Source organism: Carcharodon carcharias, chromosome 15 (genome assembly GCF_017639515.1).
Source record: "Carcharodon carcharias isolate sCarCar2 chromosome 15, sCarCar2.pri, whole genome shotgun sequence".
Taxonomy (NCBI): domain Eukaryota; kingdom Metazoa; phylum Chordata; class Chondrichthyes; order Lamniformes; family Lamnidae; genus Carcharodon; species Carcharodon carcharias.
The window spans coordinates 76,004,396-76,581,111 of NC_054481.1; the positions used below are offsets into that span (position 1 = coordinate 76,004,396).

Below are 576,716 nucleotides of genomic sequence, written 5' to 3' on the forward strand. Positions count from 1 at the left end.
GCTCCCTCTCCCTCTCAACTCCCTCCCCCTCTCAACTCCCTCCCCCTCAGCATCCTCTCCCTCAGCTCCCTCTCCCACTCAACTCCCTCCCCCTCTCAGCTCCTTCCCCCTCTCAACTCCCTCCCCCTCTCAGCTCCTTCCCCCTCTCAACTCCCTCCCCCTCTCAGCTCCCTCTCCCACAGATCTCACTCCCACTCAACTCCCTCCCCCTCTCAGCTCCCTCTCCCACTCAACTCCCTCTCCCTCAGCTCCGTCTCCCACTCAACTCCCTCCCCTCAGCTCCCTCTCCCACTCAACTCTCTCCTCCTCAGCTCCCTCTCCCACTCAACTCCCTCCACCCTCAGCTCTCTCCCACTCAACTCCCTCCCCCTCTCAGCTCCCTCTCCCACTCATCTCCATCCCGCTCTCAGCTCCCTCTACCACTCAACTCCCTCCCCCTCTCAGCTCCCTCTCCCACTCAACTTCCTCCCCCTCTCAGCTCTTTCTCCCACTCAACTCCCTCCCCCTCTCAGCTCCCTCTCTCACTCAGCTCCCACTCTCACTCAGCTCCCTCTCTCACTCAGCTCCCTCCCCCTCTCAGCTCCTTCTCCCACTCAACTCCCTCCCCCTCTCAGCTCCCTCTCCCACTCAACTTCCTCCCTCTCTCAGCTCCCTCCTCCTCTTAGCTCCCTCTCCCACTCAGCTCCCTCTCCCACTCAGCTCCCTCTCCCACTCAACTCCCTCTCCCACTCAACTCCCTCTCCCACTCAACTCCCTCCAACTCAACTCCCTCTCCCACTCAACTCCCTCTCCCACTCAACTCCCTCTCCCCCTCAGCTCCCTCTCCCATTCAACTCCCTCCCCCTCATCTCCCTCTCCCACTCAACTTCCTCTCCCTCTCAGCTCCCACCCCCTCATCTCCCTCTCCCATTCAACTCCCTCCCCCTCAGCTCCCTCTCCCACTCAACTTCCTCCCCCTCTCAGCTCCCTCCCCCCTCAGCTCCTATTCCCACTCAACTCCCTCTCCAACTCAACTCCCTCCCCCTTTCAGCTCTCTCCCACTCAACTCCCTCCCCCTCAGCTCCCTCTCCCACTCAACTCCCTCTCCCTCTCAGCTCCCACTTCCTCAGCTCCCTCTCCCACTCAACTCCCTCTCCCTCTCAGCTCCCACCCTCTCAGCTCCCTCTCCCACTGAACTCCCTCCCCCTCTCAGCTCCCTCTCCCACTGAACTCCCTCCTCCTCAGCTCCCTCGCCCACTCAACTCACTCCCCCTCTCAGCTCTCTCTCCCAATCAACTCCCTCCCCCTCTCAGCTCCTTCTCCTACTCAACTCCCTCCCCCTCAGCTCCCTCTCCACCTCAGCTCCCTCTCCCACTCAACTCCCTCCCGCTCAGCTCCCTCTCCCACTCAACTCTCTCCCCCTCAGTTCTCTCTCCCACTCAACTCCCTCTCCCACTCAACTCCCTCCCCCTCTCAGCTCCCTCTCTCACTCAGCTCCCTCTCTCACTCAGCTCCCTCTCTCACTCAGCTCCCTCCCCCTCTCAGCTCCTTCTCCCACTCAACTCCCTCCCCCTCTCAGCTCCCTCTCCCACTCAACTTCCTCCCTCTCTCAGCTCCCTCCTCCTCTTAGCTCCCTCTCCCACTCAGCTCCCTCTCCCACTCAGCTCCCTCTCCCACTCAGCTCCCTCTCCCACTCAACTCCCTCCAACTCAGCTCCCTCTCCCACTCAACTCCCTCTCCCACTCAACTCCCTCTCCCCCTCAGCTCCCTCTCCCATTCAACTCCCTCCCCCTCATCTCCCTCTCCCACTCAACTTCCTCTCCCTCTCAGCTCCCACCCCCTCATCTCCCTCTCCCATTCAACTCCCTCCCCCTCAGCTCCCTCTCCCACTCAACTTCCTCCCCCTCTCAGCTCCCTCCCCCTCTCAGCTCCTATTCCCACTCAACTCCCTCTCCAACTCAACTCCCTCCCCCTCAGCTCCCTCTCCCATTCAACTACCTCCCCCTCAGCTCCCTCTCCCACTCAACTCCCTCTCCCTCTCAGCTCCCACTTCCTCAGCTCCCTCTCCCACTCAACTCCCTCTCCCTCTCAGCTCCCACCCTCTCAGCTCCCTTCCCACTGAACTCCCTCCCCCTCTCAGCTCCCTCTCCCACTGAACTCCCTCCTCCTCAGCTCCCTCGCCCACTCAACTCACTCCCCCACTCAGCTCTCTCTCCCAATCAACTCCCTCCCCCTCTCAGCTCCTTCTCCTACTCAACTCCCTCCCCCTCAGCTCCCTCTCACACTCAACTCCCTCCCCCTCTCAGCTCTCTCCCACTCAGCTCCCTCTCGCACACAACTCTCTCCCCCTCAGCTCGCTCTCCCACTCAACTCCCTCTCCCACTCAGCTCCCTCTCCCACTCAGCTCTCTCTCCCACTCAACTCCCTCCCCCTCAGGTCCCTCTCCCACTCAACTCCCTCCTGCTCAGCTCCCTCTCCCACTCAACTCTCTCCCCCTCAGTTCTCTCTCCCACACAACTCCCTCTCCCACTCAACTCCCTCCCCCTCATATCTCTCTCCCACTCAACTCCCTCCACCTCTCAGCTCCCTCTCTCAGCTCCCTCTCCCACTCAACTCCCTCCCCCTCTCAGCTCCCTCTCCCACTCATCTCCCTCCCCCTCTCAGCTCCCTCTCCCACTCAACTCCCTCCCCCTTCTCAGCTCCCTCTCCCACTCAACTCCCTCCCCCTCTCAGCTCCCTCTCCCACTCAACTCCCTCCCCCTCTCAGCTCCCTCTCCCACTCAACTCCCTCCCCCTCTCAGCTCTCTCTCACTCAACTCCCTCCCGCTCTCAGCTCCCTCTCCCACTCAACTTCCTCCCTCTCTCAGCTGCCTCCCCCTCTTAGCTCCCTCTCCCACTCAGCTCCCTCTCCCACTCAACTCCCTCTCCCACTCAACTCCCTCCCCCTCAGCTCCCTCTCCCACTCAACTTCCTCTCCCACTCAACTCCCTCCCCCTCAGCTCCCTCTCCCACTCAACTCCCTCCCCCTCTCAGCTCCCTCTCCCACTCAACTTCCTCCCCCTCTCAGCTCTTTCTCCCACTCAACTCCCTCCCCCTCTCAGCTCCCTCTCTCACTCAGCTCCCTCTCTCACTCAGCTCCCTCTCCAACTCAGCTCCCTCCCCCTCTCAGCTCCTTCTCCCACTCAACTCCCTCCCCCTCTCAGCTCCCTCTCCCACTCAACTTCCTCCCTCTCTCAGCTCCCTCCTCCTCTTAGCTCCCTCTCCCACTCAGCTCCCTCTCCCACTCAGCTCCCTCTCCCACTCAGCTCCCTCTCCCACTCAACTCCCTCCCCCTCAGCTCCCTCTCCCACTCAACTCCCTCCCCCTTTCAGCTCTCTCCGATTCAACTCCCTCCCCCTCAGCTCCCTCTCCCACTCAACTCCCTCCCCCTCTCAGCTCTCTCCCACTCAACTCCCTCCCCGTCTCAGCTCCCTCTCCCACTCATCTCCATCCCGCTCTCAGCTCCCTCTCCCACTCAACTCCCTCCCCCTCTCAGCTCCCTCTCCCACTCAACTTCCTCCCCCTCTCAGCTCTTTCTCCCACTCAACTCCCTCCCCCTCTCAGCTCCCTCTCTCACTCAGCTCCCTCTCTCACTCAGCTCCCTCTCCCACTCAGCTCCCTCCCCCTCTCAGCTCCTTCTCCCACTCAACTCCCTCCCCCTCTCAGCTCCCTCTCCCACTCAACTTCCTCCCTCTCTCAGCTCCCTCCTCCTCTTAGCTCCCTCTCCCACTCAGCTCCCTCTCCCACTCAGCTCCCTCTCCCACTCAGCTCCCTCTCCCACTCAACTCCCTCTCCCACTCAACTCCCTCTCCCACTCAACTCCGTCCCCCTCAGCTCCCTCTCCCACTCAACTCCCTCCCCCTTTCAGCTCTCTCCCATTCAACTCCCTCCCCCTCAGCTCCCTCTCCCACTCAACTTCCTCTCCCTCTCAGCTCCCACCCCCTCATCTCCCTCTCCCATTCAACTCCCTCCCCCTCAGCTCCCTCTCCCACTCAACTTCCTCCCCCTCTCAGCTCCCTCCCCCTCTCGGCTCCTATTCCCACTCAACTCCCTCTCCAACTCAACTCCCTCCCCCTCAGCTCCCTCTCCCATTCAACTACCTCCCCCTCAGCTCCCTCTCCCACTCAACTCCCTCTCCCTCTCAGCTCCCACCCTCTCAGCTCCCTTCCCACTGAACTCCCTCCCCCTCTCAGCTCCCTCTCCCACTGAACTCCCTCCTCCTCAGCTCCCTCGCCCACTCAACTCACTCCCCCCCTCAGCTCTCTCTCCCAATCAACTCCCTCCCCCTCTCAGCTCCTTCTCCTACTCAACTCCCTCCCCCTCAGCTCCCTCTCACACTCAACTCCCTCCCCCTCTCAGCTCTCTCCCACTCAGCTCCCTCTCGCACTCAACTCTCTCCCCCTCAGCTCTCTCTCCCACTCAACTCCCTCTCCCACTCTGCTCCCTCTCCCTCTCAGCTCTCTCTCCCACTCAACTCCCTCCCCCTCTGGTCCCTCTCCCACTCAACTCCCTCCTGCTCAGCTCCCTCTCCCACTCAACTCTCTCCCCCTCAGTTCTCTCTCCCACACAACTCCCTCTCCCACTCAACTCCCTCCCCCTCATATCTCTCTCCCACTCAACTCCCTCCCCCTCTCAGCTCCCTCTCTCAGCTCCCTCTCCCACTCAACTCCCTCCCCCTCTCAGCTCCCTCTCCCACTCATCTCCCTCCACCTCTCAGCTCCCTCTCCCACTCAACTCCCTCCCCCTTCTCAGCTCCCTCTCCCACTCAACTCCCTCCCCCTCTCAGCTCCCTCTCCCACTCAACTCCCTCCCCCTCTCAGCTCTCTCTCACTCAACTCCCTCCCGCTCTCAGCTCCCTCTCCCACTCAACTTCCTCCCTCTCTCAGCTCCCTCCCCCTCTTAGCTCCCTCTCCCCCTCAGCTCCCTCTCCCACTCAACTCCCTCCCCCTCTCAGCTCTCTCACACTCAACTCCCTCTCCCTCTCAGCTCCCTCTCCCACTCAACTCTCTCCCCCTCAGGTCCCTCTCCCACTCAACTCCCTCCCCCTCTCAGCTCTCTCCCACTCAACTCCCTCCCCCTCAGCTCCCTCTCCCATTCAACTCCCTCCCCCTCAGCTCCCTCTCCCACTCAACTCCCTACCCCTCAGCTCCCTCTCCCACTCAACTCCCTCCCCCCTCAGCTCTCTCCCACTCAACTCCCTCCCCCTCTCAGCTCCCTCTCCCACTCATCTCCCTCCCCCTCTCAGCTCCCTCTCCCACTCAACTCCCTCCCCTCTCAGCTCCCTCTCCCACTCAACTCCCTCCCCCTCTCAGCTCCCTCTCCCACTCAACTCCCTCCCCCTCTCAGCTCTCTCTCACTCAACTCCCTCCTGCTCTCAGCTCCATCTCTCACTCAACTTCCTCTCCCTCTCAGCTCCCACCCCCTCAGCTCCCTCTCCCATTCAACTCCCTCCCCCTCAGCTCCCTTCTCCCACTCAACTTCCTCCCCCTCTCAGCTCCCTCCCCCTCTCAGTTCCTATTCCCACAACTCCCTCTCCAACTCAACTCCCTCCCCCTCAGCTCGCTCTCCCATTCAACTCCCTCCCCCTCAGCTCCCTCTCCCACTCAACTCCCTCTCCCTCTCAGCTCCCACTTCCTCAGCTCCCTCTCCCACTCAACTCCCTCTCCCTCTCAGCTCCCACCCTCTCAGCTCCCTCTCCCACTGAACTCCCTCCCCCTCTCAGCTCCATCTCCCACTGAACTCCCTCCTCCTCAGCTCCCTCGCCCACTCAACTCACTCCCCCTCTCAGCTCTCTCTCCCAATCAACTCCCTCCCCCTCTCAGCTCCTTCTCCTACTCAACTCCCTCCCCCTCAGCTCCCTCTCCACCTCAGCTCCCTCTCCCACTCAACTCCCTCCCGCTCAGCTCCCTCTCCCACTCAACTCTCTCCCCCTCAGTTCTCTCTCCCACTCAACTCCCTCTCCCACTCAACTCCCTCCCCCTCTCAGCTCCCTCTCTCACTCAGCTCCCTCTCTCACTCAGCTCCCTCTCTCACTCAGCTCCCTCCCCCTCTCAGCTCCTTCTCCCACTCAACTCCCTCCCCCTCTCAGCTCCCTCTCCCACTCAACTTCCTCCCTCTCTCAGCTCCCTCCTCCTCTTAGCTCCCTCTCCCACTCAGCTCCCTCTCCCACTCAGCTCCCTCTCCCACTCAACTCCCTCCAACTCAGCTCCCTCTCCCACTCAACTCCCTCTCCCACTCAACTCCCTCTCCCCCTCAGCTCCCTCTCCCATTCAACTCCCTCCCCCTCATCTCCCTCTCCCACTCAACTTCCTCTCCCTCTCAGCTCCCACCCCCTCATCTCCCTCTCCCATTCAACTCCCTCCCCCTCAGCTCCCTCTCCCACTCAACTTCCTCCCCCTCTCAGCTCCCTCCCCCTCTCAGCTCCTATTCCCACTCAACTCCCTCTCCAACTCAACTCCCTCCCCCTCAGCTCCCTCTCCCATTCAACTACCTCCCCCTCAGCTCCCTCTCCCACTCAACTCCCTCTCCCTCTCAGCTCCCACTTCCTCAGCTCCCTCTCCCACTCAACTCCCTCTCCCTCTCAGCTCCCACCCTCTCAGCTCCCTTCCCACTGAACTCCCTCCCCCTCTCAGCTCCCTCTCCCACTGAACTCCCTCCTCCTCAGCTCCCTCGCCCACTCAACTCACTCCCCCACTCAGCTCTCTCTCCCAATCAACTCCCTCCCCCTCTCAGCTCCTTCTCCTACTCAACTCCCTCCCCCTCAGCTCCCTCTCACACTCAACTCCCTCCCCCTCTCAGCTCTCTCCCACTCAGCTCCCTCTCGCACACAACTCTCTCCCCCTCAGCTCGCTCTCCCACTCAACTCCCTCTCCCACTCAGCTCCCTCTCCCACTCAGCTCTCTCTCCCACTCAACTCCCTCCCCCTCAGGTCCCTCTCCCACTCAACTCCCTCCTGCTCAGCTCCCTCTCCCACTCAACTCTCTCCCCCTCAGTTCTCTCTCCCACACAACTCCCTCTCCCACTCAACTCCCTCCCCCTCATATCTCTCTCGGACTCAACTCCCTCCACCTCTCAGCTCCCTCTCTCAGCTCCCTCTCCCACTCAACTCCCTCCCCCTCTCAGCTCCCTCTCCCACTCATCTCCCTCCCCCTCTCAGCTCCCTCTCCCACTCAACTCCCTCCCCCTTCTCAGCTCCCTCTCCCACTCAACTCCCTCCCCCTCTCAGCTCCCTCTCCCACTCAACTCCCTCCCCCTCTCAGCTCTCTCTCACTCAACTCCCTCCCGCTCTCAGCTCCCTCTCCCACTCAACTTCCTCCCTCTCTCAGCTCCCTCCCCCTCTTAGCTCCCTCTCCCCCTCAGCTCCCTCTCCCACTCAACTCCCTCCCCCTCTCAGCTCTCTCACACTCAACTCCCTCCCCCTCTCAGCTCCCTCTCCCACTCAACTCCCTCCCCCTCTCAGCTCTCTCCCACTCAACTCCCTCCCCCTCAGCTCCCTCTCCCATTCAACTCCCTCCCCCTCAGCTCCCTCTCCCACTCAACTCCCTACCCCTCAGCTCCCTCTCCCACTGAACTCCCTCCCCCCTCAGCTCTCTCCCACTCAACTCCCTCCCCCTCTCAGCTCCCTCTCCCACTCATCTCCCTCCCCCTCTCAGCTCCCTCTCCCACTCAACTCCCTCCCCTCTCAGCTCCCTCTCCCACTCAACTCCCTCCCCCTCTCAGCTCCCTCTCCCACTCAACTCCCTCCCCCTCTCAGCTCTCTCTTACTCAACTCCCTCCTGCTCTCAGCTCCCTCTCTCACTCAACTTCCTCTCCCTCTCAGCTCCCACCCCCTCAGCTCCCTCTCCCATTCAACTCCCTCCCCCTCAGCTCCCTTCTCCCACTCAACTTCCTCTCCCTCTCAGCTCCCACCCCCTCAGCTCCCTCTCCCATTCAACTCCCTCCCCCTCAGCTCCCTTCTCCCACTCAACTTCCTCCCCCTCTCAGCTCCCTCCCCCTCTCAGTTCCTATTCCCACAACTCCCTCTCCAACTCAACTCCCTCCCCCTCAGCTCCCTCTCCCATTCAACTCCCTCCCCCTCAGCTCCCTCTCCCACCCAACTCCCTCTCCCTCTCAGCTCCCTCTCCCACTCAACTTCCACCCCCTCAGCTCCCTCTCCCACTCAACTCCCTCTCCCTCTCAGCTCCCTCTCCCACTCAACTCCCTCTCCCTCTCAGCTCCCACCCCCTCAGCTCCCTCTCCCACTCAACTCCCTCTCAGCTCCCACCCTCTCAGCTCCCTCTCCCACTGAACTCCCTCCTCCTCAGCTCCCTCTCCCACTCAACTCCCTCCCCCTCTCAGCTCCCACTCCCACTCAACTCCCTCTCCCTCTCAGCTCCCTCTCCCTCTCAACTCCCTCCCCCTCTCAACTCCCTCCCCCTCAGCATCCTCTCCCTCAGCTCCCTCTCCCACTCAACTCCCTCCCCCTCTCAGCTCCTTCCCCCTCTCAACTCCCTCCCCCTCTCAGCTCCTTCCCCCTCTCAACTCCCTCCCCCTCTCAGCTCCCTCTCCCTCAGCTCTCACTCCCACTCAACTCCCTCCCCCTCTCAGCTCCCTCTCCCACTCAACTCCCTCTCCCTCAGCTCCCTCTCCCACTCAACTCCCTCCCCTCAGCTCCCTCTCCCACTCAACTCTCTCCTCCTCAGCTCCCTCTCCCACTCAACTCCCTCCCCCTCTCAGCTCTCTCCCACTCAACTCCCTCCCCCTCTCAGCTCCCTCTCCCACTCATCTCCATCCCGCTCTCAGCTCCCTCTACCACTCAACTCCCTCCCCCTCTCAGCTCCCTCTCCCACTCAACTTCCTCCCCCTCTCAGCTCTTTCTCCCACTCAACTCCCTCCCCCTCTCAGCTCCCTCTCTCACTCAGCTCCCTCTCTCACTCAGCTCCCTCTCTCACTCAGCTCCCTCCCCCTCTCAGCTCCTTCTCCCACTCAACTCCCTCCCCCTCTCAGCTCCCTCTCCCACTCAACTTCCTCCCTCTCTCAGCTCCCTCCTCCTCTTAGCTCCCTCTCCCACTCAGCTCCCTCTCCCACTCAACTCCCTCTCCCACTCAACTCCCTCCAACTCAGCTCCCTCTCCCACTCAACTCCCTCTCCCACTCAACTCCCTCTCCCCCTCAGCTCCCTCTCCCATTCAACTCCCTCCCCCTCATCTCCCTCTCCCACTCAACTTCCTCTCCCTCTCAGCTCCCACCCCCTCATCTCCCTCTCCCATTCAACTCCCTCCCCCTCAGCTCCCTCTCCCACTCAACTTCCTCCCCCTCTCAGCTCCCTCCCCCTCTCAGCTCCTATTCCCACTCAACTCCCTCTCCAACTCAACTCCCTCCCCCTTTCAGCTCTCTCCCACTCAACTCCCTCCCCCTCAGCTCCCTCTCCCACTCAACTCCCTCTCCCTCTCAGCTCCCACTTCCTCAGCTCCCTCTCCCACTCAACTCCCTCTCCCTCTCAGCTCCCACCCTCTCAGCTCCCTCTCCCACTGAACTCCCTCCCCCTCTCAGCTCCCTCTCCCACTGAACTCCCTCCTCCTCAGTTCCCTCGCCCACTCAACTCACTCCCCCTCTCAGCTCTCTCTCCCAATCAACTCCCTCACCCTCTCAGCTCCTTCTCCTACTCAACTCCCTCCCCCTCAGCTCCCTCTCCCCCTCAGCTCCCTCTCCCACTCAACTCCCTCCCGCTCAGCTCCCTCTCCCACTCAACTCTCTCCCCCTCAGTTCTCTCTCCCACTCAACTCCCTCTCCCACTCAACTCCCTCCCCCTCTCAGCTCCCTCTCTCACTCAGCTCCCTCTCTCACTCAGCTCCCTCTCTCACTCAGCTCCCTCCCCCTCTCAGCTCCTTCTCCCACTCAACTCCCTCCCCCTCTCAGCTCCCTCTCCCACTCAACTTCCTCCCTCTCTCAGCTCCCTCCTCCTCTTAGCTCCCTCTCCCACTCAGCTCCCTCTCCCACTCAGCTCCCTCTCCCACTCAGCTCCCTCTCCCACTCAACTCCCTCCAACTCAGCTCCCTCTCCCACTCAACTCCCTCTCCCACTCAACTCCCTCTCCCCCTCAGCTCCCTCTCCCATTCAACTCCCTCCCCCTCATCTCCCTCTCCCACTCAACTTCCTCTCCCTCTCAGCTCCCTCCCCCTCAGCTCCCTCTCCCACTCAACTTCCTCCCCCTCTCAGCTCCCTCCCCCTCTCAGCTCCTATTCCCACTCAACTCCCTCTCCAACTCAACTCCCTCCCCCTTTCAGCTCTCTCCCACTCAACTCCCTCCCCCTCAGCTCCCTCTCCCACTCAACTCCCTCTCCCTCTCAGCTCCCACTTCCTCAGCTCCCTCTCCCACTCAACTCCCTCTCCCTCTCAGCTCCCACCCTCTCAGCTCCCTCTCCCACTGAACTCCCTCCCCCTCTCAGCTCCCTCTCCCACTGAACTCCCTCCTCCTCAGCTCCCTCGCCCACTCAACTCACTCCCCCTCTCAGCTCTCTCTCCCAATCAACTCCCTCCCCCTCTCAGCTCCTTCTCCTACTCAACTCCCTCCCCCTCAGCTCCCTCTCCCCCTCAGCTCCCTCTCCCACTCAACTCCCTCCCGCTCAGCTCCCTCTCCCACTCAACTCTCTCCCCCTCAGTTCTCTCTCCCACTCAACTCCCTCTCCCACTCAGCTCCCTCTCACACTCAGCTCCCTCTCCCACTCAGCTCTCTCTCCCACTCAACTCCCTCCCCCTCATCTCTCTCTCCCACTCAACTCCCTCCCCCTCTCAGCTCCCTCTCTCAGCTCCCTCTTCCACTCAACTCCCTCCCCTCTCAGCTCCCTCTCCCACTCAACTCCCGCCCCCTCTCAGCTCCCTCTCCCACTCAACTCCCTCCCCCTCAGCTCCCTCTCCCACTAAAGTTCCTCCCACTCTCAGCTCTCTCCCACTCAACTCCCTACCCCCTCAGCTCCCTCTCCCACTCAACTCCCTCCCCTCAGCTCCCTCTCCCACTCAGCTCCCTCTCCCGCTCAGCTCCCTCTCACACTCATCTCCCTCTCACACTCAGCTCCCTCTCCCACTCATCTCTCTCTCCCACTCAACTCCCTCCCCCTCTCAGCTCCCTCTCTCAGCTCCCTCTCCCACTCAACTCCCTCCCCTCTCAGCTCCCTCTCCCACTCAACTCCCTCCCCCCCTCAGCTCCCTCTCCCACTAAAGTTCCTCCCACTCTCAGCTCTCTCCCACTCAACTCCCTCCCCCCTCAGCTCCCTCTCCCACTCAACTCCCTCCCCCTCAGCTCCCTCTCCCACTCAGCTCCCTCTCCCGCTCTGCTCCCTCTCCCATTCAGCTCTCTCCCTCTCAACTCCCTCCCCCTCTCAACTCCCTCCCCCTCAGCATCCTCTCCCTCAGCTCCCTCTCCCACTCAACTCCCTCCCCCTCTCAGCTCCTTCCCCCTCTCAACTCCCTCCCCCTCTCAGCTCCCTCTCCCACTCAACTCCCTCCCCCTCTCAGCTCCCTCTCCCACTCAACTCCCTCCCCCTCTCAGCTCTCTCTCACTCAACTCCCTCCCGCTCTCAGCTCCCTCTCCCACTCAACTTCCTCCCTCTCTCAGCTGCCTCCCCCTCTTAGCTCCCTCTCCCACTCAGCTCCCTCTCCCACTCAACTCCCTCTCCCACTCAACTCCCTCCCCCTCAGCTCCCTCTCCCACTCAACTTCCTCTCCCACTCAACTCCCTCCCCCTCAGCTCCCTCTCCCACTCAACTCCCTCCCCCTCTCAGCTCTCTCCCACTCAACTCCCTCCCCCTCAGCTCCCTCTCCCATTCAACTCCCTTCCCCTCAGCTCCCTCTCCCACTCAACTTCCTCTCCCTCTCAGCTCCCACCCCCTCATCTCCCTTTCCCATTCAGCTCCCTCCCCCTCAGCTCCCTCTCCCACTCAACTTCCTCCCCCCTCAGCTCCCTCCCCCTCTCAGCTCCTATTCCCACTCAACTCCCTCTCCAACTCAACTCCCTCCCCCTCAGCTCCCTCTCCCACTCATCTCCCTCCCCCTGAGCTCCTTCCCTTTCAGCTCCCTCTCCCTCAGCTCCTTCCCTCTCAGCTCTCTCACTCAGCATGCCTTCAAGCGGCTGTCAGGTCAGAGCAGAGCAGAGGACCCCATAATGGAGAATGAGATGGGCTGACCAGATGTCTCGATTTTTGATTAAATGTTCCAGTGTCACAACTATTTTCTAAAAATAGCTCAAAAGTCACGGTTTTCACTTATTATCTTCCTGTTAACTTGGTCTGGCGGGGGGGGGGGGGGCGGTGGGAAAGGTGGAGACAATATCTGTGAAACTCGTCCTTGTTGCTGTAAACATCACCTCACATTGCAGCTCGTCAGTTCCCCCACCCCCTCCTCCCTGTCGTCTCGGGAGGCGGTAGGCGGGACGTGGGGGTGGAGGCGGTTGTCAACACCTTTTTGACACCGGCAGCTATATTGCTGGAGACGCCTTTTAAATGACCTACAGGATTAGCTTTCCTGGAACTTTTGTACACCCCTGTTAAACTGGTCAGGCTGTAGCGCAGGACACAGACCCCTGCTACTATTACATAAAACCTTTCTGTGTTTTATGCAAAACATATCGGGGTAAATCAGCAAAGAACAGAGCTGTTATTGTTTGGAATACGCGTATTTATTACCAACTGCTGAGGAGCTCATTCTTGAAGAATTCCATTTTAAATATACACTCCTTACAACCTGTATCCTCTTTACTGGATTCGCTTATCATTGGGCTGCTCGTTGCGATGACATTGATTCTGTGGTTGCGCAGCCAGCTGAAACTGGTTTCTTATACAGTCACTCGTAGCTTCGGGCCACCGAAAGCTTTTTGTGATGATTTTTATAAAAGACTGCATGGATTCACAAAGCCGAATTTGTTCGGCGGCTTTGCTGAAGAGGAGGATTTTAATAGAATAATTCAGTAAGTAGAGTTGAAGCTGGGAGGGAAAACACAAGTCACGCGGACAGATACAAGCTTCTTAAATCCCCAAGGGAGATCTCATTACAAACTGGTGGGTTTACAGAGGGTGTACAGATTAAAGGGAAGTATGATTTTTGCTCTGGTCGTATTGATCACTCTTGGTTTCATTTCAGCAAACGAACCAAAGCTCAACGATGTTATTTCCACACTGGATAAAGCAACTTTTTTCTTTGAAAGTGCATATGATCGACTCAATTTAGATGGAGTGGTAGGGTTTCGCCTGTTACAAGGTAAGTTAAATAGCTCAAAGATAAAAACAAAAAAACTGCGGATGCTGGAAATCCAAAACAAAAACAGAATTACCTGGAAAAACTCAGCAGGTCTGGCAGCATCGGCGGAGAAGAAAAGAGTTGACGTTTCGAGTCCTCATGACCCTTCGACAGAACTTGAGTTCGAGTCCAGGAAAGCTTTCCTGGACTCGAACTCAAGTTCTGTCGAAGGGTCATGAGGACTCGAAACGTCAACTCTTTTCTTCTCCGCCGATGCTGCCAGACCTGCTGAGTTTTTCCAAGTTAAATAGCTCGCCTATAATGACAGCACAGTCCCGACCGGGATGGAGATGATTGGGTTAGTGCCCAGTCAATCAGAATATTGGAACGGAATGAATGTTTCCACCGCCCCGTTTATCCAGTCAGTAACTGACAACTGCAATCTCCAGATGTGATTGACAGGATATCTGACCCAATCGTCTCCAGCATGGCTGTCATGAGGAGTATCATTATATAAACTGAAACAGTCCAATACATGTTGTGGGTTTTAATCTGGCCAACATGAGATAGGGATATAAAAATAATTAAAATGTTGGCTGGAGTTCTGACAGAATATGTAAACTTGTGAAAAGTTAGTGTAAAATGAATAGACAAAGTGATAAATGCATTTCTGAGGAAAGCTGCTCTATTTGTAAAGATAGGCTATAGGATTTAGCTACCATGGGCACTGCATTGTAAAATACATCAGTGTTGGAACTGAAGGCAACTTGCGCAGTCTTGCTCTGATACACACCAATATTCACGAATAGAGGATAATACTGAATTCTCAATATAGATTTTAATTCAACAATTTCTGAAGTTGACCATCTTCAATAAATGTTAATAACATTGAATTCCAGTATCTATTTCTCCAGGAGGTGAAGTTAGTAAATACCTGGTGAACCACAGCAGGACTTCTATAGCAAGCTGAGTTAAAAATAATGAATTTAAATTACATAATATTTCAGGTCAGAAAAATAAATTGTTACAGGTTTTAAACAAATTCAGGGGCAGGTAGGAGAGAATGATTAGGTGGGAGGATCTGTGATGGTGGTGGAAGGCTGGAGAGATTCAATATCAAAAAGAGATGATGGTGCAAAGTAAGTTACTGTTGTTACTTGTCTCATTGCCATCAGTGTGTGTTTACATGACACATTTAACATTAGAACCTTCCCAAAGAGCTTCACAGTGACAAGGTAAAACAAAATTTGATGCCAAGTTACATTAGGAGATATTGGGGCAGATAACCAAAAGATTGGTCGAAGAGGGGAATTTTAACGAGTGTCTTAAAGAAGGCAAGACAGGTGGAGAGGTTTCAGAAAGGAATTCCTGTGCTTGGGGCCCAGGCAGCTGAAGTCATGTGTGCCAATGGGGAGTGATGGAAATTACTGAATCAGTACTCAAGGTTTCAGAATTAGAGGACCGATATGTCAGAGGATTGTGGGACTGGATGAGATTAGAGATGAGGCAATGCAAGGCCAATAGAGGGATTTGCAAACAAGGTTGGGAATTTTTTAAAAAGCAAGATTTTTAGAGGAGTTGAAATTTGGAGAGCAGAATTATTTTCTGCTATCTGGAAAAACTGGCACAGTGGATATGACCTAAAACAGTTAAACCCAATGTTGAATTTGGAAGACTGTAATGCGCCCAGTCAAAAGATGAGGTGCTGTTTCTTGAGCTTACGTTAAACTTGACTGGATTACTGCACTAAATTGAGGACAGAAAGATTGGAGTGGAGAATTAAATAACAGATGACTGGAAATTTAAGATCATGTTTGCAAACAAGCAAATGTACACTTTGGTTTTGACTTGTACAAAAAGATTGGGGCTCATTTCCAGCTGGGTTCTTTTGATGGAAAATGACTACCTTATTTAGGATGAAGATGAGGAAAAATTTCATTCCTCAAAGGACTGTGAATCTTTGAAATTCTCTACCCCAGAGGGTTGTGGTCGCTACATTGTTGAACACATTTAAGGCGGAGCAGGCTCGATGGGCTGACTGGTCTACTCCTGCTCTCATTTCTTGTGTTTGTGCATTGAACAGAAATGTGCCATCAAGCAATCCCCCAATCTGTAACAAAAACAGAATTACTTGGAAAAACTCAGCAGGTCTGGCAGCATCGGCGGAGGAATCCCCCAATCTGTGTTTAGTATTCAATAAAAGCAGTGAATTTACTTTTGTTTTGTATATTGTATTCGCTGCTCATGGTGTGGTGTCCTTTGGAAATTAAACACAGATTGGGGGATTGCTTGATGGCACACTTCTGTTCAATGCACAAACACAAGAAATGAGAGCAGGAGTAGACCAGTCAGCTCATCAAGCCTGCTCCGCCATTCAATATGAGCATGGCTGATCCTGGGCTTCACTTCCTACCCAACCCCCAACCCCTCGATTCCCTGAGACACCAAAACTCTGTCTATCCCAGCCTTAAATGTGTTCAACAATGGAACGACCACAACCATCTTGGGTAGAGAATTTCAAAGATTCACAGTCCCTTGAGGAATGAAATTTTTCCTCATCTTCATCCTAAAAATTTTGCTTTACTATTTTAACTTTCCAAAGTGATAACTTTCACACTTTCCTACATTATATTCCATCTTCCATGTTGTTGCACATTCATTTAATGTGTTTATATCTCCTCATCCTCCTCAGTGTACTTTCTCACCTAACTTTGTATTGTCAGCAACTTGGATACATTACACTCAGTCCACTCGTCTAAATCATTGAGATAGATTATAAATAGCAGAGGTCCAAGTACCCAGTAGTTACAACCTGCCAAGTCAAAATATGACCTGTTTATTCCTACTCTGTTTTCTGCCCACTGTAAAGTGCTGGAACTCGGATGAAACATTTTTCATTTAGAATCATCTATGAATAATATTTTCTATTCTTACTGTTATACGAGTAGACCCCCGTTTAGTCTTTGTGCCCCTGATTTCTTCCTGGCTCGATTCATTGTTTCTTTGCATGAGGATTCACAGCCTGTCTGATCATTTTTAAAGGCCTTTTTTGACATTATTTGGCTTTGTGGAGCATTTGAGCCAGTAATTATCCCTGCCCTAGGCCTGTTGCAGCAATGCATCTTTCCATTCATGTGTTGGTTCAATTTGTGCCACATATCTGATGCTGAATGGTCTGTTTTTGTACTGCTGTATGTGGTGTAGCTATTAGAGTTAATGTATTGAATCGATGGGTATGCCACTTGAATTTTGTTAAATTTTGTATTAGCTTGATTGAAGCTCATAAGAACATAAGAAATAGGAGCAGGAGAAGGCCATAAATACATACATACATAGCTGCTCCGCCATTCAACACAATCATGGCTGATCTTGGGCATCAGCACCACTTTCCTGCCTGTTCTTCATATCCCTTGATTCACTGAGAGGTCAAAGGTCTGTCTATCTCAGCCATAAATATATTCGTGACATCAGCCGTCTCAATTTCTCTGCTCCTCTCACCCACTCTAACCTGTCTCTTTCTGAACTTGCCGCACTCTCAGGTCCAACCCTGACTTTGTCATCAAACCTGCTGACAAGGGTGGTGCTGTTGTTGTCTGGCGCACTGACCTCTACCTCACAGAGGCTGAGCATCAACTCACAGTCACTTCCTCCTACCTCCCCCTGGACCATGACCCCACCACTGAACATCAAGCCATTCTTTCCAGGACTGTCACTGACCTCTCCTTGGGAGATTTTCCCTCCACAGCTTCCAACCTCATAGTCTCCCAACCTCAGACGGCCCACTTCTACCTCCTACCCAAAATCCACAAACAGGACTGTCCTGGCAGACCGATTGTGTCAGCCTGTTCCTGCCCCACGGACCTCATTTCTTGCTATCTTGACTCCATTCTCTTTCCCCTTGTCCCACCTATATCTGCGATTCCTCTGACACCCTACATCATATTAACAATTTCCAGTTCCCTGGCCCCAACCACCTCCTCCTCACCATGGAAGTCCAATCCCTCTACACCTCCGTCCCCCACCGGGATGGTCTGAGGGCTTTCCACTTCTTCCTCGAACAGAGGTCTGAACAATCCCCATCCACCACTACTTTCCTCCGCCTTGTTCTCTCACTGAACAATTTCTCCTTAAACTCCTCTCACTTCCTCCAAATAAAAGATGTGGCTATGGGTACCCACATTGGTCCCTGTCTTTTTATGGAGTATGTGGAACATTCCTTGTTCCAGTCTTACTCAGGCTCTCCCAGCCCCGACAACTCTTTCTCCGGTACATCGATGATTGCTTCGGTGCTGCTTCATGCTCTCGTCTGGACCTGGAAAAATGTATTAATTTTACTTCCAATTTCCACCCCACCATCATTTCCACATGGTCCATCACTGACAATTCCCTCCCTTTCCCTTCCTTGACCTCTCTGTCTCAATTTATGGTGATAGATTGTCCACCAATATTCATTACAAGCCTACCGACTCCCACAGCTACCTCAACTACAGCTCCTCATGCCCTGCTTCCTGTAAGGACTCCATCTCATTCTCACAGTTCCTTCGCCTCCATTGTATCTGTTCTGATGATGCCACTTTCAAAAACAGTTCCTCTGACTTGTCTTCCTTCTTCCTTAACCGAGGTTTTCCACCCATGGTGGTTGACAGGGCCCTCAACTGTGTCCGGCCCATCTCCCACGCATCCGCCCTCACACCTTCCTCTCCCTCCCAGAACCATGATAGGGTCCCCCTTGTCCTCACTTATCACCCCACCAGCCTCTGCGTTCAAAGGATCATCCTCCGCCATTTCCACCAACTCCAGCATGATGCCACCACTAAACACATCTTCCTTTCACCCCTCCTGGTGGCATTCCGTAGAGATCATTCCCTCTGGGACACCCTGGTCCACTCCTCCATCACCCCCTACACCTCAACCCCCTCCCACGGCACCTTCCCATGCAACTGCAGAAGGTGCAACACCTGCCCCTTTACTTCCTCCCTCCTCACTATCCAACAGCCCAAACACTCCTTTCAAATGAAGCAGCACTTCATTTGCACTTCCCTCAATTTAGTCTACTGCATTCGCTGCTCCCAATGCAGTTTCCTCTACATTGGAGAGACCAAACGCAGACTGGGTGACCACTTTGCGGAACACCTTTGGTCTGTCCGCAGGCATGACCCAGACCTCCCTGTCGCTTGCCATTTCAACACACCCCCCTGCTCTCATGCCCACATGTCTGTCCTTGGCCTGCTGCATTGTTCCAGTGAAGCTCAACGCAAACTGGAAGAACAGCACCTCATCTTCTGAATAGGCACCTTACAGCCTTATGCACTTAATATTGAGTTCAACAACTTCAGATCATGAACTCTCTCCTCCATCCCCGCCCCTTTCCAATCCCCCCTTTTCCAATAATTTATAATATTTTTATTTTTTATATGTATTTTTCTTTTCCCATATATTTCCATTATTTTTAAATGTATTTCCATCTATTGTTTTATCTCTACCTTTTAGCCTATTTTGATCCCTTCTCCCCCACCCCACCCCCACTGGGCTATCTGTTACTTGCTCGTCCTGCTTTCTACCCTTAATGTCATTATTAGCACATTCCTCAGCTAATATCACCACCGTCAACACCCCTTTGTTCTTTTGTCTATGACATCTTTGGCAATCTCTTCTTTGCCTCCTCATTGGCCCTTTATCCAGCTCTACCTGTCCCATCCCCCTCAACCAGCTAAAATTCCATCTCATTTCTATATTTCTTAGTTCTGATGAAGAGTCATACAGACTTGAAACGTTAACTGTATTCCTCTCCGCAGATGCTATCAGACCTGCTGAGTTTTTCCAGCTATTTTTGTTTTTGTTTCAGATTTCCAGCATCCGCAGTATTTTGCTTTTTATTTTTATAAATATATCCAATGTTGGAGTATCCATAACCCTCTGAGGTAGAGAATTTCAAAGGTTCACAACCCTTTGAGTGAAGAAATTTCTTTTCGTCTCAATCCTAAATGATCGACCCCTTATCGGATTCCCCATCCAATGGAAACAAATTCTGTGTCTACCCTGTCAAACCCCTTCAGATTCTTGTATGTTTTAATGAAATTACCTCTCATTTATCTAACATAGACCTAATTTACTCAGCCTTGCATCATAGGTCAACCTTCTCATCTGAGGCACCATCTGAGTGAACCCTTGCTCTACTTTCTCCAAGGCAAGTAAATATAGAGACCAAAACTGCACACAGTATTCCAGATAGGATCTCACCATGGTGAGATACCAGTGAGAAAGAAAAATTCTTAAGGGAAGGAGGCACCATCCTTGGCTAACTAAGTAAGTTAAAGGTAGCATTAGATTGAAAGAAAAAGTATATCTGCCCAAAGATGAGTGGGAGATCAGTAGATTGGATAGAAGAGAAAGAACAGCAGAGTATGACTAAAAGATTAATGAGGAGAGAGAAATTAGAGTATGAGAGAAAGCTAGCTAGCTAACTATAAGAAAAGATAAGAATTTCTACAATAGGCACTTAGAAAACCTCAATGTAATCAGGCAGAGTCGATATGGTTTTGTGAAAGGGAAATCATGTTTGACTTATTTATTGGAGTTCTTTGAAGTAACAAGCAACCTGGATAAAAGGGAACTTCTGGATGTGCTGTACTTAGATTTACAGAAGGCATTTGACAAGGTGCCATATCAAATATTACTATGCAAAATAGGAGCTCATAGTGTCAGGGATGACATATAAGCATGGATAGAGGATTGGTTAGCTAACAAGAAACAGAGAGTAGGCATAAATGGGTCATGTGTGATCAGTTGGGTGCCATGGGGAACAGTGCTGTGGCCTTAACTATTTACAATTTATATCAATGTCTTGGATGAAGGGACCAAAGGTAAGGTTGCTAAATTTGCTGATGACACAAAGGTAGGAAAGTAAATTGTGAAGAGGGCATAAGTAGGTTAAGTGAGTGAGCAAAAATGGAGAAGAATGTGGGGATATGTGAACTTGTTCACTTTGGCAGGAAGAATAGAAAAGCAGCATATTATTTAAATGGAGAGAGATAGTAGAATTCTGAGGTACAGAAGGATCTGGGTGTCCTGGTGCAGGAATCACAAACAGTTAGTCTGCAGGTGCAGCAAGTGATTAGGAAGGCAAATGGAATGATCATTGCAAGGGGATTGGAATATAAAAGTTGGGGCATTTTGCTACAGTTGTACAGGGCATTGCTGAGACCACATCTGGACTATATACATTTTTGGTCTCCTTACTTAGGAAATAAATGTATTAAAAGCAGTTCAGAGAAGGTTCACTCGACTGATACCTGGGATAGGGGAGTTATCTTGTGAGGTAAGGTTGGACAGGCTGGGCCTGTATCCGTTGGAGTTTAGGAGAATGAGAGGTGATCTTATTGAAACATAAAATCCTGAGGGGACTTGACAAGGTAGATGCTGAAAGGATGTTTCTCCTTGTGGGAGAGACTAGAACAAGGACACAATTTAAAAATAAGGGGTCTCATTTAATGCAGGGCCATGAATTTTTGGAGCTCTCTTCCATGGAGAGTGGTGGAGTGATTGAATCTTTTTAAGGCAGGGGTAGATAGATAGATTCCTGACTAACAAGGGAGTCAAACATTATTGGGAGTAGGCAGAATGTGGAGTTGAAGCCACATCATGATCTTATTGAATGGTGGAGAATGCTTGAGGGGCCAAATGGCCTACTCCTGCTCCTAATTCTTATGTTCATAGCCCAATTTAGAATTGTAACAAGTCTTCTTTATTCTTGTATTCCAACCCCATTGCATTTAAGGCCAACATCCCATTTGCGTTCCTAAATGCTAGCTGTACTTGCATGCTAACTTTCTGTGGTCCTTGTATGAGTATGCCCAAGACCCTCTGAACATTTACACATTTCATCCCTTTTTAAAAAAATAAATCTGCTTTACTATTCTTACTTCAATAATTCCATATGTTGTGTTTATTTAGTTGTTGCCATGTTATTGCAATTCCTGTTGTCAATGTATGGAATCTCTGTCTTTGTAGAAGGTGCATCAAAACAAACAAACACAATGTGGGATGTTGGTTGGAGATCTCAATCAAAAGTTGCAGTTTGATTCGTTCGAGCACTTGAATGGAATGCATCAGCATGAAGGTTATTGGAGGAAGTGATGAAAATATATTGCCTTGCATGATTGTCGGACCTCCCAAAGTGCCTCACAGAATTTTGATGTGTAGTCACTGTTGTAATGTAGGGAAACATGGTAGCGAAATTGTGCAGAGCAAGATTCTGCAAACAGCTATGAAATTAGTGATCAGGTTTGGTGATGTTGGTTGAGGTATGGATGGATGGAATGGATAATGTGTAGGACTTCATAGTGCCGTGAGACCTTTGCATCCATGTGAGAGGGCATCCAGCAGCTCAATTTATTTTCTCAAAAGACTGCATACCTTACTGCTACTGCCTCATTATTGCTATACTGAAGCGTCAGCTAAGAAAATTTGTTCTCCTGACCTTCTGAATCAGGCAAGATGGCTAAAGTGGGACAAAGCTGCTACCTTGATTTTATGGGTTAAAATCTCAGTTATATCATGTTATGGACAGGAGGGGGTTAATTTGACTAGCACTAATTTCTCCTCTCACCAGCTTAAGCAGAATGCTGTTTTGATTTGTTTCCCTCAGAATCACACAGTGCAGAAAAGGCCTTTCGGCCCATCAAGTCTGCACCGACACGTGAGAAACACCTGACCTACCTACCTAATCCCATTTACCAGCACTTGGCCTTCAATGTTATGACATGCCAAGTGCTCATCCAGGTACTTTTTAAAGGATGTCAGGCAACCCGCCTCCACCACCTTCCCAAGCAGTGCATTCCAGATCGTCACCATCCTCTGGGTAAAAAAAGTTTTCCTTCACATCACCCCCTAAACCTCCTGCCTCTCACTTTGAACTTGTATCCCCTTGTGACTGACCCTTCAACTAAGGAGAACAGCTGCTCCCTATCCACCCTGTCCATGCCCCTGATAATCTTGTACACCTCGATCAGGTCGCCCCTCAGCCTTCTCTGCTTCAAACAACCCAAGTCTATCCAAAAAACAAAAAAACTGCGGATGCTGGAAATCCAAAACAAAAACAGAATTACCTGGAAAAACTCAGCAGGTCTCAGGTTTTCTTCTCCGCTGATGCTGCCAGACCTGCTGAGTTTTTCCAGGTAATTCTGTTTTTGTTTCCAAGTCTATCCAACCTCTCTTCATAACTTAAATGTTTCATCCCAGGCAACATTTTGGTGAATCTCCTCTGCACCCCCTCAAGTGCAATCACATCCTTCCTATAATGTGGCGACCAGAACTGCACACAGTATTCCAGCTGTGGCCTCACCAAGGTTCTATGCAACTCCAACATGACCTCCCTACTTTTGTAATCTATGCCACAATTGATAAAGGCAAGTGTCCCATACACCTTTTTCATCACCCCGCTAACATGCCCCTCCACCTTCAGAGATATGGACACACACACCAAGGTCCCTTTGTTCCTCAGAACTCCCTAGTGTCATGCCATTCATTGAATACCTCCTTGTCAAATGACTCCTTCCAAAGTGTATCACCTCACACTTTTCAGGGTTAAATTCCATCTGTCACTTATCTGCCCATTTGACCATCCCATCTATATCCTCCTGTAGCCCAAGACACTCAACCTCATTGTTAACCACCCAGCCAATCTTTGTTTCATCTGCAAACTTACTAATCCTACCCCCCACATAGTCATCTATGACAAATAATAGGGGACCCAGCACCCTGTGGTACGCCACTGGACACTGGCTTCCAGTCACTAAAGCATCCTTCTGACATCACCCTCTGTCTCTTACAACTAAGCCAATTTTGAATCCACCCTATCAAATTACCCTGTATCCCATGTGCATTTCATTCTTTATAAGTCTCACATGTAGGATCTTGTCAAAGGCTTTGCTGAAATCCCATATAAACCACATCAACTACACTACCCTCATTTACACACCTGGTCACCTCCTTAAAAAATTCACTCCACTTTATAAGCCATGGTGTATTTCCCAACTCCTCGCTTTTTGTGTGATCCAAGTTTCTATTAATAACCCCACAGCAAACTCAAGATAGGATGAACTCAAAGGGTTAGTTTATTTGCACACACTCATATAATGGGAGAGTCACAACATCACCTCCACACTTGGACAGTAAAGAGAGGGACAGAGAAAAGAAGGATTTACAGTACAGAGAAAATAAATATTGGTTCACATGTGTTGCAGGGTCCAGAATCAAAGTCGAATGAGGCATTCTTCTGGGAGGGCTGAAAACTAATATTGTAGAATTCACTTCTCCAGTGGCATTAGTTTCACATGATGAGATAGGCATCGTCTTGTAGGCGATAGTAAAGAGCTTTCAGCAGAAGCAGGAGATGGGACCAGGTCAAAAACAGAATTGCCTGGAAAAACTCAGCAGGTCTGGCAGCATCGGTGGAGAAGAAAAGAGTTGATGTTTCGAGTCCTCGTGACCCTCCAACAGACCAGGTATCCAACCTGGGTAAATTTCCTCCTGCGTGGCCTGCCTAGATAACATCTGACTGATGTTAAAGCAGCAGACTGAGGCTATATAGCTCAGCAAGGCAATATCACTTGTCCCATGAGCCAGAGGCCTAGGTCACATGACCCCCATCTCTCTACCAGGTCTTCAACAAAGGATGTGTATCAATTGTCTAGAATTCAGCTGAGTCTCGAAGGCTGCTAAATGTCCCAGCCATTGAGTTGAAAGGAATGCTTGAAGGGCCTTTTGTCTTAGCAGTGCCCCTGTCTTCTGCTGGCAAGCCTGGGTTATCAAATGCAAACAACCTTTTTATAGCTCTCTTTGAAGTTGGGCTGTGTAATCCCCAGGGGATTGTTAGTGGCTCCTCTGAGATAACAAGGTGTGAGTTTCCCAAAACTGCTTTGTGGGGTCACAGACAGACATGGGTTCAGCCATTTTAAAGACCATTTTCAGCCAAAGTCTAGTTTTAAAATTTAGAAATAGCAATGGGTTTGTATATTTTATAAAATAAATGTACAGTGTGAGGTCATAATCCAAAAGGAAAATTTAAAGTGCTTTATTAATCCTTAACATAATAATTGAGACAAACTTTGTATCACTTTTCTATTTGTGGTGTCTCTAAAAATAAGAACTTGTTATATTCACAGAATCTCTCAGTGCAGAAGAGGCCCTTCGGCTCATCAAGTCTGCACTGATATGTGAGAAACACCTGACCTACCTACCTAATCCCATTTACCAGCACTTGGCCCATAGCCTTCAATGTTTTGACATGCCAAATGCTCATCCAGGTACTTTTTAAAGGATGTGAAGCAACCTGCCTCCACCACCCTCCCAAGCAGTGCATTCCAGACTGTCACCACCCTCTGGGTAAAAATGTTTTTCCTCACATCCCCCCCTAAACGTCCTGCTCTTCACCTTGAACTTGTATCCCCTTGTACAAAAACAGAATTACCTGGAAAAACTCAGCAGGTCTGGCGGCATCGGCGGAGAAGAAAAGAGTTGACGTTTCGAGTCCTCATGACCCTTCGACAGAACTTGAGTTCGAGTCCAGGAAAGAGCTGAAATATAAGCTGGTTTAAGGTGTGTGTGTGGGGGGCGGAGAGATAGAGAGACAGAGAGGTGGAGGGGGTTGGTGTGGTTGTAGGGACAAACAAGCAGTGATAGAAGCAGATCATCAAAAGATGTCAACGACAATAGTACAATAGAACACATAGGTGTTAAAGTTAAAGTTGGTGATATTATCTAAACGAATGTGCTAATTAAGAATGGATGGTAGGGCACTCAAGGTATAGCTCTAGTGGGTTTTTTTTTTAATAATGGAAATAGGTGGGAAAAGGAAAATCTTTATAATTTATTGGAAAAAAAAAGAAGGGGGAAACAGAAAGGGGGTGGGGATGGGGGAGGGAAGCTCACGACCTAAAGTTGTTGAATTCAATATTCAGTCCGGAAGGCTGTAAAGTCCCTAGTCGGAAGATGAGGTGTTGTTCCTCCAGTTTGCGTTGGGCTTCACTGGAACAATGCAGCAAGCCAAGGACAGACATGTGGGCAAGAGAGCAGGGTGGAGTGTTAAAATGGCAAGCGACAGGGAGGTTTGGGTCATTCTTGCGGACAGACCGCAGGTGTTCTGCAAAGCGGTCGCCCAGCTTACGTTTGGTCTCTCCAATGTAGAGGAGACCACATTGGGAGCAACGAATGCAGTAGACTAAGTTGGGGGAAATGCAAGTGAAATGCTGCTTCACTTGAAAGGAGTGTTTGGGTCCTTGGACGGTGAGGAGAGAGGAAGTGAAGGGGCAGGTGTTGCATCTTTTGCGTGGGCAAGGGGTTGTGCCATAGGAGGGGGTTGAGGAGTAGGGGGTGATGGAGGAGTGGACCAGGGTGTCCCGGAGGGAGCGATCCCTACGGAATGCCGATAAGGGGGGTGAAGGGAAGATGTGTTTGGTGGTGGCATCGTGCTGGAGTTGGCAGAAATGGCGGAGGATGATCCTTTGAATGCGGAGGCTGGTGGGGTGATAAGTGAGGACAAGGGGGACCCTTTCATGTTTCTGGGAGGGAGGAGAAGGAGTGAGGGCGGATGCGCGGGAGATGGGCCGGACACGGTTGAGGGCCCTGTCAACGACCGTGGGTGGAAAACCTCGGTTAAGGAAGAAGGAGGACATGTCAGAGGAACTGTTTTTGAATGTAGCATCATCGGAACAGATGCGACGGAGGCGAAGGAACTGAGAGAATGGGATGGAGTCCTTACAGGAAGTGGGGTGTGAGGAGCTGTAGTCGAGATAGCTGTGGGAGTCGGTGGGTTTGTAATGGATATTGGTGGACAGTCTATCACCAGAGATTGAGACAGAGAGGTCAAGGAAGGGAAGGGAAGTGTCAGAGATGGACCACGTGAAAATGATGGAGGGGTGGAGATTGGAAGCAAAATTAATAAATTTTTCCAAGTCCTGACGAGAGCATGAAGCGGCACCGAAATAATCATCGATGTACCGGAGAAAGAGTTGTGGAAGGGGGCCGGAGTAGGACTGCAACAAGGAATGTTCCACATACCCCATAAAGAGACAGGCATAACTGGGGCCCATGCGGGTACCCATAGCCACACCTTTTATTTGGAGGAAGTGAGAGGAGTTGAAGGAGAAATTGTTCAGCGTGAGAACAAGTTCAGCCAGACGGAGGAGAGTAGTGGTGGATGGGGATTGTTCGGGCCTCTGCTCGAGCAAGAAGCTAAGGGCCCTCAGACCATCCTGGTGGGGGATGGAGGTGTAGAGGGATTGGACGTCCATGGTGAAGAGGAAGCGGTAGGGGCCAGGGAACTGGAAATTGTTGATGTGACGTAAGGTGTCAGAGGAATCACGGATGTAGGTGGGAAGGGACTGGACAAGGGGAGAGAGAAGGGAGTCAAGATAACGAGAAATGAGTTCTGTGGGGCAGGAGCAAGCTGAGACGATCGGTCTACCGGGGCAGTTCTGTTTGTGGATTTTGGGTAGGAGATAGAAGCGGGCCGTCCGAGGTTGGGCGACTATCAGGTTGGAAGCTGTGGGAGGGAGATCCCCAGAGGAGATGAGATCAGTGACAGTCCTGGAAACAGTGGCTTGATGTTCAGTGGTGGGATCATGGTCCAGGGAGAGGTAGGAGGAAGTGTCTGCGAGTTGACGCTCAGCCTCCGCGAGGTAGAGGTCAGTGCGCCAGACAACAACAGCACCACCCTTGTCAGCGGGTTTGATGACAATGTCAGGGTTGGACCTGAGAGAATGGAGTTCAGTAAGTTCAGAGAGAGACAGGTTAGAATGGGTGAGAGGAGCAGAGAAATTGAGACGACTAATGTCGCGCCGACAGTTCTCAATGAAAAGATCGAGAGAAGGTAAGAATCCAGAGGGAGGGGTCCAGGTGGAGGGAGAATATTGGAGATTGGTAAAAGGATCCGTTGAACTGGGAGAGGACTCCTGCCCAAAGAAGTGAGCCCGGAGACGAAGACGGCGGAAGAAGAGTTCAGTATCATGCCGAGCCCGAAATTCATTGAGGTGAGGGCGTAAGGGTATGAAACTAAGTCCTTTGCTGAGCACTGAACGTTCAGCATCGGAGAGGGGAAGGTCAGGGGCTATAGTGAATACACGGCTGGGGTTGGGACTGGAAGAAAGGGTGGGGACGGAGGGACAGGCAGGGGTGGAGGGTCCTAGATGGGTGTTGGTGTCGATGAGTTGTTGGAGCTTGCGTTCCTTAGCACTTGAGAGAAAGAGAAAAAGTTTCTTGTTGAGGCGTCGGATGAGCCGAAGGATAAAATGAAACTGGGGGCACGCGCAGCTTTGAAAAAGGGTACGGCGGTGCTGCTGGAGGGAGAGGTCGAGTGTGTTCATATGGCGGCGCATGGCACTGAGAGTGGATTTCAGAATGTGACGGGAACAGCAGTCCGAGAAACGTTTTATGTCCCGGAGATACCTGTAATCCTGGGTGGGTTCGAAACATGAGGGGTGGAATTTCAGTTGAAATCCACGTGGGGTAAGTCGGAGATGGAGACAGTCACTGAGAAAGGAGATATGGCTGTGAAAGCGGGTTTTAGTAAACACCTTGTCAAACACTAGGAGAGAAATGGAAAGCAATGAAGGTGAACAAGGCAACAGAGAGATCCGGAAATCTTGTCGCAGAGAGGAACAGAACTTCTTCAAGGAGGTAGGCATTTCTTGAAGAGCAGTGGCAGTCAATTAAACACAGAGATAAAAACAAAAAAACTGCGGATGCTGGAAATCCAAAACAAAAACAGAATTACCTGGAAAAACTCAGCAGGTCTGGCAGCATCGGTGGAGAAGAAAAGAGTTGACGTTTCGAGTCCTCATGACCCTTCGACAGAACTTGAGTTCGAGTCCAGGAAAGAGCTGAAATATAAGCTGGTTTAAGGTGTGTGTGTGGGGGGCGGAGAGATAGAGAGACAGAGAGGTGGAGGGGGTTGGTGTGGTTGTAGGGACAAACAAGCAGTGATAGAAGCAGATCATCAAAAGATGTCAACGACAATAGTACAATAGAACACATAGGTGTTAAAGTTAAAGTTGGTGATATTATCTAAACGAATGTGCTAATTAAGAATGGATGGTAGGGCACTCAAGGTATAGCTCTAGTGGGTTTTTTTTTAATAATGGAAATAGGTGGGAAAAGGAAAATCTTTATAATTTATTGGAAAAAAAAAGGGGGAAACAGAAAGGGGGTGGGGATGGGGGAGGGAGCTCACAACCTAAAGTTGTTGAATTCAATATTCAGTCCGGAAGGCTGTAAAGTTCCTAGTCGGAAGATGAGGTGTTGTTCCTCCAGTTTGCGTTGGGCTTCACTGGAACAATGCAGCAAGCCAAGGACAGACATGTGGGCAAGAGAGCAGGGTGGAGTGTTAAAATGGCAAGCGACAGGGAGGTTTGGGTCATTCTTGCGGACAGACCGCAGGTGTTCTGCAAAGCGGTCGCCCAGCTTACGTTTGGTCTCTCCAATGTAGAGGAGACCACATTGGGAGCAACGAATGCAGTAGACTAAGTTGGGGGAAATGCAAGTGAAATGCTGACTGACCCTTCAACTAAGGGGAACAGCTGCTCCCCATACCCTGTCCATGCCCCTTGTAATCTGAGGTGGATTCTGACCAATCCCAGTATCCTTTAAAATCTATTTAACATATATATATTTCCAATTTGGTGTTTTGAAGACCTGCAGGAATATCACTTAAAAAAAAGACTGTTATCTATGGCCGTGTGTCACTGACATTTGTTGCCCTGAGAAGATTGTGGACCTTCCCCTTGAACCCTTGCCGTTGAAGAAACTGTCACAGTTGAGAGGCGGGTCAACCATCTTAATATGAGACTGGAGGGACACAGGCCAGAATATGTGAGGGCAGCAGGTTTCTTTGCCTAAAGGAGATTGGAAAACCTGTTTCTTTCTCCACAACAGAAAGAGAAAATTGTGTGATGTGTATAGCAACCAGCTGATCCACTCCAATCAGTTTTGAATGAAATTTTAATACTGCCCTAAGAGGTCAAAGCGCATCAAGATTTGTTGCACCAAGCAAACATCAATAGCAAATATTTCTGTTTAAAATTACAGTCTGAAGTTTTTGGCAGTTGGAGTTTGCAGTAGTTACAGTTCCCTGCAATAATGGTGCTGAATTTGAATGTGTATGGTCCTGTTTTACTCACACAGCTCAGCTGGAAGATGCAGTGAAGAGATGGTCATTTTCAGGACCTGAAGCTGGCTCACAGTTGAAGAAGGTGGATGACTTAGTAAGAAGACTGGACTTCACCTCAGTAAAAGCTATTAAAGCAATGAAAGTGAATGACCCTATGTATTTCAATGGTAAACTTTAATCACTTGATCTCTGCCACAATTTGACAGTAATTTCCATCAATCTTAAGTAAAATTCACAAATTTGCTTTGTAATTCTTACTAAAGCAATCAAGAACAAAACGAAAGCACTTTCACTCCCCACAATGTTACAAATAATTTGCAAAAAATTTACAAATATTTTATGTGACACTGGTTGCAGTATCAATGAGATATGCTAATTTAGTCTAATATCTATAGTTTCTATGCTCAGCAGCTTGAACAGCATTTGTGGGAAGAGATGGAGCTGATGGGCTGAACTTTCCCAGGCCGAGGAGTCAGTTTTGCTGTTGAGGGGTGGAAGATTTGAGTCCCACCTGTCAGGTCAACTCCACATCTTCCTGTCTCCAAGCACGTTTCCTGGAGGCAAGTTCCCAGAGTTAAAGGCTGCCTGCAAGGTAGTAATGGAAAGCCAATTAAACCCTAATTTTTGACATTGCAGTCAGGGCTACCATGTCCTGCACCTCCTCTTCAGGAATCTGCTTGTCCTCCCTAATTGCATGGTAGGCACAGCAGTTTGTTAATTAGCCACGTTCCATAAAATGAGTCTGTCAGGAATGCATCCAAATTGCATAGGGTCAGAACCCAGAAACCATCCTGACATTGAGTTCCAGATGTCCCATGGAAAGATTCAGCCCAATATTTCGTATCAATGAGTTTTAATCTAATGTTAAATTATGGATCAATCTTTTTAAACATTACAACAGTAACCACAACTCAAAATAACTAATTGGCCATAACTTGCTTTAGGATGTATTAAGCAAGGTCATTCCTTCTTAATTCTGGGCTACTTGCAATCATGTCCATTTCTGAGAATATATCATTTTCTTTGCACAGAAACTTTACACAGTGCTATTATTAAGGATGCTAATTAAGACCTCAGATAGGGCATAAAGAATATCAACATGGAGGTACAGTGGGGAGAAGTTGTTTCATGTGGCCATAGAAATAGCATTACAGAAATGAATTTCTCCCCACTATTGTCAAGGATTAAGAATAAATTATGCTGTTCACTTGGCGGGTCACAAAAATAATAAACAATAATAAAAAATAATTAATAACTAAACAGTAACTCCATCAAATACCCATCCAATTCCAATTTTTTCCCACAATTTGTTAATTTCATGCATTTACTACATTCGGAGGGCGGACCTCGGGTCTTAAAAAAAAAATTAAAAGTAGTGTCATGGTAAATCTGTGACCTGATTGGCTGGTAGGGAATCTACACTGAATTTGAAACTAAAACATTGTTGAATTAATTAAACCAAATAAATTAATCACTTAATTAGTAAGTAGATGGTATCTAGACCAGAAGCAGGGGATTACTGTTCTTAGAATTTAGCATTTATAGTAGAGATCTAGCCCTAGGGAACGTATAGTTAATAAGGAGTCAATAAGCAGTTATTAAATTTAAATTAATTTATTAAATAGTTCTAGAAATGGCAGTTGCTGGGGTGAAGTGCTTCAGCTGTGGGATGTGGGAAATCTGTGATGCTTCAAGTGTCCCAGACAACTACATCTGCAGGAAGTGTACCCAATTGCAGCTCCTCACAGATGCATGGATCAGTTGGAGCAGTAGTTGGATGCACTGAGGAGCATTCAGGAGACGGAGTTTTGCAGACATTGTCACATCCAAGGTACAGACAGAGAGATGGGTGACCGCTAGAAGGGGCAGGTAGTCAGTGTAGAAATCCCCTGTGGCTGTCCCCCTCTCTAACAGGTATACCTTTTTGGATACTGTTGGGAGGGATGGCTTATCAGGGGAAAACAACAGCAATAGCCAGAGCAGTGGTACCACGGCTGTCTCTTGTTCAGCGGGAGGGGTCAAAGAACAGAAGAGCAATTGTCATAGGGGACTCTATAGTTAGGGGCTCAGATAGGCACTTCTGTGGTCATCAAACAGACACCAGGATGGTATGTTGTCTCCCTGGTGCCAGGGTCCAGGATGTCTCTGATCGGATGCAGGACATTCTGAAGGGGGAGAGAGAATGGCCAGAGGTCGTGGTACACATTGGTATTAACGACATAGGCAGGAAGAGTGACGAGGTCCTGCAGTGGGAGTTCAGGGAGTTAGGCAGGAAGTTAAAAAACAGGACCTCTAGGGTTGTAATCTCAGGATTACTCCCTGTGCCACCTGCCGGTGAGGCTAGAAATAGGAAGATAATGCAGCTGAACACGTGGCTGAACAAATGGTGTAGGAGGGAGGGTTTCCGATATCTGGATCATTGAGATCTCTTCTAGGGCAGGTGGGACCTGTACAAGAAGGACGGTTGCATCTAAACTGGAGGGGCACCAATATCCTGGCTGCGAGGTTTGCTAGTGTCATTCAGGAGGGTTTGATACTAGTATAGCAGAGCAGTAGGTCAGCAGGTGAAATAAATGACTGGGAACTAGCGAATATGGCCAGTAGGACTAAGAGGAAGGGCAGGCAGGGACAAATTACTGAACACAGTGAGATTGGGGGTCTGAAATGCATTTGTTTCAATGCGAGAAGTATAACAGGCAAGGCAGATGAGATTAGAGCTTGGATTAGTACTTGGGACTATGATGGTATTGCTATTACAGAGACTTGGTTGAAGGATGTGCAGATAAACGTTCCAGGATTTAGATGTTTCAGGCAGGATAGAGAGGGATGTAGAAGAGGTGGGGGAGTTGCACTGCTGGTTAAGGAGAATATCACAGCTGTATGACAGGAGGACACCTCAGAGGGCTCATGCAGCAAGGCAATATGGGAAGAGCTCTGGAATTGGAAGGGTGCAGTCACAATGTTGGGGGTTTACTATAAGCCTCCCAATTGCCGGCAGGAGATTTAGGAACAGTTATGTAGGCATATTTTGGAAAGATGTAAAAGCAATAGGGTTGTTGTGGTGGGTGATTTGAACTTTCCCTATATTGACTGGGAATCACTTAGTGCTAGGGGTTTGGATGTAGCAGAACTTGTAAGGTGCATCCAGGAGGGCTTCCTGAAACAATAGGTAGATAGTCTAACTAGGGAAGGAGCAACACTGGACCTGGTATTAGGGAATGAACCCAGCCAGGTGGTCAAAGTTTCAGTAGGGGAGCATTTTGGGGAAATAATTCAGTAAGTTTCAAGGTACTGGTGGATAAAGATAACAGGAGTCCTCGGGTTAAGGTGCTTAATTGGGGGAAGGCTAATTATAACAATATTAGGCAGAAACTGAGGAATCTAGACTGGAGGCAGATGTTTGAGGGTAAATCAACAACTGAAATGTGGGGGGGCTTTCAAACATCAGTTAGTAAGAATTCACGACTATATTCCTGCTAGGATGAAGGATAAGTATGGCAAGTTTCAGGAACCTTGGATCACGAAGGATATTGTGAGATTAGTCAAAAAGAAAAGGGAGCATTCGTAAGGGCTAGAAGGCTGGGAACAGATGAAGCCCATGGAGAATATAAAGAAAGTAGGAAGAAACTTAAGCAAAGAGTCAGGAGGGCTAAAAGGGGTCATGAAAAGTCATTGGCAACCAGGATTAAGGAAAATCTCAAGGCCTTTTATACATATGTAAAAAGCAAGAGGGTAGCCAGGGAAAGGGTACGCTCACTCAGGGACAGAGGTGGGAATCTGTGTGTGGAACCAGAAGAAATGGGAGAGATACTAAATGAATACTTCTCATCAGTATTCACCAAAGAGAAGGATTTAGCAGCCGATTTGTCTAGGAAAGAGTGTGTAGATAGCCTAGATCATGTTGAGATCAAAAAAAGAGGTGTTAGACGTCTTGAAGAATATTAAGGTGGATAAGTCCCCAGGGCCAGATGGAATCTACCTCAGCGTACTGAGGGAGGCAAGGGAGGAGATTGCTGGGGTCTTGACAGAAATCTTTGTATCCTCACTAGCTACAGGTGAGGTCCCAGAGGACTGGAGAATGGCCAATGTTGTTCCATTGTTTAAGAAGGGTAGCAGGGATAATCCAGGAAATAACAGGCCAGTGAGCCTTACATCAGTGGTAGGGAAATTATTGGAGAAGATTCTTCGTGACAGGATTTACTACCATTTGGAAGCAAATGGGCATATTAGTGAGAGGCAGTATGGGTTTGTGAAGGGGAGGTCGTGTCTCACCCAACTTGATCGAGTTTTTCGAGGCAGTGACAAAGATGATCGACGATGGAAGGGCAATGGATGGTATATACATGGATTTCAGTAAGGCCTTTGACAAGGTCCCTCATGGCAGACTGGTACAGAAGGTAAAGTCGCATGGGATCAGAGGTGAGCTGGCAAGATGGGTACAGAATTGACCTGATCATAGAAGACAGGGGGGTAGCAGTGGAAGGGTGCTTTTCTGAATGGAGAGCTGTGACTAGTGGAATTCCACAGGGATCAGTGCTAGGACCTTTGCCGTTTGTAACGTAAGTAAATGATTTGGAGGAAAATGTAACTGGGCTAATTAGTAAGTTTGCAGACCACACTAAGGTTGGAGGAGTTGCAGATAATGAAGAGGATTGTCAAAGGATACAACGGGATATAGATTGGTTGGAGACTTGGGTGGAGAGATGGCAGATGGAGTTTAATCCGGACAAATGTGAAGTAATGCATTTTGGATGGTCTAATACAGGCAGGAATTATACAGTAAATGGCAGAACCCTTAAGTGCATTGATGGGTAGAGGGATCTGGGTGTACATGTCCACAGGTCACTGAAAGTGGCAACGCAGGTGGATAACGTAGTCAGGAAGGCATATGGCATGCGTGCCTTCATCGGCAGGGGTATTGAGTATAAAAGCTGGGAAGTCATGCTGCAGCTGTATAGAACCTTGGTTAGGCCACACTTGGAATATTGCGTACAATTCTGGTCGCTACATTACCAGAAGGATATGGAGGCGTTGGAGAGGGTGCAGAGGAGGTTTACCAGGATGCTGCCCGGTCTGGAGGTTATTAGCTATGAGAAAAGGTTGGAGAAATTCGGATTGTTCTCACTAGAGCAACGGAGATTGAGGGGTGACTTGATAGAAGTTTACAAAATTATGAGTGGCATGGACAGAGTAGATAGTCAGAAGCTTTTTCCCAGGGTGGAAGAGTCAATTACTAGGAGACATAGATTTAAGGTGAGAGGAAAAAACTTTAGAGGAGATGTGCAGGGCAAGTTTTTTATGCAGAGGGTAGTGAGTGTCTGGAATTTGCTGCCAGAGGAGGTGGTGGAAGCAGGTACGATAGTGGTGTTTAAGAGGCAGCTTGACAAATACATGCTTAGGATGGGAATAGAGGGATACGGACCCGGGAAGTGCAAAATTATTTAGTTTTATGGTCGGCACAGGCTTGGAGGGCCGAAGGGCCTGTTCCTGTGCTGTACTTTTCTTTATATAAAGTAATTATATCAAGTTATTTGTGGGGCTTTCCTCTTTTTTTTGAGCCAGTGTCCTGATTTTAAATGTTTCTTAGGCTTGTAAGAATTCTATGGGTCCAATTTAGCTATTGCACTAAGATCATTCAACAACAACTTATACTTGTATAACGCCTTTAAAGTAGCAAAACATCCCAAGGTACTTCCAAGGAGCATTGTTAGACAATGTTTGACACTGAGTCACCTTAGAGATATTAGACCAAGTGATTAAAAGCTTAGTCAAAGAGGTAGGTTTTAAGAGATGTCTTAAATGGGGAAAGAAGGGTATGGTGGCTGAGGGAATTCCAGATCTTGTGGCCTAGGCCACCAGCAGTGGAGTGATTCAAATTGAGAATGCTCAAGAGGTTGAAATTAGAGGAGCTCCTGAGGACACGGGGCTGGAGGAAGTTATAAGACCATGAGAGTGATTGGGGATTGGGATCGGGATCAGAGATGGAATGTGAGAGTTGTAATTTGGGAGTTAGAGTTTGTGTTATGTGCAGATGTGTTTTTAAAAAAATGTTAGCTTATTGCACCTGGTGGAAATATGCCTGACTCCTCCTAGTCCACGAGTAGTACTGTAAATGCATATCACATGAATTTGGCCTTTTTCACCTTTTACAAAACCTCATTAGAAACTTTTCTTGACCAACTTGCTTTCTGAGAGTGAATTGGTTTCCCATCAGTGACCTGCTTCCATTTAAACTTGGATGTGGATGGGCTGGAGAGAGTTTAGAGTCTGCTTAGAGATTTCTAAAATGTTTACTTCCTAACCGTTTGACCTTGAGGATAACATTGCCTTTGTCAGTTTGTGGTTTGTCCCTCTAGCTATATTGCCTCAAAATCCTTTTAGCTTTCATTTGCAGTCAGACATGTTGTTTTTACTTAACTATGCACATTAATTCCTAATCCTCCTGTGTCCTGTCCTGTATCCAAGATCCATTTATTTTCCCTTCTAACCTCCATGAAGAGGGAGAATTTAGAGTATCAGCGAAAACTAGCAAGAAATATAACAACAGACAAAAGGAAGAGAGTAGTTAAAGTGTTATCCTTTAGAGGGTAAGACTAGGGAATTAATAATGGGAAACAAGGAAATAGCAAAGACCTTGAGCAAGTATTTTGTATCCATCGTCTTGCAGAAAACACCCCATAAGGACAGAAAATCAAGAGGCGAAAGGGAGGGAGGAGTTTTAAATAATTGGGATTGCTGGAGAAAAGTTTTTTTTTAAATTCATTCATGGCAAATAGGCATCTCTAGCTAGGCCAGCATTTATTGCCCATCCCTAGTTGCCCTTGACCACCACCACCTCAAGGGCAATTAGGGATGGACAATAAATGCTGGCCTAACCATCCTGTAAATGAATAAAAAAAACATGCTCAAATAGTGGAAGGGAGTTATAAGAGCAAATATGGTGGCAAGTTTGAGTGCAAAAGCATTAGGGCAGTAATCATTGGAGACTTCAACTACCCTAATATCAGTTGGGATATGAACAGTGTGAAGAGCACATAGGGCACAAATTTCTTGAACTGCTTTCAGGAGAACTTTTTCAGTCAGCATGTAACAAGCCCAATGAGAGTGGCACAATTCTCAATTCAGTCTTAGGAAATGGAGCTGGGCAAGTGGATGAAGTAGCAGTGGGGGATCATTTTGGAGATGGTGACCATAATACAGTTAGATATAGCATTATTATGGAAAATGACAAAGATAGAACATGAATAAAAGTTCATAATTGGGGGAAAACAAATTTTACAAAGCTGAGAGGTGAACTGACGAAAGTGGACAGCTACTAGAAGGGAAAATGGTGTCAAATCAGTGGGAAGTATTCAAAAGCGAGATTCTACTGGCACAGTGTAGACATGTTCCCACAAAGAAAAAGGGTGGTACTGCCAAATCTAGAGCTCCCTGGTTATCCAGAAGCATACAGGCCAGGGTAAAGCAGAAAAACAAAGCTTATGATGTTCACAAAAACTTCATACTGTAGAAAGCCTAAAGGAGTATAGAAAGTACAGGAGTGAAGTAAAAAAGGAAATTAGGAAAGCAAAGAGAGGATACGAAAACATATTGGCAGATAAAATCAAAGGCAACCCAAAGATATTTTACCAGTACAGTAAGACCAAGAGAATAACTAATGAAAAAATAGGGCCTATCAGACATGTACATGGAAACTTGTGTGTTGATGCTGAAGATGTGGGCAGGGTTCTCAATGAATACTTTGTCTCTGTCTTCACTAAGGAGAGAGATGAAACAGACATTTTCATTAATGAGGAGAAGTGTGAAACATTAGATACAATAAGCACAATGAGAGAGGATGTACTGGAGAAATTGATATCCTTGAGGGTGGATAAATCACCAGGAGCAGATAGATTGTATCTCATGCTGTTAAAGGAAGCCGGGAAGAAAATAACGGATGCCCTGAGAATTTTCCAATCCTCACTAGATGCAGGCGAGGTCCCAGAGGATTGGAGGTCTATGACTGTTGTACCAATATTTAAAAACGGTGAGAGGGATAGGCCAGAAAATTATAGGCTACTCAGTCTGATTTTAGTGTTGGGCAAATTATTGGTATCAATTCTGAGAGGATAAACTATCATGTAGAAAGTAACAGATTGATCAGGGATAGTCAGCATGGTTTTGTGAGGGGAAGATTGTGTGTTACTAATTTAATCGAATTTTTTGAGGGGAAGGTAGTGAGTTGGATCAGAATTGGCTCAGTGACAGGAAGCAAAGGGTAATGGTCAATGGATGTTTATGTGAATGGAAAGCAGTTTCCAGTGGTGTTCTACAGGGTTTGGTGTTGGAGCTCTTGCTGTTTGTTGTATATATTAAAGATTTGGACTCAAATGTGGGAAGCATGATTGTGAAATTGACAGGTGACACAAAAATTGGCCGTGTAGTTGATAGGGTAGCTGTTGTCTCCAGAATTATATCAATGGTTTGGTTGAGTGGATGGAAAAGTGGCAAATGGAATTCAATCCAAAAAATTGTGAGGTAATGCATTTGGGGAGGGTAAACAAAGCAAGAGAATCCTCAATAAACTGGAGGATATTGAGAGCAACATGAGAGACCTTGGAGTGCAAGTCCAGAGGTCCCTGAAAGTGGCAGGACAAGTGGATGAGGTGGTCAAGAAAGCATTTGGAATGCATTCCTTTACTGGACAAAGTATTGAATACAAAAGCAGGGATGTAATGATGGAACTGTATAAAATGCTGGTTAGGTCATAGCTGGAATTTTGTGTACAATTCTGGTCATTATATTACAGAAAGGACAGAATTGCTCTGGAGAGAATACAAAGGAGATTTACAAGAATGTTACCAGGGCTTGAAAATTGCAGTTATGAGAAAAGATTGGATAGGCTGGGGTTGTTTTCCTTAGAACAGAGGAGGCTGAGGGGTGACCTAATTGAGATGTACAAAATTATGAGGGGCCTAGATAGGGTAGACAGGAAAGACTTGTTTTCCCCCTAACTGAGGGGTCAATTACCAAGTGGCATAGAACTAAGGGGATTGGTAGAAGGATTAGAGGGGACATGAGGAAAATCTTTTTCACCCAGGGGGTGGTGGGTGTCTGGAATTCACTGCCTAAGTTGGTGGTTGAGGCTGAAACGCTCAACTCATTTAAATGGTAGCTGGATCTGCATCTGAACCTGCAAGGCTATGGACCAGGGGCTGGAATGTGGGATTAAAATGAGCGACTAGTTTCTTTTTTCTCTTTTTTTGGCCAGTGCAGACACGATGGGCTGAATGGCCTCTTTCTGCAATGTAACTTTTCTATGGTTCTAAGTTTTGAGCAAGATGCATAGAGCCTGCAAGGGAATATAGATAGGTTAAATGGGAAAAATTTGGCAAATGGAGTACAATGCAGAGAAATGTGTGGCTTCCACTTTCACAGGAAGAATAGAAAAGCAGAATATTATTTAAATGGAAAGAGACTGCAGAATGCTGCAGTACAGAGGGATCTGGGTGTCCTTGTAAATGAATCACAGAAAAACTAGCACACAGGTGCAGCAAGTAATTAGGAAGGCCTTTATTACAAGGGGATTGGAGTATAAGTAGGGAAGTCTTGCCACAACAAAGCAGGGTATTGGTGAAACCACACCTAGAGGATTGTGTACAGTTTTGGTCTCCTTACTTAAGGAGGGAGATACTTGCATTAGAAACAGTTCAGAGAAGATTCACTTGGCTGATTCCTGGAATGAAGTGGTTATCTTGTGAGGGAAAGGTTGAGCAGGTTAGGCCTATGCTCATTGGAGTTTAGAAGAATGAGAAGTGATCTTGTTGATTTTGAGGGGGCTTGACGAAGTTGATGCTGGGAGAATACTTCCTCTTGAGGGAGAGAATCTAGAACTAGGGGGCACAGTTTTAAAAATAAGGGGGGGTCTCAATTAAAATGGAGATGAGGAGGAATTTCTTCTTTCAGAATGGTGAGCTTAGACTATGTACCAACCTTAAGGCAGTCAACAAAGCTATCATTCCAGACAAGTATCCATTTCTATGAACCGAGAACTATTGGCACCATTTCATGACTGCACATTATTCACAAAGCTCTAATGTGATGGAGATATCTTCAGAAAGCTATAAGAGAGCAAAATCGATATCTTACAGCTTTTGTTACTCGTAGAGGTGTTTCAGGGCTGCAGAATGTGTGTTTCAGGGCTGCAGAATGTGTGTTTCAGGGCTGCAGGATGCCCTATGGACTATGTTCAACATGTAGTGCCATCCAGAAGATTGTTTCACCAGCCTTGTCAGATGTTGAGGGACGCTCCACTTACTGGATGACATCGTTGTCCATGGAACGGACAAAGCTGAACATGATTAAAGGTGCTCATTTGACTTGTACAACACAATTTGATACTCATCAAGGACAACGTACATTTGCAGCACCTGAGATTGACTTTCTAGGATACAGAGTGGCAGCAGCTGGAGTAAAACCTTCACAGAACAACATCAAAGCCATTCATGCATTTCCAACACCATCTAATGTGAAAGGGTTGGCATTGTTCCTTCATACTACCAACTTGTATCACAAATTCATTCCTAAGTAAGCAGAGGCCAGGGTCTCTTCAGAAACTTCACAAAAGATATACGTTGGGAATGGACACTTGCCAGCAAACAGGGTTTAAAACCTTAAAAGGTGAAGATAGCATCTTTGTCAGTCCTCGCAATCTCATCCTGTCCATTACTCCATTTATCACCCACACATGCCACGCATCCTTGTCATCTGCCCTAGCATGCACCTTGCTCACTCTCTTTCCATCTGTCTTTATGCAGGATAAGATCGCGCACAATTAAAGGGAGAGGTCCCAGACCAGGGGTGGAGTGCCCGACATCAAAGTCCTCACAGAATTAGAGAATTGAGCGACCAACCTGGCCAGAGAGGACATCGACTGTGCCTGCACTGAGTGAGGTTGGCAGCAAACACCCAAGTGAGGATCCTGCACCAGCTCATCCCTCAAACAACCATACTATAAGTGCTTTGTCCTCTTTTAGAGTCACCTACCATAGACTCACCTTTCTCTCATAGGCACATTTGGAAAGCGCCCAACAGCATCCACAAAGCCTCATCTCCAGTCCGGAGGACACCATGGATGAGGAACCAGAGGAGAGCACCATAGCAAACCCATCATGGCGCTCATCCACACCCTCCGATGAGACCCAGATCTAGAGCAGGCTCGAGGTCGTGATCTGGTGAGCACAGCACGCAATGTCCACAGCAGGAGGAGGCAGGTACATCTGAGGACACCAGCACTCGGAGGACTGCTGGAGGCAAGGATTCTGCTGAGTCTGAGTCAGATGACAAGCCTCTTGACTCGGTCCTAAATCAGTTGCTGGACCTGCAGGAACAATCACTGGAACATCAGGAAGGGATGTCCGCTGCATTCCTCAGATTGCAAGGCACAATGGAGGAGTCCATCCACCTTCAGTCTGAGGTGATATCGCCAGCATGCTAATGCACCGAGGTCAACACTAGCAGTTTGGCGGCTGCTGTGGAGACCTTGGTCCAGGACATTGATACTGCACCTCTGCAGGAGCAGCACTCTATTGCTGTAGCCATCAGTGGCTACATGGGGTGGGGCGGGGTGGGGCAGGGCGCCTAGATCTCCCTCCAGCTGCCTCCTTTTCTCAAGTCAGGCAGGGGCATCCATAGGGAGAAGGACCAGCAGATGGACACCCTGGGGCCATCTGCTCAGGGGGCTCCCCAGCTGATCCCAGTCTCCTCTTCCTGTGACCTCATCACCTACAGTTCTACAGGCCGAGGAGGGTACACCTGCCCCATAGCAGGACATTCGAAGCAGGCCAAAGCCCCTCAGAACGCCCATCAAGGTCATCACAGACAACTGTGCACAGCAGTCAGCAGGCTACCTCCACCTCCATCATGGATGTCGGGGGGTGTAACCAGATGTAGCGGTGAGGTTGGGAAAGTTAACAAGATTTAGGAGTACAACAGTGCCACAGGTGTTCACAAATGTAAATAGACTCACACCCAGTTCACGTCTCCCCTTATGTAAACCTCCTTTTTATGATGAGCTGCGTTGCTGTCAATCAGGTCATGGTCCACCATGGTCCCTCCCCACACTATCATGGGCCTCTCGTCTATGTTGTGTGCTTCCATGTCACCCAGTGTGTGTCCCTTTTGTACATCATTTTCGACATGGTGATGCTGCGACCTTAATGTTCAGTGTGCTTGTGGAATGAACCTCATTCACATGCTTTGCAGGGTTGTGTCATGTTTATTCTTGGCTGTGTAAGATTGAGGCAGAGGGGTTCTCCTGTCTCGTCTGCATTCTTGAAAGGTGAAGGGGTAGTGTACAAGGAGAGATGTGTTAACGCATGGGGAAGGGTCATATATTGAGCATCTCCATGTGTTCTCTGTCTCTCGGCTTTCCATGCTATGACCCACATTCAGAGCTCGTGTGTGCTGCTGTCAGCCTTTCCGACTTTCCAAGTGTACATCTGCTAAGCTCATCAATAAGTGGGGGCACCCTGTCAGCTCAAGGTGATGAAGCTCGGCTGTTCTCAGCCACGTTATAGTCCTGGCACTCGAACATCCAACCTTGAGGGTCTCTCACCCTGCAGTTGTGTGTCTTGCAGGGATAAGGCTCGCATCACAAACGAGGGATGCAGCAAAGGATGCAGTGCTGTGCATCCCTTCATCTCAGCATTCATCCAAGTCACAGATGCTAATTCCAAATGGCATTTCCTAGCAGGCAATAGAGGCTTCGAGCAGTCTCTGGAAGTGCACGTGGTTGCTTTAGATAATGTTGAGGGGAGCAAAGGGATAGGAATGAAGGTGTACTGAAGCTGAAGTGTGCTTTTTATTAATAATGATCCGGGCCCTTGAGGGCTTCATGGTGTGTGTGCACTGTGGACTTGACAAGGGCCAGGGCTGGCCAGGAGGGCACAATGTCAGCATTAAAGAGGAGGCATCTTAATGTGCGGCAGGCGAATGTTCGATGTCATCACGCTCAGGTGGTCCACATCCATGTTAAGCTGTGGATAACTGTGGCCCAGGATCACTCACTGAGAGTGCCAGATATCAGTGTGATTTGGAAGAATGCAGCACCGGTTACTGAGTCATCTCGAAATGGATTGACAGCAGTAGAACATCATCGGCTACCTTGTTGAAGCGTGAATGATCTGATTCACCATCGATGTCACACAGGGTGCGTGGTTCAATTGCTTCAGATGGATCTCCTTGAGGAACCTTGTCACATTAAAGGTAGACAGCTACAAGATCACTGAGGATCGACCGACAGCTCCTGGCTCTTTTAGGCTGCCATTGTAACTGGGATGCTGGAGAGATGGTTGAAGAAGCAGCACCTTCTGACGTATGATGTCGGGACTCCCTCCTTCAGTTAGTACCTCAGCTCAGCATGGACGCATGCAGTTAAAACAAAAAGATCGATTAGTGCCACTTTGCAGGATTAGTTTTTGTATGAATGGGCATCATTGCTTCACTTTCCTGATTCCCTGCACTGTCACTGACTGTTCTGCCTACAAAGCCCGGCGCTGATCCCTGTGAGTGCTGCGTGATGCAGGGTAAGTGAAACAACCTCCGAAGTGAGGAGTACAGTGCAGGTCGCCAGGTACATGTTACTTATATCCCATTGTGGAACACATCATTCTAGTTACACACTGTCATGCCTGGATGATCCAATGTGGGGAGGTGATTCTGGTGAGGAGTCCTTTATAATAACAAGCAAAAACATTGAAATGATGTTCTCAACGTGTTGTGGTGGGAAAGGCGGCTCACCATTGATGGCTGCAGCCCACCATCGCAAACTGCTTTTGTGATGCCGTAAAACTGATTTTTGGCCCTCTTGTGATATTTTCCACCTGCACCTGACCTGACTCCCGACGCGAATGGGAGCAGAAAATCCTGACCTATGGGATTGTGGCAATTCAGACAACCACAAATCTTGTCACATAAGAGGAGTTGAAGGCAGAATCAGCAACAGTGTACTGCAGAAAGTAAGGCAGTACTTTAAAAACTCATTTGTCTCATACAAATGAACTGGCGTTATTTGGTGATGACTGTATTGCACATGGACTTTGAGCAGTTATCCCAAAATTGCTACAGGAGCATGTATCGCATCTTGTCCGTAAAGACCATCTGGGTGTTGTTAAGATGAAGCATCAATTCTGTGAAGCAGTCTGGTGTCTGGCAATAGCGCACAGTATAGAGGGTTCATTAGAAACTGCTTGTACGCTCTGTGAGAAATCAGTTAAACCCTATCCCACACTCTACAATCAACCCCATAGCGACAAAACCATGGGAACAACTGCAAGTAGATCATTCTGGAGGAGTTCCAGCAACCCCCCCAGGAATCAACTTTTTCTGTTTGCTGTTCATGATCTACAGCAAAAGGCCAGAAATCAGTACAACAATTTCCGTAACAACCACTTCACTCATTGGAATTCAAGATAAGTTGTTTACAAAATGGGGTTTGCCGAAGACTATCACTGCAGACATTGGAACAGAGTTTGTTTCTGGAGTTGTTCATGGAGTTTCTTCCTAACAAGTTACAGAATTCATCACCAGCTGACATTGCGATACAGCCCATAATCGAATGGTGGTGCTGAATGACTCAGCAGGTTGATAAAGGAAAGTCTGGGAGTATGTCAGAGGGCATTTGATAAATCCATTCACATTCTACTTCGCACATATCAACCCACCCACCTCTCTCTGACCAGAACGACACCAGTCAAACCTAATGATAGGTCATAACTTTCACATACCACTAACCATTCTTAAGCTTTCAGCACTATCCAACCAGAATGTCAGAGTGAAAGCAGAAGAAATCGCAAAGCAAAAGCATACTTTGACAAGCGAACATGGGCAAGGGAACCACGATTTGAGATTGGAGATTTGAGTTTGAATCAACTGGTCAATGTACAACCACAAACTGGCATAATCTTAGTACTAGGCTGATCAAGCAGTTGCTGTGTAGCAACACTTGCCTGTTGGATGGCAACACAAAATGGAAATGAGCATACTAGGATATTTCGAGGATAGTGATTTGAGGATGTGTTTCAGATGAGTGTCTGTGATGTTGATCATCTACCTTTATCATGGTGATCATGCAGAACCACAACCTCAAATTCATAAATTCATCGAAGACCTTTTCAATCTCGAATACTAGTTCTGCATTTGGGAAAAATGGACAAATTTAAGAACTGATTTGATGTATATAGGTCTGTTTAGGATGATTTAATTTAAAATAAGATAAAAAAACAAAACTGTAGAAAGAGCTGGAAGTTCAAGCTGAAGCATTTTTAAAGCACTGCAAATAAAACCTGTTACAAACATGGAAATTAGTGTCATCCCTGCATAAGTCCAAGATCCAAAACATCCAACAACCTGTTGACCATCAGTTACAATATCAGGAAATGAAACATGACCAAGTCAAACAGTTCTTCTGAAGACAATCAGGTCTTGCAACATCAATCTCTCTTTTCTTTAAAAATCAACAGTTTTTAGGAGTATTAATAGTTTAGTTGCCTTTATTTTCCTGGTGCTCTGCCCCACCCCCCTCCCCCCACCACCACGCCTCCCGCCCATTTTGACGATCACAATACCTTGAATTAAATGACAACTTGATTGGAAAAAAATTGGTTGAAATCAGTGAAGTGACATAAATCAGTTAAAGGTCAGATAATCAGGAGACATGTAGATCAAATCAGGAAAAGGGAGACAGATCCACAAGAAAAGGTGCACCAAACATTTCCTTTGGGAGTTCACACCACAGGTAGAAGGAACTCCTCTTGCTTCGGAAGTGCCTGTAGGATCCGTTGAGCCTGAGCCAGTCGAAGAGGCAAATTTACAGGTTCCTACTGGGGAGCCTGGTGGACGGATAACTCCCGAGAGAGAGGCCTCAGATAAACCATCAGAAGTGATAGAATTACGACAGTCGACATATTTGAAAAAGCCTCCAGAGAGACTGAATTTATAAATAGTTTATTTATATAAATAGTTAATATATTGTAAAATGTACTTTAAAATAAAGGGGGAGGGATGTGGCAAGCTGAGGTGTAATACACCTTTAAGAGAATGTGAGCAGATTGACCATGTGACTGTAAGACCCAATAGCTGTGTGGCGTGGGCTACCAGGTTAATGTTAGTCTAGAGTAGGGTCTGGTTGGAGAAGCACACGTCACGTTGTAAATAAATAATGTTTCATTTTATATTGGTCTCTGCGTCTGCCATATATTGTAATCGACTCACCTGCTGACAGAACGTGCAATCAGTTCGCGAGCAAAGTGACCTACAGTTAAAGCATAACATTTGAGGCTTTTTAATCACTTTTTTATTCTTGGAGTTTAGAAGAATGAATCTTAATTGAAGCGTGAACTTGACAGGGCAGATGCTGAGAGGATGTTTGCCCTTGGGGAATCTGGAATTAGGGGCCACAGTTTTAAAAATAAGGGAACTCTCATTTAAGACAGAGATGAGGAGGAATTTCTTCTCTCGGAGGGTTGTTAGTCTGTGGAATTCTCTTCCACAGTGAGCAGGGGAGGCTGGCTCACTGAATAGATTCCAGGCTGAGTTAGACAGATTTTTGATCAGCAAGGGGGTCAAGGGTTACGGGGGGCAGACGGGAGAATAGAGTTACGGCCACAATCAGATGAACCACATCTGATCGAATGATAGAGCAGGCTTAATGGCCCAAATAGCCTATTCCTGCTCGTGCTTCTATTTCTTATAATTGTCGTTGTTCTAGCTATAACTATATTGAACAGTAGAGCTGTCTCGGGTCGAATGGTCTCGTCCTGCTCTTTATCTTATGTTATGTTATAATAGTGCTGCTTTAACCTCCAGGTGTGCTGTTTCTTTACGTAGCCTTTCAACAAGTACTGCATATTGATTTCTGGACTCTTAAACCTGGGTGGACACAAACAGATACCAGACTGATTTATCCTGAAGTGAGGGCTTCGGAATGTTTTGAGGAGGATATCAGTGACAGATGTTTGACTCAGTTGCTGGGTACTTGGTATGTCTAACCTTTGAAATTTTATAAATAGTCAATAGAAGTGATGTCTATAATAGACAAAACAAATCTTACTGTTCTACTAAAATAATTCTCTACAATGTTAAACTTTTTAAACAATTCTTCCAACTTTTAAAATAATATTTTTGAGAATAATTTAATTTTCTTGAGACTACAAAATGTGTAAAGAATTTTATCCCACTGTGAATTTTACCATCAGGGTTCAGGTGTTTAATTATTTTTACTTTTTCTTGGAATGTAGGCATCATATGGCAGGGCCTGCATTTTATCACCCATCCCTAATTGCCCCTGAACCCAGGGCAGTTAAGAGTCAGCCACATTGCTGTGGGTCTGCAGTCACATGTAGACCAGACCAGATAACAGCAGATTTCCTTCCCTAAAGGACATTAGTGAATCAGGTGGGTTTTTATAACAATCGACAATGGTTTCATGGTCATCATTACTGAGACTAACTTTATATTCCAGATTTATTAATTGAACTTGAAACCATGTCCCCTGTCTCTGGATTATGAGTCCAGTGACAATACAATTTATGCCACTGTCTCTCTTGTAATAAAAAAATGCAGTTCAATCTTGGCAACCAAATGTTATGAATGTTCTAAGTGAGGCATCAGCTGCAATGCCATATTAGTGATAACAGATTTACATTTTGCATTTTTCCCCCTTTCTGCCAACTATGATGTTAACCTTTGAACATTTGGAGTGCTTCTTCATGAATAATATTTTATCTTGATTGTAAAAGAGGTATACAGTGCAACAACTTTACTTAGCTTTTTCCACATCATTCTTGCTGTGTGTGGCTGTTCTCCTGGGTTTAGACTGACTGACTGAGATTGCAGATAATCAGAAGCAATCCCTTGTTTTTTTTCGTCCTTTTTCCATGGTATACGGTGGGAATAAAACACCGATTTAAAATTGGAGAATGAGAAAGGGTTTGGACAGATTATCCACAATTTTCAGAGGAATCTTTCCAGAATGGGTCTGGGATTGGACAGAACTCCTCCTGAGGTGTAGCAATGATTCCCCACATTCCAGACCAATAACCAATTGCAGATCGCTCCTGTGGTCATCTTCACTGCAGGATTTTGGGGGGGTTGGAGTAGTTTCATTGTGATCCCTCATCCACAGTAAAAGTTGGCTTTGTAACCTTGGGAAGCACCTAAAAAGAGTTTGATGTTTCCCTTTCCATTTGTTGATTTCTGTAATGTACCAATGATGTAGAAGAGTATTTGTTTTTATGTGATAAGACCTTCAGTTATCTTGTACCTATTACATCAAAAATATTCCAAGATATTTCGCAGAGATGTCTAACAAAAATTGACATTGAACCAAAGGAGAGATGTTAGGAGGGTCTTGAAGTCAGAGGTAGAAGTAGGAGATCTTTGTCATGGAGGTGGGAGCTCAGCTTGAGCTTAAATAAATGCTGAGATTGCAAACAGTCTGGCTCAGTCTGAAACCATCACACAGCACAGTCTGGCTCAGTCATTCAACCCATCATCTCTCATCGAGCCAGGAGGGCGATGGATATGAGTGAGTGAGAGAAGCCTTGCATCGATATCGCAGCTGATCTTGGGATCTTCCAGAGAACTTTACAACCAATGAGGTGTTGCCATTGTTGTAATGCTGTGTGCAGCCAATTTGTGCACAGCCATCTCCCATAAACAACAATATAATAATGGATAGAAAATCTATTTTTACTGGTATTAGTTGAGGGATAGATATTGGCTAGAGCACTGGTGAGAATGAACCTGCACTTCATAATACCGCCATCAGTTATTCTACTTCCTCTTGTGGGGATAGCTGGATCTAAATTTCATATCTCATTTGAAAGTGCCGTACTGCACTCCAGTACCAGGCCCGGTCTGTGAGTTCAAATCTCTGGAGTGGGACATGAACCCACACCTTTTTGACATGAGTGTTATCAGTGTGCCAAAGCTGACAGTGGGGAAGGTAGAGTCTGTGCTGATCACTGAGGGGGATGCTTTCAGTCTTCCATTGTTTAACGAAAGATGTTGCAACAAGAACAATCATTATTGGATGAACAAGTTAAAAAACACAAGCAGCTGAGTTGAGAATGGTGGAGCCAGGGTGTCATTAGCAGATATAAGATCACATTTTGATGGATGATATCATCAAGGAGCAACATGTAAATAAGGAATAGGAATAGGCCAAGGGCAGATCTCAGGAAAGTGACAAGGCCAGAAACCTCACTGCAGAGATTCACACATGAAACTGTTGGAAAGGTAAACATAGGAAAGTGACAACGTGTTCAAGGGTTTTGGAGAGGACAGGAAGAATGTTTTATTGTGAGGAGGAGTGTGATTCTTGATAGTTATGAAAGGGGGTGCAGGTGATACCTAATTGGGGGGGGAACCAATTACAATGCAGCTAGTATGGAAGTCGAAAGAGGAGGTATTAGTTTACTGGCAAAAGGACTCGACTATAAATATCAAAATGATACATTGTAGGCTGATCCTAACACTTCCTCAGTAACAAGGAAATAGTCGTTGGGAGTGTTGTTGAAAAAAAGAGATTCTTTCGAAGCTTTTCATCTTGCACTCATCGGGAGCGCTCACCTGAAATATCCAAATTCCAAATCTCCCTTATGTTGATGGGAGCCGGTGGTTTTCCTATGTCTGTAGAGGCTGATCCCACATCGTGCACAGAGGGAATGAAGCATCTAGTGAAATTGCATCTGCCAAAATTTCAGAAATAAACTCTATATTTTAACTATAATGTGGAAATGAGAGCATTGTTTTGGAGTAGCACAGGTTATGTTATGTCCAGGACAATGCAGCTCACTTTAATGGCACCCTATCCACCACAATAAACATCCACTCCCTCCACCACTGACTCACAGTGGCAGCAGAGTGTACAATCTACAAGATGTACTGCAGCAGCTCACCAAGGCTCCTTAGACAGCACCTTCCAAACCCACAACCTCAACCATCTAGAAGGACAAGGGCAGCAGATGCATGGGAGCACCACAAGTTCCCCTCCAAGCCACAGTCCATCACTCCTTCACTGGCACTGGGTCAAAATGCAAGTGTTAGTGGGATGCTTTTAGATGTGATTATTCCATTGTCCTATCCACCAGAAGACGTCCCAAACATAGATATAAAGACAGCTCTGAAGACCAATCTCAGAGCTTGTGAGCCAGATAATTGGTTTACTATTTCATGAACTGGTAGAAATTTCATAATCCACTGAGAATAGCTTTATTAATGTATTTTTCATTCTTTTAAATGAAGGCAGGATAATGGAACCCCTTGCCTGGAAACAGAAACATGTAGGAGACTGATGACAGCTCTGAATTGTCCAAATTACTCTCTCTCACACCAGCTGCTGTATTTCATTGTTGCTGAATACGTAAGCACAATAATTTACTGATTAACAGCTATTATTTAAACACCGTTTGTCTCAGTTTTCAGTCATTGTAATAACTTTGAATTGTAGCTCTGATCTCTGCATTCTAATTACAGAGCATTGGTTAGGACTATTGTTCCCAACATGCTTTCATCAGCATTCTCTAAGCCAACATTTTCACAGTAATACCTGTTTACTACGGGCATTATATTTGTGTGCTACACTGAGGTTACCAAATTTTTCACTTTGAATATACTTTTTTTGTAATTGTTCAGTATCAGTATATCTGAAGATCACCTAAGAAATTGATGTATTCCAAGTCTGAATCAAAAGAATGAGAATCTGATCCCCTTCCAGTAGTTGATCAACATAAAAACAGTCTTCCACATAACCTCACCACAAAGCAATTGGGTTATTCTTCATCCTGCCCGAAAACCATTGAAAACCAGTTGACGTAAGCAGAATCTATTAGGCTTGACTTAGCAATTAAACTCACCAATGTTCACTGGTTCACTGTGACCCCCTGGAGTTCCTTCCTATGGTTTTGTTCTCGATACAAGCCATGCAGTGAAGGTATACCACAAGGTACTTTACTTTGACATTCTGTTACATTTATAATATATGATGGGCCGAATCTTGCTGGGAAAATAATGGGTTAGAATTTACTGTGAAAATAACAGTGTGGCTAATGGCACTCATCATTATTAATGCATACCAGTAACTTCAGAGGAGGAACAGAAATGCAGTTAAACGCCAATATTCAAACATTATTGACTGAATTGTGCCATTCCACCATTGGCTTTGTGAAAACAGGATTTTGCTGTCTGGCTCACTATTAATATGCAATGACTGTTGCTAAGTTGAAGTGTTTATGTGGTAGACATGAATTAAATTCACCACAGAAAGCTGAGCCTTATAATTCCAAGCCTAAACATCTTGTATAACAATGGCAGCAACTAACAATTATTGCAGTCAACCTTTCCAGTATGGAAAATGAACTATGATAAGTGTGGAATCTCATTCCTTCAGGTGTTAATTGTTGTGGTTTTTATAAACTTTAACATAAAAAGAGATCATTTTCCTTTGGGTTAAGAAAGAGAAAAAAATACAATTTTCCCTTAATCTGTTCTTTTTCTCTGCCTGATTTGACTAATTCATTCTACTTTCTTCTGCATCATTCCTGTGTTCCTCAGTTGGTCCCACTGTTGACTAAGGTTCTGGATGGCCTTGTTGCCCTCACTATATCATTATCAGCTTACACTTTTGGCAAGTTATGTCACAAAAGCTTTTTAAGCTGAAGGGCGCAAGAACGTTAAATTCATTGGTAGAAATGAGCTATGATTACATCACCAAAGATTAATTTTCACCTTGAGGTAAAACCATTTCCTGCATTATAGTATGTTGGATATACCAGAATTCTGAGGCTGCATTCCCACCATCTCTTGCAGATGGAAGGTGCCAACCAACCAACAGATGGGATAGATTTTCCTGTTGCATCTGAGTTCAGTGACTAGAGTAAAATCATACAGGCAGCCAGCACATTTATAATGGGAAATGTTGAATTTTGATCTATTTAAGTTACTAGGTGGAACATTGGGCTGCTTCCATTATGGGTGTCACTATTTTCTTCTATGAACATTGCCCATGGAATCTGCTTTGTAACGAGTGATTTATTAGGAAAATCTGTTGTAATAAATCCAGGTTGGAGTGATGGTACACAAACAGAAGAATGGTCCTGGATTCTATTTTGAATCTGACAAAGGGTTGCCGAAGACTTGAAATGATATTGAGAGAGAAAGTACATTTACATAACTCCTTTTGCAACTTCAGGGTATCCCAAGGCATTTTATAGCAAATGATTTGCTTTTGAAGTGTAGCCACTGTTGTAATGTAGGGAAAAGTCACAGCCAATTTGTGCACAGCAAGATCCGAAAACAAATCAGTGGGTTAATGAGACAATATGGAAGGACTCCTGCTCCTCTTCAACTAGTTCCATGGGATCTTTTCTGCTCACCTGAAAGGACATATGACCTCAGTTTAATGGCTTATCCAAAAGACGAGACATCTGACAGTATAACGCTCTCTCTGTACTGTGTCAAAATGTCAGCTTAGATTACTTAGAACCATAGAACCATAGAACACTACAACACAGAAAACAGGCCATTCGGCCCTTCTAGTCTGTGCCATGTTCAAGTGTCTGGTGATGGATTTGAGCCGGTGATCTTCTGACTCAGAACTAACCACTGGCATCTTAAAAATCATCATAATAGGAACAGTAGGAATATCTGAGGGAGAATCCTTCTCAGTTGGTGAGCATCTGTCCAAGCCTCACTGTGCAGGGAGAGACAGGAGAGGATCAAAGCAAAAAAGCACTCACTTTTAAATATAAGTTTGACACAAGTAATTATGGGATCAAATGAGAATTCATTTCATTATTGAGCTGTTCATTTTGACAATCTTCAAATTAAAAAAACTTAAATTATTCATGAAATGGAGAAAGAAACAGAATAATCCAACTCTTGAGAAAGACATGTGACTGCATGTAGGGCTGAAGTACAAAAGCAGACATTCATTCCAAGGAATGGTAAACAGTACAAGCTTATATCAAACAGTGCTAGAAATTGAGTAATTACTTCCAGGGAAAAAATAAAGTTTAAATGAGAAAAATCAAACTTTTTTGGTCAAATTAATTTTGATGAAGTCTCTTTATTTCCCAAGTGATTTTCCTTTCTATTCAAATTCTAGAAAAGATGCTCAAATATTGTTGGAGCGCAGCACATGGATTCAAAAGCTTCCCTCATTGTTCAGGGCTATAAGAAGATTTTCTGCTCCAATATGTTGCAAAGAAATCTGGAAATCGAAAACAATGCCTTTCCATACTCCCAGCGGGATTTATTTCTGGAGAATGGTAAAATAGCTTCTATTTAAAGACAAATTAACATGCTGAAATTGGAAATAGTAAACGAGGTTTATGGTCTCCCCAATGGATCATAATGTGCCCATTACTTTTTTATATTCATTGTTTGTTGTAACTGGCTTAAATTCCTTTTTGAATGTGTTTTTCCACTCTCTGCATTAGTTCCATTTAAAATAATCTTTATATTGTGTCTATTCCTCTGTTAAATCCACTGGGCAACAAGAGACATGATTTTGAGGGGATGAGGAAAACTTCCTCTGTGTGTATGTGTAATAAAGTCATACATTTATTTCTTTCTCGTAGTGTACAGGTATCTCCTTGTTAAAGCGTGTTCTAATAGTGCTTTCATGTCTTAGTTGGTCAGTAAATTAGGAAAGTTAACCAAATAGCACTGCATCCATTTTCATTTGAGTGCATGCTGAATTTTTTAAAAACAAAACATCACTTTACCGCTCATCACTTTCCTCCCCCAACGCTCCCGCTCACTGCTTCCCTTCCCCTCCCTGACCCTCCAGCTCACTGTCTCTCTCCCCTGACCCTCCAGCTCACTGTCTCTCTCCCCTGACCTTCCAGCCCACTGTCTCCCTTCCCCCAACGCTCCCTCCCACTGCTTCCCTTACCCTCCCTGACCCTCCAGCTCACTGTCTCTCTCCCCCAACCCTCCCGCCCACTGCTTCCCTTCCCCTCCCTGACCCTCCAGCTCACTGTCTCCCTTCCCCCAAACCTCCCTCCCACTGCTTCCCTTCCCCTCCCTGACCCTCCAGCTCACTGTGTCCCTTCCCCCAAACCTCCCTCCCACTGCTTCCCTTCCCCTCCCTGACCCTCCAGCTCACTGTCTCTCTCCCCCAACCCTCCCGCCCACTGCTTCCCTTCCCCTCCCTGACCCTCCAGCTCACTGTCTCCCTTCCCCCAAACCTCCCGCTCACTGCTTCCCTTCCCCTCCCTGACCCTCCAGCTCACTGTCTCTCTCCCCCAACACTCCCGCCCACTGCTTCCCTTTCCCTCCCTGACCCTCCAGCTCACTGTCTCTCTCCCCCAACCCTCCCGCTCACTGCTTCCCTTCCCTTCCCTGACCCTCCAGCCCACTGCTTCCCTTCCCCTCCCTGACCCTCCAGCTCACTGTCTCTCTCCCCTGACCCTCCAGCTCAGTCTCTCTCCCCCAACCCTCCCGCTCACTGCTTCCCTTCCCCTCCCTGACCCTCCAGCTCACTGTCTCTCTCCCCCAACGCTCCCGCCCACTGCTTCCCTTTCCCTCCCTGACCCTCCAGCTCACTGTCTCTCTCCCCCAACCCTCCCGCCCACTGCTTCCCTTCCCCTCCCTGACCCTCCAGCTCACTGTCTCCCTTCCCCCAAACCTCCCGCTCACTGCTTCCCTTCCCCTCCCTGACCCTCCAGCTCACTGTCTATCTCCCCCAACGCTCCCGCCCACTGCTTCCCTTTCCCTCCCTGACCCTCCAGCTCACTATCTCTCTCCCCCAACCCTCCCGCTCACTGCTTCCCTTCCCCTCCCTGACCCTCCAGCCCACTGCTTCCCTTCCCCTCCCTGACCCTCCAGCTCACTGTCTCTCTCCCCCAACCCTCCCGCTCACTGCTTCCCTTCCCCTCCCTGACCCTCCAGCTCACTGTCTCTCTCCCCTGACCCTCCAGCTCACTGTCTCTCTCCCCCAACGCTCCCACCCACTGCTTCCCTTCCCCTCCCTGACCGTCCAGCTCACTGTCTCTCTCCCCTGACCCTCCAGCTCACTGTCTCTCTCCCCTGACCCTCCAGCTCACTGTCTCTCTCCCCCAACACTCCCGCCCACTGCTTCCCTTTCCCTCCCTGACCCTCCAGCTCATTGTCTCTCTCCCCCAACCCTCCCGCTGACTGCTTCCCTTCCCCTCCCTGACCCTCCAGCCCACTGCTTCCCTTCCCCTCCCTGACCCTCCAGCTCACTGTCTCTCTCCCCCAACCCTCCCGCTCACTGCTTCCCTTCCCCTCCCTGACCCTCCAGCCCACTGCTTCCCTTCCCCTCCCTGACCCTCCAGCTCACTGTCTCTCTCCCCTGACCCTCCAGCTCACTGTCTCTCTCCCCCAACCCTCCCGCTCACTGCTTCCCTTCCCCTCCCTGACCCTCCAGCTCACTGTCTCCCTTCCCCCAAACCTCCCGCTCACTGCTTCCCTTCCCCTCCCTGACCCTCCAGCTCACTGTCTCTCTCCCCCAACGCTCCCGCCCACTGCTTCCCTTTTCCTCCCTGACCCTCCACCTCACTGTCTCCCTCTCCCAACACTCCTGCTCACCGCCTCCCTCCCTGACTCTGTCACTTGCTGCCTCCCTTGCCCCCCCTCTCCCTCACCACCCCTCTCCCTCGCCCTCGCTGTGAGTCAGGGAGCAAGTCAGGCTTGCAGGAGGAAGTGAGTGGGAGGTAATTTGTAAAAGTTAGTTGGAGTAGTAAGTTGAAAGAAGATTTACGGGTCAAAACTTGAGTATTGCTGGAAAAAAAAGACACAGTTATCAGGTGAAAGGGACAGAAGAACCTGGTGAAATTGAAATCACTAGGGAAACGATACTGAGGAAATTGATGGTGCTTTGGGCTGGAAAGTCTCTGGGTCTCAATGGATTACATCCTAGGTTCTTAAAAGAGGTGGCTAATAAGGTGGTCGATGCACTGGTGTTAATTTTTGAAAATTCGCTAGATTCTGGAAAGGTTCCATCAGACTGGAAAATAGAAAATATAGCCCCTCTATTCAAGGAGGGAGGGAGGCAGAAAACAGGAAACTATAGGCCAGTTAGCTTGATGTCTGTCGTGGGAAAGGTGTTAGAATCGATCATTAAGGAGGTTATAGCTGGGCACTTAGACGAGCTCAAGGCAATTGGAAAGAGTCAGCATGGGGTTTTGTGAAAGGAAAATCATGTTTAACCAATTTATTGGAGTTTTTTTGAAGGAGTAACGTGCACTGTGGACGTGCTGTACTTGGATTCCCAGAAGGCATTTGATAAGGTGCCACATCAAAGGTTATTACAGAAAATAAAAGTGCATGGTGTAGGGGGTAACATATTAGCATGGATAGAAGATTGGCTGCCTGGCTGGCTGGCTGGCTGGCAGAAAGGGGAGAGTATGCATAAATGGGTCTTTTTTGGATTGGCAGGATGTGACGAGTGGAGTCCCTTAGGGATCTGTGCTGGGGCCTCAGCTTTTTACGACTCACATCAATGACTTAGATGAGGAGAGCGAAGATATGGGAGCTAAATTTGCAGATGACACAAATATAGGTAGGAAAGTATGTTGTGAAGAGGACATGAGATTGCAGGTATATATAGATAGGTTGAGTGAGAGGGCAAAGATCTGGAAAATGGAGTTTAATGGGGGAAAGTGTGAAGTTGTTCACTTTGACAGGAAGAACAAAAAAGCAGAGTATTACTTAAATGGAGAACAGCTGCATAATTCTGAGGTGCAGAGGGATCTAGGTGTTCTAGTACTTGAGTCGCAAAAAGTTGGTCTGCAGATACAGCAAGTAATTAAGAAGGCTAATGGAATGCTATCCTTTATTATGAGAGGGATTGAACATAAAAGTAAGGGTGTTATGCTTCAGTTATACAGGGCATTGGTGAGACCGCATCTCGAATGCTATGTGCAGTTTTGGTCTCCTTATTTAAGGAACGATGTTCCTTTTTGGAGGCGATTCAGAGGAGGTTTACTAGATTGATACTGGGAATGAATGGGTTGTCTTATGAGGAAAGGTTTGACAGACTGGGCTTGTTTCCACTGGAGTTTAGTATAGTGAGGGGTGATTTGATTGAAGTATACAAGATCCTGAACGGCATTGACAAGGTGGACTTGGAAAGGATGTTTCCTCTTGTGGGAGAATCCAAAACTCAGGGGCGCTGTTTTGAAATTAAGGGTTTCCCCTTTAGGACAGAGATGAGGAAAATTTTTTTCTCTCAGAGGGTTGTACGACTCTGGAACTCTCTGCCTCAGAAGGTGGTGGAGGTGGGGTCATTGAATATTTTTAAGGCAGAGGTAGATATGATTCTTGTTAGGCAAGGGAACCAAAGATTATCGGGGTAAGATGGGAATGTGGAAATCGAAACACAAGAAGAACAGCCATGATCTTACTGAGGGGCCGAATGGTCTACTCCTGTTCCTATTTCTTATCATCTTATCTTCTTATGAATGGTGGAGAAGGTTCAGTGGACTGAATGAACTACTTCATTTCCTGGTTCCTATATGGAGTGCCTGTCAGTCCCCGCATAGACTGTCAGTCAAAAGTTAACTGGTGCATTCCCCTTGGCAATGCCATTACCAATCAGTGTCCACTTGCCAACCAATCAACACTCTCTTCCCATGCAGTATAAATTCTTGTTCCCTTTACATTTGGTATTCTTGCATCTGCCCTGATGAGTGTAAGACAAAAAGCTTCAACGACATGTCTTTTTCAGCAATGCTCATGTTCTGTACTACCACCTATCTGTATAAGACACTAGTTTGGCCTCAGGTGGAGTCTTGTGTTCAGTTCTGGGCACTGCACTTTAGGAAGGATATGAAAATGTTGGAGAGAGTGCAGAAAAGATTCATGAGAATGGTCCCAGGGATGAGGAACTTCAGGTACGAAGATAGATTGGAGAAGCTAGGGTTGAGGCTGAGAGGAGATTTGGTAGAGGTATTCAAAATCATGAGGGGCCTGGACAGAGTAGGTAGGGAGAAATTGTTCCCATTTGTGAAGGGATCGAGTATGAGAGGTCACAAATTTAAAGTAAAAGAAGCAAAAGCGGTATGGGGGGAAAAAATGTTTATACGGCTAGTTAGGATCTGGAATGCATTGCCTGGGAGTGTGGTGGAGGCAGGTTCAATTGAAGCTTTCAAGAGGTAATTAGATTGTTATCTGAAAAGGAAGAATGTGCAGCGTTATGGAGAGAAGGTGGGAGAATGGCACTTCATTTGGAGAGCAAGTGCAGATGCGATGGGCTGAAAGGCCTCATTCTGCAATTTAAACATTCTGTGATTCTGTGAGGCACATTCTGCCCTGTATACCTTGTGGTTTTCAGGTTTCATTATGGGTTGTTGTTTTTGGTGTTGGTATCTGGTGAGTCTGCATTAAAGGTATAAGGCAGATTGAGAGGTACATTCAAAATACTAGTTTAAGTCTGTTTGAAATCATAGCCAATGATTAAATGTCTAACGTTTGCAGTGATGCTTTGTGGGCAAGCTGGATTTTCTGATTTTTATAAGGTCCGATGGCTTGAACCAATCCTGACTTGGCAGTGGCTAGCTGGCTGCTTTGGAAAGCCTGGTGAGTGATTCATTCTAACCAGTGAATATTAATCAATGTTACAGATGATGCACTCTTCACAAGCCTCACATATTGTTTTAAAAAGGTTATATAGAAATACATAGAAGTGACAAAGCGTAATCAGGCCATTCAGCCTAACCAATTTACTGTGCATATGATTTAGTAGTCCTAGTCATATTTACTCACCCTGTCCCCTAACCCTAAATATAAAAATGTTCAGAAATCCACTAATGGGCTCTACATGACTTTCTATCACAATCCTATCTTCACCAGTCAATATCCATGTTGGGATTTGTAAGGTTCCACACGCTGAGATTGGCCTTATCAGCAATCTTGTAAATAAGGCCCTAGCCATTTGCTCAGCTTGCAAGCTTGATGCAGAAATAGAGTGCATCAAAGTTAACCTGTGAGACAATAACTATCCTGATCCTGATTCCTCTGATGCCCTAAGTCACATCAACAATTTCCAGTACCCTGGCCCTAACCACCGCCTCTTCACCATAGACGTCCAATCCCTCTACACCTCCATCCTCCACCAGGACAGACTAAGGGCTCTCCTGGATCAGAGGCCCGAATGATCCCCATCCACCACCACCCTCCTTCACCTGGCTGAACTTGTTCTCTCACTAAACAATTTCTCCTTAAATTTGTCTCATTTCCTCCAAATAAAAGGTGTGGCTATGGGTATCCGCATGGGCCCCAGTTATGCCCGTCTCTTTATAGGGTTTGTGGAACATTCCTTATTGGTACATCGATGACTGTTTCGGTGCCGCTTCATGCTCTTGTCTGGACCTGGAAAAATTTATCAATTTTGCTTCCAATTTCCACCCCTCCACCACTTTCACATGGTCCATCTCCGACACTTCCCTTCCCTTCCTTGACCTCGCTGTCTCTATTTCTGGTGATAGACCATCCACCAATATTCATTACAAGTCCACCAACTCCCACAGTTACCTCGACTACAACACCTCTTACCCTGCTTTCTACAAGGACTCCATCCTGTTCTCTCAGTTCCTTTGCCTCCATTGCATCTGTTCCGATGATGCTACTTTCCAAAAGTACTTTCCAACATGTCTTCCTTCTTCATTAACCGAGGTTTCCCACCCATTGTGGTTGACAGGGCCCTCAACTGTGTCCGGCTCATCTCCCACACCTCTGCCCTCACACCTTCCTCTCCCTCCCAGAACCATGATAGGTTCCCTCTTGTCCTCATTTATCACCCCACCAGCCTCTGCATTCAAAGGATCATCCTCCACCATTTCCGTCAACTCCAGCATGATGCCACCACCAAACACATCTTCCCTTCACCCCCCCGGTGGCATGTCGCAGGGATCGTTCCCTCTGGAACACCCTGGTCCACTCCTCCATCACCCCCTACACCTCAACCCCCTCCCACGGCACCTTCCCATGCAACTGCAGAAGGTGCAACATCTGCCCCTTTACTTTCCCCCTGCTCACTGTCCAAGAGCCCAAATGATACTTTCAGGTGAAACAGCATTTCACTTGCACTTCCCTCAATTTAGTCTACTGCATTCGCTACTCCCAATGCGGTTTCCTCTACATTGGAGAGACCAAACGCAGACTGGGTGACCGCTTTGCAGAACACCTTCGGTCTGTCCGCAAGCATGACCCAGACCTCCCTATCGCTTGCCATTTCAACACTCCACCCTGCTCTCATGCCATCATGAGAGCCTGCTGCAATGTTCTAGTGAAGCTCAACACAAACTGGAGGGACAGCACCTCATCTTCCGATTAGGCACTTTACAGCCTTCCGGACTTAACATTGAGTTCAACAACTTCAGACCATGAACTCTCTCCTCCATCCCCACCCCCTTTTTGTTTTTTTACCTCCTTTTCCCAAAATTCATTTTTATTTTTTATCCACTTATTTTTATGTATTTATTTATTTTTATTCCTTTATATTCCTCTATTGATTGTTTTATCCCCCTTTTATCCCCCCCTGCCTTTTCATCCTATTTCGATCCTTTTTCCCCCACCCCACCCCAACTAGGACCGTCTGTTACTTGTTCATGTTGTTCTTTTCAGAGTGCTTACCCTTGTTCTGCCATAACCACATTCTACTTTCTTACCTTTGCCATTACCAGCACTTTTTTTAGCCCTTACGCTACTATTAACACTCCCTTTGTTCATGACATCTTTGTCAATCTCTCCTTAGCCCCCACATATCACTGGCCTTCTATCCAGCTTCACCTGCTCCATCCCCTCCTAAACAGTATTAATTTCAACACATTTCTCTTTAGCTCTGAAGAAGGGTCATATGGACTCGAAATGTCAACTCTGTTTCTCTCTCCACAGATGCAGTCAGACCTGCTGAGTTTTTGCAGCATTTTCTGGGTTTTTTTTGTCAGATTTCCAGCATTCGTAGTATTTTGCTTTTATCTGATCAGATCATTGTTCACTCTATATCACGCAAACTCACAAATGGGCCAAAGGCTGCCAATTTTGGACCTGAAAAAGTGCCCGATGTGCCTCAAATCACCCTGGAAAGGTAAAGTGTGTCAAGAAATTGAACAACGGGTTAAGGAAGCCACTTCATGCTGCCATCACGTGGTGGCGAGTGGTATTTTCCACAAGCCAGGATGTTGCTGTCAAAGCAATGGCCAAGTGGTTATGGTACTGGGTTTGTAACCCCAAGATCAAGAGTTCAAATCTCACAATGGCAAACTATGAAACAATGTAACTTCATCTGAAACAGATGGAAATGTGTTTGTACTCGAAAAGAGTTACCAGACAATTGCATAGGGTTATTTCAGTGCTGGTGTGATGCCATATGTGGGCTGTATGTCCCAGTGACAGGCTTGTCAAATCAAACAGCGCATTCCTTCAGCTGTTCACAATAGGCAGAGTATAGACCATAGGAACAGGAGGAGGCCATTCTGCCCCTTGAGCCGGCTCTGCCATTCAATTGGATCATGGCTGATCATCTACCTTAATGCCACTTTCCCGCACCATCTCCCATATCCCTTGATGTCATTAATCTCCAGAAACCTATTGATTTCTGTCTTGAACATGGTCAATGACTGAGCTTCCACAGCTCTCTGGGGTAGAGAATTCCAAAGATTCACCACCCTCTGGGTGAAGACATTCCTCCTCAGCTTGGTCTTAAATAGCCACCTCTTATCCTGAGATTATGTCCCCTGTTTCTAGACTCCCCAGCCTGGGGAAACATCCTATCCACATCTACCCTGTCACATCCTGTAAGAATTCTCTAAGTTTGCATTTGTCTTTACTAAGGAAGAAGATGCTACTTGGGTCATTCAGACGCTTGAAGGGTTTAAAATTTGATGAGGAGAAGGTATTTGATAGGCTGTCTGCTCTCAAAATTGATAAGTCACCAGGACTGGATGAGATGCACCCAAGATACTGAGGGAAGTGATCATGGAAATGGCAGAGGCACTGGCCATAATTTTTCAGTCTTCCTTGGACTCCGGGGTGGTGCCTGAGGACTGGAGAATTGCCAATTTAAAACCCTTGTTCAAAAAAAGGTGTAAAGTTAATCCCAGCAATAAGGGGCCACTCAGTTTAACCTCGGTGGTGGGGATATTCCTAGAAACAATAATTCAAAGCAAAATTAATAGCCACTTGGGCAAATGAGAATTAATTAAGGAAAGGCAGCATGGATTTGTTAAGAGCGAATCACGTTTAACTGACTTGCTGGAGTTTTTTGATGAGGAAATAGAGGGTTGATGAGGAGAATGCAGTTCATGTGGTTTACATGGACTACAAGAAGGCATTTAATACAGTGCTGCTAAACAGACTTAGGGACAAAGTTAGAGCTCATGAATAAAAGGGATAGTGGCTACGTGGACGTGGAATTGGCTGAGTGACAGGAAACAGAAAGTAGTGGCTAATGGATGCTTTTAAAGCTGGAGGAAGGTTTGTAGTGGAGTTCCCCAGAAGTCAGTGTGGACCCCTTGTTTTTCATAATATAGGGTACAATTTCAAAATTTGCGAATTTGTGGAAACTTGGAAGCATTGTGAACTGTGAGGAGGACAGTGTAGAACTTGAAAAGGACCTAAACAGGCTGGTGGAGTGGGCAGACACATGGCAGATGAAATTTAATGCAGAGAAATGTGAATTGATTCATTTTGGTGGGAAGAACATGAAGAGACAGTAGAAGAGAGACCATTAAAGAGTTCGGGGAGAGAGAGCGATGAGAGACCATTAAAGAGTGCAAAGAGAAAGAGAGACAAGGAACCATTAAAGACTGCGGAGAGAGAGAGAGAGATGAGGGGCCATTAAAGTGTGCGGAGAGAGAGAGATGAGACACCATTAAAGAGCGTGAGAATGAAAGAACATGGAGAGCAGCCGATTGAGCATTTCTAGGCTTTAATGTAAAAGTTAGGTATTTAGTTTGTGTTTAGGTCTCTAGTCTTTTTTTCTCAAAAATAGCTTAAGTATAGGATCTTGAGTGGTGTTAAAAAATAATTACAATAAAGTGTAAAAAGTAGGGTATTCTTCAAGCATAAAGAGCAGGGATGCTAGAGTAAATAAAATACGATAGCGATGGCAGGATGGGTGATGTGTTGCTGCTGCAGCATGTGTGGTCTGCTGAACATCAAGGTGACCCAGGGCAAACATATCTGTAGCAAGTATTTGCAGTTCGAGGAACTTCGGATCCGACTTGAGGATCTGGAGTCCAAGCTGCAGATATTGTGCCACATCAGGGAGGGGGAAAGTTACTTGGACACTTTGCTCCAGGAGGTGGTCACACTCCTCACATTAGATAATTCAAATTTGGTCTGTGATCAGGGACTGGAGGGTGTGACTGCAGGTGAGGAAAATACGGGGACCCAAGGGGTAGTGTTCGAGGAGCCTCAGACCCCGCAACTGTCCAACAGTTACAGGGTTCTTACAAGCTGTGTGGACGAGAGTGAGGACTGCAGAGAGGATGAGTGAACTGATCGTGGCACCATGATACAGGGAGCCATTCAAATGGGGGGAGGAGACAGGTACGTAGTAGCGGTAGGAGACAGTATAATTAGGGGAACTGATACTGTTCTCTGCAGCTGTGAGCATGAGTCCCGAAAGCTGTGTTGCCAGCCTGGTGCCAGGATTAAGGACATCTCCTCAGGGCTGGAGAGGAACTTGGAGTGGGAGAGGAGGGATCCAGTTGTCATCATCCACGTTGGTGCCACGACGTTGATAGGATAAGAAAGGAAGTCTGAAAGAATTTGAACAGTTAGGAACTAAATTAAAAAGCAGAACCCCCAAATAATGATCTTGGGATTACTACCTAAGCTACGGGCAAATTGGCATAGGGTAAATAAAATCAATGAGTTAAATGCGTGGCTCAAAGATTGGTGTTGGAGGAATGGGTTTCAGTTCATGGGGCATTGGCACTAGTATCTGGGTGGAAGGGAGCTGTTCCGGTGGGACGGGCTTCACTTGAACCATCCTGGGACCAGTGCCCTGGTGAATTGAATAACTAGGCCTGTAGAGAGGGCTTTAAACTAAGTAGAGTGGAGGGAGGGTTCTGGAGAGGGGATACGTACACTTACAAAGCAAAAGGAAATGGCAGCCTTGCAGGGCAGCTATTTAGGTAATGATTCCCAGAGTGTGACAGGAAGGGACAGAGTATACAAACATTAAAAAAGCAACAGCAAGTTGGAAAAAGAGGAAAATTGGTAAAAAGACTAAATTAATGGCTCTTTACTTAAATGCATGTAATATTCGGAACAAAACAAATAAATTAACGGCATAAATAGAGATTAAAGGGTATGATCTTATTGCCATTATGAAATCGTGGTTATAAGGAGATCAAAGTTGGGAATTAAATATTCAGGGGCATGTGACTTTTTGAAAAGACAGGCAGGAAGGAAAGGGAGGTGGGATAGCTTTGTTACTACAAGATGGAATAAGTACGATAGCAAGAAATGATCTTGGATCAGAAGATGTAGAATCCATGTGGGTGGAAGTAAGAAATAACAAGGGAAGAGACAGTAGTGGGAGTAGCCTATAGGCCCCCTAAAGTATTGTAGGACAGTGAATAAATCAGGAGATAATGAGAGCATGTAAAAAAGGCAGTACATTAATCATGGGTGCCTTTAATCTTCATGTAGATTGGGAAAATCAAATTGGCAGAGGTAGCCACGAGCAAGAGTGCATAGAATGTATTTGGGACAGTTTCCTAGAAAAATATTGTGGATCCAACCAAGGATCAGGCTATTTTGAATCTGGTAATGTGTAATGAGGCAGGTTTACTAAATGATCTCAGAGTAAAAGATCCCCTAGGAAACAGTGACCATGACATGGTGGAATTTAGCATTCAATTTGAGAGTGAGAAACTTGAGTCAGAAACAACTGTGCTAAACTTAAATAAGGCTAATTACAAAGGAATGAGGGCAGAGCTTGCTGGAGTGGACTAGGAAAACAGTTTAGCAGAAAAGATGCTTGATGATCAAAAGCAGATGTTTAAGAAAATAGTTCATGACTCACAACAAAAATATATCTCAGCAAGGAAGAAAGTGTCTAGGAAGGGGATAATCCAACCCTGGTTAATCAAGGAAGTAAAGGATAGTATCAAATTGAAAGGAAAAACATACAATGTGGCAAAGATTAGTGGTAAGCCAGAGGTTTGGGAAAGTTTTAAAAGCCAACAAAAGATGACCAAAAAAATAAAGAGAGAGAAAATAAACTTTGAGGATAAACTAGAAAGTAATATAAAAACGCATAGCAGTAGCTTAGAAACATAGAACCATTCAACACTACAGCATAGAAAACAGGCCAGTCTGTGCCGAAATATTATTCCGCTAATTCCTTTGACCTGCACCCAGTCCATAACCCTCCAGACCTCTCCCATCCATGTACCTATCCAATTTATTCTTAAAACTTAAGAGTGAACCCGCATTTACCACGTCAGATGGCAGTTCGTTCCACACTCTCGTTCCATACACTCACCAGTCTCTGAGTGAAGAAATTCCTCCTAATGTTCCCCTTTCATCCTAAATTTTAAAGCTTCTTTAAATATATAAAAAGGAAGAGAGAGGCAAAGTGAACATAGGCTGCTTAGAGAACGCGGCTGGGGAAATAATAATGGGGAAGTTTAATAATGAGGAGTTGAATAAATACTTTGCATCAGTCTTTACAGTAGAAGACACTAATAGCATTCCAAAAATACTAAATAATCAAGGGGAAAAAGAGGGGGAGGAAATAAATACAATAACTATCACTAGAGAAAAAGTACTGGGAAAATAATGGGGCTAAAGGTTGATAAATCCCCTGGACCTGATGCATTGCATCCTAGGATATTCAAGGAAGTAGCTACATAGATAGTGGGTACACTAGTAGTAATCTTCCAGGAATCCTTAGATTCTGGAAAAGCCCCAGAAGATTGGAAAACTGCCATTGTCCCTTATTCAAAAAGGGACAGAGGCAAAAAAACAGGTAACTATAGGCCAGTTATCTTAACATCTGTCATTGGGAATATGTTAGTCTATTATAAAGGATGTAATAGCAGAGCATTTAGAAATGCATAATATAATCAAGTGGAGCCAGCATGGCTTCATGAAGGGGAAATCATTCCTGACAAATTCATTAGAATTCTTTGAGGTGGTAGCATGCAGGATAGATAAAGGAGAATCAGCAGATGTAGTATATTTGGATTTCCAAAAGGCATTTGATAAGGTACAACCTTAATAGTGGCCATGGTGCTGGGGGTAGTATATTAGCATGGATAGAGGATTGGCTAGCTAAAAGAAGACAGAGTTGGGATAAGAAGGGGGGCATTTTCAGGGTGGCAACCTGTAACTAGTGGAATGCCACAGGGATCAGTGCTGAGGCCACAATTATTTACAATATATATTAATGACTTAGATAAGGGAAGTGAATGTACTATTGCCAAATTTATGGATGACACAAAAGTAGGTGGGGAACTAAAATAGGTGAGGGTGACACAAGAAGTCTGCAAAGGGATATTGACAGGTTAAGTGAGTGGGCAAAAACTTGGCAGATGGAATATAGTGTGGGAAAACGTGAGGTTATGCACTAACATACAAGTTCGGCAGTTAATAGGGAAGGAAAATGGAATGTTGGCCTTTATTTCAAAGGGAGTGAAATATAAAGCAGGGAAATCTGGCTAAATCTCTACAAGGCACTAGTTAGACCACACCTAGAATACTGTGAACAGTTTTGGTCCCCTTATCTAAGGAAAGATACACTGACATTGGAGGCAGTCCAGAGAAGGTTCACTAGGTTGATTCTTGGTGTGGAGAGATTTTCTTATGAGGAGAGGTTGTGTAGGTTGGGCCTGTACTCATTGGAGTTTAGAAGAATGAGAGGCGACCTTATTGAAACATATAAGGGGGCTTTACAGGGTAGATGCTGAGAAATTGTTTCCCCTTGTGGGACAGTCTAGGACCAGAGGGCATAATCTCAGAGTAGGAGGTCCCCTATTTAAATCAGAAATGAGGAGGAATCTCTTCTGAGGATAGTCAATCTGTGGATTTCTTTACCGCAGAGGGTTGCAGATGCTGAGTCGTTAAGTGTATTCAGGGCAGAGATAGACAGATTTTTAATCAGTACGGGAATCAAGGGTTATGGGGAAAAGGCAGGAAAGTGGAGTTGAGGATAATCAGATCAGCCATGGTCTCATTGAATGGCGGAGCAGGCTCGATGGGCTGAATGGCCTACTTCTGCTCCTTTGTCTTATGGTAATGGGGGTGCAGGAGCAGAGGGACCTGCGTGTATATGTACATAAATCATTGAAGTTGACAGAACAGGTTGAGAGTATGGTTAATAAAGCATACTGTATCCTGGGCTTTATTAATAGGGGCATCGAATACAAGAATAAGGAGCTTATGTTAAACCTGGTTCAGCCTCAACAGGAGTATTGCAATCAGTTCTGGGTGTCATATTTTAGGAAAGATGTAATGCATTGGAGAGGATACAGAAAAGATTCACAAGAATGTTTCCACAGATGAGGAACTTTTACATTACATTGGAAAATTGGAGAAGTTGGGATCGGTTTACTTGGGGGAAAAAACAAAGTTGAGAGGAGATTTGATAGAAGGATTGAAAATCATGAGGGGTCTGGACAGACTAGATAGGGATAAATTGTTCCCATTGGTGGAATAGTCGAGAACCAGAGGACACAGATTTGAGGAAACTGGCAAAAGCAGCAATGGAGACATGAGGAAAATCTTTTTTATACAGTGAGTGGTTAGGATGTTGTAGGTACTGCCCGAGAGAGAGGTGGAGACAAGGTCAATCGAGTGGTTAGGATGTGGTAGGTACTGCCCATGAGAGAGGTGGAGACAGGGTCAATCGAGTATTTAGGATGTGGAAGGTTCTGCCTGAGAGTGAGATGGAGACAGGGTCAATCGAGTATTTAGGATGTGGAGGGTACTGCCTGAGAGTAAGGTGGAGACAGGGTCAATTGAATGGTTAGGATCTGGAATGCACTGTCTGAGAGTGTGGTGGAGACATGGTTAATTGAGATATTCAAAAGGGAATTGGATTACTATCTGAAAAGGAAGAATGTGCAGGGTTTTGGAAAGAAGGCGGGGAAAGGGCACTTGGTAAATTACTCCTATGGAGAGCCAGCACAGACACAATGGGCCAAATGGCGGCCTCTTGTGCTGTAATAATTGTGATTCTTTGGTACCAACACAGCTTTAGATGCTGATTGTTCATCATGATCTGACCATTTTGCATCTCCACAAGATACCTGCACTATCATCATTGACATGGCAATCGCCACAGAAATCACCATGGGCTGCGCTAGATGTGGATGAATAGTTTAATTTTTTTCCTGAACCAGCTTCCATAGCATCTCAAGAGCTAAAGAGCTCAATTTCATGGCCTGCTTTTGTTTATACTTCAGTGTGAGAGCTGATTTTAGATTTCCACACCTATTCATCATTGTCAGAAAAAAATGATGCTTTTACACACTGAAAATCTTTTCCTTTAACTTCACTCATTCCCACACCATTGTCCACACATTCCTTGTTTGTAAGACAATGACTTACAGGGTACTTTGTACAAAATACAGCAACTGCAACTTACGTTTATCTAACAGTTTAACATTACTACCAGAGCTAGCAGTTAGCCAGATGAAGGCTCAGATGGAGTAACGTGGGAATCACATGAGAACTCGGCTTGTTGTATTGTTGGATATATTAAACACTCAATGTTCCAGCCCTACTCAGTTACTATTCATCACATCTTTTTCCTCTACTCTGGTGCTGCTGTATGTCCTTGCCCAATGTAGAGAATTTTACTTGAAATTTCCACTCCCTCCCTCCCTAATCCATCTCTGAATCTTGCCTCTAGGTTTCTGTGGAGACAGGATATTTACTGACATGTTAAAAATTTATTAACATTCACTGCTAGCTGGATTATACCTTCCCCATGCTGCTTCCTGAAATGATTCTATTCTCACCCCCGTTTCCATTGGATCTGCTCTAATGATCTGAAATATTCTCCTATTTCCACAGCTGAGGATTTTCCTCCATGCTGCTTTGACTAGATCCTAGTCTGAGTTTGTTCCAGTTTCCCCAATTCTGGTGCTCTCACATCTTCAATGTTCCTTCTCAGAATGATATTGTGCCCCCTCCTGTCCTCACCTGCTCCCCCACTAATCTGCAAACAACAGATCATCTCCTCCTATTTTCCCAGAAATCCCAACCCAGAAGCCATGTTTCCACCGCCCCCCACCCCCAACACTCAAAACTCCAAAGGCACCTTTCCCTGATTTACATTTCCACCATCTCAACAATACTCTCCTTCCCCTGACACTTGGCAATTTAACACCTCCCATACCATGCCCTAAACAGTATTCCTGTGTGAGACAGCTATTTACACAAACTTCCTCAGCATCCACTTCTGTGTTTATGGTGTGGTCTCCTGTCACTGGGGAAGGTAAACTCACATTGGATGAGTGCTTTCCTGAATGCCTCAGAGTGTGTGCAAGTGTAACACTGAGTTCCTGGTCACTTATTATTTAAGTTCCATGTCCCGGCTGACTCTGGCCATTCTGTCTTTGACCCTTGAAACTGCTCCAATGAAGCTTGAGGAATAACATTGTACAGTTCTGTCAGCCGCTTTACAGGCCTCTGGTCTTAACATTGTCTTCAGCTTCAGCTCTGACCTGACTCTCAGCTTCTGCTGCTTTTCTGGAAGGTGCTGGATGGTAAAATGGTACTGTTTTTTTTTTAAAAATATACTTTATACATAAAATATCTGGAAGAACATTCCAAACCATTTCAAAATCACCATCACAAAAGTACAATCAGATTCAACTTTTACACAGGTATCACAAGGTGCATTAATACAATTAATGAACATTACAACCATTTCAATATGGTAAATGCAGACAATCAGTCAATGGTATTGGAGTTATCAACATACATCATGTTGCACTCTGAGGTGCTTCAATACATTCATAATACAATTAGTATTCAATGCATTCATTTATTTTGAGCTGTGCGGCCAGAGGGGCTCGCAACAGTTCCCAGCCCCTCGGTGCACAGTGGCAGAAAGGTCTTAGACAGCGACCTTTCCCCATTGCGCCTTTGCAGTGGCTGCCCCAAGCTTTAGTGCGTCCCTTAGCACATAGTCCTGGACCTTGGAATGTGCCAGGCTGCAACACTCAGTTGGAGACAACTCTTTGTGCTGGAAGACCAACAAGTTTCGGGCAGACCAAAGAGTGTCTTTCACCGAGTTGATGATCCTCCAGCTGCAGTTGATGTTTGTCTCAGTGTGTGTCCCTGGGAACAGCCCGTAGAGCACAGAGTCCTGTGTCACAGAACTGCTCGGGATGAACCTCGACAGAAACCACTGCATCTCTCTCCAGACCTTCTTTGCAAAGGCACAATCCACAAGGAGGTGAACAACGGTCTCGTCCCCACCACAGCCACCTCGAGGGCAACGTGCAGAGGGGGTGAGACTCCTGGTGTGTTGGAAGGGTCTGACGGGGAGGGCCTTTCTCACCACCAGCCAAGCTACATCTTGGTGCTTGTTGGAAAGTTCTGACGATGAGGCATTCTGCCAAATGACTTTGACAGTCTGCTCGGGGAACCATCCCACAGGATCCACCCTATCCTTTTCCTGCAGGGCCTCTAAGACGTTATGTGCCGACCACTGCCTGATGGACTTGTGGTCAAAGGTGTTTTCCTGCATAAATTTTTCCATGAGGGACAGGTGGTACGATTGGAGTAATAATTGGAGTAACAACTACTTGGAGCGTTCCACGGCAGCGTGGCCAGACCCATCCTTCGCAATACCAGGGACAGGTAGAACCTCAGCACGTAGTGACACTTGGTGTTTGCGAACCGAGGGTCTACGCATAGCTTGATGCAGCCGCACACAAAGGTGGCCATCAGTATGAGGGCGATGTTGGGCACGTTTTTTCCCCCTTTATCTAGAGGCTTGTACATCGCGCCCTGTGGACATGATCCATTTTCGACCTCCAGATAAAGTGAAAGATGGCTCGGGTGATCGCCAATGCGCAGGAGTCTGGAATGGGCCAGACCTGTGCCACGTACAGCAACAGCGAGAGTACCTCATACCTGATGACCAGGTTCTTACCCGCAATGGAGAGGGAGCGTCCCGATTCCAGAGCGGACATGACCCGATTGGCAATGACCTTGGACAGAATCTTATAGTCCACATTCAAAAGTGAAATGGATTGCCAATTTCTAATTTCCTCCCTTTCCCCCTTGTGCTTGTAGATGAGGGTGATGATGCCTTTCCCACATGCCCAGTTTTCTTTGGACCATAGACCCTCGCTCCTTCCGGTTTCTAACACATGCCCCGGTCTCTCCAAACCATATTCCCAGCACTTCAGGCCGTCAGCCCTGACGGTGAAGGGGACAAAGGATCGGTCAGCCCAGTTCCCAAAGAACATGGCCTTGCTCTTCCCACGATTTACCTTGGTTCCCGAGGCCAGTTCGAACTGGTCGCAGATGTGGATCAGTCTGCGCACCGACAGCGAATCCGAGCAGAAGAGGGCGACATCGTCCATGTACAGGGAGGCTTTGACCTGAGTGCCTACATTGCCTGGGATTGTCACTCCTCTTATGTCCGGATCCTTCCTGATAGACTCAGCAAAGGGTTCTATGCAACACACAAACAGAACAGGGGAGAGAGGGCAGCCCTGCCTGACTCCAGATTTAATAGGAAAGCTATCTGATTCCCACCCATTGATTGAGACTGTGCTACTGATGTTAGTGTAGAGCAGTTGGATCTAATTGCGAATTTCCTCCCCAAACCCAATTTTGGAGAGCACATTCACCATGTAGGTGTGCGATATTCTGTCAAAAGCTTTCTCCTGATCCAGGCTGATGACGCAGGTGTCCACACCCCTGTCCTGCACATAGGCAATCATATCCCTGAGCAGCGCGAGGCTGTCAGAGATCTTCCTGCCTGGCACAGCGCAGGTCTGGTCAGGGTGGATCACCAATTCCAGAGCGGACTTGACCCGATTGGTGATGACCTTGGACAGAATCTTATAGTCCACATTTAAAAGTGAAATGGGTCGCCAATTTCTAATTTCCTCCCTTTCTCCCTTGTGCTTGTAGATGAGGGTGATGATGCCTTTCCTCATGGATTCTGACATGCTGCCGGCCAGAAGCATACTCTCGTACACTTCTAGCAGGTCTGGGCCCATCCAGTCCCACAGAGCTGAATAGAACTCCGCTGGCAAGCCATTGCTTCTGGGAGTTTTACTCTTCTTGAAGGACTCAAGGGCCTTAGTCAGTTCATCAGGTTTGTCCAGGCTCTCCCGTGTACTGTCGTCTAAGACCTCAGTGATAGAGGACAGGAAGGACTGGGAGGCCATGCTGTCTGTGGGCTTTACGTCATACAATCCAGCATAAAAGGATTTGCTGATCCTCAAAATGTCATACTGCGATGACTTTACTGAGCCATCTTCTTCCTTCAGGCTGCTGATCACGGAGCTCTCTCTGTGTACCTTTTGGAAGAAGAAATGTGAGTATGTCTCATCCTGCTCCACGGAGCAGACTCTGGAATGGAAGATGATCTTGGAGGCCTCCGAGGCAAAGAGCGAGGCTTGTTGGCTCTTCACCTTTTGGAGTTCCTCCTTGACATCGATCCCCATCGACTGCAGCCGGAGCAGATTCTGCATGTTTTTCTGGAGTCGGGACATTTCCCTCTGTTCCTTTCTAGCTTTCTGGGCACCTTTGAGAATGAAAAACCTCTTGATGTTTCCCTTGACTGCTTCCCACCAGTGTGTCTGGGACTCAAAGAGAGGTTTCACAGTTCTCCAACCTTTGTAATCCCTCTTGAGCTCCTCAATGTTCTCTGAGGTCAGCAGTTGCACGTTTAGCTTCCATGTCCCCCTGCCCACCCTCTGGTCTTCCTCTAAGTGACAGTCAGCCAGCAGGAGGCAGTGGTCGGGGAAGAACACCGGCTTGATGTCGGTGGATCTGACTGTGAACGCACGGGACACAAACAGGAAGTTTATCCTGGAACGGATGGACCTGTCTGGCCACCACCAGGTGTATCTATGCTGCACTCTGTCTGCAGAGTTGCTGAAGACGTCGTGCAGCTTGGCATCCTTAACTGTTTCCATCAGGGATCTGGACTTCGCGTCCAATCTGCTGTTGGCCCTGCCGGATCATCCAGCCTCATCGATGATGCATTTGGAGTCACCGCCCAGAATGACCGGCCTGGAGGTCGCCAGCAGCAGTGGGAGCTGCTGAAAAACCGCCAGCTGCTCACCCTTTTGTGCCGGGGCGTACACGTTAATTAACCGGAGTGGAGCGTTCTTGTACATTACGTTTGCTACGAGGAGGTGCCCACCCACCACCTCCTTAACCTTGGAGATGGTGAAGTTGCCTCCCTGCAGCAGAATACCCAGGCCGGAGGAACGAGAGTCATTTCTTCCCGACCAGATCGATGGCCCATGGGACCACCATCCTGACCATCTGTTCTGTAGATGGGGGAGGAAGTGGGTTGCTATTGGCATACAGGTTCCCATTTAGATACTGCCAGTGATGTGGGCCGCACCTTCACTGTTGACCCACTTCTATTTTCAGTCAGGTCCCTGGAGTCTACTGGATTTTCTTACATCCCTTTCTACCTGCTGCCCCTCAACGCGTTTCATACGCCTTTTAGTACTCTCATTTTGCCTCTTTTCACTTTCCAATATAAGTTTTGCAATTTAAATACTACTGTTCTCCACTCAAACTATTTGGTCACCATTTCCTTTATTTTCCCATTTGTTTGTATTCCTTTCCTTTGGTCCTGTAAAAATGCTGTGTGTGGGTAATTTCTTCCAGCTGTGAGAGCCTAAGGCACGGGTGGGAGCCTTTTCCTTATCGAGGGCCACCCCCACACAGACAAAATCAGTCTCGAGGCCACACCCACACAGACAAAATCAGTCTCGAGGCCACCCAGACATAAAAACCAAATTAATTTATCTTTCTAGAGAGAATGCAGAAATGTTCAACTCACCTGCTGCTTTAATGCAATGGTTGAGTTGGCTTCTCCTCACTGAGCCTTGTTATTGTAGATTCTATACCGTTCACAATAACTGGTACTTTGGTCCGCATTACTGCTGCTTCCAAAACCTCCTGCCGTGTTCACCAGAGGCATGAACACTGTGGGCTGTGATTGCTGGTGAAGTTTGGCTCACCACCACCTTCTCAAGGGCAATTAGGGATGGGTAATAAATGCTGGCTAGCCAGTGACCCCACATCTCATGAATGAATAATAAAAAAGTGGCACAGTCTGAACTTGCCTCCCTTGCTAAACGCGGTGAGGTTCTGGGACTAGATTTCATTATGGGGTGGTCCCCCGATATTCCCTGGCATCCTCCTTTTCTCATCCTCCAGGGACAGAATGGTCCTGAGGCTAATCCCCACGGTGTTACAGGAGAGTGACAGCAAACAGAAATGGACAGAGTCTCTTTGAAAGAGCAGAACTGGGTCTGCATTGAACGCCAACTGAAATGGTAAAATGAGGGCACTGTTTAACAGCAGGAATATCACAGGAAGTCCCCATCAGGCAATGTGTAGCCTTGTACTGATTAAAAAAAAACACTCATAATTGGGTAAATGGCTCAGGGATTCATAAGGTGCCACTGAGTTACGGATTTCCAACTTAGAGCTAGAAACAGAGAGTGCTAATGGCAGAAGAGGACCGAGGCATTCTCTTTTTCATATTAAATAAGAATAAAATATTAACCATTTCACAGAGGCCATGTTAACACAAAGAGAGGGGGAGGCAGTGAAGGTACAATCTTATTCTACCCTGGGGGAGGTTTTAGCGAGGATGAGCAGAGAAGCTAATATTCAACCAACTCAAACAATACTTAATCACTGCGAGAAAACTTCTAACCTTATAAGAGCCTTTGTTTCTGATGTGAGTAGGTTTGCTTTAAGATTGACTGACTTAACTACAATAGTTACTTGAATTTCTGAAAGAAATTTGCTTCCCACAGATGTTACTCCAAGTTAACCATTAGTGTGCAGAGATATTCAGAAACTTGATGCATTTTCAAAAGGAAACACATAATGCACAAAAGTACCGAAATGATCAAGTGCCTGCTAAATTTAAAATTTGATACTATAATTTGTCAGCGTCGCAAGTGCCGCAAACTGGAATATATAAACTGGAATATATTTCCGCCTGGCTCTCAATCAACAACTTTAGGCGTTTGAAGCAAGTTGGGAAACCAGTAAATGACAGAACAATAAAAGGCTGACCATGGTGGTGATTTATGTATTTATCTCGGTAACAGTCATACAGCAGAGGCACTTCACAGGCTGCAGGGCCACACTGGGAGAGCTCACTGATATTTTGTCTTGTGTCTACCCTCTGCTGGGTGTTTTCATGAGGAAGTGGTCTGAGCCAAATTGGAATTAAAAAATTTACAGCAAAAGCATTGGCTTTTCAACCACAAAGATTATGTTTCGCTGATGAGTAGCTAAGCAATGAAGCATTTTGTATTTTGTTTGGTTCCGGACATGTTTCAAAGTAATTAGCAACACATGATTCTGTTGTGCAGCATTTTTAAAAGACATAAGGAAGCAGCAAATGCTTTTTGGCCTAACCAGCAGCCTGTTATGAATAGGCTTGGCAGGAAGTGGCAGCATTTGCATGAAACTGTTGGCAAGCGAGTTACTAATTCATGTAGACTCTGGGCAGAATTTTACCCTTGGCGTGCAGGATCGGCAGAAGTGGGAAGCCGACCACTGCCCGCAATTGGCAGCGCTCCGCGATTTTACACAATTGGCCTGTCCAGCATGATATGCGGCCTGGGAATGAGCGCGATGGGTCAGGGACAGGGGCATGATATCCGACAGGTCCAATGGCGACCCTACAGCTGATTCAAATGCAGCCTCGGCAGCCCCTGGAAGGCTGCCACTGAAGGATGTGGAAGTATTGTGAAAGGAAACTGTAGTGGATGGACACGGCAGTCAGCCCCATGTTTCTTGGATGAGTGCCTCGCAGCCCTCCTGGAGGAGGTGGCAGCCAGGAGAGAAATACAGAAGTGGGAGGAGGAGGCCCCCAACCTCATCAAAAAGGCCTGGGAGGAGATGGCATCCAGGATCAGCAGCCACAATGTGGTGAGGCGCACATGGGTGCAGTGCCAGAAGAACTTCAATCATCGGCTGTGATCGGGATGGGTGAGTACTGCATTGGCATGGGTCACTTTGCAGAATAGATAAGAGCTGTTCATCCCCCTGTGGGCCTCAGAGGTGTTAAGAGTGTGAGTGGCAACTGTCAATGAGGCAGGAGCTGGCCAAAGGGGTAAGCCCTGGCTGCTTGGACTGAGTGTCTTGCAGCTCCAGGGTCACAAATCAGCTGATCCCTGCGAGGTGTTCCTCAGGTGGGGTTGGCCAGGCTGCAGGTAGAGAGTGGACTAATCAATGCTCCTCTGTCCTTCCAGGAGCAAACATTCCATAACAACAGTGGAGGTTGCGGACTGGCAGGGGGACCTCCACACTCCTCATCCTCTGCAGATATGAGCAAGCAGCCCTGGAGTTGGAGAGGCAGCGTGCACCTCGGTCCAGTGGCCATGGTGAGGCTGAGGTGCCAGGGGGAGGTAAGAGTGCAGTGCACTGAGGTGAGAATGTCGGTTATTGCAACCATTCCAGTGCAGACCGTATATTGATGTGAGCCTCGAACCTGGAATCCCCATTGATAATGGAAAGACAAGGGCACCGTGAGGCAGATCTCTGTTTCATCAGGATGCCAGGCATGCACTCTGACAGTGTAATGACTAAACTAATGACATGTCCTCTTTCTCCCTTTTAGGCTCACCAGCAGCTCCTTGTTGTGAGGAGCCTGAAGGCCCACCCCTGACCCCTGAGGACCACCATGCTCACCACGCACCGTGTCACACCCTCTCTGTTAAGCTGGCACCAGCGCAGGTACCAGCACCTCAGTGGGCATAAGATCACGGTCTAGTACCTCAATGCATATTGGTGAGGGCACTTTACGCTATTTTGAGGTGCAGGTGGAGGCAGAGAGTGCCCAGGGCACCGGTAGTTGGAGGACTGCAGGAGACCAGGATGATGCTCAGTCGAAGGCTGATGATGAGCCTCTGGCGTTGTCCGTGAGGCAGCAGCTGCTGGATGTCCAGTGAGATGTGCGGGAGGATCTGGCGGAGATCCATGAGGGCCTGTGTGCCATGGTCTCCATTGTGGATAAGTCCCTGCAGAGCGTTGACCCTCATGGCCAAGCACACTGCCTCCTCCATTGAAAGAGTGGCGACTCTCATGGATAGGCAGCTCCAGGGACAGAATCAGGGTTGCACTCGGACCTGCAGGCCTTCACACGGCGCTGAGCTCAGGTGGTCAGTTTCAGTCTGGGAGATGGATGAGGCACCCAGTATCCCAGCTAGGTGCCCGTCCATCAATGGTGAGCAGGGAGGTCCACAGTGACCTCACGTTGGTGCACGAGCTACTTGTCGTCTCTGTGGCTCCTCTCAGGGTGTTCTGGGTGATGGCAGCAGCTCCTTCTCCCCTCTGCCAGTGACCGTGGCATCTGATGAGACTGCGATGACTGGGGAGATGCCAGCTGTGGCACTGGCTGCTCCCTCCCAGGTGGGGCCAGCACAGGCTCCACTGGCCAGAGGATGACCACCAAGGTCATCAAGGCCAACAGGACAGCAGAGTGAGCAGGCTGTCTCCAATGCCGGTGCCAGTGAGGGGGGAGCACCGAGAAGTGGCACTCGCAAACGAACTTAAAGCACCTTAAGCGCAAGATGGCCTGATCACAGGTGATATTTGGTTCCCCCATTTTTCTTTTTTTAATGGTGTGATGGAAAACAGTGGTTCATATTAATTTCCGCTATATTTCACATTCATAAGTAAATAAGATGTTATTTTGTGCAGCTGGCCTCTGAATGTTTCATTTGCTCTGTAGGTGCAGGGTAAACAATGATGTGTATCTCCTTACACTATGTGCCTCTACAATAAAGTTTATGTTGTTGACCAAGGAACTGGTCCTGTCAGTGTTCAAGTATGGAACCTGCAGCCCTGTGGTGGTGGTTCTTATTTGGTGGGAAGGAACATTGGATCAAAGCATCCTGGGTGTCCCTGCCTCCCTGGAGGTTACCCAGGTCAACGTCTATCCCCTCAGCGTTTTCTTGAACGTGCTCGTCCTCAGACTCACTACTGGACTCATCATCTGTTGCCTGTGCAGCTGCGTCAAGATCCTCTTCCTCCAGTGGTTCCCCCCTCACCAGTGTCAGATTGTGGAGAGTGCAGTATGCAACAACTATCAGTGACACCTGCATTGGGAGGTATTGTAGTGCGCCCCCTGAACAGTCCAGGCTTCGAAAGCGCATCTTGAGTAGACCAATGGTGCTCTCTACCATCGCCCTTGTGGAGGCATGTCTCCTATTGTACCGCTGCTCGGCCTCTGTTCTTGGGTGGTGGAGAGGTGTCATGAGCCACCTTTTCAACGGATAGCCCTTGTTACCCAGCAGCCATCCATCCAGTAGAGCTGGAGTACTGAAGAGCCTCGACGCCTGGGGGTATCTGAGGATGTAAGCATCATGGGAGCTGCCTGGGTACCTTGCACAGACTTGCAGAATCTGCATCCTGTGATCACACACTATCTGCACGTTCATGGAGTGGAATCCCTTCCTGTTGACGAAGGCACCCGGCTGACCCGCAGGTGCCTTGATGGCCACATGTGGGCAGTCGATGGCACCCTGGACGCAGGGGAATCCAACAATCACTGCAAAGTCTCTGGCTCGCCCTGCCTGGCCGGCCTCATCTGTACGGTAAAGAATAAAGGTCACTACCCGCCTGAATAGAACTTCTGTCACCAGCTTGACCCAACTGTGGACAGCCGATTGGGACGCTCCATACAGATCCTCTACTGAGCTCTGGAAAGAGCCAAAGGCATAGTAGCTGCGGGCCACTGTGACCTTCAGAGCCACTGGCTTGGGGTATCCACCCACACAGTCAGAGCTGACCTAATCATCTGAGGCAAATGGAGGTGACTGATTCCCTTGAGAGGCGGAGCCTCCTTCGGCGTTGCACCTTGGACATATTGAGGTAGCTGTATTGCTGCCTGTAAACCCTGGCAGCAGGTTGGTGGTGTCTTCTGCGGCCCCTTCCGCCTTGGACTACCTGCTGGCTCTGCACCCCTTGTGCCTGTGCCTCTTCTCCCACAGGTCCCTCCCCTGGAGGCTGCATTGAGACACCTAGCCTCCTCTCCCTAATGCCCTCTCTCCTCAGAGGAGGTGCTTCCAGTGGAGACCACAATTCCCATTACCAGGGAAAGGGAAGGATCCAGACGTTCCAAATCCTCTGGGAGTCTGGAAGACAAAACTGAGTCCTGAACTGAAGCCTTGAAATGCTAAGAATGCAGCTGTGAAGTGAAATGAAGCTGTTGTGTTCACAGAAGCAAGCAGCAGCAAGTGATATCCTGCACTCCTCACTACTCGCATTGACAAGGCCATTGACCCCTCTTATCCCACCCGTGGATGAGGTTTTGCAAATTGTGACCTGCCCCGCCTGCTCGTTTTGCCTGTGTGATGGCCTGAAAATCGCACGGGTACGTAAACTCGGAGTCAATTGGTGTGTCAAGGGCCACTTAATTAATGGTGGGTGCACCTCCGTCTTCATCGTGCACTTGCCTACCAAACTATCGCCAGTGTTCATTGACATCAACGCGCTTTATTTAACACTTGAGCAGGTCAGGCACACGCCCATCTGCCAAGATAAAAATATTGCCCAATATATTTTTTGAAATCTCACCGTGGGCTGGATGATTAAAATGCATGTGGTTTCCAGGCCAGGGGTTCCCCACCCCTGGTCTAAGGTCTTAAATTTTAACTTTCAAGAGTTGCTACCCAACCTACTGAGTATTTTCAGTCTGTCTTTTTGCTGATATTCAGATTTCCAGCATTTGGGAGTATCTTATTTCACATCCCCTGGAACAGTTCCAATGCTGCGAGACACTCTGAATATGTCTGATCCTGGGTTTCCACCCATTGGCAATGAATTCCTGCACTGTACAGATCCAAAACAATTCTCAACTTGCTTGAAGGTCCACTTCCCGTCTTAGAACCATAGAAAAGTTACAGCACAGAGGGAGGCCATTCGGCCCATCCTGTCCATGCCAGCCCGAGGACACCCTGGTGCCCTTTCTAATCCCACCTTCCTGCACCTGGCCCATAGCCCTGCAGCTTACAGAACTTAAGGTGTAGATCCAGGTACTTTGGAGAGAGAAACAGAGTTAACGTTTCGAGTCTGTATGACTGATCTTCAGACCTCACGCTCTGAAGAAGTTGAAATGTTAACTGTTTTTCTCTCCACAGATGCTGTCAGACCTGCTGAGTTTTTCCAGCATTTTCTGTTTTTGTACAATTTTGACAGCCTTAATTATACTCTTTTGCAATATCATGAGGATTCTTGCCTTGTAATTCATTTGCAATTAGATGAGTCTGAATATTCACCAATGGAAGAACAGTATGTGCTCACAGAACACAAGCGAGTGAAAAGAAGAGAGATGCAGTTGAAAGGTAAAATATTGAGTTTTTAAATGTTGATTTCAGTTGCTGTTAATGAAATGTTCTGTTGCAAATCTACTGATCGGTTGACGAAATGGCAAACATGTTAATGTTTGATAATTTTCAATAGCATTCATTTATTTGTGATCTATCAATGTCTCATTAGAAGGAAATGAAGTACAAAAACTGATCCAACCAATTAGAACATTCTCAATATGTTCCAAAGATCCTTGGGGTCCAAATTTCCGGAATTGACAGGAGTATTATTGTTTATTCACCTTTTAGTTAAAAACACAACAAATACAGTAATATAATGAAAGAATAATCAGCAACTGTCCCAATACTAGTGGAGTTCCGCAAGGGTCAGTGTTGGGACCACAACTTTTCAATTTATACATTAATGATCTAGATGAAGGATCTGAGGGCATTCTGGCAAAGTTTGCAGATGATACAAAGATAGTAGGAGGGACAGGTAGTATTGAGGAGGCAGGGAGGCTGCAGAAGGATTTGGACAGGTTAGGAGAATGGGCAAAGAAGTGGCAGATGGAATACAATGTGGGCAAGTGTGAGGTCATGCACTTTGGTAGCAAGAATAGAGGCATAGACTATTTTCTAAGTGGGGAGAGAATTCAGAAATCTGGAGTGCAAAGGGACTTGGGAGTCCAAGTCCAGGATTCTCTTAAGGTTAACTTGCAGGTTGAGTTGGTAGTTAGGAAGACAAATGCAATGTTGGCATTTATTTCAAGAGGACTAGAATATAAAAGCAGGGATGTGCTGCTGAGGCTTTATAAAGCTCTGGTCAGACCACATTTAGCAATTTTGGGCCCCGTATCTCAAGAAGGATGTGGAGAGGGTCCAGAGGAGGTTCATGAGAATGATCCCAGGAATGAAAGGTTTAACGTATGAGGAACGTTTGAGGACACTGGGTCTATACTCACTGGAGTTTAGAAGGGTTCTAATTGAAACATACAGAATACTGAAAGGCCTGGATAGAGTGGACGTGGGGAAGATGTTTCCATTAGTAGGAGAAACTAGGACCCGAGGGCACAGCCTCAGAGTAAAGGGAAGACCTTTTACAACAGAGATGAGGAGAAACTTCTTTAGCCAGAGAGTGGTGAATCTATGGAATTCATTGCCACAGAAGGCTGTGAAGGCCAGGTCATTGAGTGCATTTAAGACCGAGATAGATAGCTTCTTGATTAGTAAGGGGATCAAAGGTTACGGCGAGAATGCGGGAGAATGGGGTTGAGAAACTTATCAGCCATGATTGAATGGCGGAGCAGACTCGATGGGCCGAATGGCCTAATTTCTGCTGCTACGTCTTATGGTCTTATGCTCTAGTACTATTGTTGAGTATTTCAATATTCCAGTGAAAAAAAAATTATATTTGAATATGATGCCCATAGTTGATAGAAATGTCTAGAAAGTCAACAGATTCACTTTATAAAGGGATGCACCAATCACACGAGTTTGTTGTTAGTAACACTGGTTAATATTAATGATCTATGCAAACTGTCTTCACTGTTGATTGGCTGCACGACTGTTGGTGGGGGGAGGAGGGGGAGGAATAACTGTGTGAAAGTCTGATGTGGCTGAAGCAGGGAGAAAGTGGATACCAAAGTTTACTGATGCTATACTGGCTACAGCATGTGGAGAGGAAGAGGGAGACCCTCTTTATCCCTCAGGAAGCAAGAAACTGTTCATTCATCTGATGAGGAGGCAGTGGAAGGAAATCACAATGAGTTCATTGCCAGGAACATTGATCCCAGCTCATGACTACAGTGCTGCAAGAAGTTTAATAATTTGATTAAAACTGTTTCAGTGTCTTCTCATCGCAGCTGCATCACTGTCAGCCTCATTCATTGCAACACTCACATCAATCTCCTCTTTCAACATGATGCACTCTGCTCCAATCAGTACAGCGCACTTCACAATATTCTTTCAGTAAGAGATTGGTACTGCAGCAACTATTTGGCCCTTTGTGTATACTGTACTTTACTATTCAGCAAGATCATGGCTGATCTTCCAACTCAACTCCACCTACCTGCACAATCCCTATAAATCTTAATTCCCTTAGTGCCCAAAAAGTCATTGGCCTGTCTTAAGCATACTCAACGACTGAATAACCACAGCTCTCTTTGGGTAGAGAATTCCAAAGACGCACATCCCTTCTAGTGAAAAACAATTCTCCTCATCTCAGTCTTAAATGGCTGACCCCTTATTCCGACACTGTGAGCCTGAGTTATGTTTTGACAGGATGCTATGTGCTCACTTTGTGCATATGTTTTTAAAATTTACATCAGCCAAAGTACCGGACTTCAGATGCCCTCATCATCATATTGTGAATAGAAATGCCAAAATTGCACTTAGTCCATCGACGTGTTGGAAAATCATGTAGGGGAAATAAACGCAAAGGATGAAACATTGGTCAGTGAGCATCAATGGTATGAAATATTAATAACTACAGAATGCATCTAGTTTACAAAATGTGGTTCTAAACAAAGCATCATAATATACAATAATGGGTTACAACAGTGGGTATTAGCATTCACTAGAAAATATTTGGTGCTCAAAATGTTGATTACAATATTTTCATTTCAGACGGTTGTTCAGATCACATGACTGGCGTTGCTGTTGGAGCCCTAGGTGGTTATCTTCGTTTCTATGGACCAAGCCAGAACATTGCAGAATCACCAGAAATTTAGCAACAAGATTTTGTTGCATTATTTATAGTATTTATCTACATATTACAACTAGTTTCATTTTTCACCCCATTTCTAATAACAATTGAAGTGATTAGTTATAATGCATATAAATATGCATAGAAATATGTATATCTTAGTTTGCAAAGCATAAGATATACAACATATTTGTATTCAAACTAGTGCATTAAATTCTAGAATGATACCAATTATAATTATATTTGAAAAAGGAGACATGTTAAAGCTTTTCATCTTGCACTCATCAGACACTTCGCAAGAATACCGATTATAAGGGGTAAACAACAATTTATACTGTATGTGAAGAGTGCTGATTGGTTGGCAAGTGGATTCTGATTGATAGAGGCATTGCCATGAAAGATGCACCAGTGATGGTGGCTGACGGTTGACTGCCAGCCATTGTTTGAAATTTTAAACCAGCAGCTTGACCAGATTGGTCAAGATATTGCCTTGAGGAATGAGTCAGTGAATAGCTGTCACTTATCACTGATGCATTCTCCATGGCAACACCTCTAGCAATCAGAATCCACTTGCCAAACAATCAGCACTCTCTTCACATATACAGTATAAATTATTGTTTTCCTCTTATATAGGTATTCTTGCGAAGTGTCCTGATGAGTGCAAGTCAAAAAGCTTTGACGTCTCTTTTCTCAGAAATACTCAAGTACTGTACTACCAAATGATTAATTCTAATTATCCATTTATTTTAAAAAGTAATACCACTGTTGTTTTCAAATGAGTTTCGGATCTTTATCTGCAATACCAAGAGTGAGCACATTCCTTCCCAGAAAGGACTGAAGAAAACTTGACTACATTTTTCTCCAGTCACATTGGCAGGCAATTTACTTTAGTTTATGATGGAATGAAACTCTGAAGGTATGCATTGGAATAAGTGATGTGCTGGCAGAATGGAAAGTTAAGAAAGGGGGAAGCATCATCTCTGATGCTTTAAAGGAGTGAGCTACTTTTGTTTTTACTATAAATAAACAATGTAAAATTTACAAGAAAAATTCACCCTACAGATCGTTCTAGCACAGGATTATAATACAAAATTAAAGTGCTCCCATTTCACTGGCAAGCTAAATTGTTACGGCAGTATCCACTTTTCTGCTTGCAAAACACTGCTGGTAATAATCTGACACCTTTGCTTTGCAGAATACTTTTTTGTAATTTTCATTTCTGTAATATGTTGCTTTGAGTTTTCCCTGTAGGTTTATTTTGTTGCTGTCTTATTCCTCCCTGTTTCTTATTGTGTTTTGTTGAGAATACCAACACATGGTCCTAGTGCACTCCTACGTACTGATTCGGTTTCCCTCCCATCGCAAAATAAATACTGATTGAAATAGATTAAATGATGCAACACAATCTGCTGTAGTTTTCATTGTCCAGTTTATTCAGTAAAATATGAAGTGAATTTCAAAGCCTTTTCAAAGACAGGTTCTTCAGGACAAAGTGTGCTAACAAAAGTACATTAAATCATAGCCTAAACTCCTTTTGTTCCAAAAATACATGCAACCATAAAAACAGATACAAGACTGAACAAGTAATTTTTCTAAGAGTTGGACAAAATGTTACTGAAAACTTCCTTGTTCTCTAGTGCACTCGGATTGACAAGTGATTAAGTCACGAATAAGATTTAGAATGTAACTTTCCTCCCATGAGAGTTTCCTAACAAGATAGGTCATATTGTAATTTTATTTGTGGAATTGGTACATAAAACAAATTATGTAATGTCTGAATTTATACAGCCAATATTTTAATATTTCATTGCAAAAAAATTAAGACATCAAAGGTTTTCTAAAATCATATTTGACTTTGAGCAAGTTGAAATGTAAAATAATCTATAGCAAGGTCAACCTTGTTTGAAACAAAATACTTGTTAGTTATTCCAGCCGATGATCTCATAAATCAGTGACTTTAGCAGCCGTGCCTGGTATGTAACTGTATTCTTTCCTGTGTGTAGTTTCTGTTCCTCTAAGGGCTGTTCAATTACTGCTAATACATTCTTGCCATAAACTAAATGGGTCAAAAATAAAATTACAATATTATTAAAACTGTAAATTAAAGGAAAGAATATACAAAAATATTGTGCTTTTCACAAACTCAGGGCAAATGGATCCATTTAAATTCCTCGTTCTTTATATCACACACCCAGGAACCAGCAAATTTTTCTCACGTGGGTATCTTCACTACTTCCTTCCCTCAGCCTTTGCACTGAGTGACTTCTCATCCTTGGTGATTTCAATCTCAATCTAAATTCATCATGTTCTCTCTTCTGAGTTCACTGCCTCCTATCTTCCTTTAATCTCTCTCTCTCCATAAATATTGCCAACCCATATTCATGGCCATCCCTTTGACCTTACTATCACTACTGTACTATCAGTCACAGCTAAGGCCTTCTCTGATCACTTCCTTGTATCACACTCCACCAACGTTCCCCTCCCAATCTTTCTATGTCCTCCTCAGAAAAAAAATGCTCAATATACTTAAAGCTGCACTTTCAAAATCCCAACTGTCCAGCCTTTGGTTCTCTGTTCACCACGAGATTTCTACAGTTACCAATCTGCTGAAACATACCCTACTTATGATTTAAAAACAAAAAAACTGCGGATGCTGGAAATTCAAAACAAAAACAGAATTACCTGGAAAAACTCAGCAGGTCTGGCAGCATCGGCAGAGAAGAAAAGAGTTGACGGTTCGAGTCCTCATGACCCTTCGACAGAACTTGAGTTTGAGTCCAAGAAAGAGTTGAAATATAAGCTGGTTTAAGGTGTGTGGTGGGGGGAGAGAGAGAGAGAGCGAGAGAGAAGTGAAGGGGGTTGGTGTGGTTGTAGGGACAAACAAGCAGTGATAGAAGCAGATCATCAAAAGATGTCACAAACAACAGAACAAAAGAACACGTAAGTGTTAAATTGGTGATATTATCTAAACGAATGTGCAAATTAAGAATGGATGATAGGGCACTCAAGGTATAGCTCTAGTGGGGGTGGGGAGAGCATAAAAGATTTAAAAATATTTAAAAATAATGGAAATAGGTGGGAAAAGAAAAATCTATATAATTTATTGGAAAAAACAAAAGGGGGAAACAGAAAGGGGGTGGGGATGGAGGAGGGAGCTCAAGACCTAAAGTTGTTGAATTCAATATTCAGTCCAGAAGGCTGTAAAGTGCCTAGTCGGAAGATGAGGTGTTGTTCCTCCAGATTGCGTTGGGCTTCACTGGAACAATGCAGCAAGCCAAGGACAGACATGCAGGCAAGAGAGCAGGGTGGAGTGTTAAAATGGCAAGCGACAGGGAGGTTTGGGTCATTCTTGTGGACAGACGGCAGGTGTTCTGCAAAGCGGTCGCCCAGTTTACGTGTGGTCTCTCCAATGTAGAGGAGACCACATTGGGAGCAACGAATGCAGTAGACTAAGTTGGGGGAAATGCAAGTGAAATGCTGCTTCACTTGAAAGGAGTGTTTGGGCCCTTGGACGGTGAGGAGAGAGGAAGTGAAGGGGCAGGTGTTACATCTTTTGCGTGGGCATGGGGAGGAGCCATAGGTGGGGGTTGAGGAGTAGGGGGTGATGGAGAAGTGGACCAAGGTGTCCCGGAGGGAACGATCCCTACGGAATGCCACCGGGGGGGGTGAAGGGAAGATGTGTTTGGTGGTGGCATCATGCTGGAGTTGGCGGAAATGGCTGAGGAAGATCCTTTGAATGCGGACGCTGGTGGGGTGATAAGTGAGGACAAGGGGGACTCTATCATGTTTGTGGGAGGGAGGAGAAGGCATGAGCCACCAGCCTCCGCATTCAAAGGATAATCCTCCGCCATTTCCGCCAACTCCAGCATGATGCCACCACCAAACACATCTTCCCTTCAACCCCCTCTCGGCATTCTGTAGGGATCGCTCCCTCCAGGACACCCTGGTCCACTCCTCCATCACCCCCTACTCCTCAACCCCCTCCTATGGCACCACCCCATGCCCACGCAAAAGATGCAACACCTGCCCCTTCACTTCCTCTCTCCTCACCGTCCAAGGGCCCAAACACTCCTTTCAAATGAAGCAGCATTTCACTTGCATTTCCCCCAACTTAGTCTACTGCATTCGTTGCTCCCAGTGTGGTCTCCTCTACATTGGAGAGACCAAACGTAAACTGGGCGACCGCTTTGCAGAACACCTGCGGTCTGTCCGCAAGCATGACCCAAACCTCCCTGTCGCTTGCCATTTTAACACTCCACCCTGCTCTCTTGCCCGCATGTCTGTCCTTGGCTTGCTGCATTGTTCCAGTGAAGCCCAACGCAAACTGGAGGAACAACACCTCATCTTCCGACTAGGCACTTTACAGCCTTCCAGACTGAATATTGAATTCAACAACTTTAGGTCTTGAGCTCCCTCCTCCATCCCCACCCCCTTTCTGTTTCCCCCTTCCTTTTGTTTTTTTCCAATAAATTATATAGATTTTTCTTTTCCCACCTATTTCCATTATTTTTAAATCTTTTATGCTCTCCCCACCCCCACTAGAGCTATACCATGAGTGCCCTACCATCCATTCTTAATTAGCACATTCGTTTAGATAATATCACCAATTTAACACCTATGTGTTCTTTTGTTCTGTTGTTTGTGACATCTTTTGATGATCCGCTTCTATCACTGCTTGTTTGTCCCTACAACCACACCAACCCCCTCCACTTCTCTCTCTCTCTCCCCCCCCCCCGCCCCCCCACGACACACCTTAAACCAGCTTATATTTCAACTCTTTCTTGGACTCGAACTCAAGTTCTGTCGAAGGGTCATGAGGACTCGAAACGTCAACTCTTTTCTTCTCCGCCGATGCTGCCAGACCTGCTGAGTTTTTCCAGGTAATTCTGTTTTTGTTCCCTACTTATGATTCCCTGGTCCCCATTAGACCCATTATTCTCTCACCCTGGTCTTTGCCCCTTTGGTATGGTTCTCACCTCTGCTCCATTAAGCCTAAAAGATTTAGACTTGAATGGATATGGCTAACAACTGGTTTATCTATTCACTGCCAGATCTGGCTAGATCACATAAACACTATTAATCCTGTTCTACTGAAATTGCTCACTATTCTAGGGTCACCCTGGATGCAGATAACCCCAGCTTCATCTCTCTATTGCAAACCATCTTCTTAAACTCTTTTCTCATCTCTACCATCCTCCCCTCCAACCAAGGCAAGGAGTTCATCGTCCTATTTCTCATTAAGGTTCACATCATCCAATTAGCTGCCTCTACTGCTTGTCTCCCTCCCCGTAACCCACTGGACGCAGCTTCTTCTAAATCGCCCCCTGCCCTTGCCCTGAACTTGCAACTTTTTCTGGTTTCTCTTACCTCACGCCTTCTTCAAGTTCATTTTGTCCATGAGACCCACTTGCTACAACCTTGTAGGTCCTGGTCCCCATGTTGTTAACTATTCTCTCTCCTCAGCTACTGTCCTCATCTCCTGCAAACCTGTGTTCATCACCCCTCTCATCTAAAAATAGCAATCCTTGACCCCCTTCTTTCTTGAAAACCACCACCCCCATCTTCAACATCCCCTTCATCTCCAAAGGCTTTGAACATACTGTCACCTCCCAAACTCGTGACCATCTTTCCCAGAACTCCATGCTTGAATCTCTCTAGTCAGGTTTTCACTCCTGTCACTGTACCAAAATGGCTTGACAAGATGGCTTCCTGTGTGACTGTGATAAAAGTAAACTAACTTCCTGAACCTTCTCCACCTGTCTGCAGTCTTTGACATGGTTGACTTTTAATGTCTTTTCATCCAGTTGAATGGGACCGCACTCACCTGATTCCATTCTTATCTATCCAGTCATGCTGGAGAACTACTTGCAATGGTTTCTCCACCTATTTCTGCATCGTCATCTCTCGCTATCCAAGATCTATCCTTGGCACCCCCTTATTTCTATTTACAAGCCACTCTACAGTGACATAATCTGAAAACATAACACCAGTTTTCACATGTATACTGATGATACCCAGTTCTATTTCATCTCTTGAGCCCTCCACTGTTTCTATATTGTGTGACTGCTTGTCTGATGCCCAGTATTGAATGATGAAAATTTTTGCTGAATTAAATATCGGGGAGACTGAAGTCTCTGCCTTTGGTCCCACTGCAAGCTCTGTTCCCTAGTTACCAACTCCGTCTCCCTCACTGCCAATTGTCTGATGCTGAGTAACTGACCCCAAGATGAGCTTCTGACCATTTATCTGCACCATCATTGAGGCTGCTTGTTTTCATCTCCATAACATCACTCAACTAGGATTCTATGGCCTAGATTTTCATCCTTGAGGCAGGTAGTGGGAGTTGGGAAAATTCCTGGCTCGGCCTGCTCGCCCTGGGGGAAAGTGCCCACCCCGGGGGTGGGGGGGGGGGGGGGGGGGGGGGGGGGGGGGGGGAGATTTTCATTGCTGGGAAGTGCAGGTGTGAGCTAGAGTCGGGCCAGCTGACCCGGGAAGACATGTAGAGGCAGCCACAGGGGCTGCTGGGTTTAAATGGCCTGTCTCAGTGCCATGGGACATTGTTCCAGTGAAAATAAAAACAAAGGCCCTCCAGCCTTCACCCTTCACACCCTCTTCACCCTCCAAATACTCTCTCTGCCCCCTATGTGAGGTTCTGCCCTTCCACTGGTTTGTGGGGCACTGGCACCAGTGCTGAGGAAAGTGGGGGCTGTACCATTGGGATGATCTACATCTGAACTGTGCTGGGACCAGTATTCCAGTGAACTACTTAACTGGAGAAGTGGGGAGGGCTTTAAACTAAATAGTGCGGTCAAGAGATCAAATCTGGGAAGATGTGGTAATCAAAGAATAGACAGAAGAGAGAAAGGTAGGAAGGACAGGAAGTTAGGAAAAGTATTCATTGTATCATAAGGTTTAGGATGAAGGTGGAAAATGATACTGGCCGATCCAGAGTAAGAATAATCAACTGGCACAGAGCGGACTTCATTGGGGCAAGAACGGAGCTGGGCCGGATAGAGTGGAACCAAAGATTGGCGTGAGAAACAGTAGCTGAACAATGGGCTACCTTCAAAGAGGAGATGGTTTGGGCACAGTCAAGGTATGTCCCCTCAAAAGGAAAGGGTAGGACAAACAAATCCAGAGCCTTCTGGATGACAAAGGAGATAGAAATTAAGTTAAAGAAGAAAAAGTGTGCTTACGACAAGTGTCAGGTAGCAAATACAATTGAGAACCAAGCTGAAAACAGAAGGTTCAGAAGGGATGTGGAAAAGCAAATACGAGAAGCAAAGAGGGATTATGAAAAAAGACTGGCAGCTAACATAAAAGGAAATCCCAAAGTATTCTTTAAGCACGTAAATAGTAAAAGGGTGGTAAAAGGAGGAGTAGGGCCATTAGGGACCAAAAAGGAGATTTACACATAGAGGCAAGAGGCATGGCTGAAGTGTTAAATGAATACTTTGCAACTGTCTTTACCTACAAGGCAGATGCTGCCCAGGCCATGGTGACAGAGGAGGAAACTCAGTCACTAGGAGGGTTTAAAATTGATAAGGAGGAGCTATTAGATAAGTTGTCAGTACTTAAAGTTGATAAGGCACCACGGGACTGGATGAGAAACGTCCAAGAATATTGAAGGAGCTGAGAGTGGAAATTGCAGAGGCACTGCAATAATCTTTCAATAAGATAAATGCAAAATACTGCGGATGCTGGAAATCTGAAACAAAAACAGAAAATGCTGGAAAAACTTGGCAGGTCTAACAGCAGCTGTGGAGAGAAAAAAAGAATTAACGTTTCGAGTCCTTATGACTCTTCTTGTCTTTCAATGTTCCCTGGTTTCCAGGGAGGTGCCGGAGGACTGGAGAATTGCAAACATTACGCTCTGGTTCAAAAAAGATTGTAAAGATCTACCCTGCAATTACAGACCAGTCAGTTTAACTTCGGTGGTGGGGAAACTTTTAGAAACAATTACTCGGGATTGAATTGATAGTCACATGGAAAAATGTGGATTGATTCGGAAGAGTCAGCATGCATTTGTTAAAGGAAAATCATGTCTAACTAACTTGCTGGAGTTTTTTGAAGAGTTAACAGAGATGGTTGATGAGGGCAAGGCCATTGATGTGGTGTATATGGACTTCCAAAAGGTGGCCGATACACTGCCACACAACAGACTTATGAGGAAAGTTATATGTCATGGAATAAGAGGGACAGTAGCAACTTGGATAGAAAATTGGCTGAGAGATAGGAAACAGAGGGTAATGGTTAATGGGTATTTTTCGGGCTGGAGGAAGGTTTATAGTGGAGTTCCCCAGGGGTATTGGGATCCTTGCTTTTCCTGATATATAAATGATCTAGGTCTTGGTGTGCAGGGGACAATTTCAAAATTTGCAGATGACACAAAACTTGGGAGAATTGTAAACCGTGAGGAGGACGGTGTAGAACTTCAAAAGGACATTGACACATTGGAGTGAGCAGATAGGTGGCAGATAAAGTTCAATGCGGAGAAGTGTGAGGTGATACACTTTAGTACAAAGAACATGGAGAGACAGTATAAAATAAAGGATACTATTCTAACGGGTGTGCAGGAGCAGAGACACCTGGGTGTATATGTACATAGGTCATTAAAAGGACAGGTAGAGAGAGTTGTTTGTTACTAAGCGTACAGTATTCTAGGCTTCATTAATAGGGGGCATAGAGTACAAGAGCAGGGAGGTAATGATGAAATTATATAAGACACTGATTAGACCTCAGCTGGAGTATTGCATACAGTTCTGGGTGTCACACTGTAGGAAGGATGTGAGCGCACTGGAGAGAGTACAGAGGAGGTTTACGGGGTGAGACACTTCAGTTATGAGGAAAGATTGGGGAAGTTGGGACTGTTTTCCTTGGAGAGGAAAAGGCTGAGAGGAGACTTGATAGAAGTTTTCAAAATCATGAGGGGTCTGGACAGAGTAGTTAGAGAGAAACTGTTCCTGCTCGTAAAAATCAAGAACCAGAGGGCACATTTTTAAAGTGTTTTGCAAAAGAAGCAAATAAAAGGTGAGAGAAAACTTTATCACACAGCAAATAGTTAGGGTTTGGAATGCACTGTCTGGAAGTGTGGTGGAGACAGGTTTAACTGAGGCATTCAGGAGAGCATTGGATGATTATTTAAATAGAAACAATGTGCAGGGTTATGGGTAAAAGGCAGAAGAATGGCACTAAGTTAAAATGCACAGAGAGCTGATGCAGACATGATGGGCTGAATGGCCTCCTTCTACACCGTAACAATTATGTGATTCTGTGAAAAGGTGGAGAGGTGGCTCTGTTAGTTAATGATGGTATTAGCACAATAGAGAAGGATGACCTAAGTTCAGGCAACCAGGATGTAAAAGTGGTTTGGGTCGAGATGAGAAATGATAAAGGCAAGAAAGAAGTCATTTGTGTACACTTGGTGTACAGGCCCCCTAACAGTAACCACATTAGTAGGCTGGATATAAAGGAAGAAATAATGGGAGCTTCTCAGTAAGGTACGGCCATAATCATGGAGGATTCTAACCTACATATAGACCGCAAAAATCAGATAGGCAAAGGTAGCCTAGATGAGGAGTTCATAGAATGTTTTTGGGATAGTTTCTTAGAACAGCATGTTCTGCAGCCAACCGGAGAGCAGGCTATACTAGACCTGGTATTGTGCAACAAGATAGGATTAATTAATGACCTCAGTGTAGATGCCTCTAAGTAGCAGAAATCATAATATGATTGAATTTTACATTCCGTTTGAGAAAGAAGTCTAAGACTAGTATTTTAAACTTAAATAAAGGCAGTTATGAGGCATGAAAGCAGAGCTAGCAAATTGGCAAATTAGATTAAGGGATAGGTCAACACAGATGCAGTGCCAGACATTTAAAGGGATATTTCAGAATACACAAAATTGATACATCCCAATGAGAAAGAAAAATTCCAAGGAGAGGACCTGCAATCTGTGGTTAACGAAAAAAGTTAAAGATAGTATCAAACTTAAAGAAAAAGCATATAATTGTGCAAAGACGGGTTGCAAGTCAGAAGATTGGGCTGAATATTTTAAAAAAAGCAAAGAATGTCTAAAAGATTAATAAGGAGGGAAAAATTAGAATATGAGAGAAAGCTAGCTAGAAATATAAAAACAGATAGTAAGGGCTTCTATAGCTACTTAAAAAAGAAATGAGTTAACAAAGTTAACATTGGTCCTATAGAAAGTACATCTGGGGAATTAATAATGGAAAATAAAGAGATGGCAGATGAATTGAACAGATATATTACTTTGGTCTTCACTATAGAGCATACAAGTAACATCCCAGAAATAGCTGTAAGAGAGGGAGGAACTCAAGAAAATTACAATCACAAGGGAAGTGATATTAAGCAAATTGTTGCTGTTGTGGGCTGACAAGTCCTTGGATTCTGATGGGCTTCAGCCTAGGGTCTTAAAAGAAGTGGCTAGTGAGATAGTTGATGCGTTGGTTTTAATTTTACAAAATTCCCTAGATTTGGGGAAGGTTCCATTAGATTGGAAAATATTAAATATAACTCCTTTATTCAAAAAGGGAGGGAAACAGAAAGCAGGAAACTACAGGCCAGTTAGCCTAACATCTGTCATAGGGAAAATGTTAGAAACTATTATTAAAGATGTTATAGCAGGGCACTTTGATAAATTCAAGGTAATCAGGCAGAATCAACATGGTTTTGTGAGAGGAAAGTCACGTTTAACCAATTTATTGGAGTTCTTTGAAAAAGTAACATGTGCTGTGGATAAAGGGTTACTGGTGGATGGACTGTACTTAGATTTCCAGAAGGCATTTGACAAGATGCCACATCAAAGGTTATTGCGGAAAATAAAAGCTCTTGGTGTAGAGGTGACATATTGGCATGGATAGAAGATTAGCTAGCTAACAGGAAACAGAGGGTAGGAATATATGGGTCATATTCTGGTTGATAGGATGTAACCAGTGGTGTGCCACAGGGATCAGTGCTGGGGCCTCAATAATTTATATAAGTGACTTGGATGAAAGGTTATTAAATTTGCTGATAACACAAAGATAGGTAGGAAAGTAAGTTGTGATGAGAACATAATGAAGCTACAAAGGGACATAGATAGGTTAAGTCAGTATGCAAAGATCTGGCAAATGGAGTATAATGTGGGCAAATGTAAAATTGTCCATTTTGGCAAGAAGAATAAAAAAGAAGCTTATTACCTAAATGGTGAAAGATTGCAGCGTCCTGAGATTTAGACGGATCTGGATATCCTGATGCATGAATCAAAAAGATTAGCATCAGGTACAGCAAGTAGTTAGGAAAGCTAATAGAATTTTATTGAGAGAAAAATTGAATACTTCGGTTATATAGGGCACTGGTGAGACCACATCTGGAGTACTGTGTACATTATTGGTCTCCTTATTTAAGAAAGGATGTAAATGTGTTGGAAACAGTTCAGAGAAGGTTTACTAGACTAATACCTGGAATGGGTGGGTTGTATAACCAGGAAAGGTTGGACAGACTAGGCTCGTATACACTAGAGTTTAGAAGAGTAAGAGGCGACTTAATTGAAACGCATAAGATCCTGAGGAGATCCTGAAGAGATAGTGCAAGTAAAGTCAAGGTATATTCCCACAAAAGGGAAAGGTAGAACAAACACATTCAGAACTCCCTGGGTGATAAAAGAGACAGAGATTAAGATGAAGAAGAAAAAGTGTGCTTACGTCAGGTGGATAATGCAATTGAGAACCAGGCTGAATATAGAAGGTTCAGAGAGGAATTGAAAAAGTGAATAACAGAAGCAAAGACAAGAGTCAGAGAAGAGACTGGTAGCCAACTTAAGGGGAATCCAGAAGTTTTCTATAGGTATATAAATAGTAAAAAGGTGGAGTGGGGCCGATTAGGGACCAAAAAGGAGATTTATACATGGAGGCAGAGGGCCTGGCTGAGGTATTAAATTAATACTTTGCCTCTGTCTTTACCAAGGAAGATGCTAGCCAGGTCATTGTGAAAGAGCAGGTATTTCAGACATTTGAAGGGTTTAGAATTTATAAGAGGTATTGGATAGGCTGTCTGTACCTAAAATTGATAAGGCACCAGGACCGGATGAGATGTATCCAAGGGTACTGAGGGAAGTCAGAATGAAAACTGAAGAGGCCCTGGCCACAATTTTCCAGACTTCCTTCGACTCAGTGATGCTGCCAGAGGGCTGGAGAATTGCAAATGTTGCACTCTGTTCGAAAAAGAGTGTAAGGATAAGCCCAGCAACTACAGGTCAGTCAGTTTAATCTCAACGGTGGGAAGCTTTTAGGAACAATAATTTGGGAAAAAATTAATCATCACTTGTGCAAATGTGTGTTAGGGAAAGTGAGCATGCAATTGTTAAGGGCAAATTATGTTTAACAAATTGCTTGAGCTTCTTGAGTGGAATCATCCCAGCTTTGCACTGTGTGGTAGCGGGCGGGTAGAACGACATTTTACCCGCTGGCCGCGATGGCGGGTTTTCATGCTGTATCGTCCCAAACTCGCCACATTATTCATGCCTTTCCACGAAGAAAACAGTTTCCATGGCAGGTGGACTCTCATTCACCCACCACGCCATCACCTCGCTGCTTCATCACACCAGGCATCACATTTAAAGTCCAGCACGCTCAGTGCATCCAACCCAGGACAGCAGCAAAGGAGAGATGGCCCCAAAAGGCAAGAAGACTGCAGCCCTCGAGCGCCTTTTGAATGCCATGGAATCCCGCTGTGATGTCTTCTAACCCCGGTCTGGCCTCAGGGTGGGCAGCTATATTACGGCTTGGTAGGTGTTGGCAGGGGTGGTCTGTGCCAATGTTGCACAGAAGAGGTTGGCTATTTAATGGAGATAGAGGATGAATGATCTCATCTGTACAGCCAGGGTATGGCAACCATCTCAGCAGTCTAAACTCACACACTCAAGCCCATAACACATTCACTGGCACCTCATTCATTGCCAGCTCAAGGGACATCACCACCCATTCTCACACACATACCCTCATGTTCATCTGGAGACTGCATCCTCGATCCTCACCATCTTGAAGCCACTTGCACAGATCAACACGTACTCCTCCCACAACCGCCCCTCCCCACCCCCCCCACCCCACCCAAACACCCTGGGTTACCCTCCTTCCCCAGTACAGTCCTTGTCCTGCAGCATCTCCCCTTGCCTGAGGCCACTTCTCTCCCTTTCCCAAGCAAGACCTTGTCCTGCAGCCATTGAAAAGCCACCCACATATGGCTGATATAGTAGTTAGAGACCTACCCATGAGCCCCCATAAAAGTGATGTGGTGCTGTCTGTGAAGCCTGGCGCTGATGACTGAGAGTGCTGACTGAAGGTGGGCACAAACCTTGCAGCTCGCCAAGTGCATGTCACTTATGTGCTGTTCTGAAACATGTCAGTGTGTTTTCCTGCTGACGTGGTGGATGAACCAGTGTGTGGGTCGGTGGGGGGGGGGGGGGGGGGGGGTGGATGGGTGGTGGGAGTTCCAGCACGCTGGCCTTTGATAAGCTGATATATTACAGGATGGTGCCATCGACGGGCTGAGCAGATGATTGCAAACTGGTATCACACCATCGTTAAACTAATTGTGCCATATTGTTCTCTCCTGCCACCAAACACGCCTGAAGCTGGCGGGTACAGAAAATCCTAGCCTTTGATCAGAGAGGGCTGATGAGGTGTACAAGGACTTTCAAAGGAACTTTACACAGTGGAATAAAAGGGACAGTAACAAGGATATTGACTGAGTGACAGAAATCTAATGGACAACAGTTGCTTTTTGGACTGGGAGAAGGTTTACAGAGGACCTTCCCAGGGATCGGTGTTTGGATCCCTGCTCTTCCTGATATATATTAACAACCTAGCCTTTGGTTTACAGGACACAGTTTCAAAATTTGTGGATGATACAAAAAGTTTTTTGAACAGTGAGGGGGATAGTGCAGAATTCAAAAAGATATAGACAGGTTGGTGGAATGGGCAGACAAGTGGCAGATGAAATTGAATGCAGAGAATTGTGAAGTGATTCATTTTGGTAGTGTCAAGAATATGTAATTATGATAATATAGATTTTAAGGAAAGCTTTTTTAAAGGCACATTTCCGTCCTCAAACCTTTACATTGGGCAGGGTTTTTAGTGCTGGCGGGCCAAGTAATGACCAGCCAGTGTGAAATACTTGCTGGAAGGCTCAGCACTGCCGGGGTGAGGGTGGGAGGAGAGCAAGCGCTGAAGTCGGCTCAGGCGTGGGCTTGAAGACAGAGAGCTGCCTCAGGGAGCTGAAGCATTTAAATACAATAAAAACAGGTTCTATAATCTGGAAAAAAATGTCCATGCATCAGAATCAGTCGCCTGATGATATACATGATGAAAATTCTGTCCATACTTTTTTATTTTTTTTATTTAATAATGGAAACCTCAACCCGCCCATGAATGAGAGTTCCTGAAAAATGCAAAAGCCACCTGGCCTCTATGCCTGCCCGTCAACCATAACATTGAATGGGCAACGAAAAATCTCTGTTAATTACAACTATATTGGCCTTAATAGGCCTGTTAATTGTTGGCGGGCAGCTTCTGACTCTTGTGCGGGCCCACCAACCAAAATATTGCATGCTATTTCATGCTTGAGTGGGTTGGGCACACACCTGCACGCCGAGTGAAAAATTATGCCCGTTGAGTTTGAAAGCCTTTTTCAAAGTGGAAGTATGGACAGTAACAAGGCAACTTCAGGAGTAGGTTTTTCTGGTTGGTGAGCCGGGGTAGGGTCCACTCGCCGACGCATAAAATGATGACGTTGTGCGTGCGTTCCAACATCATCGTGTGTCATTTAGGTTTTCAGTTTGCCAAACTGTCAATGGCCTATTAAGGCCATTAAAAAAACTAATTAACGTGATTGATGGACCTGCCCGTCCAACCTTAAGGTAGGCGGGCAGGCCGGGAGCCCAGGTGGGTCTCGGAAAAAGCATGAAACCTCATCCACGAGCGGGATGAGGTTTCATGAGGGTTTTTAAATTTTTATCAAATGTTTAAGTAAAAGTTATGCACATGTCCCAATTGATGTGACAGTGTCACATGAGAAGGCATGGCAGGGAAATTTTTTTATTAACTTCATTTTATCTTTTGGGTGGGAGCTGATCTCCCTGAGGCAGCACTTTGTCTCAGGGAGATGAGTGTGCTTTTTCGCATGCACATGCTAAAGAGCGCACACCCGGCTGAGGGAATTCCCCCCACGACTGCACAGGGAGCGCTTAGCGTTTCCTGGCGGACGTCATGCTGAGTGGACCTTAATTGGCCTGCCCACGTAAAGTGGCGGTGCGCCCCTGATTGGGGGCGCTGATCGGAGCCCTGTTCCCTATGCCCCCCCCCCCCCCCCCCCCCCCCCCCCCCCCCCCCCCCCCCCCCCCCCCCCCCCCGCCAAAACCCCCCAACGGGGGAAAATGTTGCCCCAGGTGTTTATTCAAGCCTTGTTAGACTCATCTCCAAGCGTCATTAAAAATGTCCATTGATGTCTAAAAGGTGCAAAAGATCCTTTTTCTTCTGCGAGAACAGGAGACAGGAAGGATTTCTTTAAAAGATTGCAATTTAATTGACTTCTTAGCTTTGTGGAACAATGATTCACCTAAATTAACATAGTAGCTATTTTGTGTTTTTGAATTATAAAAAGGGCTGCAAGAAGCTATTTTGTGTGTGACAGTTTTGAGAGACATGACCAGCTAAAACATTTAAGAGAGTTGGACAATACTCCAAGTAGATGCCATGCCACCTGTTTCCTGCGGAAGAATCTATGCAGAGAAACACTTTTGACCACAAGTCCACCAGACAGTGGTCGGCTTGTAATGTCCTAGAACCCCTGGCAGGAAAAGGAGATGTTGGACCCTGTCGAAAGTCAAAGTCATTTGGCAGAATGTCTTATCGCCAGCTTGGCTGGTGCTGAGAAAGGCCCTTCTAGTTAGAACCTTCCTACGCGCCAGGAGTGTCATCTACTCCACATGCTGCCCTCAGGGTGGCTGTGGTGGGGAAGAGACTGTTGTTCACCTCCATGTGGGATGAGTCTTTGTAAAGGAGGTCTGGAGAGAGATGCAGGGGTTTTTGTCGAGGTTCATCCTGAACAGTTGCATGCTCTACGGGCTGTTCCCAGGGGCACACACCAAGACGAGCATCAACTGCAGCTGGAGGATCATCAACTCGTTGAAAGACACTCTTTGGTCTGCCCAAAACTTGTTGGTCTTCTCGTGCAAAGAGTTGTCCCCAACCGAGTGTTGCAGACTGGCACATTCCAAGGTTCAGGACTACGTGCTGAGGGACGCACTAAAGCTTGGGGCAGCCGCAGCAAAGGCGCAATGGGGAAAGGTCGCTGTCTAAGACCTTTCTGCCATAGTGCACCGAGGGACTAGGAATTGTATAGACCCCTTGGGCTGTATGACTTAGAAGGGATGTATGCAGTGAAAACTACGTGTCACAATTGCATTGAAGCACCCCAGAGTGCAACATTAACTATGTATATAACTTGAATACCATTGCTCTGTCTGACTGTAATGACCATGTTGAAATGTCTGTAATGTTCACTGATTGTATTGAAGCACCTCACGATCTATGCGGGAAACTTGAATCTGATTGCACTTTTTGTGATAGCCATTTTGAAACGTTTTGTAATGTTCTTTCAGGTATTTTAGAAACAAAGTATATTTTTACAAAAAAAGAGAGAGCTGGAGTTCCCTGCCACTTGGAGAGGAAGGTGCCCAGAAGAAAAACATCACGGTTTTGTTAAAAAAGGAAACCAAGCAACCTTCAAGTGTTGTACTAGTGGAACCTGTAAAGCAAAGGAACCTTCACTCGCTCCCTAAAGCTGCTGACCTGCTGAGTCCACTTGTACAGCCAACCTCCAGACAGTCGACTATAGAAACCATCACAGCTGTTGAATATGACTTCAAGTTTCAAACCCTTCACTTTGGAAAATAGGAATTCAAAGTAATGGGCCCACAATGTTATTTTAGAGACTGATTTGAAATCTCACTTTTAAGTGTTTTTTTCCTTTATTTGCATAATAATCTTTGTATTTTCATTTTTTGTTAATAACTTTATCTCTCTTACCTATGTAACTTCCAGTAGTAGTCTTTGTAATAAACTAACCTTTATCTTGTTTAAGATTAATTGGATCACTCAAATTAAAAGGGAGCTACACACACACATTCTTAGCTCACAGACCACTTTAAGGAAACACCTTTTACGTAGTCGTGACAATAGGAAGAATGCAGACACAATATAAAATAAAGAGTACGATTCTGAAGGGGATGCAGGGCAGATTGAGAGAGTGGTTAATAAAACATAAGGCATTCTGGGTTTTATTAATAGGGGCAAAGAATACAAAAGCAAAGAAGTTATGTTAAACTTATATAAAACACTGCTTTGGCGTCAACTGGAGTATCGCGTTCAGTTCTGAGCACCACACTTTAGGAAGGATGTGCAGAAAAGATTCATGAGAATGGTTCCAGGGATGAAGAACTTCAGTTACGTAGATTGTGGAAAAGTTAGGGCAACCCTTGGAGAAGGTTGAAAAGAGATTTGATAGAGGTATTCAAAATCACGAGGAGTTGGACTGAGTAGATAGAGAGAAACTGTTCCCATTGGCGGAAGGATTGAGAACAAAATAGCACAGAGTTAAGGTAATTGGTAAAAGGAATACTGGCGGCATGAGGAAAAACGTTTTCGTTCAACGAGTGCAAAACAAGTTGCAAAATAATGTTTTGGATTGGGGGAGAGCAGATTTTAGTAAAATAAGGCACGATCTGGCCAAGGTAGACTTGGAACAGCTACTTGTGGGGAAATCTACAGAAGATCAGTGGGCGGTGTTCAAAAAGGAAATGGGAAGGGTACAGGCTCAACATGTTCCCTCTAGGGTAATAGGAAGGAGTAACAAGTCCAGAGAACCATGGATGACCAGAGATATTCAGGATATGATGAGAAGGAAAAGAGAGGCTTTTAATAGGTACAAGGGGAGCAAATCAGCGGAGGCATTAATGGAGTACAGAAAGTGCAGGGTGGAGCTTAAGAAAGCAATTCGGAGAGCAAAGCAAACTGTTCCCATTGGCGGAAGGATTGAGAACAAAATAGCACAGATTTAAGGTAATTGGTAAAATGAATATTGGCAGCATGAGGAAAAACGTTTTCATTCAACGAGTGCAAAACAAGTTTTGGGGATATGAGAAAATTCTGGCTGGTAAAAGTAGGGAAAATCCCAAGATCTTCTATAAGTATATCAATGGGAAGAGGATAACCAGGGAAAGAGTAGGGCCCATTAGGGACCAAGGGGACAATCTATGGGTGGAGCCAGAGGACATCGGTAGAGTGTTGAATGAATACTTCACATCCGTCTTCACCCAAGAGAATGAGGATGAAGGTATGGAACTCAGGGAGAGAGACTGCGAGGTTCTTGAGCAAATTGATACAGAGAGTGACAAGGTATTAGAGATGTTGGCAGGCTTAAAAGTGGACAAATCTCCAGGTCCAGATAATTTGTATCCTAGACTGCTGAGGGAGGTAAGGGAGGAGATCGCAGGGACTCTGACCCAAATTTTTAATTCCTCTCTGGCCCAGGAGAAGTGCCAGAGGACTGGAGAACAGCTAATGTGGTTCCGCTATTTAAGAAAGATTGTAGAGATAAGCCAGGGGCCAGGGGACTACAGACCAGTGAGTCTCATGTCAATGGTAGGGAAACTATTGGAGAAAATTCTGAAGGAGGGAATCTATCTCCACTTAGAGAGGCAAGGTTTGGTCAGGGATGGTCAGCACGGCTTTGTCAGAGGGTGGTCATACCTAACAAATTTGATTGAATTTTTTGAGGGGGTGACCAGGTGTGTAGATGAGGGTAGTGCAGTTGATGTAGTTTATATGGATTTTAGCAAAGCCTTTGACAAGGTCCCACATGGGAGACTTATAAAGAAGACAAATGCACATGGGATACAGGGTAATTTGATAAGGTGGATTCAAAATTGGCTTAGTTGTAGGAGACAGAGGGTGATGACAGAAGGATACTTTGGTGACTGGAAGCCAGTGTCCAGTGTACTGGGTCCCCTATTATTCGCCATTTATATAAACGACATAGATGACTATTTGGGGGGTAGGATTAGTAAGTTTGCGGATGACACAAAGATTGGCCGGGTGGTTAACAGTGAGGTTGAGTGTCTTGGGCTACAGGAAGGTATAGACGAGATGGTCAAAGGGGCAGATAAGTGGCAGATGAAATTTAACCCTGAATAGTGTGAGGTGATATACTTTGGAAGGAGTAATTTGACAAGGAAATATTCAATGAACGGCATGGCACTAGGAAGTTCTGAGGAACAAAGGGACCTTGACATGTGTGTCCATAGATCTCTGAAGGCGGAGGGGCATGTTAGTGGGGTGGTGAAAAAGGCATATGAGACACTTGCCTTTATCAATCGAGGCACAGATTACAAAAGTAGGGAGGTCATGTTGGAGTTGTATAGAACCTTGGTGAGGCCACAGCTGAGAACTGTGTGCAGTTCTGGTCGCCACATCATAGGAAGGATGTGATTGCACTGGTGTAGAGGAGATTCACCAGGATGTTGCCTGGGATGAAACATTTAAGTTATGAAGAGAGGTTGGGTAGACTTGTGTTGTTTTCGTTGGAGCAGAGAAGACTGAGGAGTGACCTTATCGAGGTGTATAAGATTATGAGGGGCACGGACAGGGTGGTTAGGGAGCAGTTTTCCCCTTAGCTGAAGGGTCAGTCATGAGGGGACACAAATTCAAGGTGAGGGGCAGGAGGTTTAGGGGGATGTGAGGAAAAACTTGTTTACCCAGAGGGTGGTGACGGTCTGGAATGCACTGCCTCAGAAGGTGGTGGAGGCGGGTTGCCTCACATCCTTTGAAAAGTACCTGGATGAGCACTTGGCACGTCATGACATTCAAAGATACGGGCCAAGTGTTGGTAAATGGGATTAGGTAGGTGGGTCAAGTGTTCCTCACGTGTTGGTGCAGACTCAATGGGCCGAAGGGCCTCTTCTGCACTATGTGATTCTGTGAGTGGTTTGGATCTGCAGTGGACTGGCTGAGAGTGTGGTGGAGGCAGGTTCAATCAAGGCACTCAAGAGAGGCTTGGATTATTATCTGTAAAAGGAGCATGGGCAGGGCTATGTGGAGAAGGTGGGAGAGTGGCTTGAGGTGAATTGCTTCTTCAGAGACACAATGGGCTGAATGGCTTTCTCCTGTGCTGTAACGTTCTACGATTCTACTTCTTTGACCACATTTATGGCCATTTGCCCTAATATCGCCTCTTGTGGTTCAGTGCCAAATTTTGCTTATAACATTCCTGTGAAATGGTTTGCGACATCTTATGACATTAAAGGAGCTATATAAATACAAGTTAGTGTTGTTATATAGGGAGTTGTGATCAGGGCCCCTGATAGTAGCCAAAAAGAAGTAGAATGTGTTAATGCAGAGATTTGACAAGCATGGAGCAAACACAGAACAGTTTTAATGGGTATTTTAACTTCCTTACACATTGGGATAAACAAACTAGCTTATGTGAGAAAGGTAGGAAATTTTTGATGGGTAAAACCCATCACATTTCTACCTTCCTTCAGTTCTTCTAGAAGAGTCATATTCAACTCAAAACGTTAGCTCTGCTTCTGTCTCTACAGGTGCGATCAGACCTGCTGAGTATTTCCAGCAATTTCTGTTTTTATTACAGCAAACTACGAGACGGTTATGTGTAACACTATGCTCTAGATCCAACAAGGGAGCAGGCCATGTTAGATTAAATAATAAGTAATGAGCCAGATTTAGTCAACAGTCTAACTGTGTGAGAACATTTATCTAATAGTGATCATAATGTGATCAAGTTCAACATAATGTTTGAAAGGGAGAAACAGAAAAGTTACTAAAGGCTAGATTTTTGTGTCCTCCTGGAATTGGGAATCTCCAAAATTTTGTCTCTTCACAGAAAATTCCAATTTCCTATATGAATGGGCCCGTGCAATCTTCCCATAGGCAGGAAGAGGTTCAGGTTAGGTTCTGGGTCCCGACCCTACACGCAGATCCTCTGATGTCAGTGTCAATATTGACAGTCCTAGGGGAAATTGCACCCCCCCACCCCCCCAAGTATTTTCATTGGGTTGGATGGGTTTTGGAAGGCTTTGAAAACTTGCTTTGTTTGAGTGTCTGTGACCTTTGAGGGAAGCCTGCTGAAGAGTCAGGAACATTTAACAGGTAAGTATTAAATGTTTTGACAACTCCAAATGTCATTTTTAGATAAGCCACAGACACATTTTAACTGCAGTGATTGATTATTGGACTCTTTCCTGCAAAGATAAGTTGACCAAACTTAGAAAAAAATCCTGTCACCTGCTTTACTCCTTTGATCGACAAGGCATTTGCTTTGAAATAGAAAAAGAATGCATCATCTGGTGTTATGACACGGCAGATGATGTGTGCCAGGCGGATCAAATCCATGAGGGAAACTTGATCGCGCTATCACAACAGTTTTGCAATTTGTATTTGTTTCGAGATGCGTACACTGAATTCAGAAGTAATAAGGCTTTTAGAGATCTTTTAAAAAACTAAATTACAATATTTATTAACAAAAGAGAAGATTTCAAGCACATACATAGAACTACAAATTATTACTATCACAACTCCTAAAGTACCTAATTAACCTGACTCCCAATTACACCCCCTTTAAGGTAATGGTCCAAAAATAGATTTTTAGGTTTTAAACAGATCCAGCAAATTAACACAATACCCTAGACAGTGGAATTCCAAATAACCTTTTCCAGCTTCAGTTTCTGTAGACAGCAGGCTTATGCACAAATGTTGGAGGTTTCATTAAGGCTATTTCACACACTTCTGTTAGACCTTACAATGCCTTCTCCTGACACATAGCCTCATTCTCCTTTAAATATGTTTCTCTCTTTTTAATATGTAAATTCCATTGTTTCCATATGTTTTTGGAACTTTACCTTTCTCATAATATAAATCTTTTCATGTTGCCAGTGTTCTCATTAACTTCTCTGAAATTAAAACCTCCCTTCATCTATCTAAAAATGCAAATTCCCTTCACACCTTACAGGCAAAGATCCCAACCATGTTTAGCTAGTTAGCATTTCAAAGACACCTCTATACCTTATTTCTTTTGATAACTTCAACATACAGTCTGCTTGGCTACAAAATGTAATTAAATCACACCCAGGCAGAAAAAAAACCCCATAAACCTACTTTACAATAAACCAGAAAAATATTATGAAAATTATTATGCTTTCATGACAATGGTCCTCCAGTTTCAATAGGCTCCAATTGTCTGGGGTAGCAAGGGTTTGTTTTGATAGCTGAGCTCATAATGAATATCTGTGTTAAGGTGTGGCCGTCCCCCCCATGGATCTCAGGGGTGTTAGAGTCTGAGTGCCAACTGTCAATAACGCCGGCTGGCCAAGGGGGTGAGCCCTGGCTGCTTGGACTGAGTGCTTTGTGGCTCGAAGATGTGCCCTGAAAGGTGTTCCTCAGCTGGGGTTGGCCAGGCTGCAATAGCACTGCAGGTGGAGAGTGGATTAATCAATGCTTCTCTGTCCTTTCAGGAGAAGATGAGCCATAACCAAGCAGAGAGGTTACATACAGACGGAGGCCCACCCAACCTGCAGCTGCTCTCCTGGTTTGAGCAAGATGCCCTGGAGCTGGAGAGCCTGCACAGTCCCTGTGCAACCGGGCGTGGAGAGGTGCGGGTGCCAGATGAAGGTAAGAGTGCAGTGCACAGAGGTGAGTGTTTTGGATTGTGCAACCATTCTAATGATGTGAGCCTTGAGTGTGGAGTCCCCACTGATCGTTGGAAGATGATGGCACCATGATGCAGATCTCCACTGTGGTGACTTTAACTAATGACAGGCCATTCTTCTCCCTTTTAGATTCGCCAGCAGACGTCCCATCTGCAGACCTCAAACGGCCCCTGACACCAGAGGTCCACCGGGCATCACTGTCACTTACGTCACACCCGCTCTCTGAAGCAGGCACCAGCACAGACACCAGCATCTCGGTGGGCATTAGATCAGCAGCTAGAATCTTGGTGCACATTGGTGAGGACACTTCACAGTCGCTTGAGGTGCAGGTGGAGGCAGAGTGTGCCCAGGGCACCGGCAGTTGGAGGACTGCTGGAGACCAGGATGATGCTCAGTCAAAGGCTGATAATGAGCCTCCAGAGACATCCATTAGGCGGCAGGCGTTGGATGTCCAGCAAGATGTACGGGAGGATCTGGCGGAGATCCATGAGGGACAGCGTGCCATGGTCTCTGTGATGGAGGAGTCCATGTGGAGCATCAGCACTGTGTTGACCATCAGGGCCGAGCACACTGACATTGAGACAGTGGCAACTTTCATGGAGAGGCAGCTCCAGGGACAGAATGAGGGGTTCCTGGGGTTGCGCTCAGACCTGCAAGCCCTTACACAGGCACTGACCTCAGGTGGTAGTGTCAATGTGGGAGATGGATCCCAGCTAGGTGCCTGTCCATCAATGGTAAGCAGGGAGGTCCACAGTGACCTCATGTTGGCGCACGAGATGCCTGTCATCTCTGCTGACTCCCCTCAGGGCGTTCTGGATGATGGCAGCAGCTTCTCTGTCAGTAACCATGGCATCTGATAAGGCTGAGGTGACTGGGGAGATGCCAACAGTGGCACTGGCCGCTCCCTCCCAGGCAGGTCCATCAAGGTCATCAAGGCCAACAGGACAGCAGAATCAGCAGGCTGCCTCCAATGCCGGTGCCAGCAAGGGGGGAGCACCTAGACGTAGCACCCACAAACATAAGTTAAAGGCACCATGAGCACAAGAGGGACAAGTCACGGGTGATTTTATGTTCAGTTATGTTTAATGTATACTGGTCTGGGACTTAAGACCAGGGAAGTTGATGTAACTTGTCTGAACTTGTCAAAATGATATAAATTTTATTTTTGTCGTCATGGCCTGAGTATGCATCATGTTTTTATTTTATTGGTGCAGGGTACACAAGTATGCAATGCTGGACGTGAGTGGCTCTGAATTTTATTGCACAGGCACTGAGTGTTCTTTGTGTTCAAATGTCCTTTCAGACATCCGGGATGGAGGTGGCAGCCCTGGCCTGTGGTTGAAGCTGATCCTAGCTGAAGGAGCGCTGGATCAAGTCGTCCCTTGTTCCCTGCCTCCCTGGAGGTTACCGCGGTCTGGCTCCACGCCCTCAGCACTCTCCTCACCGTGCTCATCTGCGGACTCACTACCAGATTCATCATCTGTTGCCTGTTCGGCTGTGTCAAGACCCTCTTTCCTCAGTGGGTCCCTCCTTGCCAGTGACAGATTGTGGAGAGCCTAGCATGCAACCACGATCAGTGACACCCCTCTCTGGGGTGTATTGAACAGTCCAGCCATCGGAAGCACATCTTGAGAAGACCTATGGTCCTCTCTATCATCGCCCTTGTGGAGCCATGACTCGTATTGTCACGCTTCTCTGTCTCTGTTCTTGGGTGGCAGAGGGGCATCATGAGCCACCTCTTCAAAGGATAGCCCTTGTCACCCAGCAGCCATCCATTTATTCGGGCTGGAGCACCGAACAGCCTCGGCACCTGGGACTGTCTCAGGATGTAAGCGTCATGGGAGCTGCCTGGGTACCTTGCACAGACTTGCAGAATCTGCATCCTGAGGTCACACACTATCTGCATGTTCATGGAGTAGAAACTCTCCCTGTTGACGAAGGCACCTGGCTGACCTGCTGGTACCTTGACGGCCACATGTGGGCAGTCGACGGCACCCTGGACCCGGGGGAACCCAGAAATCGCTGCAAAGTCTCTGGCTCACTCAGCCTGGCTGAGTTGGTATTGTAAAGAATAAAGGTCAGGATCTGCCTGAACAGAGCTTCTGTCACCAGCTTGAGGCAACTGTGGCCAGCTAATTGGGAGACTCCACATAGATCCCCCACTGAGCCCTGGAAAGAGCTGGTGGCATAGAAGTTGAGGGCCACTGTGACCTTCAGAGTCACTGGCAGGGGGTGTTCACACACACTGTCGGAGCTGATCTCAGGTCCAGCATCTGGCAAATGGAGGTCACTGTCTCCCTTGAGAGGCATATTGAGGTAGCTGCATCACCGCCTGTAAACCCTGGCGGCAGGATAGTGGCACCTTCTGTGGCCCCTTCTGCCTTGGGCTTCCTGCTGGCTCTGCCTCTCCTCCAACAGGTCCATGCCCTGGAAGCTGCATTGGGACACCTGGCCTCCTCTCCCTTCTGCCCCTCTCTTCCTCCTCAGAGGAGGTGCTTCCAGCAGAGATCACAATCCCCATTACCAGGATTAAGGGAAGGCTGTCTGATACCTGGAAGGGTCCACACGGTCTGAATCCTCTGGGGGCCTGGTAGATACCAAAGAGTCCTGACATGAGGCCTGGAAATGCTAAGAACGAAGCCCCGAACAGAGGTGAAGCTGCCGTACCAATAAGCAACCAGCAGCAAACTATCTATCAAACTTCTCACTATTCACACTGGCAATGCTGCTGACCCTTTTTATCCTGCCTGTGAATGAGGTTTGTGAAAAGGTCGGCTGGCTGCCTGCCTGCTTTGTCCACGTGATGAGCAGAAAATCGCACAGACAAGGAAAAATCACAGACAATTGGATTGTTAAGGGCCTTAAGTTAATTAATGGTGGGTGCTGCTCTGGCACCCATACACGTCCACCGAACGATATATTGTGCGAGTGCGTGATGATGTCAGGACACTCACTCAACGCCATCTTGCACTATTTTACTCTCGTTAGGGTTAGGCCCACGCCCACTCGCGGGATGAAAAATTCAGCCCTTGGTTTCATGGTCACCATTAATGATGGTAGAATTTTATTCCAGCTTAATTTAATTAGCTGAATTTAAATTTTCCACTTGCCACGGCAGAATTTGAGCTCATGTCTCCAAATCATTAATCCAGGCCTCTGGATTACCAGTCCAGTAACATAGCTACTATGCTATTGTATCTGCCATGATCTCACTGAATGGATCGAGGGGCTGATAGCCTACTCCTGTTCCTATCTGTTTTGCAGTGATACATTAGTGTCACATATAATGATAATCAGTTATATAAAGCTTTTTTGGGGGATATTTCTAAAAATTATACTAGTTTATAAAGAGTTTCTTGAGGAACCAGCTTTTTAGCTTTGTTCAGGATGCATAACAAAGCTTTCTAGACAAATTTAATTCAGATATGGCTGCTATTTTGTGAACATTGTTGCCAAAATAGGATCCAATTACCCCACAATTGCATCTCATTTAACTAAACAAAAAGACCCTTCAGGTTGTAAGTTTACTTCCATTCTAGCCACTGGAACATCTCTGATCAAAAGTGATTACAATGTGGTTCAATAATTTGAGTGATATTGAATAATACTTACTTTCACAATGTTCTAAGAACTGAATACATTCCTGGATAACAGCGTCCCTCAGCATAATCATGTGTTTTGCCATATTTTCCAGTAAAGATAAGAAGCACCGTTTTGCATAATACCAGGTATCTGTTCCAAGCTGTAAAGAAAAGAGAGTTTTAAAAGCATGAAACTTGACCAACATTTTGTGCTGAATCAGCTGGGGTTGCTAATGATGTCCATCCAATGCATTTCATGAACATTTGTTGAAGGTGTGTAACACTGCTACACAATCTTTTGCTGGAAATGACTTTCACTTATCGTTTCTAAAATATAATACATTCGGATCCAATTGTCTATTTTAAAATGTCAAGATAACGTATGCATGAATTTCTTTCATAGAAATAGTACCCATTGAAAGATGTCTGTTATTTTGTAAATCAAAAATTTCCAATCATCCACGAACACTTTGGGTGAAGCACCTCAGTGAGTATTCAATGTAGGGTCTTTTGCCACTTTGACTTAAAGGAATCTTCAAACCAACTAAGTTACTTTGTGAAAAACATTATTTTGTTTTTCACTAGGGACATCTACAATCTACTGGTCCACATATTTTATATATGTGTCTGGCCATCACCAAGTATACAGTCAAACAGTCAAAATACAGGGCTGGATTTTTAACTCACTGGGGGCGCGCCCACCTGCTCAGCTAAAAAATCTGCCCTCAGAGTAAATAAACCAAGAAAAAAAACTTCCAGGTATTACACTGTAACTGCATTGTACTTTTAATATCAAAGGATGCACATTGAAATACAGTATGGAGAAAATTCACTTTAAAGTTGAAGGGATTAGTTTCATTTACATAAATCCTAATATTTCCATTATTGAAGTATTTGCACAGTACTTGATGGTCAAACTGACCATGGGTTGCCAGTAAAAAACAGTTTTGGTTTTCCTTTATATCCACTCTTGATGTAAAATCGTACACACTACCTCCCCAGCTAACTCTAATCCAATGACCTGAAACTTCCTTCAAAGGAAATTATTTCATCCCCTTCCTAAATAATTGTGCTAGTTCAATTTCAAGGAAAGTGATATTTTAAGAAATGTGAATTTGGCTTGTGGTCTAAATTATACAACACTGGAAGACCAGAATATGAAATTCATTTAACTACCCATGAAATGATTGAAACAATGTTAATTTCATGAGTAATATTGAAAGAGTTGCAATAATTATACTTACTGACAACAGTCAGTGCACTATTTGATTTATTTCAATTCAGTTTAATACTTCATTGTAGCTCTGATTGGAATATTGCTTTGCATTGAATATATTTCACATGGACATCAGACAACAAGTCTACACCATTTTTTACACATGCATGTTAAGAAATACAGTGCTTTCCTAATGTTTAATGTTAATATAGTTCAGCACGCAATTGGAACAGATTTTCCTGGAAAAATAACAGTGTTAACGTACAAATAAGGACATAAGAACATAAGAACTCTAGGAGCAGGAGTAGGCAATTCAACTCCTTGAGCCTGCCCCGCAATTCAATACGATCATGGCTGATCTCATTTTGGCCTCAACACCAATTTCCCGCCCTCTCCCCATAACCTTTCAATCTGTCTATCTCCTCCTTAAATTTATCCAGCGTCCTGGCATCCACTCTGAGATAGTGAGTTCCACAGATTCATGACCCTTTGAGAAAAGTATTTCCTCCTCATCTCTGATTTAAATTAGACAGGAGATTCAGGGATGAAGAAAAAGGGAGTGAGGCGTGTATCCCCAGAACCTGCTGGTTAATTTAGACAACTCCGCTGTTCACCTTGTGCAAATGGCACTTCATTCTTCACCTCCCTGTTATTTTAAGAACTTGCTGGATTTACACATTAATTACACTTTAAGCTTACTGCAGAAAGTTATTTAGTAACATAAATGCTCCTTTAACAATATGAAAGTTGTTAATGTAATGTCCATCACTCTCTGGCACAGAAAGAGAACAATTTAAACTGTTGAGCAACAATCCTGGGGTTCACTGAGAAATCCTAAAAATGTTAATTTTTTACTTTTTTTCTGATTTTTCTTTTGGTTACATGGAAATGCAGTAACATTCAGATTTCATGGTCTACAGAACTGGAAGTGGGCTTCTTGCTAAAGTCAAGTACTTTGTTCGTTTTGACAATTACAATAAACCAGCTTTCAGGTCTCTCATTTTTGACTAGTCAATTTTTGTATCAATGATTGATACGGAATGGAGCAGTATGGGATTTCCAGGTGGTTCAAACAAATGGATACAACTGGGGCTTAATATTCACCTCAGCGTGCAGGTATGCGCCCAACATGCATGAGCGTGAAAAAGTACGTGATGACGTTGGGTGAGCATCCTGATGTCATCACGCACTCGCGCGATATTTCGGTGGGCGGGCAAGCACAGGAGTTGGCAATGCACCCGCTGAAAATTAAGTGGGCTGTTAAGCCCATTAATCAATTAATTAGACTGAATTTTTCACTGCCCGCCCATCCATTCAGTTGGCGGGCGGGCGGAAAGGCCAAGTGGCCTTTGGATTTTTGAGGAAACCTCAGCCATGGGAGGGATGAGGTTTCCGATGTTAATTAAAAATAAAGTAGAAATTTTTAAACCTCATTTTTATCATGCCCCTGCTCATGCGACAGAGTCACATGAGGGGACATCTTTTTTAAAATATTTTATTTTTCATGTGAAAAATCTTCAGCTCCCTGAGGTATCTCTGTGAGTGCATCTGCACGCATGCGCAGGCTACCATGCTTGCCCTCCTACTCCTCCCCACCCAGGCAGTGTTGAGCGTTTCAGTGAGTGATTTACACTAACTGGCCGTTAATTAGCCAGCCAGCATGAAATCGCGATTGGGGCCTGATTGCGGGCAGCTGACCGTTGCGCGGCCGCTCCCAGGCTTGTCTGCTGTGCTCGCCCAACGAGGGGAAAATCCAGAGATAAAAACAAAAAACTGCGGATGCTGGAAATCAAAAACAAAAACAGAATTACCTGGAAAAACTCAACAGGTCTGGCAGCATCGGCGGAGAAGAACAAAGTTGACGTTTCAAGTCCTTGTGACCCTTCAACAGAACTAAGTAAAAATAGGAGAGGGTTGAAATATAAGCTGGTTTAAGGTGGGGGTGGGGGGAGAGAAGTGCGGGGGGTGGTGGTTGTAGGGACAAGCAAGTAGTGATAGGAGCAGATAATCAAAAGATGTCACATATAAAAGAACAAAGAGGTGTTGAAGGTGGTGATCCTCCTCCTGGTATTTCTGATTTTTTTCATCTCAGGTTTTCATCCCATGTGATTCAGCATTTGTTCACATTTTAAGCAAACTTTGATAATTACATGGCTTACCACAATGAATGGTTTTAAGGAGGTTAAGTTGAAAGCCAGAATTGGTTTGATCTGATTCACTTTGTAGACTGACAATACTACCTGAATTTTTCTGAATATGAAAGGGAAATTGTGAAGGCCCTACTTGGTTAGAAGTTTTTACTTGATACAATCTGCCACCTTAGCTCAGAAGAAGAGTCACATGGATTCGAAATGTTAACTCTGTTTTTCTCTCCACTGATGCTGTAAGGCCTACTGAGTTTTTCCAGCATTTTCTGCTTTTGTGCCATCTTTGTTTTATTTTACCTTTTTATTGTATGGCTCCAAGCTCTTTATCACTCTTGAAATGCCAAATTCATAATTTCCTTTAGCACAGTATAAGGTCCTGAAAAAATTGAGAACATAAAATGAGGTAAAAAGAGCAAGGCATTATCAACATGGATTTATTACTAACAGTATCAATATATAATTGATGGAATTGTAATTAGAGTAGTTTAATTATTCATTTTTAAAGAAAGTTTGTTAACTTGCTCAGAATAACTAAACACTTCATAACAGGGTTGAGATAAAGTAGGTTTGATGGGAATGTCTATCTGCCATGTAAAAAAAATGTAAAACAACAACTGTAACTTCGAAGCAGCAATACAAAGGAGCTTAATCTGGTTTATATACCATTACAATACAAAAAACAACCTGAATGTCAAGAGTATCAGAAAATAACCTCCCAAAAGTTCACCTTCAGTTATATTTATCTCCCATTAGCATGAGATTATTCCACTGCTATCCCCTTTTCACTGAGGATTCAATTATTTAATGCCATCTCAATGAAACCATTCATCCTTTTTATCACAACAGTACTTGCAAGTACAGTAGTTTATAATGTTAAACAGTCTATTTATGGATTCTGAATATCTTGGTTAAACTTTGAAGAGTTAGTTAAAAATATACTTTTCCTACTCTGGAGCTGGAGGTTTATAAGCACCTTCCTAACTACAAAACATTCCTCTCTACACATCTGAAGACTGCAAGATGGCATTATTTGCATAAAGATAAGGATATATGAATTTAAATATAACTTTACCAATAAAACAGAATATTACCCAACTTAATTCTGTTTTATTGGTAAAGTTATATTTAAATTCATATATCCTTATCTTTATGCAAATAATGCCATCTTGCAGTCTTCAAATGTGTAGAGAGGAATGTTTTGTAGTTAGGAAGGTGCTTACAAACCTCCAGCTCCAGAGTAGGAAATGTATATTTTTAACTAACTCTTCAAAGTTTTACCAAGATATTCAGAATCCATAAATAGACTGTTTAACATTATAAACTACTGTACTTGCAAGTACTTGTTTCCAGGACTGTCACTGACCTCATCTCCTCTGGGGATCTCCCTCTCACAGCTTCCAACCTGATAGTCGCCCAACCTCGGACGGCCCGCTTCTATCTCCTGCCCAAAATCCACAAACAGAACTGCCCCGGTAGACCGATCGTCTCAGCTTGTTCCTGCCCCACAGAACTCATTTCTCGTTATCTTGACTCCCTTCTCTCTCCCCTTGTCCAGTCCCTTCCCACCTACATCCGTGATTCCTCTGACACCTTACGTCACATCAACAATTTCCAGTTCCCTGGCCCCAACCGCTTCCTCTTCACCATGGACGTCCAATCCCTCTACACCTCCATCCCCCACCAGGATGGTCTGAGGGCCCTTTGCTTCTTCCTCGAACAGAGGCCTGAACAATCCCCATCCACCACTACTCTCCTCCGTCTGGCTGAACTTGTTCTCACGCTGAACAATTTCTCCTTCAACTCCTCTCACTTCCTCCAAATAAAAGGTGTGGCTATGGGTACCCACATGGGCCCCAGCTATGCCTGTCTCTTTATGGGGTATGTGGAACATTCCTTGTTCCAGTCCTACTCCGGCCCCCTTCCACAACTCTTTCTCCGGTACATCGATGATTACTTCGGTGCCGCTTCACGCTCTCGTCGGGACTTGGAAAAATTTATTAATTTTGCTTCCAATCTCCACCCCTCCATCATTTTCACGTGGTCCATCTCTGACACTTCCCTTCCCTTCCTTGACCTCTCTGTCTCAATCTCTGGTGATAGACTGTCCACCAATATCCATTACAAACCCACCGACTCCCACAGCTGTCTCGACTACAGCTCCTCACACCCCGCTTCCTGTAAGGACTCCATCCCATTCTCTCAGTTCCTTCGCCTCCGTCGCATCTGTTCTAATGATGCTACCTTCAAAAACAGTTCCTCTGACATGTCCTCCTTCTTCCTTAACCAAGGTTTTCCACCCACGGTCGTTGACAGGGCCCTCAACCGTGTCCGGCCCATCTCCCGCGCATCCGCCCTCACGCCTTCTCCTCCCTCCCAGAAACAGGATAGGGTCCCCCTTGCCCTCACTTATCACCCCACCAGCCTCCGCATTCAAAGGATCATCCTCAGCCATTTCCGCCAACTCCAGCATGATGCCACCACCAAACACATCTTCCCTTTACCCCCCCTATCGGCATTCCGTAGGGATCGCTCCCTCCGGGACACCCTGGTCCACTCCTCCATCACCCCCTACTCCTCAACCCCCTCCTATGGCACCACCCCATGCCCACGCAAAAGATGCAATACCTGCCCCTTCACTTCCTCTCTCCTCACCGTCCAAGGACCGAGACACTCCTTTCAAGTGAAGCAGCATTTCACTTGCATTTCCCCCAACTTAGTCTACTGCATTCGTTGCTCCCAATGTGGTCTCCTCTACATTGGAGAGACCAAACGTAAACTGGGCGACCGCTTTGCAGAACACCTGCGGTCTGTCTGCAAGAATGACCCAAACCTCCCTGTCGCTTGCCATTTTAACACTCCACCCTGCTCTCTTGCCCACATGTCTGTCCTTGGCTTGCTGCATTGTTCCAGTGAAGCCCAACGCAAACTGGAGGAACAACACCTCATCTTCCGACTAGGCACTTTACAGCCATCCGGTCTGAATACTGAATTCAACAACTTTAGGTCGTGAGCTCCCTCCCCCACCCCACCCCACCCCCTTTCTGTTTCCCCCTTCCTTTTCTTTTTTTTTCCAATAAATTATATAGATTTTCCTTTTCCCACCTATTTCCATTATAAAAAGAGAAAAAGAAAAAAAAAAAATTATTTATTTATTTTATATATTTTTTTTACATCTTTTATGCTCTCCCCACCCCCACTAGAGCTATACCTTGAGTGCCCTACCATCCACTCTTAATTAGCACATTCATTTAGATAATATCACCAACATAAACTTTAACACCTATGTGTTCTTTTGTTTTATTGTTGTTGACATCTTTTGATGATCTGCTTCTATCACTGCTTGTTTGTCCCAACAACCACACCCCCACTCCACCTCTCTCTCTCTCTCTCTCCGCCCCCCACACACACACCTTAAACCAGCTTATATTTCAACTCTTTCTTGGACTTGAACTCAAGTTCTGTCGAAGGGTCATGAGGACTCGAAACGTCAACTCTTTTCTTCTCCGCCGATGCTGCCAGACCTGCTGAGTTTTTCCAGGTAATTCTGTTTTTGTTTTTGTTATCAAGAACAATGTCATGCAACATCTGCTAGTGTCTTAAGGATTTACACTACGATATACAATGGATTTTTTTTTTACCACATATGTCCCATGTTATACGTGTTCACATTTAGTCTGTGTATGTGAGCTTGATTTCAACTACTTCCTCACGATCAAATTAAAAAAAAAAAATCAAAATATAGAGGGCACAATGTTTGCTGAAAGGTAAAAACAAATGGCTGTTGATTTTAATAAAGGTAAATTTTCTAAGATGGAACCATATGTGTAAAACTCTGACAAGATTGTCCCATGAATTAATCTAGCCTCAGAAACTCATCACAAGGTTCCATATGATTTGAAATGAGTTAAATTAGATGGTGGTTAGATGCTCTAAACTGTTACTGTTATTTATTTAAAGTAACACAGGTCTATTTTTTTTATTTTGAAATAACTGGAGGTGACTGGATTTTGCACAGAAGTCATCAAACTTCTTCACAACACCGAAATGAGTATCTCTGTGAATTTTACTACACGCATCTTCCGCAATCTAGCTTTACCTTTGGACCAATTCTAAATAGAAATTCTTTATCATAAGCTTTATCATAAGTTTTTGTGAAGAAAAAAAAGACACAGTTATTGGAAAGAATAAGTCAATGTAGCTGATGACACTTCTGAACAGATAATGCTAGGAAGAAAGAGAACTCTTCTAACTCAAGTTTTTTTTAGAAAATGCTTTTTCAGATTCCGTTAGTGGTCCAGTGATAGGAATGCCTTTATCACTGACTGTGGTTGTACCTTCATACCTTTGTCTAAAGTGAAATATTTTGTTAGCAGCTAAGAAAATAAATGGATATGTAAATTCACAAACCTGAAAAATCACGTCAACTTGTGCATTCTACCAATTTACTTTGACAATCTGTTTCGCCGTTTTCTTATTTAACAATTGGTTTTAGCGGCTCCCACATTCAGGTTGTCCTCCTTGACGGGGAGGGTGGCACAGTTCAGATGGAAGGTTACTCCTAATTATCATAATTGGTCCTTGGTAATATTAGGATAAAGTATCATTAAACGATGCAGGAAAAAACGTCTCATCTCCTGGCAATGCACACAAGACAGCACATAGGCCAAATAAGCCTTGGATTCACACTTAGGTTTTCATTGGGGGTTGGGGTGGTGGATGGTTCCCTGATATTAATGGAACTGAAGAGTTTTTGGAATTTGCTGTTGCTAATTGTTTTCCTATAAGAATTCCAATATTGCTGGAAAAAAATGACAAGCTGCCGAAGCTTTTCATCTTGCAGTCATCAGGACAGGTTTGCAAGAATATCAAATCTCAAAGGGCATTTGGTATTCTTGTGAATTGCAATATTGCTTATTAGTCCATGTTTTTAATTATTAATTTCCAATGAATGGCACTCTTTCTAATCTCCTTTACATGTTGTTCGCATCTCCTCAAAGGCAAAGTTTTAAAGTTTAGCCTGGACAATCACAGCCAGTTTTCATCGTGTGAGGCACGACCTTCTGCGAATTGCTACTGCACTGCTGCATTTATTATCCAAGCTTTGGTATTCATGGCATTACAAGCTGTATTCCCGAAGCACTCAATTGATTTGTGAGTATCCATCTTGGAATACTACTCTCCCTTCTGGAAATTATTTGCAGCCCCTCAGCAACAACACCATTCATGGTTTCATGTATTTTTCTGAGATGCAATGCTCTGCTAAATACTACACAGTACTTTGTAGCTCCAGCATTTAATCTGTCACTGTCAAATGACATACAGCCTACCCTATGACAAGGTTAACAATGCAGAGGTGATAAATTTTTTTGTCTGGGTCATCGTATGCCAGTTGCTCCTCTTCCTTTTCAATCTTCCTCATTAGTTCCTCTGCCTTTCAAGGGAAATACATACATCCATATTACTACAAAGTAAGCAAACTGAACACATTTAATAATAGCTATTCATAAATCAATTCACTTTATTTCGGAAAGTGTGACCAAATTAAAATAGGTATTTGAACAATATCAATGTAAGTGTTACAAAATGGAAAAGGATGGAATAGGCAATGAGGACAGTCAGGATTGAAAATAAGTTGTCTAACATACACCCCTTTTGCTTATTGCTAATTTGCATATCATCTTAGTAGCCACAAATGATTTGGTAATTTCTGTATGTTTCATTATGAAATACTTCTCACTAACGGCAAATTACAAACATTAGAAACCTGTATGTTTGTCAATGCAATAGCTTCAAATGCAGTTACTGTTGTTATGTCTTGCAGCAACATAGAATAGATTGAATTTAAACAGTGAAGAAAACCCTAGCAGAGAGTGGAGCATCGTGAGAGAGGCCGCAAGCAAATTCAAAAACCTTAGTTTGTGAAGGGAACCCTGGTGGGGGCAGTGGAGAATTGCGGGATAGACAAGGAGTAAATTTAAACACACAGGAACTCAAGCAGGCCAATGGAGGGTCGCAGAAGAGGACCAGGGCAAATTTAAATAGTGTGGGATACCCAAGTCAGAACAGTGGAACCCTACAGGAGAGTGAATTCTAACAGTGGGGCAAAGAGGCCTGAAACACATTTAAACAGCATTGGGAATCCAAATGCATCACTTTTTAAAATTCTTTCACAGGATGTGGGTGTCGCTGGCTGGACCAGCATTTATTGCCCATCCCTAGTTGCTCTTGAGAAGGTGGTGTTGAGCTGCCTTCTTGAACCGCTGCAGTCCCTGTGGTATAGGTACACCCACAGTGCTGTTAGGAAGGGAGTTCCAGGATTTTGATCCAGCGACAGTGAAGGAATGGTGATATATTTCCAAGTCAAGATGGTGAGTGACTTGGAGGGGAACTTCCAGGTGGTGGTGTTCCATCTATCTGCTGCCCTTGTCCTTCCAGATGGTAATGGTCATGGGTTTGGAAGGTGCAGTCTAAGGAGTCTTGGTGAATTCCTGCAGTGCATCTTGTAGATGGTACACACTGCTGCTACTGTGCGTCGGTGGCGGAGGGAGTGAATGCTTATGGATGGGGTGCCAATCAAGCAGGCTGCTTTGTTCTGGATAGTGTCAAGTTTCTTAAGTGTTGTGGGAGTTACTCTCATCCGACCAAGTGGGGAGTATTCCATCATATTCCTGACTTGTGCCTTGTAGATGGTGGACAGGCTTTGAGGTGGCCGGGTGAAATTTTGGGTAGAAATAATAGTAATTTAAAGATTAAAAAATAAAAACAGGAGCAAAAATATAACGTGACTAGCCTGGAATCTGTGATGACAATAAAGCGAGCTTATCAGAGCACTCCATTATAACGGAGGAAGTTTGACAGCGATTTCTGAAGCATGCACATAGACAATTAAGCATGGAAATCCACAAGTTGATACCCCCGCTCCTCCATAGAGTCACTGCTGCAGTCCTCACAGACACAGCATAACAGCATGAACTTACTTTCATTGCTCATTTGCTCAATGCTAAAAATAGCTGAAAACATAAGAGCTGGTGAATTCAGTAATAAGTGAGGACCAACTTTGTTCGCCCTCAAAGACAGGTGCAGGGATCATGATGTGAGATTAACCTGTGGCAGTTGCTTCTGGTGCTGCAGGACACCAACTTTGTGCTATCTGCTAATGAACATGATTGCAGTGTGCAGCTGCATACCTCAGCAAGGGGCCCAATGTTGAGAGATAGTTAAAACCAATCTGCACCACCTAACAGGAAGATTCATTGTGGCTGGATCAGGTAGTGGAAACTGTTGTGGAATTCATTCTGAGGTTAAAAAAGACTGAAGAATGACACACATAGGAGAAAGTTGACTTCAAGATTTTTTGATGCTGCCTGAGAATCTTTGGTGCGGAGGAGATGTGTGCTCCATCAACAGGGGTCCAGGAGTTTCTCCATTCAACCTCTCAAGCGGCAGTGGGATCAAGTAGCTGGGGTGGGAGAGGGAGTGGAGGGGCCCGGATCTGGATGCAGTACTGTAAAAAGTTCAATGACCTAACATGGGTTGTCCCGTGAATGCACCTTTACATGCCGTATCCAACCATCTGCACCGCTTGACTCATACTGTTCAAGGACAATTAAGCATGGAAACCCACAAGTTGATACCCCCGCTCCTATCACTCACCTACCAACAATCTCTATCAATCTCTAACATTCAGACACACTTCGCGTCCCTTACACACATTGCCAGACACAACACTCAAACAGACTGTACCACACTCACAGGTACATTTCCCTTTCTCTCTTGCAGGTCAAGGTGCCCAACACCTGGAGACAGCAGATAACAGGAGGAGGATAGGATGCTGACATGTCCACACCCCCGTGGAGGAGGTGGTGCCAGCCATCATTGGAGTGGCCATTGCTCAGGTCATGACAAACGGTTGGTCTGAAATGACAGATCATGGTAATCCCATACCTAATTCTCCTTCTCACATCTCCCTTTCCCTCTCATCTTCAGATTTACAAACTCCAGATCACAGATTCCTAGGGCAGAAGGAGGCATTCAGTCCATTTTGTTTGCACCGCTCTCCAAACGTGGCATTCTCCCTCCTTCCCCAATGCCCATATTCTTTTTTTGAATGTTTCAATTGAAACTGCTACCAGCATAATCTCAGGCAATGCATTCCAGCCTTAACCACACACTGTGTGAAAAAGTTTTTTCTCATATCACTTTTGCTTCTCTTAGCCCTTTTGTTTTCTATTCTTCCACCAACGGAAACAGTTTCACCCTGTCTTCCATGTCCAGTCCCCTCATGATTTTGAATACCTCTATCAAATCTCCTCTCAGCCTTCTTTTCTCCAAGGAAGACAGTTCTAACTTCTCCAATCTCTCTTCATAACTGATGTTCCTCATCGCTGGAACCATTCTCATGAATCTTTTCTGCACTCCCTCCAATGCCTTCACACCCTTCCTAAAGTAAAGCGCCCAGAATTAGATGCAATACTCCAGCTGAGGCCGAACTAATGTCTTATACAAGTTCTACATAAGCTCTTTGCTCTTGTACTCCATGCCTCTATTAAAAAAGCCCAGGATACAGTAAGCTTTATTAACCATGCTCCCAACCTGTCCTGCCACCTTTGATGATTTAAGCACATATATCCCCAGGTCCTTCTGCTCCTGCACCCACTTCAGAATTGTTTCCTTTATTTTATATTGGCTGTCCACATTCATCCCAGAAAAATGAATCATTTCATATTTCTTCCATCAAACTTCATCTGCCACCTGTCTGCCCACTCCACCAGCTTCTTTTTGAAGTTCTACACCTGAGTTCACAATTATTCCAAGTTTTGTATAATCCGCAAATTTTGAAATTGTGCCCTGTAGGACCATTGAGTGGCCAAAACTAAGATACAAGGACTTATTCAAGCTCTTCATCATTTCATGCCAGATTAACTTTAGGACCTGGGAACAGTCTGCACATGATCAAAGTACTTGGCACTGATGTCTTCATGCTGGAGCACAGACGTGTAAAGGACTGTGTCTTCAGATTGCTACAGAAAAATGCCACTGCAAGGAACTTGCATCTGTAGCCCTGCATCAGCGAATGACGACCTACGATGCTTCCACTAAAACCAACATGTCTTGCTCGAATTGGACTGTGTTCCTACTGCAGATTCACAACAGATGAGCAATAGATGTGAATCATTGCTAACAAAGCTAAGCCAAAGAGAGAAGATGGTGCAAGCATACACCTTGTACTTTTCCCCTCTCCTCCCACCACAACCCTACCCTTTTACCTTTCGTGTTTCAGATATCCAAGAAATGCAATCAGGCCAGTCAATAGAGGGGCAGCAAGAAGACCCTGATAATGAAACACCATCGCACCATCTCACACTCACAGCCCACAAGCTCAAATGCTGACATTGTGCGTAACTTAGAGGATAACTTAGAGGCAGGATCTGCACTGGTGAAGCATTGGACACAAGCGGCCTGCAGCTCGCAAAAGGAACAAGAAGACTCAGAGGAGCACTTGATTGGGTAGCCTACAAAAGAAGGTTGATGGGTATGCACAATTAAATGCTTGGTGCATTCGCAGGCCTTCCAAAAAAGCTGTGTGCAATGTCGTGGAGCATGGAGAAGTCTGTCACCAACTTTTCATAAAGCTTTTGTCGAGCTTAAAGCCTATCCTCTCCAGATGGAAGTGGTGGCCAATTCTATTTGCACACTTGTGGATCCAGCCATGATGCAGTGCCTGATGGTTGATGTTGCAGCTTCCATGGCAGCACTGATGTTAGGATGCATCAGTGGAAGCTCATTGCTGTCATGCATGCTCATATCTGTGAATATCGGTGTTCACAGAGGTTTGCAAGGTATCACAGCTGCTCTTGTTGAGGCATTGCCCCAGAGGAGTGACAGTAGACCTGTGTACGATGAACCTCCTGTCCTCTCTCAAAATGAGGGATTTTGCCCTCCCACCACTGTCACTATGCCAGTCAGCCAGAGCAGATTGGTGCTGCCCATGACAGAATATTGCAAACTAACTTTGGGCCTTTTATGCCCAAAGCTGCTCAAGGCCACCATCCAACAGCATCTTATCATTACCCCAGTTGAAAGCCTTCCACCAGTCACACTGCAGTCAGTGGGGTAAAACTGTGCAGGAGATCCAGGAAAGGCAAAGGCAAGATTGACACTAAGGAAATAGACATGGGCAAATAATTGAAAGTTTTTTTGCATCCTGGTGTGCTTTGATTTATACATTTCTTTTGTGATGGCTTTAATTTTTGCATCGTTGCCACTGGGATAGCGGTGGTCAGTAACGGGGGAAGGTAAGGTGTGGGAGTATTGTTGAATGGGGAATTGGGGTTGTGTTTATGGTATTGCAGTTGGATGAGTTATTTCCAGACAGCCTGGCCAGAAAAGAGTTGTCTAGGTTACCTCTTCCCTTCCTATATCACCTCCTCAAACCCGTGACCTCCACCATTTCAAAGAACAAAGGCAGCAGGTGCATGGAAGGCCACCTCCTGCAAATTTCCTCAATCCTCACCACCCTGACATGGAAATATATTGCTGTTCCTTCACTGTCACTGGGTCAATATCCTGGAACTCCATCCCTAACAGCACTATGGATGTACCTACACCACATGAGCTGCAGTGGTTCAAGAAGGCGGCTCACCCCACCTTCTCAAGGGCAACCAGGGGTGGGCAATAAATGTTGGTCTTGTCAGTAATGCTGATATCTGGACTGTAGCATGTGGGAGTTGTGAACTGTCCCTAACAAACATATCTCAGCAGATGTCTTCATCTCGAATCTCTCCAGCTCAGAATCTTTGAATTGGACTGTGAGTTGGAGAGACTTAGACACAGAAGGAAGGGGGAGCAGTATCTGCAAAGTTTGCTTCAGACATCGGTCACATCTCAGGGATGTTCAGAATCGCGTTGCTGTGACTGATAATCTGCAAAGTAAGGCGAACCCAGGTGAGATAAGAGAATAAGGATCTGCAGAAACTGATCAGGCACAATGTACTTGCCACCTATGAGGATAAGGAGTCCCTCAGAGGACAGGCAGAATGCAGACCATGCTTGGAGCAGGACTTGGAGCAGCCCAAAAAGGGGAGGTGGAGGACGAGGAGGAGGGGAAGTGTAATGTGCTATTTGTGGGGAATTTATTAATAAGGGGACAAATAGCATCCCTTGTAAGCAGGGTCCAGAGTCCCATATGATATGTTGCCTGCTTGCTGTCAAGATGAGGGACATCTTGAATCAGCTTGAAAGGATATCGTGCAGGCAGGGAGAGGATCTATTTATTGTGATCCATAATGAGACAAATATAGGGAAAAGGAGGCAAGGGGTCCTGTTTGGAGAGTACCAGGAACTAGGAGCTAAATTAAAGGAAAGACCTCATGGTCATAATGGTTGGATTATTATCTGAGCCACATGCATATTGATGCAGGAGTAATCAGATTCCGGAATTGAACTCGTGGTTGAAGGAGTGGTGTGAGAAAGAGGACTTCCACTTCATGGGATACTGGCACTGGGGTAGGAAGAAATTATACCGCTAAGACAGGCTCCACCTGAACTGGGCTGGGGCCAGAGTCCCAGCAGAAAGGATAAAGAATGTGGTAACAAGGACATCAAAATGGTAAATGGGGAGTGGAGGGGAAAGTTTCCGGTGGGAATGGTGGTAGAAAAAACAGCTCAAAACAAATGAGAGACAAGAGAGACAAATAACAGTCAGAAATTGTGCTTTTAGTAAAGGGAAAACTAAAAGATTTAAAGTAATTAAACTAGGAGAGAGAAATAAGAAATGTGTAAATAAAACATCAGAGCAAAAGCACAGATTAGTGTGTGTGGCCTAAACAAGAGATTCTTTCTCCAAACACATGGGGCTGAAATTTCCCCCCGTTTGGGGGGAAGTTGATGGGCGGGCGCGTGCCGGTATGCTTCCGATCGGCGCCCCCAATTGGGGGCACGGCGCCTTTTTATGTGGGTGGGCCAATTAAGGCCAGCCCAGCCTGATGTCCGCAGGGAAACACTGTGCAGTCCTGTGCGGGTGGGGGGAATCCCTAAAATTGAGAGTGCGTTCTTTCGTGCATGTGCGTGAAAGAGCGCACTCATCTTGCTGAGGCTAAGAGCTGCCACCGGGAGATCGGCTCTACTTTCAACAATATTAAAAATAGAAAAAAAATTCCCTTACATGTCCCCTCATGTGACAATGTCACATGAGTTGGGACATGTTCATAATTTCCATGACAACTTTATTAACATTTTTAAAACCCTACATGAAACCTTATCCCACCGGTGGATGAGGTTTCATGTTTTTTCTAGTTCCTGCCGGGGCTCCTGGCCTGCCCGCCAACCTTAAGGTTGGACGGACAGGTCCTTTAATTGCTTAATTGATCCTGTCAATGGCCTCAATTGGCCATTGACAGGTCGGCGGACGCGCAGCTGATTTTGCTGCAACCCTGCCTCCCTGAAAATTTTAATGGGGCGGGGTCATTTTACGCATCAGCAAGTGACGGTAAAATCCTGCCCATGGAGTATTTGGAATCAATTGAATGAATTTCAGGCACACATTCAGCTTGGAGGGTATGACATGGTCACCATTATGGAGAGATGGCTATATTATGTTCAGGATTGGGAACTAAATAAACCAGATTATAAGCTCCACAGGAAGGATAGGAAATATGATATGGCAGACAAATAGCCTTAGTGATTAAGGATGAAATCAATTCAATGATAAGAGAGGATATAATGAGAGGTAAGCAGGCAGTGGAGACTTTATGGGTAGAATTAAGAAACTGAAAAAGATTTATAACTGGAGTAGGAAGGGTATATAAGTCCCCTAGTCACAGCTGTGAAGTGGTAGATTGCATTAATGCAGTAATTCGACACACATGTAATGATGGTGGCTTTAATAGGGAAGTTTAAAGTTTCATATCGACTGGGGCAAGCAGACACGTCAGAAAGGCAATTAATTCTTGAGTGCATTTAGGCTAGTTTTCTGCAGTGGGAGGCAGTAGCACTGGACTAGTTACCCAGGGTAATGCTCTCGGGATCCAGGTTCAAATTCTACCTCGGCAGATGGTGGAATGTGAATTCAAACAATAAAAATCTGGAATTAAGAGTGTAATGATGACCATGAAATAATCGTTGATTATTGTAAAATGCCATCTGATCACTAATGCCCTTACCTGGTCTGGCTTACATGACTCCAGGCCAACAGCAATGACCCCTATCAGTTGTTTCCAAACACTAGAAAGTCTAGAAAGTGTCGATTTAAGCACTGGAAATAACAGAGGCAAATTCAGTCCTGTCGACCCTGCAAAGTCCACCTTGCTAACATCTGGGGGTTTGTGCCAAAACTGGGAGAGTTGTCCCACAGACTAGTCAAGCAACAGCCTGACATAGTCATACTCACAGGCTCATGTACCATCTGCAAAGTACACTGAACACCAGCACCTGGAAGTTCCCCTCCAAGTCATTCACCATCCCGAAATATATCGGTGTTCCTTCACTGTCACTGAGTCAAAATCCTGGAACTCCCTTCCTAACAGCATTCTGGGTGTATCTACATCACATAGACAGCAGTGGTTCAAGAAAGCAGCTCACCATCATCTCCTCAAGGGCAATTAGGGATGGGCAATAAAGGCTGGCCTAGCCAGTGATGCCCACATTCCAAGAATGAATTTTAAAAAATCATACCTTACAGATAATGTTCCAGACATCACCATCGCTGGGTATGACCAGCCCCACTGGCAGGACAAACCCAGTGGAGGCGGTGGCACAGTGGTATACAGTCAGGTGGGAGTTCCCTGGGAGTCCTCAACATCAACTCTGGACCCCATGAAGCCTCATGGCATCAGGTCAAACATGGGCAAGGAAACCTCCTGCTAATCATCACGTACTGCCCTCCTTCAGCTGATGAATCAGTGCTCCTCCAAATTGAACATCACTTAGAGGAAGCACTGAGGGTGGCAAGGGTGCAGAATGTACTCTGGGTACATTCAATGTCCATCACCAAGAGTGGCTCGGTAGCACCACTACTGACCAAGCTGGCTGAGTCCTAAAGGACATAGCTGCTAGACTGCATCTGCAGCAGGCAGTGAGGGAATCAACAAGAGGGAAAAACATACTTGACCTCATAAAAACAAAAAACTGCAGATGCTGGAAATCCAAAACAAAAACAGAAACAGAAATACCTGGAAAAACTCAGCAGGTCTGGCAGCATCGGCGGAGAAGAACACAGTTGACGTTTCGAGTCCTCATGACCCTTCAACAGAACTAAGTAAAAATAGGAAAGGAGTGAAACATAAGCTGGTTTAACAGTGGGGGAGGGGGGGCGGTTTGTTGGGACAAGCAGCCAGTGATAGGAGGAGATAACCAAAAGATGTCACAGACAAAAGAACAAAGAGGTGTTGAAGGTGGTGATATTATCTAAAGGAATGTGCTAATTAAGAGTGGAGAGCAGGACAAGCAAGGTACATTTAGCTCTAGTGGGGGTAGGGTGAAATAAGACTAAAAGGGCATAAAAGGTATAGATAAACAATGGGTGGAAATACATTTAAAAATAATGGAAATAGGTGGGAAAAGAAAAATCTATATAAATTATTGGAAAAAACAAAAAGGAGGGGGAAGAAACAGAAAGGGGGTGGGGATGGAGGAGGGAGTTCAAGATCTAAAATTGTTGAACTCAATATTCAGTCCGGAAGGCTGTAAAGTGCCTAGTTGGAAGATAAGGTGCTGTTCTTCCAGTTTGTGTTAAGCTTCACTGGAACAATGCAGCAGCCAAGGACAGACATGTGGGCAAGAGAGCAGGGTGGAGTGTTAAAATGGCAAGCGACAGGGAGGTTTGGGTAATGCTTGCAGATAGACCGAAGGAGCTCTGCAAAGCGGTCACCCAGTCTGCGTTTGGTCTCTCCAATGTAGAGGAAACTGCATTGGGAGCAATGAATGTAATAGACTAAGTTGAGGGAAGTGCAAGTGAAATGCTGCTTCACTTGAAAGGAGTGTTTGGGCCCTTGGACGGTGAGGAGAGAGGAAGTGAAGGGGCAGGTGTTGCATATTCTGCATTTGTATGGGGAGGTGCTGTAGGAGGGGGTTGAAGAGTAGGGGGTGATGGAGGAGTGGACCAGGGTGTCACGGAGGGAACGATCCCTATGGAATGCTGTCGGGGGTGAGGGAAAGATGCGTTTGGTGGTGGCATCATGCTGGAGTTGGCGGAAATGGCGGAGGATGATCCTTTGAATGCGTAGGCTGGTGGGGTGATAAGTGAGGACAAGAGGGACCCTGTCATGTTTCTGGGAGGGAGGAGAAGGCATGAGGGCAGATGTGCGGGAGACCCTGCTCTCTTGCCCACATGTCTGTCCTTGGCTTGCTGCATTGTTCCAGTGAAGCTCAACGCAAACTGGAGGAACAGCACCTCATCTTCCGACCAGGCATTTTACAGCCTTCCGGACTGAATATTCAGTTCAACAATTTTAGATCTTGAACTCCCTCCTCCATCCCACCCCCTTTCCGTTTCTTGCCCCTGCTTTTTGTTTTTTCCAATAATTTATATAGATTTTTCTTTTCCCACCTATTTCCATTATTTTTAAATGTATTTCCACCCATTGTTTATCTATACCTTTTATGCCCTTTTAGTCTTATTTCACCCCACCCCCACTAGAGCTATCTGTACCTTGCTTGTTCTGCTCTCCACTCTTAATTAGCACGTTCCTTTAAATAATATCACCACCTTCAACACCTCTTTGTTCTTTTGTCTGTGACATCTTTTGGTTATCTCCTCCTATCACTGGCTGCTTGTCCCAACAACCCCCACCCCACTTCTGCAACCTCTAAACCAGCTTATATTTCACCCCTTTCCTATTTTTACTTAGTTCTGTTAAAGGGTCATGAGGACTTGAAACATCAACTGTGCTCTTCTCCGCCGATGCTGCCAGACCTGCTGAATTTTTCCAGGTATTTCTGCTTCTGTTTTTGTTTTATACTTGACCTCATCCTCACCATTCTCCTGTCACAGATACATCTGTCCACGACAGTATCAGGAGTGACCATCGCACAGTCCTTATGGAGATGAAGTCCCATCTTCACAGAGAGGATACCCTCTATCGTGTTGTGTGGCACTACCATTGTGCTAAATGGGATAGGCTTCAAACAGATCTTGCAAATCGGAACTGGGTATACATGAGGCGCTGTGGACCACCAGCAGCAATAGAATTGTACTCAATCACAATCTATAACTTCATGGCCTGCTGTAACCCCCACTTTATCATTACCACCAAGCCAGGAGGTCAATCCTGGTTCAATGATGAGTGCAAGGAGGGCATGCCAGGAGCAGCAGCAAGTATACCTAAAAATGAGGTGTGAAGTTACAACTCAGTGTGCCAAACAGCGTAAGCAGCATGCAATAGACAGAGCGAAGCAATTCCACAACTAACGGATCAGATTTGAACTCTGCAGTTCTGTCACATCCAGTCATGAATGGTGCTGGACAATTAAACAGCTCACTTGAAGGGGAGGCTCCACAAATATGCTCAATGATGGGGGAGTCCAGCACATCAGTGTAAAAAATAAGGCTGAAGCATTCACAACAATCTTCAGCCAGAAGCATCGAGTGGATGATCCATCTTAGCCTTCTCCTGAGGTCTGCAGCATCACAGATGCCAGTCTTCAGCCAATTCGATTCACTCTACATGATATCAAGAACCAGCTGAAGGCAATGGATATTGCAAAGGCTACGGGTCCAGCAATATTAATGAAGACTTGTGCTCCAGAACTTGCTGCGCCTCTGGCCAAGCTAATACAGCCCAGCTGCAACACAGGCATATACCCTGGTCTGAACTGGAGTGCTGCTTTGGGCTGTATTAGCGTGCTTATGTTGGAGTTTGGTAAGTGAGAGAGTTTGGTGAAGAGGGAAAGAGTGATACTTTCATTTTCTACCTTTTCTCAGGAAGAGAGGTGGCCTTGCTAAGCAGGACCTGGTGAGTATTTCTTCTGTCCTTAATATTCTCTAAACTCGAGGAAGTAAAACAAAAGGGAGTAATTTAATGGTAGGTTATGGCAGGGCAGCTCGGCCATGTGGAATACTTCTTCTGTGTGAGAAGTCAGCAACACTTCCAGTATCCAGGGCGACCATGTGTGCAAGAGGTGTTTCCAGCAGCAGCGACTCGAAATCTGTGTCTTGGAGCTGTAGCAGCGGCCGGAGTCACTGTGGAGCATCCGCAAGGACGAGATCTTCGTCGATTGCATATACAATGAGGTGGTCACACCCTAGATAAAGAGTGCACAGGCAGAAAGGGAATGGGTGCCACCAGACAGAATAAAAGCACTAGTACAGGAGTCCCCTGGGTCCATCTCTCCCTCTAACAGATTTCCCAAAGATGGCCTCCCAGGGGAATGAAGCAGGAGCCATGTCTGTGGCACTATGAAAGGTGGGGGGGGGGGGGGGTGGGGGGGAGAGAAGGAGGCGTGGGGGGGGGGGGGGGGGGGGGGGGGGGTGTGGCAGGGGGAGGGGGAGGAAAAAAAAGAGTGGGAGACCAATAATGACAGGGGATTCTATCAAATGGGGAACAGATAGATGTGTCTGGGGCCCCAGGCGCGACACCAGGATATGTTGCCTCCCTGGTGCTAAGTCAAGGATGCAGGACATTCTGAAGTGGGAGGGTGAACAGCCACAGATTGTGGTCCATATCGGTACCAATGACACAAGTGAAAAAAGAGGGACCAGATCCTGAAAGCAGAATACAGGGAGCTACAAAATAAATTAAAAAGCAGGACCTCAAAGGTAGCAATCTCAGGATTACTCCCAGTGCCACGTGCTAGCGAGATCAGGAACAGCAGAATACACCAAATGAATGCATAGCTGGAGAGATGGTGTAGGAGGGAGGGATTTATATTCCTGGGCACTGGGACCAATTTTACGGAAGATGGGACTTGTACAAGCTGGATGGGTTACACCCCAGCAGGACTGGGACCAATATTCTCGCAGGGGTATTTGTTCGTGCTGAGGGGAGGGTTTAAACTGTGGTGTCGGGATGGGAACATGAGCGGGGAGACACAAGATAGGGAAACTAAGATAGGGATGAATGACAGAAAAGCAAAAAGCAAAAGTGGAAGGCAGAGGAAACAAGGGCTAGCAGCAAATAGGGCCATAGTACAAAAAAAATTTGAAAATGTTAAGACAAGTCTAAAGGCACTGTATATGAATGCACGGAGCATTCGCAATGATGTAGACGATTTAACAGCTCAAACAGATGTAAACAGGTATGATATGATTGTGATTATGGGAACATGGCTGCAGGGTGACCAAGGCTGGGAACTGAATATCCAAGGGTACTCGGTATTTAGGATGGATAAGCAAAAAAGAAAAGGTAGTGGCATGGCGTTGTTAGTTACGGATGAAATCAGTGCGCTAGTGAGAGAGGATATTGGCTCAGAGAATCTAGAGAATCAGTCTGGGTGGAGTTAAGAAGCAACAAGGAATGGAAAACGTTAGTGGGAGTTGTCTATAGGCATCCAAACAGTAGTGATAAGGTAGGGGACGGTATGAAACAGAAAATTAGAGATGCATGTAACAAGGGTGTTACAGTTACCATGGGTGACTTTAATCTACATATAAACTGGGAAAACCAAATTAGCAATAATACAGTGATGGATGAATTCCTAGAGTTTTTTTAGACCAATATGTCGAGGAACCAACTGGGGAACAGGCTATCCTAGACTTGGTATTGTGCAATGAGGAGGGGTTAATTAATAAAAAACAAAAATAAAAATACCTGGAAAAACCCAGCAGGTCTGACAGCATCTGCGGAAAGGAACACAGTTAATGTTTCGAGCCCGTATGACTCTTCAACAGAACTAAGGAAAAATAGAAAAGAGGTGAAATATAAGCTGGTTTAAGGGGGGGGTGGGTGGGACAAGTAGAGCTTAATTCTGTTGAAGAGTCTTACGGACTCAAAACGTTAATTGTGTTCCTCTCCGCAGATGCTGTCAGACCTGCTGAGTTTATCCAGGTATTTTTATTTTTGTTTTGGAATTCCAGCATCCGCAATTTTTTGCTTTTATCTTAGGGGTTAATTAATAATCTTGTTCTGCGGAGTCCTTTAGGAACAACGACCATAACATGATAGAATTCTTCATTAGGATGGAAAGTGAAGTAGTCCGATCTGGAAGTAGGGTCCTAAATCTAAACAAAGGAAACCACAAAGGTATGAGGCATGAGTTGGTTAAGATAGATTGGGGAACATTATTAAAATGCATGATGCTGGATAGGCAGTGGCTAATATTTAAGGAATGAATGTATGCATTGCAATAATTATACATTCCTTTCTGGTGCAAAAACACAACAGGAAAAGCAGCCAAACCAGGGCTAACAAAAGAAATTAAGGATAGTATAAGATTCAAAGAGGAGTCATATAAAGTTGCTAGAAAAAGTAGCAAGCCTGAAGATTGGGAGCAGTTTAGAATTCAGCAGAGGAGGACCAAGAGATTGATTAAGAGAGGAAAAATAGAGTATGAGGGTAAACTTGCAAGGAACATAAAAGTGGACTGTAAAAACTTCTGCAAGCATGTAAAAAGAAAAAGATTAATGAGGACAAATGTAGGTCCATTACAGTCTGAAATGGGAGAATTTATAATATAGAACAAGGGAACGGCAGAGCAATTAAACAATTATTTTAGTTCTGTCTTCACGGAAAAAGATACAAATAACTTCCCAGAAATACTAGGGAACCAAGGGTCTAGTGAGGAGGAGGAATTGAAGGAAATTATTATTACTAAAACAATAGTGCTGGAGACACTAATAGGACTGAAAGCCGATAAATTCCCAGGGCCCAATAATCTACATCCCAAGGTATTAAAGGAGGTGGCCATGAAAACAGTTGATGCATTGGTTGCAATCTTCCAAAATTCTGTAGATTTTGGAACAGTCCCAGCAGTTTGGAGGGTGGCAAATGTGGCACTATTTAAAAAAGCAGCGCGGGAGAAAACAGGGAATTACAGATCGGTTAGCCTAACGTCAGTAGTAGGGAAAATACTAGCGTCTTTCTTAACCAATATGATAATAGGGCACTTAGAAAATGTCAACAAATTAGACAAAGTCAACATGGGTTTATGAAAGGGAAAGTTTTTTGAAGACATAACTAGAAGAATAGATAAGGAAAAACCACTGGATTTTCAGAAAGCTTTCGATAAGAGGTTAATGTGCAAAAGTAAAGCACATTGGATTGGCAGTAATATATTGGCATGGATTGAGAATTGGTTAATAGACAGGAAGCAGAGAGTAGGAATAAATAGATTTTTTTTGGGGGGGCAGGCGGTGACTTGTGGGATACCGCAGGGATCACTGCTTGGGCCCCAGCTATTAAGAAAATATATCAATGATTTGGATGAGGGAACTAATAATATTTCCAAGTTTGCTGATGACACAAAACTTGGTGGGAATGTGAGTGGTGAGGGGGATGTTAAGAGGCTTCAAGGCAATTTAGACAATTGAGAGAGTGGGCAAATACATGGCAGATGAGGTTTAACATGAATAATGTGAAGTTATCCACTTCAGTAGGAAAAACAGAATTGAAGAGTATTATTTAAATGGTGGTAAATTGGGAAATGTTGATGTGCAAATGTTGATGTCATTGTACACAAATCACTGAAAGCAAGCATACAGGTGCAGCAAGCAGTTAAGAAAGCAAATGGCCTTCATTGTGGGAGGGGTTGAGTATAGGAGCAAGGATGTCTTACTGCAGCTGTGCAGGGCCTTGGTGAGACCACGCCTGGAGTATTTGTGCAGCTTTGGTCTCCCTACCTAAGAAAGGATATACTTGCCATTGAAGGACTGCAGCCAAGGTTCACCAGACTGATTCCTGTATTTTAGAAGAATGAGTGGGGGTCTCATTAAACGTATTAAATTCTGACAGGGATGGAAAGACAGGATGCAGGGATGATGTTTTCTCTTGCTGGGGGTTCTAGAACAAGGGGTCACAGATTCAGGATACAGGGTAGGCCATTTAGGACTGAGATAAGGAGAAGCTTCTTCACTCAGAGGGTGGTGAACCAATGGAATTCTCCACCATAGAAGGTTGTGGAGGCCAAGTCACTGAATATATTTAAGAAGGAAATTTGGAGAATTCTGGACTCTAAAGGTGTTAAGGGGTATGGGCAGAGTGCGGGATTATGGCATAGAGATAGAGGGTCAGCCATGATCATATTGAATGGCGGAGCAGACTGCAAGGGCTGAATGACCTACTCATGCTTGTACTGTCTATGTTTCTACCCAGCAGTGTGGAAAATTGCCCAGGTATGTCCTGTAAGCAAAAAGCAGGACAAATCCAACCCGGCCAAACACCGCTCCATCAGTCTACTCTCGATCACCAGTAAAGTGATGGAAGGGGTCATCAACAGTGCTATCAAGCAGCACTTTTGCTTCGCACAACCTACTCATGATGCTCAATTTGGGTTCCGTCAGGATTACTCAGCTCCTGACCTTGGTTCAAACATGGAAAAAAGAGCTGAACTCCAGAGGTGAGGTGACAGTGACTGCCTTTGACATCAATGAAGCATTTATCCAAGTGTGGCATCAAGGAGCCTTGGCAAAACTGGAGTCAATGGGAATCAGGGGGAAAACTTTCCACTGGCTGGAATCATAACTAGCAAAGGAAGATGGTTGTGGTTGTTGGAGGTCAGTCATCTCAGTTGCAGGACATCACTGCAGGAGTTCCTCAGGAACTAGGTCCAATCATCTTCAGCTGCTTCATCAATGATGTTCCTTTAATCATAAAGTCAATATTGGGGATGTTCACTGATGATTGCTGGAGTTGGAGTGTTGGAAGCAGTTCAGAGAAGGTTTGCCAGACTAATACCTGGATTAGGTGGGTTGTTTTATGAGGAAAGGTTGAACAGACAAGGCTTGTTTAGAAGATTAAGAAGCGACTTGACTGAAACATATAAAGCCCTGAGGGCTCTTAGGAGGGGATGTTTCCTCTTGTGGGAGAATCCAGAAATAGAGGGGGGCAGGAGGAAGTGGGGGGGGGCAACACTGTTTGAAAATAAGGGGTCTCCCATTTAAAACAGAGATGAGGTGAACTTTTTTCCACTCAGAGGGTCATGAGTCTTTGGAACTCTCTTCCTAAAAAGATGGTGGAAGCAGAGTCTTTGAATATCTTTAAGGCAGAGGTGGATAGATTCTTGATAAGCAAAGGGGTGATAGGTGTTCAGGGGTAGGTGGGATGCAGATTTCAGGTTACTATCAGATCAACCATGATCTTATTAAATGGCAGAGCAGGCTCAATGGGCTGAATGTCCAATTCATGCGCCTTGTTCATATGTTCAGCACCATTTGTGGCTCCTCAGGTACTGAAGCAGCCCATATACAAATGCAGCAAGACCTGGACAATATCTAGGCTTGGCTGACAAGTGGCAAATAACATTCATGCCACACAAGTGCCAGACAATGACCATCTCCAACAAGAAAGAAGTTAACCATCGTCCCTTGGCATTGACATTGACACCAAAGGCATTATCATCGCTGAATCCCCAGTACCTACATCCTGGAGGTTACCACTGACCAGAAACTAAACTGGATTAGCCATATAAATACTGTTGCAACAAGAGGAGGGCAGAGGCTAGGAATCGTGCGATGAGTAACTCACCTCCTGACTCCCCAAAGCCTGTCCACCATCTACAAGGCACAAGTCAGGAGTGTAATGGAATACTCCCCACTTGCCTGGATGAGAGCAGCTCCCACAACACTCAAGAAGTCGGACATCATCCAAGACGAAGCAGCCCGCTTGATTGGCAGCACATCCATAAACATTCACCCTCTTCACCACTGATGCACAGTGGCAGTAGTGTGTACCATCAATAAGATGCCCTGCAGGAATTCACCAAGTCTCCTTAGACAGCACCTTCTAAACTGACAAACACTACCATCTAGAAGCACAAGGGCAGCAGATGGATGGGAACACCACCACCTGTAAGATCCCCTCCAAATCACTCACCATCCTGACTTGGAAATATATCACCATTCCTTCACTGTCTCTGGGTCAAAATCCTGGAATTCCCTCTCTAACAGCACTGTGGGTATACCTACACCACATAGGCTGCAGTGGTTCAAGAAAGCAGCTCACCACCACCTTCTCAAGGGCAATTAGGGATGGGCAATAAATGCTGGCCTAGACAGCAACGCCCACATCGCATGAACAAATAAAAAAGAAGTTCTGGAACCAACAAGTGGGCATTGCATATTGGATTTAGTAATGAGCCAGATTCAGTGGTACCTGAAGATTTATCTAATGGAAATCAGAATATGATCTAATTCAATACCATGTTTGAAAGGGAGAAACACAAACAGTTGCTAAGATTTTAGCAAAATACTGCAGATGCTGGAAATCTGAAACAAAAACAGAAAATGCTGGAAAAACTCGGGTCTAATAGCATCTGTGGAGAGAAAAACGAAGAGAGTTAACATTTCAAGTCTGTATCAAACTCAAAATATTAACTATTTTAACTATTTTTTTCTTTCCACAGATGCTATTGGACCTGCTGAGTTTTTCCAGCATCTCCTGTTTTTGTAGTGACTAAGATTTTAGATTTAGGTAAGGCTGACTTCAACGGGACGCGACAGAGACTGTCCACAGTAAACTAGATCAGTCTGATAGTGGATAAAATCAGATGATCAGTGGGAGGTGTTCAAAACTTAATCTAACATGAAAAGGAATCAGTTTATACCCTTAAGAGGCAAGAGCTCTACTGGCCAAAACAATTCTATGGATGACTAAAGTGTGAAAAAAAGCTAACAGAGAAAAGACACAAAAAGTTTTTAAAAGCAAATGGGAAAGATACAAAAAACAGCAAAAGGTGACAAAACAGATACTAAGAGTTACAAAAAGGGAGTAAGAAAATAAACTTGTAAAGGATATTAAAATCAACACAAAACATTTTTACGAGTGGCATGCTGCCTTCAGGCTAAAGACAGGGCAGGGACTAATGAGCAGGAGCCAAATGTAAACACAAAATGACTGAAGCTAATTCATCAATTCAAAACAAAATTATAATAACACAAAATATAAACTACTATATTCTTATATAGGTCACCCGTAAATGGATGTTTAACTTACCTCTTCGTTTTGACTGGTCATGATATAGGAAACACAGAGATTTGCAAGGACAATGGCACTCACATTCAAGATCTGGAAACAAAGTAAAAAGAGTATGAGCATTTGTCTACATAAAAGTAAAACTACATTAAAAATGTGAAGGGGGTAAATTACACATACCAAGTGGATCTCAAAATCAAGGCAAGCAAAGTGACAATTGTAGTGTACACAGTATTCACACGTTCAATAGCACGGGCAATTAAAACACTTTAAGCAGTACAATCCAATTTAAATATGTGTAAGCAAATCAGCATACTCCTGTGCAAAGATGAGATATATGTAAACTGTTACAATGTCACAAATTATTTCATGATACAAGTTCAAAACTATTTTCATAGCCAATTCTACTATGCATAAGTAAGGTTAATGAAGTGAATTCTAACAATATCAGTTTAGTCAAGGGCAGCATGTCATTTTATTAGCCAAAGTGTCTACCCACACATGAGAGAGCGTAAACTTTCTGCTACCAGCTTCAGAATATATCAAAAGTTAACTTGATTAAAGGGGAAAAATAACTTTTCTTAATTGACATGGTAGCAGGATATGGAGTGTTATTTTAATTTCTATTATTGATCTTGTGTGAAAACAGGGGCAGATTGTCACACATCCATGGTTCAGGGATGTTCATATCAAATATATCCTAATAAGGTAATTAAATGCCCTTTATCTTAAGTATTTCCAATGAACTATGTTAGCAAGCTTGCAGGATGTCCAAAATGAATTTCACTATAGGTAAGTGTGAAGTGTAACATTTAGGTAGGAACAATAAGGAGGCCCAATATGGCTTTGATTGAATCCAAATGGAGTAAGGGAGCAAATAGATTTAGAGGTACAGTTAACAAATCATTAAAAGTAGTGACAGAAGTTAATAAAGCCACATTTCTAGAGGTATAATATTGAAAAGCAGAGAATTTGGGTTAAACTTGCATAGAACCTTGGTTAGACCACTTTTGGAAATACAATACATTTTGGGCTCCATAATACAGAAAGGATACTGTGGTAAGAACTGCGGCAAGTCTGAGTGTAGATGTTAATATATCACGGTTCAAGGGTCAAAAAAGGTTAAGATGGATGATGCTAGAACTGAAAAGATATCAGGCTAACAGGCTGGGGTTTTTTACTCTAGAAATGAGAAACTGGAATGGCCGAAGACAGGTCTTTAAAATAATGAAGGGGTTTGATAGACATGGAGAAGATGTTTTCAATTGAGGGGGAGACCAAAGCTAAGGCCATAAATATAAAACATTCACCAATAAATCCAATAGGGAATTCAGAAGAAACATCCTTAGTTAAAAGAGTGGTAAGACTGTGAAACCTGGTAACACGTAGAATAGTTGAGGCAAATAGAATTTAAGGAGAAACCCTATGAGCATATTAGGGAGAGAGAAAGAGGAGGCTATTCTGATAGGGATAGTGGAAGAGGGGTGGAAGGAAACTCATGTGGGCTATAAATGCTAGCACAGACCCGTTGAACCAAATAACATGTTTGTGTGCTACTGATTCCACATAATTCCATAGGAATAATATTGAAAGTACTGTGGATATGGTCTTGCTATTTAACTTTCTATGGATTGTATTTCATCATAGTCTGGCAATTTTCTGCACTTTAAAATTGGAACATGCAAATGTTTACAAATGATTATAGAGGCAAAAACTTTAAAAGAGAATTTAGTAAGTACTTGAAATAAATGTAACATTAAGGATTTCACTGAGCAGTTGGATAGCATTCTGTGGGGGGTGGGTGAACAACCAGCAGCCATGGTCCACATTGGTATAAACGACATAGGCAGAAAGAAAGATGAGGTCCTGCAGGCAGAATTTAGGGAGCTAGGTAGGAAATTAGCAAGCAGGACCTCAAAAGTAGTAAACTCCAGATTATTCCCAGCATATATGCAAGTGTGTATAGAAATAGGAGGATCAAGCAGATGAATATGTGGCTGGAAGGATGATGCAGGAGGTGGGGCTTTAGATGCCTGGCACATTGGGACAGGCTCTGAGGGAGATGGGACGTGCAGACCGGATGGGTTGCACCTAAATAGAGCCGGGACTGAGTTTTGCTCGTGCTATTGGGGAAGGCTAAACCAACTCAGCAAGGGTGTGGGAATCAGGAGATCATATCAGAGAGGAATACCAAGGTGCACAGAATACTGGGAGAGATAGATAGCTCTAGAGTAGGGAATAATAAGTTCAGAATAAAGGAGAAAGAAATACGGTCTAAATCAGGGTTACTGAGCAAGTATGTGAATGTTCAGAGTGTGGTTAATAAGATTAGTGAGTTATAGGTGCAGATTGCCATGTGCAAACATGATGATATGGCTATAACAGGGATCTGGCTCAAAGAAGGGCATGTCTGGGTATTAAATATCCCTGGAAACAAGATGTTCAGGAAAGATAGGAAAGGAAGAAGGTGGGGAAGGGTGGCAATATTGATTAAGGAGAACATTGCAGTGCTGAAGAAAGAGGATGTTCCAGAGGGGTCATGGCAGAGTCCATTTGGCTAGAGCTAAGGAACAAAAAAGGTGCAATTTTGGCCACCTAGGGGGAAGGATGCAGGGTAACAAACTTACAAGGAAATTACAGATAGATGCAAAAATTATGGAGTAATTATAATGGGGACTTTAATTACCTGAATATAGACTGGGATAGTACTAATGTAGAGGGCAGAGAGGGTAAGAGTTCCAAGAGTGTGTTCAAGAAACTTTCTGACAGCAGTATGTTTCCAGTCCAACGAATCCTGAAGAAGGGTCATACGGACTCGAAATGTTAATTCTGTCTTTCTCTACACAGATGCTGTCAGATCTGCTGAGCTTTTCCAGCAATTTTTGTTTTTGTTTCAGATTTCCAGTATCCGCAGCGTTTTACCAATGAGAAGAGGGTCTGCTAGACCTGGTTCTAGGGAATGAGATAGGCCAGGTGGATCAAGTGTCAGTAGGAGAACATCTAGGAGACAGTGATAATTGTATCATAAGGTTTAGGCTGGCTATGGAAAAGGCCAAAGAACAATCCAGAGTAAGAATAATTAACTGGGGGGAAGCCAACTTCAATGGGGTAAGAACAAATGTGAGCCAAATAAATTGGAGTCAAAGTTGGCAAGCAAAAGGGTAACTGAACAATGGGCTTAACCTTCAAAGAAGAGATCGTTCAGGCACAGTCAATGTTTATTCCCTTGGAAGGGAAAGGTAGGGCAGACAAATCCTGAGCTCCCTGGATGATAAAAGAGATAGACATTAAGATAAAGAAGAAAAAGTGTGGTTATGACAGGTGTCAGGTAGAAAATACAATTGAGAACTAGGCTGAATATAGAAGGTTCAGAGGGGAGGTGGAAAAGCAAATGAGAGAAGCAAAGAGGGAGTATGAAAAGAACATACAAAAAGGAGCAGGAGTAGGCCTTTCAGCCCCTCCAGCCTGCTCTGCCATTTAATAAGATCATGGCTGATCTGATAGTAGCCTGAAATCTGCATCCCACCTACGACCGATAACCTATTACCCCCTTGCTTACCAAGAATCTATCCACCTCTGCCTTAAAAATATTCATAGACTCTGCTTTCACCACCTTTTCAGGAAGAGAGTTCCAAAGACTCACGATCCTCTGAATGAAAAAATTTCACCTCATCTCTGTTTTAACTGGACAACCCCTTATTTTTAAACAGTGACCCCTAGTTCCAGATTCTCCCACAAGAGGAAACATCCTTCCACATCCACCCTGTCAAGATCCCTCAGGATCTTATATGTTTCAATCAAATCACCTCTTATTCTTCTAAACTTCAGCGGATACAAACCTAGCCTGTCTAACTTTTCCTCATAGGAAATCCACCCAATCCAGGTATAAGTCTGGCAAACCTTCTCTGAACTGCTTTCAATGCATTTACATCCTTCCTTAAATAAGGTGACCAATACTGTACACAGTACTCCAGATGTGGTCTCACTAGTGCCCTGTACAAATGAAGCATAACCTCCCTACATTTGTAATCAATTCCCCTCGCAATAAATGATAACATTCTATTAGCTTTCCTAATTACTTGTTGTTCTTGCATACTAGCCTTTTGCAACTCATGCACTAGGACACCTAGATCCCTCTGCACCTCAGAGCTCTGCAATCTCTCACCATTTAGATCATGTGCTTCTCTTATGCCTCCTTATGTCCTCTTCACAACTTACTTTCTTACCTCTCTTTGTGCCATCAGCAAATTTGGCAACCATCCCTTCATCCAAGTCATTTATATAAATTGTAAACATTTGAGGTCCCAGCATTGATCCCTGTGGCACATCACTTGTTACATCTTGCCAGCCTGAAAAAAGCCCATTTATGCCTACCTCTGCTTCCTGTTAGCCAGTCAATCTTCTATCCATGCCAATATATTACCCCCTATACCACGAGCTTTTATTTTCCACAATAATCATTGATGTGGCACTTTATCAAATGCCTTCTGTACATCCATTGGTTCCCTTTTATCCACAGCGCGTTACTCAAAGAACTCCAATAAGTTGGTTAAACATGATTTCCCTTTCATAAGGCCAAAAGAAAAAGACTGGCAGCCAACATAAAAAGGAATCCCAAAGTCTTCTACAGGCCTAGAAATAGTAAAAGGATGGTAAAAGTGGAGTGGGACCAATTAGGAACCAAAAATGTGATTTACACATAGAGGTAAAGGCCATGGCTGAGGTAATAAGTGAATACTTTGCATCTGTCTTTACCAAGGAAGATGATGAAACCCAAGCCATGGTGAAAGAGGAGGTAATTCATGGGTTTAAATTGAAAAGGAGGAGGTTTTGGATAGGCTATCTGCCAGGATGAGATAAGATACGAGGCTGAGGGAAGTGAGAGTGGAATTTGCAAAGACACTGGCCATAATTTTCAAGTATTCCTGAAACTCGGAGGTGGTGCCAGAGGATTGGAGAATTGCAAATGTTATATTTGTTCAAAAAAAGGGTCTAAAGGTAAGCCCAGCAACTACAGGCCAATCAACTTAGCTTCGGTTTTGGGGCAACTTCTAGAAACAATCATTTGTGATAAAATAAATAGTCACATGGACAAATTTGGGTTAATTAAAGAAAACCAGTAAGGATTTCTTAAGGGAAAATCTTGTTTAACTAACTTGCTGGAGTTTTTGAAGAGGTAACAGAGGGGATTGATGAAGGCAATGCTGTTGATGTGGTGTACATAAACTTTCAAAAGCCATTTCATAAAGTGCAACACAACAGACTTGTGAGCAAAGTTAGAGCAACATGAACACAAAATTGACTGCATTATTGGAAACGAGAGTTAATGGTTGCTTTTCAGGCTGGAGGAAGGTTTGTAGTGGAGTTCCACAGGGGTCATTGTTGGGACCCTTGCTTTTCCTGATATATATTAATGACTTAGACCTTGGTGTACAGGGCTCACTTTCAAAATTTTCAGATGATACAAAACTTGGAAACATTGTGAACTGTGAGGGGGATAGCATAGAACTTCAGAAAGACATAGACAAATTGGTTGGCTGTTGAAGTTCAATGCAGATTCATTTTGGTAGGAAGAACATAGAGTGACGATATAAAATAGAGGCTACAATCCTAAATGGGGTGTGGGAGCAGAAGGGCCTGGGTGTATATGCGCATAAGTCATTGAAGGTGGCAGAACAGGTTGAGAGAGTGGTTAATAAAGCATAGAGAAAATCATATGAAGCAAGGCCTGGACAATATCCAGGCTTGGGCTAAGTGACAAGTAACACTCACACCACAAGTGCCAGGCAATGACCATCTCCAGCAAGAGAGAATCTCACCATCGCCCCTTGACATTCAATGGCATTACAATCACTGAATCCCCCACTAACAACATCCTGGGGGGGGTTACCATTGACCAGAAACTGAACTGGACTAGCCACATAAATACTGTGGCTACAATAGCAGGTCAGAGGCTAGGAATCCTGTAGACAGTAACCCACCTCCTGACTCCCCAAACCCTGTCCACCATCTACAAAGCACAACTCATGAGCGTGGTGTAATGCTCTCCACTTACCTGGATGAATGCAGCTCAACAACACTCAAGAAGCTCGACACCATCCAGGACAAAGCAGCCCGCTTGACTGGCACCACATCTATCACCTTCAAGGTTGATTCCCTTTGCTGCCGACACACAGTGGCAGCAGTGTGTACCATGTACAAGATGCACTGCAGCAACTTATTAAGCCTCCTTCAACAGCACCTTCCAAACCCATGAACTCCACCACTTAGAAGGACAAATGCATGGGAACACGACACCTAGAAGTTCCTCTCCAAGCCACACACTATTCTGACTTAGAACTATATCGCTGTCCCTTCACTGTCGCTGGGTCAAAATCCTGGAACTCCCTCCCTAACAGCACTATGGGTGTACCTACACCACAGGAACTGCAACAGTTCAAGAAAGCTGCTCACCACCTTCTCAAAAGCAATAAATGCTGGCCTAGCCAATGATGTCCACATCCTCTGAATGAATAAAAAAGTATCCTTCGCTTTATTAATAGGGCATAGAGTGCAAGAGCAAGGATGTTATGTTGAACTTGTATGACATTAGTTCAGCCTCACCAAGAGTACTGCGATCAATTTTGGTTGCTGCAGTTTAGGAAGGATGTGAAGACATTGGAGAGAGTGCAGAAAAGATTAATGAGAATGGTTCTAGGGATGAGGAATATCAGTTATGAAGATAGATTGGAGAAGTTAGGACTGTTTCTTTGGAGAAGAGAAGGATAAGAAGAAATTTGATAGAGGTATTCAAAATCAAGAGGGGTCTGGACAGAATATAGAGAGAAAGTGTTCCCACTCATGAATTGATCAAGAATGAGGGCAACTCTTTCTCCGGTACATCGATGACTGCTTCATGCTCTCGCCTGGATCTGGAAAAATTTATTAATTTTGCTTCCAATTTCCACCCCTCCATCATTTTCACGTGGCCCATCACTGATATATCCCTTTACTTCCTTGACCTCTCAATCTCAATTTCTGGTGATAGACTGTCCACCAATATTCATTACAAGCCTACCGATTCCCATGGCTACCTTGACAACAGCTCCTCACACCCCGCTTCCTGTAAGGACACCATCCCGTTCTCTCATTTCCTTCAACTCCGTCGCATCTGTTCTTATGATGCCACTTTCAAAAACAGTTTCTTTGATATGTCTTCCTTCTTCCTTAACCAAGGTTTTCCACCCATAGTGGTTGACAGGGCCCTCAACCGTCCCGGCCCATCTCCCACGCATCCGCCCTCACACCTTCCTCTCCCTCCCAGAACCATGATAGGGTCTCCTTGTCCTCACTTATCACCCCACCAGCCTCTGCATTCAAAGGATCATCCTCCACCATTTCCATCAACTCCAGCATGATGCCACCACCAAACACATCTTCCCTTCACCCACCGACGGCATTTCGCAGGGATCGTTCCCTCCGGGACATCCTGGTCCACTCCTCCATCACTCCTTACACCTCAACCCCTTCCCACGGCACCTTCCCATGCAACTGCAGAAGGTGCAACACCTGCCCCTTTACTTCCCCTCCCCTCACCGTGCAAGGGCCCAAACACTCCTTTCAAGTGAAGCAGCATTTCACTTGCACTTCCCTCAATTTAGTCTACTGCATCCGCTGCTCCCAATGCGGTTTCCTCTACATTGGAGAGACCAAACGCAGACTGGGTGACCACTTTGTGGAACACCTTTGGCCTGTCCACAAGCATGACCCAGACCTCCCTGTTGCTTGCCGTTTCAACACACCACCCTGCTCTCATGCCCACATGTCCATCCTTGGCCTGCTGCATTGTTCCAGTGAAGCTCAATGAAAAATGGAGGAACAGCACCTCATCTTCCGATGAGGCACTTTACAGCCTTCTGGACTTAATATTGAGTTCAACAACTTCAGATCATGAACTCTCTCCTCCATCCTCGCCCCCTTTCCGATCCCCCTTTTTCCAATAATTTATATATATTTTTCTTTTCCCACCTATGCTCATTATTTTTAAATGTATTTCCATCCATTGTTTTATCTCTACCTTTTAGCCTATTTCGATCCCCCTCTACCCCACCCCCACTAGGGCTATTTGTCCCTTGCTCGTCCTGCTTTCTACCCTTAATGTCCCCATTAGCACATTTCTAATACATAACTAATATTACCACTGTCAACACCTCTTTGTCCTTTTGTGTATGACATCTTTTGGCAATCTCCACCTATCACTGGCCCTGTCCCACCCCCTCGTAAACCAGTTTATACTTCACCTCTTTTCTATTTTTCCTTAGTTCTGATGAAGAGTCATTCAGAATCGAAATGTTAACTGTATCCCTCTCCGCAGATGCTGTCAGACCTGCTGAGTTTTTCCAGGTATTTTTGTTTTTGTTCACAGATTTAAAGTAATTGTTGAAAGTAGCAAAAGTGATGTCAGAAAAAACTTCTTCCCACAGTGAAAGGTTAAAATCTGGAATGCATTTCCTGGTGGTGTGGCGGAAGCAGATTCAATCGAAGAATTCAAAATGGAATTAGCCTATTATCTGAAAAGGAAGAATTTGCAGGGTTATGGAGAAGGCAGGAAAATGGCACTAAGTGAATTGCTTATTTGGAGAGGAAGTGCAGACACGATGGTTGAAAGGCGTCCTTCTGCGCTGCATCAATTCTGTGAGTATAAGAGGAAATGCAGGAAAGTGGGATTAGGTTAGATAGCTCCTATTGAGGAGTCAGCAATGGTGTAATGATAATGAGTTGAATGGCCTCTTTCAGCACTGTGGTTTATTTGATTCTATCTGGAGGTTGCAAACTGAATATTATAAACAGTCTGATCAAACAAAGAAAGCACAAGTTAGAGTAAGCAGGAGATTTTAGGATAACAAACTTAAAAAAAACGGTATTTGGAACATACTCTAAATGAATTCCAACTAAAATACCACGCTTAAATACTATTTCCTACAGCTGAATTGGAATGAAAATTTTTAAAAACTGCATTCAATGCTTTACAACTGTTGACAGTAGCTTGCAACTGATCTGCAAGGAGAACATTTCACTGTCCCATAAAGACTAAACAATAAAAGATTAGCATTTGACTGTTACTGTAAACTGATAGTTCAGCCATTTGAAGTAGTGCTTTCAGTTGTGTACTAAATATAATGAAGCTTTAAAATGCTTTAATTAGTTTATTGTGCATAACATAAAGGTTGAAAAAGAATGATCAATCTATGAATAAAGGATGTTATGTCAGTCAGTTATGGTCTTTGATAATCTTAGAGATTTAACTGTGCAGTCAACCTGTGGGTAAAAGAACAGAAATAAACAGGCACCCACCATTTAAAATGGGGCCTGAAAACTATTACATTGTTTTGTTCTCTTACGGGTGGCTTTGCCTTTTACACTGCAGGTAACAAAAATTTTGCTTACACTGTCACAAGATTGATTCAGATGGGGAAGGCCATTCTTAGCTCATCTGTTCAGAAGGGCTCTACATCCCCCATTGTCAATGATTCTTTTGCTGCCATTATCACATGCAGAAATCCAGTTCATGGGAGAGAAATTTGCCTGGTAATGGCCCACAGTAGTTTTATGCAGTCAGGAAGAATGCTCCTGCTCCCTCTAGCCCGAGAACTGAAGAAATGTTGTGGGTGTTTTTTGAGGAGCTACCAGTGGTCCTTTCAGGTCTGCTGATTAGACTGCTCAAGACATAATCCACCCAGGTGCAACTTGTACAGTCAAGGAGGAGCGAGAGGAGAACGGGAAACGTGGCAAGCTTAATTAGGCTGAAGCTGAAATTTTGCTTTCCTGATGGTGAGTTCAAATTTAGATATTAATTCAGTGGCATGTTTGTGGCGAGTAAGGTCTCACGCTGTCCTGTGGCGGGTTCCAACTTGTAATACATTTGCATGTCATGAATACTTATTGCATTAAAACATTTTGTAATTACATCCTACCTTCATGATAAAATCAGCAGTGCACAAAAATCTCATGGCACCCGATTCACATTCATTTAAAGGTGGCATGCAACAGTCGGCTTTGTGCAGTTGTGTCTGGGGTCAGCAGTTTTCCTTGTTGAATCCTGCGACACAAGGGAGGGAAGCAGGAGAATTGGCAGCTTACATAGAAGCTTTGGACCAGCAAGAGTGAGCCAGTGGTGAGGAGGGTGAGTGGGGTTGCGGTATGGAGGAGTGGAAGATAGATCCAAGGGATGACAGAGGGTAGGGTCGACTCATGGAGGAGTGAAGTGGGAAGGGCCAGGCATCCTGGATTTGGTGGGGGGTGATGGAAACAGTCAGTGAAGGTAAGAAAATGAGGGGCCTAAAGTCTAGTGTCAGGACTGCCCACATGTGGGTCCATCTCAGGGTGTTGGCTGCTGGAGTCCTTACAGGGCTTTGTGTTCATCTGCAACATTTCAGTTATCCCCACAAAGAGATCTTGGACAACGTGCTTTACAATGCATAGAAAGAAGGGCCAGGTGAACCTGCAAGTTCAGCCATGTCCCACACACTGGACACTAACATTCAATAAAGAGCGAATGCAAAACACAACATTGGTTTTCCATAATCAAGGAAATGTCCCCAACTCCCCGGGAACCATCAACGTATGTCAATCATGACAATGTAAAGTGAAAAATTTACAAGTGAAATTTAAATATGAAAAACACCTGTGCCACCTTTATGCTTGCAATAAGTCTTACGTTAATGACAATGGGGTTGGGAAGGAATGTTGTGGCCATGATGAAGAGCCTCTATATTTGTCCAGGAGGCTCTTATATAGCCCGCCTATACCTGCTGCATTGTCAGCTTACGGCAGGTTTTGCCAATGAAAAGCTTGCCTAGCGGAATCACACGTGTCTCCCATGCATGCCACTGACACTTTAAATTTTATTTGGAATTGCATGGGAAAACCAACAAAAAGCGAGAGCAGAAATGGCACTCACTTCCTGTTCAACTGTGGGGAATGGCACATCACGTTTAAGATTCCACCCCAAGTTCTACTCGTTTGTACCTGAATTTTACACTGGGGCCCTAAACCAGTGTCAGACCCCGATTTGCACAGTAAAGCAGCCATATGCCTCTTTCAGGCAAGTGAGCTCCTCATGCATCAACAGGCCCACCTAAATATATCTAAGGTTTCAAGAGGGGGGTACAACATCTCAATTCTCAACTTCTGCCTGCTGTATATTTTAGGCCCTAAACAGAAGAGCCCAAGCTGAATTTCTCCCTCCCAGTTGATTATATTTTTGAGGGTAATTCTGATTTTGGATCATAATGTAAAACAAGTTAATTACTCATCTTCTGATTTTAATTTCTATTGACTTCCCAGATATTCCTCACATCAGCCCTAAATTTGACTTTCACAAGTTTTAACTTGTGACCTTTGTCTTACTTCCACAGTACAGCTTATATGTTGCAGACATCTTTTGAACAACATTTCTACAATGTTTAATTAGCTCTATGTCACCTCTTAGTTGCCTCATATCTTCAGTTTCTCAACATAACTTAGTCGCCTGATGTTAAAGATCAGTCTCCTCACTCAGACTCAACAGAGAATGACTATTTAGCTTACAACTATGAAAAATGCATAATCAATATTTAACTGAAAGAAATTATCTGTGCAACACAAGTTGTACTACCCATTACTGTTAATTAAGTGTTCAAGAGACTACCCTTAATCAGTTCACCTAACTCATTGTTTTCACAATTTAAAAACTTTGACATCTCTGGTCCTCAGCAGTTACCAAAATAGATCTCCATGCCAGCTTTAGAACAATTCTATAAAATAAAAAAAATCATTTTGCAGAAATATAGTAAGTCTTTTTACAATAAAAATTGATTTAATATGATGAATTCAATATAGAATTCTTGACATGGTTTTGAGATAGGATATTATAATTTTAACTGTTATACAATAAAGACACAGAACCATAACACTAAACAACACTTCTCATAGTTAGATCATTCCCCGCTAAATCAGGTCATTTGTTAAAAAAAATCTTATCCATTGCCAAGTCTTTACTGAGAGTTCTTTCTTGCAGGGAGATCTTTGGATGCTACCCTGGCCCAACTACATTAAACACGGGAAAGGTGATGTTACACTGGCCCAACCACAGCTGACAGAGGTGAGAAGTGATGTTACATTGGCCCAGCTATCGTAGACACAGGTAAGAGGTTCCCAGGTGCTTTGTTTATTTATCTTGTTAAGCAATCCTTTTAATAACTTTACTTCATCTATATGGTAGTTGGTATACAAAGCAGAAATCAGTACATTATTCTCTTCATTTATTAATGTTAATGGTAACTCACAGAACTACATCTACCATCACTCCAATGTAGCTGTTACTTAATAACATATTTTAATTTTGGCACAGTTTGAAAAAATCTGATTAGAATGGACTCTAGATTACCTGCAATTTTGCCATGTTCAAGTACAAATCCTGATGGAATATAGAAGCAATATTTTAAGAACAATCTCCCTTAAATGTAAATTTTACAAAATATGATTACTGTTACAATTTAAAGAAACATTAATAATTTCTCTTTTGGAACAATGCATTACAATAATTTTATCTTCTTGAGCAATCCTTTTAATAACTTTACTTCCAATCTTCATGTACTTTAATAGTGGATGAACTTTTTCTAATGAATCTAGTGTATGAGTTAACAGCTTTGCAAAGCTATTATAACTGACTATGTCACAATGGGTGACATATACATGTGCAGGAAATCTCTTGGTATTAATGGACTCAGATGCCAAGCATCATCTATATGATAGTTGGTATTTAAGGCCTTCAAGTTTGCCATTTCTGGAAAGATGTGCAAGTCATAGAGTCATTATGGCACCGAAGGAGGCCATTCAGCCTATCGAGTCCATGTTGATTTCTGTAGATCAATCCAATCAGTCCCATTTCCCCGCTCTATCCTTGCAGCCCTGAAAGTTTGTTCCCCTTAAGTACCCATCCAATTTCATTTTAAAATGGTTCATTGTCTCTGCTTCCACCACCCTGATAGGCAGCGAGTCCAAGGTCATTATCACTCGCTGCATAAAAAAAACTCTCCCCTCCTTCTCTTGCTCAAGACCTTAAAACCTGTGTCATTGGTGCTTATACCATCAGCTAATGGGGGACAATTGTTGTCTACCTTAGCTATGCCTCTCATCATCTTATATACCTCTATCAAATTTCCTCTAAATTTCCTTTGCTCCATCAAGAGCAACTAATAATAAATAGAAAGCAAGCTAATTAATACAAAACACAAGGGGCAGAATTTTACGGCCCTGTTTCGGTGGGGACGGGGCCGTAAAATGCAGCAAGACATTCTAAACCCCATTGGCTTCGGTGGGAATGTAAAATCACGCTGTCATAAAATTTCGCCCAAGGACACTAGATTTTAGAAAAAATGAGTGACCTGGTTAAGAGGTGGAAGAAGAAATTGATACACAGAATTATACATCAACGATTGCATATTTTTTAAAAGGAAATTGCAAAGTTACAAAATAAATATATACTATTAAAAAGAACTACTTCGTTTCAGAACACCACAGAAATGAAAAGAGGTTAAAACAAACTAGGACTGGTGAAGATGACATGAGGCCTATAGATATGATAAAACTTAAGAAAGGGAAGGTTAAGGGATAGGGATAGGAAAGCAATAAGGGAATACAAAGGGAGATTTTAAAAAGAATAGTGTTTTCCAAACATATTAGTAAAAGGAGAATTGTCAAATGTGAAGTGCGATCTAAAAGGAGATGGTAGTGAGTTAATAGAGGAGTGGAAATTAGCAGCAACATGTAATTACTTTGTTTCAGTGCTTATAAAAGAGAATGTTGGGGAGGAGATAAATCCTGAACTGTCTGAACAATATGTGAGATCTTATACTAAATCAAAAGGAATATGTTAGCTTTGTTAATTAAGTTGAAGGAGCACAATGTGTCAGGACCTGAGGGGATACATAAAATCAAAGAACCTTACAGCACAGGAGACCATTCAGCCTATCAGGCCTGTGCTGGGTCTTTGAAAGAGTTATTCTTCCTGTTATTGCCTATAACTTTGCAATTTTCTTCCCTTCAAATTCTACTCCTTTGCAAGTTAACAGCAGATTTGCTTCCCTTTCAGGCAGTCCATTCCAGGTTGTGTTCTATCGTTACTGACCCTTCAGCCAATGGCAATAACTTCCCTTTATTGTACCAAAATCCTTCCTGATTCTGAACGCCTCCATTGATGTTAAACTTCTCTGCTCTGAAATTAGCTTTCACAGCTTCTCCAACCTTTCCACATAATGGAAGTCCCTCATCTTTGGTGCCATTTCAGTAACTCTCTTCTGCACAATCTGTAAGGTGTTTCTATAATTTGATGCTCAGAATCTGTGGATCCTGAGAGAAATGGGAAGTTAGGAGTTGGGGGTGGGGTGCGGAGGGGAGTGGAATAGCACAGATCCTAAAAATGATAAAAAGTAAAAACAGAAATACCTGGAAAAACTCAGCAGGTCTGACAGCATCGGCGGAGAAGAACAAAGTTGACGTTTCGAGTCCTCATGACCCTTCAACAGAACTAAGTAAAAATAGGAGAGGGGTGAAATATAAGCTGCCTAAAAATGATACTATGCACTGGAAAATTGAAGAATAGTTAATGCAATACCTGTTTTCAAAAAGGGGGCACAAAGCCAACCCAGGTAATTACAGGCTCATTAGTTTAACGTACATGGTCAGGAAAAAATTGGTAACTTTATTTAAAAATTAAATTCCTAAATATCTGGGTAAAAAGAAAATAATTAGAACAAGCAACATGGCTTCATATTACAGGAAAGATATTGAGACAGTAAGAACTGCACACATTTTAATTAAAATGAATCCACTACTAGACTGAAAGAGATTTAATGGTCCTAACCTACCATTTTCTTTGGGAATAATTTGTTTGTTATTTAAAAACATACAGGAAAACTAAAAAAAATCTTAAAATATTTTAATTGTGAAGCTTTTTTGACAGGTGGAATTGAAAATTTTTATAGAAAATTAATCTTTTCTTAAAATACAATTTAGAATTTTTAAAATCCAAATTACACATTACAAGCTGCTAAACAGGCTTGCACAATACTTAATTATTTCTTAAATGGGCTAATTCTATGACTTGAAATGTGGAAAACTCAATGAACTTTAGGGAATTAATCTGAAATTCATCAGTTTTGATGACTTTGTAGAATGTCATGTATACTGTATAAAAAATCTGCTAATTGAAAAACGGGCAGCCCTATGTTGTATGTGACCTAAATCAGAGGTGAACTATCAGAGATACCACATTTGCCAATTCAGTGCCTGTCTAAAATGTACATTATGTGCCCAATAAAACTGGCACATGGAGTGTTCTAGCTTAATAGACGGACAAAATCACCAAATGAAAATATTGCAGCGATATCAATTTTCTGTCACTTTAAGTTCTTAGGTTTGTGCTCAGTGAGGAAATATTTATCATTGCTTCAACACAGAATCTGTTGAATTTAGGGTCAGGCATACAGGGAGCACTTCCAAAAAAATAACAACTTTACAGAAAAGAGTAGCTAGTGATCAGTTGATTGACACCACTGAAGTCTCACACTCGCCTTTACTAAGTTATTCTTTTCAAATTAAAAAGAAACTAAAAGATTTTGGGTATGGCTCCAAGATAGCAAAAAAGCTTAGGTTAAGAGCACAGGTTTGACCACCTATTTGAAAATGCATATCAAAATATGAATATACAGTATCCCACAAATGTTTGGCTATGAATAATAATTCTAAATTCTGGTTGAATAAATATTCATTGCTCATTATCAAAATAATCAAGTTTTCATTTATAGTAGTTTGATCGCCATTAGGTTGGAAATAACAAGTGTTAAGTAAGATCATCAGGGACACAAAATGAGTTAAAAGTGATAATTCACTATGGTTTTAAAACAAAATTGCATGCAAACGTTGGTGTCTTACATTGTCGTAATGCTTTTTCACAATTGGTTCATAGAAGCCTATTGCCTCTTTATACTTGTTCTCTTGCATAAAGAGAACATGGGCAACATTCAATTTCCAAACATCATGCTCATTGCAGAACTCCACTGACTTTCGGAAGATCTTCTCAACCATTTGGTAGTTTTCCAAGTTCCAGTAGATTCTGGCCTGAGCCATAAGCACTGGAATATACCTGACAAAATCAGAACGAAAGAACATAAGAAATAGTAGGAGGAGTAGCTAAGCCCGCTCAGTCATTTAATAAGCTCGTGCTTGCTTCCCATGTCCCATGATCCCAAGGCACCAAAAATCTTAAATGTACTCAATGATGGATCATCCAAAATTCTAAAGATTCACAACTCTCTGAGCTACATTTTACCTCAATCCTGAAAGGCTTACTCCTTATCTTGAGACTATGTCCCCTAGTTTTAGTCTCTCCAGCCTGGGAAACAGTCTCACAGCATCTACCCTATCAAGCTCTCTCAAAATCTTATATCTTTCAACGAGATCACCCTTCATTTTTAGAAACTCTCGAGAGAATTGGCTAATTCTACACAACCTCTGATTGGGCAGCTTGGCTGATGGTAAATGCTGAACTGCCTAAATTCCAACTTGAAACAGCTGCCAAAATGGCTTTTGAAATTTCTACAGTATGAGAGGTTCTGGAATCAGGGAATTATGTCACCATGATGATTTTATAGTGGAATAAATGTTTATTAAAATAGCAAAAAAAACCAAAGGTATGCTTAAACACAAGAATGGCTTCACACAATAAACAGTATTTTAAAACAGTTCCACAAGATCTTAACCTAACTACCCTCAGAGCTAACCTCCCCCTTTTCTGTTCAGCAACTATCCTTCTAGATTTTAAAATCTATATAATTCCTGTAGTTTTTAACCACACAGTGCCTTTTCCTTTGGGATGTCCTCTGAAGCTGACAGCAACTGGTTCTCCTGGTCTGGCCTTGTTCACACTGTCTTCTGGGAGTTCTGACCAGCTACCCTGCTGTTTTCTGGGAGATCTAAGCAACTATCCCCCAGGTTTCAGTATTTCCTTAAATGCGTATCTTCCCTTTGATCTCTAATTTCTCAACCAATCTCTTCAGAAATGCTTTTTTCCCCAGAATTGATTAAACTTGTTTCTTTACCCTAGCTCTTAGACTTATAAAAAAAACCTACCCTATCTTTACCTTACACCTTTTACAACCTGCACACCCTTTGAACTAAAATAACACAATTCAAAACTACTCCTGATATTGCTTTATGTAAAACTCTGATTGAAGTTCCTCTTGGTTCATTAACATATCAAAACCACTTCTTACTGCTGGTTTTAGACTCGTGCAGTCACTCTGGCTCTTACTCCAATTATTATATTTACACCCCCAGCAGCCTGTCTTCCAGTACATAAGAAATATAACAGTGATATTACCAGACGAAAAATATTACAATGTCTTGTTTTTTTTGACAATCTCCTCAGAAGTCAGCCCTCTTATCCTAGGAACCAATCTTGTGATCTTTGGTTTCGCCTACTCTAAAGCAAGTACGGAAGCCAAAACTACACAGTCCTCCAGCCGTAGGGTAAAATTGTTCCAGATTTGCACAAAGTGCGGGAGCGGGCAAGAAAAAGGACATCTTACCGGCCAGCCACAATGGTGGCTTTTGGCGCCATATTGGCCCATTCCTGCTGTGTCTTGCCTCATTAATTATGCATTCACGGGGAACACACCGGATTGCTGGGGCCAGGCTCGGTTTTGCCCATCATGTTGCGAACTCAGCGATTCCTCGCTCCAGATGCCACACTTAAAGCGCACCAGAGCACAAGCCTACTTCATGTCTTTAGGCCCAGGACTGTGCCAGGCGACAGATGGCCCCGAAAGCAAAGAAGACGGCAGTCGCCAAATTTAGTGACGCCTCTCTGAGGTGCCTGCTGGACGCAGTGGAAAACGCCTTTGATATTCTCCACACCCGCTCTGGCCACAGTTGGTTCACTAGAGTCACCAATCCAGCCTGGGAGGCAGTGGCAGCAGCGGAGAGTGCCACCAGAGCACTGAGGTCAGCCATCCTGTGAGGAAGAGGATGAATGATCTCAACTGCCTCATCACTCTAAACTTACACACTCACAAACCCATCACACAGCCACAGGGATCTCACACCTCAAGGGACAACACCACTAACTCAAACATACCCTCACAATTCCATCAGGCTCATATCCAGTAGAGCCTGTGTCCTCATCCTGTTCATGGCTTTGCTCACCACACAAACATTCCGTGCAGTCTGGCTTACACTCTCTCCATCTGTTTTCATGCAGGAGAAGCCTGCTCACATCAGCAGGGAGAGGTCCCAGGTCGGGGAGCTGGGGTGGCCCACATTAGGCCCCTCACACACTTTGAGGAGCGTACCATTGTGCTGACCAGTGAGTACATGGACCGTACCGGCAGTGACAGTGAGGTCGGCAGCGAACACCCTCATGAGGATCCTGCACCACATCATCCCTCTCTCAATGCAAATGTGAGTGCTCTCTCTCCTGCTTTTGACTCTGCTACCATGCACTAATTATCCCTACTTTGGTTCACAGGGAGCTCTGCCAAGCAACCGACACCCTCAGCCAGCCAGTCCCTCAGCTCATTCACATCCTCACCTCCGGCCAAACGGACACCTCCTCCATTGAAGAGCTGGAAATAAGCAGACTGGAAGTCACAGTGCTTACCCACACCCTCCACCAGCGCTGAGACACACACCTCGGTGGGACCTAGATTTAGAATAGGCACAAGTTCATAATCTAGTGGTCACCACACGGACAATTGTCCACAGCAGGAAGAGGCAGGTTCAGCCGAGCTCCCTGGCACTCGGAGGATGCTGGGGAAGAGGCATCTGTGAGGTCCAAGTCAGATCACGAGCCTCTGGATTCGGCCTTCCAACTCATCGTGGAGAGTCAGCAGAAGGCGTGGAAACATCACACAGAGCTGTTGAAAGCTCTCAACAGAGTGGCACGGGAGTCGGAGGAGTGCTTCTGTCTGCTGGCTGATGAAGTGGTGTCCACACGTGCGTGTATGGAGGTCTCCATGGGAAATATAGCAGATGTCATGGAGAGCCTGGTCCTGCAGAACGCAGAGTTGCACGCAAACCTGCACTCCATCGTGCGAGCCATGGATAAGTTACTGGAGTGGCAACACGAAGGGGAAATGGGGCACCTTGATGTCCCTCCAGGTGCTCCCTCCCCTCAAGGAGTCAGGCCCGGGCACTTGGGCACCCGAAGGGAGGAGGAGCAACAGCAGGACACCCCTGGGTCATCCGCTCAGGAATCGCAGAGGCTGTCAAGTCCCCTTTGCCTGGGACCCCCTCAACCTCATCCTCTATCATCACAGGGGGAGCAACTGGCCCACAGAGGACAACCAAAGCAAGCCGGGTCCCTCAAGGCCTCGGCTTTCCAGAGTACCCACTCTGACATCATAAGAGGCATCAAAGCCAACCATTGCACAGGTTGTCTCCACCCCACCTGCAGATGTCAGGGCAGCACCTAGATGGAGTGGTAGGCCTAGAAAAGTTAAGAATTTCTGATCACAAATGAACACATTTTGTCACTTTATAATCTGAAAATATATTCACTTTCACTGAATAATGTGTAATGGTGTCTTTCAGCTAAATTTACAGGCATCGCGAGTCCTCCCTTTGTATCCCCCCACCACTAGCAGTTCAGCTGCACCCAGCCAGATCGCAAGTAATTTTGGAGGGGGAAGTGTCTGTATGGCAGGGCCTTGCGGGGCCTTGTGCAAGCACTCTCCCACGCACACGGAACCTTCCTCCATCACACTCATCTCAATGTCCCGAGCATTGTGAACGCTGGGAGCTGGGGTTCGCTTTCAGTTGTCCTTCTGAGCCGATCTGCATCTCTGCCCACCCACTGTTAGCATCCCAAGCAACACCTGTGCCCATCCAATGTGAGGCTCCAAACACTTTCGATTTGAGAAAAATGGTAGTTGTCACATTATGCTCAGCTCCCCTCCCCCAGTTATCCATGTACTTTCCCACATTGCTGTTGACCCCCCCCGGCATCACCTTCCATCTCCCCATCATCACCTACCAACCAGAACCCTTTATTTTCCAGGATGTCCAGGTGAACGTGCGCAGTCCCTATCTTCCTGAGAAAACCAACCCCCATCCATATCAACCTCCCTGACCTCCTCCTTCCTGCTCCCAGTGTCTGTGTCTGCTTCCGAGTCTTCAGCAACTGCCCTCTCCGTCCTTTCTACAGACATTCTAGGTGATGCCGGGGCGGGGTCAACAGCGATGTGGGAAAGGACATGGATAACTGGGGGAGGGGAGCTGAGCACAATGTGACAACTACCATTTGATAAGGGAGCTTAAGGTGAAGGAACCCTTAGGAGGAAGTGACCATAATATGATAGAATTCACCCTGCAATTTGAAAGGGAAAAGCTGGAAGTAGATGTAACGGTATTACAGTTGAATAAAGGCAACTACAGAGGCATGAGGGAGGACCTGGCCAGAACTGACTGGGAGATGAGCCTAGCAGGAAAGACAGTGGAACAGCAATGGGAGGAGTTTCTGGGAGTAATTTGGGAGACAGCAAAAATTCATCTCTAGGAAGAAGCAGCAAACTAAAGGGATGATGAGGTAACCATGGCTGACAAGGGAAGTCAGGGACAGCATAAAAGCTACAATGCGGCAAAGAGCAGTGGGAAACCAGGGGATTGGGAAGCCTACAAAGACCAACAGAGGACAACTAAAAAAGAAATAAGGAGGGAGAAGATTAAATATGAGAGTAAACTAGCCAGTAATATAAAAGAAGATTGCAAGAGTTTTTTTTTAGATTTATGAAGGGTAAGAGAGAGACAAAAGCGGACATTGGGCCACTGGAAAATGACGCTGGAGAAGTAGTAGTGGGGAACAAAGAAATGGCGGAGGAACTGAATAGGTACTTTGCGTCAGTCTTCATGGTGGAAGACACGAGTGACATCCCCAAAATTCAAGAGAGTTGGGGGGCAGAGGTGAGTATGGTGGCCATTTACCAAGGAGAAGGTGAAAGGAAAACTGAAAGATCTGAAGGTGGATAAATCACCTGGACCAGATGGATTACATCCCAGAGTTTTAAAGGAGATAGCTGAAGAGATAGTGGAGGCTTTAGTGGTGATATTTCATGAATCACTGGAGTCAGGGAGGGTCCCAGAGGACTGGAAAATCGCTAATGTAACCCCCCTGTTTAAGAAGGGAGTGAGGCAAAAGATGGGAAATTACAGGCCAATTAGCCTGACCTCAGTCGTTGGTAAGATTTTAGAGTCCATTATTAAGGATGAGATTTCAGAATACTTGGAAGTGCATGGTAAAATAGGACAAAGACAGCATGGTTTCATCAAGGGGAGGTCAGGCCTGACAAATCTGTTAGAATTCTTTAAGGAGGTAACGAGTAGGTTAGACAAAGGAAAGCCAATGGATGTTATCTACTTGGACTTCCAGAAGGCCTTTGACAAGCTGCCGCACAGGAGGCTGCTGAGTAAGATAAGAGGCCACGGTGTTAGAGGCAAGGTACTAGCATGGATAGAAGATTGGCTGTTTGGCAGGAGGCAGAGGGTGGGGATAAGGGGGTCCTTCTCAGGATGGCAGCTGGTGCCTAGTGGAGTTCCGCAGGGGTCAGTGTTGGTACCACAACTTTTCACTTTATACATTAATGATCTAAATGAAGGAACTGAGGGCATTCTGGCTAAGTTTGCAGATGATACAAAGATAGATGGAGAGACAGGTAGTATTGAGGAGGCGGGGAGGCTGCAGAAGGATTTGGATAGGTTAGGAGAATGGGCAAAGAAGTGGCAGATGGAATACAATGTGAGGTCATGCACTTTGGTAGCAAGAATAGAGGCATAGACTATTTTCTAAATGGTGAGAGAATTCAGAAATCTGGAGTGCAAAGGGACTTGGGAGTCCAAGTCCAGGATTCTCTTAAGGTTAACTTGCAGCTTGAGTCGGTAGTTAGGAAGGCAAATGCAATGTTGGCATTTATTTCGAGAGGACTAGAATATAAAAGCAGGGATGTGCTGCTGAGGGTTTATAAAGCTCTGGTCAGACCACATTTAGAATATTGTGAGCAATTTTGGGCCCCGTACCTCAGGAAGGATGTGCTGGCCCTGGAGAGGGTCCAGAGGAGGTTCACGAGAACGATACCAGGAATGAAAGGCTTAACATATGAGGAACGTTTGAGGACTCTGGGTCTATACTCGATGAAGTTTAGAAGGATGAGAGGGGATTTGATTGAAACTTACAGATACTGAAAGACCTGGATAGAATGGACGTGGGGAAGATGTTTCCATTAGTAGGAGAAACTAGGACCCGAGGGCACAGCCTCAGAGTAAAGGAAAGACCTTTTAGAACAGAGATGAGGAGAAACTTCTTTAGCCAGAGAGTGGTGAATCTATGGAATTCATTGCCACAGAAGGCTGTGGAGGCCAGGTCATTGAGTGTATTTAAGACCAAGATAGATAGGTTCTTGATTGGTAAGGGGATCAAAGGTAACGGGGCGAAGGCGGGAGAATGGGGTGAGAAACTTATCAGCCATGATTGAATGGCGGAGCAGACTCGAAGGGCTGAATGGCCTAATTTCTGCTCCTATGTCTTATGGTCTTCTACAAGTACCGTCAAACCCTCACCTTCCTACCTTATCAGCGCGCTCTGCCTCTCTCATACTCATCATTGCTTTTTACCATGCCCACCCTCAGTTTGAAGCCCGGGGGCAGTCATAGACTCCACAGATCCCTCCCTTGCATGTTCACCTGGACATCCCCCTGCCCTTACTTCCTCCTCCACCCTTACTGCCTCCTCCACCCTTACTGTCTCCCCTCTGCAAACTCCTTCCCCCATCTGAACACCTTACCTTACACCTACCTCCAAACTTGCTGCATTCTTCACCGTTACCACCGTCCCTCCCCCGTACTCCTTCCTCCCCCCTCCCAACATCACCACTGATACCTTTGCCTCCCCACCAACCTCACTCCCCTGATATCTCTGTTCCCCCCTTCCCAATCTCACCCCCCTGACACCTCCGTTCCCCCTCCCAGCCTCGCCCCCCACCCTGGGACACCTTCTTCACCCAGTCATACCTAGACCTACCTCTTCCATCCGCCCGGTACACCTTTCTCGCCCACACACAGCTAGAGCTTCCTCTCTCCCCTTTGCTGATCATCCATAGCAGCCCATGGTCTGTGATGTGCCAAAGTAGACCTGAGACATCAATAATGTCCTCCCACCATCCAAGTGCTCATTCGCGGCAGAGTCATATCCATGAGAATCCACCCAGCATGCGATGCACGTGTTCTTCCAGGATCCGCTAGTGTTGGGCTCCAGCATCTTCTGCTCTTTAGATGTCTGCGATCTGAGCAAGGCCCTAACGGTAAGTCCCGACTTCTGCACATCAAACTTGCCCAGACGTGTTCTGGACCATTGTTCTGGGGTTACGGTAAATCTGGCGTAGGGTGGGGGGGGGGGAATAATTTCAGTTGGACCTTACTTTACATCTCATTAGTGGGATGCAAAGCGGCTTACAGCAGGATTGATGTTCTGCCATGGCGCACGTCATCCACTGATCCCACTGCGCTTTTGTGTCGGTGTGAAACTGATTTTTGGCCTTCTTGCCATATTGTCCCTCCCACCACCTGATGCTAATTCCGGCTGTAGCCGCACCAAAACTACACTAGAGCACTGTATAGTCTCACCAAAACACTGTACACTTTGCAGCAAGCCTTCCTAGTCTTATAATCCTTGAAATAAAGGTCCACATACACATTAGCCTTCTTAAAAAAACTTGTTTGCTATTTTTATGATTTCACATGTTGTAATCCATCTACCACAATCTTGTCCATTCACTTAACTGATGTTATATCTCATTACAGGCGAGGCAGAATTTTGCCCTTGTCGGGCGAGCTCGGCGAGGGCAGTCGGGAAGCCAGCTGCCGCCCGCAATCAAGGCTGGAAGGCCAATTAAGGCCCACCCAGCGTGAAACGCGAATGGCATTTCTCAGTGTTGCTGTGTAGGCAGGGGGAGGAGGGCGAGTGGGGTGATTGCGAACTTCGCATACGATTGATAATCTCCCTGAGGCACAGAGCTGCCTCAGGGAGATGAAGAGTTTAAAAAAAAAATAAAGAAATGAAAAATGTTATAAAAAATGTCCCCTCATATGACTCTGTCACATGAGCAGGGACGTGTTATTAATTAAATTTTAACTTTTTTCATTTTATTTTTATTTGCTTTAGGAAACCTCATCCCGTCCGTAGATAAAGTTTCCTAAAAAGTGCAAAGGCCTCTTGGGCTTTTCGCTTGCCTGCCAGCCATAAGGTTGGACAGGCAGTGAAAAATTTATTTTAATTACCTTGCTAATGGACTTAATAAGCCTTTTAATTGTTGGCGGGCATGCTGCCAAGTCTGGCGTGCGCCGCCGACTGAAATATTGTACAACCGCGCGTTGACACTGGAACGCTTGCCCAACGTCAACACACGTCATTTTACCCTCGAGCAGGTCGGGTGAGCGCCCGCCCGAGGTAAAAATTTTGCCCAGTGTCTTTGGGGGTGGAGGGGGGACAGAGAGAGACAGATATTTACTGACTTGACCTACAGGGAGAGATTGGTCAGAAAGATGTGGGGAGACGACAATTCGGGTTTGCTTCACATGCTGCAGAGTGTCAGTGATGTCACTGATCAGTTCCCCAGCAGCCAGCCTAATTCACAGAATCACAGAATTGTCACAGTGCAGAAGGAGGCCATTTGGCCCATCATGCCTGCATCAGTCTTTTGAGCATTTTAACTTAGTGCCAATCTCCTGCCTTTTCCCTGTAACCCTGCACATTGTTTCTATTTAAATAATCATCCTATGCCCTCTTAAATGCCTCAATTGAACATGCCTCCACCACACTTCCAGATAGTGCATTCCAAACCCTAACTACATGCTGTGTGAAAATTTTTTTTCTCACCTCACATTTGCTTCTTTTGGAAAACACTTTAAAACTGTGCCCTTGGTACTTGATCCGTTTATGAGCGGGAACAGTTTCTCCCTAACTACTATGTCAGACCCCTCATGATTTTGAAAACTTCTATCAAGTCTCCTCTTAGCCTTCTCCTCTTCAAGGAAAACAGTCCCAACTTCTCCAATCTTTCCTCATAACTGAAGTTCTCATCCCTGGAACCATTCTTGTAAACCTCTTCTGCACTCTTATTGAAGTGGGAGGGTGGGGATGGATGGATGGGTGTGATAGATAGATATAAAAACAAAAAAACTGCGGATGCTGGAAATCCAAAACAAAAACAGAATTACCTGTCGAAGGGTCATGAGGACTCGAAACGTCAACTCTTTTCTTCTCCGCCGATGCTGCCAGACCTGCTGACTTTTGTGATAGATAGATAGTTGGGTGGACTGCTGCTGTTCATGGGGATGGGGTAGTTGGGGGCTTAGGTGGAGGATTTGGATGTCAGAGGCATCAAAGTGAGTAGGGATCAGTGACCCATGTCCTGGGTGGGGGAGTTGGGGCCTTGGGGAGGGGGGGGGGTGGGGGGGGGAAAAGAGGTGTAGTGGGTGTTTTAGGATGCGTAATCCAGGTTTGGAGGCCAGGTTGGGCTGGAATGGAGGTCTCATCGTTAGGTAGTGTGAGGGCAGGGATGGGTATGGGGGGTGGGGGTGGGGAGCGGAAATTAAGGCCTTGTGGTAGGATACATTACACTTGGCCAGTATCCACCAAAGCTATTAATATAGGCTAAATAACTGAGGCCCAAGAATTGATCAACCTGATGTCAGTGGTGGGGAAAATTCTAGAATCCATTATAAAAGATTTAATAGCTCAGCATGTGGAAAACAGTGGCAGAATTGGACAGAGTCAGCATGGATTTAGGAAAGGCAAATCATGCTTGACAAACCTACTGGAATTTTTTGAGGATGTAACTAGTAGAGTTGATGAGGGGGAACCAGTGGATGTGGTTTATTTGGACTTTCAGAAAGCTTTCGACAAAGTCCCACATAAGAGGTTGGCGTGTAAAATTAAAGCGCATGGGATTGGGGGTAGTGTACTGAGATGGATAGAAAACTAGTTGGCAGACAGGAAACAAAGTGTAGGAATAAATGGGTGTTTTTCCAAATGGCAGGCAGTGACTAATGGGGTACCGCAGGGATTGGTGCTGGGATCCCAGTTATTCACAATATATATTAATAATTTAGATGAGGGAATTAAATGTAAAATTTGCAGATGACACTAGGCTGGGTGGGAGGGTGAGTTATGAGGAGGATGCAGAGATGCTTCAGTGTGATTTGGACAAGCTGAGTGAGTGGGCAAATGCATGGCAGATGCAGTATAATGTGGATAAATGTGAGATTATCTATTTTGGTAGCAAAAACAGGAAGGCAGATTATTATCTGAATGGCTACAAATTGAGAGAGGGGAATGTGCAACGAGACCTGGGTGTCCTTGTACACCAATCGCTGAAGGTAAGCATGCAGGTGCAGCAGGCGGTAAAGAAGGCAAATGGTATGTTGGCCTTCATAGCTAGAGGATTCGAGTACAGGAACAGGGATGTCTTGCTGCAATTGTACAGGGCCTTGGTGAGACCACACCTAGAATATTGTGTACAGCTTTGGTCTCCTTATCCGAGGAAGGATGTACTTGCCATAGAGGGAGTGCAGTGAAGATTTACCTGACTGATTCCTGGGGTGGCGGGACTGACATATGAGGAGAGATTGAGTCGATTAGGATTATATTCGCTGGAGTTCAGAAGAATGAGGGGAAATCTCATAGAAACCTATAAAATTCGAACAGGACTAGACAGGGTAGATGCAGGAAGGATGTTCCCGATGGTGGGGGAGTCCAGAATCAGGGGTCACAGTCTGAGGATATGGGGTAGACCATTTAGGACTGAGATGAGGAAAAATTTCTTCACCCAGAGAGTGGTGAGCCTGTGGAATTCGTTACCACAGAAAGTAGTTGAGACCAAAACATTGTATGTTTTCAAGAAGGAGTTAGATATAGCTCTTGGGGCGCAAGGGATCAAAGGGTATGGGGAGAAAGCGGGAGCAAGCTATTGAGTTGGATGATCAGCCATGATCATAATGAATGGCGGAGCAGGCTCAAAGGGCTGAATTGCCTACTCCTGCTCCTAGTTTCTATGATCCAAGGATCAATTACAATCTGCCAACCCAAAAAATGGTTCTTTTATGCTGCCTTTATACAAAAGCAAAATACTGCAGATGCTGCAAATTTGAAATTAAAAGCAGCAAATGCTGGAAACACTCAGCAGGTCAGACAGCATCTGTGTAGATAAACAGAGTTAACTTTTCAAGCCATGATGACCCTTAATCTGAACTGAGGAAAGGTAGAAATGTAATAAGATTTAAGGAAGTGAAAGGGGTGAGAAGAAGTACAAAAGGGAAGCTCTGTGATAGGGTGGAGGGCAGGAAAGATTAAATTAAAAAAGGTGTGAATGTTACAAAGCAGATGTTCAAATGAAACATGAAGGAATAAAGGAAGAAATGAGTCAAAACCAAACCAACAAAAAGCTGAAACAAAATGGAGGTGTCATGGAAATGAAGGAAACGTGTTCACTGTATTTGTGGCATTTGCACTTACCGGATGCAGAGGCCAGCATTCAGTGGTTTGTGAAAGGGTTGCCTGGAAATCTTTGGACAATGACCTCAGGGACTAAGCCTTACACAAACCCAAAATGTGGCATGATTGGTTTAAAAATTGCCATTGCGGCAGCATGGGAAGTTTACTTCAAATATGATAATGACCCCAAAGTCAGGAATATGTCAGTGGTCAGTGCTGTATCTTCGCAGCAGGAATATTTTCACCCCAACCTCTGACCCCAAGTAGATAGTGGTCAACAGATTATTTCATATTGGGAAAGGGGCTTGTGCATCCAAAACTTAACCTTGTCCTCATCCAACATCCATGCATGTAGGCTTCCTGCAATCAGAATAAGAGCAGAAGCTCAAGACAATTTTCCCCCTTTTTGCCCTAATATATTGAGATGAATGATAATAATCCAGAGCCATGACAGGATACACCAGGTGAGATCCTGTAGGAGAGAAGGAAAGAAACTGCCAAGCTCTAGAAATTAAAGTTCAGGGATCTATTCACTATGGATGTGTTATCGAATGAATAGTGGACAGTGTCCAATATAGTATCCATTCTTAAAAAGGGAGAAAGTTACTTCAGGTAATTTAATATAAAAAACCCTGGTAGAGAAAATTTCAGTCTTTAATTAAATACCAAATTACTAAAAAATCTAGAAAAGTAGGAACAAAGTTAGAAGCAGTTAGTATAGAATTTAACTGGGACAACCATGCTTGATAAACCTTGTAGAATTTTTTGAGGAGATAACAGAAATAGTGGTTAAGATATGCAGGTGGATATAGTATTGGTGGAATTCAGTTAACAAGAACAACTTAAAGACAAGTTAAGGGCAGTTTTTCAAAGTGGTGTTGCCACACAGTTCATTTCTGCAGCCACTTCTTTTCACACTGTCAATGATTTTGATTTAACCTAAAGGAAGTAGTGCCAAAATTTTCAGATAACACATATTTAAAAGGTGAAAGGAAGCTGCAAAGGGATATTGATAAGCTGGGGGATAAGCTAAAAAGTGGCAAATGGAATTTAATGTCAGTACGCATGGGATGATGCAATTTGATATTAAAAATAACAGTAATTATACTCTGAATGCAAGGAGGCGTCATGCTTTGTAAGATGTTAAGAAATTTGAACCTACCATGTTCTGGGTGGAAGCCGAGGACTCCATTTCCCAGTTGGCCCAAGAGTTCAGTGCATGTTTGGACCACTGCAGGATAATGGGCCACGCATGCTCTATTTTCAGCTTTCTTCTGACAGCTGTAGCGATTGAGTCGTGTGCCTGAGTGGCGCAAGAAATAGCAACCATGGGACCCAGTTTGGCACCATAACAAGGGGAGTCCTGGGGCAGAGAGAGGGAACTCAGGGAGGAAAACCCAGAAAGGGAGAGAGAGAGACAGAATAAAAGAGAGAGGGAGACAAAGAGAGAGAGAGACAGAGACAAAGAAAGAGAGAGAGAGAGAGAGACAGACAGAGAAAAAGAGGCAGACAGAGAGAGCAGGACAGAAAGAGAGAAACAGAGAGAGAGAGAGACAGAGAAAGTACACGCAGGAAGGAGCCACTGGGAGAAGGTTACCGGTAGGAACCACTGGGGAGAGAAGCCCATGTGGCTGGGCATATGGGAGCATGCTCCAGGCAGCAAAAGCATTTCTGTTGGCAGGTCCCAGGTAGTGATTGCTCAGGAGAAATCCTGGGGAGCAAAGAAGGTAGCAGAAGATTGTTGGCTCTGTGTTGGAAAGGGTTAGGGCTCAGAAGACGACCTGGGAGCCACTTTAGTCTCCCAGCTGCACCAAGCTAAAGTTCAGAGAAACCGAGGGACAGTGCCAGCTCAGTGGAACTAGCAGTCTGCTAAAGAGCTGAAAACGTGCCAATAATTAGGTGCTGGGTGCAGCTTTGTGAATCCTGTGGAAGGCGGTCTCAGGAGAAGAGATTGAACCATAGGGAGATATGCAGTCATTAAGGCAGTCTGAGTCAGAGTGGCGTTTGAGGGAATTCAGAGGCTAGATCTTCGACAGTGGATACCTGCAACACTTTGTGAGGGAGACGAGAGTTTTCACAAGATTGTGAAACTCACTGTGGACACTGACATCCTGGTGGGATGTTGAAAAGTACATGGGATCGATCTAGGTTACATTTGCTAATTATTGTGCACTTTGGTGTGTTTGACCAGTTTGCCTGGTAATTCATACCTCATGTTATTCTGAAGGTTAGAGTATAAGGGTAGGTATTGTAAATTGTTTTACTTTCTGACTTTGAATATTAAAATTTATTTTATTTGTTTGAAACTGTAGAATTTTGTGGCTTTATCCTCTGAGTAAGTACCTGGGATTTCAAAATGTGACTACTTTAAACGAAAAGTTACTGGTCCCTAGCTGGATCATAACAAAGATCAGACCAATTTGGGGCTACAGATTCACAGGACATTAAGGGGGCTACATCAGGTTGCTAGCTCTGTAAAAAGCTAATGGAATTGTAGGTTTTATTACAATAGTATAGAATATAAAAGCCAAGAGGAAATGATGAGTTGTATAAATCTGTAATAGCTTAAATAAACTACTACATGAGAACTGCATTCCTTTTCAAAATGCACTTTTATTACCAGTTTAAAGGAAAATTAACAGGATGTGCTATTTGGCTAAAAGTATTCACAATAAAGGACAGAACACAAAACTTTTAAACCTGATGTTCAAGATGGTATGCCAGGTAGAATGGCCAAGATTGAAAGGCATTATTATGGCTTCAGACTTTTGAGGTTATCTTAGATGGTGTGCATCTGTGGAGATAAGGATGAGATTAAGATGGCTGAGTGGCTAGTTATTGAAAGACTGAGAAGCTGCTAGAAACATTACAAGTTACTTTTGCATCAGTGGGAAGGAGAATTACAGACAGCCTGCTTTGTCTGCAAGAACAATATGAAAGCATTTTAGTGAGACAGACCAGAGCCAGTCCAGAAGACGACAAGGATGGTCATCAACAAAGAATTAATTCCTGATTCCCCCCTCCCCCAAAGCAGAAAAACATTCGGAGTTTGGCGTTGTATTACTGACAAAAGCACCTGTGTGTGCAAACCTGCTGTCTCTTATTGTCAATAAAGCCAATTATTTCGAGAGTTTACAGTTTCTTGGTTGATTCTATTTCTCGGTACCTTAAAGCAGTAAAGAGAGCGCTAAAAAAATCCTTACATTTTCAGGGTTCTGAGGTTCCCTACAGAGCACAACACAGGTTCATTAGAAAACTAACTGGAATGAGTGTAGAGGGGACTGCTGCATCAGCAATGAATACAATATACTCAATTAAAAGAAATACGAGTAACTTGCTGTTTCACTTAGAAGTGATTGGGGTCCTGGGTGTTGAGAACGGAGGAGGTAAATGGGCAGGTATTACATCTCCTGTACTTTCATGAAAAGGTGCCAGTGGGAAATAGAGCATGTGCGGCAATGGTAGAGTGGGCCAGGGTGTCACAGAGGGAATTTAGAAAGCTGAGAGTGGAGGGGAGGAGAAGATGTGCTTGCATGTAAGAGAAACCTAACTAGAGGTTTTCATTTCAGTAAATACAATTTTTATTTCCTATTGAATTCCACTTAAGAAACAATGGACACAGTTTCAACTAAAAAAACAAAGGTGGTTGGGCGCGGGAATTGCAATGAGTGATTTTGTCATGTTTGTCGAGCTACTAACTTCATGTAGCCTGATCTTAACAATGAATACTGTGTGCTGTCATTGTTAACTATGAATGCAACAGCAGGGGCCCAAAATCATAACTTCCCAGGACCTCTTAGAGCAAGTCATTACTGTTTAAAACTATTATAGCGATGGTGCATGGCTGGACTGGTGTGCAGAGAGTAAATCTATCATGAGAAGCCGTGAGGGATGGCACAAAATGGGAGAGCATTGGCAACAAGGTTTCCAGTGGAAAGGGGCAATATTCATCCTCTCACCACTGTCACTCTGTTAGTGCCCTTGATGTTGCCTCTCACCAGCAAGCCCAGGCTGTTGACGCCCATACCAAGATCGTGTTCAATTACGCCAAGAAACTTGGCTTTCTCGGCCCAGAGCGGCTCAAAAGCATCCTCCAAGGTCCTTTCCAGTTTCCTAAATTGAAAGTCAGCAGCCTTCTGTCAGGCATGCCTAGCTCCTGGGGTAGCACTATCTAGGAGCGCTAAGACAGGCCATTGCACACATAGGACAGGCACAAAGGAATACACAGGGTGATTAGTTGACTTTTGTGTGCAATATGGTGCTGTATCATTTATAAATTTGGTTTGCAACCGTTATTTTGTTATATTTACTTTTGTATTTTGGTTACATGGATGCTGCGATGATCAGTGATAGAGGGTGAAGGTAAGGTGTGGGATTTGTTGAATGTGAAACTAGAGTTGTAGTTATTAGTTTCACACTGAAATTAGTTTTTCATGGGCTGCCCAATAAAAAATGGGCTGGCTAGATTGCCTCTTTCCTTACTCCTCATGCTCCTGCTCCTATTCCTCAGCTGCATCCGAATGGAAGGGCTGTGCCTTGATGTACGTGGGGTTGTGCAGCATGCAGCAGACAACCTTGAGCCATGGCACCCATTCTAGCCTGTACTGTATGGCTCCTCCAGAGTTGTCCAGACAACAGAAATGTTGTTCCAGAATTCCAGTGGTCTGCTTGATCACATTTCCTGTGGCTGCATGACTTCCATTGCATGCAGGCTATACACACGTGCATCGACTGTGCCCCAGCGGCATGAGGCACATCCTGTAGCTCTTGTTCTCCAATATCCATTCTTTGGTTTGCTGTGGTGACCGAAACATAGGTAGCACAGCGAGTGTCCACAGAATGAAGACGTCCTGACTACTGGCAGGATACCTGCATTGACCTGCATGATTTGCTATCAATGGTCGCACACCAGCTGGATATTGAGGAAGTGGCATCCCTCTCATTCCGCTATAGGACACAGTTGACGCACAGTGTCCTCAAAACCATGCCACCTAGGACTACGGGGAGGTCTGCAATCCTAGAAAAGCTTTGTGCTCACTCTACCAAGCAGTTTCTGACAGACGAGAGTGAAATGCAGTTAGCTGTCTTTGAATAGGCGATATCAGTGAGCCCTCTTACACAACAGTAAGCAGCAAACTATGAGACATTGTACATATCTCCAGCCTGCAAGGTGTCAGATACATAAAAGTTAATTGTCATGATCACCTTCACAACTACCGACAATGCCACTCTTGCTGTGCTTTGAGGCATCAGTTGTGGTGCAGCAAATTTCAGTGAAGATGACCTTACTGAAGCACAGACATCTTACATATTGCCCCTCATTAGGGTTCATGTAAGATAAACACTCTTAGTGCATATGCTTTCCTGCTGAGACCCCTTCTCTTGTTCTCCTCCCTCTTCAAGCAATTTGTCCTACTCTGCATGGCCTCCATTAATTTTCCCAAAAATGTTCCAATTCAAGAAGAATGCTTACTAGTGCCCTCATTTCTGGGAGCAATTGGTATGTCTGGAAGTCAGGAAAAAGCCCTTCAGCACCTGCCACACCACTTCCCAGTTGAAAAAACTAACACTTGTAAAATTGTACCAACAGCCAGAGGAAGTCAATCAGCAATTAACTGACAAGTAGTTGATAATCCTTTTAAATAGTTTTGGTAGACGGTCCTTCCTGGTGCTTAATATGTATTTAGCTGTGCGAGGTTAAGAGAAAGCGTCAGCAAGAGCAATGAGGTCCAAAATGGCACTGCTGGTGTCAAATTCGTGTTACGTCCTGATTTAATGTCGTGGGTTTGGAAGGTGCCATATAAAGAGCTTTGTTGAATTCCTGCAGTGCATCTTGTAGATGGTACATACTGCTGCTACTGTGCATTGGTGGTGGAGGGAATGAATGTTTGTGGATGCGGTGCCAATCAAGGGGACTGCATTGTCCTGGACGGTGTCCAGCTTCTTCAGTGTTGTAGGAGCTGTACTCATCCAGGCAAGAGTATTCCATCACACTCCTGACTTTTGCCTTGTAGATGGTGGACAGGCTTTGGGGAGTCAGGATGTGAGTTACTCGTCGCACAATTCCTAGCCTCTGACCTGCTCTTGTAGCCACAGTATTTATATGGCTAGTCCAGTTCAGTTTCTGGTCAACGATAACCCCCAGGATGTTGATAGTGGGGGATTCAGTGATGTTAATGCCATTGAACATCAAGGGGCGATGGTTGGATTCTCTCTTGTTCAGGATGGTTATTGACTGATACTTGTGTAGCGTGAATGTTACTTGCCACTTGTCAGCCCAAGCCTGGATATTGTCCAGGTCTTGCTGCATTTGGACATAGACTGCTTCAGTATCTGAGGAGTCGCGAATGGTGCTGAACATTGTGCAATCATCAGCGAACATCCCCACTTCTGACCTTATGATGGAAGTAAGGTCATTGATGAAACAGCTGAAGATGGTTGGGCCTAGGACATTACCCTGAGGAACTCCTGCATTGATGTTCTGGAGCTGAGATGATTGACCTCCAAAAACCACAACCATCTTCCTTTGTGCTAGGTACGACTCCAACCAGCAGAGAGTTTCCCCGCTGATTCCAGTTTTTCTAGGGCTCCTTGATGCCTCACTTGGTTAAATGCTGCCTTGATGTCACTCTCACCTCACCTCAGGAGTTCAGCTCTTTTGTCCATGTTTGAACCAAGGCTGTGACAAGGTCAGGAGCTGAGTGGCCCTGGTGGAGCACAAACTGGACATCAGTGAGCAGGTTATTGCTAAGCACGTGCTGCTTGATAGCACTGATGATGACAGATGGGGCAATAATTGACCGGGTTGGATTTGCCCTACTTTTTGTGTACAGGACATACTTGAGCAATTTTCCACATAGCCGGGTAGATGCCAGTGTTGTAACAGCTTGGCTAGGGGCACAGCAAGTTCTGGAGCACAGGCCTTAATGTACTATTGCCAGAATGTTGTCAGGGCCCATTGCCTTTGCCGTGTATCTTGATATCATGTGGAGTGAATTGAATTCGCATTTGTGATGCTGGGGCCCTCTGGAGGAGGTTGAGATGGATCATCCACTGAAGATTGTTGCGAACGTCCCTCCCGATAAGATATGATTCCGTGAGGATGACAATGTCAGACAGGTCTGTGAGAGAGCTCTAGCCCCCAGATGTTAGTAAGGAGGACTTTGCAGGGTCGACAGGGCTGTGGTGCCTAGGTCGATGGCTGGTGGTCCATCTTGGTTTTATTCCTTTTTAGTGTCTTTGTAGTCATTTATTACAACTGAGTAGTTTGCTAGGTCTGGAGTCATGTAGACCAGACAAAGGACATTAGTGAACCAGATGGGTTTTTACAACATTTGACAATGGTCATCATTAGACTTTTAACTCCAGATTTTTACTGACTTCAAATTCCACCATAAGCCATGGCAGGATTCGAACCCGGGTCCCTAGAGCATTACCCAAGGCCTCTGGATTACCAGTCCAGCGACAATACCACTACACCATTGCATCCCCTATGTCTGTTGCATTAGATGTCATTTTGGTCCTCCAAAGACATCTTTATCTTTCAAACATTGGCACTATGTAGCCAATTTGAGGCCCTCGTATTGATGCATTCTACTTTTAATGCAGAAAAGTCCAAGGATATTTCACAGAAGCATAATTTTAAAAATGGATCCAGAGTCAGAGAAATATATGTTAGAAGGAGTGGCCAAAAGCTTGGCCAAAGAAGTAGATTTTAAGGAGGCTCTCAAAAGAGGACTGAGGTAGAGGGCACATGAATTCCAGAACATGAAGGAATGGCAAGAAGCAGGTAGAAACTGCCTACTCTTGAAGTTTTTTCTTGTAGAATATCTACATCTGCAACCTAGCAAGTTACTTCCTTCCAACAATTATTAAACAACGAACAGATATTTGAAGGATATTGCAGAATATAACTCACTTCTCAAGTGCTTCATCGTACTCATTTACTGCCTTTTTCACAGCTTCATCATCTCGATTATGTCTCGCTTCCTGTACCTAAACAGAAAACAAGCTTTGCTATTTTATCTTATGACACTTATTAGAAGGCTTGTTTAATATCAAAGGCACAACCTATCATTCTCTCCTGTAAGTTACTGAAGTGCAATTTTAAAATGACATTTCAGCAATACCAGATTTTACAAAGCTATCAATGTAATCCTTTCTCATAACAATAATATAGTCTCCAAGATTTAAATTAGGACTAAGATAGATTAAACTAAATAAAATAATGCATTTTAGAAAATTTTGTCTTTGATGAAAACATATTCCAACTCCACAAACATTTAGGGGAGAATTTTAGCCTGTGAAAACAAAATGGGTTTGGTCAGATGGAATATAAGAAAAAAAATCTACATTTATTACCCCAGGCCACCCACCTCCAGCTTTAACAGAGGAAGGCCACGGGTGGGCAACCAACTTGCTCCCAGGAGGCAGGTTATCAATTTAAGTATTATAATGAGGCTGTGTGCCTCATATTTAACCACCTGGCCAGCGAAGTTTTCTGTGCCTCGGGAAAACCGGCAACTAAAGCGAGGCAGTGACTGCTGAACGCAGGTCAGTTCACATCTGCTGGATTCAACTTAACTGTTTCAACCAGCACCCATGATCAGACATTGCCCCTGCCCCTTCCAATTCCTCCTGTGTTCCCCCACCCCTGTCCAATTGTTACAATCACTCGTCTAGCCTTGATCACCCCTAGCTCCAGACTCTACTCTTCCCTGACCCTGGCCTCTTATCTCTCCCTCTGACCTCCAAACTTCTCCGGCTCAGGATCTCAATCTTTCCTTGACCTTGGCCTCTAATGACCCCCCCACTCCACCTTCCAATCTTCCTCTTGACCCAAACCCTGACCTAGTTCTGGCTCAAGTTTGGGACATTCAACTCTTGTAGTGCCTAATCCCACTAAATACCCTATTTAGTTTTATATTCTTACAACAAATACAGTTGCTGGAATTTGCTGACTGCTTTACATTTCAATAATAATACTGTTACTCCTATCACAAAATTCAGGCCAAAATATTTCAACTTGAAAGGACTTAAGATAGGGTGAAGTCAATCTTCTCCAAGAATGAACTGGGTGATCACCTGAAAACAACTGAAGAAAAGCAGGATAGGAGAGGAGCATGTAATAAGCAAACTGAAGTCTGCTGTCTGTCTCAGAGCAAAAGCTTCTCCTCACTTTAGAAAAAGTCTACTTCGCTCATATATAGTTAAGCAAGTGAGGAAAAAAATAATTAAATCAATGCCAAATCATAAGACATATTAAAAAAAATAATAATTTGGAAGACCAAAGAAAGCGTATGCTTGAATTTAAACTGGGGCAAGTCACTTTGATAAAAGACGGTGTTGTCAGTAAAATTTCAATTAAGCAGGTTATAAATTGTACTGTTAACTTGAACAGTGAAAAATAGCCAACAGTTATTACAGGTTTTATCCTTCCAAACCTTGGGTTTTGCCTAGAAAGCAATCTGAGCTGTACAACAATTGGGAGAAGTAATTATTGATTCTTCAGAGCTGTGGCAATAGTTTGATAAGTTAAGTTAGAAATGCATTTGTATAATAAAGCACAGTTCTAATTTTCCACAGCTTAGTGATACTGATAAACTAAACAAGCCTTGTGTAAAGTAACCATGAATGAGGCAGGCACTAAATATCATCCAATCTAAACTGTGGTCAATTGTTTCTGAAATTAATTAATTACCTGTTTAGTCAATTTCCGTAACTGCTCAGTGAGTTTACCTGCCATCTCGTCAAACTTCCTGAATGCCTGTAAGATGTAGAGAATCAGTGATAAATGTTATTGTTTGAAAACGTCATTAGTACACATTGTCCATAACAACAAAAGTGTAATTATCTACAAGTATTTTATTCTTTCTGTGGAAACCTCTCGGCAAAAGGTGACTGAGGGCAACATTCTTTAAAAGGTTTCTTCATGTCTCTGACAGTGTTATATCATTCATGAATCCCTATGTAACTTAAAGAACAAAATGACGGTCTTCTATAGGCATTTAAATAGTAAAAGAGTGGTAAAAAGAGGAGAAGGGCCGATCAGAGACCAAAAAGAGGATTAACAGGGCATAGCTGAGATACTAAATGAATACTTTGCATCTGTCTTTATGGAAGAAGATGCTACCCAGGCCATGGTAAAAGATGGGGTAATTGAGAAATGGGATGGTTTTAAATTAAAAAGGGGAAGGTCACCTGTACTTAAAGTTTATAAGGCACCGAGACCAGATGACATGCATCCAAGGATACCTTGAGAAGTGAGAGTGGAAATTAAAGAGACATAGGGCAGAATTTCATCCTTGTCAGGCGGGCTCGGGTGGGAAGCCCTTCGCCCGTGGTCAGGGCCGGACCGCGATTTCACGCTGAGGCACAGAGCTGCCTCAAGGAGATAAAGAGATATTTTAAAAAATAAAGAAAATTAAAATGTAATGAAACATGTCCCCTCATGTGACTGTCACATGATCAAGGACATGTTACTAATTAAGTTTTAAAATTTTAATTTTATTTTTATTTGCTTTAGGAAACCTCATCCCGCCTGTGGATGAGGTTTCCTAAGAAGTGCAAAGGCCACTTGGCCTTTTCGCCTGCCCGCCAACTGTAAGGTTCGTCGGGCAGCGGAAAGTTCTATTTAATTGATAATTTAATGGCCTTAATAGGCCTTTTAATTGTTGGTGGATGCGCTGCCAACTCTGGCACATGCCCACCAAATGAAATAACGCACGCCTGCCGTCAATGCTCATCATTTTATGCTCGAGTGGGTTGGGCATGCACCAGCCCGCCGAACTAAAAATTTTACCCATAATTTCTCAGTCTTCCTTAGATTCAGAGGTGGTCCCAGGGGATTAAAGAATTGCAACCGTTACACTCTTGTTCAAAAATGGATGTAAGGATTAGCTCAGCAGCTATAGGCCAGTCAGTTTAGCTTCAGTAGTGGCAAACCATTGAGAAACAATAATTCTGGAGAAAATTAACAGTCAAATGGACAATGCGGGTTAGTTAAGGAAAGCTAGCATGGCTTACTTAAGGATCAATCTTGGCTGGGATTTCCGTGCCAGCTGGCGTTGGGGCATTTTCGGTGGCGTGAGCAGACCATATGGTGCAATCGGTTTCACAACGGCATGAAACCAGTTTGCGATCGTTCGCTCAGTCCGCTGATGGTGGGCTGCTTTCCTTGCCATCGGACATTGGAGGCCTCATTGTAATACATCAGCATATCATTACTAGGCCTGCCCGCTGGAATCGCTCCCCCACCACCGAACTTGGCTGGATCATCTGTCCATGTCGGCGGGAAGACATGCTGACGTGTTTCACAACAGCACATAAGCGGTATGCACTTGGTGAGCTGTACTTCGCTTGGGACTTCAAGGTTTGTTTGCCTACCTTGATTCGGTCAGCCTTCTCAGGGAGGCGATGGTGTAGTGGTATTGTCGCTGGACTACTAATTCAGAGACCCAGGGTAATGCTCTGGGGACCCGGGTTTGAATCCCACCATGGCAGAAGGTGGAATTTGAATTCAATAAAGATCTTGAATTAAAAGTCCTGTCCCACCGGCAGGACAGACCCAGCAGAGATGGCGGCACAGTGGTATACAGTGGTGAGGGAGTTGCCCTGGGAGTCCTCAACATCGACTCTGGACCCCATGAAGTCGCGTGGAATCAGGTCAAACATGGACAAGGAAGCCTCCTGTGATTACCACGTGTTCCTTCATGTTGAACATCACTTGCAGGGGCACAGAACGTACTCTGGGTGGGGGACTTCAATGTCCATCACCAAAATTGGCTCGGTAAATGACACAGCTGCTAGACTGGGTCTGCAGCAGGTGATGAGGGAACCAACAAGAGGGAAAAGCATACTTGACCTCATCCTCACCAACCTGCCTGCCACGGATTCATCTGTCCATGACAGTACCAGTAGGAGTGACCACCTCACAGTCACTGTGGAGATGAAGTCCCGCCTTCACATTGAGGATACCCCCCACTGTGTTGTGTGGCACTATCACCGTGCTAAATTGGATAGATTTCAAACAGATCTAGCAACTCAAGACTGGCATTCATAAGGCGCTGTGGGCCATCAGCAGCAGCAGAATTGTGCTTGACCACGATCTGTAGCCTCATGGCCCAGCATATCCTCCACTCTACCATTACCATCAAGCCAGGGATCAACCCTGGGTCAATGAATACTGCAGGAGGGCATGCCAGGAGCAGCACCAGGCATAACTAAAAATGAGGTGTCAACCTGGTGAAGCTGTAATACAGGACTACTTGCATGTCAAACAGCATAAGCAGCAAGTGATAGACAGAGCTAAGCGATCCCCATAACCAATGGATCAGATCTAAGCTTTGCAGTCCTGCCACAGCCAGTCGTGAATGGTGATGGACAATTAAACAACCCACTGGAGGAGGTGGCTCCACAAATATCCCCATCCTCATTGATGGAGGAGCCCAGCACATCAGTGCAAAAGATAAGGCTGAAGCATTCACAACAATCTTCAGCTAGAAGTGCTGAGTGGATGATCCATCTCGGCCTCCTCCAGAGTTCCCCATCATCACAGATACCAGTCTTCAGCGAGTTTGATTCACTCTATGTGATATCAAGAAATGGATGAAGGCACTGGATACTGCAAAGGCTATGGGCCCTGACAATATTCTGGCAATAGTACTGAAGACTTGTGCTTCAGAACTTGTCCTAGTCAAGCTGTTCCAGTACAGCTACAACACTGACATCTACCCAGCTATGTGGAAAATTGCCCATGGATATCCTGTACACAAAAAGCAGGACAAATCCAACACGGCCAATTACTGCCCCATCTGTCTACCCTCCATCATCAGTAAAGGGGTCATCAACAACCTCTTCCAGTGAGTTGTTTAATTGTCCACCACCATTCACGATTGGATGTGGCAGGACTGTAAAGCTTAGATCTGATCCATTGGTTGTGGGATTGCTTAGTTGTCCATCACTTGCTGCTTATGCTATTAGGCACGCAAGTAGTTCTGTGTTACAGCTTCACCAGGTTGACACCTCATTTTTAGATATGCCTGGTGCTGCTGCTGGCATGCATTCCTGCACTCTTCCTGCACTTAGCAATAACCTGATCACTGATGCCCAGTTTGGGTTCCGCTAGGGCCACTAGGCTACTGACCTCATTATAGCCTTCAAACATGGACAAAAGAGCTGAACTCCTGAGGTGAGGTGAAAGTGACTGCCCTTGACATCAAGGCAGCATTTTACTTAGTGTGGCATCGAGGAGCCCTTGCAAAACTGGAGTCAATGAGAATCAGGGGGAAAACTCTGCTAACAGGAATAGTACCTAGCACAAAGGAAGATGGTTGTGGTTTTTGGAGGCCAGTCATCTCAGCTCCAGGACATCACCGCAGAAGTTCCTCAGGGTAGTGTCTGAGGCCCAATTATCTTTAGCTGCTTCATCAATGGCATTCCTTCCATAATGTCAGAAGTGGGGATGTTCACTGATGATTGCACAATGTTCAGCACCATTTGTGACTCCTCAGATACTGAAGCAGTCCATGTCCAATGCAGCAAGACCTGGACAATATCCAGGCTTGGGCAGAGAAGTGGCAAGTGACATTCGCGCCACACAAGAGTCAGGCAATGACCATCTCTAACAAGAGAGAATCCATCCATCGCCCCTTGATGTTCAATGGCATTACCATCACTGAATCCCCCACTATCAACATCTCGGGGTTACCATTGACCAGAACTGAACTGCACTAGCCATAGAAATACTGTGGCTACAAGAGCAGGCCAGAAGCTAGGAATCCTGACTCCTCAAAGCCTGTCCACCATTTACAAGGCATAAGTCAGGAGTGTGAAAGAATACACCCCACTTGCCTGGATGAGTGCAGCTCCTACAACACTGAAGAAGCTGGACACTGTCCAGGACAAAGCAGCCCGCTTTGATTGGCACCACATCCACAAACATTCACTCCCTCCACCACTGACGACTAGTAGCAGCAGTGTGTACCATCTACAAGATGCACTGCGGGAATTCACCAAGACTCCTTAGACAGCACATTCCAAACCCACGACCACTACCACCTACAAGGGCAAGGGCAGCAGATAGATGGGAACACCAGCACCTGGAAGTTCCCCTGTAAGTCGCTCACCATCCTGACTTGGAAATATATCGCTGTTTCTTCACTGTTGCTGGGTCAAAACCCTTCCTAACAGCACTGTGGGTGTACCTACACCACATGGACTGCAGCAGTTCAAGAAGGCAGCTTACCACCACCTTCTCAAGGGCAAATAGGGATGGGCAATAAATGCTGGCCCAGCCAGCAAAGCCCACCTCCCGTGAGTGACTAAAAAAAAATTCACAGTCATCAGTGCCAGGCTTCACAGACAGCACCACATCACTTTTAGTGAGGCTCATGGCAGGTCTCTACCTACCTGATCAGGCATGTGTGGGTGGCTTTTCAATGGCTGTAGCGCTAGGGTTTGCTTGGTGAAGGGGTGGGGGGGAAGTGGCCTCGTGCAAGGGAAGAGGCTGCAGGATGAGGGCTGAACTGGGAAGGAGGGTAACTCAGGGTGTGTGTGTGGGGACACATGTTGGGTCTGTGCAAGTGGCCTCAAGATGGGAATGCCTGAGGAGGCAGTCTCCAGAGGAGATGAGGCCAGATGGACATGTGAGGGTATGTGTGAGAATGAACGGCGATGTCCCTTGAGCTGGCAGTGAGTGAGACGCCAGTGAATGTGTGATGGGCTTGAATGTGTGAGTTTAGACTGCTGAGATGGTTGCCATACCCTGGCTGTACGGATGAGATCATTCATCCTCTATCTTTGGATGGCCAACCTCCTCTGTGCAGCATTGGCACTGATCACCACTGCCATCGCCTCCCAAGCCTCAGTGGTAATGTTGCTGCCCCTCCTGCAGCCAGAGTGGGAGCAGGCCTCCACGGTGTCCAATGGGTGCTCAAGGGCTGCAGTCTTGTTGCCTTTTGGGGCCATTTCTCCTTTGTGAAGTCCTGGGCTTGATGCACTGAGTGCAGCTATACTTAATTATATTGCCTAGTGTGATGAAGCGGCGAGATGATGGTGTGCGGTGGGTGAATTGGAGCCCGCTTGACATGGAAACGCCGTGTTTCCCGGGAATGCATAGATAATGTGGGACGATACGGCATGAAAACCCACCATCGCAGCCGGTGGGTAAAATATTGTCTTACCCGCCCTCTACCACACTTAGTGCAAATCTGGAACGCTTCCACTCCTTGGTTAACTAACTTGCTGGAGTTTTTGAAAAGGTAACAAAGAAGGTTGACGAGAGCAATGCTGTTGAGGTGGTGTACATGGACCTCCAAAAGGCATTTGATACAGTGCCATGCAACAGACTTGTGAGGAAAGTTATAACACATGGAATAAAAGGGACAGTAACAATGTGAATATAGATTTGGCTGAACTACAGGAAACAGAGTAGTGGTTAATGGATGTTTTCCATGCTGGAAGAAGGTATGTAATGGAGTTTCTCAGGGGTCAGTGCTGGGACACTTGCTTTTCCTGATATACATTAATGATGACCTTGGTGTATTGAGCACAATTTCAAAGTCTGTTGATGATACAAAACTTGGAAGCATTGTGAACTATGAGGAGGATAGTGTAGAACTTCAAAGGGACATAGGCAAGTTGATGGAATGGGCACACAAGTGGCAGATGAAGGTCAATGCAGAGAAATGTGAAGTGGTTAATTTTGGTAGGAAGAAAATGGATAGACAATATAGAATAAAGGGGGTGCAGAAGCAGAGAGACCTGGGTGTATATGTGCATAAATCATTGAAGGTGGTAGGACAGGTTGAGAAAGCAATTAATAAAGCATACAGTATACTGACTTTTATTAATAGGGGCGTAGAGTACAAGAGCAAGTAGGTTATGTTGCATTTGTATAAGCCACTAGTTTGGCTCAGCTAGCGTAGTGCGGCCAGGTCTGAAGAGGTCATACTGGACTCGAAACGTTAACTCTGTTTCTGTCTCTACAGATATTGCCAGACTTGCTGAGTTTTTCCAGTATTTTCTGTTTTTATTTGATATTTCCATCATCTGCAGTATTTTATTTTTATTTGAAGGTTGAGACAAGGTTTGACAAAGGTATTCAAAACCATGAGCAGTCCGGACAGAGTGAACAGGAGAAACTGTTCCTGTTTGTGAAAGGATCGAGAATGAGAGGGCACAGATTTAACGTAATTCATAAAAGAAGCAAAAGCGATATGTGGGAAAACTTTTTTACACAGTGAATGGTTAGGGTTTGGAATGCAGTGCCTGAAAGTGTGGTGGAGGCAGGTTCAATTGAAGCATTCAAGGTGGAATTAGGCTGTTATCTAAAAGGGAAGAATATATAGGGTTATGGGGAGAAGGCAGGAAAATAGTACGAGGTGAGTTGTTCATTTGGAGAGCCAGTGCACACATGTTGGGCCGAATGGCCTCCTTCTGCACCGTAATAATTCTATGATTCTGTGACAGTAGACAACAAGATCTGCACCCTGCCAAATTTAATGACAATAAAGCAGTGCAGCACTGGCAATTTCACCAATTTTTCGCTGCAATACTGCCGATCCACAGCTGGACTGGTTCTGGTGGGGGTAGTGGGGATGGAGTGCAGCAGCAGACTGAGCTCAGAGGTGGGAAGGTGGTGCCACCCAGGAAAGAAGAAAAAAGCACCACCTTTCTCTATCCCATATCCTCTGACTGTCAGCAACTCTCCTGGGAGTTTATTTAAAGTCATCAAAATGCTAAACAGAGATCTTTAGTTCATGTCCTCTTTTCCCTTTAATACTGGCCACTGCCTTTGATGATAAAAACAAAAAACTGCAGATACTGGAAATCCAAAACAAAAACAGAATTACCTGGAAAAACTCAGCGGGTCTGGCAGCATCGGCGGAGAAGAAAAGAGTTGATGTTTCGAGTCCTCATGACCCTTCAACAGAACTAGGTGAATCCGAGGATGGAGTGAAATATAAGCTGGTGGGGTGGGGGGGTGGCGGGGGGGGGGGGAGAAGTGGAGGGGAGTGGTGTGGTTGTAGGGACAAGCAAGCAGTGAAAGAAGCAGTAGAAGCAGATCATCAAAAGATGTCACAGACAAAAGAACACATAGGTGTTAAAGTTGGTGATATTATCTAAACGAATGTGCTAATTAAGAATGGATGGTAGGGCACTCAAGGTATAGCTCTAGTGGGGGTGGGGGGAGCATAAAGATTTAAAAATATTTTAAAATAATGGAAATAAGTGGGAAAAGAAAAATCTAAATAATTTATTGGAAAAAACAAAAGGAAGGGGGAAGAAACAGAAAGGGGGTGGGGATGGAGGAGGGAGTTCAAGACCTAAAGTTGTTGAATTCAATATTCAGTCCGGAAGGCTGTAAAGTGCCTAGTCGGAAGATGAGGTGCTGTTCCTCCACTTTGTGTTGGGCTTCACTGGAACAAGGCAGCAAGCCAAGGACAGACATGAGGGCAAGAGAGCAGGGTGGACTGTTAAAATGGCAAGCGACAGGGAGGTTTGGGTCATTCTTGCGGACAGACCGCAGGTGTTCTGCAAAGTGGTCGCCCAGTTTACGTTTGGTTTCTCCAATGTAGAGGAGACCACATTGGGAGCAATGAATACAATAGACTAAGTTGGGGGAAATGCAAATGAAATGCTGCTTCACTTGAAAGGAGTGTTTGGGTCCTTGGACGATGAGGAGAGAGGAAGTGAAGGGGCAGGTGTTACATCTTTTGCGTGGCAATGGGGAGGTGCCATAGGTGGGGGTTGAGGAGTAGGGGGTGATGGAGGAGTGGACCAGGGTGTCCCGGAGGGAACGACCTCTATGGAATGCCGACAGGAGGGGGTGAAGGGAAGATGTGTTTGGTGGTGGCATCATGCTGGAGTTGGCGGAAATGGCGGAGGATGATCCTTTGAATGCGGAGGCTGGTGGGGTGATAATTGAGGACAAGGGGGACCCTATCATGTTTCTGGGAGGGAGGAGAAGGCGTGAGGGCGGATGCGCGGGAGATGGGCCGGACATGGTTGAGGGCCCTGTCAACGACCGTGGGTGGAAAACCTCGGTTAAGGAAGAAGGAGGACATGTCAGAGGAACTGTTTTTGAAGGTAGCATCATCAGAACAGGTGCGACGGAGGCAAAGGAACTGAGAGAATGGGATGGAGTCCTTACAGGAAGCGGGGTGTGAGGAGCTATAGTCGAGGTAGCTGTGGGAGTCGGTAGGCTTGTAATGGATATTGGTGGACAGTCTATCACCAGAGATTGAGACAGAGAGGTCAAGGAAGGGAAGGGAATTGTCAGAGATGGACCACATGAAAATGATGGAGGGGTGGAGATTGGAAGCAAAATTAGTACATTTTTCCAAGTCCCGACGAGAGCATGAAGCAGCACTGAAGTAATCATCGATGTACCGGAGAAAGAGTTGTGGAAGGGGTCCGGAGTAGGACTGGAACAAGGAATGTTCCACATACCCCATAAAGAGACAGGCATAACTGGGGCCCATGCGGGTACCCATAGCCACACCTTTTATTTGGAGGAAGTGAGAGAAGTTGAAGGAGAAATTGTTCAATGTGAGGAACAAGTTCAGACAGACGGAGGAGAGTAGTGGTGGATGGGGATTGTTCGGGCCTCTGTTCGAGGAAGAAGCTAAGGGCCCTCAGACAATCCTGGTGGGGGATGGAGGTGTAGAGGGATTGGACGTCCATGGTGAAGAGGGAGCGGTTGGGGCCAGGGAACTGGAAATTGTTGAGGTGACGTAAGGTGTCAGAGGAATCACGGATGTAGGTGGGAAGGGACTGGACAAGGGGAGAGAGAAGGGAGACAAGATAACGAGAAATGAGTTCTGTGGGGCAGGAACAAGCTGACATGATCGGTCTACCGGGACAATTCTGTTTGTGGATTTTGGGTAGGAGGTAGAAGTGGGCCGTCCGAGGTTGGGCGACTATCAGGTTGGAAGCTGTGGGAGGAAGATCCCCAGAGGAGATGAAGTCAGTAACAGTCCTGGAAACAATGGCTTGATGTTCAGTGCTGGGGTCATGGTCCAGGGAGAGGTAGGAGTAAGTGTCTGCGAGTAGACGCTCAGCCTCCGCGAGGTAGAGGTCAGTGCGCCAGACAACAACAGCACCTCACTTTTCAGCGGGTTTGATGACAATGTCATGGTTGGACCTGAGAGAACGGAGTGCAGTAAGTTCAGAGAGAGAGAGATTAGAATGGGTGAGGGGAGCAGAGAAATTGAGACGACTAATGTCGCGCCGACAGTTCTCAATGAAAAGATCAAGAGAAGGTAAGAATCCAGAGGGAGGGGTCCAGGTGGAGGGAGAATTTTGGAGGTGGGTAAAAGGATCTGTTGAACGGGGAGAGGACTCCTGCCCAAAGAAGTGAGCCTGGAGACGAAGATGGCGGAAGAAGAGTTCAGCATCGTGCCGAGCCCGAAATTCATTGAGGTGAGGGCGTAAGGGTATGAAACTAAGTCCTTTGCTGAGCACTGAACGTTCAGCATCGGAGAGGGGAAGGTCAGGGGGTATTGTGAATACACGGCTGGGGCTGGGATTGAAAGATGGGGTGGGGATGGAGGGACAGGCAGGGGTGGAGGGTCCTAGATGGGTGTTGGTGTCGATGAGTTGTTGGAGATTGCGTTCCTTAGCACTTGAGAGAAAAAGTTTCTTGTTGAGGCGTTGGATGAGACGAAGAATAAAATGAAACTGGGGGCATGCGCAGCTTTGAAAAAGGGTACGGCGGTGCTGCTGGAGGGAGAGGTCACTTCCCACCTACATCCGTGATTCCTCTGACACCTTATGTCACATCAACAATTTCCAGTTCCCTGGCCCCAACCGCTTCCTCTTCACCATGGACGTCCAATCTCTCTACACCTCCATCCCCCACCAGGATTGTCTGAGGGTCCTTAGATTCTTCCTCGAACAGAGGCCCGAACAATCCCCATCCACCACTACTCTCCTCCGTCTGGCTGAACTTGTTCTCACGCTGAACAATTTCTCCTTCAACTCCTCTCACTTCCTCCAAATAAAAGGTGTGGCTATGGGTACCCACATGGGCCCCAGCTATGCCTGTCTCTTTATGGGGTATGTGGAACGTTCCTTGTTCCAGTCCTACTCCGGCTCCCTTCCACAACTCTTTCTCCGGTACATCGATGATTACTTCGGTGCTGCTTCATGCTCTTGTCGGGACTTGGAAAAATTTATTAATTTTGCTTCCAATCTCCACCCCTCCATCATTTTCACGTGGTCCATCTCTGACACTTCCCTTCCCTTCCTTCACCTCTCTGTCTCAATCTCTGGTGATAGACTGTCCACCAATATCCATTACAAGCCTATCGACTCCCACAGCTAACTCGACTATAGCTCCTCACACCCCGCTTCCTGTAAGGACTCCGTTCCATTCTCTCAGTTCCTTTGCCTCCGTCGCATCTGTTCCGACGATGCTACCTTCAAAAACAGTTCCTCTGACATGTCCTCCTTCTTCCTTAACCGAGGTTTTCCACCTACGGTCGTTGACAGGGCCCCCAACCGTGTCTGGCCCATCTCCCGCGCATCCGCCCTCACGCCTTCTCCTCCCTCCCAGAAACATGATAGGGTCCCCCTTGTCCTCACTTATCACCCCACCAGCGTCCGCATTCAAAGGATCATCCTCCGCCATTTCCGCCAACTCCAGCATGATGCCACCACCAAGCACATCTTCCCTTCACCCCCTCCTGTCGGCATTCCGTAGGGATCGTTCCCTCCGGGATACCCTGGTCCACTCCTCCATTACCCCCTACTCCTCAACCCCCACCTATGGCACCTCCCCATGCCCATGCAAAAGATGTAACACCTGCCCCTTCACTTCCTCTCTCCTCACCGTCCAAGGGCCCAAACACTCCTTTCAAGTGAAGCAGCATTTCACTTGCATTTCCCCCAACTTAGTCTATTGTATTCGTTGCTCCCAATGCGGTCTCCTCCACATTGGAGAGACCAAACGTAAACTGGGCGACCGCTTTGCAGAACACCTGCGGTCTGTCCGCAAGAATGACCCAAACCTCCCTGTCGCTTGCCATTTTAACACTCCACCCTGCTCTCTTGCCCACATGTCTGTCCTTGGCTTGCTACATTGTTCCAGTGAAGCCCAACGCAAAGTGGAGGAACAGCACCTCATCTTCCGACTTGGCACTTTACAGCCTTCCGGACTGAATATTGAATTCAACAACTTTAGGTCTTGAACTCCCTCCTCCATCCCCACCCCCTTTCTGTTTCTTCCCCCTTCCTTTTGTTTTTTCCAATAAATTATATAGATTTTTCTTTTCCCACCTATTATTTTAAAATATTTTTAAATCTTTTATGCTCCCCCCACCCCCACTAGAGCTATACCTTGACTTCCTTTAATGCTTTTGCAGCACCACATGGTTTTTCTTTGTTCCAGAGTTAATCTCCTCTGGTGACAACACCACTCAGAGAAAAATTCAGATTACACAACTAACATTTACCACATTAACCACAACTTCAGGTAAATCTGGCTTTACTAAATGGCACAAAACGAGAGCAATTAGGCAAGTGTATGATATGTAAAGTATATTATCTTGAGTATTTCTGAAAAAAATTTTTTTGTCAAAGCTTTTCGTCTTGCACTATTCAGGACAATTCACAGGAAAGTACGATGTCAGGGGAAACAACATATTTATACTGTATGAGGAGTGCGGATTGGTTGGCAAGTGGATTGGTAGGGGCAATGCCATGGAGATTGCACCAGTTGATTGTGGCTGACAGTTAACTGCCAATCATTGTTTGAAATTTAAACCAGGCAGCTTGACTCTGATTGGTTTATTCCGCAGGGCAATGTCTTGACCAGCAAATGGCTGTAACTTATTTTGTTTAACTGAAACAGGAACAATGTGTGTACATGTTCTTTCTGTCTGCAAAGAACAGGATGCTGTGCATTAATATATGTAGCTTCCAGTACACGCAAATGCGCCACACTGAGAGTCCGACTGACAATCTTAAACTGGTTGTCTGCATACTTCTCAACATACAGGATTATTTAGCAGACACCGTCCAGTTGTGGAATCATGTCTAATGTTGTGTTTCGCAAGCACGGGCTGGTTGGGTAGAGTCCATACCTTGTCCATTGCGAACAGCAGAAGGGCTTCCATTGTTTGCAACTGGCAAGGGTAGAATTCAGGCCTATAAATATTTTCAAAGGAGTCAGGTCTCTCAGATGAATAAGAGCCTTCAAAGATGATCTTCAAAAAAGCAGATCTTTTACTAGAGGTCCCAAGAAAAGAACCTCTTGTAGAAGCCCTCCAAATACACATTTTATGGCAACTCCCTTTATAACTTCATCTCATATTCAGCCTACGTTGTATTCCTAATGGATTGGAGTAAATCTTGGGCACTTTTTAATGCTCTATCTGATTGAAGAAGTTCCACTTGTTCATACATATTAATAATAAAGTATTACGTGCTGATCTAAATTTCTCACCTAGCACATACGCACCACTCCATATTAACATGAACCAGGAGCCAATCTGTAGAACATTCATTAGTTCTTCTTGGCCATATTTCCTCTATCATATATTCCTCTTTCCATTATATACTGTTCAATTCCTCTTCTCATTATTTTTGGAAGAAGGTTAAAAAGGTTAACATCTGACCTAAGATAATGAATAAGCATTTGCGACGACCAAATTAAGCATGCAGGTATTTTTAAAAATTCTTTCAGGGGATGTGGACATTACTGACAAGGCCAGCATTTGTTGCCCATCCCTAATTTCCCTTGCAATGAGTAGCTTTTAGGCCATTTCAGAGGGCAATTAAGAGTCAACCACAGAGCTGTGGGTCTGGAGTCACATGTAGGCCAGAGCAGATAAGTACAGCAGGATGTTAGTGAACCAGATGGTTTTTTATGACAATCAATGATAGTTTCATAATCACCATTACTGGAACTAACTTTCAATTCCAGATTTTTATTAATTAATCATTCCATGGTAGGGTTTGAATTTACATCCCCAGGGCACTAACCTGACTAGTCAATTGACATTACTGTTACACAATCATCTCCCCCTTATCCCACAGTGTTAATTGCAGAGCCTATTTTTAATTAATACTGTTTACTCTCTGCTTAAAATGTGAAAATATAATTGTATTGGGTGAAGTATAAGGCAGGTTTCAGAATTCAAAAAAATATTAGAGACCTTTAGAGAAAAAACAAGTTCTTACCTCTTCTGGTGCTGTCTGGCAGGTTATCATGGCATCCAAGAACTCATACAAGTACTGCACAATAAAAAAAATCCAGTCAATTATACAGACATTAATCAACATTGTAAAGTATTAATCTAGTCAGACAATTTTTACCATTTTTTCTTTAGACAATACATACTTGCACTGGAGTGCTGCTTTGGGTGCATTAGAGTACTTAAGTTGGAGGTTGGTGAGTGAGGGAATTTTAATTCCATGTAAAGCCTAGTCTTTTCTTTAATTTACTAATTAACTAAAAGTTGTTCTTTGGGTTGGGAGGTTGAGTTTTATTCCAGCTTTAGAACAGAGGTATACAGGCTGTGAGCAGCTACAGCTGGTTAATTCGATAGCTGGCTTAAAATGGTTTTCAGAAGCTTGAATCAGATGCATAAAAACAGACCTTTTTCACTGCTGCCTTGTCTGCACTGGAGTGCTGCTTTGTATGCATTAGTGTGGGTGGGTAGGTGGGTAGGTAGATAAAGCAAGTGCTCCTTTTTTTTCTACCTCTTTTCAGCCTCCAGTAGCTGGCTCTTACATTGCTATAGGGCAAGAAGCTGACTGATGAGTGGCTGGTAAATTATTCTACTTAATCTAATTGCAATAAATAGTTTTCAAAGTTATTGAATGATAAAGCCCCCCACAGGAGGTTGGTGAGCAAAATTAAAGCAAATGGGATAGGAAGCAATATACTGGCATGGATTAAGAGTCAGTTAGCAGGCAGAAAACAGAGAGTAAGAATAAATGGGTCATTCTCCTGTTGGCAGCCTGTAACTAGTGGGAAGGGACCCAACTATTCACAATATATATCAATGATTTGGATGTGGGGATCAAATGTAATGTTTCCAAGTTTACAGATAACATAAAGCTAGTGGGAATGTGTGTTGTGAGGAAGATGCAAAGAGGGTTCAAGAGGATTTGGACAGACTTAGTGAGTGGGTAAGAACATGGCAGATGGAATATAATGTGGAAAAATATGAGGTTGTCCACTTTGGTAGGAGGAACAGATGTGCAGAGTATTTCTTAAATGGCAGGAGATTAGAAAGTGTAGATGGTGCAAAGAGACCTGGGTGTCCTTGTCAATAAGTCACTGAAGCTAACATGCAGGTGCAGCAGGAATTAGGAAGGCTAATGAAATGTTAGCCTTTATCACAAGACGATTTGAGTATAGGAGTAGCGAAGTCTTGCTTCAATTGTATAGAACCTTGGTTAGACCATGCCTGGAGACTGTGTGCAGTTTTGGTCTCCTTACCTTAGGAATGATATTATTGCCAGAGGGTGTGCAACAAAGGTTCACCAGACTGGTTCCTGGGATGGCGCGACTGTTTCATGAAGAGAGATTGGGGAAACTGGGCCTGTATTCTCTAGAGTTTCAAAAACTGAGAGGTGATCTCATTGAAATCTACAAAATACTGAAAGGGATAGACAGCTAGACGCAGGTCAGATGTTTCCCCTGGTTAGGGGAGTCTAGAACCAGGGGACACGATTTCAAAATAAGGGGGAAGCCACTGAGGGCTGAGATGAAGAGATTTTATTTTACTCAGAGGGTTGTGGATCTTTGTAATTCTCTACCCCAGAAGGTTGTGGAAGCTCAGTCATTTAGTATGTTTAAAGTAGAGATTGACAAATTCCTAAATGCCAATGATGTAAAGGGATATGGGGACAGTGTGGGAAAAGTGGATGATCAGCCATGATGGTATTGAATGGCGAAGCAGATTTGATGGGCTGAATGGCCTACTCCCACTCCTATGTTCCAAAAGGTATAATTAATTGACAGAATTAGGTAGGGGAGGGGATAGTGTAGTGGTTATGTCGTTGGACTAGTAATCCAGACCCAGGGTAATGCTCTGGATTTAAATCCCACCACAGCAGATGGTAGAATTTGAATTCAATAAAAATCTGGAATTAAATTCTAATGACCATGACCAATGTCCAGACCCACACAATTTGGCTGACTCTTAAATGCCCTCCGAAATGGCCTAGCAAGACACTCAGTTGTATCAAAACGGGTACAAATTCTCAAAAAAGGAACGAAACTGGATGGACCAACTGGCATCGACCTAGGCACCAGAAACGACAATGGTCCTGCAAAGTCCTCCTTACTAACATCTGGGGGCTAGTGCCAAAATTGGAAGAGCTGTCTCACAGACTAGTAAAGTCTAGGCGTACAGCTGTCTCCCAGACTAGCCTGATGGTGTCATATCTTACAGATATGTCCCAGACACCACCATCCTGTCCCACTGGCAGGACAAACCCAGCAGAAATGGTGGCACAGTGGTATACAGGGGGTTGCCCTGAGAGTCCTCAACATTGACTGTAGACCTCATGAGGTCTCATGGTATCAGACCAAACAGGGGCAAGGAAACACCCTGCTGATTACCATGTACCTCAGCTGATGAATCCGTGCTCCTCCATGTTGAATACCACCTGGAATAAGCATGGAGAGTGGCAAGGGTGCAGAATTTACTCTCCATCACCAAGAGTGGCTCAGTAGCACCACTACTGGCCGAGTCCTAGAGGGCATAGCTGTTAGACTGGGTCTGCGGCAGATGGGTGAGGGAACCAATAAGAGGAAAAAACATACTTGACCTCGTCTGCACCAACCTGCCTGCCGCTGATGCGTCTGTCCTTGACCTTATTGATAGGAGTGACCACCGCACAGTCGTTGTGGAGACGAAGGCCCGCCTTCACATAGAGGATACCCTCCATAGTGTTGTGTGACACTACCTCCGTGCTAAATGGGATAGATTTCGAACAGATCAGCAGCAGAATTGTACTCAAACACAATCTGTAACTTCATGGCCTGGCATATCCCCCACTCTACTATTACCATCAAGCCAGGGGATCAACCCTGGTTCAATGAAGAGTGCAGGAGGGCATGCCAGAAACAGCACCAGGCATACCTAAAAATGAGGTGTCAACCTGGTGAAGTTATAACATAGGACTTGGGTGCCAAACAGCATAAGCAGCAAATGATAGGCAGATCTTAGCTCTGCAGTCCTGTCACATCCAGTTGTGAATGATGGTGGACAACTGAACAACTCACTGGAGGAGCATACCACAAATATCTCCATCCTCAATGATGTGGGAGGCCAGTGTATCAGTGCAAAAGATAAGGCTGAAGCATTTGCTACAATCTTCAGCCAGAAGTGCTGAGTGGATGATCCATCTTGGCCTCCTCCAGACTTCCCCAGAATAACAGATGCCAGTCTTCAGCTAATTCGATTCAATCCATGTGATATCAAGAAATGGCTGAAGGCACTGGATACTGCAAAGGCTATGGGCCCTGACAATATTCCGGCAATAGGACTGAAGACTTGTGCTCCAGAACTTTCCACACCCATGCTGTTCCAGTACAGCTACAACACTGGCAAGTGCCCGGCTATGTGGAAAATTGCCCAGATATGTCCTGTACACAAAGCAGGACAAATCCCACCAGGACGATTACTGTCCCATTAGTCTAGTCTCGATCATCAGTAAAGTGACGGAAGGGGGTATCACCAGTGCTTTAAACAGCATTTGCTTAGCAATAACCTGCTCACTCAATTTGGGTTCCACCAGGGCCACTCAGCTCCTGACCTCATTACAGCCTTGGTTCAAACATGGAAAAAAGAGCTGAATTCCCGAGGTGAGGTGAGAGTGACTGCCCTTGAGAGCAAGGCCAAATTTGAACGAGTGTGGCATCAAGGAACCCTAGCAAAACTGGAGTCAGTGGGAATCAGGGGGAAAACTCTCTGCTGGTTGGAGTCATACCTAGCACAAAGGAAAATGGTTGTGTTGTTGGAGGTCAGTCATCTCAGCTCCAGGACATCACTGCAGGAATTCCTCAGGGTAGTGTCCGAGGCCCAACTATCTTCAGCTGCTTCATCAATGAACTTCCTTCCATCATAAGGTCAGAAGTGGGGATTGTGCAATCATCAATGAACAACGTTCAGCACCATTTGTGACTCCTCAGATACTGAAGCAGTCCATGTCCAAATTCAGCAAGACCTGGACGATATCCAGGCTTGGGCTGACAAGTGGCGAGTAACATTCAGGCAATGACCATCTGCAACAAGAGAGAATCTAACCATCACCTCTTGACGTTCAGTTGCTTTACCATCACTGATTCCCCAATATCAACATCCTGTGGGGGTTTATCATTGACCAGAAACTGAACTGGACTAGCCATATAAATACTGTGGCTACAAGAGCAGGTCAGAGGCTAGGAATCGTGCGACAAGTAACTCACCACCTGACTCCCCAAAGCCTGTCCACCATCTACAAGGCACAAGTCAAGAATGTGATGGAATACTCCCCAGCTGCCTGGATGAATGCAGCTCCCACAACACTTAAGAAGCTTGACACCATCCAGTACAAAACAGCCCACTTGATTGGCACCGCATCCACATTCCACATATATATTACTTTTCACATTCAGGATAGGAATTCCAAAGGTGCATGCTACACATCAATTTGCTGCTGCAGCTTGTAGCTACTCCTAGCAGATCTGCTGTCATGGTATGTTACACTCGTTTGTCTTGCGCCACACTCAGATATCTATTGTAGCTCATCTGCAACTGCTCTGTAACATTTGTCATCCAGCTACGCCAAGGATGGCCCATCTTCCTGCTGCCCTTCACTTTTCCCTCTAGGAGAGATCTCTGTAGCTGTAGCTTTTCAGCTCTGATCAAATGGCTGAAATACAGGCACTTCCTTAGAATTCTTTTTGTTCTTGCAATTTCTTCATTTCTCTTATGGTCTGTTTATGGAATTTTTAGCGTATGTCTTAGCCTCCACATTTCAAAGGTCTGTATTTTCTTCCACAGATCTCCATTTGTTCCTTTATTCTTCCATGGGATATGGGCATCACTGGCAAGGTCAGCATTTGCTGCCCATCCTTAATCGCTTTTGAAATGAGTGGTTTGGCAGGGACACTTCAGAGGCAGGTAAGAGTCAATCACATTGCTATGTGGCTGGAGTCATGTAGGCCAGACCAGATAAGGGTGGCAAATTTCCTTCCCTAAATGGTATAACTATAGCGGGTGCAGGAGCAGAAGGACATGGGTGTACAGGTGAATAAGTCATGGAAGGTAGCAGGACAGGTCGAAAGCACGGTTAATAAAGCTTCATGTACCAGATGGATTTTTACAACAATCGATGATAGTATCATGGTCACAATGACTGAGGCCAGCTTTATAATTTCAGATTTATTTATTCAATTCAAATTCCACCAGCTGCCATGGTGGGATTTGAACCCATGACCCCAGGGTCTCAGTGACACTGCCACTATGCCACCACCTCCCCATGTCCAGGTCAAATTACCAAACTAAAAATCTAAATGAGCAAATAGAATAAAAATCCAAGCAACTGCACAAGGTTGTGGTTCTGCTGCACAGTGAATATATTTTTCTCATATGATTGAGAGAGATTCTTGAATACATTGAGCATTTTTAAAACCTCGGAATTGATCTCTTTCTCAAAAGGCCAGCATTGGAGTCCAATACTGGATCAGCTACAAAACAAAAATTGCTAGAAAAGCTCAGCATCTGAGGAGAGAAAGACAGAGTTAATGTTTCGTAGAGTCCGTATGACTCTTCTTCAGAACTCAGAACTGGATCAGCTATGCCAGTTCAGCCTTCTACAAACCACAGTGAGTATTTGACAGCAAAGACTCCGTAAGTCACCTTAAGCCTTGGTGTACAGAACAGTTGTCATCACCAAACTCCTGTATTGCCACGAGACCTGGACTGTGACACTTAACAGTGTTAGAGAAATTCCAAAAGCAATGCTTCGGCCGCACCCTCTGCATTCAACAGATGGACAGGAATCTGTGTCTGGATGGCTGAAAATTAATCCTTTCATTTGTGGAAACAGTATCTGCCTATTTACTCTGTCCAGACCCCTGGTGATTTTCAATATCTGTATCAAATCTGGGGCTCGATTTCTGCTCCCATCAGTGGTGGGCAAGTGGGGAAAATATCGTAGGAGTGCAAAAGTCAGGTTTCCCACCCTCCAATAACTCAGTCCTCCCCTATAATCCTTGATTGGCATGAAATAAGATTGTGACTGTCTGCTCCAAACTTCAATGGCGTCCTGCATTTCCCACTGCGCCATGTTGGGAAAAGCATTCGAGAACATTTGAATGTCATGAACGCTCATTATGAAGGCAGCTCACTGGAATCACACCCCCACACTGGATCAAAAGACCAAGCTGGCGTCCAATGGACCAGCATCATTCACAATCGGACATAAGGGACATGCACCTGGTGAACTGCACTTCATTCTTGGCTTTGAAGTATGTTCAGCCACCTTACATTGCACATCACTCCCAGCTCCTCACACTCCGTGTCGGGCTGCACAGGCAACAGAACAACAATTTCAGTGGTTTCAGAGCCCAGGCTCTAGGTATCAGACCAGCAGTAAGGTGGGGGTGGGGGTGGATGTGAAATGAGCTGGAAGACAGAAGCTCGTCTGGCAGAGGGGGTGGGGGAGTGTGTGTGAGGGTGGGGGGGCAGTGGTGGAGACAGGAGGGATGGAAGGGAAACGGCTCGAGGACAAAGTCCTGACTTTGGTTTGGGGGGGGGGGTGGGTGGTGGTGGTAGTGGTGGTGTGGGGGGGAATGTGGAACGTCCTCTGGGCCAGAATGGGAATTGAGTCTAAGGCTGAAGATCAAAAGCAAGTCAAGCCAAACAGGGCAGAGAGCCGAATAAAGAAGTGCTTCAGTTTACATCGGTGAGTTTCCAAATACTGACCATGTCCCAGTCCAGGGAGAGGGATGGCATGTCAGTCCACTGTCAGTCATGCCCAGGAACATGCAGAGGGCCTGATCACCACCACATGCACGTCAGTCAGGGAGGGTGCGACTTCGGGGATAATACTTTGTTTTCTCTTCATTCATGGGATGTGGGCTCGTTGGCTGGGCCAGCATTTATTGCCCATGTCTAATTGCCCTTGAGAAGGTGGTGGTGAGCTGCCTTCTTGAACTGCTGCAGTCCGTGTGGTGTAGGTACACCCACAGTGATGTTAGGGAGGGAGTTCCAGGATTTTGACCCAGCGACAGTGAAGGAATGGTGTGACATTTCCAAGTCAGGATGGTAAGTGACTTGGAGGGGAACTTCCAGGTACAGGTGTTCCCACCTATCTGCTGCCCTTGTCCTTCTACTGGTAGTGATTGTGGGGCTGCACTCTTTCTGCTTTTGGGGGCCATCTCTCACCTGGAGCAGTCCTTTCTTGTTGGACTGGAAACATACTGAAGAAAATTTACCTGAACACACTCTAGGGCCAGAATTTTACGCTATCACCATTACCACTTGACGTCCAAGGAGGCCTTGGTGAGTTCCTGCAGTGCATCTTGTAAGACACTGCTGTTACTGTGCATCAGTGGTGGAGGGAGAGAATGTTTATGGATAGAGTGCCAATCAACCGGGTTTGCTTTGTCCTGGATGATGTCAAGCTTCTTGAGTGTTGTGGGAACTGCACTCATCCAGGCAAGTGGGAGTATTCTATCACACTCCTTACTTGTGCCTTGTAGATGGTGGACAGGTTTTGGGGAGTCAGGAGGTGAGTTACTCGTCACATGATTTCTAGCCTCTGACCTGCTCTTGTAGCCACAGTATTTATATGGCTAGTTAAGTTTCCATTCAATGATAACCCCCAGGATATTGATAGTTGGGGATTCAGTGATGGCAATGCTATTCAACGTCAAGGGGTAATGGTGATGGCGTAAAATTCTGGCCCTAGAGTGCGTTCGGGTAAATTTTCTTCAGCAGTGCGTTTCCAGTCCAACAAGAAAGGACTGCTCCAGGTGAGAGATGGCCCCCAAAAGCAGAAAGAGTGCAGCCCCCAAGTTTAGTGACATCTTGCTGAGTCACCTTCTGGAAGGTGTCGAGAACCGCCGTATCCTTCTTTACCCTGGGGATGGCTGGCGGAAGTCTAACCACCCAGCTTGGGAGGTGTCTGTGGCAGTGAGTGCCACCTCAGCCCACAGGAGAACAGTGATACAGTGCTGCAAGCAGATGAATGAACTCATCTGCACAGCCAGGGTAAGTCAACCTTCTCATCCCTCTCAGCTCACATTCTCATAAGCCACTCACATATTTGCATGACAGTCCATAGAGATCTCACACACTGCCTGCACAAGAGATATCACCACTCACTCTCCCACACACACCCTGACGTTTCCACCTGGGTTCACATCCTGTGCAGTTTGCGTCTTCATCCCGTACATGGCTCCACTCAGCACCCAAACAAGGCAGGCATCCTGATCATCTGTTTTGGCATGCTTCCTGTTTACACGCTCTCCATCTGTCTCCATGCAGGCCAAGCTTGCCCACAATAGGAGGGAGAGGTCCCAGGCCAGTGGCAGGACGCCAGAGATCACAGCCCTCACCCAATATTAGGAGTGTGGGAGAATAAAATACATCTACAGGATAACAAAGGGTTAAGTGGTTAAACCATAGTGGAATACTACAACGAAGTCTCCTTGCACCAGTAGCAGACAAACCTGCGCTGTCAACTATTGTGAAGGAAGAAAAACAAGTATAACCAAACTACCAAGAGTCCTTGAAACAAAGTTAGGATGTCTGTTATCAGCACATGAGACAGGGCCTAGTCATGCTATCTGTTGTCTGTCCAGATGACTAGTCGCCAGATGGGCTACTCAAGGTTTTGTGTAACTACTCAAGGTTTTTGTGTAATTATAAACTAAGACAGAACAATTGTATGTATGCCAAAGATAAAATTTCAATGTTATTAATTACGCAAGCTTTTACTATAACTATGTGTGTACTCTGATGCTTCCTCAGAGTGCCGGCTAGCTTCGTTGTATGCTGCTGGGCTCTCCGTGATATCACGATTCAATAAAGGCTTCTGAGACAAACCTCCTGTGTCTGAGTGTTCACTCTGTTTTCCGCAACAAATTGGCGATGAGGATGGGATCCGAATGAAGTCCAGCAGCCTCTTAAGTTGGAGATGTGGTTAAAATTTTGGGCGGTCGGATCTCTAAAAAAGAACCCTCGCGGAGAAAGGGAGGAACAACTCTCCTAAGTTAGGGAGAGTACGAACTGCATCCTAGCTGAGAGGGTGATTGCAGTGAATTAGCGTCCCAGCTGAAAGGGGGACTGCGAGTAAAAGGGTAGCTACCGACCAAAGAGATTTAAGTGACCCAAAGAATTGGAGGACTTGTTAAGGAACTCTTAAACACTGTTGAGTGCATAGGGTAGGAAACGTGCCACGCTGTTAATTGTGTTTTCTTTTCAGAAAAATGGGAGGTCGCAACAGCAGAGCGGGCTCTGCCACTCGTCCCGTTTCTCAAAGTACTAAGAACAAACTGAAACCGGCGAAACCGGAGCTTAAATCAGGAAATTTGAAGATGGGTAAGAAAACGAAAAAAAAAGTAGTAGTAGTATACCCAGGGGTTCGAGTCCCCTGGAGGTGAAAAGTAAATAATTTCTGTGTTTTATTTTGTGTATATTATTAAGTAAAATGGGAAATATGACATCAAAGAAACCCCAAGTTCCCCTTTTGAAGGGAACCCCAAATGCATATATGTATGTCCATTATGGTCCTGAAATTGTCCAATATGTTTCTGATTGGGTTAAATGGACTCAAAGTAAAGGAGAGAGCTTCCCACCAGCTGGAACTTTTAATCGGGACAGATTTGAGCGCTTATAATATGTTTTAAGGGAAGTAGATAGTCCGCTACTGAATTTTCTGTAACTTAAAAAAAATGAATTGATCTAAGTTACAAGAGCTGTTTGTGCTGAAGAGAGAGAGAGAGAAATGGTACCCCTAGGGGGTTAAAGAGCAGTCGACAAGCAGCAGCAGAGAAAATGTGAGCTTTCGTCAGTTTGAAGGTCCCTACAGGTAGAGCCTTCAAGATCCCTTTATTTCCCTCCACTGCTACTCGAAGCTTCGTTTAGATTTAAATTCAATATTACAGGAGTATCAATACATACCTTTATATATGTGTTTGCTTGTGTGCAATGAAGCATTTGTAAGTGAGCTTTAATGTGTTTTATTCCCTGAATTGTCTTTTGTGTGTAGTTGAGCACTTTAGAGTCGAAAGCCCCATATTAGAATAAAGGAAAAGTTTATTCAAACATTCCAAAGTTTTGAGTATAAGGTCTGAGTTGAGATTTCTGGCAAAAATTGTAATGTGAAGGTAATGCAAAGATAAAACAGGGCTTGCCTTTGTTTGAGATGAACCAACCCTTGTACGACCCCCTTGTAGACTAGTAGGGAATAACCCTCATCATCAGCTTCCAAGCTGATTGGGATTAATACATATGAGTTAGCATTCTAAAATTCTGAGAAAAAGAAATTACTTGAAATTCAGAAGGATTCTAGGAAAACGAAAAGACATAAACACAAGGTCTAGGTGGTTCCAATGGATAAAAATAGGTTTCTTATGAAGAGATTAATTAAATATTAAAGGAAATCTGCTTTCCAAAAGCATTGGAATTTGAATTGGGGACAATCTTGAGATGTAAAGTGCAGTGTAATTTAACAGGTTACTTTTGAATCACTAGGATGCTATCTAAGGTAAAGAATGTGTCGATAAACATATGGAAATTATAAAACAAAAACAGAATTACCTGGAAAAACTCAGCAGGTCTGGCAGCATCGGCGGAGAAGAAAAGAGTTGACATTTCGAGTCCTCATGACCCTTCGACCGAACTATGGAAATTATAACTTGGATACAAATCATTACACATGAAAAAGAGGTTGTTTTAATTTTGATAGTGTAAATTACAGTTCTTAAAAATTTGAGGTTTGGTTCTTGATAAAGTTCTCAAAAGGGAATTTTCATTTTAAAAGGTCTGACAACAATTGGCACTAATTCAAATGCTGCAAGCTTTTGTGTTTGCAAGTCTGTTCCCAAAATATGAAGCTAAGCTCAAGACCTTGACAAAGTTTGGCAGAAATCTAATTTTTGGTCGAGTTAATGAATCTGGGATAATTCTAAAAGAAAAGGGTCAGACACAATTTAGTGGGTTACTTTTAAGACAATAAAATCTTTGAGAAGAAGAAAAGGAAGCAAAACATGTCAATACCTGATTGCTGTTTTTAAAACTGTTATGAGAATATTTTAAAGTCTCTCCAGGCAACCTGAACAAGATAAGATGGTAGCTGTTGCAAGTGTAATATGGTATGAGGCAGGGAGGAGAATGAGTTAGGGAAAGAGGACATATGTACAAACTGTTTTAAGGGAAATAAATTTGATAATCTGGCCATCAGCTGAGGCATTGAAACTGCACAGGAGGAGATAAGCAAAGATCTAGAGACAGGGATCCCCATTGAAATGGAAAGTTAATATGGCCTAAAGAGTAAGGAAACATTTTAAACAATCAAGACAATAGAGAAACTGAACTCAAGAAAACCTTAGGATGATCATGGCAGGAAAGAAAACTTAGTTATAAAACTATGAGGAATCTGTAGTTCAGGAATTGAAATGTAAGGAGAAATAATACTTAACAACAATTTACCACAAGATGGATACAGGTAAAGGGAAAGCTGGAAAAAGGCTAAATAGATATATTACTGACTATATTAATGTGCCTGTGAGCTACAAAAAGTTAAGCGGTTCCCAGAGAGAACCATAACTGGAAGTAAAGATACTGAGACATTAAAAGATAGGATAAGAAGGTGCACTGGAGAGTTGTGTTGGCAGTTTAAGGAATTGAGGCCTGACATGAGACAGCAGCAGGAAGGAGTGGGGGTGCCTACCCAAGTGGATTCAGTACAGGGAATTCATTTCACAGGGAGAGTCATTAAAGAAATGTATAAGTTTACGGAGGTTAAAAAAAACATCAATCAAGAGATAGGGAACAGCCCAATATTCTAATACACTGTGGGCTACCCCAAGCAGGACCAACAGATTCACCCCATTTGAAATGATAACAGGTAAGGGCCATGCAATTACCTGAAGGCATTATAGTAGGAGGTGCAGGGCCACAGAAAGGAAAAATACAGAACAATGTAAGGGAATTAAGTAGGCATTACATGAGTTGAGAGAGGAAGTTAAAGACTGACAGATGATTAAGGATATGGAAACAGGCAAATCCAAAGAGCAACAATGATAACCAGGTAATTATGACAGGTGGCACATGTGCACTTGTAGATATGAGAATGGGAAGTAAATGGAGGCATTACACACAGTTAAAGATATATGACTATTGACCAAGCGGTAACCCAGAGAATGGGAGCCGATGTTAATGTCTCCACAGATCTATGATCCTGGTCGTGGGCCTATCAGTACTGGCAACAAGGTCGGGGATCATCACTGCTCACCCCATTATGCAGGAGGAACTTTGGTACAGCATGGACAGTGCCAAATGCGACACGCTACGGGGAATGATAAATGTAACAGGAGACCAAGTGCTTTCAAATTGTAGTAAGGGTTTGTTTCAGATCGAGCATGGGAGGTCCACCACTACCCAGCCACCTCCCACCTCTACTTTCACAGTCTGAGTAGAGATAATTGAAGCCCCTCAAACCACACCGACTGATCCATCTTGTCCAACTATGCATCCAGGACCGACGAATGGTTTGGTACTGGTTAATCAGAAGTTTTGTATGATAATGTACACCAAGAACTGGTACCCGTAGTCTTGAATGTATCCGGTGTCGTCCTGCCTCAACGGTGCTCAACCCATACCCAAGCACTCTATACAGCTCTGACCGGTCAATTGATGACTGAAGCAGTTCAGTTCAGTGGCGAGATGCGATCAGGCTTCGGAACATGACACAAGAATCATGACTTGACCGGTTGCCAGCTCAGGGGTTTAACACATGTATGTAGAATGAATGTTGAATACATAGTGAATAGTAATATGCTAATAGGCATTGTATTAGTAATACCTGTCATACCTATGTCAATGACATAACCCAGGCAAGACGCCCACAGTGACTGCTGGTATGGGACCCCAGCCATGGGGCCCGTTTGTACACCTACTAATGGACTTTATACAAATGACTAAATGAATGGGATATAATTATGTTTTAGTTCTAGCATGTTTGTTCTCACGATGGGTGGAGGCCTATCCCACCCGACTAAATGATGCGCTTGTTGTTGTAAAACTGTTGTTCATTTTACCGCTGAAGTGATAAAGGAACTGTTGAAGGCCTTAGAATGCAACCATCACCTTTCCTGCCCATACCACCCCCAGTCAAAAAGACAAAATGGTATTCTGAGAAACAAACTAGCTAAATTATGTGAAGAAACCAGTTTGGAAGGGCCTGAAGCTCTACCCTTGGTGCTCATGACTATGCACTCTCACCCTATCTCAAGAGCTTGCATATACAAGTAGTAGAAGCTCAGAAAAAGCCAACCATTGAAGACTGCCATCAATACCAGCCCAGGGACCTAGTCCTAGTAAAAACCTTCAGGAGAAAGAACTGTTTGGAACCTCGATGGGAAGGGCCTTTCCAAGTCCTGCTCACCACCCATATGGCTGTAAAGGTTGAAGGACGCCCTTGTGGATCCACACATCGCATGTCAAATGGACGCTGACCTCGGACGGAAGTGCTTGTGCAAGGACTTTGTCTGAGCCATCAGAATGCTGACTCTGATTTGGATCCTGTCCTGTGTGGTCCTTGCTGGGGCATGGAATACCAATTCTGCAGTTCAACGAATGCAGGCCGTAGCCTCGCAAGTTAATCGGACTAAATGTTGGATTTGTACTCATTTTCCTCTATGCAAGACAGCGGCTGAATTGCATGAGAGGGTGGAAAGGACCCTAGCTTGTGCTGCTAACAACGCGAACTGCCTTGAAGGTTAAAGGGAAGGAAGACTGGGCACACTCCACTCATTGTAAAAAAAAAAGACATTGTCCGGCAACGATATAGCAGCCGTTATCAGGTAAACTAATTTGCATTATGTATCGGATACTGCCTTTTGCTATATTCTGTCTTTTTGCTATATTTTCTGGGATGTATCCAAAGGATTCTCAACCCAACACCTTTCTGTCTTTATGTCGGCCTATGCTCGACAAGTAGGACAGGGCGCCTGTTGGATATATGCCCAGATTCCCCAACATGGAGGTGAGTCAAGTACCTATCAGGCAAAATGCATGGCTGAGGAAGAAATAAAGGATCTCACAAACTTCCATATCCAGTCAGATGATGCAGAACCCAATATGTTTAGAGGATGGTTCCGTCGCTCTCCACCTGCTAAGGGGTGGAACTAAACAAATCATGGGATAAGAATCAGGCCCCCTCCGGAACCAATAAACGCCACCTGCTGGTGTTCGAACCTTGCAACCGGTACTTATAACCTGGGAAACAGTAGTTGTCAAAACACCATATTTAATAGCCCTGGTAGTTATGATCCTCAAAATCCTCTAAATGGTACATACTGGATTTGTGGAGAAAAAGCATATCCCTGGCTGCCTGGGATGCCGCAATTATCTTCCTTTTTTAATCAAGATAATGGAAGTTTGGGCAAGGGCGCTACCACTCCCACCTGGAGTGGCTGCTGCTACCTAGTATATTTGAATCCCTATCTTCGCTATATAAGTAAATTAGATATTCACCCGCATCTGCATCGCCGTGACATCTCGGAATCTGAATGATTCTGGATGACTGCTATCTCTTCTTATGGATAAAAACAAAAAAACTGCGGATGCTGGAAATCCAAAACAAAAACAGAATTACCTGGAAAAACTCAGCAGGTCTGGCAGCATCGGCGGAGAGGTAAAGATTTGACGTTTCGAGTCCTCATGACCCTTCAACAGAACTAGGTGAATCCAAGGAAGGGGTGAAATATAAGCTGGTTTAAGTTGTGGGGTTTGGGGGAGAGAAGTGGAGGGGGGTGGTGTGGTTGTAGGGACAAACAAGCAGTGATAGAAGCAGATCATCTTCTTATGGAGCTGCTCGTAATTCCCGAAAGATTATCAACCTGGCAGCTGCACTTGAAAAATTTGCTAATTCAACAGCTGATGCTTTGATTGAGACACAGAAACAGATTTCAGCTACCACTACTGAAATGATAGTCCTACACCTGACCGCCTTACAAAATAGAATGGCCCTTGATTTCCTCCTATCTGAAAAAGGTGGCACTTGTGCCATGATAGGTTCAGAGTGCTGCACTTATGTGCCTGATGTTTCTGAGAACATTACTAACCTGGGACAGCATGTTATGGATAAAGTGCAAGAAATAAAGAAAGTTGAGTAATTTTTATAACAAGGATTCCTGGTGGGCTCCAGTAATGGGGTGGTTCTCCAGTTGGGGGAAGTTGGCTGGTGCATATTTTAATTGGGTTGGTCATAGCATGTGTTGTAGGGAATTGTGCATGTGTTGCTCTGCGAATTTGCTGTTATTAACAGTGTCTCTACTGGATTAGGAGGAGCTCCAGTTGTCCCTCAAATGATGCGCACTGGCCCCAGTGAAGCCCACTGGTGGGGAGAAAAGGTGTACCTTGCCAGACATTGGCCTTTTCCTTATGGTTATGAATCCCCTTATGATAATGAAGATACTATTCCTCATTGGTATTAATCTAGAAGATTAACAAGGAGGGATTGTGGGAGAATAAAATATATCTACAGGATAACAAAGGGTTAAGTGGTTAAACCATAGTGGAATACTACAACGAAGTCTCCTTGCACCAGTAGCAGACAAACCTGCGCTGTCAACTATTGTGAAGGAAGAAAAACAAGTATCATAAACAAACTACCAAGAGTCCTTGAAACAAAGTTAGGATGTCTGTTATCAGCACATGAGACAGGGCCTCGTCATGCTATCTGTTGTCTGTCCAGATGACTAGTCGCCAGATGGGCTACTCAAGGTTTTGTGTAACTACTCAAGGTTTTTGCGTAATTATAAACTAAGAACAATTGTATGCATGCCAAAGATAAAATTTCAATGTTATTAATTACGCAAGCTTTTACTATAACTATGTGTGTACTCTGATGCTTCCTCAAAGTGCCGGCTAGCTCCGTTGTATGCTGCTGGGTTCTCCGTGATATCATGATTCAATAAAGGCTTCCGAGACAAACCTCCTGGGTCTGAGTGTTCACTCTGTTTTCCGCGACAAGGAGCTTGCAGTACGCCTGGCCGGAGAGGACCAGGACAGTGCCTGCGGTGACGGTGAAGTCAGTGGGGCACATCTAAATGAAGACCCTGCATCAGCTGATCCTGCAGACTGTGAGGCTGAATGCAATGTGGTACTTGATGCCATGCCCTAATTATCTCTACCCTCTTTCATAGGCACTTTTGCCAAGTGCTCTAGCGGCCCTGAGAGCCAGCCCCTCATCTCCAGCCCCCTTGACACCTCAATGATGATCCTGAGGACATAGCAAATGGAGGACAGTCACAGCATTCAGCCACATCCTCCACCAGCGCAAATCTCGATCTAGAGTAGGGTCAGGTTCACAGTCTGATGAGCACAGCCCAAATTCTGGTCCACAGCAAGCAGGGGCAGGGACATCCAAGGTCATAGGCACTCTGGAGGCCAGGATTCTACTGAGTCCAAGTCAGATGACGAGCCTCCAGACTCAGTCTTAAGGCAGATGTTGGTCCTGCAGTTAAAGACAATGGAATATCAGGCAGGGTTGTCAGATACATTCCAGAGATTTCAAGGTACAATGGAGGAGTCCCTCTACTTTCAGTCTGAGGTCAGTGTGCCTGCGTGCCAGGACACAAAAGTCAACACCAGTGGTCTGGTGGTCGCCATATGTCCTGCACTGCGCCAGGAGCTGCACTCCATTGCTGTAGACATTGGTGGAATCTATCAGTGGCTAAGCAAGAGGGGACCAGGGCACCTCGAATCTCACTCCAGGTGCCCCTTCTCCTCAGGGAGACAGCCATGGAAGTGGAGAGGGGGGGGTGTGGCAAGCAGTGATAGGAGCAGATAATCAAAAGATGTCACAGACAAAAGAACACAGAGGTGCTGAAGTTGGTGAAACATGATAGGATCCCCCTAGTCCTTACTTATCACCCCACCAGCCTCCGCATTCAAAGGATCATACTCCGCCATTTCCGCCAACTCCAGCATGATGCCACCACCAAACACATCTTCCCTTCATCCCCCCTGGCGGCGTTCCGTAGGGATCGTTCCCTCCGGGACACCCTGGTCCACTCCTCCATCACCCCCTACTCCTCAACCCCCACCTATGGCACCTCCCCATGCCCACGCAAAAGATATAACACCTGCCCCTTCACTTCCTCTCTCCTCACCGTCCAAGGGCCCAAACACTCCTTTCAAGTGAAGCAGCATTTCACTTGCATTTCCCCCAACTTAGTCTACCGTATTCGTTGCTCCCAATGCAGTCTCCTCTACATTGGAGAGGCCAAACGTAAACTGGACGACCACTTTGCAGAATACCTGCGATCTGTCCGCAAGAATGACTCAAACCTCCCTGTCGCTTGCCATTTTAACACTCTACCCTGCTCTCTTGCCCACATGTCTGTCCTTGGCTTGCTGCATTGTTCCAGTGAAGCCCAACGCAAACTGGAGGAACAGCACTTCATCTTCCGACTAGGCACTTTACAGCCTTCCGGACTGAATATTGAATTCAACAACTTTAGGTCTTGAACTCCCTCCTCCATCCCCACCCCCTTTCTATTTCTTCCCCCTTCCTTCTGTTTTTTCCAATAATTTATATAGATTTTTCTTTTCCCACCTATTTCCATTATTTTTAAATCTTTTATGCCCCCCCCACCCCCACTAGTGCCCTACATTGAGTGCCCTACCATCCATTCTTAATTAGCACATTTGTTTAAAAATTATCACCAACTTCAACACCTCTGTGTTCTTTTGTCTGTGACATCTTTTGATTATCTGCTCCTATCACTGCCTGTCCCTACAACCACACCGCCCCCCTCCACTTCTCTCCCCCCACCAAACCCCCCAACCACCCCCCCCCGCCACCTTAAACCAGCTTATATTTCACCCCTCTTCTTGGATTCACCTAGTTCTGTTGAAGGATCATTAGGACTCGAAACGTCAACTCTTTTCTTCTCCGCCGATGTTGCCAGACCTGCTGAGTTTTTCCAGGTAATTCTGAGAATATAATCATCGCTTCTTGACGTTCAATGGTATTACCATCACTGAACCCCGCCCCAGTATCAACATCCTGGGGATTACCATTGACCAAAAACTGAACTTTCTAGCCATATAAATACTGTAGCTGCAAGTGCAGGTCAGGGGCTAGGAATCATGCGATGAGTAACTCACCTCTTGACTCCCCTGTCCACCATCTACAAGCCACGAGTCAGGAGTGTGTTGGAATACTCCCCACTTGCCTGGATGAGTGCAGCTCCCACAACACTCAAGAAGCTTGACACCATCCAGGACAAAGCAGCCCACTTGATTGGCACCACATTCTCAAACATTCACTCCCTCCACCACCGACGCAGGGTGTACCATCTGCAAGATGCACTGCAGGAATTCACCAAGGCCCCTAAAGACCACTGCCATCTAGGAGGACAAGGGCAGCAGATAGATGGGAATACCATCACCTGGAAGTTCCCCTCCAAGTTGCTCACCATCCTGACTTAGAAATATATCACCATTCCTTCACTGTCACTGGGTCAAAACCCTGGAACACTCTTTCTAATAGCATTGTGGGTACTGTGGGGGCAACGTGATGGGGGATGGAAGGGCCTGAAATGCAGGGGCTTGACTTGGGCGGGGTGTGGGGGGTGTGGGGGCAGTGGTTGTGAGACAAGGCAGAGGCAAGGGTAGGTGCTGGAGGGCAAAGACTTGATTTGGGGGGAGAAAGAGTGGGGAAGGTGCACGCAGACACATGACAGGAAAGGACTGGGGAAGGATGTACACAGACACATGACTGGGGCAGGAAGTTATTCAGGGCCCGAAAGCAGACAGTCCTCAGAAATAGCACAAGAGGTAATCGGGGTCAGAATGCATAGACAGTCCTGGTTTCTGGTTTCATACTGGACCGAAGCACATTCATATTCAGGTGAGGCATCTGCAGCCCATGGAAAACAGGCAATGTAGGGGCAGGCACTTGATGGTCTCATTGGGGGCAGGAGGAGTGGGGTCTCTGTAGGTCATAGTGCAATAGGCCTCAAGATGGTCAGGTCTACGTAGGTCATTGGGATATCAACATCAAAGGGTTCAGGAGTAGGACAGAGATATCCACGACTATAACTCTGGGATCAAGGAATAGAGGGGAAGGAAGGAGAGTGGTTGGAGGGAGGAAAACCTGAACGTGATGCTCCTCCAGCATGATGGGAGGAGTTTCCACAGTCACATGGAGAGGGTCGAAGCTGGTCTGATAGTAGAACCTCAGCACCATAATTTTCCAAACTGAATCGATGACGCAGTTGAAAAAGTAAGTATGAAAACATTTGCCAGGGGAGGACTCTCAGGGTTTGTGGGAGGAGTCGACCACTGCACTTGTGGGTTGGTCGAAGTGGCACCCGGCTAAATTCTCACTTTCCTAACGGAGAGGAAGGCACAGCTAAGACATGTTGGGGGAGCAGTCAAAAGCCAACTTAGGGTATTAGTGCCTGAATTCTTATAGCACATTCATGAGTGAGTATAATTCTGATTTGGGCCATTGTACGATTGCCTTGCAAAGATCTTTTGTCCAACTCGTGGGAAATCTCGACTATCACAAGGATCCAATAGAAAAAGGGTCACAGGCCAAAATGCAGATGCCTAGTGGCCGTAAGACCTCTAAACCTTGCAGCTGGCAGGTTCAGATATTGAAACCCCCCACCCACCCCCAACAAAATTCCATCACTGCGAGTTGAGGCTGTTGTGTAAACCAAAGGATACAGTCTGAGAGTGCCCTGCCTGATGTTTCTAGTGCCTGGCAGAATTCTTTCAGATCCAAGCCCCTGTGACAAAGCACTTGCATTTGCTGGGGTGAGGTGGTGGGTCCGCTTCAGGTGATCCTGAAGGCTGTAATAGTGCTGCAAACGGACTAAGTGGGGATGCAATGGCTGCAATGAAAGCTCCATTGGCTCCACAGTCACTCCCTAGTAAGCGACAGGAAGATGACCTTTGGAGGCTTATGCCCAATCATGTTTCTGTTCAATGTTCCTGCAGGGATGAGTATGAGGGAAATATGGACGGCACAGCCAACGTTGTGTTCATCCCGACAATCAGACAATTAAGAAGGAACAGAAGAAGGGCCTATCACCGGCAGGCTGGGCAAAGGGAAGCACCTCACCCTGAAGAACGAGGGCCTGCCGGTCCCCCTCAACACCCAAAAGGTGAGGCTCACAGATCCAGTGAGCGGAGGTGTTTTGCACGACCAGGAAACATTTCTCATACCTCCAGATGAGCGATAGACAGTGCCATCAATGCCTTCACATGTCTAAGGATGTGGTGGCTCACACCTGCCACATTCTCCAGGAGGAGTTGATGCTGCACGGACTGGGAGACCATCCATTGCTAATGGCTCTCAAAGTGACCGCTGCTTTGAACTTCTTTGCGAGTGGCTCTGTCCAGGACTCCAGGGGGACCTCTGTGGGATTTCTCAAGTATCCGCTCACAAATGTATCCAAAAGGTCACTCACACCCTATTTAGCAAGGCTCACAATTACATTCATTTCTCCCTAGATGAAGCCAGCCAGGCTGCCAGAGCTCTCGGCTTTGCTGCGATCCCTGGATTCACACGGGTGCAGGGCACCATCAGCTGCACTCATATGGCTTTAAGAGCTCCCTGCCAGCAGCCACTCCGACAGAAAAGGGTTCCACTCTCGCAATGTGCAGCTGGTCTGCAATCACCACAAGCAGATTATTCAGGTATGTGTGAGTTACCCTGGGAGCTCCCACAACTCGAACATCTTGAGTCACTTGCAGCTGCCACAGATCTTCAGGGTCCTCAGTGCATCCAGGGTTGGCTCCTCAGTGACAAAGGTTGCCCACAAAAGATGTAGCTGATGATGCCTGTTCAGCGGTCACGAAGTGCTTCAGAGGAAGGTATAATGCTGCTCATGCTGCAACACACTCCTTGCTGGTGCAGACCACTGGCATTTTGAAGATGCATTTCTGCTGTCTGGCCAGGTCAGGTGGCACTCTCCTGTTCACTCCCCAGGGGGTTTCACGCACCATCGTGATTTGCTGCACCCTACACAACCTGGCTCCAAAGTGGGGGATTGTCTTGCCAGTTGCCAAGACGGAGGAGCTGCACATGTCCTCTGATGATGAGGACATGAAAGAGCTGAGCGCAAGGAGAGTGAGGAAGCTGAGGGTACAGAGGAAGGGGCCATAGCATGGGTCAGATGAGATAGGCATGCACATGAAACCCTATTAGCTGCCAGGTACCAGGAGGATGATGGCGACTAGCTTTAATGATCTTCTTTCAACAATGCCCTCCATGGTGGGTTCACCTTATCACCTTCGTTGCTGTCCTCATCTCATCGCACCACTTCAATCTCCGAATGAGTAATTACACTCTAGTGTGATGATGTCCTCATCCTAGGAAGTTACGGCAGCCTCAGGAGCGTGTGGCCTTTCTGTAATGTGATAATAACTGCAGCAGGGCATTTCGTGAGCACATTTGAGATGGTGCAGCCTCTTTATGCATCTCGTCGACATTCCACTGTCTATGGCAGCCTAAAAGAGGCTGCAGCAGTACTGCAATCCTCAGTGCACTTGTGACAGTTTGTCTGCAGTGTGACAAGACGCCTCAGATAGGTCAATCTTCACTCAGTGGATATTGTCTTCATGTGTGAGGTCGATTCTGATTCCGCACTACGCTTTTTCCGCACAGCTAGTCGCTCATGCAAGGCAAGAGTTGATGCCCCTTCATTACACTCAGTCCTCAGCATCACAAACATCCTCAGGACATAAAAACAAAAAAACTGCGGATGCTGGAAATCCAAAACAAAAACAAAAACAGAATTACCTGGAAAAACTCAGCAGGTCTGGCAGCATCGGCGGAGAAGAAAAGAGTTGACGTTTCGAGTCCTCATGACCCTTCGACAGAACGACATAGTTATCTGTAATTCTCCGTGAAAGATGCAAGGTTGCAGTTCAGCTCACCTTTCAATGGACCTCGAAAACTTCATGAGCAGCATATTCTGATATCTTCCTGCCAATTTCCCCTTATATCTAGCCATGGCATTTGTGCTCCCAAAAATGCTGACACCCCATCTAGGCCTTAAAGACCCAAATTGTTGATAATAAAGAGCATACATCTGATGTATTGCAGCCTCACTCTGATCCCATTTCAGGGCTACACATTTTCATCCCAACAATCTGCCACTAGGCACACTGATGCCATTATTAGTTGCATGTAACCATTTCAATTGACCATCTGAGAGCTGGTAGAGGTTAATGTCAGGAGATGCCAGTCAGACCTTATGGCCCAGCGCTGCATCCTACCATGTCCACTTCAGCCATCTGGGGCCTCTGCACACAACTCCGAGGTCACACACTTTTAACCATCTAGCAGGAAACGCAAGAACCAACATGTGTCAGTGAGGTGGAACACTCAAAAACAGAGGTGGGAAGGTGGGCACTAATCTTGGAGGTGATGTACACGCGGACATGAGATAACGCTGCAGGCAGACAGGAGCGCATAAGAGCTCAGAGTTCAGGTTCATTGGGTAAAGCACGCTCAAGGCTGACGAAAAGTACATACAGGACAATGAAGGATGCCCCTTCTCCATGTGGGTCCTCATTACATCCTCTAGGAGACACATTGAGCACTCTACAATGCAGAAGCACCAGGGACTAAAGCAGCCTCCAGGTTCTACACTCAGATGAATCTCTGGTGCAGGTATCAGAGGTGTCTTGGCCAAGCACAAAGTTCTTTAAGGCTGACGCTTCACTCACGTCGGTACTGAACAGAGAATGGAGAGAGTGATATGAGATGGTTCTACCCACCTTAGAACTAAGGGGCATGATGGGACATCTGCGAGGTGAGGTGGAGTGGCAGTGGGAGAGGAATCTGTGACATTTAAATGACCAAGAAGCATATTTTTCTAATCATCACACGATACCTTGGTGCATCCCTGACATCCACGCTAGAGGTGGAGGCAGCCTGCTGACTGCTATGCCCATTGTCCGATGACCTTGGTGGGCATCTTCTGGAGGGCTGAGGCCTGGAGGGTCTCCTGCTGTGGGGCAGGTGCACTCTCCTCAGTCTGTGCAGGTGCAGCTGATGGGGTCACAGGCAGAGGCGATTGGGATCAGCTGACACTGTCGGAGTCACCTGGGTGGATGGTCTTGGGATATCCAGCTGCTGCCATTTGTCCCTATGGGCACCCGAGGGCCCCTGGCTGACTCCTCCAGGAGAAGGTGCACCTGGAGTGAAGTGCCCAGCCCCCCCCTCGCCTAGCCACTGATGGACCCCACCTACAGCTAGAGTGATGGAGTGCAACTCCTGGAGCACATCAGGCCCTTTGTCCTGGACCAAGATCTCCATGGCGGTCACTACCATACCAGAGTTGACCTCGGTGTGCTGGTATGTCGACACAATGACCTCAGGACAGACCACATCTGACATCCGTTTGATGTTCACGTTCTGTCATTGCAGCTCCAACATCTGTGTTAGGGCCGAGTCCAGAGGCTCGTCATCCGACTCAGACTCAGCAGGACCCTGGCCTCCAGCAGTCCTCCAAGTGTCCAACACCTTGGATGTCCCTGCCTCTGCCTACCGTGGATCAGAATCAGGGATGTGCTTACCAGATGGTGATCCCGAGCCTGCATTAGAACTAGGTCAAGGTGTGTGTTTTTGCACTGGTGCAGGTGAATGCTGTGATAGGTCTACATCTTGTGGGTCCTCAGGATCCTCATCCGAAGTGGTGTGGGGGCTAGGGCTGATGGGCTGGCTGCCGGTGGGCCTCTTTCACTTCCCTCTGGTGCCTGTCAAAGAAAGAAGAAATAATTAGTGATATGCTGCATAGTCACCAACATTACAAAGCACTCGTAGTTTTGGCAGGTGTCCGATGAGCTGGTGACGGGTCCTCACTTGCTTGGGAGAGGCCAGTTTCACCCTTGGTATAGGCATGGTTCCAGTCCTTGCCTGCCAGCTCAGCCGCATGCTTTTCAAATTGAGTGAGGGTCCTGAGCTCAGTCAACCCCTTCGGTCTGGGATTTTTCCCTTTTAGTTGTGGGCGAACTTCTCTTGCACAAAGACAGATGAACAGACTGTGAGCAGGACAGATGCCAAGGCAGATGATAAGGATGCCTACCTTCTGTGGGTGCTGAGTGGACCTGTATAAAGGCTGAGGATGCTAGCTGCACAGGCCGTGAGAGAGATGAAAATGTCAAAGCGTGTGTGAGAAAATTAGTGGTGATGTCCCTTGTTCTAGTAGTGTGTGAGGTCCCTTCGATTTAGCTCTGCTAATAGCTGATGGGCTTGTGAGAGTGGAGAGTGAGGAAAAGGTTAACTTACCCTGGCTGTGTGGATGAGAACATTCATCCTTTTTCTGCACTGAATGGCAGACCTCTTCTGTGCTGGGTTTGTGCTGACCATGCTCCAAGTTGGAGTGGTGAGGTTGGTGGACCTCCTTCTCCCATCACTGGGGTAAAGGATGTCCCGGTGTGCCTTCAATGGGTCCAAAAGTTGCATCAATGCATTGCTGCTGAACTTGAGGACACTCAGCCGCTTTCCTATGGGAGCCATCATTCTCTCCGATCAACCATGGGCTGCAGATAGTGAAGGATATGCGTGGGTGCGATTTAAATATGGTGCCCAGAAAGATGACCTGATGAGGTCATGGCGGGGCGAATGAATCCTTACCCGCCCAGCCATGAGATCTGACGTGCTTCCTGTTCATGCATGTTTAAAAAGCTGAAAAGCAGACAATCTGGCATTGAAATTCACCATTCCAGCTGGCAGGAAACACGCTGCTTTTCCAGCCCACTACCGCACTTAGTCTCCAGAGTGGAAAATCCCACCCATTACTTTCTCCCCACCAATTAACTTATTACTCCCTGCTATAGAGCTGTCTATCTCTCCCAGTATTATGTGCACATTGGTATCCCTGTCTGATACTCTCTCCTGGTTCCCACACCCCTGCCGAGTTAGCTTAAACCCTCTCCAACAGAGCTAGCAAAATGCCTTGTAAGGAACCATCTCCCCTCTGTTCTGGGGCAGCCTGTCCAGAACATACAGGCTGCATTTGTCGGCAACTAAAGAATCTGTACTTGGTTTAAGCTGGCTGTTTGCATTTGTGTGCTTTTTTCACTGCTATGTGATGATGCTGAAGTTCCTGGGAATTGAAGCCAAGCTACGTCCAGTGCACAGGAATTCCTGATCTTGCAAAGCAGTGCCAGTGTGAATTAGAAGTACATGGCATGGTAAAACTGGACAACAGTACAAACTGGTGAGAAAGAAAGAGGAAAGGATTGGAGAATTGGAAAGGAGTGGAACTATGAACTGAAGGGGAGACAGAATCAGAGAAATGAATCTCTGTGAACTGGATGGAGGAACAGGAGGGGAATAGTGTTGGGGAGGAGGAAAGAAAAGATGCCAGTTTGAACTGGTATGTGAAAGTGTGTGTAACATCTGAATGGTGTCAATAATAGAAACTGTTAAAATGGGCAGAAAATCACAGGCTGGCAAAAGCATAAGTGTAAAATTTATGCAGTAACTCTCAAATTTACTTTTATTACTGCTCATTCATAAGATATTGCACTGCAACTTTCTAAATGTACAGGCACTCAAAACACAGTTCCTTTAACCCATAGAACTTACAGCATAGGAAAGGCTATTGGGCCAACATATGTTTGTATGGGCTCTCTGAAAGTCTCTTTCTCTTGGCCTTTGCCAAAACTTTTTTAAGTTTTTCTTTTTAAAATAGTTATTCATTTTCCTTTTAAGAGCTGTTATAGATTCTCTGTCTACCACTATTTCTGGTAGTTTACTGTGTTTATTGATCTCTTTGCTCTTTTCTGATCTGAAATTTATATCCTCGTTACCAACTCACTGACAAGTGTCAAAATTTTCTGTATGACCAGTGTAGTTTTTTTCAATTTTAATTAAGCCCAAGCAGGTTAGATAAAGGGGAACCAGTAGATTTCCAAAAGGCATTCGATAAGGTACCACACATAAGGCTACTTAATAAGATAAGAGCCCATGGTGTTGGGGGTAGTATATTAGCATGGATAGAGGATTGGCTAACTAATGGAAAACAGAGATAAGGGTGGCATTTTCAGGATGGCAACCTGTAACTAGTGGAGTGCCACAGGGATCAGTGCTAGGGACTCAATTATTTACAATATATAATAATGACTTAGATGAGGGAAGTGAATGTACTATCGCCAAATTTGCAGATGATACAAAAATAGGTGGGGAGGCAAGTGGTGAGGATGACATGAGGAGTCTATAGAGGGATATAGAAAGGTCAAGTGAGTGGGCAAAAAAGCGGCAGATAGAATATAATGTGGGAAAATATGAGATTATGTGCTTTGGCAGGAAGAATAGAGGAGATGAATATTATTTAAATGGAGAAAGACTGCAGCAGGCTGTAGCACAGAGGGATTTGGGAGTCCTTGTGCATGAATTCCAAAAAGCTAACATACAAGTTCAACAGGTAATAGGGAAGGCAAATTGGCCTTTATTTCAAATGGAATGGAGCATAAAAATAGGGAAGTCTTGCTAAAACTATACCACGCCTGGAATACTGCGAGCAGTTTTGGTCCCCTTATCTAAGGAAAGATATACTGGCATTGGAGGAAATCCAGAGAAGGTTCACTTGGTTGATTCCAGGTGTGGAGGGATTTTTTTATGAGGAGAGGTTGAGTAGGTTGGGCCTATACTCGGAGTTTAGAAGAATGAGAGGTGACCTTATTGAAATATATAAGGTTCTTAGGGGACTTGACAGGGTAGATGCTGAGAGGTTGTTTCCCCTTGTGGGAGAGTCTAGCACCAGAGGGCATAATCTCAGAGTAAGAGGTCGCCCATTTAAAACAGAGATGAGAAGGAATTTCTTCTCTCTGGGGGTAGTTAATCTCTGGATTTATTTATCGCAAAGGGCTGCAGAAACTGGGTCATTAAGTATATTCAAGGTGGAGATAGACAGATTTTTAATCAGTAAGGGAATCAAGAGTTATGGGGAAAAGGCAGCAAAGTGGAGTTGAGGATTATCAGATCAGCCATGATCTCATAGAATGGCGGAGCAGACTAAATGGGCTGAGTGGCCTACTTCTGCCCCTCTTATGGTCTTGCTAATTTTAAATACACGTTTCAGTTACTCAAATTAAGGTGAGATTTAATTATACTTGTTATTTGTTAAGACACCTTAAGGGAGTACCCAACATCACTGTACCTGATAGAATATATAAGGCAGACTCAAACTAATAGCCTGTACTATAGGAGTATGAAATGTTTTTCAAACACAATTCTTTCTTTTCTTTACATTTACAAAATTCTTCTTGATAATCAGTGTTTACATGGATGAGAAAAAAAACACTAAATTCTTTGCTGTTTTATTACTTAACACTGTCTAATATAAGTTATTAGCCATTTCTCGAAACACAGAAAATTAAAGGCCAGAGGCCACACAGTCTACTGTATCTGTGCCGGCCAAAAAAGAGCTACCGAGTCTAATTTCCACCTTCTGGTTCTTGGTCCGCAGCCCTGTAGGTTACAGACATCTCAATGCTTAACTGAGCACTTTTCAATGCAATATAGATTTCTGCCTCTACTAAGCTTTCAGGCAGTGAGTTCCTGACTCCCACCATCCTCTGGGTGAAAGAAATTCTCAACTCCCCGCTAATCCATCTACAAATTAGTTTAAATCTATACCTCCTTGTTATTGACATCGCTGCTAATGAAAATAGGCCATTCTTGTCCACTCTATTTAAGCCCGTCATAATTTTATGCACCTCAATTAATTCTCCCCTCGGCCTCCTCTGTTCCAAACAATCCCAATCTTTCCTCATCACTAAAATTTTCCATTCCTAGCAACGCCCTTGTCAAGCTCCTCTGTATCCTCTCCAGTGCAATTACACCCTTCCTCTAATGCAGTGATCAGAATGGTGTGCAGTTCTGTGGTCTAATTAAGGTTTTACATAGTTCCAACATAACTTCCCTGATCTTATATTCTGTGCTTTGGCTAATAAAGTATATATACTTCATGCTTTTTTAATCATCTTGTCCTGCTACTTGCAGAGAACTTTAGACGTACATTCCAAGGTCCTTTTGTTCCTCTAAACTTCTCAATACTCTACCATATACTGTGTCCTTATGCCTGGTTTGCCCTCCCCAAATGCATTATCTCTCACTTCTCTGGAGTGAATTCCATTTGCCACTTTCTGCCCACCTGACCAGTCCATTAATATCTTCCTGAAATCTACAGGTTCTTGTTCTGCCAGAAAACTACCTGAGTAACAATAATCTTTGCGAATTATGTATGTGCAAGTCAAACCATTCCAATTTCTTACCGGTGTGAGGAACTTGTAAGTGAGATGAGCATTTTCTGCCAAAACATCAGCAGCCAAGTCAAAATACTGTAAAAGTAAAGCAAAATAATTTAGTTTTCTCTGATTGCCATTCAAATATTGTTTGAAATTTGTGATCTATATTCTAAACATTTAAAATGGAATTTTAAACTGGAACTTCAGTATCCCACATAAATTTAATGCATATATCAAAATGAATATAAAATTTTGCTAGCTTCTATGCTTAATTACGCTTCCTGTATGTTTCCAATGAAATTATTGATCATTGAATTTGCTTTTGCATGCAAAGTATAAACACATCAGAAAACTATCAGTTAACACTTTGACTTTAGATATTTGTAAGGGATTGAGTTGAAAATCTATGTAACCTCTTATGTCAAGTCACGTAAAAGTATATTCTAACAGACTTCTAACCCAGCACAGTCAGAAAATCTGCACAGTTCAGTTTGCGAGCAGTGAACTATTCTGTCAAGATGTAAGGAAGTTTGTTTCTGCATTAGCAGCCTGTTTCCTGAGAACCAACATTCGATCTTCTGTGTGATGCATATAGATTAGCATAGCACAGATGAAGAACTAGCCCAGAAATAGAATAGGAGCATCCTATATAATATACTCCTTGTATCTTTAAGATAGAAAATTGCCATAATGTTAGGTTGTGTACCTCAGCCTAAATAATTACATTTTAATTGTTAAATTTTGACAGAAGCATAAATAGAGCAACAGATAAAAATAACAATAGTCTTTAATTCTGACTCATACTTTAAAATTGGTTCAGGTCCACCGATAGTGCAAGATGGTGATCTCGTAGTAGTGGTCCCGAAAGCCGTAAAGTGAAAATCAAGACATAGCTTGAATAAATTAAAGAATTAAAAAAAGACCACAGAATAGTCTGGGTACAGAACTAGAAGCAAAGATCATGATGTTTGCTGGCTGACAATAAACTTGAGGACAAATTTAGAACAAAATTAATAGCCATTTGGGCAAATGCTGGTTAACTAAGGAAGGTCAACACAGATTTGTTAAGGGGAATACTGTTTAAGGAACTTGTTGAGTTTTTTGTGAGGTAACAGAAAGGGTTGATGAGGGCAATGCTGCTGAGGTGGTGTACATGGACTTCCAAAAGCCACACAACAGACTTGTGAGCAAAGTTAGAGCCCGTGGGTTAGAAGGGATAATACCAACATGGATACAAAATTGTCTGACTGACTAGAAAAAAGGAGCAGTAGTGCACAGCTGCTTTTTGGACTAAGTGAAGATTCATAGTAAAATTTCACAGGAGTGTTAGGATTTCTGTTCTTCCTGATATATATTAATGATGTAGGCCTTGTGTATAGGGCACAATTTCAAAACTTGCAGACTATACAAAACTTAGAAATGCAAAATTTGATGATTAACCTTATTTAATAATGTCATTGGAACATATAGGAAGCATAATTAAGCATAAAAGCTAGCAAAATTTCATTGGGGTGGGGGAGGGGCAGTGGTTGGGGGAAAAGGATTAAAAAGGGATAAAAGGGGAGGTAAAACAATGAATAAATGAATAAAAATGAACATAAGTAAATAAAAAAATAAATTTTAAAAAGAGACAAAAAAGCGGTGAAGACAGAGGAGACAGTTCATGGTCTGAAGTTGTTGAACTCAATGTTAAGTCCAGAAGACTGTAAAACCTTTTAGTAAACCTTCTCTGAACCGCTTTCCACACATTTACATCCTTCCTCAATTAAGGAGGCCGATACTACACACAGTACTCCAGATATGGTCTCACCAATGCGTATAACTGATGCATAGCCTCTCTACTTTTGTAACCAATTCCCCTTGCAATAAATTATAACATTGCATTAGTTTTCCTAATTACTTGCTGTACCTGCAAGCTAACCTTTTCGATTCATGCAATAGGACACCCAGATCCCTCCACACCTTAAGAGTCCTGCAATCTCGCCTCATGTTTCTTTTTTAATTTTCCTGCCAAAATGAACAATTTCACATTTTCCCACATTATACTCCATTTGCCAGATCTTTGCTCGCTCACTTAACCTATCTATATCCCTTCTTAGCCTTCTTACGTCCTCTTCACAACTTACTTTCCCACCTATCTTTGTCTCATTAGCAAATTTATTAACCATTCCTTCGGTCCCTTCATCCAAGTCATTTATATAAATTGTTAACAGTTTGAGGTCCCAGCGCTGATCCCTGCAGCACACCACTCGTTATATCCTTCCCAAACAGAAAATGACCCACTCATGCCTACTCTCTGCTCCCTGTTAGCTAGCCAATCTTCTATCGATGCCAATATGTTACCCCCTGCACCATATGCTTTTATTTTCCACAGTAACCTTTGATGTGGCACTTTATCAAATGTCTGCTGGAAGTCTACAGTACATCCACCAGTTCCCTTTGATCCACTGCACGTTACTTCTTCAAAGCACTCCAATAAATCAGTCAAACATGATTTCACTTTCACAAAACCTTGTTGACTCTGTCTGGTTACCTTGAAATTTTCTAAGCATCCTGCTTAGAAGCATCTTTAATAATAGCTTCTAACATTTTCCCTGACGTTTCTTATAGATTGTTGCTATGGAATTTGTGAAATGTGTTATTCTTATGATTAGAGTAGAATTTAAAATTGGGAGTAAGACTTGTGAAGCTTTTAAATACATCAGCTTAGTCAATAAACAGAGGAAGTCTAGAACATCTTTAAATCAACAATCCTATTTAGCAGGTGTTACCAATATCTGTTTTATTGTACTTGGTCAACACAGAAAGATGCTGATATATCTAATGAAGAGACAGGGCAATTGTGAACCTTATTTGCTTAGTTGAACTGGTTTGGCACTCAGTCTAGATGAGATGCTACTTTTGATGTATTAGGGTCAAGAATTACAATGAAACACCCGAAAGTAGAAAATGTTTTAAGGGCAAATAAAGCACTTAAAAATTTAAATCTGGAGAAATGTGTATTTAAGGATTCCATCTTTGGGTGATCCCAAAAAAACATGAACTAGTTATTTATTATGCTTTGTTTTATTCATTCAGAGGATGTGGTCTTTGCTGGCTGGACCAGCATTTATTGCTCATCTCTAGTTGCCCTTGAGAAGGTGGGGGTGAGCTGCCTTCTTGAACCACTGCAGTCCATGTGGTGCAGTTACACCCACAGTGCTGTTAGGAAGGGAATTCCAGGATTTTGACCCAGCGACAGTGAAGGGAAGGCGATATATTTCCAAGGTAGGATGGTGAGTGGCTTGGAGGGGAACTTGCAGGTGGAGGTGTTCCCTTTTACCAGCTGCCCTTGTCCTTCTAGATGGTAGCGGTCGTGGGTTTGGAATGTGCTGTATAAGGAGTCTTGGTGAATTCCTGCAGTACATCTTGCAGATGGTACACACTGCTGCTACTGTGTGTCGGTGGTGGAGGGAGTGAATGTTTGTGGATTTGGTGCCAATCAAGCAGGCTGCTTTGTCCTGGATGGTGTCAAGCTTCTCGAGTGTTGTGGAAGCTGCACTCATCCAGGCAAGCATTCTTTCACACTCCTGACTTGTGCCTTGTAGATGGTGGACAGGCTTTGGGAAATTAGGAGGTGAGTTACTTGTTGCAGGATTCTTAGCTTCTGACCTGCCCTTGCAGCCACAGTCTTCATATGTTTCACGTATTTATCTTCCTGATGGGTCTTCTAATGCAGTTGGTTTTTTCGTAGGATGTGGGCGTAGCTGGCTAGGCCAGCATTTATTGCTCTTGTTCAGAGGGCATTTAAAAGTCAAACATATTGCTGTGGGTCTGGAGTCACATGTAGGCCAGACCAGGTAAGGGCAGCAGATTTCCTTCCCTAAAGGACATTAGTGAATCAGATGGGTTTTTACAACAATCAGCAATGGTTTTGTCATATTCATTAGATTTTTTATTTCAGGTTTTAATTGAATTCAAATTTTACCATTTGCCATGGTGGGATTCAAACCCAGGTCCCCAGAGCATTACCCTGGGTCTCTGGAATACTAGCCCAGTGACAATACCACTATACCACTGCCTCCCCATTGTGCATTTATTATATTAAATAAGTTTGTAAGTGGAGCATGTCACAAAACAAGCAAGAATAATTTTAAAAAGCCCTGAGGTAAACACACTTCATATCTGCAGTAGAGAAGAAGCAGGTTGCCAAAGGTTTCTGGTGGGAAGGGGTTCTGCTGAAGTAAGAACTGTAGTTTTTCAAATCCTTCAGTTGGCTTGGAGTCCATGTTCATTAATGCTTGGTTATGAAGAGTGACTGGGTCAAGTTCCTATAATGAAAACACAATGGATTACTGCAGGTGTGACTATCATCACTCAAATAAAACGACAAACTGTTAACAAAGCAAACTTAACTAAAAATTCAAGATTCTTCTTCAATTTTAAAATAAGTTAAAATATTTCTAAATATCATCTAGTTTCTCTCCCTCTACTAGCTACAGAAGTCTGTAGCTCTGTTCACCTCCTTTCAGGTCCTGCTATGCTTAGATTTCTCCTTCATCCCTCTCACTTCCAAGCATTGTCTGTTTCTAGGCTGCTTTGGGCCTGTTCCTACTATTTCATTATCGTGCTCTATCTTCTTACTCATTCTCTGGCACCATTGCTGCTTCTTCCAAGTGTCACACCAGTTCAGTCAATATTTCATCTTCCCAGTCACCTTACGCTTTCAGTTGGTCTTCTGATCTGCCTCCTCATCAACATACATTCCAAGTCAATGTCAGTCATGTTCCTAGTGGCTATGACACAGCCAAATTTCTGTTATGCTCCTGAGAAGACATCTCACCCCTCACAGCCCCATTCATGGCAATATTCTGATCTCCAGTCATCCACCTCTTTCTAGCTACAATCCAGGTGGCTAGCCCACTTAAAATTGTAAATTCTGTCTGGCTCTCGCCCACTCTTATGCAGATTGTACCAAGGGAAAGTAAAGAGGGAAAAGGGCGAGAAGAGGTGAAAATTGGTAAACATCAGGGGAGGAAATGGGACAGAAATAGGAAGACTTCATGGATTTGGGATTATACTGAGGGCGTGCAGAGGGAAAACACTAAGAGAAAGTAAAGGTTTAAGAGCAGCAGAGTAGTAAGGCTGAGGATGCAAAGAAAAAGATGCAAGTATTACCAGAAAGACAAAGAAAATGTAGGATGGCAACAGGACTAGAACAACGGCACAGGAATGCAGAAAATGAGGGAAGAAGAATTGGTTTCAGTCCAATCTTGGACATGAGGATCGCAATATGAGATTCCCCAGTGCCCACTTAGACAGGCAGCATGCAAAGTCAGTGCTGCCTGTTAATCAACATGACTGGAGTATTCACAAGATTGGAGTGCTCAAATGACCAGAGTAAGGGGACACAGGGAGAGAAGACCACGCCTGAGTGCGATGTAGACTGCGTGCAAAGTTGGGAATTTGGTTCACGTGGGAATTTCTGGTTTGCAAATAGCAAGTAGTAGGAGGATGCATGGAGAGGAGAGGAGACGACGACTGAGCGTGATGTCGACCAAGTGTGAATTTGGTTCAAATGGGAACATGGTGCAGAGGGGGAAAGAGGTGCTCTTTTTTCTACCTTTTCTCAACTTCTGTAGCTAATGAGTCTTCCACCTTTGTCTCCAAGCTAGAAGCGTGTAACTTTCTATTACTTTAGCTGTGGAAATTAATAACTAATTGACTACTTAAATAAATAAGTTTAGACGGACATGGCAGGCATGGTGGTGTGCCATGACTGCAGCATGTGGGAGTCTGTGGAATGCACTGCAATCACAGACAACCAAGTGTCTGCAGCTTGTGCAATTTCAGCTCTGAGTTGCTGAGCTGGAGTCTGAGCTGCAGACATAACAGAATGTCAGGGAGTGGCAGAGTTACCTGGACACTTTGTTCTAGGAGGCTGAGACACACCTTAGGTTAGGGAGAACTTTAGAATTGATCAATGGTCAGGGACAGGAGGGTTGGACTGCGATACAGGCAGGTATGGGGATCCAGCAGGAAGTGAGGGAGGAGCCTCAGCCTTTGACTTTGTCCAACAGGAACAAGGTGCTTACTGCCTGTGTGGATAAGGAGAAGAACTGAAGGGTGGATGAACAAACTGACCATGGAACCATGGTATAGAATGCTATTCAAGTGGGGAGAGCAAAACGGAACGTGATAGTGATAGAAGATGGGATAGACTTAAAAATCTTGCTCTTAACTATTTGTTGTTGCAAGTTGTAAAACAGATGCTTAATGCTGCTGAATGTGTTTTAAAATATCCTAGATCATGGTGTATAAGTTGAGTTTTGAAAAGTCTTTCCAAAAAGGAGGTTGACTTATAGGCTGAGTTTAAAATGTGAACCATGTGTTGGTGTAGGTTGTCGCCATTTCAAAATGTGAAAAAAACATGGGCCAGGATTTTGGTTTCATAATCATCCCTCCACAATAAATCACCTTCCTTTCCATCTACTGAATTGGATATTCTGCATTTTTTGAATGATTTGAATGTTCGGTTGCTGGTCAAAATTCATAGGTGTATCTAGGTATTCTAGTGTATGTCACAAAAAGTTAGTATGCAGGTACAGCAACTAATTAAGAAGGCTAGTGGAATGCTATCCTTTATTACAAGAGGAATTGAACATAAAAGGATTTTATGCTTCAATTATATGGGGCATTGGTGAGACCACATCTTGAATATTGTGTGCAGTTTTGGTCTCCTTATTTAAGGAATGATGTAAATACGTTAGGGACAGTTTAGAGGAAGTTGATACCGGGAATGAGTGGGATGTCTTATGAGGAAAGGTTGGACAGACTGGGCTTGTTTCCACTGGAGTTTAGAAGAGTGAGGGGTGGCTTGATTGAACTATATAAGATCCTGAATGGTACTGACAAGGTGGACGTGGAAAGGATGGTTCCACTTGTAGGTGAGTCCATAACCAGGGGCCACAGTTTTAACAATGGATGTTTAAGGCGGAGGTAGATAGATCCTTGTTAGGCAAGGGAATCAAAGGTTATGGGGGTTGATGGGAATGTGGAACTTGAAACACAAACAGGTCAGCCATGATCTCATTGAAGGGCAGGTTCGAGCGGTTGAATGGCCTACTTTCGCTGCTATTTCGTATGTTCGTATGTTTATCCATGTGGCCATTGTGATATAATGGGTATTCATGTTTTTGCCACTGTCTGATAATGAATCACTGGTGCCAGGTAATTTTGGCATTGAGGTCTTTTGGTATTCTCTGCTGCAATGCTAGACATTGTTGTTCTACAAGAGCAGTTGCTCTGAAAACTTTGCTGGACTTAGGATTTAATTTGGCCCACTTAAGTGCATATATATGCAATGTCTGAAAACCTACTAATGATTATTCAATATTGTTATGATCCTTTTAGAGACCAATAGCTTTTAAAAAGATATTTGGATTCCCAGTGACTGACTTAAAGGAATCACACAAGTGTTCAAGTTCTAAGACTTTTACTGTAACTAAACCTACAAACAACATCAACTAAACATTACTTAGTGGACAACTAATGCTCTAAACTCTCTCTCTCTCTCTCTCTGTTTCCAGAGTTTTTTTTCCCAAACAGGCTACCTGGGAGTCTGAAACAAAAACAAAAATTGCTCTGAGGAGGAGTCATACGGACTCAAAACGTTAACTCTGTCTTTCTCTCCACAGATGCTGTCAGACCTGTTGAGTTTTCCCAGCAATTTTTGTTTTTGTCTCAGATTTCCAGCATCCGCAGTATTTTGCTTTTATCTGCCTGGAATTGTGTAAGTCTACACAATAGCAAGAGTCTGCAAATCTACCCATGGCTATGCCAGATGGTCTGTCCTTCTCCATGTGTTAAACCTGGCAAATGGATTTCAAACTGACTCCATGGTAACTAGGTCACATCGGCTTATTGCCAGGCAGAACTAGCGGCAGGTTACATGCCCCTTATCATTAAGTAATTTTACCTTGACAGTCCAAAACGTAGCCATTTTATAAAATATTAAATTTGTTTAAATATTGTTAGATAAACATTAAACGATGTATGTATATTTCACTGATGCATTCTAATCAAGAATGTTTTTTTTTCAAACAAGAGTGGTGATTTACAAGTATGAAGACAACCGGTATTTCTGTTAAATGTTCTAGGAGTATAACATAAATTTTCAAAGTACAATTGTCTCTTTGTTAGTCAACAGTATATCACACCTCATGCATTACACAGTTCATCATTAGAGAAATTATCTAAAATACACAGATACCAACCATCAATGTTTCACTCTCCCAGTGTCAGTTTTTTTGACAAACATTAGCATGCAAGCATACACCTCCACTCATCCCCCTTTCTTAATCTGGCTTCACCTAAGTCTAGTGGTAAATATTTCCTGTTTCCTCTCCATTGTAAGAACATGCAGACCCTTAAACCATTAAATTTTTGGTGTGATACTTTATAAGGCCGGTCACTGTCCGATGTAAAATACAAAGTGCTGGGCATGAAAAGCTATACAACCAACTTTAATGCGCAAAAAGCTAAGGGCGTGACCAAGTTTACAAGCGTCCTCTGAGAAGCTATCTGGGAAGACTTCTTTAAACTTCTGTAATATTCTATATTAATATTCATTTTTCAGACGGTGCTATTAAACTGAACAAAGCCATAATGTTCAGAGATGAGGCATCTGTCCTTGAAATGAGGCAAAAGACCTTGAAAATTAATGAGTTTTGACCATTAAGTCACTAACAAATAGCAACTGGTCTCAGGCAGTCAAAAGACATAAACTCATTTGGTAAGATGCCAATACAACCAAGTCCAGCCAAACTTCAGAGGATAAGAAACCGGCTTCAAGCAGCCCGAGCTGATGGAAAATTAAATAGTATAAAAGAAAGTGACTGCACAACTTATTTAGCCAAATCACTCTATCCCAACGGCAGCAATCACCTAGAACTAAAAGTTGAACTATCAAGTTGATTGACATGGGGACGATGTGCTGCAGCCAGAAAGAGGTAACTTAGTCATCAATAAGGTCTGATCATCTGCTGGTCATTGTATGTGTGGTTATCTCTTTCAACGTTATTGGTGTACTGTTTGCATTGTGGTGTTTTTTTTTTATAACTATTTTAGATTGTGTGGTAGTGGTAGATTTGAATCTGTCTTAAACATACAATACAATCTTATAGATGGAACTTGTGTGTCCTGTTTAAATTCCCATAAATTTCAAGACACCAGGAGTGGGGTCTTAATACTTTTCTGTCATGACGAGATAGTAATGTGCATAGTGTTACTGGAAATTATTTTAAATTGGAGTTGTAGTAGGGTCTGTGTCTGTGGGTGTGTCTGTTAATTGGATTAAGGCCAGCTAGTCCAGGTGCTTTGATGTATAGTCGTTTTGAGATGTAAAGAGTGGATTTGCATTTTGTTGAATGAACGATTCAAAGACTGGGGGTGAAATTTTACACATAGCTAGGCAATATGTTTATATTAAAAATTGGTACTATGATAGAGGTTTTATTGTTATAAGAGGTGGAGTTCAAAAGGCCTTGTGATATCATGAGAATTTACACTCAAAGGTAAGGCTAGGTATATATAGAAGGGTTTTGTGGAGGTCAGAGGAATGTAAGATCTAAGCCTGTGAGTCTATCACTGTCTGCAAAGGACCAAATTGAAAGGAACCTCATTTTGAATTTATAAGATAAAATATGCTTTGCCTGGTGTCTGTTTAAGGTTATGGGTTATTGTTGCCTTGGGGAAAATTACATGGGAATGATTAATTTGGGGATGTGTTTAAAAGTTATTATGGTAGTAATTTGTAGACATGTGAATGTGTTTAAATTTGTGGTCAAAGTAATAAATTTTAATGTTTAATTTAATTTATATAAAACCCCTCTGGAGGCTTGGTGGTTTCATTTCGGAATTCACAGTTGCATCTCAAATATACCATTTGAAAATATAGGTTATGACAGTTGCTTAAAGTTTCTCTCTGGGATTTTAAATAACTCAGCCCTTACTAACTGCTGTGTCATAACAACTGGGGGCTCTTGGCGGGATAATATTTGTAGTTCCTTGATTGATTTGGAATTGGTAAATCTTAAGGTTACGAATATTTGAATTCAGGAGTTGGTGAGGTATTTTAGAATTGGTGAGGCTGCAAGATGGCTTTGGCAATTGCTAAGACTTGTCTGGGAGTAGAAGATATAACTGATTGGGTTGAAAAAAATAACCAAGAGTAAGTTAACAGAGTTGGCAGATAAGTTAAAATTGGGGTTACTTGCAGGGGCTAGGACATCAGATATAATTAAAAGTATAGCACAGCATCTACAGTTGGAAGTGATACCTGACACTAGTGAGTCACAGCTGGAGATAGTGAGACTTCAGTTTGAAATGAAGAAGTTTGAATTTGAACAAGTGCAGATACTGAAAAAAACTTGAATTAGAAGCAAAGAAAAGAGAAATGACATTTAAAAGGGAGCAAGCAGAAAGGCAAGAGAAAGAAAGGAAGCTGGAATTTCAGGAAAGAGAAAAAGAGAACACCTGCTTAAAAGGCTGGAAGTTAAAAAAGAGATCTCGGATTCTGAGGAGAGTTCTGATGATGAAAATACCTTTAACCTATAATCCAGTGGAGAGATGTTTCAATTTGTACTAGCTCTTCCAAAGTTTGAGGAAAAAGATGTTGAGGCGTTCTTTATTTCATTTGAGAAGATAACTAAACAGATGAAATGGCCACAGGAGTACTGGATGTTATTATTACGGTCTAAGTTGCTTGGTAAAGCATATGAGGTATATGCTTATCTGTCTGAAGAAGTATTGGTGAATTATGATGTGGTGACAAAAGCTATTTTGAGTGCATATGAGTTGGTTCAGAAATTTAGGAACATGAGAAAACAGCCTGGGCAAACTTATATTGAGTTAGAGAGAGTAAAACAAAGTAATTTTGACTGGTGGATACGGGTGTTAAAAATAGAGACAACATATGCAGCTCTTAGGGAAGTAATTCTTTTGAAAGGATTTAAAGACTCAATCCCTTCAGTAGTGAGAACCCGTATGGAGGAACAGTGGGTTCAATCTGCAAGACAAGCAGCAGAGATAGCTGATGATTATGAGTTAGTTTACAGAGCTAAGGGTTTTGTGTATGGAGATCAGAGGCATGTAAGATCTAAGCCTGTGAGCCTATCACTTTTTTCTATCGCCTTTTCAAATTGGAAAAGGCTAGAAAGTGGGAAGGTGAAAGGAAGGTAGGTAGTCAGGGAAGAGGAGTGGCTGGGAATTCCCAGGAAGCTTTTTTCTCAGAATAAAAAGGAATATGCTGAGGGTAGGAGTGACATTCAAAAATTGAGGTGTTTTCATTGTAATAAAGTGGGGCATACAAAGTCAGTTTGTTGGAAATTACTGAGAAAAATCTGTTGGAATGCTTGACCAATTTGATTGAGTTTTTCGAAGAGGTGATCAGGTAGAAGAAGGCAATGCAGTTAACATAGTCCAGTTGGACTTCAGCAAGGCTTTTGATAAAGTCCCACACGGGAGACTGATAACGAAGGTAAGAGCTCATGGGATCCAAGGCAATTTGGCAAATTGGATCCAAAACTGGCTGAGTGGCAGGAAGCAGAGGGTGAAGGTCGAGGGGTATTTTTGTGACTGGATTCCTGTGTCCAGTGGGGTTCCACAGGGATCGATGTTGGGTCCCTTGCTGTATATAAATGATTTAGACTTGAATGAAGGAGGGTTGATCAATAAGTTTGCGAATGACACGAAAATTGGTGGGGTGGTAAATAGTGAGCAGGATAGCCTAGATTACAGGAGGATATAGACAGGCTGATCAGTGGCAAATGGAATTTAATCCGGATAAGTGTGAGATGATGCACTTGGGCAGGAAAAACAAGGCACAGGAATACATGATGAATGTAGGACCCTGGGAAGTACCGAGGATCAGAGTGTGCATGTCCAGCGGTCCCTTAAGGTAGCGGGACAGGTAGATAGGGTGGTTAAGAAGGCATATGGGATACTTGCCTTTAGTGGCTAAGGCATAGAATATAAGAACAGGGATGGTTATGCTGGAACTGTATAAACCGTTGGTTAGGCCACAGCTAGAGTATTGCATGCAGTTCTGGAATCCGCATTATAGGAAGCATGTGATTGCATGAGAGAGAGAGTGCAGAAGAGATTTACCAGGATGTTGTCTGGGCTGGAGAGTTTTAGTTATGAGGAGAGATTCGATAGACTGGGGTTATTTTCCCTGGTGCAGAGGAGATTGAGGGGGGACATGATTGAGGTGTATATAAATATGAGGGTCATAGATTGGGTAGACAGGAAGGAACTTTACCCCTTGGTAGAGGGATCAATAAGCAGGGGGCATAGATTTAAGGTAAGGGGCAGGAGGTTTAGAGGGGATGTGAGGAAGAATTTTTTCACCCAGAGGGTGGTGGGAATCTGGAAATCTCTGCCTGAAAGGATAGTAGAGGCAGATACCCTCATAACATTTAAGAAGTATTTGGATGTGCACTTGTGATGCCATGGCATACAAGGCTACGGGCCTAGTGCTGGAAAATGGGGTTAGAATAGTTAGGTACTTGTTTGAGTGGTGCAGACTCGATGGGCTGAAGGGCCTTTTTCTGTGCTGTAGACCTCTATGACCCTGTGAATTATTGGGGTACTGAAAAGTTCTGAAAGTAAAAGTACTATGGGTTCTGAGGTTCAGGTGCTGGAAAAGCCAGTAGTTTGTGTACAGGTAAAACAAGAAGATTCAGTGATATGTAAAGAAGTTGGAATGTGTTCACAATTTACCCAAGAGAATTCTGAGGAGCAGGTTGCAGAAATGTTTAAAGACTTTGGCCAGAATTTTTGGCTCGGCCAGCTGGGGTGGGACCCGCTCGCCAAAGCGTAAAATGACGCGGGGTGACGTCGGGCGTGCGTTCTGACGTCACCGTGCATCATTTAGATTTTCAGTTCATGCCCGCTGCATGCCTGCCGAACTGTCAAAGGCCAATTAATGCCATTTAAAAACTAATAAACTGAGCTGCCTGTCCAACCTTACAGTTGGCAGGCAGGCAAAGAACCCAGGCGGCCTTTGCACTTTTCATGGAACCTCATCCACGGGCGGGATGAGGTTTCATGAAATGTTTATAAATTGAAAAATTTTTTTATAAAAATTCATTGACATGTCCCAGCTCATGTGGCACTGTCACATGAAGGGGACATGTCTTAAAATTTTTCCTTTTCCTTATTTAGATTTTTAAAGCTTAAACCAATCTCCCTAAGGCGGGGGGAAATGGGTGTCAGCGAAAGGCGGGGGGAATGGGTGTCAGCGAAAGACAGGGGGATGGGTGGCAGCGAAAGACAGGGGGATGGGTGGCAACGAAAGACAGGGGGATGGGCGGCAGCGAAAGACAGGGGGATGGGCGGCAGCGAAAGACAGGGGGATGGGCGGCAGCGAAAGACAGGGGGATGGGCGGCAGCGAAAGACAGGGGGATGGGCGGCAGCGAAAGACAGGGGGATGGGCGGCAGCGAAAGACAGGGGGATGGGCGGCAGCGAAAGACAGGGGGATGGGCGGCAGCGAAAGACAGGGGGATGGGCGGCAGCGAAAGACAGGGGGATGGGCGGCAGCGAAAGACAGGGGGATGGGCGGCAGCGAAAGACAGGGGGATGGGTGGCAGCGAAAGACAGGGGGATGGGTGGCAGCGAAAAACAGGGGGATGGGTGGCAGCGAAAGACAGGGGGATGGGCGGCAGCGAAAGACAGGGGGATGGGCGGCAGCGAAAGACAGGGGGATGGGTGGCAGCGAAAAACAGGGGGATGGGTGGCAGCGAAAGACAGGGGGATGGGTGGCAGCGAAAGACAGGGGGATGGGTGGCAGCGAAAGACAGGGGGATGGGTGGCAGCGAAAGACAGGGGGATGGGCGGCAGCGAAAGACAGGGGGATGGGCGGCAGCGAAAGACAGGGGGATGGGTGGCAGCGAAAGACAGGGCGATGGACAAATAATTAGAAAATGAAGTTAAACATGAATGTAAAGTAGTGTATTTTGGTGTGAAGAAAGGGAGGTGCAAATCTATGTGGGATAAAGAAACAAAAGGACTTTGGAGTACAATTATATCAATCACAAAAAGTTGCCCATAGAATTGAAAAGCAAGGAAGTTATGCCAAACTTGTGTCAAGCCTTGTTTAGGGCACACTTAAGAGTTCCATATATAGTTCTGGTTACTGTATTATAAAAAGGATGTAGAGGCACTGGAGAGAACATAGAGAATGTTTGTAAGAATTATACTAGAAATGCATGGGTATACATGTTAGGAAAGGATCATGAGGTTGGGTCTCTTTTCTCTTGAAAAAAGGAGGCTGACAATTGACCTAATAGAGATATCATGTAATGTCCTGATAGAGTGGATATAGAAAGAATGTTTCCATTCGTGGGGAAGAGCATAACTAGAGGCCATCAATATAAGATAGTCACAAAGAAATCCAACGGCGAATTCAAAAGAAACTTCTTCATCCAAAGAGTGGTAAGAATGTGGAACTCACTGTCACAGGGACTAAGTAGTTCACAGGATCATAGAATGGTTCTAGCACAGAAGGAGGCTATTTGGCCCATCATGTCTGTGCTGGTCCTCTAAAGGAGCAATTCATCTAGTGTCATTCTTCTGCCTTCTGGGGGGTAGGGTGTGATTCACATGAGGGAAATCCAAACTCAGTGCTGAGTTCAAACAGACCCCATTTTCACTGACACCCATTCCCTTGCCTTATCCTGCAGTGTATGAGTCATGGAATCTTAGAGTAGACCTAAATGTTTGAGAAGGATGAATAAGATCTATAAAATGATCAAACTATGTTATTTAAATAGCCTGTCCTTTAAAAAGTGAAGAAAACAGCCTGCCTTTGAATGTGAGTTGAAAAAAATTCTGTTAGTAATTTCAACAGCTGTTTGTTGACATATCCTTAAGTGCTATTATTACTGCTTGACTGCTTTCCACAACCGATCAGTGGAAAGCAGTGCAGCTCTAATAACACTCAAAGCTTGACACCATCTAGGACAAAGCAGCCTACTTGATTGGCACCCCATCAACATTCACTTCCTCTACCAATGATGTACTGCAGTAGTGTGTACCATTTCCTGCAGCAACCCATCAAGCATCCTTCAACAGCGCCTTCCAAATCTATGACCTCTATCACCTAGAATGACAAGGGCAGCTGATGCATGGGAATACCACCGCCTGCAAGATCCCCTCCAACTCACACACCATTCTGACTTGGAAATATATTGCTATCCCTTCACTGCCGCTGGGTCAAAATCCTGAAACTCCCTCCCTAACAGGACTGTGGGCGTACCTACACCACATGGACTGCACTTGTCCAATATGGTGGCTCACCACCACCTTCTCATGGTTAATCAGGGATGGGCAACAAATGCTGACATAACCAGCGAAGCGTACATCCTGTGAAAGAATAGAGAAAAATTGGAACACAGTTAACACTGCCTGGATGATGAAATAATTTGAATGTGCAATCTGAACAAAATTGGCATGTCGCTTGCCTCACAGTCAATGTTCAAGTTTCATAATCCCTGTGCCATTTTCAAGGACAATCAAATTTAGCCTCCAGATACTTCTAAAGTCATATGATACAGTCTTCATCTTAGGGCCTATTGTCTGCAAGAATCGTGTTAATTCTTCACCAGGGCCTGGATTTTCACTCTGAAGTGGATGCGCAGATTCGGGAAATTTCCCACATCGGGAAAAAGTGCCCCAAATGGCTGCATCTTCGTACCAAAGATCTGGGTGCAGGATGGAACCGGGCCTTCCGCCCTTGGATGCAGATTGGAGATGGCAAGAAGGTGGGCTGGTTAAAAGGCCCACCTTGGTTTTCTGGGTTTCATCCCAGTTGTTTTCTTAAATATTAGACACTCTAGGCTCACCCCTCACACCTCCTCAACCCTCCCAGCCACCACACATGTCAACCCATGACCCCCCTCCCACCCACCCCATGGCCCATTATAGCCCTGATGCCAACCCACATCGGTACAGCCTCAACTGGAGTAATGCATCCAGTTCTGGGTGCCACACTTTATCAAAGATGTGAGGAGAGTGCAGAATAGATTGACAAGAATAGTTCCAGGGATAAAGAACTTCAGTTATGTAGATAAATTGGAGAAGTTGGGATTGTTTTCATTGGAGAAGAGAAGTTTGAGATGAGATTTTAGAGATACTCAGAATCATGGGATGTCTGTACAGAGTATTTAGGGAGGAAGTGTTCCTACTAACGGAAGGATTGAGAACGAGAGGCCACAGATTTAAGGTAATTGGCAAAAAAAGCAATAGCGACATGAGAAGAAACTTTTTCATGTAGCAAGTGGTTAAGATCTGGAATGTGCTGCCAGAGAGTGGAGGCAGGTTCATTCAAGGCATTCAAAAGGGAATTAGAATATTATCCAAAAAGGAAAAATGTATAGGTGGTCACGGTGATGCGTCATGTGTGATGTGGAATATTAATTTTTAACTTTATCGGCTGGTCAGATATATATTGAGCTTCTTTAAAAGGACTTTTGCCAAGTGAAGACACTGACTTTTTAAAGATAAGGTTGCTAATTTTGTATCACTGTGCAGCCACATCCCATTCCATGGAAATGAAGGGCCAACACTGACGATAGATTTGGACAGTTGTTGATTGTTTCCTCCTTATCTTATCAAAGGTCCCATCTCAGAAGAATGACTCATTCAAGGACTGATTAATAGGGCCATTAAGACTCTATCATTTTGTGACTGTCCCAACGGCTAAACAGGATGAGGGAGATTAATTGGCTGCCCTATGGGAGACATACCTTGATATTTGGAACTTAATCACTTTCCCATGGGTAAACTCTTTTTCTTTGGATCATGACTCTGCAGTGAAGGCTAGTCACATGACAGCAGCCACCTTGCCTGCTGCCAGAGATGTGGAAGAAGCAGGTGTCTGCAGAAAGTAACATCTAGGAGAGGTCTGCAGAATGGACCAGTAACATCATCTCTCTCTCCCTGCTATTTCTCAAACTCGGACCTTATCTCTGTTACATTTTGAAGTACATCACAGAGATAGAGAATTTCAATCAAAAGGAACTTCCAAGTGTCATAGCATCCACTTTGGAAAAAGACGCATTACAGTTTAAAAGAAACTGTCTTCAAAAATTACAGCTTACATTAGCCACAGTCCCACTGGAATTTCAAGACCACCAAAGGAACATCAGAACACATATTTCTGTCTTCTTATGGAATTTAACACTTATCAATTCCATCACCCCATAACTTGTTCTGTTGTGTGTGTGTGTGTGTGTGTGTGTGTGTGTGTGTGTGTCGCGATTTTTACCTTTTTAATGAATCTTATACTTTTACCTACTCTTAAAATGCCCCCTGAACATGGGCAATTCGGGATGGGCAATAATTGCTGGCCTACCAGACCCCTCCGGACTTGGTCATAACAAGGGTTATGGGGAGATGGTGGTGGAATGGCACCACTAGCTTTTAAAATCATTATCTGGGACCAAACAATGTGCGGGGTAATCAGTTTGTTTAAAATGCACATTGTTTGGCCACACACAGTAATTATTTTGTTTCAGCAGTCAAGACAGTAGCTGCCTTATGCCAGGTGAGACCATACTGTAGTGTCATCAGCTGATAGCACCTCAAACTGAAGTGGTAATGTGGCAGAAAGAAAGTAGTTCTCAATTCATTTGGATTGCTCATTTGGAGGGCCAGCATAGACACGATGGGCTGAATGGCCTCTTTTAGTGCTGTAACGATTCTGTAAACCCTCTTTTCTAACCAACCCAAACTCTTATCATAGGTGGAATTTTCCAACACCACCGCAATGGGTTCCCCATGGCAAATGTGGCGAGCCAGCCAACAGTCCATTGATTTTGGCGGCACCAGTAAATCCCACTGGTGGGCAGGACTGGAAAATCCTGCCCCATTGAGTCTAATCACAAATTTCAAGTAATTGATGACATTCTATATACTCAGTCATCCACCACTTGGAAATGGGTCTTTCCTCAGTCCCTTTACTGCCAAGTGATTCAAGTTATCTACAACCTACCAAAAGGGGGACATCTGTCCATTCCTGACCGTCCTGTGATGGTGGCCTGGTGTGATCTAGTCAAGGAAATCCAAACTCAACTTAAGAGCTACATAATATTTTTATACATTGAACAGGCAACATTTATTTTTGATCCCTTTGTATATCACTTCAAAAGCACCGTATCGGGGTGAGAGTGGCTGAAGACAAAAAGGTCTGAAAATGTTTTGTGACAAAGAATCATGCAATGATAGTACTTATAATGATCTGTAGTGAAATGCAAATGTTTATAGACCATTTGAAATGGGCGGAATTCTTAGACTTCAAGTGGGTAGAAACATTTGTTTTCCCTTTGTATTACTGTGAAGATGTGACCAATGCATTTGTATAAAATCACCAAAGCTTCCAACATTTCGGCATCCAATGCAGATGCCGGCAAAAACAAAACAGCAATTGAACTGCATCAGAACATTTGGTGTTAATAAGTTCACGTATTATAGATCAATATATCACATAAATGTGAAAATCTGTGTTTTTAAAGTACTTTGTCAAAATTTTTTATTTTATATAGTCAGATAGGTTTCAGCCAATCTCTCCATATTCCATGGTGACAGAAGACTCAGTGATGTCCTGTCTCCCACATTTTGTAATCAGCTCCTCTCCCCGTCATCCACAGATACCCATCTTCCCAATGCACTTCTCGCCCACACACTCACTCATGACCTCTTTCTGCACTCAACCTCCACATACTCATGACTTTCCTCCCTTCCCACTCTGCCTGTAATTCATTTATGTCTTCATTTCCTACTCAGCCCCCCTCAATCATTCCCCTTTCTTTCTCTACACTCCCCTCCAACTGCATTTTTCTACCCTTTCCAGATGTGGAAATGCTGAAGTGCAAATGCAGCAACAATGATTATGGATAACAGGAAACATTGGTATAAATCAGATTCAAATTGTAAGACTTTATAAAAAATTGACTGAGAGCAACAACTGCCAGGTCCCAAATCCTGGATCCCAGCTCTAGGCCCTGCTCCTTCCTTTGATGAAAGGTATCAAGACCTTTGAAATGCAGGTTTGCCTTTATAAAACAATGAATGTCTGTTTTATACAGATCTAAAAGTTAGAATTCTGCCAAACCACAGAAACTTCTCATCTCTGACTGGATTTCAAAGTGATCGATTTTTGCCTCAGTTCTAGAAATTTAGAGGGAAGTTAAAGGGAGGTCAAAGCAAACAAGCCAGCTATAACCTCAGAATGATTTTAATTAAAGTAGAACAAAAGGATTCTTAGGAACTGGATCTGAAAGGTAAGGAAGCAAAGCTTTTGTATAATTTTATCCCTTGGTTTTAATTCAGAAACTTCTACAACCAAAATCAGAGTAGAAAATGATTATGGTTCAGTTTATTCAGCAGAAAGAAAAGAACATTTGTCCATAAATCCACACATGATTGAGATTGTGAGACCAACTTAATTACATTTTGAACAGTTGAGAAAACAGAAAGTTATGGTATTTTTAAGTGGATTTTAATAAAGACTTTATAAATCAGCAAATCAGCTTACCTCTTCAGATCGTGGTGGCATATCTGTCAATGCTTCTTGTGCTGCTTCATCTGTTTAATAACAAAGAATGGACAGTATAATTGCCACTGTAACATTCTGCACTCCTAACCCCATGAAAGCAAATAATATGTTAAAAATATTACAAATAGCTATAAAATGCAGAGGCCAGAATCTTCCGTTCGGCGTGCAGGGGCGGGACCCACATGCTAACGCGTATAATGATGAGCGGTGACGTTGGGACGCCATGCATCATTCCGATTTTCAGTTCAGCAGGCGCACACCAGAGTCAGCTGCGTGTCCGCCAAACTGACAAAGGCCTGTTAAGGCCATTAATCACCTAATTAAACTGATTGTCTGGGCTGTCTGTCCCGCTGATCCGGCGCCGAGCAGGAAGGTGAACCAGAGGTGGGAGCTGAAAGCATCCCCGAGGAAACTGGGCACGGAGCAAAATGGTGAAGGAGGAAAGAAAAACATCCGAGTGAAGAAAAATATCAACCTTAAGGTTGGCGGGCAGGCAAAGAGCTCAGGCAGCCTTCGCATTTCTCATGAAACCTCATCCACAGGCGGGATGAGGTTTCATGATGGGTTTATAAATTAAATAAGAATTTTTATTAAAATACATAAACATGTCTCAGCTCATGTGACACACATGAGGCGACATGTCTGAGTAATTTTTTTTCTCTTTTGCAATGTTTGATTCTTAATCTCCCTGAGGCACGGAGCTGCCTCGGAGATTTTTGCGCTCTTTCACGCGTACGTGCAAAACAGCGCAGGCCCCGACTCTCCCTCCTCCCCCCGCCCACAGGTAGCGTTCAGCGCTTCCAAGTGCGCATCACACTGGGCGGACCTTAATTGGCCTGCCCACGCTAAACAGCAGCACACAGCCGATCACGGGGGGTGATTGACTCTGTGCCTCCTGCGCCCGTTCTCGCACCGCCCGCCTGACGGGTAGAAAATTCACCCCAGAAAATCGTCAGAACACAGAAAACCCATGGGATATGATTTCTCTCTAAAACTGATTAAACCAATGATCTATAACAAAAGCCCAGAGTTTCCTTGAAGTAGAGCTTCATTCTACTGCTGTAACTTAGTCAAAAGCAGGTCAAAAACCCTGCTAATGTGTTAACCGAGTCTCTGGAGACTTCAACAAAGCTGGAGCACATGCAGCAAGAGCAGTTCTGAGGAAATTCCAAGCCAAAGTCACAAGTGAGTTAGTTAACATCATGAATGGAACATAAACCATAACCCTACATACAAACCTCTTAAAACCATATTTTAACAAAACTAATGATAAAAAAGAGCCCCAGCCTCTTATGTCTTTCTTGATAGCCACGACCTTTAGTCATCATCCTTGTAAATCAGGTTTGCATCTTCCACTATGCCTCCATACCCTTTTCGTAAATGAAAGTCCAGAGCTGTGCACAGCGCTCCAAGTAGATTTAATCAAGTTTCCATATAATAGTTTTACATGTTTTAATTATGTTCCTGCTGAAATAAACAGTGCATTGTTTGCATTTTTAAGGCCTTGTTATGTTGCTTTTAACGATTTGTGAATCTGTATCCCTTGATACCTTTCCTCCCCTATGCCATTGATTTTCATTGGAAACTCAGGGCCCCCGCTCGCCGACCTGAAGATTCTGCCCTTAGAGTCTATGGCCTCCTTAGTCCTCTTACAAAAATATACTAGATTCAGTCTTTTGTGCCCCTACTTTGCAAGCGCCCATTACTGATGTTACTGATCCATGCTTCAGTTCTAAACACATCTGTATTGAAATTAATTTGCTATTTAATTGCACATTCTGCATGTTTATTAAAGTCTTAGTTTATTTTGTCAGTCTTCCTCTGTATTAACAATGTGGTGCCATCTGCAAATTTTGAATTCAAATTGTTTATGTACATGGTGAACAATGGAGATCCCAGCACCAGTCTCTGTGGAACACCATTTCCCACCTTCTGCCTGTCTGAGTAGCCATCTTTAAGCCCTGCATTCTTGTTTGTTTTGTTTTAAAGCCAGTTTGGCATACATTCCGCTATTTGTCCCTTGATTCCCAATGCTTTGACCTTAGTCATAAACCTACTATGCAGCACCTTTTCAAAGGCCTTTAGAAAGGCCACATCAATTACATCTTTGTGGAACAATTCCATTATCTTTTTTTTTATTCACTCATGGGATGTGGCATCACTGGCAAGGCAAGCATTTATTGCCCATCCCTAATTGCCCTTGTTCAGAGGGCATTTAAGAGTCAACCACATTGCTGAGAGGCTGGAGTCACATGCAGGCCAGACCAGGTAAGAATGACAGATTTCCTTCCCTAAAGGATATTAGTGAACCAGATGGGTTTTTACAACAATTGACAACGGTTTCATACCCTGAGACTTTTAATTTTTATTAATGTCTTAGTTTGTTAATACAGAGGAAGGCTGTGACAAAATAATGTGGTGACATCTGAAAATTTATGTGCATTGTTTATGTATATGGTGAACAACAGAGATCTCAACACCAATCTCTGTGGACAGAGAATTCAAATTCCACCATCTGCCATGGCTGGATTCGAATCCAGGTCACCAGAGCATTACCCTGAGTCTCTCAATTAATAGCCCAGCGACAATATCACGACACTATCACCTCCCACTAACAGCACCAGTATTAAGATAACTGGCCTATAAAATTTTCTAGATTTGTTCTGTCTCACATTTTAAATTTAGCTTTCCCTCAGTCCAATGGCACTATTCCCTTTTCCAATAAATTTAATACATTTTCCTTGATACATTGTTGCAAAATGCATGGATATAATCCATCAGGATCCTTTAGTTTGATTAGTTTATTTACCTTCTTTCTTAAAGTATCTTTATATCCGTTTTTCGTTCTTTTCTTTGAATGTCAACCTGTTAGCCACCCTGATAACTATTGAGGCAAAATAATTATTCAATATTGCTGCCATTTTGCTGTCATTCCCTGTAAATTTAACTTGAGCAGCCTTTGGTGGCTCTATCCTGATGTTACTTCCATTATTTGTGTGCTTGTAGAATACCATTTCTTTTTATGCTCCCTGGCAATTTAATTTTGCAGTTCCTCTTTGCCTTGCTAATATTTTTTGACTTTTTTCCTAACTCCTTTGTATTCCCTTCTGTCATTTCTCCTTGGTTATCTCTGTACTTAGTGTATGCCTTTTCGTTCAGTTTTGCTCTTACTTTGTTACTCGCCCAGTGTATTTCATCTTTGACTACTTTAAAAATTAGCTGTCAAAGAATATTTTTTAAAAAATTATCCCAGTATATATAATCCGATACAATATTAAAGTCACTGCAATTTAAATGTTAGAAATAGAATCATAGATTGATTATAGCCCATTGTGTCTGTGCTGGCTCTCTGAAGGATCAATTCAACTCGTGTTGCCTAGCTTCACCCCATTACCCTGCACATTCTTCCTTTTCAGATAATAGTCCAATTCCCTTTTGAAAGCCTCAGTTGAACCTCCTTCCACAAGATCCGAACCACTAGCTACGTGAAAGAGCTTTTCCTTATATCTCCATTGCTTCCTTTGACAATTACCTTAAATCTGTGCCCTCTGGTTCGTGATCCTTTTTTTTTTAATTCATTCATGGGATGTGGGCATTGTTGGCTAGGCCAGCATTTATCACCCATGTTCAGAGGGCATTTAAAGAATCAGTCACATTGCTGGGTCTGGAGTCACATGTAGGCCAGACCAGGTAAGGGAGGCAAATTTCCTTCCCTAAAGGACATTAGTGAACCAGATGGGTTTTTAAGACAATTGACAATGGTTTCGCGGTCATCAGACTTTTAATTCAAGATTGTTATTGAATTCAAAGTTCACCATCTTCTGTGGTGGGATTTGAACCCAGGTCCCCAAGGCTTTACCCTGGGTCTCTGGAATACTGGTCACTAGAGCACTATGACACCGCCTCCCTCCCACTAGTGGGAATAGTTTCTCCCTATCTACTCTGTCTAGGTCCCTCATGATTTTAAAATCCTCTCTCAAATCTCCTCTCAACCTTCTCTTCTTCATACAGACCAGTCCTAACTTCTGCAATCTTTCTACAGAACTGAAGTTCCTCCTACCTGGAACCATTCTCGTGAATCTTTTCTGCATGTTCTCTAATGCCTTCACACTAAAGTGTGGCACCCAGGCCTGGTTGCAATAATCCTGTTGAGGCTGAACCAATGTGTTATACAAGTTTAACATAACCTCCTTGCTTTTGTATTCTATGCCCCTACTGATAAAGCCTAAGATGCTGTATGCTTTACTAACCACTCTCTCAACCTGTCCTGTCACCTTTGATGATTTATGCACATATACACCCAGGTCCCTTTGCTCCTGCTTATACTCTACTTTTGTAGTAACTGAAGGTATAGCTGCTCCTGCTTTCTATCAGGGGTCATGTGATGTTCTTGGAGGGTCTGGCCAATCAGCCCTAAGCATGGGCAATCTGGGGGATGGGGCTTCCTGGCAAGAGTCCTAATCGAGCATATAGCACCTGAAAAGCTCTCTGGAAAAAGTTTATGTTTCTCACTGAAACCTGTCTGCTCCATCATTATATTGGCGACGATGGCAAAATAGCTCCGACACTGCGCCTCGCCTTGTTTCCGTGAGCATATCAAATCTTTAGAAGAAAGAAAAGAATACTCACTAGTTATGCCACTCTTCGGCAGAATTGATCCTTACTATGCGACTATGGAAGACTGGAGCCAGTATGTAAAGTGCCTTGGTTTTATTTGTAGCAAATGGAATTACCACGGAGGAAAAGCAGAAAGCCATCCTTTTGATGGCCCCGATTGTGCCAAATTCTAATTCCTTTAATGAATTAGTGGACCTCATGAAAATGTATTTCCAGCCAAGCCATCCGTAATAATGCAGTGTTTTAAATTTAATTCCAGAGTTAGACCCCCAGGAAAGTCCATCGCAACCCACATAGCAAAGTTAAAGCAGCTAACAGGACACTGCAACTTTGAGAACACACTAAATGATATGCTGCGAGACCGATTAGTTTGTGGAGCTCAGGACAACGCCATTCAGTGCCATTTATTCACTGAGGTCGACATCGACTTGAAGCGTGTGTTAGAAATCTCCCTTGCCATGGAAAGTGCTGCGATAGACTTGCAGGCTTCGCAACATGTAATGGGAACCTACCGCCGGGCATGGCAAGAAAACCAGAGACACAGCGTCGAAGCGAAAGACAATGTCTGCTGTTAGGAACATGAAAAAGCCTAGTAGAAACACTTCAGCAGCAACTCCAAGGTTAATTTGTTATAGATGTGGAGGTGACCACGTACCAGATGCCTGTAAATTCAAGGAGGCAGAATGCCATTACTGCCATAAGAAAGGTCATGTAGTGAAGCAATGCAAGACGAAGCCGAAACAGTCTATAGAGCAGCAAACCAACATATTGAATTAAAAAATACAACCTTAAGTTGCTGACATCGATATCGATTCCCTGCATAATGTAACTGCTGTAAAAACCGATACCATCACTGTCACAATCCAAGTTAATGAGAAGCCTTTAATAATAGAGGTGGATATGGGAGGATCAACCACAGCAGTGGGAGAGCACACATTTAAATACCTAAATGAAGGTACCCAGCCATTAAACCTGGAGCGGACAACCGCTAAATTAAAGACATACACTGGAGAATATATTTAGTTAAAAGCATCGGCACAGTACCAGCGTCTTATAGGCAACCGACAGCCCAGCTGCCAGTAATAATGGTGAAAGGACAAGCTGCCCAGTCTTCTAGGCAGAGACTGGTTACAGAAAATCAAACTTGACTAGTCTGAGATATTTCACCTGAAAACAGGAGGAGTTCCTGAACTGCTAAAGGAAATATGACAGTGTATTACAGGATGAATTAGGGAAGTTAAAAGGCTTGCAAGCAAAAATATATGTGGATCCTCAGGTGACACGACGTTTCTTTAAGGTCAAGACTGTGCCTTATGCGTTGAAGGAGAAGGTGGATGCAGAACTGTGCTGGTTAGAAAAGTTGGGCATCAACCAACCTACCTAACTCTCAGAATAGGCAGCACCCATAGTTCCAGTGGTTAAGCCTGGCCAAACCATGTGCCCTTGTGGGGACTATAAATTATAATAAGGCAGCAAAACTAGATAAGTACCCCATTCCAAGGATAGGCGACATATCCAAAGCTGGCTGGAAGCAAGTGCTATAGAAAAATGGATCTGAGCCATGCCTACTAACAAGTAGAACCGGCTAGTACGTTGAGAAAATACAATGAGGCTATTAATACATATAAGGGTCTTTATCAGAACACTCGCCTACACTTTGGAGTATTGCCTACATGCGCTATCTTCCAAAGGACAATGGACAGTCTTTTGCAAGGACTTCCCTGAGTAGTTGTATACCTAGATGATGTTCTGATCACAGGGTCAGCCGAGGCCAACCTGGAGGAGGTGCTAAGAAGGTTCATGGAAGCCAGCGTGATGTTAAACAAGGAAAAACGCACATTTCAAGCACCAGAAGCTACTTACCTGGGTCACAGGGTGGACACCATGGGTTTGCATCCGGTAAAAGAGAAAGTTTGGGCAATAAAAGATGCACCTTCTCCATGCAATGTAACCAAACTCAAATCCTTCCTGGGTATGATCAATTACAATAACCGCTTCTTGTCTAACTTATCAACTGTGTTGGCAACATTACACTTGCTGTTAAAAAATAATCACTGTTGAAGAAGCCTTTGCGAAAGTAAAGAAACTGTTGCATTTGTCGTGTTTATTGGTACACTACAACCCATCGAAAGAATTGTATTAAAACGTGATGCCGCTCCTTATGGTGTGGGAGCTGTATTATCACACAGAATGGAAGACAGATCAGAAAGGCCCATTGGCTATATCTTGAGAACCCTCTCCACAGTCGAGAAGGGTTATTCCCAACTGGAAAAGGAAGGTTTATTGGTGATATTTGGAGTGAAGAAATTCCACCAGTACCTGCATGGATGACATTTCACCATTGTGTCGGAACATAAACCATTAATGGGTTTATTCAGTGAGGATAAGGCCATCTCACCAACCGCATCAGCAAGAATTTGATGTTGGGCTTTGATATTATCTGTGTATGAGTATATCTTTATGTACTGTCTTGGATTACACATGCAAATGCAGACGCATTCAGTTGTCTACCATTAACAGAGAGCAATGCACATGCTCCAGTGCCACAAAAAGTTGTGTTATATTACTGAGTTTCTTGGATTCTTCCCCATGTGTGCTAAGCAAATTAGAAATTGGACAAACAGAGATCCAATATTGTTGGAAGTCAGAGACCTTGTATTGCAAGGATGGTCAAATTTGTCTATATCTGAAGAGTTGAGACCATTCCACGCCAGAAAAACAGAGTTAAGCTGTCATGATGGAATTTGGTGTGGGGATTAAGAGTTGTCGTCCCTTTGCAAGGAAGAGAACCACTCTTGACAGGGCTTCACAGTGTGCATCCAGGCATATCAAAGATGAAAAAGCTTTCACAACACTATGTCTGGTGACCAGGCATTGAAGTAACATCGAAAACATGGTGAAGCACTGTCTCCATTGTCAGCAACAACAGATGTTGCCTGTTTCAGCCCCCCTGCATCCATGGGAATGGCCTGGTCAACTCTGGGCTAGACTACATATTAATTATGTAGGACCATTCTTTCGTACCATGTTTTTTTGTTGATTGTAGATGCACATTCTAAATGGATGGATGTATATGAAGTCAAATCGGCAACATCAAGCGCAACTATCAAGAAGCTGCGTTATTGCTTTAGGCATACATGACCTACCTGAAATTGGCATTTCTGATAACAGTACAGTCTTTATCAGTACAGAGTTTCATTAATTCATGAATCTGAATGGAATCAAGCATATTAAAACAGCCCCTTACCATCCCTCATCAAATGGTTTAGCCAAGAGAGCTGTGCAAGCTTTGGTATGAAGGGGTTATCAGAAGGTACTCTAGAAACTCGACGTTCCCGCTTTCTTCTCAGTTATTGTACAATGCCACATTCGACTACGGGTTCAATACCATCTGAATTATCGATGAAATGCATCTATGTACACAGTTAATCTGGTGTTTCCAGATTTAAAGGGGAAGGTAGAGAGGAATCAGTGTAATCAAAAATTGAATCACGATATTCACACAGTGTAGGTGACACGGTATTCATGCGAAATTTTGGAAGTGGACCTTGATGAGTCCCTGGAACCATTGTCTCAAAGACAGGTCCCTTATCTTTCCAAGTGCAAGTAGAAGAAAGAATCGTTCATAAGCACGTGGACTATATTCGTGACTGAGAGACATTCCAACAACCAACTATTCCATCTGTGATTAACGTCAAACCATCAGCTCATGACATGACAGATTGACCTAGGATAGACTTGCCCAATGTCTCTGTAGAGTTGCCAAACCCAGAACTGCCACTTTCTAATAATGTGCCTCATGCTGCAGTTCCTGATCATGTCGATCCTGTTGAGAAACCTCAAGTAGTAGAGTGACACCACTCCAGATGTATAAGGAGAGCACCTCAGAGACTTAATCTTTAATCACCTGAAGTATATATGTATGTTGTTGGATATTCAAATTTTCTATGTAAATAGAAACTGTAAAAAACTAAAGGGAGAGGAAATGTAGTAACTGAAGGTATAGCCTCTTCTGCTGTCTATCAAGGGTCATGTGATGTTCTTGGAGGTTCCGACCATTGAGTCCTAATGGTGGGCAATCTGGATGGTGGCTTTCCTGACGAGAGCCCTGATCGAGCAAATAGCACTTGAAAAGCGCTCCGTAATAAAGTTTATCTGTTTCTTGTTGAAACATGTCTGCTCCGTCGAGTCATTACAATTTTATATTGCGTCTCCACATTCTTCCTACCAAAATGAATCACTTCACATTTCTCTGTATTAAACTTCATCTGCCACTTGTGTGCCCATTCCACCAAATTGTCTATGTCCTTCTGAAGTTCTACACTATCTTCCTCACTGTTCCCAATGTTTCCAAGCTTTGTTATCTTCTGCCAATTGTGAAATTATGCCCTGTACACCAAGGTTAATATATATCAGGAAGACCAATGGCCCCTGGGGAACTCCACACCAAACTTCCTCCAGTCCAAATACATCCATTAGCCACTATTCTCTGTTTCCTGTCACTCAGCCAATTTCATATCCATGTTGCTACTGTCCCTTTTATTCCACGAGCTCTAACTTTGCTTACAAGTTTGTTGAGCGCACTTAATCAAATTCCTTTTGGAAGTCCATGTTAACCACATCAACAGCATTACATTCATCAACCCTCTCTATTACCACATCAAAACACTCAAGCAACTTAGTTAAACACAATTTACCTTCAACAAATCTATGCTGGCTTTGCTTCATTAACCCTCAATTGCCCAAGTGACTATTAACTTTGTCCCAAATTATTGCTTCTAGAAGCTCCCCACCACCAAACTTAAACGGACTGGCCTATCGTTGCAGGTTTATCTTCACACTCTTTGCTGAACCAGGGTATAACATTTGCAAAACAAAAACAGAATTACCTGGAAAAACTCAGCAGGTCTGGCAGCATCGGTGGAGAAGAAAAGAGTTGACGTTTCGAGTCCTCATGACCCTTCAGCAGAACTAGGTGAATCCAAGGAAGGGGTGAAATATAAGCTTGTTAAAGGTGTGTGTGGGGGGGTGGTTGGGTGGAGGGAGAGAAGTGGAGGGGGATGGTGTGGTTGTAGGGACAAGCAAGCAGTGATAGAAGCAGATCATCAAAAGATGTCACAGACAAAAGAACAAAAGAACACATAGGTGCTAAAGTTGGTGATATTATCTAAACGAATGTGCTAATTAAGAATGGATGGTGGGGCACTCAAGGTATAGCTCTAGTGGGGGTGGGGGAGCATAAAAGATTTAAAAATATTTAAAAATAATGGAAATAGGTGGGAAAAGAAAAATCTACATAATTTATTGGAAAAATCAAAAGGAAGGGGGAAGAAACAGAAAGGGGGTGGGGATGGAGGGAGTTCAAGACCTAAAGTTGTTGAATCAACATTCAGTCCGGAAGGCTGTAAAGTGCCTAGTCGGAAGATGAGGTATTGTTCCTCCAGTTTGCGTTGGGCTTCACTGGAACAATGCAGCAAGCCAAGGACAGACATGTGGGCAAGAGAGCAGGGTGGAGTGTTAAAATGGCAAGCGACAGGGAGGTTTGGGTCATTCTTGCGGACAGACCGCAGTTGTTCTGCAAAGCGGTCGCCCAGTTTACGTTTGGTCTCTCCAACGTAGAGGAGACCGCATTGGGAGCAACAAATATAGTAGACTAAGTTGGGGGAAATGCAAGTGAAATGCTGCTTCACTTGAAAGGAGTGTATGGGCCCTTGGACGGTGAGGAGAGAGGAAGTGAAGGGGCAGGTGTTACATCTTTTGCGTGGGCATGGGGAGGTGCCATAGGTGGGGGTTGAGGAGTAGGGGGTGATGGAGGAGTGGACATTTGCAATTCTCCAGTCCTCAGGCACTACCCTTGAGTGGAATGAAGGTCGGGAAATTATGGCAAGTGTCTCCTCAATTTCCATTTTTACTTCCCTCAGTATCCTTGGATAGAGCTCAACATTTCCTGGTGCCTTATCAACTTTAAGTACAGATAGCTGATCCAATACCTCCTCCTTATCAATTTAAACCGTTCAAATGTCTGAACTACCTCCTCTATCACCATGATCTGGGTAGCATCTTCTTCCTTGGTAAAGGCGGATGCAAAATATTCATGTAATCAGTCATGCTCTAACCTCCATGCATAAATCCCTTTTATGGTTCATAACTGACCCCACTCTCCTCTTACCAACCTTTTACTATTTATATGCCTATAGAATACTTCTGGTTTTCTTTTACATTAGTCGCCAGTCCCTTTGCATACTTGCTCTTTGCTTTATCAATTCTCCTCTAGTTTCCTTCTAGTTTCAACCTGGTTCTTGGTTGTGTAGTCCACCCAACATCTGTCATTAGCATACTTTTTCTGCTTCGTCTTAATCTCAATCTCTTTTGCCATCCAAGGAGCTCTGGGGAGCAGGGAGGTTGGGGGGGGGGGGGGGGGGGGGGGGGGGGCGCGGTGTGTGGAATATACATTGACTATACAGTTTTGCCTGCCAACCTTTCACTCCGATTTAGCTGGCTCAGATCCATTCCTACCCCAGTGAAGTTGGCTTTACCCATTAATTATTCTTTCTCTGGACCGTTCTTTGTCATTTTCCATAGCCAATCTAAATTTGATATACTGTCCCCTAAATGTTCTCTTGACGTCCTCATTCCATAGAACCAGGTCTAGCAGTGCCTCCTTTCTCATTGGAATGGAAACATATTGCTGCAGAAATTTTTTCTGAACACCGTCTAGGAACTCTTGCCCCTCTCTACCCTTTACACTACTACTATCTCAGTCTATATTTGGATAATTAAAGTCCCCCATTATAACTGCTCTATAATTCTTGCACCTCTGTAATTTCTTCGCAAATTTGTTCCTCTTCATCTTTGCCACTAGTTGGTGGCCTATAGACTACACCAAGAAATGTAATTGCTCCTTTTTCCCTCCTTAGCTCTGGCCAAATAGATTATGTCCTTGACCCCTCTAGGTCATCTTCGCTCTCCAGCATTCCAACATTCTCCTTAATCAATACTGCCACCTCTCTCCCTTTGCTTTCTTTCCTATCTTTCCTGAACATCTTGTATCCAGGAATTTTTAATATCCATTCCTGCTCTTCTTTGAGCCAGCTCTCTGTTAAAGACACAACGTCATATTTCCATGTTGCTATCTGCGCCTGCAACTCACCAATCTAAATTACTATACTCCACGCATTCACTTTTTATTTTGCTCATTCATAGTATCAGTGTGTCACTGGATAGACCAGCATTTATTGCCTATTACTATTTGCCCTCAAGATGGTGGTGGAGAGCCTTCTTGAACCGCTGCAGTCCATGTGGTCTAGGTACACCCACAGTGCTGTTTGGGAGGGAATTCCAGGATTTTGACCCAGCGACAGTGAAGAAACTATGATATATTTCCAAGTCAGGATGGCAGAATGGTGATGGTGGGCCCAATGCATCTGCTGTCCTTGTCCTTCTAGATGGTAGAGGTGCTGGGTTTGGAAGTGCTGTCTAAGTAGCCCTGGTGAGTTGCTGCAATGTATATTTTAGATGGCACACACTGTTGCCACTGTGCGTCAGTGGTGGAGGGGCTAAACGTTGAAGGTTTTGAATGGGGTGCCAATCAAGCAGGCTGCTTTGTCCTGGATGGTGTCAAGCTTCTTGAGTGTTGTTAGAGCTGCACTCATCCAGGCAAGTGGAGATTATTCCATCACATTTCCGACTTGTGCCTTGTAGATGGTGGACAGGCTTTTGGCCCACAGGAAGCGAGTTACTCTCTGCAGAATTCCCAGCCTCTGACCTGCTCTTGCAGCCACAGTATTTATATGGTTGGTCCAGTTCAGTTCCTGGTCAGTAATAACGCCCAGGATGTTGATAGTGGGAGATTCAATGATGGGAAAGCCATTGAACATCAAGGGGCGATGGTTGGATTCTCCATTGTTGGATGGTCATTGCCTGGCACTTATGTGGCGCGAATGTTACTTGCCACTTACCAGCCCAAGCCTGGATATTGTCCAGGTCTTGTTGCAAATGGGCATGGACTGCTACAGTATTTGAAGAGTCACAAATGATACTGAACATTGTGTAATCATCAGCGAACATCCCCAATTCTGACCATATAATGAAGGGAAGGTCTTACGTGTGCAGTAACCTTGATTTAGACTTTATTTGGATATTATTATTTTCCCCCTTGCTCTGAACCCACTTAATAACTTACTATTTTCTACACTGATGCTATCTGTCCCTTCCAGTATTCTGTGCGCCTTGGTATTCCTCTCCAATATTGTCTCCTTGTTTTCACACCTCCGCCGAGTTAGTTTTAACCCTCCCCAATAGCACTAGCAAATTTTCCCACAAAGAAATCGGCCCCTGCTCTGTTTAGGTGCAATCCTATTATCCTGTACAGTTCTCATCTCCACCAGGGTCGGTCCCGATGTACCAAGAATCTAAAGCCCTCCCTCCTGCAAGGGCTTTCCAGCCACACTTTCCTACTATTTCTATATTCATTTGCATGTGGTACTGGGAGTAATCCCAAGATTCATACTTTTGTGGTGCTGCTTGCTAAATTCCTGCATAGCTCCCTAAATTCTGACTGAAGGAGTACATCCCCCTTTCTACCTACATTGTTGGTACCAATGTGGACCACAACTGCTGGCTGTTGACCCTCCCGCCTCTGCAGCCATTCAGTGACATCATTGATGCTGGCACTAGGAAGGCAACATACCATTCTGGATTCACGATTGCGGTTGCAAACATCTGTCTCTTGAGCTAATTATCGAATCTCCTATCACTATTGCTCCTCCCATCTTCTTCACTATTGCTCCTCCCATCTTCTTCCATGCCCCCATCTAGAGCTGAGCCAGCCGTCGTGCCATTGACTTGGCTCTGGCGTCATGCCCCAGGTGAACCATCACTTTCATCAGTATTCAGAACTGAATACTATTTGGAGAGTGAGATACACATAGAGAGCTCCTGCATTACCTGCCTGTTTCATCTTTAAGAAAGTTTATTACATGTAGGAATAAGAATGAATAGTTTAAATTGTTCCCTAATGGTGGAATCTTAAATATCGTCCAGCAATTCATTGCAGTTCACAATTCATGGTCTATTGCTTCCTTACTCCAAATTGCTGGGCTGTTTATACACAATTTACAGATCATGTCCCAGACACCACCATCACCATTCCTGCATATGTCCTGTCCCACCAGCAGGACAGACCCAGCAGAGGTGGCGGCACAGTGCTGTACAGTCATGAGGGAGTTGCCCTGGGAGTCCTCAACATCGACTCTGGTCCCCATGAAGACTCATGGCATCAGGTCAAACATGGGCAAGGAAACCTCCTCTGATTCCCACATACCACTTCCCTCAGCTGATGAATCAATGCTCTTTCCAAGTTGAACATCCCCTGGAGGAAGCAAGGGCATAGAATGTACTCTGGGTGGGGAACTTCAATGTCCATTCCCAAGAGTGGCTCAGTAACACCGCCACAGACCGAGTTCGCTGAGTCCTAAAGGCTGCTAGACTGGGTCTGCGAGAGGTGGTGAGGGAACCAACAAGAGGGAAAAACATATTTGACCTTATCCTTACCAACCTACCTGCCACAGATGCATCTGTCCATGACAGTATCAGTAGGAGTGACCACCGCACAGTCATTGTGGACACCAAGTCCCCTCTTCACATTGAGGAAACCCTTCATCGTGCTGTGTGGCACTACCGCCGTGTTAAATGGGATTCAAACAGACCTAACAACTCAAGACTGGGCATCCATGAGTCACTGTGGACCATCAGCAGCAGCAGAATTGTACTCAACCACAATCTGTAATCTCATGGCCCGGCATATCACAGAATCTTAATGGCACAGAATGAAGCCATTCAGCCCATTGTGTCTACACTGGCTCTCCAAACGAGCATTATGACCTAGTGCCATTGCCCTACTTTTTCCCCATATCTTGCACATTGCTTCTATTCAAATAATCATCTAGTGTCCTCTTGAATGCCTTGATTGAACCTGCCTCCATCACACTTCCAGGCAGTGCATTCCAGATCCAAACCACTCGTGTGAAAAAGTTTTTTCTCACATCACACTTGCTTCTTTTGAAAATCGCTTTAAATCTGTGCCCTCTTGTTCTTGATCCTTATACTAGTGGGAACAGCTTCTCCCTAACCTCTTTGTCCAGTCCCCTCATGATTTTGAACATCTCTATCAAATCTTTTCTCAGTCTTCTTCTCTCCAAGGAGAACAGTCCCAAACCTTTCCAATTTATCCTCATAGCTGAAGTTTCTCACCCCTGGAACCATTCTTGTAAACCTCTTCTCTCCAATGTGTTCCCATCCTTGCTATAAAACGATGCCCAGAGCTGTACACAATAGTACAGCTGAGGTCTAATGAGTGTCTTATAAAAGTTCAGCATAACCTCCCTGCTCTTGTACTCTATGCCCCTATTAATAATGTCTATGTTTTATTAACTGCTCTCTTCACCTGTCCTGCCACCTTCAGTGATCTATGCACATATACACCCAAGTCTTTCTGCTCCTGAAACCCCCCTTCAAAATCTCACCCCTTATTTTGTATTATCTATCCATGCTCTTCCGACCAAAATGCATCACTTCACACTTCTCCGCATAGAACTTCATCTGCTACCTATCTGCCCACTCCACCAACTTGTCTATATCCTCTTGAAGTTCCACACCGGCCTCCTTGCAGTTCACAACACTCCCAAGCTTTGTATCATCTGCAAACTTCGAAATTGTCCCCTGCACACCAAGATCTAGATCATTAATATATATCAGGAACAGCAAGGGTCCCAATGCCGACCCCTGGGGAACTCCACTACAAACCTTCCTCCAGCCCGAAAAATATCCATTGACCATTACTCTCTGCTTCCTACTTTTCAGCTAATTTTGTATCCCCCACTCTGCTATTATCACCAAGCCAGGGGATCATCAGCTCTGGTTCAATGAAGCGTGCAGGAGGGCATGACAGGAGCAGCACCAGGCATACCTAAAAAAGGAGTGTCAACCTGCTGATGCTACAACACAGGGCAACTTTCATGTCAAGCAGCATCAGCAGCAAGTGACAGACAGAGCTAAGCAATTCCACAACCAACAGATCAGATCTGCAGTCCTGCCACATCCAATCGTGAATGGTAGTGGACAATTAAACAATTCACTGCAGGAGGAGGCTCCACAAATATCCCCATCCTCAATAATGGAGGAGTCCAGCACATCGGTGGAAAAGATAAGGCTGAAGCATTCACTACAATGTTCAACCAGAAGTGTTGAGTGAATGATCCATCTCAGTCTCCTCTGGAGGTCCCCAGCATCACAGATGCCAGTTTTCAGCCAATTCGATTCGCTCCACGTGAAATCAAGAAACAACTGAAGGTACTGGGTACTGTAAACGCTATGGGCAATAGTACTGAAGACTTGTGCTCCAGAACATGCCATGGCCCTAGCTAAGCTGTTCCAGTATAGCTACAACACTGGCATCAATCCGGCAATGTGAAAAATTGCCCTGGTATATCCTGTACACAAAAAGCAGGACAAATTCAACTCGGCCAATTACCGCCCCATCAGTCTACTCTCAATTATCAATAAAATGATGGGCGTGGTCATCAACAGTGCTATCGAGCGGCACTTGCTTGGAAATAACCATCAACCACGCTCAATTTTGATTCTGCCAGGGTCACACAGCTTCTGACCTCATTACAGCCTTGGTTCAAACATGGACAAAAGAGCTGAACTCCAGAGGTGAGGTGAAAGTGACTGCCCTTGGCATCAAGGCAACATTTGACCGAGCGTGGCATCAAGGAGCCCCAGCAAAACTGAAGTAAATGGGAATTAGGAGTAAAGCTCCCTGCTGGTTGGAGGCATTCATTGCACAAAGAAAGATGTTTGTGGTTGTTGGAGGTCAATCATCTCAGTTCCAGGGCATCACTGCAGGAGTTCCTCAGGGTAGTGTCCTAAGCACAACCATCTTCAGCTGCTTCATTAATGACCTTCCTTCCATCATAAGGTCAGAAATGGGGAATTAAACACTAAGATAAAAGCAAAATAGTGTGGATGCTGGAATCTAGAATAAGAGAAAATGCTGGAAAAACTCAGCAGGTCTGGCAAGAGGTCTGTGGAGAGATAAACAGAGTTAACGTTTCAAGTCCACATGACTCTTCTTCAGAGCTAAAGAGCAAAACAGTTCTAATTATTTTTGCTGCGTACACTTACAGTTCTTCAGTTGGTATTCAATGGCTGCTTTAAGATTAAAAGCTTCAATCAATGCAGTTTCATGGAGCACTAGTGTGTTTCCAACACTTCTCACATCAATCCCTTCAGTTGTCATACCAACACTGAGCTCTGAAAAAGAACAAATGATAACAAAAGCTAATGCAACAATTAGCAAGAGGTTTCATTTTAGGGTCACCATATGTAATAAACTTGCAGAATGAGCAAATTGGTAAATGAACTTCAATACAGATAAGGCTACATTTTAGTTGGAAGAGTAAGCAGGGTTGCATACTCCACGCAAGACAAGTGTCTAAGGAAAGCAGAAAATCAGGGGCAGGGAGTAGATGCACAAATCATTGAAAATAGTGATGTAGTTTAAAAGACCATTAAAAACTAAAGAAAGCACTGGAGTTCATTTCTAGGGGGACAAAATTGAAAAGCAGAGAGGTTATGTTAAACTTATATAGAATTTTGGTCAGAACACACTAGGGCTTCATATTACAAAAAGCATTTGGAGACACTGGAGGAAGTACAAAAAAAGGTTTACTAGAATAATGGCAGAACTGAAAAGTTATACTTATCAGGAAAGATTGGACAAGCTGGGACTCCTTTTAAAAAGAAGCAAAGGTGACTTGATAGAGATTTGAAGGTTATAAAAAAGTTTGATGGGTAGATATAGAGAAGACCTTTCTATTTGTGGGTGAGAACAGAACTATGAGCCATAAATATACGGAGAAGCTAGATAAACACATGAATAAGAAAGAAATTGAAGGGAACGTTGATAGGGTTCATTGAAAAAAGGTGTGAGGAGACTTATATGGAGTGTAATTGCCAACATGGGGCCAATGGCATTCACAAGACAGAAACAGGCTATGTAACTCAAAGCAATTAAAAATCCACTAACACAGACATATGGAATCTTTAAAAAAATCTTTCTCTTGTTTTTCTAGACACAATGAACAGTCATAAAGCAGTTACCCCATGACAATAAAATTAGAAAATAAACATCCTTTTAAGAGTTGCCACTCTTATATATGATTGGAAATTAGACCATTTGGCCCCTCAAGCCTACTCCGCCATTCAATAAGATCATAGCTGATCTTCTTTTGTTTTGAGTTCCACATTCCCATTTACCCCTGATAACCTTTGATTTCCTTGCCTAACGAGAATCTACCTACCTCTGCCTTAAAATTATTCTAAGGCCCCACCTCCATCTCCTTCTGAGGCAGAGAGTTCCAAATCTCCTAATCTCTGTCCTAAAAGGGCGACTCCTAATTCTAAAATGCTGTGTTCTCATTCCGGACTTACCCACAAGAGGAAACATCCTTTCAACGTCCACCTTGTCAAGACAGTTCAGGGTCTTGTATATTTCAATCAAATCACCCCTCACTCTTCTAAACTCCAGTGGAAACAAGCCCAGTCTGTCCAACCTTTCCTCATAAGACAACCCACTCATTCCAAGTATCAGTCCAGTAAACCTCCTCTGAACCACCTCCAATGCATTTACATCCTTCCTTAAATAAAGAGACCAACACCACACACAGTATTCAAGGTATGGTTTCACCAATGCCCTGTATAAATGAAGCTTAACATCCCTACTTTTATGTTCAATCCCTCTTGTGATAAAGGATAGCATTCCGTTAGCCTTCTTAATTACTTGCTGTACCTGCATACTAACTTTTTGTGATTCATGTACTCGAACATCCATATCCCTCTGCACCTCAGAATTTTGCAGCCATTCTCCATTTAAGTAATACTCTGCTTTTTTGTTCTTCCTGTCAAAGTGAACAACTTCACATTTTCCCACATTAAACTCCAGATCTTTGCCCACTCAATCTATCTATATCCGTCCGCAACCTCATGTCCTCTTCACAACATACTTTCCTACCTATCTTTGTGTAATCTGCAAATTTAGCTACCATGCCTTCACTCCCCTCATCTAAGTCATTGATGCGAATCGTAAAAACTTGAGGCCCTAGCACAGATCCCTGTGTGACTCTACTCGTCACATCCTGCCAATCCAAAAAAGATCCATTTATGCATACTCTCTGCTTTCTGCCAACCTTCTATCCATGCTATCCATGTTAACTCCTATACCATGAGCTTTTATTTTCAGTAATAACCTTTGATGTAGCACCTTATCAAATGCCTTCTGGAAATCAAAGAACAGTACATTTACAGGCTCCCTTTTTTCTACAGTGCATGTTACTCCTTCAAAAAACTCCAATAAATTGGTTAAACATGATTCTCTTTTCACAAAACCATGCTGACTCTTCCTTATTGCCTTGAACTCTTCTAAGTGCCCAGCTATAATCTCCTTAAATGATCAGTTCTAACAGCTTCCCCACGACAGACATCAAGCCAACTGTCTTCTTGAACCGCTGCAGTCCATGTGGTGTAGGTACACCTACACACATACAATGCTGTTAGGGAGGGAGTTCCAGGATTTTGACCTGGTGACAGTGAAGAAACAGTGATATATTTCCAAGTCACGATGGCGAGTGGCTTGGAGGGGAACTTCCAGGTAGTGGTATTCCCAGGTGTCTGCTGCCCTTGTCTTTCTAGGCGATAGTGGTCATGGGTTTGGAAGTTGCTGTCTAAGGAGCCTTGGCGAGTTTCTCCAAGGCATCTTGTAGATGGTGCACACTGCTGCTACTGTTCGTAGGTGGTGGAGGGAATGAATATTTGTGGAAGGGGTGCCAATCAAGCGGCTGCTTTGTCCTGGATGGTGTCGAGCTTTTTTTGGTGCTGAGGGAGCTGCACTCAAGAACAAAGAAAAGTACAGCACAGGAACAGGCCCTTCGGCCCTCCAAGCCTGCGTCGATCATATTGCCCGTCAACTAAAATATTTTGCACTTCCAGAGTCCGTATCCCTCTATTCTCATCCTATTCATGTATTTGTCAAACTGCCTCTTAAACACCACTATCGTACCTGCTTTCACCACCTCCTCTGGCAGCGAATTCTAGACACTCACTACCCTCTGTGTAAAAAAACTTGCCTGGCACATCTCCTCTATAGTTTTCTCCTCTCGCCTTGAATCTATGTCCCCTAGTAATTGACTCTTCCACCCTGGGAAAAAGCTTCTGACTATCTACTCTGTCCATGCCACTCATAATTTTGTAAACTTCTATCAAGTCGCCCCTCAATCTCCGTCGCTCTAGTGAGAACAATCCAAGTTTCTCCAACCACTCCTCATAGCTAATAACCTCCAGACCAGGCAGCATCCTGGTAAAGGTCCTCTGCACCCTCTCCAACGCCTCCATATCCTTCTGGTAATGTGGCAACCAGAATTGCACGCAATATTCCAAGTGTGGCCTAACCAAGGTTCTATACAGCTGCAGCATGACTTCCCAGCTTTTATACTCAATACCCCTGCCAATGAAGACAAAGCATGCCATATGTCTTCCTGACTACTTTATCCACCTGCGCTACCACTTTCAGTGACCTGTACACCCAGATCCCTCTGCCCGTCAATGCACTTAAGGGTTCTTCCATTTACTGTATAATTCCTACCTGTATTAGATTTTCCAAGGCATCCACTCATCCAGGCAATTGGGGGGTATTCTATCACACTCTTCACTTGTGCCTTGTAGATGGTGGACAGGCTCTGGGGAGTCAGGAGGTGAGTTACTCGTCACAGGACTCAGCCTCTGATCTGTTCTTGTAGCCACAGCATTTATATGGCTAGTCCAGTTCAGTTTCTGGTCAATGCTAACCCACAGGATGTTGATAGTGGGCTTTCAGCGATGTTAATGCCATTGAATGTCAAGGGGCGATGGTTAGATTCTCTCTTGTTGGAGATGGTCATTACCTGGCACTTATGATATTGTCCAGGTCTTGCTGCATTTAGACATGGACTGTTTCAGTATCAGAGGAGTTGTGAATGGTGCAGAACACTGTGCAATCATCAGCGAACATGCCCACTTCTGACCTTATGATGGAAGGTAGGTCATTGGTGAAGCAGCTGAAGATGGTTGGGCCTAGGACACTACCCTGAGGAACTCCTGTAGTGATGTCTTGGAACTGACATGATTGGTGGTAAATGGCTCAGTTGGGATTTGTCCTGCTTTTTGAGTGCAAGGCATACCAGGGAAATTTTCCACATTGCCAGGTGTATGCCAGTGCTGTAGCTGTGCTGCAACAGCTTGGCTAGGAGCGCAGCAAGTTTTGGAGCACCAGTCTTAAGTACTGTTGCCGGAATATTGTCAAGGCCCAAAGCCTTTTCAGTATCCAGGGCCTTTATGTCATATCAAAAAATGACTGGAGTGAATCGAATTGGCTGAAGGCTGGCACCTGTGATGCTGGGGAGCTCCGGAGGAGGCCGAGATGGATCATCCACTCAGCATTCTGGCTGAAGACGGTTGCAAATGCTTCAGCCTTATCTTTTGCTTTGATGTGCTGGGTTCCCCCATCATTGAGGATGGGGATATTTGTGGAGCCTCCCCTTCCAGTGAATTGTTTAATTGTCCACCACCATTCACGACTGGATGTGGCAGGACTGCAAAGCTTAGATCTGATTCGTTGGTTGTGGAATTGCGTAGCTCTTTCTATCACTTGCTGCTTATGCTGTTTGGCACGCAAGTAGACCTGTGTTGTAGCTTCATCAGGTTGACACATCATTTTTGGATATGCCTGGTGCTGCTCCTGGCATGCCCTCCTGAACTCTTCATTGAACCAGGGTTGATCCCCTGGCTTGGAGATAATGGTAGAGTGGGGGGATATGCAGGCCATGAGATTGCAGTTGAGTACAATTCTGCTGTTGCTGCTGGCCAGGAGTGCCTCATGGATGCCCAGTCTTGAGTTGTTAGACCTGTTTGAAATCTATCCCATTTAGCATGGTGGTAGTGCCACACAACACAATGGAGGGCTTCCTCAATGTGAAGGTGGGACTTCCCATCTTCAACTGTGCGGCGGTCACTCCTACCGATACTATCATGGACAGTTGCATCTGTGGCAGGCAGGTAGATAAGTATGAGGTCAAGTATGTTTTTCCCTCACCACCTGCTGCAGACCCAGTCTAGCAGCTACGTCCTTCAGGGCAAAAACAGAAATTGTTGGAAAAACTCAGGTCTGACAGCATCTGTGCAGAGAGAAACAGAATTAATGTTGAGTCTGTATGACCCTTCTTCAGAGCAGGCCCTTCTCTCTCCACAGATGCTGTCAGACCTGCTGAGTTTTTCCAGCATTTTCTGTTTTTGTTTCAGATTTCCAGCATCTACAGTATTTTGCTTTTATCTATGTTCTTTAGGACTTGGCCAGCTTGGTCTGTAATGGTGCTCCGAAGCCACTCTTCATGATCGACATTGAAGTCTCTCACCCAGAGTACATTCTATGCCCTTGCCACCCTCACTGCTTCCTCCAAGTAGTGTTCAATATGGAGGAGTACTGATTCATTAGCTGAGGACGGGCGATATGTGGCAATCAGCAGGAGGTTTCCTTACTCATGTTTGACCTGATGCCATGAGGCTTCGTGGGGTCCGGCGTTGAAGTTGAGAACTCCCAGGGCAACTCCCTCCCAGCTGTATACCACTGTGCCACCACCTCTGCTGGGCCTGTCCTGCCGGTGGAACAGGACATACCTAGGGATGGTAATGGTGGTGTCTGGGACTTGATCTGTACGGTATGATTTTGTCAGGATGTTGCTTGACTAGTCTGTGAGACAGCTCTCCCAGAGGCCCTCAGGTGTTAGTAAGGAGGACTTTGCAGATTCAACGGAGCTGAGTTTGCCTTTGTCGTTACTGGTGCCTAGGTCGATGTCAGGTGGTTTGTCGAGTTTCATTCCTTTTCACACATTAATGCCTCTGCTCTGTCTTCTCTAGCTTCCTTTAATATAAGCAGTTTCAGTTTTGCCCTCATTTCTTGAATCATCCTCGTATTTCATTTTTGGATAGTTTATTCTTGATTTTTGGCAGAATATACTGAACTATATTGATCACTTGTCTAAATATTTCCTGCTGCTGTTCTTTGTCAACACTTGCCATTTTTCTTTTGTTTTTCTTTTCTAGTTTCATTTGTAACACATCAAAATTGGCTTTCCCCAATCTATTATTAGTTTTAGCTTTGCTTTTCTCTTTTCTCAATCAGTATCTTGCACCTTATGTTGTGATCACTGCTGCTGAGATGTTTCCCTACACTTGCTTATCTACTCTGGTTGATTTTCCATTTCCAGATCCAGCAGTGACTCTTCCATTGTTAGGCTTCTTCCGTTCCAGGTAAAAAATTGTACAAATTGTAGAAATTTTGTTTTCTTTCATCACCTATTCTTTCTGAATTTATCAGAGGTAGTTGAAATCTCCTATGATTACTTCACATCTTCTACTCATTTCATACATTTGCCTATAAATTTCTTCCTTCAACCATGAGGTGGAGTGTAGTATACCCCTATAATTGTGATAGATACCTTCTTATCGTTTATCTCAATTCACACCTTTTTGTTAGCTACGTCACTTTTTTCTACTGTCATTATATTATCTCTGATTAGGTGACGAGTAATAATGACCTGGAACTTGCTGCCTAGAACAAGAATCATGACAGCAGAGATGATGAATGATTTCAAAAGGAAATTGGATGGCCACTTAAGTGAAGTAAAATTACAGGATCAGGGGATAGAGCAGGACTATGCTATAGCGAGCTTGCAGAGACTCAATAGACTGAACAGCCACCTCCTGTGCTGTAATAATCTGGTTACTCTGGTGCAGTGACCTTATCCCTTTAGTCTTCTCTGTCCTTTCCATTTATAACTTGCAACATTTAATTGCCAATCCTGTTCTTTAGATAGCCATGTTTTAATACCCCTAATTCATCTGTTTGATCTATGAATTACAGCTTCCAGGTCCCATTTTGCTTTGAATACTGTGCACAATGCTTACATGAAATTTAATCCAGTTTATTAAATGTTGCTTTTGCTTTACTTTTAACTAGTAGTTCAAATTTCCATTTTCTAATTTTATCTCTTCCGACTGTTTATGCTACCATTATTCCTTAATTTGGTCCGAACTTTATGCCCATCTCCTATTTCTTTGATTTTCTGACTTCTCGGATTTCCACCAGGTTCTCCACCCTGCATGAGAGCACAGTGAGATCAGCAGGGGGGTGAAACAGCAGCAGCACTGAGAGTAAGAGCACAGTGAGACCAGCAGGAGGGTGAAACAGCAGCAGCACTGAGAGTAAGAACACAGTGAGACCAGCAGGAGGGTGAAACAGCAATACCGAGAATGAGAGCACAGTGAGCCAGCAAGAGAGTAAAACAGCAGCAGCACCAAGAGTGATCGCACAGTGAAACATAGAAACTAGGAACAGGAGGAGGCCATTCGGCCCTTCGAGCCTACTCCGACATTCATTATGATCATGGCTGATTATCCAACTCAATAGCCTGGTGCCGCTTTCTCCCCATATCCTTTGATCCCTTTCGCCCCAAGGGCTATATATAACTCCTTCTTGAAAACATACAATGTTTTGGTCTCAACTACTTTCTGTGGTAACGAATTCCACAGGCTCAGCACCCTCTGGGTGAAGAAATTTCTCCTCAACTCAGTCCTAACTGGTCTACCCCATATCCTCAGACTGTGACCCCTGGTTCTGGACTCCCCCACCAGCAGGAACATACTTCCTGCATCTACCCTGTCTAGTCCTGTTAGAATTTTATAGGTTTCTATGAGATTCCCCCCCCTCATTCTTCTGAACTCCAGCGCATATAATCCTAATTGACTCAATCTCTCCTCATATGTCAGTCCCTCCATCCCAGGAATCAGTTGGGTAAACCTTCACTGCACTCCCTCCATAGCAAGTACATCCTTCCTCAGATAAGGAAACCAAAACTGCGCACAATATTCTAGGTGTGGTCTCACCAAGGCCCTGTACAATTGCAGCAAAACATCCCTGTTCCTGTACGCGAATCCTTTGGCTATGAAGGCCAACATGCCATTTGCCTTCTTCACCGCCTGCTGCACCTGCATGCTTACCTTCAACAACTGGTGTACAAGGACACCCAAGTCTCGTTGCACATTCCCCTCTCTCAATTTATAGCCATTCAGATAATAATCTGCTACCAAAGTGGATAACCTCACATTTATCCATCCACATTATACTGCATTTGCCCACTCACTCAGCTTGTCCAAATCACACTGAAGCATCTCTGCATCCTCCTCACAACTCACCCTCCCACCCAGCTTTGTGCCATCTGCAAATTTGGAGATATTACATTTAATTCCCTCATCTAAATCATTAATATATATTGTGAATAACTGGGGTCCCAGCATCGATCCCTGTGGTACCCCAATAGTCACTGCCTGCCATTTGGAAAAACACCCATTTATTCCTACTCTTTGTTTCCTGTCTGCCAACCAATTTTCTATCCATCTCAATACACTACCCCCAATCCCATGCGCTTTAATTTTACACGCCAACCTCTTATGTGGGACTATGTCGAAAGCCTTCTGAAAGTCCAAATAAACCACATCCACATGAGGCTCTCCCTCATCAACTCTACTAGTTACATCCTTGAAAAATTCTTGTAGATTTGTCAAGCATGATTTCCCTATCCTAAATCCATGCTGACTCTGTCCGATTCTGCCACTGTTTTCCACGTGCTCAGCTATTAAGTCTTTTATAATGGACTCTAAAATTTTCCCCACTACCGACGTCAGACTGACTGGTCTATAATTCTCTGTTTTCTCTCTGCCTCCTTTTTTAAATAGTGGAGTTACATTAGTTACCCTCCAATCTGTAGGAACTGTTCCAGAGTCGATAGAATCTCGGAAGATGACCACCAATGCATCCACTAAGGCCAATTCCTTAAGTACTTTGGAATGCAGATTATCAGGCCCCGGGGATTTATCAGTCTTCAATCAATTTCCCCAACACCATTTTCCTACTAATACTGATTTCTTTCCGTTCCTCCCTCTCACTAAACCCTGTGTTCCCCAACATTTCTGGTATGTTATTAGTGTCCTCCTTTGTGAAGACGGAACTAAAATATGTATTCAGTTGGTCAGCCATTTCTTTATTCCCCATTATAAATTCCCCTGTTTCTGACTGTAAGGGACCTACGTTTTTCTTCACCAATCTTTTGCTCTTCCCATACCAATAGAAACATTTACAGTTAGTTTTTATGTTCCCTGCAAGCTTACTCGCATACTCTATTTTCCCCTTCTTAATCAATTCCTTGGTCCTCCTTTGCTGAATTCTAAACTGCTCCCAATCCTCAGGTCTGTTGTTTTGTCTGGCCAATTTGTATGCCTCTTCCTTGCATCTAATACTGTCTCTAATTTCCCTTGTAAGCCATGGTTTGGCAACCTTTCCTGTTTTACTTTTGCACCAGACAGGAATAAACAATTGTTGCAGTTCACCCATGAGCTCTTTGAATGTTTGCCATTGCCTATCCACCATCATCCCTTGAAGTAGCGTTTCCCAATCCATCAAAGCCAACTTGCCCCTCATACCATCGTAGTTTCCTTTATTAAGATTCAGGACCCAAGTCTCAGAATCAACTATGTCACTCTACCTCTTGATGAAGAATTCTATCATATTATGGTCACTCATCCCCAAGGATTACGATCTAGCACAACTAGATTGCTAATTATTTTTTTCTCATTACACAATACCCAGTCAAGGATGGCCTGTTCTCTCATCGGTTCCTCAAGGTATTGGTCGAGAAAAACATCCCGTATACACTCCAGTAATTCCACCTCTACGGTATTGTTACTAATTTGATTTGCCCAATCAACATGCATATTATAGTGACCCATAATTATAGTTGTTCCTTTATTACATGCACCTCTACTTTCCTGTTTAATGCCATTCCCAAAATCACCACTACAGTTTGGGGGTCTATATACAACCCCCACTATCGTTTTTTGCCGCTTACTGTTTCTCAGCTCTACCCATACAGATTCCACATCATCAAATCTAATATCTTTCCTCACTGCTACACTAATTTTCTCTTTAGCCACCATCAGAAATCCACTGCCTTTTCCTTTTTGTCTGTCCTTCCTAAATACTGAATGCTCCTGGATGTTCAGTTCCCATCCCTGGTCACGCTGCAACCATGACTCAGTAATCCCATCTATAGCATAACTGTTTACATCTATTTGCACAGTTAATTCATCCACTTTAGTGCAAATACTCCTCGCGTTAAGGCACAAAGCCGGAAGGCTTGTCTTTTTAACACGACTTGTCCCGTTCCTGCTATTTTTCACTGAGGCCCTGTCTGATTCCTGCCCACGATTTGTCTGACGATCACTTTTCTTATTCCGCTTTCTCTCTTTGGTTCTTGTCTTTGATTCTCCTTCCTCTGACTCCTTGCTTAGTTTCCCATCCCCCTGCCATTAGAGGTTAAAAACTCCTCAACCAATCTAGCAAATGTTCCACCGAAGAGATCAGTTACAGTGAGACCAGTGGGAGGATAAAACAGCAGCAGCACCAAGAGTAAGAGTACAGTGAGACCAGCGGGAGGGTGAAACAACAGCGCTGAGAGTGAGAGCAAAGTGAGACAAGCAGCAGGATGAAGCAGTAGCACCGAGAGTGAGAGCACAGTGAGACCAGTGGAAAGGTGAAAGAGCAGCAGCACCGGGAGTGAAGGCACAATTAGAACAGCGGGAGGGTGAAACAGCAGCACCGAGAGCGAGAGCACAGTGAGACCAGCCCGAGGATCAAACAGCAGCACCGAGGATGAAAGCACAGAGATACCAGCGGGAAGGTAAAACAGCAGCAGCAACAAGAGTGAGAGCACAGTGAGACCAGCAGGAGGGGGAAAGGGCAGCACCGAAAGTGAGCGCACAGTGAGACCAGCGGTAAGAGCAAACAGCAGCACCGGGAATGAGAGCACAGTGAGACCAGCGTGAGGTTGAAACAGCAGCACCGAGAGTGAGAGCACAGTGAGACCAGCTGGAGGATCAAACAGCAGCACCGAGAATGAGAGCATAGTGAGACAAGTGGAAGGTTGAAACAACAGCACCGAGAATAAGGGCACAGTGAGACCACCTGGAGGGTGTAACAGCAGCAGCATGGAGAATGAGAGCAAAATGCGACCAGCAGGAGGATGAAGCGGCAGCACTGAGAGTGATAGCACAGTGAGACCAGCGGGAGGGGGAAAGGGCAGCATCGAGAGAGCACCGTGAGATCACCGTGAGGGTGATGCAGCAGCAGCACCGAGAGTGAGAGCTCAGTGAGGCCAGTGGGAAGGTGAAACAGCAGCACTAAGAGCAAGAGCAAAGTGAGACCATCAGGAGAATGAAGCAGCAGCACCGTGAGAGCACAGTAAGACCAGACGGAAGGTGAAAGAGCAGCAGCACCGGAAGTGAGGGCACAGTTAGAACAGTGGGAGAGTGAAAGGGCAGCACCGAGAGTGAGGGCATAGTGAGACCAGTGGGAGGGTGAAACAGCAGCACCGAGAGTGAGGGCACAGTGACACCAGCGGGAGGGTGAAACAACAGCACCGAGAATAAGGGCACATTGAGACCAGCGGGAAGGTGAAACAGCAGCACTGAGAGTGAGAGCACAGTGAGAGCAGCAAAGGAGTAAAATAACAATGTTGAGCGCGAGAGCAAAGTGAGACCAGCAGTAGGAAGACACAGCAGCACCAAGAGTGAGAGCACAGTGAGACCATAGGAAAGGTGAAAGAGCAGCAGCCCGAGAGTGAGAGCACAGTGAGACAAGCGGGAGCATCAAACAGCAGTAGCACCAAGAGTGAGAGCACAGTGAGAAGAGCAGGAGGGTAAAACAGCATCACCAAGAGTAAGGGCACAGTGAGACCAGAGGGAGAATCAAACAGCAGTAGCACCAAGAGTGAGGGCACAATGAGACCCATGGGAGGCTCAACCAGCAGCAGCACTGAGAGTGCGAGCACAGTGAGACTAGTGGGAGGGTGAAACAGCAGCACCTAGAATGAGGGCACAGCGAAACCAGCAGGAGGATCAAAAAGCAGCAGCGGCAAGAGGGAGCGCCCAGTGAGACCAGCAGGAGGGTTGAACAGCAGTACCGAGAGTGAGGGCACAGTGAGAGCAGCGGGAAGGTGAAAGAGCAGCACTGAGAGTGAGGGCACAGTTAGAACAGCGGGAGAGTGGAAGAACAGCACTGAGAGTGAGGGCACAGTGAGACCAGTGGGAGGACGAAAAAGCAGCAGCACCATGAGTGAGGGTACAGTGAGACAAGTGGGAGGGTGGAACAGCAGCAGCACGGAGAGTGAGCGCACAGTGAGACCAACGGGAGGGTGGAACAGCAGAACCGAGAGTGAGAGCATAGCAAGACCAGTGGGAGGGTGAAAGAGCAGCACCAAGAGTGAGTGCACAGTGAGGCCAGCAGGTGGATGAAACAGCAACACCGAGAGTGATGGCACAGTGAGTGAGAGACCAGCGAGAGGGTGAAATAGAAGCTGCACCACGAGTGAGGGCACAGTGAGACCAATGGGAGGGTGAAACAGCAGCACCGAGATTGAGAGCACAGTGAGACCAGTGGGATGATGAAATGGCTGCACTAAGAGAGAGAGCACAGTGAGACCAGCGGGAGGGAGAAATGGCTGCACCAAGACAGAGCACAGTGAGACCAGCGGGAGGATGAAACAGCAGCATCGAGATTAAGAGCCCAGAGAGAGCAGCGGGAGGATGAAAGGGCAGCAGCACCTAAAATGAGAGCACAGTGAGATCAGCGGGAGGATCAAAAAGCACAGCAGCGATAGTGAGCACACAGTGAGACCAGCGTGAGGGGGAAAAACAGCAGCACTGAGAGTGAGGTCACAGTGAGACCAGCAGGAGGATGAAAGGGCAGCAGAACCGAGAGTGAGAGCACAATGAGACCAACGGGAGGGTGGAACAGCAGAACCGAGAGTGAGAGCATAGTGAGACCAGTGGGAGTGTGAAAGAGCAGCACCAAGAGTGAGTGCACAGTGAGGCCAGCAGGTGGATGAAACAGCAACACCGAGAGTGATGGCACAGTGAGTGAGAGACCAGCGAGAGGGTGAAATAGAAGCTGCACCACGAGTGAGGGCACAGTGCGACCAATGGGAGGGTGAAACAGCAGCACCGAGAGGGAGGGCAAAGTGAGACCAGCAGGAGGTTGAAACAGCAGCACAGAAATTGAGTGCACAACGAGACCAGTAGGAGGATGAAACGGCAGCACCAAGAGAGAGCACAGTGAGAGGAGCGGGAGGATGAAACAGCAGCACCGAGAGAGAGAGCGGTGAGGCCAGCGCGAGGATGAAACAGCAGCAGCACGGAGAGTGAGAGCACACTGAGACCAATGGGAGGGTGAATTGGCTGCACCAAGAGAGAGAGTACAGTGAGACCAGCGGGAGGATGAAACAGCAGCATCAAGATTAAGAGCACAGTTAGACGAGCGAGAGGATGAAAGGGCAGCAGCATCGAAAGTGAGGGCACAGTGAGACCAGCGGGAATGTGAAATAGCAGCACCGAGAGTGAGGGCACAGTGAGACCAGCGGGAGGGCGAAAAAGCAGCAGCACCACGAGTGAGGGCACAGTGAGACCAGCAGGAGGGTGAAGCAGCAGCACTGAGAGTGAGAGCACAGTGAGACCAGCGTGAGGTTGAAACAACAGCACTGAGAATAAGGGCACAGTGAAAACACCGGGAGGGTGACGCAGCAGCAGCAACGAGAGTGAGAGCACAGTGACACCAGCAGGAGGATGAAACAGCAGCACCAAGAGTGAGAGCACAGTGAGACCAGCGGGAGGAAGAAAGGGCAGCATCGAGAGAGCACCGTGAGGGTGACGCAGCAGCAGCACCGAGAGTGAGAGCTCAGTGAGGCCAGTGGGAAGGTGAAACAGCAGCACTAAGAGTGAGAGCAAAGTGAGACCAGCAGGAGGATGAAGCAGCAGCACTGTGAGAGCACAGTAAGACCAGACGGAAGGTGAAAGAGCAGCAGCACCGGAAGTGAGGGCACAGTTAGAACAGTGGGAGAGTGGAAGGGTAGCACCGAGAGTGAGGGCACAGTGAGACCAGCAGGAGGGTAAAACAGCATCACCAAGAGTAAGGACACAGTGAGACCAGCGGGAGAATCAAACAGCAGTAGCACCAAGAGCGAGGGCACAATGAGACCCATGGGAGGCTCAATCAGCAGCAGCACTGAGAATGCGAGCACAGTGAGACTAAGGGGAGGGTGAAACAGCAGCCCCTGGAATGAGGGCACAGAGAAACCAGCGGGAGGATCAAAAAGCAGCAGCAGCGAGAGTGAGCGCACAGTGAGACCAGCAGGAGGGTCGAACAGCAGTACCGAGAGTGAGGGCACAGTGAGAGCTGCGGGAAGGTGAAAGAACAGCACCGAGAGTGAGGGCACAGTTAGAACAGCGGGAGAGTGAAAGGACAGCACCGAGAGTGAGGGCACAGTGAGACCAGTGGGAGTTCGAAAAAGCAGCAGCACCACGAGCGAGGGCACAGTGAGACAAGTGGGAGGGTGAAACAGCAGCAGCACGGAGAGTGAGCGCACAGTGAGACCAGTGGGAGGATGAAGCGGCTGCACCAAGAGGGAGAGCACAGTGAGACGAGTGGGAGGATGAAACAGCAGCATCGAGATTAAGAACACAGTGAGATCAGTGGGAGGATGAAAGGGCAGCAGCATCGAAAGTGAGGACACAATGAGACCAGCAGGAATGTGAAATAGCAGCACTGAGATTGAGATCGCAGTGAGATCCACGGGAGAGTGGAAGGACAGCACTGAGAGTGAGGGCACAGTGAGACCAGCGGGAGGGCGAAAAAGCAGCAGCACCACGAGTGAGGGCACAGTGAGACCAGCAGGAGGGTGAAGCAGCAGCACTGAGAGTGAGAGCACAGTGAGACAAGCGGGAGGTTGAAACAACAGCACCGAGAATAAGGGCACAGTGAGACCAGCAGCAGGATGAAACAGCAGCACCGAGCTTGAGAGCACAGCAGCAGGATGAAACAGCAGCACCGAGCTTGAGAGCACAGTGAGACCAATGGGAGGGTGAAATGGCAGCAACAAGAGTGAGAGCAGTGAGGCCAGCACAAGTGAGGGCACAGTGACACCAGCAGCAGGATGAAACAGCAGCACCAAGAGTGAGGAGCACAGTGTGACCAGCGGGAGGGTGAAAGAGCAGCACCGAGAGGGAGGCCACAGTGAGACCAGCAGGAGGATGAAACAGCAGCACCAAGATTGAAAGCACAGTGAGACCAGCGGGAGGGTGAAATGGCTGTACCAAGAGCGAGAGCACAGTGAGACCAGCGGGAGGATGAAACAGCAGCATCGAGATTAAGAGCACAGTGAGACCAGCAGGAGGATGAAAGGGCAGCAGCATCTAAAATGAGAGCACAGTGAGATCAGCGGGAGGATCAAAAAGCAGCAGCGCCGATAATGAGCACACAGTGAGACCAGCGGGAGGGGGAAAAACAGCAGCACTGAGAGTGAGGTCACAGTGAGACCAGCAGGAGGATGAAAGGGCAGCAGCACCAAGAGTGAGAGCACAGTGAGACCAGCAGGAGGGTAAAACAGCATCAGCACTGAGAGTGCGAGCACAGTGAGACTAGTGGGAGGGTGAAACAGCAGCACCTAGAATGAGGGCACAGCGAAACCAGTGGGAGGATCAAAAAGCAGCAGAGGCGAGAGTGAGCGCACAGTGAGACCAGCAGGAGGGTCGAACAGCAGTACCGAGAGTGAGGGCACAGTGAGAGCAGCGGGAAGGTGAAAGAGCAGCACCGAGAGTGAGGGCACAGTTAGAACAGCGGGAGAGTGGAAGGACAGCACCGAGAGTGAGGGCAGAGTGAGACCAGTGGGAGGGCAAAAAAGCAGCAGCCCCATGAGTGAGGGCACAGTGAGACAAGTGGGAGGGTGAAACAGCAGCAGCACGGAGAGTGAGCGCACAGTGAGACCAACGGGAGGGTGGAACAGCAGAACCGAGAGTGAGAGCATAGCGAGACCAGTGGGAGTGTGAAAGAGCAGCACCAAGAGTGAGCGCACAGTGAGGCCAGCCGGTGGATGAAACAGCAACACCGAGAGTGATGGCACAGTGAGTGAGAGACCAGCGAGAGGGTGAAATAGAAGCTGTACCACGAGTGAGGGCACCGTGAGACCAGCAGCAGGATGAAACAGCAGCACCGAGATTGAGAGCACAGTGAGACCAGTGTGAGGTTGAAACAACAGCACCGAGAATAAGAGTACAGTGAGACCACCGGGAGGGTGAAACATCAGCAGCACGGAGAATGAGAGCAAAATGCGACCAGCAGGAGGATGAAGCAGCAGCACCGAGAGTGATAGCACAGTGAGACCAGCGAGAGGGGGAAAGGGCAGCATCGAGAGTGAGAGCACAGTGAAACCACCGGGAGGGTGACGCAGCAGCAGCAACGAGAGTGAGAGCACAGTGACACCAGCAGTAGGATGAAACAGCAGCACCAAGAGTGAGAGCACAGTGAGACCAGCGGGAGGAGGAAAGGGCAGCAGCACCACGAGTGAGGGCACAGTGAGACCAGCAGGAGGGTGAAGCAGCAGCACTGAGAGTGGGAGCACAGTGACACCAGCAGGAGGATGAAACAGCAGCACCAAGAGTGAGAGCACAGTGAGACCAGCGGGAGGAGGAAAGGGCAGCATCGAGAGAGCACCATGAGGGTGACGCAGCAGCAGCACCGAGAGTGAGAGCTCAGTGAGGCCAGTGGGAAGGTGAAACAGCAGCACCGAGAGTGAGGGCACAGTGAAACCAGCGGGAGGGTGAAACAACAGCACCGAGAATAAGGGCACATTGAGACCAGCGGGAGGGTGAAACAGCAGCATAGAGAGTGAGAGCACAGTGAAACCACCGTGAGGGTGACACAGCAGCAGCACCGAGAGTGAGAGCTCAGTGAGGCCAGTGGGAAAGTGAAACAGCAGCACCAAGAGCGAGAGCAAAGTGAGACCAGCAGGAGGATGAAGCAGCAGCACCGTGAGAGCACAGTAAGACCAGACGGAAGGTGAAAGAGCAGCAGCACCGGAAGTGAGGGCACAGTAAGAACAGTGGGAGAGTGGAAGGGCAGCACCGAGAGTGAGGGCACAGTGAGACCAGCGGGAGGGTTAAACAGCAGCACCGAGAGTGAGGGCACAGTGACACCAGTGGGAGGGTGAAACAGCAGCACTGAGAATGAGAGCACAGTGAGAGCAGCAAAGGAGTAAAATAACAGCGTTGAGAGCGAGTGCAAAGTGAGACCAGCAGTAGGATGAAGCAGCAGCACCGAGAGTGAGAGCACAGTGAGACCATAGGAAAGGTAAAAGAGCAGCAGCACCGAGAGTGAGAGCACAGTGAGGCCAGTGGGAGGGTAAAACAACATTACAGAGACTGAGAGCTCAGTGAGACAAGCGGGAGGATCAAACAGCAGTAGCACCAAGAGTGAGAGCACAGTGAGACCAGCAGGAGGGTAAAACAGCATCAGCACTGAGAATGCAAGCACAGTGAGACTAGTGGGAGGGTGAAACAGCAGCACCTAGAATGAGGGCACAGCGAAACCAGCGGGAGGATCAAAAAGCAGCAGCGGCGAGAGTGAGCGCACAGTGAGACCAGCAGGAGGGTCGAACAGCAGTACCGAGAGTGAGGGCACAGCGAGAGCAGCGGGAAGGTGAAAGAGCAGCACCGAGAGTGAGGGCATAGTTAGAACAGCGGGAGAGTGGAAGGACAGCACCGAGAATGAGGGCACAGTGAGACAAGTGGGAGGGTGAAACAGCAGCAGCACGGAGAGTGAGCGCACAGTGAGACTAACGGGAGGGTGGAACAGCAGAACCGAGAGTGAGAGCATAGCGAGACCAGTGGGAGTGCGAAAGAGCAGCACCAAGAGTGAGTGCACAGTGAGGCCAGCAGGTGGATGAAACAGCAACACTGAGAGTGATGGCATAGTGAGTGAGAGACCAGCGAGAGGGTGAAATAGAAGCTGCACCATGAGTGAGGGCACAGTGAGACCAGCAGCAGGATGAAACAGCAGCACCGAGATTGAGAGCACAGTGAGACCAGCATGAGGTTGAAACAACAGCACCGAGAATAAGGGCACAGTGAGACCACCGGAAAGGGTGAAACAGCAGCAGCACGGAGAATGAGAGCAAAATGCGACCAGCAGGAGGATGAAGCAGCAGCACCGAGAGTGATAGCACAGTGAGACCAGCGAGAGGGGGAAAGGACACCATCGAGTGTGAGAGCACAGTGAAACCACCGGGAGGCTGACGCAGCAGCAGCAACGAGAGTGAGGGCACAGTGACACCAGCGGGAGGGTGAAACAACAGCACCGAGAATAAGGGCACATTGAGACCAGCGGGAGGGTGAAACAGCAGCATCGAGAGTGAGAGCACAGGGAAACCACCGTGAGGGTGACGCAGCAGCAGCACCGAGAGTGAGAGCACAGTGAGGCCAGAGGGAGGGTAAAACAACACCAGAGACTGAGAGCTCAGTGAGACAAGCGGGAGGATCAAACAGCAGTAGCACCAAGAGTGAGAGCACAGTGAGACCAGCAGGAGGGTAAAACAGCATCAGCACTGAGAGTGCGAGCACAGTGAGACTAGTGGGAGGGTGAAACAGCAGCACCTAGAATGAGGGCACAGCGAAACCAGCGGGAGGATCAAAAAGCAGCAGCGGCGAGAGTGAGCGCACAGTGAGACCAGCAGGAGGGTCGAACAGCAGTACCGAGAGTGAGGGCACAGTGAGAGCTGCGGGAAGGTGAAAGAGCAGCACCGAGAGTGAGGGCACAGTTAGAACAGCGGGAGAGTGGAAGGACAGCACCGAGAGTGAGGGCACAGTGAGACCAGTGGGAGGGCGAAAAAGCAGCAGCACCACAAGTGAGGCCACAGTGAGACAAGTGGGAGGGTGAAACAGCAGCAGCACGGAGAGTGAGCGCACAGTGAGACCAACGGGAGGGTGGAACAGCAGAACCGAGAGTGAGAGCACAGTGAAACCAACGGGAGGGTGGAACAGCAGAACCGAGAGTGAGAGCATAGTGAGACCAGTGGGAGTGTGAAAGAGCAGCACCAAGAGTGAGTGCACAGTGAGGCCAGCAGGTGGATGAAACAGCAACACCGAGAGTGATGGCACAGTGAGTGAGAGACCAGCGAGAGGGTGAAATAGAAGCTGCACCACGAGTGAGGGCACAGTGCGACCAATGGGAGGGTGAAACAGCAGCACCGAGAGGAAGGGCACAGTGAGACCAGCAGAAGGTTGAAACAGGAGCACAGAAATTGAGTGCACAACGAGACCAGTAGGAGGATGAAACGGCAGCACCAAGAGTGAGAGCACAGCGAGAGGAGCGGGAGGATGAAACAGCAGCACCGAGAGAGAGAGCAGTGAGGCCAGCGCGAGGATGAAACTGCAGCAGCACGGAGAGTGAGAGCACACTGAGACCAATGGGAGGGTGAATTGGCTGCACCAAGAGAGAGAGCACAGTGAGACCAGCGGGAGGATGAAACAGCAGCATCGAGATTAAGAGCACAGTTAGACGAGCGAGAGGATGAAAGGGCAGCAGCATCGAAAGTGAGGGCACAGTGAGACCAGCGGGAGAGTGGAAGGACAGCACTTAGAGTGAGGGTACAGTGAGACCAGCGGGAGGGCGAAAAAGCAGCAGCACCACGAGTGAGGGCACAGTGAGACCAGCAGGAGGGTGAAGCAGCAGCACTGAGAGTGAGAGCACAGTGAGACAAACGGGAGGTTGAAACAACAGCACTGAGAATAAGGGCACAGTGAGACCAGCAGCAGGATGAAACAGCAGCACCGAGCTTGAGAGCACAGTGAGACCAGTGGGAGGGTGAAATGGCAGCACCAAGAGTGAGAGCAGTGAGGCCAGAATGAGTGAGGGCACAGTGAGACCAGCAGCAGGATGAAACAGCAGCACCGAGATTGAGAGCACAGTGAGACCAGTGGGAGGATGAAATGGCTGCACCAAGAGAGAGAGCACAGTGAGACCAGCGGTAGGATGAAACAGCAGCATCAAGATTAAGAGCACAGTGAGACCAGCGGGAGGATGAAAGGTCAGCAGCATCTAAAATGAGAGCACAGTGGGATCAGCGGGACGATCAAAAAGCAGCAGCGGCGATAGTGAGCACACAGTGAGACCAGCGGGAGGGGGAAAAACAGCAGCACTGAGAGTGAGGTCACAGTGAGACCAGCAGGAAGATGAAAGGGCAGCAGCACAAAGAGTGAGAGCACAATGAGACCAACAGGAGGGTGAAAGAGCAGCATCGAGAGTGAGGGCACAGCGAGACCAGCATGTAGATGAAACATCAACACCGCGAGTGATAGCACAGTGAATGAGAGACCAGCGAGAGGTTGAAATAGAAGCTGCACCATGAATGAGGGCACAGTGAGACCAGCACAGGATGAAACAGCAGAACCGAGATTGAGAGCACAGTGAGACCAGTAGAATGATGAAACGCCAGCACCAAGAATGAGAGCAGTGAGGCCAGCGTGAGTGAGGGCACAGTAAGACCATCAGCAGGATGAAACAGCAGCACCAAGAGTGAGGGGCACAGTGAGAGCAGCGGGAGGGTGAAAGAGCAGCACCGAGAGGGAGGGCACAGTGAGACCAGCAGGAGGATGAAACAGCAGCACAGATTGAGAGCACAGTGAGACCAGTGGGAGGGTAAAACAACATCACAGAGACTGAGAGCTCAGTGAGACAAGCGGGAGGATCAAACAGCAGTAGCACCAAGAGTGAGAGCACAGTGAGACCAGCAGGAGGGTAAAACAGCATCACCAAGAGTAAGGGCACAGTGAGACCAGCGGGAGAATCAAACAGCAGTAACACCAAGAGTGAGGGCACAATGAGACCCATGGGAGGCTCAACCAGCAACAGCACTGGGAGGATGAAATGGCTGCACCAAAAGAGAGAGCACAGTGAGACGAGCGGGAGGATGAAACAGCAGATCCGAGAGTGAGGGCACAGTGACACCAGCGGGAGGGTGAAACAACAGCACCGAGAATAACGGCACATTGAGACCAGATGGAGGGTGAAACAGCAGCACTGAGTGAGAGCACAGTGAGAGCAGCAAAGGAGTAAAATAATAGCGTTGAGAGCGAGAGCAAAGTGAGACCAGCAGTAGGATGACGCAGCAGCACCGAGCGTGAGAGCACAGTGAGACCACAGGAAAGGTGAAAGAGCAGCAGCAATGAGAGTGAGAGCACAGTGAGGCCAGCGGGAGGGTAAAACAACATCACAGAGACTGAGAGCTCAGTGAGACAAGCGGGAGGATCAAACAGCAGTAGCACCAAGAGTGAGAGCACAGTGAGACCAGCAGGAGGGTAAAACAGCATCACCAAGAGTAAGGACACAGTGAGACCAGCGGGAGAATCAAACAGCAGTAGCACCAAGAGTGAGGGCACAATGAGACCCATGGGAGGCTCAACCAGCAGCAGCACTGAGAATGCAAGCACAGTGAGACTAGTGGGAGGGTGAAACAGCAGCACCTAGAATGAGGGCACAGAGAAACCAGCGGGAGGATCAAAAAGCAGCAGCAGCGAGAGTGAGCGCACAGTGAGACCAGCAGGAGGGTCGAACAGCAGTACCGAGAGTGAGGGCACAGTGAGAGCTGCGGGAAGGTGAAAGAGCAGCACCGAGAGTGAGGGCACAGTTAGAACAGCGGGAGAGTGAAAGGACAGCACTGAAAGTGAGGGCACAGTGAGACCAGTGGGAGGGCGAAAAAGCTGCAGCACCACAAGTGAGGGCACAGTGAGACAAATGGGAGGGTGAAACAGCAGCAGCACAGAGAGTGAGCGCACAGTGAGACCAACGGGAGGGTGGAACAGCAGAACCGAGAGTGAGAGCACAGTGAAACCAACGGGAGGGTGGAACAGCAGAAACGAGAGTGAGCGCACAGTGAGACCAGTGGGAGGATGAAATGGCTGCATCAAGAGAGAGAGCACAGTGAGACCAGCGGGAGGATGAAACAGCAGCATCGAGATTAAGAACACAGTGAGATCAGCGGGAGGATGAATGGGCAGCAGCATCGAAAGTGAGGACACAGTGAGACCAGCGGGAACGTGAAATAGCAGCACCGAGAGTGAGATCGCAGTGAGATCCACGGGAGAGTGGAAGGACAGCACTGAGAGTGAGGGCACAGTGAGACCAGCGGGAGGGCGAAAAAGCAGCAGCACCACGAGTGAGGGCACAGTGAGACCAGCAGGAGGGTGAAGCAGCAGCACTGAGAGTGAGAGCACAGTGAGACAAGCGGGAGGTTGAAACAACAGCACCGAGAATAAGGGCACAGTGAGACCAGCAGCAGGATGAAACAGCAGCACCGAGCTTGAGAGCACAGCAGCAGGATGAAACAGCAGCACCGAGCTTGAGAGCACAGTGAGACCAGTGGGAGGGTGAAATGGCAGCAACAAGAGTGAGAGCAGTGAGGCCAGCAGGTGGATGAAACAGCAACACCGAGAGTGATGGCACAGTGAGTGAGAGACCAGCGAGAGGGTGAAATAGAAGCTGCACCACGAGTGAGGGCACAGTGCGACCAATGGGAGGGTGAAACAGCAGCACCGAGAGGAAGGGCACAGTGAGACCAGCAGAAGGTTGAAACAGGAGCACAGAAATTGAGTGCACAACGAGACCAGTAGGAGGATGAAACGGCAGCACCAAGAGTGAGAGCACAGCGAGAGGAGCGGGAGGATGAAACAGCAGCACCGAGAGAGAGAGCAGTGAGGCCAGCGCGAGGATGAAACTGCAGCAGCACGGAGAGTGAGAGCACACTGAGACCAATGGGAGGGTGAATTGGCTGCACCAAGAGAGAGAGCACAGTGAGACCAGCGGGAGGATGAAACAGCAGCATCGAGATTAAGAGCACAGTTAGACGAGCGAGAGGATGAAAGGGCAGCAGCATCGAAAGTGAGGGCACAGTGAGACCAGCGGGAGAGTGGAAGGACAGCACTTAGAGTGAGGGTACAGTGAGACCAGCGGGAGGGCGAAAAAGCAGCAGCACCACGAGTGAGGGCACAGTGAGACCAGCAGGAGGGTGAAGCAGCAGCACTGAGAGTGAGAGCACAGTGAGACAAACGGGAGGTTGAAACAACAGCACTGAGAATAAGGGCACAGTGAGACCAGCAGCAGGATGAAACAGCAGCACCGAGCTTGAGAGCACAGTGAGACCAGTGGGAGGGTGAAATGGCAGCACCAAGAGTGAGAGCAGTGAGGCCAGAATGAGTGAGGGCACAGTGAGACCAGCAGCAGGATGAAACAGCAGCACCGAGATTGAGAGCACAGTGAGACCAGTGGGAGGATGAAATGGCTGCACCAAGAGAGAGAGCACAGTGAGACCAGCGGTAGGATGAAACAGCAGCATCAAGATTAAGAGCACAGTGAGACCAGCGGGAGGATGAAAGGTCAGCAGCATCTAAAATGAGAGCACAGTGGGATCAGCGGGACGATCAAAAAGCAGCAGCGGCGATAGTGAGCACACAGTGAGACCAGCGGGAGGGGGAAAAACAGCAGCACTGAGAGTGAGGTCACAGTGAGACCAGCAGGAAGATGAAAGGGCAGCAGCACAAAGAGTGAGAGCACAATGAGACCAACAGGAGGGTGAAAGAGCAGCATCGAGAGTGAGGGCACAGCGAGACCAGCATGTAGATGAAACATCAACACCGCGAGTGATAGCACAGTGAATGAGAGACCAGCGAGAGGTTGAAATAGAAGCTGCACCATGAATGAGGGCACAGTGAGACCAGCACAGGATGAAACAGCAGAACCGAGATTGAGAGCACAGTGAGACCAGTAGAATGATGAAACGCCAGCACCAAGAATGAGAGCAGTGAGGCCAGCGTGAGTGAGGGCACAGTAAGACCATCAGCAGGATGAAACAGCAGCACCAAGAGTGAGGGGCACAGTGAGAGCAGCGGGAGGGTGAAAGAGCAGCACCGAGAGGGAGGGCACAGTGAGACCAGCAGGAGGATGAAACAGCAGCACAGATTGAGAGCACAGTGAGACCAGTGGGAGGGTAAAACAACATCACAGAGACTGAGAGCTCAGTGAGACAAGCGGGAGGATCAAACAGCAGTAGCACCAAGAGTGAGAGCACAGTGAGACCAGCAGGAGGGTAAAACAGCATCACCAAGAGTAAGGGCACAGTGAGACCAGCGGGAGAATCAAACAGCAGTAACACCAAGAGTGAGGGCACAATGAGACCCATGGGAGGCTCAACCAGCAACAGCACTGGGAGGATGAAATGGCTGCACCAAAAGAGAGAGCACAGTGAGACGAGCGGGAGGATGAAACAGCAGATCCGAGAGTGAGGGCACAGTGACACCAGCGGGAGGGTGAAACAACAGCACCGAGAATAACGGCACATTGAGACCAGATGGAGGGTGAAACAGCAGCACTGAGTGAGAGCACAGTGAGAGCAGCAAAGGAGTAAAATAATAGCGTTGAGAGCGAGAGCAAAGTGAGACCAGCAGTAGGATGACGCAGCAGCACCGAGCGTGAGAGCACAGTGAGACCACAGGAAAGGTGAAAGAGCAGCAGCAATGAGAGTGAGAGCACAGTGAGGCCAGCGGGAGGGTAAAACAACATCACAGAGACTGAGAGCTCAGTGAGACAAGCGGGAGGATCAAACAGCAGTAGCACCAAGAGTGAGAGCACAGTGAGACCAGCAGGAGGGTAAAACAGCATCACCAAGAGTAAGGACACAGTGAGACCAGCGGGAGAATCAAACAGCAGTAGCACCAAGAGTGAGGGCACAATGAGACCCATGGGAGGCTCAACCAGCAGCAGCACTGAGAATGCAAGCACAGTGAGACTAGTGGGAGGGTGAAACAGCAGCACCTAGAATGAGGGCACAGAGAAACCAGCGGGAGGATCAAAAAGCAGCAGCAGCGAGAGTGAGCGCACAGTGAGACCAGCAGGAGGGTCGAACAGCAGTACCGAGAGTGAGGGCACAGTGAGAGCTGCGGGAAGGTGAAAGAGCAGCACCGAGAGTGAGGGCACAGTTAGAACAGCGGGAGAGTGAAAGGACAGCACTGAAAGTGAGGGCACAGTGAGACCAGTGGGAGGGCGAAAAAGCTGCAGCACCACAAGTGAGGGCACAGTGAGACAAATGGGAGGGTGAAACAGCAGCAGCACAGAGAGTGAGCGCACAGTGAGACCAACGGGAGGGTGGAACAGCAGAACCGAGAGTGAGAGCACAGTGAAACCAACGGGAGGGTGGAACAGCAGAAACGAGAGTGAGCGCACAGTGAGACCAGTGGGAGGATGAAATGGCTGCATCAAGAGAGAGAGCACAGTGAGACCAGCGGGAGGATGAAACAGCAGCATCGAGATTAAGAACACAGTGAGATCAGCGGGAGGATGAATGGGCAGCAGCATCGAAAGTGAGGACACAGTGAGACCAGCGGGAACGTGAAATAGCAGCACCGAGAGTGAGATCGCAGTGAGATCCACGGGAGAGTGGAAGGACAGCACTGAGAGTGAGGGCACAGTGAGACCAGCGGGAGGGCGAAAAAGCAGCAGCACCACGAGTGAGGGCACAGTGAGACCAGCAGGAGGGTGAAGCAGCAGCACTGAGAGTGAGAGCACAGTGAGACAAGCGGGAGGTTGAAACAACAGCACCGAGAATAAGGGCACAGTGAGACCAGCAGCAGGATGAAACAGCAGCACCGAGCTTGAGAGCACAGCAGCAGGATGAAACAGCAGCACCGAGCTTGAGAGCACAGTGAGACCAGTGGGAGGGTGAAATGGCAGCAACAAGAGTGAGAGCAGTGAGGCCAGCAGGTGGATGAAACAGCAACACCGAGAGTGATGGCACAGTGAGTGAGAGACCAGCGAGAGGGTGAAATAGAAGCTGCACCACGAGTGAGGGCACAGTGCGACCAATGGGAGGGTGAAACAGCAGCACCGAGAGGAAGGGCACAGTGAGACCAGCAGAAGGTTGAAACAGGAGCACAGAAATTGAGTGCACAACGAGACCAGTAGGAGGATGAAACGGCAGCACCAAGAGTGAGAGCACAGCGAGAGGAGCGGGAGGATGAAACAGCAGCACCGAGAGAGAGAGCAGTGAGGCCAGCGCGAGGATGAAACTGCAGCAGCACGGAGAGTGAGAGCACACTGAGACCAATGGGAGGGTGAATTGGCTGCACCAAGAGAGAGAGCACAGTGAGACCAGCGGGAGGATGAAACAGCAGCATCGAGATTAAGAGCACAGTTAGACGAGCGAGAGGATGAAAGGGCAGCAGCATCGAAAGTGAGGGCACAGTGAGACCAGCGGGAGAGTGGAAGGACAGCACTTAGAGTGAGGGTACAGTGAGACCAGCGGGAGGGCGAAAAAGCAGCAGCACCACGAGTGAGGGCACAGTGAGACCAGCAGGAGGGTGAAGCAGCAGCACTGAGAGTGAGAGCACAGTGAGACAAACGGGAGGTTGAAACAACAGCACTGAGAATAAGGGCACAGTGAGACCAGCAGCAGGATGAAACAGCAGCACCGAGCTTGAGAGCACAGTGAGACCAGTGGGAGGGTGAAATGGCAGCACCAAGAGTGAGAGCAGTGAGGCCAGAATGAGTGAGGGCACAGTGAGACCAGCAGCAGGATGAAACAGCAGCACCGAGATTGAGAGCACAGTGAGACCAGTGGGAGGATGAAATGGCTGCACCAAGAGAGAGAGCACAGTGAGACCAGCGGTAGGATGAAACAGCAGCATCAAGATTAAGAGCACAGTGAGACCAGCGGGAGGATGAAAGGTCAGCAGCATCTAAAATGAGAGCACAGTGGGATCAGCGGGACGATCAAAAAGCAGCAGCGGCGATAGTGAGCACACAGTGAGACCAGCGGGAGGGGGAAAAACAGCAGCACTGAGAGTGAGGTCACAGTGAGACCAGCAGGAAGATGAAAGGGCAGCAGCACAAAGAGTGAGAGCACAATGAGACCAACAGGAGGGTGAAAGAGCAGCATCGAGAGTGAGGGCACAGCGAGACCAGCATGTAGATGAAACATCAACACCGCGAGTGATAGCACAGTGAATGAGAGACCAGCGAGAGGTTGAAATAGAAGCTGCACCATGAATGAGGGCACAGTGAGACCAGCACAGGATGAAACAGCAGAACCGAGATTGAGAGCACAGTGAGACCAGTAGAATGATGAAACGCCAGCACCAAGAATGAGAGCAGTGAGGCCAGCGTGAGTGAGGGCACAGTAAGACCATCAGCAGGATGAAACAGCAGCACCAAGAGTGAGGGGCACAGTGAGAGCAGCGGGAGGGTGAAAGAGCAGCACCGAGAGGGAGGGCACAGTGAGACCAGCAGGAGGATGAAACAGCAGCACAGATTGAGAGCACAGTGAGACCAGTGGGAGGGTAAAACAACATCACAGAGACTGAGAGCTCAGTGAGACAAGCGGGAGGATCAAACAGCAGTAGCACCAAGAGTGAGAGCACAGTGAGACCAGCAGGAGGGTAAAACAGCATCACCAAGAGTAAGGGCACAGTGAGACCAGCGGGAGAATCAAACAGCAGTAACACCAAGAGTGAGGGCACAATGAGACCCATGGGAGGCTCAACCAGCAACAGCACTGGGAGGATGAAATGGCTGCACCAAAAGAGAGAGCACAGTGAGACGAGCGGGAGGATGAAACAGCAGATCCGAGAGTGAGGGCACAGTGACACCAGCGGGAGGGTGAAACAACAGCACCGAGAATAACGGCACATTGAGACCAGATGGAGGGTGAAACAGCAGCACTGAGTGAGAGCACAGTGAGAGCAGCAAAGGAGTAAAATAATAGCGTTGAGAGCGAGAGCAAAGTGAGACCAGCAGTAGGATGACGCAGCAGCACCGAGCGTGAGAGCACAGTGAGACCACAGGAAAGGTGAAAGAGCAGCAGCAATGAGAGTGAGAGCACAGTGAGGCCAGCGGGAGGGTAAAACAACATCACAGAGACTGAGAGCTCAGTGAGACAAGCGGGAGGATCAAACAGCAGTAGCACCAAGAGTGAGAGCACAGTGAGACCAGCAGGAGGGTAAAACAGCATCACCAAGAGTAAGGACACAGTGAGACCAGCGGGAGAATCAAACAGCAGTAGCACCAAGAGTGAGGGCACAATGAGACCCATGGGAGGCTCAACCAGCAGCAGCACTGAGAATGCAAGCACAGTGAGACTAGTGGGAGGGTGAAACAGCAGCACCTAGAATGAGGGCACAGAGAAACCAGCGGGAGGATCAAAAAGCAGCAGCAGCGAGAGTGAGCGCACAGTGAGACCAGCAGGAGGGTCGAACAGCAGTACCGAGAGTGAGGGCACAGTGAGAGCTGCGGGAAGGTGAAAGAGCAGCACCGAGAGTGAGGGCACAGTTAGAACAGCGGGAGAGTGAAAGGACAGCACTGAAAGTGAGGGCACAGTGAGACCAGTGGGAGGGCGAAAAAGCTGCAGCACCACAAGTGAGGGCACAGTGAGACAAATGGGAGGGTGAAACAGCAGCAGCACAGAGAGTGAGCGCACAGTGAGACCAACGGGAGGGTGGAACAGCAGAACCGAGAGTGAGAGCACAGTGAAACCAACGGGAGGGTGGAACAGCAGAAACGAGAGTGAGCGCACAGTGAGACCAGTGGGAGGATGAAATGGCTGCATCAAGAGAGAGAGCACAGTGAGACCAGCGGGAGGATGAAACAGCAGCATCGAGATTAAGAACACAGTGAGATCAGCGGGAGGATGAATGGGCAGCAGCATCGAAAGTGAGGACACAGTGAGACCAGCGGGAACGTGAAATAGCAGCACCGAGAGTGAGATCGCAGTGAGATCCACGGGAGAGTGGAAGGACAGCACTGAGAGTGAGGGCACAGTGAGACCAGCGGGAGGGCGAAAAAGCAGCAGCACCACGAGTGAGGGCACAGTGAGACCAGCAGGAGGGTGAAGCAGCAGCACTGAGAGTGAGAGCACAGTGAGACAAGCGGGAGGTTGAAACAACAGCACCGAGAATAAGGGCACAGTGAGACCAGCAGCAGGATGAAACAGCAGCACCGAGCTTGAGAGCACAGCAGCAGGATGAAACAGCAGCACCGAGCTTGAGAGCACAGTGAGACCAGTGGGAGGGTGAAATGGCAGCAACAAGAGTGAGAGCAGTGAGGCCAGCACGACTGAGGGCACAGTGACACCAGCAGCAGGATGAAACAGCAGCACCAAGAGTGAGGAGCACAGTGTGACCAGCGGGAGGGTGAAAGAGCAGCACCGAGAGGGAGGCCACAGTGAGACCAGCAGGAGGATGAAACAGCAGCACCAAGATTGAAAGCACAGTGAGACCAGTGGGAGGATGAAATGGCTGCACTAAGATAGAGAGCACAGTGAGACCAGCGGGAGGGTGAAATAGCTGTACCAAGAGCGAGTGCACAGTGAGACCAGCGGGAGGATGAAACAGCAGCATCAAGATTAAGAGCACAGTGAGACCAGCGGGAGGATGAAAGGGCAGCAGCACCTAAAATGAGAGCACAGTGAGATCAGCGGGAGGATCAAAAAGTAGCAGCGCCGATAATGAGCACACAGTGAGACCAGCAGGAGGGGGAAAAACAGCAGCACTGAGAGTGAGGTCACAGTGAGACCAGCAGGAGGATGAAAGGGCAGCAGCACCGAGAGTGAGAGCACAGTAAGACCAACGGGAGGGTGGAACAGCAGCATCGAGAGTGAGGGCACAGCGAGGCCAGCAGGTGGATGAAACAGCAACACCGCGAGTGATAGCACAGTGAGTGAGAGACCAGCAAGAGGGTGAAATAGAAGCTGCACCATGAGTGAGGGCACAGTGAGACCAGCAGCAGGATGAAACAGCAGCACCGAGATTGAAAGCACAGTGAGACCAATAGAGTGATGAAACGCCAGCACCAAGTGTGAGAGCAGTGAGGCCAGCGCGAGTGAGGGCACAGTAAGACCAGCAGCAGGATGAAACAGCAGCACCAAGAGTGAGGGGCACAGTGAGACCAGCAGCAGGATGAAACAGCAGCACCAAGAGTGAGGGGCACAGTGAGAGCAGCGGGAGGGTGATAGAGCAGCACCGAGAGGGAGGGCACAGTGAGACCAGCAGGAGGATGAAGCAGCAGCACCGTGACTGAGAGCACAGTGAGACCAGTGGGAGGATGAAATGGCTGCACCAAAAGAGAGAGCACAGTGAGACGAGCGGGAGGATGAAACAGCAGCATCGAGATTAAGAGCACAGTGAGACCAGCAGGAGGATGAAAGGGCAGCAGCATTGAGAGTGAGGGCACAGTGAGACCAGCGGGAGGGCGAAAAAGCAGCAGCACCTAAAATGAGAGCACAGTGAGATCAGTGGGAGGATCAAAAAGCAGCAGCGGCGAGAGTGAGTGCACAGTGAGACCAGCGGGAGGGGAAAAACAGCAGCACTGAGTGTGAGGGCACAGTGAAACCAGCAGGAGGATGAAAGGGCAGCAGCACAGAGAGTAAGGGTACAGGGAGATCAACGGGAGGGTGGAACAGCAGAACCGAGAGCGAGAGCATAGCGAGATCAGTGGGAGGATGAAACAGCAGCAGCACGGAGAGGGCGGGCACACTGAATCCAACGGGAGGGTGAAACAGCAGCACCAAGAATGAGGGCACAGTGAGGCCAGCGGGAGGGTGAAACGGCTGCACCAAGAGTGAGAGCACAGTGAGACGAGCGGGAGGATGAAACAGCAGCTTCGAGATTAAGAGCACAGTGAGACCAGCGGGAGGATGAAAGGGCAGCAGCATCGAGAGTGAGGGTACAGTGAGACCAGCGGGAATGTGAAACAACAGCACCAAAAGTGAGAGCACAGTGAGACCAGTGGGTGGGTGAAAGGGCTGCACCGAGAGTGAGAGCATAGCGAGATCAGCGGGAGGGTGAAAGAGCAATACTAAAAGTGAGGGCATAATGAGGCCAGCAGGTGGATGAAACAGCAACACCGAGAGTGATGGCACAATGAGTGAGAGAGGGTGAAATAGAAGCTGCATAACCGAGAGTGAGAGCACAGTGAGACCAATGGGAGGGTGGAACAGCAGATGGATGAAACAGCAACACCGAGAGTGATGGCACAATGAGTGAGAGAGGGTGAAATAGAAGCTGCATAACCGAGAGTGAGAGCACAGTGAGACCAATGGGAGGGTGGAACAGCAGAAGCGAGAGTAAGAGCATAGCGAGACCAGCGGGAGGGTGAAAGAGAAGCACCGAGAGTGAGAGCAGTGAGGCCAAACAGCAACAGCACCAAGTGTGAGTGCACAATGAGACCAGAGGGAGGGTGAAACAGCAGCACCTAAAATGAGAGCACATGAGACCAGCACGAGGATCAAAAAGCAGCAGCGGCAAGAGTGAGCGCACAGTGAGACCAGCGGGAGGGTGAAACAGCAGTACCGAGAGTGAGGGCACGGTGAGATCAGCGGGAGGGTGAAACAGCAGCACTGAGAGTGAGAGCATAGCAAGACCAGCGGGAGGGTGAAATAGAAGCTTCACCACCAAGAGTGAGAGCACAGTGAGACCAATGGGAGGGTGGAACAGCAGAACCGAGAGTAAGAGCATAGCGAGACCAGCGGGAGGGTGAAAGAGAAGGACCGAGAGTGAGAGCAGTGAGGCCTGCATGAGGATGAAACAGCAGCAGCACGGAGAGGATGGGCACACTGAATCCAACGGGAGGGTGAAACAGCAGCACCAAGAGTGAGGGCACAGTGAGGCCAGCGGGAGGGTGAAACGGCTGCACCGAGAGTGAGAGCACAGTGAGACAAGCGGGAGGATTAAACAGCAGCAGCACGGAGAGGGCGGGCACACTGAATCCAACAGGAGGGTGAAACAGCAGCACCAAGAGTGAGGGCACAGAGAGACCAGCGGGAGGGTGAAACGGCTGCACCAAGAGTGAGAGCACAGAGAGATGAGCGGGAGGATGAAACAGCAGCTTCGAGATTAAGAGCACAGTGAGACCAGCGGGAGGATGAAAGGGCAGCAGCATCGAGAGTGAGGGCACACTGAATCCAACGGGAGGGTGAAACAGCAGCACCAAGAGTGAGGGCACAGTGAGGCCAGCGGGAGGGTGAAACGGCTGCACCGAGAGTGAGAGCACAGTGAGACAAGCGGGAGGATTAAACAGCAGCAGCACGGAGAGGGCGGGCACACTGGATCCAACAGGAGGGTGAAACAGCAGCACCAAGAGTGAGGGCACAGAGAGACCAGCGGGAGGGTGAAACGGCTGCACCAAGAGTGAGAGCACAGAGAGATGAGCGGGAGGATGAAACAGCAGCTTCGAGATTAAGAGCACAGTGAGACCAGCGGGAGGATGAAAGGGCAGCAGCATCGAGAGTGAGGGCACAGTGAGACCAGCGGGAGGATGAAAGGGCTGTAGCATCGCAAGTGATGGCACAGTGAGACCAGCCAGAATGTGAAACAGCAGCACGGACAGTGAGAGCACAGTGAGACCAGCAGGAGGGTGAAAAAGCAGCACCGAGCGTGAGGGCACAGTGAGACCAGCGGGAGGGCGATAAAGCAGCAGCACCTAAAATGAGAGCACAGTGAGATCAGCGGGAGGATCAAAAAGCAGCAGCGCCGAGAGTGAGCACACAGTGAGACCAACGGGAGGGGGAAAAACAGCAGCACTGAGAGTGAGGTCACAGTGAGACCAGCAAGAGGATGAAAGGGCAGCAGCACCGAGAGTAAGAGCACAGTGAGACCAACAGGAGGGTGGAACAGCAGAACCGAGAGTGAGAGCATAGCGAGATCAGCGGGAGGGTGAAAGAGCAGCACCAAGAGTGAGGGCAGTGTGAGGCCAGCAGGTGGATGAAACAGCAACACCGAGAGTAATGGCACAGTGAGTGAGACACCTGCGAGAGGGTGAAATAGAAGCTGCACAACCGAGTGTGAGAGCACAGTGAGACCAATGGAAGGGTGAAACAGCAGCACCTAGAATGAGACCAGAATGAGACTAGCAGGTGGGTCAAACAGCAGCAGCAACAAGAGTGAGTGCACAGTGAGACCAGAGTGAGGGCGAAAAAGCAGCAGCACCTAAAATGAGAGTACATGAGACCAGCAGGAGGATCAAAAAGCAGCAGCGGCAAGAGTGAGCGCACAGTGAGACCAGCGGGAGGGTGAAACAGCAGTACCGAGAGTGAGGGCACAGTGAGATCAGCGGGAGGGTGAAACAGCAGCACTGAGAGTGAGAGCATAGCGAGACCAGCGGGAGGGTGAAATAGAAGCTGCACCACCAAGAGTGAGAGCACAGTGAGACCAATGGGAGGGTGGAACAGCAGAACCGAGAGTAAGAGCATAGCGAGACCAGCGGAAGGGTGAAAGAGAAGCACCGAGAATGAGAGCAGTGAGGCCTGCGCGAGGATGAAACAGCAGCAGCACGGAGAGGGCGGGCACACTGAATCCAACGGGAGGGTGAAACAGCAGCACCAAGAGTGAGGGCACAGTGAGGCCAGCGGGAGGGTGAAACGGCTGCACCAAGAGTGAGAGCACAGTGAGATGAGCGGGAGGATGAAACTGCAGCTTCGAGATTAAGAGTACAGTGAGACCAGCGGGAGGATGAAAGGGCAGCTACATCGAGAGTGAGGGCTCATTGAGATCAGCGGGAGGATGAAAGGGCAGCAGCATCGAAAATGAGGGTACAGTGAGACCAGCGGGAATGTGAAACAACAGCACCAAAAGTGAGAGCACAGTGAGACCAGTGGGTGGGTGAAAGGGCTGCACCGAGAGTGAGAGCATAGCAAGATCAGCGGGAGGGTGAAAGAGCAATGCCAAAAGTGAGGGCATAATGAGGCCAGCAGGTGGATGAAACATCAACACCGAGAGTGATGGCACAATGAGTGAGAGACCTGCGAGAGGATGAAATAGAAGCTGCACAACCGAGAGTGAGAGCACAGTGAGACCAATGGGAGGGTGAAACAGCAGCACCTAGAATGAGACCAGAATGAGACTAGCGGGTGGGTCAAACAGCAGCAGCACCAAGTGTGAGTGCACAATGAGACCAGAGGGAGGGTGAAACAGCAGCACCTAAAATGAGAGCACATGAGACCAGCACGAGGATCAAAAAGCAGCAGCACTGAGAGTGAGCGCACAGTGAGACCAGCGGGAGGGTGAAACAGCAGTACCGAAAGTGAGGGCACAGTGAGATCAGCGGGAGGGTGAAACAGCAGCACTGAGTGAGAGCATAGCAAGACCAGCGGGAGGGTGAAATAGAAGCTGCACCACCAAGAGTGAGAGCACAGTGAGACCAATGGGAGGGTGGAACAGCAGAACTGAGAGTAAGAACATAGCGAGACCAGCGGGAGGGTGAAAGAGAAGCACCGAGAGTGAGAGCAGTGAGGCCTGCGCGAGGATGAAACAGCTGCAGCACGGAGAGGACGGGCACACTGAATCCAACGGGAGGGTGAAACAGCAGCACCAAGAGTGAGGGCACAGTGAGGCCAGCGGGAGGGTGAAACGGCTGCACCGAGAGTGAGAGCACAGTGAGACGAGCGGGAGGATGAAACAGCAGCAGCACGGAGAGGGCGGGCACACTGAATCCAACGGGAGGGTGAAACAGCAGCACCAAGAGTGAGGGCACAGTGAGGCCAGCGGGAGGGTGAAACGGCTGCACCAAGAGTGAGAGCACAGTGAGACGAGCGGGAGGATGAAACAGCAGCTTCGAGATTAAGAGCACAGTGAGACCAGCGGGAGGACGAAAGGGCAGCAGCATCGAAAGTGATGGCACAGTGAGACCAGCCGGAATGTGAAACAGCAGCACGGACTGTGAGAGCACAGTGAGACCAGCGGGAGGGTGAAAAAGCAGCACCGAGAGTGAGGGCACAGTGAGATCAGCGGGAGGGCTAAAAAGCAGCAGCATCTAAAATGAGAGCATAGCGAGATCAGCGGGAGGGTCAAACAGCAGCACCAAGAATGAGCGCACAGTAAAACAAGCGGGAGGGTGAAACAACAACACTGAGAGTGCGACCAGAGGGAAGGTGCCCTCACTCTCGGGTGAGCAGCAGAGTGAGGCCAGCAGGTGGATGAAACAGCAACACCGAGAGTGATGGCACAGTGAGTGAGAGACCAGCGAGAGGGTGAAATAGAATTTGCACCACCGAGAGTGAGAGCACAGTGAGACCAATGTGAGGGCGGAACAGCAGAACCGAGAGTAAGAGCATAGCGAGACCAGCGGGAGGGTGAAAGAGCAGCACCGAGAGTGAGGGCACAGTGAGACCAGTGGGAGGGCGAAACGGCTGCACCAAGAGTGAGCGCACAGTGAGGCGAGCGGCAGGATGAAACAGCAGCATCGCGATTAAGAGCACAGTGAGACCAGTGGGAGGATGAAAGGGCTGCAGCATCGAAAGTGATGGCACAGTGAGACCAGCCGGAATGTGAAACAGCAGCACGGACAGTGAGAGCACAGTGAGACCAGCAGGAGGGTGAAACGGCTGCACCAAGAGTGAGAGCACAGTGAGACGAGCGGGAGGATGAAACAACAGCACCGAGAATAAGGGCACAGTGAGACCAGCAGGAGGGTGAAACAGCAGCAGCATGGAGAGTGAGAGAGCACAATGAGACCAGCAGGACGATAAAGCAGCAGCACGGAGTGTGAAAGCACAGTGAGACCACCGGGAGGAGGACGCAGTAGCATCACAGAGAGTGAGGGCAAAGTGAGATAAGAGGGAGGATCAAACAGCAGTAGCACCAAGAGGGAGGGCACAGTGAGACCAGTGGGAGTGTGAAACAACAGCAGCACGGAGATTAAGAGAGCACAATGAGACCAGCAGGAAGATGAAGCAGCAGCACAGAGAGTGAGAGCACAGTGAGACCACTGGGAGGAGGATGCAGCAGCAACACAGAGAGTGAGGGCACAGTGAGACAAGAGGGAGGATCAAACAGCAGTAGCATCAAGAGTGAGGGCACAGTGAGACCAGCGGGAGGGTAAAACAGCAGCACTGAAAGTAAGGGCACAGTGAGACCACCAGAATGATCAATCAGCAGCAGCATTGAGAGTGAGAGCACAGTGAGACCAGTGGGAGGGTGAAACAGCAGCACCTAGAATGAGACCAGAATGAGACTAGCAGGTGGGTCAAACAGCAGCAGTGGCGAGAGTGAGTGCACAGTGAGACCAGAGGGAGGGTGAAACAGCAGTAACGTGAGTGAGGGCACAGTGAGACCAGCTGGAGGGTGAAACAGCAGGACCGAGAATGAGAGCACAGTAAGACAAGCAGGAGGGTGAAACAGCAGCACTGAGAGTGAGAGCACAGTGTGACCACAGGGAAGGTGAAAGAGCAGCAGCACCGGAAGTGAGGGCACAGTTAGAACAGCGGGAGAGTGGAAGGGCAGCACCGAGAGTGAGGGCACAGTGACACCAGTGGCAGGGTGAAACAGCAGCACCGAGAGTGAGAGCACAGTGAGACCAGTGGGAGGGTAAAACAGCAGCACCAAAACTGAGGGCACAGTGAGACCAGCCAGAGTGTGAAACAGCAGCACCCAGAGTGAGAACACAGTGAGACCAGTGGGAGGGTGAAACAGCAGCACCAAAAGTGAGAGCACAGTGAGACCAGCAGGAGTGTGAAACAGCAGCACCGAGAGTGAGAGCACAGTGAGACGAGCGGGAGGGTGAAACAGCAGCACCGAGACTGAGAGAAAGTGAGACCATCGGGAGGGTGACACAGCAGCAGCACCAAGAGTGAGTGCACTGTGAGACCAGCGGGAGGTTAAAATAGCAGCACCGAGAGCAAGGGCACAGTGAGACCAACGGGAGGATCAAACATCAGTAACACCAAGAGTGAGGGCACAATGAGACCAGCGGGAGGGTAAAACAGCAGCACCGAAAGTAAGGACACAGTGAGACCAGCGGGAGGATCAATCAGCAGCAGCACCAAGAGTGAGGGCACAATGAGGCCAGCAAGTAGAAGAAACAGCAGCACCGAGATTGAGAGCACAGTGAGACCAGCGGGAGGATGAAACGGCTGCACCAAGAGTGAGAGCACAGTGAGACGAGCGGGAGGATGAAACAGCAGCATCGAGATTAAGAGCACAGTGAGACCAGTGGGAGGATGAAAGAGCAGCAGCAGCGAGAGTGAGGGCACATTGAGACCAGCGGGAATGTGAAAAAGCAGCATTGAGAGTTAGGGCTCTGTGAGACCAGCGGGAATGTGAAACAGCAGCACTGAGAGTGAGAGCACAGTGAGACCAATGGGAGGACGAAAGGGTAGATCCGAGACTGAGTAAAGTGAGACCCGCAGGAGAGTGAAACAGCAGCACCAAGAGTGAGAGCACAGTGAGACCAATGGGAGGACGAATGGGTAGATCCGAGACTGAGTAAAGTGAGACCCGCGGGAGAGTGAAACAGCAGCACCAAAAGTGAGAGCACAGTGAGACCAGTGGGTGGATAAAAGGGCAGGACCGAGAGTGAGATCACAGGGAGACAAGCGGAAGAGTGAAACGGCAGCACCGAGAGTGAGAGCACGGTGAGACCAGCGGGAGGGTGAAACAGCAGCACCGAGAATGAGAGCAGTGTGACCACAGGGAAGGTGAAAGAGCAGCAGCACCGGAAGTGAGGACACAGAACAGCGGGAGAGTGGAAGGGAAGCACCGAGAGTGAGGGCACAGTGAGACCAGCAGGAGTGTGAAATAGCAGCACCGAGATTGAGGGCACAGTGAGACCAACAGGAGTGTGAAACAGCAGCACCGAGAGTGAGGGCACAGTGAGACCAGCGGGAGGACGAAAGGGCAGCAGCATCGAAAGTGAGGACTCAGTGAGACCAGCGGGAATATGAAACAGCAGCAAAAAGAGTGAGAGCACAGTGAGACCAGAGGGAGGTTCATACAGCAGCACCGAGAGTGAGAGCACAGTGAGACCAGTGGGAGGGTGAAACAACAGCAGCGAGAGTGAGGGCACAGTGAGACCAGCAGGTGGATGAAACAGCACAACCGAGAGCGTGGGCACAGTGAGACCAGCGGGTGATTGAAACAGCAGCACCAAGAGTGAGGGCACAGTGATACCAGCATGCGTGTGAAACAGCAACACCGAGAGTAAGGGCACAGTGAGACCAGTGGGAGGGTGAAACAGCAGCACCGTGAGCGAGGGCACAGTGAGACCAGCAGGAGTGTGAAACAGCAGCATCGAGAGTGAGGGCACAGTGAGAACAGCGGGAGGACGAAAGCGCAGCAGCATCGAAAGTGAAGGCTCAGTGAGACCAGCGGGAATGTGAAACAGCAGCAACTAGAGTGAGAGCACAGTGAGACCAGAGGGAGGTTGAAACAGCAGCACCGAGACTGAGGGTAGAATGAGACCAGCAGGAGTGTGACACAGTAGCACCGAAAGTGAGGGCACAGTGAGACCAGTGGGAGGATGAAAGGGTAGCTCCGAGACTGAGAGACAGTGAGACTCACGAGAGGGTGAAACAGCAGTACCGAGATTGAGGGTACAGTGAGACCATCGGAAGGACGAAAGGGCAGAAGCAGAGAGTGAGGGCACAGTGAGACCAGCGGGAGGATGAAGCAGCAGCACCGAGAATGAGAGCACAGTGAGACCAGCGGGAGGCTGAAACAGCAGCACTGAGAGTGAGGGCACAGTGATACCAGCAGGAGGATGAAACAAAAGCACCAAGAGTGAGGGCACAGTGAGACCAGCAGGAGTGTGAAACAGCAGCACTGAGAGTGAGAGCACAGTGAGACCAGCGGAAATATGAAACAGCAGCAAAAAGTGTGAGAGCACAGTGAGACCAGAGGGAGGTTCAAATAGCAGCACCGAGAGTGAGGGCTTAGTGAGACCAGTAGGAGGATGAAAGGGTAGCTCCGAGACTGAGAGAAAGTGAAACCCGCATCTGGCTGAAAGAGCAGTACCAAGAGTGAGAGCACAGTGAGCCCAGCGGGAGGATTAAAGCGCAGCACTGACAGTGAGAGTTAAGCGAGACCCGCAGGAGTGTGAAACAGCAGCACCGATAGTGAGGGCCCAGTGAGACCATCGGAAGGACGAAAGGGCAGAAGCAGAGAGTGAGGGCACAGTGAGACCAGCGGGAGGATGAAGCAGCAGCACCGAGAATGAGAGTACAGTGAGACCAGCGGGAGTGTGAAAAAGCAGCACCGAGAGTGAGGGCACAGTGAGACCAGCAGGAGTGTGAAAAAGCAGCACTGAGAGAGAGAGCACAGTGAGACCAGCGGAAATATGAAACAGCAGCAAAAAGAGTGAGAGCACAGTGAGACCAGAGGGAGGTTCAAACAACAGCACCGAGAGTGAGGACACAATGAGACCAGTGGAAGGATGAAAGGGAAGCTCCGAGACTGAGAGAATGTGAGACCCGCATCTGGCTGAAAGAGCAGTATCAAGATTGAGAGCACAGTGAAACCAGTGGGAAGGTGAAACAACAGCAGCGAGAGTGAGGGCACAGTGAGACCAGCAGGAGTGAGAAACAGCAGCACAGAGAGTGAGAGCACAGTGAGACCAGCGGGAGAATAAAATAGCAGCACCAAGAGCGAAAGCACAGTGAGACGAGTGGGCAGATGAGCAGCAGCACCGAGAATGAGAGCACAGTGAGACCAGCGGGAGGAAATAACAGCATCACCGCGACTGAAAGCGGTGAGACAAGCGGGATTATGAAACAGGAGCACAGAGAGAGAGGGCACAGTGAGACCAGCGGGAGGATGAACCAGCAGCACCGAGAGTGAGAGCACAGGGAGAGTGGCAGGAGGATGAAAGGGCAGAAGCATCGAGAGAGTGGGCACAGTGAGACGAGCGGGAGGGTGAATCAGCAACACCGAGAGTGAGGGCACGGTGAGACCAGCAGGAGTGTGAAACAGCAACACCGAGAGTGAGAGCACAGTGAGACCAAAGGCAGGACGAAAGGGCAGCAGCATTGAGAGTGAGGGACACTGAGACCAAGGAGGGTGAAACAGCAGCAGCATAGAGAGTGAGAGCACAACGAGACCAGCAGGAGGGTGAAAGAGCAGCACTGCGAGTGAGGGCACAGTGAGGCCAGCAGGAGGATGAAAGGGCAGCAGCACTGAGAGTGAGAGCACAGTGATACCAGTGGGAGGGTGAAACAGCAGCACCGTGAGCGAGGGCACAGTGAGACCAGCAGGAGTGTGAAACAGCAGCATCGAGAGTGAGGGCACAGTGAGAACAGCGGGAGGACGAAAGCGCAGCAGCATCGAAAGTGAAGGCTCAGTGAGACCAGCGGGAATGTGAAACAGCAGCAACTAGAGTGAGAGCACAGTGAGACCAGAGGGAGGTTGAAACAGCAGCACCGAGACTGAGGGTAGAATGAGACCAGCAGGAGTGTGACACAGTAGCACCGAAAGTGAGGGCACAGTGAGACCAGTGGGAGGATGAAAGGGTAGCTCCGAGACTGAGAGACAGTGAGACTCACGAGAGGGTGAAACAGCAGTACCGAGATTGAGGGTACAGTAAGACCATCGGAAGGACGAAAGGGCAGAAGCAGAGAGTGAGGGCACAGTGAGACCAGCGGGAGGATGAAGCAGCAGCACCGAGAATGAGAGCACAGTGAGACCAGCGGGAGGCTGAAACAGCAGCACCGAGAGTGAGGGCACAGTGATACCAGCAGGAGGATGAAACAAAAGCACCAAGAGTGAGGGCACAGTGAGACCAGCAGGAGTGTGAAACAGCAGCACTGAGAGTGAGAGCACAGTGAGACCAGCGGAAATATGAAACAGCAGCAAAAAGTGTGAGAGCACAGTGAGACCAGAGGGAGGTTCAAATAGCAGCACCGAGAGTGAGGGCTTAGTGAGACCAGTAGGAGGATGAAAGGGTAGCTCCGAGACTGAGAGAAAGTGAAACCCGTATCTGGCTGAAAGAGCAGTACCAAGAGTGAGAGCACAGTGAGCCCAGCGGGAGGATTAAAGCGCAGCACTGACAGTGAGAGTTAAGCGAGACCCGCAGGAGTGTGAAACAGCAGCACCGATAGTGAGGGCCCAGTGAGACCATCGGAAGGACGAAAGGGCAGAAGCAGAGAGTGAGGGCACAGTGAGACCAGCGGGAGGATGAAGCAGCAGCACCGAGAATGAGAGTACAGTGAGACCAGCGGGAGTGTGAAAAAGCAGCACCGAGAGTGAGGGCACAGTGAGACCAGCAGGAGTGTGAAAAAGCAGCACTGAGAGAGAGAGCACAGTGAGACCAGCGGAAATATGAAACAGCAGCAAGAAGAGTGAGAGCACAGTGAGACCAGAGGGAGGTTCAAACAACAGCACCGAGAGTGAGGACACAATGAGACCAGTGGAAGGATGAAAGGGATGCTCCGAGACTGAGAGAATGTGAGACCCGCATCTGGCTGAAAGAGCAGTATCAAGATTGAGAGCACAGTGAAACCAGTGGGAAGGTGAAACAACAGCAGCGAGAGTGAGGGCACAGTGAGACCAGCAGGAGTGAGAAACAGCAGCACAGAGAGTGAGAGCACAGTGAGACCAGCGGGAGAATAAAATAGCAGCACCAAGAGCGAAAGCACAGTGAGACGAGTGGGCAGATGAGCAGCAGCACCGAGAATGAGAGCACAGTGAGACCAGCGGGAGGAAATAACAGCATCACCGCGACTGAAAGCGGTGAGACAAGCGGGATTATGAAACAGGAGCACAGAGAGAGAGGGCACAGTGAGACCAGCGGGAGGATGAACCAGCAGCACCGAGAGTGAGAGCACAGGGAGAGTGGCAGGAGGATGAAAGGGCAGAAGCATCGAGAGAGTGGGCACAGTGAGACGAGCGGGAGGGTGAATCAGCAACACCGAGAGTGAGGGCACGGTGAGACCAGCAGGAGTGTGAAACCGCAGAACCGAGAGTAAGGGCACAGTGAGACCAGCGGAAGAACGATGGGCAGCAGCAGAGAGTGAGAGCACAGTGAGCCCAGTGGGAGGATTAAAGCGCAGCACTGACAGTGAGAGCGCAGCGAGACCTGCAGGAGTGTAAAACAGCAGCACCGACAGTGAGGGCCCAGTGAGACCATCGGAAGGACGAAAGGACAGAAGCAGAGAGTGAGGGCACAGTGAGACCAGCGGGAGGATGAAACAGCAGCACCGAGAATGAGAGCACAGCGAGACCAGCGGGAGGCTGAAACAGCAGCACCGAGAGTGAGGGCACAGTGATACCAGCAGGAATGTGAAACAGCAGCACTGAGAGAAAGCGCACAGTGAGACCAGCGGAAATATGAAACAGCAGCAAGAAGAGTGAGAGCACAGTGAGACCACAGGGAGGTTCAAACAGCAGCACCGAGAGTGAGGGCACAGTGAGACCAGCAGGAATGTGAAACAGCAGCACTAAGAGTGAGGGCACAGTGAGACCAGCAGGAGTGTGAAACAGCGGCACTGAGAGAGAGAGCACAGTGAGACCAGCAGAAATATGAAACAGCAGCAAAAAGAGTGAGGGCACAGTGAGACCAGAGGGAGGCTCAAATAGCAGCACCGAGACTGAGGGCACAGTGAGACCAGTGGAAGGATGAAAGGGTAGCTCCGAGACTGAGAGAATGTGAGACCCGCATCTGTGTGAAACAGCAGTACCAAGATGAGAGCACAGTGAGACCAGTGGGACTGTGAAAGGGCAGCACCGAGAGTGAGACCACAGTGACACCAGCAGGAGGATGAAAGGGCAGCGGCACGGAGAGTGAGAGCACAGTGAGACCAGCGGGGGGATGACACAGCAGCACCGAGAGTGAGGGCACAGTGAGACCAGTGGGAGGATTAAGCAGCAGCACCGAGAGTGAGAGCACAGTGAGATCAGCGGGAGGATGAAACAGCAGCACCGAGAGTGAGGGCACAGTGATAACAGCAGGAGTGTGAAACAGCAGCACCGAGACTGACGGCACAGTGAGACCAGCGGGAGGACGAAACGGCAGCAGCATCGAGAATGAGGGCACAGTGAGACCTTCGGGAGGGTGAAACAGCAGCACCAAGAATGGGGGCAGAGTGAGACCAGCGGGTGGGTTAAACAGCAGGAAGATGAATGGGCAGGAGCACCAACTGTGACAGCACTGTTAGGCTAGTGAGAGGGTGAAAGAGCAGCATCAAAAGTGAGGGCACAGTGAGACCAGCAGGTGGGTGAGAGCACAGTGAGTGAGAGACCAGAGAGTGGCTGAAATAGCAGCAGCACCATGAGCGAGGGCACAGTGAGACCAGTGGGAATGTGTAACAGCAGCACCGAGTGTGAGGGCACAGTGAGACCAGCAGGAGTGTGAAACAGCAACACCGAGAGTGAGAGCACAGTGAGACCAAAGGCAGGACGAAAGGGCAGCAGCATTGAGAGTGAGGGACACTGAGACCAAGGAGGGTGAAACAGCAGCAGCATAGAGAGTGAGAGCACAACGAGACCAGCAGGAGGGTGAAAGAGCAGCACCGCGAGTGAGGGCACAGTGAGGCCAGCAGGAGGATGAAAGGGCAGCAGCACTGAGAGTGAGAGCACAGTGATACCAGTGGGAGGGTGAAACAGCAGCACCGAGAGTGAGAGCACAGTGAGACCAGCAGGAGGGTGAACCAGCAGCAGCACCGAAAATGAGGGCACAGTGAGACCAGCAGGAGGATGGAACAGCAGCACCGAAAGTGAGAGCACAGTGAGACCAGCGGGAGGATAAAACTGCAGCACTAAGAGTGAAAGCACAGTGAGACCAGTGGGTGGATGAGCAGCAGCCTCGAGAGTGGGAGCACAGTGAGACCAGCAGGAGTGTGAAATAGCAGCACCGAGAGTGAGAGCACAGTGACACCAGCGGGAATGTGAAACAGCAGCACCGAGACTGAAAGCGGTGAGACAAGCGGGATTATGAAACAGGAGCACCGAGAGAGAGGGCACAGTGAGACCAGCGGGAGGATGAAGCAGCAGCACCCAGAGTGAGAGCACAGGGAGACTAGCAGGAGGACGAAACAGCAGAAGCATCGAGAGTGTGGGCACAGTGAGACCAGCGGGAGGGTGAAACAGCAGCACCGAGAGTGCGGGCAGTGAGTCCAGCAGGAGTGTGAAACAGGAGCACCGAGAGTGAGGGCACAGCGAGACCAGCGGAAGAACGAAAGGGCAGCAGCAGAGAGCGAGAGCACATTGAGACCAGCGGGAGGATGAAACAGCAGCACTGAGAGTGAGAGCACAGTGAGTACCGCAGGTGTGTGAAACAGCAGCACCGAGAGAGAGAGCACAGTGAGATCAGCGGGAGGATGAAACAGCATCACCGAGAGTGAGGGCACAGTGATACCAGTGGGAGGACGAAACGGCAGCAGCATCGGGATTGAGGGCACAGTGAGACCTTCGGGAGGGTGAAACAGCAGCACCAAGAATGGGGGCAGAGTGAGACCAGCGGGTGGGTTAAACAGCAGGAAGATGAATAGGCAGGAGCACCAACTGTGACAGCACTGTTAGGCTAGTGAGAGGGTGAAACAGCAGCATCAAGAGTGAGGGCACAGTGAGGCCAGCAGGTGGGTGAGAGTACAGTGAGTGAGAGACCAGAGAGCGGCTGAAATAGCAGCAGCACCATGAGCGAGGGCACAGTGAGACCAGTGGGAATGCTTAACAGCAGCACCGAGAGTGAGGGCACAGTGAGACCAGCAGGAGTATGAAACAGCAGCACCGAGAGTGAGGGCAAAATGAGACCAGCGGCAGGACGAAAGGGCAGCAGCATCCAGAGTGAGGGCACAGTGAGACCAGCAGGAGTGTGAAACAGCAGCACCGAGAGTGAGAGCACAGTGAGACCAAAGGCAGGACGAAAGGGCAACAGCATTGAGAGTGAGGGACACTGAGACCAAGGAGGGTGAAACAGCAGCAGCATAGAGAGTGAGAGCACAATGAGACCAGCAGGAGGGTGAAAGAGCAGCACCGAGAGTGAGGGCACAGTGAGGCCAGCAGGAGGATGAAAGAGCAGCAGCTCTGAGAGTGAAAGCACAGTGATACCAGTGGGAGGGTGAAACAGCAGCACCGAGAGTGAGAGCACAGTGAGACCAGCAGGAGGGTGAAACAGCAGCAGCACCGAAAGTGAGGGCACAGTGAGACCAGCAGGAGGATGGAACAGCAGCACCGAAAGTGAGAGCACAGTGAGACCAGCGGGAGGATAAAACTGCAGCACTGAGAGTGAAAGCACAGTGAGACCAGTGGGCGGATGAGCAGCAGCCTCGAGAGTGAGAGCACAGTGAGACCAGCAGGAGGATGAAAGGGCAGCAGCACCGAGAGTGAGAGCACAATGAGACCAGCGAGAGGGTGAAACAGCAGCAGCGAGTGTGAGGGCACAGTTAGGCTAGTTGGAGGGTGCAAGAGCAACACCGAGAGTGAGAGCTCAGTGACTGAAAGACCAGCGAGAGGGTTAAATAGCAGGAGCACCACGAGTCTGGGCACAGTGAGACCAGCAGGAGGATGAAACAGCAGCACCGAGAGTGAGAGAACAGTGATACCAGCAGGAGGGTGAAACAGCAGCACAGAGAGTGAGAGCTGAGTGAAACAAGTGGGAGGATGAGACAGCAGCACCGAGAGTGAGAGCACGGTGAGACCAGCAGGAGTGTGAAACAGCAGTACCGAGAGTGAGAGCACAGTGAGACTAGCAGGAGGGTGAAACAGCAGCAGCACAGAGTGAGAGCACAATGAGACCAGCGAGAGGGTGAAATAGCAGGAGCACCACGAGTGTAGGCACAGTGAGACCAGCAAGAGAATGAAACCGCAGCACCGAGAGTGAGGGCACAATGAGACCAGTGGGAGGATGAAAGGGTAGGTCCGGGACTGAGAGACAGTGAGACCTGCGAGAGGTTGCCACAGCAGCACCGAGAGTGAGGGCACAGTGAGACCAGCAGGAGGATGAAAGGGCAGCAGCACCGAGAGTGAGAGCACAATGAGACCAGCGAGAGGGTGAAACAGCAGCAGCGAGTGTGAGGGCACAGTTAGGCTAGTTGGAGGGTGCAAGAGCAACACCGAGAGTGAGAGCTCAGTGACTGAGAGACCAGCGAGAGGGTTAAATAGCAGGAGCACCACGAGTCTGGGCACAGTGAGACCAGCAGGAGGATGAAACAGCAGCACCGAGAGTGAGAGAACAGTGATACCAGCGGGAGGGTGGAACAGCAGCACAGAGAGTGAGAGCCGAGTGAAACAAGTGGGTGAATGAGACAGCAGCACCGAGAGTGAGAGCACAGTGAGACCAGCAGGAGGATGAAACAGCAGCAGCACCGAGAGTGAGAGCACAGTGAGACCAGCGGGAGGGTGAAACAGCAGCACCGAGAGTGAGAGCACAGTGAGACCAGCAGGAGGGTGAAACAGCAGCAGTACAGAGTGAGAGCACAATGAGACCAGCGAGAGGGTGAAATAGCAGGAGCACCATGAGTGTAGGCACAGTGAGACCAGCAAGAGGATGAAACAGCAGCACCGAGAGTGACAGCACAGCGAGACCAGCGGGTGGGTGAAACAGCAGCATACAGTCAGGGCACAGTGAGACTCGCGGGAGGGTGAAACAGCAGCACCGAGAATGAGGGCACAGTGAGACCAGCAGGAGGATGAAAGGGCAGCAGCACCGAGAGTGAGAGCACAATGAGACCAGCGGGAGTGTGAAACAGCAGCAGCGAGTGTGAGAGCACAGTTAGGCTAGTGGGAGGGTGCAAGAGCAGCAGCGAGAGAGAAGGCACAGTGAGGATGGCAGGTGGATGAAACAGCAACACCGAGAGTGAAAGCACAGTGACTGAGTGACCAGCGAGAGGGTGAAATGGCAGGAGCACCACGAGTGTGGGCACAGTGAGACCAGCAGGAGAATGAAACAGCAGCACCGAGAGTGACAGCACAGTGAGACCAGCGGGTGGGTGAATGGGCAGCACCGAGAGTGAGAGAACAGTGAGACCAGCGGGAGGATGAAATAGTAGCACCGAGAGTGAGAGCACAGTGAGACCAACAGCAGGACGAAAGGGCAGCAGCATCGAGAGTGAGCGCACAGTGAGACCAGCGGGAGGACGAAACGGCAGCAGCATCGAGAATGAGGGCACAGTGAGACCAGCGGGAGGATGCAAGGGCAGCAGCAGCGAGTGTGAGAGCACAGTTAGGGTAGTGGGAGGGTGCAAGAGCAGCACCGAGAGAGAGAGGGCACAGTGAGGACGGCAGGTGGATGAAACAGCAGCACCGAGAGTGAGAGCACAGTGAGACCAGCAGGAGGACGAAAGGGCTGCAGCATCGAGAGTGAGGGCACAGTGAGACATGCGGGAGGTTGAAGCAGCAGCACCGGGAGTGAGGGCACAGTGAGACCAGCGGGTGGGTGAAAGGGCAGCACCGAGAATAAGGGCACAGTGAGACCAGCAGGAGGGTGAAACAGCAGCAGCACAGAGAGTGAGAGCACATTGAGACCAGCGGGAGAGTGAAAGAGCAGCACAGAGTGTCAGAGAACAATGAGACCAGAGGGAGGGGGAAACAGCAGCACCAAGAGTGAGGGCATAGTGAGACCAGCGGGAGGGTGAAACAGCAGCAGCGAGTGTGAGAGCACAGTTAGGCTAGTGGGAGGGTGCAAGAGCAGCACCGAGAGTGAGGGCACAGTGAGGACAGCAGGTGGATGAAACAGCAACACCAAGAGTGAGAGCACAGTGACTGAGAGACCAGCGAGAGGGTGAAATAGCAGCAGCACCACAAGCGTGGGCACAGTGAGACCTGCGGGAGGATGAAACAGCAGCACCGAGAGTGAGAGCACAGTGAGACCAGCAGGAGGGTAAAAGTGCAGCACCGAGGATGAGGGCACATTGAGACCAGAGGGAGGGTAAAACAGCAGCACTGAGAGTGAGAGCTTAGTGAGACCAGTGGGAGGATGAAACAGCAGCACCAAGAGTGAGAGCACAGTGAGACCAGCGGGAGGTGAAAGAGCAGCACCGAGAGTGAGAGCACAGTGAGACTAGCGGGAGGGTGAAAGAGTAGACATCAGTAAAGAATGAGAGTCAACCAATCTCACTGAAACTTTGTCTCTTTCACAAGGGATTCCAGTTTTCACCTGTCAAGGTTTAACCTGCAAATTCTCTCCAAAGTTTTCTTCAACTTGGACGGCATCAACAACAGCCCACCTCACAGAGTTTCAATCTCCCATGATTCCATTCCCCTGGATTCCCGAGTATGCATTTGGACACCAACTCACAAGCACAACTTCCGCTCTTTGGCCGCAATGAGCAGAACATTTACTGCTCTGAAGCGGTACCTCTGACCCAATGGCCCACAGCACAGAGTCACCAACACTCTGCTGCCTTTCTGGATCTTCAGGACTTCTCCTGAGCCCTCCTCAATTACCAGATCTTCCCCATGTCCTCTTTACTTAAAATCTGCCAACCACAGCTCTTTTATATCTTTTAATTTAACTGGGACCTCTTCCTGTCCCTGTGCCCTGCCTGGGGTGATCTTCTTTGGGACCTCTCCATGTCCCCTCTCCTTTTCAGACCCCTCTCTGTCCCCTGCCTGGGACTTTTAACTTCAATGATGCTCCACTCCTGGTCAAATGACCTGGGTTTTCGCAACGTCGTCCATCTCTGTACAGGCGTGCTAGTTCCATCCTCAGCCCAAACAACATAAAAACGCAGAACTCCGCATGTGCAGTATGCTCTCATTCTATGTATGCACAGATGCTCTGAGGTCTGTCAGGACTTGGGAGTTCCTGACCTCTGTTCTCTACTTTAAGGCATGTGAAGTTTTCCTAACATATGTAAATGATTTGGTTCCTGGAATACAGAGCAAAATTTCAAAATTTGCATATCATACTTGAAGGAATGGCAAACACTGAGGACAATATTGATCAATGCAACAGGACATAGATAGGTTAACAGGATGGCAGGTCAGTTGGAGATGGAATTTAATACAGAGAGGTCTGAGGTGATTTGGCAGAACGGATAGGGAGAGACAATAAAGACTTAATGGCACAGTTCTGAAGAGTGTACAAGGACAGAGGGACCTGGGGGTGCATGTGCTTAGATCTTTGACATATTGAGAAAGAGTGGTAGCAAAGCATATGGGATTTTGGGCTTAATAAATTGAGGCATTGAGGTTCTGCTGAACCTTTATAAAGCTCTGGTTAGGCCCCAACTACCACACTTTAGGAAGGATGTGAGAGTCCTTGAGAGGGTGCAGAATGGTTGCAGGGATGGTGGTGTTTTTAGCTACAAGGTTATTTTGGTGAAGTTGGGGTTGTTCTCCTTGGAGCAAAGGAGATATAGTGGAGATTTGATAGGGATGTACAAGATTATGACAGATTTTAGATTAGATGAACAAAGAAAAGCCATTCTCATTAGCTGACGTGTCAAGGACTAATGGACACACATTTCAATTTTAGGCAAGAGATGTACGGGGAATGTGAAGAACTTTTTTTTTTAAATGCAGAAAGTGGTAATGACCTGGAACTCGCTGCCCACATTGGTGGTGGATGCAGAGACGATCAATGATTTCAAAAGGAAATTGTATGGCTATTTGAATAAACTTGTAAGGCTATGGGAATAGAGTGGAGGAATGGGACTGACTGGATTGCTCCAAAGAGTCAGCAAGGACTAGATGGGCCAAATGTCCTCCTCTGCTGTAAATTACTCTATAATTTAAAGTCTTATCCACCGCCGCATTAATCTATTCCAACCGGATCTTGGTCCCATTCTGGTTCAGGGGAGCTCAGCAATTGCAAACCCTCATTCCCATGCCACACTCTTTCAGCCACATATTTATCTTTCTAATTGATATATCCTATGACAATAAGCATGTGGTTTGGGGTGTAATCCCGAGATTCCCACCTGTGCAGTCATTCCTTTTAATTTACAAATTGTACTATCACAACATTTTTGAATAAAGGTTAAATTAGATAAAGCATCTTGCCTGGATGTTCCCTAATTCCACGCTCTATTATTTCTGCAATGTACTTTAAAGCAGGTGCATACTGTTTCATGCTGTAATAACAGAGGGCAATGTTGTAGGTCAAATCTGAAAAAAAGCACAGTGTCATATTTAAATAATTTCAGAATATTTTCTAAATAAAGTTGTAAATTGTGGCCTGCTTTAAAAAAACTGTAGTTATCCAAATCCAGTACAATCAAAGATTCAATATGATCATCAGTGAACACATAAGAAATCTGTCAAAGTAAATGGACGGTTACTTTAAAAGTTTCAAATTATCAGAGTGTGAATGTTATATTCTGCCATACTATTCATTTCAGGCATTGAGTACAAAAGCAAGGAAGTTATGCTGAAGTTTTATAAAGCTCTGGTTATTGTGGATAATAATGAGAATATTTGCATGTTACAAGGTATAAGTGATGTTCAGCAACCAAAACTAATTTCCTCTATTTTGCTGTAAAGTTTAAACAGGAAATATCTAAACAGAAGCTACACAATTTGTTGAATTCAAAAATTGTCCAGGAATATATAATGTTGGGAGAAACAAAAAAATGGTTTTAGTTTTCTTCCATTTTTAGTATTCATCTGTCCATTTATACATGAAAAAAAATATTGGGACTAAAATTCCTCAGCCCTAACTGCGCTATTACGGCACAAAATGTATAAATTTACTGTACGTTACAGGTATAAAATGTCCAACAAGGACAGGTTTCTGGTGAGAATTAAGGAACTTTATGATGATTCTTAAAGCATTCAATCCAAGGTAAATTGGTACAAAATTATGGAGCTCGCTGTAACTCACATGCACCCAAACAGAAGCTCCTCAAACATACTCCACTTCGTGACTGATTTTCTGAATGCATTCCATCAGTCCTTTGCAACCATTCGAAATGATAGAAAGTAAACATTTGTACAGGTCTAGATTCAAACCAAATCTCCAGGCCATGAAAAGCCAGTATGCTAAAGAACCAAAACAAAAAGAAAAGTAACTGGAAAAACTCAGCAGGTCTGACAGCATCTGCGGAGAGGAACACAGTTAACGTTTCAAGTCCGTATGACTCTTCAACAGAACTAAGGAAAAATAGAAAAGAGGTGAAATACAAGCTGGTTTAAGGGGGGGTGGGACAAGTAGAGCTGGATAGAGGACCAGTGATAGGTGGAGATAACCAAAGATGTCATAGACAAAAGGACAAAGAGGTGTTGAAGCGTTGGTGCTAAAGAACCAAGCTATTTTCCCCTGGGATTCTGAAGAAGAGTCATATTGGATTCGAAACGTTAACTGTGTTTCTCTGAGGTTTTCCAGCACTTTCTGTTTTTATAGACAGACTCACAGAATCATCCCTGGGTTTAGCCTGTCCCACCGACAGGACAGATCCACCAGAGGCGGCAGCAGCACAGTGGTATACAGTCAGAAGGGAGTGGCCCTGGGAATCCTTAATTAACATTGACTCCAGACCTTAAGATGTATCACAGCATCAGAAACTAGGTGGGAAAGGAAACCCCATGCTGTTTACCACCTACCCTCCTCCCTCAGCTGATGAATCAGTGCACCTCCATGTTGAACACCATTTGGTAGAGGCACTGAGGGTAGCATGGGCACAGAATGCATTCTAAGTAGAGGACTTTAATGCCCATCACCAAGAGTGGCTGGGTAACGCTACAAGTGGCCAATCTGGTCAAGTCTTGCAGGACCTACTTGATCTTGTCCTCACCAATCCACATATCGCAGATGCATCAGCCAATATCAGTAGGAATAAATGCACAGTCCTTGTGAAGATGAAGTCCTGTCTTCACACTGAGGACACCCTCCATTGTGTTCAATTGCAATACCACCATGTAAAATGAGACACATTCACAACAGATCTAGCAACTCAAAACTGGACATCGATGAGACACTGTGGAGCTTCAGCAGCAGGAGAATTATATACCACTACAATTTGCAAGTTCAAGGTTCAGCAACTCCTTCACTCTACCATTACCATCAAACCAGATGACTAACCTGGATGTAGGAGAGCATGCCAGAAGCAGCACCAGGCATACTAATTGAGGTACCAACCTAGTGATGCATAGGGCTACATGCATCCTAAACAGCAGAAGCAGCGGGTAATAAACTGAGCTAAGCAGTCAAACAACCAATGGAGCAGATCAAAACTCTGCAGTCCAGCCACCTTCAGTCATTACTGGTGGACAATTAAACAATTAACAATCCTAACCACTCACTGCATTATTTTTTTCCCTCAAGCAGACTCTGGTTCTTTGCCAATCATCTTAAATCTGTGCCTTCTTGTTATTGACCCTTCAGCCATTGGGAACAGTTCCTCTTTATTTGCTCTCCCTATCAAATCTCCTCTCAGCCTTCTCTGCTCTAAGGAGAACTACCCCAGCCTCTCCAGCCTTTCCATAAAACAATTAAGAAATTTTGATAGAATAGACAGGGGCTTCAGCTATGTGGAAAAATCATAAAGGGTTTTGACAAGAACCATGATCTTGAAGGGTTTTGGCAGAATAAGGAGAAACTGTTTCCAGTGATAAAGGATCGTAACCAAAAGGCAAAGAATTGAGGTGATTGAAGAAGAACCAGAGGTGACCTGAGAAAACATTTTTCTTCTACGCAGCAAGTTATTGCGATCTAGAATGTATTGCCTGAAAAGTTGTGGAAGAGATTTAATTAAAATATTTAAAAAGGAATTGCATAAATACTTAAAGGGAAAAAGAATACAACGTTATGGGGAAAGAGCAAGGGATTGGGACTAATTGGGTTACTCTACGAAAGAGCTGGTTCAGACATGATGAGCTGAATGCCTTCCTTCTGTGTTGCATCTTCCTTTTAGAATGAAAATAATCTGGCATTTAAAGGTTCAAAAAATATTTTAGAACAGCATAACAGTTTGACAAATAATCAGAAAAACATTAATTTTTGTGTTTTAGACAGTCTACCTGGTTTATAGCCCACAACCTGCATAGCCGTGGTAAATTTCTTGCAGGCCTCTTCATAGTGTCCTTCTTTGTACAGCAAACATCCTAGATTTATCTCAGTGTCTGGATCATCCGTAGGCTGCTGCTCTACCAGACCCTAACATTATAAAAATACATTTTGTTACACTTCATTCTGCAAAAATATTGGAAAATATATGTTCTAGAAGTAACTCAAACACCACATAATCATGGTTTTATCTGCGACTTCTTTCTAACCATAATCTGTTACATGTGTTGGGTTCCTATGACATGGAAAGAAATCCATCTCTATATGGTTAAAATTGATCCTCATTCCTGTTTATTGTCAAAACTGAATTTTCTTTGTTCAGCAGAAAAAAACAAGATGGCTGCTACAAGTCACCTGATCATGGGGTTGGCCCTCTGTCTGGGAGCTATCCCAGGAGTTTCAAGGACAAAAAAAATTATTTTCTCAGTTTCTGGAAGGTCACATCTCACTATGCCTAGAGAGCTACTAAAAGGCTCACATCACACCTGGGACTGTTCACACCAGCCTCAAAGAGAACTACAGGGATGTAATTTGCCTTTGATAAGCCAACCTTGCTAGGGGAGTCAGTGGGTATGTTAAGACAATGGCTTTCCAAACACCAGGCCCTCAGCATAGATGGTACCCCTTTCAACAACTAATGACAGACATTATCAGTCCTGAAACCAAAGCCAATCCCAGAGGCTGAATAAACATCTCTTTTGAAGTCGTTATAGAGAAGGAAGGTCACATGACCCAAGCCTCTGGTCTTTTGGATGATTCAATGTGACATCTCTGGTCTTCACAGCTAGACTGCTGTTTTAACATCAACTGGACAGAACACCAGCTGGGTAAGTAGTCTCCACTCCACAACGCCTGCTTGATTCTAAAGGTCTCTGACCAATGTCTGCCAAGTGGTCTAAACAAAGAAGAGCCCATTATTCAGCAGCATCAATCATTTCAAGGATTTTCATATCATTTAACTAGCCAGAAACACATTGGAACGGAACCCCACCATGAAGGAAACAACCTCTGGACTCTGACTTTGGACTCTGGAACTCACGTAAACTAATATTTATTTTTCTGTGATCTTTATACTGTAAAACTCCTTTTCTTTATCCTTCTTTTATTGTGTGAATGTGCGGAGTGGAAGTGGCGAACACTCCTTTTTTCAGGTTTTTACTATATATAAAAACTAACTTTCTGAGTTAATTTTAATCAAGTTTGCTGTGGATTATCAGTAAAATTGGATCTCAAAAAAAATGAGGGATTGGGAACACACGCCACTGTCTATAACACATATGATGATCAGAATTGAACTTTGTTATTTTAATATAGTTTCTACCAGGAGTTGCATAGAATTGACAACAGCAAAACAGTCCACTGGGAGGTTTGTTACTTGCAAGTATCTCAAAGCAAGCACTCCAATGTTCCTCTGTTCATCTATAATTCTTAGCCCATCATTTATTGTGCATTCCCTGACCTTGTTTGCCCTCCCCCAATGTATTATATCACATATCTCCAGATAGAATTCTGTTTGACATTTTTCTGCTCGCCTGACCAGTGCATTGCAATCTTCCTGCAGTCTACAGCTTTCTTCCTCACTATCAACCATACGGCCAATTTGGTATCATCAGCAAACCTCTTAATCCTGCCCCCTATATTTAAGTCTAAATTATTGATACATACCATGATTATCAACCTGTACTGAGTCCTGGGGAGTCCTGCTGAAAACAGCCTTCAAATCACAAAAATGCATCTCATCCAATGCCCTTTGCTTCCTTCCTGAGCCAATTTTGGGTGCAACTTGCCACTTGCCCTTGGATCCCCTAGACGCTTGTTTTCCAGCTCAGTCTACCATGTGGGAACATGTGTCCAAGCAAGACTTTTGACATGTAAACTACATCAAATGTGCTATCCTCATCGACCCTCGTTGCCTCCTTAAAAAAAAAAAATCAATTCTTGGTCAGGCACAACTTTCCCATAACAATCCTTGCTGACTGTCCTTGAATAATTTGTGATTTTCTATATGACAATCTTTTCCAATAACTTGCCAATCACCAAGGTTAGATTGACTAGCCTGTAATTACTCAGTCTATCACATCCTCCCTTCTGAAATGACGGTACAACATTAATAATCCTGCTGTCCTCCAGCACCATGCCTGCAACCAGGAAAGATTAGAAATGATGGCCATAAACTATGTTATTTTTTCCCTTGCTTTTCTTAACGGCCTTGGATCCATTTCATTTATACTTGGCACTTTTAAAAACGAAAGACTCCTGAATATTTCCTCCCTCACAATGCTTACCTCATCAAATATTTCACACCCACGAACCAAGCCCATATCTTCTACATCGATGCTAGATTTAAAATCACTGAAAATGCCTTTGTTACATAGGAGCAGGAGTAGGCTGTTCAGCCCATTAAGCCTGCTCCATCATTCAATACGATCATGGCTGATCATCCACCTCAATGCCTTTTTCCTACATTACCCCCATTTCCCTTTATGTCATTGGTATTTAGAAATCTGTCAATCTCTGCTTTAAACATACTCAGTAACTGAGTTTCTGCAGCCCTCTAGGGTAGAAAATTCCAAAAATTCACAACGCTCCGAGTAAAAAAATTCTTCTCATCTCAGCCCTAAGTGGCTTCCCCCTTATTCTGAAATCTTGTCCGCCGGTTCTAGACACCCCCAACCAGGGGAAACATCTTACTTGCATCTACCCTGTCTATCCCTTTAAGTATTTTGTAGGTTTCAGTGAGATCACCTCTCATTCTTCTAAACTCTAGTGAATAAGGTCCAGTTTCCCCAATCTCTCTTTATAGGACAGTCCCACCATCCCATAACAAATCTGGTGTACTTTCACTGCACTCCCCATATGGCAATAATATCCTTCCTAAGGTAAGGGGAGTAAAACTGCACACAGTACTTCAGGTGCTGTCTAACCAAGGTTGTATACAATTGAAGCAAGACTTTGCTACTCCTGTACTCAAATCCTCTTGTGATAAAGGCTAACATAGCATTAGCTTTCCTAATTCCTGCTGCACTTGCATGTTAGCTTTCAGTGACTTACTGATGACGACACCAGGTCCCTTTTTCACATCTACACTTGCTAATCTCTTACCATTTAAGAAATACTCTGCACATCTGTTCCACCTACCAAAGTGGATAACATCACATTTTTCCACATTATATTCTATGTGCCTATTAGTGCCCACTCACTAAGTCTGTCCAAAGCCTCTTTGCATCTTTCTCACAACACACATTCCCATCTAGCTTTGAGTCAACTGCGAACTTGGAAATATTATATTTGGCCCCCGCTTCCAAATCATTGATATATATTGTGAACAGTTGGGTCCCTTCCCACTAGGCACAGGCTGCCAACAGAAGAATGACCCGTTTATTCCTACTCTGTTTTCTGATCTGTTAACTAATCCTTAATCCATGTCAGTATATTGCCTACTATCCCATGTGCTTTTATTTTGCTCGCCAACAACCCGTGGGGTCTTTATCAAAAACCTTCTGAAAATCCAAGTATGCTATGTCCACTGACTCCCCTTTATCAATTCTGTTAGTAACATCCTCAATAAATTCCAACAGGTTTGTCAAACATGATTTCCCATTTATAAATCCCTGTGGACAATGCCCAATCAGATCATTATTATCCAAGTGTCCATTTACCTTTACAATAGATTCTAGCATTTTCCCTACTACTTATGTCAGGCTAACAAGTCGTTGACAGGGCCCTCAACCATGTCAGGCCCATCTCCCGCGCATCCGCCCTCACGCCTTCTCCTCCCTCCCAGAAACATGATAGAGTCCCCCTTGTCCTCACTTATCACCCCACCAGCCTCCGCATTCAAAGGATCATCCTCCGCCATTTCCGCCAACTCCAGCATGATGCCACCACCAAACACATTTTCCCTTCACCCCTCCTATCGGCATTCCGTAGGGATCGCCCCTCCGGGACACCCTGGTCCACTCCTCCATCACCCCCTACTCCTCAACCCCCTCCTATGGCACCACCCCATGCCCACGCAAAAGATGCAACACCTGCCCCTTCACTTCCTCTCTCCTCACCGTCCAAGGGCCCAAACACTCCTTTCAAGTGAAGCAGCATTTCACTTGCATTTCCCCCAACTTAGTCTACTACATTCGTTGCTCCCAACGTAGTCTCCTCTACATTGGAGAGAACAAACGTAAACTGGGCGACCACTTTGCAGAACACCTGCAGTCTGTCCACAAGAATGACCCAAACCTCCCTGTCGCTTGCCATTTCAACACTCCACCCTGCTCTCTTGCCCACATGTCTGTCCTTGGCTTGCTGCGTTGTTCCAGTGAAGCCCAACGCAAACTGGAGGAACAGCACCTCATCTTCCGATTAGGCACTTCACAGCCTTCCGGACTGAATATTGAATTCAACAACTTTAGGTCTTGAGCTCCCTCCTCCATCCCCACCCCCTTTCTGTTTCCCCCTTCCTTTTGTTTTTTCCCAATAAATTATATAGATTTTTCTTTTCCCACCTATTTCCATTATTTTTAAATATTTTTAAATCTTTTATGCTCACCACCCCCACTAGAGCTATACCTTGAGTGCCCTACCATCTATTCTTAATTAGCACATTCGTTTAGATAATATCACCAACTTTAACACCTATGTGTTCTTTTGTTCTATTGTTGGTGACATCTTTTGATGATCTGCTTCTATCACTGCTTGTTTGTCCCTACAACCACACCAACCCTCTCCACTTCTCTCTCTCTCCGCCCCCCCCCCACACACCTTAAACCAGCTTATATTTCAACTCTTTCTTGGACTCGAACTCAAGTTCTGTCGAAGGGTCACGAGGACTCGAAACGTCAACTCTTTTGTTCTCCGCCGATGCTGCCAGGCCTGCTGAGTTTTTCCAGGTAATTCTGTTTTTGTTTTGGATTTCCAGCATCCGCAGTTTTTTTTGTTTTTAACAAGTCTGTAGCTCCCTGTTTTCTCTCTCCCTCCCTTCTTAAATAGTGGAGTGATATTTGCTACCTTCCAATCTGCAGGAACCATTCTATAGAATTTTGGAAGATGATCACTAATGTATCCACTATCTCCATAGCTACCTCTTTCAACACTCTGGGGTGTAGATCATCGAGTCCCAGGGACTTATCAACCTTCAATCCTATTAATTTCTCCAATACAGCATTCTTAAGATTCAAATTTTCTTCAATTCCTCATTCTTCTTAGTTTTTGGATCTCTAATTCTGGAAGATTTCTTGTATATTCCTCAATGAAGACAGGCACAAAGTAATCATTTAGCTTCTCTGCCATTTCTATATTCCCTATTATAAATTCTCCTTACTCTGCCTGTAATGGACTCCCATTTGTCTTAGCCAAATGTTTCCTTTTTACATACCTATAGAAGCTTTCACAATCTGTTTTATGTTTTTGCTAGTTTACATTCACTTTCTATTCTCCCTCTCTTTATCAGTTTCTTGGTCCTCCTTTGCATATTCTAAAATCCTCTCAATCCTCAGGTTTACTATTATTTCTGGCAACTCTATAGGCCTTTTCTTTTAATCTTATACAATCCTTAACTTTGTGTTTGCCATGGTTGACTGATTTTTCTTTTTGGGTTTTTGTGCCTTGAAGGAATGTATAGTTGCTATAAACTATGTAACAATTCTTTAAAGACTATCCATTGCCTGTGTACCATCATACCTATTAAAGTATTTACCCAACTCACCTCAGGCAATTTGTCCCTCATACCTTCATAATTCCTACTGTTCAAATTTTACACCCTGGCTTCAGATTAAACTACCTCACTTTCAAACATAATGTAAAATTCTATCTAATGATGGTAACTCATCCGTAAAGGTTCTTTTACTGCAAGATTATTAATTAGCTCTTTCTCATTACGTGATACTAGATCTAAAATAGCCTGTTTTCCAGTTGGTTCCTCAACATACTGCTCTAGAAAACCATCCCTAACACATTCAAGAAACTCGTCTTCCACAGCATTAGGGCTCATTAGATTTACCCAGTCTATATGGAGATTGAAGTCACCCATGATTACTTTATTACTCATGTTACATGCTTCTCTAATCTCCTGATTAATATCATGCCCCACACTACCACTACTGTTTGATGGCCAATAAACAACACCCACCAATGTTTGCTGTCCCTTGCTATTTCTTTGCACCACCCAAACAGATTCCACATTTTGTTCTTCCAATCCAAGATCCTCTCTTACCAAAGAACTGATCCCATCTCTTATTATCAGTGCAACATCACCTCTTTTTCCTTTTTGCCTGTCCTTCCTAAATGTCGAATGTCCTGGAGTATTCCTCTCAAATAGTTGTTTGACAGTACAGACCTTGAGTATTGCTGAAATAAGAGCTTTTCGTCTTGCACTTATCAGGAACTTCGCAAGAATACCAATATAAAGGGAAAACAACAACTTCAACTGTATGAGAGGAGAATGCTGATTGGTTGGCAAGTGGACTCTGATTAGTAGAGGCATTGCCATGGAGAATGCACCAGTTGATTGTGACTGACAGTTAACTGTCAAGCATTGTTTGCAATTTAAACCAGGCAGCTTGACCCTGATAGGTCAAGGCATTGCCCTGTGCAATGAGTCAGTGAATGGCTGCCACTTATTTTGTTTACTTGAAAAAGGCACAATGAGCGTACATGTTCTTTCTGTCTTTCTGTACTAATATATGTGGCTTCCAGTACACACTAATGCGCCATACTGCGAGCCCAACTGACAATCTTAAATTGGTTGTCAGTGTATTCTCAGCACACTGTTTATTTAGCAAATGTTGTCCAATCACGGAATCACACCTAATGTTGGACACTGTTTTGTGTTTTGCAAGCACAGGCTGGTTGGGTACAGTCTGTAACTTGCCCATTGCAAACAGCAGCTGGGACATGCTCTTTGATACAATCTGCCAGTCATTGGGACGTACGGCCTACATACCTAGCATCACACTGGCACTGAAATTCATATACCACATTTCTCATTTGTGTGATAGAGTGTATTTTTTGCTTGACGGCAGCATCCTGTTAGTGGCAAATACCACTTATGAAACAGTTAGCTTCATCTGTTGCTCAAATCTTTGAGATAGCTTGCCCTTCCAGGGTAATCTGGTTACTTTTCAGGGCCAGAAGTGATGACCTTAGGTCCGTTCATGAGATTGCATGATATTCAATATGAAATGAGCTGATCAGGGTAACCATTATCCTGCAGGATGCCTTTGGTGCACCATATTTCAGCATCAAGCTTACACTGTGAGCAAATAGCTCAGGCCCTATTTACAAAGTTGCTGATAAGACCAATTTTATAGCATGCGGAACTGTAATAAACCCAATGCATATATTGACCAGTGAAGGTAGGCTTGCGGTAGACCGTAGCACATAAGTTCCTGACAGATTTCTCAACTAGTGCATCAAAGAAGGGGAGTTCATTTGACTGCTCCATTTCAAATGTGAATCTGAGTGCAGGATGGAGCCCATTAAGACATGTAAGGAAATTATTACATGCAGCTGTGGATTTAAATATAGCAAATATATCATCCACATATCGGAAATATGCAAGAGGTCTAAGGTTGATATTCCATTGATGACGCATTTCTCATGGAACCCAACAAAGGTATTTGCGAGCGCTGGGCCTAGAGGTGATCCCATGGCAGCACAACCTATTTGGGCAAACATGGTTTCACTAAAATTGAACTGAATTGCGTGAGTTGCCGAGTTCATAAGTTCAGTGAATACAATGGTGGCAGGTCTAGATCGCCATGATATAGTGCTAGACCACAAATATCTATGGCTTCTTTAAGTGAGACATTGTGAATAGGCTAGCAATATCAAATAAGCACAACGACACAGCTTTACTATCGATTTGCAAGTCCTGTATGGTCTTCGCAAATGTGAAGGAATCCTTCACCTTGTACGTGGAAAACTTGCTCAAAACTGGTTGTAACAATTTACCCAACCATTTAGCTAATTCTTGTTGTGCAGAACCGGTCATAGGTAAGATGGGTCATAAAAGGACATCACTTTTGTGTGTCTTGTGGCAGCCCATATATACATAGGCGCAGTGAGCTGTGAGGACGGACTCTGTCATATATATCACGCAGAAGCTCATCACTCTTACACAAGTCAGCAAGTGTTTTCTTTTAGCTTACTTTCAAGCAAGGCCTTCTGATCATGTTGAGCAGCAGGTCCAATGGATATGAATTTGGACACGTCATTAAGAATGGTGTGCATTTTGTTGACATAGTCACCCTTGTTAAGGATGACTACTCCTGTCCCTTTCAAGTTTACTGATACACACGTACAGGTTGGTCTTAGTAAGCTTCGCCATGTCTCTTTTTACAGCAATACTCAATATTTTTTTCCCAGTCTGGTCACCCTGTTTCTGTAATGGCAATTAGACCATATCCATTTACCTCTATTTGTGCCTTTGAATCATCTACCTTGTTGTGGATACTGCATGCACTCAGGTTGAGTGCCCTTAACTTTGTCTTTTTGACATTATTTCGCATTCTAAGCCTAATTGATGCTCACTTTCATTTTACCTGCCTTTTAATTTCACTTGCTACTTTTCTACTTCCTGTTACCAGTTTTACTTCCTTCCAGGCTGAACTACCCCTCAGGTTCCCACCCCCTGACAAGACAGTTTAAATCCTCCCCAACAGCACAAGCAAATCTCCCTGCAAGGATATTAGTCCTAGTCCTGTTAAGGTGTAACTCGTCCATTTTGTGCAGGTCCCACCTGCCCCAGAACCGGTCCCAATGCCTCAGATATATCTGATGCCCTCCCTCCTACACCAATTCTCCAGCCATGTGTTCAATCACTCAATCCTCCTAACCCTATGCTCACTAGCATATGGCACTGAGAGTAATCCTGAGATCACAGCTCTTGAGGTCCTTTTAATTTCCTTCCTAACGCTCTGAAATCTGCTTTCAGGACTCATCCCTCTTCCTACCTATGTCATCGGTATCAATGTGGACCATGACCTCAGGCTGTTCACCCTGCCCCAGAAGGATGCCCTGCAGCCATTCTGCAACATCCTTGACCCTGGCACCAGGGAGGCAACACACCGTCCTGGAGTCATGTTTCCTGCAATGGAAACACCTGTCTGCTCTCCTAACAACGGGATCCCCTAACACTCTTTGCTCTTCCACTAATCTTTCTCCCTCCTGTGCAGCTAAGCCACCTGTGGTGCCACGGACTTTGCTCTAGCTGCACTCCCCTGAGGAACCATCGCCCTAATCAGCACCCAAAATAGAAACCCGATTAGCAAACAAGATAAACACAGAGGACTCCTGCACTACCTGCCTGGATCACTTTGCCTGGCGATCATCCGTTCCTATTTGTTGGCATGTTCTTAACTTGCAGTTTGATCACCTCCCTAAAAGCACTATCCACATAATTCCCAGCCTCGTGGATGTAGTGACTCCAGCCGCTGCTCGAGTTTCAAAACCTGGTGCTTAAACTTCTGCAGCTGGTGACACTTCTTGTAGATGTTTTCATTTCGGACACACAGTGCTTCCAGGACTTCCCACGGACTGCAGGACGAACATTCCACTGGGCCAAGCTGACCTGCCATATCGTAACTTTAAAATCTATTTATTACAATTAGAATAGGTAGAATAACTTACCAGTTATTCACCAATCAGTTTCCTCCCCTGTAGCAAAGTAAGGGTCAGCTACTGCAGGCTGAAAAAAGGTAGAAAAAGAGCACCTTCCTCGCCAAACTCACGCACCAAGCTCCCACCTTACACCCTATGCACTCAAAGCAGCACCCAGTGCAAACGAAAAAGCACCAAGGAAGGCCTGTTTTTATATTTTCTGAAAAATGAAGGATTCAAACTTCAGAAAACCAGGTTTAAGACAGCCGCCTACTTAACTAGCTGCAGCTGCTCTCAGAGAGCTTAGATCCCCCTGTTTTAAGGCTGGAATAAAACTTAATTTATCAATTAAAGTAAAAATTGCTCCTTAAAGAAAAAAAACTTCAGACAGGAATTAACCTTTAAAATTCCCTCACTCACCAGACTCACCAGCTTTCAGTGCAGACCTCTAGACTTGACTATTCTGATGAACTCCTGCTGGTGACCCACCTGCTACCCTCCATAAGGTCATCCAAAATACTGCTACCTGTTTTTTAAATCACACCAAGTCCCATTTCCCTATCATCCCTGTGCTCGCTGGCCTACATTGGCACCTGGTCAAGCAACATCTTGTTTTTAATATTCTCATCCTTGCTTTCAAATCCCCATTACCTCACCCCTCCCTACCTTTGTAATTTCCTCCAACCCCACAGATAGTAGTGGCAGTGTACCATCTACACGTAGCAAGTCACCAAGGCTCCTTCGACAGCACCTTCCAAACCCGTGACTTCTACCACCTCCTGCTACCATTTAAAAACCTTATTTATTAAATGATGCCAAAAGAAGTCACATAGCCCCAACTAAACCATAGGGAAAGCTACCAATTAAATCAGAATGTTGTTAGTGTTATAAGCCAATTGAGTCGATGCCTTCTAGTGCAGCAGTGGACATTATGTGTGCCATCTACAAAGCCAGCCAGGCATCTGTCTGAGTGAAAGCTTTGGAGGGGAATATTACAATCGGAAGAGGGATTTGGCTGCCTGCAAGGTGCTCTTGCTCATTGCAAGGAAATATAATGCACTTACACTTTGCTGGTGTGTTTGCTTGCAGGGGAATGGGGAGAAAATTGGATGTGCAGGAAATACTCCCCCTAGTGTTAAGGTGATAACTTATGCAGCCTCTTGAGACTGAGTGTCAGTTTGTTTTATAATGCCCCTATGAAGCTCCTTGGGACATTTTACTACATTAAAGGTGCTATATAAATGCTGCTGTTGCTAAAACGTTATACTAAACCATAGTTTCATTGGTCTACTGTAGTCGACTTCTCAGCAAATTAAATAGTTTTAATGTGAAAACACTTTTAAAATGTGCCTTCCAGTGCCTGTGTGCTTAAGAAAATGAGTGCAATTTGAAGAACCATTTCAAAGCAACACAATCAACAATTTTGCAGCTCTGACTGGGTAAGTCTTGTGGACATGGCATGATCCATGCAAATTAAATCTTAAACCAACATAAAAGGTCATGCCGTACACCAACATAAGTGATTTTTGGCATAATTTACATTTAGAATTTCCTAATGTTTGCACTGATTTGGCTGATTCTGCCCAGACTGGCACAATTGAGTGGAAACTCAAGCCCAATGTCTTTAATTTTAAAAAAAACGTCACATCTTATAAGCAGGTACAATAAGAACAGATGCTGAACCAGCAAGAGGTTAGGGGTGGTGATCAAAAACTACATCAAAGAGGTGGGTTTTGAGATTTTTAAAAGGTGAAGTGTGAAGGTGCAGAAGCAGAAAGTTTTACTAGGGGCAAAACTAGGGGTGCAGTATAGTCAGAAGAAAGAATAGTTTGGGAAGGAATACGGTACAGGAAAATAAATCAAAGATCAGCTGGCATGTAGACATGCAGGCACCTTCTAATGAATTGTGTAAATCCAGATTCATCACCTGCTGGTTACTGTAGATCACTTGCAGGTTAACTTGGGAAATATTTAAACTTCAACAGATGGAGAAACATTTGCAATATGCAAGACAAAGGTAAAAATTTACTTCAATATAGGATCAATTTAAATTTCTAAATTTGCTTTAAAACAGTCAAATAACTGAAAGTTAAGCAGAATTAATCAATCCTTACCTTTGCTCCTGAAAGGTCTTCTTCTCCATATTTAATTGCAGCTTGTAATTTTAACACCTGGTTAAGAAATCAGATTTTATTTTATTAATTGCTATACTTTAGAAATCAGCTTTGTGCTGTAACATTTCAATTACTCATGATATTAAAAGCCAACAGACTGGCACATAGTTTACACTTGGTTGCGCTGGTATTTTTGGTGCAATTCTTCTGAAATCAGTGAAACCAGCGCACAAAATTGGACACTTCAAGCACTAATCAAGTTTCCGCAATAGTTGTGCTAGTTTAAAAAGCTTCCTGCACTTTCTTGTGGGCTTTTGAGGAGGTTCAAAAAATAACCTGGTTCTTTTTGTGCACAAGGACACCCAAGAGGCACATGTTAAAAGCTATTGAATATATCTATCTTTTAATTTATTAAGAAACTGACACCTATCCTAATAAACCCAGCAAATGGTTCTGCATATTTTTAAAAGCAATTTTCAAGTATTTAAAACTAGGCTATTGGAAGAGTTGGAGTGACACTGACATTGAAAATGTGTACATTTGTGATAACCTAATTATCAGCTATGACAATCAAACTGCACCAAGGAATATATTTTAAAGCATTTTTTAAAATTACATTTTAGAATGGTGCCCAATTGCATTGGTTCATGGCAGGTTAAGTGACCCGCAATACGCAATTGAGTTTGAGCGAAAACGGAAATTTGGATACACTTTGGAAGGCATAATTTGACAAGGAAGTATTCAATGAATGGCATGATGCCAGGAAGTTCTGAGGAACAAAGGGACCTTTGCGTGTGTGTCCAGAGATCTCTGAAGGTGGAGGGGCATGTTAGTGGGGTGGTGAAAAAGGCATATGGGACACTTGTCTTTATCAATCGAGGCATAGATTACAAAAGTAGGGAGGTCATGTTGGAGTTGTATAGAACCTTGGTGAGGCCACAGCTGGAGTACTGTGTGCAGTTCTGATCACCATATTGTAGGAAAGATGTGATTGCACTGGAGGAGTTGCAGAGGAGATTCACCAGGATGTTGCCTGGGATGAAACATTTAAGCCAAGAAGAGAGGTTGGATAGACTTGGGTTGTTTTCGTTGGAGGAGAGAAGACTGAGGGTGACCTGATCAAGGTGTGCAAGATTATCAGGGGCATTGACAGGGTGGATAGGGAGCAGCTGTTCCCCTTAGTTGAAGGGTCAGTCACGAGGGGTCATAATTTCAAGGTGAGTGGCAGGAGGTTTAGGGGGGGATGTGAGGCAAAACCCAGAGGGTGATGACAGTCTGGAATGCACTGCTTGGGAGGGTGGTGGAGGTGGATTGCCTCACATCCTTTAAAAAGTACCTGGATGAGCACTTGGCACATCATAACATTCAAGGCTATGGGCCAAGTGCTGGTAAATGGGATTAGGTAGGTAGGTCAGGTGTTTCTCACATGTCGGTGCAGATTCAATGGGCCGAAGGGCCTCTTCTGCAATCTGTGATCCTGTGAAGTGAAAATAAAATACTTCTCAAAACAGGCATAAATTGCGCCTGCATTCCCAATAGTGCCAGAGTGCCCAACCATTTGTCTTAAAGATTTTGTGGCTTAGTCCTGTTGGATAATTTTTTTGTGTGGGTTGAGGACCACGGCACTTTTGGGAAGGAAAGTAAAATTGTTTGAGGGAAAGAGGAAGAGATCTCTCCTGTACTAAGAAGCAAAGAAAAGCAGTAGCTAATTTAACCCTTGAAATTTATGGTTCTTCTATCAAGTTTCCAGCCTTCGTTTTTAAACCTGGTATTTTATTCAAGAAACACTTTCACTGCCCAAAGACTGAATTGCAGTGTGACTTACATTGAAAAATTCATACATAGACTAAATAAGCAGGTTAAAAACATGCAAAAATGTAACAAACATGTAGTAATAAATATAGAAAACAAACTCAACAGGCAACAGGGAAGTGATAGATGGGATAAGAAATGTTGAACTAAAATTATTAAAATTACAAACCAATGCACCCATTCCTACATTGCAGAAACTGAGGTACATATAAATGTCATCATTTAAGTACTTCATTGAGGACCCAAAGCATGTTTTATAATGGGACTTGCTTGGTACAGGGAGCTTAAAACTAGGTGAGAAAGCTTACTTAAAAAAGGAAGAATAACTATATTCTGTAAATGTTGACAGTGCAAAAAAGTAATTGAAAGAGCTATTACTTTCCATTTTTGGAACGCAAATACTCCCGAGTTGGAATGGGAAAAAGCATATTATATTAATTCCATATTACAGCTCCACAAATTAGAACAAGGAAGTCTTTTCTCAGGACTGCAAGAATCAAATAGTTGAGTTTTACCTCATTAATTGATGATAATACACAAGTGCAAGATAGAAAAGCAATTATAGGACAGAGTTGTCCTTAAGAGGAGCATGACTTCTGATAGTGATATATTTACACTATATTGTTAATTACTGTACAATACATAATTAACCATGTCTGAAATATACTATTTTACGCAAATCCTTTCCTTTCAAATCAGGCAAAATGCAGATCTGAATCTCCCAATAAAATAATGGAAAAACATAGGAATACAATTTCAAAAAAATTGTATAATGTATCTCTAATCTTACCTTAGTTTGATAAGATGGATTATCTATAAGAAAGGTCGCTTTCATAGCCTCTACATACATGCAGGCCTTGTAAAGGGATTGTGCATGGTAGAGTTTGTAGTCATCTACCTCTGGGTGAATCTGCATCAATTGTTCATAGCAGTCTGCAGCATTGGAAAAATCTTGCATCTGAAAGTAGCAGTAACCCAGGAGAGAGAGTGCTGCCCGGGACTGGAAACAATTTCATAGACATAAGGAAGGAAGTTAGAGAGTTGATCACTATTTAGCAATATTAATCATTTTGTAAATCCAAAATATTTTCTTTACAAGCTAAAAGGAGTCATAAGTAGACAACTGGGGAAAGTGCAGTCAATACAAGTGCAATAGGGTGCAATATTTTAACAAATGAACTCTAAATACTTGGCATCAACATGCTGACCTATCATTTACTGATTTAGGACAGGAGCCTATGCTGTGTTAGTTCTTTACTCTATAGGTACACAGGTGAAAGGCCTGGCAAAAACAATATTGTGTGTTGGAAAACTTAGTTTTATAATCAAGGCAGAGATTAGGGGTCCTGCAGATGTGCCAGTCGGGAAATGGCTGCACTCGCGCAGTTCAGGTTTTTTACATTTTTGGATCTTCTGCGCAACGCCGGCCAGAGAATGGCCACACATGTGCAGTCAGTGTTTTTCACGTCTCCAGGCCAGGAACCAGCCCTGCCTACTTGTGCAAAAGGAAAAGAAGTGAAAAGGTGTGAAACTGCAGGTCAGGTGACCTGAACCAGAGCCCATTCGAGAGAATGTGTCCCAGGAAGCAGGACACAAAGAGGGGGACAGGGAAAAGGTACCAAACCAAAGACTCAGACATAAGGTCCCAAACAGGGACAAAGGCAGGGATTAGAAACAGGTTCCAGAAGGCAATCCCAGATAAGGGGCAGGACAGGGATCATAGACAGATCCTGTTAAATACAGTTGAGAGAAACGAGTAGTGTAAAAGGCACCAAGTTAAAGAGAGAGCTGCAAGGAGCAGACTTGAAGTGAAGCAGGCTTGAGAGAAGCCCTGCAAGGGCAGCTAGAGGTTGGTGACTCCGTGCTGCAGGCCATATGGGCAAACCTTTGGAGCAGTGGTGTTCTGCTTGGCACAGCCAAAGACCTGAAAGTGTGCTTGGAAGGTGAAGCTTGAGTGTACACAGAGATCCAAGGGAAAGAAATCTCAGAAGGCGAGATTGAAACCCTGGAGGTGGATCCTTGTTGAAGCCATCTGAGTGGGAGCAACGTTAAGAGAGAAATCTAAGGCGAGAACTTCAAATGTGGAAGTTGGAAACCCACTGAGAAAGACAGTTTCAGTGAGGCCGGTTGACTCATGGTGTGACAAGCGTCTGAGTAGATTGTTCAGAAATCAATAGACTCTGGTTTGGTTGCATCTGTCATTTACTTTGGAGTGTGGTGTGCCTGACCATAGTTTGCCAGATGGTTCACATGTACTGTATACTTACCCTGAATATTAGAGTATCAGATAAATATGGTAAATCTTTCCAAATTTGTACAGATGAAGGAATAATGAACATTTGAATCATTTTCTTATGTTTCCTTTGAGATCTTTCCAATCTTTTTGTCTGGTGTAATATATTTCATTTTTCTTGTTTAATGAATTTTTATTCTGTGTTGAATGTTTATCAGCAGACTTTTGTGAATTTGTTCAATAACTTTCCTCCACCAGTTTCCAAAAATAAAAGTTAGGTTCTATCATCCAGGTCCCCCTCTGGAATCTGACTTGTCCAGTAGTAACATCAGCTGGGATCGTAACAAAATGGGGGATCAACTGGGGTCAAATATCCTTGAATTTAAGTGGGATCTGTGAATCCTTAAAGAAACAAGTAGGTGGAGATACTGGGCATAGGAATAGAGTTTGCTGCGAAGTATATTACACTGGTTGGAACTTTAAAATGGCTTTGGCTGTTGCTAAGACTTTTCTGGGAGTAGAAAATATAGCAGCGGATTAATTGAAATCTTTGACTAAGGCTATAATAAGAGAGTTAGCAGATCAATTGAAGGTAGAAATAAGAGTAGGATTTCGTAAGAATGATATGATTAAAGAAATTACGCAGCATTTAAAACTAAAAGAAGAAAAAGCTGAAATTTGATGCCTCAAAGCTAGAGTTAGCTAAAATTCAGTTGCAAATGAAGCAGCTTGAGATAGAAAGAGACAGGGAAAAGCAAAAGCTTTAACTTGAACTCCAGAAAGAGAAGCTAGCAAAAGAAGAACAAGAATGAATAGAAAGATTAGAATGGGAAAAAGAGCATCGGGAAAAAGAGGAACAAGAAAAAGATCAAAAGAAATGGAAACGTGGAAGTTTGAGCTTGAGTTTCAAAGAGAGAAAAATATGACAGCGTAACCTGGCTAGGGATGAGTTTAAAATAAAGAAGAGATAGTAGTTCAGAGGATGAGTTTGATGCCACTGAGGATTTTGATTTAACTAAACTTCTATGTTTAGTGCCTACATTTAGAGGATGGAGTTGAAAGATATTACACCTCATTTGAAAAGATAGCTGTGAGGTTGAAGTGGCCAAAAGATGCTTGTACCTCAATGTTTCAAAGTGCCCTAACAAGTACACCTATGAATATGTACACTAGTCTGTCAGAAGAGCAATCTGCAGTCTATGAACTGATTAAAAAGGCAATAATTCAATGCTTACGAGCTTGTCCCTGAAACATATCAGTTGAAATTTCAGACTTTGAAGAGAAGGCCGAATGAAACGTTTCTACAATTTGCTAGCAAAAAAGAAACGCTGTGGGATCAGTGGTTTTGATCACTGAAGTTAGAGAAAAATAACCCCTCTATTCAAGAAGGGAGGGAGGCAGAAAACAGGAAATTATAGGCGAGTTAGCCTGATGTCTGTCTTGGGGAAGGTGCTAGAATTGATCATTAAGGAGGTTATAGCTGGGCACTTAGAAATACTCACGGTAATTGGGAATAGTCAGCATGGTTTTGTGAACTGGGAATCATGTTTAACCAATTTATTGGAGTTCTTTGAAGGAGCAACCTGCGCCATGGATAAAGGGGATCCTGTAGATGTACTGTGCTTGGATTTCCAGAAGGCATTCAATAAGGTGCCACATCAAAGGTTAATGTGGAAAATGAAAGCTCATGGTGTAGGGGGCAACATATTATCATGGATAGAAGATTGGCTGGCTGGAAGAAAACAGAGAGTATGTATAAATGGGTCATTTTTGGATTGGCAGGTTGTAACGAGCGGAGCCCTGTAGGGATCTGTGCTGGGACCTCAACATTTTACAATTTATATCAATGACTTAGGTAAGGGTTGTGAAGGCATGGTAACTACATTTGCAGATGACACAAAGATAGGTAGGAAAGTATATTGTGAAGACGACATAAGGAGATTACAGATGGCTATAGATAGATTGAGTGAATGGGCAAAGATCTGGCAGATGGAGTACAATGAGGGAAAATGTGAAGTTGTTCACTTTGGCAGGAAGAATAAAAAAGCAGAGTATTACTTAAATGGAGAACGACTGCAGAATTCTGAGGTACAGAGGGATCTAGGTGTCCTAGTGCATGAGTCACAAAACGTTAGTATGCAGGTACAATAAATAATTAAGAAAGCTAATGGAATGCTATCTTTCATTATGAGAGGAATTGAACATTAAAGTAAAAATATTATGCTTCACTTATTGTGCTGTTTTGATCTCCTTACTTAACGAAGGATGTTAATGCATTGGAGACGGTTCAGAGGAGGTTCACTTGATAGATACGTGGAATGAGTAGGTTGTCTTATGAGGATAGGTTAGACAGGCTGGGCATGTTTCCACTGGAGTTTAAAAGAGTTAGGGGTGACTTGATTGAAGTATAAAAGATCCTGAACGGTCTTGACAAGGTGGATGCGGAAGGGATGTTTCCTCTTTTGGGCAAGTCCAGAACGAGGGGGCATTGTTTTAGAATTGGGGGTGGGGGGGGGGGGGAGGTGCCCTTTTAGGAGAGATGAGGAGAATTTTTTTCTCTCAGGGTTGTGTGCGACTTTGGAACTCTGCCTCAGAAGGCGGTGGAGGCTGGGGTCACTGAATATCTTTAAGAGAAAAGTAGATAGATTCTTGTTAGGCAAGGGAATCAAAGGTTATCGGGGTTAGGTGGGAACGTGGAATTAGTAATACAAACAGATCAGCCATGGTTGCATTGAATGGCAGAGCAGGCACGATGGGCTGAATGGCGTACTTCTGCTCCTATTTTGTATGTTCACATGTAAAATTTTGTGAACATGAGGGAAATTAACATTATGAAAGAATTCTGAAACAGAACTCTAGTAACCAATAGGGCTTATTTGAATAAGTGTCAAATATCAAAAATCAGAGAAGCTGCAGTCTTGGCTGATACCTATGATATCTTACACAGGCAGTTATATGTGGGGAAATGTATATATGGGAATCAACAGGGAAACTGGAGGAACAAAAACAGAATTACCTGGAAAAACTCAGCAGGTCTGGCAGCATCGGCGGAGAAGAAAACAGTTGACGTTTCGAGTCCTCATGACCCTTCAACAGAACTAGGTGGATAAATTTGATTCACCTAGTTCTGTTGAAGCGTCATGAGGACTCGAAACGTCAACTCTTCTCCGCCAATGCTGCCAGACCTGCTGAGTTTTTCCAGGTAATTCTGTTTTTGTTTTGGATTTCCAGCATCCACAGTTTTTTGTTTTTATATCAGGGAAACTGGAGGAACTGGAAAGAGCCTATTTTTATGGATAAGGCAGAAGATTTCCCAATCAAGAAAAACAATAGTATCGAAAAGGGGTGAAAATAAACCGATATGTTTTTATTCCCTTAAGACAGGGCATCTCAAAGTCCATTCTTGGAAGCTGAACGATAAATCAGTGACAGTAGTAGGAACTCTTAAGGAATCCTCGCAAAAGGCTACACCAGGAAAAGAAATGGATTTGAAAACCGTAGCCGTGAAACATATCCCTCAGAACCTACGAGGAAGGGTGATATGGCTCAGGATAGTCAAGCGAATTCTTCTGTGACTACTGCTAGAGGGAGTCAGGCTACTGGAGGTTTTGGATGCTTTGTCTTGAAGGGAGGAGTACTTCCTTATTCCTCCAACAAATTAAAATGTTGAGAGATACTGGGGCAGATCAGTCATTGATTGCGGCTGATGATACAATTTGTGCTCCATATCATTTGAAGAAGTAAAAAGGTATTACTAGGAGATATTCATGGAATTTATAAAACTATTCCTTTGTGTGAAGTCAATTTACACAGTAAATTCATAAATAGAATTGTTATGGTGGAAGTTATTCCTAGGTCAGCTATTGAAGGGGTAGATATTATTCTGGGTAATGATTTTTCTAGTGGAGACAGTAACATGATAATGAATGTATTGCAGCAAGCATTTGATCATGTTGATCTTGCCAAACTCCAAAAAATTACCGTGGCCAAACATGTGAAGCTTACTGTCGATAACAAGTAATTGAAGGAAAACCTGATCAGTGTGGAGAACCAACTTTCACACACGAAAGATAAATTTGCTAACGAAAAACAAGAATTGATGAGAACAATTGAGCATCAGTCACAGAAAATAGAACACTTGACTGAGGACTTGAAATGTCTAAATGATAAACTTGTAGAAGCAAATTTAATAAAGGCAGATCTTCAATTAAAAGTGGATGAACTTCAAGCAGCAGAAGTCGCTTGTAACATTAGCTAGAAACGTTAAATGTGCTTTACAACAAAAGCATAAGGTCTACTGTTCTACAGCATTTTATTTCTCAGTAAAGCAGCTGACATAACAGAATTGCAATTGCACTGTCCCAGACTTTGTAGAACCTTACAGGACAGAAGGAGGCCACTCAGCCTGTCTTGCTACTGCTGTCCTTAAAAGAGCCATCATGCTTAGTCTCACAGCCCTGTTCTTTGTCCATACTGTTGCAAGTTCCTCATCTTCAAGTACCGAACCAAATCCTTTTAAAAATTATTTGTGAAATCAGCTTCCACTGTCTCTTCAAATAGAGGTTTCCAGACCCCAACAACTCAGAGTAAAAAGAAACTCTCCAGACTTTGGTCTTTACATCTTTCCTGAAGTCTGGTGCCTAGAATTGGTACTCCAGTTGAGGCCTAACCAGTGAAAATACTGGTAGGCTATGAGAGTTCACCATTATTAAAGAGTAAATTGGCAGTAACCTCCAGTGATCACACATTTGCAGTTAAGTGCATAAATGAGGAAGCTGCTTTCCGAACTGCCCTGCTCTAGCAGAAGCTGCATTGTACTGGCAACTCATCGGGAGACTCAGCATTGAAACACATGGCATTAAGTTGGGGTACATACTCGATAAATACTCACTCAAGTCACTACAAAAAGTTAAGGCTTGTCCGCACCAATGCGAGTGAGTTTTTAAACAATATAGTAAGTCTGAATTACTGCCACAGGATACTGAAAACTATAATTTACAAGCGTGGAGTCTAAACCCAGCGAACGGTATTATTGGAGATGAGGCAGAACTCCATTATTTGGTTAACTGCAAACTAAATACCACTAATGAATTTTCAAATAGAATTTCTAAACATTTTAAATACATTCTGATATTGTTAGAAATATTTTTCTGCATTTCTTTTCAACTAGATGCAAAATGGATTTTTGTTTGGAAGACAAATTGTATAATCAAAAAAGCATTATATATTTTTTGTTATGTTGACTGCACAAAATGATTACAAGTTAACAGTTTATATTGCTTACATAAGTACAATTTGTTGGAAAAGGTGGGCTCCAATAAGATCAGTAATAATTGAAACTCAATTAATTAGAATACAAAAATAGTCAAAAATCAGTAAGTCTTTAAGAAGCACACTATAAAGCTCATTGTGCCATTTTGCTCAGCTCTGATAGGGAAGCAATGCTAGCCAGGTTTTACTCAAACTACTTTTAAAAGGGCAGTCAAGCTTAGTCTTAGGGAGAGGAGTCGGGAGTTGCAAAGGAGCGCGGCAGGAGTCGGGAGTTGCAAAGGAGCGCGGCAGGAGTCGGGAGTTGCAAAGGAGCGCGGCAGGAGTCGGGAGTTGCAAAGGAGCGCGGCAGGAGTCGGGAGTTGCAAAGGAGCGCGGCAGGAGTCGGGAGTTGCAAAGGAGCGCGGCAGGAGTCGGGAGTTGCAAAGGAGCGCGGCAGGAGTCGGGAGTTGCAAAGGAGCGCGGCAGGAGTCGGGAGTTGCAAAGGAGCGCGGCAGGAGTCGGGAGTTGCAAAGGAGCGCGGCAGGAGTCGGGAGTTGCAAAGGAGCGCGGCAGGAGTCGGGAGTTGCAAAGGAGCGCGGCAGGAGTCGGGAGTTGCAAAGGAGCGCGGCAGGAGTCGGGAGTTGCAAAGGAGCGCGGCAGGAGTCGGGAGTTGCAAAGGAGCGCGGCAGCAGTCGGGAGTTGCAAAGGAGCGCGGCAGCAGTCGGGAGTTGCAAAGGAGCGCGGCAGCAGTCGGGAGTTGCAAAGGAGCGCGGCAGCAGTCGGGAGTTGCAAAGGAGCGCGGCAGCAGTCGGGAGTTGCAAAGGAGCGCGGCAGCAGTCGGGAGTTGCAAAGGAGCGCGGCAGCAGTCGGGAGTTGCAAAGGAGCGCGGCAGCAGTCGGGAGTTGCAAAGGAGCGCGGCAGCAGTCGGGAGTTGCAAAGGAGCGCGGCAGCAGTCGGGAGTTGCAAAGGAGCGCGGCAGCAGTCGGGAGTTGCAAAGGAGCGCGGCAGCAGTCGGGAGTTGCAAAGGAGCGCGGCAGCAGTCGGGAGTTGCAAAGGAGCGCGGCAGCAGTCGGGAGTTGCAAAGGAGCGCGGCAGCAGTCGGGAGTTGCAAAGGAGCGCGGCAGCAGTCGGGAGTTGCAAAGGAGCGCGGCAGCAGTCGGGAGTTGCAAAGGAGCGCGGCAGCAGTCGGGAGTTGCAAAGGAGCGCGGCAGCAGTCGGGAGTTGCAAAGGAGCGCGGCAGCAGTCGGGAGTTGCAAAGGAGCGCGGCAGCAGTCGGGAGTTGCAAAGGAGCGCGGCAGCAGTCGGGAGTTGCAAAGGAGCGCGGCAGCAGTCGGGAGTTGCAAAGGAGCGCGGCAGCAGTCGGGAGTTGCAAAGGAGCGCGGCAGCAGTCGGGAGTTGCAAAGGAGCGCGGCAGCAGTCGGGAGTTGCAAAGGAGCGCGGCAGCAGTCGGGAGTTGCAAAGGAGCGCGGCAGCAGTCGGGAGTTGCAAAGGAGCGCGGCAGCAGTCGGGAGTTGCAAAGGAGCGCGGCAGCAGTCGGGAGTTGCAAAGGAGCGCGGCAGCAGTCGGGAGTTGCAAAGGAGCGCGGCAGCAGTCGGGAGTTGCAAAGGAGCGCGGCAGCAGTCGGGAGTTGCAAAGGAGCGCGGCAGCAGTCGGGAGTTGCAAAGGAGCGCGGCAGCAGTCGGGAGTTGCAAAGGAGCGCGGCAGCAGTCGGGAGTTGCAAAGGAGCGCGGCAGCAGTCGGGAGTTGCAAAGGAGCGCGGCAGCAGTCGGGAGTTGCAAAGGAGCGCGGCAGCAGTCGGGAGTTGCAAAGGAGCGCGGCAGCAGTCGGGAGTTGCAAAGGAGCGCGGCAGGCAGTCGGGAGTTGCAAAGGAGCGCGGCAGGCAGTCGGGAGTTGCAAAGGAGCGCGGCAGGAGTCGGGAGTTGCAAAGGAGCGCGGCAGGAGTCGGGAGTTGCAAAGGAGCGCGGCAGGAGTCGGGAGTTGCAAAGGAGCGCGGCAGGAGTCGGGAGTTGCAAAGGAGCGCGGCAGGAGTCGGGAGTTGCAAAGGAGCGCGGCAGGAGTCGGAAGTTGCAAAGGAGCGCGGCAGGAGTCGGGAGTTGCAAAGCAGCGCGGCAGGAGTCGGGAGTTGCAAAGGAGCGCGGCAGGAGTCGGGAGTTGCAAAGGAGCGCGACAGGAGTCGGGAGTTGCAAAGGAGCGCGACAGGAGTCGGGAGTTGCAAAGGAGCGCGACAGGAGTCGGGAGTTGCAAAGGAGCGCGACAGGAGTCGGGAGTTGCAAAGGAGCGCGACAGGAGTCGGGAGTAGCAAAGGAGTGCGACAGGAGTCGGGAGTTGCAAAGGAGCGCGACAGGAGTCGGGAGTTGCAAAGGAGCTGGGAGAGCAGAGGTGACTGAGGGAGTTCAGTGAGGGGAGAATGAGGTGATCTTTTGAGTACTGAGAGTACAGTCACGCAAGTGTTTACTACATTTATCGCTTATCGTTTTTAAGGTTTGTGGTTCGTCGTTTGTAAGGGCTATATTCTGTAAGAACAAGGAACAGGGAAGAAGGGCCCTAGCGTAATTGATATTATTTGATATTAATTATCTTCCAAAAGGTTTAACTTAAATTAAAGGGGTAAGTCATGACAGGAGAGCTCAAAGCCGTGGTGTGCTCCTCCTGCTCTATGTGGGAAGCCGAGAACATTTCCAGTGCCCAGGGCCAGCATGTGTGCAGGAAGTATCTCCAGCTGCAGCTCCTGGAAGTCCGAGTTTCAGAGCTGGAGCGACGGCTGGAGAAACTGTGGGGCATCCACGAGGTGAAGAGTGTCGTGGATAGCACGTATGGAGAGGTGGTCACACCGCAGGCTAAGAGTCCACAGGCAGGAAGGAATGGGTGACCACCAGGCAGAACAAGAGGGCTAGGCAGACAGTGCAGGAATCTCTTGTACCTATTCCCCTGCAAAACAGATATACCGCTTTGGATATTGTTGGGGGAAATGGCCTCTCAGGGGAAAGCAGCAACAATCAAATTTGTTGCACCACGGTTGGCTTGGCTGCACAGGAGATGAGTAAAGAGTGTGGGAAGGCAATAGTTATAGGGGTTTCAATCGTAAGGGGAATAGATAGGCATTTCTGTGGCCACAAATGAGACTCCAGGATGGTATGTTGCCTCCCTGGTGCTACGGTCAAGGATGTCTCAGAGCGGCTACAGGACATTCTGAAGGGGGAGGGTGAACAGCCAGTGGTCATGGTACACATTGGTACAAACGATATAGGTGAAAAAAGGATGCGGTCCTAAAAGCAGAAAATAGGGAGTTAGGAAGTAAGTTGAAAAGTAGGACCTCAAGGGTAGTGATCTCAGGATTACTACCAGTGCCAAGTGTGAGTCAGAGTAGAAATAGCAGGATATATAGGATGAATATGTGGCTGAAGAGATGGTGTGAGGGGGAGGGTCTCATATTCCTGGGAGATTGGGACCAGTTCTGGAGGAGGTGGGGCCAGTACAAACAGGACAGGTTACACCTGGGCAGGACTGGGACTGATGTCCTAGGGGGAATATTTGCTAGAGTGGTTGGGGAGGGTTTAAACTAAAATGGCAGGGGGATGGGAACCTATGCAAGGAGCCAGAGGAGGGGGAATCAAGGACAAGAACAAAAGACAGAAAGGGGAATAAGAAAAGTGATAGGCAGAGGAATCAAGGGCAAGAATCAAACAAGACCTCAGTGAAAAATAGTGGGAATGGGACAAGTAATGTTAAAAAGACAAGCCTTAAGCATTCACAATAAAGTGGATGAATTAACCGTGCAAATAGATGTAAACAGGTATGATATAGTCGGGATTACAGAGACATGGCTGCAGGGATGGGAACTGAACATCCAGGGGTATTCAGTATTTAGGAAGGACAGACAAAAAGGAAAAGGCGGTGGAGTTGCATTGCTGGTTAAAGAGGAAATTAACGCAATAGTGAGGAAAGGTATTAGCTCCGACGGTGTGGAATCTGTACAGGTAGAGTTGAGAAACACTAAGGGACAAAAAACGTTAGTGGGGGTTGTATATTGACCCCCAAACTGTAGTGGTGATGTTGGGAAAGGCAATAAACAGGAAATTAGAGATGCATGCAATAAAGGAACATCTGTAATTATGGGGGACTTTAATCTGCATATAGATTGGGCAAATCAAGTTAGTAACAATACTGTAGAGGAGGAATTCCTGGAGTGTATACGGGATGGTTTTCTGGACCAATACATTGAGGAACCAACAAGAGAACAGGCCATCCTCAACTGGGTATTGTGTAATGAGAAAGGAATAATTGACAATCAGATAATTGCATAATTGGAGACGAGCGACCACAATATGTTAGAATTCTTCATCAAGATGGAGAGTGAGGTAGTTGATTCTGAGACTAGGGTCCTGAATCTTAATAAAGGAAACTACGATGGTATGAGGCGCGAGTTGGCTATAATAGATTGGGAAACGTTACTTAAAGGGATGACGGTGGATAGGCAATGGCAAATGTGCAAAGAGCGCATGGGTGAACCAAACTATGGCTTACAAGGGAAATTACATAAAGTATTAGATCCAAGAAAGAGGCATACATATTGGCCAGAAAGAACAACAGACCTGAGGATTGGGAGTACTTTAGAATTCAGCAAAGGGGGACCAAGGGATTGATTAAGGAGGGGAAAATAGAGTACGAGAGTAAGCTTGTGGGGAACATAAAAACTGACTGTAAAAGTTTCTATAGGTATGTGAAGAGAAAAAGATTGGTGAAGACAAATGTAGGTCCCTTACTGCCTGAAGCAGGGGAATTTATAATGGGGAACAAAGAAATGGCTGACCAACTAAATACATACTTTGGTTCTGTCTTCACAAACGACACAAATAACATGCCAGAAACATTGGGGAACACAGGGTTTAGTGAGAGGGAGGAACTGAAAGAAATCAGTATTAGTAGGGAAATGGTGTTGGAGAAATTGATGGGATTGAAGGCCGATAAATCCCCAGGGCCTGATAATCTACATCCCAGAGTACTTAAGGAAGTGGCCCGAGAAATAGTGGATGTCATCTTCCGAAATTCTATAGACTCTGCAACAGTTCCTACAGATTGGAGGGTAGCCAATATTTAAAAAAGGGAGGTAGAGAGAAAACAGGGAATTATAGACCAATTAGCCTGACGTCGGTAGTGAGGAAAATTCTAGAGTCTATTATTAAAGCTTTAATAGCTGACCACTTGGAAAATAGTGGCAGAATCAGACAGAGTCAGCATAGTTTTACGAAAGGGAAATCATGCATGACAAATCTACTGGAATTCTTCGAGAATGTACCTAGTAGAGTTACAAATGAGGGGGAGCCAGTGGATGTGATTTATTTGGACTTTCAGAAGGCTTTCGACATAAGAGATTAATGTATAAAATTAAAGCACATGGGATTGGGGGTAGTATATTGAGATGGATAGAAAACTGGTTGGCAGGCAGGAAATAAAGAGTAGGAATAAACGGGTCTTCTTCCGAATGGCAGGCAGTGACTAGTGGGGTACTGCAGGGATCGGTGCTGTTCATAATATATATTAATGATTTAGATGAGGGAGCTAAATGTAATATCTCCAAATTTGCAGATGACACAAAGCTGAGTGGGAGGGTGAGTTGTGAGGAGGATGCAGAGATGCTTCAGTGTGATTTGGACAAACTGAATGAGTGGGCAAATGCATGGCAGATGCAATATAATGTGGATGAATGTGAGGTTATCCACTTTGGTAGCAAAAACAGGAAGGCAGATTATTATCTGAATGGCTGTAAATTGAGAGAGGGGAATGTGCAACGAGACCTGGATGTCCTCGTACACCAGTCGTTGAAAGTAAGCAAGCAAGTGCAGCAGGCGGTAAAGAAGGCAAATGGTATGTTGGCCCTCATAGTGAGAGGATTCGAGTACAGGAACAGGGATGTCTTGTTGCAATTATACAGGGCCTTGGTGAGACCACATTTGGAATAGTGTGTGCAATTTTGGTCTCCTTATCTGAGGAAGGATGTTCTTGCTATAGAGGCAGTGCAGCAAAGGTTTGCCAGGCTGATTCCTGGGATGGCGGGATTGACATATGAGGAGAGATTGAGCTGGTTAGGATTATATTCGCTGGAGTTCAGAAGAACGAGGGGGGATCTCATAGAAACATAGGAAAGATGTTCCCGATGGTGGGGGAGTCCAGAACCAGGGATCACAGTCTCAGGATATGGGGTAGACCATTTAGGACCAAGATGAGGAGAAATTTCTTCACCCAAAGAGTGGTGAGCCTGTGGAATTTGTCACCACAGAAAGTAGTTGAGACCAAAACATTGTATGTTTTCAAGAGGGAGTTAGATATAGCTCTTGGGGCGAAACGGGATCAAAGGATATGGGGAGAAAGTGGGAGCAGGCTCTTGAGTTGGATGATCAGCCATGATCATAATGAATGGTGGAGCAGGCTCGAAGGGCCGAATGGCCTACTCCTGCTCTAATTTTCTATGTTTCTTTGTTTCCCCTTCACAATCAAAATGCCACCAATCTGTATTTTTTTTCATTCATGGGATGTGGCTAGGCCAGCATTTATTGCCCATCCCTAGTCGCCCTTGAGAAGGTGGTGATGAGCTGCCTTCTTGAACCACTGCAGTCCAGGTGGTGTAGGTACACCCACAGTGCTGTTAGGGAATGAGTTCCAGGGTTTTGACCCAGCAACAGTGAAGGAATGGCAATATATTTCCAAGTCAGGAGGGTGAGTGGCTTGGAGGGGAACTTCCAAGTGGTGGTGTTCCCATGCATCTACTGCCCTTGTCCTTCGAGATGGTAACGGTAATGAGTTTGGAAGGTGCTGTCTAAGGAGGCTTGGTGAGTTCCTGCAGTGCATCTTGTAGATAGTTCACACTGCTGCTGCTGCGTGTCAGTGGAGGAGGGAGTGAATTTTTGCGGATAGGATGCCAATCAGGCGGGCTGCTTTGTCCTGGATGATGTCAAGCTACTTGAGTGCTATTAGAACTGTACTCACCCAAGCAAGTGGGGTGTATTCCATCACAGTTCTGACGTGTGCCTTTTAGATGGTGGACAGGCTTTGGAGAGTCAGGCAGACAGTTACTCATGCAGGATTCCTAGCCTCTGACCTGCTCTTGTAGTCACAGTATTTATATGGTGAGTCCAGTTCAGTTTCTGGTCTATGGTAGCCCCCAGGATGTTGATAGTGGGTGATTCAGTGATGGTAATGCCACTGAATGTCGAGGGGCGATGGTTAGATTCTCTCTTGTTGGAGATGGTCATTGCCTGGCACTTGTGTGGCATGAATGTTGTTTTCCATTTGTCAGCCCAAAGGTGGATATTGGCCAGATCTTGCTACATTAGGACACTGACTGCTTCAGTATCTGAGGAGTCGTGAATGGTGCTGAACATTGTGCAATCGTCAGCGAACATTCCCACTTTGGACCTGATGATTGAAGGAAGGTCATTGATGAAGCAGCTGAAGATGGTTGGGCCGAGGGCACAATATCACTCATCCACCACATCCTTGCTTATAGACCATCAGTAAAGTTTAAAACCAATAATCAGATAGAAGAAAATTAATGAAAAAATAAAAATCCAGTGCGAAGCAAATCTTCATATTCACGTCAACAATTTTCCTCTTAACATTAAATCTGTTGAGCATACTAGTGGTATCCAGATTTATTTTCTATAATTTAGTAATAATTAATATATTTTCTCCAGGAAAGTAATTATGTTCAAATGACTAAATCCAGATTAGTTGTTGGAGGTGTGGATTGAAGAATTTTTGCAGCTAGCAAGATGCAAGTTTGACTCTACCAAGAGGTTTGGCATTCCTGATACTGCAATCTAACAATAAGGGCCAAGCGTAGAAATGTGCTTCAGTCCTCACATCTACAACTTGGTGACAAAAAACATCTTTTTCACGAGTACATGAGCTTAAGAGTACACAGAAGATCTGAACAAACTGCACTGTAGACAGCATTACACTGTACTGTTGTTCACACTTTATGTAAACAACATAGTATAACATAAAAATGAAACTATTTGAAAGAAATTCATAAGGTAAGGCAAGTGTAAGGAGATTAACAAAATGCTAAGCCACTGGCAGCTAACTTCACAGCTTTTGGAACTTCCCACTACAGTACTATACTAAGATGTTCTGCATCATTGCAAATGGCCAGCAAAGAGGTTCACCCGAGGACATTCCATTATCAGAAATTTGTTGGTAACATTTGTAACTTTCAATTTTCTTCAAAATGGATGTACATCCAGTGATTTGTGTCAGTAAATCCAATTACAATAAAGTAAAGCAAAAATCAAAATGACAATAGTTACTTTTGAATGTTTCTGAAGTTCATTACTGAGTATGTGAATGGCTTCTCCATATCTTCCATCTCGAATCTGAAAAATTAAAAGATGACGTTAGAGATGTCAGCAGTGGAAATGCTTGTTACGATGAGCAGAATGTACAGAACACATTGCTACTCATGTTCATTCCAGATGTTGTACCAATTATAAAATAAAATATATTTTCAGAGCACAATGTTTTTCTGTATCAGTGGAAATAATATTGAAGAACAATTGATTGTTTACATGCACTGTATGTTGTTTTTAACAAACCAATTAAAACCATAACTTCTATGCCCTTTTATAATAGCATTTTCACCTCAGCGCTTTATCCACAGGAGCTGCATCTGGACAACATACTTCAAAGTTAATTTCAGCTAATGAATACAAGTTTTAAAAAAATGTTACTGGCAGCTGTAAAATGAGAATGAAACAGGAATTCAGAAGAAGAAAGGGAAATTACTTTTGTAAAACATTTGCAATGTAGGATATCAGGTTAGAAAAGGAAAAATAAACACAAGTAAAAATAAAATTACAGTATGAAAACTGGAGAAAAAATGGGATAAACAGTTAAAAACACACTTATATACTATTTCATAATCACAGAATCATAGTGCACAGAAGGAATCATTCATTCCATTGTGCCTGTGCCAGCTATCAGCAAGTAATGCCAATTAGTTCTACTCCTCTACTCTTTCACCACAGCCCTCTAAATATTACCTTTTTAAGCAAAGATCTGATTGCTTTTTGAAAGTTACTATAGAATCTACTTCCACCATCCTTTCAGGCAGCAGATTCCAGAAAAATAATTTCATCTTCTCCATGGCATTTTTACCAATTATTTAAAATCTGTTTCTTCTGTTTACTGACCTTCCTGCCAGTGAAAACAGATACTTCCATCTACTCTCTCAAAACAATCATAATTTTGAACAGCCAAAGTCATTTCTCCTTCACCTTCTCCGCTCTAAGGAGAACAATCCCAGCTTCTCCAGACTCTCCAATAACTGAAACCCCTCATCCCCAATACTATCCCAGTAAATTGTTTCAGCACTATTTCCAAGGTTTGATACATCCTTTCTAAAGTGTGGTGTCCAGAATTGGGCACGTTACTCTGGGTTAGGTCTAACCAGCGATTTGTAAATCTTAAGCATAACATCCCTGTTTTTCTACTCAATTTATAAAGCCAACGATCTCATTTTCTTTTTTTAAAAAACAGCTTCTGATCTTGTCCTGCCACCTTCAAACAGTTGTATATGTAAACCTCACAGGTCTCTCCATTCCTATACCGCATTTAAAATTATATAATTCACTTAAAGTTGTATCTCATCATATTTCCTTCCAAAATGCACCAATTCACACTTGTTTGCATTAAATTTTATCTGCCATATGTTTATCTACTTCACTAGTTTGACCTGAAGTTTGCTACTATTCTCCTTATTGATTATTACATTTCCAAACTTGTATTATCTGCAATTTTGAAATTAATCCCATCAAGTCCAGATCATAACTATATATCAAAAAGAGCTGTGCTCTTAATACCAGGGGAGTACCACTGTGTACTTTCCTCAAGTCTGGGGAAACCATGTAGTATAAGGGTGTTGGGCTTAGAAAGGATTAATCTACGACTGGAGATTAGTACCGCTCACAGTGTGATGTCCACATGATAGTGGACTGAGTACAGTAGAATCTAGTAGAAGCCACCATGGAGATAGTATCTAGTTAGAGCTATACCTTGGAGATGTATACAGTAATGTGTTACCAATAAACTCTTGATGTTCAACTACACAAGCCTCCAGGCCTTTCTGTGAGATACAGAGCAAACCCTCATGGCACACCACTACTTTGCTTTCTCTCTCAGCCAATTTTGCAGTCATACTGCCACAGTCCTTTAAGCCTCAATTTTGCGAACAAGCCTACTATTTGGCACTTTATCAAACACCTTTTGAAAGTCGATATACACTATGCCAAACTTAGGAACTAGGGGCACGAGTAGGCCACATGGCCCTTCCAGCCTGCTCCGCCACATTCAGTAAGATTAAGTCTGATCTGACTATAACCTCCCACATACCCGCGGTAACCCTTCACCGCCTTGTTTATCAAGAATCTATCTATCGATTCCTGCCTTGAAAACATTCAAAGACTCTGCTTCCACTGCCTTTTGAGACAGGTAGTTCCAAAGACTCACTACCCTCAGAGAAAAAAAAACCCTTCATCTCTGTCTTAAATGTGTGAGCCCTTATTTTTAAACAGTGACCCCCTAGTTCTAGATTCTCCACAAGCGGAAACATCCTTTTCACATCAACCCTGTCAAGATCCCTCAGGGTCTTATATATTTCAATCAAGTTGTGTCTTACTCTTCTAAACTCCAACGGATACAAGCCTAGCCTGTCCAATCTAACCCTGACCCTAATGTGCCCAAATCCTGGTATTAGTTTAGTAAGCCTTCTCTGAATTGTTTCAAATTAATTTACATCCTTCCATAAGTAAGGAAACCAATATTGTACACAGTACTCCAGATGTGGTCTCACCAGTGTCCTGTACAAGTGAAGCATAACCTCTCTACTTTTGTATTCAATTCCCCTTGGAGTAAATGATAATATTCTATCAGCTTTCCTAATTACTTGCTTTTTCTGCATACTAGCCTTCTGCAATTCAAGCATTAGGACACCCTGATCCCTCTGAACCTCAGAGCTCTGCAATCTCTCACCATTTAGATAATATGCTTCATTTTCATTCTCCCTGCCAAAATGGACAATTTCACATTTTCCCACATTATACTCTATTTGCCAGATCTTTGCCCACCGACCTAACCTATCTATGTCCCTTTGTAGCCTTCTTGTGCTCTCTTCACAACTTACTTTCCTACCTATCTTTGTGTCATCAGCAACTTTAACAACCATATATAAATTGTAAAAAGTTGAGGGGCCAACATTGATCCCTGTAACACACCACTAGTTACATCCCATTAACCAGAAAAAACCCATTTATGCTTACTCTCTGCTTCCTGTTAGCCAGCCAATTTTCTATCCATGTCAATATGTTACCCCTACACCATAAGCTTTTATTTTCCACAACAACCTTTGATATGGCACCTTATCAAATGCCTTCTGGAAATCCAACAGTTTGCTAAGTACTACTTCCCTGGTGATTGTAATTTTCCTGGGTTCCTCCCTCCTTTCCATTTCCTGATTTACAGCTGTTTCTGGGAGTTACTTGTACCCTCTGTAATGAAGACCGATGCAAAATACCCGTTCAATTCATCTGCCATTTCCTTATTTTCCATTATTAATTCCCCAGACTTACTAAAGTGAGTGTTTGTCCTATAGAAAGTAACTTTCTTATTTAAGTACCTATGTAAACCCTTACTATCCATCTTTATATTTCTAATCAGCTTTCTACCATACTCTAATTTTTCCCTCCTTATAAATCTTTGTCATTCTTTGCTGTTTTTATATTGTATCCAAACTTCTGACCTGCCGCCCATCTTTGTTTAATTATATGCTTTTTCTTTAAGTTTAATGCTGTCTTTAACTTTTTGAAATAACTAGATCCTCTTGGAATTTTTCTTCATCGGAATGTATCTACTCTGTGTATTCTTAAATATCCCTTTAAATGTCTGCCGCTGCATCTCTATTGACCTATGCCTTAACCTCATTTTCCAGTTCACTTTAGCTAGCTCTACTTTCTTTCCCACATAATTGCCCTTATTTAAGTTTAAAATACAAGTCTTGGACCCACTCTTCTCTCTGTCAAACTGAATGTAAAATTCAATCATATTATGATCCAGGGGTACCTTCACTATGAGATTATCAATTAATCCTATCACATTGCACAACCCTAGGTCTAGTAAAGCCTGTTCCAGTAAAGCCTGTTCCCTAGTTGACTCCAGAATGTGTTGTTCCAAGAAACTATCCCGAAAACATTCTATGAACTTCTCACCTAGGCTACCTATGCCCATCTGATTTTTCCAGCCTATATGTAGATTAAAATCTCCTATGATTATCACCCTACCTTTCTGACAAGCTCCCATTATCTCTTCCTTTATACTGTGTCCTACCATGTAGTTACAATTATAGAGCCTGTACACCACTCCCACAAGTGACTTCCGGCCTTTATCATTTCTCAACTCGACCCACACCACTTCTACATCCTGGTTTACTGAAATCAGGTCATCCCTCTCTACTGTGCTAACACCATCATTAATTAGCAGAGCCACCTCTCCACCTTTTTCTAGCTTCCTTAACCCTCCTAAAAGTCATGTACATTTCAATATTCAAGGCCCAATCTATGTCATCCTACAGCCAAATCTCTGTAATGGCCATCAGATCGTTGTTATTTATTTTTATTTGCACCATCAGTTCATTTGTTTTATTTCAAATGCTATATCCATTCAGGTGCACAGTCTTTAGTTTTGTACTTTCATAATTTTTGTAACCTCTAGCTTTGATTGCTGTTTTACTTAGATTTGTACTCTATCCCTTCCAGTCATGTTCTGTTTATCATTTGCTATATTAATACCTTTCTCTCTTGCCTTGCCTCTACTCTTTGGTTTACTACAGCTTTCCAAATTTGACCCGTTGCCCCCACTATTTAGTTTAAAACCTTCTCTATTTCCCTAGTTATGCAGCTCGCTAAAACATCAATCCCAGCATTGTTCAGGTGCAGACCGTCCCAACAGTACATTTCCCACTTACCCCAATACTGGTGCCAGTGCCCCTGGAACCTGGACCCACTTCTCCCACACCAGTCTTTGAGCCATGGATTCATTTCTCTAATCTTATTTGCCCTATGCATGTGGCTCAGGTAATAACCCAGAGATTATTACCTTTGAGGCTCTGCTTTTCAATTTAGTGCCAGCTCCTCATATTGACCATGCAGAACCTCCTTCCTAGTTCTACCTGTGTTGTTGGTACCTATATGGACCACGCCAACTGGATCCTCCCCCTCCCACTGCAAGTTCCTCTCCAGCCTGAGCAAATCTCGTGAAGCAACACAGCTGTCTGGAATCTTGCTCTTTGCTGTAGAGAATAGTGTCAATCCCCCTCACTATACTATCCCCTACTAGCACTACATTCCTTTTTGCACCACCCCCCTGACTTCAATGGCTTCCTGTACCATGGTGCCAATGGCCAGTTAGCTAATCCACGTGGCAGCATCCACTCTCAGCCAAACAAGCTGCAAAAACCTCAAATCTATTGAACAATTACAGAGGCTGAGGCTCCTGCACCCCTACCCTCCGGATTTCCTTACCTGCCTCATTTGGAGTCACGCCTTCCTGTCCCTGACCACTAACCAAATCAGAAGGCCCTATCCTAAGTGGCATAACTGCCTCCTGGTGTCAGGCAGCCAGGTAACTTTCCCCCTCCCTGCTGCATCGCAGTATCTGCAGCTCAGCCTCCAGTTCAATGACTGAGCCGAAGCTCCTCGAGCCACAAATGCTTACTGTAGACGTCTCTGCCCTGGATTACAATGCTATCCAGGAGCTCCCACATGCTGCAGCCTTGACACATCATCTGCCCTGCCACCCTTAATGTGTTTTAATGAATTACTTAATTATATTATTCACTAATTTATTTTCCTTATACATATTTTATTAACTATATTGCATTCTTTTTAAACCTTAGGAATAGTATAGACCCTAAACACTTACCAGATTCTCACCAAATAGCTAGCTTCTACCCCTGTAGGCAAGCAAGAACCAATTCCTATAGCATGGAAAAGTTAGAAAAGGCAAAAGCAAAGAAGTATCTGCTTCCCCTCTTCATCCAACTCCCTGATCACCCAGCTCCCAGCATGGTGTTCAAAGTTGCACTTTGTGCTAAGTTGCACTGAAGTGGCTATTTATATATCCTGCTGAGATTAAGCAGGTAGCTGATCCCAGTTACAGAAAAACTGCTTTAAAATGCTCTCCTTAATTAACTAAATTCCAATTCCTCTTGCTGTGGAGCCCTGAAAACTTTGCTTAAAATCTGGAAATTTAGAAATGAAAAAGCAAAACCATTGTCAATTGTCATAAAAACCCATCTGGTTCACTAATGTCCTTTAGGGAAGGAAATCTGCTGTCCTCACCTGGTTTGGCCTATATGTGACTCCAGGTCCCCAGCAATGTGGTTGACTTGTAAATGCCTGCTGAAATGGCCTAGCAAGCCACTCAGTTGCATTAAACCGACGGCACCACTTTCACCAGCCTCTTCATTATTCAAAAGAAGAACTCAAACCAACTTAGACAGGCACAATTTGCCTTTAACAAATTCATATTCATAGAAATCAGAGAGAATTTTTAACACAGGAGGTGGCCATTTGGCCCATTGTGCTCGTGCAGCTCGATGAAGAGTTACACAGCCTTATTCTACCTTCCTGCAGACACTTCAAGTAGACATCCAAGTACTTTTTAAATGTGGAGAGAGTTTCTACTTCTACCACCTTTTCAGGCAGTGAGTACCAGCTCGCCACCACCATCTGGGTAAAAAGCCTTTCCTCGTCTCCCCTCTAAACCTTCCATCAATTAAATAGATGCCTTCTGGTTATTGACCTCTGTCATGGGAAATAGGTCCTTCCTATCCATTCTACCTAGACCACTCAATTTTGTAAGTTTAATTAGGTCATCCCTCAGCCTCTTCTGTTCCAAGGAGAACAACCCCAGCCTATCCAATCTTTCCTCATGGCCAAAATGTTCTATTCCTGGCAACATCTGCACAAATCTCCTCTGTATCCTCTCCAGTGCAATCACATTTTTGCTGTAATGTGTTGACCAGAACTGCACACAGTACTCAAGCTGTGATCGAATTAATGTTGTATACAGTTCTAGCATAACCTCCCTGCTCTTACAGTCAATGCCCTGGAAAGCATGCATTATGCCTTCTTAACCTGCCTTGCTACCTTTAAGGATATGTGGACATGCACGCGAAGCCTCTTTTCTTCTACACTATTCAGTATCCTTCCATTTGCTTTGTATTCCCCTGCCTTTTTAAAAATCTGTTAATACTTTTATTTACAAGAACATCTCACTGGAAAGGTTGACAAAAAGACTCTCATGAGGATTTAAGCTGCTCAGTAGACATCACACTACAGTTGAGATGGAGTTCCATTGAATAATGTAGTCTCATTTCTTGAGCATTTGGTGCCAGACTAAAACAAATGGAGCAGAAAAGTCAGAGCCAAAGAATACTGCCATCATTGCCAACAGCCTCCACAGAAAATGGCAAGTTATTTCCCAAGTTTTCCTCAGTGTGATCTGCGGATCAACGAGGTACTGAAGTTACGGACCACGCGTGCCCACAACATGTCTCCCGATTGCACCTTCCAAAATGCATTATCTTATATTTCTCCGGAGTGAATTCTATTTTCCACTTCTCTACTTCTCTAACTAATTAATCAGACCATCGACATCATCTTGCAATCCGAAGCTTTCTTCCTCACTTGTCAAAAACCAGCCCATTTTTGCATCATCTGCAAAATTCCTAATCATGTTCCCTACATTTGAGTCTATGTCAATAAGGCACAATAAGCAAACATGCAAGTGCCAAACCCCATTGGTAATAGCCTTCCAGTCTCAAAAACATCAACCAACCATCATCTTTGTTTCCTGTTACTCAGTCAATTTTGAATCCAATTTGCCATTTTCTCTTGGGGGCTTTTATTTGTTTGACCACTCTGCCATGTGGGACCTCCCGTCCTTGCAGGGATTGAAGGCGTTTTTGACACTGATACCAAGTGGCACTCAAACAGCAATAATGCTCACTGATGTTCAGTTTGGGTTTCACCAGGTCCACTTGGCACCAGACCTCATGACAGACTTGGTCCAAAGCTTTGACAAAAGAACTGAATTCCACAGGCAAGGTGAGAGTGACTTGACATCAAGGCCGCATTTGACCGATTGTAGCATCAAGGAGCCCTAGTAAAACTGGAGTCAATAGGAATCGGGGGGAAACTCTCCACTGCTTGGAGTCATACCTAGCACAAAGGATTATGGTTGTGGTTGTTGGAGGTCAATCATCTCAGCCGCAGGCCATCAGTGCAGCAGTTCCTCAGGGTAGTTTCCTGGCCCAACTATCTTCAGCTGCTTCGATGTAAAAACCAAGTCTACTGCATTCGTTGCTCACAATGCGGTCTCCTCTACATTGGAGAGACCAAACGTAAACTGGGCGACTGCTTTGCAGAACACCTGCGGTCTGTCCGCAAGAATGATCCAAACCTCCCTGTCGCTTGCCATTTTAACACTCCACCCTGCTCTCTTGCCCACATGTCTGCCCTTGGCTTGCTGCATTGTTCCAGTGAAGCTCAACGCAAACTGGAGGAATAGCACCTTATCTTCCGACTGGGCACTTTACAGCCCTCTGGACTGAATATTGAATTCAAAAACTTTAGATCTTGAACTCCCTCCTCCATACGCACCCTCTTTCTGTTTCTTCCCCCTTCCTTTTGTTTTTTCCAATAATTTATATAGATTTTTCTTTTCCCACCTATTTCCATTATTTGTAAATCTTTTATGCCCTGCTAGTCTTTCCACCACCGCCCCCCCAACTAGAGCTGTAACCCTTTCGAGTACAAACACGTTTCCATCTGTTCCTATTCAGATGAAGTTACATTGTTTCATAGTTTGCCATTGTGAGATTTGAACTCTTGATAATCTTTTAAATGTTTTAATGAGAACAAAGGATTTTAAACAATCACAATGAGTGGCTGCAGTTTAACTCTTTCGAGTACAAACCCATTTCCATCTGTTTCAGATGAAGTTACATTGTTTCATAGTTTGCCATTGTGAGATTTGAACTCTTGATCTTGGGGTTACAAGCCCAGTACCATAACCACTTGGCTATTTAGGTACCTTGAGTGCCCTACCATCCATTCTTAATTAGCACATTCGTTTAGATAATATCACTACCTTCAACACCTATGTTCTTTTGTCTGTGACATCTTTTGATTATCTGCTCCTATCACTGCTTGCTTGTCCCTACAGCCACACCACCCCCACCCCCAACTTCTCTCCCCCCCTCCCCCACCTTAAACCAACTTATATTTCACCCCTCTCCTTATATTCACTCAGTTCTGTGGAAGGGTCATGAGGACTCGAAAAGTCAACTCTTTTCTTCTCCGCCGATGCTGCCAGACCTGCTGAGTTTTTCCAGGTAATTCTGTTTTTGTTTTGGATTTCCAGCATCCGCAGTTTTTTGTTTTTAAAAACCTATCTGGTTCACTAAAGTCCTTTACGGAAGGAAATCTGCTGTCCTTACTTGGTCTGGCCTGCATGTGACTCTAGATCTGCAGTAATGTGGTTGAGTATTAACTGCCCTCTGAAATGGCCTAGAAAGCTACTCAGCTCAAGGGCAATTAGGGATGGGCAGCAAATGCTGGGCTTGCCACATTCCATGAAAGAATAAAGGAAAAAAATTGACCTTCCCTCTGGCATAAGGTGAGAGTTGGGGTGCTTGCTGGTGATTTCACATTGTGTACAATTCATGACTCCTAAGATAATAAAACAGTCCATGCCCACGTGCTGCAAGACCTGGAAAACATTCGGACTTGGATTGATAAATAGCAAGTAACATTTGTGCCACACAAATGCCAGGCAATTGCCATTTCCAACAAGAAAGAATCTAACCATCGCCCTTTGACATTCAACGCAATTACCATTGCTGAATTCCCCACTATCAACATCCTGGGGGTTACCACTGACCTTCAGTGTGATTTGGACAAGTTGAGTGAGTGGGCAAATGCAGTATAATGTGGATAAATGTGAGGTTATCCACTTTGGTGGCAAAAACAGGAAGGCAGGTTATTATCTGAATGGCTATAAATTGAGAGAGGGGAATGTGCAACGAGAGCTTGGTGTTCTTGTACACCAGTTGCTGAAGGTAAGCGTGCAGATGCAGCAGGTGGTAATAAAGTCAAAAGATATGTTGGCCTTCATAGCCAGAGGATTCAAGTACAGGAACAAGGGATGTCTTGCTGCAATTATACAGGGCCTTGGTGGGACCACACCTGGAATACTGTGTGCAGTTTTGGTCTCCTTATCTGAGGAAGGATGTTCTTGCTATAGAGGGAGTGCAGTGAAGGTTTACCCGACTGATTCCTGGGATGGCGGGACTGACATTTGAGGAGAGATTGAGTCCGTTAGGATTATATTCGCTGGAGTTCAGAAGAATGAGGGGGGATCTCATAGAAACCTATAACATTCTAACAGGACTAGACAGGGTAGATGCAGGAAGGATGTTCCCGATGGTGGGGTGTCCAGGACCAGGGGTCACAGTCTGAGGATACAGGATAGACCATTTAGGACTGAAAAAAGGAGAAATTTCTTCACCCAGAGAGCGCTGAGCCTATGGAATTCGTTACCACAGAAAGTAGTTGAGACCAAAATATTGTATGTTTTCAAGAAGGAGTTAGATATAGCTCTTGGGGTGAAAGGGGTCAAAGGATATGGGGGGGAAAGTGCAAGCAGGCTATTGAGTTGGATGAAGAGTCATACGGACTCGAAACGTTGACTGTGTTCCTCTCTGCAGAGGCTGTCAGATCTGCTGAGTTTTTCCAGGTATTTTTATTTTTGTTTTCGTTTCAGATTTCCAGCATTCGCAGTATTTTGCTTTCATCTTACTGAGTTGGATGATCAGCCATGATCATAATGAATGGCGGAGCAGGCTCGAAGGGCCGAATAGCCTACTCCTGCTCCTAGTTTCTATGAAACTGAACTGAACTAGCCATATAAATACTGTGACTACAAGAGTAGGTCAGAGGCTAGGAATCCTGCAGCGAGTAACTCACCACCTGACTCCCCAAAGCCTGTCCACCATCTACAAGGCGCAAGTCAGGAGTGTGATGGAATACTCCCCACTTGCCTGGATGAGTGTGCCTGTTGGAACAGCGTGATGTGATGTGTCTGGTGCATAGTTGAAGATAGTTAGCATGCTTTCCACATGTGTGCTAGTTTGCTTATTTCCAGCCTAACACTGCTGATTAATAGCAATGTGAAAAATCAAGCCAAATGAGTGTATCTCTCCCCGTCAGTACACAGCCACTCCATTGGCAAGTCCTCAGCTGTGCCTCCTCATGCAACACATGGCACCTGAACATCTGCAGAGTGGCCATCAGAGTCAGATTGCCACTCTGCTCCTGCTTTTTTACCTTGAAATCTTTCCGATCTTTTCTTGCCTAACCTTCCGACTCAGGCCGGGCGTGAATTCTTCTGGGCAGTGCGCTCCTGAGGCCTTCTATCAAGGGCTTCAGTGTCGGATGCAAGGCAGTCACGCCCCCCTTTTTTATGGCACCGGCTGATGCAAATATGGTCGGTTCAAAAGTCCAGCCACTTTCAAGCCAGGGAGAAGGTAGGCTTGTCATAAAATTAGTTAGAATTTGCACTCGGCCCGGGGTGGACGGTGTGGGGGGGGGTGGGTGGGTCAGGTCTGGTCAGGTCATCCCTGGCAGGGAGTTGGGGGGGTGTGGGGGAGGGGGGATGGGGTGTGGTCGGGGACTTGGGGTAGTTCCCTGGAGGTCTGGGGGAATGGGAGCAGTCCCGATTTTGGGGTGGGGGCGGCAGAGGGTGGGCAGTCGTGGGGGGGGGGGGGGGGAGTCCCCTGGGGGTTTGGAGCGTAGGAGGAATCCCGTGGGGGTAGGGGTCAGTGTGGGTCTGTACAATGGTTACCCAGAAGCTAGAAATGGTTTTGATTATTCTCGTCAGTGATGTAACCCAGTCCAAAGTTTGCGATTTAACTTGCATTTTCAATGGTTCCCAGTATAGGGCAGTTGCCCATAGGAAGTTTGCACTTCCCGGGAAATTGCGAATCAAACCTTATCTGGGAACTTCCAGGCGGTTCGCCAGTGCATCTTTGTGGTGCCCCCCCAGTTACACTGCCCTGGAAACTGGATCCCTCACAACCACAGACTAAAGCTTCAGAGGAACTTGGAGGAAGTTTGGCCCCAGGACATGTGGGCACATCCTGGCACTTGTGAACCAAACTCCCAGCTATGGGTGAATAGCTTCACTGCCTTGTGGATATCTTCATGAGAGTTGCAAGTTAATGGAGTAAACTCAGACACAAAAATCTCAAGTGGAGCCCAAAGATGGCCTGAGGTCTAAATATGTCATCTCATTAACTGACTGATTCTCCTTGCCCAAGCTAGTCATTAACTGACCAAACACCCTCTCCACTAGCCATTAACTGACCAAACACCCTCTCCACTAGCCATTAACTGACCGATGCCCACTGCCCATTAACTGACCCACGCCTACTGCCCAACCACGCCCATTGCCCATTAACTATACACAAAATAGGAACAGAAATAGGCCATTTGGCCCATTGAGCCTGCTCTGCCATTCAATAACATCATGGCTGATAAGTTGATGTTTCGAATTCCACATTCCATCTATCCCTGGTAACCTTTGATTCTCTTGTCTAACAAGAATCTATCTACCCCCGCCTTAAAAAGTTTGTGACCCCACTTCCACTGCCTTCAGAGAAAGAGAGTTTCAAAGTCACGCAATCCTCAGAGAGAAAAAAGTTCCCCTCAATTCTGTCCTATTACGACAACACCTAATTTTAAAACTGTGCCACCAATTCTGGACTCACCCACAAGAGGAAACATCCTTTTGTATGAACATAGGAAGTAGGAGCAGAAGTAGGCCATTCAGCCCCTCAAGCCTGCTCTGCCATTCATCAAGATCGTGGATGATCTGTTTGTGTTTTGAATTCCCTATTCCCATCTACCCCTGATAAATTCTTGTGAGGCAAGGGAATCAAAGGTTATCTACCTCTGCCTTAAAGATATTCAGTGACCCCGCCTCCACCACCTTCTGAGGCAGAGTGTTCCAAAGTCACACAACTCTCAGAAAAAAATTCCCCTCACCTCTGTCCTAAAAGGGTGACCCCTAATTTTAAAACAGTGCCCCCTAGGTCTGGACTCACCCACAAAAGAAAACATCTTTTCCATGGCCACCTTGTCATGACAGTTCAGGATCTTATATACTTCAATCCAGTCACCCTTCACTCTTCTAAACTCCAGTGGAAACAAACCCAGTCTGTCCAACATTTCCTCATAAAACAACCCACTCATTCCATATATCAATCTAACAAACCTCCTCTGAACCACCTCCAACACATTTACATCCTCCCTCAAATTAGGAGATCAAAACTGCACACAGTATTCGAGATGTGGTCTCACCAATGTCCTGTACAACTGAAGCATAACACTCATGCTTTTACGTTCAATTCCTCTCGTCATAAAGGATAGCATTCCATTAGCCTTTTTAATTATTTGTGATGCATGCATACTATCTTTTTGTGACTCATATATTAGAACATCTAGGTCCCTCTGCAGCTCGGAATTCTGCAGCCATCCTCTGTTTAAATAACGCCCTGCTTTTTAATTCTTCCTGCCAAAGTGAACAACTTCACATTTTCCAACATTATACTCTACCTGCCATATTTTTTCCCACTCACTCAGCCTATATATATCCGGCTGCAACCTCCTAACGTCCTCTTCATAACATACTTTCCTACCTATCTTTGTGTCATCTACAAATTTAGCTAACATGTCTTCATTCCCCTCATCTAAGTCATTGATGTAAAATGTAAAAAGTTAAGGCCCCAGCACAGACCTCTAAGGGACGCCACTCGTCACATCCTGCCAATCAGAAAAAGACCCATTTATGCATATTCTCTGTTCTCTGCCAGCCAGCCAATCTTCTATCCATGCTAATACGTTACCCCCTACACCATGAGCTTTTATTTTCCACAATAACCTTTGATATGGCACCTTATCAAATGCCTTCTGATAATTCAAGTACAGCACATCTACAGGCTCCCCTTTATCCACAATGCATGTTACTCGTTCAAAGAACACCAATAAATTGGTTAAATACAATTTCCCTTTCACAAAGCCATGCTGATTCTTCCTGATCACCTTCAGTTTCTCTAAGTGCCCAGCTATAGCCTCCTTAATAATTGATTCTAACACTTTCCCCATGACAGACGTCAAGCTGACTGGTCTATAGTTTCCTGTTTTCTGTCTCTCTCCTTTCTTGGATCGAAGGGTTATATTTGCTACTTTCCAGTCTGATGGAACCTTTCCAGAATCTAGGTAATTCTGGAAAATTAACACCAACACATCTACTACCTCATCAGCCACCTCTTTTAAGACCCTAGGATGAAGTCCGTCAGGACCCGGAGACTTATCAGCCCACAGCTCTGTCAGTTTGCATTGTACTTCCTTCGTGATTGTAATTTCACCAAGTTCCCCTCTCCCCTCCACCTTCTGATTTATAGCTCTTACTGGAATATTTTTTATATCCCCTATGGTGAAGGCAGAAGCAAAATATTTGTTCATTTCACCTGCCATTTCCTTATTATCTACTATTATATCCCCATTCTCATTTTCAAGAGGACCAACACTCACTTTACTTACTCTTTTCTTTTTTAAATATACTTACTCTTTTCTTGCTATCCATTTTTACATTTCTAGCTAGTTTCCTCTCATAATCTAATTTCTTTCTCCTGATTAACCTTTCAGTCATTCCCTGACATTCTTTATATTCTGACCAATCATCTGACCTGCCACTCATCTTTGGGAAGTTGTATGTTTTTTCCTTAAGTTTGATGCTTTCCTGAAGTTCTTTAGTTAACCACGGATGGTGGGTCCTCCTTTTAGAATCTTCCTTTATAGTAGGAATATACTTATTCTAAATATTCTGAAATATCCCCTTCAATGTCTGCAACTGCTTCTCTATTGATCTATCCCCTAGCCTAGTATTCCAGTTCACTTCAGCTAGCTCAGCTTTCATGCCCACATAGTTGCCCTTATTTAAGTTTAAGAAATTAGTCTTCTCCCTTTTAAACTAGATGTAAAATTCAATCATATTGTGGTCGCTTACTATCTAGGGTGCCTTTACTTTGGGGTCATCCTGTCACATCACACAATACCGAGTCTAATATAACCTGCTCTCTGGTTAGTTCCAGAACTTGCTGCTCTGAGAAACTATCTTGAAAGCATTCTATGAACTCCTCATCCAGGCTCCTACTGCCAATCTGATTTTTCCAGTTTACATGTAGATTAAAATCACCCATGATTATTGCCGTCCCTTTAACACAAGCACACAATATTTCTTCTTGTATGCTTTATCCTACACCGTAGTTACTGTTAGGGGGCCTGTAGACCACTCCCACCAATGACTTCTTTCCCCTGCTATTCCTCATCCTGATCTCCATGAACTCAGGTCATCTCTAACTATTGCACCAATGCCATTCTTAATTAACACGGTGACCCGTCCACCTTCACTTAGCTTTCTATTCTTCTTGAATGTCATATACGCTCAATATTCAGGACCCAATCCTGGTCATCCTGCAGCCACATCTCCGTAATGGCCATCAGATCATATTTATTTACTCCAATGTGCACTATCAATTCACTTACTTTGTTATTGAATGCTACGTGCGGATACAGAGCCTTCAGTTTTGTCATTTTGTTATTTTTGTAACATCTAATCTTGACTATTAGTGTATTCTTATGTTTTATCTCTCTGCCCCTTCCTGCTATTGTATGACTCTCATTTCCCATATTACTATTGTGGTCTCCTGTCTTGAATCCGCCCCCTGATTTGAAACATCTACCCAAATTTGATCCCTCACATCTCCCCCACCCCTTGTTTAGTTTAAAGCCCTCTTTACTTCCCTAGTTATGTGATTCGCAATAACATACATCCCAGCACAGTTCAGTGTAGATCGTGCCAAACGTACAGCCCCCAGTACTGGTGCCAGTGCCCCACAAACCAGAACCCACTTCTCCCACACCAGTCTTTGAGTCACACATTCATCTCTCTAATATTATTTGCCCTGTGCCAATTTGCACGTGGCTCAGGTAATAATCCAGGGATTATGACCTTTGAGATTCTGTTTCTTAATTTGGTACCTAGCTTCTCATACTGGCTATGCAGAACCCCCTTCCTTGTTCTGCCTATGTCATTGGTGCCTACATGGACCATGACAACTGGATCCTCCCCTCCCACTGCAAGTTCCTCTCCAGCCCTGAGCAGATGTCCTGAGACACCAGGCAGGCAACATAGCTTTCTGGGCTCTCACTCTTTGCTGCAGAGAACAGTGTCAATCTCCCTCACTATACTGTCCCCTACCACCACTAATGCCTGTTTGCTTCCGCTGCTTGAATGGCTTCCTGTACCATGGTGCCATGGCCAGCCTGTTCATCCACCTTGCAGGCCTCACTTTCGCCCACATAGGTTGTGAGCACCTCAAATCTGTTTGACAATTGCAAAGACTGAGTCTCCTGCACTACTGTCTGCTCGGTTCTATTACTTACCTCACTTATGGTGTTATGGCACAGCGGATGGTAAATGCTGAGCTGTTCAAATCCCAGAGGGAAACTTGAAACAACTGCCACAACTATTTTACAATTTGTATTTATTTCGAGATGTGTCTTGAATTTAGTAGTAATAAGACCAATAAGTCTTATAGGTTTCTTACAAAACTAAATTAAACCTTTATTAATAAAAAAAATGATTTTAAGCACATACATGGGTTTATAAGTTACTACTAAGATAACTTCTAGCTCCCCTAGTTAATCTAGCTTCCAGTTACACCTCCGTTAAGACAACAGTAAAACACGTAGATTTTAAAAGACCTAGGCAAGGTAACTCGATGTCCTGAACAGTTGAATTCAAAATGAGTTTTCTTAACTTCAGTTCTTGCACACAGCAACTTGGGCTTAGAGGCTGAAGGCTTTTCACTCTTGTTAGATCTTAGAATATTTTCTTTCTTTACACATAACCTCATATCCTTTATACATGGTTCTCCCTTTTTAATATAAATTCCATTGTTTCGATATGTCATTTCAACTCTACTTTTCTAATAATAAAAATCTTTCATAGTGCTAATTTTATCAGTAAGCTTTGGAAAAAATAAACAGACTGTTTGGCTTCTTCTGGCTAAGTGTAACATTTCACCACCTCTTTTGAAATTCAAATTACTCTGGTTTGCCTAAAAACGTAACTGATCCCTTTACACCTCACATTCGAAAACTTCAGGAATGTTTACCGAGTTAACATTTCAAACCTAGCTTATCTTTTAATACATCAAAGCCTTCAGACCAGCTGTCTTTAGTTCAATTAAGTCCACCCCACACACACACACAAGAAACATGACCATCTTCTGAAACCAAAGTGTCCAGGTATTTCTCCCACTCCCTTAGGTTGCACAGTGTCTGCAGTTGAGCTTCCAGATCAATAATCCTGATCCAGAATGCTGCTTGCACTTTATGCAGATAGTTTGTCCTGGATCGCCCTGGCGTTCAAAAGCTCCCACATCCCAAACCTGTCCTGCCATTGTTACTTATGTTATTTAGCTATTCACAATATATATCAATGATTTGGATGAGGGAACCAAATGTAATATTTCTAAATTTGATGACAATGTGAGGGGTGAGGAGGATGTTAAGATGCTTCAAGGTGATTTAGACAAGTACAGTGATGGCAAATACAGGGCAGAAGCAGTATAACATGGATAAGTGTGAAGTTATCCACTTTGGTAGGAAAAAACAGAATGGCAGAACATTATTTAAATGGTGAAAGGTTGAGGAATGTTGCTGTAAAGGACCTGGGTGACCTTGTACACCAGTCACTGAAAGCAAGCACGCAGGTGCAGCAAGCAGTTAAGAAGGCAAATGGTATGTTGGCTTTCATTGCAAGAGGACTTGAGTACAGAAGCAAGGATGTCTTACTGCAGCTACACAGGGCCTTAGTGAGGCCACACCTGTGGTATTGTGTGCAATTTTGGTCTCCTTACATAAGAAAGGATATACTTGCAATAGAGGGAGTGCAGCAAAGGTTCACCAGATTGATTTATGGTGTGGCAGAGTTATTGTATCAGGACAGATTGGGCCAACAAGGCCTGTATTCACTGGAGTTCAGAAGAATGAGAGGGGGTCTCATTGAAACATATAAAATTCTGACAGGGCTGGACAGGCTGGATGCAGGGGTGATGTTTCCTGTGGCTGGCAGGGGGCCTAGAACAAGGGGTACAGTCTCAGGATATGGGGTAGACCATCTAGGACAGAGATGAGGAGCAACTTCTTCACTCAGAGGGTGGTGAACCTGTGGAATTCTCTACCATCGAAGGCTGTGGAGGTCAAGTCACTGAATATATTTAAGAAGGAAATAGATTTCTGGACTCTAAAGGTGTCAAGGGATATGGGGAGAGCATGGGAGTATGCGGTTGCGATAAAGGATCAGCCGTGATCATATTGAATGTTAGAGCAGGCTCGAAGGGCCAAATGACCTACTCCTGCTCATACTTTCTATGATTTCTAGGTTTCTAACTTAATTTAATTACTCAATTAACTTAGAATAGTTCCGATGCATACCACAGCTATTTCCCCTGTGCACCGAATTCCCACGTGAAACTAATTCGCTACTCACTCAGTCTCTATCTCAATCCAGTGTAGTCGCCTGTCTCCTTGCGTGCCCCTTACTGATCATGTGGTTTGAAAAATCTGTCTCTTTTCTAGACCCTTTGAAGAGTCACTAACTAGTTTAGCTTCCTGCTACGGTAATTAACACCACTTGCACCAACTCCTTTCAAGTAATTGATAACTGCCACTCTCTACTTAACAAGCTAACCTAACTTATTTGAAAGTTAGTACAATGTCAGATCTTGATTCTTAATCTATAATTAAAACTTGAAAAGGAATTACCAGAATCTACAACGTGAACCTAATTCACTACTCACTCAGTCTTTGTCTCCATGTCCATCTTGTCAACACCATTCAGGATCTTATATACTTTCAATGTTCATTGCCCATTGACTGACCTCTGCCCACTGCCCATTAACAGTCCATTGCCCATTGCCAAATAACTGACTGATGCTCACTTCCCACTGGCCACTCACTCATGTCCACTGCCCATTAACTGACCCATGCTCAATGCCCATTAACTGACCAATGCTCAATGCCCATTAACCGACCCATGCTCAATGCCCCATTCACTGACTAATGCCCACTGCCCATTCGCTGACCCGTGCCAACTGCCCGTTAACTGAGCCATGCCCACTGTCCATTCACTGAGCCATGCCTACTGCCCATTCGCTGAACCATGCCCACTGCCCACTCACTATCCCATGCCCACTGCCCATTAAATGACCCATCTGCACTGCCCATTAACAACTGCCCATTCACTGACCATTGACAACTGCCTATTCATTAAACGATGCTCACTGCCCACTCACAGACCATGCCCACTGCCCATTAGCTTACAAGCTCACTGCCCATTCACTGACTCTTGCCCACTGGCCAGTCATTGACACATCCCACTGCCCATTTACTATCCCATGCCCGCTGCCCATTAACTGACCCAGGCTCACTGCCCATTCATTGATCTATGCCCACTGCCCATTAATGGAACCATGCCCGCTGGCCATCAAATGACTCATCCCCACTGCCCATTCACTGAGCTATGTCAACAACCCATTCACTGAGCTATGCCCACTGCACATTCACAGAGTCAAGCCCACTGCCCAATCATTGACCTATGCCCACTGCTCATTAACTGAACCATGCCCATTGGCCATCAAATGATCCTCCCCACTGCCCATTCACTGACCCATGTGCACTGCCCATTCACTGAGCATTGCCCACTGCTCAGTGCCATGCCCATTGCCCATTCACTGAGCTACATCCATTGCCCACTGATTCGTGCCCACTGCCTATTCACTGACCCATGCCCACTGCCCATTCACTGACCCGTGCCCACTGCCCATTCACTGACCATTGACAACTGCCCATTTACTGTGCTCACTGCCCATTCATTAAACGATGCTCACTGTCCATTCACAGACCATGCTCACTGTCCATTTGCTGACCTATGTCCACTGCCCATTCACTGACCTTTGCCCACTGGCCAGTCATTGACACATCCCACTGCCCACTCACTATCCCATGCCCGCTGCCCATTAACTGACCCATACCCAATCACCGAAATGTGCCCCCTGCCCATTCACTGATCCATTCCCACTGCCCATTCAATGAACCATGCTCACTGCCCATTAGGGCAGTGGCCCACATGCCCATTGCCCAGTCATTGACACATTCCCACTGCCCATTCACTGTCCCATGCTCACTGCCCATTAACTGCCCGATGCTCACAGCCCATTCACAGACCCATGCCCACTAGCCATTCACTATCTCATGCCCACTGCCCATTCACTGAGCCGTGCCCACTGCCCATTCACTGAGCCGTGCCCACTGCCCACTGAGCCGTGCCCACTGCCCATTCACTGAGCTGTGCCCACTGCCCATTCACTGAGCTGTGCCCACTGCCCATTCACTGAGTTGTGCCCATTCACTGAGCTGTGCCCAGTGTCCATTCCCACTGACCCATGCCCACTGCTCACTGTGCCATGCCCACTACCCATTCACTTAGCCGTGCCCAATCACTGAGCTAGCCAACTGCCCATTCACTGACCCATGCCCACTACCCATTCACTGACCCATGCCCACTGCCCATGACGATGTGTCCGTTGAACTCACCAGTTTGTATATGCTCGCTGTATACTCCCCGTCCTTTATCTGCACCAGCGCCATTTTGATTACACCGAGCCCGAAATCAGGTTGCTGAATAATGAAAGGTGCGAATTAACTTCATCTAAACTCCCTTCGCTGTCCGCTGGAAAGCAGCACCTCTAAACTGACATCGTGATCATTGAAACAAACAGGAAATAAAGGTGGAACCGGAAATACCGCTTTGGTTACCATGGAGAGAATTGAGGTGAGGGCGCCATCTTTAATCTTGGCACTGTTAGTTATTCATTGCTGTGACAATTTGATCAGAGGATGGCGTCTTTAATACTGATTTACTAGGAAACTGTACATTTTCTTATCAAACTAGATTCATGCAATATTGATTAGCAATAAAGAAACTTAGTAAATCAATTTAAATAATAATTGGAGACTAATTAAATAACATAACATGAATGCATCTAAAGCTTGTGGTCCTGATGACATGCCAAACCAAGCACTTCAAACTGCAGCAAATGAGCAGTGTTACAGTACGTTTTGAATCCATGAACACAGAACTACCCGTCAACTGGCTATGCACTAATGTCTTTCCACTTTACAAGAAAGGACCCTACTGATCCTGAAAACAAACTTATTTCACTTACTTGTGTTAATTACCACAACACATCATTAATAGATACTTAATGAGACATCTTGAAGAGCAAAATATCCTTATTGACAAGCAGCATGCCTTTCATAAAGATCAATCAACAGAATCACAGCTTACCTAACCATCCACAATCTGACCTATAACCTCGACAATCACATCATCCAAAGGAAAAATCGAAAATAGCTGGATCAGTGATGATGTGATTGTCGAGGTTATAGGTCAGATTGTGGATGGTTAGGTAAGCTGTGATTCTGTTGATTGATCTTTACGAAAGGCATGCTGCTTGTCAATAAGGATATTTTGCTCTTCAAGATGTCTCATTAAGTATCTATCAATGATGTGTACCACACATAAAGCTACTGGACAAACTAGATCATACCTTACAGATCATGTCTCAGCCACCATTGTCACTATCCCTGGGTACATCCTGTCCCACCGGCAGGACAGACCCAGCAGAGGTGGAGGCACAGTGGTATAGAGTGGGGAGGGAGTTGCACTGGGAGTCCTCAACATTGACTCCGGACCCCATGAAGTCTCATGGCATCAGGTCAAACATGGGCAAGGATACCTCCTGCTGATTACCATGTACTGCCCTCCCTCAGCTGATGAATCAGTGCTCCTCCATGCTGAAAATCAACTGGAGGAAGCACTGAAGGTGGCAAGGGCACAGAATGTTCTCTGGGTGGAGGACTTCAATGACCATGACCAAGAGTGGCTCGGTAGCATGACTACTGACCGAGCTGGCCAAGTCCTAAATGACGTAGCTGCTAGACTGGGTTTGCAGCAGGTGGTGAGGTAAGCAACAAGAGGGAAACGCATACTTGACCTCATCCTCAGCAACCTGCCTGCCGCAGATGCATCTGTCTATGACAGTATCGATAGGAGTGACCACTGCATAATTCCTATGAAGATGAAGTCCCGCCTTCACATTGAGGATACCCTCCATTGTGTTGTGTGGCACTACTACTGTGCTAAATAGGATAGATTTCAAACACGACTAGCAACTCAAGACTGGGCATCCATGAGGTGCTGTGGGCCATTTGCAGCAGCAGAATTGTATTCAACCACAATCTGTAACCTCATGGCCCGGCATATCCCCCACTCTACCATTACCACCAAGCCAGGGATAAACTCTGGTTCACTGATGAGTGCAGAAGGGCATAACTGGAGTAGCACCAGGCATACCTGAAAGTGTGTCAATGTGGCGAAGCTACAACACAGGACTACCTGCGTGCCAAACAGCATAAGCAGCAAGTGATAGACAGAGCTAAGCAATACCACAATCAACCGATCAGATCCAAGCTCTGCAGTCCTGCCACATCCAGTCATGAATGGTGGTGGACAACTAAACAACTCTCTAGAGGAGGAGGCTCCACAAATATCCCCATCCTCAATGATGGGGGAGCCCAGCAAATCAGTGCAAAAGATAAGGCTGAAGCATTTGCTACAATCTTCAGCCAGAAGTGCCAAGTAGACGATCCATCTCGGCCTCCTCCAGAGGTCCCTCGCATCACTGATGCCAGTCTTCAGCCAATTTGATTAACTCCATAGGATATCAAGAAATGGCTGAAGGCACTGGATATTGCAAAGGCTAGGGGCCCTGACAATATTCTGGCAATAGTACTGAAGACTTGTGCTCTAGAACTTCCCACACCCCTAGCCAAGCTATTCCAGTACAGTTACAACACTGGCATCTACCCAGCTATGTGGAAAATTGCCCAGTTCTGTCCTATACACAAAAAGCAGGACAAATCCAACCCAGCCAATTACTTCCCTATTAGTCTACTCTCAATCATCAATAAATTGATGGAAGGGGTCATCAACAGTGCTATTATCGGCACTTGCTTAGCAATAACCTGTTCACTGACGCTTAGTTTGGGTTCAGCCAGGGTCACTCAGTTTTGGACCTCATTCAGCCTTGGTTCAAATGTGGACTCCAGGGGTAAGATAAGTGTGACTGCCCTTGACATCAAGGCCGCATTTGATCAAGTGTGGCATCAAAGAGTCCTAGCAAAATGGGAGTCAATGGGAATCAAGGGGAACGCTCTCCGCTGCTTGAAGTCATACCTAATGCAAAGGAAGACGGTTGTGGCTGTTGGAGGTCAATCATCTCAGTTCCAGGATGTCACTGCAGGAGTTCCTCAGGGTAGTGTCCTCAGCCCAACCATCTACAGCTGCTTCCTTAATGACCTTCCTTCCATCATAAGGTCAGAAGTTGGGATGTGCACTGATGATTGCACAATGTTCAGCACCATTTGCAACTCCTCAGATACTGAAGCAGACCATGTCCAATTGCAGCAAGACCTGGACAATATCTAGGTTTGGGCTGACAAGTGGCAAGCAACATTCGCACAACACAAGTACCAGGCAATGACCACCTCCAACAAGAATTAAACTAACCATAGCCCCTTGACATTCAATGGCATTAGCATCGCTGAATACCCCACTATCAACAGCCTGGGGGTTACCATTGACCAGAAATTGAACTGGGCTAGCCACATAAATACTGTGACTACAAGAGCAGATCAGAGACTAGGAATTGTGCAACGAGTAACTCACCTCCTGACTCCCCAAAGCCTGTCCACCACCTACAAGGCACAAGTCAGGAGTGTGATGGAATACTCCCCACTTGCCTGGATGAGAGCAGCTCCCACAACACTCAAGAAGCTGGGAACCATCCAGGACAAAGCAGCCACTTGATTGGCACCACATCCACAAACATTCACTTCCCCCACCACCGACACACAACAGCAGCAGTGCGTACCATCTACAAGATGTACTGCAGGAATTCACCAAGGCTCCTTTGACAGCACCTTCCAAACCCACGACCGCTTCTATCTGGAAAGTCAGGGGCAACAGATGCATAGGAAGACCACCAACTGCAAGTTCCCCTCCAAGCCACTCACCATCCTGACTTAGTAATATATCGCCACTCCTTCACCGTCGCTGAGTCAAAATCCTGGAACTCCCTCCCTAACAGCAATATGGGTGTACCTACACCACATGCAACGGTTCAAGGAGGCAGCTCACCATCACCTTCTCAAGGGCAATTAAAGATGGGCAATAAATGCTGGCCTAGCCAGCGATGCCCACATCCCATAAATGGCTAAAATAAAAATTATTGTGTTCAAGGAAATAGCAAACAATGGGAAAGAACATTTCTTACCAAATGGTAACAAGGAGTCACTGTGAATGGGTAGTGTTGCCAGCCCTGGCTGGGCATATTCCCGGAGAGGTCATCACATGACTTTCTATCTTAAACTGCCCCTCCCCCAGACCCCTACCCTCAATCGCCAACATGTGTATCATCACAGTGACAGCCTTCTTTTCAATGTCTTCCCAGGAATTTGGCAGTGGCAGAAAAAAAGAGTCTCCTGGTGCCCCTAGAGCTAAAACTCTGAACTCACCACTGATCCTTAACTCCACGTTATAGCAAGGAGCCTGCCTCCCCATCCTGCTGGGAATTGATTTATGGAGATCATATATTTTAACAGCAGCATAAGTGTCAAGGAAGCACAAGAGGAAGAGGAAAATTAAACGAATCCCTCTCTGGACAGCTCCCTCAACATGCCACAGGAAGCAGGTTAACCTTGCAGGGTGTGTGTAACTAAAAAAATGTTGTCATTTCCAGATAAAAATTAATTATTATTCAAAGTTATCGATGCAACACACCCACAGCTGGGAACAGAGTTCATTAAATGGTACAAACTCTGATGTCTGGTGTCCGGACACTGTTTCCTTGCTGCTCCTCCTCCTGTTGCCATTCTGGGAGAATGAGTGAGGCTGCACACTCCAGGCAGTGCGTGCACCCTCCTGCCCCCTCCAATCATCTGAGCAACCACCACAACTCATCATGGCCGGCGCACCCAACACAGGCAGGGCAAGGGTAGCTGATGGCTACTCAGCTTCAAAAGTACTACAATAATTTATTTTAATTAAATATCTTGCTAAAATCTCCTGGATTGCTCTCAGCACTCACTGGGAGATTACTGGTGATTGCAGTAGACTCACAGCCAATCCGTGAGGGTTGACAACTCTATCAATGGGGAAGCCTCAAACTGAAAACCAGTTTCAAGCAACATGAAACAAAAACAAAAATTGCTGGAAAAACTCAGCAGTTCTGACAGTATCTCTGGAGAGGAAGACAGAGTTAACGTTTCGAGTCCATATGACTCTTCAGCAGAACATGCAACATGTTAAGCAACATGCCCCAAGGTACCGTCCTGGGCCCACATTTGTTTCTTTTATTTTTTAAGTGACATACAGCGTGGAATATAAAGCCAGATCAGACTCTTTGCAGATGACTGACCAGTCCATAGAGCCATTGTTGAAGCAGCAGTTGGAGCCTTCAGGACGAGTTACACAAAACAATGCATGATTCTCCCCTTGAAGTTACTGAGGAATGCCATTACTTAGGAATCCACATCCAAAATAATTTTAAGTGGAATATACAAAGTCAATACTGTTATGATCTGCAGTTGAGATTACCCCTGGACAAGCCTGATTTCAGGGTGGGGCCCAGCATGATAAATCCTAACTTTTATTTGTTTAGATATTTGGAGAGTAGCTACTGAACAGAGTCACAGGAGTCAGCTGATGAACTTTTACCAAAATAATAAAACATTTATTCAACAACAAAAGATGAACTATATTACAACACTCCTGCACCCAGAAATATATATAGATTTGTAAAGATAACACAAGTTACAAAAGCTATCTTATATTTTAATTTCCACAGTAAGTACACAGTCCATGTACCAATAGGCATCCTGTGATCAGACACACCACACTCTGAAACCAAGTGACAGATGTCACCTCAACCAGATGCTATGGATCTCTTAACTTCCCTCAGACATTTGTCATACCGTGAGCCAACCAGTCTCAATGAATTCCGTCCTTCACATGGGGGTTTCCAATCTCCACTCTTGAAGGGCTCGCTTTGGAGCCTTCTCCCAAATTGAAGCTTTCTCCAGATGTCTTCCACAAGGGTTTACCTCCAGGGTTTCAAATTCTCTTTCCGATGTTCCTCTTCCCTGGGTCACCACATGCGTTCAAGCTGTCTTCCACACACTGTCTCATTGACTCAGCCATCAACAGTACCTCTGCTTCATATGCCCATAGCAAAGTCACAGACTTTCAGTTGTCTCTTTGGACCGTCTTGCCTCTTGCAAACTGTTCTTGCTTTAAATCTGCTTTCTGCAGCTTTTGTTTCTTTACATCTGAAGCTTGGAGCCTTTCTCTCTGCACACCACTGCCCCCCCCCCAACATCCACCCTCGCTCTTAACTTCACTTAACAGGATCCTTTCCAGGTTCCTGTCCTTTCTTTGGCTAGAGGGTCTGCTTGGGGCTTTCTCTGTTCCACTCCTTTGGATTTTGGGGTATTTTCTTCAACTTGGGACTGGCTACCTGTCACCTTTGCTCCAGTCTCTCCTGCCAGGTGAAAGGATACTGTTTTTCCCGTATTTCTCTGGGAAGTGACTGGGACACTGCTCAGAGTCTCCTCTTGCTGGTGCCTGAGCATGCGCTGACCATTCCATTTAGCCACGAGGAGCAGGAGAACTGGCCACGACCGCACAGACTGACTGATTTCTCGCCAGATGGATGTTTGCGGGGCTGGGGGGGAGGAGTTCGGGGTGCTGTGTGGTCCTTTAGCAGTTGCAGGCCAAGTTTGGTGGGGGGGTTCCAGCAGCAGGTGCAGACCTGAGCTGGGCTAACAGTAGGCTTGTGTTGGGGTGTGTCTGGCGACAGGCTTGTGAAGGTTTTGGGGAGAGGGGCTTTTGAGTGAGCAGGGGAAGAAGGGTTAAACTTCTGAATGTGTCTGTCAGAGGAGACAAGTTGTGCAGAGGTGTACTTGTTTGTGTGTTGGGGAACAGTGTGGAGCATCTTGGAGCAGCGTGAAACTTTGGGAAAGCAGCATGTACAGCATTGACAGGGTAAAGGTGCAGACTCTGTGTAAATTATTTTATATGTAGAATGTTGGCAAGGGCATAGATTTGTATGTGGGTAACTCTCTTGGCCCTACTCAACCCTCTGAATGCTGTATATGCTGATCTCTTGAAGCTCAGGCTACACCACCTGCTCCCTCCTACCCCAGTCTTCCCTAGACCCCCGAGTCTTCAGTCTTACTGGCATAACCCACCCTTCCCCCAAAATTGAAGTGCCCCTTACTTCTTTACCTTCCAAGTTGGTCACCCTGGTGAAAACTAAGTCACCGTGTGTGCCATATACAAAAATAAGTATTTAAAATAGGGAGAAGCTGTTAACTCAAAGCATCATTTGGGTTGAGAAAGTGGTGTTTATAACCCTCCCGATGTCAATGTGACTCTCCGGGTATTGACAGTTCACATCCTGAGCACTGCCCCAGTAACTCATCAGCAACCTTCCTGGGATTATCTATTTTCTATTAGTTCATTATTTTGTTTAGCTGGAACACGGTGTTGGAATTGTTAAATGGTGCTGTAATCAATCACCTGTATACTGCTGCAAATATTGTGCTATTTTAAGAGTTGTGAAAGTTAATATTTTGGATTGAGTTGGCACAGTTGCCTGGATGTGTGACTGCCACGTAAAAATGTGTGTGAGTGCCCGGGTCTGAATTTTTGTGTGTGTGAGTGCCCGGGTCTGAATTTTTGTGTGTGTGAGTGCCCGGGTCTGAATGTGTGTGAGTGCCCGGGTCTGAATGTGTGTGTGCGTGTGTGTGCGTGTGTGTGCGTGTGTATGTGCGCTTGCCTGGGTCTTAATGTGTGTGAGTGCCCAGGTCTGAATGTGTGTGAGTGCCCGGGTCTGAATGTGTGTGTGTGTGTGAGTGTCCGGGTCTGAATGTGTGTGCGTGTGAGTGCCCGGGTCTGAATGTGTGTGCGTTCCTGGGTCTGAACGTGTGCGTGTGTGAGTGCCCAGGTCTGAATGTGTGTGAGTGCCCGAATGCCCAGTGCCCAGTTCTGAAACAGTTGCAGCAAGTGGAAGGTAGGAAAGGCAATGGGGGCTGTTGTGGATTCTAAAGTCTATATTGAGAGAGGATTTTTGCAATGACCTCAGCCAGCAGTGTCTTGATAGTATAGAAAGACATCTGCCTGTCGTGACAGTGCTGGGCAAAGAAATTAGAGTCTCTGTTATATTGTTATATTATCCAAAAAGATTTAGGAATTATTTTGTTATGCTCATGTAAACACATATGCCTAGAACTCTGCATCGCACACCTCTGAACTTCAATCTGTGCACCAAAACAACAATGTATCATTCCACAGCACATGGTGAGATCTGAGAAATACATTTGATGTCAGCTTCAGCATTCAGTCTAAAAGTATGATTATTTCAAATTTCTGGGGACCACAGAACATATAGTGGCAACAGGATGTTTGTGAGTAAAACCCAAGCATTATAAATACAATAAATTCTGATTTAGATTGGGAAAATTCAACCAGAATTAGAACCAGATGGAGAGAAAAACTAAGTGAAAAAAATGAGCACTGCCCATGATGAATTAAGTGGCCAAATATGTCCTAGAGGCAGCTGAGGAGTTTAAACAAAGTGCAACTTGACATTTAATAGTTTCTAAAAGGCGTTAGTGAAGAGGAGAGGCTCACCTTTTGTGGGCAGGAGAGAAAAGGTTAAATTTGTTTACCAGCAGGGAGATGAGTGAAGGCGACAGTGAAAACCTAGTCAAAATTTTTGAAAAATTCAACACACATCTCCAGCCAAAGTTAACTCAACAGATCTACCGATATGAAATTCAAAGCCTGAGGCAGGAATCAGGTGAGCCTGTTGGCAATTTCTTAACAAGATTGAGAATTGTAGTCATGCAAGTGTGAATTCAAAGAAAAAGGTGATAGTCTGATGGATCAACTCATTTGGGGCTCGGAACACCCTAATATATAAAAAGGGTTGATTAGACAGAAGAAGCTCATAATATCGTAGACTATTAGGCTGCCAGAGCACATGAAGCCAGAAGTGAACAGAAAAAGACACTGATTACCCAAATGGCTAGCCTTCAGCTAAGTCGAGAGAAAAGGCAGCAGGGTAGATGCAGTGAAACAGCAACAAAAGAATGCCGACCAGACAGAGAGAAAGATATGCAGGAGCTGTGCATGACCACATGAGTTCACACACAGAAGGAAATGCACTGTTTACGGATCAAACTGCAGAGCTCATGGAAAGCCAAACCATTGGGCAAAGAAAAGAACAAAAATAAATAAGATGGTAAAAGAGTCATCAGAGACCGAACAATAGGGAAAATGAGAAAGAAAAGAAACTAAAATATCCATGTAAGATGGAAATGATGAGACAAATGGCCTCTCCCGTGCTGTGACAGTCCTTGTTTCTATGAATTCTGTGACTGCCTCCTTGTTGAACCTGAGTCACCATTGCTCCTGGGTTAGGTGAAGATAAGATAAATCCTCATAAAAAAACTCATGGTGGGTAAGGCCTTCTGTGCAGAGTGCTCCTCCTCCTCCTCCGTAGTCACAGAGGCCCCTTTCTCTGTAGAATCTAGCTCCAAGGTTGATCATGTTGTAGAATCAGAGGCAATGAAATCACCGCTCCCTTGCCTTGTGTAGAATTGGATCAACAGCTACTGTTGCCTTTCTGGATATTGTTACAAATATGTAATTTCATGATTCACATGTTTTAGGACTTTTAGTTTGGGGGATTTGAAGTTAAGGTACATGAAAATTCAAGGATTGAGAGGCTGCTGAAAAACTGAGAGTAATTGTAATTCCAAGGGTACCCTGTATTTAGGGCAGAGTGGGAAATGAGAAAACGTTAAACAATGGGGACCCTTCTCTGAGGGTGGAGACAGGTTGTCTATAGTTGTCTCTATAAGGAGTTTAAATTATTTATATCATTCCCTAGAACAAAGGGTTGTGGGGGGGGGGGGGTGGGTGGGGGGGTGCTGTGGGGGGGTGGGGAGGTGGCGTTGGGGATTGGAGGTAATTAGTTTAAATGCAATGGAATACATTGTAGGGAGTTTTTTTGGCTTTGGGTTTTTTTTTATCTGTGTGATTTCTCACAGAAACAGGCATTTGGAGTTGAAGTCAGCCTGGAAGCAGCTTTGAGAGGCGCAGAAATAGAATCTGCCAGGAGCTGTAGACCAGCAGCAGAATGCTATTAGAAACCAGGGGTGGTTTCTGATTTGGATCACCAAGCCAGAATGTAGAAAGGCGTTCTTTAGTTCCAAGGATCAAAACCGCAACCTTTCCAACCTAACATTGTAACTACACCCCACCCTACCTTACATCCCTGGAACCATTCTGCTAAATCTCCTATTCAACCACTCAAGGACCTTCAAATCTTTCCTAAAGAGTGGTGACCGGAACTGGATGCAATGCTCTAGTTAGAGCCTAGCCAGAGCTTTATGTGGATTCAGCATAACTTCCCTGCTTTTGTACTCAATGCTTCTATGACGCCCAAGATCCCATATGCTTTGCTAACACATTCTCAATTTGTCCTGCCAACTTCAAAGATTGATGTACATGAAGCCCGAGGTCCCTCTGACCCTGTACACTCTTTAGAATTGTGCAATTAAGTCCATATTACCTTCCTCTATCCTTTCTTCCAAAATGCATCACCTCACACTTCTCTATGGAATTCCATCTGCCGTCTATCTGCCCACTCTGCTAGCCTATCTATGTGCAGTTGCAGGCAATTCCTATCATCCTCACTGTTTGCTATTCCTCCAAGTTTGGGATCATAAGCAAATTTTGAAATTTTACTCCATATTCCAAGATCCAATTCATTTATAAATAGCAAAGGAAGCAGTGATCCTAGTACTGACCTTGGGGAACACCATTGTCTCCCACCCTCCAGTTTCCACCATGGCTTTCTGTCCCTGAGGCAATTTTTTAAATCAAATTGCACACTGGCCCTCGTAATCCATAAGCTCAATTTTGTTAGCCAGCCTTTTGTGTGGCACTTGTCAAACGTTAATGCTTCTGTTGATTTGCGTGTACATGCTAAAAGCCTCTCTTTTCCTTCTCATCATAACCTGAATATCTCTGGTCATCCATGGTTCTCTGGGCTTCTTACCCCTTCCTATCACCCTAGAGGGAACATGTTGAGCCTGTAGCCTCCCTATTTCCTTTTTAAACACCCCCCACTGTTCCTCTGTAGATTTCCCCACAAGTAACTGTCCCTAATCTACCTTGACCAGATCTTGCCTTATTTTACAAAAATCCACATTCCCCCAGTCCAAAACATTTTTTTGCAACTTGTCGATTTCTTTGTCCATAACAAACTTAAACTGTACCATAACAAAAATAAAAATACCTGGAAAAACTCAGCAGGTCTGGCAGCATCTGTGGAGAGGAACCCAGTTAACATTTCAAGTCCGTATGACTCTTCAACAGAACTAAGTAAAAATAGAAAAAAAGGTGAAATATAGGCTGGTTTAAGGGGGGAGGGGTGGGTGGGTGGGACAGGTGGAGCTGGATAGAGAGCCAATGATAGGTGGAGATAGCCAAAAAATAAATAAACTGGACTACGTTGTGGTCGCTATCACTAAAATGCTCGCCCACCACCACCTCAGCCACTTGTCCGGCTTCATTCCCTAGAATTAGGTCCAGCACTGCGCCATCCCTTGTTGGACCCTGTACACATTTCAAGAAATCCACTCCATCCAAACCCTTAACACTATGTCTATCCCAATTAATGTTGGGAAAGTTGAAATCACCCTATTGTTATTGTTTTTACACACCTCCACAAATTGTGCACATATCTGCTCCTCAATTTCCTGCTGACTATTTGGGGGTCTATAATAAACACCTAATAATGTGGTTGCCCCTTTTTTATTCCTAAGCTCTACCCACAAAGCTTCATTTGATTCTCCCTCCAAGATATCATCTCTCCTTACTGCAGTAACGGACCCCTTAACTAATAATGCAATGCCTCCTCCTCTTTTACACCCTCCCCTGTCTCAACTGAAGATTCTATATCCCAGAATGTTGAGCTGCTAATCCTGCCCTTCCCTCAACCACATGTCAGTGATGGCTACTATATCACAATTCCACGTGTCAATCCTCACCCTTAACTCATCCGTTTTACCTGTAATACTCCTGGCATTAAAGTAGAGGCCATCCAGCCTTGCCTTACTCCCTTGAAACTTAATGTAGCTGTACTCCCTCTGACTTGATTGTTTTACTGTATTATGATGCGTCCCTATTCTGCTAACATTTTGTGTCTCCTTCCCCCTGCCGAATCAGTTTAAACTCCTCCCAACAGCACTAGCAAACACACCTGCAAGGATGTTAGTCCTGCTCTAGTTCAGATGTAGACTGTCCCGCTTGTACAGGTCCCACCTTCTCCAGAAATGGTCCCAGTGATCCAGGAATCTAAAACCCTCCCTCCTGCACCAACTGTTAAGCCATGTATTCATCTGTGCTATTCTCCTATTTCTGAGCTCACTAGCTCGTGGCACTGGGAGTAATCCAGAGATTACAACCTGAGAGGTCTTGCTTTTTAGTCTACTGGCTAACTCCCTGAATTCTTGATTCAAGACCTCATCCCTCTTTTTACCTATGTCATTGGTACCAACGTGTTCTATGACCTCTGCCTTAACACCCTCCCCCTTCAGGATGCCCTGCAGCCGTTCAGTGACATCCCGGACCCTGGCACTAGGGAGGCAACATACCAACTTAGAGTCACGTTGACAGCCACAGTAGCGCCTATCTGTTTCCCTGTCTATAGAATCCCCTATTACTATTGCTCTTCTTCCCCGCCTGTGCAGACAGGTTGCTTAACGAGAAATTAAAGAGAAAAACTTACCAGTTCAATTCCCGCTTTGCACCAAATTCCAAATACCCACTCTGGCTGTGCCCCACTCAGGATGTGCTCGCTCTCCTGTTCATGTGAAAGCACACTGTAGCATGCTTCCAGATAGTCCCTTTCTTAAATAGAGCTGACTTGACTCACCGTTAGTTAAGCTTCAAATAGTAATTAACCCCTATTCAGGCCCTAACAAGGCTTCAGGTGATTGACAGTTAACTGTCGCACAGTCAGTTGAGTCAGCTACCTTACCTACCTTTTAACTAGACTACTGAACTTACAAAAATTAAAGGGAAATTAAAGAGAAAGACTTACTAGTTCAATTCCCGCTTTGCACCAAGTTCCACATACCCACTCTGGCTGTGCCCCACTCAGGATGTGCTCGGTCTCCTGTTCATGCGCAAGCACTCACTCAACAGCCTGGGATACGTTTCATCTGGGCCTGGAGATTTATCTACCTTTAAGCCTGCCAGACCACTTAGAACCTCCTCCCTTTCTATGCTAATTTATTTAATTATATCACAGTCCTTCTGCCTGATTTCCATACCCATGTCGTCTCTCTCACTTGTGAACACAGACACAAAGTATTCATTTAGAACCCAACTTAAGTTTTCTGGCTCGACACACAAATTACCACTATGGTCCTTAACGGGCCCTACTCTTTCCCTAGTTATCCCCTTACTCTTGATGTACTTGTAAAATAACTTTGGATTTTCCTTTATTTTACCTGCCAATGTTTTTTCATGTCTCCTTTTTGCTCTCCTAATTTCCTTTTTAAGTTCCCTCCTATACATTCTATACTCCTCCGGGGCTTTTGCTGTTTTGAGCCCTTGGTATCTGCCATAAACTTCCTTTTTTCTCTTTATCCAATCCTGTATATCCCTTGGCATCCAGGGTTCCCTGGATTTGTTGGTCCCACCCTTTATATTTACTGGGATATGTTGGTCCTGGACTCTCCCTATTTCCTTCTTGAATGAGTCCCACTGCTCTGACGCAGATTAACCTAAAAGTAGCTGCTGCCAGTCCACTCTAGCCAAATCATATCTGATCTTATTAAAATCGGCCTTCCCCCAATTTAGAACTCTGATTTCTGGCCCATCCTTTTCCTTTTCCATAACAACTTTGAATCTAATGGAGTTATGATCACTATCTACAAAATGCTCCCCCACTGATACCTCTACCACTTGCCTGGCTTCATTCCCTAAAATTAAGTCCAGGACTGTCCCCTCGCTTGTAAGACCCTATATCCTGGAATATTGAGCTGCCAATCCTGTCCCTCTCTCAATCATGTCTCTATGACAGCAGTAACATCACACTTTCATGTGTTAATTTGTGCCCTCAATTCATCTGCCTTATTCATCAGACTCCTTGCATTAAAATAAATACTATTCAACCTTGCCAAACTCCCTCGTACCTTAACTGGTCTATAATTTCTATGCCTTCCATAATCGCTTGTTCTCTCATCTAATTTTGGCTGTGCATCTCCCCCTGCTAAACCTCCTCTCAAGAACCCATGCTCCTGCCAAGTTAGTTTAAATCCTCCCCAACAGCACAAGCAAACCTCCCTGCAAGGATTTTGGTCCCATTCCGGGTCAGGTGCAACCTGTCTGCATTGTACAGGTCCCACCGCCCACAGAAACCGTCCCAATGTCCCAGAAATCTAAAGCCCCCCACTCCTGCACTATCTCTCCAGCCACGCATTCATCTGGACTAACCTCCTACTTCTACACTCATTAGCACGTGGCACTGGAAGTAAGCCTTTGAGGTCCTGTTTTTCAATCTGCTTCCTAGCTCCCCAAATTCTGCTTGCAGGACCTCATCCCTCTTTCTACCTATGTCGTTGTACCACGATCTCTGTCTGTTTGCCTTTTCCCTTTAGAATGCCCTGCAGCTGTTCATCCTTGACCCTGGCACCAGGGAGGCAACGTACATCCTGGAGTCACGTCTATGGCTGCAGAAACGCCTGTCTTTTCCCCTTACTATTGAGTCTCCTCCCACTATTGCTCTTCCCCATTTTTTCCACCCCACTTATGCAGCTGAGCCACTTGCAATGCCATGAGCATGGCTGCACTCCCCAGAGAAACTCTCACTCTCACCGTTTTCCAACACCGAAAAACGGTTCTTGAGCAAGATGCACCCTGGGGATTTCCTGACTACCTGCCTGACCCCTTTCTTCTGATTGATGGTTACCCATTCCCTCTCTGTCTGCACTTCGTAAACTGTGGGGCGACCAAGTCTAAGAACGTGCTATACACGAAACTCTCATATTCAAGGATGCACCTTAGTGCCTCCAGCTGCTGCTCAAGCTCCAAAACCTGAAGCTCAAGTAGCTGCAGCTGGTGGCATTTCCTGCACACGTGGTCAGTCAGAGCACAATGAACATCTAGGACTTCCCACATGCTGCAGGCGGTACATAATATGGGACTGAGCTGCCCTGTCATGCCTCTAATTGAAAAAAAAACCCTTATTTTAAGTTAAATACATTAAAAAAAACATTAAATTATTTATGTACTTTAAATAAAAACTAGAACCCTTACCTTTCCTTATCTTAATCTATTTTAAACTGGAGAAAAACACTTACCTGCTACCCACCAATCAGCTCTCACCTTTGTGCTGATGTCACTTTTTGAAGCTTCCCCACACTCGCACTGGTTCCGATCTCTCTACCACTCTCTCGTGCTGTCTTGTGATGTCACTCCTGTTATTTTCTACAAGAACTGACTGCAGGACACTCTTCCCAGACCAAGGCTCTGTTTTACTCTGGCTGGATCCCCTCTCCTCCCAATGAAATTAACTTGCTTCCAGTTTAGAAGTTCTATATTAGGGTGCTTCTTGCTCTTCTCCATTATTAATCTAAACCTTATGATATGATGATCACTTTTACCCAAACGATTTCCACAGACACTTGGTCCACTTGGCCCACCTCAGTTCCCAGCACCTGATCCCCCAGTGCCTCCTTTCTAGTTGGACTAACAATATACTGATTAAGGAATTTCTCTTGAACATATTTCAGAAACTCCTCCTCCTTCTTACCCTTTCACAGAATCACACAGAATCACAGAATTTTAATGGCACAGAAGGAGGCCATTTGGCCCATCATGTCTGCACTGGCTCTCCAAATGAGCATCGAGACCTAGTGCCTATGCCCTGCCTTTTCCCTGTACCCTTGCACATTGTTTTAATTCAAATAATCATCCAATGCCCTCTTGAATGCCTCGATTGAACCTGCATCCACCACACTCCCAGGCAGTGCATTCCAGACCTGAACCACTCATAGTGTGAAAAAGTCTTTTCTCACATCACATTTGCTTCTTTTGCAAATCACTTTAAATCTGTGCCCTCTTGTTCTTGATCCTTTTACGAGTGGGAACAGCGTCTCACTATCTACTCTGTCCAGCCCCCTCATGATTTTGAACATCTCTATCAAATCTCTTCTCAGCCTTCTTCTCTCCAAGGAGAACAGTCCCAGCCTCTCCAATCTATCTTCGTAACTCAAGTTTCTCCATCCCTGGAACCATTCTTGTAAACCTCTTCTGTACTCTCTCCAATGTGTTCACATCTTTCCTATTATGTAGCACCCAGAACTGTGCACAATACTCCAGCTGAGGTCTAACAAATGTCTTATATAAATTAAGCATAACCTCTTTGCTTTTGTACTCTATGCTCCTATTAATAAAGCCTATGCTTTATTAACTGCTCTCGCCACCTGTACTGCCACCGTCAATGGTCCAAATGCATCCAGGTCCCTCTGCTACTGCACCCCTTAATTTATATTAAATTTTACCCCTTATTTTCTATTTTCTGTCTATATTCTTCCTATCAAAATGCATCACCTCACACTTCTCCACATTGAATTTCATCTGGCACCTATCTGCCCACTCCACCAACTGGTTTATGCTCTTTTGAAGTTTTACGCTGCCCCCTCACAGTTTACAACTGTCCCAAGCTTTGTACCATCTGCAAACTTTGAAACTGTCCCCTGCACACCAAGATCTAGATCATTAATATATCAGGAAAAGCAAGAGTCCCAATACCGACCCCTGGGGAACTCCACTACAAACCTTACTCCAGCCTGAAAAATATCCATTGACCATTACACTCTGTTTCCTATTTTTCAGCCAATTTTGTATCCATGTTGCTACTGTCCCTTTTATGAGCAATAGTTTTTCTTACAAGTTTTTTGTGTGGCACTGTATCGAATGCCTTTTGAAAGTCCATGTACACCACATCAACAGCAATACCCTCATCGACCTTTTCTGTTACCTCTTCAAAACACTCCAGAAAGTTAGTTAAATACAATTTCCCCTTTAGAAACCCATACTGGCTCTTCCTTATCTACCCATGTTTTTCCATGTGACTACTAATTCTATCCCGAATAATTGTTTCTAGAATCCTGCCCACCACTGAGGTTAAACTGACTGGTCTGTAATTGCTGGGCTTATCCTTACAACCTTTTTTGAACAAGGGCATAATGTTTGCAATTCTCCAGTTCTCCGGCACCTCCCCTGAGTCTAGGGAAGACTGAAAAATTATTGCCTGTGCCTCTGTAATTGCTACTCTCACTTTCTTCAATATCCTTGGATGCATCTCATCTGGTCCTTGTGCCTTGTCAACTTTAAGTGCCAACAGCCTATTCAACACTTCCTCCTTATCAATTTTGAACCCTCCTAGTGACAGAGTTTCTTTGTCTGTCACCATGGCCTGGCCAGGGTGGCATCTACCTCCTTGGTAAAGGCGGATGCAAAGTATTAATTTAATAGCTCAGCCATGGCCCCTTCGTCCATGTGTAAATTCTTTTTTAGGTCTCTAATTAGCCCTATTCCTCCTTTTACCACCCCTTTACTATTTATATGCCTATAGAAGACTTTGGGATTCCCCTTTATGTTGGCTGCCAGTCTTTTCTCATAACCCCTCTGCGCTTCTCTAACATGTTTTTTCACCTCCCCTCTGAACCTTCTGTATTCCTCTTGGTTCTCAATTGAATTTTCTACTTGACACCTGTCATAATCACACTTTTCCTTCTTTATCTTAATTTTGATCTCACTTTTCATCCAGGGAGCTCTGGATTTGTTTGCCCTACTTTTTCCTTTCAGTGGAACATACCTTGACTATGCCCGAACCAATTCTTTTTTGAAGGTAGCCCGTTGTTCAGCTACAGTTTTTCCTATCAATCTTTCATTCCAGTCTATCTGGCCTAGCTCCATTCTTTGCCCCATCGAAGTTGGCTCTCGTCCAGTTAGTTATTCTTACTCTGGATTGCCTAGCGTCCTTTTCTCTCATCATCCTAAAACATACAGTACAATGATCACTGTCTCCTAAATGTTCCCCCACTGACACTTGATCTACTTGGCCCACCTCACTTCCAAGAACCAGGTCCAACAGTGCAACTTTTCTGGTTGGATTGGGCACATACTGCTGTAGAAAATTCTCTTGAACACGATTTAGGAACTTTTGTTTCTCTCCACCCTTTGCACTACCACTGTCCCAGTCTACATTTGGTTAATTAAAGTCATCCATTATAACTACTCTATAATGATTGCATCCCTATGCAACTTCCCTGCAGATTTTTCCTTCTACGTCCTTCTCACTAGCTGATGGTCCATAGAATACACAAAGCAATGTAATTGCACCCTTTTTGTTCCTTAGCTCTAGCCAAATTGCTTCTGTCCTTGAATAACCTGGGATGTTTTTCTCCAGCACTGCAATGCTCTCCTTAACTAATATCATATCCTTTCCTTCCTTTCTTATCTTTTCTGAACACCTTGTACCCGTGATTATTTAACACCCAGTTCTGCCCTTCCTTGAGCTAGGCCTCTGTTACCACCACAATATCATATTTCCACATGGCAAGCTGCGTCTGTAACTCCCCAAACTTATTTATTATACTCTGTGCATTCACATACATGCATCTGAATCAGATTTTGTTACTTTCTCCCTCACCCCGACTCCATCTATTAACTTACTGTTCCCTATACTATCTGTCCCTCCCAGCATTTTATGCACCCTGGTATTCCTCTCTAATATTTTCTCTTGGTTCTCACACCACTGCTAAGTTAGCTTAAAGCCCTCCCAACAGCACCAGAAAACTGCCCTGCGAGGAACTCAGTCCCAGCACTGTTCAGATGCAACATGTCCAGCTTGTACAGGAGCCATCTCCCCCAGAGCCAGTCCCAGTGTCCCAGGAATCTAAAGCCCTCCCTGCGGCACCGTCTTTCCAGCCATGCATTCTTCTGCCTTATCTTCCTATTTCTGTACTCAGTGGCACTGGGAGTAATTCAGAGATTACTACATTTGTTTGCTAATTTTCTACCTCCCTAAATTCTGATTGTAGGACCACATCCGCCTTCCTACCCAAGTCATTGGTACCAGTGTGGACCATGACCTCTGGCTGATCACCCTCCCCCAGAAGAATGCCCTGCAGCCGTTCTGTGACATCCTTGACCCTGGCACCAGGGATGCATCACACCATCCCGGAGTCACGTCTATGGCTACAGAAACGCTTGTCTGCTCCCCTAACCAATGAATCCCCCATCACTATTGCTCTTTCTTTCTTCTTCCTCCACTCCTACAGCCAAGCCGCTCATGGTGCCACAAACCTGGATCTGACTGCACTCTTCTGAGGAACCAGCTTCCAAAACGGAAAACCAATTTGTGAGCGGAACCGCAGGGGACTCCTGCACTACCTGCCTACTTCTCTTGGACTGTCCGGTGGTTACCCATTCCCTTTCTGCCTCCAGTTTCCTAAGCTGTGATGTGACCACCTCCCTGAACATGCTTTCCACTTGGCTCTCAGCCTCGTGGATGCACCACAGTAACCCCAGCCACTGCTCAAGCTCTGAAACCAGGAGCTCAAGTTTCTGCAGCTGATAGCACTTACTGCACATGTGGTGTCTAGGACACCGGTAGTGTCCATGACTTCACACGTGTTACGGGACATGCATTCCACTCGACTGAGCTGCTCTGCCATGTCTTTACTCTACTCCCCTTAGGTTAACTTTATTCTACCTTTATTGTATTGGCCCTAAATTTCCCTTCTTCCTGGCACTTCTCAGTTAAATCTATGTACAGCAAATTGTTTAAAAATATTACACTTTTCCAATTTAGTCACCAGGTCCTACTTACCAAGGCCACCTCACTTCTTTCTGCAGAAAGGTAGAAAAGGAAAGAAGCACCTTCTCCCTTCTCACTGAAATCCCTCAGTCACCTCTGCTCTCAAATGCTCACTGCTTCTCACACTGTATTTATAGCTCCTCTGCTCTCCTCTAGGTTCTGCTGACTGCCTGTCACATGGTCCTCCTCTCGTACTCTCCTCTAGGTGCTGCTGACTGCCTGTCCCAGTGTCCTCCTCTCGCACTCTCCTCTAGGTGCTGCTGGCTGCCTGTTCCAGGGTCCCCCTCTTGTACTCTCCCTTTTTCACATCTTGGCAGAATATGAGAACACAGGCAGGTGGCCAGGAAAGGGGATACTTGGAGCCAGGCAAGGAAATCAGTGGGTAAGTAAACAGTACTATATACATCTAGTGGAATTACACATTCATTTGCTAAGGTCAGAGTAAAGAACTGAAAGTACTAACATCTGATGAGTGAACCATACATGAGGCAAGACTTGGGTAGGTTGGAACAGGTCAGCGGAATTAGTGGATCAGAGATCATTTTTAATGAAATATAAACAAAAATCCTGAAAAAAACCACTCAGCAGGTCAGGCAGCAGCCAAGGGGAGAGAATGGTAGGCGTAACATTTCAGGTTAATGACGTTTATTCACAACCCGCAGAGTTTTTAAAAAAATTATTCTTTCACGGTGTATGGGCATTACTGGCTAGTCCAGCATTTATTGCCCTTCCCTAATTGCCCTTGAGAAGGTGGCGGTGAGCTGCCTTCTTGAACCGCTACAGTCCATGTGGTGTAGGTACACCCACAGTGCTGTTAGGGAGGGAGTTCCAGGATTTTGACCCAGCGACAGTGAAAGAACGGTGATATATTTCAATGGTGAGTGACTTGGAGGGGAACTTCCATGTTGTGTGTTCCCATCTATCTGCTGCCCCTGTCCTAGATGGTAGAAGTCATGGGTTTGGAAGGTGTTGGCTAAGGACCCTTAATGAGTTCCTGCAGTGCATCTTGTAGATGGTACACACTGCTGCTACTGAGCAGCGGTGGGGAAGGGAATGAATGTTTAAGGTGGTCAATGGGTTGCCTGTCAAGCAGGCTGGATGGTGTTGAGTGTTGTTAGAGCTGCAGTCATCCAGGCAAGTGGGGAGTATTCCATCATACTCCTGACTTGTGCCTTGTAGATGGTGGACAGACTTTAGGGAGTCAGGAGGTGAGTTACTCAAAGACTGAGAGGAGATCTCATTGAAACCTATAAAATGCTTAAAGGGATAGACAGGGTAGATGCAGGTCAGATGTTTCCCCTGGTTGGGGGAATCTAGAACCGGGGGACAAAATTTCAAAATAAGGGGGAAGCCACTTAGGACTGAGAGGAGGAGAATTTTTTACTCAGAGGGTTGTGAATCTTTGTAATTCTCTAGCCCAGAAGGCCGTGGAAGCTCAGTCACTGAGTATGTTTAAAGCAGAGATTGACAGAATTATAAATACTAATGACATAAATGGACATGGAGATAGTGTGGGGAAAAGGCATTGAAGTGGATGATCGGTCATGATTGTATTGAATGGTGGAGCAGGCTTGATGGGCTGAATAGCCTACTCCTGCTCCTATGGGCAACATTTTCCCCCCGTTGCGGGTGAAGTTCAGGAGCAGGCGCGGGTGGGCAGCTTCCGGATTGGTGTCCCCGGTCAGGAGCGCGCCGTCATTTTACGTAGGCGGGCCAGTTGAGGCCCGCCCAGCGTGACGTCCATTCAGAAGCGCTGAGCACTCCCTGTGTGGGCGGGGGGCAGGGGGGAGGGGGGGGGATTCCCTGAGCTGGGAGTGCACTATTTCATGCATGGGCATGAAAGTGGGCACAGATCTCCCTGAGGCAAAATGTTGCCTCAGGGAATTCAGCTCAAATGTGAAAAGCAGTTTAAAGAATAGAAAAAAATTTACTGATGTGTCCCCTCATGTGATACTGTCACATGCGTTGGAGCGGTAAGTATAAATCTAGCTTTCCTCGGGGATTTGCGGCCTTGTCTCTAGGGAGCAGACTCGGAGGGAGGAGCACCGGAGCGGTGACCTCGGGGCACAGAGTAGCTGAAACCAAAACTGAAAAAGTGATGTCACAGGAAAGCTGTGACCTGATTGGTTGGTAGGAAATCTGCACCAAATTTGAAAAAAAACCACTGTAAAGCTAATTAATAAATTAATTATCTAAGTAGTGATGGCTGGGCAGGTGATGTGCTGTAGCTGTATGATGTGGGAGCTGGCAGAACCCATTGCGAGCCGCAGTGACCACATCTGCAGCAAGTGTTGGTTGCTGGAGGAACACTGGCTTAGAATTGACGAGCTGGAGTCCGAGCTCCGGACACTTTGGCACATCCCCGTTGGGGGGGGGGGGCGGAGTTACCTGGACACTTTGTATCAGGAGGCGGTCACACCCAGTAGATCAAGTACCTCAAATCCAGTCAGTGGTCAGGGTCAGCAGGTTGTGACTGCAAGTGAGGCAGGTAGAGGGATCCTGTGTTCAGGAACATAGGAGCCTCAGCTCCTGACCTTGTCCAACAGGTACAAGGTACTTCCTCCCTGTGTGGATGAGGAAGAGGGCTGTAGGGAAGATGAGCCATCAGACCACGGCACCATGGCACAGGAGGCCATTCAAGAGGGGGGAGCAAAAAGACAAGTGGTAGTTGTAGGGGATTCTATAATTAGGGGAATTGATAGCTTCCTTTGTAAGCAGGATCGAGAGTCCCGCATGGTATGTTGCCTGCCTGATGCTAGAGTGAGGGACATCTCTGACCAGCTTGAAAGGATATTGGAGAGGGAGGGGGAGGATCCAGTTGTTGTGGTCCACGTCAGGACATATAACATAGGTTAGTCTAGGAAAGAGGACCTGTTTGGGGATTATCAGGAACTAGGAACTAAATTAAAGTACAGGTCCTCAAGGGTTATAATCTCCGGATTACTACCTGAGCCACATGAAAATTGGCATAGGGATGTGAGAATAAGGGAAGTAAACACATGGCTAAAGGAGTGGTGCGGGAAAGAGGGGTTCCATTTCGTGGGCCATTGGCATCAGTATTGGAACAGGAGGGATCTGTACCGTTGGGATGGTCTCCACCTGAACCGATCTGGGACCAATGTTCTAGCGAAAAGGGTAAAAGGATGGTCAACAGGACTTTAAACTAGAAAGTTGGGGGGGGGGGCGAGGGAGGGAAGGGTAAAACTCCAAGAAGTATGACTAATGGGAAACAAAGCAGCAGGTTAGCGTGTGGGGTGGGGAGAGAGTGGATTTAACTTCATGGAAAATTATGAAAAAACTGAAAAGAAAGGAGAGCCCAGTAGAAGTTATTAAAGTCTCCAGAACACAAAATAGAACAGAGTGTTTGGAAAGGGCTAGGAATCTAACTTCAAGCACATCAGATATAGGGACAACAATGAGAAAGGGGACGGGAAATACAGGACTGAAGGTGTATCTGAATGCAGTATATGAAATAAGGTAAATGAGCTTGGGGCGCAGATTGAAATTGGCAGGCATGATGTGGTGGGCATTACAGAGACATGGCTGCAAGGGGATCAGGACTGGGAGCTAAATATCCAAGGATATACATCCTATCGAAAAGATAGGCAGGTTGGCAAGGGGGTGGGGTTGCTTTGTTAGTAAGAAATGAAATTAAATCGATAGCAAGAAATGATGTAGAATCTGTCAGGGTAGAGCTGAGGAACTGCAAAGGTAAAAAATCCATAATGGGAGTTATGTACAGGCCTCCGAATAGTAGTCAGAATGTGGGGCACAAGATACACCAGGAGATAGAAAAGGTGTGTAAGAAAGGCAAGGTTACAGTGATCATGGGGGATTTCAATATGCAGGTAGACTGGGAAAATCAGGTTGGTAGTGGATCCCAAGAAAAGGAATTTGTGGAATGTCTACGAGATGGCTTTTTGGAGCAGCTTGTGGTGGAGCCCACTAGGGAACAGGCAATTCTAGATTTAGTGATGTGTAATGAAGCAGATTTGATAAGGGAGCTTAAGGTGAAGGAACCTTTAGGAGGAAGTGACCATAATATGATAAAATTTATCCTACAATTTGAGAGGAAAAAGCTGGAATCAGATGTAATGGTATTACAGTTGAATAAAGGCAACTACAGAGGCATGAGGGAGGAGCTGGCCAGAAATGACTGGGAGATGAGCCTCGCAGGAAAGACAGTGGAACAGCAATAGCAGGAGTTTCTGGGAGTAATTTGGGGGACACAGCAAAATTCATCCCTAGGAAGAAGAAGCATACTAAAGGGAGGACGAGGCAACCATGGCTGACAAGGGAAGTCAGGGACAGCATAAAAGCTAAAGAGAAAGCATACAATTGGGAAACCTACAAAGACCAACAGAGGACAACTAAAAAAGAAATAAGGAGGGAGAAGATTAAATATGAGGGTAAACTAGCCAGTAATATAAAAGAAGATTGCAAGAGGTTTTTTAAGATATATAAAGGGTAAGAGAGAGGCAAAAGTGGACATTAGGCAGCTGGAAAATGATGCTGGAGAAGTAGTATTGGGAAACAAAGAAATGGCGGAGGAACTGAATAGGTACTTTGTGTCAGTCTTCACAGTGGAAGACACGAGTGACATCCCCAAAGTTCAAGAGAGTCGGGGGGCAGAGATGAGTATGGTGGCCATTACCAAGGAGAAGGTGCTAGGAAAACTAAAAAGTCTGAAGTTGGATAAATCACCTGGACCAAATGGATTACACCCCAGAGTTCTGAAGGAGATAACTGAAGAGATAGTGGAGCTTTAGTGGTGATCTTTCAGGAATCACTCGAGTCAGGGAGGGTCCCAGAGGACTGCAAAATCGTTAATGTAGCCCCCCTGTTTAAGAAGGGAGTGAGGCAAAAGATGGGAAATTACAGGCTGATTAGCCTGACCTCGGTCATTGATAAGATTTTAGAGTCCATTATTAAGGATGAGATTTCAGAATACTTGGAAGTGCATGGTAAAATCGGGCAAAGTCAGCATGATTTCATCAAGGGGAGGTCATGCCTGACAAATCTGTTAGAATTCTTTGAGGAGGTAACGAGTAGGTTAGACAAAGGAGAGCCAATGGATGTTATCTACTTGGACTTCCAGAAGGCCTTTGACAAGGTGCCGCACAGGAGGCTGCTCAGTAAGATAAGAGCCCATGGTGTTAGAGGCAAGCTACTAGCATGGATAGAAGATTGGCTGTCTGGCAGGAGGCAGAGAGTGGGAATAAGGGGGTCCTTCTCAGGATGGCGGCTGGTGACTAGTGGAGTTCCGCAGGGGTCAGTTTTGGGACCACAACTTTTCATTTTATACATTAATGAACTAGATGAAGGAACTGAGGGCATCCTGGCTAAGTATAGGTGGAGGGACAGGTAGTATTGAGGAGGCGGGGAGGCTGCAGAAAGATTTGGACAGGTTAGGAGAAAGGGCAAAGAAGTGGCAGATGGAATACGACGTGGGGAATTGTGAGGTCATGCACTTTGGTAGAAAGAATAGAGGCATAGACTATTTTCTAAATGGGGAGAGAATTCAGAAATCTGGAATGCAAAGGAACTTGGGAGTCCTAGTCCGGGATTCTCTTAAGGTTAACTTGCAGGTTGAGTCAGTAGTTAGGAAGGCAAATGCAATGTTGGCATTTATTTCGAGAGGACTGGAATATAAAAGCAGGGATGTACTGCTGAGGCTTTATAAGGCTCTGGTCAGACCACATTTAGAATATTGTGAGCAATTTTGGGCCCCGTATCTCAGCAAGGATGTGCTGGCCCTGGAGAGGGTCCAGAGGAGGTTCATGAGAATGACCCCAGGAATGAAAGGTTTAACGTATGAGGAACGTTGAGGACTCTGGGTCTATACTCAATGGAGCTTAGAAGGATGAGCGGGGATCCGATTGAAACGTACAGAATACTGAAAGGCCTGGATAGAAATGACGTGGGGAAGATGTTTCCATTAGTAGGAGAGACGAGGACCTGAGGGCACAGCCTCAGAGTAAAGGGAAGACTTTTTGGAACAGAGATGAGGAGAAACTTCTTTAGCCAGAGAGTGGTGAATCTATGGAATTCATTGCCACAGAAGGCTGTGGAGGCCATGTCTTTGAGTACATTTAAGACCGAGATAGATAGGTTCTTGATTGGTAATTGGTAAGGGGATCAAATGTTATGGGGAGAAGGTGGGAGAATGGGATTGAAAATTTTATCAGCCATGATTGAATGGAGGAGCAGACTCGATGGGCCGAAAGGCCTAATTTCTGCTCCTATGTCTTATGGTCTTATGGTCTTATGTCCATAACTTTTATTTAAAAATATTCTGAAATTTTTAAATCCCTCATGAAACCTGATCCCGCCCGTGAATGAGGTTTTATGCTTTTTCTGAAGCTCTCCAGGGCTCCCGGCCTGCCCGCCAACCTTAGGGTTGGACGGGCAAGTCCAATAATTGGCTTAATTAGTTTTTCAAAGGCTTCAATAAGCCGTTGACAAGTTGGCTGCGCACCCGCCGAACTGAAAATCTAAATGATGCAGGGTAACGTTGGGACGCACACCTGTCATCACCGTGTCTCATTTCATGCAATGGCGAGCAGGCCCCGCCCGGGCCCCGCCCACCCCCTGCTTGCCGACGGAAGATGCAGCCCCTAAGTTTCTATGGCAGCTCTGTGCCTCAGAGAGATTTCTGCGCTCTTTTGTGCGCATGCGCGAAAGAGTGCAGGCCCTGAGTCAGCCTACTCCCCCTGTCTGCACAGGGAGTGCTCAGCGCTTCCAGGTGCGCGTCATGCTGGCCTTAATTGGTCCGCTTACATAAAATGGGGGCACGTAGCTGATTGCAGGCACCCGCACACGCTCCTGCCCAAACCCCCGGCGGGGAGAAAATTCTCCTCTGTGAGTCAAGACTGTTGTGTTCAATTATTTGGTGTTTGATTGTGCATCACGGTGTGCAGTGTGCTGTCAGTCAAGGCTGTGGGTGTGGTTACAGAAAAACTGAAAGCAAATTGTAAAGAACGTGTGCTGCGGATACTTTGAAGCATTAATAAAAGCTCATGTTCACATTGGTGACTGTCATATCTAAGGCACAAAACACAATGAAGACATGAGGGGATAACCCTGGTTGCTTAGTAGCCAAGCTTTAACATGTTTGGAATATACAGAAACTTGCTAATTACACTGGGAAATCAGAGAAACACCCATAGAATCACAGCCAAAAATATTCAGACTTCAGAATATCTCATTTGAAATATTAAACTGCATCTAAGAGGTTCATCCAAAATGGCAAAATCAACAATGTAAACATGGGAAAGCTCACTCATCAGTTTACACAGAAAAATATTTAAGAATGCATGGGAAAAGCCAGGAAGACACAGTTCATCTGGAAACAGTTACACAAATTTGTTACAACTGGATGTTTTCTTATATAAAGCTGAGGAGAATCATAGCATGAAAGCTGTTCTGTGCTGTGATAACTCTATGAAGCACTGAGTGTATATTCGGAGATGTGTTTCTTTAGTTTTGTATTGTAATTTGTGCAGCATGTGAATAACAACCACCCTGTCGAAAAAAAAAGCTTGGCTTCAGTAAGAAAATAACATCCTGAAAGTTTGATGGAAGCAGCATGTGCCTGTAATAAAATAGTCTGGCTACGTGGCACTAGCATTCAGGGTTCAAAAGAAATGGCAACAAGCATTCTTATTTTCTTGATTTACAGCAATTATTTAAGGTGAGGAATTTTCAATTAAAACACACATGCAGTTTAATATCTAACAACTTTCTGCATATTTTACTAGAATTAGTGCAAAGTTATGTTCAGAAGAGTCTCTAAAACCAAACCAACCGAGCATGATTGTTGTTTAGAATGGACTTTTCTTACTATTGAACTCTGCTCTGCCAAAATTGGAAACCCATATCCGATTGGCAATAGTATAAAAGGAGTTCCGTGGTCTTATTTTGACTTCTCATTTTTTAATTGTAATGTTTTTTCTTGTTCTCCCTGCAGCATTTGGATGGGCTGGATATAACTTAAAAGCAGCCAATAAAGGGAAAGTGTACTGTGACCACAGAGACAGGGAAACTGTTCTGTGCATGAAAATGGCTGCAGCAAGTCCTCAGAAGAAGTCCATCCCATTCTCTCAGTTCCTTCGCCTCCGTCGCATCTGTTCCGATGATGCTACCTTCAAAAACAGTTCCTCTGACATGTCCTCCTTCTTCCTTAACCGAGGTTTTCCACTCACGGTCGTTGACAGGGCCCTCAACCGTGTCCGGCCCATCTCCCACGCATCCACCCTCACGCCTTCTCCTCCTTCCCAGAAACATGATAGGGTCCCCCTTGTCCTCACTTATCACCCCACCAGCCTCCGCATTCAAAGGATCATCCTCCGCCATTTCCACCAACTCCAGCATGATGCCACCACCAAACACATCTTCCCTTCACCCCCCCTATCGGCATTCCGTAGGGATCGCTCCCTCCGGGACACCCTGGTCCACTCCTCCATCACCCCCTACTCCTCAACCCCCTCCTATGGCACCACCCCATGCCCACGCAAAAGATGCAATACCTGCCCCTTCACTTTCTCTCTCCTCACCGTCCAAGGACCCAAACACTCCTTTCAAGTGAAGCAGCATTTCACTTGCATTTCCCCCAACTTAGTCTACTGCATTCGTTGCTCCCAATGTGGTCTCCTCTACATTGGAGAGAACAAGCGTAAACTGGGCGACCGCTTTGCAGAACACCTGCGGTCTGTCCGCAAGAATGACCCAAACCTCCCTGTCGCTTGCCATTTTAACACTCCACCTTGCTCTCTTGCCCACATGTCTGTCCTTGGCTTGCTGCATTGTTCCAGTGAAGCCCAACGCAAACTGGAGGAACAACACCTCATCTTCCAACTAGGCACTTTACAGCCATCCGGACTGAATATTGAATTCAACAACTTTAGGTCGTGAGCTCCCTCCCCCATCCCCACCCCCTTTCTGTTTCCCCCTTCCTTTTCTTTTTTTTCCAATAAATTATATAGATTTTCCTTTTCCCACCTATTTCCATTATAAAAAGAGAAAAAAAAATATTTATTTATTTATTTTATTATTTTTTTTTACATCTTTTATGCTCTCCCCACCCCCACTAGAGCTATACCTTGAGTGTCCTACCATCCATTCTTAATTAGCACATTCGTTTAGATAATATCACCAACTTTAACTTTAACACCTATGTGTTCTTTTGTATTATTGTTGTTGACATCTTTTGATGATCTGCTTCTATCACTGCTTGTTTGTCCCTACAACCACACCCCCACTCCACTTCTCTCTCTCTCTCTCTCTCTCTCCGCCTCCCACACACACACCTTAAACCAGCTTATATTTCAACTCTTTCTTGGACTCGAACTCAAGTTCTGTCGAAGGGTCATGAGGACTCGAAACGTCAACTCTTTTCTTCTCCGCCGATGCTGCCAGACCTGCTGAGTTTTTCCAGGTAATTCTGTTTTTGTTTTTGCCTCAGAAGGCAGTAATTGTTTTCTGCTGCTGTCCCGGATGGAGGTCCTTAAACAGGCAATGAGCAAGAGGAGCAAGATTTTTTCTCCTTCATGGGGCAATAAGTCTACTGCCTTTGGAAAAATGTTGCTTAGTTCCTGGTAATTGCTGCAATATTGAAAGAGGTTCAATGACCTCACCAAAGTTGTTAAGGTAACAATACTGTTTCCTCCACCACTTTTACTACTCATAAACCTCCCTCCACTGCTACCCTTTGCTCCCATACAATCAATGCATTACATTTCGCTACAACTCTTCCTCATACTCACTGTAACCCTGTCTGCTTCAGACATGCTATTCTATATCAACAATTTTACCATAAAAGGTACATTCTCGAAGCATTTGATATGACTTGATCATACAAGGGAGAAAGGAATAAAAGGTTTACTACCATCTGGAAGCAAATGGGCATATTAGTGAGACGCAGCATGGTTTTGTGAAGGGGAGGTCGTGTCTCACTAACTTGATCGAGTTTTTCGAGGACGACAAAGATGATCAACGATGGAAGGGCAGTGGATGTATCTACATGGATTTCGGTAAGGCCTTTGACAAGTCCCTCATAGCAGACTTGGTACAAGAGGTAAAGTCGCATGGGATCAGAGGTGGGCTGGCAAGATGGATGCAGAATTGGCTTGGTCATAGAAGACAAAGGGTAGCAGTGGAAGCGTGCTTTTCTGAATGGAGAGCTGTGACTAGTGGTGTTCTGCAGGGATCAGTGCTGGGACCTTTGTTGTTTATAGTATGCGTAAATGATTTGGAGGAAAATGTAACTGGGCTAATTAGTAAGTTTGCAGAGGACATTAAGTTTGGAGGAGTTGCAGATAGTGAAGAGGATTGTCAAAGGATACAACGGGATATAGATCGGTTGGGGACTTGGGTGAAGAAATGGCAGATGGAGTTTAATCTGGACAAATGCAAGGTAATGCATTTTGGAAGGTTTAATACAGGTAGGAATTATACAGTAAATGGCAGAACCCTTAAGTGCATCAACGGGCAGAGGGATCTGGGTGTACAGGTCCACAGGTCACTGAAAGTGGCAACGCAGGTGGATAAGGTAGTCAGGAAGGCATATGGCATGCTTGCCTTCATTGGTAGGCATATTGAATATAAAAGCTGGGAAGTCATGTTGCAGCTTTATAGAACCTTGGTTAGGCCACACTTGGAATATTGCGTGCAATTCTGGTCGCCACATTACCAGAAGGATATGGAGGCATTGGAGAGGGTGCAGGGACGTTCACCAGGATGCTGCCTGGTCTGGAGATTATTAGCTATGAGGAGAGGTTGGAGAAATTTGGATTGTTCTCACTAGAGCAACGGAGATTGAGGGGCGTCTTGATAGAAGTTTACAAAATTATTAGTGGCATGGACAGAGTAGATAGTCAGAAGCTTTTTCACAGGGTGGAAGAGTCAATTACTAAGAGACATAGATTTAAGATGAGAGGAGAAAACTTTAGAGATGTGCGGGGCAAGTTTTTTATGCAGAGGTTAGAGAGTGTCTGGAATTTGCTGCCAGAGGAGGTGGTGGAAGCAGTTATGATAGTGGTGTTTAAGAGGCAGCTTGACAAATACATGAATAGGATGGGAATAGAGGGATACAGACCCCGGAAGTACAAAATGTTTTAGTTTGACAGGCAATATGATCGGCGCAGGCTTGGAGGACCGATGGGCCTGTTCCTGTGCTGTACTTTTCTTTGTTCTTTGTTTGGCGATATGGTTACATAAAGTGGGGTAGAAGGAGGCTCATGTGAAGCACAAGCACCAGAAAAGAGTGGTTGGATTGGATTGTTTGTTTAGTAACTGTCGCAAACGCACTCTTTCCTTGAAAAGATTACCCATAATTACTGTTAGCCGGACTTAGCAGTAGAGGTTAAGCTTGTGCGGGGCATATGTACTATCAACTTGAAGAAAGAGTGCTGGTGATAATGGCCAGGGCCAGAGTCATGGTCATGGTGACTGGCAATACTGTGGTGATGTCAGCCAAGGATTCTTCACCTTACCCTCTTTTTCCCTTAATGTGTCTTTCTCACTAAGGATGTCAAACTGCAGGTGCTTTAAGCAGCCTCCCCTTACTCCTAGTTCTCCATTTACAATAAAAATAGCCTTTGTCCCTCTCGGTGCTGAAGATATTGAGGTACTTCTGTCCCTTTAGAAACAGATGACCAGCTTTTGTAATGTTACAGCATCACTCTCAACTTGCAGGCACCAGCTCAGATATTGGCACTTGGGAGCCAAAGTTGGAGAAGGTGTCTTCATACAATGACTTGCTGGGCACAAGTGCATACCAGCAATGACAGGGGGATAGGTTGCCACAGGTATCAGCTTGCCAAGGGTTGCGATCACATTCCAACTCTGCAAATACTGAAGGGAGCATGTTACTAAGAAGACTGTAAGCTTGTTTACAATGTTGCAGAGCATGGACACTCTTCTATCCAACAGTGGATATCTTCATAAACATGATGGTAGTATCCACCATTCCGGAGCCATTCCGGAGCCATTCCTGATCACTCTCACCATTATTATGGAAGCTTAGATGCTGCCATCTTGGCTTTCGGGGACACAATTGTTATGGGCTTCACGAGCATCACCTCAAATCTGCATTCTGTTGTTGTGCATAGCTGACAGAGAGCTAAGAGTGACCTTACCTCCATGAGAGAGGCAACTGCTATCCTCTTTCAGGATGAAGGTATACTTGCTCCCATACCACCCACTCTGCCAATGCCCTTGTTAGTGTCACAAAGGAAGCTGGACCAGAAGCTCAGGGACATGTTTCTGTTATTCATTCATGGGATGTGGGCTTCGCTGGCTGGGCCAGCATTTATTGCCCATCCCTAATTGCTCTTGAGAAGGTGGTGGTGAGCTGCCTTCTTGAACCACTGCGGTCTGTGTGGTATAGGTACACCCACAGTGCTGTTAGTGAGTTCCAGGATTTTGACCCAGCAACAGTGAAGAAACGACAATATAGTTCAAAGTCAGGATGTTGTGTGGTTTGGAGGGGAACTTCCAGGTGGTGATGTTCCCATGTATTTGTCCTTCTAGGTGGTAGAGATCATGGGTTTGGAAGATACTGTTGAACTGTCACAATGATGAGGTTTATAAGATTGTCATGTTTTGTGACTATGTCAATAATTTAAGGTAAACTGAAGTGGGGTCATGTGACCTGTTCTGAAGTTGGTCTGAGAACAAGCCTTGGGTTGTTTGATTGGTAGAAATTAAAGAAAAGTCTGGATTGTTTTACTGGGAAGAAGGTGCAAGGTATTTGCACTTTAAGACAATGGCAGCCACCTGTGTGCTAACAGTAGACAGACTGTGAGCCTCCAAAGTCTCAGGAAAATATGTAAAATTCCAGGTTTTAAATGATTGTGCTTGAAACTATCCATTTGATTCCAGGATAGGCTAGAGCTGGGGCCTAAAGAATAGTTCATCGGTATCTCTGCCTGAATACAAAGCCCATGTAATGCACATTGCCATGGAGAAGGATGCAGAGAAAGCCATTGTAAAGAAGGGGTTACAGGCTTTCCTAAAATATCACTACTATCAGTGACAGGCGGGCTAGTCAAGCAGGATCAAAGAGAGGGAGAGCAGCTATAAGCAGCAAGATGCTGTTCCTCACCACGTGTCAAAGTGGATGGGAGCTCATGGTTGAATTAGGTAGAACAGATTTCTGGGGAATTAAAACAAGGCTGGAAGATTTGCCTAGCTTTAGCTACAGGGAGGATTCACCAGGAAAACTTGCACAATGAAGGACAATTCTAGAGTTAAAGTTTCCAGGCTTGGAAAGGAAAAGGTTAGAGTTAAACTGTCAGGAGCTAAGAATCATTTTGGACCGATTCTGGGAGAATTGAAAGTCCTACTTAAAGGACAGTGTAAAGTATATCTGTTTTCTCAGTTGTGCTAAAAGAAAAAAAGGAAACAGGTTTTGTTCTGTGGTTTAAAGGATAGGGTAGCCTACAAAGGGAATGTTTAATCAATAGTGGTTTTCGGCTGGTATTACAGTGAAAGTCTGAAAATGTGAAATCTTGATGTCTCATTCTTTCAGGTTCTGAAGGTGTTTGACAGGATACATACTGAGAGGTTGTATCCTTTGGTCAGGGAATCTAAAATGCCGGGGAGGTGGGGGCAATGTCTCAGGATAAGGGGCTGATAATCTTCAGCAGATAAGGAAACATTTCTCCACCCTTTATTCTATTCGCCCAATAATCTTAGCCAGTTTCTATCCTCATACTTACAAAATTGGCTTTACGTTTAAGATTCTTATTTGTGATTGGAGGTTGTTGTAGGGTGGCCAAGTTGTACTATTAGTGATAAAGTTGATCTGCAGACACTTCTCAGGTGGAAAGATTAAGTTTATTTACAATATACTCAGCAGCAACTACACATGTACTTTCAACTCCAACTCTAACTCTACACTAACTGCTGAGGTAGCCTGCACTGCTCTCCTATTGGTTATTACAGATCATGTGATCTTGCCTAACAAACATTACTCTTAAAGATACATTACACATTAAATAAAACCATAATTTCTACAATCACTTTCAAACCATATATGGAATTGAATGGCATAATGATCACTATCTCCCAGTGGATCTTTTAAAATGACATTAACCCTGCTTCATTAAACAATGCCAGATTTAAAAGAGCTGTACCCCTCATAGGCTCCATGATATATTACTCCAGGAGACTGGCAGGAAAACATTCTACAAACTCATCCTCTAGGCCACTCTTGCCAATTTGATTGGTCCAGTCTAAATGGAGATTAAATTCCCCCACAATTATTACATTGTCTTTGTTATAAAGTCATTCATTTCTTGTTTAATGCTCAGCAGAACATAGGAGAAAGGACAGTAACCAGAGAATACAGATTGAACATAATTATTATCCTTTGCAACACTAGCTTCTTCTTTTAATTTATTCTATTCTTAACCTCCTTAGTAAACCAGGGATGGATCTGTCTCACTGAGCTTTTGTTTTTCAATGGAATGTATTTTTGTTGTACATTTTGTATTGTTTCTTTAAAGCAGCAGTGCCAGTATGACAGTAATGTCCTGCAGGACTTGGCCAGCTTGGTCTTTGGTGGTCCTACTGAGCCACTCTTGGTGATAGGCATTGAGGTACCCCACCCAGATTATATTCTGTGTTTCCTCCCAGAGGTGTTCAACATGAAGGAACATTCACTCATTAGTTAAGGGGGATTGGTAGGTGGTAATCAGCAGGAAGCTCCCTTGCCCATGTTTGACCTGATACCATGAGACTTCATGAAGTCTGGTGTCAATGTTAAGGACTCCCAGGGCCAATCCCTCTGAACTGTATACCACTGTGCCGCCACTTCTGGTGAGTCTGTCCTGCATTGGGATGGTGATGGTGGTGTCTGGGACATTGACTGTAAGGTATGATTCTGTGAGGATGACTATGTCAGGCTGTTGTTTGATTAATCTGTAGGGTGGCTGTCCCACTTTTGACACATGTTAGTAAGAGACTTTGCAGGGTAAACTGGGCAGGGTGTGCCTTTGTCATTTCTCCTGCTTACGTCAATGCCAGGTGGTCCATCGGGATTCATCGTTAGTTGCCTTTGTTGCAGTGGTTTGATACAACTGAGTGGTTTGCTAGACCATTTCAGAGGGCACTTACAGTGGCTCACTACCACCTTCTCAACAGCAATTAGGGATGGGTAACAAATGCTGACCTTGTCAGCGACACTCACATCCCATGAACAAATAAAAAAGTTAAGGATCAGCTCTTCCCATAATGCTGTAGGTCTGGAGTCACATTTAGACCAGACCAGGTAAGGAGGGCAGATTTCCTTCCCTAAAACACATTAGTGATCCAGATGTGTTTTTATAACAATCCAATAGGTTCATTGTTACCATTACTAAGACTAACTTATTTATTCCAGATTTATTAATTAATTGAATTTAAATTCCTTAGCTGCTGTGGTGAGATTCAAGATCATGTTCCTGCAGTGTTAGATAGGTCTCTAGATTACTAGGACCATTAACATTATCACTGTGTTACTCTTCCCACTGAGGTGCTGCAATCAGGTTCTGAAGGCCCAGCACTGCTCAGTATTACCCACCCGGCCACCTGAATGGTCCTCATTATAAGTTCAGTATTCTTCCACCTCTAAAGTTATTGTCACTGGGGAAATCCAATGTAGGGACATAGGAACAAAGAAGATGGACACTAAGGGCTTGCACAAGGATGGTTTAATTGTTTCTGTTAGATACAGATGAAATTTTATTGTTGATAAATTAGATTTTTGTTCTGGAGTTTGGGTTGGTGTTTATATTTTTTGTAAGGAGGAGGCAAGACCCGGAAGGAAGATAATTAGCTGGTAGTAGGGTGATGGCTGTCATGATAACAGCTGTTTGTGGTAGTGGACTCCAGTATTAGATACTATATGGTACTCTCGACATATATGGAGTCACCTGACCTGGGGTTTGAAGGTCAGGTAGCACATGTTAGAGCCTGTCTTGACAGAATTCAGATACTGCAGATATGTGTTCATGTTAGAAAAATGTGTTATCAATAGAGTTAGATCAGATATAATGTCGACGGCGTGTGCATCATTAAAACAAGAAACAAGACATGGGCCTGAATCTTTGGCTCGGTGAGCGGGGATGGGGCCCGTTCACTGAGGCGTAAAATGACGCGAGATGATGTTGGGCGGGCATCCCGACATCACCACGCATCATTTAGATTTTCAGTTTGACAAGCGAGCAGCCGACTCGTCTGTATGCCCGCCAAACTGTCAAGGCCTATTAAGCCCATTTAAAAAGGCAATTAAGCAATTACCTGAACTGCCTGTCCAATCTTAATATTGATGAGCAGGCGAAGAGCCCAGGCGGCCTTCACATTTTTCATGGAACCTCATCCATGGGTGTGAAGACGTTTCATGAATGATTTTAAATTTCCACACAAATTTTTATTAAAATGAATGCACATGTCCCAGCTCGTGTGGCAATTTCACATGAGGGGACACTTCATAAAATTTATTTCTCCACTTTATTAACCTTTAAAAACGTAAAACGAATCTCCCTGAAGCACCTCTGTGCCTCAGGGAGATTTCTGCGCTCCGACTCAGGCAACCCCTGCCCCCCGCCCGCATAGAGAGTGCACAGCGCTTCTGGCTTTGTGTCACGCTGGTGGCGTGGACCCAACCGGGGACGTGCCAATCGGGTCCACGCCTGCCTGTGCCCACCCCCGCCCCCACCCAACACCTCTGACAGGGGGAAAACTCTACCCATGGCGTCAGAAGTAAGCTAAATGCAATAATGGAGGTTCTGAAACCACCAACAGTGGTTTCAGAGCTCAGTTTGGAGTGCAATCTTGTTGAAAATTGGAGGAGGTTCCAGCAGCAATTTGAGCTGCACCTCACAGTGACAGCAGTGATAAAAAAGACCCTCAGATACAGTCTTTCATCTTTCTTCACGTAGCAAGGGAAGAAGCCCTCGAAGTCTATAATACATTCACATTTGAAAGTGATGAGAAACAAAATGACTTGATAGAAATAATGGAAAAATTTGAAGCCCACTGCAGCCCTAAGAAAATCATCATATATGAAATATATCAGTTTTTTATGCGCACACAAGGCAGTGACATTTGTCAGTGTGCAACTGAGCTGAGAAAACTAATTTGTGTGAAGTTGAAGAGCTTGAAGATTCACCCATCTGAGATAGAATAATTTGCGCGATCACAAATGACTCCCTGAGAGAACGGCTTTTGGGAGAAATTGATCTCAAGCTGGAGAAAGCAATAACTATCTGCAGAGTGGCAGAGACAATAAAATGCCAGAGTAAACAAATGACAGAAGATGGTAAGTCATACATTGTCAAGCAGTTAGATGCAATTAAACAGAAACACCCCCAGGAGAAAACAAATAGACAGCCTGAAGGCAAAAAGAACAAAACTGCTATTAAAACATTTAAATGCAGCCATTGTGGAACAAAGCATTTACCACGTAGTTGTCCAGCTTACGGAAAGCTGTGTAAGAACTGTGATAAACTAAATCACTTCACTAAGATGTGTAAATTGAAGAAAGTGCACACGATTGCAGATGATGACACAGGCACTGAAACTGAACTTTTCGTTGGTGCTGTAACAACAATTTCCAAAGAAGGTGAATGGAAGGTTGATTTAGAAATTGTCAACAGGATGGTGAATTTCAAACTTGACACAGGTGCACAAGCAAATGTCATTCCCATGAACCTGTATTGTAAGATAAGCAAAGAAAAACAGCTGACTAAAACAAATATGAAGCTGTCTACTTGTACAGGTGAAAAATTTGCTGTGGAAGGCACGTACACACTTAAAGTGAACTACAGAAAACAGTCTCAAGCACTTCCACTCATAATGGTGAAAACTGATGCAAAACCCATTCTTGGAATCACAGATTATGAAAATCTGAAACTACTCAAGAAAGTAATGATTGTCACCACTGATGACATCCTGAGTGAGTATAAAGGGGATTGGCTGCCTAAAAGGAGAACACACCATCAAGGTTGTTGAAACTGTGACACCCAAAATACACCCGCCCAGGAAAATACCAGTAATGCTGAGAAAGCGACTGAAAGCAGAGTTGGACGGAACGGAGAAGCTTCACATCACAAAGAAAATTGATGAACCGACAAAGGGAGTTAATTCAACTGTAACTGTAGAATAATCAGATGGAAATCTGTGAGCCTGTCTGGATCCCAGAGGACTAAACCAGGCAGTACAAAGAGAGCATTACCAGCTGTCCACAGCGGAAGAGATCAGGTGTAAATTAGCTGATGCTAAATACTATTCAGTCTTGGATGTGGGTTCAGGTTGCTGGCAGGTCAAGCTGGGTGAACACAGCTCCTACCTCTGCACCTTCAACACACCATACAGGCGATACAGGTTTCTACGCTTGCCTTTTGGTATTAATTCAGCTCTGGAGGTGTTCCACAGAACATCAAAGCAGTTGTTTGAAGGGTTAGAGGGCGTGGAAAGCTATATCGATGATGTGCTGGTCTGGGGAGCCTCACAAGAAGAACACAACTGCAGACTGAGGCAGGTACTGGCCAGAGCTAGAGAAGGGAACCTCAAATTGAAGAAGGAAAAGTGAAAAATAGACCTTCATGAAATCAAGCACTTGGGGCATGTGCTAACAAGTGAGGGACTGAAGCTGGACCCGAGTAAAATCAAAGCAGTTGTGAACACGCCACCCCCAGAATGTAAGAAAGACTTGGAGAGGTTTTTTGGGGACGGTGACCTCTCTTGGGAAATTCATTCCAAACATGTCGTGTAAAATTAAAGTGCATGGGATTGGGGATAGTGTATTGAGATGGATAGAAAACTGGTTGGCAGTCAGGAAACAAAGAGTTGGAATAAATGGGTCTTTTTCCGAATGGCAGGCAGTGACTAGTGAGGTACCGCAGAGATCGGTGCTGGGACCACAGTTATTCACAATATATATTAATGATTTAGATGAGGGAACTAAATGTAATACCTCCAGATTTGCAAATGACACAAAGCTGGGTGGGAGGATGAGCTGTGAGGAGAATGCAGAGATGCTTCAGTGTGATTTGGACAAGCTGAGTGGATGGGCAAATGCAGGGCAGAAGCAGTATAATGTGGAGAAATGTGAGGTTATCCACCTTGGTAGCAAAAACAGGAAGGCAGATTATTATCTGAGTGGCTATAAATTGAGAGAAGGGAATGTGCAATGAGAGCTGGGTGTCCTTGTATTTGCCTTCTTCACCTTGCTGAAGGTGCAGCAGGTGGTAAAGAAGGCAAATGGTATGTTGGCCTTCATAGCCAGAGCATTCGAGTACAGGAACAGGGATGTCTTGCTGCAATTGTACAGGACCTTGGTGAGACCACACCTGGAATATTGTGTGCAGTTTTGGTCTCCTTATCCGAGGAAGGATGTAATTGCTATAGAGGGAGTGCAGCGAAGGTTTACCCGACTGATTCCTGGGATGGCGGGACTGACATATGAGGAGAGATTGAATTGATTAGGATTATATTCGCTGGAGTTCAGAATAATGAGGGGGGATCTCGTAGAAACCTATAAAATTCTAACAGGACTAGACAGGGTGGATGCAGGAAGGATGTTCCCTATGGTGGGGGAGTCCAGAACCAGGGATCACAGTCTGAGGATATGGGGTAGACCATTTAGGATTGAGATGAGGAGAAATTTCTTCACCCAGAGAGTGGTGAGCCTGTGGAATTCATTACCACAGAAAGTAGTTGAGACCAAAACATTGTATGTTTTCAAGAAGGAGTTAGATATAGCTCTTGGGGCGAAAGGGATCGAAGGATATGGGGAGAAAGTGGGAGCAGGCTATTGAGTTAGATGATCAGCCATGATCATAATGAATGGCGGAGCAGGCTCGAAGGGCCGAATGGCCTACTACTGCTCCTAGTTTCTATGTTTCTATGTCAGACCTGAGGTGGTCTCTCAGAGAACTTCTACAAAATGATGTGGAACAAAGTCACCGGGAATCTTTGACCAGCCTGAAGAAAACACTGACCCAGGCACCAGTGTTAAAGTATTACAATGTCAGTCAGCCAGTCAATATCTCAGTGGATGCTTCAAAGACTGGCCTGGACGCTGTCCTCTTGCAAACCGAGGCACTAGTGGTACATGCTTCAAAGGCAATGACTGAAACACAACAGTGGTATACCGAAATAGAGAAAGAAATGGTAGAATTGTGTTTGGCCTAGAACACTTCCACCAGTTTATCTATGGCGAAGATGTGGGGGTAGAGTCTGATCATAAGCCTTTGGAAGCTACACTTAAAAAACCTAGAACTGTGCACCACCGAGAATCCAAAGATTACTAATGTGTCTGCAGAATATCAGGTCAGAGTTAAGTACAAACTGGGCAAGGAAATGTACATTGCAGACACTCTGTCACATGCATATCTACCCATCTCAGAGGAAGAGGATAAAGAAATGGAAGTACAGGTTCACATGCTGACAAAGAACATACCTATGGCTGTGACCAAACTGGATGAAATCTGGGAAGTGACCAAGAATGACCCCACCCTGAAAAAACTGCAGCAGATTGTGCAAGATAAAAGCAAAATACTGCAGATGCTGGAAATCTGAAACAAAAACAAAAATTGCTGGAAAAACTCAGCAGGTCTGACAGCTTTTCCCTTTTCTCTTTAGTTCTGATGAAGAGTCATACAGACTCGAAATGTTAACTCTGTGTTCCTCTCCACAGATGCTGTCGGACCTGCTGAGTTTTTCCAGCAATTTTTGTTTTTGTTGTATCAGATTGTGCAGACTGGCTGGCCCACACATCAGAGCAGAGCCCCTTCTGCTGTACAAGGGAACTGGAACTTTTGTGAGGAACTTCATGTAGCAGAAGGAATACTTTTCAAGGGAGAAAAGATCATAATCCTGCAACACTGAGGAAAGAAATGCCGCAGCGCATACATGAAAGTCACCTCAGCATAGAAACATGCAGGAGAGGAGCTCGAGATGTAATGTATTGGCCTGGAATGGGAGCACAAATCAGGGAAATGGTGAATACGTGTGCAGTGTGCCAACAGTACAGTAAATCACAACAAAAAGAACCACTTCAACCACACAATGTTCCAGAGAGCCCCTGGCAGAAAATTGGAGTGAACTTGTTGACATTTGACAATAGTGAGCACCGACTCGCAGAAGATTATTACTCAAAGCTTTTTGACTTTGCGTTGCTGAGAAATGATAGTAAGAGCATCACTGTAGTAAATAATTTAAAATTAATGTTTGCTTGCCACGGCAGACCTGAAGTGGTCATCTCTGATAACAGTCCACAATTCTCAGGCACTGAGTTTCACAAATTTGCACAGGACTGGGAGTTTTGCCACACTACCACAAGTTCCAAATATCCATAATCCAATGGAATGGTGGAACGTACCGTGCAGATCTTAAAACACCTGTTGAAGAAGGCAAAGGCGGACGGAAGAGACCCCTACCTGGCTCTGCTGGATTTCAGGAATACTCCATTAGAGGGCACTGGATCATCTCCAGCACAGCTCCTGATGGGGAGAAGACTAAGAACTAGGTTTCCAATGTGCCCCAACTGTTATTTCCACAGCCAGTAACCTACAGTGCTCAGGACCTGCTCAAACTGAGACAGCAGAAGCAGAAACAGTTCTTTGATTGAGGCGCCCGACCTCTGCCTGACCTGAACATGGGAGAGACAATGAGGATTCAGCATGAAGGGATCTGGAATCCTGCTGTTGTCACAGGAATCACAGGAGAACCAAGGTCTTACATAATGCAGACTCCAAATGGACAACAGTACAGGAGAAACCGGAAATTTTTACAGAAAATAAATGAAATGCAGCCTTGCTCTAACCAGAAAGTGTAGCTGAAGATCAAAAACCAGAATGCACCAGTGAAGCAACAGATAACCAGACAAAACCTGAGAGACCTGAAAACTATCCAAGGTGTGATAGTGATACAGAACTGGAGAAGACTCCTTGTCCTTCAAAATCATCTCTGTCACCATTCAGGACATCCAGTGGAAGAATTGTGAAAAAAACCCACAGAGATACAGAGGTGAGTAAAAGACAAAACAGACTGATCAAAACCAAGTGAGAAAGAATTAATAAGAGACTTTGGGCAGAATTTTGCCTTTGGTGGGGGTGCTCAGTGGGGGTGGGTGGGGGCGGTTGGGATGCCGACTGCCCCCACAATAGGCACTGCACTGCGATTTTATGTGGGTGGGCCAATTAAGGCCCGGTCAGCGTGGAATGCGAGCGGCAGCGCTCAGTGCTCAGTGCTCCCTGTGCGGGCGGGGGGAGGAGGCCGAGCAGGCCTAGTGCAAACTTTGCGCTTGCGCAAGAGAGAGCATTTCAATCCCCCCGAGGCACGGATGAATAGCTGTTTAAAAAAACTAATGAAAAGAAAAGATATGTCATAAAACTTATCCCTTCATGTGACTCTGTCACATGATCATGTTTTTAATTTAAGTGTAACATTTTTATTTTAGTTTTATTTGTTTTAGGAAACCTCATCCTGCCCATGGATGAGGTTTCCTAAAAAATGCAAAGGCCGCTTGGCCTTTTTGCCTGCCCGCCAATTGTAATGTTGTACGGGCAGCGTAAATTTGAATTTAATTACCTTCATAATGGCCTTAATAGATCTTTTCATTGTCGGCAGGCGCGCTGCTGACTCTAGCACATGCCTGCCAAACAAAATATCGCGGGACTTACGCAATGACTTTGGGATGCTTGCCCAACATCATCGTGCATCATTTTACACTTGGCTGGGTTGGGCACGTGCCCACCTATCGAACTCAATGTTCTGCTCTTATGTACTTGATTTGTATAAAAGTTTTTTTTGAAAAGAAATAGCTGATTGTGCTTGTGGATCCCAGTATTAGATACTATATGGTTCTCTGTACTATGTATGGGGTCACCTGCGTTGGATGTTAAAGGTCAGATATCTCATATTGGAGCCTGTCTTGATAGAATTCAATTACTGCAGATATGTGTTCATGTTAAAAAAAGTTATCAATAGAGTTAGCTCAGATATAATGTTGACAGCCTGTATGCATCATTGAAACAAAAAACATAACAACAGTGATAAGGAATGCGATACTGGTCAGGTATTGGGGTGGAAGGAACAGTTTTGGTGAAGTGCTCTTTGATCAGTTACTCTCATGGCCCAGGCAGTCGATGAAACTCTTGCACATCCCCCTGCTGTCTGCAATTCTCATTGCCCAGGCGGTGTTGGGAAGAGCTGATCCTTTATGATGGCAAAGTTGTGGAATGTGCAGCAAATGACCATAAAACTGCATACCTGTTCAGGGATATACGACAAAGCTCTCCCCAAAGCAGTGGAGGCATTGCATGTAATTGTTTGTTCACTCACATTTCATGTGCTGGCGTGGTTCTCACTGCAGGCCAGCTCCGGCACTGTGCCTGGGTTCAGCCTTCCTGCACCATGTTTGGGGAACCGCTGTGGGATGATGGCTGGCAGGATAGGAGGCACAGACGTGTAGAATGCACATCACAAACCAGCTGAAGGGACAGAAATCCCACTTGATTGATAAAGACGCCAAGTTGGTGATGGTGGGCATACAGGGCATTATGGGGCAATCATTGACACTTTGCACCCGAAGGAAGCATGTCATCTGGGTGAAACCTTTCTTGTTCTGTGTTTCTCATACTGTTTCATTCTTTCTGTGGAGAATTTGATGTAGGTGTTCCTCCTGGTCCAGGGAGCCTCGGTTACCCTCACTGATACAGCAGTGTGCTGCAAACTGTGATATGCCAGTAATAAAGCATCAAGTTTAAGACTCACGGTGACCTTGCCAACCACAGGTAGCATTGCCCATGGCTTTCTGCGGGCTCGAGTTGCAAGTAAGAGATTTTGCTCAGTGACAGCAAAGATGTCTCATACAGCTCCTCAACATGAGTGTTGGGAGTGTGCTCCCTGAATACCTATTATGGGGATGGCTTTGTGTGTAGTGCTTACCTCTCATCTGATGTAGCAGCAGCTCCTGCTCTCTGCTGTCTTTATTGCTGCTTCCCCATGGCCACCAGCTTCAAGGAGCCAGGCTTGCAGTTCAACAGTTTATAGGTCAGTCATAAACAGTGCAATCCCACAAAATCTTCTTTCTAGGAGGCAAACTTTACAGTTTAAGAGAATAGGCCAAAAAGCCAAAATTTAACTATTATCGAATGGCTGGAGCATATCAAAATCAGACTGAGGTTCTCCAAAAATGCAGGGTCCAAATCTGAATGAATTATTCAGCGTTTCCCACACTTGAGTTTGCACCCTGGATGGCTATCGAGAAAACCAACCCAACATGGTGGATGGACATGCAGCTTGAAATGAATGAGTGTTTCCTGCTCACCAACCTTGATGTTTATGAAACTTTTCATAGCCAAACACTTGATGCAGCAAAGATCAAATTTCCAGGCCCCAGTGTCCCATATCCCTTTCACCAGGGTTTGCATGTATCAAGCCAGCTGTACACATCCTAGAGGATGCAACTGGGGAGAGTGAGGATGTAGCACTAATTAAGACAGAATTGACTTGTGAAATAGAGAAAATACAAAAGAGAAGGGATATGTGTGTGACACATGGCCAACAAAGATGATGCTGCTACATTCCTTTTGCAGTTTTTGTGAGTGGCATGCTCTCGCCTAGTTCAGTTATGAGGTGAAGCTGAAGCATAGGTGTAGAGAGATGGAGAATTGGTAGAAGGTATAGCTAAACACAAGGACAGCCCTACATGATGTACCATTGGGCATCAGACAGCAGTTGCGTATTAATAGAGTGGAAATGCCTGTGATTCAGCAAGGTACTCTGTTCAGTCAAAGGAGTGACAGGACAATGTGAGTGAAGGCACTGTGGTCCTGGGCTTGGAAACCTGCAATCTGTGCTGCTAAACATGCCCCAGGAACAGTGATGACTTTTACTTGTTTTAGCAAATATAATGGGCAGAATTTTCCCACCCGGGACGAAGTCCCATGACAGGGGTGGGGACGGGAATGTTCCCCCTGTGGAGGCTGCCAGGAATTTGTGCCATATTGTGCAACCCTGGTTTCATTAATTAGGCAGCCGGGGGTTTCCCAACGTTTCACACGGCAGGGTGGGCTGAATGGCTCACAGCCGGCCAACATTTCCAGGCACCATTTTTAAAAGCCGTCTGGACATCAGTGATCCACCATTGAAGAAAGTAGGTGGACCTCCAGGAACATTTTGAAGCTGGAAGATGGACCTCCCCAAATTCACTGAAGCTGGAAGATCCACCTGATGGATGCTCCTCCCACCCATTGCTACGTGTTTCAGGGTGCACGGTCACTACAGACCTCCATTTCAAACTCCGGAGGCAGCTTCAGGCCTTCTTCAGGTAAGTCCCGGTATTTTGGTTCAGACGTGATTTCCTGCTGGTAGCGCCGACAATTGTGCGTGGGTGGGTGTGGAGGGGGATGAGAAGGTATGATCTTGGTCAGGCCTTCATCTGCATCCCACTGATAGGATGCAGATCATTTTCATGCTGGCGTCTGGCAGGAATCACGATCCATGATGGTGGGCGGTAAAGGAAGATTCCGCTATTATTTTACTCTAGTGTGAACCCAATTTTTGGCCCTCCTGCCACATTTTCCACTCCCTCCTCATCATTAAACCCACCGTGGGGGGCCTGGGAGAATTCTGCCCTGCATTAGTCACCTCCTAATTCACTGCTCCTCGGGGAATAAGTCAACAATAAGATTTAACAAAAAATCTTGTATCTCTCTACTGCCGAATTCACATGAAAACCAAACAGCAATTAAAATCACCTAAATGATTTTATTTTAAATATTTTAATCTTTTATTCCCCCTTTTCAAAAAATTTTCTAATCAGGAATGCCTCTCCAACGATGAATGCTTGAGAATTGTTTTACCTAGCTGAATCCAGAATAAGCCTGAATTCTCTCTTATTTTGTACTTATTTTCCTCTCTGTCAAAACAATTAGAGGGAAATGAATTTTATACAAATGCATTGCTTTTGTGAGTTACTTTTTGTAAGTTGCTTAGCATGATTTCATTCCAATAGTCATAATTTAATTCTCAGTATATAAGTCCCTAACACTTATCTGTGAGCGTTCTGAAAGAGTTTAGTGTCTCAAGGCAGAAGAGAGTTAGATATTACAGGCTCACAAAGCAACAATCTTCCATAATAAATAATCTCCCCATTTCAAAGATCAAAGTAGCCATAGTTTTACATAATTTTTTGCAGACTTCATTGTTAAATGAAACTTGAAAGTACATTTACTGGCAGCTTAGTATTTAATTGAAGGACTGGCAATGATACGTTGGTGAAAAAGCCCCGTGATCTATTTCCAGCCTTCATTGCCTAATCTCAGACAAGCCAAGGTTCTGCAAAACACCTATTTGCTGAGATTCATTTATTTCAAAAAGTTGAAGGAATTTTTCATTTGATTAGAATTTTATTCATTCGACGTGGGCTAACAATAGAAATCAGAAATAAACCTTTCCCTTCAAAAAGGTTTTAATGCTTATGGTAATTTATTAAACCTTAATTAAAGTATATTCCTTTCATGGAAGTAACCGAAAAAGAATGGAAATTAAACGGCAGGTGCCAGGATATTTGCCAGCTGCCTACGATGAAATCCAGAAGTTCACAGCGAGGCAGCCCTATTAGACTTCTTTATTAGAGAAGGAAACATGTTTCTAAAGGGAATTTACTCAGCTTGTAAATAGTTCCAAGGATCTGCTTTTAATGACATGGCATTGTAACATAATCTCAAACATCTGCATGTAGAATGGAAGCTTATTGTGCTCATTTTGTAGCTTAACTCCCGTTTAGTATATAAGAGAATGTGACAAGCTCTGAACCTTATTGTATTTTATTTATTTTTTATTCTTTCACGGGATGTGGGCTTCACTGGATGGGCCAGAGTTTATTGCCCATCCCTAGTTGGCCTTGAGAAGGTGGTGGTGAGCTGCCTTCTTGAACCGCTGCAGTCCATGTGGTGTAGGTACACCCACAGTGCTGTAAGGGAGGGAGTTCCAGGATTTTGATCCAGTGACGGTGAAGGAACGACAATATATTTCCGAGTCAGGATGGTGTGTGGCTTGGAGGGGAAACTTGTAGGTGGTGGTATTCCCATGTGTCCGCTGCCCTTGTCCTTCTAGGCGCTAGAGGTCACAGATTTGGAAGGTCTTGTCAAAGCAAAATATTTCTGTTTTATAATTGTTTAATTTATATAATTTACATTATTAGAATGTTTATATATGCTAAATGCAATGTGTAGTCTATGGACAAGATAAGGTTTTGACTCCCTGATATTAATACTTCACAGTCATAGAGTCAGGGTACAAAATGCTTTATTAGATGGTACAATGTGAATATATTGTATGAAATTGCTACAACTTGCCATTTCATAGGATCATTGAATGATACAACACAGTAGAAGCCATGTGCCTCTATCAGCTCTATGAAAGAGCCATCCAAATAGTCCTACCACACCCCCCCCACCCCTGTTCTTTCTCCAATAGCCCTGCAACTTTCTCTCCTCCACATATTTATCTAATTCCCTTTATAACTTACTCCCTTTTGAAACATCCATTGCTCTTTTAGGCAGGTTGGGCTGTAGGCTCCTAATCTTTGATTTATGAAGGTTTAGAATACATAACATTGAGTTGATGTTATACACTGCCAAAGTGGGAGTTGCTACAAATTACAGATATCAGGCTGGATTTCCCATCCTGGGTTGCAAACCCAGCTGCTGGTGTGTTTCAGATATGTCCATGGGGAGTTTTAAAGGGCTGTGTCAATTAATGGTAGGGAAAGGATGCACGGTCCTATTGAAGACAATGGGCTGGTTCCTGAGACTAGAGGGTCAATGGGAGGTCCTCCAGCACTGACCCATCGACAGTCCTGCCACCCTGCCCTGGTGGGAGCTGCAGATTCGTAACATACAGTGAGAGAGAGAGGGTGCCTTAAGAGGGAAGTGCTCGCTGCAGAACAGGTCAGTTTTTTGTGATCTTGGAGGGCAACCCTCTCAACTCCTCCACTGAAAGACCAGCTACAACTGGAGCCCAGCAGCCTATTATGAGTTGAAGGACTGGGTGTTTCCCTTGTGTGATATTTTGTACTACCCCCCCATTCCCCTCCCATGATCTTCCCACCCTGAGCTACCACAGTAGCTCAACATGAGCTGCCTGTGTCACTGACTGAGAATTTCAGTCAGCCAGGAACAGGGCATGATTAACAGTAATTGGCCTCAATTGGCTGCCCATTGTGCAGTGAAAATGACTTCGGGTCAGGGTGATGGTGGGGAAGCAGCATGGAAGATGGCAATGCAAAATTATGCGCCTGCCCACCTCCAATCTTACCCCTGTCCAATTTGAAAATCCAGCCCATAGAAATGGAACCAGTAAACAAAGCATTGGTTTACCAATAACATGCAAGCAACATGCCAATTGTGTTTAACAAACTTTGTGGAGTTTTATGATGAGTTAACAGAAAGGGTTGATGAGGGCAATGCAGCTATGGTGTATATGGACTTCCAAGATGAAGTATCACACAATAGGCTTGTGAGCAAAGTTAGAATGACAGTAGCAACATGGATATGAAATTGGCTGAGTGGCAGGAAAAAAAGGTGGTGGTTTATTTTTTACCTTGGACTAGAGGAAGGCTTGTAGTGGAGTTCTCCAGGGGTCAGTGTCGGGACCCCTTCTCTTCCTGATGTATATTAATGACTTAGACCTTGGTACACAGGACACAATTTCAAAATTTTCAGATGATACAGAACTTGGAAGTATTGTGAACTGTGAGGAGGATAGTGTCCTTCAAAAGGACATAGACAAGTTGGTGGAATGGGCAGACAAGTGGCAGATGAAATTTAATGCAGAGAAATGTGGAATGATTCATTTTGATAGGAAGAACATGGAGAGACAATATAAAATAAAGGGCACAATTCTAAAGGGGATGCAGGAGCAGAGAGACTTGGGTGTATATGTGCATAAATCATTGAAAGTGGTAGGACAGGTTGAGAGTGCGGTTAATAAAGTATACAGTATCCTGGGCTTATCAATAGTAGCATGGTTTTGAAAAGCAAGGAAGTTATTTTAGACATGTATAGACGTGTACAGCCCCAATTAGAGCATTGCATCCAGTTCTGGGTGCCACATATTAGGAATGAAGTGAAGGAATCGGAGAGAGCACAGAAAATATTCAGGAGAGTATTCCCAGGGATGAGGAACTTCAGTTATATAGATAGATTGGAGAAGTTAGGACTGTTTTCCTTGGAGAAGAGAAGGCTGAGAGGAGATTTGATAGAGCTATTCAAAATTATGAGGGACCTGGGCAGAGTAGATAGGGAGAAACTATTCCCATTGGTGGGATGATCGAGAACCAGAGGACTAAAATTTAAGTTAATTGACAAAGAGACAATGGAGACATGAGGAAAAGTTTTTTCACACAGCGAGTGTTTAGGATGTGGAAGGTACTGCCTGAGAGTGTGGTGGAGACAGGGTCAATCAAGTGGTTAGGATCTGGAATGCACTGTCTGAGAGTGTGGTGGAGACAGGGTCAATCGAGTGATTAGGATCTGGAATGCACTGTCTGAGAGTGTGGTGGAGACAGGGTCAATCGAGTGGTTAGGATATCGAATGCACTGTCTGAGAGTGTGGTGGAGGCAGGGTCAATCGAGTGTTTAGGATGTCGAATGCACTGTCTGAGAGTGTGGTGGAGACAGGGCCAATCGAAGCATTCAGGGAGGAATTGGATTATAATCTGAATGAAAAGGAAGAATGTGCAGTGTTATGAGGAGAATATGGGGGAACAGCACCAGGTAAATTTCTCCCAGGCAGATCCAGCGCAGACACGCTGGGCCAAATGGCTTCCTTTTGTGCTGTAACCATTCTGTGACTCTGTGATTATGCAGAAGAGCATTGACATTGCGCCAAAGTTGCAATCCTGTAAGGTCCTTATTCCACTGAAAGGTCATAAAATAATAATGGGCCTCTGCCATGTTACAGGAATGCTATTTTACATATATTGTCTAAGACACAATGAAGAATGGTATTAAAATTCTGTGCTAAGTGAGTAGGTGTGTTGCAATATCAGAACAATAGAATGCAATAAAGGTTTTTGAGGTAATAAGAAATAGGAGCAGGTGTTGACTATTCAGCCCATCAAACCTGCTCATCATTCAATAGCATCATGGCTGATCTGACTGTGGTCCCATAACCCCTGTTCATGGGAGGTGGGCATTGTTGGCTAGGTCAGCATTTATTGCTCCTAATCACCCTCATTCAGAGGGATGTAAAAGTCAACCACATTGCTGTGGGTCTGGAGTCACATGTAGGCCAGACCAGGTAGGGATGGCAGATTTCTTTCCCTAAAGGATATTAGTGACCAGATGGGTTTTTACAACAATCAGTTTGTGGCCTATCCGTCAGTCTTTTAATTCCAGATTTTTATTGAATTTTCACCATCTGTCATGGTGGGATTTGAACCCAGGTCTCCAGAGCATTAATCTGGAATACCAGTCCAGTGACAATAGTGCTATATGCCACTGCCTCCTTAATTGCTCTGCTGTTTCCTAAAACACACATTAATTTGCAGTCTGCACCCGAGGGATGAAAATTCTGGAACATTTGATGGTACTTTCATGCTTTTGCGTTGCTTGAGTGAGCAAAAAAGCTTCAGAGGCCCGACTCCAAGCATGTCACTGGAGCTCCAGCTGAACGGCGTCAGCTGCAGAAGAATGCTCACTTTTGACAAGATTTTCCAAGTGTGTGGCCGCTTCCCTCCCCTCAACCACCCGGCATGTGCTTGACACACAAACTCCCCCCCCACCACCCCCCCACACCGGAATCCCTGTGAGTGCGCTGTGCCTCTTCCTTGATGTCCTATGGGCGATGTGCACAAGCGCTGTACAAGGTTGTGTGCACTTACCTGCTAGCTCCCCTTGAAGCTCAGGTTGCCAGCTGCATGCCTTTTAAAGCCATTCGTGAAACATGTCGTTCTGACGTCACACCGAGGTGGGCAGAAAATTAGAGCAGGGCATTTAATTAGAAGCAAATGTATTAAAATGACATTCCTGATGTGTGGCAGTGGGAAACGTGGCCTGCCATTGATAGGTGGAGCAGACAATCACAAACTGATTTCACGACGGTGTAAAACTGACTTTTGGCTTTCTTGCCATTACATTCCCCCTGCCGTCCCCCCGCTCACCATGACACCTGACGCCAATGCGGCCAATGGCTTTGGACCTTCCTAATATTTAGTTGGAGGAAATTTCTGCTCATTCAGCACTGGATGTTGGACAAGCAACCTGACTGATTAGAGACAAGGTAGAGATCAAAAGAGGTGGTGATGAGGTAGATCTGGGTGTGGAACCTGAAATGTTTTCAGATGATGTCGCTGACTGTCACCAATGTTAGCCTCTTGGCCACTGGTTAACTCATCAACACAGAAAAGAAATACTGGGACAGTTCAGGCTTATATGTCTCAATACCAAACACCATAGTGCACTTGCCCACTGAGGCGCTGGATATTCACCAGGCACTGTTTCTGATAGAAAAGGTGAAAAGGCAACTTACACAGGTCTCGGCCTGCTCCTCTTGAGCCAGCTCCCAGGCAATGTATAAGTGCAGGATTGGTTGAGTAAGCTTATTTTTCTCTGGTGTCTATGGCAATGAATATTTTCCAAATCAATATCTTCTTGAGGTCCAAGTATGCTTAGTCCAATTTGCTTTATGATGGAACTAGTATCATTAGAGGCACTAAAGCTGAATTGTTGAGATGCAGCAGGAAAAGGATAGAGGTAATAATTGAAAACATTAGGTTTTCATTTGGAAAATCAGGATTTTTTTTAATAATTAGGTTTATGGTAAACCCTTCTTCCTCAAGCTTAATGGAGTGCTGTTATTGTGAGAGGCAAAATGAGTGAGATTTTGCTGAGCAAATGTCAAGGAATGAGTTTGGTCTAAACAGGAGTTCAGTACTGAGAAAGGATGAAATCTGCAGAACAAAGCAGGCAACTGTGTACATAATGGGCAGAATTTTCTCAGGTTTCTACTAAGTGCGGTAGAGGGTGGGTAAAACAATGTTTTACCCGTTGGCCGTGATGGCTGGTTATCACACCGTATCATCCCAAACCTGCTACATTATTTATGCATTCCCAGGAAACTTGCGATTTCCAAGGCGGGTGGGCTCTCATTCTCCCGCCCACCACCACCCCGCCGCTGCATTATGCCAGGCGCCATGTTTAAAGCCCAGCCGCAAGCACACATCTCAGCGCTTTCAGCTCACCACAGCTGCACGGAGACATGGGCCTGAAACTGAAGAAGGCTGCAGCCCCAGTCTCTCGAATGCCTTTTGGATGCTGTGGAGACCCACCGGGATGGCCCCTACCTCCGCTATGGCCACAGGATGGGCAGCTACAACACCCAAGCAAGATGGTGGTAGCGGTGGTCAGCGCCAATGCCCTTCAAAAGAGGACAGCCAACCAGAGCCGCAAGAGGATGAATGATCTCCTCCATTTCACCAGGGTAAGTCACGCTTCTCATCACTCTCAACTCACACACTCATAAACACATCGCACATCCACAGGGCCCTCACTCGATGCTAGTTCAAGGGACATCACCATTCATTCTTTCACACACATCATCATTGTCCTCATCTCATCCATGGCACCACTCACAACCCACACAGGCTGGGCATACTTACCATCTGGTCTGGCAGGTGCCCTGCTTACACTCTCTCTATCTCTGTTCATGCAGGACAAGCTGGCACACAACAAGAGGGAGAGGTCGCAGACTGGTGAAGGAATGCCTGAAATCAAGGTCCTTTTGGACATTGAAAACAGAGCCATGCAGCTGGCCGGCGAGGATCTGGACCATTCCTGTGCGGACAGTGAGGTTGGCGCTGCTCTACCAAGTGAGGATCCAGCAATGCAACATTCCTCAGACAACCATGCTGTGAGTGATGTGTCCCTGTTTCACAGGCCATTGCCATGTGCTAATTATCTCCCCTTGCTTTCGCAGGCACATCTGGGAAACAGCCAACAGAGACCATGACCCAGGGCCTCTGCCCCGAAGAAACCTCTGAAGAGGAATCTGGAGGCACCCTCCCTGAAGTCCTGTCACAGCGCTCACCCACATCCTTCACCAGCGCAGAGACACAGACCTCAGTAGGACCTAGCTTTAGAGTAGCCTCAGAATCACAATCTGGTGAGCACATCGCACTGACTGATCCACAGCAGGTGGCGGCAGAGACTTTCCAAGCATCCAGCACTCAGAGGACTGCTGGAGGCCAGAAAGTTGCTGAGTCCAAGTCAGATGACGAGCCTCTGGACTCGGTCTTGTCACAGTTGCTGGAGCTGCAAAGGCAAGCTTGGGAACATCAGGAAGAGATGCCTGCTGCACTACTCAGATTGCAAAGCATGATGGAGCAATCCACTGTCTTCAGGCTGAGGTGATAGCACCGGCATGCCAACACACCGAGGTCAACACTGGCAGGATAACGGTTGCCATGGAGACTTTGGTCCAGAACGTCGTGCTTGCAATGCTGCGTGGGCTCAAATCCATTGCTGATGCCATAGTTGGCCTCGAACAGTGTGTACATGAAAGGGGTGCTGGGCAGCTCAATCTCACTCCAGCTTCCCTTTCTCCTCATGGAGTCAGAATGGAACCCACGGGCACCCATAGAGAGGGGGATCAGCAGGTGCACACTCCAGGGCCATCCACCCAGGTGACTCCAAGAGTGTCCGGCCCATCCGAATCCCCTCTTCCTGTGACCCCAGCAGTTCCAGCTCCACAGCCCGAGGAGGGTGTCACTGCCACACAGCAGCACCCCGAAAGCAGGCCGGGGTCCTTCAAGTCTTGGTCCTCCAGAGGATGCCCACCAAGATCATCACAGACAGGGTGTAGCAGCCAGCAGGCTGTCTCCACCTCTGCTGTGGATGTCGGGGGAGCAACAAGACCCAGCAACAGGATTAGGAAAGTTAAGGAAAGTTAGTTGCACAGCCTGGGTACGGGTGTTAATCACTTGTACATAATGTTCACTATTGTCAATAAACTCCCAAGAATGTCTCCCTGCCTATGGCCCCTTGTTCTGATGAGCAGTGTTCTTGTCACTCAGATGTGAAACCTTTCTGCACAAGATAAAGGCAGGTGTCTCAGCCCAGAGCCTCCTCCCTGTGCTCTGTGTAACCCTCAGACCAAATTGATGGTCCAGCCTCATATTCCTTGGAGACATTACTGACGGCTGCACCTCGATTGTGCTGGTCATTGCTGTCAGAATACAGTGGGCAGGCGTCACTAAGTTCCATCATTCTCTCTGTGTGCTCTCAGCACCTTTAAGGTGGGACTGGTCCCCAGCTCGTCAGCATCTGTGACGCTGTGCTCCTGAATGGGCCTGGTGCTGAAGGCGGACAAAGGATCAGGTGCATTTAAAGTTTCACAACTGCGTCTCTATGATATGACCCTGATCACAGAGCACAAGTGAGCTACCCTCAGCCAGACAAGAGTCAGACATTCACAGAGGTTATGTGAAGATCCATGGAGTGTCCTCACTGCATGTCACCATCATCCTCCTGCAATTGAGTAACTATTAGGGCTTCCACTGTGTCTCCATGACAGGAGCATTCTCACAGAGGATATTGGCGCTGCCAAAAGCCAGATCAGAGTCAAAAGTTCACATGTCCATGTTCAAATGCAGCAAGACCTGGACAATATCGAGGCTTGGGCTGACAAGTGGGAAGTAACATTAATGCCACACAAGTGCCAGGCAATGACCATCTCCAACAAGAGAGAATCCAACCATCGCCCCTTGACATTCAATGGCATTACCATCACTGAATCCCCCACTATCAACATCTTGGGGGTTACCATTGACCAGAAACTGAACTGGACTAGCCATATAAATACTGTGGCTACAAGAGCAGGTCAGAGGCTAGGAATCCTGCGGAGAGTAACTCACCTCCTGACTACTTAAAGCCTGCCCATCATCTACAAGGCACAGGTCAGGAGTGTTTGGAATACTCCTCACTTGCCTGGATGAGTGCAGCTCCTACAACATTCAAGAAGCTTGAGAACATCCAGGACAAAGCAGTCTGCTCGATTGGCACCACATCCACAAACATTCGCTCTCTCCACCACTGACACACAGTAGCAGCAGTGTGTACCATCTACAAGGTGCACTGTAGGAATTCACCAAGGCTCCTTTGACAGCATCTTCCAAACCCACGACCACTACCATATAGGGCAGCAGATAGATGGGAGCACCAGCACCTGGAATTCCCTTCTAAGCCACTCACCATCCTAACTTGGAAATAGTTGCTGGGTCAATATCCTGGAACTCGCTCCCTAACAGCACTGTGGGTGTACCTACACCACATAGACTGCAGTTCAAGAAGGCAGCTCACCAGCACCTTCTCAAGGGCAATTAGGGGTGAGCAAAAATGCTGGCTCAGCCAGCGATGCCCACATCCCATGAGTGATTAAAAAAAAAATACAATGTGCGGATCTATGATGTCTCCTGACTGCATGTCGTCATCATCCTCCACAAATCTAGCAGCTATGAGGGTCTCCCGAGCGTGCCTGCTTCAGCTAGCCAATATGAGGGCCTCATCCCAGTCATCGTCACCTCCAAAGACCCCCTCACCCTCATCCCCATTATGTCCTCCTCATCCAAGGAGACCTCCAGCTCCTCCATCTCCTCCTCAACCAGCTCCTCTCCCCGTTGCAGCGCCAGGTTGTAAAGGGCGCAGCAGGTGATGACAATGTATGACACCCTCTGTGGACTGTATTGCAGGGCTCCACCAGATTGGTCCAGGCACTGGAACCACATCTTCAGCACCCCGATGGTCTGCTCCGCCAAGTTGTGAACTGCATCATGAGCCTCATTATAGCGTCGCTCTGCTGCAGTCTGAGGCTGCCGCACGGGTATCATCAGCCACTGTCTCTGTGGGTAGCCCTTGGTCCCTAGGAGCCAACCCTGCAGCTTCTGTGGGTCCTGGAAGACTGCAAGGAGTTGTGACCAACTGATGGTGTGACATTATGCACACTCCCTGGAAACCGTGCGCAGACCTGCAGCATGCATTTGTAGTGTTGCACACCAGCTGCACATTCAGTGAATGGAAGCCCTTGCAGTTGATGTAGTCCACCGTGTGTTGAGATGGAGACCTGAGAACCACATGGGTGCAGTTGATCGCACCCTACACCTGTGGGAAACCCAAGATCTGGGCGAATCCAATCATTCTTGATCCTGGCTGTCCTGGTCCCGGGCGAAATGCACAGATTTATGTGCCCTCGCAAAGATGGCATCCATGACCTCATGGATGCATTTGTGGGTGGCAAATTGTGATATTGCACAAAGCCCTGAAAGGATCCACAGGTGTAGAAATTGTGCACCACGGTCACTTTCACGACCACTGGCAGTGGATGCCCACCATGTCCCTGTGGTGCCAAATCCTGCAGCAGCTGGGAGATGTGACCGACCAGTTCCCTAGACGTGTACAGTCTTCGGCGACACTGGTTCTTGGTCATCAGCAGGAATGAAAGGTGGCATCTATAGATCCTGGGTGTTGCTAGGCACCAGCCTGCGATGGCTCGCTGTGGTTCTTTAGTGGCATGTACAGGAGCCCCAGCTACCCCTTCTTCCTGAGGGTGCTGCTCCTCCCTCTGTGCAGCCAAGAGCCTCAGTTGCTTTCTCCTCTGTTATCCTTGCGCTCTGTAGGCCATCAGGCATACAGCTAGTTCACCAGACTCCATGCTCCTGATGTACTCCTCCTGCAGGATGAAACATGTGGTCAGCATGATTGTACTAAGAACCTGTCCTGGTTAAGTGTGACAGCCCTTTAATGCATCCCAGAGAGTGCTGGTCACCACTTGGGTGGCCAGAGATTAGTGCGCTGTATGGCTGCCTGAAACCCCACCCACCTCCATCCCACTCCACCTGACCAATTGGCAGCAGCTTTTCCCGCTGGACTGCATGCTGTGCTCTCAGCTCAGGCACAGACATTCTCCTAACCGGAATGCAAGGCTGCACTGTTAGCTTGAACCGTGGGGGAGACTGGTCCAAACCGGGATGATGACATTGCAAGGGGCTGTGAGCATCTCTAGTATGGCCAGCTTTAGCAAGCAGATTGTACAATGTGTGCAGTCATCCAACTGTTCTGCAATCCACTAAAATGCTCATGACTTTGCAGTCTGTGCCAGGGCATGGTAGGGTGGGGGCTGAGGGGTGAAAAGCTCTGGAGCACTTGGTGGCACTTTGGTGCCTCTGCGTTGCTTGAATGGACAGATAAGCTAAAAGCCCGACTCCAATCATATCAATGTGGCTGCATCTGAACTGTCTCAGTTTCAGAGGAATGGTCACTTTATACAGGTGGCCACTAATGCATGGCCACTTCAAAAATCTGCCTAACTCAGCCTTGAATATATTCAATGGCCCAGCCTCTACTGCTCTCTGTGGAAGAGAATTCGAAAGAATAATGTGGAAGAAATTCCTCTTCATTTCCATCTTAAACAGGAAACCCCTTATTTTGAAACTGCGCCTCTTAGTTCTAGATTTCCCCCATGAGAGGAAATATCCTCTTAGCATCTACCCTGTCAATCCTCAGAATCTTTTATGTTTCCAGAAGACCATCTCTCATTCTTCTAAACTCCCATGAATATTGGCCCAACCTGCTCAAGCTTTCCTCATAAGACAAGCCCTTCATCCCAGGACTCAGCCTAGTGAATCTTCTCTGAACTGCTTCCAATGCAAGTATATCCTTCCTTAAATAAGGAGACCAAAACTGAACACATTATTTCAGGTGTGATCTCATCAATGCCACGTACAGCTATAACAAGGCTTCCTACTTTTATACTCTATTCCCTCTTGCAATAAAGGCCAACATTCCATTTGCCTTCTGAATTATTTGCTGTATCTACATGCTAGCATTTTGTGATTCATGTACAAGGACACCCAGAGCCCTCTGCATTGCAGCATTCTGCAATGTCCCTTCATTTAAATAATATTCTGCTTTCCTACTCTTGCTGCCAAAGTGGAAATCTCACATTATACTCCATCTGGCCAATTGTTTTTCCCCCTCACTTAACCTGTCTATGTCACTTTGCAGACTCTTTGTATCCTCTTCACAACTTGCTTTCCTACCTATCTTTGTTTCATCTACAAATTTGGCTACAATACACTTGGTCTCTTAATCTAGGTCATGAATATAGATTGTAAATAGTTGATGTCACAGTACTGATCCCTGTGGCACACCACTAGTTACAATTTGCCCACCTGAAAATGGCCCATTTATCCTGAATCTCTACTTCCTGTTAGTTAGCCCGTCCTCGATCCATGTTAATAAATTATCCCCAACACCATGAACTCTTGTCCTGTGCAGTAACCTTTTATGGGGCACCTTATTGAATGCTTTTTTGGAAATTCAAAGACACTAGATTTACTTGATCCTCCCTGCTTGTTATTACATCCTCAAATAACTCTAATAAATTTGTCAAATATTTCACAATGCCAAGTTGATCCTACCGATTGTACACTCATTTTCTAAATGTCCTGATATTCCCGCCTTAATAATGGATTCCAGCATTTTTCCAATGACAGATGTTAGACTAACTGACCTACAGATGCTTTCTGTGTCTTCTAGTGTGAAGACTGATACAAAGTACTCATTCAAAGTCTCTGCCATTTCTCTGCTTCCCATTATTAATTCCCCAGTCTCACCCTCCAAGGGATCAACACTAACATTAGCTTTAGAGAGTAGACCTGTAGAAGCTTTTACTGTCTGTTTTTATATTTCTTGCTAGTTTTCTCTTGTACTCCAAAATCTCCCTCTTTACCCAAATCCAAATGTCCTGTTAGCTATTTAAGGAACAGACGTCTCAACTTCTCTGCTCCTCTCACACACTCTAACCTGTATCTCTCTGAACTTGCTGCACTCCGTTCTCTCAGGTCCAACCCTGACATTGTCATCAAACCTGCTGTCAAGGGTGGTGCTATTGTTGTCTGGCACACTGACCTCTACCTCGCAGAGGCTGAGCGTCAATTCGCAGATACTTCCTCCTACCTCCCCCTGGACCATGACCCCACCACTGAACAGCAAGCCTTTGTTTCCAGGACTGTTACTGACCTCATCTCCTCTGGAGATCTTCCTTCCACAGCTTCCAACCTCAGTCTCCCAACCTCGGATGGCCTGCTTCTAACTTCTACCCAAAATCCACAAACAGGACTGTCCCAGCAGACTGATCGTGTCAGCCTATTCCTGCCCCATGGAACTCATTTCTTGCTATCTTGACTCCATTCTCTCTCCCCTTGTCCAATCCCTTCCCACCTACATCCGTGATTCCTCTGACACCCTACATAATATCAACTATTTCCAGTTCCCTGGCTCCAACCACCTCCTCTTCACCATGGACGTCCAATCCCTCTACACCTCCATCCCCCACCGGTCTGATGGTTCTTCGCTTCTTCCTCGAACTGAGGCCCAAACAATCCCCATCCACCACTACTCTCCTCCGTCTGGCTGAACTTGTTCTCTCACTGAACAATTTCTCCTTAAACTCCTCTCACTTCCTCCAAATTAAAGGTGTGGCTATGGGTACCCACATGGGTCCCAGTTATGCCTGTCTCTTTATGGTGTATGTGGAACATTCTTTGTTCCAGTCCTACTCCGGCTCCCTCCCACAACTCTTTCTCTGGTACATCGATGATTGTTTTGGTGCTGCTTCATGCTCTCGTCTGGACCTGGAAAAAATTATTAATTTTGCTTCCAATTTCCACCCCTCCATCATTTTCATATGGTCCATCTCTGACACTTCCCTTCCCTTCCTTGACCTCTATGTGTCAATTTCTGGTGATATTCATTACAAGCCTACCGACTCCCACAGGTACCTCGACTACAGCTCCTCACGCCCTGTTTTCTGTAAGGACTCCATCCTATTCTCTCAGTTCCTTCGCCTCCGTCGCATCTGTTCTGATGATGCCACTTACATAAACAGTTCCTCTAACATGTCTTCCTTCTTCCTTAACCGAGGTTTTCCACCCATGGTGGTTGACAGGGCCCTCAACCATGTCCGGCCCATCTTCAGCACATCTACCCTCACACCTTCCTCTCCCTCCCAGAACCATGATAGGGTCCCCCTTGTCCTCACTTTTCACCATATCAGCCTCCACACTCAAAGGATCATCCTCCGCCATTTCCGCCAACTCCAGCATGATGCCACCACCGAACACATCTTCCCTTCATCCCTCCGGCAGCATTCTGCAGGGATCATTCCCTCCAGAAGACCCTGGTCCACTCCTCCATCACCCCCTACACCTCAACCCCCTCCCACGGCATCTTCCCATGCAACCGCAGAAGTTACAACACCTGCCCCTTTAATTCCCCTCTCCTCACCGTCCAAGGGCCCACACACTTCTTTCAAGTGAAGCAGCATTTCACTTGCACTTCCCTCAATTTAGTCTACTGCATTCGTTGCTCCCAATGCAGTTTCCTCTACATTGGAGAGACCAAATGCAGACTGGGTGACTGCTTTGTAGAACACCTTTGGTCTGTCTGCAAGCATGATCCAGACCTCCCTGTTGCTTGCCATTTCAACACTCCACCCTGCTCTCATGCCCAAATATCCATCCTTGGCCTGCTGCATTGTTCCAGTGAAGCTCAACGCAAACTAGAGGAACAGCACCTCATCTTCCGACTAGGCACTTTACATCCTTCCAGCCTGAATATTGAGTTCAACAATTTTAGATCATGAACTCTCTTCTCCATCCCCGGCCCCTTTTCCGATCTTCTTTTTTTCCAATAATTTATATAGATTTTTCTTTTCTCACCTATTTCCATTATTTTAAAATGTATTTCCATCCATTATTTTATCTCTACCTTTTAACCTATTTCGATCCTTTCCCCCACCCCACCCCCACTAGGGCTATCTGTACCTTGCTGGTCCTGCTTTTTACCCTTAATGTCACCTATTATCACATTCCTTGATAATATCACCACCTTCTACACCTCTTTGCCTCCTTGTCCTTTTGTCTACGACATCTTTTGATTATCTCCACCTATCACTGGCCCTCTATCCAGCTCTACCTCTCCCACCCCCCCTTAAACCAGCTTATTATTTCACCTCTTTTCTATTTTTCCTTAGTTCTGTAGAAGAGTCATGCAGACTCGAAACATTAACTGTATTCCTCTCCGCAGATGCTGTCAGACTTGCTGAGTTTTTTCAGGTATTTTTGTTTTTGTTTTGGATTTCCAGCATCTGCAGTTTTTTGCGTTTATCTTAGTGTTTAAGGAACTGTTGCTGCTCAATTCTGAGAGTGAGCTTGGAGTTTCCAAAAGAAAATGTGTGAAGGATCTTCTGCCAGCTGCAGTATTCTGGCAGGATGGGATTACTGCCCACCCCTCAAACTCTCACAGAACCACATTCCCCTGATGCCTCTGGAAAATCTCTCCATTATCTATTGCAAAACCAACATAGAAGAAGACGACATAATTATAAACTGAGTGAGCCATAAACTTTACTTAGAATGAAAGACTAACTTTATTTCTGGAACTGTTAAATTATTAAAAATAACATCCCCAGCACAACAACTAACTCGATAAAAACATTCAAAACTGTAATTCAATCAATTCCTGTTTCAGGAAAAAAATAAAGCATTTATTTTCAATAAAAATAATAAACAAAAGAATTTCATACATATTTATGCAGAGACAAATTTTAATGTGATAGAGCCTGACCTAGTTTCAAACTACTAAAGTATGATTTAATATGTTCCACATGTGCTCAAGAAACATTTATTTTTATTCTTTAGTCATTAATGTGGATTTTCCTGTTTGGCCCCCAAACAGGCGGGAGGCAAATTGTGTTCCTTAGGATGAGCAACTATTGGTGTTCTGACAGACTGAAGCTCTTACAGAATCATAAAACCATAGAAAGTTAGGGCATGGAAGGAGGCCACTCTGCCCATTGTGTCTACTCCAGACAAAAAATGAGCCACCCAGCGTCATCCCACTTGCCAGTATTTGGTCCGTAGCCCTGCAGTTTATGGCACTTGAGCTGCATATCCAGATGCCTTTTAAATGAGTTAAGGGTTTCTGCCTCTACTACCCTTTTAGTCACTGAGTTCCAAACCCCCACAACCTTCTGGGTGAAAAAGCTTTACTCATTGCTTCTCTAATCTTTCTATCAATCCCTTTAAGTCCATGCCCCCTAGTCACTGACCTCTCTGCTAAAGTAAACAGCCCCTTCCCCCATCCACCCTATCCAGGCCCCTCATAATTCCCCCAGGCATCTCAATCAAATCTCCCTTCAGTTTCTTTGTTCCAAGGAGAACAGCCCTAGCCTATCCAATCTTTCCTCATTGCTGCAATTTTCCAGTCCTGGCAACATCCTCGTAAATCTCCTCTGTACTCTCTCTGTTACAATTACATCCTTTCTGTAATGAGGTGGCCAGAACTGCACACTGTACTCAAGTTGTGGCCTAACCAGTGTTTTATATAGTTCCAGTATAAGCTCCCTGCTCTTATATTCTATACCTTGGCTAATAAATAAAAGGATTCTATGTGCCATCTTAATCACCTTATCGACCTATGCTGCTACTATTGGGGATCTGTGGATATTCACTCCAAGGTCCCTCACTTCCTCTACATCTCTCAGTATCCTCCCATTTATTGTGTAATCCTTTGCCTTGTTTGACCACCCCAAATGCACCACCTCACGCTTCTCTGGCTTGAATTCCATTTGCCACTTTTCTGCCTACCTGTCCATTGATATCTTCCTGCAGTCTACAGCAATGCTCCTCATTATCTACCACACGGCCAATTTTTGTGTCATCTGAAAGCTTCTTGATCATTCCCCCTACATTTACATCCAATTCATTACTATATACCATAAATTGATTAGTATCCAGCTTGCTACACTCCCCTGGATCCCATGGAATTTTATCCTTTTTAACCAGTCTGCCATATGGGACTTTGTCAAAAGCCTTGCTTAATGTCCATGTAGACAGTAACTGCATTACCCTCATTAATCCTCCTTTTGTTACTTTCTCAAAAAATTCAGTCAAATTGGTCAGACACAACCTCTCCCTAACAAAACCATGCTGACTATCCCTGATCAATCTCTGCCTTTCTACATGACAGTTTATCCTGTCCCTCAGAATTGATTCCAATAATTTGCTCACTACCGAGGTCAGACTGACAGGTCCGTCTATCCCTCACTCCCTTTTTAAACAAAAGTACAACATTAGCAGACTTCCAGTCCTCCGGCACCACACCTATATCCAGTGAGGATTGGAAAATGATGGTCAAACCATCTGACTTTTCCCCCCTGACTTTTTTTTAACAGCCTGGGATACATTTCATCCAGCCCTGGTGATTTATCCACTTTCAAAGATGCTAATCTCGTTAATACTTGCTCTTTCCCTATGTTTATCACATCCAATACTTCACACTTCTCCTCCTTAACTACAATATCTGCATCGTCACCCTCCATTGTGAAAACAGACTCAAAGTATTCATTAAGAGCCATACCCATGTCCTCCGCCTCTACGCATAGGCTACTTTTATGGGCCTTAGTTATCCTCTTACTCTTAATGTAACTTTGGGTTCTCCTTGGTTTTTTTGGGTTGGATTCACAATTGGCTCAGTGACAGGAAACAAAGGTCGATGGATGTTTTTGCAAATGGAAAACGGTTTCCAGTGGTGTTCCACAGGGCACAGTGTTGGGGCCTTTGTTATATATATTAATGATTTGGACTTAAATGTGGGAGGTATTATTGGGAAATTTGCAGATGACACAAAAATTGGCCATGTAGTTGACAGTGAAGAGGATAGCTGTTGTCTCCAGAATGATATCAATGGTTTGTTTGGGTGGACAGCAAAGTGGCAAATGGAATTCAATCTGGAAAAATGCGAATGCATTTGGGGAGGGTGAACAGAGCAAGCGAACACTCAATAAACAGGAGGATATTGAGAGGGGTTAAAGAAATGAGAAACCTTGGAGTGCATGTCCACAGGTCCCTGAAGGTGGCAGGACAGGTGGATAAGGTGGTAAAGAAAGCATATGGAATGCTTTCCTTTATTGGATGAGGTACAGAATACAAAAGCAGGGATATAATGCTTGAACTGTATAAAACGCTGGTTAGGCCACAGCTGGAATTTTGTGTACAATTCTGATCATCACATTATGGGAAGGACATAATTGCTCTGGAGAGAGTACAGAGGAAATTTACCAGAATGCTGCCAAGGCTTGAAAAAGATTGGATAGGCTGGTGTTGCTTTCCTTAGAACAGAGGAGGCTGAGGGGCAACCTAATTGAGATGTACAAAATTATGAGGGGCCTAAAAAGGGTAGACAGGAAAGACCTGTTTCCCCTAGCTGAGGGGTCAATTAGCAGTAGGATTAGATTTAAGGTGATTGGTAGAAGGATTAGAGGAGATATGAGAAAAAACTTTTTCACCCAGTGGGTGGTGGGTGTCTGGAATTCACTGTCTAAATTGGTGGTTGAGGCTGAAACACTCAATTCATTTAAAAGATATCTGGATCTGCACCTGAAGCACTGCAACCTACAGCCTCCTGGTGTACAGCCTCTGGGAGTATAGCCTGCTGGTATACAGCCTCCAGGTGTACAGGATCCTGGTGTACAGACTCATTGTGTACAGAGTCCTGGTCTATAGCTCCTGGTCTACAGCCTCCTGGTGTACAGCCTCCAGGTCTACAGCTTCCTGGTGTACAGCCTATTGGTGTACAGCCTCCTGGTGTACGGCCTCCCATTGTACTGACTCCGGGGTGTACACAGTTATGTTGTACAGCTTCCTAGTGTACAGCCGACTGGTGTACAGCCTACTGCTGTACAGAATCCTGGTGTACAGCCTGCTGGTGTACAGCCTCCTGGTGTACATCCGACTGCTGTACAGAATCCTGGTGTACATCCGACTGCTGTACAGAATCCTGGTGTACATCCAACTGCAGTACAGAATCCTGGTGTACATCCGAATGCTGTACAGAATCCTGGTGTACAGGCTCCTGGTGAACACCCTCCAGGTGTACAGACTACTGCTGTACATTCACCTTGTATATATCTCCTGGTGTACAGTCCCCTGTTGTACAGCCTCATTGTTCACAGCCTCGTTGTTCACAGCCTCGTTGTGTACATGCTCCTGGTGTACAGATTCCTGGTGTACAGATTCCTGGTGTACAGATTCCTGGTGTACAGATTCCTGGTGTACAGCTTCTTGGTGTACAGCCACCTGGTGTATAGCCTCATTGTGTACAGCCTCATTATTTACAGTCTCGTTGTATATGGCCTCGTTGTATACACCATCCTGGTATACATACTGCTGGTGTATAGCCTCCTGGTGTATAGATTCTTGTACAGCTTCCTGTTTACAGCCTCCTGGTGTATTGCCTCTTGGTGTACAGAATCCTGATGTACAGCTTCATTGTGTACATACTCCTGGTGTACAGACTCCTGGTGCACAGATTCCTGGTATACACCTTCTTGGTGTACAGCCACCTGGTGTACAGCCTCATTGTGTACAGCCTCATTAATTACAGCCTCGTTGTAAACGGCCTCATTGCACACACGATCCTGGTATACATACCGCTGGTGTATAGCCCCCTAGTGTACAGACCCCTGGTGTACAGGCTCCTGGTCTACATCTGCCTGGTGTACGGACTCCTAGTGTACAGACTCCTGGTGTACAGACACCCGGTGTACAGCCACCTAGTGTATAGCCTCCTGGTGTACAGAATCCTGGAGTACACCCTGCTGGTGTACAGATCCCTGGTGTACAGCCTCCTGGTGTACAGCTGACTGGAGAGCAACCTCCTGATGTGCAGCCTTCAGGTGTGCAGCCTCCAGGTGTGCAGCCTCCAGTTGTACAGCCTCCTGGTGTACAGCCTCCCGGTTAACAGCCTCCTGGTCTACATACTCCCGGTCTACATACTCCCGGTCTACATACTCCCGGTCTACATACTCCCGGTCTACATACTCCCGGTCTACATACTCCCGGTCTACATACTCCCGGTCTACATACTCCCGGTCTACATACTCCCGGTCTACATCCTCCCGGTCTACATCCTTCCGGTGTACAGGATCCTGATATATATCCTCCAGGTTTACAGGATCTTGGTGGACAGACTTATTGAGCAGAACTTTGCCCACATCAGGCAGTTTCTGTGGGGGCAAGTGGGAGCGGTCAGTAAGCGGCCGCAATTTCACACTGGCAGGCCAACTGAGCCTCCTGGTGTACAACCTCCTGGTGTACAGACCCCTGGTGTACAAACTCCTGGTGGACACCCTCTAGGTATACAGGCTACTGTTGTACATCCACCTTGTGTACATCTCCTGGTGTACAGTCCCCTGTTGTACAGTCTCATTGTTCACAGCCTCGTTGTTCACAACCTCGTTGTGTACATACTCCTGGTGTACAGACTCCTGGTGTACAGCTTCATGTGTACAGGCTCCTGCTCTACAGCCTCCTGGAGTACAGAATGCTGGTGTACAGCTTCATTGTGTACATCTGACTGCTGTACAGAACCCTGGTGTACATCCAACTGCAGTACAGAACAAAAACAGAATTACCTGGAAAAACTCAGCAGGTCTGGCAGCATCGGCGGAGAAGAAAAGAGTTGACGTTTCGAGTCCTCATGACCCTTCGACAGAACTTGCAGTACAGAATCCTGGTGTACATCCAATGGCTGTACAGAATTCTGGTGTACATCCAACAGCTGTAAAGAATCCTGGCATACATCCAACTGCTGTACAGAATCCTGGTGTACAGGCTCCTGGTGTACAGGCTCCTGGTGTACAGGCTCCTGGTGTACAGGCTCCTGGTGTACAGGCTCCTGGTGTACAGGCTCCTGGTCTACAGGCTCTGGGTCTACAGGCTCCGGGTCTACAGGCTCCTGGTCTACAGTACCCTGGTATACAGTATGCTGATGTACAAACTACTGGTGTACAGTTTTCTGGTGTACAAACTACTGGTGTACAAGGTGTTTACTAAAACCCGCTTTCACAGCCATATCTCCTTTCTCAGTGACTGTCTCCGTCTCCGACTTACCCCATGTGGATTTCAACTGAAATTCCACCCCTCGTGTTTCGAACCCACCCAGGATTACAGGTATCTCCGGGACATAAAACGTTTCTCGGACTGCTGTTCCCGTCACATTCTGAAATCCACACTCAGTGCCATGCGCCGCCATATGAACACACTCGACCTCTCCCTCCAGCAGCACCGCCATACCCTTTTTCAAAGCTGCGCGTGCCCCCAGTTTCATTTTATCCTTCGGCTCATCCGATGCCTCAACAAGAAACTTTTTCTCTTTCTCTCAAGTGCTAAGGAACGCAAGCTACAACAACTCATCGACACCAACACCCATCTAGGAACCCCCACCCCTGCCTGTTCCTCCGTCCCCACCCTTTCTTCCAATCCCAACCCCAGCCGTGTATTCACTATACCCCCTGACCTTCCACTGTCCGATGCTGAACGTTCAGTGCTCAGCAAAGGACTTAGTTTCATACCCTTACGCCCTCACCTCAATGAATTTCGGGCTCGGCATGATACTGAACTCTTCTTCCGCCGTCTTCGTCTCCGGGCTCACTTCTTTGGGCAGGAGTCCTCTCCCAGTTCAACGGATCCTTTTACCAATCTCCAATATTCTCCCTCCACCTGGACCCCTCCCTCTGGATTCTTACCTTCTCTCGATCTTTTCATTGAGAACTGTCGGCGCGACATTAGTCGTCTCAATTTCTCTGCTCCTCTCACCCATTCTAACCTGTCTCTCTCTGAACTTACTGCACTCCATTCTCTCAGGTCCAACCCTGACATTGTCATCAAACCCGCTGACAAGGGTGGTGCTGTTGTTGTCTGGCGCACTGACCTCTACCTCGCGGAGGCTGAGCGTCAACTCGCAGACACTTCCTCCTACCTCTCCCTGGACCATGACCCCACCACTGAACATCAAGCCATTGTTTCCAGGACTGTCAGTGACCTCATCTCCTCTGGGGATCTCCCTCCCACAGCTTCCAACCTGATAGTCGCCCAACCTCGGACGGCCCGCTTCTATCTCCTACCCAAAATCCACAAACAGAACTGCCCCGGTAGACCGATCGTCTCAGCTTGCTCCTGCCCCACAGAACTCATTTCTCGTTATCTTGACTCCCTTCTCTCTCCCCTTGTCCAGTCCCTTCCCACCTACATCCGTGATTCCTCTGACACCTTACGTCACATCAACAATTTCCAGTTCCCTGGCCCCAACCGCTTACTCTTCACCATGGACGTCCAATCCCTCTACACCTCCATCCCCCACCAGGATGGTCTGAGGGCCCTTAGCTTCTTCCTCGAACAGAGGCCCGAACAATCCCCATCCACCACTACTCTCCTCCGTCTGGCTAAACTTGTTCTCACACTGAACAATTTCTCCTTCAACTCCTCTCACTTCCTCCAAATAAAAGGTGTGGCTATGGGTACCCGCGTGGGCCCCAGCTATGCCTGTCTCTTTAAGGGGTATGTGGAACATTCCTTGTTGCAGTCCTACTCCGGCCCCCTTCCACAACTCTTTCTCCGGTACATCGATGATTACTTCGGTGCCGCTTCATGCTCTCGTCAGGACTTGGAAAAATTTATTAATTTTGCTTCCAATCTCCACCCCTCCATCATTTTCACGTGGTCCATCTCTGACACTTCCCTTCCCTTCCTTGACCTCTCTGTCTCAATCTCTGGTGATAGACTGTCCACCAATATCCATTACAAACCCACCGACTCCCACAGCTATCTCGACTACAGCTCCTCACACTCCGCTTCCTGTAAGGACTCCATCCCATTCTCTCAGTTCCTTCGCCTCCGTCGCATCTGTTCCGATGATTCTACATTCAAAAACAGTTCCTCTGACATGTCCTCCTTCTTCCTTAACCGAGGCTTTCCACCCACGGTCGTTGACAGGGCCCTCAACCGTGTCCGGCCCATCTCCCGCGCATCCGCCCTCACGCCTTCTCCTCCCTCCCAGAAACATGAAAGGGTCCCCCTTGTCCTCACTTATCACCCCACCAGCCTCCGCATTCAAAGGATCATCCTCCGCCATTTCCGCCAACTCCAGCATGATGCCACCACCAAACACATCTTCCCTTCACCCCCCTTATCGGCATTCCATAGGGATCGCTCCCTCCGGGACACCCTGGTCCACTCCTCCATCACCCCCTACTCCTCAACCCCCTCCTATGGCACCACCCCATGTCCACGCAAAAAATGCAATACCTGCCCCTTCACTTCCTCTCTCCTCACCGTCCAAGGACCCAAACACTCCTTTCAAGTGAAGCAGCATTTCACTTGCATTTCCCCCAACTTAGTCTCCTGCATTCGTTGCTCCCAATGTGGTCTCCTCTACATTGGAGAGACCAAACGTAAACTGGGCGACCGCTTTGCAGAACACCTGCGGTCTGTCCGCAAGAATGACCCAAATCTCCCTGTCGCTTGCCATTTCAACACTCCACCCTGCTCTCTTGCCCACATGTCAGTCCTTGGCTTGCTGCATTGTTCCAGTGAAGCCCAACGCAAACTGGAGGAACAACACCTCATCTTCCAACTAGGCACTTTACAGCCTTCTGGACTGAATATTGAATTCAACAACTTTAGGTCGTAAGCTCCCTCCCCCATCGCCACCCCCTTTCTGTTTCCCCCTTCCCCTTTTTTTTCCAATAAATTATAAAGATTTTCCTTTTCCCACCTATTTCCATTATATAAAAAAAAAACCCACTAGAGCTATACCTTGAGTGCCCTACCATCCATTCTTAATTAGCACATTCGTTTAGATAATATCACCAACTTTAATTTTAACACCTATGTGTTCTATTGTACTATTGTCGTTGACATCTTTTGATGATCTGCTTCTATCACTGCTTGTTTGTCCCTACAATCACACCCCCCCACCCCCCCCCTCCACCTCTTTGTCTCTCTATCTCTCCGCCCCCACACACACACCTTAAACCAGCTTATATTTCAACTCTTTCTTGGACTCGAATGCAAGTTCTGTCGAAGGGTCATGAGGACTCGAAACGTCAACTCTTTTCTTCTCCGCCGATGCTGCCAGACCTGCTGAGCTTTTCCAGGTAATTCTGTTTTTGTTTTGGTGTACAGCCTCGTTGTTCACAGCCTCGTTGTGTACATACTCCTGGTGTACAGATTCCTGATGTACAGATTCCTGGTGTACAGCTTCTTGCTGTAAAGCTACCTGGTGTACAGCCTCATTGTGTGCAGCCTCATTGTGTACAGCCGCAATTTTACGACCTTGTTCTATACGGCCTCATTGCATACACCATCCTGGTATACATACTGCTGGTGTATAGCCTCCTGGTGTACAGACTCCTGGTGTATAGACCCCTGGTATACTGTATTCTGGTGTACAATCTCCTGGTGTACAACCTCCCAGTGTACAGACTACTGCTGTATATCCTCCTTGTGTACATCTCCTGGTGTACAGTCCCCTGGTGTACAGCCTCACTGTTCACAGCCTCATGTTCACAGCCTCGTTGTGTACATACTCCTGGTGTACATACTCCTGGTGTACATACTCCTGGTGTACAGACTCCTGGTGTACAGACTCCTGGTGTACAGACTCCTGGTGTACAGACTCCTGGTGTACAGGCTCCTGGTCTACAGGCTCCAGGTCTACAGGCTCCAGGTCTACAGGCTCCGGGTCTACTGCCCCCTGGTATACAGTTTTCTGGTGTACAAACTCCTGGTGTACAGTATTCAGGTGTTCAAACTCCTGGTGTATACCCTCCAGGTGTACATCCACCTTGTATACATCTCCTAGTGTACAGTCCCCTGTTGTACAGCCTCAATTTTCACAGCCTCATTGTTCACAGCCTCGTTGTGTACAGCCTCCTCGTATACAGTATTCGGGTGTACAAACTCCTGGTGCACACCCTCAAGATGTACAGACTACTGCTGTATATCCTCCTTGTGTACATCTCCTGGTGTCCAGTCCCCTGGTGTATAGCCTCATTGTTCACAGCCTCGTTGTGTGCAGACTCCTGGTGTACAGATTCCTGGTGTACAACTTCTTGCTATACAGCCACCTGGTCTACAGCCTCATTGTGTACAGCCTCATTTTATACGGCCTCGTTGCCTACACCATCCTGGAATACATACTGCTGGTGTATAGCCTCCTGGTGTACAGACTCCTGGTGAAAAGCTTCCTGTGTACAGCCACCTGGTGTACAGCCTCTTGGTGTACAGAATCCTAGTGTACAGGTCATTGTGTACAGCCTCCTGGTGTACATCCGACTGGTGTACAGTCTCCTGCTGTACAGAATCCTGGTGTACAGGCTCCTGGTCTACAGACTCCTGGTCTACAGACTCCTGGTCTACAGACTCCTGGTCTACAGACTCCTGGTGTACAGTCTCCTGGTGTACAGACTCCTGGTGTACAGACCCCTGGTATATCGTATACTGGTGTAGAATCTCCTGGTGTACAACCTCCCGGTGTACAGACTACTGCTGTATGTTCTCCTTGTGTACATCACCCGGTGTACAGTCCCCTGGTGTACAGCCTCACTGTTCACAGCTTCATTGTTCACAGCCTCGTTGTGCACATCCTCCTGGTGTACAGACTCCTGATGTACAGATTCCTGGTATACAGCTTCCTGGTGTACAGCCACCTGGTGTAGAGCCTCAACAAAAACAAAAACAGAATTACCTGGAAAAACTCAGCAGGTCTGGCAGCATCGGCGGAGAAGAAAAGAGTTGATGTTTCGAGTCCTCATGACCCTTCGACAGAACTGCTGAGTTTTTCCAGGTAATTCTGTTTTTGTTTTTGTTTTGGATTTCCAGTAACCGCAGTTTTTTTGTTTTTATCTTGGCGTAGAGCCTCATTGTGTACAGCCTCATTATTTACAGCCTCGTTGTATACGGCCTCGTTGCATACATGATCCTGGTATACATACTGCTGGTGTATAGCCTCCATGTGTATAGACTCCTGGTGTATTGCCTCCTGGTGTACAGAATCCTGGTGTGCAGATTCATTGTGTACAGTCTACGGGTGTACATCCGACTGATGTACAGACTCCTGATGTACAGCATCCTGTGTACAGCCACCTGGTGTACAACCTCTTGGTGTACAGAATCCTGGTGCACAGTTCATTGTGTACAGCCTCCTGGTGTACATCTGACTGGTGTACAGCCTCCTGTTGTACTGAATCCTGGTGTACAGGCTCCTGTTTTATAACCGCCTGGTCTACAGACTCCTGGTGTACAGACTCCTGGTGTACAGACTCCTGGTGTACAGACCTCTGGTGTACAAACTCCTGGTGGACACCCTCTAGGTATACAGGCTACTGTTGTACATCCACCTTGTGTACATCTCCTGGTGTACAGTCCCCTGTTGTACAGTCTCATTGTTCACAGCCTCGTTGTGCACATACTCCTGGTGTACAGACTCCTGATATACAGATTCCTGGTATACAGCTTCCTGGTGTACAGCCACCTGGTGTAGAGCCTCATTGTGTACAGCCTCATTATTTACATCCTTGTTGTATAAGGCCTCGTTGCATACATGATCCTGGTATACATACTGTTGGTGTATAGCCTCCATGTGTATAGACTCCTGGTGTATTGCCTCCTGGCGTACAGAATCCTGGTGTGCAGCCTCATTGTGTACAGCCTACGGGTGTACATCCAACTGGTGTACAGACTCCTGGTGTACAGCTTCCTGTGTACAGCCACCTGGTGTACAGCCTCTTGGTGTATAGAATCCTGGTGCACAGTTCATTGTGTACAGCCTCCTGGTGTACATCTGACTGGTCTACAGCCTCCTGTTGTACAGAATCCTGGTATACAGGCTCCTGGTTTATAACCGCCTGGTCTACAGACTCCTGGTGTACAGTCTCCTGGTGTATAGACCCCTGGTATAACGTGTTCTGGTGTACAATCTCCTGGTGTACAACCTCCCGGTGTACAGACTACTGCTGTATATCCTCCTTGTGTACATCTCCTGGTGTACAGACCCCTGGTGTACAGCCTCACTGTTCACAGCCTCATTGTTCACAGCCTCGTTGTGTACAGACTCCTGGTGTACAGACTCCTGGTGTACAGACTCCTGGTGTACAGACTCCTGGTGTACAGACTCCTGGTGTACAGACTCCTGGTGTACAGGCTCCGGGTCTACAGGCTCCTAGTCTACAGGCTCCTAGTCTACAGGCTCCTGGTCTACTGCCCCCTGGTATACAGTATTCTGGTGTACAAACTCCTGGTATACAGTTTTCTGGTGTACCAACTCCTGGTGTACACCCTCCAGGTGTACAGACTACTGCTGTACATCCACCTTGTATACATTGCTTGGTGTACAGTCCCCTGTTGTACAGCCTCATTGTTCACAGCCTCGTTGTTCACAGCCTCATTGTGTACAGCCTCGTTGTGTACAGCCTCCTCGTATACAGTATTCGGGTGTACAAAATCCTGGTGCACACCTTCAAGATGTACAGACTACTGCTGTATATCCTCCTTGTGTACATCTCCTGGTGTACAGTCCCCTGGTGTATAGCCTCATTGTTCACAGCCTCGTTGTGTACAACTCCTGGTGTACAGATCCCTGGTGTACAACTTCTGGGTATACAGCCACCTGGTCTACAGCCTCATTGTGTACAGCATCGTTTTATACGGCCTCGGTGCCTACACCATACTGGAATACAACCTGGTGTATATCCTCTTGGTGTACAGACTCCTGGTGTAAAGCTTCCTGTGTACAGCCACCTGGTGTACAGAATCCTAGTGTACAGTTCATTGTGTACAGCCTCCTGGTCTACATCCGACAAGTGTACAGCCTCCTGCTGTGCAGAATACTGGTGTACAGGCTCCTGGTCTACAACCGCCTGGTCTACAGACTCCTGGTGTACAGACTCCTGTTGTACAGACTCCTGGTGTATAGACCCCTGGTATGCAGTATTCTGGTGTACAGTTTCCTGGTGTACACCCTCCAGGTGTACAGACTACTGCTGTACATCCACCTTGTATACATTGCTTGGTGTACAGTCCCCTGTTGTACAGCCTCATTGTTCACAGCCTCGTTGTTCACAGCCTCATTGTGTACAGCCTCGTTGTGTACAGCCTCCTCATATACAGTATTCGGGTGTACAAACTCCTGGTGCACACCTTCAAGATGTACAGATTACTGCTGTATATCCTCCTTGTGTACATCTCCTGGTGTCCAGTCCCCTGGTGTATAGCCTCGTTGTGTACAACTCCTGGTGTACAGATTCCTGGTGTACAACTTCTTGGTATACAGCCACCTGGTCTACAGCCTCATTGTGTACAGCATAGTTTTATACGGCCTCGGTGCCTACACCATCCTGGAATACAACCTGGTGTATAGCCTCTTGGTGTACAGACTCCTGGTGTAAAGCTTCCTGTGTACAGCCACCTGGTGTACAGAATCCTAGTGTACAGTTCATTGTGTACAGCCTCCTGGTCTACATCCGACTGGTGTACAGCCTCCTGCTGTGCAGAATACTGGTGTACAGGCTCCTGGTCTACAACCGCCTGGTGTACAGACTCCTGGTGTACAGACTCCTGGTGTACAGACTCCTGGTGTACAGACTCCTGGTGTACAGACTCCTGTTGTACAGACTCCTGGTCTACAGCCCCCTGGTATACAGTGTTCTGGTGTACAAACTTATGGTGTACAGTATTCTGGTGTACCAACTCCTGGTGTACACCTTCCAGGTGTACAGACTGCTGCTGTACATCCACCTTGTATATATTTCCTGGTGTACAGTCCCTTGTTATACAGCCTCATTGTTCATAGCCTCGTTGTTCACAGCCTAATTGTGTACATACTCCTGGTGTACAGATTCCTGGTGTACAGCTTCTTGGTGTACAGCCACCTGGTGTATTGCCTCATTGTGTATAGCCTCATTATTTAAGGCCTCGTTGTATATGGCCTCGTTGCATACTCCATCCTGGTATACATACTGCTGGTGTATAGTCTCCTGGTGTATAGACTCTTGGTGTACAGCTTCCTGTGTACAGGCTGCTGCTGTACAGCCACCTGGTATACCGCCTCCTGGTGTATTGCCTCTTGGTGTACAGAATCCTGGTGTACAGCTTCATTGTGTACATACTCCTGGTGTACAGACTCCTGGTGTACAGATTCCTGGTATACAGCTTCTTGGTGTACAGACCCCTAGTTTACAGCCTCCTGGTCTACAGCCTCCTGGTATACAGTATGCTGGTGTACAAACTCCTGGTGTACACCCTCCAGGTGTACAGACTACTGCTGTATATCCTCCTTGTGTACATCTCCTGGTGTATAGTCCCCTGCTATATAGCCTCATTGTTCACAGCCTCATTGTGTACAGACTCCTGGTGTACAGATTCCTGGTGTACAACTTCTTGGTATACAGCCACCTGGTCTACTGCCTCACTGTGTACAGCCTCGTTTTATATGGCCTCGTTGCCTACACCATCCTGGAATACATACTGCGGGTGTATAGCCTCCTGGTATACAGACCCGTGGTGTAAAGTTTCCTGTGTACAGGCACCTGGTGTACAGCCTCTTGGTGTACAGAATCCTGGTGTACAGTTCATTGTGTACAGCCTCTTGGTGTACATCCGACTGGTGTACAGCCTCCTGCTGTACAGAATCCTGGTGTACAGGCTCCTGGTCTACAACCACCTGGTCTACAGACTCCTGGTGTATAGCCCCCTGGTATACAGTATTCTGGTGTACAATCTCCTGGTGTACACCCTCCAGGTGTACAGACTACTGCTGTACATCCTCCTTGTGTACATCTCCTGGTGTACAGTCCCCTGCTGTACAGCTTCACTGTTCACAGCCTCATTGTTCACAGCCTCATTGTGTACATACTCCTGGTGTACAGATTCCTGGTGTATAGACCCCTGGTTTACAGTATTCTCGTGTACGAACTTCTGGTGTACACCAGACTACTGCTGTACATCCTCCTTGTGTACACCTCCTGGTGTATAGTCTCCTGTGGTGCAACCTCACTGTTCACAGCCTCATTGTTCACAGCCTCGTTGTGTACATACTCCTGGTGGACAGGCTCCTGGTGTACAGACTCCTGGTGTACACCCTCCAGGTGTACAAACGGCTGCTGTATATCCTCCTTGTGTACATCTCCTGGTGTACAGACCCCTGGTGTACAGCCTCACTGTGCACAGCCTCATTGTTCACAGCCTCGTTGTGTACATACACCTGGTGTACAGACTCCTGGTGTACAGACTCCTGGTGTACAGACTCCTGGTGTACAGACTCCTGGTGTACAGGCTCCTGGTGTACAGGCTCCTGGTCTACAGCCCTCTGGTATACAGTATTCTGGTGTACAGATTCCTGGTGTACAGATTCCTGGTGTACAGATTCCTGGTGTACAGATTCCTGGTGTACAGATTCCTGGTGTACAGATTCCTGGTGTACAGCTTCTTGGTGTACAGCCACCTAGTGTACAGCCTCATTGTGTACAGCCTCATTGTGTACCGCCTCATTATTTACGGCTTCGTTCCATACTCCATCCTGGTATACATACTGTAGGTGTATAGCCTCCTGATGTATAGACTCTTGGTGTACAGCTTCCTGTGTACAGGCTGCTGCTGTACAGCCACCTGGTGTTCAGCCACCTGGTGTTCAGCCTCCTGGTGTATTGCCTCTTGGTGTACAGAATCTTGGTGTACAGCTTCACTGTGTACAGGCTCCTGGTGTACAGGCTCCTGGTGTACAGGCTCCTGGTGTACAGGCTCCTGGTGTACAGGCTCCTGGTGTACAGGCTCCTGGTGTACAGGCTCCTGGTGTACAGGCTCCTGGTGTACAGACTCCTGGTGTACAGATTCCTGGTAGACAGCTTCTTGCTGTACAGCCACCTGGTGCACAGCCTTATTGTGTATAGCGTCGTTATTTACAGCCTTGTTGCATATGGCCTTGTTGCATACATGATCCTGGTATACATACTGCTGGTGTATAGCCTCCTGGTGTATAGCCTCCTGGTGTACAGATTCCTGGTGTACAGCCTCCTGGTGCACAGCATCATTGTGTACAGCCTCATTATTTACAGCCTTGTTGGCCTTATTGCATACATGATCCTGGTATACATACTGCTGGTGTATAACCTCCTGGTGTACAGAATCCTGGTGTATAGCTTCATTGTGTACAGCCTCCGGGTGTACATCCGACTGGTGTACAGAATCCTGGTGCACAGGCTCCTGGTGTACAGACCCGTGGTTTACAGCCTCCTGGTCTACAGCCTCCTGCTGTACAAACTCCTGGTGTACACCCTCCAGGTGTACAGACTACTGCTATATATCCTCCTTGTGTACATCTCCTGGTGTACAGTCCCCTGGTGTACAGCCTCACTGTTCACAGCCTCATTGTTCAAAGCCTCCTTGTGTACATACTCCTGGTGTACAGACGCCTGGTGCCTAGCCCCCTGATATACCGTATTCTCGTGTACAAACTCCTGGTTTACACCCTCCAGGTGTACAGACTATTGCTGTACATCCTCCTTGTTTACATCTCCTGGTGTACAGTCCCCTGGTGTACAGCCTCACTGTTCACAGCTTCATTGTTCACAGCCTCGTTGTGCACATACTCCTGGTGTACAGACTCCGGATGTACAGATTCCTGGTATACAGCTTCCTGGTGTACGGCCACCTGGTGTAGAGTCTCATTGTGTACAGTCTCATTATTTACAGCCTCGTTGTATACGGCCTCGTTGCATACATGATCCTGGTATACATACTGTTGGTGTATAGCCTCCATGTGTATAGACTCTTGGTGTACTGCTTCCTGTGTACATGCTGCTGGTGTATAGCCTCCTGGTGTATTGCCTCCTGGTGTATTGCCTCCTGGTGTACAGAAACCTGGTGTACAGCTTCATTGTGTACAGCCTCCGGGTATACATCCGACTGGTGTACAAAATCCTGGTGAACAGGCTCCTGGTGTACAGACCCCTGTTGCACAACCTCCTGGTCTACAGCCTCCTGGTGTACAGACCCCTGGTGTACAGCCTCCTGGTATACAGTATTCTGGTGTACAAACTCCTGGTGTACACCCTCCAGGTGTACAGACTACTGCTGTATATCCTTCTTGTGTACATCTCCTGGTGAACAGTCCCCTGGTGTATAGCCTCATTGTTCACAGGCTCGTTGTGTACAGACTCCTGGTGTACAGATTCCTGGTGTACAACCTCTTGGTATACAGCCACCTGGTCTACAGCCTCATTGTGTACAGTCTCGTTTTATACGGCCTCGTTGCCTACACCATCCTGGAATACATACTGCGGGTGTATAACCTCCTGGTGTACAGACTCCTGGTGTAAAGTTTCCTATGTACAGCCATCTGGTGTACAGCCCCTTGGTGTACAGAACCCGGGTGTACAGTTCATTGTGTACAGCCTCCTGGTGTACATCCGACTGGTGTAAAGCCTCCTGCTGTACAGAATCCTGGTGTACAGGCTCCAGGTCTACAACCACCTGGTGTACAGACTCCTGGTGTAAAGACTCCTGGTGTACAGACTCCTGGTCTTACAGACTCTTGGTTTTTAGACAGCTGGTATACACTATTCTGGCGTACAAACTCCTGGTGTATACCCTCCAGGTGTACAGACTACTGCTGTACATCCACCTTGTTTACATCTCCTGGTGTACAGTCCCCTGGTGTACAGCCTCACTGTTCACAGCCTCATTGTTCACAGCCTCATTGTGTACACACTCCTGGTGTACAGACTCCTGGTGTACAGACTCCTGGTGTACAGGCTCCTGGTCTACAGGCTTCTGGTCTACAGCCCTCTGGTATACAGTATTCTGGTTTACACTCTCCTGGTGTACAGACTACTTCTGTACATCCACCTTGTATACATCTCCTGGTGTACAGTCCCCTGTTGTACAGCCTCATTGTTAACAGCCTCGTTGTTCACAGCCTCATTGCGTACATACTCCTGGTGTACAGATTCCTGGGGTACAAATTCCTAGTGTACAGCTTCTTGGTGTACAGCTTCTTGGTGTACAGCTTCTTGGTGTACAGCCTCATTGTGTACAGCCTCATTGTATACAGCCTCATTATTTACAGCCTTGTTGTATACGGCCTCGTTGCATACACCATCCTGGTATACATACTGCTGGTGTATAGACTCCTGGTGTATAGACTCTTGGTGTACAGCTTCCTGTGTACAGGCTGCTGCTGTACAGCAACCTGGTGTATTGCCACTTGGTGTACAGAATCCTGGTGTACAGCTTCATAGTTTACATACTCCTGGTGTACAGACTCCTGGTGTACAGATTCCTTGTATACAGCTTCTTGGTGTACAGCCAACTGGTGTACAGCCTCATTGTGTACAGCCCCATTATTTAATGCCTCGTTGTATATGGCCTTGTTGCATACATGATCCTGGTGTTCATACTGCTGGTGTATAGCCTCCTGGTATACAGATTCCTGGTGTATTGCCTCCTGGTGTACAGAATACTGGTGTACAGACTCCTGGTGTACATATTCCTGGTATACAGCTTTTTGGTGTTTGGCCGCCTGGTGTACAGCCTCATTGTATACAGCCCCATTATTTACAGCCTTGTTGCATATGGCCTCGTTGCATACATGATCCTGGTATACATACTGCTGGTGTATAGCCTCCTCGTGTACAGATTCCTGGTGTACAGCTTCATTGTGTACAGCCTCCGGGTGTACATCCAACTGGTGTACAGAATCCTGGTGCACAGGCTCCTGGTGTACAGACCCGTGGTTTACAGCCTCCTGGTCTACTGCCTCCTGGTCTACAGCCTCCTGCTGTACAAACTCCTGGTGTACGCGCTGCAGGTGTACAGACAACTGCTGTATATCCTGCTTGTGTACATCTCCTGGTGTACAGTCCCCTGGTGTATAGCCTCATTGTTCACAGCCTCATTGTGTACAGACTCCTGGTGTATAGATTCCTGGTGTACAAATTCTTGGTATACAGCCACCTGGTCTACATCCTCATGGTGTACAGCCACGTTTTATACGGCTTCATTACCTATACCATCCTGGAATACATACTGCGGGTGTATAGCCTCCTGGTGTACAGACTCCTGGTGTAAAGTTTCCTGTGTACAGCCACCTGGTGTACAGCCTCTTGGTGTACAGAAACCTGGTGTACAGTTAATTGTGTACAGCCTCCTGGTGTACATCTGACTGGTGTACAGCCTCCTGCTGTACAGACTCCTGGTGTACAGGCTCCTGGTCTACAACCGCATGGTCTACAGACTCCTGGTGTACAGACTCCTGGTTTACAGACTCCTGATGTACAGACTCCTGGTGTACAGACTCCTGGTGTACAGACTCCTGGTGTACAGACTCCTGGTGTATAGCCCCCTGGTATACAGTATTCTCGTGTACAAACACCTGGTGTACACCATCCAGATATACAGACTATTTCTGTACATCCACCTTGTATACATTGCCTGGTGTACAGTCCCTTGGTGTACAGCCTCATTGTTCACAGCCTCATTGTTCACAGCCTCGTTGTGTACATTCTCCTGGTGTACAGATTCCTGGTGTACGTCTTCTTTGTTTACATCCACCTGGTGTACAGCCGCATTGTGTACAGCATCATTAAATATAGCCTCATTATTTACAACCTCATTATTGACAGCCGCATTGTATACGGCCTCGTTGCAATCACCATCCTGGTATACATACTGCTGGTGTATAGCCTCCTGGTGTACAGACTCCTGGTGTACAGCTTCATGTATACAGGCTCCTGCTGTACAGCCACCTGGTGTACAGCCTTCTGGTGTATTGCCTCCTGGTGTACAGCCTCGTGGTGTACAGCCTCGTGGTGTACAGCCTCCTGGTGTACAGCCTCGTGGTGTACAGCCTCGTGGTGTACAGCCTCCTGGTGTACATCTGACTGGTGTACAGCCTCCTAGTGTACATCCGACTGGTGTACAGCCTCCTGGTGTACAGAATCCTGGTGTACAGACCTCTGGTGTACAGCCACCTGGTGTACAGCCTCCTGGTGTACATCTGACTGGTGTACAGCCTCCTAGTGTACATCCGACTGGTGTACAGCCTCCTGCTGTAACGAATCCTGGTGTACAGACGTCTGGCGTACAGCCACCTGGTGTACAGCCGAATGGTGTACAACCAAATGGTCTACCGCCCGTGGGTTTACAGGATCCTGGCGTATATCCTTCAGGTTTACAGCCATCCCGGTGTACAGCCTTATTGGGCAGAAGTTTGCCCACATCGGGCAGTTTCTGTGGGGCAAGTGGTAGCGGTCAGGAAGCCAACCAACGTCTGCAATTGGGCTGCGGCTGCAATTTCACCCTGGCAGGCCAACTGAGCCTCCTGGTGCACAAACTGCTGGTGTACAAACCCTTGGTATACAGCCTTCTGGTATACAATATTCTCGTGTACAATCTCCTGGTGTATGCCCTCCAGGTGTACAGACTACTGCTGTTTATCCTCCTTGTGTACATCTGCTGGTTTACTGTCCCCTGGTGTAAATACAGCCTGCTGCTGTACAGCCAATTGTGTAGAGCCACCTGGTGTACGGCCTCGTTGTGTACGGCCTCGTTGCATACACTATCCTGGTATACATACTGCTGGTGTACAGCCTCCCTGTGTACAGCCTCCAGGTGTACAACCTCCCGAAGTACAGCCTCCCGGTGTACAGCCTCCCGGTGTACAGCTACTGTTGTACATTCTCCTTGTGTACATCTCCTGGTGTACATCTCCTTGTGTACAGTCCCCTGGTGTACAGCCTCATTGTTCACAGCCTCATTGTTCACAGCCTCGTTGTGTACAGCCTCGTTGTGTACAGCCTCGTTGTGTACATACTCCTGGTGTACAGACTCCTGGTGTATAGCCCCCTGGTATACAGTATTCTGGTGTACAAACTTCTGGTGTACACCCTCCAAGTGTACAGACTACAGCTGTACATCCTTTTGTACATCTCCTGGCGTACAGTCCCCTGGTGTAGAGCCTCACTGTGCACAGCCTCATTGTTCACAGCCTTGTTGTGTACATACTCCTGGTGTACAGATTCCTGGTGTACAGATTCCTGGTGTACAGCTTCTTGGTGTACAGCCACCTGGTGTACAGCCTCATTGTGTAGAGCCTCATTGTGTACAGCCTCATTATTTACGGCCTCATTGTATACGGCGTCGTTGTATATGGCCCCATTGCATACACCATCCTGGTATACATACTGCTGGTGTATAGCCTTCTGGTGTATAGACTCTTGGTGTACAGCTTCCTGTGTACAGGCTGCTGCTGTACAGCAACCTGGTGTACAGTCTCCTGGTGTATTGCCTCTTGGTGTACAGAATCCTGGTGTACAGCTTGATTGTGTACATTTTCCTGGTGTACAGCCTCCTGGTGTACAGATTCCTTGTATACAGCTTCTTGGTGTAAAGCCACCTGGTGTACAGCCTCATTGTGTACAGCTCCATTATTTACTGCCTCATTGTATATGGCCTTGTTGCATACATGATCCTGGTGTTCATACTGCTGGTGTATAGCCTCCTGGTATACAGATTCCTGATGTATTGCCTCCTAGTGTACAGAAACCTGGTGTACAGCTTCATTGTGTACAGCCTCCGGGTGTACATCCGACTGGTGTACGGAATCCTGGTGTACAGGCTCCTGGTGTACAGACCCCTGTTGTACAACCTCCTGGTCTACAGCCTCCTGGTGTACAGACCCCTGGTGTACAGCCTCCTGGTATACAGTATTCTGGTGTACAGACTCCTGGTGTACACCCTCCAGGTGTACAGACTACTGCTGTATATCCTCGTTGTGTACATCTCCTGGTGTACAGTCCCCTGGTGTATAGCCTCATTGTTCACAGGCTCGTTGTGTACAGACTCCTGATGTACAGATTCCTGGTGTACAACCTCTTGGTATACAGCCACCTGGTCTACAGCCTCATTGTGTACAGTCTCGTTTTATACGGCCTCGTTGCCTACACCATCCTGGAATACATACTGCGGGTGTATAGCCTCCTGGTGTACAGACTCCTGGTGTAAAGTTTCCTATGTACAGCCATCTGGTGTACAGCCTCTTGGTGTACAGAACCCTGGTGTACAGTTCATTGTGTACAGCCTCCTGGTGTACATCCGACTGGTGTACAGCCTCCTGCTGTACAGAATCCTGGTGTACAGGCTCCAGGTCTACAACCACCTGGTGTACAGACTCCTGGTGTACAGACTCCTGGTCTTACAGACTCCTGGTCTTACAGACTCTTGGTTTTTAGACCACTGGTATGCACTATTCTGGTGTACAAACTCCTGGTGTACACCCTCCAGGTGTACAGACTACTGCTGTACATCCACCTTGTGTACATCTCCTGGTGTACAGTCCCCTGGTGTACAGTCCCCTGGTGTACAGCCTCATGGTTCACAGCCTCATGGTTCACAGCCTCATTGTGTACACACTCCTGGTGTACAGACTCCTGGTGTACAGGCTCCTGGTCTACAGGCTCCTGGTCTACAAGCCCCCTGGTATACAGTATTCTGGTTTACAATCTCCTGGTGTACAGACTACTTCTGTACATCCACCTTGTATACATCTCCTGGTGTACAGTCCCCTGTTGTACAGCCTCATTGTTAACAGCCTCGTTGTTCACAGCCTCATTGTGTACATACTCCTGGTGTACAGATTCCTGGGGTACAGCTTCTTGGTGTACAGCTTCTTGGTGTACAGCCTCATTGCGTACAGACTCATTGTGTACAGCCTCATTATTTACAGCCTCGTTGTATACGGCCTCGTTGCATACATGATCCTGGTGTACATATTGCTCCTGTATAGCTTCCTTTTGTATAGACTCCTGGTGTATTGCCTCCTGGTGTACAGAACCCTGGTGTACAGCTTCATTGTGTACAGCCTCCGGGTGTACATCTGACTGGTGTACCGAATCCTGGTGTACAGGCTCCTGGTATACAGCCTCTTGGTGTACAGACCCCTGGTCTACAGCCTCCTGGTGTACAGTATTCTAGTGTACAAACTCCTGGTGTACACGTTCCAGGTGTACAGACTACTGCTGTACATCCTCCTTGTGTACATCCTCCTTGTGTACATCTCCTGGTGTACAGTCCCCTGGTGTACAGCCTCATTGTTCACAGCCTCGTTGTTCACAGCCTTGTTGTTAACAGTCTCATTGTTCACATCCTTGTAGCATACAGACTCCTGGTGTACAGATTCCTGGTGTACAGACTCCTGGTGTACAGCCACCTGGTGTACAGCCACCTGGTGTACAGCTACCTGGTGTACGGCATCATTGTGTACAGCCTCGTTGTATACACCATCCTGGTATACATATTGCTGGTGTACAGACTCCTGGTGTACAGACTCCTGGTGTACAGCTTCCTGTGTACAGGCTCCTGCTGCACAGCCACCTGTTGTGCAGCCTCCTGGTGCATTGCCTCCTGGTGTACAGAATCCTGGTGTACAGCTTCATTGTATACAGCCTATGGGTGTACATCCGACTAGTGTACAGCCTCCTGCTGTACAGGATCCTGGTGTACAGGATCCTGGTGTACAGGATCCTGGTGTACAGGCTCCTGGTGTACAGACTCCTGGTGTACAGCCTCCTGGTGTACAGCCTCCTGGTGTACAGCCTCCTGGTCTACAGCCTCCTGGTCTACAGGCTCCTGGTCTACAGCCCCCTGATATACAGTATTCTGGTTTACACTCTCCTGGTGTACAGACTACTTCTGTACATCCACCTTGTATACATCTCCTGGTGTACAGTCCCCTGTTGTACAGCCTCATTGTTAACAGCCTCGTTGTTCACAGCCTCATTGTGTACATAATCCTGGTGTACAGATTCCTGGGGTACAGATTCCTGGTGTACAGCTTCTTGGTATACAGCCTCATTGTGTACAGCCTTATTGTGTACAGCCTCATTATTTACAGCCTCGTTGTATACGGCCTCGTTGCATACACCATCCTGGTATACATACTGCTGGTGTATAGCCTCCTGGTGTATAGACTCTTGGTGTACAGCTTCCTGTGTACAGGCTGCTGCTGTACAGCAACCTGGTGTATTGCCTCTTGGTGTACAGAATCCTTGTGTACAGCTTCATTGTTACATACTCCTGGTGTACAGATTCCTGGTGTACAGATTCCTTGTATACAGCTTCTTGGTGTACAGCCAACTGGTGTACAGCCTCATTGTGTACAGCCCCATTATTTACTGCCTCGTTGTATATGGCCTTGTTGCATACATGATCCTGGTGTTCATACTGCTGGTGTATAGCCTCCTGGTATACAGATTCCTGGTGTATTGCCTCCTGGTGTACAGAATCCTGGTGTACAGAATCCTGGTGTACAGACTCCTGGTGTACATATTCCTGGTATACAGCTTCTTGGTGTTTGGCCGCCTGGTGTACAGCCTCATTATATACAACCTCATTATTTACAGCCTTGTTGCATATGGCCTCGTTGCATACATGATCCTGGTATACATGCTGCTGGTGTATAGCCTCCTCGTGTACAGATTCCTGGTGTACAGCTTCATTGTGTACAGCCTCCGGGTGTACATCCGACTGGTGTACAGAATCCTGGTGCACAGGCTCCTGGTGTACAGACCCCTGGTTTACAGCCTCCTGGTCTACAGCCTCCTGCTGTACAAACTCCTGGTGTACACGCTGCAGGTGTACAGACAACTGCTGTATATCCTGCTTGTGTACATCTCCTGGTGTACAGTCCCCTAGTGTATAGCCTCATTGTTCACAGCCTCATTGTGTACAGACTCCTGGTGTATAGATTCCTGGTGTACAAATTCTTGGTATACAGCCACCTATCCACATCCTCATTGTGTACAGCCCCGTTTTATACGGCTTCATTGCCTACACCATCCTGGAACACATACTGCGGGTGTATAGCCTCCTGGTGTACAGACTCCTGGTGTAAAGTTTCCTGTGTACAGCCTCCTGGTGTACATCTGACTGGTGTGCAGCCTCCTGCTGTACAGACTCCTGGTGTACAGGTTCCTGGTCTACAACCGCATGGTCTACAGACTCCTGGTGTACAGACTCCTGGTGTACAGACTCCTGGTGTACAGACTCCTGGTGTACAGACTCCTGGTGTATAGCCCCCTGGTATACAGTATTTTCGTTTACAAACACCTGGTGTACACCATCCAGGTGTACAGACTATTTCTGTACATCCACCTTGTATACATTGCCTGGTGTACAGTCCCTTGGTGTACAGCCTCATTGTTCACAGCCTCATTGTTCACAGCCTCGTTGTGTACATTCTCCTGGTGTACAGATTCCTGGTGTACGTCTTCTTTGTTTACATCCACCTGGTGTACAGCCTCATTGTGTACAGCATCATTCTTTATAGCCTCATTATTTACAACCTCATTATTGACAGCCTCATTGTATACGGCGTCATTGCAATCACCATCCTGGTATACATACTGCTGGTGTATAGCCTCCTGGTGTACAGACTCCTGGTGTACAGCTTCATGTATACAGGCTCCTGCTGTACAGCCACCTGGTGTACAGCCTTCTGGTGTATTGCCTCCTGGTGTAGAGCTTCATGGTGTACAGCCTCCTAGTGTACATCCGACTGGTGTACAGCCTCCTGCTGCACAGAATCCTGGTGTACAGACCTCTGGTGTACAGCCACCTGGTGTACAGCCGAATGGTGTACAGCCGAATGGTGTACAGCCAAATGGTCTACCGCCCGTGGGTTTACAGGATCCTGACGTATATCCTTCAGGTTTACAGCCATCCTGGTGTACAGCCTTATTGGGCAGAAGTTTGCCCACATCGGGCGGTTTCTGTGGGGCAAGTGGTAGCGGTCAGGAAGCCAACCAACGTCTGCAATTGGGCTGCAGCTGCAATTTCACCCTGGCAGGCCAACTGAGCCTCCTGGTGCACAAACTGCTGGTGTACAAACCCTTGGTATACAGCCTTCTGGTATACAATATTCTCGTGTACAATCTCCTGGTGTATGCCCTCCAGGTGCACAGACTACTGCTGTACATCCTCCTTGTGTACATCTGCTGGTTTACTGTCCCCTGGTGTAAATACAGCCTGCTGCTGTACAGCCAATTGTGTAGAGCCACCTGGTGTACGGCCTCGTTGTGTACGGCCTCGTTGCATACACTATCCTGGTATACATACTGCTGGTGTACAGCCTCCCGGTGTACAGCCTCCCGGTGTACAACCTCCCGGTGTACAGCCTCCCGGTGTACAGTGTCCTGGTGTACACCTACTGTTGTACATTCTCCTGGTGTACATTCTCCTGGTGTACATCTCCTGGTGTACATCTCCTTGTGTACATCTCCTGGTGTACAGTCCCCTGGTGTACAGTCTCATTGTTCACAGCCTCATTGTTCACAGCCTCGTTGTGTACAGCCTCGTTGTGTACATACTCCTGGTGTACAGACTCCTGGTGTACAGACTCCTAGTGTATAGCCCCCTGGTATACAGTATTCTGGTGTACAAACTTCTGGTGTACACCCTCCAAGTGTACAGACTACAGCTGTACATCCTTTTGTACATCTCCTGGCGTACAGTCCCCTGGTGTAGAGCGTCACTGTGCACAGCCTCATTGTTCACAGCCTTGTTGTGTACATACTCCTGGTGTACAGCTTCTTGGTGTACAGCTTCTTGGTGTACAGCCACCTGGTGTACAGCCTCATTGTGTAGAGCCTCATTGTGTACAGCCTCATTATTTACGGCCTTGTTGTATATGGCGTCGTTGTATACGGCCTCGTTGCATACACCATCCTGGTATACATACTGCTGGTGTATAGCCTTCTGGTGTATAGATTCTTGGTGTACAGCTTCCTGTGTACAGGCTGCTGCTGTACAGCAACTTGGTGTACAGTCTCCTGGTGTATTGCCTCTTGGTGTACAGAATCCTGGTGTACAGATTCATTGTGTACATATTCCTGGTGTACAGACCCCTGGTGTACAGATTCCTGGTATACAGCTTCTTGGTGTTTGGCCGCCTGGTGTACAGCCTCATTGTATACAGCCTCATTATTTACAGCCTTGTTGCATATGGCCTTGTTGCATACATGATCCTGGTATACATACTGCTGGTGTATAGCCTCCTCGTGTACAGATTCCTGGTGTACAGATTCCTGGTGTACAGCTTCATTGTGTACAGCCTCCGGGTGTACATCCGACTGGTGTACAGAATCCTGGTGTACAGAATCCTGGTGTACAGAATCCTGGTGTACAGAATCCTGGTGTACAGAATCCTGGTGTACAGAATCCTGGTGTACAGAATCCTGGTGTACAGAATCCTGGTGTACAGCCTCCTGGTCTACAGCCTCCTGGTCTACAGCCTCCTGGTCTACAGCCTCCTGCTGTACAAACTCCTGGTGTACACCCTCCAGGTGTACAGACTACTGCTAAATATCCTCCTTGCGTACGTCTCCTGCTGTACAGTCCCCTAGTGTATAGCCTCATTGTTCACAGCCTCGTTGTGTACAGACTCCTGGTTTATGGATTCCTGGTGTACAAATTCTTGGTATACAGCCACCTGGTCTACATGCTCATTGTGTACAGCCTCGTTTTATGCGGCTTCATTACCTACACCATCCTGGAACACATACTGCGGGTGTATAGCCTCCTGGTGTACAGACTCCTGGTGTAAAGTTTCCTGTGTACAGCCACCTGGTGTACAGCCTCATTGTGTACAGTCTCATTATTTACAGCCTCGTTGTATATGGCCTCATTGCATACATGATCCTGGTATACATACTGCTGGTGTATAGCCTCCTGGTGTATAGACCCCTGGTGTATTGCCTCCTGGTGTACAGAATCCTGGTGTACAGCTTCATTGTGTTCAGCCTACGGGTGTACATCCGACTGGTGGACAGACTCCTGGTGTACAGCCTCCTGGTGTACAGACTCCTTATGTACAGACTCCTGGTGTATAGTTCCCAGTATACAGTATTCTGGTGTACAAACTCCTGGTGTACACCATCCAGGTGTACAGACAACTTCTGTACATCCACCTTGTATACATTGCCTGGTGTACAGTCCCCTGGTGTACAGCCTCATTGTTCACAGCCTCGTTGTGTGCATTCTCCTGGTGTACAGATTCCTGGTGTACGTCTTCTTTGTTTACATCCACCTGGTGTACAGCGTCATTGTGTACAGCATCATTATTTATAGCCTCATTATTTACAACCTCATTATTGACAGCCTCATTGTATACGGCCTTGTTGCAATCACCATCCTGGTATACATACTGCTGGTGTATAGCCTCCTGGTGTACAGACTCCTGGTGTACAGCTTCATGTATACAGGCTCCTGCTATACAGCCACCTGGTGTACAGCCTTCTGGTGTATTGCCTCCTGGTGTACAGCCTCCTGGTGTACAGCCTCCTGGTGTACAGCCTCCTGGTGTACGTCTGACTGGTGTACAGCCTCGTGGTGTACAGCCTCCTGGTGTACATCCAACTGGTGTACAGCCTCCTGCTGTACTGAATCCTGGTGTACAGACCTCTGGTGTACAGCCACCTGGTTTACAGCCGAATGGTGTACAGCCTGTGGGTTTACAGGATCCTGGCGTATATCCTTCAGGTTTACAGCCATCCTGGTGTACAGCCTTACTGGGCAGAAGTTTGCCCATGTCGGGCGTTTTCTGTGGGGCAAGTGGTAGCGGTCATGAAGCCAACCAACGTCTGCAATTGGGCTGCGGCTGCAATTTCACCCCGGCAGGCCAACTGAGCCTCCTGGTGTACAAACTGCTGGTGTACAAACCACTGGTATACAGCCTTATGGTATACAATATTCATGTGTACAATCTCCTGGTGTATGCCCTCCAGATGTACAGACTACAACTGTACATCCTCCTTGTGTACATCTGCTGGTTTACTGTCCCCTGGTGTAAATACAACCTGCTGCTGTACAGCCAATTTTGTACAGCCACCTGGTGTACGGCCTCGTTGTGTACGGCCTCGTTGCATACACTATCCTGGTATACATACTGCTGGTGTACAGCCTCCCTGTGTACAGCCTCCCGGTGTACAACCTTCCGGTGTACAGTCTCCCGGTGTACACCTACTGTTGTACATTCTCCTTGTGTACATCTCCTGGTGTACATCTCCTGGTGTACATCTCCTGGTGTACATCTCCTGGTGTACATCTCCTGGTGTACAGTCCCCTGGTGTACACTCTCATTGTTCACAGCCTCATTGTTCACAGCCTTGTTGTGTACAGCCTCGTTGTGTACATACTCCTGGTGTACAGACTCCTGGTGTATAGCCACCTGGTATACAGTATTCTGGTGTACAAACTTCTGGTGTACACCCTCCAAGTGTACAGACTACAGCTGTACATCCTTTTGTACATCTCCTGGCGTACAGTCCCCTGGTGTAGAGCCTCACTGTGCACAGCCTCATTGTTCACAGCCTTGTTGTGTACATACTCCTGGTGTACAGATTCCTGGTGTACAGATTCCTGGTGTACAGATTCCTGGTGTACAGCTTCTTGGTGTACAGCCACCTGGTGTACAGCCTCATTGTGTAGAGCCTCATTGTGTACAGCCTCATTATTTACGGCCTCATTGTATACGGCGTCGTTGTATATGGCCCCATTGCATACACCATCCTGGTATACATACTGCTGGTGTATAGCCTTCTGGTGTATAGACTCTTGGTGTACAGCTTCCTGTGTACAGGCTGCTGCTGTACAGCAACCTGGTGTACAGTCTCCTGGTGTATTGCCTCTTGGTGTACAGAATCCTGGTGTACAGCTTGATTGTGTACATTTTCCTGGTGTACAGCCTCCTGGTGTACAGATTCCTTGTATACAGCTTCTTGGTGTAAAGCCACCTGGTGTACAGCCTCATTGTGTACAGCTCCATTATTTACTGCCTCATTGTATATGGCCTTGTTGCATACATGATCCTGGTGTCCATACTGCTGGTGTATAGCCTCCTGGTATACAGATTCCTGATGTATTGCCTCCTAGTGTACAGAAACCTGGTGTACAGCTTCATTGTGTACAGCCTCCGGGTGTACATCCGACTGGTGTACGGAATCCTGGTGTACAGGCTCCTGGTGTACAGACCCCTGTTGTACAACCTCCTGGTCTACAGCCTCCTGGTGTACAGACCCCTGGTGTACAGCCTCCTGGTATACAGTATTCTGGTGTACAGACTCCTGGTGTACACCCTCCAGGTGTACAGACTACTGCTGTATATCCTCGTTGTGTACATCTCCTGGTGTACAGTCCCCTGGTGTATAGCCTCATTGTTCACAGGCTCGTTGTGTACAGACTCCTGATGTACAGATTCCTGGTGTACAACCTCTTGGTATACAGCCACCTGGTCTACAGCCTCATTGTGTACAGTCTCGTTTTATACGGCCTCGTTGCCTACACCATCCTGGAATACATACTGCGGGTGTATAGCCTCCTGGTGTACAGACTCCTGGTGTAAAGTTTCCTATGTACAGCCATCTGGTGTACAGCCTCTTGGTGTACAGAACCCTGGTGTACAGTTCATTGTGTACAGCCTCCTGGTGTACATCCGACTGGTGTACAGCCTCCTGCTGTACAGAATCCTGGTGTACAGGCTCCAGGTCTACAACCACCTGGTGTACAGACTCCTGGTGTAAAGACTCCTGGTGTACAGACTCCTGGTCTTACAGACTCTTGGTTTTTAGACCACTGGTATGCACTATTCTGGTGTACAAACTCCTGGTGTACACCCTCCAGGTGTACAGACTACTGCTGTACATCCACCTTGTGTACATCTCCTGGTGTACAGTCCCCTGGTGTACAGTCCCCTGGTGTACAGCCTCATGGTTCACAGCCTCATGGTTCACAGCCTCATTGTGTACACACTCCTGGTGTACAGACTCCTGGTGTACAGGCTCCTGGTCTACAGGCTCCTGGTCTACAAGCCCCCTGGTATACAGTATTCTGGTTTACAATCTCCTGGTGTACAGACTACTTCTGTACATCCACCTTGTATACATCTCCTGGTGTACAGTCCCCTGTTGTACAGCCTCATTGTTAACAGCCTCGTTGTTCACAGCCTCATTGTGTACATACTCCTGGTGTACAGATTCCTGGGGTACAGCTTCTTGGTGTACAGCTTCTTGGTGTACAGCCTCATTGCGTACAGACTCATTGTGTACAGCCTCATTATTTACAGCCTCGTTGTATACGGCCTCGTTGCATACATGATCCTGGTGTACATATTGCTCCTGTATAGCTTCCTTTTGTATAGACTCCTGGTGTATTGCCTCCTGGTGTACAGAACCCTGGTGTACAGCTTCATTGTGTACAGCCTCCGGGTGTACATCTGACTGGTGTACCGAATCCTGGTGTACAGGCTCCTGGTATACAGCCTCTTGGTGTACAGACCCCTGGTCTACAGCCTCCTGGTGTACAGTATTCTAGTGTACAAACTCCTGGTGTACACGTTCCAGGTGTACAGACTACTGCTGTACATCCTCCTTGTGTACATCCTCCTTGTGTACATCTCCTGGTGTACAGTCCCCTGGTGTACAGCCTCATTGTTCACAGCCTCGTTGTTCACAGCCTTGTTGTTAACAGTCTCATTGTTCACATCCTTGTAGCATACAGACTCCTGGTGTACAGATTCCTGGTGTACAGACTCCTGGTGTACAGCCACATGGTGTACAGCCACCTGGTGTACAGCCACCTGGTGTACAGCATCATTGTGTACAGCCTCGTTGTATACACCATCCTGGTATACATATTGCTGGTGTACAGACTCCTGGTGTACAGACTCCTGGTGTACAGCTTCCTGTGTACAGGCTCCTGCTGCACAGCCACCTGTTGTGCAGCCTCCTGGTGCATTGCCTCCTGGTGTACAGAATCCTGGTGTACAGCTTCATTGTATACAGCCTATGGGTGTACATCCGACTAGTGTACAGCCTCCTGCTGTACAGGATCCTGGTGTACAGGATCCTGGTGTACAGGCTCCTGGTGTACAGACTCCTGGTGTACAGCCTCCTGGTGTACAGCCTCCTGGTGTACAGCCTCCTGGTCTACAGCCTCCTGGTCTACAGGCTCCTGGTCTACAGCCCCCTGATATACAGTATTCTGGTTTACACTCTCCTGGTGTACAGACTACTTCTGTACATCCACCTTGTATACATCTCCTGGTGTACAGTCCCCTGTTGTACAGCCTCATTGTTAACAGCCTCGTTGTTCACAGCCTCATTGTGTACATAATCCTGGTGTACAGATTCCTGGGGTACAGATTCCTGGTGTACAGCTTCTTGGTATACAGCCTCATTGTGTACAGCCTTATTGTGTACAGCCTCATTATTTACAGCCTCGTTGTATACGGCCTCGTTGCATACACCATCCTGGTATACATACTGCTGGTGTATAGCCTCCTGGTGTATAGACTCTTGGTGTACAGCTTCCTGTGTACAGGCTGCTGCTGTACAGCAACCTGGTGTATTGCCTCTTGGTGTACAGAATCCTTGTGTACAGCTTCATTGTTACATACTCCTGGTGTACAGATTCCTGGTGTACAGATTCCTTGTATACAGCTTCTTGGTGTACAGCCAACTGGTGTACAGCCTCATTGTGTACAGCCCCATTATTTACTGCCTCGTTGTATATGGCCTTGTTGCATACATGATCCTGGTGTTCATACTGCTGGTGTATAGCCTCCTGGTATACAGATTCCTGGTGTATTGCCTCCTGGTGTACAGAATCCTGGTGTACAGAATCCTGGTGTACAGACTCCTGGTGTACATATTCCTGGTATACAGCTTCTTGGTGTTTGGCCGCCTGGTGTACAGCCTCATTATATACAACCTCATTATTTACAGCCTTGTTGCATATGGCCTCGTTGCATACATGATCCTGGTATACATGCTGCTGGTGTATAGCCTCCTCGTGTACAGATTCCTGGTGTACAGCTTCATTGTGTACAGCCTCCGGGTGTACATCCGACTGGTGTACAGAATCCTGGTGCACAGGCTCCTGGTGTACAGACCCCTGGTTTACAGCCTCCTGGTCTACAGCCTCCTGCTGTACAAACTCCTGGTGTACACGCTGCAGGTGTACAGACAACTGCTGTATATCCTGCTTGTGTACATCTCCTGGTGTACAGTCCCCTAGTGTATAGCCTCATTGTTCACAGCCTCATTGTGTACAGACTCCTGGTGTATAGATTCCTGGTGTACAAATTCTTGGTATACAGCCACCTATCCACATCCTCATTGTGTACAGCCCCGTTTTATACGGCTTCATTGCCTACACCATCCTGGAACACATACTGCGGGTGTATAGCCTCCTGGTGTACAGACTCCTGGTGTAAAGTTTCCTGTGTACAGCCTCCTGGTGTACATCTGACTGGTGTGCAGCCTCCTGCTGTACAGACTCCTGGTGTACAGGTTCCTGGTCTACAACCGCATGGTCTACAGACTCCTGGTGTACAGACTCCTGGTGTACAGACTCCTGGTGTACAGACTCCTGGTGTACAGACTCCTGGTGTATAGCCCCCTGGTATACAGTATTTTCGTTTACAAACACCTGGTGTACACCATCCAGGTGTACAGACTATTTCTGTACATCCACCTTGTATACATTGCCTGGTGTACAGTCCCTTGGTGTACAGCCTCATTGTTCACAGCCTCATTGTTCACAGCCTCGTTGTGTACATTCTCCTGGTGTACAGATTCCTGGTGTACGTCTTCTTTGTTTACATCCACCTGGTGTACAGCCTCATTGTGTACAGCATCATTCTTTATAGCCTCATTATTTACAACCTCATTATTGACAGCCTCATTGTATACGGCGTCATTGCAATCACCATCCTGGTATACATACTGCTGGTGTATAGCCTCCTGGTGTACAGACTCCTGGTGTACAGCTTCATGTATACAGGCTCCTGCTGTACAGCCACCTGGTGTACAGCCTTCTGGTGTATTGCCTCCTGGTGTAGAGCTTCATGGTGTACAGCCTCCTAGTGTACATCCGACTGGTGTACAGCCTCCTGCTGCACAGAATCCTGGTGTACAGACCTCTGGTGTACAGCCACCTGGTGTACAGCCGAATGGTGTGCAGCCGAATGGTGTACAGCCAAATGGTCTACCGCCCGTGGGTTTACAGGATCCTGACGTATATCCTTCAGGTTTACAGCCATCCTGGTGTACAGCCTTATTGGGCAGAAGTTTGCCCACATCGGGCGGTTTCTGTGGGGCAAGTGGTAGCGGTCAGGAAGCCAACCAACGTCTGCAATTGGGCTGCAGCTGCAATTTCACCCTGGCAGGCCAACTGAGCCTCCTGGTGCACAAACTGCTGGTGTACAAACCCTTGGTATACAGCCTTCTGGTATACAATATTCTCGTGTACAATCTCCTGGTGTATGCCCTCCAGGTGCACAGACTACTGCTGTACATCCTCCTTGTGTACATCTGCTGGTTTACTGTCCCCTGGTGTAAATACAGCCTGCTGCTGTACAGCCAATTGTGTAGAGCCACCTGGTGTACGGCCTCGTTGTGTACGGCCTCGTTGCATACACTATCCTGGTATACATACTGCTGGTGTACAGCCTCCCGGTGTACAGCCTCCCGGTGTACAACCTCCCGGTGTACAGCCTCCCGGTGTACAGTGTCCTGGTGTACACCTACTGTTGTACATTCTCCTGGTGTACATTCTCCTGGTGTACATCTCCTGGTGTACATCTCCTTGTGTACATCTCCTGGTGTACAGTCCCCTGGTGTACAGTCTCATTGTTCACAGCCTCATTGTTCACAGCCTCGTTGTGTACAGCCTCGTTGTGTACATACTCCTGGTGTACAGACTCCTGGTGTACAGACTCCTAGTGTATAGCCCCCTGGTATACAGTATTCTGGTGTACAAACTTCTGGTGTACACCCTCCAAGTGTACAGACTACAGCTGTACATCCTTTTGTACATCTCCTGGCGTACAGTCCCCTGGTGTAGAGCGTCACTGTGCACAGCCTCATTGTTCACAGCCTTGTTGTGTACATACTCCTGGTGTACAGCTTCTTGGTGTACAGCTTCTTGGTGTACAGCCACCTGGTGTACAGCCTCATTGTGTAGAGCCTCATTGTGTACAGCCTCATTATTTACGGCCTTGTTGTATATGGCGTCGTTGTATACGGCCTCGTTGCATACACCATCCTGGTATACATACTGCTGGTGTATAGCCTTCTGGTGTATAGATTCTTGGTGTACAGCTTCCTGTGTACAGGCTGCTGCTGTACAGCAACTTGGTGTACAGTCTCCTGGTGTATTGCCTCTTGGTGTACAGAATCCTGGTGTACAGATTCATTGTGTACATATTCCTGGTGTACAGACCCCTGGTGTACAGATTCCTGGTATACAGCTTCTTGGTGTTTGGCCGCCTGGTGTACAGCCTCATTGTATACAGCCTCATTATTTACAGCCTTGTTGCATATGGCCTTGTTGCATACATGATCCTGGTATACATACTGCTGGTGTATAGCCTCCTCGTGTACAGATTCCTGGTGTACAGATTCCTGGTGTACAGCTTCATTGTGTACAGCCTCCGGGTGTACATCCGACTGGTGTACAGAATCCTGGTGTACAGAATCCTGGTGTACAGAATCCTGGTGTACAGAATCCTGGTGTACAGAATCCTGGTGTACAGAATCCTGGTGTACAGAATCCTGGTGTACAGAATCCTGGTGTACAGCCTCCTGGTCTACAGCCTCCTGGTCTACAGCCTCCTGCTGTACAAACTCCTGGTGTACACCCTCCAGGTGTACAGACTACTGCTAAATATCCTCCTTGCGTACGTCTCCTGCTGTACAGTCCCCTAGTGTATAGCCTCATTGTTCACAGCCTCGTTGTGTACAGACTCCTGGTTTATGGATTCCTGGTGTACAAATTCTTGGTATACAGCCACCTGGTCTACATGCTCATTGTGTACAGCCTCGTTTTATGCGGCTTCATTACCTACACCATCCTGGAACACATACTGCGGGTGTATAGCCTCCTGGTGTACAGACTCCTGGTGTAAAGTTTCCTGTGTACAGCCACCTGGTGTACAGCCTCATTGTGTACAGTCTCATTATTTACAGCCTCGTTGTATATGGCCTCATTGCATACATGATCCTGGTATACATACTGCTGGTGTATAGCCTCCTGGTGTATAGACCCCTGGTGTATTGCCTCCTGGTGTACAGAATCCTGGTGTACAGCTTCATTGTGTTCAGCCTACGGGTGTACATCCGACTGGTGGACAGACTCCTGGTGTACAGCCTCCTGGTGTACAGACTCCTTATGTACAGACTCCTGGTGTATAGTTCCCAGTATACAGTATTCTGGTGTACAAACTCCTGGTGTACACCATCCAGGTGTACAGACAACTTCTGTACATCCACCTTGTATACATTGCCTGGTGTACAGTCCCCTGGTGTACAGCCTCATTGTTCACAGCCTCGTTGTGTGCATTCTCCTGGTGTACAGATTCCTGGTGTACGTCTTCTTTGTTTACATCCACCTGGTGTACAGCGTCATTGTGTACAGCATCATTATATATAGCCTCATTATTTACAACCTCATTATTGACAGCCTCATTGTATACGGCCTTGTTGCAATCACCATCCTGGTATACATACTGCTGGTGTATAGCCTCCTGGTGTACAGACTCCTGGTGTACAGCTTCATGTATACAGGCTCCTGCTATACAGCCACCTGGTGTACAGCCTTCTGGTGTATTGCCTCCTGGTGTACAGCCTCCTGGTGTACGTCTGACTGGTGTACAGCCTCGTGGTGTACAGCCTCCTGGTGTACATCCAACTGGTGTACAGCCTCCTGCTGTACTGAATCCTGGTGTACAGACCTCTGGTGTACAGCCACCTGGTTTACAGCCGAATGGTGTACAGCCTGTGGGTTTACAGGATCCTGGCGTATATCCTTCAGGTTTACAGCCATCCTGGTGTACAGCCTTACTGGGCAGAAGTTTGCCCATGTCGGGCGTTTTCTGTGGGGCAAGTGGTAGCGGTCATGAAGCCAACCAACGTCTGCAATTGGGCTGCGGCTGCAATTTCACCCCGGCAGGCCAACTGAGCCTCCTGGTGTACAAACTGCTGGTGTACAAACCACTGGTATACAGCCTTATGGTATACAATATTCATGTGTACAATCTCCTGGTGTATGCCCTCCAGATGTACAGACTACAACTGTACATCCTCCTTGTGTACATCTGCTGGTTTACTGTCCCCTGGTGTAAATACAACCTGCTGCTGTACAGCCAATTTTGTACAGCCACCTGGTGTACGGCCTCGTTGTGTACGGCCTCGTTGCATACACTATCCTGGTATACATACTGCTGGTGTACAGCCTCCCTGTGTACAGCCTCCCGGTGTACAACCTTCCGGTGTACAGTCTCCCGGTGTACACCTACTGTTGTACATTCTCCTTGTGTACATCTCCTGGTGTACATCTCCTGGTGTACATCTCCTGGTGTACATCTCCTGGTGTACATCTCCTGGTGTACAGTCCCCTGGTGTACACTCTCATTGTTCACAGCCTCATTGTTCACAGCCTTGTTGTGTACAGCCTCGTTGTGTACATACTCCTGGTGTACAGACTCCTGGTGTATAGCCACCTGGTATACAGTATTCTGGTGTACAAACTTCTGGTGTACACCCTCCAAGTGTACAGACTACAGCTGTACATCCTTTTGTACATCTCCTGGCGTACAGTCCCCTGGTGTAGAGCCTCACTGTGCACAGCCTCATTGTTCACAGCCTTGTTGTGTACATACTCCTGGTGTACAGATTCCTGGTGTACAGATTCCTGGTGTACAGATTCCTGGTGTACAGATTCCTGGTGTACAGCTTCTTGGTGTACAGCCACCTGGTGTACAGCCTCATTGTGTAGAGCCTCATTGTGTACAGCCTCATTATTTACGGCCTCATTGTATACGGCGTCGTTGTATATGGCCCCATTGCATACACCATCCTGGTATACATACTGCTGGTGTATAGCCTTCTGGTGTATAGACTCTTGGTGTACAGCTTCCTGTGTACAGGCTGCTGCTGTACAGCAACCTGGTGTACAGTCTCCTGGTGTATTGCCTCTTGGTGTACAGAATCCTGGTGTACAGCTTGATTGTGTACATTTTCCTGGTGTACAGCCTCCTGGTGTACAGATTCCTTGTATACAGCTTCTTGGTGTAAAGCCACCTGGTGTACAGCCTCATTGTGTACAGCTCCATTATTTACTGCCTCATTGTATATGGCCTTGTTGCATACATGATCCTGGTGTCCATACTGCTGGTGTATAGCCTCCTGGTATACAGATTCCTGATGTATTGCCTCCTAGTGTACAGAAACCTGGTGTACAGCTTCATTGTGTACAGCCTCCGGGTGTACATCCGACTGGTGTACGGAATCCTGGTGTACAGGCTCCTGGTGTACAGACCCCTGTTGTACAACCTCCTGGTCTACAGCCTCCTGGTGTACAGACCCCTGGTGTACAGCCTCCTGGTATACAGTATTCTGGTGTACAGACTCCTGGTGTACACCCTCCAGGTGTACAGACTACTGCTGTATATCCTCGTTGTGTACATCTCCTGGTGTACAGTCCCCTGGTGTATAGCCTCATTGTTCACAGGCTCGTTGTGTACAGACTCCTGATGTACAGATTCCTGGTGTACAACCTCTTGGTATACAGCCACCTGGTCTACAGCCTCATTGTGTACAGTCTCGTTTTATACGGCCTCGTTGCCTACACCATCCTGGAATACATACTGCGGGTGTATAGCCTCCTGGTGTACAGACTCCTGGTGTAAAGTTTCCTATGTACAGCCATCTGGTGTACAGCCTCTTGGTGTACAGAACCCTGGTGTACAGTTCATTGTGTACAGCCTCCTGGTGTACATCCGACTGGTGTACAGCCTCCTGCTGTACAGAATCCTGGTGTACAGGCTCCAGGTCTACAACCACCTGGTGTACAGACTCCTGGTGTAAAGACTCCTGGTGTACAGACTCCTGGTCTTACAGACTCTTGGTTTTTAGACCACTGGTATGCACTATTCTGGTGTACAAACTCCTGGTGTACACCCTCCAGGTGTACAGACTACTGCTGTACATCCACCTTGTGTACATCTCCTGGTGTACAGTCCCCTGGTGTACAGTCCCCTGGTGTACAGCCTCATGGTTCACAGCCTCATGGTTCACAGCCTCATTGTGTACACACTCCTGGTGTACAGACTCCTGGTGTACAGGCTCCTGGTCTACAGGCTCCTGGTCTACAAGCCCCCTGGTATACAGTATTCTGGTTTACAATCTCCTGGTGTACAGACTACTTCTGTACATCCACCTTGTATACATCTCCTGGTGTACAGTCCCCTGTTGTACAGCCTCATTGTTAACAGCCTCGTTGTTCACAGCCTCATTGTGTACATACTCCTGGTGTACAGATTCCTGGGGTACAGCTTCTTGGTGTACAGCTTCTTGGTGTACAGCCTCATTGCGTACAGACTCATTGTGTACAGCCTCATTATTTACAGCCTCGTTGTATACGGCCTCGTTGCATACATGATCCTGGTGTACATATTGCTCCTGTATAGCTTCCTTTTGTATAGACTCCTGGTGTATTGCCTCCTGGTGTACAGAACCCTGGTGTACAGCTTCATTGTGTACAGCCTCCGGGTGTACATCTGACTGGTGTACCGAATCCTGGTGTACAGGCTCCTGGTATACAGCCTCTTGGTGTACAGACCCCTGGTCTACAGCCTCCTGGTGTACAGTATTCTAGTGTACAAACTCCTGGTGTACACGTTCCAGGTGTACAGACTACTGCTGTACATCCTCCTTGTGTACATCCTCCTTGTGTACATCTCCTGGTGTACAGTCCCCTGGTGTACAGCCTCATTGTTCACAGCCTCGTTGTTCACAGCCTTGTTGTTAACAGTCTCATTGTTCACATCCTTGTAGCATACAGACTCCTGGTGTACAGATTCCTGGTGTACAGACTCCTGGTGTACAGCCACATGGTGTACAGCCACCTGGTGTACAGCCACCTGGTGTACAGCATCATTGTGTACAGCCTCGTTGTATACACCATCCTGGTATACATATTGCTGGTGTACAGACTCCTGGTGTACAGACTCCTGGTGTACAGCTTCCTGTGTACAGGCTCCTGCTGCACAGCCACCTGTTGTGCAGCCTCCTGGTGCATTGCCTCCTGGTGTACAGAATCCTGGTGTACAGCTTCATTGTATACAGCCTATGGGTGTACATCCGACTAGTGTACAGCCTCCTGCTGTACAGGATCCTGGTGTACAGGATCCTGGTGTACAGGCTCCTGGTGTACAGACTCCTGGTGTACAGCCTCCTGGTGTACAGCCTCCTGGTGTACAGCCTCCTGGTCTACAGCCTCCTGGTCTACAGGCTCCTGGTCTACAGCCCCCTGATATACAGTATTCTGGTTTACACTCTCCTGGTGTACAGACTACTTCTGTACATCCACCTTGTATACATCTCCTGGTGTACAGTCCCCTGTTGTACAGCCTCATTGTTAACAGCCTCGTTGTTCACAGCCTCATTGTGTACATAATCCTGGTGTACAGATTCCTGGGGTACAGATTCCTGGTGTACAGCTTCTTGGTATACAGCCTCATTGTGTACAGCCTTATTGTGTACAGCCTCATTATTTACAGCCTCGTTGTATACGGCCTCGTTGCATACACCATCCTGGTATACATACTGCTGGTGTATAGCCTCCTGGTGTATAGACTCTTGGTGTACAGCTTCCTGTGTACAGGCTGCTGCTGTACAGCAACCTGGTGTATTGCCTCTTGGTGTACAGAATCCTTGTGTACAGCTTCATTGTTACATACTCCTGGTGTACAGATTCCTGGTGTACAGATTCCTTGTATACAGCTTCTTGGTGTACAGCCAACTGGTGTACAGCCTCATTGTGTACAGCCCCATTATTTACTGCCTCGTTGTATATGGCCTTGTTGCATACATGATCCTGGTGTTCATACTGCTGGTGTATAGCCTCCTGGTATACAGATTCCTGGTGTATTGCCTCCTGGTGTACAGAATCCTGGTGTACAGAATCCTGGTGTACAGACTCCTGGTGTACATATTCCTGGTATACAGCTTCTTGGTGTTTGGCCGCCTGGTGTACAGCCTCATTATATACAACCTCATTATTTACAGCCTTGTTGCATATGGCCTCGTTGCATACATGATCCTGGTATACATGCTGCTGGTGTATAGCCTCCTCGTGTACAGATTCCTGGTGTACAGCTTCATTGTGTACAGCCTCCGGGTGTACATCCGACTGGTGTACAGAATCCTGGTGCACAGGCTCCTGGTGTACAGACCCCTGGTTTACAGCCTCCTGGTCTACAGCCTCCTGCTGTACAAACTCCTGGTGTACACGCTGCAGGTGTACAGACAACTGCTGTATATCCTGCTTGTGTACATCTCCTGGTGTACAGTCCCCTAGTGTATAGCCTCATTGTTCACAGCCTCATTGTGTACAGACTCCTGGTGTATAGATTCCTGGTGTACAAATTCTTGGTATACAGCCACCTATCCACATCCTCATTGTGTACAGCCCCGTTTTATACGGCTTCATTGCCTACACCATCCTGGAACACATACTGCGGGTGTATAGCCTCCTGGTGTACAGACTCCTGGTGTAAAGTTTCCTGTGTACAGCCTCCTGGTGTACATCTGACTGGTGTGCAGCCTCCTGCTGTACAGACTCCTGGTGTACAGGTTCCTGGTCTACAACCGCATGGTCTACAGACTCCTGGTGTACAGACTCCTGGTGTACAGACTCCTGGTGTACAGACTCCTGGTGTACAGACTCCTGGTGTACAGACTCCTGGTGTATAGCCCCCTGGTATACAGTATTTTCGTTTACAAACACCTGGTGTACACCATCCAGGTGTACAGACTATTTCTGTACATCCACCTTGTATACATTGCCTGGTGTACAGTCCCTTGGTGTACAGCCTCATTGTTCACAGCCTCATTGTTCACAGCCTCGTTGTGTACATTCTCCTGGTGTACAGATTCCTGGTGTACGTCTTCTTTGTTTACATCCACCTGGTGTACAGCCTCATTGTGTACAGCATCATTCTTTATAGCCTCATTATTTACAACCTCATTATTGACAGCCTCATTGTATACGGCGTCATTGCAATCACCATCCTGGTATACATACTGCTGGTGTATAGCCTCCTGGTGTACAGACTCCTGGTGTACAGCTTCATGTATACAGGCTCCTGCTGTACAGCCACCTGGTGTACAGCCTTCTGGTGTATTGCCTCCTGGTGTAGAGCTTCATGGTGTACAGCCTCCTAGTGTACATCCGACTGGTGTACAGCCTCCTGCTGCACAGAATCCTGGTGTACAGACCTCTGGTGTACAGCCACCTGGTGTACAGCCGAATGGTGTACAGCCGAATGGTGTACAGCCAAATGGTCTACCGCCCGTGGGTTTACAGGATCCTGACGTATATCCTTCAGGTTTACAGCCATCCTGGTGTACAGCCTTATTGGGCAGAAGTTTGCCCACATCGGGCGGTTTCTGTGGGGCAAGTGGTAGCGGTCAGGAAGCCAACCAACGTCTGCAATTGGGCTGCAGCTGCAATTTCACCCTGGCAGGCCAACTGAGCCTCCTGGTGCACAAACTGCTGGTGTACAAACCCTTGGTATACAGCCTTCTGGTATACAATATTCTCGTGTACAATCTCCTGGTGTATGCCCTCCAGGTGCACAGACTACTGCTGTACATCCTCCTTGTGTACATCTGCTGGTTTACTGTCCCCTGGTGTAAATACAGCCTGCTGCTGTACAGCCAATTGTGTAGAGCCACCTGGTGTACGGCCTCGTTGTGTACGGCCTCGTTGCATACACTATCCTGGTATACATACTGCTGGTGTACAGCCTCCCGGTGTACAGCCTCCCGGTGTACAACCTCCCGGTGTACAGCCTCCCGGTGTACAGTGTCCTGGTGTACACCTACTGTTGTACATTCTCCTGGTGTACATTCTCCTGGTGTACATCTCCTGGTGTACATCTCCTTGTGTACATCTCCTGGTGTACAGTCCCCTGGTGTACAGTCTCATTGTTCACAGCCTCATTGTTCACAGCCTCGTTGTGTACAGCCTCGTTGTGTACATACTCCTGGTGTACAGACTCCTGGTGTACAGACTCCTAGTGTATAGCCCCCTGGTATACAGTATTCTGGTGTACAAACTTCTGGTGTACACCCTCCAAGTGTACAGACTACAGCTGTACATCCTTTTGTACATCTCCTGGCGTACAGTCCCCTGGTGTAGAGCGTCACTGTGCACAGCCTCATTGTTCACAGCCTTGTTGTGTACATACTCCTGGTGTACAGCTTCTTGGTGTACAGCTTCTTGGTGTACAGCCACCTGGTGTACAGCCTCATTGTGTAGAGCCTCATTGTGTACAGCCTCATTATTTACGGCCTTGTTGTATATGGCGTCGTTGTATACGGCCTCGTTGCATACACCATCCTGGTATACATACTGCTGGTGTATAGCCTTCTGGTGTATAGATTCTTGGTGTACAGCTTCCTGTGTACAGGCTGCTGCTGTACAGCAACTTGGTGTACAGTCTCCTGGTGTATTGCCTCTTGGTGTACAGAATCCTGGTGTACAGATTCATTGTGTACATATTCCTGGTGTACAGACCCCTGGTGTACAGATTCCTGGTATACAGCTTCTTGGTGTTTGGCCGCCTGGTGTACAGCCTCATTGTATACAGCCTCATTATTTACAGCCTTGTTGCATATGGCCTTGTTGCATACATGATCCTGGTATACATACTGCTGGTGTATAGCCTCCTCGTGTACAGATTCCTGGTGTACAGATTCCTGGTGTACAGCTTCATTGTGTACAGCCTCCGGGTGTACATCCGACTGGTGTACAGAATCCTGGTGTACAGAATCCTGGTGTACAGAATCCTGGTGTACAGAATCCTGGTGTACAGAATCCTGGTGTACAGAATCCTGGTGTACAGAATCCTGGTGTACAGAATCCTGGTGTACAGCCTCCTGGTCTACAGCCTCCTGGTCTACAGCCTCCTGGTCTACAGCCTCCTGCTGTACAAACTCCTGGTGTACACCCTCCAGGTGTACAGACTACTGCTAAATATCCTCCTTGCGTACGTCTCCTGCTGTACAGTCCCCTAGTGTATAGCCTCATTGTTCACAGCCTCGTTGTGTACAGACTCCTGGTTTATGGATTCCTGGTGTACAAATTCTTGGTATACAGCCACCTGGTCTACATGCTCATTGTGTACAGCCTCGTTTTATGCGGCTTCATTACCTACACCATCCTGGAACACATACTGCGGGTGTATAGCCTCCTGGTGTACAGACTCCTGGTGTAAAGTTTCCTGTGTACAGCCACCTGGTGTACAGCCTCATTGTGTACAGTCTCATTATTTACAGCCTCGTTGTATATGGCCTCATTGCATACATGATCCTGGTATACATACTGCTGGTGTATAGCCTCCTGGTGTATAGACCCCTGGTGTATTGCCTCCTGGTGTACAGAATCCTGGTGTACAGCTTCATTGTGTTCAGCCTACGGGTGTACATCCGACTGGTGGACAGACTCCTGGTGTACAGCCTCCTGGTGTACAGACTCCTTATGTACAGACTCCTGGTGTATAGTTCCCAGTATACAGTATTCTGGTGTACAAACTCCTGGTGTACACCATCCAGGTGTACAGACAACTTCTGTACATCCACCTTGTATACATTGCCTGGTGTACAGTCCCCTGGTGTACAGCCTCATTGTTCACAGCCTCGTTGTGTGCATTCTCCTGGTGTACAGATTCCTGGTGTACGTCTTCTTTGTTTACATCCACCTGGTGTACAGCGTCATTGTGTACAGCATCATTATTTATAGCCTCATTATTTACAACCTCATTATTGACAGCCTCATTGTATACGGCCTTGTTGCAATCACCATCCTGGTATACATACTGCTGGTGTATAGCCTCCTGGTGTACAGACTCCTGGTGTACAGCTTCATGTATACAGGCTCCTGCTATACAGCCACCTGGTGTACAGCCTTCTGGTGTATTGCCTCCTGGTGTACAGCCTCCTGGTGTACAGCCTCCTGGTGTACAGCCTCCTGGTGTACGTCTGACTGGTGTACAGCCTCGTGGTGTACAGCCTCCTGGTGTACATCCAACTGGTGTACAGCCTCCTGCTGTACTGAATCCTGGTGTACAGACCTCTGGTGTACAGCCACCTGGTTTACAGCCGAATGGTGTACAGCCTGTGGGTTTACAGGATCCTGGCGTATATCCTTCAGGTTTACAGCCATCCTGGTGTACAGCCTTACTGGGCAGAAGTTTGCCCATGTCGGGCGTTTTCTGTGGGGCAAGTGGTAGCGGTCATGAAGCCAACCAACGTCTGCAATTGGGCTGCGGCTGCAATTTCACCCCGGCAGGCCAACTGAGCCTCCTGGTGTACAAACTGCTGGTGTACAAACCACTGGTATACAGCCTTATGGTATACAATATTCATGTGTACAATCTCCTGGTGTATGCCCTCCAGATGTACAGACTACAACTGTACATCCTCCTTGTGTACATCTGCTGGTTTACTGTCCCCTGGTGTAAATACAACCTGCTGCTGTACAGCCAATTTTGTACAGCCACCTGGTGTACGGCCTCGTTGTGTACGGCCTCGTTGCATACACTATCCTGGTATACATACTGCTGGTGTACAGCCTCCCTGTGTACAGCCTCCCGGTGTACAACCTTCCGGTGTACAGTCTCCCGGTGTACACCTACTGTTGTACATTCTCCTTGTGTACATCTCCTGGTGTACATCTCCTGGTGTACATCTCCTGGTGTACATCTCCTGGTGTACATCTCCTGGTGTACAGTCCCCTGGTGTACACTCTCATTGTTCACAGCCTCATTGTTCACAGCCTTGTTGTGTACAGCCTCGTTGTGTACATACTCCTGGTGTACAGACTCCTGGTGTATAGCCACCTGGTATACAGTATTCTGGTGTACAAACTTCTGGTGTACACCCTCCAAGTGTACAGACTACAGCTGTACATCCTTTTGTACATCTCCTGGCGTACAGTCCCCTGGTGTAGAGCCTCACTGTGCACAGCCTCATTGTTCACAGCCTTGTTGTGTACATACTCCTGGTGTACAGATTCCTGGTGTACAGATTCCTGGTGTACAGATTCCTGGTGTACAGCTTCTTGGTGTACAGCCACCTGGTGTACAGCCTCATTGTGTAGAGCCTCATTGTGTACAGCCTCATTATTTACGGCCTCATTGTATACGGCGTCGTTGTATATGGCCCCATTGCATACACCATCCTGGTATACATACTGCTGGTGTATAGCCTTCTGGTGTATAGACTCTTGGTGTACAGCTTCCTGTGTACAGGCTGCTGCTGTACAGCAACCTGGTGTACAGTCTCCTGGTGTATTGCCTCTTGGTGTACAGAATCCTGGTGTACAGCTTGATTGTGTACATTTTCCTGGTGTACAGCCTCCTGGTGTACAGATTCCTTGTATACAGCTTCTTGGTGTAAAGCCACCTGGTGTACAGCCTCATTGTGTACAGCTCCATTATTTACTGCCTCATTGTATATGGCCTTGTTGCATACATGATCCTGGTGTTCATACTGCTGGTGTATAGCCTCCTGGTATACAGATTCCTGATGTATTGCCTCCTAGTGTACAGAAACCTGGTGTACAGCTTCATTGTGTACAGCCTCCGGGTGTACATCCGACTGGTGTACGGAATCCTGGTGTACAGGCTCCTGGTGTACAGACCCCTGTTGTACAACCTCCTGGTCTACAGCCTCCTGGTGTACAGACCCCTGGTGTACAGCCTCCTGGTATACAGTATTCTGGTGTACAGACTCCTGGTGTACACCCTCCAGGTGTACAGACTACTGCTGTATATCCTCGTTGTGTACATCTCCTGGTGTACAGTCCCCTGGTGTATAGCCTCATTGTTCACAGGCTCGTTGTGTACAGACTCCTGATGTACAGATTCCTGGTGTACAACCTCTTGGTATACAGCCACCTGGTCTACAGCCTCATTGTGTACAGTCTCGTTTTATACGGCCTCGTTGCCTACACCATCCTGGAATACATACTGCGGGTGTATAGCCTCCTGGTGTACAGACTCCTGGTGTAAAGTTTCCTATGTACAGCCATCTGGTGTACAGCCTCTTGGTGTACAGAACCCTGGTGTACAGTTCATTGTGTACAGCCTCCTGGTGTACATCCGACTGGTGTACAGCCTCCTGCTGTACAGAATCCTGGTGTACAGGCTCCAGGTCTACAACCACCTGGTGTACAGACTCCTGGTGTAAAGACTCCTGGTGTACAGACTCCTGGTCTTACAGACTCTTGGTTTTTAGACCACTGGTATGCACTATTCTGGTGTACAAACTCCTGGTGTACACCCTCCAGGTGTACAGACTACTGCTGTACATCCACCTTGTGTACATCTCCTGGTGTACAGTCCCCTGGTGTACAGTCCCTTGGTGTACAGTCCCCTGGTGTACAGCCTCATGGTTCACAGCCTCATGGTTCACAGCCTCATTGTGTACACACTCCTGGTGTACAGACTCCTGGTGTACAGGCTCCTGGTCTACAGGCTCCTGGTCTACAAGCCCCCTGGTATACAGTATTCTGGTTTACAATCTCCTGGTGTACAGACTACTTCTGTACATCCACCTTGTATACATCTCCTGGTGTACAGTCCCCTGTTGTACAGCCTCATTGTTAACAGCCTCGTTGTTCACAGCCTCATTGTGTACATACTCCTGGTGTACAGATTCCTGGGGTACAGCTTCTTGGTGTACAGCTTCTTGGTGTACAGCCTCATTGCGTACAGACTCATTGTGTACAGCCTCATTATTTACAGCCTCGTTGTATACGGCCTCGTTGCATACATGATCCTGGTGTACATATTGCTCCTGTATAGCTTCCTTTTGTATAGACTCCTGGTGTATTGCCTCCTGGTGTACAGAACCCTGGTGTACAGCTTCATTGTGTACAGCCTCCGGGTGTACATCTGACTGGTGTACCGAATCCTGGTGTACAGGCTCCTGGTATACAGCCTCTTGGTGTACAGACCCCTGGTCTACAGCCTCCTGGTGTACAGTATTCTAGTGTACAAACTCCTGGTGTACACGTTCCAGGTGTACAGACTACTGCTGTACATCCTCCTTGTGTACATCCTCCTTGTGTACATCTCCTGGTGTACAGTCCCCTGGTGTACAGCCTCATTGTTCACAGCCTCGTTGTTCACAGCCTTGTTGTTAACAGTCTCATTGTTCACATCCTTGTAGCATACAGACTCCTGGTGTACAGATTCCTGGTGTACAGACTCCTGGTGTACAGCCACATGGTGTACAGCCACCTGGTGTACAGCATCATTGTGTACAGCCTCGTTGTATACACCATCCTGGTATACATATTGCTGGTGTACAGACTCCTGGTGTACAGACTCCTGGTGTACAGCTTCCTGTGTACAGGCTCCTGCTGCACAGCCACCTGTTGTGCAGCCTCCTGGTGCATTGCCTCCTGGTGTACAGAATCCTGGTGTACAGCTTCATTGTATACAGCCTATGGGTGTACATCCGACTAGTGTACAGCCTCCTGCTGTACAGGATCCTGGTGTACAGGATCCTGGTGTACAGGATCCTGGTGTACAGGCTCCTGGTGTACAGACTCCTGGTGTACAGCCTCCTGGTGTACAGCCTCCTGGTGTACAGCCTCCTGGTCTACAGCCTCCTGGTCTACAGGCTCCTGGTCTACAGCCCCCTGATATACAGTATTCTGGTTTACACTCTCCTGGTGTACAGACTACTTCTGTACATCCACCTTGTATACATCTCCTGGTGTACAGTCCCCTGTTGTACAGCCTCATTGTTAACAGCCTCGTTGTTCACAGCCTCATTGTGTACATAATCCTGGTGTACAGATTCCTGGGGTACAGATTCCTGGTGTACAGCTTCTTGGTATACAGCCTCATTGTGTACAGCCTTATTGTGTACAGCCTCATTATTTACAGCCTCGTTGTATACGGCCTCGTTGCATACACCATCCTGGTATACATACTGCTGGTGTATAGCCTCCTGGTGTATAGACTCTTGGTGTACAGCTTCCTGTGTACAGGCTGCTGCTGTACAGCAACCTGGTGTATTGCCTCTTGGTGTACAGAATCCTTGTGTACAGCTTCATTGTTACATACTCCTGGTGTACAGATTCCTGGTGTACAGATTCCTTGTATACAGCTTCTTGGTGTACAGCCAACTGGTGTACAGCCTCATTGTGTACAGCCCCATTATTTACTGCCTCGTTGTATATGGCCTTGTTGCATACATGATCCTGGTGTTCATACTGCTGGTGTATAGCCTCCTGGTATACAGATTCCTGGTGTATTGCCTCCTGGTGTACAGAATCCTGGTGTACAGAATCCTGGTGTACAGACTCCTGGTGTACATATTCCTGGTATACAGCTTCTTGGTGTTTGGCCGCCTGGTGTACAGCCTCATTATATACAACCTCATTATTTACAGCCTTGTTGCATATGGCCTCGTTGCATACATGATCCTGGTATACATGCTGCTGGTGTATAGCCTCCTCGTGTACAGATTCCTGGTGTACAGCTTCATTGTGTACAGCCTCCGGGTGTACATCCGACTGGTGTACAGAATCCTGGTGCACAGGCTCCTGGTGTACAGACCCCTGGTTTACAGCCTCCTGGTCTACAGCCTCCTGCTGTACAAACTCCTGGTGTACACGCTGCAGGTGTACAGACAACTGCTGTATATCCTGCTTGTGTACATCTCCTGGTGTACAGTCCCCTAGTGTATAGCCTCATTGTTCACAGCCTCATTGTGTACAGACTCCTGGTGTATAGATTCCTGGTGTACAAATTCTTGGTATACAGCCACCTATCCACATCCTCATTGTGTACAGCCCCGTTTTATACGGCTTCATTGCCTACACCATCCTGGAACACATACTGCGGGTGTATAGCCTCCTGGTGTACAGACTCCTGGTGTAAAGTTTCCTGTGTACAGCCTCCTGGTGTACATCTGACTGGTGTGCAGCCTCCTGCTGTACAGACTCCTGGTGTACAGGTTCCTGGTCTACAACCGCATGGTCTACAGACTCCTGGTGTACAGACTCCTGGTGTACAGACTCCTGGTGTACAGACTCCTGGTGTACAGACTCCTGGTGTATAGCCCCCTGGTATACAGTATTTTCGTTTACAAACACCTGGTGTACACCATCCAGGTGTACAGACTATTTCTGTACATCCACCTTGTATACATTGCCTGGTGTACAGTCCCTTGGTGTACAGCCTCATTGTTCACAGCCTCATTGTTCACAGCCTCGTTGTGTACATTCTCCTGGTGTACAGATTCCTGGTGTACGTCTTCTTTGTTTACATCCACCTGGTGTACAGCCTCATTGTGTACAGCATCATTCTTTATAGCCTCATTATTTACAACCTCATTATTGACAGCCTCATTGTATACGGCGTCATTGCAATCACCATCCTGGTATACATACTGCTGGTGTATAGCCTCCTGGTGTATAGCCTCCTGGTGTACAGACTCCTGGTGTACAGCTTCATGTATACAGGCTCCTGCTGTACAGCCACCTGGTGTACAGCCTTCTGGTGTATTGCCTCCTGGTGTAGAGCTTCATGGTGTACAGCCTCCTAGTGTACATCCGACTGGTGTACAGCCTCCTGCTGCACAGAATCCTGGTGTACAGACCTCTGGTGTACAGCCACCTGGTGTACAGCCGAATGGTGTACAGCCGAATGGTGTACAGCCAAATGGTCTACCGCCCGTGGGTTTACAGGATCCTGACGTATATCCTTCAGGTTTACAGCCATCCTGGTGTACAGCCTTATTGGGCAGAAGTTTGCCCACATCGGGCGGTTTCTGTGGGGCAAGTGGTAGCGGTCAGGAAGCCAACCAACGTCTGCAATTGGGCTGCAGCTGCAATTTCACCCTGGCAGGCCAACTGAGCCTCCTGGTGCACAAACTGCTGGTGTACAAACCCTTGGTATACAGCCTTCTGGTATACAATATTCTCGTGTACAATCTCCTGGTGTATGCCCTCCAGGTGCACAGACTACTGCTGTACATCCTCCTTGTGTACATCTGCTGGTTTACTGTCCCCTGGTGTAAATACAGCCTGCTGCTGTACAGCCAATTGTGTAGAGCCACCTGGTGTACGGCCTCGTTGTGTACGGCCTCGTTGCATACACTATCCTGGTATACATACTGCTGGTGTACAGCCTCCCGGTGTACAGCCTCCCGGTGTACAACCTCCCGGTGTACAGCCTCCCGGTGTACAGTGTCCTGGTGTACACCTACTGTTGTACATTCTCCTGGTGTACATTCTCCTGGTGTACATCTCCTGGTGTACATCTCCTTGTGTACATCTCCTGGTGTACAGTCCCCTGGTGTACAGTCTCATTGTTCACAGCCTCATTGTTCACAGCCTCGTTGTGTACAGCCTCGTTGTGTACATACTCCTGGTGTACAGACTCCTGGTGTACAGACTCCTAGTGTATAGCCCCCTGGTATACAGTATTCTGGTGTACAAACTTCTGGTGTACACCCTCCAAGTGTACAGACTACAGCTGTACATCCTTTTGTACATCTCCTGGCGTACAGTCCCCTGGTGTAGAGCGTCACTGTGCACAGCCTCATTGTTCACAGCCTTGTTGTGTACATACTCCTGGTGTACAGCTTCTTGGTGTACAGCTTCTTGGTGTACAGCCACCTGGTGTACAGCCTCATTGTGTAGAGCCTCATTGTGTACAGCCTCATTATTTACGGCCTTGTTGTATATGGCGTCGTTGTATACGGCCTCGTTGCATACACCATCCTGGTATACATACTGCTGGTGTATAGCCTTCTGGTGTATAGATTCTTGGTGTACAGCTTCCTGTGTACAGGCTGCTGCTGTACAGCAACTTGGTGTACAGTCTCCTGGTGTATTGCCTCTTGGTGTACAGAATCCTGGTGTACAGATTCATTGTGTACATATTCCTGGTGTACAGACCCCTGGTGTACAGATTCCTGGTATACAGCTTCTTGGTGTTTGGCCGCCTGGTGTGCAGCCTCATTGTATACAGCCTCATTATTTACAGCCTTGTTGCATATGGCCTTGTTGCATACATGATCCTGGTATACATACTGCTGGTGTATAGCCTCCTCGTGTACAGATTCCTGGTGTACAGATTCCTGGTGTACAGCTTCATTGTGTACAGCCTCCGGGTGTACATCCGACTGGTGTACAGAATCCTGGTGTACAGAATCCTGGTGTACAGAATCCTGGTGTACAGAATCCTGGTGTACAGAATCCTGGTGTACAGAATCCTGGTGTACAGAATCCTGGTGTACAGCCTCCTGGTCTACAGCCTCCTGGTCTACAGCCTCCTGGTCTACAGCCTCCTGGTCTACAGCCTCCTGCTGTACAAACTCCTGGTGTACACCCTCCAGGTGTACAGACTACTGCTAAATATCCTCCTTGCGTACGTCTCCTGCTGTACAGTCCCCTAGTGTATAGCCTCATTGTTCACAGCCTCGTTGTGTACAGACTCCTGGTTTATGGATTCCTGGTGTACAAATTCTTGGTATACAGCCACCTGGTCTACATGCTCATTGTGTACAGCCTCGTTTTATGCGGCTTCATTACCTACACCATCCTGGAACACATACTGCGGGTGTATAGCCTCCTGGTGTACAGACTCCTGGTGTAAAGTTTCCTGTGTACAGCCACCTGGTGTACAGCCTCATTGTGTACAGTCTCATTATTTACAGCCTCGTTGTATATGGCCTCATTGCATACATGATCCTGGTATACATACTGCTGGTGTATAGCCTCCTGGTGTATAGACCCCTGGTGTATTGCCTCCTGGTGTACAGAATCCTGGTGTACAGCTTCATTGTGTTCAGCCTACGGGTGTACATCCGACTGGTGGACAGACTCCTGGTGTACAGCCTCCTGGTGTACAGACTCCTTATGTACAGACTCCTGGTGTATAGTTCCCAGTATACAGTATTCTGGTGTACAAACTCCTGGTGTACACCATCCAGGTGTACAGACAACTTCTGTACATCCACCTTGTATACATTGCCTGGTGTACAGTCCCCTGGTGTACAGCCTCATTGTTCACAGCCTCGTTGTGTGCATTCTCCTGGTGTACAGATTCCTGGTGTACGTCTTCTTTGTTTACATCCACCTGGTGTACAGCGTCATTGTGTACAGCATCATTATTTATAGCCTCATTATTTACAACCTCATTATTGACAGCCTCATTGTATACGGCCTTGTTGCAATCACCATCCTGGTATACATACTGCTGGTGTATAGCCTCCTGGTGTACAGACTCCTGGTGTACAGCTTCATGTATACAGGCTCCTGCTATACAGCCACCTGGTGTACAGCCTTCTGGTGTATTGCCTCCTGGTGTACAGCCTCCTGGTGTACAGCCTCCTGGTGTACGTCTGACTGGTGTACAGCCTCGTGGTGTACAGCCTCCTGGTGTACATCCAACTGGTGTACAGCCTCCTGCTGTACTGAATCCTGGTGTACAGACCTCTGGTGTACAGCCACCTGGTTTACAGCCGAATGGTGTACAGCCTGTGGGTTTACAGGATCCTGGCGTATATCCTTCAGGTTTACAGCCATCCTGGTGTACAGCCTTACTGGGCAGAAGTTTGCCCATGTCGGGCGTTTTCTGTGGGGCAAGTGGTAGCGGTCATGAAGCCAACCAACGTCTGCAATTGGGCTGCGGCTGCAATTTCACCCCGGCAGGCCAACTGAGCCTCCTGGTGTACAAACTGCTGGTGTACAAACCACTGGTATACAGCCTTATGGTATACAATATTCATGTGTACAATCTCCTGGTGTATGCCCTCCAGATGTACAGACTACAACTGTACATCCTCCTTGTGTACATCTGCTGGTTTACTGTCCCCTGGTGTAAATACAACCTGCTGCTGTACAGCCAATTTTGTACAGCCACCTGGTGTACGGCCTCGTTGTGTACGGCCTCGTTGCATACACTATCCTGGTATACATACTGCTGGTGTACAGCCTCCCTGTGTACAGCCTCCCGGTGTACAACCTTCCGGTGTACAGTCTCCCGGTGTACACCTACTGTTGTACATTCTCCTTGTGTACATCTCCTGGTGTACATCTCCTGGTGTACATCTCCTGGTGTACATCTCCTGGTGTACATCTCCTGGTGTACAGTCCCCTGGTGTACACTCTCATTGTTCACAGCCTCATTGTTCACAGCCTTGTTGTGTACAGCCTCGTTGTGTACATACTCCTGGTGTACAGACTCCTGGTGTATAGCCACCTGGTATACAGTATTCTGGTGTACAAACTTCTGGTGTACACCCTCCAAGTGTACAGACTACAGCTGTACATCCTTTTGTACATCTCCTGGCGTACAGTCCCCTGGTGTAGAGCGTCACTGTGCACAGCCTCATTGTTCACAGCCTTGTTGTGTACATACTCCTGGTGTACAGATTCCTGGTGTACAGATTCCTGGTGTACAGCTTCTTGGTGTACAGCCACCTGGTGTACAGCCTCATTGTGTAGAGCCTCATTGTGTACAGCCTCATTATTTACGGCCTCATTGTATACGGCGTCGTTGTATATGGCCCCATTGCATACACCATCCTGGTATACATACTGCTGGTGTATAGCCTTCTGGTGTATAGACTCTTGGTGTACAGCTTCCTGTGTACAGGCTGCTGCTGTACAGCAACCTGGTGTACAGTCTCCTGGTGTATTGCCTCTTGGTGTACAGAATCCTGGTGTACAGCTTGATTGTGTACATTTTCCTGGTGTACAGCCTCCTGGTGTACAGATTCCTTGTATACAGCTTCTTGGTGTAAAGCCACCTGGTGTACAGCCTCATTGTGTACAGCTCCATTATTTACTGCCTCATTGTATATGGCCTTGTTGCATACATGATCCTGGTGTTCATACTGCTGGTGTATAGCCTCCTGGTATACAGATTCCTGATGTATTGCCTCCTAGTGTACAGAAACCTGGTGTACAGCTTCATTGTGTACAGCCTCCGGGTGTACATCCGACTGGTGTACGGAATCCTGGTGTACAGGCTCCTGGTGTACAGACCCCTGTTGTACAACCTCCTGGTCTACAGCCTCCTGGTGTACAGACCCCTGGTGTACAGCCTCCTGGTATACAGTATTCTGGTGTACAGACTCCTGGTGTACACCCTCCAGGTGTACAGACTACTGCTGTATATCCTCGTTGTGTACATCTCCTGGTGTACAGTCCCCTGGTGTATAGCCTCATTGTTCACAGGCTCGTTGTGTACAGACTCCTGATGTACAGATTCCTGGTGTACAACCTCTTGGTATACAGCCACCTGGTCTACAGCCTCATTGTGTACAGTCTCGTTTTATACGGCCTCGTTGCCTACACCATCCTGGAATACATACTGCGGGTGTATAGCCTCCTGGTGTACAGACTCCTGGTGTAAAGTTTCCTATGTACAGCCATCTGGTGTACAGCCTCTTGGTGTACAGAACCCTGGTGTACAGTTCATTGTGTACAGCCTCCTGGTGTACATCCGACTGGTGTACAGCCTCCTGCTGTACAGAATCCTGGTGTACAGGCTCCAGGTCTACAACCACCTGGTGTACAGACTCCTGGTGTAAAGACTCCTGGTGTACAGACTCCTGGTCTTACAGACTCTTGGTTTTTAGACCACTGGTATGCACTATTCTGGTGTACAAACTCCTGGTGTACACCCTCCAGGTGTACAGACTACTGCTGTACATCCACCTTGTGTACATCTCCTGGTGTACAGTCCCCTGGTGTACAGTCCCCTGGTGTACAGCCTCATGGTTCACAGCCTCATGGTTCACAGCCTCATTGTGTACACACTCCTGGTGTACAGACTCCTGGTGTACAGGCTCCTGGTCTACAGGCTCCTGGTCTACAAGCCCCCTGGTATACAGTATTCTGGTTTACAATCTCCTGGTGTACAGACTACTTCTGTACATCCACCTTGTATACATCTCCTGGTGTACAGTCCCCTGTTGTACAGCCTCATTGTTAACAGCCTCGTTGTTCACAGCCTCATTGTGTACATACTCCTGGTGTACAGATTCCTGGGGTACAGCTTCTTGGTGTACAGCTTCTTGGTGTACAGCCTCATTGCGTACAGACTCATTGTGTACAGCCTCATTATTTACAGCCTCGTTGTATACGGCCTCGTTGCATACATGATCCTGGTGTACATATTGCTCCTGTATAGCTTCCTTTTGTATAGACTCCTGGTGTATTGCCTCCTGGTGTACAGAACCCTGGTGTACAGCTTCATTGTGTACAGCCTCCGGGTGTACATCTGACTGGTGTACCGAATCCTGGTGTACAGGCTCCTGGTATACAGCCTCTTGGTGTACAGACCCCTGGTCTACAGCCTCCTGGTGTACAGTATTCTAGTGTACAAACTCCTGGTGTACACGTTCCAGGTGTACAGACTACTGCTGTACATCCTCCTTGTGTACATCCTCCTTGTGTACATCTCCTGGTGTACAGTCCCCTGGTGTACAGCCTCATTGTTCACAGCCTCGTTGTTCACAGCCTTGTTGTTAACAGTCTCATTGTTCACATCCTTGTAGCATACAGACTCCTGGTGTACAGATTCCTGGTGTACAGACTCCTGGTGTACAGCCACATGGTGTACAGCCACCTGGTGTACAGCCACCTGGTGTACAGCATCATTGTGTACAGCCTCGTTGTATACACCATCCTGGTATACATATTGCTGGTGTACAGACTCCTGGTGTACAGACTCCTGGTGTACAGCTTCCTGTGTACAGGCTCCTGCTGCACAGCCACCTGTTGTGCAGCCTCCTGGTGCATTGCCTCCTGGTGTACAGAATCCTGGTGTACAGCTTCATTGTATACAGCCTATGGGTGTACATCCGACTAGTGTACAGCCTCCTGCTGTACAGGATCCTGGTGTACAGGATCCTGGTGTACAGGCTCCTGGTGTACAGACTCCTGGTGTACAGCCTCCTGGTGTACAGCCTCCTGGTGTACAGCCTCCTGGTCTACAGCCTCCTGGTCTACAGGCTCCTGGTCTACAGCCCCCTGATATACAGTATTCTGGTTTACACTCTCCTGGTGTACAGACTACTTCTGTACATCCACCTTGTATACATCTCCTGGTGTACAGTCCCCTGTTGTACAGCCTCATTGTTAACAGCCTCGTTGTTCACAGCCTCATTGTGTACATAATCCTGGTGTACAGATTCCTGGGGTACAGATTCCTGGTGTACAGCTTCTTGGTATACAGCCTCATTGTGTACAGCCTTATTGTGTACAGCCTCATTATTTACAGCCTCGTTGTATACGGCCTCGTTGCATACACCATCCTGGTATACATACTGCTGGTGTATAGCCTCCTGGTGTATAGACTCTTGGTGTACAGCTTCCTGTGTACAGGCTGCTGCTGTACAGCAACCTGGTGTATTGCCTCTTGGTGTACAGAATCCTTGTGTACAGCTTCATTGTTACATACTCCTGGTGTACAGATTCCTGGTGTACAGATTCCTTGTATACAGCTTCTTGGTGTACAGCCAACTGGTGTACAGCCTCATTGTGTACAGCCCCATTATTTACTGCCTCGTTGTATATGGCCTTGTTGCATACATGATCCTGGTGTTCATACTGCTGGTGTATAGCCTCCTGGTATACAGATTCCTGGTGTATTGCCTCCTGGTGTACAGAATCCTGGTGTACAGAATCCTGGTGTACAGACTCCTGGTGTACATATTCCTGGTATACAGCTTCTTGGTGTTTGGCCGCCTGGTGTACAGCCTCATTATATACAACCTCATTATTTACAGCCTTGTTGCATATGGCCTCGTTGCATACATGATCCTGGTATACATGCTGCTGGTGTATAGCCTCCTCGTGTACAGATTCCTGGTGTACAGCTTCATTGTGTACAGCCTCCGGGTGTACATCCGACTGGTGTACAGAATCCTGGTGCACAGGCTCCTGGTGTACAGACCCCTGGTTTACAGCCTCCTGGTCTACAGCCTCCTGCTGTACAAACTCCTGGTGTACACGCTGCAGGTGTACAGACAACTGCTGTATATCCTGCTTGTGTACATCTCCTGGTGTACAGTCCCCTAGTGTATAGCCTCATTGTTCACAGCCTCATTGTGTACAGACTCCTGGTGTATAGATTCCTGGTGTACAAATTCTTGGTATACAGCCACCTATCCACATCCTCATTGTGTACAGCCCCGTTTTATACGGCTTCATTGCCTACACCATCCTGGAACACATACTGCGGGTGTATAGCCTCCTGGTGTACAGACTCCTGGTGTAAAGTTTCCTGTGTACAGCCTCCTGGTGTACATCTGACTGGTGTGCAGCCTCCTGCTGTACAGACTCCTGGTGTACAGGTTCCTGGTCTACAACCGCATGGTCTACAGACTCCTGGTGTACAGACTCCTGGTGTACAGACTCCTGGTGTACAGACTCCTGGTGTACAGACTCCTGGTGTATAGCCCCCTGGTATACAGTATTTTCGTTTACAAACACCTGGTGTACACCATCCAGGTGTACAGACTATTTCTGTACATCCACCTTGTATACATTGCCTGGTGTACAGTCCCTTGGTGTACAGCCTCATTGTTCACAGCCTCATTGTTCACAGCCTCGTTGTGTACATTCTCCTGGTGTACAGATTCCTGGTGTACGTCTTCTTTGTTTACATCCACCTGGTGTACAGCCTCATTGTGTACAGCATCATTCTTTATAGCCTCATTATTTACAACCTCATTATTGACAGCCTCATTGTATACGGCGTCATTGCAATCACCATCCTGGTATACATACTGCTGGTGTATAGCCTCCTGGTGTACAGACTCCTGGTGTACAGCTTCATGTATACAGGCTCCTGCTGTACAGCCACCTGGTGTACAGCCTTCTGGTGTATTGCCTCCTGGTGTAGAGCTTCATGGTGTACAGCCTCCTAGTGTACATCCGACTGGTGTACAGCCTCCTGCTGCACAGAATCCTGGTGTACAGACCTCTGGTGTACAGCCACCTGGTGTACAGCCGAATGGTGTACAGCCGAATGGTGTACAGCCAAATGGTCTACCGCCCGTGGGTTTACAGGATCCTGACGTATATCCTTCAGGTTTACAGCCATCCTGGTGTACAGCCTTATTGGGCAGAAGTTTGCCCACATCGGGCGGTTTCTGTGGGGCAAGTGGTAGCGGTCAGGAAGCCAACCAACGTCTGCAATTGGGCTGCAGCTGCAATTTCACCCTGGCAGGCCAACTGAGCCTCCTGGTGCACAAACTGCTGGTGTACAAACCCTTGGTATACAGCCTTCTGGTATACAATATTCTCGTGTACAATCTCCTGGTGTATGCCCTCCAGGTGCACAGACTACTGCTGTACATCCTCCTTGTGTACATCTGCTGGTTTACTGTCCCCTGGTGTAAATACAGCCTGCTGCTGTACAGCCAATTGTGTAGAGCCACCTGGTGTACGGCCTCGTTGTGTACGGCCTCGTTGCATACACTATCCTGGTATACATACTGCTGGTGTACAGCCTCCCGGTGTACAGCCTCCCGGTGTACAACCTCCCGGTGTACAGCCTCCCGGTGTACAGTGTCCTGGTGTACACCTACTGTTGTACATTCTCCTGGTGTACATTCTCCTGGTGTACATCTCCTGGTGTACATCTCCTTGTGTACATCTCCTGGTGTACAGTCCCCTGGTGTACAGTCTCATTGTTCACAGCCTCATTGTTCACAGCCTCGTTGTGTACAGCCTCGTTGTGTACATACTCCTGGTGTACAGACTCCTGGTGTACAGACTCCTAGTGTATAGCCCCCTGGTATACAGTATTCTGGTGTACAAACTTCTGGTGTACACCCTCCAAGTGTACAGACTACAGCTGTACATCCTTTTGTACATCTCCTGGCGTACAGTCCCCTGGTGTAGAGCGTCACTGTGCACAGCCTCATTGTTCACAGCCTTGTTGTGTACATACTCCTGGTGTACAGCTTCTTGGTGTACAGCTTCTTGGTGTACAGCCACCTGGTGTACAGCCACCTGGTGTACAGCCTCATTGTGTAGAGCCTCATTGTGTACAGCCTCATTATTTACGGCCTCATTGTATACGGCGTCGTTGTATATGGCCCCATTGCATACACCATCCTGGTATACATACTGCTGGTGTATAGCCTTCTGGTGTATAGACTCTTGGTGTACAGCTTCCTGTGTACAGGCTGCTGCTGTACAGCAACCTGGTGTACAGTCTCCTGGTGTATTGCCTCTTGGTGTACAGAATCCTGGTGTACAGCTTGATTGTGTACATTTTCCTGGTGTACAGCCTCCTGGTGTACAGATTCCTTGTATACAGCTTCTTGGTGTAAAGCCACCTGGTGTACAGCCTCATTGTGTACAGCTCCATTATTTACTGCCTCATTGTATATGGCCTTGTTGCATACATGATCCTGGTGTTCATACTGCTGGTGTATAGCCTCCTGGTATACAGATTCCTGATGTATTGCCTCCTAGTGTACAGAAACCTGGTGTACAGCTTCATTGTGTACAGCCTCCGGGTGTACATCCGACTGGTGTACGGAATCCTGGTGTACAGGCTCCTGGTGTACAGACCCCTGTTGTACAACCTCCTGGTCTACAGCCTCCTGGTGTACAGACCCCTGGTGTACAGCCTCCTGGTATACAGTATTCTGGTGTACAGACTCCTGGTGTACACCCTCCAGGTGTACAGACTACTGCTGTATATCCTCGTTGTGTACATCTCCTGGTGTACAGTCCCCTGGTGTATAGCCTCATTGTTCACAGGCTCGTTGTGTACAGACTCCTGATGTACAGATTCCTGGTGTACAACCTCTTGGTATACAGCCACCTGGTCTACAGCCTCATTGTGTACAGTCTCGTTTTATACGGCCTCGTTGCCTACACCATCCTGGAATACATACTGCGGGTGTATAGCCTCCTGGTGTACAGACTCCTGGTGTAAAGTTTCCTATGTACAGCCATCTGGTGTACAGCCTCTTGGTGTACAGAACCCTGGTGTACAGTTCATTGTGTACAGCCTCCTGGTGTACATCCGACTGGTGTACAGCCTCCTGCTGTACAGAATCCTGGTGTACAGGCTCCAGGTCTACAACCACCTGGTGTACAGACTCCTGGTGTACAGACTCCTGGTGTAAAGACTCCTGGTGTACAGACTCCTGGTCTTACAGACTCTTGGTTTTTAGACCACTGGTATGCACTATTCTGGTGTACAAACTCCTGGTGTACACCCTCCAGGTGTACAGACTACTGCTGTACATCCACCTTGTGTACATCTCCTGGTGTACAGTCCCCTGGTGTACAGTCCCCTGGTGTACAGCCTCATGGTTCACAGCCTCATGGTTCACAGCCTCATTGTGTACACACTCCTGGTGTACAGACTCCTGGTGTACAGGCTCCTGGTCTACAGGCTCCTGGTCTACAAGCCCCCTGGTATACAGTATTCTGGTTTACAATCTCCTGGTGTACAGACTACTTCTGTACATCCACCTTGTATACATCTCCTGGTGTACAGTCCCCTGTTGTACAGCCTCATTGTTAACAGCCTCGTTGTTCACAGCCTCATTGTGTACATACTCCTGGTGTACAGATTCCTGGGGTACAGCTTCTTGGTGTACAGCTTCTTGGTGTACAGCCTCATTGCGTACAGACTCATTGTGTACAGCCTCATTATTTACAGCCTCGTTGTATACGGCCTCGTTGCATACATGATCCTGGTGTACATATTGCTCCTGTATAGCTTCCTTTTGTATAGACTCCTGGTGTATTGCCTCCTGGTGTACAGAACCCTGGTGTACAGCTTCATTGTGTACAGCCTCCGGGTGTACATCTGACTGGTGTACCGAATCCTGGTGTACAGGCTCCTGGTATACAGCCTCTTGGTGTACAGACCCCTGGTCTACAGCCTCCTGGTGTACAGTATTCTAGTGTACAAACTCCTGGTGTACACGTTCCAGGTGTACAGACTACTGCTGTACATCCTCCTTGTGTACATCCTCCTTGTGTACATCTCCTGGTGTACAGTCCCCTGGTGTACAGCCTCATTGTTCACAGCCTCGTTGTTCACAGCCTTGTTGTTAACAGTCTCATTGTTCACATCCTTGTAGCATACAGACTCCTGGTGTACAGATTCCTGGTGTACAGACTCCTGGTGTACAGCCACATGGTGTACAGCCACCTGTGTAGCCCTGGTACAGCATCATTGTGTACAGCCTCGTTGTATACACCATCCTGGTATACATATTGCTGGTGTACAGACTCCTGGTGTACAGACTCCTGGTGTACAGCTTCCTGTGTACAGGCTCCTGCTGCACAGCCACCTGTTGTGCAGCCTCCTGGTGCATTGCCTCCTGGTGTACAGAATCCTGGTGTACAGCTTCATTGTATACAGCCTATGGGTGTACATCCGACTAGTGTACAGCCTCCTGCTGTACAGGATCCTGGTGTACAGGATCCTGGTGTACAGGCTCCTGGTGTACAGACTCCTGGTGTACAGCCTCCTGGTGTACAGCCTCCTGGTGTACAGCCTCCTGGTCTACAGCCTCCTGGTCTACAGGCTCCTGGTCTACAGCCCCCTGATATACAGTATTCTGGTTTACACTCTCCTGGTGTACAGACTACTTCTGTACATCCACCTTGTATACATCTCCTGGTGTACAGTCCCCTGTTGTACAGCCTCATTGTTAACAGCCTCGTTGTTCACAGCCTCATTGTGTACATAATCCTGGTGTACAGATTCCTGGGGTACAGATTCCTGGTGTACAGCTTCTTGGTATACAGCCTCATTGTGTACAGCCTTATTGTGTACAGCCTCATTATTTACAGCCTCGTTGTATACGGCCTCGTTGCATACACCATCCTGGTATACATACTGCTGGTGTATAGCCTCCTGGTGTATAGACTCTTGGTGTACAGCTTCCTGTGTACAGGCTGCTGCTGTACAGCAACCTGGTGTATTGCCTCTTGGTGTACAGAATCCTTGTGTACAGCTTCATTGTTACATACTCCTGGTGTACAGATTCCTGGTGTACAGATTCCTTGTATACAGCTTCTTGGTGTACAGCCAACTGGTGTACAGCCTCATTGTGTACAGCCCCATTATTTACTGCCTCGTTGTATATGGCCTTGTTGCATACATGATCCTGGTGTTCATACTGCTGGTGTATAGCCTCCTGGTATACAGATTCCTGGTGTATTGCCTCCTGGTGTACAGAATCCTGGTGTACAGAATCCTGGTGTACAGACTCCTGGTGTACATATTCCTGGTATACAGCTTCTTGGTGTTTGGCCGCCTGGTGTACAGCCTCATTATATACAACCTCATTATTTACAGCCTTGTTGCATATGGCCTCGTTGCATACATGATCCTGGTATACATGCTGCTGGTGTATAGCCTCCTCGTGTACAGATTCCTGGTGTACAGCTTCATTGTGTACAGCCTCCGGGTGTACATCCGACTGGTGTACAGAATCCTGGTGCACAGGCTCCTGGTGTACAGACCCCTGGTTTACAGCCTCCTGGTCTACAGCCTCCTGCTGTACAAACTCCTGGTGTACACGCTGCAGGTGTACAGACAACTGCTGTATATCCTGCTTGTGTACATCTCCTGGTGTACAGTCCCCTAGTGTATAGCCTCATTGTTCACAGCCTCATTGTGTACAGACTCCTGGTGTATAGATTCCTGGTGTACAAATTCTTGGTATACAGCCACCTATCCACATCCTCATTGTGTACAGCCCCGTTTTATACGGCTTCATTGCCTACACCATCCTGGAACACATACTGCGGGTGTATAGCCTCCTGGTGTACAGACTCCTGGTGTAAAGTTTCCTGTGTACAGCCTCCTGGTGTACATCTGACTGGTGTGCAGCCTCCTGCTGTACAGACTCCTGGTGTACAGGTTCCTGGTCTACAACCGCATGGTCTACAGACTCCTGGTGTACAGACTCCTGGTGTACAGACTCCTGGTGTACAGACTCCTGGTGTACAGACTCCTGGTGTACAGACTCCTGGTGTATAGCCCCCTGGTATACAGTATTTTCGTTTACAAACACCTGGTGTACACCATCCAGGTGTACAGACTATTTCTGTACATCCACCTTGTATACATTGCCTGGTGTACAGTCCCTTGGTGTACAGCCTCATTGTTCACAGCCTCATTGTTCACAGCCTCGTTGTGTACATTCTCCTGGTGTACAGATTCCTGGTGTACGTCTTCTTTGTTTACATCCACCTGGTGTACAGCCTCATTGTGTACAGCATCATTCTTTATAGCCTCATTATTTACAACCTCATTATTGACAGCCTCATTGTATACGGCGTCATTGCAATCACCATCCTGGTATACATACTGCTGGTGTATAGCCTCCTGGTGTACAGACTCCTGGTGTACAGCTTCATGTATACAGGCTCCTGCTGTACAGCCACCTGGTGTACAGCCTTCTGGTGTATTGCCTCCTGGTGTAGAGCTTCATGGTGTACAGCCTCCTAGTGTACATCCGACTGGTGTACAGCCTCCTGCTGCACAGAATCCTGGTGTACAGACCTCTGGTGTACAGCCACCTGGTGTACAGCCGAATGGTGTACAGCCGAATGGTGTACAGCCAAATGGTCTACCGCCCGTGGGTTTACAGGATCCTGACGTATATCCTTCAGGTTTACAGCCATCCTGGTGTACAGCCTTATTGGGCAGAAGTTTGCCCACATCGGGCGGTTTCTGTGGGGCAAGTGGTAGCAGTCAGGAAGCCAACCAACGTCTGCAATTGGGCTGCAGCTGCAATTTCACCCTGGCAGGCCAACTGAGCCTCCTGGTGCACAAACTGCTGGTGTACAAACCCTTGGTATACAGCCTTCTGGTATACAATATTCTCGTGTACAATCTCCTGGTGTATGCCCTCCAGGTGCACAGACTACTGCTGTACATCCTCCTTGTGTACATCTGCTGGTTTACTGTCCCCTGGTGTAAATACAGCCTGCTGCTGTACAGCCAATTGTGTAGAGCCACCTGGTGTACGGCCTCGTTGTGTACGGCCTCGTTGCATACACTATCCTGGTATACATACTGCTGGTGTACAGCCTCCCGGTGTACAGCCTCCCGGTGTACAACCTCCCGGTGTACAGCCTCCCGGTGTACAGTGTCCTGGTGTACACCTACTGTTGTACATTCTCCTGGTGTACATTCTCCTGGTGTACATCTCCTGGTGTACATCTCCTTGTGTACATCTCCTGGTGTACAGTCCCCTGGTGTACAGTCTCATTGTTCACAGCCTCATTGTTCACAGCCTCGTTGTGTACAGCCTCGTTGTGTACATACTCCTGGTGTACAGACTCCTGGTGTACAGACTCCTAGTGTATAGCCCCCTGGTATACAGTATTCTGGTGTACAAACTTCTGGTGTACACCCTCCAAGTGTACAGACTACAGCTGTACATCCTTTTGTACATCTCCTGGCGTACAGTCCCCTGGTGTAGAGCGTCACTGTGCACAGCCTCATTGTTCACAGCCTTGTTGTGTACATACTCCTGGTGTACAGCTTCTTGGTGTACAGCTTCTTGGTGTACAGCCACCTGGTGTACAGCCACCTGGTGTACAGCCTCATTGTGTAGAGCCTCATTGTGTACAGCCTCATTATTTACGGCCTCATTGTATACGGCGTCGTTGTATATGGCCCCATTGCATACACCATCCTGGTATACATACTGCTGGTGTATAGCCTTCTGGTGTATAGACTCTTGGTGTACAGCTTCCTGTGTACAGGCTGCTGCTGTACAGCAACCTGGTGTACAGTCTCCTGGTGTATTGCCTCTTGGTGTACAGAATCCTGGTGTACAGCTTGATTGTGTACATTTTCCTGGTGTACAGCCTCCTGGTGTACAGATTCCTTGTATACAGCTTCTTGGTGTAAAGCCACCTGGTGTACAGCCTCATTGTGTACAGCTCCATTATTTACTGCCTCATTGTATATGGCCTTGTTGCATACATGATCCTGGTGTTCATACTGCTGGTGTATAGCCTCCTGGTATACAGATTCCTGATGTATTGCCTCCTAGTGTACAGAAACCTGGTGTACAGCTTCATTGTGTACAGCCTCCGGGTGTACATCCGACTGGTGTACGGAATCCTGGTGTACAGGCTCCTGGTGTACAGACCCCTGTTGTACAACCTCCTGGTCTACAGCCTCCTGGTGTACAGACCCCTGGTGTACAGCCTCCTGGTATACAGTATTCTGGTGTACAGACTCCTGGTGTACACCCTCCAGGTGTACAGACTACTGCTGTATATCCTCGTTGTGTACATCTCCTGGTGTACAGTCCCCTGGTGTATAGCCTCATTGTTCACAGGCTCGTTGTGTACAGACTCCTGATGTACAGATTCCTGGTGTACAACCTCTTGGTATACAGCCACCTGGTCTACAGCCTCATTGTGTACAGTCTCGTTTTATACGGCCTCGTTGCCTACACCATCCTGGAATACATACTGCGGGTGTATAGCCTCCTGGTGTACAGACTCCTGGTGTAAAGTTTCCTATGTACAGCCATCTGGTGTACAGCCTCTTGGTGTACAGAACCCTGGTGTACAGTTCATTGTGTACAGCCTCCTGGTGTACATCCGACTGGTGTACAGCCTCCTGCTGTACAGAATCCTGGTGTACAGGCTCCAGGTCTACAACCACCTGGTGTACAGACTCCTGGTGTAAAGACTCCTGGTGTACAGACTCCTGGTCTTACAGACTCTTGGTTTTTAGACCACTGGTATGCACTATTCTGGTGTACAAACTCCTGGTGTACACCCTCCAGGTGTACAGACTACTGCTGTACATCCACCTTGTGTACATCTCCTGGTGTACAGTCCCCTGGTGTACAGTCCCCTGGTGTACAGCCTCATGGTTCACAGCCTCATGGTTCACAGCCTCATTGTGTACAGACTCCTGGTGTACAGACTCCTGGTGTACAGGCTCCTGGTCTACAGGCTCCTGGTCTACAAGCCCCCTGGTATACAGTATTCTGGTTTACAATCTCCTGGTGTACAGACTACTTCTGTACATCCACCTTGTATACATCTCCTGGTGTACAGTCCCCTGTTGTACAGCCTCATTGTTAACAGCCTCGTTGTTCACAGCCTCATTGTGTACATACTCCTGGTGTACAGATTCCTGGGGTACAGCTTCTTGGTGTACAGCTTCTTGGTGTACAGCCTCATTGCGTACAGACTCATTGTGTACAGCCTCATTATTTACAGCCTCGTTGTATACGGCCTCGTTGCATACATGATCCTGGTGTACATATTGCTCCTGTATAGCTTCCTTTTGTATAGACTCCTGGTGTATTGCCTCCTGGTGTACAGAACCCTGGTGTACAGCTTCATTGTGTACAGCCTCCGGGTGTACATCTGACTGGTGTACCGAATCCTGGTGTACAGGCTCCTGGTATACAGCCTCTTGGTGTACAGACCCCTGGTCTACAGCCTCCTGGTGTACAGTATTCTAGTGTACAAACTCCTGGTGTACACGTTCCAGGTGTACAGACTACTGCTGTACATCCTCCTTGTGTACATCCTCCTTGTGTACATCTCCTGGTGTACAGTCCCCTGGTGTACAGCCTCATTGTTCACAGCCTCGTTGTTCACAGCCTTGTTGTTAACAGTCTCATTGTTCACATCCTTGTAGCATACAGACTCCTGGTGTACAGATTCCTGGTGTACAGACTCCTGGTGTACAGCCACATGGTGTACAGCCACCTGGTGTACAGCCACCTGGTGTACAGCATCATTGTGTACAGCCTCGTTGTATACACCATCCTGGTATACATATTGCTGGTGTACAGACTCCTGGTGTACAGACTCCTGGTGTACAGCTTCCTGTGTACAGGCTCCTGCTGCACAGCCACCTGTTGTGCAGCCTCCTGGTGCATTGCCTCCTGGTGTACAGAATCCTGGTGTACAGCTTCATTGTATACAGCCTATGGGTGTACATCCGACTAGTGTACAGCCTCCTGCTGTACAGGATCCTGGTGTACAGGATCCTGGTGTACAGGCTCCTGGTGTACAGACTCCTGGTGTACAGCCTCCTGGTGTACAGCCTCCTGGTCTACAGCCTCCTGGTCTACAGGCTCCTGGTCTACAGCCCCCTGATATACAGTATTCTGGTTTACACTCTCCTGGTGTACAGACTACTTCTGTACATCCACCTTGTATACATCTCCTGGTGTACAGTCCCCTGTTGTACAGCCTCATTGTTAACAGCCTCGTTGTTCACAGCCTCATTGTGTACATAATCCTGGTGTACAGATTCCTGGGGTACAGATTCCTGGTGTACAGCTTCTTGGTATACAGCCTCATTGTGTACAGCCTTATTGTGTACAGCCTCATTATTTACAGCCTCGTTGTATACGGCCTCGTTGCATACACCATCCTGGTATACATACTGCTGGTGTATAGCCTCCTGGTGTATAGACTCTTGGTGTACAGCTTCCTGTGTACAGGCTGCTGCTGTACAGCAACCTGGTGTATTGCCTCTTGGTGTACAGAATCCTTGTGTACAGCTTCATTGTTACATACTCCTGGTGTACAGATTCCTGGTGTACAGATTCCTTGTATACAGCTTCTTGGTGTACAGCCAACTGGTGTACAGCCTCATTGTGTACAGCCCCATTATTTACTGCCTCGTTGTATATGGCCTTGTTGCATACATGATCCTGGTGTTCATACTGCTGGTGTATAGCCTCCTGGTATACAGATTCCTGGTGTATTGCCTCCTGTGTAATCTGGTACAGAATCCTGGTGTACAGAATCCTGGTGTACAGACTCCTGGTGTACATATTCCTGGTATACAGCTTCTTGGTGTTTGGCCGCCTGGTGTACAGCCTCATTATATACAACCTCATTATTTACAGCCTTGTTGCATATGGCCTCGTTGCATACATGATCCTGGTATACATGCTGCTGGTGTATAGCCTCCTCGTGTACAGATTCCTGGTGTACAGCTTCATTGTGTACAGCCTCCGGGTGTACATCCGACTGGTGTACAGAATCCTGGTGCACAGGCTCCTGGTGTACAGACCCCTGGTTTACAGCCTCCTGGTCTACAGCCTCCTGCTGTACAAACTCCTGGTGTACACGCTGCAGGTGTACAGACAACTGCTGTATATCCTGCTTGTGTACATCTCCTGGTGTACAGTCCCCTAGTGTATAGCCTCATTGTTCACAGCCTCATTGTGTACAGACTCCTGGTGTATAGATTCCTGGTGTACAAATTCTTGGTATACAGCCACCTATCCACATCCTCATTGTGTACAGCCCCGTTTTATACGGCTTCATTGCCTACACCATCCTGGAACACATACTGCGGGTGTATAGCCTCCTGGTGTACAGACTCCTGGTGTAAAGTTTCCTGTGTACAGCCTCCTGGTGTACATCTGACTGGTGTGCAGCCTCCTGCTGTACAGACTCCTGGTGTACAGGTTCCTGGTCTACAACCGCATGGTCTACAGACTCCTGGTGTACAGACTCCTGGTGTACAGACTCCTGGTGTACAGACTCCTGGTGTACAGACTCCTGGTGTATAGCCCCCTGGTATACAGTATTTTCGTTTACAAACACCTGGTGTACACCATCCAGGTGTACAGACTATTTCTGTACATCCACCTTGTATACATTGCCTGGTGTACAGTCCCTTGGTGTACAGCCTCATTGTTCACAGCCTCATTGTTCACAGCCTCGTTGTGTACATTCTCCTGGTGTACAGATTCCTGGTGTACGTCTTCTTTGTTTACATCCACCTGGTGTACAGCCTCATTGTGTACAGCATCATTCTTTATAGCCTCATTATTTACAACCTCATTATTGACAGCCTCATTGTATACGGCGTCATTGCAATCACCATCCTGGTATACATACTGCTGGTGTATAGCCTCCTGGTGTACAGACTCCTGGTGTACAGCTTCATGTATACAGGCTCCTGCTGTACAGCCACCTGGTGTACAGCCTTCTGGTGTATTGCCTCCTGGTGTAGAGCTTCATGGTGTACAGCCTCCTAGTGTACATCCGACTGGTGTACAGCCTCCTGCTGCACAGAATCCTGGTGTACAGACCTCTGGTGTACAGCCACCTGGTGTACAGCCGAATGGTGTACAGCCGAATGGTGTACAGCCAAATGGTCTACCGCCCGTGGGTTTACAGGATCCTGACGTATATCCTTCAGGTTTACAGCCATCCTGGTGTACAGCCTTATTGGGCAGAAGTTTGCCCACATCGGGCGGTTTCTGTGGGGCAAGTGGTAGCGGTCAGGAAGCCAACCAACGTCTGCAATTGGGCTGCAGCTGCAATTTCACCCTGGCAGGCCAACTGAGCCTCCTGGTGCACAAACTGCTGGTGTACAAACCCTTGGTATACAGCCTTCTGGTATACAATATTCTCGTGTACAATCTCCTGGTGTATGCCCTCCAGGTGCACAGACTACTGCTGTACATCCTCCTTGTGTACATCTGCTGGTTTACTGTCCCCTGGTGTAAATACAGCCTGCTGCTGTACAGCCAATTGTGTAGAGCCACCTGGTGTACGGCCTCGTTGTGTACGGCCTCGTTGCATACACTATCCTGGTATACATACTGCTGGTGTACAGCCTCCCGGTGTACAGCCTCCCGGTGTACAACCTCCCGGTGTACAGCCTCCCGGTGTACAGTGTCCTGGTGTACACCTACTGTTGTACATTCTCCTGGTGTACATTCTCCTGGTGTACATCTCCTGGTGTACATCTCCTTGTGTACATCTCCTGGTGTACAGTCCCCTGGTGTACAGTCTCATTGTTCACAGCCTCATTGTTCACAGCCTCGTTGTGTACAGCCTCGTTGTGTACATACTCCTGGTGTACAGACTCCTGGTGTACAGACTCCTAGTGTATAGCCCCCTGGTATACAGTATTCTGGTGTACAAACTTCTGGTGTACACCCTCCAAGTGTACAGACTACAGCTGTACATCCTTTTGTACATCTCCTGGCGTACAGTCCCCTGGTGTAGAGCGTCACTGTGCACAGCCTCATTGTTCACAGCCTTGTTGTGTACATACTCCTGGTGTACAGCTTCTTGGTGTACAGCTTCTTGGTGTACAGCCACCTGGTGTACAGCCTCATTGTGTAGAGCCTCATTGTGTACAGCCTCATTATTTACGGCCTTGTTGTATATGGCGTCGTTGTATACGGCCTCGTTGCATACACCATCCTGGTATACATACTGCTGGTGTATAGCCTTCTGGTGTATAGATTCTTGGTGTACAGCTTCCTGTGTACAGGCTGCTGCTGTACAGCAACTTGGTGTACAGTCTCCTGGTGTATTGCCTCTTGGTGTACAGAATCCTGGTGTACAGATTCATTGTGTACATATTCCTGGTGTACAGACCCCTGGTGTACAGATTCCTGGTATACAGCTTCTTGGTGTTTGGCCGCCTGGTGTACAGCCTCATTGTATACAGCCTCATTATTTACAGCCTTGTTGCATATGGCCTTGTTGCATACATGATCCTGGTATACATACTGCTGGTGTATAGCCTCCTCGTGTACAGATTCCTGGTGTACAGATTCCTGGTGTACAGCTTCATTGTGTACAGAATCCTGGTGTACATCCGACTGGTGTACAGAATCCTGGTGTACAGAATCCTGGTGTACAGAATCCTGGTGTACAGAATCCTGGTGTACAGAATCCTGGTGTACAGAATCCTGGTGTACAGAATCCTGGTGTACAGAATCCTGGTGTACAGCCTCCTGGTCTACAGCCTCCTGGTCTACAGCCTCCTGGTCTACAGCCTCCTGCTGTACAAACTCCTGGTGTACACCCTCCAGGTGTACAGACTACTGCTAAATATCCTCCTTGCGTACGTCTCCTGCTGTACAGTCCCCTAGTGTATAGCCTCATTGTTCACAGCCTCGTTGTGTACAGACTCCTGGTTTATGGATTCCTGGTGTACAAATTCTTGGTATACAGCCACCTGGTCTACATGCTCATTGTGTACAGCCTCGTTTTATGCGGCTTCATTACCTACACCATCCTGGAACACATACTGCGGGTGTATAGCCTCCTGGTGTACAGACTCCTGGTGTAAAGTTTCCTGTGTACAGCCACCTGGTGTACAGCCTCATTGTGTACAGTCTCATTATTTACAGCCTCGTTGTATATGGCCTCATTGCATACATGATCCTGGTATACATACTGCTGGTGTATAGCCTCCTGGTGTATAGACCCCTGGTGTATTGCCTCCTGGTGTACAGAATCCTGGTGTACAGCTTCATTGTGTTCAGCCTACGGGTGTACATCCGACTGGTGGACAGACTCCTGGTGTACAGCCTCCTGGTGTACAGACTCCTTATGTACAGACTCCTGGTGTATAGTTCCCAGTATACAATATTCTGGTGTACAAACTCCTGGTGTACACCATCCAGGTGTACAGACAACTTCTGTACATCCACCTTGTATACATTGCCTGGTGTACAGTCCCCTGGTGTACAGCCTCATTGTTCACAGCCTCGTTGTGTGCATTCTCCTGGTGTACAGATTCCTGGTGTACGTCTTCTTTGTTTACATCCACCTGGTGTACAGCGTCATTGTGTACAGCATCATTATTTATAGCCTCATTATTTACAACCTCATTATTGACAGCCTCATTGTATACGGCCTTGTTGCAATCACCATCCTGGTATACATACTGCTGGTGTATAGCCTCCTGGTGTACAGACTCCTGGTGTACAGCTTCATGTATACAGGCTCCTGCTATACAGCCACCTGGTGTACAGCCTTCTGGTGTATTGCCTCCTGGTGTACAGCCTCCTGGTGTACAGCCTCCTGGTGTACGTCTGACTGGTGTACAGCCTCGTGGTGTACAGCCTCCTGGTGTACATCCAACTGGTGTACAGCCTCCTGCTGTACTGAATCCTGGTGTACAGACCTCTGGTGTACAGCCACCTGGTTTACAGCCGAATGGTGTACAGCCTGTGGGTTTACAGGATCCTGGCGTATATCCTTCAGGTTTACAGCCATCCTGGTGTACAGCCTTACTGGGCAGAAGTTTGCCCATGTCGGGCGTTTTCTGTGGGGCAAGTGGTAGCGGTCATGAAGCCAACCAACGTCTGCAATTGGGCTGCGGCTGCAATTTCACCCCGGCAGGCCAACTGAGCCTCCTGGTGTACAAACTGCTGGTGTACAAACCACTGGTATACAGCCTTATGGTATACAATATTCATGTGTACAATCTCCTGGTGTATGCCCTCCAGATGTACAGACTACAACTGTACATCCTCCTTGTGTACATCTGCTGGTTTACTGTCCCCTGGTGTAAATACAACCTGCTGCTGTACAGCCAATTTTGTACAGCCACCTGGTGTACGGCCTCGTTGTGTACGGCCTCGTTGCATACACTATCCTGGTATACATACTGCTGGTGTACAGCCTCCCTGTGTACAGCCTCCCGGTGTACAACCTTCCGGTGTACAGTCTCCCGGTGTACACCTACTGTTGTACATTCTCCTTGTGTACATCTCCTGGTGTACATCTCCTGGTGTACATCTCCTGGTGTACATCTCCTGGTGTACATCTCCTGGTGTACACTCTCATTGTTCACAGCCTCATTGTTCACAGCCTTGTTGTGTACAGCCTCGTTGTGTACATACTCCTGGTGTACAGACTCCTGGTGTATAGCCACCTGGTATACAGTATTCTGGTATACAAACTTCTGGTGTACACCCTCCAGGTGTACAGACTACAGCTGTACATCCTTTTGTACATCTCCTGGCGTACAGTCCCCTGGTGTACCGCCTCACTGTGCACAGCCTCATTGTTCACAGCCTCATTGTGCACATACTCCTGGTGTACAGACACCTGATGTACAGATCCCTGGTATCCATCTTCCTGCTGTACAGCCACCTGGTGTAGAGCCTCATTATTTACAGCCTCGTTGTATACGGCCTCGTTGCATACATGATCCTGGTATACATATTGCTCCTGTATAGCTTCCTTTTGTATAGACTCCTGGTGTATTGCCTCCTGGTGTACAGAACCCTGGTGTACAGCTTCATTGTGTACAGCCTCCGAGTGTACATCTGACTGGTGTACAGAACCCTGGTGTACAGGCTCCTGGTATACAGGCTCTTGGTGTACAGACCCCTGGTCTACAGCCTCCTGGTGTACAGTATTCTAGTGTACAAACTCCTGGTGTACATGTTCCAGGTGTACAGACTACTGCTGTACATCCTCCTTGTGTACATCTCCTGGTGTACAGTCCCCTGGTGTACAGCCTCATTGTTCACAGCCTCGTTTTTCACAGCCTTGTTGTTAACAGTCTCATTGTTCACATCCTTGTAGCGTACAGACTCCTGGTGTACAGATTCCTGGTGTACAGACTCCTGGTGTACAGCCACCTGGTGTACAGCATCATTGTGTACAGCCTCATAGTGTACAGCCTCGTTGTATACACCATCCTGGTATACATATTGCTGGTGTACAGACTCCTGGTGTACAGACTCCTGGTATACAGCTTCCTGTGTACAGGCTCCTGCTGCACAGCCACCTATTGTGCAGCCTCCTGGTGCATTGCCTCCTGGTGTACAGAATCCTGGTGTACAGCTTCATTGTATACAGCCTATGGGTGTACATCCGACTAGTGTACAGCCTCCTGCTGTACAGGATCCTGGTGTACAGGCTCCTGGTGTACAGGCTCCTGGTGTACAGTCTCCTGGTCTACAGCCTATTGGTCTACAGCCTCCTTGTGTACAGCCCCCGGTATACAGTATTCTGGTGTACAAACTCCTGGTGTACACCCTCCTGGTGTACAGACTGCTTCTGTACGTTCACCTTGTATACATCTCCTGGTGTACAGCCTCATTGTTCACAGCCTCATTGTTCACAGCCTCGTTGTGTACATACTCCTGGTGTACAGATTCCTGGTGTACATCTTTTTACATCCACCTGGTGTACAGCCTCATTGTGTACAGCCTCATTGTGTACAGCCTCATTATTTACAGCTTCGTTGTATATGGCCTTGTTGCGTACACCATCCTGGTATACATACTGCTGGTGTATAGCCTCCTGGTGTACAGACTCCTGGTGTACAGCTTCCTGTATACAGGCTCCTGCTGTATAGCCACCTGGTGTACAGCCTTCTGGTGTATTGCCTCCTGGTGTACAGCTTAATGGTGTACAGCCTCGTGGTGTACAGCCTCCTGGTGTACAGCCTCCTGGTGTACGTCCGACTGGTGTACAGCCTCCTGGTTTACAGCCTCCTGGTGTACGTCTGACTGGTGTACAGCCTCCTGTTATACATCCGACTGGTGTACAGCCTCCTGGTTTACAGCCTCCTGGTGTACGTCTGACTGGTGTACGGCCTCCTGGTAAACATCCGACTGGTGTACAGCCTCCTGCTGTACAGAATCCTGGCGTACAGCCTCCTGGTATACAGGCTCCTGGTGTGCAGCCGAATAGTGTACAGCCTCCTGGTCTCCAGCCTGTGTGTTTACAGGATCCTGGTGTATATCCTCCAGGTTTACAGCCACATGATGGACAGCCTTATTGGGCAGAACTTTGCCCACATCGGGCATTTTCTGTGGGGGCAAGCGGGAGCGGTCGGGAAGCCAACCAACGTCTGCAATTGGGCTGTGGCCGCAATTTCACACCGGCAGGCCACCTGAGCCTCCTGGTGTATGCCCTCCAGGTGTACAGACTACTGCTGTACATCCTCCTTGTATACATCTGCTGGTGTACAGTCCCCTGGTGTAAATACAGCCTGCTGCTGTACAGCCAACTTATGTATAACCACCTGGTGTACGGCCTTGTTGCATACACCATCCTGGTATACATACTGCTGGTGTACAGCCTCCCGGTGTACAGCATCCCGGTATACAGCCTCCCGGTGTACAGCCTTCTGGTATACACCTACTGTTGTACATCCTCCTTGTGTACATCTCCTTGTGTACATCTCCTGGTGTACAGTCCCCTGGTGTACAGCCTCATTGTTCACAGCCTCATTGTTCACAGCCTCATTGTTCACAGCCTCGTTGTGTACAGACTCCTGGTGTACAGACTCCTGGTGCACAGATTCCTGGTATACAGATTCCTAGTGTACAGCCACCTGGTGTAGAGCCTCATTGTGTACAGCCTCAGTATTTACAGCCTCGTTGTATACGGCCTCGTTGCATACATGCTCCTGGTATACATACTACTGGTGTATAGCCTCCTGGTGTACAGACTCCTGGTGTACAGAATCCTGGTGTACAGCTTCATTGTGTACAGCCTACAGGTGTACAGACTCCTGGTGTACAGACTCCTGGTGTACAGATTTCTGGTATAAAACTTCCTGGTGTATAGCCACCTGTTGTACAGCCTCATTGTGCACAGGCCAACTGAGCCTCCTGGTGTACAAACTCCTGGTGTACAGCCTCCTGGTATACAGTATTCTGGTGTACAAACTCCTGGTGTACGCCCTCCAGGTGTACAGACTACTGCTGTACATTCTCCTTGTGTACATCTGCTGGTGTACAGTCCCCTGCTGTAAATACAGCCTGGTGTACAGCCAACCTTTGTACAACCACCTGGTGTATGGCCACATTGTTCACAGCCTCATTATTTACAGCCTCGTTGTGTACGGCCTCGTTGCATACACCATCCTGGTATACATACTGCTGGTGTACAGCCTCCCGGTGTATAGCTGACTGGTACAACCTCCTGGTGTACAGAACCCTGGTGTACAGCCGACTGGTGTACAGACTGCTGGTCTACAGCCTCCTGGTCTATAGCCTCCCATTGTACTGACTCCTGGGTGTACAGAATTCTGGTGTACAGCCTCCTAGTGTATAGCCGACTGGAGTACAGCCTCCTGGTGTATAGCTGACTGGAGTACAACCTCCTGGTGTACAGAGCCCTGGTATAGAGCTTCCTGGTGTATAGCCACCTGTTGTACAGCCTGATTGTGTACAGCCTGATTGTGTACAGCCTCATTATGTACAGCCTCATTATTTAAAGCCTCGTTATTTACAGCCTCATTGTGTACTGCTGGTGTATGGCCTCCAGGTGTACAGCCTTCAGGTGTACAGCCTCCAGGTGTACAGCCTCCTGGTGTACATCCTCCTGGTTTACAGCTAACTGGAGTACAACCTCCTGGTGTACAGACCCCTGGTGTACAGCCTCTTGGTGTACAGACCCCAGGTCTATAGCCTCCCATTGTACTGACTCTTGGGTGTACAGAATGCTGGTGTACAGCCTCCTGGTGTACCTACCCCTGGTGTACAGCCGACTGGTGTACAGAATCCTGGCATACATCCTCCTGGTGTACTGCCATCTGGTGTACAGCTTTATTGGGCAGAACTTTGCCCACATCGGGCGCTTTTTTGGGGGCAAGCGGGAGTGGTTGGGAAGTCAACCACCGTCTGCATTCGGGCTGCAGCTGCAATTTCACACTGGCAGGCCAACTGAGCCTCCTGGTGTACAACCTCCTGGTGTACAGACCCCTGGTGTACAGCCTTCTGGTATACAATATTCTGGTGTACAAACTCCTGGTGTACACCCTTCAGGTGTACAGATTACTGCTGTACATCCTCCTTGTGTACATCTCCTGGTGTACAGTCCCCTGGTGTACAACCTCATTGTTCACAGCCTCATTGTTCACAGCCTCATTGTTCACAGACTCCTGGTATACAGACTCCTGGTGTACAGACTCATTGTGTACAGCCTCGTTGTGTACAGACTCGTTGTGTACAGCCTTGTTGTGTACAGCCTCCTTGTATACACCATCCTGATGTACATACTGCTTGTGTATAGCCTCCTGGTGTATAGTTTCATTGTGTACATTCTCCTGGTGTATATCCTCCTGGTGTACAGACTTCTGCTGTACAGACCCCTGCTGTCAAGCCTCCTGGTATTTGGCCACCTTGTGTACAGCCTCCTGGTGTACAGAATTCTGGTGTACATACTCCTGGTGTATATACTTCTGATGTATAGCCACCTGATGTACAACCTCCTGCTATACAGCCACCTTGTGTACAGACTCCTGGTGTACAGACTCATGTGTACAGTGTCTTAGTGAACTCCTGGTGTACAGCCCCCTGGTGTACAGCCCTCTGCTGTACAGCACTCACATTCATTTGTTGTGAGTGGGCATGATGAGGACTGAGGACCTACTCAGCTTTTCAGTTCTTATTCATGGCTTTTATCTTCCACAGGCCCCTCAGGAGCTGGTGTTGGGGGAGAACAAAGACTCTTCACAGGAGATCATTAACTCTAAGGAAGCACTGTCACACCATTTATACACACCCTCCACCAGCTCTGGGTTTATTCAATTAAGAAGTTTAAATTCTACAGCTGCCATGAACTCATATCTCTGGGTCATTATTGCAGGCCTCAGGGTTAGCCATCTGCTATGTTCATATATCCCATTTGTATCTGTAACTCCCAGCTCATTCTGCTCCTCTATCCCATTCAGACTCTTATTTGTCAAGGAATATGTCATCTTCTTGTGGTAATTTGATGTGTAATAAACCTTTAAGAAGAATGTTGTTATGAAAATCACATGATCTTGATATCTAATAGCAGAGTATTGTGGGCTACCTCTGTAGTCATTATTTAGAGAGTGTAGAGATAGAGTTTGAAGTGTAAGCACATGGTTAGCTGTACCTGAGTACTATTGTAAATAAATACAGGGCTGGATTTTGCCCTCGGGGGGTTGGTGGGGGAGGGTGGTGGGGGTTGGGCATGGCTGGGGTGGGTGGGCACGGCAGGGGGCTGGGTGGCTAGGCGGGCACGTCGGACAGACATGGCCGGGGCTGGGCAGGCGGGGGTGGGCAGGCAGGCACATTGGGCGGACACGGTGCGGGGTGGGCAGGTGGGGTGGGTAAGCGGACACGTGGGGGGCGGACATGGTGGGGGTGGGCACAGTTGGGGGTGGGCAGGCATGGGTGGGGGGTGGGCATGGATGATTCTATGTTCAGTTATGTTTAATTAATGTATACTGGTCTGGGACTGAAGACCAGAGGAGTTGATGTAACTTGCCTGAACTTGTCAAAATGATATAAATTTTGTTTTTGTCTTGATGGCCTGAGTATGCATCATGTTTTTATTTAATATGGTGTGGGGAATGCCAATATGTAATGCTGGACGCAAGGAACTCTGAACTTTATTGCACAAGCATTGAGTGTTCTTTGTGTTCAAATGAAAGTGTCCTTTCAGACATCTGGGATGGAGGCGGCAGCCCTGGCATGCATTTGAAGCTGATCTTTGGCAGCCTAGCTGAAGGAGCAGTGGATCAAGGCATCCCTGGCTCCCTGGAGGTTACTTAGGTCTGCCTCCACACCCTCAGCACTCTCCTCACTGTGCTGCTCTTCAGACTCACTACTGGACTCTTTCCCTGTGGTCTGTGGAGCTGCCTTAAGATCCTCTTCCTCCAGTGGGTCCCCCCCTTGTCAGTGTCAGATTGTGGAGAGCACAGTATGCAACCACGATCAGTGACACCTGCTCTGGGGGGTATTGTAGTGCACCCCCTGAATGATCCAGGTATTGGAAGCACATCTTGAGAAGACCTATGGTCCTCTCTATCACCGCCCTTGTGGAGGAATGACCCGTATTGTAACGCTTCTCTGCCTCCGTTCTTGGGTGGTAGAGAGGCGTGATGAGCCACCTCTTCAATGGATAGCCCTTGTCACCCAGCAGCCATCCATCCATTCGGGCTGAAGAGCCTCGGCGCCTGGGAGTGTCTCAGGATGTAAGCGTCATGGGAGTGGCCTGGGTTCCTTGCACAGACTTGCAGAATCTACATCCTGTGGTCAGACACTATCTGCACGTTCATGGAGTGGAATCCCTTCCTGTTGATGAAGGCACTGGGATCACCTGCTGGCACCTTGATAACCACATGTGGGCAGTTGATGGCACCCTGGACACGAAGGAACCCAGCAATCGCTGCAAAGTCTCTGGGTCGCTCTGTCAGGCCGGCCTCGTCTGTAAAGTAAAGAATAAAGGTCAGTACCCGTCTGAACAGAGCTTCTGTCACCAGTTTGATGCAACTGTGGACAGCTGATTGGGAGATTCCACACAGATCCCCACTGAGATGTGGAAAGAGCCGGAGGCATAGGAGTTGAGGGCTCTGAAGGTTACAGTGTACTGTACAGATGAGGCCGGCCTGACAGAGCGACCCAGAGACTTTGCAGCGATTGCTGGGTTCCAATTAAACAGGCAAAAGTGAACTATTCACCCTTGTACATCCCCTAATGTGCTTATGTGCAGGTGCTTTTACCTGTCCTCGTGCTCCTACACGGTGCTACCCCAGTGACTGCAGCAGGGATAATGGACAGCTGCTGACTTCCACTGGGGAGACTGCAGATTGCCTTGCAGGACATGCTCTGGTCCTAGAAGGCAGAACTTCAAACTGCAGCACCTCAGTATGGGCAGCAGGGGTCTGGGCAGACTGAGGAGCAACAGCAAGGGCACTAGTGGAGTGGCAGGGGTGGGAAGACAAATGCTGTAATCCTGAGACAGGACAGTAGGTTCATGCTGTACAGATCTCAGTAATCCATTGGCCTGCCTCAATAACCCTCGATCTCCCCTCTATCGTGACTGTGCTGCCTTTAGTAGAGATTCACTTTCCCTCTCTTGCCCAGCTCCCTAGCTCTCTCCCCATGATCATTTATACGGCCTTCATGACTTGACACCCAGACAGCCATGCGTTGACCTCCCAGGACAGCTATCACTCGTGCTCAAAGCAATCAGCCTCCTCTCATCCAGCAAAACACCCCATATAAGACAAACAGCTCTGACTCACTCCAAATGTACCAGAAAGACAACCTCATCTGCTGTACACCACCTTTAACCAGCTGTGAGTCTGAAGGCATGCATTTCTCATTTGCTGCCAACTTAATTGCAAAGTTACAATTTAATCTGACCACCTGTTTTAATGAATATGTGTGACATGCCAAAGTATTAAAATTAGGTTCACATTACTTGCCGTTGGGAATCACAAACCACCTTTAATCTGCCACCAACTTAATTCCCAGCTTTCATCGCATCATCAGGAAGATGACCTTTAACCTCCTGCATGGTTAAATGCCCCCGCCTGCCTGGTTTCCCACTCCAGGAAGCTTCCCTACACTCTGCCCTAAGTGGCACTATCAGGGGATCATCCTGAGGAGAAACATTGGGTAAAATTTCTCAACTCTTCAGTAGGAACACTTTCATTCTGAGTCCTCATTGTAGTTTTGAAATTCCCATTTTCATTGCAAATTGCAACATCTTGATAAAATAATGGAAAATAAGATTCTCCAGAATGCAATGTTCTGTATTAATAATTCTTTGACATTTCTTGTATTCAGCCACATTTTCTTATCTGATGTACTTAAGTATTCTGTGTGCTTATGTCCAGTGAGTTGACTTTCTCCCAGGATATGATGATGCTCCCAGTGCTGGGGGAACATGGTGATGGCACTTTCTGACCCAGCAATTCTTATAGGGCTGAAATATACCACTGGGCCAAGTGGGCAGAGACCTTTACTTATTATGGGGAGAAAGATTTAAAAGATGAAGCTGAAGGAGTTGGAAAGTAATTTTTCACCGGATCAGTGCTGGGGTCACTGCTGCTCAGCATTTAAATAAATTATTTACACTCTAGAATCAGGGGTCTATTATCAAAATTTGCATATGACACAAAGACCAGAATTTTCCAGCCCCATTGGTATGGGTGGGACAACGGGTGGGGGGACAATATGGTGAGACTGCCAAAGATTGGTTTCACGCCATTGTGAAACCAGTTTGCTATTGTCCGCTCCACCCATCAATGACGGGCCGCGTTTCCCACCGCCACACATCGGGAACCTCAGTTCAATACTTTAGCATTTTATTATAAACCCTGCTCGCCGGAATCATTTCCCCCACGCTGCATCATCCAGGTACGTTAGTGTGATTGCACACTGACATGTTTCACAACTGTACATAAGTGATGAGCACCTGTACTTTACTCAGGACTTCAAGGTTTGTTTGCCTACATTGCTTCAGGCAGCACTCACAGTCATCAGCGCCAGGCTTCACAGACAGCACCACATCACTTTTAGGGGTGCTCACGGGCCGATCTCTACCTACCAGATCAGCCATAAAGCTGGGGTGGCTTTTCAATGGTTGCAGGGCTAGGGAGTGCTTGGGGAAAGGGGAGAAGTGGCCTCAGGCAAGGGAAGGGGTTGCAAGGCTAGGGCTGTGTCCCAGGGTGTGTGTGGGGGGCACATGTTGTTCAGTGCAAGTGGCCTCAAGATGGTGAGGGCTGAGGAGGCAGTGTCCAGAGGCGATGAGGCCAGATGGAGATGTGCGGGTATGTGTGTGAGAATGGGTGGTGATGTCCCTTGAGCTGGCAGTGAGTGAGAAGCCAGTGAATGTGTGATGGGCTTGAACGTGTGAGTTTAGAGTGATTGAGATGGTTGCCTTACCCTGGTGGTCATTCATCTGTTTTGTGCACTGGATGGCTGAACTCTTATGTGCAGCATTGGCACTGACCGCCTCTGCCATTGCCTCCCAAGCTGGGGTGGTGAGGCTGATGGGCTTCCTGCGGCCAGAGTGGGAGTAGTGGACATCGCACTGGCCCCCATGGTGTCCAGAAGGTGTCCCAGGAATGTGTCACTGAATCAGGGGACTGCACTCTTCTTTGCTTTTGGGGTCATGTGTTCACAGGTGCCCTCCTGGGCTGGAAGCATTGAGGAGCATGTGCGTAGCTGCAGTTTAAATTGGCACCCTGCACGAGGAAACAGCGAGGTAACAGCATGGCAGGCAAATTGGAGACCGCCTGCTAGCAATCCGATATGTTCCTGGTGGTTACGTAACTAATGAGGTGGGAATGGGCATGGACAGGGTAGATAGGGAGGTTCCCCTTGAAGGGTCAGTCACAAGGGGGCATAAGTTCAAGGTGAGAGGCAAGAGGTTTAGGAGGGGATGTGAGGAAAAACTTTTTTACCCAGAGGGTGGAGACGACCTGGAATGCGCTGCCTGGGAGGGTGGTAGGCGGGTTGCCTCACATCCTTTAAAAAGTACCTGGATGAGCACTTGGCACATCATAACATTCAAAGCTATGGGCTAAGTGCTGGTAAATGGGATTAGGTAGGTAGGTCAGGTGTTTCTCACGTGTCGGTGCAGACTTGATGGGCCGAAGAGCCTCTTCTGCACTGTGATTCTGTGATTCTGTGAAGGGCATGAAAACAACCATGGTGGCTGGCAGGCGAAACAACATTTTCCCACCCGCTACTGCACTTAGTGCAAATCTTGGACGATTTTTATGTATTAATTCTGTCGCAAGGGTTGTAACTCACAATCTGTCTGCACCCTTTCCCATTCAGGCAGGCAGCACGCCAAGGAGGCAATTGTATGGAACCTACTAGAGCAGGAAGTGTGGCAGAAACTGGAATTTTGTTTTCCTGACGATGGGTTGAGGTCAGTGATTAGGTCAACAGCAGGTTTGTGGCACTTTGCGCCTGATGCTGGCCTGTGGCAGGTTTCTAAATGTAAAACATTTGCACATCACGAATGCTCATTAGAGTAAAACTTTGTTTTAATCACATCCTACCTTCAAGATAAAGTCAGCAGCACATGCGAATCTCGTGGTAACTGGTTCATGTTTGTTTAAAGCTGGGTGTGCCGCAGGTGGCTTTGTGCAGTTGTGCAGTTTTCCTTCTTGAACTCTGTGGCACAAAGAGGGTCTCAGGAGAACAGCAGCTTTCATGGAGGCTCAGGACTGGCAAGAGTGGTCAGTGGTAAGGGGAGAATGTGCAGTGCTGGTCGGGGCATGGAGGAGCAGAAGAGGTACGGGCCTGGCACCTTGGATGTGGTGGGGGTGATGGGAACGGTCAGTCAAGGTAAGAAAATGAGGGGCCTAAAGAGCAGTGTTAGCACTGTCCACATGTGGGTCCATCACAGGGTATTGGTTAGAACATTTTAATTCTCCTCGCTGAGAGTGATCTCGGACAATGTTCTGCACAATGCATCAACGGGAGGGCCAGCTGAGCCTCCAAGTTCAGTCATGTCCCACAGAGGGCGAACAATGCAATCACAAGAGCCAAATTTCCGAGAAGTGGCAGTCACGATTGGATTGCCGCTTTGCTCCTTCATATTTTCCTTAGTCTGGAGCTGCAGATTTCCTCACTTGGACTTCCCAGCCGGCTTCCTGAGAAATGTGCAGTGTACCAGCTCCGAGCCCACTCTGTGCAGGGCAGCAGTGACAGCAGAAGTGAAGGCCTGCCCCCTTTTTACTGCGCTAACTGCCATGAACCAGTAATTTCAAAGCTCCCAGCCACTTTGACAGGAGAGAAGGTAAGTGTGAAGGTAAGTGTGGAAGGTAAGTGGGTGAGGGGTAGGGTGGTCAGGGTGGGTTGGGGCTGGTCAGGGTGGTAGTCGAGCAGTTCAGGGGTTTGGGGAGGTAGTTAGGGGGTTGGTGGGTGTTCAGTAGTATAATTACTCAGGGGTTAGAAGTGGTTTTAATCCTTCTAATTTTTCCTGGGTTACTATTCTGTTAAGAGAATTGGAACCATCTGAAAGCTCCAATTTAAATTAGATGGTTCCCGGTTCAGGGTAATTGCCCGACAGAAGTTTAAAATTCCTGGGAAATTCCTGCGCAGTCCTTACATGGGGACATTCCAGAGGGGACCCCCAGCACAGCTACGGAGGCACTTGCAGAACTGACCCCAGCGGAATGGAAGTTCTGGGCCAGAACTGTCACAATCCAGAAGGAGGCCTATCATGCCTGCACTGGCGCTCTGAATGAACAATTCCCTTAGTGCCATTCTCCTGCCTTCTGCCTGTAACCCTGCACATTCTTCCTTTTCAGATAACAGGTCTAATTCCTTTTTAAAAGCTTTAATTGAATCTGCCTTTACCACACTCTGAGGCAGTGCATTCCAAACTCTAACCACACGCTGTGTGAAAAAGTTCTCCCTCATCACGCTATTGCTTCTTTTAGTAATTACTTGAAACCCATGCCTTCATTCTCGATCCTTTCACAAATGGAACTGGTTTCTCTCTATCTACACTGTTCCGACCCCTCATGAATTTGAATACCTCTGTCAAATCTCCTCTCAACCTTCTCTTCTCCAAAGAAAACAGTCCCAACCTCTCCAGTCTATTTTCATAATTGACGTTTCTCATCAGTGGATCCATTCTCGGGAATCTTTTCTGCACTCTCTCCAATGCCTTCACATCCTTCCAAAAGCGTAGTGCCCAGAATAGGATGCATACTTCAACTGAGGCCAAACTAGTGTCTTATAAAAGTTCAACATAACCTCCTTGCTCTTATACTTTATACTCCTATTAAAGCCTAGGATACTGCATGCTTTATTAACCACTCTCTCAACCTATCCTCCCACCTTCAATGATGTATGAACACATACACCCATGTCCCTCTGCTCCTGCACATCCTTTAGAATTGTACCCTTTATTGTATATTGTCTCTACATGTTCTTTCTACCAAAATGAATCACTTCGCATTTCTTTGCATTGAACTTGATCAGCCACCTGTTCACTCATTCCACCAACTTGTCTATGTCCTCTTGAAGTCATACACTCTCCCCCTCACAGTTCACAATGCTTCTGAGTTTTGTATCATGCGCAAGCTTTGAAATTGTGCCCTGTATACCAAGATCTATATTATTAATATGTATCAGGAAAAGCAAGAGTCCCAGCGTTGACCCCTGGGGAACTCCATTACAAACTTTCTTCCAGCCTGAAAAATATCCATTAACCACTACTCTCGATTTCCTATAATGCAGTCAATTCTATATCCATGTTGCCAGTGTCCCTTTATTCCACAAGCTATAACTTTTCTCACAAGTCTGCTGTGTGGCAATGTATCAAATGCTAAATACACATTCGACACTAACATGAACATTCAGAAAAAAGTGAATGCAAAAACACAACATTGTTTCTTCCATGTATAGGAAATGTTCCCAACTCCCCTGTAACCATCAATCATGTGAACCATGAGGCCAGTACACTTAGCTCTCTGACTAAGCTCGTCTCAAATATCAATGTGTACACAAAAATGAAGTGAAAACAATGTAATGTGAAATATTTACAAGCAAAATTTAAATTTGCAAAACACCCCATGGCACCTTTGTGTTCTCAATTAATCTTACGCTAATGGCAATGGAGCAGGGAAGTTATAGCCATGGTGCAAGGCCTCACTATTTGTCCAGGAGGCTCATTTATAGCCCACCCACAGCTGCTGCATTGGCCACTCACTTAACCTGTCTTTAGCTATTCCCCAGCCTCTGTCCTCTTGAAGCCTATTGCTATTCTCCTCATAATTTACAATCCTTCAAGAGTTGTGGCATCTGCAAGTTTTGAAATTGTACCCTGAGCAACCAAGTCTAGTTCATTAATATTGTTACAGAGAGGGGAGGAGAAATAAACTGAAACCCTCAATTTTCTTCACTTACTGTCCACAATCAATGTGGTTTTTTGGAAAGGTAGATATGTGTATTCCTAAGGTCAATTTAAAGAGCCAGCAGCAGACTTTCATGGGTTTAAAAATACAGAAAATTATTTATCCACACATTCACCCTGAGTATAAACGTAATGTCAGTTACATACCACACACTCAAGAGGGATACAATGATAGAAGTTAGTGCACTTCTATAAATACCAAACCAAAAGAAAAGTTAACAGTTCATTTCCTTGGCATGTTGTAGGAGGTAAGTCATTGCATCCCAGGTGGAGAAACAAGTCCTGTTCCACTCTTGGATTGTGGTTCAGACAAGTTCAAATAGCTGAAATCAGATATCTTGAGTGTTGCAGTATTACCTTGAAGAAATGAATGTTCGGCAGGTTGCGAAGCTAGGCACTTGTGGTTTTCATATCGGGAGGTCATATTTCTTTACAGATGGACTTGGAGTTTTAGAGTCAGGCTGCGAGGCTTTAAAGAATTTTCCACCTCCTGGTTGTTAAAAGGCAAAGATGGCAGCACCTTTTGCTGCAGCTCCTGTCTTTTTGATGTATTTTGCAAACTGCCCAGGCATTTTCTTGGGTCTTGGAATAATAAAATATTTCCATATCAGAGGCCAGTTTCAGTAATTGCCCCTTGATGTGCAATGGCATTACCATATCACTGAATCCCCCACTATCAACATCCTGGGGGTTACCATTGACCAGAAACTGAACTGGACTAGCCATATAAATACTGTGGCTACAAGATCAGGTTAGAGGCTGGGAATCCTGTGACGATTAACTCACTTCCTGACTCCCCAAAGCCTGTCCACCATCTACAAGACACAAGTCAGGAGTGTGATGGAATACTCCCCATTTGCCTGGATGAGTGCAGCTCCAACAACACTCAAGAAGCTTGACACCACCCAAGACAAAGCAGCCCACTTGATTGGCACCACATCCACAAACATTCACTCCTTCCACCACCGACGCACAGTAGCAGCCGTGTGTACCATCTACAAGATGCACTGCAGGAATTCACCAAGGCTTCTTCGACAGCACCTTCCAAGCCCACAGCCACTACCATTTAGAAGGACAAGGAGCAGATAGATGAGAACACCACCATCTGGAAGTTCCCCTCCAAGTCACTCACCATCCTGTCTTGGAAATATATCACTGTTCCTTCACTGTTGCTGAGTCAAAATCCTGGAACCCCCTTCCTAACAGCACTGTGGATGTATCTACACTGCATGGACTGCAGAGTTTCAAGAAGGCAGCTCACCACCACCTTCTCAAGGGTAACTAGGGATGGGCAATAAATGTTGGTCCAGCCAACGAAGCCTACATCCCGTTAATGAATAAAAAAAAAGTCACATGATCAATGGCCTTTGTCCACCCAGAATGGCTTAAAGCTTAAGGTCACTGATATACAGCAGGAGATAGATGGTGGTCTTTCACATTTATTTTGTAGATAATTTGGTCTCTTCAGTTCTTTCTTGTGAGGCATTGATCTTGGACATGAGAAGTCCAGAGGTCTATTGATGTTAAGTTTTGAGTAAACCACAGATAAATAACATATGTAAATCTTACAGATAACATTTGTTTCGGTATGTCCATTCCAGGGGGTGGCCCCAACCCAGGGTGATTCAGTTAAAGCTTTTGGAAACTTCAGATAGTCTGCGTTGATTAGGCAAAAGTCATCTGACTCTTGGCAGCCATCTTTGCCACTTTGAGAGTGTCCATTTTAAAATATAAAAGACGGTTCCAGAAACTTCCATAGAAACAGGGTCCATTTTTGAAGTTATGAATAGGACATGCCTTCATTGGGCATGACAATATGTATTAAGAAAAACAATGGTCCCAGCAGCAACTTCTGGGGAATCCTATTGTATAGCTTCCTCCAGTCCAAAGCACAACCTGTTCAGCACTACTCTTAGTTTCCTATCACATAGCCAATTTAGTATCCATGCTGTTACTGTCCCTTATAGTCCATGGGTTACAACTTTGTTGCCAAACTTATTATGTGGCACTTTGTCAAATGCTTTTTGGAAGTCCATATACACCATATCAACCTCATCACTTTCATCAACATTCTCCCATACCTCATCAAAAAAACTCAAGCATTAATCTGTGTTGACTCTGCCCAATCATATTATGATTTTCTAGGTGTCATGTTGCCATGTACCTAACAACAGATTCTAGCATTTTGCCTACTACTGATGCTGGCTAACTGGACTATCATTTCCTCCTCTCTCTCTCTTCCTCTTTTCTGGAGTAGTAGGATTCTGTTTGCAACCTTCCAATTTTGCCCTTGGTGTGTATGCATGACGTGGGTTGGAGGAGGCAGTCAGGAAGCCGGCCGCGATTGGCAGCGCACCGTGATTTCACGCACACACACCAAGGGCAAAATTCTGCCCATTGCTTCCCTCTCCACAGTTGCTGACAGGCATGCTAAGTATTTCCAGCATTTACTGAATTTGTATTTGCTAAAGTAAACGTGGGTCATTTACAGACAAAAACAGGGGCAAATATATTGATGAAGAAGGAAATGATGGTGACATTAAATAAAATAATTTCTATTTACCTTCCCAGTAGCAATTAAGGCCCACCCATCGTGAAAGGTAGCTGGGGAATCTGCAAGGGGTGGGTGGGGGCAGGGGCATGATGTCCGCTGGGTCCAATGGTGACCCAATTCAAAAGGGGCCCAGGCAGCTCCCGGAAGGCTGCCACGGATGGATGCTGAAGTCTCCATAGATCCCATTGTGATTGGACATGGCAGGCGGGAGGGCATGTCGGTGGGGCGCTTGGCCTCGCGTTTCTCAGATGAGTGCCTCACTACCCTCTTGGAGGAGGTGGCTGCTAGGAGGGACACCCTTGTTCCCTGGGACGGGAGGAGGAGGCCCCCCACCTCACTAAAAAGGCCTGGGCGGAGGTGGCATCCAGGGTCAGCAGCCACAACATGGTGAGGCGCACATGGGTGCAGAGCCGGAAGCGCTTCAACAATCTCCTGCGATCGGGAAGGGTGAGTACTGCATTGACATGGGTCACTTTGCAGAACAGGTAAGAGCTGTCATCCCCCTGTGGGCCTCAGAGGTGTTAGAGTGTGAGTGGCAAATGTCAATGAGGCAGGAGCTGGCCAAGGGCGTGAGCCCTGGCTGCTTGGACTGAGTGCCTTGCGGCTCCAAGGTCACGAATCGGCTGAGCCCTGCGAGGTGTTCCTCAGTTGGGGTTGGCCAGGCTGCAATGGTGCTGCAGGTAGAGGGTGGACTAATCAATGGTCCTCTGTTCTTTCAGGAGAAGACAAGCCATAACAATATTGAAAGGTCACGGACTGGCGGGGGACCCCCCACACCTCCTCTCCCTCACGCCTTATGAGCAAGAAGCCCTGGAGCTGGAGAGATACCATGCACCTCAGTCAAGTGGCCATGGTGAGGTTGGGGTGCCGGGGGAGGTAAGGATGCAGTCCACTGAGGTGAGAATGTCAGTTATTGCAACCATTCCAGTGTAGTCTCTATATTGATGTGAGCCTCGAACCTGGAGTCTCCATTGATAATGGAAAGACGAGGGCACCATGAAGCATATCTCTGTCTCACCCAGGTGCCAGGCATTCACAGTGACAATGTCATGACTTAAACTAATGACATGTCCTTCTTGTCCCTTTTAGACTTACCAGCAGGTGGTCACTATGAGGAGACTGAAGGCCCACCCCTGAGACCGGAGGACCACCATGCTGACCACGCACCTGCGTCACACCCACTCTGTCAAGCAGGCGCCAGCACAGAAACCAGCACCTCGATGGGCATAAGATTGCCGTGTAGTCTATCGGTGCACATTGGTCAGGGCACTTCACACTCGCTGAGGTGCAGGTGGAGGCAGAGAGTGCCCAGGGCACCAGCAGTTGGAGGACTGCTGGAGACCAGGATGATGCTCAGTCGAAGGCTGATGATGAGCCTCCAGAGACGTCCATTAGGCAGCAGATGCTGGTTGTCCAGCGAGATGTGTGGGAGGATCTGACGGAGATCTATGGGGTCATGGTATCCGTCGTGGAGGAGTCCCTGCAGAGCATGACCACTGTGTTGACCCTCATGGCCGAGCGAACTGCCTCCTCCATTGGGAGAGTGGTGACTCTCATGGAGAGGCTGCTCCAGTGATAGGATTAGGGGTTCCTGGTGTTGTGCTCAGACCTTCAAGCCCTCACACAGGCACTGACCTCAGGTAGTCATTGTCAATGTGGGGGATGGATGAAGCACCCAGTATCCCAGCTAGGTGCCCGTCCATCAATGGTGAGCAGGGAGGTCCACAGCGACCTCATGTTGGCACACGAGCTGCCTGTCGTCTCTGTGGGCTCCTCTCAGGGCGCTCCAGATGACGGCAGCAGCTCCTCCGGGCCTCTCCCAGTGACCATGGCATCTGATGAGACTGCGATGACTGGGGAGATGCCAGCCGTGGCACTGGCTGCTCCTTCCCAGGTGGGGTCAGCACAGGCTCCACTGGCCAGAGGATGACTGCCAAGGTCATCAAGGCCAACAGGCCTGTCTCCAATGTTGGTGCCAGCGAGGGGAGAGCACCTAGAAGTAAATGTAAGTTTAAAACACCTTAAGTACAAGGCGGATTAATCACGGGTAATATTTTGCTCCCCCATTTTCCTTTGACTTTTTTAATTAAAAATACCGGTTAATGTTTATTTCTGCTATGCTTAACATTCACAATTAAATGAGATGTAATTTTGTGCAATTGCCTCTGGATGCTTCATTTGTTCTATAGGTGCAGGGTAGGCCATGATGTTATGATGGACGTGCATCCCCTGAAACTTTATTGCACTGGCACAGGGTGTATATTGTTAACTGAGGAACTGGTCCTGTCAGGGATCTAGTATGGAGCCTGCAGCCCTGGCATGTGGTGGTGATTCTTATTTGGTAGTCTAGCTGAAGGAGCATCGGATCAAAGTGTCCCTGGTGCCCCTGCCTCCCTGCATCCCTGGAGGTTACCCAAGTCAGCGTCTATGCCCTCAGTGCTCTCCTCACTGTGCTTGTCCTCGGACTCACTGCCGGATTCATTATCTGTTGCCTGTTCAGCTGTGTCAAGATCTCTCCCTCCAGTGAGTCCCCCCTTGCCAGTGCCAGATAGTGGACAGCGCAGCATTCAACTACGATCAGTGACACTTGCTCTGGGGAGTATTGCAATGCTCCCCCTGGATGGTCCAGGCATTGGAAGAGTATCTTGAGAAGACCCATGGTCCTCTCTTCCCCCGCCCTTGTGGAGACATGACTCGTATTGTAACGCTTCTCAGCTTCTGTTCTTGGGCGGCAGAGAGGTGTCATAAGCCACCTTCTCAGGGGATAGCCCTTGTCACCCAGCAACCATCTATCCAGGGCTGGAGAACTGAAGAGCCTCAGCACCTGGGAATGTCGCAGGATGTAGCATCATGGGAGTTGCCTGGGTACCTTGCACAGACTTGTAGAATCTGCATCCTGTGATCACACACTATCTGCACGTTCATGGAGTGAAATCCCTTCCTGTTGACGAAGGCACCCGGCTGACCCGCTGGCACCTTGATGGCCACATGTGGGCAGTCGGTGGCACCCTGGACGCAGGGGAATCCAGCAATCACTGCAAAGCCTCTGGCTCACTCAGCCTGGCTGGTCTTGTCCATATTGTAGTGAATGAAAGTCAGTGCATGCCAAAACAGAGCATCTGTCATCAGTTTGACGCAACTGTGGACGGCTGATTGGGAGATTCCACACAGATCCCTACTGAGCTGTGGAAAGAGCCGGAGACATAGAAGTTGAGGGCCACTGTGACCTTCAGAGCCACTGGCATGGGGTGTCCACCCATACAGTCAGAGCTGATCTCAGGCCCAATCACCTGACAGATAGAGGTCACTGTCTCCCTTGCGAGGCTGAGCATCCTACGGCATTGCACCTCGGACATATTGAGGTAGCTGCATCACCGCCTGTAAACCCCGTAAGCAGGATAGTGGCATCTTCTGCAGCCCCTTCTACCTTGGACTTCCTGCTGGCCCTGCGCCCATTGTGCCTGCGCCTCTCCTCCCACAGGCCCCCCCACCCCCCCACTCCCCCTGGAAGCTGCATTGAGACACCTGGCCTCCTCTCCCTTCTGCCCTCTCTTCCTCTTCAGAGAAGGTGCCTCCAGTAGAGACCACAATCCCCATTACCAGGGTAAGGGAAGGCTGTCTGATACCTGGAAAGGTCCACATAGTCTGAATCCTCTGGGGGCCTGGCAGATACCAATGAATCCAGAACTGAAACCTGGAAATGCTCTAAATGCAGCTCTGAATCGAAATGAAGCTGTTGTGTTCACAGAAGCAAGCAGCAGCAAGTGATATCCTGCACTCCTCACTACTCGCATTGACAAGGCCACTGACCCCTCTTATCCCGCCCGTGGATGAGGTTTTGCAAATTGTGACCTGCCCTGCCTGCCCCTTTTGCCCGTGCGACGGCCTGAAAATCGCATGGACTACGCAAAACTGGGAGCCAATTGGTCTCTCAAGGGTCTTAACTGGCCATTTACTTAATGGCGGGTGTGTCTCCATATTCATCGTGCGCCCCCTAGTGAAATATCATGAGAGTGCGCGTTGATGTTGGCATGCTCGGCCGAAGTCATTGTGCGTTATTTCATGCTGAAGCAGGTCAGGCAGTGCCCGACACTAAGTGAAAAATTCTGCACTCCACAGGGCCCAGTTGGCAAATTGTATATAATTCCCAGCACCTACATATCCCCCTTGACCCCTCTGAATTTTTACAAGCAATAGAGTGGGTGTTGGGTGGTCCACCCAACCTTGGGCCAATTGAGACCCTTCAAGGCCTCTCCTTGCACTGCTTCAATGTTTCCTGCAGCCATCGGAGGAGGTGCAGCAGGTTGAAGCCCACCAGGTCTCAGCCCTCGGGCTATTGATGGGAAAGGGGGCTACCTTCTTTACAGGCTCTTTGGACACATTGGAGACCCCCTTCCAAAGGTCTAGCCCCTTCCTGGGTTTCCCCTCTCCTCAGCCTGTGCACATAAGCCCCTACCCCTCTTTGCCCCTCTCCTGGGCTTCCTAACTTGGCTTTGCTGAGCACCCTCCAACTTACCTTTCCATCTGGCTTCAGCAATGACCTCATTGGGGCTGCTGTAGTTCCAGCAGCGACCACCTCTCCCAGTGGCTCTCCTGGGACCAGAGAGCTGCCGGCTATTTGAGTGGCTAACAGCTCTTGGGGGCAGGACATCCTCCCTCGAAAGGGGCAGAAGTCTCTTCTGAGCCAATTAATGCCCTTCCAAATACTAATCGGCTGTGGGATAACATTTTTGCTGGAGGTTGTGGGAATCTCTCGATATATAAAATCCTGCTCAATGTTTCAGATCGATGACCTATCATCAGAACTCTATTACTTTCTCTAATCGCTTCCTTTTTACACACCAATAGAAGCTTTTACAATCTGTTTTCAAGTCTCTACCTAATTCACTCCCATTCTGTTTATTTTTCTTTATCAATTTCTTGGTCATCCTTTGCTGAATTCTATAATATTCTCAACGCTCAGGCTTACCTTATTTTTAAGCCTTTTATTTTATACTATCTTTAACTCCTCTTGCTGGTCACAGTACGACCACTTTCCCTGTGGGGATTTTATTTCTTAAGGGAGTGTAAAAAATTGCCATTGCTCCACCCTCTGAGTGAAGAAATTTCTCTTAACCTTAGTCTTAAGCAGTCAACTCCTCATCTCAACATTCTGTCCCCTAATTCTAGACTCTCAAGCCATCAGCACCTACTCTATCCAGCTCCCCCAGAATTTATATGTTTCAATGAGATCACTTCTCATTCTTCTCAATTCCAGCAATTATAGCCCTACTCAATCTCTTCTCCTGGGACAGCCCTGTCATCCCAGGAGTCAGTTCAGTGAACCTTCATTGCACCCTCTCTAAAGCAAATATATCCTTCCTTAGGTACAAAGGTTAAAGCTGTACACAGTATCGTAGGTGTGGTCTCACCAAACCCCTGTAAAACTGCAGCAAGACCTCATTTCTCTTATATTTTAACCGCCTTGCAAAAAAAATGAACATTAAATTTCCCTTCCTAATTGCTTCCTGTATTTTTAAGTTAATTTTGTGTTTCTTGCATAAAGACATCCAAATCCCTCGGAACACCAACATTTAATAGTTTCTCAATATTTACAAAATAATGTTTTCTATGCTTCCTACCAAAGTAAATAACTTTGCATTTCCCCACATTATACCCCATCAACCATCTTCTTTCCCAGTCACTTCTCACAGAGAAACCAGGCTGACTTTGTCGAATCATATTGTGAGTTTCTAAGTGTCCTCACACTACTTAATGGATTCCTGGTGTCTGATGTCAGGCTAATTTCCCTGTTTTCTCTCTTCCTCCTTTTTTGAATAGTGGGGTTACATTTACTGCCTCAAATCCACTTCTAAGATATGACAACTACAACAATGGGACTGTGCAACTTCCTACTATGTTTATCATATGACAATCAAAGTATAAAATTGTAAAGTTTGAAAAAAAAACAGAGAAGCCTTTTCAGATGTCTTTAAGTTACACTTGCTACTATTTGTCCCATTACACTAATTTTTAATTTACAGTGTATGTTACATTTTATACAAGAAATGTACTTCTGGGTATCCTTTAAAACAGCGCATACATTTAGAATTGGTGTTTAGTTAAATATGTAAAAGCAATTTATTTTTGTAAGAATTGGTCCATGTTATCTAATAAGGAACAAATGTTAATGTTTATTGTTGCTGAATAAATCTAAAACAGATGGTAGAAACATTTTTAGCTCTGCCCAGATGTTAAGTACTTATTTTCTCTTTTCCACACCCTGAACATGTGATGCAGGCACCAACTCTGCATGTTCCAGTAAAAGATTCAAATCAATTCCAGATTAAACATCTCATAGTGTTTGTTGCACTAAGAGACTTCCCAGTAACAACTTAGTTCAACACAGGGTAGGCAGTCATATTTACTTTTCATAGCAATATACATCACTTTGAAAAGTTGCATTTTCATGTTACATTATTTCTATTTTAAAGTGTGTGTTGTATGTTTAAAAGTCTGATATTTTAAATGTTTTTCATTTAGACTCTGTAATGTTTTATTTTCACTTGAATATATGCCACACTTATCGTCTGTTTGTTTCCTTTTTGCTCTCACCTCGCTTTAGGATTGTCACCGAGGATAGCTTCCTACTATTCAACTCAGTATGGTCTTAAGACTCTGTGTGTTTTTCCTGTTTCTCCTGCCTGTGATACACGGCAAAAAACATGGTCAAACTGGCGAATGGAATTACAAAGATGGATGTAAGTAATCTTCCCCTTGTAACTGATTTACTGTACAGCTATATTTTAAATTTCATTAATTAGAAGAAAGATTTGATAATCAATGTGAATGAGCCTTTAATTGATGACTCAGAGACACTGAAGAACATGCCATCTGTCTTTTAATGTTTGTAAACATGATTAATAAACTTAAAATATGAAATATAAAACTCAAATAAAATCAGTAAAATCACAAACATATGTTATTTTCTAAAAACCCTGTCTATTTTTAAAACGCTAAAGATATTCTGTTAGCACTCAAAAGGTTAATTCTTAAAGCATAACAAAGTTTGCAAGGATTTGAAATTTTGTTTGTACTTCTATCTGTAATGTGACACGATGCTACTCCAAATTGCTTTCCTCAGTGAATCAAATCATGAAAACAAATAGCAGAAAGATTTGTTTCACCGGCACTTAGGATGCTTTATAATACTAATTTTTTTTAAAGCAATTCAGCTAATATGAATAATTTATAAATATTTACCCTGTTTTTGTAGCTGATAAAGTTAATGTGCGTGGAGTTGCTAATCTGACGCAGGTGCTGGACAACTGGAGATTCGACATTTTGACTCAGATGAGAGACATACTGACAAATGACCATCAGTCCTTCCTCCCTGACTATTCCAGGTGATAGATGTTTATTGTATTCTGCAATGATTTAAACTGATTGATTTAATTGCCTTGACTAAATCAATATGAGGAATCTTTTCAAAGAGTTAGTGATATCACAGCAGTGCTAAATTTAATTTTATTTATCTGAGTGAAGTAAGGATAGGAAACTTGGATTGAGTTTCAGATTCTATGGTCACTTTGATTGTTATTGACTCTTGAACTGGCTCCTGTCTACCTAATTAAAAATCAGACCTGATTCATTTTCTGTATAAGTGCAAACTTGGCTGTTTTCTGGCCAACTAAAGTTGAGATTGCATTTTTCAATGATTCTATACCTTCACCCAGTTGCTGAGCTGAACTCATTTTGGAACTCTACTGAATAAATATTTCAGTTAAGTGTCTGGTTTGGCAACTTCTATTGCAGTAGCTGGAACCATCATTTTGCATCTGGATGTGTCACTGTTACTTTCTGGATCCTATACTTCGCTAAAAATAATTTCAAATTTGTCCCTGAATTTAGAACAAAAATGGTGTGGTTTTGACACATATTTGGAAAGCTAACAGGCATGTTGGTTTTGAATAATTTATGCCACGTTGGCACAATCCTTGATACAATTGCTGTTGCTACTATCAGCAATCAGAAACAACCTGCTTTGATTTGGCGCAAAAGGTAGGATTTTGCTGCAACAAGAACCAGAGATTGCAGCTTTAAAATAGCAATTAACATTGATTTTACCAAATTACTTCAGAACATTGGAAAGCAGAGAACAATTTTGATGTGGTTATTCATTATTTCAGAACTTTGGAAAGCTAAAGTTACTGACAGAAGAACATAAAGGAATCAGAGTTGATCCTGATTTTCAAGACCACACTCAGATATTTAATAGTTGTGCACATCTCAGATACCATCCAGAACCATAGTCACATTTAAAATAGAGTTAAAAACAAATCTCCAAAGTACATAGACAGTAGACGAATACAGCCTTTAAGACTGCTTTATTTTGTGGAGCTGAACAAGTGAGTCTTTATTTCATAGTATTTCTATTGCAAATAATTCTGTCACACATGGAAAATCCCAATATTGTCAATAAGTATATGACAAGAAAATAATCCTTGGGTCTAGTTCTAGATGAAAATGTTTTCTGCTCTCTTTCCTGCTACACATACACACACACACAACAGACAGGCAAGCATCACACTTTCATTCCGATCAGCAGTAACTGCAAATATCTTAACGTGTACGAGCAGTAAATTATGATGACTATTACAATGTTAAAAACCTTTATCAAAAATGATGTTTTTAAATATTGCTATTGAATATTTAGAAAAAATACCTGTTGCATCCTCATACTTGGTTGTTTTTTGGAAGACACACATTCCATTACAACACCAGGAAATCAGCTGTAAAACCTGATAATTATAGATAGTTATAGTTACTATAGATACTGATAGTCATAGATAAACTCAAGCTGTATGTCCTGCAGGTGATCAGGACTAACTAGGAGACTCAGATTCATTCATTATAGAAGGAATATACTGTGGACAAAATCAAAAACCATTTGCAAATACACCACTGATCTATAAATATATCGATCAGAGTTGATACAAGGTTTAAAAATGTAAAAAGGTACCTAATATTGTAGTGACGGCTTGATTAGCTCATTCAGGGAAGTTGGGCTGGAGAGTAGCTGAGCCCAGGAATATAAAGGAGCGCAACTAACATGACTAGAGATATGAATGCATATTTCCTCCCCGCAGGGAGGGAGGGAGGGGAAATCAGAAAACGGACCAATTTGACAGTCTCATATACCTTAAACATTCAGATTAAAAACAGGACAGTCCGAGGTGTTTCATTTGGGATAGCTGTTAACTCAGTAAGGGGAACAATGATGTTTCATTCAGCAAAACTTAAAACAGGAAGGAAAATAATGGTGAAAAAAAGAGGGTGCTTTCAAGAACTGCATCTTTTTAAAATCAAACACTTGTGGTTTTCATATTATGATTTCATTCTGTTTCAGAATAGCACCTCTTTCAGAGGCACTTGGTGACCTATTCAATGAGTTCAATGCTCTAAAAGAACGGCTAGGAGATCTGACTGAAAAATTTAGTGCCCTGGAGGTTACTGTTGATGGAATGAAAGCTAAAAGTGCTGCTCCAAACAGCTTATCGCCTCATGGCCCCAATGGTATGACACCCAGGCAAAAGCTGAATCCACCAAAGAGAAAAGTTCCGGTTCCAAGGAAAAAGAAGATTCCCCAGCAATAAACCAATGCAAGAATGATCTGTAAAACTCTCAATTCATATATATTATATATATATATATATATATAAAATACACACTCACAAAACCTACAGGATTTGTATGTAGTGTTTTGCATTTTGGTTTGATGTTAGACATTTATCAGGTGCTCACACAGAGATATTGTTAGCTAAGAATATTTCTTACACTGTCCTTCCAAAGTCTGACAATCACATTTCTATGTCTTAACTAGTGTTCTAAAAGTATGTTTTATTACTACTTTTCCTTATTGTCTACATATCTTAAGCATATGCAATAATTGTATCGTAGAAAGTGTATCTTTTGTTCAGCATTTATACTAAAAGGCTGTTTAAATTAAAGAAAGTACAGCAATATCATGCCTTCATTCGCTCATTCTAAATGACTTGCATTTTATTTAAATGATTAAAGTCGGCCGGTGTATCACAGGTCCTGATATGCTGGTATTTTGGGGGGAATAAATTCTTGCACCACCATTTTCAGGCACAAACCAAGTGATGCAGGTGTTGGGGAGGGCAGCTCGATAACTGCCCAAAATTGTTCCTTGGGCTTCATCAAAATAAATGAGCTGAGCTGCAGGTGCCCGATGCAGTTACAGCTTTGCTGCACTGCAATTTTTAATAGCTGCCTCCTTTGAAAGGGTGCTGTAGAAAGTCCTCGGGGTTGGGGGGGAGAAGAAATGAGGGGTACCCGCCCCAGGCCAATTGTGGAAACACTCCTGTTGCTCTTAGCTCCATATTAATGAAAAAGTATATATAAAAAAAACAACTTTTGGTTATTGCCTCCAATGTACCTACATTGGACCATTGGGTTAGGCTACACATACACCATGTAATCCTGAATGGAGGAGGCTAACCCATTCCTCAGGACAGATGAGTTTCTGCAATGGATCTTTGGACAGTTGTTAAACCCTTCAGTAATATGTACGAGGTTATTAGGTGGCTGCCATGGGCTCCTGAAAAATAGCCCAGCTTCATATTTTGTGCTGGCGTCCTTTGATGACAGAATAACATTCCTCAAATGTCAGTAGTGCTGAAAATCCTAGAGTCCATTATAAAAGATTTAATAGCTGAGCATGTGGAAAACAGTGGCAGAATCGGACAGAGTCAGCATGGATTTTTGAGAGGGATCACGCTTGACAAATCCACTGGAATTTTTTGAGGATGTAGCTAGTAGGGTTGATGAGGGGGAGCCAATGGATGTGATCTATATGGACTTTCAGAAGGCTTTCGACAAAGTCCCACATAAGAGGTTGGCGTGTAAAATTAAAGCGCATGGGATTGGGAGTAGTGTATTGAGATGGATAGCAAACTGGTTGGCAGACAAGAAACAAAGAGTAAGAATAAACGGGTCTTTTTCCAAATGGCAGGTAGTGACTAGTGGGGTACCGCAGGGATCAGTGCATTTGACCCCAGTTATTCACAATATATATTAATGATTTAGTTGAAGGAATTAAATGTAATATCTCCAAATTTGCAGATAACACAAAGCTGGGTGGGAGGATGTGCTGTGAGGAGGATGCAGAGATGCTTCAGTGTGATTTGGACAAGCTGAGTGAGTGTGCAAATGCATGGCAGATGCCGTATAATGTGGATAAGTGTGAGGTTATCCATTTTGGTAGCAAAAACAGGAAGGCAGATTATTATCTGAAAGGCTATAAATTGAGAGAGGGGAATGTGCAACGAGACCTGGGTGTCCTTGTATACCAGTCACAAAAGGTAAGCATGCAGGTGCAGCAGGTGGTAAAGAAGGCAAATGGTATGTTGGCCTTCATAGCGAGAGGATTCGAGTACAGGAATAGGGATGCCTTGCTGCAATTGTACAGGACCTTGGTGGGATCACACTTGGAATATTGTGTACAGCTTTGGTCTCCTTATCTTCGGAAGGATGTACTTGCCATAGAGGGAGTGCAGCGAAGGTTTACCCAACTGATTCCTGGGGTGGCGGGACTGACATACGAGGAGAGATTGAGTCAATTAGGATTATATTCGCTGGAGTTCAGAAGAATGAGGGGGGATCTCATAGAAACCTATAAAATTCTAACAGGACTAGACAGGGTAGATGCAGGAAGGATGTTCCCAATGGTGGGGGGAGTCCAGGACCAAGGGTCACAGTCTGAGGATACGGGGTAGACCATTTAGGACTGAGATGAGGAGAAATTTCTTCACCCAGAGAGTGGTGAGCCTGTGGAATTCGTTACCACAGAAAGTAGTTGAGACCAAAACACTATGTTTTCAAGAAAGAGTTAGATATAGCTCTTGGGGCGAAAGGGATCAAAGGATATGGGGAGAAAGCGGGAGCAGGCTATTGAGTTGGATGATTAGCCATGATCATAATGAATGGCAGAGCAGGCTTGAAGGGCCGAATGGCCTACTCCTGCTCCTAGTTTCTATGTTTCGAAAACTGATCCTTGTTTTTACCTGACAAACAGCCATAATCAGGTTCACTTTCTTTCCCTCTACACCCAAACACAGAATGTAAAAATCATTGTAAAATTTTTGTTTCTTTAGAAGTAATGTTTGTTAGATCAGAGATTATTTTCTGTACGCTGGAATACGCGACTGACTATGAAGCAAGGGTTATATTTTGTAGTTTTCAAAATATGATTTCTAAATTGTTCATTGTTTATAGGTAAGCTAAACATTTATTCATTTAAAGCCATTAAATAATGTTTCCTGAAAGAATAACTATTATAAAAAACACCAGCTATTACTAATTTTTAATAAAAACTTTTCATGTTCTCTTGATTTTACAAATTAAGCTCTCAGTAGAAATGAAAAGCATAAATTACAGGGATTATTAAATGATACTAAATCATTGAGTTAACTTGAGGCACCTGGCACCCATTTTAAAGGCTCCATGCTTCCATCTAAGATTTAAAAATGACCTTCAAAGTGTTTGCACACATTTTTGGTGTGAAGCACACCATGTCCCAGTTTGGTAAAAGTTTTACTCATGTCTGCTTACTGAGCACTGCCGACATGCTGCAGTGTTAGCATGGTGACGTCAGTGAGCAAGGCTGAATTTAGACTCCCCACTGCAATTGTAAAAGGCCAGACTGCCAAGAGTGCCCTCTGCTGACTTCACTAATTACAATACGACGCAAACCATCATGAATGACTCCCACTTAATGCTTTTTAAAGGCATCATGCAGGAATTGCAGATAAGCTGCTATATCCTGACCTTTGGTTGCTACACAACTTGAGAGTTTTTGAATTATTCATAAGGCCCTAGCCACTATAATTCAACCAGAGTGAGGTGTACAGGCTGCCCTCGAATTCTCTTGTTTACCTAGAGACATGGATGGTCTGGTAGGGCTACATCTAGGAATTGATGATGTCCAGGAAATGCACACAAGGATTTGACAGGGTAAGGCAAGCTGTCAGAAGAGGTGGAGGAGCCATGAGTTCAGCAAGACACTTTATCCACCAATGGTGTTGAAGGAGCACATCTTCAAGCTTCAATGCAGAAGGTTGTGAGTGTCAGTTCCTGTAGCCACACTGCAGCCTGAAAGCAGATCATGGATCACACTGCCCCTGGCTCTCAAAATCACTGTTGCTGTTATGCTTTATGCAAATGGCTCATTTCAGGTTGCATCAGAAGACACATGTGTAACAGTTTGGAATTTGCCATGCACAGTTATATTAGGGATGTGGCCCACACTACGCAAAGGGAAACAAATATACTTCATTCCCTATTACGAAAAGAGCAGAAAGAAAAAGTACGAGGTTTCACCCACATGCTGCAAGGTACCACTGATTGCACACACATTACCTTGTGTGTTGCCCATTACCAATCTTTACCAGGTTAATGCGATTCCACTCCTTCATTTACAGTGATCACAGCAGTGAATCTGACTGGACTGTACTCGATATCATTGCAGAATTAATGACTCATTTATCCTGTGACAGTCCTCTCTACGATGCTGATTAGAGTCAGGATGATACACATAAGGAGGCTATTCATTCCTTCATGCCAGTGCTGGCTTTTTGAAAGAACTATACAATTAGTCCTACTTCCCTCCTCCTTTCCTGTAGCTCTGCGAACTTTTCCTCTAAGTATTTGTCCAGTTCCTTTTGAAAGTTGTTATTGAATATGCTTCCATCACCCCTTCAGGCAATGCTTTTCCAGATGGCAAAAATCCCTGTCCAAATACTTTTTTTCTCCTGTTGCTTTTGTTTTTTTTTTGCAAATTATGTTCAATCCACGTCCTCTAGTTACTGTCCTTTCTGCTGAAGCTTGTACAAAGGCAATGTAATAATTTTAGGGGAAGTGAATCTTCACATAGACTGGGGCAATAAAATCGGCAAGGGTGGTCTAGAAGATTAATTTGTGGAATATTTTCCAGACAGTTTCCTGGAGCAATATATGTGGAACCAACTATGGATAAAGCTATCTTAGGTGTAGTATTGTGTCATGAGTTGGGGTTGATTAGTAAATAATCCACTCGGAAATAGTGACCATAATAGCATTGAATTTCATGTTAAGTTTGAAAGCAACATTCTCCAACCATAAACAAGAATCATAAACTTAAAAACCAATTACATAAGTTGTTGGGGTAAATAGACTAAAAGATATGGTGGTAAAAGAACACTGGGGAAACATTTGAAGAAAAAAAAATCAAAATGTTCAATAAAAATACATTCTGTTGAAGAACAAAAACTCAGCAAGTTCAACTGCTTGGCAAAGTATGGCAGTGGTTTGCTGTTGCGGTACTGCTGACCAGGAAACTCTTACCATCTGCCATCAAACATATTGGAAGGATTTACAGGCTGATAATCAATTTATCTGGCCACATTATAAATGTACTCTCTGTGGCCATCAAGTCTCAGAGTGGAGCTAGAACCTAGAGTTTCTGGTTCAGAGTGAGGGGCACTACCACTGCACCACAAGACATTCTCTAACATGATTTTATTAATAGGAAATCCTATTTGACAAATTTAGAGTTTTCTGAGGGAGCAACCAGTAGGGTAGATAAAGGGGAAGTAGTAGATGTAGTATACCTGGATTTCTACAAACATTCGATAAGTTGTCACACAAAAGATTAATAGACAAGATAAGGGCTCATGGATTGGGGTTTAGGGAATGTAGGGTTGGGCACGATGTAATATATTAGCATCGATAGAGGGTTGGTCAATAGACAGGAGGCATAAACTGGGCAGTTTCAAGTTGGCAGACTGTGACTAGTGGAGTGCTGCCAGGGTCAGTGCTGAGATGGCAGCTATACATGAATGACTTAAGTGAAGAGACAGAGACTAATGCATTTAGGTTTGCTGATGTTACAAATGATAAATAGGTCCCTAACCAGATGGTGATGTATGAAACTAGACAAATCCTTTTCTTGATAGATTCTTCATTTACAAAATGCAACATCGTATATGTCTGCTTATCTCCCAACCCAGTGTCCCAGAAGTGCAAGATTAAAGTCCCTTATATATCACATCTATTAGAGCCACTGTTTCTGCAGCTAGTGAACTTTCAACCACCTTTTTTATTGGCCAAGGGACAACACTATATTTTTACTCACCAAGAATATTATAAACCCAGCTGTACACGAATGGGAAACGTCACTAAAAATGTCCAACTTCATATCTTTTGGGTCACCTGAGACTGGGAACTTGAGTGTGCATTTCTCTGAATTTAATTTCTTTAATGTTTTATTTGCTCTCAGAACCTCCTCAACTTCAGCATGTTTAGCATAAGTTTCAATATATCATAACTATCTTCAGGCCTTATCTGAGTGCATGGACAGTTTAACTGTTCAATCAAGCTTCTTAGCTGCTCTGCTTCTTCTTTGAATGTAAAATCATCTTTATGTGAGGACCTGGCCTGATTTATCAGCATACCATTACCACTTTCTAGATATGATTGTTGATTCAAGTTTAGTTCTGACATATTCTGGTTAATGTTAAAGGGCCCTTAAGTCTAACTTCCAATCTTAAACTCCCATTTTGTCTTATCTATAACAAATTACACAAATTCTGCAGATCCCCGCCCCCCATAGAAAATCATCAACATGCATCAGAAAGGCACCTGTGAGTTTCTCTTTGTGATACCAGTAGTACATTGCTAGATCAGCTTTCAAATGAATACAACCTACTTTCAGCAACACAGACCTAATGGAGAAATATGATACCTTCCATGAACCATTCAATCCATAAACATTTGTTTAATTTCCACAGCTTCCCTCTACATCGCTCACTTCTTTAGGTGAGTTTAGAAGCACTTCTCTGAAAATTTTCACCTTGCAAAAATGCAGCTCTTATATTGATCAACCTACATTCCCAAGAACATGTGGCTAAGAGAGCTTAGAAAATCTTCAAGATCATTCTTCCTGCCCTGAGGGAGTTGATTCTAACATCTTGATCACTTAGTCTCTATTCCAAACCCTGGGCCATTAAGTCTAACCTTAGCTTTAATTGCTGCATTTAGAAGTATTTTTCCTACACCACCTGGGTGATAAGGCTGCCTGTCCCCTATCTGGCTCTTCAGAGTAGACACCAAATTCCTTTCACCTATCCCAACTTTATGTTCTGCCTCTCTTATTAATTTATCTTCTAATTTGATTAAAACCCCCAAAACCTCCTGATCACTACTACTAGTGTTCCATGATTACTCTGTAGTCCTTGTTAGATTGCAAGGTCTAGACAATCTACAGCCTATACTTGTCCAATCTGCTGCTCTATGATCTCTCCCTCCCTTGACCAGAACTTCTGTCGCTGATCAAGCAACATCCTGATCAAACTTGGGCAAGGAAACCTCCTGCTGATAACCATATACTGCCCTCCCTCAGCTGTTGAATCAGTGCCCTACATGTCGAATATCACTTGGAGGAAGCACTGAGGGTGGCAAGGGTGTAGAATGTACTCTGGGTGGGGGGCTTCAATGTCCATCACCAAGTGTGGCTAAGTAGCCCCACTAATGACCGAACTGGCCGAGTCCTAAAGACATAACTGCTAGACTGGGTCTGTGGCAGGTGGTGAGGGAACTAACAAGAGGAGAAAACATACTTGACCTCATTCTCACCAATTTGCCTGCCGCAGATGCATCTGTCCATGACAGTATCGGTAGGAGTGACCACCGCACAGTCATTGTGGAGATGAAGTCCCACCTTCATATTGAGGATACCCTCCATTGTGTTGTGTGGCACTATCACCGTGCTAAATGGGATAGATTTCATACAGATCTAGCAACACAAGGCTGGGTATCCATGAGACACTGTGGGCCATCAGCAGCAGCAGCAGAATTGTACTCAAACACAATCTGTAACCTCATGGCCCAGCATATCCCCAACTCCACCATTACCATCAAGACAGGGTTGATCACCTGGTTCAATGAAGAGTGCAGGAGGGCATGCCAGGAGCAGCATCAGGCATACCTAAAAATGAGATGTCAACCTGGTGAAGCTATAAAGCAGGACTACTTGCATGCCAAACAGAATAAGCAGCAAGTGATAGACAGGGCTAAGCAATCCCACAATCAATGGATCAGATCGAAGATCTGCAGTCCTGCCACACCCAGTCATGAATGGTGGTGGACAATTAAACAACTCACTGTAGGAGGTGACTCCACAAATATCCCCATCCTCAATGATGGAGGAGCCTAGCACAGCAGCGCAAAAGATAAGGCTGAAGCATTTGCAACAATCTTCAGCCAGAAGTGCTGAGTGGATGACCCATCTCGGCCTCCTCCGGAGATCCCCAGCATCACAGATGCCAGCCTTCAGCCAATTCGATTCACACCACGTGATATCAAGAAATGGTTGAAGGCACAAGGTACTGGATACCGCAAAGGCTATGGGCTCTGACAATATTCCAGCAATAGTACTGAAGGCTTAAGCTCCAGAACTTTCCGCACCCCTAGCTAAGCTGTTCCAGTACAGCTACAACACTGGCATCTACCCAGCTATTGGAAAATTGCCCAGGTGTGTCTTGTACACAAAAAGCAGGACGAATCCAACCCAGCCAATTACTGCCCATCAGTCTACTTTCCATCATCAGTAAAATAATGGAAGGGGTCATCAACAGTGCGATCAAGTGGCACTTGCTTAGCAATATCCTGCCCACTGATGGCCAGTTTGGGTTCTGCCAGGGCCACTCAGCTCCTGACCTCATTACAGCCTTGGTTCAAACATGGATAAAAGGGCTGAACTCCCGAGGTGAGGTGGAGTGACTGCCCTTGACATCAAAGCAGCATTTGACTGAGTGTGGCATCAAGGAGCCCTAGCAAAACTGGAGTCAATGGAAATCGGGGGAAAACCCTTTGCACAAAGGAAGATGGTTGTGGTTGTTGGAGGTCAGTCATCTCAGCTCCAGGACATCACTGCAGGAGTTCCTCAGGGTAGTGTCCTAGGCCCAACCATCTTCAGCTACTTCATCAATGACCTTCCTTCCATCATAAGGTCAGAAGTGGCATTGTTCGATGATTGCGCAATGTTCAGCATCATTCGCAACTCATCAGATACTGAAGCAGTCCATATCAAAATGCAGCAAGACCTGGACAATATACAGGCTTGGGCTGACAAGTAGCAAGTAACATTCACGCCACACAAGTGCCAGGCAATGACCACCTCCAACAAAAGAGAATCCAACTATTGCCCCTTGATGTTCAATGGCATTACCATCACTGAATCCCCCACTATCAACATCCTGGCGGTTACCCATTGACCAGAAACTGAACTGGGCTGGCCATATAAATACTGTGGCTACAAGCACAGGTTTGAGGCTAGGAATCGTTTGACGAGTAACCCACCTCCTGACTTCCCAAAGCCTGTCCACCATCTACAAGGCACGCGCCAGGAGTATGAAGGCATACTCCCCACTTGCCTGGATGAGTGCAGCTTCTACAACACTGAAGCTGAATGCCACAGGATGAAGCAATTTACTTGATTGGCATCACATCCACAAACATTCACTCCCTCCACCACTGACACAGCAGCAGCAGTGTGTACCATCTACAAGTTGCACTGCAGGAATTCACCCAGGCTCCTTAGACAGCCCCTTCCAAACCCACGGCCACTACCTATCGAGAAGGACAAGGACAACAGATAGATGGGAACACCACCACCTGCAAGTTTCCCTCCAAGTCATTCACCATCCTGACTTGGAAATTTATCACCCTTCCTTCACTGTTGCTGGGTCAAAATCCTGGAACGCCCTTACTAACAGCACTGTGGGTGTACCTACACCACATGGACTGCAGCGGTTCAAGAAGGCAGCTCACCCCCACCTTCCCAAGGGCAACTAGGGATGGGTAATAAATGCTGGTCCAGCCAGCGAAGCCCACATCCTGTGAATGAATAAAACCAAGAAAGTCTGATTGATTCCTACTGTTAGAGACACTTCCAGATCCACAATGGGAACGCACATTGCATTTTCTTGCTTTCCACAGTTTCACCTCATTTTGCTAGTCCATAGATCTTACTTTTTATCTACCATCTTGAACATTTAGCCAATGTTTGAACTTGCCAGTGGCTTCCCCTGCTCTCCCTACAGTGGTCCCATCCCTCCATTCACTGGACCCTTCAGGTATGTACATTACCCGAGTACCAGCTTCCGGCAGTTGTCCGTTGGGTACAATCACCCTTTCCTGCACAACGTTATTACTTTGTCTATCATCATCCAGCTCCTTAACCACCATATTCTGTTCCTCATAACTGTCAAACATATGAGTATGGGAGGTACAGGGTGCCTCATCACCACCTACTTATTTCTTAGGTTCTGCATGTTTCTAATCAATCCCAATTAACTGTGGTGAATGGACTCTGATAGTTTGATTACCATGTTAGAGGATAACAGTCTTCCCATCACATTCTATCATTTTACCCAGGACTTTCCACTCTTTCTGACCCTGTCTTTTATAAAATACTAAATGCCCAGGATTAATGTTTAATGGTCACCTGTGTTACTGCTTGTTGTTGTGTTGCCGGTTGCTGTTGTGTTGCTGCTTGCTGTTGTGTTGCCGGTGGCTGTTGTGTTGCTGCTTGTTGTTGGGTTGCTGCTTGTTGCTGTGTTTCTGCTTGTTGTGTTGCTGCTTGTTGTTGTGTTGCCTGTTGCTGTTGTGTTGCTGCTTGTTGTCGAGCCTGTTGTTGTTGTGTTGCCGATTACACCTGGTTATCGACCGATCCAGTTCCTTCCTCTTTATTTATTTTTGTGTTTGTTTTTTCATGACAGAAAACTGAAAGCATAAAGCACAGTCTGAACCCTGATCTGATTCCTTTCACTCCACCATTCCAGGGAGACAGATGAAAAAGCAGGAATTCTCTCCAGGTTATTTACAACATAACGGTACTGTCCTCTATGGACAGACTTCACTGCCTGTCATCCCAGCATTTAACCTCCTCGCTCCTCCTCTACCCAACATTCAAGAATGCCCAAATGCCGGGGTCTTGTCCATGAGGCAGCCCTTTTAAACCTTGTCTCTCTCTCTGTCTGACTCTCTCTCCATCTCCCTCTCTGTCTCTCGCTGTTTAATGAAGTCTCTCTTTTCCTTGCCCCAGCTCGGTGTGGTGTTGAATGACAGAAGATGGATGTTTAAAAATTTGATGATTGTTGCTGTGTTGCCTTCTTGTTGCTGTGTTGTCGCTTGTTGTTGTGTAGCTGGTTGTTGTTGTGTTGCCGGTTGCTGTTGTGTTGCCAGTTGCTGTTGTGTTGCTGGTAGTTATTGTTTTGTGGTTGCTGATGTGTTGCTGGTTGTTGTGTTACCGGTTGTTGTTGTGTTGCCACTTGTTGCTGTGTTGCTGCTTGTTGTTGTCTTGCTGCTTGCTGTTGTGTTGCCAGCTGCTGTTGTGTTGCTGCTTGATGTTGTGGTGCTGCTTGTTGTTGTGTTGCGGTCGCTGTTGTGTTGCTGCTGTTGTTGTGTTGCTGGTTGTTGTTGTGTTGCTGGTAGTTGTTGTGTTGCGAGTTTATGTTGTGTTGCTGCTTGTTGCTTTGTTGCTGCTTGCTGTTGATGTGTTGCCGCATGTTGTTGTGTTACTGTTTGTTGCCATGTTTCTGCTTGTTGTTGCTGTGTTTCCGCTTGTTGTTGTCTTGCTGCTTGTTGCTGTGTTGCTGCTTGTTGTTACTGTGTTGTTGCTTGTTGTTTCTATGTTGCTGTTTGTTGTTGTGTTTCCGGTTGCTGTTGTGGTGCTGCTTGTTGTTTTGCTGGTTGTTGTTGTGTTGCCACTTGTTGCTGTGTTGTTGCTTGTTGTTCTGCTGCCGCTTGTTGTTGTTGTGTTGCTGATTGTTGTTGTGTTGCTGCTTGTTGCTGTGTTGCTGCTTGTTGCTGTGATGCTGCTTGTTGTTGTGATGCTGCTTGTTACTGTTTTGCTGCTTGTTGTGTTGCTGCTTGTTGCTGTGTTGTCGCTTGTTGTTTAGCTGGTTGTTGTGTTGCCGGTTGTTGTTGTGTTGCCACTTGTGGCTGTGTTGCTGCTTGTTGTTGTGGCATTGCTGCTTGTTGTTGTGTTGTTGGTAGTTATTGTGTTGCTGGTTGTTGTTGTGTAGCTGCTTGTTGCTGTGTTGCTACAGCTTGTTGTTGGGTTGCTTGTAGTTGTTGTGTTGCCGGTTTTTGTTGCATTGCTGCTTGTTGCTTTGTTGCTGCTTGCCGTTGTGTTTCCACTTGTTGTTGTGTTGCTGTTTGTTGTGGTGTTGTCGGTTGCTGTTGTGTTGCTGCTTGTTGTTGTGTTGCTGGTTGCTGTTGTCTTGCTGATTGCTGTTGTGTTGCTGGTGGCTGTTGTGTTGCTGCTTGTTGTTGTGTTGCTGCTTGCTGTTGTGTTGCCAGCTGCTGTTGTGTTGCTGCTTGTTGCTGTGTTGCTGTGTTGCTGCTTGATGTTGTGTTACCTGTTGTTGTTGTGTTGCTGATGATGCATGGTTCTCTAACGATCCAGTCCCTTCCTCCTTATTTATTTTTGTGTTCGTTTTTTCGTGTCAGAAAACTGAAAGCAAAAAGCACAGTCTGAACCCTGAGCTGATTCCTTTCACTCCACCATTCCAGGGAGAGAGTTGAGAAAGCAGGGATTCTCTCCAGGTTATTGACAATATCACATTACTGTCCTGTAAGTAGAGTGTTTACTGCCTGTAATCCCAGCATTTAACCCCGTTACCCCTCCTCTCCCCAACATTCAACAATGGCCAACTGCTGGTTCCCAGACCGTGAGGCGGCCCCTTTAAACCTTCTATCTCTCCCTCTCTGTCTGACACTCACACCCTCTCCCTCTCTGTCTCTCTATATTTAATGAACGCTACCTTCTCATTGCCCCAGCTCGGGGTGGCGTTGGATGAGAGATGTTGTATATTTATAAAGTTGCTGCTTGTTGCTCTATTGCTGCTTGTTGATGTATTGCCGCTTGTTGCTGTGTTGCGACCACTGGTTGTTGTGTTGCTGATAGTTGTTCTCTTGCTGGTTGTTGTTGTGTTGCTACTGCTTGTTGTTGTGTTGCTGGTAGTTGTTGTATTGCTGGTTGTTGTTGAGTAGCTGTGTTGCTACCACTTGTTGTTTTGTTGCTGGTAATTGTTGTGTTGGTGGTAGTTGTTGTGTTGCAGCTTGTTGCTTTGTTATTGCTTGTTGTTGTTGTGTTGCTGCTTGTTGTTGTGTTGCTGCTTGTTGTTGCTGTGTTGCTGCTTGTTGTTTCTATGTTGCTGTTTGTTGTTTTGTTTCCGGTTGCTGTTGTGTTGCGGCTTGATGTTGTGGTGCTGCTTGTTGTTGTGTTGCGGTCGCTGTTGTGTTGCTGCTGTTGTTGTGTTGCTGGTTGTTGTGTTACCGGTTGTTGTTGTGTTGCCATGTGTTGCTGTGTTGCTGCTTGTTTTTGTGTTGCTGGTAGTTGTTGTGTTGCGAGTTTATGTTGTGTTGCTGCTTGTTGCTTTGTTGCTGCTTGCTATTGATGTGTTGCCGCATGTTGTTGTGTTACTGTTTGTTGCCATGTTTCTGCTTGTTGTTGTGTTGCTGCTTGTTGTTGCTGTGTTTCTGCTTGTTGTTGTCTTGCTGCTTGTTGCTTTGTTGCTGCTTGCTATTGATGTGTTGCCGCATGTTGTGTTACTGTTTGTTGCCATGTTTCTGCTTGTTGTTGTGTTGCTGCTTGTTGTTGCTGTGTTTCTGCTTGTTGTTGTCTTGCTGCTTGTTGCTTTGTTGCTGCTTGCTATTGATGTGTTGCCGCATGTTGTTGTGTTACTGTTTGTTGCCATGTTTCTGCTTGTTGTTGTGTTGCTGCTTGTTGTTGCTGTGTTTCTGCTTGTTGTTGTCTTGCTGCTTGTTGCTGTGTTGCTGCTTGTTGTTGCTGTGTTGTTGCTTGTTGTTTCTATGTTGCTGTTTGTTGTTGTGTTTCCGGTTGCTGTTGTGGTGCTGCTTGTTGTGTTGCCGGTTGTTGTTGTGTTGCTGTGTTGCTGCTTGTTCGTTCTGCTGCTGCTTGTTGTTGTTGTGTTGCTGATTGTTGTGTTGCTGGTAGTTATTGTGTTTCCAGTTGTTGTTGTGTTGCTGCTTGTTGCTGTGTTACTACTGCTTGTTGTTGTGTTGCTGGTAGTTGTTGTGTTGCGGGTTTTTATTGTGTTGCTGCTTGTTGCTTTGTTGCTGCTTGCTTTTCTTGTGTTGCCACGTTTTGTTGTGTTACTGTTTGTTGCCATGTTTCCGCTTGTTGCTGTGTTGCTGCTTGTTGTTGCTGTGTTGCTGCTTGTTGTTTCTATGTTGCTATTTGTTGTTGTGTTTCCGGTTTCTGTTGTGTTGCTGGTTGTTGTTGTGGTGCTGCTTGTTGTTGTGTTGCTTTCGCTGTTGTGTTGCTGCTGTTGTTGTGTTGTGGTTGCTGATGTGTTGCTGATTGTTATGTTACCGGTTGTTGTTGTGTTACCACATGTTGCTATTTTGTTGCTTGTTGTTGTGCTGCCTCTTGTTGTTGTTGTATTGCTGATTGTTATTGTGTTGCTGGTAGTTATTGTGTTTCCAGTTGTTGTGTTGCTGCTTGTTGCTGTGTTGCTACAGCTTGTTGCTGTGTTGCTGGTAGTTGCTGTGTTGCCAGTTTTTGTGGTGTTGCTGCTTTTTGCTTTGTTGCTGCTTGCTGTTGTTTTGTTGCCGCATGTTGTTGTGTCACTGTTTCTTGCCATGTTTCAGCTTGTTGCTGTGTTGCTGCTGGTTGTTGCTGTGTTTCCGCTTGTTGTTGTGTTGCTGCTTGTTGTTGCTGTGCTGCTTGTTGTTTCTATGTTGCTGTTTGTTGTTTTGTTTCCAGTTGCTGTTGTGTTGCTGCTTGATGTTGTGGTGCTGCTTGTTGTTGTGTTGCGGTCACTGTTGTGTTGCTGCTGTTGTTGTGTTGCTGGTTGTTGTGTTACCGGTTATTGTTGTGTTGCCATGTGTTGCTGTGTTGCTGCTTGTTGTTGTGTTGCTGGTAGTTGTTGTGTTGCGAGTTTATGTTGTGTTGCTGCTTGTTGCTTTGTTGCTGCTTGCTGTTGATGTGTTTCTGCATGTTGTTGTGTTACTGTTTGTTGCCATGTTTCTGCTTGTTTTTGTGTTGCTGCTTGTTGTTGCTGTGTTTCCGCTTGTTGTTGTGTTGCTGCTTGTTGCTGTGTTGCTGCTAGTTGTTGCTGTGTTGTTGCTTGTTGTTTCTATGTTGCTGTTTGTTGTTGTGTTTCCGGTTTCTGTTGTGGTGCTGCTTGTTGTGTTGCCGGTTGTTGTTGTGTTGCCACTTGTTGCTGTGTTGTTGCTTGTTGTTCTGCTGCCGCTTGTTGTTGTTGTGTTGCTGGTAGTTATTGTGTTTCTGGTTGTTGTTGTGTTGCTGCTTGTTGCTGTGTTGCTACTGCTTGTTGTTGTGTTGCTGGTAGTTGTTGTGTTGCGGTTTTTTGTTGTGTTGCTGCTTGTTGCTTTGTTGCTGCTTGCTTTTTTTGTGTTGCCGCGTCTTGTTGTGTTACTGTTTGTTGCCATGTTTCCGCTTGTTGCTGTGTTGCTGCTTGTTGTTGCTGTGTTGCTGCTTGTTGTTTCTATGTTGCTATTTGTTGTTGTGTTTCCGGTTTCTGTTGTGTTGCTGGTTGTTGTTGTGGTGCTGCTTGTTGTTGTGTTGCTTTCGCTGTTGTGTTGCTGCTGTTGTTGTGTTGTAGTTGCTGATGTGTTGCTGGTTGTTGTGTTACCGGTTGTTGTTGTGTTGCCACGTGTTGCTGTTTTGTTGCTTGTTGTTGTGCTGCCTCTTGTAGTTGTTGTATTGCTGATTGTTATTGTGTTTCCAGTTGTTGTTGTGTAGCTGCTTGTTGCTGTGTTGCTACAGCTTGTTGTTGTGTTGCTGGTAGTTGTTGTGTTGCTGGTTTTTGTTGTGTTGCTGCTTGTTGTTTTATTGCCGCATGTTGTTGTGTCACTGTTTCTTGCCGTGCTTCCGCTTGTTGCTATGTTGCTGCTGGTTGTTGCTGTGTTTCCGCTTGTTGTTGTGTTGCTGCTTGTTGCTGTGTTGCTGCTTCTTGTTTCTATGTTGCTGTTTGTTGTTGTGTTTCCGGTTGCTGTTGTGTTGCTGCTTGATGTTGTGGTGCTGCTTGTTGTTGTGTTGCGGTCGGTGTTGTGTTGCTGCTGTTGTTGTGTTGTGGTTGCTGATGTTCTGCTGGTTGTTGTGTTACCGGTTGTTGTTGTGTTGCCAATTGTTGCTGTGTTGCTGTTTGTTGTTGTGTTGCGGGTTTTTGTTGTATTGCAGCTTGTTGCTTTGGTGCTGCTTGCTTTTGATGTGTTGCAGCATGTTGATGTGTTACTGTTTGTTGCCATGTTTCCGCTTGTTGCTGTGTTGCTGCTTGTTGTTGCTGTGTTTCCGCTTGTTGTTGTGTTGTTGCTTGTTGTTGCGATGTTGCTGTTTGTTGTTGTGTTTCCGGTTGCTGTTGTGGTGCTGCTTGTTGTTGTGTTGCGGTCGCTGTTGTTTTGCTGCTGTTTTTGTGTTGTGGTTGCTGATGTTTTGCTGGTTGTTGTGTTACTGATTGTTGTGTTGCCACTTGTTGTTGTGTTGCTGCTTGTTGCTGTGTTACCGCTTGTTGTTCTGTTGCTGATTGTTGTTGTGTTGCTGCTTGTTATTTTGTTGCCGGTTGCTGTTGTGTTGCTGGTTGTTGCTGTGTTGCTGCTTGTTGTTGTGTTGCCTGTTGTTGTTGTGCTGCTGATTACACATGGTTTTCTATCGATCCAGCTCCTTCCTCTTTATTCAATTTTGTGTTTATTTTTTTGTGTATGAAAACTGTATGCAAATAGCACAGACTGAACCCTGAGCTAATTGCTTTCACGTCACCATTCCAGGGAGAGAGTTGAGAAAGCATGGATTCTCTCCAGGTATTGACAATATCACATTACTGTCCTGTAAGGAGAGTGTTCACTGTCTGTAATCCCAGCATTTAACCCCGTTACTCCTCCTCTCCCCAACATTCAACAATGGCCAAATTCTGGGGCCCTGACCATGAGGCGACCCTTTTAAGCCCTCTCTCTCTCCCTCTCTGACTGACACTATCACCCTCTCCCTCTCTGTCTCTCTATGTTTAATGAACGCTCCCTTCTCCTTGCCCCAGCTCGGGGTGGGGTTGGATGAGAGAAGTTGGATATTTATAAAGTTGCTGCTTGTTGCTCTATTGCTGCTTGTTGATGTATTGCCACTTGTTGTTGTTTTGCTGATAGTTGTTCTCTTACGAGTTGTTGTTGTGTTGCTGTGTCGCTACCGCTTGTTGTTTTCTTGCTGGTAATTGTTGTGTTGCTGGTTGTTGTTACCCTGCAGCTTGTTGTTTTGTTATTGCTTGTTGTTGTTGTGTTGCTGCTTCTTTTTGTGTTGCCGCTTGTTGCTGTGTTGCTGTTTGTTGTTGCTGTGTTGCTGCTTGTTGTTTCTATTTGCTGCTTGTTGTTGTGTTGCGGTCGCTGTTGTGTTGCTGCTGGTTGTTGTGGTGCTGCTTGTTGTTGTGTTGCTGATAGTTGTTCTCTTACCAGTTGTTGTTGCGCTGCTGTGGTTGTGTTGTGGTTGCTGATGTGTTGCTGTTTGTTGTGTTGCCGGTTTTGCGGTGTTGCCACTTGTTGCTGTGTTGCTGCTTGTTTTTGTGTTGTGTTGCGGTCGCTGTTGTGTTGCTGCTTGTTGTTGTGGTGCTGCTTGTTGTTGTGTTGCGGTTGCTGTTGTGTTGCTGCTGTTGTGTGTTGTGGTTGCTGATGTGTTGCTGGTTGTTGTGTTGCCGGTTGTTGTTGTATTGCCACTTGTTGCTGTGTTGCTGCTTGTTGTTGTGCTGCCGCTTGTTGTTGTTGTGTTGCTGATAGTTATTGTGTTTCCAGTTGTTGTTGTGTTGCTGCTTGTTGCTGTGTTGCTACAGCTTGTTGTTGTGTTGCTGGTCGATGTTGTGTTGCGAGCTTTTGTTGTGTTGCTGCTTGTTGCTTTGTTGCTGCTTGCTGTTGTTGTGTTGTGCATGTTGTTGTGTTACTGTTTGTTGCCATGTTTCCACTTGTTGCTGTGTTGCTGCTTGTTGTTGCTGTGTTTCTGCTTGTTGTGTTGCTGCTTGTTGCTGTGTTGCTGCTTGTTGTTGCTGTGTTGCTGCTTGTTGTTTCTATGTTGCTGTTTGTTGCTGTGTTTCCAGTTTCTGTTGTGTTGCTGCTTGTTGTTGTGTTGCTGCTTGTTGCTTTGTTGCTGCTTGCTGTTTTGTTGCTGCATCTTGTGTTACTGTTTGTTGCCGTGTTTCTGCTTGTTGCTGTGTTGCTGCTTTTTGTTGCTGTGTTTCAGCTTGTTGTTGTGTTGCAGCTTGTTGCTGTGTTTCCGCCTGTTGTTGTGTTGCTGCTTGTTGTTGTGTTGCTGCTTGTTGCTGTGTTACGGCTTGTTGTTCTGTTGCTGCTTGTTGTTGTTTTGCTGCTTGTTATTTTGTTGCCAGTTGCTGTTGTTTTGCTGCTTGTTGCTGTGTTGCTGCCTGCTGTTGTCTTGCCTGTTGTTGTTGTGCTGCTGATTACATATGGTTGTCTATCGATCCAGTTCCTTCCTCCTTATTTATTTTTGTGTTTGTTTTTCATGACACTCCACTCTCCTATCATTCCGCCACTCCACTCTCCTATCATTCCTTCACTCCACTCTCCTATCATTCCTTCACTCCACTCTCATATCATTCCACCAATCCACTCTCCTATCCTCCCATTATTACATGCTACTATCATTCTGTCACTCCACTCTCCTATCATTCCGTCACTCCACTCTCCTATCATTCTGTCACTCCAATCTCCTGTCAATTCACTCCCCGTCACTCTGTCACTCTTTTTGTTTATCACTCTTTCACTCCGCTCTCCTATCGCTCTCTCACTCCACTCTCCTAACACTCTGTCACTCTACTCTCCGATCTCTCTCTCACTCCACTCTCCTATCGCTCTCTCACACAACTCTCCTATCTCTCTGTCACTCCACTCTCCTATCACTCTGTCACTCCACTCTCCTATCACTCTGTCACTCCACTCTCCTATCACTCTGTCACTCCACTCGCTTATCGCTCTGTCACTCCACTCTCCTATCGCTCTGTCACTCCACTCTCCCATCACTCTGTCACTCCACTCTCCTATCGCTCTCTTACTCCACTCTCCTTTTGCTCTCTCACTCCACTCCCCTATCACTCTCTCACTCCACTCTCCTATCACTCCGTCACTCCACCCAGCTTTCGCTCCATCACTCGACTCTCCAATCGCTCTGTCACTCCACTCTCCTATCGCTCTCTCAGTCCAGTCTCCTATCGTTTCGTCATTCCACTCTCCTATCATTCCATCACTCCTCTCTCCTGTAATACCTTCATTTCACTTTCCATCACTCCATCATGCCACTCTCCTGTTATTCGGTCATTCCACTCTCCAATTATGCTGTCACTCCACTCTCCTATCGTTCCGTCATTCTACCCTCCTATCGCACTGTCACGCAACTCTCTTATCCATCTCTCATTCCGTGCTTTTGTCACTCCTTCATTCCACTCTCCTATCACTCCATCATTCCACTCTACTATTAGTCCGTCACTCCACTCTCCTAACACTTCTTCACTCAACTCTCCTATCATTCCGCCACTCCACTCTCCTATCATTCCTTCCCTCCCCTTTCCTATTATTCCACCACACCACTCTCATATCATTCCACCAATCCACTCTCCTGTTACTCTGTCATTACACTATTATATCATTCTCTCACTCCATTCTTTTATCACTCAATCACTCCAATCACATAACAATATGTCTGTCCACTCACCTCTCATTCTGCCATTCCACTCTCCTATCATTCCACCACTCCACTCTCCTATCATTCCACCACTCCACTCTCCTATCATTCCACCACTCCACTCTCCTATCATTCCACCACTCCACTCTCCTATCATTCCGTCATTCTACCCTCCTATCTCACTGTCACACAACTCTCTTATCCATCACTCATACTGTGCTTTTGTCACTCCGTCATTCCACTCTCCTATCACTCCATCATTCCACTCTACTATTACTCTGTCACTCCACTCTCCTATCACTTCTTCACTCAACTCTCCTATCATTCCGCCACTCCACTCTCCTGTCATTCCTTCACTTCCCTCTCCTATTATTCCACAACACCACTCTCATATCATTCCACCAATCCACTCTCCTGTTACTCTGTCATTACACTAGTATATCATTCTCTCACTCCATTCTTTTATCAGTCAATCACTCCAATCATATAACAATATGTCTGTCCACTCACCTCTCAATCCACCATGCCACTCTCCTATCATTCCGCTACACCATTCTCCTATCATTCCGCCATTCCACTCTCCTATCATTACACCACTCCACTCTCCAATCATTCCGCCACACCACTCTCCTATCATTCAGCCACTCCACTCTCCTTTCATTCCGTTATTACATGCTGCTATCATTCTGTCACTCCACTCTCCTATCATTCTGTCACTCCATTCTCCGATCATTCCTTCAATCCAATCTCTTATCATGCTGTCACACCTCTGACCTATCCATACCTCATTTCACCCTCCAATCACTCCCTGATTCCAATCTCCTATCACTCCGTCAATCCATGCTCCTTTCACTCCATCATTTCTGTCTTCTGTCTTTCCGCCACTCCACTCTCTGATCATCCTTCTCTCCTCTCTCCTATCATTCTGCCACTCCACTCTCCTATCATTCTGTATCTCAACGCTCCTACAGTTCCGCCATGCCACTCTTCTATCATTCCGCCACACAACTCTTCTGTCATTCTGCCACCCCACTCTCCTTTCATTTCCCCAATCCACTTTTCAATCATTCCAACAATCCTCTCTCCTATCATTCTGTCACTCCACACTCCTATCATTCCGCCACTCCACTCTCCTATCATACTTTTATTACATGCTACTATCATTCTGTCACTCCACACACCTATCATTCTGCCACTCCACTCTCCTATCATTCCGTTATTACACGCTACTATCATTCTGTCACTCGACTCTCCTATCATTCCGCCACTCCACTCTCCTATCATCCTGTTACTACACGCTACTCTCATTCTGTGACTCCATTCGTCTAACGTTCCGCCACTCCACTCTCCTATCATCCTGTTACTACTCTCATTTTGACACTCCATTCTCCTCTCATTCTGTAACTCTACTTTCCAGTCATCCCTTCAAAGCCCTCTCCTTTAACTGTGTCAATCGACTCTCCTCTCACTCCACTCTCCTATCTCTCTGTCACTCCACTCTCCTATCGCTCTGTCACTCCACTCTCCTATCGCTCTGTCACTCCACTCTGCAATCAATCTGTCACTCCACTCTCCTATCGCTCTGTCACTCCACTCTCCTATCGCTCTGTCACTCCACTCTCCTATCGCTCTGTCACTCCACTCTCCTATCGCTCTGTCACTCCACTCTCCTATCGCTCTGTCACTCCACTCTCCTATCGCTCTGTCATTCCACTCTCCTATCACTCTGTCCCTCCAACGTCCTATCTCACTCTCACTCCACTCTTCTATCAATCTGTCAATCCACTCTCCAATCAATCTGTCATTCCACTCTCCGATGGCTCTGCCACTCCATTCTCCTATCATTCCACCACTCCACTCTCCTATCATTCCGCCACGCCAATCTCCTATCATTCTGCCAAGCCAAATTGCTATCATTCCGTTATTACCCATTACAATCATTCTGTCACTCCACTCTCCTATCATTCCGCCAATCCACTCTCCCACCATTTCATTATTACACACTACTACCATTCTGTCACTCCACTCTCCTATCATTCCACGACTACATTCTCCTATCATTCCGCCACTCCACTCTCCTATCATTCCGCCAATCCACTCTCCTATCATTCCACCAATCCACTCTCCTATCATTCCACCACTCCACTCTCCAATCATTCCACCACTCCACTCTCCAATCATTCCACCACTCCACTCTCCTATCACTCTGTCGCTCAACTCTCCTATCGCTCTGTCACTCCACTCTCCTATCGCTATGTCATTCTACTCTCCTATCGCAATGTCACTCCACCCTCCTATCGCTCTCTCACTCCACTCTCCTATTACTCTCCCACTCCATTCTCCTATCTCTCTGTCACCCCGCTATCCTATCACTCTGTCACTCCACTCTCCTATCACACTGTCACCCCACTCTCCTATCACACTGTCACTCCACTCTCCTATCGCTCTGTCACTCCACTCTCCTATCGCTCTGTCACTCCACTCTCCTATCGCTCTGTCACTCCACTCTCCTATCACTCTGTCACTCCACTGTCCTATCGCTCTGTCAATCCACTCTCCTATCGCTCTGTCACTCCACTCTCCTATCGCTCTGTCACTCCACTCTCCTATCGCTGTCACTCCACTCACCTATTGCTCTGTCACTCTACTGTCCAATCGCTCTGTCACTCCAGTCTCCTATCATTCCGTCATTCTACCCTCCTATCACACTGTCGCACAATTCTCTTATCCATCTCTCATTCAGCTCTTTTGTCAATCCGTCGTTCCACTCTCCTATCACTCCATCATTCCAGTCTAACTATTCTTCCATAACTCCACTCTCCTATGACTCTTTCACTCTGTTCTCCTATCACTCTGTCACTTCACTCTCCTATCAATATGTCAAACCACTCTCCTATCACCCAGTCAATCCAAACTCCTGTCGCTCTGTCATTCCAGTCTCCTATCACTCTGTCCCTCCAAAGTCCTATCTCACTCTCACTCCACTCTCCTATCAATCAGTCAATCCACTCTCCTATCGCTCTGTCACTCCACTCTCCTATCGCTCTGTCACTCCACTCTCCTATCGCTCTGTCACTCCACTCTCCTATTGCTCTGTCACTCCACTCTCCTATTGCTCTGTCACTCCATTCTCCTATCGCTCTCTCACTCCACTCTCCTATCATTTCATCATTCCACTCTCCTATCATTCCATCACTCCTCTCTCCTGTAATACCTTCATTTCACTCTTCTATCATTCCATCATGCCACTCTCCTGTTATTCGGTCATTCCACTCTACAGTTATGCTGTCACGCCACTTTCCTATCATTCCATCATTCTACTCTCCTATCACACTGTCACGCAACTCTCTTATCCATCTCTCATTCCACTCTTTTGTCACTCCGTCATTCCACTCTCCTATCACTCCATCATTCCACTCTACTATTAATCCGTCACTCCAATTTCCTTCCACTCTGTCATTCCACTCTCCTATCACTGTGTCCCTCCAAAGTCCTATCTCACTCTCACTCCACTCTCCTATCAATCAGTCAATCCACTCTCCAATCAATCTGTCACTCCACTCTCCTATCGCTCTGTCAATCCACTCTCCTATCGCTCTGTCACTCCACTCTCCTATCGCTCTGTCACTCCACTCTCCTATCGCTCTGTCAATCCACTCTCCTATTGCTCTCTCACTCCACTCTCCTATCATTTCGTCATTCCACTCTCCTATCATTCCATCACTCCTCTCTCCTGTAATACCTTCATTTCACTCTTCTATCATTCCATCATGCCACTCTCCTGTTATTCGGTCATTCCACTCTACAGTTATGCTGTCACGCCACTCTCCTATCATTCCGTCATTCTACTCTCCTATCATTCCGCCACACCACTCTCCTATCATTCCATCACTCCTCTCTCCTGTAATACCTTCAAGTCACTCTCCTATCACTCCATCATGCCACTCACCTGTTATTCTGTCATTCCACTCTCCAATTATGCTGTCACTCCACTCTGCTATCATTCCGTCATTCTACCCTCCTATCACACTGTCACGCAACTCTATTATCCATCGCTCATTCCGCTCTTTTGTCACTCCTTCATTCCACTCTCCTATCACTCCATCATTCCTCTCTACTATTACTCCGTCATTCCACTCTCCTACCACTCTGTCACTCCACTCTCCTATCACTCTGTCAATCCACTCTCCTATCACCAGGTCACTCCACTCGCCTATCATTGCTTAACCCAACTCTCCTATTATTCCACCATACCACTCCCATATCATTCCACCAATCCACTCTCCTGTTACTCTGTCATTACACTATTTTATCATTCGCTCACTCCATTCTTTTATCTCTCATTCACTCCACTCACATAACAAACTGTCAGTCCACTCTCCTGTCATTCTGCAATGCCACTCTCCTATCATTCCACTACACCACTCTCCTATCATTCCGCCACTCCACTCTCCTCTCATTCCGCCACTCCACTCTCCTCTCATTCTGCCAATCCACTCTCGTCTCATTCTGCCAATCCACTCTCCTATCATTCCGCCACTCCACTCTCCTATCATTCCGTTATTACACGCTACTGTCATTCTGTCACTCCAGTCTCCGATGATTCTGCCATGCCACTCTACTATAATTCCACCACTCCACTCTCCTATCATTCCGCCACTCCACTCTCCTATCATTCCGCCACTCCACTCTCCTATCATTCCGCCACTCCACTCTCCTATCATTCCGTTATTACATGCTAGTATCATTCTGTCAATCCACTCTCCTATCATTCCACCACGCCAATCTCCTATCATTCTGCCACGCCAATCTGCTATCATTCCGTTATTACACATTACTATCATTGTGTCACTCCACTCTCCTATCATTCCATTACTCCATTCTCCTATCATTCAGTTATTACACACTACTATCATTCTGTCACTCCATTCTTCTATCATTTCAGCAATCCACTCTCCTATCATCCCGTTTTTACACACTACTATCATTCTGTCACTCCACTCGCCTATCATTCCGTCAATCCACTCTCCTATCATTCTGTCACTCCACTCTCCTGTCACTCCACTGTCACACCACAGTGCTGTCACTCCACTCCCTTGTCAATCCACACCCCTGTCACTCTGTCACTCCTTTCGTTTATCACTCTGTCACTCCACTCTTCTGTCACTCCGTCATTTCACTCTCCTATTATTCCTTCAAGGCACTGTTCCTTCATTCCACCACACCACTTGGCTATCATTCCACTACTCCATACTCCTGTTATTCTGTCATTCCATTCTCCTAATACTCCATCTTTCCACTGTCCTCTCATTCTGTCATTTTACGCACCTATCATTCTGTCACTCCTTCTCTCCTATCATCCCTTCATGGCACTCTCCTATCCCTCTTTGACTCCACTCTCCTATCACTCTGTCACTCCTACCCTCTTTTCTCTCTGTCGCTACAAACTCTTATCACTCCGTCATTCCAATCCCTATTCACTCCATTATTCTACTCTTTTGACACTCCGTCATTGCACTCTCTTATCAGTCTGTCATTCCTCTCTCCTGTCACTCTATCACTCCACTCTCCTGTCACTCTTTCACTCCACACTTTTATCAGTCGATCACTCCACTCTCCTATCACTGTCAAAACACACTCTTATCAGTCTGTCACTCCTTGCTCCTATCACTCTGTGACTCCAAACTCCAATCAGTCTGTCACTCCTTCTATGTTATCAATCTGTCACTCCACTCTCTCATCACTCCGTCATTCTACGCTATTATCATTACATCACTATTCTCTCTCTTCATTCCATCATTCCACAAACTTATCATTCAATTATTCGACCCTCCTATCTTCCTGTCACTCCGGTCTCCTATCTTTCCATCATTATACCCTCCTGTCACACTATCACGCAACTCTCTTATCCATCTCTCATTCCACACTTTTGTCACTCCATCATTCCTCTCTCCTGTCACTCTATCACTCCACACTTCCATCACTCTGGCACTCCATTCTCCTATCACTCTATCACTCCACTCTACTATCGCTCTGTCACTCCACTCTCCTATCGCACTGTCACTCCACTCTCCTGTCGCTCTGTCACTCCACTCTCCTATCGCTCTGTCACTCCACTTTCCTATCACTCTGTCACTCCACCCTCCTAGCACACTATCATTCCTCTCTCCTAACACTCTGTCACAGCACTGTCCTATCACTCTGTCAATCCACTCTCCTATCACACTGTCAATCCACTCTCCTATCAATCTGTCACTCCACTCTCCTATCGCTCTCTCACTCCACTCTCCTATCGCTCTCTCACTCCACTCTCCTATCGCTCTCACACTCCACTCTCCTATCGCTCTCACAATCCACTGTCCTATCACTCTGTCAGTCCACTCTATTATCTCTCTGTCACTCCACTCTCCTACTGCGTGTCACTCCACTCTCCTATCGCTCTGTCACTCAACTCTCCTATCACTCTGTCACTCAACTCGCCTATCTCTCTGTCACTCCACTCTCCTTTCTCTCTATCACTCCACTCTCCTATCACTCTGTCACTCCACTTTACTATCATTCCGCATGCCAAATTTGTATCATTCTGCCATGACAATCTGCTGTCATTCCGTTATTGCACGTTACTATCATTCTGTCACTGCACTCCCCTATCATTCCATCACACCACTCTCCTATGATTCTCTTATTACACACTACTATCATTCTGTTACTCCACTTTCCTATCATTCTGCCAATCCACTCTCCCATCATTCCTTTATTACACGCTACCATCATTCTTTCACTCCACTCTCCTATCATTCCGCGACTCCACTTTCTTATCATCCCGTTATTACACACTACTATCGTTCTGTCACTCCACTCTCCTATCAGTCGGTCACTCTACTCTCCTATCAATCTGTCACTTTACTCTCCTATCATTCTGTCACTCCACTCTCCTGTCAATCCACTCCCCTGTCACTCTGTCACTCCACTGTCCTATCGCTCTCTCACTCCACTCCCCTATTGCTCTCTCACTCCACTCTCCTATCGCTCTGTCACTCCACTCTCCTATCGCTCTGTCACTCCACTATCCTATCTCTCTCTCATTCCATTCTCCTATCGCTCTGTCACTCAACTCTGCTGTCTCTCTGTCACTGCACTCTCCTATCTCCCTGTCACTCTGCTCTCCTATTACTCTGTCCCTCCAACTTCCTATTGCACTGTCATTCCACTCTCCAATCAATCTGTCAATCCACTCTCCCATCGCTCTGTCACTCCACTCTCCCATCGCTCTGTCAATCCACTCTCCTATAGCTCTGTCACTCCACTATCCTATAGCTCTCTCACTCCACTCTCCTATCATTTTGTCATTCCACTCTCCTATCATTCCATCACTCCTCTCTCCTGTAATACCTTCATTTCACTCTCCTATCACTCCATCATGCCACTTTCCTGTTATTCGGTCATTCCACTCTCCAATTATGCTGTCACTCCACTCTACTATCATTCCGTCATTCTACCCTCCTATCACACTCTCACGCAACTCTCTTATCCATCTCTCAATCTGCTCTTTTGTCACTCCGTCATTCCACTCTCCTATCACTCCATCTTTCCACTCTACTATTACTCTGACAATCCAATCTCCTACCACTGTGTCACTCCACTCTCCTATCACTCTGTCATTCCACTCTCCTATCACTCTGTCACTCCACTCTCCTATCACTCTGTCACTCCACTCTCCATTCACTCTGTCAAAGCACTCTCCTATCACCCTTTCAATCCACTCTCCTTTAGCTCTGTCACTCCACTCTCCCATCACTCTGTCACTCCGCTCTCCTATCATTCCTTCACTCCACTCTCCTATTATTCCACCACACCACTCTCATATCATTCCACCAATCCAATCTCTTGTTACTCTGTCATTACACTATTTTATCTTTCGCTCACTCCATTCTTTTATCACTCATTCAAAACACTCACATAACAATCTTTCAGTCCACTCTCTCCTGTCATTCTGCCATGCCACTCCCCTATCATTCCGCTACACCACTCTCGTATCATTCCGCCACTCCAATCTCCTATCATTCTGCCACTCCACTCTCCTATCATTTTGCCACTCCACTCTCCTATCACTCCGTTATTACAAGCTACTATCGTTCTGTCACTCCACTCTACTTTAATTCCACCACGCCACTCTCCTATCATTCTGCCACTCCACTCTCCTATCATTCTGCCACTCCACTCTGCTTTCATTACACCACTCCACTCTCCTATCATCCTGACACTCCACTCTCCGATCTTTCCGTTAGTACACGCTACTATCATTCTGTCACTCCTCTCTCCTTTCATTCCACCACGCCAATCTCCTCTCATTCTGCCACGCCAATCTGCTATCATTCTGTCATTACACGTTACTATCATACTGTCACTCCACTCTCCTATCATTCCGTTACTCCAGTCTCCTATTATTCTGTTATTACACACTACTATCATTCTTTTACTCCACTCTCCTATCCTTCCGCCAATCTACTCTCCCATCATTCCGTTATTACACGCTACCATCATTCTGTCACTCCACTCTCCTTTCATTCCGCGCCTCCACTCTCCTATCAACCTTTTATTACACACAATTATCATTCTGTCACTCCACTCTCCAATCATTCTGTCACTCCACTCTGCTATCATTCTGTCACTCCACTCTCCTCTCATTCTGTCACCCCACTCTCCTGTCACTCCCCTGTCTCACCACTCCATGTCACTCCACTCCCCTGTCACTCTGTCACTCCTTTCGTTTATCACTCTGTCACTCCACTCTTCTGTCACTCCATCATTCCACTCTCCTATCATTCCTTCACTGCACTGTTCCTTCATTCTACCACACCACTTGGCTATCATTCCACTGCTCCATACTCCTGTTATTCTGTCATTCCATTCTCCTAATACTCCATCTTTCCACTGTCCTCTCATTCTGTCAATCCACTTTCCTCTCATTCTGTCATTTCACGCTCCTATCATTCTGTCACTTCTACTCTCCTATCATCCCTTCATGGCACTCTCCTATCACTCTTTGACTCTACTCTCCTATCACTCTGTCACTCCTACCCTCTTATCACTCTGTCACTCCACTCTCTTATCACTCCATCATTCCAATCACTTATCACTCCATTATTGCACTCTTTTGACACTCCGTCACTCCACTCTCCTATCACTCTGTCAAAACACACTCTTATCACTCTATCACTCCTCGCTCCTATCACTCTGTCACTCCACACTCCAATCAGTCTGTCACTCCTTCTATGTTATCAATCTGTCACTCCACTCTCTCATCACTCAGTCATTCTACGCTATTATCATTACATCATTATTCTCTCTCTTCAGTTCATCATTCCACAAACTGATCATTCGATTATTTGACCCTCCTATCTTCCTGTCACTCCGGTCTCCTATCTTTCCGTCATTATACCCTCCTGTCACACTGTCACGCAACTCTCTTATCCAACTCGCATTCCACACTTTTGTCACTCCATCATTCCTCTCTCCTATCACTCTATCACTCCACTCTCCTATCACTCTGTCACTCCTCTCTCCTATCACTCTGTCACTCCTCTCTCCTTTCACTCTGTCACTCCTCTCTCCTATCACGCTATAACTCCACTCTACTATCGCTCTGTCACTCCAGTCTCCTATCGCTCTGTGACTCCACTTTCCTATCATCCCGTTATTACACACTACTATCATTCTGTCACTCCACTCTCCTATCATTCTGTCACTCTACTCTCCTATCATTCTCACTCCACTCTCCTGTCAATCCACTCCCCTGTCACTCTGTCACTCCTTTCATTTATCACTCTGTCAATCCACTCTTCCATCATTCTGTCAACCCACTCTCCTATCAATCTGTCACTCCACTATCCTATCGCTCTCTCACTCCACTCTCCTATCGCTCTCAGACTCCACTCTCCTATCACTCTGTCAGTCCACTCTCCTATCGCTCTGTCACTCCACTCTCCTATCGCTCTCTCACTTCACTCTCCTGTCGCTCTCTCACTCCACTCTCCTATCGCTCTCAGACTCCACTCTCCTATCACTCTGTCAGTCCACTCTCCTATCGCTCTGTCACTCCACTCTCCTATCGCTCTGTCACTCAACTCTCCTATCTCTCTGTCACTCAACTCTCCTATCTCCCTGTCACTCCACTCTCCTATCACTCTCTCCCTCCAACCTCCTATCGCACTGTTCCTCCACTCTCCTATCAATCTGACAATGCACTCTCCTATCAATCTGTCAATTCAATTTTCAATCAAAATGTCACTCCACTCTCCTATCGCTCTCTAACTCCACTGTCCTATCGCTCTGTCAGTCCACTCTCCTATCTCTCTGTCACTCAACTCTCCTATCACTCTGTCACTCCAACCTCCTATCGTATTTTCAAACCACTCTCCTTTCAATATGTCACTCCACTCTTCTATCAATCTGTCACTCCACTCTCCTATCGCTCAGTCACTCCACGTTCCTATCACTCTGTCACTCCACCCGCGCATCGCTACATCACTGCACTCTCCTATCGCTCAGTCACTCCACTGTCCTATCACTATGTCACTGCACTCTCATATCACTCTGTCACGCAACTCTCCTATCATTCTGTCACTCCAGGTCCTATCACTATGTCACTCCACTCTCCTCTCACTCTCTCACTCCACTCTCCTCTCACTCTGTCAATCCACACTCTTTTAACTGAGTCAATCAACTCTCCTATCACTCTGTCACTCCACTCTTCTGCCAGACTGTCACTCCACTCACCTATCACTCTGTCACTCCACTCACCTAGCACTCTGTCACTGCACTCACCGAGCACTCTGTCACTGCACTCACCTAGCACTCTGTCACTCCACTCACCTAGCAATCTGTCAGTCCACTCTGCTAACACTCTGTCACACCACTGTACTATCATTCTGTCATTCTGGCCTCCTATCACACTGTCACGCAACTCTTTTATCCATCTCTCATTCTGCTCTTTTGTCACTCCGTTATTCCGCTCTCCTATCACTCCATCATTCCACTCTACTATTACTCTGACACTCCAATCTCCTACCACTGTGTCACTCCACTCTCCTATCACACTGTCAATCCACTCTCCTATGAATCTGTCACTCCACTCTCCTATCATGCTCTCACTCAACTCTCCTATCACTCTCTCACTCCATGCTCCTATCAGTATCTCACTCCACTCCCTATCGCTCTCTCACTCCACTCTCCTATCACTCTGTCAATCCACTCTCCTATCTCTCTATCACTGCGCTCTCCTATCGCTCTCTCACTCCACTCTCCTATCACTATGTCACTCCACTCTCCTATCGCTCTGTCACTCAACTCCCTTATCACTATGTCACTCCACACTCGTATCTCTCTATCACTCCACTCTCCTAACACTCTGTCACTCCAACCTCATATCGTTCTGTAAATCCACGCTCCTGTCGCTCTGTCACTCCACTCTCCTAATATTCTGTCTCTCCACTCTCCTATCACTCTCCTAACACACTGTGAAAGCAATGTACTATCACTGTCAATGCACTCTCCTATCACACTGTTAATTTACTCTCCTATCATTCCGCCAGTCCACTCTCCTATCATTTTGTCACACCACTCTCCTATTATTCCATTATTACACGCTACTTTCATTCTGTCACTCCACTGTCCTATCATTACGTCACTCCACTGTCCTATCATTACGTCACTCCACTCTCCTATCATTATGTCATTCCACTCTCCTGTCAATACACTCCACTGTCACTCCTTTAATTTATCACTCTATCACTCCACTCTCCTATCGCTCTGTCAAACCACTCTCCTATCGCTCTGTCACTCCACTCTCCTATCGCTCCATCACTCCACTCTCCTATCAGTCTCACTCCACTCTCTTATCACTCTCTCACTCCACTCTCCTATCACTCTCTCACTTCACTCTCCTATTGCTCTGTCACTCAACTCTCCTATCTCTCTGTCACTCCACTCTCCTATCTCCCTGTCAATCCGCTCTCCTATCACTCTCTCCCTTCAACCTCCTATCTCTCTGTCACTCCACTCTCCTATCTCTCTGTCACACAACTCTCCTATCCCTCTGTCACTCCAACTTGCTATCACACTGTCAATCCAATCATCTTTCAATATGTCACTCCACTCTACTACCAATCTGACACTCAACTCTCCTATCATTCTGTCACTCCACTCTCCTGTCAATCCACTCCACTGTCACTCTGTCACTCCTTTCATTTATCACTCTATCACTCCACTTACCTACATCTCTGTCACTCCACTCTCCTATCGCTCTCACTCCACTCTCCTATCACTCACTCACTCAACTCTCCTATCTCTCTGTCACTCAACTCTCCTATCTCCCTGTCAATCCGCTCTCCTATCACTCTCTCCCTCCAACCTCCTTTCGCATTTTCAAACCACTCTCCTTTCAATATGTCACTCCACTCTTCTATCAATCTGTCACTCCAATCTCCTATCGCTCAGTCACTCCACTCTCTTATCGTTCTGTCACTCCCAGCTCCTATTGCTCTCTCACTCCACGTTCCTATCACTCTGTCACTCCACCCGCGCATCGCTACATCACTCCACTCTCCTATCGCTCAGTCACTCCAATGTCCTATCACTATGTCACTGCACTCTCATATCACTCTGTCACCCAAGTCTCCTATCATTCTGTCACTCCAGGTCCGATCACTATGTCACTCCAATCTCCTCTCACTCTCTCACTCCACTCTCCTATCACTCTGTCAATCCACTCTCCTTTAACAGAGTCAATCAACTCTCCTATCACTCTGTCACTCCAGTCTCCTGTCAGACTGTCACTCCACTCACCTATCACTCTGTCACTCCACTCACCTAGCAATCTGTCACTCCACTCACCTAGCACTCTGTCACTCCACTCACCTAGCAATCTGTCAGTCCACTCTGCTAACACTCTGTCACACCACTGTACTATCATTCTGTCATTCTGGCCTCCTATCACACTGTCACGCAACTCTCTTATCCATCTCTCATTCTGCTCTTTTATCACTCCGTTATTCCGCTCTCCTATCACTCCATCATTCCACTCTACTATTACTCTGACACTCCAATCTCCTACCACTGTGTTACTCCACTCTCCTTTCACACTGTCAATCCACTCTCCTATAAATCTGTCACTCCACTCTCCTATCATGCTCTCACTCAACTCTCCTATCACTCTCTCACTCCACGCTCCTATCACTCTCTCACTGCATTCTCCTATCGCTCTCTCACTCCACTCTCCTATCACTATGTCACTCCACTCTCCTATCGCTCTGTTACTCAACTCCCTTATCACTATGTCACTCCACACTCGTATCTCTTTATCACTCCACTCTCCTATCACTCTGTCACTCCACTCTCCTATCACCCTGTCACTCCAACCTCATATCGTTCTGTAAATCCACGCTCCTGTCGCTCTGTCACTCCACTCTCCTAATATTCTGTCTCTCCACTCTCCTATTACTCTTTCACTCCACTCTCTTATAACTCTATCACTACTCTCTCCTATCACTCTGTCACTCCACTCTCCTAACACACTGTGAAAGCACTGTCCTATCACTGTCAATGCAATCTCCTATCACACTGTCAATTTACTCTCCTATCATTCCGCCAGTCCACTTTCCTATCATTCTGTCACACCACTCTCCTATCATTCCGTTATTACACGCTACTATCATTCTGTCACTCCACTGTCCTATCATTACGTCACTCCGCTCTCCTATCATTATGTCATTCCACTCTCCTGTCAATACACTCCACTGTCACTCCTTTAATTTATCACTGTCACTCCACTCTCCTATCACTCTCTCACTCCACTCTCGTATCACTCTCTCACTCCACTCTCCAATTGCTCTGTCACTCAACTCTCCTATCTCTCTGTCACTCCACTCTCCTATTTCCCTGTCAATCCGCTCTCCTATCACTCTCTCCCTCCAACCTCCTATCGCACTGTTACTCCACTCTCCTACCAATCTGTCAATCCCCTCACCTATCAATCTGTCAATCCACTCTTCAATCAAAATGTCACTCCACTCTCCTATCGCTCTGTCACTCCACTCTCCTATCTCTCTGTCACACAACTCTCCTATCCCTCTGTCACTCCAACTTGCTATCACACTGTCAATCCAATCAACTTTCAATATGTCACTCCACTCTACTACCAATCTGTCACTCCACTCTCCTATCATTCTGTCACTCCACTCTCCTGTCAATCCACTCCACTGTCACTCTGTCACTCCTTTCATTTCTCACTCTGTCACTACACTCACCTACCTCTCTGTCACTCCACTCTCCTATCGCTCTCACTCCACTCTCCTATCACTCACTCACTCAACTCTCCTATCTCACTGTCACTCAACTCTCCTATCTCTCTGTCAAACAACACTCCTATCTATCTGTCACTCCACTCTCCTATCTCTCTGTCACTCCACTCTCCTATCGCTCTATCACTCCACTCTCCTATCGCTCTCAATCCACTCTCCTATCACTCTCTCACTCCACTCTCCTGTCACTCTGTCAATCCACTCTCCTATCTCTCTATCACTGCACTCTCCTATCGTTCTCTCACTCCACTCTTCCTATCACTATGTCACTCCACTCTCCTATCGCTCTGTCACTCAACTCTTTTATCACTATGTCACTCCATACTCGTATCTCTCTATCACTCCACTCTCCTATCACTCTGTCACTCCAACCTCATATCGTTCTGTAAATCCACGCTCCTGTCACTCTGTCACTCCATTCTCCTAATATTCTGTCTCTCCACTCTCCTATCACTCTGTCACTCCACTCTCCTATAACTCTATCACTACTCTCTCGTATCACTCTAACACTCCACTCTCCTATCACTCTGTCACTCCACTCTCCTATCTCCCTGTCAATCCGCTCTCCTATCACTCTCTCCCTCCAACCTCCTATCGCACTGTTACTCCACTATCCTACCAATCTGTCAATCACCTCACCTATCAATCTGTCAATCCACTCTTCAATCAAAATGTCACTCCACTCTCCTATCGCTCTGTCACTCCACTCTCCTATCTCTCTGTCACACAACTCTCCTATCCCTCTGTCACTCCAACTTGCTATCACACTGTCAATCCAATCAACTTTCAATATGTCACTCCACTCTACTACCAATCTGTCACTCCACTCTCCTATCATTCTGTCACTCCACTCTCCTGTCAATCCACTCCACTGTCACTCTGTCACTCCTTTCATTTCTCACTCTGTCACTACACTCACCTACCTCTCTGTCACTCCACTCTCCTATCGCTCTCACTCCACTCTCCTATCACTCACTCACTCAACTCTCCTATCTCACTGTCACTCAACTCTCCTATCTCTCTGTCAAACAACACTCCTATCTATCTGTCACTCCACTCTCCTAAAGCTCTGTCTTTCCACTCTCCTATCGCTCTATCACTCCACTCTCCTATCGCTCTCAATCCACTCTCCTATCACTCTCTCACTCCACTCTCCTGTCACTCTGTCAATCCACTCTCCTATCTCTCTATCACTGCACTCTCCTATCGTTCTCTCACTCCACTCTTCCTATCACTATGTCACTCCACTCTCCTATCGCTCTGTCACTCAACTCTTTTATCACTATGTCACTCCATACTCATATCTCTCTATCACTCCACTCTCCTATCACTCTGTCACTCCAACCTCATATCGTTCTGTAAATCCACGCTCCTGTCGCTCTGTCACTCCATTCTCCTAATATTCTGTCTCTCCACTCTCCTATCACTCTGTCACTCCACTCTCCTATAACTCTATCACTACTCTCTCCTATCACTCTAACACTCCACTCTCCTATCACTCTGTCACTCCACTCTCCTAACACACTGTGAAAGCACTGTCCTATCACTGTCAATCCACTCTCCTATCACACTGTCAATCCACTATCCTATCATACCGCCAGTCCACTTTCCTATCATTCTGTCACACCACTCTCCTATCATTCTGTTATTACACGCTACTATCATTCTGTCACTCCACTGTCCTATCATTACGTCACTCCACTCTCCTATCATTATGTCATTCCAATCTCCTGTCAATACACTCCACTGTCACTCCTTTAATTTATCACTCTGTCACTCCACTCTCCTATCGCTCTGTCACTCCACTCTCCTATCGCTCTGTCACTCCACTCTCCTATTGCTCTGTCACTCCACTCTCCTATCAGTCTCACTCCACTCACTTATCACTCTCTCACTCCACAATCCTATCACTCTCTCACTTCACTCTCCTATTGCTCTGTCACTCAACTCTCCTATCTCTCTGTCACTCCACTCTCCTATCTCCCTGTCAATCCGCTCTCCTATCACTCTCTCCCTTCAACTTCCTATCGCACTTTTACTCCACTCTCCTACCAATCTGTCAATCCCCTCACCTATCAATCTGTCAATCCACTCTTCAATCAAAATGTCACTCCACTCTCCTATCGCTCTGTCACTCCACTCTCCTATCTCTCTGTCACACAACTCTCCTATCCTTCTGTCACTTCAACTTGCTATCACACTGTCAATCCAATCACCTTTCAATATGTCACTCCACTCTACTTCCAAAATGTCACTCCACTCTCCTATCATTCTGTCACTCTACTCTCCTGTCAATCCACTCCACTGTCACTCTGTCACTCCTTTCATTTATCACTCTATCACTCCACTCACCTACCTCTGTGTCACTCCACTCTCCTATCGCCCTCACTCCACTCTCCTATACTCGCTCACTCAACTCTCCTATCTCTCTGTCACTCAACTCTCCTATCTCTCTGTCAAACAACTCTCCTATCTCTCTGTCAATCCACTCTCCTATCTATCTGTCAATCCACTCTCCTATCACACGCTCCCTCCAACCTCCTATCGCATTTTCAAACCACTCTCCTTTCAATATGTCACTCCACTCTTCTATCAATCTGTCACTCCAATCTCCTATCGCTCAGTCACTCCACTCTCTTATCGTTCTGTCACTCACAGCTCCTATTGCTCTCTCACTCCACGTTCCTATCACTCTGTCACTCCACCCGCGCATCGCTACATCACTCCACTCTCCTATCGCTCAGTCACTCCAATGTCCTATCACTATGTCACTGCACTCTCATAACACTCTGTCACCCAAGTCTCCTATCATTCTGTCACTCCAGGTCTGATCACTATGTCACTCCAATCTCCTCTCACTCTCTCACTCCACTCTCCTATCACTCTGTCAATCCACTCTCCTTTAACAGAGTCAATCAACTCTCCTATCACTCTGTCACTCCACTCTCCTGTCAGACTGTCACTCCACTCACCTATCACTCTGTCACTCCACTCCCCTACCACTCTGTCACTCCACTCACCTAGCACTCTGTCACTCCACTCACCTAGCAATCTGTCACTCCACTCACCTAGCAGTCTGTCACTCCACTCACCTAGCAATCTGTCAGTCCACTCTGCTAACACTCTGTCACACCACTGTACTATCATTCTGTCATTCTGGCCTCCTATCACACTGTCACGCAACTCTCTTATCCATCTCTCATTCTGCTCTTTTGTCACTCCATTATTCCGCTCTCCTATCACTCCATCATTCCACTCTACTAATACTCTGACACTCCAATCTCCTACCACGGTGTCACTCCACTCTCCTATCATACTGTCAATCCACTCTCCTATGAATCTGTCACTCCACTCTCCTATCATTCTCTCACTCAACTCTCCTATCACTCTCTCACTCAACGCTCCTATCACTCTCTCACTGCACTCTCCTATCGCTCTCTCACTCCACTCTCCTATCACTATGTCACTCTACTCTCCTATCGCTCTGTTACTCAACTCCCTTATCACTATGTCACTCCACACTCGTATCTCTTTATCACTCCACTCTCCTATCACTCTGTCACTCCACTCTCCTATCACCCTTTCACTCCAACCTCATATCATTCTGTAAATCCACGCTCCTGTCGCTCTGTCACTCCACTCTCCTAATATTCTGTCTCTCCACTCTCCTATTACTCTTTCACTCCACTCTCCTATAACTCTATCACTACTCTCTCCTATCACTCTAACACTCCACTCTCCTATCACTCTGTCACTCCATTCTCCTAACACACTGTGAAAGCACTGTCCTATCACTGTCAATGCAATCACACTGTCAATTTACTCTCCTATCATTCCGCCAGTCCACTTTCCTATCATTCTGTCACACCACTCTCCTATCATTCCGTTATTACACGCAACTATCATTCTGTCTCTCCACTGTCCTATCATTACATCACTCCACTCTCCTATCATTATGTCATTCCACTCTCCTGTCAAAACACTCCACTGTCACTCCTTTAATTTATCACTGTCACTCCACTCTCCTATCGCTCTGTCACTCCACTCTCCTATCGCTCTGTCACTCCACTCTCCTATCGCTCTATCACTCCACTCTCCTATCGCTTTCACTCCACTCTGCTATCACTCTCTCACTCCACTCTCGTATCACTCTCTCACTCCACTCTCCAATTGCTCTGTCACTCAACTCTCCTATCTCTCTGTCACTCCACTCTCCTATCTCCCTGTCAATCCGCTCTCCTATCACTCTCTCCCTCCAACCTCCTATCGCACTGTTACTCCACTCTCCTACCAATCTGTCAATCCCCTCACCTATCAATCTGTCAATCCACTCTTCAATCAAAATGTCACTCCACTCTCCTATCGCTCTGTCACTCCACTCTCCTATCTCTCTGTCACACAACTCTCCTATCCCTCTGTCACTCCAACTTGCTATCACACTGTCAATCCAATCACCTTTCAATATGTCACTCCACTCTACTACCAATCTGTCACTCCACTCTCCTATCATTCTGTCACACCACTCTCCTGTCAATCCACTCCACTGTCACTCTGTCACTCCTTTCATTTCTAACTCTGTCACTACACTCACCTACCTCTCTGTCACTCCACTCTCCTATCGCTCTCACTCCACTCTCATATCACTCACTCACTCAACTCTCCTATCTCTCTGTCACTCAACTCTCCTATCTCTCTTTCAAACAACTCTCCTATCTCTCTGTCACTCCACTCTCCTATCGCTCTATCACTCCACTCTCCTATCGCTCTCATTCCACTCTCCTATCACTCTCTCACTCAACTCGCCTATCACTCTCTCACTGCACTCTCGTATTGCTCTGTCACTCAACTCTCCTATCTCTCTGTCACTCCAATCTCCTATCTCCCTGTCACTCCACTCTCCTATCACTCTCTCCCTCCAACCTCCTATCGCACTGTTCCTCCACTCTCCTATCAATCTGACATTGCACTCTCCTATCAATCTGTCAATTCACTTTTCAATCAAAATGTCACTCCACTCTCCTATCGCTCTCTCACTCCACTGTCCTATTGCTCTGTCAGTCCACTCTCCTATCTCTCTGTCACTCAACTCTCCTATCAGTCTGTCACTCCAACCTCCTATCGCATTTTCAAACCACTCTCCTTTCAATATGTCACTCCACTCTTCTATCAATCTGTCACTCCACTCTCCTATCGCTCAGTCACTCCACGTTCCTATAACTCTGTCACTCCACCCGCGCATCGCTACATCACTGCACACTCCTATCGCTCAGTCACTCCACTGTCCTATCTCTATGTCACTGCACTGTCATATCACTCTGTCACCCAACTCTCCTATCATTCTGTCACTCCAGGTCCTATCACTATGTCATTCCACTCTCCTCTCACTCTCTCACTCCACTCTCCTTCACTCTGTCAATCGACACTCTTTTAACAGAGTCAATCAACTCTCCTATCACTCTGTCACTCCACTCTCCTGTCAGACTGTCACTCCACTCACCTATCACTCTGTCACTCCACTCCCCTAGCACTCTGTCACTCCACTCACCTAGCACTCTGTCACTCCACTCACCTAGCCCTCTGTCACTCCACTCACCTAGCACACTGTCACTCCACTCACCTAGCAATCTGTCAGTCCACTCTGCTAACACTCTGTCACACCACTGTACTATCATTCTGTCATTCTGGCCTCCTATCACACTGTCACGCAACTCTCTTATCCATCTCTCATTCTGCTCTTTTGTCACTCCGTTATTCCGCTCTCCTATCACTCCATCATTCCACTCTACTATTACTCTGACACTCCAATCTCCTACCACTGTGTCACTCCACTCTCCTATCATACTGTCAATCCCCTCTCCTATGAATCTGTCACTCCACTCTCCTATCATTCTCTCACTCAACTCTCCTATCACTCTCTCACTCAACGCTCCTATCACTCTCTCACTGCACTCTCCTATCGCTCTCTCACTCCACTCTCCTATCACTATATCACTCCACACTCCTATCGCTCTGTTACTCAACTCCCTTATCACTATGTCACTCCACACTCGTATCTCTTTATCACTCCACTCTCCTATCACTCTGTCACTCCACTCTCCTATCACCCTGTCACTCCAACCTCATATCGTTCTGTAAATGCACGCTTCTGTCGCTCTGTCACTCCACTCTCCTATCGCTCTGTCACTCCACTCTCCCATCGCTCTATCACTCCACTCTCCTATCGCTCTCACTCCACTCTCCTATCACTCTCACTCCACTCTCCTATCACTCTCTCACTCCACTCTCCTATCACTCTCTCACTCCACTCTCCAATTGCTCTGTCACTCAACTCTCCTATCTCTCTGTCACTCCACTCTCCTTTCTCCCTGTCAATCCGCTTTCCTATCGCTCTCTCCCTCCAACCTCCTATCGCACTGTTACTCCACTCTCCTACCAATCTGTCAATCCCCTCACCTATCAATCTGTCAATCCACTCTTCAATCAAAATGTCACTCCACTCTCCTATCGCTCTGTCACTCCACTCTCCTATCTCTCTGTCACACAACTCTCCTATTCCTCTGTCACTCCAACTTGCTATCACACTGTCAATCCAATCACCTTTCAATATGTCACTCCACTCTACTACCAATCTGTCACTCCACTCTCCTATCATTCTGTCACTCCACTCTCCTGTCAATCCACTTCAATGTCACTCTGTCACTCCTTTCATTTCTCACTCTGTCACTACACTCACCTACCTCTCTGTCACTCCACTTTCCTATCGCTCTCACTCCACTCTCATATCACTCACTCACTCAACTCTCCTATCTCTCTGTCACTCAGCTCTCCTATCTCTCTGTCAAACAACTCTCCTATCTCTCTGTCACTCCACTCTCCTATCGCTCTGTTTTTCCACTCTCCTATCGCTCTATCACTCCACTCTCCTATCGCTCTCACTCCACTCTCCTATCACTCTCTCACTCAACTCTCCTATCACTCTCTCACTCCACTCTCCTATTGCTCTGTCTCTCAACTCTCCTATCTCTCTGTCATTCTACTCTCCTATCACTCTGTCACTCCACTGTCCTATCAATCTGTCAATCCACTCTCCTATCGTTCTGTCACTACACTCTCCTATCGCTCTGTCTCTCCACTCTCCTATTGCTCTGTCACTTCACTGTCCTATAGCTATGTCACTCAACTCTCCTGTCTCTCTATCACTCCACTCTCCTATCTCTCTGTCACTCCACTCTCCTATCTCTCTATCACTCCACTCTCCTATCAATCTGTCACACCACTGTCCTATCATTCCACGACGCCACTCTCCTATCATTCCGCCACGCCAATCTTGTATCATTCTGCCATTACAATCTGCTATCATTCCGTTATTAGACGTTACTATCATTCTGTCACTGCACTCCCCTATCATTCCGTCACTCCACTCTACTATGATTCTGTTATCACACACTACTATCATTCTGTTACTCCACTCTCCTATCATTCTGCCAATCCACTCTCCCATCATTCCTTTATTACACGCTAACATCATTCTTTCACTCCACTCTCCTATCATTCTGTGACTCCACTTTTCTATCATCCCGTTATTACACACTACTATCATTCTGTCACTCCACTCTCCTATCATTCTGTCACTCTACTCTCCTATCATTCTCACTCCACTCTCCTGTCAATCCACTCCCCTGTCACTCTGTCACTCCTTTCATTTATCACTCTGTCAATCCACTCTTCTATCACTCTGTCACTCCACTCTCCTATCACTCTCTCACTCCACTCTCCCATCGCTCTGTCACTCCACTCTCCTATTGCTCTGTCACTCCACTCTCCTACCACACTCTTACTCCACTCTGCTATCATTTTGTCATTCCACTCTATCATTCCATCACTCCTCTCTCCTGTAATACCTTCATTTCACTCTCCTATCACTCCAACATGCCACACTCCTGTTATTCTGTCTTTCCACTCTCCAATTTTGCTGTCACTCCACTCTCCTATCATTCCATCATTCTACCCTCCTATCACACTGTCACGCAACTCTCTTATCCATCTCTCATTACGTTCTTTTGTCAATCTGTCATTCCACTCTTTTGTCACTCCGTCATTCCACTCTGCTATCACTCCATCATTCGACTCTACTATTACTCCATCACTCCACTCTCCTACCACACTTTCACTCCACTCTCCTATCACTCTGTCAATCCACTCTCCTATCATTCCTTCACTCTACTCTCCTATTATTCCGCCAGACAACTGTCATATCATTCCACCAATCCACTCTCCTGTTACTCTGTCATTACACTATTTTATCATTCGCACACTCCATTCTTTAATCACTCATTCACTCCACTCACATAACAATCTGTCAGTCCACTCTCCTCTCATTCCGCCACTCCACTCTCCTATCATTGCACCACTCCTCTCTCCTATCATTCTGCCACTCCTCTCTCCTATCATTCTGCCACTCCACTCTCCTATCATTCTGCCACTCCACTCTCCTATCATTCTGCCACTCCACTCTCCTATCATTCCGCCATCCACTCTCCCATCATCACGTTATTACACACTACTATCATTCTGTCACTCCACTATCCTATCATTCCATCACTCTACTCTCCTATCATTCTCACTCCACTCTCCTGTCAATCTACTCCCCTGTCACTCTGTCACTCCTTTCGTTTATCACTCTGTCAATCCACTCTTCTATCACTCTGTCACTCCACTCTCCTTTCGCACTCTCACTCCACTCTGCTATCATTTTGTCATTCCACTCTCCTATCATTCCATCACTCCTCTCTCCTGTAATACCTTCATTTCACTCTCCTATCACTCTATCATGCCACTCTCCTGTTATTCGGTCATTCCACTCTCCAATTTTGCTGTCACTCCACTCTCCTATCATTCTGTCATTCTACCTTCCTATCACACTGTCATGCAACTCTCTTATCCATCTTTCATTACGTTCTTCTGTCACTCCGTCATTCCACTCTCCTATCACTCCATCATTCGACTCTACTATTACTCCGTCACTCCACTCTCCTACCACACTTTCACTCCACTCCCCTATCACTCTTTCACTCCACTCTCCTATCACTCTGTCAAATCACTCTCCTATCACTCTGTCAATCCACTCTCCTATCATTCCTGCACTCCACTCTCCTAATATTCCGCCAGACCACTATCATATCATTCCACCAATCCACTCTCCTGTTACTCTGTCATTACACTATTTTATCATTCGCACACTCCATTCTTTAATCACTCATTCACTCCACTCACATAACAATCTGTCAGTCCACTCTCCTCTCCTTTCGCTACTCCACTGTCCTATCATCCCGTTATTACACATTACTATCATTCTGTCACTCCACTCTCCTATCATTCCGCCATGCCACTCTCCTATCATTCTGCCATGCAAATCTGCTATCATTCTGTCATTACACGTTACTATCATTCTGTCACTCCACTCTCCTATCATACCATTATTCCACTCTCCTATCATTCTGTTATTACACACTACTATCATTCTGTTACTCCACTCTCCTATCATTCCGCCAATCTACTCTCCCATCATTCCATTATTACACTCTACCATCATTCTGTCACTCCACTCTCCTATCATTCTGCGACTCCACTCTCCTATCATCCCATTATTACACACTACTATCATTCTGTCACTCCACTCTCCTGTCACTCCCCTGTCACCACTCCGCTGTCAATCCATTCCCCTGTCAATCCACATGCCTGTCACTCTGTCAGTCATTTCGTTTATCACTCTGTCACTCCACTCTTCTGTCACTCCGTCATTCCACTCTCCTATCATTCCTTCACTGCACTGTTCCTTCATTCCACCACACCACTTGGCTATCATTCCACTACTCCATACTTCTGTTATTCTGTCATTCTATTTCCTAATACTCCACCTTTCCACTGTCCTCTCATTCTGTCATTTCACGCTCCTATCATTCTGTCACTCCTACTCTCCTATCATCCCTTCATGGCACTCTCCTATCACTCTTTGACTCCACTCTCCTATCACTCTGTCAATTCTACCCTCTTATCACTCTGTCACTCCACTCTCTTATCTCTCCGTCATTCCAATCCCTTCACACTCCATTATTCCAATCTTTTGACACTCTGTCATTGCACTCTCTTATCAATCTGTCGCTCTTCTCACCTGTCATTCTGTCACTCCACTCTCCTGTCTCTCTCTCACTCCACACTTTTATCACTTGATCACTCCACCAAAACACACTCTTATCACTCTGTCAAAACACACTCTTATCACGCTGTCACTCCTTGCTCCTATCACTCTGTCACTCCACACTCCAATCAGTCTGTCACTCCTTCTATGTTATCAATCTGTCACTCCACTCTCTCATCACTCCGTCATTCTACCCTCTTATCATTACGTCATTATTCTCTCTCTTCACTCCATCATTGCACAAACTTATCATTCGATTATTTGACCCTCCTATCTTCCTGTCACGCCGGTCTCCTATTGTTCCTTCCTTATACCCTCCTGTCACACTTTCATACAACTCTCTCATCCATCTCAATTCCACACTTTTGTCACTCCATCATTTCTCTCCTATCACTCTATCACTCCACTCTCCTATCACTCTGTCACTCCACTCTCCTATCACTCTGTCACTCCACTCTCCTATCACTCTGTCACTCCACTCTCCTATCACTCTGTCACTCCACTCTCCTATCACTCTGTAACTCCACTCTCCTATCACTCTGTTACCCCACTCTCCTATCATTCCTTCACTCCACTCTCTTATCATGCTATCACACCACTCACCTATCAATACCTGATTCCACCCTCCAATCATTCCCTCTTTCTGCTCTCCTATCATTCCTTCAATCCATGCTCCTTTCAATCCTTCATTTCCGTCTCCTATCTTTCCGTCATTCCACTCTCCTAAAATTCCTAAACTCCAGTCTCCTGTCATTCCACCACTTCACTCTCCTATCATTGCTTCAATCCACTTGCCTAACATTCCATCACTCCACTCTCCTATCATTCTGTTATTACACACTACTATCATTCGGAACTCCACTCTCCTACCATTCCGGCAATCTGCTCTCCCATCAGTCCGTTATTACACGCTACCATCTTTCTGTCATTCCACTCTCCTATCATTCCGCGAATCCACACTCCTATCATCCCGTTACTACACAGTACTATCATTCTGTCACTCCACGCTCCTGTCACTCCCCTGTCACACCACTCCGCTGTCACTCCACTCCCCTGTCAATCCACACCCTGTCACTCTGTCACTCCTTTCCTTTATCACTCTGTCAATCCAATCTTCTGTCACACCTCTCTTTTATCACTCTGTCACTCCAGTCTTCTATCACTCCATCATTCCACTCTCCTATCATTCCTTCACTGCACTGTTCCTTCATTCAACCACATCACTTGGCTATCATTCCACTATTCCGTACTCCTGTTATTCTGTCATTCCATTCTCCTAATACTCCATCTTTCCACTGTCCTCTCATTCTGTCAATCCACTTTCCTCTCATTCTGTCATTTCACGCTCCTATCATTCTGTCACTCCTACTCTCCTATCATCCCTTCATGGCACACACCTATTACTCTTTGACTCGACTCTCCTATCACTCTGCCACTCCTACCCTCTTATCACTCTGTCACTCCACTCTCTTATCACTCCATCATTCCAGTCTTTTGACACACCGTCTTTGCACTTTCTTACCAGTCATTCCTCTCTCCTTTCACTCTGTCACTCCACTCTCCTGTCACTCTGTCAAAACATACTCTTATCACACTGTCACTCCAATCTCCTATCACTTCTTCACTCCACTCTCCTATCATTCTGCCACTCCACTCTCCTATCATGCCTTCTCTCCACTCTGCTATTATTCTGCCACACCACTCTCATATCATTCCACCGATCCACTCTCCTGTTACTCTGTCAATACACTATTTTATCATATGCTCACTCCATTCTTTTATCACTCATTCACTCCACTCACATAACAATCTCTCAGTCCACTCAACTCTCATTCTGCCATGCCGCTCTCCTATCATTCTGCCACTCCACTCTCCTATAATTCCGCCACTCCACTCTCCTATCATTCCACCACGACACTCTATCATTCCGCCAATCCACTCTCCTATCATTCCGCCACGACACTCTCCTATTATTCCGCCACTCCACTCTCCTATCATTCCGCCACTACACTCTCCTATCATTCCGCCACTCCACTCTCCTATCATTCCATTATTACACGCTACTATCATTTGGTCACTCCACTCTCCTATCATTCTGCCACTCCATTCTCCTATCATTCCCTTATTAAATGCTACTATCATTCTGTCACTCCAATCTCCTATCATTCCGCCATGACAATCGCCTTTCATTCTGCCACGCCAATCTCCTATTGTTCCGTTATTACACGTTACTATCATTCTGTCACTCCACTCTATCATTCCGTCACTCCACTCTCCCATCATTCCGCTATTAAACGCTACCATCATTCTGTCACTCCACTCTCCTATCATTCCGCGACTCCGCTGTCCTATCATCCTGTTATTACACACTAATATCATTCTGTCACTCCACTCTCCTATCATTCCGTCACTCCACTCTCCTATCATTCTATCACTCCACTCTCCTGTCACTCCCCTGTTGCACCAATCCACTGTCACACCACTCCACTGTCAATCCACACTTTTGTCACTCTTTCACTCCTTTCGTTTATCACTCTGTCTCTCCACTCTTCTATCACTCTGTCACTCCTATCTTTTATCATTCTGTCACTCCACTCTTATATCATTCTGTCATGCCACTCTCCTATCATTCCTTCCATGCACTGTTCCTTCATTCCACCACCCCACTTGGCTATCATTCCACTACTCCATTCTCCTGTTATTCTGTCTTCCATTCTCCTAATACTCCATCTTTCCACTGTCCTCTCATTCTGTCAATCCACTTTCCTCTCACTCTGTCATTTCACACTCCTATCATTCTGTCAATCCTACTCTCCTATCATTCTCTCTCCTTTCACTCTGTCACTCCACTCTCCTGTCACCGTCTCACTCTACTCTCCTGTTACTCTGTCAATACACTGTTTTATCATTTGCTCACTCCATTCTTTTATCACTCATTCACTCCACTCACATAACAATCTGTCAGTCCACTCTCCTCTCATTCCATCATGCCACTCTCCTTTCATACCGCTACACCACTCTCCTATCATTCTGCCACTAGACTCTCCTATCATTCCGCCACTCCACTCTCCTAACATGCCGCCACTCCACTCTGCTATTATTCCGGCACACCACCCTCATATCATTCCATGAATCCACTCTCCAGTTACTCTGTCATTACACTATTTTATCATTCGCTCACTCCATACTATTATCACCCATTCACTCCACTCACATAACAATCGGTAAGTCAACTCTCCTCTCGTTCTGCAATGCCACTCTCCTATCATTCCGCCACTCCAGTCTCCTATCATTCCGCCACTACATGCTCCTATCATTCTGTCACTCCACTCTCCTATCATTCCATTATTCCACTCTCCTATCATTCTGTTATTACACACTACTATCATTCTCTTACTCCACTCTCCTCTCATTCAGCCAATCTACTCTCCCATCATTCCGTTATTACACTCTACAATCATTCTGTCACTCCACTCTCCTATCATCCCATTATTACACACTACCATTATTCTGTCACTCCACTCTCCTATCATTCTGTCACTCCACTCTCCTGTCACTCCCCTGTCACCACTCCGCTGTCAATCCATTCCCCTGTCAATCCACACGCCTGTCAATCTGTCACTCCTTTCGTTTATCACTCTGTCACTCCACTCTTCTGTCACTCCATCATTCCACTCTCCTATCATTCCTTCACTGCACTGTTCCTTCATTCCACCACACCACTTGGCTATCATTCCACTACTCCATACTTCTGTTATTCTGTCATTCCATTCTCCTAATACTCCACCTTTCCACTGTCCTCTCATTCTGTCATTTCATGCTCCTATCATTCTGTCACTCCTACTCTCCTATCATCCCTTCATGGCACTCTCCTATCAATCTTTGACTCCACTCTCCTATCACTCTGTCACTTCTACCCTCTTATCACTCAGTCATTCCACTCTCTTATCTCTCCGTCATTCCAATCCCTTCACACTCCATTATTCCACTCTTTTGACACTCCGTCATTGCACTCTCTTATCAATCTGTCATTTTTCTCTCCTGTCATTCTGTCACTCCACTCTCCTGTCTCTCTCTCTCTCCACACTTTTATCACTCGATCACTCCACCACAACACACTCTTATCACTCTGTCAAAACACACTCTTATCACTCTGTCACTCCTTGCTCCTATCACTCTGTCACTCCACACTCCAATCAGTCTGTCACTCCTTCTATGTTATCAATCTGTCACTCCACTCTCTCATCACTCTGTCATTCTACGCTCTTATCATTATGTCATTATTCTCTCACTTCACTCCATCATTCCACAAACTTATCATTCGATTATTTGACCCTCCTATCTTCCTGTCACGCCGGTCTACTATTGTTCCTTCATTATACCCTCCTGTCACACTTTCATGCAACTCTCTCATCCATCTCTCATTCCACACTTTTGTCACTCCATCATTTCTCTCCTATCACTCTATCACTCCACTATCCTATCACTCTATCACTCCACTCTCCTATCACTCTGTCACTCCACTCTCCTATCACTCTGTCACGCCACTCTCCTATCATTCCTTCACTCCACACTCTTATCATGCTATCACACCAATCACCTATCAGTACCTGATTCCAGCCTCCAATCATTCCCTCTTTCCACTCTCCTATCACTTCTTCAATCCATGCTCCTTTCAATCCTTCATTCCCGTCTCCTATTTTCCGTCATTCCACTCTCCTAAAATTCCTAAACTGCACTCTCCTATCATTCCACCACTCCACTCTCCTATCATTCTGTTATTACACACTACTATCATTCTGTTACTCCACTCTCCTATCATTCCGGCAATCTGCTCTCCCATCATTCCATTATTACACGCTACCATCTTTCTGTCACTCCACTCTCCTATCATTCCGCGACTCCACTCTCCTATCATCCCGTTATTACACAATACTATCATTCTGTCAATCCACTCTCCAATCATTCTGTCACTCCACGCTCCTGTCACTCCCCTGTCAAACCAATCCACTGTCACTCCACTCCCCTGTCAATCCACACCCCGTCACTCCTTTCGTTTATCACTCTGTCACTCCACTCTTCTGTCACTCTGTCACACCTCTCTTTTATCACTCTGTCACTCCAGTCTTCTATCACTCCATCATTCCACTCTCCTATCATTCCTTCACTGCACTGTTCCTTCATTCCACCACATCACTTGGCTATCATTCCACTACTCCATACTCCTGTTATTCTGTCATTCCATTCTCCTAATACTCCATATGTCCTCTCATTCTGTCAATCCACTTTCCTCTCATTCTGTCATTTCACGCTCCTATCATTCTGTCACTCCTACTCTCCTATCATCCCTTCATGGCACACTCCTATTACTCTTTGACTCCACTCTCTTATCAGTCTGTCACTCCTACCCTCTTATCACTCTGTCACTCCACTCTCTTATCACTCCATCCTTCCAATCACTTATCACTCCATCATTCCACTCTTTTGACACACTGTCATTGCACTCTCTTACCAGTCTGTCATTCCTCTCTCCTTTCACTCTGTCACTCCACTCTCCTGTCACTCTGTCACTCCACTCTCCTGTCACTCTGTCAAAACATACTCTTATCACACTGTCACACCAATCTCCTATCACTTCTTGACTCCACTCTCCTATCATTCTGCCACTCCACTCTCCTATCATTCCTTCACTCCACTCTGCTATTATTCTGCCACACCAATCTCATATCATTCCACCGATCCACTCTCCTGTTACTCTGTCAATACACTATTTTATCATTCGCTCACTCCATTCTTTTATCACTCATTTACTCCACTCACATAACAATCTGTCAGTCCACACTCCTCTCATTCCGCCATGCCACTCTCCTATCATTCTGCCACTCCACTCTCCTATCATTCCGCCACTCCAGTCTCCTATCATTCCACCACGAAACTCTATCATTCCGCCTATCCACTCTCCTATCATTCTGCCACTCCACTCTCCTATCATTCCGCCACTCCACTCTCCTATCATTCCGCCACTCCACTCTCCTATCATTCCGCCACTCCTCTCTCATATCATTACGCCACTCCACTCTCCTATCATTCCGTTATAACATACTACTATCATTCTGTCACTCCACTCTCCTATCATTCCACCATGCCAATCTCCTATCATTCTGCCACGCCAATCTCCTATTGTTTCGTTATTACACATTACTGTCATTCGGTCACTCCACTCTCCTATCATTCCGTCACACCACACTCCCATCATTCCGTTATTACACGCTACCATCATTCTGTCACTCCACTCACCTATCATTCCGTCACTCCACCGTCCTCTCATTCTGTCAATCCACTTTCCTCTCACTCTGTCATTCTGTCAATCCTACTCGCCTATCATACTCTCTCCTTTCACTCTGTCACTCCACTCTCCTGTCACCATCTCACTCCACTCTCCTGTTACTCTGTCAATATACTATCTTATCATTCGCTCACTCCATTCTTTTATCACTCATTCACTCCACTCATAACAATCTGTCAGTCCACTCTCCTCTCATTCTGTCATGCCACTCTCCTATCATACCGCTACACCACTCTCCTATCATTCTGCCACTACACTCTCCTATCATTCCGCCACTCCACTCTCCTATCATTCCGCCACTCCACTCTCCTATCATTCCGCCACTCCACTCTCCTATCATTCCGCCACTCCACTCTCCAATCATTCCACCACTCCACCCTCCTATCATTCCGTTATTACACACTACTATCCTTCTGTCACTCCACTCTCATATCATTACGCCACTCCACTCTCCTATCATTCCGTTATTACAGGCTACTATCATTCTGTCACTCCACTCTCCTATCATTCCACCATGCCAATCTTCTATCATTCTCCCACGCCAATCTCCTATCGTTCCATTATTACACGTTACTATCATTCGGTCAATCCACTCTCCTATCATTCCGTCACTCCACACTCCCATCATTCCGTTATTACACGCTACCATCATTCTGTCACTCCACTCACCTATCATTCCATCACTCCACTCTCCTATCATTCTATCACTCCACTCTCCTTTCATTCTATCACTCCACTCTCCTTTCATTCTATCACTCCACTCTCCTGTCACTCCCCTGTCACACCAATCCGCTGTCACTCCACTCCCCTGTCAATCCACACCTCTGTCACTCTGTCACTCCTTTCGTTTATCACTCCGTCATTCCACTCTCCTATCATTCCTTCACTGCATTGTTCCTTCATTCCACCACACCACTTGGCTATCATTCCACTACTCCATGCTCCTGTTATTCTGTCATTCCATTCTCCTAATACTCCATCTTTCCACTGTCCTCTCATTCTGTCAATCCACTTTCCTCTCACTCTGTCATTTCACACTCCTATCATTCTGTCAATCCTACACTCCTATCATCCTCTCTCCTTTCACTCTGTCACTCCACTCTCCTGTCACTGTCTCACTCCACTCTCCTGTTACTCTGTCAATACACTATTTTATCATTTGCTCACTCCATTCTTTTATCACTCATTCACTCCACTCACATAACAATCTGTCAGTCCACTCTCCTCTCATTCTGTCATGCCACTCTCCTATGATACCACTACACCACTCTCCTATCATTCTGCCATTACACTCTCCTATCATTCCACCATGCCCATCTCCTATCATTCTGCCATGCCAATCTCCTATCATTCCATTATTACACATTACTATCGTTCTGTCACTCCACTCTCCTATCATTCCGTCACTCCACACTCCCATCATTCCGTTATTACACGCTACCATCATTCTGTCAATCCACTCACCTATCATTCCGTCACTCCACTCTCCTATCATTCTATCACTCCACTCTCCTATCATTCTATCACTCCACTCTCCTGTCACTCCCCTGTCACACCACTCCGCTGTCACTCCACTCCCCTGTCAATCCACACCCCTGTCACTCTGTCACTCCTTTCGTTTATCACTCTGTCACTCCACTCTCTTATCACTCCATCTTTCCATTCTCTTATCACTCCGTTATTTGAATCACCTATCATTCTGTGCCTCCACTCTCCTATAATTCTGCCATTCTACTCTACTATCAATCTGTCACTCCAATCCCTATCTCTCCATTATCCTTCTCTTTTGACACTCTGTCATAGCACTCACTTATCGCTCTGCCATTCCTCTCTCCTGTCACTCTGTCACTCCACTCTCCTGTCACTCTCTCACTCCACACTGTTATCACTCGATCACTCTACTCTCCTATCACTCTGTCAAAACAAACTCTTATCACTCTGTCACTCCACACTCCTATCAGTCTGTCACTCCTTCTATCTTATCAATCTGTCACTCCAGTCTCTTATCACTCTGTCACTCCACTCTCCTATCACTCTGTCAAACCACTCTCCTATCACTCTGTCTCTCAACTCTGCTATCAGTCTATCAATCCAGTCTCCTTTCGCACTTTCAATCAACTCTCCTATCACTCTGTCACTCCACTCTCCTATCACTCTGTCACTCCACTCTCCTATCACTCTGTCACTCCACTCTCCTATCACTCTGTCACTCCACTCTCCTATCACTCTGTCACTCCACTCTCCTATCACTCTGTTACCCCACTCTCCTATCATTCCTTCACTCCACTCTCTTATCATGCTATCACACCACTCACCTATCAATACCTGATTCCACCCTCCAATCACTCCCTCTTTCCACTCTCCTATCACTCCTTCAATCCATGATCCTTTCAATCCTTCATTCCCGTCTCCTATCTTTCCGTCATTCCACTCTCCTAACATTCCTAAACTCCACTCTTCTATCATTCCACCACTCCACTCTCCTTTCAGTCCTTCACTCCACTCTCCTAACACTGTCAAACCACTGTCCTATCACTGTGTCAATCCAGTCTCCTATCACACTGTCAATCCACTCAGCTTTCACACTTTCACTTCTCTCTCCTATCATTTTGTCACTCCACTCTGTTATCATTCCTTCACTCCACTCTGCTATTATTCCGCCACACCACCCTCATATCATTCCACGAATCCACTCTCCAGTTACTCTGTCATTACACTATTTTATCATTCTCTCACTCCATACTATTATCACCCATTCACTCCACTCACATAACAATTGGTCAGTCAACTCTCCTCTCGTTCTGCCATGCCACTCTCCTATCATTCCGCCACTCCACTCTCCTATCATTCCGCCACTACACTCTGCTATCATTTTGCCAATCCACTCTCCTATCATTCCGTTATTACACGTTACTATCATTCTGTCACTCCACTCTCCTATCATTCCATTATTCCACTCTCCTATCATTCTGTTATTACACACTACTATCATTCTCTTACTCCACTCTCCTCTCATTCCACCAATCTAATCTCCCATCATTCCGTTATTACACTCTACCATCATTCTGTCACTCCACTCTCCTATCATTCCGCGACTCCACTCTCCTATCATCCCATTATTACACACTACTATCATTCTGTCACTCCACTCTACTATCATTCTGTCACTCCACTCTCCTGTCACTCCCCTGTCACCACTCCGCTGTCAATCTATTCACCTGTCAATCCACACGCCTGTCAGTCTGTCACTCCTTTCGTTTATCACTCTGTCACTCCACACTCCAATCAGTCTGTCACTCCTTCTATGTTATCAATCTGTCACTCCACTCTCTCATCACTCCGTCATTCTACGCCCTTATCATTACGTCATTAATCTCTCTCTTCACTCCATCATTCCACAAATTTATCATTCGATTATTCGACCCTCCTATCTTCCTGTCACGCCGGTCTCCTATTGTTCCTTCATTATACCCTCCTGTCACACTTTCATGCAACTCTCTCATCCATCTCTCATTCCACACTTTTGTCACTCCATCATTCCTCTCTCCTATCACTCTATCACTCCACTCTCCTATCACTCTGTCACTCCACTCTCCCAGCACTCTGTCACTCCTCTCTCCTATCACTCTGTCACTCCACTCTCCTATCACTCTGTCACGCCACTCTCCTATCATTCCTTCACTCCACTCTCTAATCATGCTATCACACCAATCACCTATCAATACCTGATTCCAGCCTCCAATCATTCCCTCTTTCCACTCTCCTATCACTTCTTCAATCCATGCTCCTTTCAATCCTTCATTCCCGTCTCCTATTTTCCATCATTCCACTCTCCTAAAATTCCTAAACTCCACTCTCCTATCATTCCACCACTCCACTCTCCTATCATTGCTTCAATCCACTCTCCTAACATTCCAACACTCCACTCTCCTATCATTCTGTTATTACTCACTACTATCATTCTGTTACTCCACTCTCCTATCATTCCGGCAATCTGCCCTCCCATCATTCCATTATTACACGCTACCATCTTTCTGTCACTCCACTCTCCTATCATTCCGCGACTCCACTCTCCTTTCTTCCCGTCATTACACAGTACTATCATTCTGTCAATCCACTCTCCAATCATTCTGTCACTCCACACTCCTGTCAATCCCCTGCCACACCACTCCGCTGTCACTCCACTCCCCTGTCAATCCAAACTCCGTCACGCTGTCACTCCTTTCATTTATCACTCTGTCACTCCACTCTTCTGTCACTCTGTCACACCTCTCTTTTATCACTCTGTCACTCCACTCTTCTACCACTCCATCATTCCATTCTCCTATCATTCCTTCACTGCACTGTTCCTTCATTCAACCACACCACTTGGCTATCATTCCACTACTCCATATTCCTGTTATTCTGTCATTCCATTCTCCTAATACTCCATCTTTGCACTGTCCTCTCATTCTGTCAATCCACTTTCCTCTCATTCTGTCATTTCAAGCTCCTATCATTCTGTCACTCCTACTCTCCTATCATCCCTTCATGGCACACTCCTATAACTCTTTGACTCCACTCTCCTATCAGTCTGTCACTCCTACCCTCTTATCACTCTGTCACTCCACTCTCTTATCACTCCATCATTCCAATCACTTATCACTCCATCATTCCAATCTTTTGACACACCGTCATTGCACTCTCTTACCAGTCTGTCATTCCTCTCTCCTTTCACTCTGTCACTCCACTCTCCTGTCACTCTGTCAAAACATACTCTTATCACACTGTCACTCCAATCTCCTATCACTTCTTCACTCCACTCTCCTATCCTTCTGCCACTCCACTGTCCTATCATTCCTTCATTCCACTCTGCTATTGTTCTGCCACACCACTCTCATATCATTCCACCGATCGACTCTCCTGTTACTCTGTCAATACACTATTTTATCTTTCGCTCACTCCATTCTTTTATCACTCATTCACTCCACTCACATAACAATCTCTCAGTCCACTCTCCTCTCATTCCGCCATGCCACTCTCCTATCATTCTGCCACTCCACTCTCCTATCATTCCGCCACTCCACTCTCCTATCATTCCGCCACTCCACTCTCCAATCATTCCGCCACTCCACTCTCCTATCATTCCGCCACTCCACTCTCCTATCATTCCGCCACTCCAATCTCCTATCATTCCCTTATTAAATGCTACTATCATTCTGTCACTCCAATCTCCTATCATTCTGCCATGCCAATCTCCTTTCATTCTGCCCCGCCAATCTCCTATTGTTCCGTTATTACACGTTACTATCATTCTGTCACTCCACTCTCTTATCACTCCATCATTCCAATCACTTATCACACCATCATTCCACTCTTTTGACACACCATCATTGCACTCTCTTACCAGTCTGTCTTTCCTATCTCCTGTCACTCTGTCAAAACATACTCTTATCACACTGTCACTCCAATCTCCTATCACTTCTTGACTCCACTCTGCTATTATTCTGCCACACCACTCTCATATCATTCCACCGATCCACTCTCCTGTTACTCTGTCAATACACTATTTTATCATTCGCTCACTCCATTCTTTTATCACTCATTCACTCCACTCGCATAACAATCTGTCAGTCCACTCTCCTCACATTCTGCCATGCCACTCTCCTATCATTCTGCCACTCCACTCTCCTATCATTCCGCCACTCCACTCTCCTATCATTCCGCCACTCCACTCTCCTATCATTCCGCCACTCCACTCTCCTATCATTCCGCCACTCCACTCTCCTATCATTCCGCGACTCCACTCTCCTATCATTCCGCCACTCCATTCTCCTATCATTCCATTATTACACGCTTCTATCATTTGGTCACTCCACTCTCCTATCATTCCGCCACTCCATTCTCCTATCATTCCCTTATTAAATGCTACTATCATTCTGTCACTCCAATCTCCTATCATTCCGCCATGACAATCTCCTTTCATTCTGCCACGCCAATCTCCTATTGTTCTGCTTTACATGTTACTATCATTCTGTCACTCCACTCTATCATTCCGTCACTCCACTCTCCCATCATTCCGTTATTAAACACTACCATCATTCTGTTACTCCACTCTCCTATCATTCCGCGACTCCGCTCTCCTATCATCCTGTTATTTCACACTAATATCATTCTGTCACTCCACTCTCCTATCATTCCATCACTCCACTCTCCTATTATTCTATCACTCCACTCTCCTGTCACTCCCCTGTCACACCACTCCGCTGTCACTCCACACCACTGTCAATCCACACTTTTGTCACTCTTTCACCCCTTTCGTTTATCACTCTGTCACTCCACTCTTCTATCATTCTGTCACTCCTCTCTTTTATCTCCCTGTCACTCCACTCTTCTATCACTCCGTCATGCCACTCTCCTATCATTCCTTCCATGCACTGTTCCTTCATTCCACCACACCACTTGGCTATCATTCCACTACTCCATGCTCCTGTTATTCTGTCATTCCATTCTCCTAATACTCCATCTTTCCACTGTCCTCTCATTCTGTCAATCCACTTTCCTCTCACTCTGTCATTTCACGCTCCTATCATTCTGTCAATCCTACTCTCCTATCATCCTCTCTCCTATCACTCTGTCACTCCACTCTCCTGTCACCGTCTCACTCTACTCTCCTGTTACTCTGTCAATGCACTATTTTATCATTCGCTCACTCCATTCTTTTATCACTCATTCACTCCAGTCACATAACAATCTGTTAGTCCACTCTCCTCTCATTCTGTCATGCCACTCTCCTATGATACCACTACACCACTCTCCTATCATTCCGCCACTCCACTCTCCTATCATTCCGCCACTCCACTCTCCTATCATTCCGCCACTCCACTCACCTATCATTCCGCCACTCCACCCTCCTATCATTCCATTATTACACACTACTATCCTTCGGTCACTCCACTCTCATATCATTAGGCCACTCCACTCTCCTATCATTCCGCCACTCCACACTCCCATCATTCCGTTATTACACGCTACCATCATTCTGTCACTCCACTCACTTATCATTCCATTACTCCACTCTCCTATCATTCTATCACTCCACTGTCCTATCATTCTATCACTCCACTCTCCTATCATTCTATCACTCCACTTTCCTGTCACTCCACTGTCACACCACTCCGCTGTCACTCCACTTCCCTGTCAATCCAAACCCCTGTCACTCTGTCACTACTTTCGTTTATCACTCTGTCACTCCACTCTCTTATCACTCCATCATTCCAATCATTTATCACTCCATCATTCCACTCTTTTGACACACCCTCATTGCACTCTCTTACCAGTCTGTCACTCCACTCTCCTGTCACTCTGTCAAAACATACTCTTATCACACTGTCACTCCAATCTCCTATCACTTCTTGACTCCACTCTCCTATCATTCTGCCACTCCACTCTCCTATCATTCCTACACTCCACTCTGCTATTATTCTGCCACACCACTCTCATATCATTCCACCAATCCACTCTCCTGTTACTCTGTCAATACACTATTTTATCATTCGCTCACTCCATTCTTTTATCACTCATTCACTCCACACACATAACAATCTGTCAGTCCACTCTCCTCTCATTCCGCCATGCCACTCTCCTATCATTCTGCTACTCCACTCTCCTATCATTCCGCCACTCCACTCTCCTATCATTCCCTTATTAAATGCTACTATCATTCTGTCACTCCAATCTCCTATCATTCCGCCATGACAATCTCCTTTCATTCTGCCACGCCAATCTCCTATTGTTCCGTTATTACACGTTACTATCATTCTGTCACTCCACTCTATCATTCTGTCACTCCACTCTCCCATCATTCTGTTATTAAACGCTACCATCATTCTGTTACTCCACTCTCCTATCATTCAGTGACTCCGCTCTCCTAACATCCCGTTATTTCACACTAATATAATTCTGTCACTCCACTCTCCTATCATTCCCTTATTAAATGCTACTATCATTCTGTCACTCCAATCTCCTATCATTCCGCCATGACAATCTCCTTTCATTCTGCCACGCCAATCTCCTATTGTTCCGTTATTACATGTTACTATCATTCTGTCACTCCACTCTATCATTCTGTCACTCCACTCTATCATTCTGTCACTCCACTCTCCCATCATTCTGTTATTAAACGCTACCATCATTCTGTTACTCCACTCTCCTATCATTCCATGACTCCGCTCTCCTAACATCCCGTTATTTCACACTAATATAATTCTGTCACTCCACTCTCCTATCATTCCATCACTCCACTCTCCTATCATTCTATCACTCCACTCTCCTGTCACTCCCCTGTCACACCACTCCGCTGTCACTCCACTCCACTGTCAATCCACACTTTTGTCACTCTTTCACCCCTTTCGTTTATCACTCTGTCACTCCACTCTTCTATCACTCTGTCACTCCTCTCTTTTATCACTCTGTCACTCCAATCTTCTATCACTCCGTCATGCCACTCTCCTATCATTCCTTCACTGCACTGTTCCTTCATTCCAACACACCACTTGGCTATCATTCCACTACTCCATGCTCCTGTTATTCTGTCATTCCATTCTCCTAATACTCCATCTTTCCACTGTCCTCTCATTCTGTCAATCCACTTTCCTCTCACTCTGTCATTTCACACTCCTATCATTCTGTCAATCCTACTCTCCTATCATCCTCTCTCCTTTCACTCTGTCACTCCACTCTCCTGTCACTGTCTCACTCCACTCTCCTGTTACTCTGTCAATACACTATTTTATCATTCGCTCACTCCATTCTTTTATCACTCATTCACTCCACTCACATAACAATCTGTCAGTCCACTCTCCTCTCATTCTGTCATGCCACTCTCCTATCATACCACTACACCACTCTCCTATCATTCTGCCACTCCACTCTCCTATCATTCCGCCACTCCACTCTCCTATCATTCCGCCACTCCACTCACCTATCATTCCGCCACTCCACCCTCCTATCATTCCATTATTACACACTACTATCCTTCGGTCACTCCACTCTCATATCATTAGGCCACTCCACTCTCCTATCATTCCGCCACTCCACACTCCCATCATTCCGTTATTACACGCTACCATCATTCTGTCACTCCACTCACTTATCATTCCATTACTCCACTCTCCTATCATTCTATCACTCCACTCTCCTATCATTCTATCACTCCACTCTCCTATCATTCTATCACTCCACTTTCCTGTCACTCCACTGTCACACCACTCCGCTGTCACTCCACTTCCCTGTCAATCCAAACCCCTGTCACTCTGTCACTACTTTCGTTTATCACTCTGTCACTCCACTCTCTTATCACTCCATCATTCCAATCATTTATCACTCCATCATTCCACTCTTTTGACACACCCTCATTGCACTCTCTTACCAGTCTGTCACTCCACTCTCCTGTCACTCTGTCAAAACATACTCTTATCACACTGTCACTCCAATCTCCTATCACTTCTTGACTCCACTCTCCTATCATTCTGCCACTCCACTCTCCTATTATTCTGCCACACCACTCTCATATCATTCCACCAATCCACTCTCCTGTTACTCTGTCAATACACTATTTTATCATTCGCTCACTCCATTCTTTTATCACTCATTCACTCCACACACATAACAATCTGTCAGTCCACTCTCCTCTCATTCCGCCATGCCACTCTCCTATCATTCTGCTACTCCACTCTCCTATCATTCCGCCACTCCACTCTCCTATCATTCCCTTATTAAATGCTACTATCATTCTGTCACTCCAATCTCCTATCATTCCGCCATGACAATCTCCTTTCATTCTGCCACGCCAATCTCCTATTGTTCCGTTATTACACGTTACTATCATTCTGTCACTCCACTCTATCATTCTGTCACTCCACTCTATCATTCTGTCACTCCACTCTCCCATCATTCTGTTATTAAACGCTACCATCATTCTGTTACTCCACTCTCCTATCATTCCGTGACTCCGCTCTCCTAACATCCCGTTATTTCACACTAATATAATTCTGTCACTCCACTCTCCTATCATTCCGTCACTCCACTCTCCTATCATTCTATCACTCCACTCTCCTGTCACTCCCCTGTCACACCACTCCGCTGTCACTCCACTCCACTGTCAATCCACACTTTTGTCACTCTTTCACCCCTTTCGTTTATCACTCTGTCACTCCACTCTTCTATCACTCTGTCACTCCTCTCTTTTATCACTCTGTCACTCCAATCTTTTATCACTCCGTCATGCCACTCTCCTATCATTCCTTCACTGCACTGTTCCTTCATTCCAACACACCACTTGGCTATCATTCCACTACTCCATGCTCCTGTTATTCTGTCATTCCATTCTCCTAATACTCCATCTTTCCACTGTCCTCTCATTCTGTCAATCCACTTTCCTCTCACTCTGTCATTTCACACTCCTATCATTCTGTCAATCCTACTCTCCTATCATCCTCTCTCCTTTCACTCTGTCACTCCACTCTACTGTCACTGTCTCACTCCACTCTCCTGTTACTCTGTCAATACACTATTTTATCATTCGCTCACTCCATTCTTTTATCACTCATTCACTCCACTCACATAACAATCTGTCAGTCCACTCTCCTCTCATTCTGTCATGCCACTCTCCTATCATACCGCTACACCACTCTCCTATCATTCTGCCACTACACTCTCCTATCATTCCGCCACTGCACTCTCCTATCATTCCGCCACTCCACTCTCCTATCATTCCGCCACTCCACTCTCCTATCATTCCGCCACTCCACTCTCCTATCATTCCACCACTCCACTCTCCTATCATTCCGCCACTCCACTCTCCTATCATTCCGCCATTCCACCCTCCTATCATTCCGTTATTACACACTACTATCCTTCGGTCACTCCACTCTCATATCATTATGCCACTCCACTCTCCTATCATTCCGTTATTACATGCTACTATCATTCTGTCACTCCACTCTCCTATCATTCCACCATGCCAATTTGCTATCATTCTGCCAAGCCAATCTCCTATCGTTCCGTTATTACATGTTACCATCATTCTGTCACTCCACTCACCTATCATTCCGTCACTCCACTCTCCTATCCTTCTATCACTCCACTCTCCTATCATTCTATCACTCCACTCTCGTGTCACTCCCCTGTCACACCACTCCACTGTCACTCCACTCCCCTGTCAATCCACACCCCTGTCACTCTGTCACTCCTTTTGTTTATCACTCTGTCACTCCACTCTTCTATCAGTCCGTCATTCCACTCTCCTATCATTCCTTCCATGCACTGTTCCTTCATTCCACCACACCACTTGGCTATCATTCCACTACTCCATGCTCCTGTTTTTCTGTCATTCCATTCTGCTAATATTCCATCTTTCCTCTGTCCTCTCATTCTGTCAATCCACTTTCCTCTCACTCTGTCATTTCATGCTCCTATCAATCTGTCACTCCCTCTCTCCTACCACTCTTTCACTCCACTCTCCTATCACTCTGTCACTCCTACCCTCTTATCACTCTGTCACTCCACTCTCTTATCACTCCATCATTCCAATCACTTATCACTCCATCATTCCCCTCTCTCTTATCACTCCGTTATTTGAATCACCTATCATTCTGTGCCTTCTCTCTCCTATAATTCTGCCATTCTACTCTACTATCAATCTGTCACTCCAATCCCTATCACTCCATTATTCCACTCTTTTGACACTCCGTCATTGCACTCACTTATCACTCTGTCATTCCTCTCTCCTGTCACTCTGTCACTCCACTCTCCAGTCACTCTCTCACTGCACACTTTTATCACTCGATCACTCCACTCTCCAAGAACTCTGTCAAAACACACTCTTATCACTCAGTCACTCCTCGCTCCTATCACTCTGTCACTCCTTCTATCTTATCAATCTGTCACTCCACTCTCTCATCACTCCATCATTCTATGCACGTATCATTCCGTCAAATTACTCTCTTTTCACTCCATCATTCCACAAACTTATCATTCGATTAATCGACTCTCCTTTCCTCCTGTCACTCCGGTCTCCTATCATTCCATCTATATAACCTCCTATCACACTGTCACGCAACTCTCTTAGCCATCTCTCATTCCACTCTTTTGTCACTCCATCATTCCTCTCTCCGATCCTCTATCACTCCACTCTCCTACAACTCTATCACTCCACTCTCCTATCACACTGTCACTCCAACCTCCTCTCACTCTGTCACTCAACTCTCCTATCAATCTGTCAATCCACTCTCCTATCACTGTCAATCCACTCTCCTATCTCTCTGTCACTCCACTCTCCTATCGCTCTGTCACTCGACTCTCCTATCACCTGGTCACTCGACACTCCTACCGCTCTGTCACTCGACTCTCCTATCACGTGGTCACTCGACTCTCCTATCACGTTGTCACTCCACTCTCGTAGCATTCTGTCACTCCACTCTCTTATCACTCTTTCACTCCACTCTCCTACCACTCTGTCACACCACTGTCCTATCATCCCGTCATTCTACCCTCCTATCACACTGTCACGCAACTCTCTTATACATCTCTCATTCCGCCCTTTTGTCACTCCGTCATTCCACTCTCCTATCACTCCATCATTCCAGTCTACTATTACTCCGACAATCCACTCTCCTACCACTCTGTCACTCCACTCTCCTATCACCCTGTCAATCCAATCTCCTGTCGCTCTGTCACTCCACTCTCCTATCACTCTGTCACTCCACTCTCCTATCACTTCTTCAGCCCAATCTCCTATTATTCCGCCACATCACTCTCATATCATTCCACAAATCAACTCTTCTGTTACTCTGTCATTACACTACTTTATCATTCTCTCACTCCATAGTTTTAGCACTCATTCACTCCACTCACATAACAATCTGTCAGTCCAATCTCCTCTCATTACGCAATGCCAGTCTCCTATAATTCCGCCAGTCCACTCTCCTATCATTCTGCCACACCACTCTCCAATCATTCCGTTATTACACGCTACTATCATTCTGCCCGTCCACTCTCCTATCATTCTGCCACTCCACTCTCCTATCATTCCGTTATTACACGCTACTATCATTCTGTCACTCCACTCTCCTATCATACCACCACGCCAATCTCGTATCATTCTGCCATGCCAATCTGATATCATTCCATTATTAAATGGCACTATCATCCTGTCATTCCACTCCCCTATCATTCCGTCACTCCACCCTCCTATGATTC

General features: G+C 46.0%; 7 protein-coding genes and 1 pseudogene across 9 annotated transcripts; 4 read left to right on the forward strand and 4 right to left on the reverse strand.

Annotated features, from left to right (window-relative positions):
* The first annotated feature begins 12,781 nt into the window (after nt 1–12,781).
* Nucleotides 12,782–82,860, forward strand: c15h16orf89 (chromosome 15 C16orf89 homolog). The gene is made up of 10 exons (XM_041206945.1): nt 12,782–12,866; nt 12,959–13,048; nt 13,131–13,247; nt 29,406–29,558; nt 46,258–46,408; nt 49,678–49,795; nt 52,538–52,700; nt 57,877–57,978; nt 79,869–79,952; nt 82,542–82,860. The coding sequence occupies exons 1-10, from the start codon at nt 12,782–12,784 to the stop codon at nt 82,643–82,645; spliced, it is 1,167 nt and encodes a 388-aa protein (XP_041062879.1). The 3' UTR covers nt 82,646–82,860.
* A 1,172-nt stretch (nt 82,861–84,032) lies between these two features.
* flr (fleer) lies at nt 84,033–354,457 on the reverse strand. Of its 2 annotated transcripts, XM_041205944.1 has the most exons (20): nt 354,264–354,457; nt 333,732–333,797; nt 318,733–318,942; nt 316,131–316,187; nt 304,377–304,512; nt 301,422–301,526; nt 251,838–251,966; nt 235,014–235,063; nt 219,593–219,745; nt 215,463–215,528; nt 187,150–187,203; nt 173,663–173,728; nt 171,881–171,957; nt 152,358–152,568; nt 148,810–148,839; nt 136,425–136,496; nt 117,672–117,775; nt 112,642–112,720; nt 109,013–109,142; nt 84,033–84,676 (listed from the first exon to the last, which is right to left on the reverse strand). In XM_041205944.1, the coding sequence occupies exons 1-20, from the start codon at nt 354,315–354,317 to the stop codon at nt 84,540–84,542; spliced, it is 1,986 nt and encodes a 661-aa protein (XP_041061878.1). In that variant the 5' UTR covers nt 354,318–354,457; the 3' UTR covers nt 84,033–84,539. The 2 variants fall into 2 exon arrangements, with proteins under 2 accessions (XP_041061878.1, XP_041061879.1); XM_041205945.1 differs by lacking the exon at nt 148,810–148,839.
* Nucleotides 340,846–341,027, reverse strand: LOC121287973 (annotated as a pseudogene).
* Nucleotides 354,458–462,085: 107,628 nt separating the features above from the next.
* LOC121288394 (repetitive proline-rich cell wall protein 1-like) lies at nt 462,086–462,739 on the forward strand. The gene has a single exon (XM_041206946.1). It carries the CDS (start codon nt 462,086–462,088, stop codon nt 462,737–462,739), a length of 654 nt encoding a protein of 217 aa, XP_041062880.1.
* Nucleotides 462,740–478,192: 15,453 nt separating this feature from the next.
* On the forward strand, nt 478,193–479,633 carry LOC121288395 (repetitive proline-rich cell wall protein 1-like). Its single transcript, XM_041206947.1, has 3 exons — nt 478,193–478,428; nt 479,031–479,172; nt 479,298–479,633. Exons 1-3 carry the CDS (start codon nt 478,193–478,195, stop codon nt 479,631–479,633), a joined length of 714 nt encoding a protein of 237 aa, XP_041062881.1.
* An 18,518-nt stretch (nt 479,634–498,151) lies between these two features.
* Nucleotides 498,152–513,748, forward strand: si:ch211-76l23.4. Of its 2 annotated transcripts, none has more exons than XM_041207131.1 (4): nt 498,152–498,251; nt 510,413–510,548; nt 511,064–511,193; nt 513,197–513,748. In XM_041207131.1, exons 2-4 carry the CDS (start codon nt 510,452–510,454, stop codon nt 513,441–513,443), a joined length of 474 nt encoding a protein of 157 aa, XP_041063065.1. In that variant the 5' UTR covers nt 498,152–498,251; nt 510,413–510,451; the 3' UTR covers nt 513,444–513,748. The 2 variants fall into 2 exon arrangements, with proteins under 2 accessions (XP_041063065.1, XP_041063066.1); XM_041207132.1 differs by lacking the exon at nt 498,152–498,251 and adding an exon at nt 510,073–510,197 and having other exon boundaries at nt 513,197–513,747.
* Nucleotides 513,749–526,268: 12,520 nt separating this feature from the next.
* On the reverse strand, nt 526,269–527,522 carry LOC121288396 (mucin-21-like). The gene has a single exon (XM_041206949.1). The coding sequence runs from the start codon at nt 527,520–527,522 to the stop codon at nt 526,269–526,271; it is 1,254 nt and encodes a 417-aa protein (XP_041062883.1).
* A 298-nt stretch (nt 527,523–527,820) lies between these two features.
* On the reverse strand, nt 527,821–529,152 carry LOC121288397 (mucin-21-like). Its single transcript, XM_041206950.1, has one exon. The coding sequence runs from the start codon at nt 529,150–529,152 to the stop codon at nt 527,821–527,823; it is 1,332 nt and encodes a 443-aa protein (XP_041062884.1).
* Between the last annotated feature and the right edge of the window lie 47,564 nt (nt 529,153–576,716).

Bases quoted from the DNA above. Each gene is read 5' to 3' on its own strand.
- LOC121288394 (XM_041206946.1), top strand. From the start codon at position 462,086: ATGCACTATTCTGGTGTACAAACTCCTGGTGTACACCCTCCAGGTGTA.
- LOC121288396 (XM_041206949.1), bottom strand. From the start codon at position 527,522: ATGGCAAGAAACAGTGACACAACAACATGCGGCAACAAAACAACAGCA.
- flr (XM_041205944.1), bottom strand. From the start codon at position 354,317: ATGGCGCTGGTGCAGATAAAGGACGGGGAGTATACAGCGAGCATATAC. The intron at 316,188-318,732 runs GTAAGATTAGAG...TTTCTTAACCAG, and splicing joins ATCCATCTTATCAAACTAAG to GTGTTAAAATTACAAGCTGC. The intron at 136,497-148,809 runs GTAATCTAGAGT...CTTTGTTTCCAG, and splicing joins TGAACATGGCAAAATTGCAG to ATCTTGAATGTGAGTGCCAT.
- LOC121288395 (XM_041206947.1), top strand. From the start codon at position 478,193: ATGATCCTGGTATACATGCTGCTGGTGTATAGCCTCCTCGTGTACAGA. The intron at 478,429-479,030 runs GTACATCTCCTG...CCTGGTGTACAG, and splicing joins CTGCTGTATATCCTGCTTGT to ATTCCTGGTGTACGTCTTCT. The intron at 479,173-479,297 runs GTATACATACTG...CTCCTGGTGTAG, and splicing joins TCATTGCAATCACCATCCTG to AGCTTCATGGTGTACAGCCT.
- c15h16orf89 (XM_041206945.1), top strand. From the start codon at position 12,782: ATGACATTGATTCTGTGGTTGCGCAGCCAGCTGAAACTGGTTTCTTAT. The intron at 13,248-29,405 runs GTAAGTTAAATA...TTACTCACACAG, and splicing joins AGGGTTTCGCCTGTTACAAG to CTCAGCTGGAAGATGCAGTG. The intron at 46,409-49,677 runs GTATGTCTAACC...TTTTAAATGAAG, and splicing joins ACTCAGTTGCTGGGTACTTG to GCAGGATAATGGAACCCCTT.
- LOC121288397 (XM_041206950.1), bottom strand. From the start codon at position 529,152: ATGGCAACAAACAGTAACACATCAACATGCTGCAACACATCAAAAGCA.
- si:ch211-76l23.4 (XM_041207131.1), top strand. From the start codon at position 510,452: ATGGTCTTAAGACTCTGTGTGTTTTTCCTGTTTCTCCTGCCTGTGATA. The intron at 510,549-511,063 runs GTAAGTAATCTT...CTGTTTTTGTAG, and splicing joins ATGGAATTACAAAGATGGAT to CTGATAAAGTTAATGTGCGT. The intron at 511,194-513,196 runs GTGATAGATGTT...ATTCTGTTTCAG, and splicing joins TTCCTCCCTGACTATTCCAG to AATAGCACCTCTTTCAGAGG.